The sequence below is a fragment of the Rattus norvegicus genome, chromosome 14 (genome assembly GCF_036323735.1).
Source record: "Rattus norvegicus strain BN/NHsdMcwi chromosome 14, GRCr8, whole genome shotgun sequence".
Lineage (NCBI taxonomy): Eukaryota > Metazoa > Chordata > Mammalia > Rodentia > Muridae > Rattus > Rattus norvegicus.
In genome coordinates, this window is record NC_086032.1 from 19,102,382 (window position 1) to 19,679,097 (window position 576,716).

The window sequence follows — 576,716 nt, forward strand, 5'->3', positions numbered from 1 at the left end:
TACTTACTAACTCATTACAAACTATTGAATCATTTATATTTGCTGTTTTTAATAGCAAAATATAAATCATTTATTTGGACATTATTTAATTTTATCCATAAGACAGCTTTCTAAGACAGGAAGTCTTGTCAACATTTAACAACATATAATAATTGAAGACATTGAGGCATTAAAAAAAGAAAAATAGAGCTAGAAAGATGACTAAATTGATAAAAATGCTAATTTCCACAAACACAAAAACCTCAGTTCAAGCCCCATGTTTCTTTTCGTGGAAATGCAATATCATAGGAGGGACCTATGCTGTAGACGAAGAATTAATCAACTTCAGTGAGCAGAAACAGAAGGTGTTAGATTAATAAATCAAGGAGGCATTGTACCAACCCACCAGAATTTGGTAAAAGGAAGACAAAGCAAGAAGAATCTAGAATTATTTATAGTCTTTAATCATGATGGTGAGACCAAGCTGAATTAGGGTGTTGTCAAAGCCACACTGCATGGGTTCAGCTTCTAATCATCTTAATAGAAGAACCAGCTCCTTAGGGTAATGGCCACATAATATGAAAACCACATGCAAAACCAATAAATGATTATTAGGAACAGGATTATAGACATCTATCTTGGGGGGTGAGGCTTAGGGAAAGCAGGATTTAGGGAAATGGTTTGCAATACAGGGCAATAACAGACATCATGAAGTGAGAAAATAGAAGTGTTAGAACCCGGACTCTCTGAACTCTCTGGGAGGAAGCAGATTAGGAATCCTGCCAGTGAGTGTGTTGCTGTTCAATCTGATTCCCAGGGGTGCTTCTAAGAAATAAATCATGCACATATCTTTATTGTCTTGCCACACATGCTTATCATGCTTGGAGGGAAACCACAGAAATCAGAACTAGTGGCTGGAGATGAATAACTGGAAAAGCACAGCACATTCCTTAGAATCAACACCACAAAGATGTTAACTGGGTGTGGAGGGTCATGCTGGTAATCACAGCATTTGGGAGGCTAAGGTGGGAGTGTCATAAAGTCAAAGCTACTCTGAGCCACAGTGAGTTTCAGGCCAGCCTGACTGTGGGGTGAAATTCTGTCCCAACTAATACATACACACACACACACACACACACACACACACACACACACACACACACACATGCCTGTACACGTGTGCACATACCAACATGCACACATGTACACATGCACATGCACACACACATACACACCACCACCACTATCACCACAAGTTTAGCAGTTGTCATGTTTCTAGTGAAAGGACACTCTTTTAATGCACTCTTTTAAAGGCAAATGCTACACGGAGAGCACACAGGTTGGCTACTTTTAGCCACTGTGAAAGGCTTGGCTGGAGTTACAAAGAAACAAAGAAATGTATTGTAAGGTGGAGACAATTGCCAATCCCTGCACAGGGTAAGGAGAAGCCCAACTCAGCAAATCTTTGTTTCCATCATAATTTCAACAATCTAAGGACAGTTGGCTTTCGGTGGGGTGGGTAGCGCTCAGTCATTTTTGCAGGGAAGGTGTAGGGAGGTAAGGAAAGAAAGCGCTTCTAGTGATGGCCCTAGGTTAGGTGGTAACACAGAATTTCCTCTTTAGTGCATAAGGTATCTTACTGCAAGGGAGGTCCTAGCCAATGCCAGAACTGAACAACACAAGCTGTATTGTCCTTGCGTATGTCTGTAAAGGATCATATCAATGACTACCTATGCCGTTTGTAGAGTGTTGGTCCTGATAACAAAACCATTGTTGATGCTATAAGATGCCAACATGTTGACAACTCCTATTCCAAGTAAGGCCTTGCAGCAGATGGCTGCAGAGGGCTCCTTTTTATTCCCCCATTGCTAGTATATATGGACAAATTTTACGTAATTCTCACAAGTTTCCTGGACTTGCCAACAGTATGGCCTTGCCTTTATGGCCTTGCCTAGAACCTTCTTGAAGTAAGACACCTTATGCATTTAAAGGAAACCCTGTATTACAACCATAAGACAACAAGCCCAAAGGTTAAAAAAAAACAAATAAACACAATAAACAATAAACAATAAGATCTTTTAAATGGGAAGAATAACTGTCCCATAATGGGGAGCCTGTCTTGGGGCAGCAGTAACTCCCCATTCCACAAGAGGAGCCTGTCTTGGGGCAGTAGCTTCAGCTCCCAGACTCTCCTGCTGATTTTCTGCTTTCTAATTCAGTATAACTTTCTTTTCCCCTTTTCTGCCCATCTTTCTTTTCTTACCAACTGTCAAGATCCCAAACTTGTCCATCTTGTTAGCCTATGCACCCTCTTTTTACCTGAGATAAAGGCTACGTTAAATGCCTATGACTGAGAATTAGATAAAGTACCCATTAAGCAGCGTGTGACCCAGGCCCAGTGAAACCCAGAAGACTAGTAGTTCTCCATTGATGAGATCTCCTGGTATAGCACATGTGCTTACAAATATTGGACAGAACTATTGAATATATATTCCATATAACATATTGAATATTATATATTGAATATATTATTGAATATGTACTGAATATATGCATATTCAAAATATATAAATATAATATAAAATGTATATATTTAACATAAAATATGTATTATATAAAACTAGTACTGCTCTAACTAATCTTAAAATGACGCACTCTAGGAGAGCAATGACAGACTCTATCCCTATAGAAGCACCCTTCTCCTTTAGTCACAAGGAATGTGGTTTTTAAATAATTCATTGCTTGAGGAAACATGTGCCTGTTTTAGCTACCATTTTTTTTCTGTTGCCTGTTTCTCTTGCTCCAGTTTAGCATCTGGAGCTCAACCATATGGGCATGACTCCACTCAAAACAAGTGGACGAGACATGACATGTCACCGTTTTGCAGAAATGTGAAGGATCTGAAGTGTGGTTGACTCCCTTCTACATCCTGTATCAGTGGCCGTGATCAGAAAAGCATTTTGTGCAAATCCTTGGACCAAAAGACTTCTGGGGTTAGATTTACTCATTTTCTGATATTCGTTAAAGATGTGCTGAGTTGAACCTAAGAGTCCACAGGACCTCCTTCCTGACAGAGAGAAGGAGTAGTGGACTTAGAAAGCTGGGAAGCGAGGTAAGCAATGGGTAGCTGAGCGCCAGGACCATAGGAGGGAGCTATGAGGGCAATCTCGCTTTAAGATAAAGATCAGACTTGAGAGTAGGCCTTTCAACGTGTCCTGTCCGAGAAGCAGAAACCATACTCCATCTTTTCACATGCTCCCCAAAGAGGTAAACCTCTGACCTCCTTATCTAAAACAATACTCCTCACCTCACCAACCTCGGCTTGCTTGTCCTCTCTTTAGCTTGGAGTTCACAAAGATGAACAAATCAGAACCTGTCTCCCTCCATGCCACTTGCACTGAATCTCAGCTTTCTTTCCCACTGCCTTACAAATCATGCACTACTGGGCAATTCATCTAATCTCTCTGTGGTTCATAAGGCATAATACTACTATTTCATGATGATGTCATGATAATCAAGTGATTAATATGTGAAAAGTGCTCAGAAGAGAACCTGGCACACACTAGCTAGTATATAAGTCTGAGCTGCTATCCCTCATTGATTTGTTGTTACTATTATGGGATAGGAACAGGGGCTCAAGTAGTGTGGATGCTTGCTTTTTCCTTTATCAAGAAGTTACCTAATGCCTGGACATGTGCACATGCATACACACACACACACACACACACACACACACACACACACACACACACACTCCTTCCAATATAACACAAAAATTTCAGATTCGGACAGAAAGAAAACATTAGGCACCTCTATTATTAAGGATCCCATCTAATGAAATTAATGGATTTTGATTATTTTGGAGTCAGCCATAGTTTTATCATAATAGTCGTAGCCCCGTAGCAAAAATTCTGTTATATTTGGCTTCTACAATCTTGTGTCTATTCATCCTTTTATTCTCTTCTCTTCTCAATGTGCATGAATCGATTCTGGAAAAGCAGCGCTGCAATGTGTCTGTGTCCTGTAAATGCCATTAATGTTCCTGATGTCCCCAGAGAGACAGAACTGTTTTCCTCAGTGCTGACCTGGAATACATCTGCATCCTTACACTAATTTCTATCCCCCAGGTTTAGGGATGGGTGGCTAGAACCGTGAGTTGTAGATTCAGATAAAACACATACAAACTCAGATTTCATCATAGAAATATATTATACAGATGGGTCAAAACGTACTCACCTGAGGAGCCACCACTTGTGTGGAGTAGGGGGATAAGCAAGACTCTGTTCTACCGAAGTTATACCAATATATATGTTTGCTAACTGTGGCTGTGAAAGCATGCAAGTCAACAATACGGGCAGGGACTTTTCCTCTTCAGTATGGATTATCTGTTCTTGAACCGAGTCTTTGCAGGGCTATGTGGGATGGGATAATGATGCTGTAAAATCGACTGACGTAACTAGTGGTTAATGTGCCGTGTCATTTTCAGTGGATGCAAAAGCGTTAAAAAACCTATAGCAAAAGAGCTAAGAGCGTACTCCTGGATCACTAAAAAATAAATGCATTCTAAGGCAATCTCGGTGAGACACAATGGGCAATAGTAATGGTGTAACATAACAGAAACCAAAATTTGTTTCAGACTAGAACATGTTTGCTACAATTACAGTCTAAGACCACAACTTCCATAATAATAATAATAATAATAATAATAATAATAATAATAATAATAATAATGAGACAAGCACTATGGACAGACATGCTAAAGGGCTAGATGTAGGAGCTTGAACCTCCCCAGTGAGGCCCAGATTGAGGAAAGTGTACTAATTAATCATTATATACCCAGGTAACAGGCCTGGAACCATGGACCATGATACAGATCATCATTCAGTCAGTGACTAGGTAATGAGCATGTGCAGATGCTCGATAGACTTCCTTTTTATCTGTAAAGAGAACCGAAGTCATGACCTTTACAGGCAAATGGAAAATATTATACTGAGTGAAGTAACTCAGACCCAGAAAGACAAACACCACGTGTTATCTCGTATTCCTGGAACCTGCCTCTGACTATTTAGATGTGACTTCATAACCTGGAGGAGTCAAGCACAAAAGTAAAAAAGAGAAGACAGTGGTGGATGGGAAAAAAAGAGCTCTAGGGAGGGGGCTCTCTCTCTCTCTCTGAAAGGGCAGCTGTGGCAGAGGGGAGACTTTAAGTGGGAAGGAGGTAGAGAGGTAAAATGGAGGGAGAGGATAGAGAAGGAGCAAATAACACTAAGGGTGTGTGAGAGGCTATGGGGAAACATTTTATGTTTACTTAAAGTGTGTGTGTGTGTGTGTGTGTGTGTGTGTGTGTGTGTGTGTGTGTGTGTGCACAAATAATCCCTCAGCAGGTGGTAATTCTCTCCCCAAGTGGCATAGACTGTCCTAGCTAGAAGGTGTCCAAACCTGGCTGAGGATATTTTACAATTTACATCACACCACGTCAATCACACCCCACCCTGGCCAACTCCATGACATCTGCTCATCCTTGAGCTGTGCTGAAAAGTGGGTGGGCCTCTGGCTGAAGCTGGGAAGTGCTCTCCTCAAAGCTAAGTGCACTAACAAAAGCAGCTGCAAAGGCATCCAGCTGCAAAGGCATCCTGGCCATCTTTCTCCATGTGTCTCTCTTGAGGCTGAAGTTTCTCAGAAATCGGGGAGAGCAGCTCCTCTGTGTCTAACTTCTGCTAAGCTCAAAGCACAATGCTCGTAAGTGCTCAGTAGACACTGGGTATGTATATGTATTTATTTTGTGTGCACAATGCATGAGAAGAGAAGGATAGCGGAAGGAGTTGTTTCTCGCCTTCCACCACATGGGTCTTGGGGATCAAACTCAGGTCATCAATTTGGCAGCAAACACCCTTACATGCTGAGCTATCTTGCTGTCTCCCCTGAGTAAATGTTTTTACAAGTGTATGTAGCTTCTTTAGACTTTCATCCTATGTTTTATGCTTTGCCATCTTTTTCTATGACATTTTAAATTGTAAACCAATTCAAAAGATGTTTACCATTACATTGAAATGTCACAATAAACTCTTATTATTTGTTGAGATTGCAGTAGCCCAGAATTACCAAGTCTGGACACAGGAATTCCAGCTCCATGAATTCATACCAGTGGGATGTAAAGGCCTCTTGAAACACATCTTTTAACCTTTAAAATGAAAATTTTCTTAGCTTGCAAAAGTGAGACAGTGAACAGATGTACTCTGAAACAACAAAATTTGATCAATATTGGTCAGAGAACAAAGGGATTCAGACCTCAGTGATTTCCACATTTGGCTACTGCATATCAATCACCAGTGACAGCAATGACAGCTCTCCTATGGTAGAGAAGAGCCGCACAGATTTCCGTTAGGCATGCTTCCACGAAAATAGATTAATTCTTAGTCATCAGAATCTGATTTGAGCTCCAGTTTAGCAGGCTAATTTTCAGCCTATGGGAATAAAGTCATGGTAATTTTCCAATTATTTAATGAAAAAGAAGAAACCAGCAAAGACAGAATCAAAACACAGCATTAAAAGGCTACCAAGGTCAAACAGCCCATACCTCTCTAGCCCCACCTCCACCATCTGAGTAGTGGTTACTTTCCTAAGGTATAATTTCCCTGGTAAATAGGAGAGGGTGTTCTCAAAGACCACAGATTACTATTGAGAGAATGGGAACAGGGCAAGGCTAATGAAACCTTTTTCATTGCCGCCTTGCTGCTGTGGAGGCTACAGTTTCCTATCGTGGGAAGCACCAGTCCTGGACTCCATTTACCATCCAAACATAAAGGATACACAACAAAGGTTCTTGGAAATGAATCTCCACTCCACTGGTTGTGCTGTGATCATAACTAAAACGGCTCAAACATATGTGTTCATTGAATGTACAGATGCCTTTAGTGGGTATTTTTGCTAGTTACTCAGCATAAATTAATGACTAAAGCTTAGCCTTGCCCTGGAGACTGGCCAATTTATTTGAGGATTCCCTGTGTCTACAGAAATCAGGGGGTTTCTGGAGTCAGTGCCACACATATAAGTCTTGAAAGAAGCATTTATTGATTATGAACTTGCCCCCAAACATGGAAAAATAGTCTTCCCTTAAAGCTTTACCATAGAGATTTCCCCAATATGCTTTAAAGTTTTAGAATCACAAGAGAGACTACAAAGTTAAAATGAGGGTCCCCTCAATGTAGGTTAATACCATATATGACCTGGCATGGCTGTCAAAACTAAGAAACTATCAGGTACTGTTGAACAACCAAAATTATTTGCATCCTACCACGTCTTACCTGTTCTCAACCTGTGGTTCTTGATCCATTTGAAGGTCGAAGGACACTTTTGCTGGGGTAGCCTGAGAGCATGGAAATTCACAGATATTTACATTATAACAGTAGCAAAATTACAGCTATGAACTAGGAATGAAAAATATTTAATGGTTGAGGGTCACCACAACATGAGGAATTGCTTTAAAGGTTGCAGCATGAAAGTTGAGAACCACTGCTCTAGTGTCTTTCCATTCCTGAGTTAGGATACCACATGCATGTAGCAGTCATCTGTCCTTGGTGTCCTTCAGTTGAGGGTAGTTTCCAGTGTCTTCTTGTTTTTCACAGCTATGAAAGTCTTATTTAAGAGTTCTTATTTAGGAGATATTTTGTAGTCCACTTGAGTTGTTGTAACAAAAACACCTTAGATCAAGACATGTGTACCCGAGAAATAAATTTATCTTATGGCTGGGGAGTCCAATTATAAGACACCAGTAGAGTGGGTGCCATTTGGAACCTGCCTAGGTAGCATCTTCTTGTCCATCCAGTATATTCCCTCAGGCCTCAAAAATACTGTGCCTAAAGAAGTACATTCACAGAGATAGGTTTCAATAGTGGGAATTTTGCAGAAACATACAGAATAAGGCCAAAACTGGCTGGAAAATAGCTCACGTTAAACCAGTTGTCTAGCATGCCTGCGAGCCTCAGGCCAATCTCTACTATTATAAAAACTAAACAAATATAACAGGTATTGGGTTGGGGATTTAGCTCAGTGATAGAGCGCTTGCCTACCAAGCGCAAGGCCCTGGGTTTGGTCCCCAGCTCCGAAAAAAAAAAAAAAAAGAAAAAATATAACAGGTATTTTATTAAACAAATTGAGTTGGTTTAGATTTTTCTTGTGGATTTAGGAGGAAGCATAGTTGTGTGCTGTTCAGTGCATGAATTTGGGGGCATTCCATTGGTGTTCATCTCAGTAACTGGTTGCTTGATAGATATAAAAAGGTTATTAATTTTACCTTCATGTGCTACCTCTGGAAAGGAGCAGATGCATTCTGGGTACACACAGGAAGGTGGATTACAGTTTTGCCTCCCAAGTGAAGAAACAACTATTTAAATTATTTAGAATTCTTTGCAATGTTTTTCCTTTCTCTATCCAATTACTTATTTACATCGCTTGGTCTCCTATGCATTATTTTATACTACAGAGTGTTATTCTTCACTCTTTATTTGTTATCCACATTCGCCCAGGTTTCTCCAATGGGAAGTCTCTCAGGTTTGTCTTGCACTCTGTGTTTCTTTCCTTTTGTCAATGGCACCACAGGAGCATGCAGGATCATCTTGTCTCAATGAACCACCCCGATGTGTAAGCTACTTTCTTGGAGAGAACAGTTTTTGAATAGTGTTTAAAAAGATGAGGTGTGGGTATTGGGTGAAGTTTTTTTTTTTTAAATAACATGCTTAAATGCTATGACAAAATGCAAGGATGCATAACGGAGATAGTCATTAAAATGAACAGAAGCAAGAAAGCAGCCACCCAATTTGAAAGTGAAATCAACCAACTGAGCGATGCAATGTAAAAGCAGCCACTGTGGAGACAGAGAAGGAAGCCAACTTGTGCCCACAAAACCCCCGGAAGTCTTAGAAGGTGGCCCAGAGTGGCTGTGCAAGTAGGCGTGCAGGTAGGAAGAAGAGAAGAAAGTGGAGAAAAACCTCTGTGATGAGAAGTCTAGCTCCCCTCCCACACTAGGTACAATCAGGAAATTATTCCTCCCCCACCAGTACAAGACTGGGGAGTTTATGCTCCACAGAAGCTTAGCATGAAACCTTGGGAAGAAAGTTAAGCAAAACACTCTGAAATGGTGGGAGTTGTGAGCTCGTGTCTATTTGTCCCAGGGAGGACTGTCAATAAATCTAAGCATTCCTCCATGGATACATAGTCCACATAAAAATAAAAGTACCACAGGCACTGAGAGTTGATGCTCCAGTGCAGTTGGCCAAGTCTACCTTGCAGGGAAGCCCCAGCTCGGTAACACCAACAATTATCTATACACTTGCAGTAACAACACCTACCCACTTTTTCCTTAAATATTATATCAAACATAAAACTCTCTCTCTCTCTCTGTGTAGACATATCCATATATATATATATATATATATATATATATATATGTATATATATATCACCATTAAAAATCTATTCTATATCTCCCACTGAGGTCAAGAAATAGAAATGACCAGTACCATAGGAAGAAGCCATTCTTTCTAAGAAGAATTCATATTCCTTTTTCTTTATTCTAGAGACAAGCACAATCTTATTTTAAAGATTTTTCTCACCATGCCATATCCTTCATACCTTACACACTGTATATTAATTCCCCTAAGTAATACTTTTTCCTGCTCTAAAATGTATATAAATATATTATTGATTTAACTAGTTTCATTCTTCAGGCATGGTATTTGAGAGATTCATTCATGATGATGGTGCATCCAGGAAATTATTGTCCTCCTAGGTTTGTTCCATTTCTGTATACATTGCTCTATGTTCATATTCTTAGGTATTTATTTTACTTCCAATCAGGAATTACTATGAACAATACTTACATGAACACATGAGCATGAATTGTACATGCATCTAGGAGTATGATTTCTATCTGGTCTGTAGATTTTGTATGATTGTAACTTTCAAATCTCAGCAATTTATTTTGGGACTCAAGATTTAATTCCAAAATGCTGGTTAAAATTTAGAGAACTAGGGTTGGGGATTTAGCTCGTGGTAGAGTGCTTGCCTAGCAAGCGCAAGGCCCTGGGTTCGGTCCTCAGCTCCGAAAAAAAAAATTAGAGTACTAAGAAAATTTGTGGAAGAACAGAGTTTAATGTCTCATGCTACCTGATATTAAGACGTATTCTAAAGCTATGGAAATCAAGCAATTTAGGTGAAAATAGACAAATAGACAAGTCAATCTGAAAAGACTGAAACATGCAAACATGCCATCAGTTTCCTGCAACTGTGCAAGGCAGGTCTGAGAAGGGAAGACAGTGTCCTTTTTTCTTGTCTGCTGTTGGAACAATTGTTGATCAATATGAGACTAAAGAGCCTTGTGTCTTTTTCATGCCATGTGCATAATTTATCATAAAATAGAAAACAGGATTAAACTCTAAAACTCTTAGTGACAGAATTTTAAATGGATTTATAGGTTTTGCTCTCTCACTTTTATTTTATTGGATATTTTTAATTTACATTTCAAATGTTATTCCCTTTCCCAGTTTCCCCTTATCCTATTCCCTTCCCCCTTCTTCTATAAGAATGTTCCCCCTCCCTAACCAGCCCCGATTCCTGCTTCCTCACCCTGACATTCCCCTACAATGGTGGGTCTAGCCTTGATAGGATCAAGGGCTTCTCCTCCCATTGGTACCCAACAAGGCCATCTGCTGCTACATATGCAGCTGGAGCCATGGGTCTGTCCATGTGTAGTCTTTGGGTAGTGGTTTAATCCCTGGGAGCTCTGGTTGGTTGGTATTGTTGTTCTTATGGGGTTGCAGGCCCCTTCAGCTCCTTCAATCCTTTCTCTAACTCCTCCAATAGGGTCCCTGTTCTCAGTTCAATGGTTTGCTACAAGCATCTGCCTCTGTATTTGACATGCTCTGTGTCTCTCAGGAGACAGCTATATCAGACTCCTGTCAGCATGCACTTCTTGGCTTCATCAATATTGTCTAGGTTTGGTGAAATATATATATCAGGTGGGGCAGGCTCTGAATGGCAATTCCTTCAGTCTCTGCTCCAAACTTTGTCTCCATATCTCCTCCTATGAATATTTTTGTTCTCCCTTTTAAGAAGGACTGCTCTCTCACTTTTTAAAACTCCATTTAAGCATACATGCATACTTAAGACAGACACTTTGGCTGTTTACATCTATCAGCCATTATGTGGCATTATGATGCCACCAGGATGTGCATTAGTTTTCCAATTGCTGTGAACCAAAATACTGGTCCAAGCAACTTAGGAAATGTAGGGTTTACTTTGCCTCACAGTCTGAGGCCACATCATGATGGGGACATCATAGCACCAGAAACCTGAGGCAGCTGCTTACATTGTGTCTGTCATCAGACAGAGAGTAGAGGGTGTCAGAGCTTAGCAGCTTTACTTATACATTCTGAAACCCCAGCTCACAGAATGGTGCTGCCTACATTTTAGGGCGGGTCTTCCCACCTTAACCTGATCTGGCGGGTTTCTTACAGATGTTCCCAGAGATGGGTTTCCATAGTAATTCCAAATCTTATCACCACTGCCCCTCCAGATCAACCATCCAGAACTTCTAGTCCCCACTCTACGGAGGGTTCCCTTTTCTCCACATCCTCATCAAATGTTGTCTCTGTTTTCATGGTGCCATCTTAACAAATGCGAGCACTACTTCATAGCTGTTTCTATTTGCATTTCCCTGGTGATTAATGGTGTTGAGTCCCTGCTAGCCACTTTCATATATCATTGAAGATGTTTTGCCAATTTTAAGTAACATTTTGGTTCTTCGCTATTCACATGCTTAAGTCCTTTATAAAGTTGGACGCTATCCCCTTATACATATAGGATATAAATATTTTCTGAGTTTCTACCATTCTGTTGAACTTTATTGAGGTCATCTGTTTCTGATTTTCTGCCTCTCATTGGTATGATAACCAATTACTACCAGATCCAATGCCCAAGAACCAATATTCAACGTCATTGAAAGTAGCACAAGTGTTTAAACAAGAAAAGATGTTGCACTTTATATTCTTTCTCTGTATCTATTGAGATTGTTACATATACTCAATAATGATTAATATTAATTAATTGCATATGGTAAAAAGTCTTACTTAGTCATGGAGCATCATCACTTTTATGTACTGTTGGATTGGTTTACTGAGATTTTTTGCATCCATGAATATAGGAGAACTTGGCCTGTAATTTTCTAGTTATTCTTCCTCGAACTGATCCATTTCAGAGGTTCCGTCTTCAGGCTCATAGATTCTCTTTTCTGCTTGAATTTATTTCACTGACAAGGCTCTCTCTCTCTCTCTCTCTCTCTCTCTCTCTCTCTCTCTCGTGTGTGTGTGAGATTTCATTGACTGGGGAAGTGGCTGGGGTCCCACCATCCCCACTTTGAATACATCTTTAGTGATCTAACAGCCGTCTATAAGGCTTCACTACTTTAAGGGTTCCACCATTGGCCAATATTCTACCCCAAGACTATTTAACACATGACACTCTCAGACTATCTGAACCCATGACTCTTTGAAAGATTCTGAACTATAGCATATGACATTCAGGAAATATTTTAGAAACAATGCATTTGTATTTAATTGCAGATTCAATGTGAGGATATGAATCATGGCATCTAAATTGTCCTTTTGCTCCATAATCATAACCTCTAATCTCGGTTTCAGCCCCGAAGAAGCTAATCCTTTAAAAACAGCTTATGCATACTTGCTAATCCACTAATTCATAGTTACTTCTAGTTCTGCCCAAAGTCAGCCATTGTTGTCTGCCAGTTGAGTATCTTAATAATTGAAGCTCCACAAAATCCTCATGCTCAACGAATGCAAACCTCCCTTGACAATTCCTCCACTAAATCTCCATGTTTACAATACCCTGCCAACCTCGATTTTCACCAGGTCAGCCTGAGACAGAGGCCAGGTAAAATAAGGTAACAAAAATGTACCAGACCCAGAGGACACCTGGCACAACATTACCGTGCTGTTTTGCATGCCAGCATCTATTTTCTCCCAGACTATCATTCCAATTCCAATTTGGTCAGGCAGTGGGATACCTGAATAGATGATACAATCCAGCCTTGTAGTAGTCCCAAAGATATTGATTGAACTCCATTTGATAATGATTGATCTGAGAGTAGACAGGAAATCCTTATCTGTCCAGTGAGACTTAAGGGGAGATCTACTAGTAGAGTTTCCTTCGGAATATAAAGGCAGAGACCAGTTAAGAGAGATTCCTTTGATTGTCTTTAAGCTTCTTGTTTTCATTAAACAATAGAAACCATCATTTATCTATGCATATCTGGAATCTTTAGTTTCCTTGGAATTTCTGATTATGTATGTTTTCTTTCTGTGAACACGATCATGTGCCTTCTACATCTCTCTAACATCTTCCGGATCATTAGTCAGTTTAGGAATCCAGAACATTCCTGAAGTCCATTAGTTCGATCCCAATTTTGGATTGTTTCATAATATTTTGTCCATGACTCTCTTGTACAGCTTTTATCTTTCCAGAATATTCTAGCCTTTTTTAAAATGGCTTTTTCAAACTCTCAAGTTTTACAGAGAACATACAACCCATTCCATTTGAATGGGTTTTTTTTTTTTTCTGTTTGGTTTGGTTGGTATGGTTTGGTTTGGTTTGGTTTTTACAGGCTGGTCCTCTCTCTTTCACTTTAGTTTGATTGTTCTCTGAACCTGATGTTCAGGTGTTAGTCTTATTTCAGTGATCAATAAGATTGAATCAATTTTTTGTGGGTTTAACTCTTTGTCCTAATTAAATCTCTATACTGAGGTAATATATAGGTAAATATAGGTAAGATAAGTAGTAATAGATAAATATAAGACAAACCATTTGGAGTTTGCAGCTTTCTGAATAAATTATTTGGCTCTTCACTTTCTGGATAGGTTGGTTGAGTTGTAGAATTTAGATTTAAATTTCTCCCTTCTACAGATTTTAATACATGGTATTAATAACTTTGGCCATCTAATCCAAATAGTCAAAAATAGAAAGAAAAAGCCCACTAACTCTATATTGGTTCTGAATCCTCTGTCTGGCAGCCTCTTTTTCTCAACAACTTAAGACATTTTTAAGTGTTATAAAAATTTTGTTCTTAATGATCTAAATTATACAGTCCTGTGTGTATATATTTTAGACTGTTACTTGTGAACACTCAGATTTATATTTGAACACACACACTCCCACACACAAACACACAGACACACACACACACGCACACAAAATCCTTTCACTCTTGAATTTTTAGCATTATTTCTTAAAACATGTAATTCCTTTCTTGTTCCCTAAATTCACTCACAGAATTCTGAGGTAAAAACTAGATCACCTGAATTGAGAACATGCTCCTTTGGGAATATTATTTTATCTTTTCTTTCACTGTTTTTATTTTTTTCCAAAAATTGATTTTCTCTTTTAAGCTTTTTTGTTTTTTTTATAAACTTTAATTTCAAATTATTCTTTAATTTAAAAAATCGGAATGATGTTTAGATTCAAAGAGTTCCTTGTCTTTATTTTTTAAATTTTCTTTGAATCTCGTGCAGGTAATGTTTCCCACATAAAAAACAAATTAGAATTTTAAAAAATTACCTTCTAGTCTCTGAGATATTCTTTATTGTTTGTACATTTTATTCATCTTTCTCACTGGTGCTTAAACGACTTCTTCAAATGTTTTGTAGTTCTCTTTTTCCATACAGTTTAGAATGCGAAGCAAAGGTTTGTCAGGGAGCCTCATGTCTGTAAGGAAGTCTTGGTGATATTTAGACTGGCATCTGATGTACAGAAAAGCAAACTAGTCAGGTTTTCTACAAAAGTCCTTAACTTCTCCCAAGGAAACTGGTTCAATTATCTTAGAGAAAACCCCTCTTGAGTCATTTACCTCAGGATAACAACCTAGCATTCAGCTGACTGAGGCCCAGGAGTGGGTGAGGAAGGTCCCATGTGCATAGTCTCTTTAACAGCCCTCCTCAGACAGCTGTACATCCTGTTCTTTATGAGGTCTGAGTCCAAACCTTAATGAGTTCTAATACTCTTCTGCTGTGGCCTTTCCTGCAACCTACAGCGGACCTTAACCTAGGTGGTTTCACCTTTCAAATTTGTGCTTACCTCCATCATTTAGAACTCGGAGGAACTCTTCAGGTCCCTTGCAACTTTCTGCCTTTTCATTAGTCTGTTTTTAATAGACTCTCAGAAACGGGGTGTCTTAAAAGATAAATGATTTTAGATCATAGGTATGTCTCTCTAGGTTGCACAGGCACTCCCTGAAGCAGTGGGAGTGCTCAGAATAGAGGTAACAGGTAGTGCATGCCTGGATTAGAGCAGTGGACATGAAGACTATTGAAACTGTTAATGATCTAGATCTGCTTAGGAGGTACAGAACTAGTAATCTGTTGAGTCAAGTTAAAAGAAGCAGGGCTGAAGGATGTCCAGGATGAGCCACCACACAGTGACCAGTGGCTTCCTTTGTGGCACAGTGTGGGGATACAAAAGTCAATTGTACTTACATGTTCAGGAGAATGAACTGGGCTGACGATGCATGACTGGCGGTTACTAGCAGGAAGATGGTTCTTTGGAGCCATACACAGGGATATGACTGCTGTGATAGACCACGAAGAGATGGATTCAGGCCTGAGGGAGAATCTGGGAAAACAATAGCTAAGCAAAAGATGGGAAAGAGTAACCAGAAACAGAAATTCCCTTAGTGTTAGGAATACTGATACTCCATTATTTAAGGAAGGGCGCAGAGCATGACAAAAATCAAGGATTTAGATTTCTGTACTTTCTGATCCATCCAATTCACTCATCTGGTAAATGGCCAACAGCCCAACTCTCACTCTTCATTGGGATTATTTCCACAGTGCAAAACTAACTTTTATTTGCCTGATATGATTGTCATTTCAGAGGCCTACTGCTCACCCTTTCTAGTTCATTCTGAACTCTGGCTGGCTGGCTCAACTCAGCTGTTCTGACTCTAACTCCTCTCCAAACTGACTGATTCAATCCAGCTGCTCTCATCTTCTCACTGAAAGGCTCTGCTTGGCCTCAAACTAACGCTGGCCATGTGTTCTAATCTTCTGACTCCTTCTTATTCTCTGGCCTTTGTATATGTGAGACCTTGGTTGTAGACAGACTCTGCAGGGTAGTCACCCTCAGATAACAATAACAGAGTCATTTGGCACTTTTAAAATATTGGCATTGACATTTCGAATGAGCTGATGCAAGCCAAGCTGCCTATCTCTACGTCTGTGTCTGTGCCATTTACACCTGAGCATCTTTGTGAGGATATGGATAAAAATTCCTGTTGGCATTGTTCCGTGGTATCTTACATCCTTCAGGAAGTTCCAACTGTTGGGGAGTATTCTGCTGACCTGCACTGAAATGCATGAACTCCCAAACTGCCCTGCACTCACTGCACTGACTCCCAACTGAATGAACTCAACTCAACTGAATGCCACTCACAGAACAGACCTCCAGTTGGATGTCTCTTTCAAACATGGCTGATTCTTTCTACAAACTAACCTCCCCTACATTGTTTGCGATTAAAGGTGTGTGCTCAGGGCAAATCTGTATTCCAGACAAATCATACTGTATTCCAGGGTGCATCTGTATTCAGATAGATCACATAGACCTAGAAGTTCTCTGGATGAGATCTCTATCCAGAGCAGCCATGTTGCTAGATTAAAGTCCTCTACATTACTGATCACTCTGCTTCGAGTTTCTTCAAGCCCGGCCTCTTGAAGCCGATCAATTGTTTTCCCTCCCAAAAGCTCTTAAAGGGTTTCCATTGCACCTTGAAACCTCAGAGCCTGAAACCTCTGAGCTGGAGCAAAGTCCTCGATGTCAAACAACACAGAGGACTCCCGTCTCCTAAAGATATTTTTGTTGAACTCGCTTCTCAGAGGCCTTTAATTGCCAAGAAACCTTCTTTAGGCCTCTCTACTCAGACCACAATCTCCCCACCATGCTGCACATTCAATTAGGTACTCCCACTTCCTTGGTTCTTAGTCTGTGCATAGATGGCCTTTCCATGAATTTGATATTTTCTTCATCTTTTGATCTTTTCTATCCTCATTGCAATGGTGTTTCCTCTGTCCCTACATCAACCTCTCCTGGGGTCTACCCAGCTTCCAACCCATGTTTCAGGTCTCCTTTCAGCTCATCTCTCAGTGGACCAGTATCCCTCATTGTTCTCATATTATCATCATTTTTTGCTTTATAACATTACTGTGATTCTGTATTTTTTCATTCATTCATTCAATCAGTCATCGTATATCTTCTCTTCCAAATCACCTCATTCCCTGATTCCACAGAATGGCAGGAGAGAATGGACTACAAGAGCTGCCTTCTGATAGCATTTGTGCACTTGCATACATATATGTGCACATGATAGATAGATGTAGAGGTTAAATATGTTTGACCCCTATAGGTTTATCTGTTTGAATGCTGGACCATAAAGAGTGGCACTATTAGGAGGTGTAACCTTATTGGAGGAGGTTTGGCTTTGTTGGAGGAAGTGTGTCACTGGGTAGGTGGGCTTTGAGATCTTCTATGCTCAGGCCCCGACCAGAGCAGAAAACAGTCTCCTTCTGGCTGCCTTCTGATAAAGATGTAGAACTCTTGGCTCCTCCACCATCATTTCTTCTGGTGAGTTGCCATGATGATAATCGACTGAACCTCAGAAAGTATAAACCAGCCCTAATGAGATGTTTGCCCTTAAAAGAGTTGTCTTGGTAATGATGTCTCTCCACAGCCAGGAAACACTAAGACAATAGATTAAATTAAATAGATAGATAGATAGATAGATAGATAGATGATAGATAGATAGATAGATAGATAGATAGATAGATAGATGATAGATAGATAGAGAACAAAATAGATTTATTTGGCCTATATACTTGGAGGCCAAGAAGTCTAAGATGTGTGGTTTCTGATGGGGTTGGGGAAACTTCTTACAATATCTTAACATGCTGGCAGGACAAGCACACACCAGATACATGGAGAAAAATCTAAGGTTGATTTCATCCTTATAAGGAATATATTCCTGAGATAGCCAGGTCCCTCGGTGGCAAATACATCATGGCAGTTTAGTTCTTTCTGACCCCATCACATGTTGCTTCTCACCCTCTGTGTCAGTGCATGGAAGAGTGGCCTTCAACGTGAACTTTGGAGAAGACACTAAAAACACTGCATTTGATAATCCTTTTCCTTCACTATTTTGTCTTTTACTTTCCATATTTTCTTTCTCTACTTCGGCAATTCCACTTCAGCCATCATTTGTTTGACACACATGTCATTTACAAACTGCCAGGGTACTTAGAAAATGCCCAGGTAATTACATATCTGAGGGACTAACGGACTCTTGCCTTCTCTTCTTCCCTTTCCCTTGCTAAGTGGCTAGATTACAATCTTAAAGCTAGCCCCAAGGTTTATTCTCTTATTTGGCCACTTCCTTATGACTAAAACTCCAAGGTCCAACTATGCATACATCAAGGCCCAGCAATCAAAATTCATTATTTAGTTATAGTTGCTAACCTGCCCAATCAGGACTTACCAACTCACCCTTGCACAGACTTACTCCTTTTCTTCTTAAAAGCCACTGGAGCAGACACACCTGCTGTCTATCTTTGCCTATCCAGAGGCAGACCTCTCCCTGACCCCTTCTTGTTCCTCCAGGGTAATCTCCTTTGTGCTGAGAATTTGATGTCCGATGTATTCTGTGCTGACTCTGAGGTCCTTTATCAGCATCTCCACTTGGATTTCCATGCTCCCCAGTGCACATATCTTTCATCACTTATACTTTTTAAAGAGATTTATTTTTATTTTATGTTTACGGGTGTTTTGTCTCCAAGTATCTATCCGAAGGAAGTATATTTGCATGCAGTGCCCATGGAAGCCAGAAGAGGGCATCAAATTCCTTGGAACTGGAGTTATAGGTGGTTATGAGCCAACATGTAGGAGCTGGGAAGCAAATCTGAGAACTTTGCCGGAGCAACAAGTAATGTAAACCAATTAGCCAACTCCTTAGCCACTCACAATAAAAAAAATTAAAATATATTATTTCCTTTTCTTCCTCCAACCCCTCTGTTTACCTCCCCCATCTTCCTTTCAAATTCACAGCCACTGGCCTCTTTTTCTTTATTGTTTCTCTCTCTTTCTCTCTCTTTCTCTCTCTCTCTCTCTCTCTCTCTCTCTCTCTCTCTCTCTCTCTCCCTCTCCCTCTCCCTCTCTCTCTCTCCCTCCCCCCCCTCTCTCCTCTCTCTCAATAAATAATCTGCTCAAGTCCCCTATAATGTCTGCATATGGTTTAATGCTGGCCACTTGTTACTGAGCAGCCAATTAGGAGAATCTTCACTGGGAAGGCTATTTTCTGCCTATCTCAACATTCCTCAGTTACCCATGGTTTCTTTCTCTAGTGTTGGAGGCTTCCCAGATCGCCCCCCCTTCCAAATTAGTACTTAGCCTGCTGCTGGTGTCATCCTTGTTTAGGTTTTGTGTAGGCAACTATGATGAGGCGTGATGAGTATAGCTTTACTCACATTTCTGGTCTTACAGCAGACATCACATGTTTTTTATTGGATTTTTTTATTTACATTTCAAATGTTATCCCCCTTCCCAGTTTCCCATCCATAAACCTCCTATCCCATCTCCTCTCCCCCTGCTTCTATGAGGGTGTTCCCCCACACCCACCCCTTTCTGCCTCCCTGCCCTGAGGTTCCCCTACACTGAGTCATCAAGTCTTGGCAGGACCAAGAACTTCTTCTCTCACTGGTGCCCAACAAGGCCGTCCTCTGCTACAGATGCAGCTGGAGCCATGGGTCTGTCCATGTGTACTCTTTGGATGGTAGTTTAGTCCCTGGGAACTCTGGTTGGTTGGTATTGTTTTTCTTATAGGGTTGCAAGTCCCTTCAGCTCCCTCAATCCTTTCTCTAACTAGAAGGGGGAACAGACATCACATTCTTATTGTACTATTTACTCTACATCTTCTGTTTGGCTATAAGCTACTTGAAAGTAATACTTTTGTGTCATATTTGGTTTTGCAGCAATGACTCCATTCAGATTCCAAAAGTTAATGATCAGGCTGAACACAGATTATCTTGGTTAACGTTGGCTCTAAGTTTTGAAAATTAGTATTGGAACATTGATTGAAATTAATTTTTTACCTTTAAGACAATCAATTCAAATCATTTAAACAGATTATATCATTGTTGAACCAATACACTGCCTTTAAGAGCTATTGTAACATCCTGGCCTCTGGACTCAAAAACATGATTCTTCAGCTCTTGAATATATTTTATGGTTATCTTTATAATGTTTAATTAATAATAAAGTTATTAATGCTTGCTAGATCAATAGCTTTCTGTTTGTTTCTCCCTTATGTTCTTGTGTCACTCCAGACAGCATTTGTTTGACATGTTTGTTATACAAACTGACAGCATGCTTTAGAAATTGTCCTGATAATCATAAATATTGTGTATAATTACATACCTACATTATATATCTACAGAGAACACATAATGCCAATTATGTATTTTATAAGTAGATGACTGCATACCTATGGGAAATGGGTAAAGAAAGAAGCTGACTGATAGTTTGAAGAGAGTAGAGAGAGGAGATGCTGCATCCTGAGGTGAGCTCTCCACTCAGACCTCAGGAGCTCATGCTTTGCCTAACCTTAACACATAGTGTGGCTACTCTGAGGGTCAGGATTTACTTCCCAGGTCTCTAGTTCTTCTAGGGAAGGCTAGGTTGCATATTGAAAAACAATAACTTCATACAATTCTTAGATAAATGGATGAAACTAGAAAATATCATCCAGAGGTACCTCACTCACAAAAGAACACACATGGTATACACTCACTGATAAGTGTTTATTAGTCCAAAAGCTCAGAATATCCAAGATATAATGAAGCTCAAGAAGGACAACCAAAGTGTGGATGCTTCAGACCTTCTTAGAAGGGGGAACAAAATACAGGAGGAAATATGGAGACAAAGTGTGGAGCAAAGGCTGAAGGACAGGCCATCTAGACACTGACACCATCCCACATGCTGTCACCAAACCCAATCACTATTGGGGATGCCAAAAAGTGCATTCTGACAAGAGTCAGAGATGGGCATCTCCTGAGAGGCTCTACCAGAGCATGACAAATACAGAGGTGGATGCTCTCAGCCAACCATTGGACAGGGTCCCCAATGGAGGTGTTGGAGAAAGGACTGAAGGAGCTGAAGGGGTTTGTAACCCATAGGAAAGACAACAATATCAACCAACCAGACCTCCCCAGAGCTTACAGGGACGAAACCACCAACCAAAGAGTACCCATGGCTCCAGTCACATATGTAGCATAGGATGGGCCTTGTTGGTCATCAATGGTAGGAGAGGCCTTTGGTCCTGTGCAATTCAATGCCCCAGTGTAGGGGAATGCCAGGGTAGGGAGGCAGGAGTGGGTGAGTGGGTGGGAGAGCACCCTCATAGTAGCAGTGGGAGGAGGAGGGGATAGAGGGTTTCCAAATGGGAAACCAAGAAAGGGGATAACATTTTGAATGTAAATTTAAAAAATATTCAGTAAAAGAAAAGAAGGAGAAAAAAGAAAATATGTGGAAATATAAAAGTCCGTTTCTTTTCACAGGGTAAAGAAGGTCAGTAGGATAAGGTGTGTGCATAACTCCTAGACTGGAATGTGACCTGGGACAGCACAGTTCTCATCTGTGACTGCCGGGTGGCCGTTACACACATGACTCTGTTGGCTCCTGAGTCAGGGCTGCAGGAATCTAATTCAAAAGGGATTTCTGCAGGGACATCAGCTCAGACACTCTTTGCTCCGCTTGGGGCTTGTGTGCCGTATTCCTAATCACCGTGTCAAAGGACCGTTGTTTCGAAAGTTATGTAACTTTCTACAGTTCTACCCTTAAAGACTTCCCTTCACATAAAAAAGATTCTTTTATACACAAACGTAGTGCATTATGGCATAAATACAGCAGCGCTACAATCTCCTTGTGTACAGGTCATTCTTCCTTCTAGATGGTACTTAGTTAGTCACCATACACAAAATATACTTTTATCCTAATTTCTTGACTTGGTTGTTGTACACTAGTGGATAAATAGTTCTCAGAGAGAACTAATAAACCTTCCCCAGATTTGATCTCTCTCTGGGCTTGGTGATTCTTATAGGTGGGTGATCAAGTCTGCCATGGGGCCACCACACCTCAGATCCAGATGGGCAAAGCACCTCCTGAAACTTGTAGATTAGATGACTGTTCTGGGCAATGTCATTGCCTCCCTCCCTCCTTTTGGAGTCCAGAGTAACCTTTCTCTGCTCCCAACAGTTATCTCTCTCATCTTTCCTACCATGTTTTCCCACCTGCTGTTATCAGGACTTTCAAACTACAACATAGGGGGGGCCAGGCTGACATTTCCTAGAGACATTCAAATGTTAGGTGGAAGCTCATGTTGGACTGAGAGAGTGTGCAATATATCTTCTGGGAATCAGTTTCGGGTGCAAAATCATTCTTGGGCTTTGTTCATTTGAATAATTATTTTTTAATGAATGCATACACTTCAGAGCCTCTTGATTTGCTTTGAGAAATAATTGAGTATATATATCATCCTAGATTCAAGAAAATGATACTTTTATTTCAGTAACTGAAAAAAGGCAGTATTTTTCCATGAAACTACTCTAATTGTCCTTATTCCATATGAATTTATTTTGAACCTTGGACAAGAACATCTCATTAACACTAAGATATATTACTCATACTATTATATATGTATATATATAATATTATATATGTACATTTAATATTAGAAGTCATAGAAGTAGAAGTCATTATATATACATATATATGTATGTGTGTATATATATATATATATATATGAGCACTTATTGTATCTTTCTGCCACACAGGAGCTCTCATTCATTCATATTTTTGCTCGTGTTCACAGCACCCAAAGGAACAAAATAAAGCAATCAGCCAAAGAATTGAATAGAAGCACTCGACACTCATAAATGCATAAAGTTACTTTATTTTAAGTATACATTTAATTTTGAAAAATATAAATGCTAAAATATCTCATCTTCTTCATCTCTTAATTCCATAAAAGTCACAATAGAAAGCTTCATAAAACTGTAAAATACTATGTTATAGGAATTTTAGGTTTCATATTGGAAAAAAAATTATTAGTAATATATTGAAATGTTTTCTGTTCTTTATCATTTTGTTCCACCATGTTGATCCTACTTCATTTAAAATAAAAAGATGCCTCATTTCTCCAAAGTTAATAAAGACTTAAGAGAATAAAAATAAGACTACCTGAAAGTGTGTACTGATTGTGAAACGTAATGTGTACGGATATGTTCCAGCCGTGAACTTGGCTGCAAGGAGGCGACTCTGCAGTCGATGCACATTGTAGGCCTGGGACAAAGTTACTTCAGGTTCTAAGGATTCACTGGGTGACTTTAGCCCTGAGTTTCAGTATTTGCCTAGGAAACAGAATTCAGGATTCTTGTGTGTATCCACAGAGCACAATGAAATGAGCCAGGAATAAGATAGATCCAAATCTCTGGTCGAAACACAGCCTGCCCCATTCACATATATTACAGAAGGGTTTTCAGTCGGGCTACCAGGAAGCTCCATTAAGTCATCATCGGAAAACTCCCCAAGGCTGTCTTCTGTCTCCAGTCTCACTTCGTACCAACTGGGCTTCGTGCTCATGCTGTGAGTGCAGATGGACAAATATCACAGAACATAAGGGAGAAAATCTCAGGTCCTTGCACCAAAATTGTGAAGTGGTATGAAAAAAAAAATTGAAGAAAACTTTGTCCCATTCCTGGTCAACGCCAACCTCTGTAATATAACTCATATGGTTTTGTTTTTAAAGATTCTCAGCAGTCAATACATTTCAAGTACTTTAACACAGTTAAAATAAAAGAAACAAAAACACGGAAGACAGTCATTTGCTATATTAAACAGCAACACGTAACTGACAAAGGATTTACTCTGTGTGTATTGTTATATGTGCCCCAAATGCACATAAGCCAGATTACTGACAACAAACAGCCCTTTCTCTTAGGTGGGGGAGAAGAAGGATGGTCTGGTTAATGTCTTCTCAAACGAGTACTTCCTAGCCCCACCCCTCGACTTTTTCAGGAGAGGCTGAAACAACACTGCCTCTGACATACAAAACGATTAGTAGTTTCTGCACACAGTAGGTAAGGATCAGCATCTCCCAGGGTTTCTGCCAACTGGAGGCCTCGATGTTTCGACAAACAGGCTCAGCCTGCACATCTTCTTTCTCCCAGCCAGTTTGCACTACCACAGTACTCCTGGACAAGAACTCTGAGTCTTTGCTTCGAGAAACACTCATCTCCGATTCACATCCAGGGAGGAAGGAAGGTAGAAAGACATTATAAAGAATCCGTTGCTTCATTTGTGTCCAGTTTACTAAAAACCAAACCACTATGAAATCTGTTTGGTTAGTGGCCAATATGCGAATTCAGCCTGATTCAGATAAGACGGTGCATCCATAGAGATTTGGGGTTCCGCTTGTTAGTGTGGGTGCTATGGCGGTAATGAGAGCACTTGCTGTTAACTATTCCTGTAGCAAATGTAAGGTATGGCTTTATGTTCATTCCGTGAATACTAACCATCCACCCCAGTCACAGACTGGGGAACATTCGTTGGGTGAGATAACTTTAAGATCTACTCAAGAACTAATGAGTTACTCCAGGGGCTAAGTAAGAGGAGGACCATGAGTCCCTACATAAACTTGATTCATAATTAGAAAAAAAATATATATATGGACTGCATTTACGATGCATGCTTTTAAATATTTTACTGCTGTGTCTATCGTAGAAAAGGTAAGATTTCCTTACATGGTTTAAGAGAAAACCAGATAATGCACAACACCCATTTTAAGGATAGCCCTCAAGACAAATGCGATGTAAAAATGTATCATTCGAGGGGTTACCAAATAGCACGTGATTTGATGCTATCATTGAACAACAACAACAACAAAAATCTTGGGGTCATTCATGCCTAATTTCTCTAAAATCTAAAGTTTCAAGATGACCAAATGCCATAAAAGTTACATCTAACAGGATAATAAAACTCTTATCAAATTTTCAGGAGAGCAGGACTATATTTTAGTTCACGTAAGAAGGTGGGAGTCCTTAAGAACCAACCACAGAACCAGTGAGAGCAAGTGGTTCCCTTCTGTTCCTCTAACTCTCCCAGCAATCTCTCCCAGTGAATATATATCACAACTGTTGCTACACAAATCCAAAAGTGTGGATTCCCCATCCAAATTATCATCTCAATATATAATTGGTATATAATAGAACTTACTAAAAATATTGCAATCAAATGCCACACTCAATTTGCCTAAGAAAGGTCTAATTTTCAACTCGGTCTATTGAAGCCCATAGATACACACACATACACGTATTCTGAGTGGTCCAATAACCCTATCCTAAGAGTGCATGTAAGTGAGCACTTTAAACTTTCTTCGCAGATCTATGTGCATTCCTACACCATGTTACAGGTATGTGACAGGGCTGTTAATATTCTTATGGCTTTCATATTTTAGATCCGGACTGTTGTATCTGTGGTGCTGACTGACATCTGAGTAATAAGCTATGCTCACCTGAATTTACACAATGTATTTCTTGGCCCCTAATAGAGTTCTCATGAGTGGTTTTGGACTTTATAAAAATGGACACAAGAAGCATGACAGCTTTGCCCTCTGGTTACTGTCACTCCATCTGGCTTTGCACAGGTGTACAACAACCACACACAGAGTTTTTACACAAACACACAAATTATTAAAATGAGGAAATCCCTACCAATACTTTGTAGGATGTTCGACGTGTAACACACCAGTATCTGCTCCCAGCATGACCATCCCCACAGCAGAAGTTATCCCTCCTGCACACAGTTCTCTCTCCTCCCCAGATTCCTTCACAAAACAGCTACAATTATTTTGGGAAAAAAAGGGGGGGGGGCAGGGACAATCTGACAACCCAACAGATTCTTAGAAACATGGTGTTTCATTTTTCTTTTAATTTGTTCTAGCCTTCTGGCTTACCCTAGAGTGGTGTGTGTGTGTGTGTGTGTGTGTGTGTGTGTGTGTGTGTGTGTGTGCGTACTCATGTGCACACACGTGTGTAAAAATCACATTATATACAATACATTTTTTACAGAAAGCCTGGCAGCTACAGGTAAGAGGTAGAACTACTCAAAACTATGTTTCCTGCTGCAGGAAAAAAATTCATTTTCTTTACAGTAATTAAAAAAAAGTTTAAAAAATTGACAAAAAATAAGTTGCAGGTTAGGCCCCATAATTTAAACAACAAAATCTAGGAAGAAAAATATTCTTCGATGTACTCAACAGATAAGTTCATTAAAGGGTTAAAAAAAGTTGCATAGGAAAAGGGACATTCCAGCACTTGCTACAAGATGACAAAGGTTTCTCTACAGGGAGCAAAGTACCTTTAGTGTTTTTTGCTTTTGATAACTCTAAAATCAGGGTTGGCGAGCAAGGGCAGGTTGGTAGCAGCACTTTTCCAGTCTTGGGGACTCTGTAAGCAGGAAGGGACTCTGTTTGGAGGTCAAGGGCTACTCTACCAGACAGAGCCAAGCCAGTAAGCACAGCTCCAAGCTTGGGTCATAAGTCCTTCAATAGTTTCATAAAAGGTGGTACAAAAATTCTTAACACATTTGATCTCTGCTTGACAAGAGCGGTTTCTGTGTTTGTCTCCTGTGACAGAGGGATTTACATGTCAGAGGACACATCTGAATGCATGAACTCAAGAATGTGACCCTCAAATGCTTTTTTTTTTCTTTTTAAAGAAAAGGGACACTATTGTCTTGATTTTTACCTATGCAAGAGAGAAGCAGAGAGAGTGACTGTATTATTCAGTCAGTGACCAAACAAAAGTTTTTAAAATACATAGACAAAAAAAAAATTAGAACAGTTAACAACAGAACTGTCAGTTTTGAGAATGACTAACAGGTTACAACGTGGTTTCTGTTCCCTTGTTCCTCCAAAGATAATCGTTGTCTTCAGACTCAAGTTCTATTCTAATTTGAGGCACGACTTTCACTGGAGATCTTGGAGGACTAAAGCAAGACAGAGAGAGAAACAGAAAAGAATGAAACAGGGAGTAAATACACTTTTCATGACCATCTCTGCAAAGCTTATGCACTGGGCACATTCAAAATGTGTCACTCTGTACCATCTAATGCCTAACCCTTCCACAGGGACTTTTTAAATGAATGCAAGTAGGAAAATGAAAGTAAATTCCAGCAAAAAAAAATGCCCGAGATTTCATATATTAAAAAAGTCCCAAAATAAACAAAATGAAACTACCATGTGGATAATATTGTTAAAAAGAAAGGGCTAAGACCGGTACCCCCAGACATGCACAGTCCGGTTTTCTGGGGCTCAGACAGGACTTGTATTTTTCAGACCCTTGTTAGAGAGAAAGAAAAATACTGAAGAAAGCTACCAGGAAACTCCACTTACCCTGCACGACAATAAAAATCACAAGATCCTACTCATTAACTTAATGGCACTGAAACTTTTCATTATTCGTAAGAGTAAAGCTCAGCTGTTTTCAAATGCTTTCCATCAGCAAAGCCTGGGGTGAGTGCTGGGTTATTTATTTAAGTCCCAGAGAAGAGAACAAGGGATTCTGCCCATACTGCCCGCAACCCCCCATCCCAGCTCCTGCATCTTCCCACAGCATAAGACAAATGCTGACTCTCCTTTACCTGGGTAAACCCAGTGACTCAAGGAAAGGAATTTTATCAGCATGATGTGTGGCGTTCAAGGAATGTTGAGGATCTTTCTCCTGGGAAGAAAAATAATAATCAAATGAAACGATGTAGCGCTTTTTGGGAAAATGGAAACTTAGAGTGAATGAGAAAATCTCCATGCAAACCAAGGCACCTTCCAGAACTGAGAAGAGTAGGAAAATCAGGTTTCAACAGTGTGAATGAACATTGCACCACTGTATCAAGCTAAGCATGTGTCGATGAAGATTGTAACATTGTATCTAGCTAAGCATGCAAGTTGCAAAATGGAGCCCAAATCAGTTCCTCCTTCTCCTTTAAAAGCCAGAGCATAATTTCTGCCATGGTGCTAGAACAGCTCCTGTAAAGCACATGCATGTCCTTGAGCTTCCCTCCACACTCAACACTGCGTCTTGTCCTGCTGTCGCTATTCAAAAGGAAAGGAGACTTTAAAGGTCTTTGTATTACAACTCCAGTTTAATCAATTTGGTTCTCCCTTGGCCTATAAAGACTACCACATTATTAGAAAAGGTTCAGTCAAAAACTGTCATGTATCAGCTTCTATGTCAACTGTCAATTAACTTGTAAAGAGAGTTTGACAGGCCAAACAGCTGGTACATAGGTTTTTTTTTTCCACAAGTCTTAAGTTCTGGACTGACAACCTTTAGAGCCTTCTTTTGCTTCTCATTATCTAGAAATAAAAAGTGAAATGAATATGATAGGGGAACTGATAATGTAAACAAAATTCTTAACTAATTTCTGTTGATAAAGATGGCCACAATTATAATTATATAATTATAAAATTATATGTAAACAATTCTAAAATAAACATAGAAATAAAAGATTTACAAGTTGGACAACAAAGGCAAGGTTGCTTGCCCTTTAAATCCAGTGGGTGGGTATCCTGCCTCAAAATGATGTCCAGGGATTCATATTTGCTGGTGCTCATGGTCCTGTGTGATTCAGAGGACCACAGAGCTGTCTTCACAGCTAATATACTATGGCAATAATGGACTGTTACCTCTTACAGTCCATTATAAAACACCAGAGCTTCTGTTTGGATTCCTAGCTCTCTCTGGGGAGAACCATGCCACAGTGCCATGACAGTTCTATGGAAAGAAATCTCTATAGGCCAAGGAACTGAAACTTCCTGCCCAATACCATTGGTTGGAAACAGATCCTCAGGCCCAACCAAGTCTCCAGAGCTTTAGTCCCAACTGATATGTAATCTTATGAGACTCTGGACCAGAGGCACCAACTCAACAGTTCCTAAAATTAATCTCAAAGTATGAGAAAAAGATACATGTTTATGCTATATTTTAGGGTAATTTGTTACTGAGAAATTGATATCTATCTATATAGCTATAGCTATCTATCGTCCCCATATTTAATCATTGGTTTCAATTCAAGTTTTCTTGGTAACTTTAGCCTCTTACTGACAATGGGTGATATTATATACAAGAAATAAAAAATGTCTCTGTTGTTTCTCATAGTACATTCTGGTCTTTCTCAAGTAATAGGCTGGTGGCTACAGTGTAATAGCTTGTGACTGTTATCTTTTCCCCTGTGATTGACAGTCCACTTTGTAGTAACATTAGTGGCCATGTGAAGCTTTCCCAGCAGCATAAAGCAATTGTCTCCAAAGCACTTCAGGCCTGGAGTACTCATGTGAAAAAACCGTATCCCTTTAGATCCAGTTGCACTGCCAAATGTAGCTATGAGCCTATTACTCAGGAAAGACCAGAACAGTTATAACTGTGATTATGAAATAACAGAAGAGAAGTGAAGAAGTTGGGATGGAAAACATATATCACTTAAATCTAGTTTTGATAATATTTTGACTTCCAACTTAATTGAAACTATTCCAAATTCTAAATATTAACAATCAAGCCATTGATCATAGAGAGACCCCGGGTATTATTTCTCTCTTTTAATAAACTTGATGATTGACTGAAACCTAAGGAGGACAAACAATAACAGACAGTGATGTAATACTATATAAGCTGCAGTTCTAAATATAAGTGGGGAAAAAACAATTAAAAAAACATGGTTATAGGTTTAGTTCTTGAAAACAAAATAATCAAAGCAAAGAACTTTGGCGATGACTTGGCAAAAAGATTATTGAACAAAAGGGTAAGAGGTTATGAATAAAAGGAAGAGAGGTAGACCTTAAGGAAGAGAAAAGATAGCTTTTTTATTTTGTTTTGTTTTAAGGAAGTAAATTACTTAAATCTTCACCCAGAAAAGAAAAGAGACAAAGTAAGGGAAAGTTAAGTCAAGGGCAGCCCTAGAGGATCCTGGGAAGAATGTGGATCAGTCAGGCAAGCATGCAAGGAGGTTAGTTCTACTCACTGTCCAAGGGTTTGTTATCACTTAGGAAAGGTTGCTGTTCCGTGATGTCCATTGGAATTTTAATACTGGGGACCTTTTCTGAGTATGGGCAGTCAGACTGTGAAAAAAACGGACAACAGTTTTTAGAATGTGTTCTCTTTCCTGCTTCCCGGTGTTTACGCAAACTGACCTCCTATCTTGTACACCTAGTAAAGGTTAAAGCATTAGGCATTATTTCGGGCTGCTGAACTCCTCAAGTCCTCTACGCATTTACTTTCTCCTCTTCTGAGTTACTGGGACTGAGTTCCTCGAGGCTCAAGCCACCGTAAGAGGATCCCTACAGCCTGACTGGGAAGTAGTCTGCAGTTGGATTCTGAATCGACAAGCCACACACAACCGTGAGGCGCTCCACAGCTAGATTCCCCGTTGGCAAACTGTGGTGGTTGTATGTGTGAAGGGATAACACTCCCTGTGGAAACAGATCAAATCCAGGAAAATTTCCAAACTATATATGGTCTTAAAAATCATGCTTTGTTTTACAGTGTTCTCTGATTCTGTCTCCAGGAAAATCATGACCCACATTCCTGTCCAAAACAATCTTTAGACCTTTTTAACATCCACTAGCAAGGATCTCTCTACAAACTTAAAGTCTCCTTTCCTTACTTTAGGACTCCCAGAAACTATTTTCTGATTAAGGATTCATTCCAATTTGTTGTGTCAACAATATTTTTTAAACGTAAGGGGGGAAAACAAACAAGAAAATAAAACCAAAAGACTGATCAGATAAGTAGAGAATCATAACCAGGAAAATGATAAAATTAGGCAGTTGTAGAACTTCTTAAAACAGACCACTGAAGCCCAAAATATCGTAGGTTTCCATAAGATTACTACTTTACATTTTAAAGTCTCAATGACTGTGTCAGTGTTGTTTGCAATAGGCAAAATATAGAACTAACCTATAGCAGAATATGGACAAAAAATGTGTCACAAACATGCGCGAGCACACACACACACACACACACACACACACCACAGATACACACACACACACACACCACAGATACACACACACACATACACACAAACATATACACACACACACATACCCCACAGATACATACCACACAGATATATACACACACACCACAGATACACACACAGACACACACACAGACATACACACACATACACACACACACCACAGATACACACACACACATACACACAAACATATACACACACACATACCCCACAGATACATACCACACAGATATATACACACACACCACAGATACACACACAGACACACACACAGACATACACACACATACACACACACACCACAGATACACACACACACACACATACACACAAACATATACACACACACCACAGATACATACCACACAGATATATACACATACACCACAGATACACACACACAGACACACACACAGACACACACACCGACACACATACACACAGACACACACACCACAGATACATACCACACAGATATATACACACACACACAAACACTACATACACACACACCACAGATACATACCACACAGATATATATACACACACACACACAAACACTACATACACACACACCACAGATACACACACACACACACACACTTTTTTGCCCATTGTTGTTTTAAAAGGTAGATGCAAATGGAGATAATCATAGTAAGTGAATTAAGTCAGTCTCGGAAAGACAAAATGATGTTTTCTTTCACATCACTTTTAGATTTTTTATATAGATATATAAAACCATGAAATAAACCTGTAGAGATAGTAGAGACTAATGGAGGAAGACCAGTGAGAACAGGGCTATGGGGAGGAAGATGTTCAACATGTAATATACACCACACAAGAACACTAAAACCTAATTAATTTAAAAGTCGCCATATTAACTCTAAGTCTATATTTGGAGTGAATAGGTCCTATGTATCTCTAAACTGAATATTTCAAGAAAATAATCTTTAATTGAAAGAAGGGAGGGGGGTGGAAGGGAGGAGGAAGAGGCTTGGGATATGTCTCAGTAGTAGAATGTTACTTTATCATTGTGAGACCTTGAACTCAATCCTCATGGTTAATATGCAGTAGTAATGAGTTATAACATCATTTGGGAACAAAGATGATATAGCTAACTGACAAAAAATTAAATTAATTAGGATGCCACATCTACCTTCCTTCGTGGCCATGTCACAGAAGAAGTCTCCTTTCAAACATTCCCCCAAACAATAGCACTTATAGATACCTAGGCAGCCACCTCTTAATTACAGACTTAATTACCAGACAGGCTCAGAAGTGACTGTGAACAGATCAAATGTAACAAGACATAAGTTTCACCAAGTCTGCCCATAAACATAAAAAGTGTGGCCCTGGAGTCCTAATATGGCCACATGTGACTGCGGACCCCATGTCACCTGAATATCAAGAGATATATTCCAATGCATAGTCTTCAAACAATGTGCTCAACATGCAGAACCTTCTGCCCTGATATAGTCTATAGGACCAAGCGTGTTCACTGTGCGTGAACAAGTGCACATGACGTATCTGCCGTCTTGACCCAGATGTGGTAGAGAAGGCATCCCCCGAGTCATTTCCAGAAACAAACACAAAGCCTACAGAAAGCTGTAAATATTACCAAGACAGGAGCATTGTATGAGTATAAGCCATCAGAAATGAGGCAAAGAGCTCTGGAATTAGTTTAAGGAGCTTATTAGAGCCGACCTCTGTCAGGGGAGAGGAGTGAGTTTAAAACAGTGCCCAAAGGTTGTATATTATTTTAAATAACAGAGAACATCTTACGGTATTAGTCTCCAAGTTAGCAACGTGTAATGATCTTAAGTCTGGTGTTCGTGAGTATGACACGAGGAGTCTATTTTAAAATTTAAGATTTGAATACTGCTTTAATCATTTCAATATCTCAGGCAACCTTTGGGGTTTGGCTCGGATGGTCCAAATGTTCACTTCAGGCGTTGACTTCCAGACAACATCCGAGTATATTCTTCTTTTTAACACAGCACGTTAATCTCTGCTGCAGTGTAAACACACGCTCTACTCTTCTCTCATCATTGGAAACAGAAAATCTATCCACCTGCTTCTCAGAAGATGGACGAGGACAGTGGCAGAAGGTGCCCCAGACCCCCCCTTCTCCGTAGCTAAATGTGTCCGGTATATTTAGCCTTTTCTTATTGGATCAATTTATCTGAAATCCAGTTCTGTCTGTTGCTTCCCTTTGCTGCACTCTGTCCACGTTCTAGAAGAGGAATACAAGCAGACAGCCTGATGAGCTGCAAACACACAGATTTGCTCGCAGGAGAGCTCTGGCTCCTCCACTCCCAGCTGTAATATCTACATTAAAGCACCTCTAAGCACAGACAGTTTCATTGGTTAGTGACACCTTAAGCTAATGTTTTCAGTTTTTAAAAAATAAAAAATGTCAACATTTATCATTCTAAATTTTATCTGTAAAATATGAACAAAAAAATATGTACTCTAAGGAGCCATTGTGACAGCTGAAGATAAGGCACGCTTAGCCAAAGTTAGTGAGTGAAGGAGCTTGAAGGGGTTGGCAACCCCATAGGAAGAACAACCAGAGCCCCACTAGAGCTCCCAGGGACTAAACCACCAACCAATCAGTACACATGGAGGGACCCATGGCTCCAGCCACATATGTAGCAGAGGATGGCCTTGTCTAGCATCAATAGGAGGAAAAGCCCTAGGTCTTGTAAAGACTCGTTTCCCCAATCTAGGTTAATGCTATGGCGTTGAGGTTGGAGTGGGTGGGTAGGAATGGGAGCATCCTCATAGAAGCAATGGGAGAGAGGAGATGGTATGTGGGGGGCGGGGGGGGGAGATAACATTTGAAATGTAAATACATAAAATACCCAAGAAAAATAAAATTTAAAAACTTTGACCTGGTTCAAATAAAACAAATTAATTTTAGGAACCCAGTGACATAAGTAAACCACATGATGTCGTAAGGATGCTGCTGATCTCATCTCATCAATAGCAGCAGAAATCGATATAGGTCCAGTGCCTGGCAGAGCTACAGTCTTCTCAGGGAAAGTTACCTGATAGTCTCAGAAGAAAAAAAAAAATCACCGACACCAGTCCCCGCTATGCTCTAATTGTTTAAAAACTGAGTTATTCTGTCAAATAGCCTATAATCTGCACAGTAACACATTTTGGAGCACTACTGAACAAATGTCCCTCATCTATGAGATTGGGTTCTTTGCATGTGGTGTCCTGTGTCTTTGTTTTCAGCCATTCTGTCATTACGGATATGTTATTGGTTATGGAAGACCTTTGGAAAATGTTTAACAAAACACAACAAAACATGAGATTAAAAATCACAAAGGGTAAATTGGTGTGATGAGTGGTCGATCTGATGAGCGTGTGGAGCCCTCAGAACAGGAATGAAAGTGATATTTCCCACGTTTGTCTCTTTAACTGGCTTTACGTGGGAAACGTGGGGAGTTCCTTACATCGTCGTTGTCGCTATCCAGACTTCCTTTCTTCTTTTTCTTCTTCTTCTCATCCTCCTTCTTTTTCTTGTCCTTCTCTGGAATGACATCATCAAGGAAGCTGAGGTCGTGCTGGGAGAAGAGGTAGTCCATACCTTTTCTGACAGCTACCAGGGCCAGGATCTGGAAAGGCAATCAGAAAACAGGCATGTCAGAGGATGTCTCAGGGATGCCGCTGCTGCTGCTGCTGCTGCTGCTGCTACTGGTGATGATGGTGATGGTGATGGTGATGGTGGTGGTGGTGGTGGTGGTGATGGTGATGATGGTGGTGCTGGTGATGATGATGATGATGATGATGATGATGATGATGATGCCGTCAACCTCAGCAGAAGTCCACGCAGGTTCAGAGCCAGACGGAAGTGCTCACTGAGTGGACCCTCCAACAACCTTCCCAGTTTGGTGAAAGTCAGTTTGATGAAAGTTTCACTCAAAACCCACCTTGTTTTATTCATAGAGCCTCATGACCATACTTAATCAGAATATGAATGAAAGGCAATTATTTTCTAAAATCATTTCCTCTCACGTTGAGTTTTTAATAAAATAATCAAAAGCTTAAAGGTAAAAATTAGCTTGCATATGATTCCTGATTACTGAACATTTAGAAATTGTACGGGTTTCTGAAAATTGGTCATTATTTTAAATTAAATGATCCTTGCTGAACACTTAGGCAATATCAATATCAGTTCACTTATTCGTTATAACGAACTCAAGAAATATAATATTTCCATCTTACCACTGAGCAAACTGAAGCTTACAAACACTGTGCTTTCCAAGGTCGTGGTACCAGTAAAGAAGGAACGCAAAACAAGCAGTCTATCTGCTTGGAAATTTTTTCCTATTTTATTGTTATTTATATGTATGTCTGTGTATGTATAAATGTGTGCAAGTACCGGTGGAGACCAGAAGAGGGTGTCAAATTATAGGCAGTGGTAAGTGCAGAAAAGCACTCTTAACCAATGAGACATCAGTTCAGACATTTCGGACCTCGAGTGACTTATTACTTCTCATTCTTTGGTTCTATGAACTGTGCTGTTAATTTCTTTAGTCAGCGAACAAATACCACATTCCATTACATGACTTTTTCTGTAATGTATGACTGCCTCGCTTGCCCTTCCACTATAGAGGCTCGTTAATGCCAGATGTTCAACTACAAAAGTCACACACAGTCAAGCTCCCAGAGTGGTGGAGTTGGCCTCCCACCTGACAGTCGGCTCCATCCGCACTTACACTCCATACTTGAGGCTCTGGTCTCCTGAAGAAATCAGTAATATCTGCCCTACTAACATTCCAAAACCACTTCTGAGCTGAAGGGAGAGCTGAGCCCTGGGAAAATACACTTTATAAAAGTGAAGTGTTTTCTTATATTTAGTATAGGCAATATGTAGTTTATCAGATATATTTCAAATTTATTTTGGGAGGCTTCGTTTTCCTGCTATTAACAAATTAATATATAGGCAGAAAGCCCTGCTAGGTAAATAAATGGGAATCACTTCTCACATTCAACTTGTAAATACAGCTTAAAGGGGAAAAGGTATGTAAGGGACCATCAATTAAAAATAATCTTGCTTGAAACTGTCAGTAATTTTAAAACCATTTTCCTATGTCTTGAGTGGGGAGAAATACAATTGTAAGCAGCAAATATAAAACAGAATAAGATAATAATCCCTGTTACGAGTCAGTTGATTTTATTATATGTGCTGCTGAAGCGAGCACAGTTGATTTAAAAAAAAAATATGCTAAGTGTATGGTGTAAAAATGGTTGTTGGTTCTTTTGTTTTGTTTTGTTTTGTTTTTCAGAATTGTAGGGATGGAGACAACATTGAGGACTATCTGGTGAGTTGTTATATAACAGTTTCCTCCAAGATTGAAACACTCCATGCTACAAAGAAGATCCTTAAACAGGGAGGTAAACAACTTGAAACAGCTCCAGGAAGTTCCTAAAACTGATCAGATTCACTAGGCCACTCCCAGCCAGAATAAGTAATAGGAGCTGAGAGTTCCTCACAGACCAAAGAGCTAAACTGCTAAGAAGGCTCTCAGACAAGCCAAATTTCAGGGACTCCAAGCCCAGACCACCTGCCTGGAAGAGTCTCAGACCAGCTGAGCACCTGGAAAAGACACTCTCCAGCCTGCTGAGCTGTCCACAGGCTGTGCAGTGTGCTCCAGCTCCCATGCTGGGTGGGCCTTGGTAATGCAACTAGTTGTCGTTGAGTAATTTCTGTTTCTATAAGTAACACCTCATCCATATTCCTGAAAGCAACCCCAATAAAACTCATTGGTTCACTAGATTGGACTTTGGTTTTATCTGTTCTTTTGTCTGTTGTAGGTTTTCTATCTGGGGTGAGAACACCTGTGTGTTGAATCTCCCCAGGAAAAGTTTTGACACAAAACAAGTATATGTGGGCAGTTCCTTGCAAGAAGGGGAATTACAGTAAGGTATAAAATCCAGTAATGAATCAAGAAACAGACCTTGCATTTTCTCTTTCCATTTTGATTTGGGGGGGTGTGTGGAAGAGTTATTCGCTTCACCTTGCTTAGTATACAGGAAGACCAGAGTCCAGCCATATCCTGAAAATTACGCGAAGCACACACAGCTCAGAACCTCGACCTCTAGTGAATGCCATCTTTTCTCACACGCTTACAAAAGCTTCAACTCTTTGGGCCGAAGTGTACTTTATTCTTCCTTAGAATGCCTCTATTATACAATACCTTGAAAAACCACGTGCTCTGGTGCCTTCTGCCTGCCAGACATTGTGTTATACCCTTGGCATTCATTATCAATGCCCAGCACAATAACAACGCTACCCTCCTACTGATGAGTTCACGGTGGCTCAAGGATGTTGCTGACCAGCAGGAACCTGTGCCAGCATTTGAACTCAAGTGAACGTGATTCTAAGCAGCTGTTAGCATGGGAATCTTGTTACGACTGGTCAACATGTCGAGTTGAAAGCTGGAGAAGACTAGCCACACACGTCATAAGGACCAGATGATAGGCATAAAGTCGTGGATAGTTTCAATTAGGAAAACCTACCATAACTGGAAAAATAATCGCAGCCACTGTGGACTTGAGGATCCAGAGCAGAGCCAGGCACAACACCTGCAGGGAGGTGAACAGGTGGACTCGGCGCAGGGGGACGTGGCGCAGGTAGATGAAGTCAGGTTGATGCTTCAGGGGCATGAGAAGCAGCTTAAGACGGTCCATGAACTGGGAGGAATGGGGAAGAAAAAAAACCAATGTATTATTATCTGAAGAGCCAGTCGAGCCATCTCCTCTCTGCTTAACCAGACACAAGTGATTTATATTGTATATTTCAGGCAAGCAATGTCCTCTTCAAAGGACAAAGCCGGGGTTAGAGAGTAGGGGATTTATGTAGGCACAGTCAGATCACACTACCTGTCTTCTAATTTTTGCTGATTTTTTTTTCAGAAATGTTGAGCAGGTACATAAGATAAAGTGGACATCAAAGGTTAAAGACACAAGGCAATCTTAAATTCTAGCTGTTCGTCCTCTGCCTTCTATTTCTACTCTCTGCTTGTCAACACGGAGGATTTTGCACCTATTTTGGTACTCTATGGTGAGGGGAAATTCCTAACTCTTGCTTCTGCTCCTGCCTCAGTTATCCTGTCTGAGAGAAAAAAAACCACATTATGGGCACATCAGACATGGTCTACGGAGATAAAGGAACCGTCCAACTTAAAAACGGGATCATGGAGATTACCCAAGTCCCACTTTCTTTAGGTTATAATTTGACTAACACATCCATACCCACCAGTGTATTAACATTTCTTCCCAGAGAAAAGCTCTGTGAACATTACTGTGAGTTTCAAGCCACAGACCACAAGACAGGAGAGGCCGAGAATGGTTAACAGAGCAATGTATTGACCAGGAATTGGAAGGATAATGGCGGATGTTTGTGCCAGGCGCACCTCAGAGATGCAGTACTGAGCTGACACCCTGAGGGGGAGCTAGATGGTGCTCAGTAACTCATCCCAGAGCCCTCAGAGGGAGACACCGCACGGGCAGATGTTGAGCTGACTAATCCTAAGAACTCAGGAAAAGTAAGTGACTTCATCATAACTTTCTCCGGATCCTCTGCCTATTTGAAGCTTTTCTTTCTCCCTTCAGAACGTTTTCTTCTCTGTAAAGATTAGGTTTCATTTTTTTCCTCGCTAAACAATCGCATCAAAAGGGTCTAAAAGAGAAAGAACGAAGAGAAAAATGAAGAAAATTGAAAAGGTGTTTGGGACGATAACACGTGAGGAGCGACACAGCTCACTAGCTGGCCCTACGATGCTCTCCGCCAAGCATTATGGGATGACTGGTTCTTTTCTTCTCTTCATAGACAGGTGTTCAGTTCCAGCCACTGATGAAGCCCCTGGAACACCCAACACAAACCTCTGGATCCTTAAGGGCAAACTAAAACTATTAACTGTTGGTCCTAGGCGTAAAATACTCGTATTTTTCCCACTTAGGAGGAGGAAGAAGTATTTATAATAGCAGGTAAAAATAAAATATTTTACCAAGTTGTACTTCCTGAATAGTTGTCTGGCAAAAACCACAACCACCAACAAACAAAATGAAACAAAAAATAAACAAAAATCAAAACAAAAAGCCCCTCAGTCACCTAGTGCAGCCCATGAAGAGCTGCTTTGCGTTTCCTAACAAGTATTCCAGCGAGGAAGAACCCTTCTATTGGACCAAAACCAGGAATAGTAAAGTAGCTTAGCTGGGCTTTTGGGGGGGGGGGGTCTGGCATTTGCCCAGATCCATCTGACTTTAAAACCAAGTTAATATAAATGTAATAAACGAAAGTTAGGGCTGTTTCGAAGGAGTTCAAATGGATTCTTAGCATGTTCACGGAACACACAGTCTTTTCCCATTAAAACATTACTGAGAGCTAGCTTAATAAGGCTGCAATTAACAGGGTGCCAGAAAGTGGCGGAACTTCCAGTTTCCTGGTGCCAATTAAATTAAACCTCCATTGAGAGGCAAAGTCCCTCACACAGTTTTGCTTAGTAGATTTCTTAAAAGTAGAGCAGGGGGGTGGGGGGGCTTGGGGCAGGGGCTAGGGAGGCGGGGCGGGGACAGGGGCAGGAGGACGGTCATTTTAACTGAAGTTGTGAACACCTGAAAGTTATTGATGGACGCAGTTAACTACTACGTGTTTGTTTTAATTGCTGATTGCTGCAAAACTTTTGATCAGTGAGTTCAGGTGTGTGCAGTGCGGGATGGCGGGCTGTGGGTAAGGGGGTCAGGCAAGTGCACAAACACCACCCTGAGGACACAGTGGGGATCTAGCTTAAGAGAAAATAAGGTGAGGTAAGAGAGAGACGGGAAAAGAATAAGAGAACAAAGGAAGAGCAGGAAGGGGAAAGAGGAGGTGGAAGAGGTGAGGAGGAGGGAGAGAGGGGAGGGGAGGGGAGGGAGAAGGGAGAGGGGAGAAGGTGTTGGTGGTGGAAACAGTAACTCATTTCCTCCCCAAATAACACAGCATCCCTTTTCAGTAATGGGCACTCAGGATATCATTTGTTGACACCAGCTAGCTTTGTCGGATTACCTCAGAAATGCAAAGCAGGTAAAATGTAGAGGAAGTAGAAAATAAATGTATTTGAAAGAGTCCCTAGTTAATGATTAGTGCCTCCGTCCGAGATCTATCACTGGTCGAGTTCTACTTTGAGAAATGCATGGGGCTTGCTCTGACAGCTGGGAAAGCTTACCTGCACACCGTTCAGTGAGGCCACCCCCATATACAAGAACACGCCATACAGAACAGGCATGGGGATAAACTGGGAAGGAAAACAGTGGAAACCGGTTACAAACAACAGTGGAAATAATTAGGAAGAGGAATAATTTAAACGAAGGCTAAATCTGGAACTGAAGCACAGCGTTAACAGAGCAACCTCAAATGACTGCATTTAATCGTCTGTTGACAAGATTCTAAGTGCTGAAGTAGAAATAATTAAGGACAAAGGGGACATTCAAATACATTTCAATTTTTTGTTTCTTCTTTTTAAAGAATGGGCACACATGACCTCAATAATACATTTTTTTTTTTGGTGGGGAGACTGTTTTGGCTTTCCTTTGCTCTTAAGAGCAGTAGACTAGGCAACCCAGACGTCTGCGTGGGATAGGAGGTACATGCAGAAGCAGCAAACAGCTCTGGAACCCAGATCCTTTTGTAACAGGCTGTTGGTTTTGCCTTTACTAATTTTTGCCAAATGACCTATATCAGTTCGGTGTGTAAATGCCTCTTTTGGGAAAGGAAACATCAAACAACCATCCCTTGTCTTCTTGGGACTCTAAGAATACAAACTAATGACAGCACAGTTTGGAAACAGCCAGAAGCATCTGGAAACAATTCGTTCCACATATGGATTAATGCAAGCCTTTTAGAACTCAATTAATATTTTATGCATTATTTAGTAAAACACCCTTTACGCCAACACGAAGTGCTTTTAATGATGAGAAGTTCTAATCCAACACGTATGTTTTGTTTTCCCCTAGACCTGCGAAATGCAACCAATCACATTTGAGAATCAATATTCTGATTCTGAGAAGTCTTCTGTCTGGATGACAAAAGGTATCAACCTTGGGTTTGAAAGGAAGTCCAAGCAACTGAAGGAGAAAGATAGATTACTAAAACAGAAAAATAATTAAGACCAGCCAGCAAATCCACATGCAAGAGACCATTTTGTTTTTTTCATGGTCTGATGCTTTTAATGGTTCTTAGTACATCCACATGATACAACCCCTTCAAAATGGTCACATATTGTAATGCTCCAAGTCAGTCTTTTTTTTTTCCCTAAAGTCCTTGAACACAGGATTCAGTTCCATTTTTTCCATCTTTATTAAATTTCTTATTTACATTTCAAATGTTATTCCTTTTCCCGGTTTCCAGGACAACATACCCCTAACCCTTCCCCCTCCCCTTCTATGTGGGTGTTCCCCTCCCCATTCTCCCCCCATTACCACCCTCCTCTCAACAATCACGTTCACGGGGGTCCAGCCTTGGCAGGGCCAAGGGCTTCCCCTTCCACTGGTGCTCTTACTAGGATATTCATTGCTACCTATGAGGTCAGAGTCCAGGGTCAGTCCATGTATAGTCTTTGGGTAGTGGCTTAGTCCCTGGAAGCTCTGGTTGCTTGGCATTGTTCTACATATGGGGTCTCGAGCCCCTTCAAGCTCTTCCAGTTCTTTCTCTGATTCCTTCAACGGGGGTCCTATTCTCAGTTCAGTGGTTTGCTGCTGGCATTCGCCTCTGTATTTGCTGAATTCTGGCTGTGTCTCTCAGGAGAGATCTACATCCAGTTCCTGTCAGCCTGCACTTCTTTGTTTCATCCATCTTATCTAGATTGGTGGCTGTATATGCATGGGCCACATGTGGGGCAGGCTCTGAATGGGTGTTCCTTCAGTCTCTGTTATAAACTTTGCCTCCCTATTCCTTCCCAAGGGTATTCTTGTTCCCCTTTTAAAGAAGGAGTGAAGCATTTGCATTTTGGTCATCCTTCTTGAGTTTCATGTGTTCTGTGCATCTAGGGTAATTCGAACAATTGGGGTAATATCCACTTATCAGTGAGTGCATACCATGTGTGTTTTTCTGTAATTGGGTTACTTCACTCAGGATGATATTTCCAGTTCCATCCATTTGCCTATGAATTTCATAAAGCCATTGTTTTTGATAGCTGAGTAGTATTCCATTGTGTAGATGTACCACATTTTCTGTATCCATTCCTTTGTAGAAGGGCATCTGGGTTCTTTCCAGCTTCTGGCTATTATAAATAAGGCTGCTATGAACATAATGGAGCATGTGTCTTTTTTATATGTTGGGGCATCTTTTGGGTATATGCCCAAGAGAGGTATAGCTGGGTGCAGGAGACCATTTTAACCAGAAGTCAAAGGATTCCTTAAAGAGTAGAATTTTAAAACTACAGCATGTAGTAAATGAAGCACCATTTCAAGAACCATCTTACTGAAATTGCCTGATGCTGCCGTGCCTCAGACCTTCTGGCCACATTGGAGAACTAGTGAATTCTAAAATAGACTGCACTGTCTCCAGTTGGCACTGGTTACTCACAGGAATGGTCAAGTTTCAGTGGAGAAGGTACACGTTTCTATGGACTGTCAAGGATTTTCTCTAAAAGGGATGAACAATTTTGCTGCAATGAATTTTAATCATGAGCTCAGAAAAGACTAAAAACTAAAAGGAACTGAAAGCTTGAGGTGGGTAGGAGGGCCAGGTTGGCAGGAAGCCAGCATCCTGTAGTACCCAGCAGTGACCACAGAGTGGTAGACACATCCCACACTAGCCACCTGTGCTCCATCCCAAGCCCCCATTTCTTTAGCATGTGTGTGCTCGTTATTTACAACTACTCTTCATGTACAGATTCCAAAAATAGATATGTAAGACCAGTGAAGGATCAAATTTGCATCCCCAATTCACTTCTAAGGCATCTATTTCCCCTCAGTGTGTCATGATTTCTTTCCCATTTACTGGTCCATTCGAGCATGAGAAGACGATGCAGGAAAGAACAGTCGATTCATAGAAAGCTACTTGGGTTTCCTCAGTGCACTCTTCTTGATCTGGGTAAAGCATATCTCTGGATTGGAAGTGTCAGAAAGGGTCTATCCTTCCCTGAGCTTAACTAATGATTTTTTTTCTTTTTTTTTCTTTTTTTTTTTTGGTTCTTTTTTTTTCGGAGCTGGGGACCGAACCCAGGGCCTTGTGCTTCCTAGGTAAGCGCTCTACCACTGAGCTAAATCCCCAGCCCCTGATTTTTTTTTTCTAATGTGTTTCTTCTACCATTGCAAGAGAACACTGTGCCTGGAACCTTCGATCCATTCTCTGAAGTACATTAACAAATTTTACCTGATCTACAGCAGAGAATGGCATGGATGGATGTAAGGAAGAAAATAACTAGGTAGGTAAATGTGTGTGTGTGTGTGTGTATATATATATGTATATATATATGTATATATATACAGATATATTCACACATACATACATGCATGAAGATAGATAGATAGATAGATATAGATATCAGTTATGAGAAAAGAGTACATGTAAGAAAAGCTATGAAGATGATCTTCGATCAGCTTCAACATAACACAAATGCTACTTATCAATATAAATCCTAGAATAAAATCTCCTAATAAAACCTACCAGAATTGTTGGGATAGAGGCTATATTTTATAGAATTCAGTTCACAGATCATATCAGGAGGTCAATGTGTAAAAATTAATCACACCAGAACCACTCATCAAAACAAAGTTCTCTAAGGAAGAAAAAGAATGCTTTTAATATTGAGAGCCACCCAGGATATGGTAGCTCATGCTTATTCTCTTAGCATTTAGGAGGCTGAGGCAGGAGGACTGCCATGAATATATGAGTTCAAGGCCAGCCTAGGCTAGTGTGTGACAATATAAATAAATAATTCTGCGAAAGAGTCTCTATAACTGAGACCCCATTTCAAAGTAATATAGCAGTAGCAGGAAACCATTTCTACAAAGCAAGGTGGTAGATATTAAAAATACCCATTTCTTGGGCACATCCAGATAGCCTAAGGGTAAATTGTGTAAACAATTATATCATCAATAATACCCAGGAAGCCAAAGAAGGATAATTACAAAGAAGTGTTACATTTAATAAACACTAAAAATGAAAAGGTTAAAGGATCGATCCTATAATCATATTGAAAATGAAAGTGAAGTGAAATCACAATAAGACTTAATATCTAAATATGTCACCAAGTTTTCGAATTCTGATCATATATCTTTATAGTTTCCCACTTTATCTTCTGGTGACTTGTCAATAGCATTAGAAAACTCCCAGAAGGGAGGATGTGAAAAGGATATTTGATAAAAAGGGAAAGCTATACTTGTCCAACACTGGATACGAATTCAGTAAGGACTGAGATCTCTCGATGGCTTTATGGTCAAAGCAAGTGTGGGTGCGTATGCTTATATGGGTGCATGTAGAGGGGGGGATGTGTGGGTATGTATGCATATGTGTGCATGTGCCTAAAGCTAAAAGCATGGTCCCGATTAAGACATGGATAACAAGCTGAACAGACCTGGGTTTGGCTTCTAGCTGTCAGCTATAGATCAGTGAGACAACTTGTTTGTTTCTCTTTTCTTTTTTTTTTCCAGAGCTGGGGACTGAACCCAGGGCCTTGCACTCTACCACTGAGCTAAATCCCCAACCCCAACTTGTTTGTTTCTCATACTCTGAGCATTCATACCTAGAAAGCTCTGATAAAGACTAGATAACATCTCACCAATTAATTGATAACATAGCAACTAACAAATGATAAATGTAGAACTTATGCCATCCTTACCATGAAACTGCCTGCCATCCCCAACCACTGGTCTTTCTGTTCCCTCAGTGATAGGTGTGTGTGTGGGGGGGGCGGTTTGGAGAAGAGATGGCTGGGGGACAGGGAGAGCTGGCTGAAAGGGCTGACTTGAAGTCCTGTTTTATTTAATTTTTAATACACTGCACTTTCAGCTAATCTGGTTTTGGCAATATGTTACTAACACAATGCCCTAACTCTCTTAAGCCTTAAAAGTCTTTGCTGATAAAGAAGCCAGTGGTTCTCAGATGACTGGGATGAGGTCCGAAGAGGACTTTATGAAAGTTGCACAACTTTTCCCACATAAGAAGTATTCCAAATGAGATCAAAGAATCTGGGAAAGACAATATTATGGAAAAAGAAAATAGAGATTCTTTGAAGGCTAAGTACCGCGTTTTATTTTGATGGGCACACATTATACAAGGTTATAGGATTCGTTTTATACTAGACCTTTCAGAATTCAAATTTTGCCTCTCCAGTCTATGCTTATTGAAGACTAGTGACTTTTTTCATATTTTTCCTATCTCTAGAGTAGAGATAATTATTCATATAGTTCTCACAGGTACTGCTGGCTATATTTTTAAAATCTGGAGTGATTCTAGAATCTGAGGCCAAGCTCGACAGACTACGGTTTTATCCTCACACTCGTCATCTGCACCATGTTTTACCTGCTTCCCTGGGTCAGGTCTGTGTGGGAGATCAACAAGTATCTGCCAGGTACAAATTAAAGGCTCTCTTCTACCCTTTGGTGCACTAACCGAGTCTTAAAGATAACTTCTGGCCACACCTCACGTTAAAGATAAACTAATCCAAGCACGGGCAGCAGAAACGGCAGTGAACTTTCCTTGATCTTTACTTCTTGAGTCTTGCCAGGAAAACAGAGAGTCAGCTCAGGGAACGGCCTTTCATCTCTGTGATTGCCACTTACAGGAGAATGCTAGCAGTAACCGGCGGCAGCCTTTCCACTGTGGAAACTCGGGGAATGCCACATCGCCAGCCTGGGAAGCCAGTTACTCTTACTTCCCATCGGTTTCGTGCTAAGCAGCTAAGTGATTTGGTGCAATGAGGCATCGTTGACTATAGCTGGTCGGGGTCAAGGGGTACCCTCATGAACTTAAAGCTGGCACACTATAATTCCTTGCACTCCTCCACATGAAAGGCGGATTTCGGCACAGAGATCAAAACAGAGGCCATAAACTTCACGTTCAAAGGATCCTTGCACAAGTAAGCAACCACCTATGATGCTTCATGCATGCAAGAAAATTGCTCAGCTCATCGGAGACCATTAAACTTGTAAGGAGAAAGAGTTGGGCAGGGAAGGAGTTGAACCATTTCATTTAAAAAAAAAAAAAAAGAAGTCGCACATATCGCTTGTTCCCATCCATTTGATCTAACTTTCAAAGGCAGGGTCTTGAGGAAAACTATTCCCTGAACTTGTCATCTGTTGCTTTAGAAAACAAAAAAGACACAGTCACATGGAGGTCAACCCATGACACCACTTTCTGTGTGAATTTGTGGGTTAATTATTAATCGTACCCTTTCCTTAGCCATGGCTTACATTCCCGTTAAACTGTACCCTTAACATCTGCTTCTTCCCGTATTGACTTTGTAAATGCTTACGAGGCATCTCTGCTCCAAGCACGCAACTTGCCGAACATCGGCAGTGGGGTGGGCGCAGGATCTGAAATGGAGGTCTTATTGGGAGATGTGATTCCTGAAGTAGGGAAGGACTAACATACTCAAGGGAGGAACAGAGGCTCCTGAACAAAGGCTGCTTCATTCCTACTGCTTATCTGTAAGGTTTTCCACAGTCTGCTGTGAGCTAGACTAGCAAAACAATTTCATCCCCCTGAATTTAGAAAGAACCCCGCCTTAAATAAAAATGTGTGCTGAGTTACGTTTTTCACTAATGGAGGCGGTGACTCTTCAGGCTAATCAAAGTTGCCAGATAGAAACAGCCGGAGTGATGCAAGCTGGCGGCCCAGTAAAGCAAGCCAAGGCACGGGCAGGAACGGGACAGCCGAAGGGGAGTTTCAAGCTCTGCCCATGAGCTCTGATCTTGTTCTGTACACATTACAGTGCTCCACATACATGTGGGGTAAACGGGTTCACTTCAAAAACCCCAGGGCGTTTCTCTTCAACACCTCCACAGTTCTACTTGGGGGCAGGGTGGGGAATAGCTAGGAAGACCTGTTACCAGGTACGAGTTTGTCAGTCTTTCTAAAGGTGGCAATTTACATGGTAGTTGTTTTATCTGTCCCTTCTGAACCATGCACGACCACTGGAAGGCTCCCCATGATTAAAGCCAGTTTTTCTGTAATACAAACAGAGGAGTTTGTATACAACTCCCTTTCCAAAGCAGGGTTTTATACTGTTTTAGTGAGAACAATCTAGAAGACAAAATGGAAATTTGGCTGATGGGGTGTAAATCTAAAGACTGAAAGGATGTCTGCCTGCCCATCTCTCCTTAGATACGTCTCTCTAGAAGGTTCCATAAAAGCAAGGCTGCACCGAAGCAGTGTAACAATACATGAGCCTACCTGGAGGGGACTGATGCTTCCTGCAGTCCAGGATCTTAACTGACCACAGTGACCTCTCTAAATCCAGTCTCACTGCCTTTGAGACAAAGCTGTCTCTAAACATCTCCACTAGTATCATATCCTGGGCCCTGCTAGGGAAACAGAAACTCCTATCGCCTTGGGTAGAATGTGCAATGAGTGCTTCAAACCCACTAAGCCTTGCACATAAAGCCACCTCCTTGAATTGATAGACCTGACCAAGGGTTTTTCTCTGTCCCTATAGGACACAGGCCAGAAACAACTTCTCGGACACCATTTTAAACCTGAGTTTGACTGTGGGCTGCCTGAGATGCACCAGTGTTCATGACTCTGTTCAGAAGTTAACCAGATAATGGAAACCATGGAAACCCAGAGTGAGCAGTTGGATAATCAAGTGCCCTAACTATTTCTAATTATTTCATACCAACTGTAGGAGATGAGTCTAGCTACTTAAAAGGCAAAGTGAGTCTCCATATTCAGATGTTATAGCTGCCTCCTCTATATCTCATTGATTGGCCACTGATAGAGACTTGCTAATCTGAAAGAAACAGAGAGCTTTCGCTACTCACTACTCCATCCAGCAACTGTTTTAGACTCGTGTGCTATCCCTCTATTACTTGTATAACAAAAGGATTCATTGACATTTGTTTGTTTGTTTATTATTTTGTTTTTCATGACAGGATATCTCTGTGCAGCCCTGGCTGTCCTGGAACTTACTCTGTAGACCAGGCTAGCCTCAAATTCATAGAGATCCACCTGCCTCTGTCTGCCTCCCAAGTGCCAGGATTAAAGGCATTTGCTACCACTGCTCAGCACAATTATATTGTTTAAAAATGAAGTTTTTCAGTTGGAAAAATGTAAGGTATTATTAATAGGGTTGCTCAGAGTTGTTGGATCTGTGTGAAATTTTGTGCTTCACACAGTAGTACAGAAGATAAGGTGCAAATAACTAATAATTGGTTAGGGATGTTTTTGTAATAGAAAAAAAAGAGAGAAGCTGGCTTATATCACAAAACCAGGAAGCTTAATGAGCAAAAGCATTGACTTCCTCTGTGGTTCTTTTTCTTAAAGGGGCCATTGCATGCATGTTGCTGTCTACATAGATGCCCATGCTGTCAATCAACCTATATGCTGATGTGTAACCTCGTAAATGTTCTACCATGTAACGGCTCTTCAAAAGTTCATCTCTAAAGTTTTCCAACGACAAATCAGTCATTTTATTCTTATTTCCCTTTCGGAGTTAATAAGCGTTTTGATTCAAGGAAAAACAGAAACATGGTTATTGTTAAAAATAGGGCAAAGAAATTAACCATGACCTGTTGGGTGTCTGGCAAGGGGAGGGACTTAGGGACAAGCAAGTAGATGGGATGGATAAAAGACAAAGGAAGCACAAAGCAGGCATGGAGAGGAAGACTAATCAGATAGACATGCATGGCACCGCCCTTCTACAGGTCAGGAGAGACTTCAACATTGGGGATGTCAGACGGTTCAAACCAGTAACTGCAGAAATAATAGTGAGGGAGGAAGTAAGGAATTTGTTGGGAAATCGAGGCACGTATTTTTAAATTTTCTTTCCTTATTGGCCCCTGCTTCCAGGTGCTATGGAATGTGGCAAGCATTTCACACCCATGTGTCCAGGTATCAATGTTCCAAAGACGAGAAAGCTGTGACTATTTTATATCTTTACCTTCAAGATGGGAGCCATAAAGACTGACAGGCCAGTCAGAATAAACACAAGGGTTCCAGTGACTCGTTGTTCTCTGAAACAAAATCCAAAGACCATCAGTCTAATTTCTACACAGACCTACAGAGAAAGACCAAATCGGTGTTGAACTACAGCATCAAAGGTCTTGATATAACTCATATATACAAAAAATGTATATATTCAATATAAGTGTAAACTTTTAAAAATGTTGAAAACTATTACAATATATGATTGGAACTCATGAAGAAAAAACAAGTGACTCTTCTAAAGTTTTTGCTCCTTTCAGAACCATAAAAGAAAGATCGCTTGCTCTTGGTCCATGAATTACTGGCTTCTTTGAAGTTCTTGTTTTTCCAAACAACTTATCCTGTTGTGTAATTATACCTTCTTTCATAGGAGACAGATATTACATTGTCCCACATTCTAATTAATAAACAGCTCAGGGAAGTTTCATGAGTGCAATGAATCTCACCAGTCTAATTTTCAAATTTGAAACAACAGAAGTACTTTTTAACAAATATGATCCCCATCCAACACCCTGCACCCCTAAGAAAGAATCACCCACTGTTGAGGCCTGGGAAATGATGGCTCTGATGTGTGAGCTGTTCACTCTAGCCCTGGTAGGCAAAGCTTGCTATGACAAAAGACAAAGGCAAGAAACAAAACAAAACACTCAGTAAGAGGACAAGGGTCCTCTACCACTGACCTTCAGAACCACTCCAATATTTGAAGGTTCTCAAGTTCTTATGGGAACAGGAATGGGTTGGAAAACAAAAATTCCTGCCCGTTAAATAACAGAAATCATGGAAGACTCGAAGCTTTCACAAATGACTGTGGGAGAGCACTCAACTCTAGATTGAAGAAAATTAACCGCTAGCTTAGTTTTTTCCTGTTGCATTGTTTACTATTGCTCTGATCAAGAAATTTGACAGACTTTAAGAAATGAACTAAAAGTTATTAGTTATCTTCCTTATTAAAATGTCCTTCCTGGAGAAGATAATTTAAGGATAAATTAACCGTCACCATTTATCTCATCCCCAGATTGGACCCACCTCCTTAGGATTGACACAAAGATGTAGACCCGTGAGGTTTTTTTCTTATCATTTTCCTGAGACAACCCACCTCACTCCCAGAAACTTTGGTTGTTCTCCAGGCGCAGAAGTCTCTGTCTCCATCTTCAGACTGTCGATGTGAGCGATGGAGATGACAGTAGCAGCCACATACCAGGGAAGAGCCATGAAGGAGCACACCACCATGAGGATGGCGACCCAAAACAGGTCCAGGTGATAGCCAGCTCCCTTCTGCAGAGAGAAGTCCCAGAAAGCACTCGTACTTGTCATCTTGCTACAGTTAGGCATGGGAAACATGATGGACAAATGAAACTTGTTCTGCTTGGTAAAAGTACCTCTCATAGTATCTCTTATAAGGAAGCACTTTGAGACTGGGCATTCCTTTCCTTGGAATACACTCCTGGTGTTCACCTTCTCCTCCGGCACCTATGCAGATCCTACTCTATTACAATTCTGAATAATTAATTCAGACCTATGTTTACTACTCTTAGTACCTATTCATTATAAGTCAACCTTTCTGCCTTGAATTTTGTAACCCCAAAAGTGAAGGTAGGGACCTTGTTTGGAGAATCGCAACAAAGGACCTTGTAACTTCATACAGGGGTGTAGCTATTACGTCAGAAGTGCTCAGTAAGGAGGCAATAGTCGGGGTGGTAGTGGTTGTTAAGGCAGAATGACCAACACTTACAAAGCACCCTCCGTCTTCTCTTGTGACAGTATTTAACAGAATGCTACTCATCATGACTGTTCTAGGCGTATGTAAGGATCCCCCAAACAACCCTGAGATATATGTAAATGGACGTCCCTCACTTCTCAAGGCCTGTGAGAACAGTTGTTTAACCACCCATTGTTCACCATCATTAAGGCAAAGAGTACTCCCTTAATCAAAACAGATGGATTTCAAACACCACCCTATGCTCACAATAACATCTACTGACTGGATGGGCAGACGGTGCAACGAAAGTTCTAGCTTCTTTACTCACTAAGTAAATACTGTTCATCATGTCCCTGGTGCTTTCCTGTGGTTATATTTCTCTGCTCTGTTTATGAAGAAATCAAAGGCTCGTACCCCTGTGGAGCTGGGGAAACTAGAGCTGTCCATTCTCACAGCATGAGGGAACAGTACCAAGAGTCAGACTAGGGCTGATCCAAGAGAATCGGGAGACTGGCTTTGGAAAGTCACGGTGTGATTTACACCAGCAACCCGGGGAATGTTATCATTCGAATCCTGTTACAGTTTGTCAGAACACCACTCTCCTCTCACAGAGTTGCCAAGATTTTATCCATGGCTTGCACACAGATCCATATTCTCAGAGACTGCATAGCAGGCATGGGGGCCGACATGGAAGCAAAGACATGGTCTCATAAAGCTAGGTTTGACTGGGAAGAGACGGCTGCTCTCGAGACAAATATTATCATACATGTATGTAATTAGTTCACTTTAGGAATGCATAATTATAGGAATTAGAAGTGAAATACGGTGGGACGAGGTAAATGTGGGGTAAGCTGATACAAACTTATTCTATATCAACCAAAGAAGTAAATATCATGATAGGTGTGGGATCTCAATCATATGTTTCTCTCAACAAATCAGTAACTTACATCTTAGTACCAGCCAGGATTTTAGCTGCCTCTGACCCTTTTGTGAATAAACAAAAAGCCTCCTGTTCTCCCTCCTACTGTGAGAGACAGTAAGGAACAAACATATATTTTGAAAGTATATAGCATCTTATCTGGTAGTAAGCCCCAAGAGGAAACAGAACAATTTAGGTTTGCTTTGGGAGTAAGATGGAGAACCGCTGGGGGACTTTCAGGAGCAGAGTGATCTGATGGCTGTATTCTAAGTACTGTGGCTACTATGGTATGATTAGAGTCAAGGACAGCAGGAGCAGGTAGGAGGCAGGTGGGGCAGTCGGTTTAAGAGATCATGGTTATGAAGGCAGAGGTGGTTAGATTCTAACTGTAACCTGAGAATTGTAAACTGAGAATTGTCCTCTCCTACCAGTGTATATGTCTATGATGCTGCTGCAGGGCCATTCAGGATCTGGCCATTGGGAGAAGGGACGGTGGTCAAAGCCTCTCTTTTCTGTTTCTCCCGCCTTGAGTTCTGTCTAGTGCCACACTCAGCCACATGAGATCCTTCAATGTATTTCCCTCACTAATGTCTTTCTGTCTCTTCTCATACTAGCACTACCCACTCTTCTCCTTGGCTCAGTCTTACTTATTGAAGACAGAAATTGCCTTTCCTTTTTCCTGGTGGATTATAAACACTGAGCCTAGAGATGGTAAAAGTCCGATTAATTCATTTTGCCAAATGTCAACGTGCAAGACTGGCTAACGTGCAAAGGTTAGTATGTCCAGGCCATTGTGCTATACACTAAGCTTTAAGGATAGAATATTGGAAGGAGTGTGAAAAGCTTTGCCCCAAGATACTGCTATAAACTCTATGGAAGCCAACAGTTACCTTAGGGAAGCCGTTCCTACAAATCAGCTATGATATGCATGAAAGCAAGCTCTCCTAGAGGCATGCCCCAGCCAGACGTATCTAAATGACTGTTTGAATGGAAATAAAATGAAGTGTGAATAATGGCATCCTTATCTAAAACCTGTGAGAGGACAGAAAACAGAAATATTCATGATAGCATAAGTTATCCTCTCTTCTCCCTCCTCATTGCTTCTGACTTTTCTAGACTCTTGGATTCTACGGCAATCTCGTTCCATTCAGTTCATCCCCACTTAACTGTTGCCAGTGGGAGGGCAACAAATGCAACTCTTCAACTTAAAATATCTTCGAGTCCATCCTCTCCCCTACTTTTCCTTCACAAGGACCAGCACTCTTTAGTCCTTCATGCCACTGCCAGCACAGGAGCCCCTGTGTTACTCTTGCTCTTGAGAACTGACTTTCTTCACAGACTAATCTTTAAACATCTTAATTAATATGTGACACTTCCCTGATCCAAACCTTTCAATGGCATCTGGTTTTTACTTATAATACAGTAGTAGTGAAAACTAAACAGTATAAAGTCACCTCTAAGGATATACATGAACGTTTATTCCTATAACTGTTGGCCACCCCTCACCCTGGCCAACTTATAATAGTGGCTGGAGATAGTCTTAGGTATCATAACTTGGGAGAAATGGTGCAACTGGCAGCCCTGGACAGAGACCAGACATGCCAACAAGTGGCTGCAAGTACATAGGACAGCCACCACCAACAGGAGGACAGGATTGTTCAAACCAGTACAAATGCTAAAGCTAACAAACCTTGTGTTGTGTGACCTGAGCTTACTACTTCCTGTGACCTCAACTTGACTCACTTGTCCCCCTGGCCTTCTCTCTGCTTCTTGATACAGCCGGTTCCTTCTCACTCTGGGGCCTTTGTGTGGCAAATTTTTATTGAATAAACATTTATTGAAGATTTATTCTGTACTAAGTCCTGTATTTGATTAAACTAAGACAAGCACCCATTCTTACAGTGGTGCAGTTGACTAGCTGAAGTTGAGGAGGTAAACAGGTGACCTAAAATATATGCAGGATACCAGGCACTAAGTAAGATGGGTCAGCTCAAATAAAGTAAGATGGGGAAGAGAAAGATATTGAAACAGTTTTCCCTTCAGCATCCAACACAGATGTTCAGTATCTTAAAAGCAATCTGAAACTGTCCTTGACTTCAGGACCCAAAAGATCTCCTATCTTCTGAAACTGCCAAGTGTTTTAAGCACAAAAACGGAAGCTGTCTCTTTGAAACAGCACATCCCTTCCTAACACAGAACAAAAGTAATCTAGGAGTAAGTCCACAAAAATCAAAACATGCAAGAGAAGCCTCATGTTTATATCCAGTACACAGATGACAAGAAAGGAAGAGTTGGGAACAATACACAGACATCGTGTAAACATTCATCACACATGCTCTGAGCCTCCAGGACTTGAGTCGCTAAAGACACGCCTCCAAAAGGTCTCCATTGGATGAGAGGGCTCAGATCCATGTGAAAATTAAACTGGGCTCTAAACAGAAATTCACATGAGTTTAGAAAAGATACTAAAATCGCAGAGGATGAAGCATTTGAGTGAGTATCATCTAAATATGGCTTTAATCCCCGTAAACAGCCATGGGTGGGGGAGTGGGGACGGGTTAGCACATTCTTCAGCAATCATCTCTCACACAGTATCATAAACCCAAGAGCTATGTGCCCCACATAGTGAAGCATTTCAGTTACAAATTTATCAGGGCTACCATGGATTGGGGTAGGCCACATAAAATCTGGAAAGAAGAATAAACCATGGGGTTTACTTTAAAAACATTTTGGCTGAGAAATAGGGGTGAAGTCATTACGCAAAGCACGGTAGGAGCTATCATGTGACCAATAGCACAGAATAAGATAAATCACTAGGAAAAAAAAAACAAAAGCAAGGGCAATAAAAATTACATTAGGGGTGAAGGCAGGTGACACGGGGTGTTATATTTAGAAACACTTAAAGTCTTTTGGTGAACAGCAACTACTGAGGAGGAGTGGATCTTCCCAGCCCCAGCCCCAGCAGAACTGTGAGAAGTAAGAAACAAAAAGGCCATTTAAGCAGAGCACTTCCTGGCACTTCGAGACCAAGTGTTTTAAATCCTGCTTGGGTTCCTTCACAGGGTTCTTGAAATGCCAAGGTGGGAGAAACAGACTGTTAGGCTGCAAATGTTTAGATGGTCAAGGTGCTTCAGACATAGGACCAAGGTAGAAGAAGGACGCCTTAAAAACAAAAATGTACGCAGTTGAAGTGAAGCGAGGGAAGCTGGTTATTATGCTTGACTGGCTAAACTATTACAAAAATCTAGCTTGAGATAAAAGCACTAGATCCAAGATTATGATAATAGAGGCAGAAATGAAAAGTACAGAGCAAGGTGGAGATCACGAGTTATTTTTTTCAATGAAAAATAAACAGTGAAAATATATTTAAATTCAACGTTTCATCCCAAGGTATGTCGTAGGGAAATGGTCGTGAGGACTGTCTGATATCTGTCTCTATGTATCTGTCTTGAACGATGTCTGCCTCCTACACTTGACTCTTGAAGTCACTGCTTTGGAAGGAACACCTCTGGCTTTGCGGTCTGAAGCTGGCTCTGCTCAGGCTGCTGACAGTGACTCAGGAAATGACCTTGGAGAAGTACTTGACCTTGATGGACCTGCTTTGCTTTTGAGTACTGTGCAGGTAGGACGAAGGACATAGCTAACAAAGATGGCCCCATCAAGCCAAGAGTCTTGGTGCTGCTATACCATTGTGGGGTTATTCGGCAAGACGGAAAGGTAGCAGAGCAGATAGCCAGAGCCACTTGACACTTTGTCAGAGCAAAAGCCACCCCAAGTATGCTGCTTTCAACACTGTGGTATCTCCATCTCCCTTTTGAATCAATCACTTTTGACTCAAGCACATAGCATTTCGAATCATGCACTTATATATTACACAGCTCTCCTTAGCAAAATGAGAACAAAGCAATTTGGAGAGTCTTTGATGCATGAAGAGATGCCTGTTGGTAGGATTATATTTGTGACAAATGACTGGCATGCTACCATCCTCATGAAAAGGAATAGTTTCAAATAAACGAGTTGAAAGGGGACAGGAGCTCACTTTTTGCACACCCATCTCTCATGTTCAGGGCGAAGACTAACACTCTCAATTTTCTAATGTTTCCTAAAGACACAGGGGAAAGAAAATGCTTTTCTATTTTATCAACCCTAAATGTATTTAATTCTGAATTTGGAAATTATCAGTAAGAAAATTTGAGGGGCATTAATAAAATAGAAACTTGCCTCCAAGAGTACACAGCAAATCTTTGCCAGCAACAGATTGAAATTCAATATTTTCAGATTAAAAAATGCATTAGTCAAAAATCTATGTTTAGCCTTTCCGTAAACTAGACCAACACTCAAACTCTTCCTAAACGGAGCCAACGGGGAGCCTCGTCTCTTTTAGTCTTGCCAATGAGTACGATGCCAGATGAAAAAGAGTCTGGGAGGACGTTCTTAAGACAACCCTGTAATTGGCTTTGTGAGTGGAATTCACATTACCTATGTGGCTTGGAAAAGCCCAAGCTAAAAACAGAGATTAAAGTGGCTGTGCCTCTGTTCTTTGCCCCACACCATTCCTCCCTCACAGGTATATATGTATGTATTATTTGTTGAGGGATGAATGGACAGAGAGAGAAATGGATGGATCATATGCCCCTCCTGGTTCTGTTTTTAATGTGGTGTGTGAATGTATTGTACACCTTACGTGTGTAAGGATGCCCATGAAAGCCAGAGCGAGCAACCTCATGTGTGATTGTGCCCCCCTTGTTTGTTTTGAGACAGAGCCTAATGCTTGCCTAAACTCACCCAGCAAGGGTAAATTGGCTTGCTAACACTCCCCCGGGATCAGCTGTCCCTGCTTCCACAATAAATCTCAGGCTTCCATAACTTCCCATCTACTGAAATATAAGCCTGTCCGCATTCTATCTCCCCGCATCACTGAATCTGCTGGAAAATCACTGCATCCAGTGACCCCCCCCCAATAGGATTTCATCAACTGTCCAGGACGTTTTCCTCCTGACCACCCTCTATGCCAACGAAGTGAACAACCATGCAGAGGCTCTCAACACCCTCTATACCTTACCCTACCTTCCCAGCAACTTTAGGAACGAGCCACGTACTGTGTGTGCACAGGTCATGACTTCCGTCTTTTTCCAAAAACCTTCAAAACTGAACCATCGCTTCAATGAAAGCTTTGGTTTTCTTCTTTTCCTAGTTTTAGGAGTTATGAGATTTACTTCTTCCTCACCCTGCCCCACAGTTCTAACGGGATGGTTTATCATCTCTCGTCTGCATCTGCCTGGTATGTTTCTACAGTCAAATGTGTGACTTTCCCTGCACTCTTCCTTCGGCCATGCCTTTGCTGAATACTTTTTGGGCATTGCACTTTCCTGGTTCTAGGTGTCATCTCAATAGATTTCCGTGCTTCTCTTATACGGTGATCATGAAAAGATGAGTTGATACGTGATATAGAGTGCTTATTAAACGACCTGATGCATGGTGAGTGTGAGTTGATATGTGATATAAAGTGCTTATCAAATGCCTGATGAGTGGCCATAAAGTCTTAGCTCCTTTATTGTTATTATTCACTGCTTAGCCCCTACATGACATTTTTGAAGTCATTTATGACTTAAACTTAAAATATCACTAGACAAGGAGAAAATGTATATAATGTACTAACCATATAGGTAGTCTCTTGAAAGATACCCCCCACCACTAAACCATTTTCTTTGGGTTCATCACAATGGCACTAAACGAATGTTTCCAAAACCTAAAATATAAAAATAAAGCCATTTCTCCATACTTTGATATGTACTCTCCTGAGACAAATATTTTAAGGAAATGGGAGGTGGAGCGATGCTTACAAATACACCATCTTGCAACTGGTGAATAGTCTTTTTTTTTTAAAAAGTTTTTAAAAAATTTATTGATTTATTATATAAGTACACTGAGGCTGTCTTCAGACACACCAGAAGAGGGCATCAGATCTCATTACAGATGGTTGTGAGCCACCATGTGGTTGCTGGGAATTGAACTCAGAACCTCTGGAAGAGCAGTCAGTGCTCTTAACCACTGAGCCATCTCTCCAGCCCAGGTGAGTAGTCTTTAATAATAAATCTTTACTCATTCCAGGCACTAAGAACTGATGGGATTAAAGATGTGGAAATGGCCATGACTCTGACCTGAGCCGGCCATTATATGCTGTACACACGCAAGTGTCACATTAACCTTGTAAACAGATGCAATCCACTTTTGTGTAGCAGGAGTGGAATCAGGAGCTTGTGATGTAGATACACACTCCATCATCACCTTGCTACCCACTTCCCAGCCCTTTAAAACTATCTAAAAAGGAAAAAATCAGAGCCTATTTAACAGAGAATAGGTGCTTTCATTAAATCTTGGGTCACCATGTCTTCATGAAGGATGATTGTCACATTCAAATTCAGAGTAGGAAGACTGCTACACCCATTTCTGGATACAAACGCAAGGTGAAAGTGTTTCCTCACATTTAAGAGAATGCATCCTGAGATGTTACCCTGAGGACCTTATGGGACACATGGATGACTTTGCATTAGAGTGTAACTCAGTAAGGCTCACTTGCTTTTGAATTAACAGGCGCTATCAAGAATGAAGAAGCCTGCAGGAGGCAAGGACAAGCGTGTTCATGGGCACCTACCTTGAGCTTATGTTCTTTCCTGTTCACAATCACGGCCGTGATTTGCTGGTCCATGAAAATCAGGATGGTGACTAGCAAAGCCGGGATAGCAGCAGCAAGGCACACCCACCAGGGGTTTCCTCCAAAGGGTGGGACAAACCAACCCCGGTGAGGGCTTGTTGGCTTAAAGCAAAGAAATAAACTTTTTCAGAACAGTGTTACTATATGCTACATGGTTTAAAATTTTCATTTTTGGAGGGGTAACGTTTTTAAAAAGTAGAAACGATTGTAGTCTGGAGAAAAAGATTATTTAACAAAAGCTGTCCCAAAAGACGTTATTTTTGAAATGGTTGCTAAAAAAGGAAAAGGGAAAAAAAGATGCAAAATATGGGCTATTGAAAACAACAGGGAGTGATCTTTTAAATACATGAAATTATTTGAGATAAGGTATCAGATAGAAAAGGAAAAACTTAACATTAAGAGACACGGAAATAAATCTCAAATGTAATATTTTGAGAATAGGTAGAAAAAAATTTACGAAGCCACCACAGATTTGTTTGATTTTTCACAGTTAATAATAGTTGTTTCTACTCCTGCCAAATAAATGACTCCATGACACATAAAAAACTATTTTACATGTTATACCTGAACCAAGTATTCAGATCTCTTACTTCACACAGGGAAATTATCCAGAAGTCATTAAATGCCCATAACTGTGTCAGAAAATCAGATAAATTCTTATTCTCTGACTGTCAGGGGATCAAACATGTCTGTTACAGAAAGAGAGAATTCTATGCTATTTCTTACCTTAAAAGAGCAAATAGGCATAAATATATCATTTATGAGTTTGGTCTTCTTTTTTGTTGTTTTGCTTTTTTGTGTTTTTCTTTTTTCTTTTTTTCTTTTTGGGAGATAGGGTCTTGTTTTTTAAGATTTATTTGTTCATTATGTATAAGTACACTATAGCTGTTTTCAGTCACACCAGAGGAGGGCATCAGATTCCATTACAGATGGTTGTGAGCTACCATATGGTTGATGGGATTTGAACTCAGGACCTCTGGAAGAATAGTCAGTGCTCTTAACCACTGAGCCATCTCTCCAGCCCAGGAGATAGAGTCTTATTCTATAGCTTAGGCTGGCCTCCAATTCCCTATGTAACCCAGACTGGCCTTGAACTTGTAGAAATCCTCCTGCCTCAGTCTCCTGAGTTCTGGGCTGGTAGGCATAAGCCAAAAACCCTGGATGCATGTTCCCTCTCAATTTGCTCAAAACTCCACCAGGGAAAGAAAACCCATCCTCATGTTTCCTGTATCACACATTGTGAGCTTGTAAGGCAAAACACCTAATCTTACTCATTAAAGCATTTCAATCCCCATCCCCCAGGATGGAGACTGCCTCCAAGCAAACACTTAGAAAAAAACGGTGATTTGAATGGATTAGTAATGGAATCAACTAGAATTTACCTTTGCTGATGAATATGATATTATGCCAGAGATATTCTTTACTGTCATGTATGTGCATGTGTGTGTACCATGCATATCCCCTCTCATAGTTATATGACACCGCAGTCAGCTTACTAGCGCTTGACATTATTATCTCAATAGTGGAGAGAACAGAGTAAGGATTTTTCTAGAAAATAGGTTAAAGTTTTGCAATTATAAAGCTTCATAAGTATATAATTATGAATGCACGTCACATAAGTTTTATACATTACGCCTATATACACATTAATTCCAGAAAATACATAATTCCTTTGTTCTCTTTGAACAATTAAGCTTTGTATTATAAGTGTTCCTGGTAGATAATTTGGTAGGAGGCAAGGACCACTAAGTTGGAGCTTGAAGGCTTGAATTCTAACTTCACTGCCTGCCATCACTAGTTAAGAAGTAATGGACCTTTTGCCTAAATTTTGTGAGCACTAGTAGATTATAAAACAAACAATACTAGCTCTGTGTGCACTTCTCAGAACTGCTGCATGAATCAGGCCAATTAGGTCTGTAAGAGTGTCTGAAATATTCTGAGATACACAAGGCAGAGTTCATCAATACTATATATGCTATCTGAAAATGAAAGTCAATAAAACCCACATCCTGAATTTGATCCTAACTGTGGCATTTAATTTTAGTGAAGAAATTAGACTATCTGTAAATGAGCCTCACAGGGGACTGCTTTGAGGGGAAAATGGGTAATTACACAAAACTGACTGAATTCCCAGCAAACCACATTAAAGGAAAAGATAGAGGCACAGAGTTTGAGCAACAAGCAAAAGAGGCACTCGCTCACCTTGAACTCACTTGGCACAATTAGCTTCGGAGTATCCACACCGACGAGGGCGTCTATTACACAGAATATGAGAATGGACAGGATGATGGCAAAATCGCTGATCAGTTTTCTTGCCTGAAAAAATAAAAAGGAAACAAAGGACTATTTAGTATCATACACACTGGTGCCTATGTTTGAAGTGCAAAAGAATTTCATATTTACTAAGAATTTATCAACAAATTATCCTCTGGATGTAGGAGAGATCACTAAACACAGTATACGTTATTTTTCCTATGTGCAGCACGAAAGATATTTGAATAAGAATAGAATCTAAGCACACATGACACATTGAAATAGGACTCAGTTTGTCTGGAAAGCAGCATTGCAAGTAATAAATAAAACAGCAGTGTCTTAGTCACTGTCCTAGTCACTGTTCTATTGCTGTTAAGAAATACCACAGTCAAGGCAACTATTGTAAAAAGAAAGCATTGAACTGGGGGCTTACTTATTGTTTCAGAGGTTGATCCATTATTATCTTAGTGATACAAAGGCAGACATGGTGCTGGAGAAGGAGCTGAGAGTTCTACATTCTCATTTGTAGGCAGAGAGAAAGAGCCTGGACTTGGAGTGGGCTTTTGAAACCTCAAAGCTCACCCCCAGTGACACACTTCCTCCAATAGGTCACACCTCCTCTAACAAGGCTACACCTCCAATAAGGCCACACCTCTTAATCTTTATAATCTTTTCAAACAGTTCTATTTCCTGGTGACCAAGCATTCAGAAATATGAACCTATGGGGACCATTCTTATTCAAGGAGTCACAAATGGGAATCCCATTAAGTAGCCTGAGGATGATACAAATCTAGCAGAAGAAGATTCTAAGTTCCAGGCCATTGAGCAATGTCAGTATCAAGATCTGCAGTAAAGTCCAGGTATGGTAGATACAAACTGAAGGCTGTACAGAATTCTAAGAAAACACCCCTTATTTCGCTAGAATTGGAACATTACTTTATGTGAGAAATCTTTTCATTGCTAAAGTGTGATCAACATTATTTGGGCATCCAATACCGTAAGTGCCTTCTCTGGTCAGGACAAGGTCTGAGCATTAAACCCTATGCTTTCTCATGAATAGATGCAGAATGGCTATTAGAAGGGGAGCACAGGAGTTTGAGGATGTATTAGGGATCCTCCATCATTACTAGAGATACTACTTAGGGGCCAATAGCTTGAGTAGAGTAGACACCTCAGCTATTAGGCGGGAGTACAGTAGTGTGTCACTGGACTGCTCATTAAGAGCTATTCAGTTCCTAATTTGATTCTAGCATCAGTCTCTCTCTCAAAGGAGAATGGTCAATTTCCTGATGCTGCTGGATGACAAAGGTGGACTAAGGAAGTAAGTGGTTTAAGATAGATAGGCTCCCGGAAGTGAAACTAACTCCATGCGTTCAGTAGGAGCTAAAGCAAGGAGTGGACATTGCATGATGCTGCATGCTCTAAGGAGGCCAGGGACTCATTCTTGGACTTCACCGGGTGTCAGGAACTATACTACTAGGATCAAAAATGCTTCTGGCTGGGAATTCTTTGCCTTACAAAGGGCCAGGCTCTGTGGGCTCTAGTCTAGTACATGCCATGGAAGAGGAGTTCTGCTCTCTGAAGAGTTCACTTCAGTTACACGCAATGATGTCAAAAGCAAATAGATGACAGGAAGCGAGTAAAGGAAACATAGGACAAAAGTTATGGTTGTAGTTGATATAGGTGGATGACGTAGACTGGACTCTCACTGTCATTATTTACAGTATGAATGCAAAGCCTTTATTAGCTTCCCTGCAAAACAGAGGGAGAACACTACCTGCAACTTCACATTGGTTTTCTTTATCAGAATTAAATACGATTAACCATGGAAGTACTCAACATAATATCTGGATAAATTACTACCATTATTTTGTGTTCCAGCAGGCCTCTTGACTGCAAAAAGCACTCAAATAATTAGAGTCTCTACTTCAAAGAAGTCTTTGAGGTGGATCTTAATTCTAAGAAACATACAAACAAACAAACAAAAAAAATCAAAGCCCAGCAATCCTATGGAACTACTATGCAGAGACTATTTTGATTACAAATACTGAGAATTAATGCTTCTCAGGACCTCAGTTCTGGATGAAACTTACTTCTCAAGTTTTATGCGAGTAGCATTGACAAATGGTCCGGAATAGCCTGGCAAAGGGTGGCCCTAGGAGGCAGTTTCACTGTTGTTAGGGTGTCACGACCCTCGCTGTTCTGGGAGGGCCACATATCCCTCTACAGCCAGAGTTCACTCAAGTCTTGTAGTTCTTACTAAAATTTATTATGTCCCCAATTCTCACACTCAAAAATCTAACCAAACAACTCAAATGGCCTATAACTCATTCAAAGAATGGGAACGGTTATTTTAAAATACCGTTTACTCCCTTTTCTGTAATAGAGAAGGATGCTAATTCAATCCCATGGTTCAAGTTCCCCAGATCTATCTGCTCAGCTGTGGAATCCCTCTGCACTGCAGTCACTATGGCACCTCATAGAGAAGAGACCATATCTTGGATCTATTGTAAGTTGACTACCCTGCCAGTCCAACATGGCGAACTGGAGGTCAGCACTGAGTTTACTTGTGGAGCTCCTAACTTGGTCCTTATTATGCTCTAGATTAGAAACATTTCCCTCAGGTGGATGTGCTTTTCACCTGTTTTCCAGATGATAATACTATCTGGGAAGACCTGAGGCCTGTCTGAGAGGGAGTAGAACTCTGAGGTGGCTCATCGGAGCGGTACCTTGGTCCTGATTCTGGTTAGTTGCCATTTGGAAAGGCGAAACCGAAACCTCATGGCCCTGCAGCAAGAGACATGGACGGCACAGCAACCATGCCTTCCCAGTAGTAAGGAACCGTATGCCCGAACTATGACCAAACAAACTCCTCCCCCACTAAGGTCCAGTAAAAGTGACCGATATGCACTATGTGGGCCTGTTTGCTCTGAGAGAAAGATCAAGGCCTGAGATGGAAACTACCACGAGAAAAACATCCCCTCTAAAGTGCTTGGACACCATTCAATGTCTTTCTATTTGAAAAAAAAAAAGATGATTCATCATAACAAGTTTCAAGTATATTTTAAATAGGAGATATTTGATATATTTCTAATACTTGTTGAACTATGAAACTTTCATTACTTTGCTATGGAAATCACACCTCATTTTCTTCTTCCTTCATCCTTCCTTTCTTCCTTTCTTCCTCCCTCCCTTCTTTCTTTCCTTCCTTCCTTTTTTTTTCTTCTGAGACAGTCTCTCCACATAGCCCTCCTCTCCTGAAACTCACTACATACACCAGGGTGGCTTCCGACTCAGGATATCCACCTTCCTCTGACTTCCAAGTGCTAGAATTAAAGGCATGAACCATCACACCTAGCTAAATAACTCAATTTAAAATGTGTCTCTTCCCTTAAAAAAAAATCTTCCAAATCCAATTTCATATCCAAATCAGTATTGTCTTCCACCTGTTCTATTGGGAGTTATTTTATTATTTCAATGATGTTGCCATTTTTCAAATAATCTTAAAATCTTTTTATAATTTTATGATTAAACAGATGGATATTTGCTGGGTTACACGTATTAACCATCATGCATTTGTCTGAAATATCCAGGATTCTTTCTTATTTAAATTTAATTTTTTTATTTTCCCACTTTAATATGTGATATGCGGTTCTTGTAGAATATTTAGAAAAAATATAACAAGTATTTCTCAATTCCCCTCCATAGTAATTAAACCATAGTATCTGAAATATATACTTTTGTTGTATGAAATGCTATTCACAGCTATGTGGATATATAACCTTTGATATATTAATGCTTTTCTTCTTCTTCTTCTTCTTCTTCTTCTTCTTCTTCTTCTTCTTCTTCTTCTTCTTCTTCTTCTTCTTCTTCTTCTTCTTCTTCCTCCTCCTCTTCTTCCTCTTCCTCTTCCTCTTCCTCTTCTTCCTCTTCCTCTTCCTCTTCTCCTCCTCCTCCTCCTCCTCCTCCTCCTCCTCCTTCCTCTTCCTCTTCTTCATTTTGTTGATGTTTTGAAATAAGATCTCACTTTGAGGTTCCAGGTTGGCCTCAAAGATAAGATCTTCCCATGTCAGCCTCACAAATGCTAGAATTAGAGGCATGACCTTCCGTGCTCGGTTTACATTCTGCTTTGTACGCCCCTTTCAGTTTTTCTTATTTCCTTTGATATTTTCTGTAACAGCAACCTTAATGATGTCAAAGTATTATGCTGAATCGATATACAAAGATCATTTTCCTAATATCCTAGATTTAGATGGTTCCCAACTTTTCTAGACAATGAAAAAAAATCATAAAGTAATACTTGCAAGCACTTGGGGCTATTTACTTGGAATAAATTACTATGAGCAGAACTGGCCTGTCGATGTGTATATAAAAATTTAAGGCTTTGGGGACATGATGCCAAATTACCATCCAGAGTGTAATATCGATTGCCAGTTCCACTCTACCTAACATACAAATGACTCTGGCTAATGTAAAAAAGCTAAATCCATACTCGAAGCGGAAACAACTTGCTGTCGTTGATGATATTCAAAAGAATATGAACTAGCCAAACCTCCTAAAACTGTCCTTTTCTGTGACTCAGCAAACCACTGCCTTTCTTGTTCCCTTCTGATTCTTGTCGTTCACACCATTTTTATATAAATGCATTGCCCTTTAAAAATGACATTAGTGTTTATTCTCTGAAGTATCTCATTCAACAGTATAAAGCCAGCATTACACGGACAGAAAGCAAACAGAGTTCTAAGTGATTCAGAGCCTCCTTCTAAGAGCAGATTGCTTGCATGGGAAACAGCTCAGACAACCAAGGTGATATTCCCCAAGTTGTCCTGTTTTGATCTAGGAACGCTAGGACACTTGGGAGACAATTTGGAAACTGAGACTAGTAGACTTGCCAAGGCTACTCTACTGGACACAGCCAGACTTGTCGGCTGGCTTTTTCTCAACTCTTCCCACCGCTTCATGTGTTTGCTTCTATTTAGGGTCTTTGCCATAACGATTTTCTCTCTTTGGGAACCGATCACGCCTCTAAATTCCAGAACCATGTATCTATTGGATGCTTCTACTTGGAAGTCCTTCTTAGAGGTATCTCAAAATTATGTCAAAAAAATTATGTACTCGGGCTCATCTTCCGCAGCCCAGCCTGCCTGACCACTGCTGCCCAGGCCCCCTCTTTCACCTTTGTTTTTCATTTTAGCTTAATTGGCTCTATTGTTAAGGATAAAAGAAATAGCTTGCCAACCCACCGACAATATCCTGCACTTAGCAAGTTAAGAATCATCTTGAAAATATGTATAGGACCATACTACTTTATTGGCTTGCTATTTTAGCGTCTTTCATGGTTCCTCTGCTTACCATGTCTGTCTCAGGTGCCTCTGTCATGAATTGCCATGAATTTGGAGCAAGTCTGGATAAAGAGCAAGTTCCAGGCCAACCTAGGCTATAACGTGAGTCAACGTGTTAAGGTGTAAGAAAGTCTAAGCAGCCCTTACTGGCCTCAAAGTTGAGTGGAGTCCAAGCACCTATGAGTGCAGACAATGCTTAGATTAAAGCCAGGAAATGCATTGTCCCCTAGAGCATCCAGAGAGACACAGTTCTTCTCACTGAGGATTTTCAGTCCTCAACTGAGACCAATTTCACACTTCTTACCTCCATTATTTTAATTTGAACCTACAGAGCTGCCTCTTAGATCCAAATTTTTATTGTTCTAAGCTACCATGTTTATGTTAATTAGATAAGACAAATTAATAAGTACTGTGAATGTGCACACACACCTATATGCATTATATATGTGTATGTATACACACATACATGTATCAGAGTAATATGTATGTAAGTGCACATATATTGATTCTGGAAAGATTTTTGGGCAGGGGACATCTTGTTAAATGTGGCATTATGATCACATGGGCTCAAAAGTTGCTGAAAAGACAAATTCTAACAAGTGCCAGAAAATTATAGTTCTGAAAATTTATAGAGGATAAGAAGCAATCCTATTAATGATGCTAAACCTCACTGAAACTCTTAGGCAGACTCACAGCATTCTCGGCCACATATTAACTTGTATTTCTCCTCCTTCCTCTTAAGTCATATGAGATATATATATATATATATATATATATATATATATATGTGTGTGTGTGTGTGTGTGTGTGTGTGTGTGTGTGTGTGTGTGTGTGTGTGTGAAGAGCTGCAGAAATCAGTCCTAGGGGTGTTTATGGTTAGGTAATTCATTCTAAAATGCACGATCTACTCTTAACATTCTTGTCAGCGACATTGCCTTTCCCAGATCAAGTCTGTATTTAATATTAAATCTTCTAATATGGGAAGGTAGATGGTGTGCTATGCTAGCAGGGTACTCAGGACTTACTAAAAATAACTGGGAAAACTGACTCGAGAATCAGAGTGCATCTAAAGACGTCAACTAGATAACAGTCTAGGGCCTGTGCATAGGCACTGTCTGATTTGAAGACAGTAAGAGATTCTTTGAGCCCTTCTCACATTTCCAAACACATTTAGAAAAAGAAAAGCATATTCTTTTGTTTCATTGTTTTCTCTTTCAAAACAATATTTATGTAAGTCAACATATTAATAAAATAAAAATAATCCTAGAAATTCATATTTTTACAATTCTCTAGCAATGACTATCCAAGACAATTAACCCTAGAGGGTTAAATGCTTTCATGAGAACACTGTGATTTTTTTTTTTTTTACAGGATCTTATGCTCAAGCCTGTGGATCTCTTGATCAGTCTTAGTTTGGGTGTACCCTTGATCAGTCTTAGTTTGGATATGCACTTAACAACGATCCGTCCAAATCCATTACTAAGTATCTTCAGGCTAACCTTCAACATCTTATGGATATAAATTATCCCAATCTGAGAAAAAAAATAAAGGAAGATAACTTACAGAGAGCAACACTCTGGTATTTTGAAAAATTGCTTTTCATGGTACATGGATTCACTACGTGTACTACTGTAACTTACAGAAGAGAAACATGTCTAAAATAAGACTAGAATGATCTTTGGGTACTATGACTAGTTCTTACATTTTTTGCTACTCTTATTAGTCAAAAGAAATTGAAAAATATTTTGTATCCTTCGTAAAATAAATTAGAAAATATCTCAATTATTCTTGCATGCTGCAAACATATTAAATATTTAAACTACCAAAGTAAAGAAGAAATTAAGTGGATGAGAAAGACAATTCCAATAATCATAGGCTGTTCTTCTATTCTTGAGCAAAAAACAACCTTATAAATCTATTATAAATGCACTTTATATGAAGGATGATACCATATTAATTATTGAGGCAGTCGTAATCATGAAGATACCAACAGCGAGAACTAGTTAATTTACAGGGAAAAAAATAAATTTGGTTCCTAGGAAGCCCCAGAGGACATTCAGTTTTCACTTTGCAAGGACTGCAGCTGCTCTTAAATTAACTGGGGCTAGGGTGGGTGCTGGGAGCCTGTGGAGTGGTTTTCAATGGATGGAGCTGCTAGGGAAAGACAAGTACAGCAGCAGCAGGCACCCTGTGGGCTCTCAGTAAATATTAATCTATGATGTCAAGTCCTCTAATGAGACTGGTGCCTGCAAGTTCTAAACAATAGTGTATAAAAAGGCATTTATTCCAGAAGAAAAAAAAGTCCACTAGACAAATACGTGGCTTTTGGCAGTCACAGGCACAGAACGGCATGGTTGTTTTGAAATTTGACCTCCCTAGGAGTCAATACTGTAAAGCTTGTTGCTTTTTTTCCTTTTAAAGCATCAACATTACTTATAGTAGTGATCTTAATTCACTGTGCTTTGATCCAATGATGCACGGTATATTCCAAATCCAATAAAAAGAGCCCGGTTCGAACTGTACAGTTCTAATTCTATAAACTTCAAGTCGGGGAGATTTGGGGGAAATAGGAAGTAGGCGGGATAATTTTTCAGGGTGGGGCTAACACCTGCTGGTAGAACCTTCCTTGGCAGGCCGAGTGAAGTGGTCCAGCGAGGAGACCGAGGCTATAGTAACCAGTAGCAAAGCACGGCTCCCATCCTGCCTCAAAACTGGGTAGTAGAACGAGGAACCAAACAAGCCCAAGACAAATAATCCCAGAAACAAATAATCAGACTACATGGGGAAAAATTATAATCCAATCTTTGTCCTTGATAGGGAAAACAGAAAATCTTAGGCTGACCAAAGGTAAAGAAAGGTAACCAAAGGAGTCAAGACTTAGGGGATTTGTCACAAGAAAAATGTTTACTTTTCACTTCCCTGAAAAGGCATGGTGGGAATGCCTTCTAACATCCCATGTCTATGGTACAAGAGGAAATTTCGACTTGACTGTGTAACTCCTGGGAGTGGAGCAGATGCTGTGGGCAGGGGATGTGGAAGGGAAAAGGCGATGGGATACTGGGTTCTTGTTCCAGAGACTCACAAGCTTTTCAGAAACATAGAGGCAAGATTAGACTCACTTGGGAGAACTTTAACTGAATGTTAAAATCCAGTAATATCCTACAGCCCAACACTTTTCTAATGTCTTCTTGGATATAACTCAAACCATAATAAAGGGGTTCAGGTCCGATAAAGAAAATTAATTTAAGAATGTGTATTAAAATGTAAGAATTTGGGGTTGGGGATTTAGCTCAGCGGTAGAGCGCTTGCCTAGCAAGCGAAAGGCCCTGGGTTCGGTCCCCAGCTCTGAAAAAAAAAAAGAAAAAAAAAGTAAGAATTTAGATTTGCATGACTAATTGGTAATTTGGCAACCTAGACACAAGAAACTCTTGGTTTCCTGCACTGATCTGAAGGCTGTTGACTCTCCTATGATGGACGCGTTAGCTCAACATGCTTTAAACCAGGAAGATCATATGGTCAGATGGCATGACTTCTATCTATAGCTTGCCTCTGTCTCCATTATGTGAAGCCCTCTCCCAATGATGTGACCAACCATAACTCTGAACTTAATTTTAATTGGGGCTCAATTCAAGTTAACTGAAATTTTTTTGTCATCTATCTCTAAGAGCTGACATATTTGTAGTAAGTGTAAAAATATATAACAAATCGGATTGTATTTATAACTAAATGTCTCTGTCATTTTTTGTGAAATAAATATGAAAAAGAAGTTAGACAAAGGCAAATTTGACATTCAAAATGACTTTCCTAGGTATAAAATATCAAAAAGGACTAGGAAAAATCTCATATGTTCAGTGACAGAAAAAACATATTTTTAATGAACTTCTATGATGGGATATGGCCTGATATTTTGAACTGTACAAATGTCACTCAGTTTTACCAACATCAGAACGCAACATAAAACAGTCACCTACTATTGCTTATTCACTTTTAATGTTGGTTGTTTTAGTTTGACAGTTTTTAGCTTTCAACAAGAATATTCTATGGGAAAGGAAAACAGAAGTGGAATGTTGCCCACCTCTTAGAAAGAACTGCTTACAAAATGCATACCTCTTAACTCTAAACACAACCCGTTTCAATAGATCAGTGATCGCCAAGCTGTCAGACAAGAATCATGATTTGAGAAACTTAACTTCCTGAGGAACCTAAGATTTTCCTGTGGTTTACGAGCATAAAAATAAAATGTATTGCATAGCTAAAATACCCATTATGTTTTCATTTAAATTCTAGAATGCTACACTTTGTTTTAATTCCTAATGCCAGTTCCGTAAGATCTACTGTCACAGTAGGCTGTAAAATAGCTCTAATATGGGGTCTCTCTGCAGATCTTTAGTATGAATGGAAATAATGACAACACAAAAAGTCAACCTTATTTGAGAGAACAAAAATACAACTTATTTAACAATAAGTTAAATACATTAAGTGCCTACTATGTGTCTGGTTCTTGACGTAGTCATTCTGGTGTTCCTCATCTAGTCTAATGTGAAGAACGCATTAGAATCATTGTCCACATGGGATGGATATCATAATTAATAAGATATATAATAGTAGTATCAATGAATAGTTTGCACCATCTAAACATAATGTGGAAAGTAATGTAGCTATTGATATTTTCTGGAATAATTATACAAATTATTGTTCGTATAACTGGAATGTATATGTAATATTAGACCATGAGTACTCTAGGTTTACATTGGAAACTCCTATTTATGAGTGATCCTTGAAAGAAGGCAAACTTGTGCCCATTGCACATATGAGCCTGGCACGTGCTCTACCGCCATATCAAAGGACCAATGGTTTTGCCAAGTATTTTATGGCTTTCTAACTCCTCCTGTTGTGATCCTGCAGGATCTTTAAGCTCCACTTTTCGTTTGTTCCAAGTATGCAGCAATAGCAGCGTTGTTCCATGCTGGCAATCATTTGCTGGTGTGGGACTTCTGAAGAACCTTCATGTGAATGCCTTGAGCCATCTGCCACAGACAATCACACATTATGCTCTGATTTTCCTCCTAGAAGTTTGACGCTAAACGATTCTGACTTTGAGGCTGATCTAATAGACCAGTCACAGTACAGGATAGAGGACTGATGTGCTCCTCTGAAAAGAATGGGGAACACCAGGCCCCAGTGGATTTCTGGCATTGTAGCCATATTCCATCAAGTGTTGGGGCTCTAGCAGGCCTGACATACCAATTATGTAATCAGGCTAGCAAAGTTAATCTGCTTCATTCAAAGCGCTTATACTGAGGGATTGCTTGCTATTGGGCCCAGGAGAACCTTGAAGGGGAGTGAGTCACTGACCCTAGTCTAGTCAAAGGCAATGGAGACCACACTGAGGCTTACAGTGTCGGTATAAAGAGAAAGGGTAGAATAGAACAACTTAGCAACCTATGATAAGTTCGATATGAAAATGCAAAGCTTGGTATGTAGCATGGAATGGGCATCTTAGTTTGCCACACTGGTCCATCACCTACCCCTCTGCACCAACGAGTGCCTTTGGTTCTGGATTTCATCTGAGTGTAGACAGGAATAGTGCAGGAAGAGAGAGAGAGAAATACAAAGTGGTGGAGGGAAGAGAAAAAGGGGTGGAAGAGGGTAGGGAGAGGAGAGAGGGGCCAGGACAGATAGATAGATAGATAGATAGATAGATAGATAGATAGATAGATAGATAGATAGATAGATAGATGGATGGACGGACAGACAGATTGATAGTCAGATATAGAGAGACAGATCGGTGTATTGATTTTGCTAGTTGGTTCCTCCTAAGATGATCTGACAGACTGACTCCTCGAGGCTACATTCACATCCTTTCTCAGGATCTTTCTCTTTTCCTTCATTCTAAGTTCAATTCATCACCCCTTTCCACATCCTCTGGGCCCAGGATAGTAGCAATTTCATTCTTACTAGCTGTAGGCTACCATAGCATCTGTGTTTTCTCCAAACTCAGCTTTGTGAATAGCACCTTCCCTCAAACCATCCTAAATGATCATTTCAAATGATCCTATTTGGAGTTCATTATTTGTTTCACACTAGAGCCCTGACACCAGGTATCATTGCAAGATTTTGACCATGGTGGCCAGAAGGATAGGTTCTCTTGTTTTGTTTTGTTTAACCAGCTGAGAAAATCCACACAGGGAGAAAATGAGATCAATTGTGGAAAGAAAGTAAACCATAATCCCAATTATCTATATACTACATGTGAGTCATCCACAAGGAGAGATTCGGCCTCTGTGAAAGAAGTCCTGGCCTGAACAACAAGATAATCATCAGTTTTGGGAAGTTTTAAGAATTGATTGTCACTCTAAGGACATGTAGAACACAGAGAGTTTATATCACTTAGGAGATGAAGCCTCAAATCTTCATTAAAAAATACAAAACTATTTACACTTAAAGCGACATTAATTGTCATCTAGCTGAGCTCTCCCCTTGTAGGTGAGGTTGGGAAGTCTGCAGCTGGGCATCAGAGGGCACACTGTTAGTTCATGGTAGTGCTGGTGTGAGTATCTACCTGGATCCCTATCTCTATTCTCTTCTCACGAAATACAGCATTTACTGCTGTCTGAGTGATTTCCACAAGTCAGATACCATGCACCTAGTGTAAGGTTGATATAAAGGACAAAATAAAAATTATCAATCATTTTCAAACACTTCATGGAATTAGCTAACAAGTCATGCAATCATACAGGAATGAAACAATTATCTCATGTTAAGCATGTAAGTTTTAATTGTTATTGTGCAAGCTCAGCAATCTACACACTTGTCTGTTTCTTTGCACCGTGGCCACCAACCTATATGACAGGCTGAACAAAGTACATTTCAACACATGAGAGATAGACAGTGTTAGTATTCATTTACAAATGTGCATATATTATGTTTGTATTATTATTTACACTTACTTATAAGATACATGTAAGTGAAGACAACAGAACAGTAAAAAACCATCTCTATAGAAATCATAACAAGGGTGTTATTACTTTTCTATTTTCTTAGTAGCATTTGTCAATAGCAAAATTTTATCTTATTACAAATTAGACTTATGTGACAGATTTTTTTTAAAGTCTGAATTCTGGAGTTACTGTTACAAGATAAAAGTTATGTTCACACGAACAGTTAAGACGATCACTATTGGACTGTGATACCTAGAAAGATGGTGGAACAGGACTTCCTAATGTTCTTCCTCTCACACAAACATCAGATTGAACAATGCTATATCTTAGAAATAGTTTTTCCAGGCCCGAGAAAGCCAGATGAGTGATTACATAGCACATCTGTCTAGACTACAGGTAAGCTAAGACACAGGTAAGTTAAGAAAGAAAACTATATGCTATATCTGTCACCTTCTCTAACATCAGACAATGCAACTTGGAGGCAGAAACAGTGCTTGGAGAAAGGAAGAGGGAATAAGTCCTCCAGCACTGGTGAGGACCAGAGGAGCTCCCATGACCTCAGCCTTTAGTTGAGTACAAAGGACTAGCAGAGCTAGTCTAGTCTAGCAGCCCAAGGTCCTGTAACTTCTCTACAACTCAGTCTCTTACCCATTCCATACTAGAGTAGCCCCTAGTCTTGCGTACAAAGTCCTCCTAGTACCAGGTCAGGAACAACATACTGAGCTCCTGTGATGCCTTGACTTCTAGACCTATTCGACTCCTCTGTGTCCACAGACTACAGGCTACTCCAAGTCCCAGTCCATACTAGGACTAAAAGGCATCCAAGTAGGAAAGGAAGTTAGGATACGGAAAATGTGGTCTTATTGACAGAGAACCCAAGATATGCCATCAAAATAAACCAAAAAAAATCCAGAACTGATTAAATTCAGTAAAATTAAGAATATAAAATCAATATAAAAGACCTCTGTTTTTCTACACATTATTACAAACTCTCCAAAAGCAAAATCAAGTTCACAAGACACCACCCTTAGATGAGGATCTACAGGTAGACAGTGGCTATTGGAGTTGGGGCTCAGTTCTCTTCAAGGGTGAGCTCTCTGATAGGTTGTCCAAAAATAAATGGGCAGTTTGAAACACACACATGTATAGGCAAGACTCTGTAGGGTATCATGAGAGTATATAATGTGTGTAAACACAACTGTAATTATAGAAGAGCCCATGAATTCAAGAGGGGACTGTTATGGGGACACAGGGGGGAGTTGTTAGGAAAGAGGAAGGTGAGGGAATGATTTAAATACAATGTATACATGTATGAAAAAATTAAAATCATGAAGGGAAGACAATTCTATTTATATTAGCTACAAAGTGATGAATATGGAGTAATAAATGTAAACAAGATGATGTATATATATATATACTTTTAAAGCTATAAAGTATAAAAAGCTAATGAAGGAAATTGATAAAAACACAAATAAATAAAAAGATATCCCGTGTTCATGATCTAGAAAAATAAATAATGTTAAAGTGACCACACTACCCAAAGAAATCTAATGCAATGCCTATAAAAATTCCAACGAAAAATTTTCAGAGAAATAGAAAAAAATCTAAAATTTATATGGAAGCACATAGCATACCAAATAATCAAGTAATCTTGAGCAAAAAACACAATTGTAGTTATCACAATACCTGGCTTCTAAATATGCTACAAAGACAGTGATTTCTTCTAAATACACTATAATGTAATAGAATAGCATATAGACTAATGGAGCAAAACCTGATCTCAGAAATCAGCCATCAGATGATTTTCAACAAAGACTCCAAGTGTGTACAATGGAGAGAAAATAAGAGACCTCAATGTTAGGAAAACAGGATATTCACATACAGAAGAAGGATAATAGAACATTACCTCCCTCATGCAAAAATCAACTTAAAATTGATTACTTAACCAAAGAGCCTGAAACCATAAAAATATTAGAAGGAAAGTAATGGAAGATGTTATGCTGAGCTTGATGAAGATTATTCCCAAATTAAAAAAAAATCTAACATCACACCTAATTCTATTATAAAGAGTTGACTCCAAAAGTCTCAGGAAAAATGCTTAATTGTCAGACAAGACTGAATCAAACAAAAATGTTTCTGCCCAGCAAGAGAAGCAATTAGCAGAGTAACCAGGCAAGTACAAAGTGGGCATATACTCACCAATGACTCACCTGACAAGAGGGTAATGTCAAGAGTATATAGGGAACTCAAGGGTAAAACATATATAGCCCACTTAAAAATGGACAGCATACTTAATAGGCTTAAAAGACTTTTAGGCCATGAGATGTGAAAACATGTTCAATGACACTATGCAAATTCAACCTACAAGGAGTTGTGAAGCCACATAGGTTAAAGGTCACCATTATCAGGAAGACAAAGGATAACAAGGTTTGGCCCAGATTTGGGGAAAAGAGAATTCTTTCAGTCTATTGTTAGTAATGTAACTTGGTTTAGCTTGTTACAGAAAATGGGAGAAGGATCCACCAAAGGATTAAGAGAACTGACATACGATACAACAGTCCCATTGTTCAACATATAATGAAAGAAAATAAAATTATTAGACTGTGTGTCCTTCCCTACATCATAGCACCATCCACAATAGCCACAACATAGTAACATTGGACATGTTACCCATGGATGAATTTTTATATAAAAATATAGAAAACAGAGTTGGTCTTTTCGCCCAGTTTTGTAAATTGCAACATCTAAGAGCTTTACAATTTTCCACAGTTCAACCAACTATATTCAAAACCCATTAAACTTTTACAAGAAGTAATGATCTGTAAAATATGTCACAATGCAACAAAAACACATGAACCTATGATCCCATGAACTGGTAATTACAAAGGAAAAACCCACAATCCAGAAGAAGTTGTCCTTAAACTTTTTATCCAGCAGTCTGTTCCACTTAAACTCATCCACTGAAGAAGTAATGGGGTTAAGCTCATCTCTGGGGGTGTGTCCTAGGACCTCAATGTCAAATGCACTCAGAAACAGCCCCTCATTGTCAGGAGTGAAGAGGAAGGAAGCCTTCAACAGAAGCAGATGAGAAAAGAACTCCCTGCAGAGCCAGGTTCCAGCCAATGCTATGTTTGTGTGTGTGTGTGTGTGTGTGTGTGTGTGTGTGTGTGTGTGTGTGTGTACCTCTGTGTGTGTATATGTGTGTATGTGTGTGTCTGTGCATGTACCTATGTGTGTGTTTGTGTGTGTACATCTGTTATCACATTGTGTGCCTAAACAAAGACTGGCTCTGAGCCTGCCAAACACCAGCATATGAAGTCTATTTTAATCAGATTAAGGAAAACCCTCCCTTATTTCTTTTATGGAAAATGCCCATTTCTCGAGCTATCTACTTTTAGACACCTCATTATCAGCACTTTCCTTTATTCTCTATTTTATAAGAAGAAATCAGAAGGCCCAGAATTTCCTATGTGACAGTGGATGCGTGAATTTCATTTTCTTGGGATTAAAAAGGGGACTCCTATCTACTAACATGCTCGTCTATAAAACACAGTGGAGCAGTTTCATGAGGGCAACAGGTCACTGATATAAATCATGTTTAATGCAGATTACCTGGGACCATTGACCTCTTAAACAGCATGAAAACAAAAGAGTAGCTCGGTTTCATTTCCCAGTTCTAAAAAAAATGACATTGAATAGCTAAATGTTTGCCTTCGTCTCTCAAAGAGCTATAGCTTTGAATTTAAGTTCATTCAAGCACTCTAGCATGGCAGAGGAAACCTATGTAACCCAGTCACATTCTAGGTGTTCACAGCCCTCGGGAGTCTGGGAAGCCGAGTTTGGCTCAAATGGCAGCCATATCTTACAGCAATCCTAGTGTACAACATAGTTTTAGTCTATACCTATAGACTGCATTCGAGTATTAAGACACAGAGGGTCAATGATTGAGAAATTCTACACCATCAAAATTCCTGGTGCATAGCAAACATTTTCGCTTACGTACTTACACACCGTGGGCCGGAAGGGTCCTTTTCTTCAGTCATATGCTTTTAGATGGAGCACATCTCATCTTTCCCTTCAAGTACTAGAGCCAGAAGTTATGATCAAATTATGAGAGCAAATCTTTGCAAGGTTTCTTGGAGGCAGGACTACAATTATATTAAATGTGCGTATGCACGAGCAAAGACCAGAATGTATTATTTAAATGTACAGAGTACTATTGGACACGTTGAACTGCGAGTGCCTTTTTCTTTTACTCATTTTGTAAAATCGAAAGGAAGTCATTCATACCCTCGTTACTTACTGTGGTTGGAAAATAGCGGCTGGTTTTGAATTTCTTCATGGCCATAGAAGAGGTGTAAGTGCCCAGGAAGAGGATGAAGGACATGAGTGTGATGTCAGGCACGAAGTCACAGTTGTTTCCCACGAGCTTTCCTCCAAATTTCACACACTCTTTCTTTGACAAGTAGGCCCAGTCAAAGGTAGCATTGTGGTACTGAAAAGAAAACAGGGAGGGGTTTCTCTTGTTGTTGCTCTTTTAGAGACTATTGACATCCTCTAAAGCAGCTTTTCATATTTGATAGGCTTCAAATGGACTGCACCAGAACCGCCCATAACACAATCCGAGATAACCACTGCAGGATGTAACCTGACCAGGCCTTTCCAGAGTAACAGGGCATAAAGAGGCCAGCGATTGTGAAGAACACAGTAAGGGAGGCAGTGTGTTCCACAGTTTGCTCCTCCACCTTAACAATTATCCATTGTTCAACAGAAACAGACCACAAAGTCCTTCTTTCCTGCCGGCCTTCCTGTGGGTCAACTGAGATATACTAATATCCTAAATCTCAAAATGGGAGATGTCAGAAACACCTTTCTGGTTCAGAAAGTTCTTAAACTTGGGTATGCTTTGACCCATGCTCACCTACCTTATGGCACTATGAATGCTCTGAAAGTTATGAGAAAATAACTAACCTACTACTTCACAAGTAGGTTACGTCTTCGCTTAATAAGTGCACTCTGGTGATGGAAGAAACAATACTGTCAAAGTGTACATAGTCCCAGACTTCTCAGTGGCAAACCTAATACACCACAGCTTTTTGTCTTGTTGACTACAGGTCAGCAGTTGGAGCACCCCTGAGTAAGACGGCCATGATGCCTTCATGCCCAGGCAGCCAAATGAGAGATCTCCAGTCCTGTGTTCCATGATCTGAAGCACACAGGTTAGTTTCATGTGAGCTGTCCTATTGTCAAGGTTGAGCTTCTTTCTGACAACTCCTCCTATTTTCTGTATCTAATACGTAGCTGAACCTCTGGCTAGTGTTATGGGTAGACCCAAACACCCACACCCAGCTCCGACCCAACCACAGCTGGCTACTTTTTTTTGCTAACCACCTTTTGTCATCCAATAGACACTTAACAGCTACTGCCTAGCTCTAGCCTGGTACAAGTTACCTGCCTCTGCTCAAAGAGGGGACATCCCCATAGTACTAATTATATTTCATAATTCTACATGAATCAGGTTGAGGCTAAATTTAGATGAGACACATCCTTGTTCATGGTTTTCTTTGTCCTGAACTGTTTCTCTTACTCAGTTTTGAGACCGCCCTCTCAACTACTGACATATACCTGGAATTCCTGTACTCGAATCTGTTCCTAAAACAGTCAGTTTACTTTACTTATAGGACAACTGAAAATAATGGCCTCTAAGTCTATGAAACTTTCTCTAGAATATAAGAATGTAGTCTGAAAGCCCGAGTGATTTGAGCTGTTTCTCACCCTTAGTATCCAAGAGTACCAGGATGAAGGCTTCTCCTCTGCTTGATGGCTTTCTGTGGTGAAGTTACTTGGTAACTCATTTCTTCATGTAAAAGAACTCCTGTATAGCCATTGCTTGTATTTGAGCCTTGTTCATTAATTATCCTTTAAGGATGTTGCCTTTGCTGTACAAAAAGTATTTGTTGGAACTATGACAGCAATGGCTGTTCCCTAGACATATATTTCCAGAACCTTCTCTGCCTAAACGAATATTAGTGGAATTAGACTGGGTGTCTTGTCTGGGAAAGTTTCTAAATACCTCATAACTTGTGTTTTCTTGGGTTCCAGACTAAGAGGACATTGTACGGTAATGAAAGTTGTTTGCAAATATCTTGCAAAGAAGTAAGGAATGGTAAATTTCTCTTGTCCCTTGTAGGCAAGAGTTCTATGTCACACCAAACAAATCGACCTCTTTTATATGCTAGGAATTCTCTTGATATCTGTGGTCCAATCTGGCCAGAAAGGGAGGAGCTTTTCATCGAGCTCAAAAGGTGAAGTCACTTGAAATATTTCCTGTTACGTCCGATTGTGTACACTTGACCTGCATAACTGCTCTCTTATTGAACTCTGCAAGGTGATTAATCATGTCTTGTGTTGTTTTTCAGATTTCCACATATGGATGTTTTCAGGAGACTAGACCTCACGTTTAGAGGTCATAATCGGCAACATATTTCTTTGCTTTAAAATCAGCAAAGCTGTGCCCTAATTTCACGTCAGCAGTGTAGCATCAGCAGAGTCCTTCCCAACAGTTGGAACTTCCCCAGGAATGTAAGATATCACGGAACAACACCAACAGGAATTTTTATCCATATCCTCACAAAGATTAATGCTCAGGTGAAAATGGCACAGACACAGACGTAGGGATAGGCAGCTTGGCTTGCATCAGCTCATTTGAAATGTCAATGCCAATATTTTAAAAGTGCCAAATGATTCTGTTATTGTTATCTGAGGATGATTACCCTGCAAAGCCTGTCTACAACCAAGGTCTCACATATAAAAACGTTAGGTAGGTATGATATGTCTTCAAATAGGTAATTTTCCAAAATTAAAAAGGTTATAGCTTTCCTAAGACCTAAATGTAGCTGACGCCCAGTTTTACTTTAACAGCACAGAAAAACACATCTGTATGTTTTCGTGTTGTTTCGTGTAAGCTGATGCTAAGGGAAGGTTCCTTAAGACATCAGATAGACTGTACTTCATGAAGGAATACTTCCACAGCCACTGCTACATCAAGTTCAAGTCTGCATTGTCCCCTGTGGGCTAATTTAAGTGACCCAGGACCGCACTGCCACTGTCTTTTATCTGTTTGTGGGTCTATGATTTTGATAATCATTTCTCATGCAAATTCTCTCCGGTCTTTGGGAGCAGGGCAAGTGGGAATAAACTCTCAGAGATCTTAGAATTGTCACATTTCTTCTTTTTCTTAAGAAGCTTTTACTTTGCATTAGCAGTTATACTGCAGGCCACCCTCAATGTTCAGCGCTATGAGTTTGAAAGTCCTCCAAAAGTTTTCTGAATCTAGGAGAGATGTCCAGGTTGGAGACATCAGCAGCTAACTGCTGACTTGGGAGTAATGACTCCACACAATTACAAATGTGCCGAGGGAAAATGTGTAGAGCATCCAGTGTGCCCACGGGGAGGTACGAGACCATGAAAAGCTGTGGATGGATGGGGATGATAGCTGAAAAGAACCATGATGGGCTGAGAAATGAGGGGGAGTGAAAGGCTACCACAGCAAGGACAGACTTTTAAAAAGAAAGCACAGTAGCTAAGGATATTCTATGACAAGCACATTGTGAGGTTGTTATGAGTTTCCCAGGGACAGTAAACACAAGAGCAGTTCGGTGGGGTTGGGGGCAGGGTGAGGCAATAAACCCACCCAAACTCGACTACTTGTAGAAATAAAAAGAAAGGGGGAGTAGTGAGAAAAACAAGGATGAAGAAAAGGACACAGATACCAACTTTGGACTGAGGCTGGGTAGAAGCTACAGATGATGTTACAGATCCAAACGACGTTATAACAGGACTGTGTACACAACAGTACAAAGAAACAAAAGAGCAGAGTTCATGTTAGCGTATGGTGGGCATCACAGAGGTCTTGCTAACTGACTGAATAAAAGCCTTCATTGGGTCTAGAATATATAGCATAATCAAAAAAGAAATGTGTCATTTGTCACCCCTCTGTCCAGAGGACAAAAGTTAAACTAAGCTTTCAATTTACAATGAGCAGATAAAAAACATCAGTTAACACTCACCCTTAACAATGACTGTTTTTAGCATAAGCACGTTCTATGCAATAGTCAGAACGTACACTAAAAATTATTTAACATTCATCCGGCATTCGAATGCAATTGAATATTCCATATTTTGTTTGTTAAATCTGGCAAGGCTATTTCATTTAGTTATGTGATATTTGAATAACAATAGTCAGTGGGAAATTAAAATAAGCTCCCACAGGGAAATCGAGAATGCCCTGAATGCGAACACGGGAATAAACTAACCTAAGTTTTAAGGGAGTAAAAAAAGATTAAAGGAATAGCAACAATATTTGCAAGTTTTCTTAGAGAAATAAAGTGTTTGCTCAGAAATTACTCAATAGCACAAGGTGATCAAGAGTGTGTGTGTACGTGCATGGTTAGGATAGCAGAAAGGGGGCGGGAGGGCAGTCTATTTCACTGAGTACAGAGAGGACAAGATTCCCACTGAGCCCTGAGAGCAGGAATGGGCTTACAGTGTTTCCAACTCCAAGGGAAAAAAGACAAACAGGAGGACGGAGTTAAGAAACGACAGGGAACAAGGCCTATGGATGAGGAAAACGAGCAGTGGACATGGATGTATGTTTCTTTATATCTGAGCAGACACACAGAAGAATTAGGCCCTGTGAGCAGAGACACTTATGTGGAGAAACACAGAGCCACAGAGGAGTCATGTGACCAGTAGGATGAGGTAAACCACAGCATACAAAGGGGTAGTGAGAAAAAGGTTTAAAGAAAAGAACATTAGACATCTGAAGGTGTCGAGAAAGAGCATTTCCCGAAAAGAGATGTCAAGTCATCTTTCTGTGTCTCATTTTCAAGAGAATTACCCTGCTTACACTAAGTGGATTTACCTTCGATTCATAAAAATATAAGGATTTACTTAAAAAATAAAGTATCGTTCTATCTCCTCCCCAAAAAGCAGGAAACGTGAGCTAGAACAGACAGAGGTAAGTGATCACTGAACCCAGGTGACATGTACGTGCCAGCCCAGGCGACAGGCACATAGCAGTCCATTCTGCTCTTTGACTTCAGTGCATATCTGAAATATGTTTTCTACAACATATTTTTTTAAAGTTGGAACATGTGTCTCTTTAAACATACTTGAGGACAGGATGTTTTTTACACCTGAACTTCTCAATGGGAGAAAACCACAAGATGCTATACATTGAAAGATGAATATGACATCCCGTTTCCCATGCAAAGGCACGCTAACTGCTCTGCTCCCCGTGAAGGCACATCACATCGAACCACTATTGTTTCTATGTCTGGCCATCCAGTAGAATCACGTGGCTGCAATGGTTCTTATCCTATGACTGACAGAATCGCCAGGGTAGGATTGTTAGTTCCACTGGCGAGTGCAACAAGCAAGGAGTAAATAAATATTATCAACCTTCATCTGTTCTCAGGCTGTGGATCTCGACCCCTTTGGGGGTTGAACAACCCTTTCCCTGGGGTTGCCTAAGACCACCAAAAGACACAGAATTGCTACATAACAGTAGCAAAATTACAGTTATGAAGTAACAATGAAAATCATTTTAGCTGGGGTCAGCACAGCATGAGGAACTGTCGTAAAGGGTCGCAGCATTAGGAAGGTTGAGAGCTACTGGTCTACAATCTCCTTCAATACACAAGACTGGTAAAACATGTGCTGTTGATTGACAGGGATACTATAGACAGGAGCTTTAAGAAGTAGCAGAAATGCAATCTCACACAGGGCTTCGCTCACCTGGGCAGCGATATTTGCATATTCTCCAATCTCACTTTATCATATACATAGCATATACGGCCGCAGTTGTTGGACAAAATGGTGACATTGAGGGGTTATTCTGCTTGGGAATAAGATTATGTTTCTGAAAAATTAAGACCACCGCTCCCACGCTAACATGCAAAGCAAGCTAGGTAGTTTGCAAAATAAGAGTTTAAAAACCACCGAAGATGAGGATGTAAAGAAATGTAAATAGACTGAACTCTGAAATATTACAAGTACCTCATAGTAAAAGAGGCCCACGAGCAGTTGGAGCCCACTGCATTCTGTGACTTCTAAAAGAACTGAGATATTTGCCTGCTGGAGGGCAGGACAGCAGAGAAGCAAAGGATGGTCTCTCTTGGCTCAGCGAGACAACAGACTACTCCATGGAGCTTTCTGAGACACAGAAATGTCTCAACAGTACATGGACTATGGTGCTGTAAAACCCACCAAAATTACCACATCGTAAGTGTGTATTAAAGGGATCCCTCTGACGAACTTAAAATAAGGACAGAGAGGAATCCCTTGTGTAAGGAGCAAACGCTAAGCAACTCTTTCAGCTACCTGTCAGGGATACTGATGTAAGATGTTGATGTTGGTCTCCTGGATCTTGAAGCTGGAAGCCATGGATCCTAACACATTGAGATCTTGCATGTGCATCAGCTACAGCGCCTCTCAACGCTTCTTTTCAATGACTATGTAAAGAATTTGTTTGCCGGGTGGAGAGAGAGACAACCAGCCATGTATCAGTAGGGCAAGTGGGAAGAGTGAAGATGAAATGATTCCAGTAACAAATGAGAAGACTTGGAAATACTTTCTTATCCTTAGGAACGCCTTGGCAGTTCCTGGAACGACCCTCTTCCCTGCTTTCCCCTGAGACACTGAGCACTCTGCATAGGAGGAGAGCTTGACTTCCTGCTAATGAGGATGAAGGAAGGGAAAGGCTTTTCCTCCTCTAACACCTGGTTCCTGGGGCCTTAGGAGAGGAAGGCTCCCTAGCCAGGGGCTGCATGTTACTTTACTGCACCTTCTCTCATAACTTAATCATGGATGAATAAAAGGGGTTAATTAAGTTTCGATGACTGTGTGTCCCAGAAAAGAGACAGGAAAGCAGAGACAGTGTGGCTTAGCAAAGAGAGAACTTGGGCCTCTTAGAGGTAATAGCTACCAATTCTTCTCTACTTCTTGTCTTCTTGTCATAGTCACAGGAGGATACAGGCCAGTGGGGATCAGATCTGGGGACAGTAACACTGGCTGTAAGCAGCTAGCTGCTAGATTGGGGCCTGTGGTATCTGTGAGAGTAGGAAGCAATGTAAAAGCAAGTGTCTTTAAAATTTCTTATTTCGAATGAGCTTAGGTTTTTATTGGTTTCCTTTTAAAGCACAAAAAGAATTTTAATTAAAAAAAATTTTAAAAACCTAGAAGGAAGCATTTCCTTATCTATTTTAGGCAAGTCCTTCTGGGTTGCCTGTCAAAGAAATTAAATTTGAATTCTTCTATAGTGATTTCCAACATGTAGATATGTTCTTACCCACCACCCCACCATACACAGAGGGAGAGAGAGGAGAGAGGCACACACAGATACATACTCACAAAGTATGAAACATAAAGAAGTAAAGGCAGAATGTTTGAATGTTCTAGAGGTAAGGAATGAAGTCAGAGAAGCCAGAGAATACAAAGCAAGAGAGGGGACGGGGTGGGGTGAGGGGTGTCATGTGAGAGCTCTCCAGGAAGGACACAAACTGCATCTCTTATGCTGTAGGCACTGGCTGCACAATATCTGCAGAAGTGTTCTGGTCTCCTGAGAGATGGGCACTCTCTCAATACGAGGTATTATGTTTTCTGTCTTTGTAACTGAGAGATTGATATTCTTTGGTTGGCTTCCATATTTGGCATTGAAGGAACAATCAGAAGCCTGAAACAGCACTTTCCTCCTTTTCTCGAATATAAAAGTTGTCTTCCAGCCTGTGACCTCCCATGCAAAACAGCTCATTTTAAAACCTTAATTCCAAGGCCTTAAAGGTCCCTGGTTACAAGCCATGGGAAAGGACACTGTGTGATGGATACTCAGTCCTTTCTAAGTAATGGGGGAAATGTCCTGGTCCAAGCACCCTTAGTGAAGGGAGGACAATGCCATCCTTTCAGCCAGACAAGACCCTAGCCAGGCCAGAAGCAGACAGCGTTAGCTCTTGTTTTCCAACAGACTCCTTGCCCTTGTGAAAATATTTCAAGGTCACAATAAATAGCAGTTAGGTCCTTAAGAAGGTTTGAAAAGAATGTTATACCAATAAATTTTGGTTTCACACTTCTTAAAGGGACTGAAACACTAAAAGCTGGTGTTATTTTATTTTATTTTTTTGTTGTTGTTGTTCCCTCTATGGGCAACGAAGATCAGCATTGCTAAATGGAGACCACATAGCAGCCTGCGTGCACCACAAACTTTGCAGGTAGTTTGAAATATCAAGTCACTTACCATGTCAGTAGAAGAAACGGTTGGCAGGTCCTCTGGGGCTAGTGTGGTATCATTAGATACTGAGAGATTAACTGTAAGAAAAAGAGAATTCCTTAATATGAAGAATAAAATAGAAATAAACTAGATGCATAATGACTTTTAAAATACAGAAGGGGGCATGAGTAGATCTGCAATAACGTGAGTATCGTAAGCGTATTCTTCTTAGACCTAAATAAAACAAAACCTTCAGCAGATTTGTACAGCAGATGTTTAAGAGATGACATTAAATGTTGACTGTGTTCTCAACCAATAACGCTCTAGCGCTTTCCTGGTTTATCTTCAAGGAAAAAGGGAAGTGAAGGAAGCCCAACTGAGAAGAACTGACACATAGTCCAACCTTGGGAGCAGGGATTAGTCCCTCAGAATTTTATATTAGTGTTTTTACTAGAATTCTGTCTCTGGTACATATTCAACATATATTTATCTAATGGAAATATTTACTGCCAATTATTAAGATGCTTCCTAGATCCAGATACCATGATTAGTTAAGTATTAAGGAATTTGTAGTGTTTTGAAAACTGAACTGTACATGATAAAATCTTTGCCAAATGTGTGAAAAAGCACTAAACAGATGCACTAAATATAATGAGGATGAATATATGCATATATATGTATATATAATCATATATATAATCAACCTTAAAGCATTTCCATGTAATGAGGCATCATTTATAGATTAATGGTGTGTCTTGATGAAGAATTAAACTAACCTTTACTTTGGAAACATTTCATTAGTTATTGTATGGGTCTAAAAATTAAAACATAATATTTTAATTGAAACATTTCATTTTATCAGATAGACTCTTTTCCCACTGACAGAAAGATTTTCATTTTAAACTATTATACACAGAATATACTTAATTAGTGGCAATATGAAACAACATCTATTAAGCTTTTATCTGAGAATCATATCATTTAATCAACATTTGATTCAAAAAGTGCTCTTTGGTTCTCCCCAACCTAGTGAAACTCCAAATTGTCGTCTTAGCTCTCTGTACTTCAAAACTTGTCTACGTCAACTTTTAAGGAGAAACGCATGACTGTGTTTGATAGTTGAAATATAAAATGGGTGATCGGTGAGGACAGAAGGACCATAGCTTTTCACTACTCATCCCCAGAGTTTACAATGTCTGAATCTTAACTCATAGGCTCTCAAAGTGGTGATCCATGTCCAATTAACAAAGCTGGGGACTAGGCATTTCCTTACTGGAAATGATCGAAAGTAAATACAGACAAAGGAAATGGACAAGACAGAGAAACCCAAGGAGAGTAAACAAATTTGGGTCAACATTAAAATCTATTCTGGTCCCTAAAGGCACTTCATTAGCCAGAAGGTAGTGCCTACCACAGCCTCCCTAACATAAGCATATGGTGTGTTTCATTCATCTGTCTCATTGCATATCCCAGAGAGGCTAAAAGAGGCTTGGCCTAAGCAACAAGAAAAGAATCCTTAAAAAATAGTTAGTGAAGTTATTATTAGCAAAGCTAGGTTTATAGTACCATTTTGTTCTTGAAAAAAAAAATAACAAAGTCCACCTTCTTATGTGGTTCAAATAGACTCAATGTGTTTGAATGCTTGGTTCATCGGGAATGGCACTATTAGGAGGTGTAGCCTTGTTGGAGAAGGTGTGGCCTTGTTAAAGAAAGAAAGTGTGTCACTGTGGGGGTGGGCTTTTTCATATAAGCTCAAGCTGTACCCAGTTACACAATCCCCTTCTGCTGCCCGTGGATTGAGACGTAGAACTCCCGGTTCTTCCAGGACCATGTCTGCCTACGTGCTGCCAAGTTTCCACCATAATGATAATGGACTGATCCTCTGAAACTGTAAGCCAGCCCCAATTAAATGTTTTACTTTATAACAATTGCCTTGGTCATGGTGTCTCTTCGCAGTGATGGAAACCCTAACTAAGACATCTTATAGTACTCAATGTGTTCACTTTTAGAGCATGGTATAGGTCTAAAGATTTATCACAGTCAGTAGAGTGTCTGTCTAGCAAGTATGGGCCCTGGGTTTCAACCTTGATGGTATTTAAGAGCCAAGGTGGGAAGTGGCATCTTGGAGGCAGGAGATCAGAAATCCAAAGTCATTCTTTGCTATGTAGATATTTGAGACCAGTCTGGGATACATGAGACTCTGTCTCAAAAGAAAAAATAGATAGTAAATAATTAAATAAATGAATGAATTACAAAAGAAAGAAGGAAGGAAGGAAGGAAGGAAGGAAGGAAGGAAGGAAGGAAGGAGGAAGAAATCATCCTAGAACAACACACCATAGGTAACCTTCCTCACATGATTTGAATATTGGGTAAGGCAAGCCACCTGAGAGATGCCTTCTCTAAATGTGCAGTCAGAAGGATCACCTGGAGTTGAACCTAATTAGATTCTGGATTCTTTCCTTTCTGCCAGCATCCCTACTCATCAAAATCTAGATGATGATGTTAATGGAGCAGGGACTCAGGGTGGGACAGGGCTCACCAGTGAGTCAGCACTCAGGAAATCCCAGGCACTGCTCAGTGTCTGGCAGACTGCACTTTCTCAGTTAGCTTCTCAGTGCAACTTCACCAGCTTCCCATGACAGGATATTGAGAGTTTCTTTGCAACACACTTCTCTGCATTCCAACAATGGTTAAAGAGTGGGGGAAGGAAAGTAAGACTCTAATTCTGTGGGGTGATTATAGATGATACAGAAATTAAAATAAGAGTCTGAACTTTCAGTAACTGCTCCTAAGTATTGGAAATATATAAACTCCACTTAATTATATTTCTTTATATTTTCAGTGTCTGTCTTAGATAAACTAGTAAAGTACACTGGCCCTAAAAATCCCAGAAGAGCAGTATCTAGAGAACAGGAAGACATATATAATACTTTCTCTATTTATTTTAATAATCATATATATATATATATATATATGTGCACTTCTATAAATATACATTGGCAGAATTTGGTAGAGTCCATAAATGAGATTAAAAGTAAATTTCTTTAGGCTCACTGATGAGAAAATGATCGATTACAGCTGGGCTCTTGATCTACAAGGGCCATTGGGCACCATTTAGATCCAGACAGAGTATAAACACTTTGGCATCCAATTGCAGACTGATCCATTTATAAGGCATCTGCAATATCCTTAATTAGGATTCTGAAAAGGTCAAAAGGAAAAGCCCAGACACGCTGCACTCTGTCTTCACTCTCAGCTCAGCATCAAGACTTGGGGAAAAGTGCAAGTCTTTGCTTTGCGGGCCTGGCCAACTGAGGTCCAGCCAGTCACCCTCAGGCTAATCCACTATTTGGATTTTCATTTTTTGGTCTTCCTTATCTCCTTATGTATCTAGGTTGAGCTGATCCTCTGGAATGGCTGTCAGAAATACACCTGTTAAAAGTGTGTCTGTCAGTTTTCAATCTTAAGCCTTTCTTCTTAGTGCATGTGGAGAAGTCTAGAAAAAAAAACCAGGAGATATAGTGGCTTCAGCTGCAGGAAGGCACACTTCCCACACAAGGTAACCACGGACCTGATGCCAAGGCTCTACATGGCCCTTCTTTATACACTAGCAGGACTAATAGCAACAGAAGGAGGTACAAGCTCACTAGAGGCCATGTGGTTAAATGGGAGCAACAACTGGTTACTGCAGGCTGGTCTGGCTACACAGTGCAACACAAAATCATATCAGAGAGAGGTGCATAGCAATCCTGGCCTAAATTTTGACCATGCCGTGTTCTGAACGTAGGGCTCTGAAATCCTTTCCCATACCTCCTTCCCTGGTCTTGAAGGAGCTACCTCGTTTTTTTCCAAGTTCCCAGTCCTTCATTCCTGTAGTTGGATTTGAGTCCAACTACCTCCCTCATAAGGCGAGGGAGCAGACTGTTGGCTCCATGGGAGTTTCAAGGTCAGAAGTAAGTAAATGGTGCTAATTTCACTATTAGCTCTATGACATGGAGAACGCAGACCTTGATCTGGGGAGGCGTCAGCTACTTCTCAAAAGTTTTGTAATGATTAAATCTATAGATAACTGTGTTATTTACGAAATTCCCTCGTAAATGCCTGCGTTTTGGGTGGTGCTTACTAAACACCAGGCTAATCTGAATCTGCATCACAACCGCGTGTCTTGGCTACAGTAACTCAGAACTGCAAACGAGGAGGATCTTAAGGCTACTCTGTAATTATCAGGCTTCAGCGGTTAATTCTTCTCTAAGCATTGCCTTAAGGAAATCAACTAAGTGGGTAACCAATATAAGATAAGGCCAGATCTCCTTCTTGCTACAGGGCATGTCATTGATTTCAGGGTCCTGGATAATTTGATTATGTCACTTCTCTTGTTAAAGCTGCTTCTACAAAACCAGCTTTTGTAGATCATGGTAAAGCGAATCAGGAAAATTCTGAGTTAAACAGCTGAGTTAGCACTCTCTTCATCTAAAACAATGCTATCTAGCGTTTTAAGCTTTTCAGTTACAGTCTTCATTTCCCTAAGTACTTTTACCAAACCCAGTGCTTGAGCTCTCCTGTGACTAGCAAGTTAGTTTAGCCTGAGACACTGTGCTCCTAGTTAAAGAGCAGAGTTCCAGTGGATAGCCTAAGTGAAGTATATTTAGTTGTGTTTCCCCAAAAATGTCTCCTCCATATCTACCCATCATCACATTCCCAATGTGGTAGAGACATCATTCCAGAGAAACTTGTCCAAATGCATGCTGTATAGAACACAATGCCAGAGAATATTTCCAGGTCTGGTGCTAATTGCTAATCCAAACTCATTCCTGCCCTCTCTCCTGTCTCTACAAGCATCATAGAGAAGCTGCTCAAATATAGGTTAGGACAGTGCAAGGAGACTGGAGGGACAGTGTTTTGGGCATGCGTGGCTTTTGCAGGAGCCACCATGACCATGAATGACCAGAACAATTAACTGTGTTAATGAAGCACTCTTCCAAGAGCAAGGACCAGGAACAGTAGAGCGTAACTTACATGTTCAAGTTTTGCAATTACTTTATGATTTAAACTGACTTCATAAAATAAAAAAAAAGGAATGACCTACCATAAAAGAGAAATTGCATTTAGTATGGCACCGTTCATAAAAGATAAATTAGGATCATACTGCATTTCCTCATTTTCTATATCTGGACTATGAGACAGATACCTACTGAGCACACGGTTGGCCCACAGGATTCACAAGGAACTGTGTAGTTCTTTTCAATGGTGGTCACATGTTATTATGGTATCCATCTATTAGGCTGAAGAGGAATTATGTAAAAAAGAAAATAGGAGTGAATTCTATCTTAGTGGCAATTGCTTCTGAGCATTCAGACGTCTGTCCATCCTTGAATAAGATAAAGGCGAGGGCATGCAGAGCCCAGCTAATCCAGTTACTTGGCTTGGTCGTATATTTTCACACGGGGAGAAAGGCCATCGTTTACTCTGAGAGATTACAGACAGCGATACGTTCGATGTCTGAGAAAGAATTTTCTCCTCTTAATCACTCATCTATTATTAAGCACGTTCTCTCTGGAACAGTTAACAACGAATCAATAAAATATAGCCCGTCTGTTACCAACACAGTGTCTGTCCCCCGAGGCTATTTTTCTTGCTTTTGATAATTCATCATTTTTAGCAAAGCTTCTTTCTCCTCCAGATAAAGGACCAACACCTGGTCAGAAAATTTATTTTGACCTTTTCTAAACTATCAACACGCCCTTGAGTGTGTGTGCATCATAAACTTTCCACATTATGCAATTGAATGGGGGGGGACTAGAGTTAAAAACATATTTCTAACGTCTGGGTCAAGGGAAGCTGGACCTCTGGTCATTTGAAAATAATGAACACTATTTATAATATAATACTTCTTCAAAAGTGGTCAGAACATGCTGTTGAAAGCTGTTTTCTATTAAAAAAAGTGTACGTGTACATGCACACAATCCATATAATTTTAAAGAACATAATTCTTAAAACTCAATGAAGTAGATTCCCTGTACCTTTCCGAAGATTGATAAAGGAGAAAGAAAACAGTTTGGAAGGAGAATTGAAAGTGAGTTTAGGGAGATGTCCATATTTGTTTCTAATTTAAAAAAAAATCCTAGCACTCATGTTTCTGGATGAATGATATAGATTCTTTTGAGGTGAACTGAACATCTTCCCCCTAATACTTTAAAGACCTTTGTTCCATGACTACGGACATAGTACACGATATTCTTAAGGCTTTAGACTCAGTAGAACAGCAATACATACTCCACATGGACTGAACCAAATCCAGTTTGGTTCAGTTTTCTTCTCTTGGACACAGTGCAAGTGTTTCCTGTTTGTCTATAAGAGCACACTGGTCATCAATGGCTCTCCATGCTCAGCCTGCAATAGAAGCTTATGGGGGGGGCATTTAAACTTCTTTAAAGAATGTTATAAGACTGAATGGGGCTTCTCATGTAAGACAATGAGAATTATGAAGAAAGGCATTTTGATTCAGGGTTGACTGGTGGCAAGCAGTTATATATACATTGTGCCATTAAATAACAAACCTTCCTACATAATAGGAATGCAGTTTGCAGATTACGGAGCAAAGAGCTAATTATAAGTCTATCTCGTGGTCATACTGCTATGTGGTGTCTGTGTTCTAGCCCACTGATGACTGCCTGTACAGGGAGAATTGTAATGACCTGGGATGTGGCCAACTATTTCCAACTAACTATTTTTGTTTTCAATTTGGGCTTCTGAATTATTCTCTCTTACAGACTTATGCTAGGCAACCATCAAGGCATGCTGGGAAACAGATCTATTATCTCTACATCAGTTAGCATCATGTCTGAGAAAAGAAAATGTTAGTATACAGCCCTTGCATCTACACATGAAGGTCAAACTTCCTGGCTCACTTTCCCTATTAACTCTTCAATGAAACGAGACCTATGTTTTGAGTTACTAATCCATAATAGAAGCTAAACAAAAGGAACAAGGCTTCATAAGGAAAACAGCAGTCAGGAAGTGATGAGATTTTTGCAGAAACTTTCAAGAACAAGAAGGATCAGGAAGGGGCCATGAGAGACTAAGGCTCAGAAGTCAAAAGTACTTGCTGGTCTTGCAGAACACCCAAGTTTCTGAGCAAGCACACAGTGGCTTACAACTGTCTGCAGCTGCAAATCCCAGAGGACCTTTGTGGTACTAGATATACATGTGGTGCACACAGATACATACAGCTAAAACACTCCTACACATAAAAAAAAAGAACAATTCTTTATTTAAAAAAGAACCAGGAAGGAAAGAGGGAGGCAGAATTGTCTTCATAAAGACAAAATTTAACATATGATATGTATGTATGTAGAGGGATGTGGGAAAGGAGGAGTGAAGAGCTGGTGGACAAAACTATGATTCACAAAGATACCTTGTAGGAATATTCTAGCTCATAAGTTAATTAAAAAATACTTTAAGGTCAGGCATTAGTGATGCTTACCTTTAATATCAGAACTTGGGAGATAGAGTTACACAGATCTCTGAGTTCAAGGTTAGCCTGGTCTACGAAGAAAGTTCCTGGACAGCTAGGGCTACACAAAGAAACCCTGTCTCAAAGTAATAATAAATTTAAAAACTCAAAAAAATACTTTAAAAAAAAGAAAGAAAAGGATTGTAACAGAGGTATCCTATATGGGTGGATACTTCTGCTCCCAGAAGATCTGGATTATTCTGTGAAAAATCTCAATGTCAGACATAGGTTACTGTCATCTAATTTCTGGGTCTGAGAGACTGCTAAGGCACCCACACAATGCTGACTACTGCCATTGTTCTTGGTTGCAATGGTGGAAGAGTCTATTTCTAAAGACACTGCAGGACATAGAGAAAGCAGGCTAGAAATGGTGGACATTTCTTTTCTTGCCACCTAGCTTTCATTGTACCTGGAGGTGCTATGCAGGCTAGAGAGAGCAGACATCAGTGATCTCACCCAGTACCGAGCCTTGCATGTTACAATACAGACACACCAGGAAAGATGTGACCACTGGGCAATAGTAAAATTTTAGTTACTGGGAATAACCAACTGCTTTCTGATTAGGTTTGAGGCCTTCCCCATGGGAAGGAGAGCATGTCTAGTCAATAAATCATGGCTAGGGAAGTCACAGGTACCAGAGGAAAACCTATGGTTATTGTTTTGCTAAATGCTCACATTGTCAAACTCCCTTCTAAATATTTACTTCTACACAATCTATATTATCATTGATATATACATCAATATATAGCAACTGTGGTTACCCACATAACATTAGGCCAGTGAGAATTCAAGCATGGATGACGAGGGAGCTCACAAGACCCCCAACCATAGCTGAGGATCTATCAGCAGATGTTGGCCACTGAGGGAAGAAAAATATCTTTTCATGTGGGATGTTGCCTCTGTAGACTGCCCACACTCTAGTGGACTGCTTTAAAGACATGTGAAGCATTAATTGTTCTTGATGGATTATAGTTTCAAAAGAGAAGATGATGAGAAGTTGGCAGAAGGGCTAGGTAGGAGAGTGTCAGAGAAATTGGGGCAGAGAAGCTTGTAGATATCAAAAGACATTTTATTTATGTATTACAAAACTCTTGAAGAATCAAGAACAGTACATGTATGAACTATTCAAAAAATTTAAAACATTCAAAAGGCCATAAAATAGTGTATATATGAATGAAGTCTTCTTCGAGATTACTGACCCCTATTCCCATTTCTGTAAAATGTCCTCGATTGCAGGATCACGGCTCCATCTGTGCAGTTGCTAGCTTGTTGTCACATACTGCCCCAGTGTTGAAAAACAAGCCATCCGCCAGTTTAAATATTACTGACTCATTGATTGAATTCTTTTACTAGGAGTGCATGTTGTGATGAAAGACCAGCCTTTTGTTGTTCTTAGAGCTCTTACTTGAGCTTATATGTGACTCACCCTAACACGCTGTCTCCCTAACAATCCTGCATTTTGCTCTTCAGAAGTAATGCATTTAAGATGAGTCTTTGCAGTTTGCTATCACAGCTTTAAAGGTTATGGGAAAGTTGGGCAAGTGTTGAGTAGGAACTATATAGTTATGTAGTTCTTTTCTTTCATTCTTTTCCTTCCTTCCTCCCTCCCTTCCTTCCTTCCTTCCTTCCTTCCTTCCTTCCTTCCTTCCCTTCCCTTCCCTTCCCTTCCCCTTCCTTCCTTCTTTCCTTCCTTCCTTTTTTTTAATTTTTTATTAGATATATTTCTTTACTTACATTTCGAAGTTATTCCCCTTCCTGGTTTCCTATCCATAGGCCTCCATTCCCTCCCCTCCCCTTCCCCATACTGGTATTCCCCCTATACATCCCCCTTATTGCCCTCCCCCCATATTCCCCTGCACTAGGGGTCTAACATTGGTAAGACCAAGGGCTTTCCTTTCCACTGGTGCCCCAACAAGGTTATTCTCTGCTACATATGCACTTCCTTCCTTCCGTTTTTAAAGTAGGATATCACTGGGTAGCTCTGGCCAGCCTGGAACTAAATACATATACCAGACTGGCCCTGAACACCCAGAGGTCCGGCTGCCTAGATGTCCCCAATGCTGGGAATAAAAGGGTGTTCCACCATGCCCAGCTTATAGTTATTAACTTTATGGAGCTTAGAAAACACATAAAATTGTTAACAAAAAAAGTACATATCTTGTGACTTGAATAAGAATGGGAGTGACACTATTTGAAAAGGATTAAGATATGTAGCTTATATAAGTGTGTCACTTGGGGTGGGCTCTGAACGTTCAAGAGCCCAAGCCAAGTCCAGGGTTGTCCTTTCAGCCTACATGTCAGGGTATATCTTGGCTACATTCCCAGTGTCTCATTGCCTGCCAAGACGTCCCTTGTCCATACAACAATGGACTGAGCCTCTGAATCTGCAAGCCACTCCCCAAATAAAAGCTTCTTTTGCAAGAGTTTCCTTGCTCATGGTTTTTCTTCTCAGCAATAGAATAGTTCATATCAGTAGGACATGTTTATATGCCTTTTTCCAAACCACAAACATGCTTCAACTCCACAGGCTTAGACCATCATCAGTTCCTGTATCTATTTCATGAGTGACACCACCACAAAAACAAGTGTAACCAACAATATGGAGGCAGAAAAGCCAACTACTCAATGGTGTATGAGGAGAAGGTAAAATGATACATGGTAACTTCTTTGTGCTGTTGCTCTTACCAAAGGTTAAATTGTAATGAATAATAGCAACAATAACAAAGCAAGTAAGTTTAATTACTCATTACATGCTAGAAACATTCTAGGCACAGTTATCTGTATAAATTTATTGGAGGAAGAATTGATACAAGGTAGATACTAGATACCCCAGGCTAGCTTAGAACTTGAAATCCTCCTGCCTCAGAATCCCAAGTTCTGGACTATAGGCATGCTCCACCACATCTGCCTTCTTTAAGATAGTTCAAAAAGGTACAATTATTAATCACATCTTATAGATGAAGGTGAGATCAAGCTATGTGGTGAGGAGGAACTTGCTCCAGTCATGCATTTGACTCAGTCAACTGCTACTTAAATAGGAGAACTATACTGGTGTGGAATACAGGGAGGGGGAACTGAGGGCAATTCAAGACTGGGGCTTCACAGAACCTAGGGAACACAGGTAGAAGGAAGCTATAATCTTGTAGCTTATACTTGCACTGCATATGTGAAGCTGGCTCAGCCCTCAGTGTCAACTTTTCACACAAAGATCCCTCATGGAAGGGGAACTTTAAGAATCCCTCCATCTCTCTATTCCTATCCTTCTTTTCTTTCTCTTTTCCCTCCCTCTCTCTATCCCTCTCTCTATCTCTGCCCACCTCTCCCCAGCCATCTCTCTCTCAACCTAAACACATTCATGGATGCTTTCCTTAGTCCTGTATTAACTTGTCTGCCACCATCCAATTGGAAGAAATAATGAAGTTTCCATTAGCCACAGGCAAAATGGGGCCAAAACCAGATCTTTCTTTTGTGCATGACAGGGATATTGACAAAGCCCTCACCCAGCTTGACAAACATCTCAGACCACAATACATTGAGTGGCAGTTATTTTCTTTTAGAAAACCTTGCTGAATGTATACTCAGACTTGTGTAACAAGTCCAGCTCAGATTTTTCCATAAATACATAAATGTATGATGTATATATATACAAATAAATGGAAAAGAATGTTCAAGCTCCTATTGTCAATATGCTTGTGAATTTCTTCTTTTAAGTATTAAGGATTGAACACTAAGTTTTATATGTATTGTCAATACTTCCTTCAAGTCCAAACTGATGGCCTCTCTGGGTTTGGACATTCTCCCAAGACTAGCTCCCATAGCTACATTTCTCTGGAAGAAGCAGATGTAATTTATTAATAACACCTTTAGGACTACAAGCCAGTATTTGCCATTGGTTTTTTTTTTTTTTTTTTCCGGAGCTGGGAACCGAACCCAGGGCCTTGCGCTTCCTAGGCAAGCGCTCTACCACTGAGCTAAATCCCCAACCCCTTGCCATTGGTTTTGAGAGATAGATTTCTCACTCCAGGTCATCTTGGAACTATGTAACCTGGGATGGCATTGAATTTGTGTCAACCCTGTCTCCGTCTCCTGAGTTCTGGGATTATAGGCTGTGATCGCTATTCTTGGTTGTCAATTTGACTGCATTTAGAAGTAACTAAAATATAAGTGTCCGGGTACACCTGTGAGGGGTTTTCCTTAATTAAGTCATTTAAAGTGGAAAGACTAACCCTTAATCCATACATTTGAGGTGGGAAAATCCATATTTAATCTGGGCTGCACCTTCCAGTGACAGCCTCTCTATATAGGGCATGGAAGAAGGAAACCCTTGTTCTCATTCCACTTGCCTTCAATCTTACTGCTAAGTTCATTCCTTTACTGGCGTTTGAGCTAACTATTCTGGGATTTCAATATACAATGAAGATTAGCAGAGACATCTAGCCTCATGACCTGAATACCTAGTGGGTTCATGGACTTCCATTGGTAGATAGCCATTGTTAGACTAGGTAGACCATTGTAATAAATCTCATATGATATGTATATATAATTTATAATATAATGAATATATTAGTTCTGGTTCTGTAAAGAACCCTGACTCATAGGCATACACTACTATGTCCCAGACAAGTCCCCTTCATCTATGAGATATTTCATGTACTACTATTTCAAGTCTGTTAAAACATGCAAATCTCATCAGAATATTGAAATCTCAATCGTATTTCTCTACCTTGCTCTTAGGTATAGGCTTTACATTAATGTATCTTTATCATCCTTAAACCAGACAAGAAGAGTTGCCGTTGTGAAGTCCTAGATACCCAGTCTTCCATCAGTACTAGGGCCAGTTACTCATGAGGTGCTACTTTCTTTCTTCACCATGCAGATGATGATCAATATTCTCAGTCTCTCGGAGGATGAGTTACACCAACAGCATATCGGGAAGTAATCGCACACAGCCTCCCACAAGCACAAAAACCCTTTAATTTTACAGCTATATGCATTTTGTATCAGGCCTGCAGTGCAGTCCCATTTGCTTTACTATGAATAGGAAGAGGCTGGGCCTCAGAATCCAGAAGTGGAAGTGGATATTCCATGAATATTCTTTACATTCTTGCTTAACACACCTCAGGATTCTATCGGGCTCAATCCATTAGGCATGATTCAAAAAGTGTGAAGTGCATATCAATTTTTACTCTAGGTAATGCCAACCCATAACTAATGGTATATCATGGTATCTACAATACTATTGTCATTAAATTGTGTAGTACAAACACCAATCCATTATTCTATTATAGTAATCTAGAGAATTTTTCTTAGAGTCGGCCCTGTAGCCTTGTGCTCTATAAATCAATGATGAATTATCCTAAAAAGTATTTCATGTGACTTTGAACACATTTGTTTAAAAAACCTTATATTGACTTAACTTTGACTAGATGGATATGAAATTGTTAAGATCAATATTAAATTATAAATTATCATATACCTCACTCAAATGTTACCTTAATCTCTTCACACTTCACAATATAAATCTGCTACTAGTATATATGTGCATATATGTATATGTGTATATATACATATATTAGTAGCAGATTTATATATACCCATATATATATATATATGTAAACATATATGTATATAGTATATATGTGTATATGTAGTAAGTATATATACATATAAATACAGATACATCCACACACATATATGCCTTCCTTTCTTCCCAACTTTTCCTTGGCCTTTCCCTCCTCATTGACATTACACACCAGAATTAAACTAAAAGGTCCCACTTATCCATTAAATGTCTTTAATTCGTGCTTCCTTTTTTAATTTCATGACTCAACTTATAAAAACTGAATTAGTATTTCTTTTGTTCTAGAGTTTAAGATAATCTACTTAAACAACGTTTAAAGGAAGAGATTCTCATAGCAATCAAGAAACAGTAAAATGTGAAATAGAAGTTCAGCGAATTGGGTTCATCTGATCTTTAGACTCATTATATACATGCCTGATCCTCCCCCAATTACCTCATAAAACTAAAAATAATGTAAACATCCATTCCTTGTAAATGCTGCAGAGTCTGAGGTGATCACAAGTACTGACCTGGCTCCACTCCCATCCCAGGGATCATGAAGTCATTGTGTCATTGAATACCATGCTTAGATACTTTATATGTCAAATTCGGTACTATGACTCCTCAGAGAAAGTCAGGTAAGATCCTTTCAAAGGGACATTATACTATACTGAACCTTTGCAAGCAGGAGCTCACAGCTTCCGACACAGAGTGTAAGTGGAAGCTCTACCCAAGGTTTCCTTACCTGGGTCAGGTGGCAGGCAAGCACAGGAGAAGTGAGTGTTGTAGCCCACTCTGAAGTCAGAGTTGATGGGATAGTAATCTGCCAGCTTGATCATCTTCTTGAAAGCATCATAGATGAAGATGAAGCTGATCAGAGAGGAGAATCCTTCTTCCGTGAAACGGGTGAAGTACTGAACCAGGAAGCTGGCATCAGTGGCCACCAGGATGAGACACATGAAGGCTGACCACAGGCCAATCCAAAGACGAAACTCCAAGTAGTCAAAACTATGGTCCCTGAGAGGAAAAAGCAAACAAAATCAAACAGGTATTTTGACTTTTCCTCCAGGAAATACACGCAGTATCTAAACCAACTAAAATGCCTATAGAATGGTTGCTAAAAACTCGTGTAAAGCAAGATTACTTTCAGACACTACTTACATAAAGCTAAACTTTATCCAGAAGTTTTTTAAGGATTTGGTTTCATAATATTATTATGCTACCTTTAGGAATTACTCTAAAAGTTTTTCTTGGGGGGCTGGGTGTCACTAATTACTGCTTTCAAAAAATAAACTTCAGAGATAAAAGTTTCCCCCCTGCCAGAGGGCTTTCATGGAACCAAAGGGTAGTATGCAGGCACGCTACTGAGTAAAAAACTCTATCCATACCCTCTTACCCAATATTGAACCCCATAAACTACAATACCAACTTAACACACACACACACACACACACACACACACACACACACACACACGGTTGTGTAACAGTGGCCTGACTATTTCAGATGAAACCAACTATTTTCTGGCTGGAGTTGAAGGCTGCTGTACCAGAGGAAACCTATGCCTCATACTACAAATCTGCTAAGAACAAACAAACAAAGAAAGAAACCACATGACGGGGGAGGTCACAGGACCTAGGCAGGAAATTAATATTGCTGTTTAGATTAACACATACAGTATAAAATGCCTACTGAATATTAATGTTAACAGGCAAATGCTACCTTTACTTAGATCAGAAAGCTCCTCTTCTTATTGAATGCCACTGAATCTAGAGACTCATGAATTCTCAAGATGCTGATAATAACATGGTTGACTGCTCGGCCTACACAGATACGTATACTTACCTCTTGATACCTATCTCTTGCAATGCCCAAGGAGTTCTGTAGCAAAGGGGCCACAAAGAATATAAAAGACAGAAGACATCTGTACTATCGTTGGGGGAAGACAAAAATCGCAATCACAAACTTCAACCAGTTGCCATTTATTACACTTGATTTATAAAAAATGAGATCACCAGAAGTCAAGCATTGGTAGGGAACAAGTTCACAGAGTCCTGTAACTCAGGGATTACCTACTAGCTGCAGGCAGATTCTGGCAGACAGGGAGTTAGTGCCTTCACATGTCAATGTACTAGCAAACCCACCAGACTTTAAAGAAAAATACCAAGTATGGTCACACAAAAGACCCTGGTTGAACTAGGTGAGTTATAAAACACTAAAATGACTGTCAGTCTTAGAAAAAGACTTCTAGGGGATGAACATAGGGTTCATAGGGATGAAGGACAGATGGCTGGAGTGAGTATAACCATGATGCATGTATGAACTTGTTAAACAATGAGCTTAAATTTAAAAAACATTTTTAAAATAAGTGTTCATGAAATGTACAGAGTAAACTACTTAAAGCATCAATACCAGATGTGTAAGGAATAATGTACCGGTTAATGACCTGGTTAATAAAGACAACAGCAACATCATTTTGTAGTGTGTGCTCAACTATGGTCTGTCTTCCACTAAAAGAGACAAAATGATCAAGACAATTATAATATGAAATGCTAAGTGATGGTGTCATGAGAGAAGAGGGTAACTCTGGCAGTGAATGAACTTGCAGAAAGGACATCAAGGTGTTTGAGAATATGTATGAAGAAACACTCTAGACTGAGTAAGAAGAGTCAGATCAGGAAGTGGAAGAAGGGTCTAAAAGATACGTGGTATAAGGTACCCTGAAATGTGCACTCTGGACAGAGTATCACTAACAAGATGAGACAGGAGGATAAACGCAGGCTATTATCAGATCAAGAGATCTGCCATGATACAGCCAAACACTAATGGTTCTCATTCGAGTGCCCACAGGTAGGACATCCTTTTATCATATTGTGTGTGAAGTATCTATGTGTACCTTGTTCTGCCTGGGCTTTTTCCATAGATGTCTTAGAATGAACCATCATCAACATCTAAAGTAGTCTACTGTCTTTCAATGCTCTGCCTTTTTCTTGTAGGTCAAGATTGATAGAAAACAATAGGTTGAGCATTGATATTTCATGATTACATATTGGTTATCTTCTAATAAGGTAGAGAGTGAGCATTTTTAAGTGATTGTTAATTCATAATTTGTCGTTTTATTTTATAATGTGATGAGAGAGGAAATAGAACCTAAGAACCAATGATCCTTCAGACTTGATAATCACAGCCTTGTTTCTAGACAACAGGTTTCTGATAGCTATTAGTCACTGTTGGAACACTCTCCCAAGACATCAGATTGCCTCATCCCCTATCATCAACCCAGTTTAAGCAACTAAATATTTGCCTGATAAAAACCTCTGAATTCATTCATCTACCAATATCTATGCTTGCCTTACTCAAAGCAACTTTCCACAGCAGAAATCTTTCAAGTGCTAATCATACATCTCAAGTGAAACCTTCCAATGACTTCCCAACTGCTCATAGAACAGAATTCTACTCCTCCACCCAGAACAATACTTTGCTCATTAAAAGTTGACTAATACATTCATAATAAATGAAGGAAAGCATGCCTGTGACTCATGTCTTGACTAAGACAGTGACTGGCTGTGGCCTGGGAGTTACATGGAGCTAGGAAATAATTATAGAATGTTGGATTTTAAAGTTTTTACACACAGTTATAGTTAATTTTATGTCAACTTGACTGCAATATAGGGTATGCAGATATATGGCCAAACATTATTGTGTGTTTCCAAAAGTCTGTTTCTGAAGAGATTAACATGTAACTGCATGGACTTTTTGGATAAATGTGGATAGGCCACATCCTGTTAGGTAAAAAGTAGAATAGAGAAAAGAAATGGAAATTATGAACTTTAGTGTGATTTATGTTCTATAGATCTTCAGAGATATTTCAACAATAGCTTTATCTTCAATTCCAGTTCTCTGTGTATCTAATCTCTACTGCTTAATGCCATGCACGTCTAAGAATACTCTACTGCTTCATGTTATGTCTGTGTAAGTTAAGCAGACTGCAGAAAAAAACATGCCCTGAGAGAGTTCACGTTATCACACGAGACAGCACCAAAAACGACAATTAAGAAATGTTTTAGGGGTTGGGGATTTAGCTCAGTGGTAGAGCGCTTGCCTAGGAAGCGCAAGGCCCTGGGTTCAGTCCCCAGCTCCGAAAAAAAAGAACCAAAAAAAGAAAAAAAAAAAAGAAATGTTTTACTACCATTTGGGTGAAACAGCATGTTTCTTAAAAGTTTAAAACTTCCCTAACTAAATAGAACGTAGAATGATCTTTTTTGTTTGTTTGGTTGGTTTTCTGTTTTGCCTTTGAGATAGAGGCTTGCTCAGTAGTTCAGGCTTGCATGGAACTCAATATACAACCGGGGCTGGCTTTGAAGTCATAGCATTTACTCTGCCTGTCTTCCACATACTAAAATTATAGGCATACGCCACCATGCCCAGACTGAAAGCTAACACACTCCGGGTTTGTTCCAAGAATGCTAGAAGTTGTTACAGAATTGATGCTTGCAAGAGAGGGTAAGAGACAAATCCATTAATTGTTAGCAATTAAAGCATCATGGGTTTGGACACAAAGGACAAATGCACAGACAAGCTTAAATCTTAGAACCTAAACCGTATACACCAAACTCGCTATCCTAAGAGACTTTCAAGCCACCGGCATAGTTCAGTGAGAACGAACTCTAATAAACTCACTAACAAAAACAATGGCACTGCTATGAATCCACCAACGTTTACAGCTTCAAGAACTGGAAGATGAGAATCTTAGTACCATACCAGTTGGTGATCTGTGATAACTACCCCGATCCTGTGAAACAAGGACTCAACTACAGCTCCTGAAAGGGAAAATTATGTTGGTGCAAAGATGAACTAATATAATAGTCGCTTGACTGGACAACCATCTTGATTCTTTGGTGTACTGAAGAGGAAATGACCAATCGGAGACTGGAATACTGTACTTGCAAGGCACAGTGGGAAGCTGTTTTCCATGGGGCATCTTAAGCCCAGTAGTGGGTCAAAGCAGCTTTAGGAAACCATGTGCCGCAAAGTACTCCATCTCTAGAGGAAATACCAGCAATACTGGGATTCTAAGAGAAGTAAATGAATAAAAGTACCATTTGTCACATAATAGGCGATGCTGGGTTTAAGGCAGTTTTGCAAATGTTTCTCGTTGCTTTACAACTGTTTTCAAATAAACTGCTGGGAACTATGTAACAGAACCAATTATGATGAAACAGAAGGGAAAGTGAGAAAGGAACTCGCTTGGTGGAAGGAAATACTCTGTAGCCTACAATAAGTAAAACAAACCAAGGCACAAACATTTTCTGTAGATTCAGACTCTGATCACATTGCATCCAATAAATCTCCCTGAAAGCCCCTGTCTGTTTGTTCCTGTTTATAGCACACACTTGTTTAATCTTCCCATGAAGCCTTTCTAGTCTCACAAAATGTTTTCTTAAACATATAAAAACTGTTTGACTCTCTCTATAAACTGACATGAATAAAATTCTTTCCATGTCCCTCTCAGAATTATGGTGGAGGAGAAATCCATAATAAGGATCTACAGAAAAAGTCTCAGTTCTATTTAAACATTGCATCTTCAAGTGCTCAGAAGGCATTCACCGATATTCTCTGCCCAGATATATTTTTTTAAATGAGGTTTCAACCTCCACTGTCTCAATTAACCTATGATCAGTTTCAATGGCACACACAATTTCAAAAGCTCTGTGAGAGCTGTCAAGTCCGAAAGTACTGTTATGGTTTGATTTGATATGAGTTAGACAGTTACCACCAGCTGATAGCACTGTATGAGAACGGTATGGGAGGTTCAGAAGGCAGAAGCCGGCTGGAGGAAGTGCAATCCTAGAGGTTAGCTTTGAGGTGGTATGGCCCCATTGTCTGATCTTTCTTGTCTTGTGACAACCAGGTCCCCCTCACACTTCTTTCACTATGCTCTCCTTGCAGTGAACTGTCAGCATAAACCCTTTCTCCTCTAAGTTACAGCTTGTCAGAGCATCCTAGAACGGCAACAGAGAAGTAACGAAAACAGTTATGGTGTAGACGCTGGGTATTCTAAAATTAAAATCTTGGCAATATGCAACAATACAGAATATGGAAATTCTGCTAAGGAATGGTCACAAGACACACCAAACCATGATCTAAGCACTGAGACCATCCAGTGAAGGTGATTCTGTCCTAGAAGAATAGCAAGCACGGCAGAGAGACAAGAATACCCAATTTTACTTTGAATCCATCCGTGTGCTAAAATAACAATTTAAATAATTTCCTTATCTCGATGACCTCCCCCTCCCCATTTAAAATGATCCATCAATTGCTAAAAGAAAATATTGGCATAATTTCTATCCATCTGAGTGCTGGACGCTATCTACAATGAAGAACAGGAGAGCCATGGGTTAAGAACATTCTGCTTCTTTTAGTAATGAACCATATGACCTGGCACAAGTCATTTGGTTTCTTCACTGTTTCAGTATCATGACAGAAAAGGGCATTTTAAAGTGGGACTCAAGAAAAATAAAATAAACAGGCTATTCACAGAACCCTAACTCCCCCTCCCCTTTAAATGGCAATGAGGATCCACTCAGAGTTAACTAGAGCAGGGAGCCATTATCAATCTTGGGCTTTTAAAGGTCACACAAGGAATGGAGTTACAAGAGCCTGGTGAGCTAAAACTAGGCTAGACAGGCCACCTGACAGAGGCCATTGTCGGGAAGCAAGCCAGGCTGCTGTGTTGAAAGCAGGGGATGATGGGAGAACATGACATCCCGAAACTTTGCTCTCTCTTCATTATCTAAACCAGCAGGAAGTCCTGGAGGGCAAAAGAATCTGGGGCTTTTAGTCCTTGGGAGTCAGCCCTCAGGACATGAAACAGGGCAACAAGGAAGAGAATTATTGAGGAAGGAATGAGCGGAAAGCACAACAGATGGGCCTCTTGAAATGACTGCAAACTAAGCTCTGGACAACTTAATCACTGAGGCACTTCTGACTTCCAAGTCTTATCACTCCAGTTCTTTGGCAGCTTCTTGGATCTATTTCACCGCTCTTCTGTGCTTTGTCCAAAGGGAAAAACATAGATCAAGTAACCAGATAGACAGGCATGCAGGCAGGCAGGCAGGCAGGCAGGCAGACAGGCAGACACACAGACAGATACATACTTGCTGAAGTTGAAAAGAAGCCTCTCAAACACCAGAACAGGTCCCGTGCTACTCAAGATGGTGAGCGGTTGACCCGCAAAAAGGCAAAAGATGGCGCCAGAGACAGCAGTGCCCAGGAAACTCTCCAACACACCCTGAAAGAGAGAACATTCCGGTGGTGAAGCAAAAGCAAACCCAAGAACCCACACCTGTACTTCCTGTCTGTGCTGTCAGCCACAGAACGAAGCTGTGTGTGTTAGCACGAGCTCCCCAGCAAACACGAGTCCATGAAAGACCACCACAGGTCTTTGCACGCACATACCAGATCCTCCCTACTGCAAGGGTTGGGTTGGTTGTTCTACAGTGTGGCAGTGACTGAGACGACTGGTATCCAGGAGGGAACGGCATCTCTGACTGTTACTTTAAAATGTATTGAGGGTTCCTTTAATAAAAAACATATTCTATAAACCCACCCAACAGAAGAATTGATTCCGTTTTGTTTTTTTTTTAAACTCTATTTTTCTTGTTGTGGTTCTTCAGTGTTTGCTTCGATGCCATTATACCTTGTACTTTTAAGTAGCTACAATTTAAGCACAAACGCCTTTTTTTTTCCTGACAGAGAAAAGAGGGGAGAGAACAAAGGGGACAAGGACAATGATACCATTTTAACAATTATTTCATGTCTGCATCAATTTCATACATGTATACATGGATTTTATATCTGTCTTCATTCCACACGTGTATACATGCATTTTGATTAAATCCATCCCATTCACCATTCTGAATCGCTCCTCAACACCAGCCTCCACATCACCTCCCAACTTATTATCCCCTCTTTTCTTTTTCTCTCCACAAGCCACAAAGTCCTCTAAGTATTGCCTATGTGTGCATGAGTAAAGAGGGCTGTCCGCTGGAGTCTGAGCAACCTTGAAGAGGTCACATTCCTGAAGAAAACTGACTCTTCCTCCCCCAGCAACCATTTTAACTGTGTATAGCTCTCTATTGGATATTTGCAATTATTTTTTGTTTTTTTTTCTTGGATATTTTATGCATTTACATTTCAAATGTTATCCCCCTTCCCCTCTCTCCCATGCTCCTTCCCCCTCCCGGTACCTCCAAGAAGACTCTCCCGCTCCCACCCACCCACTCCCAACCCAAGCCACCAATTGTAAAAAAATGTTATTGCTGCTGCTGCTGACAATGACGATGACCATGACAATGATGATGACTGACGAAGATGATTCTCATCCCACGCTAACACATTCCAATGCAAACTGCATGAAAACGTCAAGGAACTTTATAGTCCGAGAAAATAAATGCACAGACATATGAACAGCTAAAGTTTTTGTTGACACCTCCGAACATGAACTCATTCTTTTCCTTTAGCACAGAAGCAATACGCAAAGGAATCACTAACTCACAAAACAACCTTCCTTAATCATGTCGTGGAGAGCACAAGTTTGAATCTAGCAGGAGGGACACACAGAGGGCCCCACTTTTACACATGTGAACGCCAAGGAATAGCCAGACAGCATCATTCTTTTTTTTTTTTTTAATAGCCATTGTTACTCATAGGGAAGAATTCAAGCAGGAAGCGAAACAACACAACCAAGATGCACTTTGATGGACAAACCCAAAAGGTTTTTTCCCCCTATGCCTCCATAGACTACTGTCTTGATTTATTGACTGTTGACACTGTGACACTCAGGTCAGTTGAGTGATGTGTACTCACTGGATAAGAGCTATTGGAAATGTGTGTCCACGTTCACTCTTTACAAGTATTAAAGGAGTGGAAGATCCTTAGGCTTGGATTGTCCTAGATAGGGAAACTGTCAGCTTCTGCTCATAAACAGGGAACTTTCACAATTTTATCTTTATTTTTTTATAACTCCCCTAAAAGTTAAGGATTTAAACACTCCAGATGATCCACTTACACGGCAGTATAAAATGTGTCCTTTATGACACAGTCTAAGCAAATTTAATAGGCAAACAGACAGCATCATTCTCCATCAAACACCAGAGTCCCTATGTCTCATCCTTAGCACAGAACCAAAACATGGCTCAACCTGCATAGGCAGGGTGTAAAATCAGGAAGGAGGACCAACCGTGAGATTTCGGATCCTCTGCTTGGCTCGACACAGCCATCCATCTCTGGGAGGGCAGGAACAAGGTCTTCCTGCAGCTTCTGTTTCTCCTCCCCTGCCCACCACCCGTCCACGAGCTTAGCAGGTTCCCAGCTAGTGCTGGAGGAACCTAAGACACGCCCAAGTGACACCCTAGGTCTCTTTATCAAAGGTCAAGAGTCCTGGCTGCTCAGTCAGTAAAGACAGCAAGCGGTTTCTTCCAGAAAACTGCCGTGATTTATGGAAGCCACGTGATGACTCGAAGGCAGATTATTTTTATTGCAGTGCTTGATCCCTCCATAAGTGCTAGTTTTCCATTCTGTGGCTGACAATTCTGAAGCAAAGACAGGTGATTTATTACACACGCTGCACTGGAAACTTGCTTAAACTGAGAGAAGCTTCCAGCATTTCTGAGAAAAGAACCATTTTCACCACACTTTGACATGTTCCTCTCACAACCCAGAAAAAAAAACTTTTTTTAAATAATCCAAGACAGTGAATAACATTAACTGTAACTAGAGCTCGATGTAACTTAAAAAGCAAATCACTGTAAACACCTTTTCTGGTTTATCCTATCCACTGTTCACCGGTATTGAGTTTTAAAAAGAAAAGCTTGAGTCATGTCTTGTCAACAGCCGTGAGTCTTAAAGATCCTTCTACATCTGATTTCTAGAAGGAAAAGAATTTCTGAGCACTTCACAAAGGTGCAGTTGGCTAGGACTGGGGGCATGGGACACGAAGGGGACACGGAGTGTCCTGACACTCTTGGTTGGCCTTCCTCTGACAGAAAGGGAGTAAGAAACCAGTAGTAGAAACAGGCTCTGCACCGTCTCCAGGTGCCTTAGAGTTGTATCACAGTCCCAGAGTAACCTCTAATCTGCATGTTAGATCAGACAGAATATGGGACATTCCTAGCATAGTCTCCAGTGGCTAAAAACCTTTTGAATAGCAGCAGCCTCTCATAGGCAACATGCTTATTTGGATCTAAGATGAAGAGGTGGGGCTTGATGAGCGCTAGGGTCCCAGGCAGCTGGCTCAGCCCTGGGGCAAACCTTGCAGACATGGCTCTGTGGGCTTACATCAGCTCCACCAGTTACTGCCCTAGAGCCCAGTATCTCTCTGCCAAAGCTATGGCTATCTGACTGGATCATTATTTGGATCAGAGTAGTGGTTCACAATCTTCCTGATGCTGCAACCTTTTAATACAGTTCCTCATGAAGTGGGGACCCCCTGGCCCAACCATAAAGTTATCTTATTACTACTTCATAACTGTAATGTTGCTACTGTTATGAATTGTAATGGATACGCAGGATATCTGATATGCAGGATGTCTGATACATGACCTCCAAAGGGATCATGACCCACAGGCTGAAACTGCTGGATTAAATAAAAAAAGAGCTCAGGGCACAGTAGAACTCGAAGTAGAGATGTAAGATTTGGTCTTTTCCCTCCTGCCTTCTCATCCCCTTCGCCACATCCAGGAATCACTACTTTTACCTTCAAAACAGGAAGAAGGTGGGAAACTGTAAGAAATGGCTTAAATAGAGATTAGTCCTTACTAGGAAGGGGCAGGGCCTCTTGAATTCTGCATTAAAATATAGTTACCTTGACGGCAGCATTGTGGCCCGAAGAGTTGCTTCTTAGTATTAAAATTGATGCTTCTAACCAAAACAAAGTAGTCTATTTATGTTACAAGATGGAAATCAAAACTCTCACACAAAACAACTCCCAACTGTCCTTCTGCTTGCACGAAGGTGTGAAATTTAACCCAAGATATCCTCTGATTTACAAAACAGTCAGAAAAAGTGGAACATGTCTCAAACCTTCAAAATCAAGCACATGGAAATGTAAACCATAGGAGGAAGAGTAAAAAAAAATGTTAAAATGCAGCTGTGCTTGAAATATCAGTATTTTGTGACTTAATACTACTTTGGACACGAACTGTGAGTGTCATCGCCCCTATAGCAATGTAAAGCAAGGGCAAGAGAATTGGACATTAGACATCAAAGATGAAAGCCTGCAAGCTCATTGTAATTCATCATCGTATGATACCACAAAATAACGTTTGTGACTCTATAGTAAAGACCTTATTGTTTTGGTTCATCATTGTTAGCCTATGGAGGAGGACTTTCTTGGCAGCAGTAAGAGAATGGGAGGAAACAACATAAAGGCTAAGGAAAACACCATATTTTCTGTTTCTTAGGCAATTTGCAAACTAGTAGAACTTAGAAAATAAAATATTTCAGTTGCATTAAACGACAGTGCATTCACCAATATCACTGTGATATGACGAGCTTTAAAAATGTTTTTTTTATTTCGACTCATAAACAGAGAGAATTTAGCTCATGTTTGGGATGATTTACATGAACAGTACAGCTTGCCGAATAATAAAATTGAATTTATGTAGGTGAGTCTTTGAATCTGAAGTTTAGCCAAGAAAAATACACGAGGCAGCTGATGCCATTGGAAAGGAAGGCAAATCCAGCTCAACTGCAATGTTTACTGTTTTGCGTGTGTGTGTGTGTGTGTGTGTGTGTGTGTGTGTGTGTGTGTATGTGTTTATGCGAAGGTCCTGATTTGTAGCTCAGGCTGGTTTTGAACTCACTGTTGTCTAGGCCGAAATCAATCTTATGTCTACCTTCACTTGAGTGCTAAAACCTGCAAGAATTCTAATGCCGTGACCCAGCAGAAGCTAAATCCCAATATTAAAAGTAAGTTAAGAATGATTCAAGCAGGGCTGGAGAAGCAGCTCAACAGGGCTTGAAACCCCATATGAACAGCAATGCCAAGCAACCAGAGCTTCCAGGGACTAAGCCACTACCCAAAGACTATACATGGACTGACCCTGGACTCCAACCTCATAGGTAGCAATGAATATCCTAGTAAGAGCACCAGTGGAAGGGGAAGCCCTTGGTCCTGCCAAGACTGAACCCCCAGTGAACGTGATTGTTGGGGGAAGGTGGTAATGGGGGCAGGATGGGGAGGGGAATCCCATATAGAAGGGGAGAGGGGGGTTAGGGGGATTTTGGCCCAGAAACCAGGAAGGGGAATAACAATTGAAATGTAAATAAGAAATACTTAATTTAATAAAGATGGAAGGAAAAAAGGAATGTAAATAAAGAAATATATCCAATAAAAAACATATGTATTAAAAAAAAAAAAGAACACACATTTGTTCTTGCAGAGGCCTGGATTCAGTTCCCAGAACCCACATGATACCTTGGAACCTTTGGTGACTCCAGTGCCAGTGGGTCTGAATATACCCCTCTGGCCTCTGCAAGACACTGGGCACACATAGGATGCACATACAGGAAAAACAGACACATACATTAAAAATAAATTAAAAAAATATATTTTTAAGGAAAGAGAGAATGCAAGTATTGAGGTCAAACTCAGGTCACAGGAAAAGTACCTGAGAAAGTTCACGTGTGTTTGTCTGTTCCTTAAAGTACTAATCCTTCATATTTACATAGAACAATTAGGTTGGCATCTCTGCAAAATGACAGGGCGATGAAGCCTAGCGAATGAACTCTCAGAGCTCCCGGGTGATTCTCTTGAGGTCCGAGTTTGAGATACACCTGATGAACATCTCCCCTCCTCCTTCACAACAGCATTAAGAGCTAGTTCCACCCCTTCTGAGAAGGACTGAAGCATCCACACTTTGGTCTTCCTTCCTCTTGAGCTTCATATATTCATGGGAGGACAATGAGTGAAGCAAGGACTGAAGGAAAGGTCATCCAGAGACTGCCCCACATGAGGACCCATCCCATCTGCAGCAACCAAGCCCAGTCAATCCCAAGAAATGCATGCTGACAGGATCCTGGTATGGGTGTCTCCTGAGAGGCTCTGCCAGAGCCTTACTGATACAGATGAGGATGCTTACAGCTGACCATCAAACTGAGCACAGGGACCCTAATGGAGGAGTTAGAGAAAGGACTGAAGGAGCTGAAAGGGTTTGCAATACCACAGTAAGAACAACATCAACCAACCAGACCCCCCAGAGCTCCCAGAGACTAAACCATCAACCAGAGAGTACACATGGAGGGACCCATGGCTCCAGCTAGATATATAGCAGAGGATGACATTGTCTGGCATCAACAGGAAGAGAAACCCTTGGTGTTATGAAGGTTGTTTCCCCAGTGTAGGGGAATGCCAGGGTGGTGAGGTGGGAGTGGGTAAGTTAGAGTGGGAGCATCCTCATAGAAGCAGGGGGAAGGAGGATGGGAGGGGGGAAAAGGGTTAATATTTAAAATGTAAATATATAAAATATCCAATAAAAAAAAGGGCTAGTTACACACACTACAGGTCTGCATGGGGGAAGGCAGGCTGTTGAGCCTTTGTTTTACTCCCACAATGAGGCAGCCTTACCCAATATCATTTCTGTCCAATGCAAAGGAAGCACTAGAGCTCCTCCTGGTCATACTCCCTGCCGCTGGGCTTGTCATAAACAGGATTTCAGGCCACACTGCCAGCAGAAACTAAACAATCAGGGAAGACAAACTACAGCTCTGGTTGAGAAAAGAATGGGCCCAGGACTTCAGCAAAAGAGTTTGAACTCTGGGAACAGAACCAGGGGCAAGATACAGAGGCCTTCTGTTCTTTGAAGAGTTGTGAACATGTATGTAAAACACCCAACTCTAGTCTAACACTACACAAAAATGAATCCCAGATGTATAAAACAACTAACCGAGAACATAAAAGAGCTGAAGTGTGTGGGGAAATATTTTTCTAATCTTTGGGAGGGGAAACAAGAATCAAGACGACAGGAAGCTTGACTGTGAAAGTTAAAATCTGTACAACCAGAGAAGCCACAAACACAGTTAAAAGGCATCATGGCATTACAAAAAAAAAAAACTCTTTGTAAATCTTTGCCTAAGGAGGAAAGGAAAACACCCTTATTATACAGGGAGTTAAGTGGAGAAACTAAATGCCCCAAAAGGAGAATACAGCAAGGACATAAGCATGGGGGAGAATGGATGGTCTGCGTCAATATGGACAGATACCCAGGCTCATTAAAAGCACAGGAGTAGATCAAATCCAACCAAGCTATTCTTTTTCAACACACAGCATAACAAAAATGAGAATCTAGGGCGAGAATCTGTTTCACAAGGTGTGGGCAAGTGAGTACTCCTGCCCACTATTGTTAGAAATATGAGTTAGAATAACCTTTGTGAGTATAATTTGAAATGAATAACAACTGTAATCAGTATATTGCACAATAACTTTGCCAGGGGTTTACCTTAGGGAGATATTTATAAGTAATAAATATAAAGTTGATGACCATAGCACTCTTTGTAAAAGAGAAACCTGGGACAAACTGAGAATATAAGTTTACTAAATAAATTATAGTGTATATATTATGTGGTAGTTACTAAAATTAGGTTAAAAAAACTATTGAAGTAGGAAATGCCCACAAAATATAACTTTTAAAATATGAATATGTAATCTCATTTATATAATATCCTACATTCATCTACCTGTATATGTATATTTTGCAATATATATGAAAAGATATAATGAAAATGTTGTACTGGAGAAGCTATTTTCAAAATAGCCATAAGCTCAAAAGGATAAATTTTTACTTTAGCATCATTTGGGACATCCTATCTTATCCAAATGACTTTAATTTTCTGATCACCAAACAAACAAAGCTGACAAACGTCTTTGTAATAAAAAAGTACCAATGACTTCCCTTCTGTCAGCTAAACTTAACTCACAACTTGTAAAGCAACATTTGCATGTAGAGAGGTGTGTGTTCACTCATGGTATGTTCAGGTAGGTGGGAGTGTGTGTGTGTGTGTGTGTGTGTGTGTGTGTGTGTGTGTGTGTGTGTACACATGTGTAGAGGCCCAAGCTTGCTGTCAGAAGTCTTCATTGATCATTCATTCAATACCTTAGGTATGGAGGCAGAAACTATCTACTGTGCCCAGACCTCACAAGCACAGTTACTCTGGCTAGCCAGCTTGCTCTAAGGATGTCCTGTCTCTGCCACCAGATTGCTATCATTACAGGGGGTCCGCCATGCCCTGCGAGCATTCTTGAGATCTGACCTGCAGTCCTCAGCACATGCAAGTCCCAAACCTTAACTACTGAGGCATTTCCCTAGCCTCTAAAACATGTTTTTAAAGTTAAAAGTTCCTTTCTAGAACCCTGGGTAAGCAAGATGGATTTCTTCCTTTGTCACTAAACAGGCTTGCTTACTTGGGCCGACCAAAATAACAACTTGTATCACCTCCACAGACTATTTCTGCTTCACATGTTGAAGCTCCAATATGCTCCTGTACGGAGTAATGAGTTTTTGTGTTTTCTACTCCTAAAGGAAAAGCGTTTTGGTGTCAAAGAGCAGCAGTGAGACAGCCCGACACTATTGTCCATTTCACAGTCCATTATCAATTCATGTCAATGTCAATCCTGCCACTGCAAACTATGCATGACAGGCAGTGCAAGCATGCACCTTTCTCACCGACCCAAGAAATGATACTTTCCAACTTGAGCAGATTGGTGAAAAATCTCTCAGCACAGCAGAATGTTAAAATAAAGCCTCAAATTTGGAGATGCCAACTATAAATGTTCCTTATTATGAGACAAGTTCTCTTAAAATGTGCTCGGTTACACTCCATAAATATCACAAATTTTACAGAATGCTAAAAATCTTACTGCACTCTTTTGCTGAAAGGTTTGTGAAAGTAGGATTATATTTACTCCTAAAAAAAATTAAAATGGCTTTCTTCAGTCTTCACTCTAGGCTATGCTTAGTCATTCATAATCAAACGTACACTTCCATTAAAATATGTTCTCAGTGTGCTACAGAAGAACGATTCTTAAATAGCACGGGGCTTGCCACAAAGCCTCCATGAGTCTTCCTTACACTAATATCCTCCTCACAATCTAAGTGATGACTCACTGTGTTAGCAGAGTCGTATTTTCTTTATAGGACTACCAAATGAGCCGAGGGTTTGTCCAATGTTAATCAAGTACTCTACCACTGAGCTGTTTCTTCAACTCTTAGTTTACTTTCGTTTTGAGGTAGAGTCTTGTTATGTTGCTCAGGCTGGCCTTGAACTTGAAATCCTCCTGCCTCAGTCTCCTGAGTAGCTAGAATCACAGGCCTGTGCCATCAGGCCCAATTCCATAAATAGCTCTGAAAATGAAAAATGCTTAACTATAGTAAATGGTGGAATATATATATAAAACAATTTCAAAGTATCTAAATAAACAGAGAAATGACTTGTTTGCTAACCAAAGATGTAAATATGATATCAGCATGCATGCTGTCATGGCTTAGTTATGGAGGGGATGAGATTTCAGAACAGTGAGGCTGAATTTTGTCTCTTTATGGCAAGGAAAGTAGAGAATCAACTTGATGGAATTTATCAAGAAGGATAAGTGATACACCACTCTTAAGCCTCAGGAATTGATGGATCTCTACACTCTAATAAAGAGAAATGGACACAAGTTGAGGTTGAGATGTAAGGTTGACTCTTGGCAAAGCAATTCTGTTGCTCCAGGAAACCCAAGCTAAACATAAGGGCCCACACTTATTGTTATAAGAAATTTGTAAATGTTCTCTTTGTAAACCCTAGCATCTTCTAAGAGTGTTCTGGTTGGCAAAATATATCTGGTAAAACTGGGGAATCCATGGAGTCATTTGTGCTGGCAATACAATTTTGTCACACTGACAGCCACTGTAGCCTTGACTGCATGTTATTCTGAACACAGTTTCATGAGAAGTGATCTTTGCCACTTCAAGATGATCTGTTTCCACACACATGCATGCACACCCAAATGCACATTTGATATAGACAAGCACATAAATAGATAAGAGACATATATATTTCATAAATAGATGAAATTTAGATGAAAGATAGATAGATGATAGATAGATAGATGATAGATAGATAGATGATAGATAGATGATAGGTAGATAGATGATAATGGGTAGATAGATAGATGATAGATAGATAGATAGATAGATAGATAGATAGATACCATCAGCCCTAAAATTAATGCTTGAAAGCAAATTCTTGTCTTCCAGCAGGCCGGTCCTCCTGAACAGAAGCTGGCAGGAGAGTACGCTTAGACAACAGTCACACAGTGAGTCATCTGTGTTTTCACAACATGCTTCTCCCCAGCACCCATGTCTATTTGTAGGATGACAATAAAGGCCCTAGCCAACCCATCTCTGAGCAGTCTGCCTTTAGAAGCATGGATGTGATTTTCAGTTGACTCATTGAGCTGCTTGTGTTATGGCGACTGACCTGCTGCCTTATTTGTGAAGGACGTGCTATAATTGCCAACACTCAAGTTTGCCCAGGGCTTTCCGGAAGATGTGTTTAGAAAGGTAATTATTGGTATTATAATCCACGCTAGCACCTCGTAGGGACCCAGTCAGAGATTGCGTCCATGAGTAGCCTAAATATAAGTTTCACCAGTCTAGTGTTACCCATTTGACTCACCTTCGCTCTAACACAAACACATAAAATTCTATCTAGTACATGATGGGCACTCCATATTGCAAATAAATGAATGTCTGCCATTGACCTAAAAAAAATGACCCAGGATGTATCGTCAAATCCACAAAATATTTTGTTGTCTCAATGACAAGGCAAAAGAAGGCTCTGCTGGAGGGATAGAACATCTAGAAGGTGAGGAGCAGCACACACAAAAGATACTTTACATGTCAAACCGGCTCACTCTCTAGTTATTAAGGCACACAAAAAACTATTTGTTAATGTTCTGTTCAACAAATATATATTAATAACCACCCGTCTTCTATCCTTCCTTTCCAGTGTCTCTACTATCCACTGTGACTACTGCAAGCCTTCTAGGAGAAGGACTTTGCCAATGTGGCTTTTAAGGGGAAAAACCTTCACATGCAAGAGAAGTGCAGTATGTTTCAGTAATTTCATCCACAGAAATTTTTAAAATTCCACCACCTTATATTGAGTTTCAACAAAATTATCAGTGGATATTATAAAATAATTAATAAGATAAAACAAATTATGTCCAAAAATATCCTCACGAGTCTGTATGACTTTGAGTCAGCAACTTCATAGCCCTGTTTAACAGAGTGATTCTCTAACCTGTCCATACTTCTCCTGACATATTCAGAACCAGAACAGAGCCAGGTTATTACCCAGACAACATACGTCAGGGGGAAATCCCATCATATCTATTTATGTTACACAACAAAGTCTACCATCCCAAGGACTCATTCAAATAGAAACTGATTTATACAAACATTACCAAAACAAACTTGGGCAAACTTCTCCTCTTCTGGTCTTAGATGCTACATTCCAAAGCTACGTCTGGGGTGGAGATTTGACGAAGTCCTAGAGGACTTACTTGCCCAGTGTACTGGATGGCTTTAGTCAACTTGACACAATCTAAGTCATGTGAGAGGAGGAAACTTCAATTTAGAAAATGCCTCCATAATATCCAACTGTAAGCAAACCTGTAAAGTCTTTCCTTAATTAGTGACTGACGGGGAAGGGTCCATCAATGGTGGGTGGTAATCACCCCTGGGCTAGTGGTCCTGGGTTCTATGAGCAAGCCAGTAGGGGCAAGCCAGCAAGAAGCACTATGCCATGGTCACTGCATCGGCTCCTGTCATCAGGTTCTTGCCTTGTTCGAGTTGCTGTCCTGTCTTCCCTTGGTGATGATCAGTAATGTGGAAGTGTAAGCCACACAAACCCTTTCCTCCCCATGTTTCTTTAGTCATATTATTTCACCCCAGCAATAGAGACCTTACCTACGATACCCAGTATGCCAAAGGCCCGGAGTTCAATCATCAGAACTCTCTCTCACTATACACACATTACACACATTGCCCCCTCTCTCAAAAGCATGAAGCTAAATCTCACAAGAGTGTAAGGGTTATATTTCAAAGAAGCGTCAGAGGTACACTTAGGAAGATTACACTGCCACTGTTTCAATGAGAAGAACAGAAAAATACCCACAAATATTATTTTAAATGTTTCTGCATAAGCACACCTCTATATCTCTGAACAAAAGTTGGTTTTGTTGGTTTTGTGCTTAATCATCAGCTCCAAATTGGACAGCGCATCCCTCAAACATCATCCGACAGGTCTCAGGTATTTGGTGGACAGTAATCAACACAGAAACTCACTCTGGTCAAAACACAGAGAATGAGTACCTAGGGAGTGCTCAGCCATGAACTCTGCATCAGTACACAACCTTTCCTCAAACAGCCTGAGCCTCATCTGAGATAGGAAGGAGGTCTCTCAGCCAGAGCTGGAAGAACTAGAGTGAAACGGAGTCCTCTGAGAACGAGAGGACTGCTGAACTCTTAGACCCATAGCAGCTGTGGTTACCTGCTCAATGCTTGCATGAGATCAAGCCATTCGGCAAGCTATCAAGGAAACAGGATAGCTCAAGAGCCTCCACCTGAGGACTGATTGACAGGGGTTGGCCACTGGAGTAAGAAGATTCAGTTAAGTTTAAGGAAGTGGTTAACCAGGCTTCAGCAGATGGCTCACACCGTTGGATATAAGGGAGGTACAAACTGGATTTACAAGGTTATTTTCAAAAGATGTCATGAAGTTGGGGGTGGCAGGTGAAGAGCTACAGTGAATCTGGGAGAAGCTGAGAGGAGGAATGGATGCCTATGATCAAAATACAGTGTCAGCCCTTTTGAAATTCTCAAGAATAAACATAATTAAAGAGCAAAGGAAAAAAGACGGTAAATACAATGACCTGATTAGGTGTTCAATGGTAAAATATTTATTTATATACCAATGCTTTTAATAAACAGAGGAAGCCCCTACAAATGCATTCTTTAAATGCCATAGATTTTTTTGATTTCCTCAGCACACGTGGCTGCACGTGCTAGCTTTATGCTGGCCTCAAGGTGTTTCCTCGATAGTTTCGTTCCCGGCTGGTTTCCTAAATGATCTACCTTAGTGAGCATTATGTTGTAACCTGGATGAGGGACTGCTGCTGTGCGTGAATCTAGGTCAGAGGTTATAACCATGTTATTACTGTTACAGTTTAGTTGTTATCCTTATCTTATGAATGAGGATATCCACATCAGGGGTAGTGGCAAAACGCATTTGGTCTCTGCCAACCATGCCCGGGGGGTGACATGGAAATCCATGTTCTTTGATCAGCATAATGACAACCAGTGGTAACATTTGAGAGTTAAAAGCTTTCATTGAGAGTTTGAATTTTCAGTGCATCCATGGAAGTCAGGGAATGAAGCCGTGTTAGGTATACGACCACATGAGATGAAAAATGAATGGCTGGCACCTCTTTTCCTGAAGCCTCAGCTTTGAAGGATGCCCATACTGTGAGGAAGCCCAAGCTAGTCTTGAGGAGAAGCCATAGGGAGTGTCCCTAGAAATCCAGTCACTCAAGTCTAGGCACTACGTGAGTAGAAACCCTTAGACAACTTCCAATTCAGGTGCTGTTGAACTGTAATGTGTATGAAGGGTGAAAGAAAGAATCACTCAGCTGGGCCCAGAGCCACCACATCCACAAAGGGCAGCTTCACATAATGGACAGGCACACTTAACCTAAAATAGGATTGGGAGCTTTTCCCTTGGTACCACAAAAGATGTTATTGTATCTTATCGTTGCATTGAGAAAGGGTTCTAGAGCATAGATGTATAACTAGAGGCAAAATAGGAATGCAACAAAAGTAATTTGGGGGAATTAGTTGCATTTGCCAAACTGAGACGCTGGCTGGCAGTGTGTGTAAATGCCTGATGGGTTGGACACTGATGGAAAATAAGCGGAAAGACAGAGTTCAAAAGGGCTTCAACTCACGTTCCGCTCCATTCTCTGTGTATTCAGTACCGAGTATAACGCCTACTGTTTCTACTACTCAGATCAACTTTAAGTCATTTCCACATGTTCTAATTGATGGGGGGAGCATATGACATCTTTTCTCTTATTAAAACCATGGCTATTATTGATGTGAAAGGATGGCAAACACCACCTCCCCAGTAACCAACAAACTGAGGTTGTCATTCACATTATAACATTAACCCAGCCCAGCTCTTTACAGCTCAGCGAGGGCTGGTCCAGAAATAGAAGAAACAACTTCAGCTGGGATTCACTGAAGCTGAATTCTACTGGCAGGCATGCAAATCCAGTCTTGAGCAGTCACTCCAATGCTTGATACATAGATTTGCTCATCTTAGAAGGGCAAAGAGTCAGGTAAGCACACGTCCCCAAAGAGTGTGATCACCAAGTGAAACCAAATGCGGCCCATGCCATCCAGATCCTGGAAGCTCTAAGCCCGGTGCACCACACCGGATCCAAGCAGCTGAGACGCTTTTGCCCAAATAGAATTGTAGAGCCGCATTTCCTCCCCTTCTTTTCCCCACTTGTGACTCAAGCCAGATTTCATCTAGCTATTTTTGTAATTACTAACATGCTGGAAATACAGCAGCAAGCCAGAGCGGAGTAAAGTGCAGCATCTAGCAGAAGAAAGACAGTCACGCTGAGTAACTGAAAGGCCATCTGCTCCTCGAAGAGCTGCAGGGGTGAGAAGGACAATCTGCGATGGACTATTTGTGGCCTCTCCCAAATCAGACCCACCTGCATGTTGTCAGTGGCATCCCCGAGCAGGCCTCCGAAAGTGATGGCGTTGGTTACCGTCGCCAGATAGATGAAGAGAATTGCCGAGAGAGCCTGAATATTTAAAGCGTCATAAAAGTCACTGGCAAAAAATGGTGCTTTCCTCTTTATGTCCTTAATTAATCCACCACAGAACCTGGGCAAGGAAAAAGCAAACATGTGATCAAGGACAAGATAAACAGCCATCTAAGTTCATCAAGATGTAATTCACTAAACCACGAAGTCTTTGGACTTAAAACGCTTGAGTCAATGACAAGATACTATTAAAAACAGTCTCATTTAGATGAGACAGAAAAAAAGAATTGTGGAGAAATATATCTTCTTCTTTCCCTTTTTTTTTTTTTTACAGTGACTAGAATAGGTCCAACATTCCCAAAGATTGTCTTTAGATGAGGGCACTGAGTAGATAAATTATAATTTTCCACTCTCTGAAAGCAAAAATCCGAATACATTGCATATCATGTAAAGTCCCATAAGGCGTTGCTACAATGTCATTCCCCCTCACTCTGGGAGGGTGAGACCTGTGGGGCCCACACCCTCTGTCGTTATTCTGTGAGCTGGGGGAAACAACACTGAACAACAAAGGCTCTGAAGTTCTGACCTCGTGGAGTTTACGCTAGGGAAACCGAGGACAGACAGGATGGTGAGTAAATAAAAATCATGGAAATTTTAAATGGAGGTGGTAATGACATAGTTCTAGAGAAGACACGTTGAAAAAAACCACAGATAGGCAGCCAGAGTGGGCCTCTGAGAATCTGAATTTGGAAGGGCCCAAAGGCATGAGGTGAAGAAGGCTTACAGGTGTGTGACAAGCAAAAGTGCAGGCTGAGCCCATGCACAGACTACTCTTCTTGCAACCAGCCTTCTCCAAAGTGCCCCTTTCTAAATCCTGACACCTGAGCCTCTTCTGTGCCTGCATCTGCTTCTGACACCCCACTTCTGTACCCGTGATATACACAGGAGTGTGCAGCCACTAACTGAGTGTGGAAAGGGGAGAGATCAAAAAAAGAAAGGACAGTCTGATGCAATTCAGCACATTAAATTCCATAGCTCATATCTGGGCTGTCAGCAGAGAGTAACAAAGTTTTTCCTAGTGAAAATAGTTTATAAAAGAACTGTCGCCACGCACTGCATCATGACAGCGAGGTCAGTAATGGACTGCGTACGTGCTTGTGGCCTCACAAGGTGATAGTGGACCTAAAACGATACTATCACAAAGAAGTATCGTTAGATATGACAATATCTCCAGTACAGTTCTCTCCTTGTGTGTCATGGTGTTATGCTGGCATAAGAAAACCTCCTTGACTGGGAGCTATGTAAAAGCATATGGTTACACACACACAGCTCTCCTACCGGCTCGTGTATTTGCCATACCATGCCTTTTATTGTTGCTTTAGTGCATATTCTCTCTACTTATAAAAAGTGTACTGTAAAACAAAATGCCAGGGGTTGGGGATTTAGCTCAGTGGTAGAGCGCTTGCCTAGGAAGCACAAGGCCCTGGGTTCGGTCCCCAGCTCCGAAAAAAAGAACCAAAAAAAAAAAAAATGCCATAGCAAGCTGCCAGTGACCTCATACATGTCAAGCTGCCAGTGACCTCATACATGTCAAGCTGCCAGTGGCCTCATACATGTCAAGCTGCCAGTGGCCTCATACGTGTCATCTTGTCTTTTGACTGCATTCAGAGGCTATATTGAATAAGTGACTAATGTCCTCAGATTGATGTAAGTACACTGTATGATGTTTGCATGATAACCAAAGACAGAGTTCTAGACTGCAGTCTGTCATTAATCAGTACAGAAGGTGGGGAGGGTTTTATTCTTCATTCAGTCAGAGGAAAGGAAATAATTCCTTTTGAGGAGAAACTCGAATGGGTCACCAGCAGAAGGAAATAATTTCACTTCATTCAGATTCAAGTGCATATTAAAATGACATATTTTTGTTTGCTTTTAAATCTGCAATGACTTCCACATCTTAGTGAAATGAGCATCCTACTAAGAATTTTACTTAACCTCACCCCCAAAATCATCTAATAATGGAGAAGAGATGACCACAATAGAAAGTTAAATGGAAGGTTCTTGGGAATCAGAATCCTCCACTGGGCAAGGAGACAGGGAAGTGACCTACAGACCACCCCTTTCCACATGTGCACCTGGAAAAGATGGTACCATGAAAGCCACACGGGATACCTGGTCAATTTTCCATCTTGTTCTCACCCAACATAAACTTAGCCCTCTATCATCCTATTAGTGACTCCATTGGTCACACTGCCTGGATGTCAGTCTTCTGGGTGCTCTATGACTCTGTCCCTCACTCACCCTTCAACACTTCCTTTGAATGTTTCTTGTACCTACAGGGTCCACTCTGATCACTCTGTCTAAAACTCTAATACTATTCATCACCAAAGCCCCTAATTTTTCCCTCCATTTTCCTCATAAACCCATTGGTGCATTTATTTACTTGCTTAAGATTCCTCCCCCATCTCTACAAAGTGAGACCTATAAGGGCGAATCATCCTCGACTGCTGTATTACCAGCGGCAATGACTAACAGATATACTATAAATATGTATTGGCTGACCAATGGAACAAACCAGCAAATAAAACACTGAAAGTGAATTGAGAACAAGGAAGGGAAATTTAGATCTAAGGAAAACCTTATCATGAATGGCAAAATGTTCCTGCAGTTACCGGCCAGTTCTCTGTAGTTCTTCACAGTCACCGTGGCCTCCTCCTCCGTGGCCTCCATCATGAGGTGTGTCCCCATTCATCTGAACGTTCTCTCCACCTGAGTACATATTCTTCCTAAGCAAGACAACGGGGTGCGAGCAGACATTAGTTTATTGTGCTTGTTGACTTTCATGGCTGGGGTATGCTTCTAAAGACAGAGAACGAAGGCTTTCTCAGAAGACAACCATGATTTCTTATTTTTTGCTAACAGATAATCCTTAAAGTGTTGTCTCGCAATCAGACAGAAGGCTGGGTCAACAAAGAGTTTAACTTCTTGCACACTTACAGGAATGAAACGGTTCCACCTGGGGGAATAGCAGATTTTTCAGGAAATGGTTTCTCCTCAACTACTCTACTAAACGTTTTAACCTGCTTATCCTAAAAGGCCCTTCTTAAGTAAAGTGACCTTTCCACAGACACAGGCAGACCGTCCCCTAAGCATCCCCGAAGAACCCCAGCGACACTTTCTCACATGACGAGCTAAGGGCAATTGTTGAAGGACATCAAAGCATACGACACCTATTCTACAGTGCCAAGTAAATGCAAAGCCAAGGCAAGCCAGCAACTCATCTGAGGCAAAATATCCACGGGGACCAAGGACTGTCACAATATAACCTGGCCCTACTTCTTTTCTGAAATGCAACCTCCTCATGGGCTTGATGTTCCCTGAACACTGCCAAATGGAGAGCAACTTACCTTTTGTCAGATGATGGGAGGCTCTTTGGAGGTTCTATTCTGATTGCCGGGTCCCATTCCCCAGGTGGAAGGACAATGACTTCATCTAAGAACTCGTCAATGCCAGCAATCAGGTCGTGTCTATCTTTCGCTTTGTAAGCGATATCGTGGAACACCTGAAGAGCAAGAGAAGTGCTGATCCAACGAGCAACTTTCTGTATGCCTCACAATACATCACAGCTGAGGAACACACCCACGGTGCGCTCTGACACTCCTATATCTGCGCCCATCTTCCTCCCTATTCAGTGTATTGAGGGGGTACAGGTTATGATCTCAGCATCTAAGTAGAGGTTTGAAGAGATGGAATTTCAAGGGTGGCTTTCCATTCAAACTCTCTCCGTTGCTGTGAGAGCCTACTGAATACGTTTTCAAGATCTCTACTGAAAACCAGTCTCAGGATTAAATATTACAATGAGAATAAGTTTACACTTATTAAAGTTGGGATAAGGAACACACACACACACACACACACACACACACACACACACACACACTGTAGTCCTCTAACAATGGGAGCTGTTCAAAAACAAAGAAGAAAGCCAGTGTTATATTGGCAGAAAGGACAGGGGTTGAAGAAAGGGCTCACATGCCTCCTTTTTAGCAAGGTAATTCACCAAGCAGACAGGGATTTAAATGAGAAATGTCTTGTGCATTTGAGCACATGGTCTCCAGTCGGTGGCACTGATTAGGGAAGTAGGTATAGCCTTCCAAGAGGGAGTATATCACAGGATGCAGGCTTGGAGCTTAAAGCCCCACTATACATTTTAGTTTATTCCCTCTACTTTGAGCTTGAGTTTGATGATATAAAAACTTAGCTCCCTGTTATCTACAGCCATGCCTGCCACCTGCTGCCATGCCTCCTCCCCACTCTGGTGCTGATAGACTCTTATCCCTTTGGAGTTATAAACCTAAATGAATGCTTTCATTTTTCTATACGTTGCCTTAGTTGTGGTGTTTTAACACACAACAGAAAGGCAACTAATACAGAGAGCAAAAATGCCATGTCTTACACACATCAAGGAGGGGTTTCAGAATGCCATACAATCCTTGTCTTCAGTGTCCCATTCTTCTGAGTTGAGGTGAATGACTTCTCAAAGTCAAGCCTTTTATCTTTATAAGTGAATTCCTTTTTATCATCCAGAAGAGAATGTGGTCCCTGTTCAACGCCCTTAACCTATGCTAAGTCTGTCTACTATATCTGTTCTCCTAGAAGGTCATTTTTAGGTGTTATCAAGCAAATAACGCTGGTTTGGGGGTTCTGGGTTTGAGGAAGAGGCAATACCCAGGACAAGTACGTCCTCTGCAACACACATGCCATCTCTTTGCTAATTTTCTCTGGCAGATAGAGTCAGCAATGCATCTTCCCAGCAAACCTTGGTGGGAAATATTGGCACTGTCAACCAATGAGACGTAAGCAAAATAAACCTGCAAAATATCCACTGAAAGAGGCCCTCATCGATATCAAAGGACCACTCTGCATACATCACAGGTGCTCTAAAACATCCCTACCTTATACTAGGAAAGAATTGTAAAAGAAAATAAAACTATCAACACACAAAATTAAACAAATCACCCAACTGAAATAAATGTCCCCTTGCGTGGGATGGCAGAGCTGTCTTTTATTCCACAGGGGAGAGAGCCTCCAGTTCTACACTTGACAGAGAAGACTGACAGATGAAGCCAGGGTACAAACAGCACTTTGAGAAACAACAAGCACAAAGCCGAGAGAGCACAAGCTGATATCCCTGTACTCCAGGGGCAGGCCTTCTACCTCAGACTAATTCAGAGTTTGATCATAACTAAATATACTTATTAATACTAAAGCTACGTAGGCGTGTATGAGATGCCTACTGTAAAGCACTGGTTAGAAACGGTACTTAGTGCACCACAGAGGTACACTGTGCCTCCCCACAAAATACAACCACAGAAGCAAATGCATTCCCATACCTTTTTTAAAAAAGTAGCATCTATTTTCTTACGCATTGTTTGATAAAAGTCATCATTTCTCAAATCATCATTGGACATATGAGTTCAGAGAGGTGATGAAAGAGATAAAGTTAATGGAATGACCGTGAACTTCTCCAGTAATATTTAAACATCAGTTTTTAACAACCGAAAATACATAAGGATCATATCAAGGTAACTGCATACAGGTCATTTCAGACAGTGACAATCTGTTGGTATTGAGAATACTCAAAATCCTGTATTCGTTATGTTTTGCAACATATAATTAATTTTTGTTAATCGTCATTGTATCAGACAATTCCAAAGTGTATAACGGAATTAAAACTTCACACCGTAATCTATAAATACGGAAACTATATGCAATTCATTTATTTCAATTTTTAAGAAATTTAGAATAGTTTATAGATACTTTTGCTTAGGAAAAAGGGGAAATGCATTTATTCCTATATGTTTTTAGAATCTAACACAAAAACAAAACACATGGCTTACTTTTAGGAAGCTGTCCTGCCTAAGAAAGCTCATTTACCACAAATAACTATGTCAGTCTGAGAAGAACCTCACAGCCACAAAAGAAGTAACTAAAGAGCCCGTGATGGACAGTCCAGTTTACATCAACCGGAATAGTCACGTATCCCTTTACCCGACTCCCCTACCTCGTCAGACATCAAGGTGGCGATGGCTCTTCCGATCTCATGGTAGGACTTGGCTTTCCCCTTTGGACCTAAGAGAATGAACAAGAACCTAGGGAAGAAAGAGAGAAGAAAAGGTTGTAACGCACATTTCGTCACACTGAGAAATCATTATCTTAATTCATCACCGTGGCTCTAGAGGCTCTTTATTGCGTGTGCATGAATGTGTGCATTCACGTGTGTCCATGCGGAGGTCACAGGTCAGATGTCTTCCCGAATACCACTTCCCTTCCATTTTGTGATGGGATTTTCACACATTATCTGGAACTCAGAGATGGAGCCAGACCAGCAAACCCCAGGAATCTTCCTGCTTTTGCCTGTTTAGTGCTGGTATTACAGGCACACGCGGCTACACCTAGTTCATTACGTGGGTACTGGAGATGTGAACCTAGACCCTCACATGTGTGAAACAGCACGAGCTGGTCTGAGTGTTCTACCCAGCCTCTAGACCTTACCTTTAACCCAAAGAAAGAAGTGACTCTAAGGTATAAAATAGCACCACCACGAGGTTTAACTAAAGGAGAACCCCAAGAGCCTTCTTCCTTGAGCAGGAGAAGAGTTTCTTGTCCTTTTCACAGACCGCTGATCTCTCTGTGTTAAACTTTTCTTTGTCTTCACTTCTGCTAACTTTGGGATCTGCGGTGCAAGTGTGTGAACGACATTTAACAGCAGAGACTTGTGCACTTTCTGATTTCTCTGACTTCCCTGTACCCAGTACGGGCAGTGACAACTGCTCTTCTCCATATTCTTGGGAAATGGTGCTGCTATTCAGCGGAGTGGGATTCAGCAGAAACCAAACCTTCACAGGTGACGGGCACACTGATAGAAAGGCGAGAGAAATATATAAGAGATGTTAAAAATTAAATAAATAAAGTACCATTCGCAGACGGTGAGAAGCCCTTGTGGGTACCCTCGTATTCTTTCCCTGATTTATTTTCTTGATAATAGAAAGGCATTGCTTCAGAGCAAATGTGTCCTGATATAAGCAATGACAAGCCTGTTGTTTTGGAAGCAATGCATCTCTCACCATGAAGGTGAAGACGTGTGTCGCCGCTGAGGAAGGTGGCGCCTGATCAGTAAGTAAGAAAGATGTACAGAAGGTGACACTGGGTAAAGGCTTGCCTCACCGTTGCTCATGCATTACCTAACAGGGAGAAAATAAAGACAACACATACGACAGCATCATACGTTTGCACGGCTTCAGAAAACCTGGAAGCACACCCGTCGCCTTATTCGAGTTCCCACACAACCTTCTGCAAAGCAGAGCTCATCCCGTTTAAGGGCAAGGAATCTGGGGGTGGAGAAGATGGCAGGTGAGCCCAAGGCTTATGTCTAGCAAAGCACAGGGCTGAGCACAGAGCTCAGTGACAAAACATGAGGCTGCTATGAGTGATGCTTGGGCTTAACCGACAGGGTCAAAACAACAACACAACCAGAATGACTGAATATGGTGGGTCCACCGGCACCTTAGATTCCATTGCTCCCTTACCGACTGTGGGGTGTCGCCTGTTCTTCGATACACCGGGGCTGTGATTCATTAGACAAACCCAATCCCACAGTCATTTTCCCACATGGCTCTTGGGAAAAGAATTGTGGATTCTTATGTAGCCGGGGACAAGGAAGAGGAGACAAGAACTGATGGCACCAGGAACCATTTAGTAGTTTACTTCACTGAATATTTAACTCCCTAACTCACTTTAAAAAGAAGAGGACTGACATCAAATGCTCCATAAATGGATGTCACCATCTATTCCAAAAATGGTCCTAGCATTTTTTCTCCATTTGTAAAATTCACTCCAAAGATCTCTTTAAAAAAGAAACAGAAATTAAAACTATAACCATCCTCCTTAAAAGTTCCAATATTCAGATCCTGTTATCAGAATAACCATAAAACCACCCCATGCTTATCTGCCTGTCCTAGAGCAGAGGCGAGGGAGGCTCACTGTGTAGGGGTGCCCCGTGAAGGACACAGCAAAGGCAACTGGAGACTCTGAAAGGCTGCCCAAGACTGAAAGTGGTCACTATCAGAGCCACACTTCCGTTCTTCCACCACCTCCACTGATGCTTGATACAGCAATAAGCCAACCTGGGCGACAACACAGAGTCCTTCTTGGCAGCAAAGGGTTTGATGGTGGTTTCTAAAGGGAGTGCTCACTAATCTCAGCACAATGCAGGCACAGATATTTAGCCACTGAGGTGAAGTCGCATTCAGAAAAGTTAGTACTGGTTACATTTACCAGTTCGGCTAGCCTGTCTATCGAGGGTCGTGCACGGCAGAAATGGCAGTTTTAGGGTAAACAGGCAGATTGTGGGTATCACAGAAGAAAGATGTCTTGACACTGGCTCCTTTGTTTAGTATATCTGTATTGGACTTCTCCTGTCTGGCCCTTTTTATTGTTTTTATGTATCTAGATATTAACTTTTCAAATAATACACAATCATTGCTAACCCTTGCCTGGGCCACTTTGTGCATCTCCCATCTTTCTCCCATGGCCGTGAGCTTCTAAAGACTCACTCTGGAACTGATATGTAGATTCACTCTCAGATTGGACACAAGGTAACAGAACCTAATTGAATAGTGGGTTCTCTGTGAGGAAACACTCTTGATCAGTAACAGTCCTCAGACGTCAAACTAGGCAGGGAGGAGGTAACTGTGGAACCACTTTGGACAGAGTAACGGAGCTACCAAGTTAACACAAGGGCAAACGTTTTCTATAAAACGTTTACTGTTTGGTCTTTGCCCCATAATACCAAAGGAAGGAAGTAATAGGTTAGTGTGGTGATAGCTACAACATGTACTAAAACAATAAGTCAGAGTGCAAGAATTATATTGGCCCAATAACCCGGATGGAAAGGGATCTAGGTTAAAATAAAAAATCTCTTCACTAGGAAATGTCATCAGGTGCCAAGTAGAAATAACAGAATGACCAAGTTGTAAAGGGTTTTGTATTACCTCGGTTAGGAACAGGCCGGAGATCTACTCCCAAAGTATCATAGGAAGAACTCTGGGCGTTAAGTGTACATCAGAGTCTCACTGTAAGCTAAGAGTTTCAACGGGAGGATCGGAAAGCTGGAGCAGCTTCTAATGCACAGCACCGTTGCCATGGATATGAGGAGAGGGGAGACCTGAGAAAGCTGGGAACAACCCTGAAAGCAGAACCCTCTCTGCCTAATGCCCACCCCCTGCCCTTTCACCCCCAGAGAAGCAAAAGCTGCTACAACATTTACAACTGTTGTACATCCTGCCAAGCTCAGCTTTCATAATGTACTGAAAACTGCCTTCATGATGCAAGCTGGGTTTTGTCAATGCACAGAACCAGAAGTTTTCACCAGAAGCCTTTCTCTTTATTAACGAATCACTAGTGAGCATTGCATTTGTGTGACTGGACATGAACACATGTTGACAGCTCAGGAGGAAGAACATGAGCTCATGTTACTACGTTTGTTCTACTCACGCACAACTACAGACGTCAGCATTGGAATTTATAATGGTTCCAGTTGTCTCTGAGTCCTCAGGAGGCCCCTTCCTAATTTTGCAAAGTTTTGCAAGTAACTAATTATGCCTGCAGGGGATGCCTCTGGCATACTTCACAACAACAACAAAAAAAAAAACATCAGCTGATTCCTGTCCAGAACTAGGGGCCTATACTCACATTCTCAAGATTATTAGAGGCAGAACAAGTATGGAATCAGAAAAGGAGTCAGCCTTCCTGAAGCACTTAGTCTTTTTAGAAAGGATGCATTCCCCCTTCCTCATCAGATAACGACTATCTCCTCTATAAACCCAGCAGGTACCCATCCCTTACCCCCTTCTCTGAAGCAGCAGTGAATCAAGCAACCCATTATGCAGCTTTGGAAGATGTAGCTAAGGTGCAGCTTCACGAGGACCACACACCATCACTACCACCATGGACAACAGTAAAGCACACAGAGAGTCCATAGCAGGGATGTTATCTCAACCCCTCTAAAACATTATAATGCTTTAACATGATTAAGTACAAACTACTTCTCATAGGCAAGTGATTATAACATGCAGTATGTATTAATTTATAAAATGCTAAAGAGAAACACTGCACTACTTAAGACTCTAAAGCTCACTGACTGGCCTTTTATCTTAGACCATGATCCAAAGGAGACAAAACTTGTTTACACTTGCTATTGCTTCTTACCATACCAAAGTGGATTATCCTAACCTCTCTAAGTTGCCCCTAAACTTTGGCTATAGAGTCAGAAATGTGACGTGACATTCTACTACTAGCTAATAGCAAATCTTCCCATTTATCGTGTGTGTATGTGTGTGTGAGTGTGTGTACATGTGTGTGTGTGTGTTTGTATGTGTGTTTGTGTGAATGTGTGTATGTGTGTGTGTTTGGATGTATGTGTGTGTATGTGTGTGTATGTGTGAGACCGTATATAAAGTGATATCAAGAAAAGTGCCTGCAAAATATTAAAAACACCGTAAACACATTCCACCAAGTCACCAGACATCAAAGACTAGTGTGTTTGACATGAAAAGCCAGGGTCACCCCTGCACAGACACCTACCTACCCAGTGACTGACAGCCACAGCGCTGCACGTAAGAGGCTACCATGGACCACAAGAAGTGAAGTAAACAAGGAATTCTGAGAGCTGAGCTAGGAAGGACAGCAGAGGGCCAAACTCTTGAGATTGCCCACCACAGGAAAGACAGTAAAACTGTTTCCCAGGAAGAGTGGTATTAGCACTCACAGCATAACCCTCCTCCACATCTAAGGGGAAACATGACCGTGAGAAGACGTGTGTGATAAAAGACTTTACAAGTATGCCTGCAGAGCAACGGAGCAGTGTACAAGTCAAAGTCCAACACGGGGTACAGACTGGGTCGTTTACAGGAACTACAGACAGGGTAAAGACAGTGACTATACATTCCTTGTGGGATTTCCATTATTGCATTTCATAGGATGCAGCCATTGTAAATACATACATGCATACACACACACACACACACACACACAGAGAGAGAGAGAGAGAGAGAGAGAGAGAACGCTAAGGAGCCTCTCCACTAGTGATTACAGTTTACCCTGATCCAGAAGACAGCAAACAGATAAAGTATTTCCTGGAACAATATTAATATCTGAGGGTATATCGTTCAGATTACAGCTCTGAAATCGTTTTATGATATTGAATTACACCTCTTCACTTCTCTAAAATAAATGGCTTCGCTCCTCTCTCCCTTCAGATGATGCCATTTTTCAACTCTAAATTAATACTTCGCCCTGGTGCAGAAGAAAATGAAGAAAAGAATGGGCCAGACAGGAAGGAGGTGGTAAGAGAGACACACAAATGGCCATGGGTTCCGGCTTCCTGGATGTGTATCACTGTTTAAACAGAGGCCCTTAAAATATTTTTTATTTGTAGCTTCCAAAGAAAAAAAACGGTAATAAAAAATGCAAGAGCAATCTTCTTTAACACTTCTCGGCATGTTTTCTCTTTCAAGCCCTAGTAAAGTTAGTGCAAAGACATAAATAAAGCCACTGGGGCACTGAGCTGGACTCCAGCCATCCTGAGTCAGCGGCTTGCTAAGGTGATTGCTCAGACAGAATTGCAAGCCTCCGCCGGAATGTTATAGAAAACACCAATCACAATTAGCCCATTAATTGCACAGCTGTGACTACCTCTTCGCCAATGCTGCATGCCCGGTGTCTGCCCCAGGTATTTAAAAACCATGGGTGGGAGGATGCCTTCGTGAGCAGGAAGACTGGCTGAGCTGAAAAGAGCTTCGGGACATTTGCTTCTCATTTTCTCCCTAAGCCAGCTCAGAACAAACCTTGAACCTCTCATCACCGTTGGTTAACCATGCTCAGATCCTCTGAGTCCAGTGAGAGGGATCTACAGCCCTTCCTGTTCACGTGTAGAAACTACCAAGAAAAAAAGAGTCACCTAACTCTACCCTGGGTCCCACGGCAAGCACATTCCTCCCCCAAATCAGGTAGTAATTTCCTGATGTCAATCTGAAGCTACAAACTCCTCTGTGGCCTCATCCTCAGCACAAGTCTAAGCGAGGTTTTAGCATCTCTTCAGCTAGTCTTGTGCCTAAGTCAAGCGTGCAAACCACTAAGTACAGCTTCAGAGATAGCTGGCAGGGAGGCTTCTAGAATGACTTCTAGGGTAAGAACAGTAGAGCGTCACGTGATCATAACACAAACAAACACTTCCTTTGAAGGCAAAATGGCATGCTTACTATAAAATGTATGGATTTAAGTGCTTAGGGTGGTGGTCAAGTCTTTACAAAGAAGCCCACTTAGGCATGCATATGCATCTATGTGTTGGTGCTTCTACATGTGTGAGCCCAGTCACACTTTCCTGATTAGACGAAAGAAATAAAAACATCTACGACCTCTGAACAACTTACTCATTGTGCCATTTCGGACAAGGTATTTAAACTCGGCGTCTCGACATGGCTACTAGAGTTTGCTTACTAAAAGTCTTATCAAATGATTGTAGAGAATAGCCCACAAGAAGAAGCCGGCACAGAGGCCAGTCGTTTACTATCACTGCCATCACTATTACTGTTCAAGTGACATGTAATTTAAGAGCACACCTGTCAGCCAGCCACTATTCCAGATGAAACCTCTCCAGTGCACAGTGCACCCTCGTTCCACTGGTTCTGGAACCTAAGAGGCATGGCATTTCCCTATAAGCACCCTGTGAACCCTGGTTGGAAGGAGAGCAGCTTACCTTGTGGGCACAGGCACCTCAGTCAGGGCACCCAGCATGACAGCCTGCTGTAGACGAACAAAGGCAATGAAGGGAGTGTCCAAGAAGTCAACCTCCCCAACGAGCACGTTGGAAGCTTCTGCATCACGGGGCAGTTTTTTCATGAATTTATTCTTCAGCTGCACGGAAAGGGCAAAGAAAATAGAATTTATTTCAAGAGAGAGTAAGAAAGTACACCATATACCTTACTCCTAGGAAACCTCTTTAAATGAGTCTTTACACAGCAGCCCTTGGCCAGACATTTGCATATTATGACCAACTATTACATTATAGTAAACATTTATCTGTCCCTTCAAAAACATACGAAGGGTGCAATAGCATACAATACATTAATATTAGTGTGCAACACATCTTTTTAAGTGATTTATTCACTCACTCAATACACCATTGAGACTTCACTATCAGAAAGAAAATGATCTAAAACACAGGGCTAGCAGAAAGAAAGGTCCATTTCATATCCTGCTTAGGGGGATTACTACCTAGGGGGAAATAAAATACGATTTAAAATACGATAAAGACTAAGAAGAAAAATAAGACAGACAAGAAAGTTCTACTTTTCAGAGTTGTCAATGAAGGCATCTGAGAAACACATCTAACAGTAGAGAAAGGGCACAAGCCCTGGGCAAGGTCCTACACTGAAACACTATGCAAGTAAAGGGAAAGCCTTTGAACAACAAGGAGGTTGTTAGCTAAAGGAATAGTGAGAAGCCAAGTGTAGGAAGCTAAGAAGCAAAGGCAAGAAGAAGAGCTAAGCTGCACTTATGATGGGCACCATGTCATCAGTCACCAAAGGCTATGGGAAAGGGTGTCAGAAGGTAGGAAGATGTCTCCTATGCGAAGTGATCATGACTTTGGGAGCCACCAGTATTGAAGGCCACAGAACAGAAAATCACAACCTTGAGTGTAAATATAGGCTAAGAACAGCATAAATACCCAAGCCCTGGGCCCCTCTGTCCTTCATAGAAATAGAAGGTGTTGCAGAGGACAGTGGCACAGAGACGTGAGAAGAGGAAAACCAGGACTTAGCAACAGCCAGCGAAGGAAGGCCGAAATGATGACCAGGTATTTGCAGCTGTATGCTAGGCTGGTGGAGGTTCCAAAACATGAAACTTAAAAGAGTGGACCAGCTCCTTTTAACTCCTTACTATGAGAACCAGGTCTGTTGTTGCCCACCTCCCGAGATCTGCAAGCTGTGTGCCCACGATTTCCTGCTTAGACTTTTGCAGTTAGAGAAAACAGCAATGGTCTCCAAATGAAGGGCTACTGAATCTTGGTATTCTCACCCAGTACATGCAAGATACTGGCAGCAGCATCATCACGCAAGGCTCTGGATGCAAAGCCAACAGAATGCCTACAGAAAGCTCAGGGATTCCTATTTCACCTCCCCATGGTTCTTCCCTCACGGAGTTCTTCCCTGGAACTCCCTTGCTTATGAGGCTAGACACCCTTGGACCTCTCAAGGCCAGCATAGGACTGGCAGGAGTCTCCCTACAGTGTTTCCCATCTCAAAAGCTCTGAGCAGCCTCTGCGCAATAGCCATAGAACCCAGGCATCCACAAGAGAAGGTGAAGCACTGCGTGAAGAGGAAGAGCTGGAGTCGGATTCAGAGGACAGAGTGAAGGGTGACCTGAGCAATATGGAGATCACCGAGGAGCTCCACCAGTACAGACTGAGAGGCACGGAGAAGAGTGACAGCGACAGCAGCAGCTTGATGAGGAGCGTCTGAGTGACTATGTGAATGCGGACCACGGCCTGTACTTCAACCACCACAGGTCAGTGGAGCCCCCATCTAAGAGGCGTTGGGAGCAGCGCCAGGCAGAGATGAAGAGCTTATATGGGAACAGTGCTCCCGAGATCCTGGCCATGGAGGCGGCAGTGCAGCTGAGCTTTGACAAGCACTGTGACAGAAAGCAGTCGAAGTACTGGCCTGTCATTCCCCTGAAGTCCTGAGTCCTGGGCACCGGAACCCCAGGCAATGCCTCACCATTCCTAATTTCATCTCTCATGGACATTTTCAGAGAAAAAGGCCTGTATACCAACATGGCGGATACGGTCTGTCAACCACTTATTGTTCTGTCAGCAGAAGATATACTGTTGCCAGCACGAGGAATGTTCACTTGACATGTGTACTGCACCGGCCCTAGGTTTTCCCTGCAACAGTCCAGTTCGTTGAAATTATTGCCTAGAGATACTGCCTATTGTTTTGCATTTTCACTTTCCTTCTTGAAACCTTCCGGAACGTCATAAAAGCCTTAAGCCACATGTCATGTATTGCTACATTTTTTTTTGATCAGTTGTCATACAGCCCATGCCAGCTACAAACTCTTTAAATCTTCCTGCTTCCACCCCTCAAATGCTAGCTTGCAGGTTTGCAACCCTACACTGGGCTCCTGTCCACATATTTTCTCTGACTGTAGCTCTTTGGATGCCTCTGAAAATGATGCAAGTGGCAGTAAGACAAGTGGCACTCAGCTAGGTATCAGCCCTCATGCTCTATAAAAGACCTGAGAGTAAATACTCTGGACTTGGCAGGCCATGTTTTCTATGTCATAACTGCCTATCCCTGTCTTCCTAGCATAAAACCAGCCATAGTTAATAAACAAACAAATGTGACCGTGTTTCAATAAAACTTTATTTGTTTAAAAAAAAAAGAGTGGACCAAAGAGCCTGCACAATAGCCACACTGGGAAGTCTTGACAAGAGTAGGTTCAGTGGACATCAGGAACCAACCAAGCAACAAGTGGAGACTGGAGGCAGAGACTGTTCCATAGAAAAATATTGCTACAAAGGAACGCTGAGAAATGGAGAGGCAGATGGAGGACAGTGCAAAATGGAACAAAGTTGAAAAGTGTAGCTATTGCAGCCCTTTCAGAAAGTGAGCAGAGAGAGCTAGTGGAGGCAGATTACTGCTACAGGAACTGTAGAGAATTGCTACAAAAATAACCGCAAAGGCAAGCATCCTGGAACTACTGAGCAGGGGTGGTACCCACATCACAGACAGAGGAGTCAGCTGTATACAGGGACACAGCTTAGTACCCTAGCAGGAAAGCAGACTGGGTGGGTTTGAACGTGGGTGATTTGAGAGACGAGCTAGGTAGTGGTGAGGGCTTCTAAGGACTCCTATTTTTGCAGTGAAGCGAAAGTGAGCTGGTGGTGAGGGGGAGGGAAGTGTTTGGAGGATTAAGGGGAGATGGGAGAGTGTAAAGTTGTTTTCTCTCTCAATGAAGGCCTCAGGACATGGTTGATTTGGAAGTCTGTCCAATAGGCATTGTTCGTTTGTACGATTTAGGGGAATTATATCAGTCACAATGAAAAGGATAAAGATAAGACCTTTACAAGACCATACAAAAGGTACAGACTTCAGATAAACAATTTTTACCCAATATAAATGTCTCACCCTTCATGTGAAAAGCACCAGTGAGTTTAATGGTTTCAGCCAGAGATTACTACTAAACTAGGAAGCAGCAGACACCACTCAATACGCCCGATTAGTAAGGAGGCTGGGTCAAGATTTTCCTCTCAAACTTCAACTTAAGAGTTTCTTAACTGGGGAAAAGACATGACATGAAAACTGATGTCCAGTCCCCTGTAACCCTGCGTCTCCTTCTGTCCCCATCTGCTTGAGAAGACGGCTATAAAGTTAGAAAGGAAAATAGGGCTAAGGTCTTAGTGGGACCCAAAGTAAATAAATACACAGGACAAAGTGGAGCATGTATTCTTAGGTATCAACAATGTGGTTACTTCTAAGCAGGATGGAGCTTTACAAAATATTCAAGAATTATATTAAAAGTTATATTTATAATATCATTTATAAGAAACCTGTACAGAACAAATCATCTTGTTACATGAATTGGACCAGATGCTGAACATAAACATCACGTGTATTCTCTTATCTCATATATGCTATCTTCACTTAAATTTTATATATACACACAGGCTTATATATGTGTATGTGTATATATACATATATATATACACATATATATGGATCTAAGTGAAGGGAGACAGAGAACAAGAGAATGTAACCGGATGAAGACAAACTGACACATTTTCTTCTGTTACGTGCACAAATCAGATTTTATGCACACACATATACGTACACATATATGTGGAACGGTTATATGAAAAAACAAAGGGGAATTGTTTGAAGATGGGAAGGAGACCAGAGAAGAGGGAGGAAAGACAGAGGGAAGTCGTGGGCTGAATATGAACAACGTACAATGACGTGGACCTAGGAAAACCTACTGAAACCCCTGGTGTATTTTGTACACTAGGAAAATTAAAAAAGGACAAAAAAATTCTTAAAACAGAAGCCCTAAAAAAGGCCCACTGCCCTCAAGTCGTCAGAATTGCTGGTACCTAGGAAGCTAATGAAGGGTTCTCAATTACACAAAGCAGGCTGAAGTGTGGCTGGGTGGCAAAAGAAGTCCTTGAACTCTTTCCTAAGAGCCCTCCTTTATGGACACAGAATGGAAAGTATATAAGAGTCCGGCTGGACGATCACTCTCCTCCCATGATTCCTGACTACCATAGCTAGGCATGCTGACTGCAGTCCTCTGTGGTTGCTGTACTCATGAGCCTCATACTTCTGACCAAGGAGCACCCTTCAGAGCTCAGCAGAGCCTGTTCCACTCCCTCAGCCCCCTTCCTTGGAAACTCCACTAGTCAATTCTGAGTCACACTTGCGTTAGATGTGTGGAAACAAGTCAGAGCAGTTAGTTCACTGGGAATACGCTCAGGAGCCACTCGACACATACTTCATCTGTAATAAACACTATAAGGGGGAGAAATGGATTTTGTAGCAATGAAAACCAGATCAATAGAGCATCAAACTGTCCGGAAAAGTTATAGAAGCTTTTAGGGCTCCACTGCAACATCCACACGGCTCACAAAAATATGCAGAATATCCAGGCCGCTAAATACAGAACAGGGTCTGCCTAGCTGTGTCACGCTTTCACTGAGACTGCTGTGTTCCTGCCATTCAGACCTTAGATGAATCTTCCCTACCTGAGCACTCTCCTTGCAAGATTTTGTCAAGTCTCATACTTTTAAAACTCGCCCTCATGCTGATGACCTAAAATACGTAACCTAAGCCAGGAACTTTCACAAAACTCCAGGCCTAAAGCACCTTCAAATGGATTTCTGACGCACATTTCATTCCACACATCCAAAATGAGCCTTTCTGAGAGTGCCTTTCCCCTCCCCTCCACCCCTCCCTTCCACCCCACCCCACCGCCTGCCAGCATTTCTTGCAGTCTTTACTGACCTCTGAACAGCAACTCCATTCCTCCATAGCTCAGCCCCAAGACTTTGCTGTCATCGTCACGCCTTCTTGTACTTTCATGCCTAGGTCTAATCTCTCAGCAAATCCTGCTAGAGCTACGGTCACCATCTATCTAGAATCCCACTGTTTCTTATCAACATCCATGCTGTGATCATTTTCCTTGTGGTACTGGCTTCCTGCCTCGAGTGCCATTTTCTGCCTTTGTTCCCAAACTATTCATGAAAGCAGCCAGATCAGGTATATCTCTGGACTCGAAACCCTCTATTGGCGGCCATTTCTGAGGTTTTACCCAGACAACTATGAAAACTCCCCAATCATAGCATCATCCAGAAACCATAAGCTCCATGTCCTGACCTCCTTCCACTTTCTCCAGGCCTTGGCTCTAGCAAACATTCCAGCATCTATGTCCTCATCCGTGTGCTGCAGGATTCCTTAGCTCAGGTCCTTCTGTCATAGCTGCTGTTTTCCTCTACAATAATGTCTTCAGGGGTCCCTTCCTCAGTCCCTTACGATCTATTAAAGGTCACTCTTAGTGGAGAGACTTTCCCTGCCCGTATGAGTCAAGACGCTTTCTCCCTCTCCACACGAACATTCCCCATACCTCTCTTCTACCCTGGGTTTATCTTGTATGTATCTCCCATCACACATGCCATGTGGACCTCTCATCTTCATTGCCTTCCTCCTCACAGCAATATAAGATCCCTCTATGTGAAACGGTCGTCTAATGTGCCCAGTGTTACTTAGGTTCCTTACGTCTCTGACAGTGTCTGAAAAGAGAGGTTAATAATCGTTGAATGAATGAATGGCAATTATGATTTCTACTTTTCTCTGTAAGATTTTTCCATTCCTTTTGTTTATCTTTTATACTTTTTCCTATTTTTGTGTTCATGCATGTATGAGATTTCTTTTTTACATGAATATGAACAGATAGGGGTATGCAGATGTGGAGGCATGCAGAGGCTAGAGGACTTGGGAATCATCCTTGGTTGCTTTTCTACAAAATCCAATCAATTGGGTCTTCAGTAAAATCCAGACCTTTTCCACATGGCTAGTCTCACGTGCCAACTTACTCCGGTAATCCCCTTCTTCAGCCTCCCGGGTGGAATAATAAATACCCTCCTCTTCACTTCATAACTCTAGCACTCATGCTTCTAAAAAGGTGTCTAACCAATGAGCCATCCACCCAGCCTTCCTCTTTCTTTAAAGAAGTGAGCCATTCATATCACCCATAAATAAATGACCTAGACCCAGGTCACCATTAGTGAACTACTTTCCTAACAAGAACTGGAACAAAGGATATAGACCTGACCCGTATGAGAGAACAAATTCTTTTGTTAAAAGAAATTGCACTCATATGTAAAAAGAACAACATCCTCCCAGTCAGTAGCAGTTGTTCCTGCCCAAGTGGAAGGGAAAGTCTCAAAACTATCAGGGAAAAATGAAGACAGAACCCAAAGACAAACAAAAGCAGGAGAGAAAGTGGGCAAGGAGAGGGATAGCTGAGGCCCCAGTCATGATCGGTCATATGTGTCCTAAGGCCCCTCTAAGAAGGTTGCCCCAGTTTAGGAAAACAGTGCCTCCTCTTCAGGCTTAAAGCAGTTTGGAGTGTGTTCCTATCCACTGCAGAGCCCAGCCACAGCCGTGTACTTGAAGATGAGTTGAGGAGCGCCAGGTTCAATAGAGCGGGATTTGTATCCTTCTGCACTGGAGCCATTCTCAAAGCCTTTAAGGAGCCTGTGTGCCCCAGAATGCTTCAGCTCCTGCCAGAAGAGGTGCATTGTGGTACGAGACCTGATCACAGACTGTTGCTTTGGACAGAAATATTTCCCTCTTTCATCCAATCCCATGCTCTCTGTGAAAAGGGATAGGGCCTAGGGTCTAGCTGTGGGCACTGTGGAGAACACACAAGTTCTACACTCAACTTCACAGTGCAATGGAGAAGCAAGGTCAGAAATAGCTGTCACGAAAGAAGACACATGAATAACATGAAAGTCACATTGTACAGTGAGAGGTCACGAAGCACAGTAATCATAGCCAAGAACAGGGTTCAGGGAAGGTGTCTCTCTGCATCAGAGTTTAAAAACCTACCCCGCAGCATTGGCTCATCAGACAGAGTCATACCTTACTTTCTGTAAGGGATACAAAATAGCGACAATAGCCACGACAAGAAAATATAATGGCCATGATACCAACACTGGTTCTGGACTTACACGATAAACTCTGAACAATCATAAATGACTAAGAGAAAACTGTATGGATTAAACAGGGAGACATCACAAAAGTCAACAGAAGATCAGGAGAATAAGAACAAGATCCAAGGCTGATAAATCTGGCTAAAAGTTTCCCAGTAAAATCATCCCAAAGATACAGTGTGACACATTCCTCCCTCAGAGATCTTTAGTTGTTTCTCCCAGGGATGCCCTGACTGGATAGTGTATAGGGTCAAATACAAGAACGCACAGTGCAGAGAAACCCCTTCGGCCAACCTCGATTTCAGGGAAAGGAATTTCAAGTAGCTATCTTTGGAGCTACGATCACTGAAATATACTTTGGCTACCTCAGCAATTCTGGGACTTTTTTTTTCTTTTGGCTTTTTAAAAAAAAAAAACAGATTTTAATACAAGCTGTGCGTCCAGATGTGCCTATTTTGAGATCCCTTTTAATATATCCTTTCCTCCAGACTAAGACCTTCCTCTAATTTCTTACACACATGCAGCCTGTCTGCTATGAAAACTTAACTCCCACAGTGTCTTGAGCATCCTTACTTTCAGAGTGCTTTGCTATGAACCTAGTGAGGAGCTATGTCAAGGAGCTAGGAACTCTAAGTGGCTAAAGTAAAAGAAAGAGTAGAGGGGGTGGAGTTCTGGTTGTGTTCTGAGACGGGAAAGCTGCTCATCTATAAATGGCAGGATTCTGCAGCTCACTGAAACAATTGGCTTTTTCATTCCCCACTTAGATCTTAGGCTTTCCTACCCTCTTGCAGGGAAAGTAATTGGAATAGTCAAGGTTTTGCAGATGGGACCCATCACACTATGACGCCTACTTAATCGTAACTGGTGTAACCACTGATGGACTGCATGCCCTCATGCCTACCTCGACACCACACTCGCTCCTAACAAAATCACCATCGAGGAGACCTGACCTACCACATCCCTCTGAAACTAGCAGGTGTTAAGAATCTTCTTATTTTTTAAATCCTCCATCATTATTGCATTAAGATAATTATATCCAGTAAAGTTTACCTCTCGACTTACCCATCCCCTTGTCCTGTCTACCTAAGCAGACTACTCTTGGAATTGTTAATACCGTTTCTCTTTTGGTCCTCTTTTTCTTATTTTGGGGGTTATTGTCTAGCCTTCGTTTGGAAATTTCTAGCTGCTATTCTTCTCCACACAAAATCATCTGCCAAGCTTGGTTCTGTTGTAGGTTTCCCTGGTATCATAGGCTTCCCTAAAGAGGATTTCCGGGTAGGGGTCAGGTGGTTACCATGCCTACTGATTTGCTCCCAATTTTCTACACTTGACATACTGTGATGGCACAGAGAAGTACTTTCTTTCAGTCTCCAAAGTCTCTTGTTTTAAAAGATAAATTATACAATCCCTTCGCCTCTGAATCTCACTGGGATTTTAAGGAAAGCCTAACACACTATGTTATATTATAATCGCCTGTTATAGAAATTTAACATTTAAGAAATATGAAAGTGGGGACAAGGCTCCGGACCTGCCACACACATTCCCAGCATGTGCACGTGCACGCACACACACACACACACACACACACACACACACACACACACACACACATACACACACACACACACACACACACACATACACACACACACACACACACACACACATACACACACACTTAAAAATGAAAGAGGCAATATGAACCCTAGAGAAGGCAAAAGAAATTATAGTTAAAAATCTATACAATGGAAAACAAGTGATCATACACAGTCTAACAGTTAGACTTTATGATTTGACAGGTATTGTCTGTCTTAGCTAATTTATCTAGGGAGGGAAAAGAAGCCATTCCTTTAAGTCCATAAAAATCTTCCCTTGCTTACAACATTACTGGGCGCTTACCATCTACGATGTGGTCTGAGGTTTCAGAAATTCACAAAATTTGAAAGTGTGTAAAGCCACTGAGATGAGACACCAGAAGGCTTTGCGGTTCTGCTCTACTTTGTAAAGCACTCTTCAACTTCTTTTGCGTTTCTTTCTTTCTTTTTTTTTTTTTTTAAGAAATACAACTTCAAAGTGAAAACAATCGCCTGAAGGTGAAAATTTGATTTTACAATTTTTCATCCCAGATTTAGACATCTCACCGTCGTCGATGCAAATGAGCGTGCGAGGCAGCATGCTTGCAAATGGCCATCAAACTAAATATAACAGTAAGTGGATCCAATTTCCTAAACAAGATGAAATTTCAAGCAATGACCTCCTTTAAGAGTCTAAATCTTTAAGCCACATTTTGTGTCTGTTATAAAAAGAGAAAACAAACACATAACACTGCTAAACGGGAATTTAGCTCTTAGTAATTTTAAAGTGTGTTTGTGCGTACTACTTTAATTGAATTCTTATACCTAACTTATGAAAAATGCACCCGGCCATTTTAAGGATGAGGGGAAACTGAGGCCCACTGAACTCACTGAGCTAAGGACTAGGCCAGGACTTGGAAGCAGACCATCTGCCCAGGCCACGGCCCTGCCGAATGCTCACATGTCTCACAAACACATTTGATTACCTCAATTTTAGAAGCTCTTGACCTAAAAATCTCCAAGCCTTTCATGTAGCAAATCCGAGTTGAAACATCTGCACGCGCAACCTTTAAAAATTAGGATGAGCACATTTAAAAATATTTAATAGTGTTTAGCTGCGTGAAATGGATGGCTCAGGGAAAGAAGCTGGGGTGAAGAAAGTCAGAATACAGGCCGGAGCCCTTGGAAAGGCTGGAAGAGAGAGAACCTGCAAACTCCAGGTGCTGAGTTGGGAAAATTTTTTTTAAAGTTCTTCTCCTCTACCAATTGTAAGTAGGGATCACCCACTCCGTGTACCAAGGAAAGAGACTGAAAACACTCATGGTACTGTGTGGTAATGAGTCCCCACTTGTGGGTGTGCCCTGCCTTCCCCTTATATGCTACGGCTCCAATTACACCTCCTCACTCTGGCCTCTGGGGAGGATACATCTGAGCCTGATTCCCTGCCCCGTCCCCTGACCTTCCCTACCCTGTCCGCTGTCATTGCATTTGGCACAAGGCACCACGGACAGAGACTCTTATCAGACCATAACTACATTATGTAAAGTATCTGGTTGTTTTTTTAATTACGTATTATTCAACTTTGCTTCCCTGGTACTTCATTGTCCGAGTCTTGAAATAAGTGCTCAGCAAACATTTAACACGGAAGCCCAGGTTAATTCATTCACTCTAGGTCATAGCATCAGAATCCTCTGCAGAGGCAAGTGTAGTATGGGGAGCCCCATGGATGGTGTCCCCCTGACTGCTACAAACAACAGAAAGTTAGATCTTCAGTAAATAAGTGAAGGTGTTTTTGCTGTTCCAGAACAGGTAAGCACTCATTGCCAGCCAACACTTTCCAACATCTTCCTCTAACGCCTACAGAGATGCTTAACAGTGCTGTCCTTTGCTGGAGATTTCTCTGCAAGCCTTTGAAAGACCTACCTGTCTGAGCCGCACAATGACTTCCTTCCTCACTTAAGACATCATATCATATTAGTAAGGTGAAACTGTGTCTTTGTTATCAAAAGAAACGGAGGACTCCAATAATTATTTTTAAATTATTGATGCTAATGGTGATAACGACTACTAATGTCCTTTCCTACCAGTGATCGCTAGTTATGAGCTGAGCCAGGGATGTTTTGTGCTTCGTGACAGAGTCTCACGTTTTCCTAAAGAAGCTATCATTTTCTGGCTCCGTCCGCCCATGACGAAAGTGAGGTCTACAGATTATGGTAACGTGCATGAGATCAGGGAAGGTGGAAAGGCTAAGCAAATGCTCAGGCCGAAGGCTGCTGACTACAGTCTAAGCTTCCACAGCAGCCTTGGGACTGTTAACTGATATTCTAAATGCAAATGGAGAATAAGATGTGATTTCGTAATTAGACCGAGCTAATCCGGGCTCTTCCCCCACACAAGGCGTGAGACCTGGGGCAACTTGCTCCATTTCTTTAAGCTGAGTGTTCTCATTTGTGAAATGGGGATCACAAAAGACTACACTGTAGAGCTGTTAGGAGGAGTAAAGGAGGTCACACCTGGACCCCCATGCACAGAAAACTTACTGAGTGAAGAAATGCAGAGGCTCTGAATCAAGATAGCCTCAGCAGTGCCTGGAGAGTGAGAACGTATTACAGAGAAAGAAAAGGGTAGACTGCACAGAGTGCCTAGGTGGTGGAAATGTGGGGCAGAAAGGGCCCTGACTGGAACACAGCAGAGGAAACCCTAATGGTCCTCAGTAGCAAAGGCAAACACGGCAGCAACATGGGCAAGTATCAGACACTTTGCTGAGCATCTGATGAGCTCTCAACGTACCTGTGCCCTTAGTTAACCTACAGAATGGTTGCTGATAAAACCAGAGTTAGCGTCTGTATTTAGCTCCTTTGTCTGCAGACAACACTGACAACACACATATTACGCAACTGTGGAAAAGCTCCCGGCAAAGTAGATATTCAACAAATGGTGACTTAATATAACCCTCAAAAAAACAAAAACAAACAAAAAAAATTTGCTGCTTACACACCTCTACCTTAAATTTAAACAGAACCTTCCAAATCTTGAAGAGAAAACTCTTCCCTCAGTTTGGAGCTCAGATTTAAAGTTGTATAACCACAGTAGGGAAACTCCCCAGGGGACTTAAATGTGACAAATGCATCCCTTAATGAGCTTTGACTTCAAGACTATTGTAGAAATTTGCCCACAAAGAAGCGACAGTATTAGATGGACCCAGAGCTGAGGTGAACATGGGTGATTCAATGCAACTATTGTATAAAATAAATATAATTCCTCATGATGACTTCACCATTGTATTTATCTGAAATCCCCCAGAATGACACTCTTGTCCTTGAACAACTGTGCTCAGCACAGAGGGGGAAAATCCTTTATGTCTAATTCTGGATCTACCTATTAATATCTAAAAGGCAATAGTCTTCCCACTTCCACCCCCAAGAGAAAGATTTTAAACATAGGCTTCCTTTCATTGCCCGGCAACCTCTAGCTGCCACAAAGGGAGAAAGGTTGCATAGGGAACAACCAGATGAAGTCAAAACAAACAAACAAACACAATTAGCATTGTGGGGGTTAGCGACTTTAAGAGAAAATTATAGTTTAAGGAGAAGTGTTTTCCATGTATTCTCCTCTGCACACATCCCAGCCAGGGTAACTGAGAAAACACATAGAGTATTCTCTCAAAAACAAGAAGTTTCCAGGCATGAGAGGTGGGAGGGCGTACTCATCAGAGCTAACTAAAGTAGGCAACCGAGAGTGGAAAGTTAATGGCTTTGTAAAACAAACACCCATGCAGAAAGCTTTTCTTGTGAAGAACGCAAAGAGCACTGTCCCCACATCTCACCTAACCTTGACTGACCCCAGTGCAGCCCACGAATCCGTCAAAGCTCTGTCCTGGGCGCCTTATAAACCTCAGAGTTGATGCTTCAGACCTCAGGGCTAGTTTTTCAAGTCTCTTCCCTTGCAGAGAACAAAAAGAGGTGTAGTTGAGGACTTGGGGGCCTGTTGAGGTTGCAGGGAGTTCGTGGGTGCCCTCAAGTTACATGCAGTCTTTGAGCCTTCATCACCCTGAACATTTGTAACTGAAGAGGTTCATGCTTGTTTTTTTAATCACAAAATCAAATGGATCCTTGACATACAAAATCCTTAACTACCGAAGCATGAGATAGTATTCCACTTAAAAACAGGCTCAAAGAAAACCAAAACTGTTCCTCTTCTAAGGCTGAGTGCTAGGTACACTCCAACCTCTAAGAGTTTTGTACCTCAAGGAATGGAAAGAGCGATTTTTTTTTAAATACCAGGAGATGGGAGCCACAGAGCACTGTGGGCTGGAAACCCTCCCTCTGTCCCCCAGATGTGTCAATGGCAAGAACATCTTTCTCAGCTAACTCCTACTCAGAGGATTCTAGAACTGGAAAGGACCTGGGAGAGTTCACTCCTGGCTCTCCTGTGAACCAGGGAAGCTATGACATGTTCTCCAAGGTCGTGCTCCCAGAAGAGCAGACATACTGTTCTTGAGTACATCTTGAATACAGGCCTACTCTCTTAAGCCTGCCTCCATGCCTTTCTCATGCTACTGGGAGGGAAAGCTGAAAATGATAACCCACTAAAATGCTGTTTAAAAGATGTCACAAGTGGTTAACTATAGAAGTAAATCCAGCCATCAAATGATAAGTGGCAATAAAAATCAGCTGTCAGGTTGACAAGTCTACCTGGCTCCTAAGATGTGTGTGAATGAATGTTCCAACACCTAACGACTCCAGTTTAACAAGAGCTTGTCAATCTGAAGTCCATCTGTGGTCACGGGGGTTGGTGGAGCAGGGGTGAGGGGTAAGCAAGAGAAAATCACACTATCTATTGACTTCCAAATGACTACTATCAGTTCTCTGAGAATTCAATACTATCCTCGGGGAAGCACTGAGCCAGTCCGTCCAGGGCTTGGATGTACAAGCGACCATATGGCCCTAGAACAGCACGTGAAACAGGCAGCTGTATGGCTGTAATTAAATCTGTAGTAGTCACACTATTATTTATTCAGTAGGGTTTTTTTTTCATGTTCTCTTCACCAAGGTCTCCAAGAACATGTACCAAATTAGAACAATAGAGAATAGCAGCAAAGTGAAAAGGAGGAATTGAGGAATCGAGTTATCGTCCTGATAACCAGGCAAATTATACAAGAGTTTCCCTCTGAGCTTCTTATTCTGCACTTGGGGGCTAAAGCCATCAGGGGTGACAGTCTCTTTGAGTCTGAATACTGAGTCTGAGGGTCCCTTCCACTACTTTGTTCTAGGGTATCTTCCAACCCTGAATTCTGCCTCTTTGTGTGTGTGTGTGTGTGTGTGTGTGTGTGTGTGTGTGTGTGTGTCTTTCTGCCTCTTATTGTATATATTAACTGTGTGTGCCTCTCAGTGTGTGTGTGTGTGTGTCTGTCTGTCTGTCTGTGTACATGTGTGCACAGTCTATCCTATGAAATGGGCTAGCCTGGCTTCATTTCAGCTCTTCCTTCTTGCTCTGAGCTCTGAGCTTGTAACACTTCAATGATTTATTCTAGTGGGGAGAAAAATCACGAGTTTCTTGCTAGTAGAGATGAATTTGTCCTGTTGGGGCAGAAGATTCCGATTTTTATCATCTAAGGGATGCTGGTTCAAAGCCTGGTATCTACTGATTGCTGAGTGAGTTTGTGCAGTCCTTGTCCCTTTGAGCTTTACAAACACCCTAGTTAAAAATACAGCGATGTATCTTTGTGTCCTTGTGACAATAAAAGGTGACAGGGTAGAGTGAAGAAGGGAAAAGGTTGACTACAAGCTACTTTGGGGACTTGGGTTGGAGCTCATGACAGACCAGCTGCCTTGCATGCAGGAAGACCTTGTTCCAGCCCCAGTACCAAAGGAAAAACCAAGCAAACAGAAGCTGATTATCTTCAGCTCAGCCCCTAGCTCTCTTGAGAGTGTAGGAGTGGGATATATCAAGTAGCAAAATGGCCCGTGTAAGATAGAACAAGAGCGTATGTTTTATGTAGTAGCAAAATGGAGCATCAGTATATCGCTTCTGTTTTGATTGGAGTAGAGAATGATCTAGGATGACTTTGCATTAAATTTGCTCTATGCATCCAGATAGTCAAGGTTTGTACGGGTGATAAGTTCTCTTCCCCCACCTCCTCAACAGTAACAAGGCACTAGATAATCCGTGGCGATCCATGAACTATTATCCTTACAGTCATGTAAACCACTATGATATTAAACTACAGCACACAGGAAGCTGGCCGTGGCCTGAGGACATATGGCAATGTGTAGCAGGCTTCTCTGTGAAGGAGACACAGACACATTGCTTACTGCTGCTGCGGCACTGTCTTCACGGCAAAGCCCAGGGTAACATCCAGAGTCCTGCATCTCCCACCCGGAGTCTCTCTCTAGTGGACCTGCAAGGGTCTCGTTCTTAGAGATTTATCACAGGGAAGTCTTCCTTCTCTGATACGATGCTGCACACTTTCCTGCCCAGGTCTTTACACATGCAGTTTCCTTCAACTATAATGCCATTCCCTACAGGTGGCTTATACCCCCTCACTGATTCTCTGTAAATGTTATGTCTTTAGGGGGAGTTCTCAGCGAGTTCCCAGTCTAAGCCAGTACATGCTGTTGTTTTATCTCATTACACACACACACACACACACACACACACACACACACACACACCACAGAGGGAGAGAGAGAGGGAGGGAGGGAGGGAAGGAGGGAGGGAGGGAGGGGGAGAAAGACAGAGAGAAAGAGAAACAGACAGACACAGAGAGACAGAGACAGAGAGAAAGAGAAGGGCAAAGAGAGAATATAGCCCTTGATGCAGATGGAGAGTAGAGAATTACCCAATCATCTTTTATTTTATTTATTTATTCTTGTTTTCAAACTTTCTTTTAATAAAACCTACATGTTTGTACTACTTTGATACCTTACTTTAAAAACTTTCTAAAATGAATACACAGTGTGGTTTTTATAAGTATCTCTGAAATTCAAACTGCGGACATAAATCCAGGTCATTCAGAATGCCCACTGGTGGGATGTCCTTCAGGGAGTGTCAGAGTCCCATGTGGGGAGAATGATACTTCTATCTCTCGTCACACAGCCTCACAGATGTTTTCACGGTGTCCCGATGAAAAGGGCCAGTCTGCAGAAATTCACCACTCTGAATGGGGGCTTCACAACTCTTGTGAATACTGAGAGCTACTGTTGACTTTTCCGAACAAGTTCTTCCTTCTAAAATGCCATGACGGGGACTCGGTTCTGGGAGATCACCATTTAACATTCAACAGCACCATCAATGACCCAGGCAGCTGCTCTATCCTCAGACTCAACCTCGTATAGGCTATGTAGTGACATCTCTACAAGTGAATTTTAAACACAGCTTGGCTCTAAATTCTATTTGAGAAGTGAGCCAGGCGGCTAAAAGGACAATGAGAATTCGCTTTGTCTCTGCCTGGAACGTCTTTTGAAATAAGACATCCTGATAAGCAACAGGGTTTGAATTTGACCATGACTGTGGTGTTACCCTGGGGATCCAACCATGAGAAAATGGGCACGTAAGAGTGACAAAGTAAAGAACTAGCAGAGACAGGAATAAATTCAAGTTGAGGGTAAGGCTGCCTTTCAACCCCTCGAATTACACATAATTCCGTGTCATACGCAGAAAAGTTGGGTGGTCCAGATCTGAAATGTGAACTGCACGGGTGGTATAGAGCCACATCACGGCTCTATACCACATCACGTGTAAAAGAGCATCTTGGTGTGCTGACAGCTGTCTTCCCAGTGCATCATTGAGGCATATTATCCTTTTTTAAAACAGCAATTCTGTGATGATTTCTTTAAATTACACCAGTCAGCTGGTTAACGATGAAATTCATAGGCAAATGGATGGAACTAGAAAATATCATCCTGAGTGAGGTAACTCGATCACAGAAAAACACACATGGTATGCACTCATTGATAAGCAGATATTAGCCCAAACGCTTGAATTACCCAAGATGCACAGAACACATGAAACTCAAGAAGGATGACCAAAATGCAGATGCTTCACTCCTTCTTTAAAAGGGGAACAAAAATACCCATAGAAGGGGATAGGGAGGCAAAGTTTAGAGCAGAGACTGAAGGAACACCCATTCAGAGCCTGCCCCACATGTGGCCCATACATATACAGCCACCAAACTAGGTAAGATGGATGAAGCAAAGAAGTGCCGGCCGACAGGAACCAGATGTAGATGTCTCCTGAGAGACACAGCCAGAATACAGCAAATACATAGGTGAATGCCATCATTAAGCCACTGAACTGAGAATGGGACTCCCTTTGAAGGAATCAGAGAAAGAACTGGAAGAGCTTGAAGGGGCTCGAGACCCCATATGAACAGCAATGCCAACCAACCAGAGCTTCCAGGGACTAAGCCACTACCCAAAGACTATATACATGGACTGACCCTGGGCTCCAACCTCATAGGTAGCAATGAATATCCTAGTAAGAGCACCAGTGGAAGGGGAAGCCCTTGGTCCTGCCGAGGCTGGACCCCCAATGTACAGGATTGTTGGGAGGGCAGTAATGGGGGGTGGATGGGGAGGGGAACTCCTATATAGAAGGGGAGTAGGAGGGGGTAGGGGAATGTTGGCCTGGAAACCGGGAAAGGGGATAACATTTGAAATGTAAATTGATATACCCAATTCAGTAAAAATGGAAGAAAAAATAAAACTATAAAGACATTTAGACGTGTTCCTCATACAAAATAAGCTCCCAATGCATATGGTATGCTCGGATTCTTTTATTATAATGCTAAGATTACTTTTAATTCAACTTGTTTTCATTTCAATAAAAATTAGAAGTTCTCAAGGAAAAAAAGAAAATAAGTAAATAGATTTTAACAAATAAAACAGTAAGCTATTTCTAAAATGTTAGCATGTCAATGATTGTCCTAAGCAAGAAAAACTACATGAACATATGAGATAGGCAAACCTCTATGTTTCAAGCAACTACTTCACTTATTAAGACATGCGGCCAGCGGATATGAGAAGAAATTTCACCAGAGTGAAAGATAAGCACTTTAAGAAACTACTATAGACCAGGAGGTGGTGGTGCACACCTTCAACCCTAGCACTTGAGAGGCAGAAGCAGGTGAATCCTCTACAAATTCAAGGCTAAGCTGGTCTACACAGTGAGTTCCAGGACAGCCAAGGCTACACAGAGGAACTCTGTCTCAAACATCAAAAATAACAGAAAGCAAAAAACAAAAAAACCCCACTTTACTATGAAAAGATTTTATGTTCATTCACTTAAATTTGACAAAGATTCCTATCAGAAATCAGCTCACTAAACCACTGACTCTCCCCACAGTGCTGAAGGTGGACACACGAAAAGCAACACACACCGGGTGACAGTTTTATAATGCACACAGCAAGTCCCAGACAGTCATAAATTCAAACCTGGAACAATTACATGTGTTAGAATATTTAATGGTGGGGCTCAAAGTAAGTGCTACTGATCCACCTCAAAGTAAGTGGTGTCGTCCAGACTGGAGAGATGGCTCAGCAGATAGCGCATGGCTGGCTCTTCCAGGAAGCCTGGGTTTTATTACCAACACCCACATGGGGGCCTCACAACCATCTCTTAACTCCAGCTGCAGAGCATCAGACTTACATGCAGGCAAAACATCCATACACATAAAAATAAAAAATATTTAAAGTGGAGGTAGGCCTTAGGAGGGTAAAGAAAAACAAACTTTTGAGTCCAGCATAGATGTGATAACAAAATTAACAGTGGACTGTCAGACACATTTCTTTACAGGAAGGGGAAACCCGTATAGTATAAAAGGTAAACGCACAAAGTATTACAGGCTAAATTAGCAATGCAAATGTGAAACGTGAAGAATATCGTAGAAAATAAAACTGACCTGTATTCTACGAAATCTTACTGCAAACCCATCCGAAACGGAAAGGCAATAGCTCGATTAAATAATAAAAGTGACCATGACAGTGAAGACTTGCATCGTAGTTTCAGATACATCAAACTTTGATACGTTAAATGCTCATCCTTTCCGACAAGCACCCATGGAGTAGGCAGTGCTTAGTGAATTACAATTCTGTACTATGAACCAGAAAATTGAAATTCATAAGACTTAAGACGTAATCCTCTTATTATTGTCTTCAGTGCTGCTCCTGAGATGAGCCTAAGGTCAAAGTTCAACGACAGTGATTTTTCAAAAAAAAAAAATTAAGGTTGTAAGTATGTTTGTATAAGGTTGTATGTATGTTTGTATAAGGTTGTATGTATGTATAAGGTTGTATGTATATGTCTCAGATTTGATGACCTGGAGGTGACTCTGTCCGTGGTGAAGAAGCATCCAGAAAATCAGACATCAAAGAAACATGAGGCGTTTCGGCAAACCAAGTGAAGATTAATCAATCAAATTGGTTCTAACTGGATTGTCTACCGTGGTCCATGGCATGTTAACTTGTCAATCTAAATCTAATTTTCTTAATTTGGCCAGGAACGCTAACAACACAGACACAATTTCGGAATTATGTATTTCATAGAAATTGGAAAGTTTGGGACCACTACTCAAAGAATAATAACAGCTACAATATTTTTCATTTGTTGGAGAAGGAAGTCAGTCACATTGTTAAACAACAGACAGTCGCACTCTCGCTCGTGTTTCCCCACTTCCTGCCCGACTCTTTCCCGAATGTATCATTTGGTTATCATCCTGTCTTCCATTATTTATGTTCTCTAAATGGCCAAGAGTTTCCAAAGCACCCCTTTCACTGCCTGCTCTGGTCTGCTCTGGTACCTTTCTATCCCAGAACTCTATGGAAAACCCTACCTGAGATCACACATCAAACCATTTTAAAATCACCGTGCCATGGTGTTGGCAAGATTGCTTAGTGAGAAAAGGGCTTGTTGTACAAGCAGGAGTTCTTGAGACTGGATCCCCAGGACCCAGTTGAAGACAAATGTCAAATATCTTCAACCCCTGAGGGAATGGAGACAAGCAGGCAGACACTAAGAACTTGCTGGCCAGCCAATCGAGCCAAAATGGCCAATGTCAAGTTTAGTAAGATGCCCTATCTACAAAACAGAGGGGGAGAGCAATAAAGGAAGACATCTACTGTCAACCTTTGGTTTCCACATGTGCACACATGAGGCAGCACACATGCACACACATGTATAAATACACACACACCACCTCCACCACCATGTAGACACACACATCAAAATACATACAGAAGAGTCTTTTCTCACTGATGGCCATCAATCCAATCTAGGAAAAAGACATACAGAGTGACGCCTTTTAATCTCCATGGCAACAGCATTGCCCAACTAGACATTGTGAGACACTTAAGAGTTCCTTGAATTTTTTTAAAATACTAATTCAGTAATTAGTTCATTCAGCATGAAGTGCACCTCAAAGTCCAGAAGTGATCAGTCGGACACCTGTCTACTCCGCTGTGGTTTCAGTCCTAAAAGCAAGCCTAATCCTTACAGGCAGAGTTCATTGCAAATTAGAAGCACAGGTGTGCAGACCAGAGTGCAGCTCTGTTGTTAAATAAATTTAACTTTGGGACAGTTAATCTCACACAACCTCAAAATTGCCAGTAGATGTAAAGTAAGGTTGATATTAACCATTCCAAAGCATCCGTGTAAGGAAGGGCCCTATCTCCGTCAATTGTAAATGGTTCCTTTCAAGGGAACAAACTCAAACAGCTATCTTATGAGTGGGACAGTTATCTTGATACGATGAGATTAAGTCACTAAATGGTGGGGCTGGAGAGACAGCACAGTGGTTAAGAGCACTGACTGCTCTACCAGGGGTCCTGAGTTCAATTTCCAGCACCTTTAATGGGATCCAATTGCCTCTTTTTAGTGTGTCTGAAGAGAGTGTCCGTGTACTCACATCAGTTAATTAATCAATTAATTTAAAAGGCCACTAAATGATCAAAAGGGCAGCCAGCTTTGAAGCTCAACATTTGCAATGCTACCTAGGCAATGATTCTCTTGGTATACATGCACAGAACACTAAGCAGGTAGGAATGTCTACGTGGTATGTGCCACTGGCTCTCAGATTATCAGAGAAATTACTGCTGGGCTTTATATGGTGTCCAAGGAAAGGGAAGCATGGCTTTCACCCCTGTTCAGTTCTTTGAGTAAAACCATAGCATTGATGGTAACACATGGAAAAGTCAGGAAGTCCAGTGAGGGACCAACAAGATCGTGTGACACGGCAAATGCATCAGCTGACCTCTGGATCATTAGGCAAGTGACATGGAAACAGTAAGAAGCTCTCAACCCTCCCAACCCCCTGAAAAAGAGCAGAACAATTCCCTTGGGTGCCTTGACCTCATCATATTTCCGCTCTACAGAGAGTCCCCATTGAGGGGAGCAGCAGAATCCAAAAAGGGGCCAGCGTGTGAGGGGTGGCCTACTCATGGACTAGTTTGCCCACTAAAGCACCCGATAAAGCGTATCCCCCATACCAAGCTAAGAGTCTCGACATTGGTTTCTTTAAAATTCTCCTGAAGGATGGGGGAAGTAAGAGAAAGGCGGCCAGGCACAGCAAAACTGTAAATGTGTAGAGCAGTGCCTCACAGAAGAGGTTTTTCAACTCAGTTGGCAGATTTTCCTTTCCCTCCAGGTGCAGACCACCAAGAGTCCTGAGAAGAAGCCATCTCTCGATTGCCAAGGAACGTCCCAGAGAGCTTCTACAGCTTCCTCGGTGCTGAGAACAGCAGTGCCTTCAGCCAAGGCAACAGAAACACAAGTGGCCAAGGCTACAGTCACTGCACTTTTGGTATCTGTGCCTTGGGACAGAGGTAATGAGCCAATGTGGGCATCCAATCAAACTAGAAGCATAAACTCAGTCTTCATATCTCCATTTAAACTTCTAAAGAAAACCCCAAGGCAAACTAAGAGGCAAAGGTAGGAGCACCAAGAGTCTCTATTTCACCTGGTCTCTAAGCTGTTGGGTAAAGGACATTCTCAGACCTGACTGGCAAACAGTGCATTAGTCGTGGAAGGGGCTATAAACATGCTCTAATGATCTAGAACACAATCGGTATCTCCTTTGTGAAGTTAATTGGATTGTCAATAAATGACGACCCAGTAGCTGCACTTAGAAAAATGTCTTTATAAAGACTCATGAAGAAAAGCAGGACATTATGGTAAGGCCATTTCTTATAGGCACATTTAGATTCGTAAGGAAATAACAACTTGGCTTCACTTAAAAGACTGCTTGACAAAACTTTGATTCATGTATACCACACAACCTTCAAAAAGAGCACAGTGGTTTCCACTGGATTGCTACATATCTGTGTAGCTGCAGAAGTACCCACACAACCAGAAAGCATGGGACTTTAAGTCCACTGGCTGACAGTCATTACAGGAGCTGAAGTAGACTGTTCACATTTTCACTGCTTACATTTACAGCAGTTCTGCACACTTTTAATTGAGGAACAGCGACGTTTAAAAAAAAAATCACAGACAATAGTGTTACAACAGTAAAGTGTGATTGCATATATATACATATATAGATATAATAACTACTATAAAGCTTTATTACCATGGCCTTAGAAAAACTGTTTAACCGTGCCTATAAGGTATTGCTCTTGGCTCTGTAACAATTTTCCACTTCTAAGTCTTGCTTGATGAGGACTTAGACATGGGTAACTTGTGACATGAGAACATACCTAAAAGATTACAGGTAATGACATTGAACTACTCTTTGAAACATAGCGTAAGGACAATCATGGGATAGGGACATCATGACTGGGAGAATGATGCAAACTGAAAAGAATAAGAGAAACATCTAATATCCCAAATGCCAGTATATTATTTAAGGCATGCTGCAACTTCAAACTCTTTTTTTTAAATGTATAATGCAGGGATGTAGTGCACCAGGCAATCAGAGTTCAAGTTCAGACCAGACTATGACATGAGGTGCTGAAATGATGGCTTATCAGTAAAGTGCCTATCTACACAACTATGAGGACCTGAATTTGGATCCCCAGCAGCCACATAAAAGTTGTGTGTGGCAATGTGTCAGTAACTCCAGCACTAGGAGAGCAGAGTTACAGATCCCTACAGCTCACTAATCAGAGTCCAGCCTAGTCAATGAACTCTAGGCTCAATGAATGAGTATGGGCCAAAAAGGAAGACAGAGAGAGCAACAGAGAAAGACACCCAATGTCAACATCTGGACTGCACATCTGTATGCCTGTGTGTGTGTGTGTGTGTGTGTGTGTGTGTGTGTGTGTGTGTGTGTGTGTGTGTGTATGAGAGAGAGAGAGAGAGAGAGAGAGAGAGAGAGAGAGAGAGGCTACAGAGACAAACAGAGACTGACGGACGGATGGACAGACAGAACAAAAAATGAAAGGCTGTACTAGAGAACCACTTGGAGATGATCCTATTTTCCTGCACACTGCAATGTTCCTTTCCAAACACGATAACTCTGCTGCTTGTCCAGTCCTCAGCAAAGCCTCCAGTATAGACAGCATTGGTAGCATTCGTCAATGTGCCATGACACAGGTGGCAGGACTGATTTCAGTGACAGGGACAAAGAGGGGACTTCCAACATGAGCACAATCACTCAAAAGCTCTCCCTAGTCTCTCATCGTGTGCCTATGCCCACTTACAGCGCACTGGAATATTTAAATGTTTTCATTAGTGTGGAATAATTGCTCAACAGTTCATAGGAAATACTTTAAATGAGGAAATCTATTTCCCACAGTTCCTCTGTGCTACAGAAGAGCTTCCTCTGCTGGTGCTAAGGCCTCGCACTTATGGTTAATGTGTTAAGAAATTGGCCTTGTTGGGTTATGGTGCACTCAATTTAATACACAGGGGCGCTTGCTTCGTGCTTTATATAGTAACAGCACCAGGTGATCGGAACATTGGCAAATTCCTCCAACTACCGCAATATCCACAGTGAGCGCTTTAAAATGTAAATCAGAACATGCGACTCTCCAGGTAAAGAGCCAAAAATAGTGTTTCACTGCACTTATAATAAAATAAAAAGGTGCCCCTGATGGGCTCCCGACTGCCTTCACCACTGCACACCTGTGCCTTACCTTCAGCCACTCGCTCTGAATTTATTTGTTCTGTTTTTCTATAAAACATGCTCGTTCCTGCCTCTGGCTTCTAAGCTTGCTTTTTTCTCAGTCCTGAGGGGTGGGGGGAAGACTTCCTGTGATCCAATCCACTGATGACCCCCTACCCAGCTCTGTTTCCCTACCTCCTGATAATCCCTGGTTTGGTTGTCAGGACAATGATCTTTGGGGTGGGAAGTGAACCTATTTGTTTATTTACTGCATTTTTACTGCTTGTTATATAACTCTCTCCCCAAATTTGGAAGCTCAGTGACTCAGAAGGTAACGAGTTTCCCTGATGCCTGGCATCTACCATCAAGGGCATGAGTGACCATTTTTTTGCATAAGTGAATACATTCAACTCTCTTTACAGCCACTGGTGGTTAAAGCATTTGAAACATGGGAGAGAAGACAGGAGGAGGAAAGGAAGCTGTAGTAAGTCTAAGTCCTAGTAGAAAAGAGAAGGATGACAGGCGTCAGCACTGTTAACCATCTCGGCGCAAGCTGATGCTATTTGAAAGAGCCTCAGGATGAGCGTCACGTGGCCACCCACATCCCCATCGAAACACTCAGCTGATTAGACAGTGGTTGGTGGCCACCCATAGATGAGTGTCTCCCATTGCCATGCATGGATATCTTGCCGGGCTGCACACTGTTGTGGTGCATAGGTGTTGTAGCTGGTTGGAGCTGTTTAACTGCTCCCTTCCCACTGCAGCCTACACAGGATTTCCCAGTCCGATGGAAGCTACACCACAGGAAAGGAAGCCTTACGGTTAGATACAAGTCACAAGTATCCAGGTCCTGTGTCGTAGTGTTTGGTGTCTTTAGCAGTAGGGGCGTAGCTACATCTGGGATCCATTAAAGCCCAAGTGGCTGGGTACTCTGAGAGGGATATTCTTTATGGTACCGTTTAGGGAGAAGACCCACCCTAATCCGGATCAGTAGAAATGAGAAAAACATTCTGAGTCTGGGCTACACCTTCTGGTGGCAGCCTACAGAGACATGGAAGCAGGAAGTTTCGCTTTTCCCCTGTTGCCCTCATAGGCAAGCTCATCTATCTCGCTGCTGAGGCACCCTTCATTGCTGTTAGAACGCACTTCCTCAGGATTCCAACTCAGGCTGCAAACCAGCCAAGAGGCCAAGCCTCAGAGATGAAACATGTACTGGATTCTTAGCCTTTCTATCAGGAGATAGTGATTGTTGAACCAGCTGGGCCACAGCCTGCATAGCACTCTAATGAATAACCACATGCATGCCTACATGCACACACACACACACACACACACACACACACACACACACACACAAGTGTATTCATTCTATCAGTTCTGTTCCTCTAGAGAACCCTAATTAATCCAAGGAACTTACCTTCTACCTCTGAGAGGCAATCAAGCACTATATCAATAGAGAGGAGTCACTTGAACTATCCTGACCAACCATCCAAAAGGCTATTTCTGCCTGGTACTGAGGACATTGTTAGTTTATTTTTATTGGGGGAGCCTGTCACCCCAAGGTGCATAACTTCCTTTATGATATATATATGTACACACACACACACACACACACACACACACACACACACTCCATAACTTTTGGTAAATATAAAATAGTATGATTCTTTGAGGCTTTATACAACAACCTTAGTGTTATCTGTCTCTCAGTCCTCCTTCTTCCTCGTCCCTTCCCAGTTGGAGCCCCCTCCCCACTTTTTTCATTTTTTACTTTGTATCAATTGTATCTTAAGATATCGCCTCTCAACACTCTCATCCTGACACCAAAAAGAAGGCAGTCATGCCTAGTACTACAAACTTAGCCAACTTCCTGGGTTGGATTAGTGAGGTCATGCACCACAGAAAAGAATCCACCACTGCTCCTTTTCCAGAGCAGCGCAATTCCTTACAACATTCTACATTGTGTCCTTATACCAAGAGGTAATTGTATCTATTGTCCTGCATCTAAGAAGCAGAAAACCACAACTGGAAACAAAAGAGAGGTCCTAAGATCATGGAGGGCACAGCCCCAATAGAAATGTCTGTATGACAGCTCCTGAGTCTACGGCTCAGGAAACAGCACAGGAGGAGGAGTGGAAACATTCGAAGAGTCAGAATTCCAGGACATCTGCTGTGAAACAGTCACTCTCAGAAATGGCTGAGTGAACAAGACAGAAACAAGGGCAACATCCATATACGTGCTTACGCAGAATCTCAAAGGGTCCCTCCCTCCCGGCTCAGAGGACAACAGATAACTGCTGACTGCTGGGAGAGGGAGAATTAGCCTCTCCTAGAGATGAGCCCCCCTATTGGTTATAAAATACAATGGTCAGCCCTGAAACCATATACATCAAATAATAAAAATGGACTCATGAGATGATTTTATTTTTATAAGTGTGTGTGTGTGTATGTGTGTGTGTGTGTGTGTGTGTGTGTGTGTGTGTGTGTGTGTGTGTGTGTGTAAGTAACAATAATAAAGAAAAATCTGTTTGAGAGTTGGGGGTGAGTCCTAGGAGGGGCTGGAGAGAGGAAAAAGAAGGGAGAAATTATACGATTATATTTTAATAAAAATGCATTGAAAAATAAAACAAAAGTTAAGAAAAAAACAAAAACAGACAGCTAAAGGAACCAAGAGGAAGCTCATGGCTGATACCCAATCTGTAGTGACTGAGAACATCTAAGCACTGACCACATGCTTTTATTCTCTAGTTTTCACAGACGTCCCTGTTTGGAGCTCTCCTGACATAGCAGTGGCCCAACGGTCCCTGAGAGCCTTTGACAGAAGAGTTTCTAACCTCAGAAAAGTCCTTACAGCAACTTCCTCCACGGAGTGAAGTCGGACCACCCATATTCAACAGACCCCCAGAGAAGAGAAGGCACGCCTTGCTGCATGTCCACCTCTGTGAATATGAAAGAACCTTGGAAATTCAGCTCTGAAGCCATGAAAACAGTCCCTGCAGCTAAGCCTGTTCAGTCAATCCTGCATTGTGTGTGTAGAATAATAAGACTATTGGTCAGTCAATCATAGACTCTACTGTTCTAGATTCCACTTTATAGTTGTCAAGAGAGCAATTTCACATTCAGGCATGATTTAATGTCCTACTCTTGGACAAAATATTTGAATTTACACTTATTTCTATAAATAACCAACACCTCTTCAAAAGTAAAAACCAAGGCTTCCAAGTATATTTAAAGATGATAGATGGTAGAAAATGCTTAAAATATTCCTGATATACTTTGAAAACACTAATCCCAGATCCAATTCCCCCAGGAGATTCATGTAATATATTGCCTGATAATTCTGTTAAACAATGAGGTAACCAGATAGGATGTTACAAGGTCACATGACCCTTACACGTACCGTAGGCTCTGCAAAGTGCATCCATCTCTACTACATGCACTGTGGATCTGTAGGATGCAATTTCCCCCTAATACTGAATCTGCAAGTGCCAGATACTATTGCGCCGTTCACAGCCTGTACAGTCAAGCCTTAGAAAGCCCTATAACCGTCTCTGAGACTTAAAGCTCACAAGATAGCGATGAGGCTAGCTACATTAGTACTGCAGACGTAGCTCAGTGCTTGCGGACTTGTACCTTAGGTACCGATCGCTACGTGTGATCCCTGGTGCTAGGAAGGAAAAGGGCAACCTCCTGACTGTCTTCCCACTTCGCTCAGGGACACTGATATCCAAGCCTTGCGTCTGCATCATGTCTCTCACGTAGCTCCATTCCTCAAAGATCAGAGAAGGAACAAAGGAATGCAGAAGGCAAAGCAAAGACAACTGGGAAAACTAGTTGGCGAATACAAAAGAACATTCCAAAGCAACAACAAAAAAAGAAAGAAAGAAAGAAAGAAAGAGAGAGAGAGAGGGGGGGGGGGGGAGGGAGGGAGGGAGGGAGGAAGGAAGGAAGGAAGGAAGAAAGAAAGGAAAAAGAAAGAAAGGAAGGAAGAAAGAAAGAGAACCATATTATTTATGTAGATGCACAACTCTATGTGTTCCAGATGTATTTGCTAATGTACCCCTCGCAGGTGTTTTTCTGCTTAATAAACATCACATCCAAGCAGGGATGCGGCTGGGGCACTATTGCTCCACTGGGGCTATGTTTTTCTGCTGCTCTTAACTGTTTTGAGCTATTTTTCAATCGGGCAGGCGCTACTGAAATCCTGAGTGCGTGGACTTGGCAGAGCGAGGAAGAAAAAGTGCACTCCACAGATTTGTTTCTTCTGCTTCCCCCAAACAGAATCTCATTTAAAATATGCCCTCAGATTGTGTCATCCTGTAGCTGTCAGAAAGAGCCACTCTGTTCCTCTTCGGTACTCTGAACATAAACTCTACCCCGTCTTTTGTAGAGTAGGAAGTTCTGTGGCTGCAGGAAGCCAGGAGGCAAGGTCACAGCCATTCAGATTGTATCCAGTCGGAACCATCATTCAATCTGAAACTTTAGCAGCAGTTGGATGGACGTTTGGGAGGCCAGCTTGGAAAAGCACACAGGAGGAGTTTGACTTCGCTGCCAAACTCACTCCCGGGACATTGGCTAATTAATTATAAAAGCTTTTTCAAAACAAATTCTAGCCTGGCACCCTGTTTTCCCCACCCAGCCAGAGGAAAAATAGGTTAAAAAAGAAAGAAAGAAAGGAAAAAAATCTAGGTTTACGGTATTGAAACAGGTTACAGAAATAAAGCCTGGGGTTACCATGGCGTCATCTACTTGCTAGTCTAATTTTCTTTTGCCTTAAAAGGCTTCAAGCGCTTTTCCATGTGAAGCATTAGCTTGCTTTTACCCCATCACCCCTCCTCCATGTCTGATGTAAGGCAAGGCTGTGGGTCAGTTTAAGCTCCTCTTCCAGCCTTTGGAAGGAAGCAGGAAACAAAAGTGCTTTCAGGAGAAAGACCTCACTTGATTAACTGGCCGGGTGGTCACTAGGTTTGGGTAGATAATTTCTCTCAAGATAGACCCATTAACTTGCGTTTGCTAGCTTTGAAAACAGGATGAGCAAATACTTCTGAGCTTAGTCAGTCTTTGGTCATCAGCTTAACATCAACCTCAGCTTTTATGAGAAGCTGCTAGGAGATAAAGAAGGCAGATTTCAAGAACCCAATCCACACGTGTTTTATATAAAAACAACAAACCAAAGTTCATGATGCCCGATGCATTCTGATCCTTGAATCGAGACATGATGTAACTCTTGTTGTAAGCTATGAAACTTCTACATATGCCCCGATGTGAAGGGTCCCAACAACATAAGAAATTTTTCCCAGCGAACATTTGCCAGCTGCCTGTTCACAAATTTCTGGCTAAAGATTGTTGTCCCCAATAAAAGAAGACTTATTCAAAAATGTATCAACCACACACGCTGAACCCTAATTGCTGTTGCCATAGCCGGGTTCAATTCCTCTGTCAGAGGGCATGAATAGTTAGCACTAGTCACTAGTCGGTAGAAGCTGAATGGAGCAAATGCCCTCCTCTGACCATGTCCAAAAGAGTCAGAAGGCAGACAAACCAGGTCAGGGTTTGTAGAGAGAGGTCCAAGAAGTCAAGAGTGAATATCAAGGCTATGGGGAGGGGGTCATCTGTCCTGATGAAGAGACCTCTCCCAGAAACACCAGCAGATAAAGACAAGGAAGACACAAGATCTCAGAGAAATGTCAAACTCTACTTTTTAGAAACCTATTATGCTTCTCATCCACAGGGGAAAAGGAGGGCAATGCTACAGACAGCATATCGAACTGACAGAAAATGGGAACAGGAGATTAACTGCAAAGGTTCCAGAGATCCAATCTGGGCAAATGAAGGCCTTTTAAGGAAGTGTCGATGAGAAGGTTGAAAGACTTCAAGAGCCATTTCACACGTAAGAGAGAAATTTCACCTTTCCTGTACTTTTGAGAACTCACCAAGGCCTATAAAACTCTGTCATTACTACAAGGACTGCCAGTTTAAAAAAGAACACTGCCATAAATATTGCTTTTTGTAGAAAAAAATAGCAAAGTATGAAAAAAATTTGCCAAAGTCACCCTACTTAAAGAGACAGAGATAAAGAATAAGGCCAATGGAATGATAGCATTAGTGTGCTAAGCATGAAGCCAACTGGAATTGTGTTCTGTCTTCTGTCAAAGGACACAAGCGGAGGTTGTAAGAGCAAAGACCAGATGCTTGGTTTTCTGACATATACATCCAATACTATTTTTCCCACTTCACAGAGGGAAAGCCAAGCTCATTACATACTAGTTTTGAAACAAGTATCAAGCCATACTTTCTCAATTTTGTCGCCTATTATTTATCCTGTAACTCTCAGTCAGAGAGAGAGAGAGGGAGAGAGAGAGTGTGTGTGTGTGTGTGTGTGTGTGTGTGTGTGTGTTCAGAGGATTGTATGCCTACAGTACTTGTGAATATATGCAATGTATGGAGGAAGCATGTGTGTGTGTGTTCAGAGGTTTGTGTGTCTATAATATATGTGCATATGTACAATGTACAGAGCAGGCATGTGTGTATGAGTGTGTGTATTTGTTCATAGGTTTGTGTGTCTAAAACATTTGTGAATTTTTGCAATGTATGGGGAAGAATGTATGTGTAAGCATGAATATGTGTGTATGTATGTGTGTATGTGTGTCTATATGTGTATGTATGTGTATATGTGTATATGTATGCTTGTGTATGTGTGTATGTATATGTATGTATGTGTATATGTATGTGGGTTTGTATCTGTGTGTATCTGTGTGTATGTATGTGTATGTGTATGTGTGTATGTACATATGTGTATATGTGTGTATATGTGTGTAGGCATGTGTGTGAAGATCAAAGGTTGATACTGGATGTTTTCATCAATCACACAGTATTTTATTTTGAGACAGTACCTCTGAACCTGGAGTTCACTGATCTTACTGGACTGGCTGCCCAGCAAATCCCAGGGATCCTCCTGTCTCTTCCTCCCCAGCACTAGGATTATGAGTGTGTTTAGCAGCACTTGTCTGTTTTGTTTTTAATGCGGGTGCTGGGGACAGAACTCAGATCATCACCATGTGTGCACAGAGGACACATTATCAAATGGCCCCTTCATTGTGCTTAAAACATGAAACTTTGATTTTTTGAAGTCTTAAGATCTTTTTCATCAGGAAGTGTCAGTATATGATGCTTTTGAAACATAACCTCTCTGTAGACACCCAGCCAACTAGGAAAATGAATCAGTGTATACCACATTCTTTTCAAAAGAAAAAATAGCATCGATTCTAAGTCTCTGCTCTTCATTACAGACACTTATGTGTTCACAAACAAATACACAGAGAATGGATGAGACATTAACATTCCTTTCTCCTGACAAACCTCCCCTCCCCCAAAATGCCAATCACAGCACCTCTCAGTAGCCTTTCATAGTATGCCAAAACACCTTTTCATAAAATACCCCCACTTAATCCTACAACGAATCCAAGGCAGAGGTTACATTACTCTGTACAGACTCGGTCAGTTACAGCTCACAAGGCCAAAGCCAGGAGTCGCCTGCTTCTCTGAGTCACACAGCTTGCTTCCTTCCTCAAACTCCCCGCCTCACATAATGGTGGTCCATTTTAGTGCTGACACCACTCTCTCTAAGCCAACCCAGCATCCTTTAGAGACACGGTCTGTCTTAAGTCTCAAAGAAAGGAAGTTTCTGCTTACCTGGTCCTTCTCTGGTTTATCAGAAATGTCATTGAGACTGGAGGATGTCAGATTCCTGTGGGTCATAGCTGGGCTACCTGGAAAAACACAAGGGAACTCCGATCAGAGACTTCTTTTCAAGGGCACAGGCTCTGGGTAAGTATCTTCTAAACACTGGGAGATGAGAATGAGAATGGAGAGGAGCCATTCAACCACACTAATTTCCGGAGAGTTCTGAATCCAGGCTGGATTATTGCACAGCTAAGTGGGAAATATACAAAATTCCAAATACTTTGTCTTATTACCTGCTTATGTCTCATGTTAAGTTAAATCATAAAGCATTTAAACCAGAAAGTATAAAATCCCATTACACTCCTCTAGTCTACCGGGCCCCTTTCCTTTGCTTTTCACCCACAGACATAGCTCCTACCTATCACCAACAGAACTAGACCTAAGTACATGCCTGGATGACCTCTACCCTTGGCCTGGATGACCTCTACCCTTGGCCTGGATGACCTTACCCTTCCAAGCATACCACTCTCTCTGATCACCCAGAAAAGCTACCTGTACTCCTCTGTCTGACAGACATTTGGTCACAAATAGTTCCCCTTGTGGTTATCTGGCCCAGAATCCCCAGTCTGTGCATCAAAGTCATCTTGTCCTGGGCTCCCTGACCATTATTCCTCCTAGCAGACTAAAATCAACACTTGACTTTTTCCTCTGTAACATGCCAAACTTCTGCAAGTAGAAGGAGGAACCGTACTTATGACATAGCACCAATCTTCCAACGACAGCTAGAGGTCAAAATCACTGGTAGTCTCTCCAGTTATTCCAGACACTGTTAGACACAACAGAAGGGCTGTCCAGAAGAACAGCTAGCTGGCAAACTGCAGGGAGGCCATGTTAATCAACAGGATCCTGGGCTTCCATTTTGCAGTGGGACCTGGAATGTCTAGGCTTGCGAAGCAAAAGAATAACTCCTCAAAGCCAAGGTGCTTGACCCAACCCTTGCATGGTGCTGAGCAATGCACTTCTTATTAATCCTCAGTGATCTGACTCAGGCAAGTCTTCCCAGCTAGAGGGCGAAGGTTGAAAAGCACCGAGTTCCAGCACAGCTTACTCTTGGCTTGAAACCATTCTTCACAGACATGAATTCCTTCAGAAAGAAACTCCAACACGCAATGTTACAAAAGACGAAAATCTGCCTCTAGTAAGTTAATGTCTGTGTACCACCAGCTCTTTAAATAATATAATCTCTTTGAACCACTACATCAGAAAAGACCTTATGTTCCAAGCCAGGAGGACAGGGTACTTTCCACTCGGCTGCATTTCATTGAGTAAGCATGGCCTAGATCTCTTAAAATCCTTTACCTGTCAGGCTGTTTTATTCTAGGAAAATTTGAGAACAGGGCATTATTTAAAAAAAAAAAAAGTAACATCTGACAAAGTGTTTCATAAGCAAAATTACCTTGTTGAAGGCAGCATTTTATGCATTGAGCCGCATGCAAAAGTTCGAGTGTCCACTGGACTCAAAAGGTACCAGGAACAGACTTGAACACCCCCAGATAATGCTGAGATGGGAACTAATGGGAAAGGACAAGTAGGCTCAGCTTTGTGCTTTTGTCTAAAAACAAAGCTGGTCATTGGCACGACCTGGATGACAGTTCTTCTCGAATGAGAAGTATGAACCATATACTCCTACACACAAGTCAGTTGCAGTCTTCACTGATTAACAGGTTACAGTGATGTCCAACTAGTACACCCATCTTATTTAAGTGGTAGCATTTTCATCCTTTGAAAACGAAATAAATTAAATCCCTTGGGTGACAGATTAACGAAACGGATTTGCTTTGGAAATCTACGAAAAACACTGTAAGGCATATTTGAACCAATCATTGTTCTTCTTGCCACAAAGTCTGACTAGTTAAAAGCTAAAACAATGGGGTCTTCATACAGTGGTAAACTTGATTGACTTAACTGTCTTGCCAGGGATACAAACCCAGTCTCATTGCTTGCACCTACCCTGTGGCTAATCTCTATTCATTCTTTGTAGGGGGCCAGAAAAAGGCACAGTCTGAAGAAGGATGCGGGAACCAGAGGAGGAAGAGAAAGCTGGTGTTAACAATAAAACTCACTGACCTTTCTAAACCTCATTTAAATTCTAGTAGTAAAAATAATTACTATGAATGCTCAATTTTAACACATATTGTAACAGCTCCAAGGCCAACAAACCTAGGGCACTAGGTAAGATGCCTGAAATCGTTTAATCTTTTCCTGTCTCTGTCCCCATCAAATATAGCACCCTCACTCCTCTACACCTTCAGCCAACCAAATGCTTCCAGGTACTGTCTCCATGGTAACCAGAATGAAGCCCCAGGACCAGTAACATCCACATCACTGCAGCACTATGCATTAGAACCCAAATTCTGATGCTCACCCCACGCAAGCTCCAACCAAACTCTGGCCATGGGACACAGAAAAGGGAGTTTTATCTAACCTTCAAAGTAGCACTGCGGTGTGGTAAAAATGGAGAACCACCACTCAAAACGAAAACTCATCTTGGCGGACAGTGTGTCCTACCGGGAACCTGAGTCGATAGCACGTCTGGACGGGTAAAATCAGAGGTATCACTCTGGCAACTTGCCCTGTTGCAAGCCACCACTCTCACCTATCTCAAGAAAAGCATGAAATCAGCGACTTCACTCCATAAACACACACACACACACACACACACACACACACAAGAATATTTGGCTTTTCTTCTGATTCCTCACCTATACAACCTAGCCAGTAGATAACTTTGTTTTGGAAATTCACTTGGACCACGGAAACATATTACCAAAACCAAAGAAGACAGGGCGAGAGCCAAAGGAGATTACAAACTAGACTGGATGTGGGAATCAGAAATCTCTGTGCGGATTTTAACAAACCAAGGAAGCTGTTACACAACGGGCCCCCAACAATGAAGTATTGTGTACATTTTGCAACAGATATGCAATAGGACATGTTGTCAGAACAAATCAGTGCTCTGTATTTAGAGTAGGAGCCTGTGATATAAGCTCATTACACTGCAATGGCCAGAGAGCACGGGAACTAGAGAAAGTTACCCCCTTCTTGTGCTAGTGCTAACACAGAAGCATATCCTCAAGTTAGCACCTTTGGGGATGAGTGGTAACTCACGCAAGGCTCCTTTCAAATCCTCTTTCCAGCTATGATCGAGGACATTCAAATGGGATTGCTCTTGGCCCAAAGGAAACGTTGCCTCCAACGTGTGATTTTTTTAAAAAGGGAAGAAGCAGCCTTGGGTACACAGCCCTAATTAATTTCCATATCATTGTTTTCTGGCTATAAGGAAAAGAACGTGGTGGAGAATCGCATTTCCAAGCCATTCCACACAGTCGAAAATGGTTTCATTTTTCAAAGTACCCATTTGGCAGGTACATACTGTTTCTATAAAAATTAATTACACTCTGTACTGTTGGAAAATCGCTGTTATTCTTTAGTGTGTGTGTAGCAATTTTAAAAGTCCTTTGCAATTATATTTATTAGGTACATTAAAAAGAAGTGAAGAAATGTATGGCACAGGGAAATATTTAAATGTGTGCATAAAATGCAAATAATAAAATAATGCAAGAGATTAACACACACCTCATCTCATGCCTGCATCATAAGCTAGTAAGGTACAGAGGACAAGTTAAAACAAGGTTCATAGCCTAGAAACCATACTGGATTCTTTATTCTCATGAGTAACTAAATAACAATTTCATCATAAAAAAAAAACCAAACAAACAAACAGAAAACCACGAGCTCCTAAGGCTCAGAGAGTACGTGTTTAATCCTAGCTACTCTGAAGGCTGAAGCAAGAGAACTCCAAGTTTAAGGCCATCCTGGAAAATCTAGTGAGAACTGTCTCCAAATAGATGGTAAGGGTTAGAACGATAGATTAGTGATATCTATCCCCAGCACTGTAAATAAATAAACAGATCTTTAAAAATAAATGGGGAAGGTAGCTTATATATTATGCTATACGTAAAAGTAAATCTAGGTAATCATAAATTCCCGAATTTATCAAAAATCTAGAGGTATGAATCGGATTTACACTGCCCAGGCCACATAAAATTTTAGTTTCTATTTTTAAAATGCTTTAGTTGGATTCCCAGTCTTTAGAATTACTGGGAAGTAGGGAAACCCTTCAGGGTAGAGGGGTTAGTAAAAGGAAATTGTGTCTTTGGGGAAAAGAAAGATCTCTGTACGAGATGTGCACACTACCACATGTTCCCACCATGATGTCCTGTCTGTGCTCCCATGGGCTCCAATCCAAGAGCTCAGTGACTCGATGGGGCAGGACTAAGACTCTCCCTCCTTTGAGCTTGTTCTTGTCATAGGGATGGATGTCCCCCAAGCTCAGCTGGTCCGTAGGCTCTGCTTATTCACTGACCCACCATGTCCAGCAGAGCAGACATTGCATACTTTAATTTCCATAGCAATGCTGGGACGCTCATGTATCATTTGTACCACTTTGTGTATACACTCTCGAACTTCAAGGGCGGTAAGTTCACGGCCACGTAACAGAGGGTAAAGCCATAGTTTAAGCATGGTCCTACGAATCTGAATCCTACCTACCCTGAAAACAACAGTTGCCTCTGTAGTATTTGGATCAACACATAATCTTCATTGTGTCTAACAAGGAGAAAAAGTGATAAACGGTGAGAGTGAATATGTAAGTCAGCTTGACAAAAGCTGGAGTCATCAGAGGGGAGGGAGCCTCAGTTGAGAAAATGCCTCCTCCACAGGAAGGCCCAGCTACAAGGCATTTTCTTAATTAGAGATCAATGCGGGGAGGGAGGCCATTGTGGGCAGGGCCGTCCCTGGGCTGCTGGTCCTCAGTTCTATGAGGAAGCAGGCTGAGCAAGCCAGGAAGCAGGTCCTGTCTCCAGCATCCTGCCCTGTTTGAGTTCCTGTGTGACGTCCTTCAGTGATGAACAGGGACATGGAAGTGTGAGCCAAATAACACGCTTTCCTCCCCAACAAAGCAGACAAAACATTAAAAGCAACAGCAATGTGTTTGTGAAACACTAAAACACCTGCTTCTGGATGCCCTCACTCACAGTCACAGTCTGGTGTGTAAAATCCCATACTGCACATGCAACGGACGCTCTGGCACTTAGCTTTCTACATTTGTAATAGCTTCCCATTTCAACCTCGGAATAGAGAGGAATATGATGGTATCCTTATAACGATGTAGACTGAGAAAGCCTAAAAGAAATGGTCTTGTTTTCTATGATAGCAGGTAATCCAGAAGACAGAGATTAAAAAAGCAAAGCAAAAAAAAAAAAAAGAACAACCCCTCCCCCAAAAAACTTCCCAGTTCCCACCCTTCATATAAAATGTAGAAATCTGGGGAGTATAAATATTACACTGAAGAAAGTCAAAACCATTACCAGTGATTTGGAGCTCTTTGAGGGCATTTCATAACTCAGAAGGATCAATTTTGATATCTTTGATCACTTCACTTTTCAATTCTTTTGTTTATGCAATTTTACTGTTTGTGATTTAACATAAATTTTAATTCCAAAGCCAAGGCCCTTATACTGTATGGTTCACAGGTCTAGCCCAGAGCATGAATGTGCTTCATAAATATTTTTAATAAATACTGAGTGGCTTGTTTGACCTCCGTTTAGAAATACTCTAAAGACAACCATGCTAAATCCATGTCATATTTAGGAAGCTGTATGTACTCTCAGGAGCCCTCAGACAGGAAAGCCGGAAGCAAACAAGGAAGGAGTGTGTAGCAGGCTCAGAAGCCACAGGGCAGAAGGATAGCGCCAAGGTTGCCAAAGTTTGTCTGCTAGAGGAGCAACGGGAGTCAGAAGCAGTAAGAATGGAGAGAAGACTGCAAGGGAAAACCAAGGAAGTGAGAGGAAAGGCAGGTATGGAGGGCTCAGCTAGAAGACAAGAGAGCCTGGGACAGAGAGAAGCCAGGGCACCTGAAATGATTCAAAGCACACGGCTCATGCGGAAGATGGGGTAAGTTTGGTAGAAAGAAGACATCAGAGATTCACATAACTATCAAGGAAGAGTGAAGTTCAGGCCAAGAGCTGAAGTCATTCATTCTTCATGTACAGGGCAAGGAGATGCCTTTATATGGAGAGCTGGCTGGACTCAGAGGTCAGGTGACAGTGTCACACATCTGCATCCACAATAGACCACTCTGCACCTGCTCCTTAATAGACCGCTCTCCACTCCTTCAGATCTCTGCGACCGATCCCAGTGGCTGATCTGTTTTCCCAACTTCTGTGCTCAGGTTTTCCCTGCTTTAATTTTCTGACTACTTGTGAGTTTTCCCTAGGTCTAATGTCAGATATTTCAAAGTCAAGTAAACAACTGGAAAGAGCAAAAGTCCTTTAATTCATGATGACTCCGATCTAATGATGGTGATGAGTATTTCAATTTCACTGTGATCTAAGTGCTTTAAGTATTTCAAATTTGGTCTCTCTCTCTCTCTCTCTCTCTCTCTCTCTCTCTCTCTCTCTCCCCCCTCTCTCTCTCTCTCTCTCACACACACACACACACACACACACACACAGTTACTCAGGTAACAAAGTAATGAGGGGCTGACACAACTAGATACCACCCTAACTAGGAAACCCATGACAAATGCTACTTATGGTGTTTGCAGTCCTTGTGGTCACAGTACTTGTTATTGCAATGTTCTCTGTGTGCCTCACATGCATATATCCATACATGACTATGCATGCATGCATAGTCACAGCTCATATACACATATAATGTGAAACAAATACACAAGAAAATTGAATCCATCCAAAAATATTGGTAAAAGTATTCACAAGAACTGTGACCTTTGTATCTCACAAAAAACAGAAGGAAAAACTTCCAGCGAGTCTGTGCTAGATGGGCAAAGGGTAAACAGAGAGTGCAGACTGGGCAGACATAATCACCAGATCACTGCCTTCTTTCAAATGGGCTCTGACTGTCATTTGATTGTCATTAAATTCTCCTAAGCCAAGGCAGAGAAGGACTTCACCACACTCCTGTAGCCCTGCCCTTCCAAGGAGAGACTTGTCCACTCTGGTCTCCTCCCTAAGTGTGGCCTTTTCTCTTACATTTAGATAAACACTTAGATCCAAGATAAAGTAAAATGCCATCATTCTGATTATCAGAGGAATTCTATGATCTGGGGAAATGTCTAAGATTAAAACGTTTAAGAAAGCCACCAATGCAAGATGGCCGACTGGGCTGTAGTCTTAAATGAGTGGGTTTCTTTTCATCCTTCACAGATTTTTTTTTAAATATAAGGAAAAGTAGAAAGCTAGATCATTTTCTTTTTCATGAAAAGAAATGGGGAAAGAGCAACACAGACAAAAAACTCCAACCACGCTCCAGGAAGAAAAGTACCCAGTGCGTTAAAGCTGACGCCATTCATGCTATGTCAAAATGGCAGTATCCATCAAGTATTGGAAGAGGGACACAGAGTCACAGAGACATCCTGAATCTCTGAGGAAGTGGACACCAAACAGTCCAGGTAGGGCCCCTCAGAAGCGAGATGCAAGATACAGGCTGAAAGGGACGGGTTGAGAGATAGATGTCCCCGGCCTACACTGAACTCTACCTTAGTGGGCAGAGGACTGGGAAGCAGCTAATACATCTACACTTGGATGCTCTCTGCCAGGTAGTTCAGTGTTTGGGCCTCAGAGCAAAGCCCTCTGAATTCCAGAACTTACAGAAGACTTGGGGACAATACTTCCTGCCTGCTCTAAGTCAAATGCTCCTTAAGATGGATAGACAATGGAAGCCAGATGTCTGCTCATGCCTGAATTTACAGACTTGGGGCCATTCTTAGCTTCACAGTAAGTTTAAAGCCAGATGGACTATAGTGAGATTCTACTTTAAAAAAAATCAGCAGAAACTTAAAAGGAAATTCAAAACTTAAATATACTCCATAAATAGGGCTGGGGATTTAGCTCAGTGGTAGAGCACTTACCTAGGAAGCGCAAGGCCCTGGGTTCGGTCCCCAGCTCCGAAAAAAAGAACCAAATATATATATATATATATATACTCCATAAATAAAAATAAACAAAAAATTGATAAAAAATATTTAATTTAGAAAACTTAAAATAAAAATTCTTACTAGTTTATAGAGATCTAAAATGATTTTATATCTGTAACAGAGGCAGGATGGCTCTTAAATAAGAGATCAAAGGAAAGGTTTAGAATAAAAAAACAATTGCGTTAAACATCAGTATGAAGATTCATATGAGCACACACACAAAAAAAGAATGAAACCTCAACATGAGTTAGAAAAGAATAGGAAATCTTGCAGAAGGCAGAATGGAGAACAAAGCCAGAACATGTAGAGAAGAGATCAGACACATAGAAGATGGAGTCAATAATGTCAAAATACGATTATTGGAAATGTTATTAAACCAGAACAAGGTTAAAGATGGAAAGGCCATTATCAATAATAAGCTAAGCTAATGGGGGTGCTTCTTCAGATCACCAGGGTCCTCAACACACACGCACACACGCATGCATGCATGCATGCACGCACGCAGGCACACATACACCAGCTGAAAAATAAAATGCCAGAAAATAGCCTCCCCTATAGATGAATTCTCATAAAACCTCACTGCAGCAAAAATGAAGAGAATACCCTCCTTTCCCTATCTAGAATCGGAATGCTGGAATTTCTTGAGCATCAGAAGTGAGTGCTTCATGTAGAAGAAATACCAGGCTCTTAGAAGAATTCTACAGTCTTTCCATATCATAAATTAACTGGGGAAAAAAATGATAAAGGAAATCTGGGGCTAAATGTTCTAGAAGTCTTAATATGTCCTGTTAGCACAATTTGACAAAATGAGGGAGTAAACTAAAGAAAAGGGAGCAATTGCCTCCACTCAAGGCAGCAGGAGAAGTCGGTGCCTAACTACCCACCATGCAGCAGGACTACCCACCATGCAGCAGGACTACCCACCATGCAGCAGGACTACCCACCATGCAGCAGGACTACCCACCATGCAGCAGGACTACCCACCATGCAGCAGGACTACCCACCATGCAGCAGGACTACCCACCATGCAGCAGGCCCAGGTGACAACTGGCAACTACAGCACAGGGTGTAGGGGACAGGAATGGGACAGGAAAAGGAACAACCTGCCCAAAGGTACTACCAAAGCACTCTGCAGGTTATTAATATCCTCGGAATGTGAGCTTAACAATATAATAATGGGCTTTTTTTTCCTTCTTTTTAAACAATGTAAAGTCCTGTAGGCCGGCTCAATAGAAAAAGGTTTCATGAACTTCGAAACTTGAGTTCAGTGCTCAGCACGCACGTAAGTGTGGAAGGAAGGAGAGAACCAACTCTAAAAAATTGTCCTCTGGCCGCCACATAACACACTGTATGCACACACACACACACACACACACACACACACACACACACCCTGAAGAAAATTGTGTTTTTAAAAATTCACTTTAAAACTACAGTTTAAAATAAATATATTAAAAAATAATACTTGCAGAGCTCATCAAAGCCTTAGAGTGAACCATATTTACGTAGCCATAATATGAATTCTATTTAGGGATTCTCAGCATTAGATTCAACTGACAGAAAGCACAGCATTGAATGGAGAGATATAGAAACGTAGGTCTGATAAGTATTGACAAGGGAATGTAGAGTAGCAATGACAGAGTCCGGTAACGTCATCGGGAAAGAGGGAAGAGGAAGGGGATGGACGTTAATGTTCTGAACAAGAAGTCAAAACATTCTGTCAATCTTGCTACAGAAGGAAGACAGAGCATGAGGCTTTCCCTCCAAATTACAAGAGTTATTTATAATGGAACTAAAAATAATATTCATAGCCTAATTGGAAGAAGGAAGTGTACAAATGCTATTTCCCCCACATGGAGTATATTACCAGACAATATCTACAACTGAAAACTGTATAGAGACATGAAGATGGCCATGGAAAAGGTAGAAGACAAAGGAAAAGCCACTAAGGGTTTGCTACAAGGAAAGCCCCAGGAAGTAGGAAGATAAAAGAGAGCTGTTTGTTCTTCATTCAGAGTGTGTTTGATGCTGGCCTGGGGGTGTGCTTGCAAACACAGCACTTGGGAGGCTGAGGCAGAAGAGCTGTAAGTTCAAGGCCAGCCTGGACTATACACAGTGAAAGCTCCCTCAAAAGCAAAATCAAGAAGAGGAGGAAAATGGAGATGTCTTTCTGTGTATTTCAATTTGATAAGATTTTGACATAATGTATTAATAATAGTGAATCACAAGCACATTTTATGGAAGTAGTTATTAAATGTGCTAGTATCACGAGAGCCAGGAGGAACACTAACTAGTGGCCAACTTTAGGAGATCTCACTGAATTAGATCAAACGTGGAGACTGAACATTTTATAGAAAATAGAATTATATTTTAAATATAATTTTAAATAGTTTAACGTCCTCCATAAATTACTATTTACATAATTTAAAAAATTATACCTAGGGCTATTTTCCCACCAGCTCTGTCTGAATTGTCAATGATACTAATCTGTGTCATTAGTCAGTGAAATCCCTTACAGCTGAGAAGCATGTGCAGGTGTCTAAGGCAAGCCATTTTCATGATCCTATATCTAAGGCCAAGTAAATATTTAAGTGTGGATACAGTGACTCAGCATATGTAGACAGAAAGGCGTACACACAGAACCATAGAAGGTTAGCACGCACTCTCTGGGCCTACGCTTTCTTCTCTGGTTTATGAATCATGAAACCTAGGAAATACACCAAGAGTGGCCGCCACATACACTCACTCCCATGCCTGTCGGACTGCATCCCACTTAACTGATCGCAGGGTACAGTCAACCAATACAACCCCCAAAGCTAGGAGCAGGGGACAGAAGACACAAATGCCTTCGGGCTCACATGGCCCTAGAGGCTCTCCGGATTAAAGTGCCTGAAATCTAAGAGGATGAATTCAGGAAACAAATAAGCCTGCTTGCTTTCAGTAGGAATGACAGCTAGGGTCCAACGGTATGACAACCCCATGGCCTTCGGTGATTACAGAGATAAACTTCTCTGTATGTGTGCACATGCTACTGGAGATTGAGCCCAGGGCCTTGAGCATGCTAGGAAAACACCAGAATTTTCCATCTGAAAAGCCATATCCTCACTGAGCTGTTTGTTCCTCTCAGTTGGAAGTGTCCTACTTCTAAATCATATCTATATATCTAGTTTGAAGAAGCTCTAAAAGGTATATGAATAGTTCACTGCATGACCCGTCCATGCCTGATAGTCACTGACCACCATCTTTTTAACTGGGTCAGGGGTGGGAAGAGCTGGGTGAAGAGCTTGAATGCTGATTCACACTTCATTTCTCTGGGATCAGCCAACTGGGCACATTCAGAAAAATATGTTTTAAAGGTATGTCAGCATGGTAAAATGGAAAGAGGACAAAGTTATCATAAGAAAAAAAAAAGAAAATGGAGCAATACCTCAAAATAAGACTGCTATGGGCAATGCACAAGGAGACACATGAGTTAGTATAATTCAATAATTGGTAGTTTTGTTTTCTTTTCGTGATCCTATTGACCTCAAGGGAAACAGTCAACTGAAATGGCCAAGGTTTGGGTTGCATATCAACTTATCGTTTATATTTTTCCAGTCACAGGAAATGAGTGCCAAGACAGGGACGCTGTCCTCTAGCTCATGTCCACAGGTGGGAGTTAAAACTGTCTTTGTCATCAGAAAAAAATCACTGAGGGCCTGCAGCACTCAAGGAACCTGTACAGGTGACGGATCATACAGGAGGTGCAGAGTCACATCAGATCGACTGTGTGACTACAGAGAAAGCGTCTGTGTGACAGACAAGTTTCCGCCAAAGCCACAGATGCGTCACTTGAGGGCAAAGGTCTTAAGTAGTTATTCGTTAAAGAAACCCACACAGACCCCAGACTGGGAGGACATGTCTATAATCCCAGCTATTCAAAAGGCTAGGGTAGGGAGATCACATGTTTGAGGTCTAACTTGGCTACAGAGCACATTCAAGGCCAGCCTATGCAACATAGTGAGACTTATCCTCAAAATAAAAATTAAAGGTGTGGGGGAGTCTAGTTCAGGGCTAGAATACTTATCAAGTAAAGCCTACATTTAATCCCCAGTAGAAAAAGAAAAGAAGCAAGAAGGGGAGGAGAGGAGAGGGATGAGACGGGAGGGGACAGGACAGAAGAGGAGAGGAGTCTACACAAATGGAACCTAACTTATTTCCATAGAACACAGTTTAGAAAGTTCTTCAGGGATTGCTTTGTTTTTGTTTATTTGTTTTTAGTTCTGGTTGTTGTGGCAATGAGGTCTCAGACTGCTCAGGCTGGCTTCATTGTGAATCCAAGGATAGGTGACCTTCCTGCCTCCCCATACTGGGGTTAGAATTGTACCCGTTCATTGGCACACCGCGTTTTATGTGGTACAGGGGATGGAAGCCAGAGCTTCATGAATGATAGGCAAATGCTCTACACACGGAGCCCCGCCCCCAGACTCTGGTACAGAAGGTCCCTTAATGGCACTTCCTGACACCTGCAGGGAGATGGTGGGGTTCGATCCAACATCTGGTGCTGACTGTATTTCCACTGAGTAGCATGGAGGGGGATACAGTGGTTGGCAAAAGAGAAAGTGGTAGAAGACAAGAAGCATCACACCAAAAATAAAACCCAGACACAGCAGAGACCTGGGCAATGCTTGACCGGGCTACGTTGGTTAAAGATTTGCTTAAACCGGTGGACAAAGGTAATTTCTGCAACCCCAGTTTCTGCTGAACCAAGACAAAGAAATGGAGAGGAGAGAAACACATCAGGTGTGATATGAATGAGTTTCAAACTTTACTTAAAGTTTCTTCCCATGAAGTACCAGAATTTCCTCACAGTTCTATGATAGGGATCAGGAATACAGTACATAGGGTTCAATAAATTTAGATATTCTAGGGTCTCTCAGGAACTCTGGGGCTCTTCTTGTATATATGACTTGTAGGGTCACAGTCAAAGGGCAGAGATCTTTCTCACCAGACTGATTTTTCTCTTCTAACTAAATAACACCAACTTCCCAATAGCTGCAATATATATGTGTGTGTGTATATATATGTGTGTGTGTGTGTGTGTGTGTGTGTGTGTGTGTGTGTGTGTGTGTGTGTGTGTGTATTTGTGAAAGGAAATTTTTCACTTAATGAGGTGACCCATCTAATCGCAATAAGGTTCATTCTTATATTTTTGGTTGTGAGCCTAGCCTTTAACGGCTGAGCCATCTCTCCAGCCCAATAAGGTTCATTCTTACAGGAAGGTCTATGTTCATGATACCCCAGCTGCGCTATAATGTGCATGATCTAAGGAATCAATAAGAATGCACTGTCAAGTTACCAACTGAAGCATTCACATACTCATAAAGAGGTAGTGTCCACTGAACTGGACATAATTCTGTCCATCCTCTTTGAAGGCATGCATATATTCTCAGTAAAAAGCAGGCCTCTGCTTTTTACACTCTAGCACCTGAGGGCTAGAGTCACTGATGTCTCCATCCCTTCCAAAATCAAGTGTGCAAAGGTCCCATATCATGCATCCTCAGTCAAAGGACCATATTTTCACCAAGCAGTTTTATAGTCTGAATTTAAGAAAACGGGAGGATGTATCTGATCAAGATATTTTTTGGAAAATAACTGAATTGCAAAAAAAAAAAAATACCCTCCAGTCTCATCCAAAAGTATCAGGAATCTAAAGCCAATATCTTCTTCATTGAAAGGCTCATTCAGCGGACCTAGAATTTTCCTCTACAGCACCAAAGCAAAGCCTGCCTTCCTCTACACAGTTAGAATAAGCCAAGTCTCATGGACCAGCCAAGTTTGGGCAACTCTGGACCTCCTGCTACCTGTTCCCCTCTAACATGGTCTCTGGGTTCCTATCCTTCTCCTGGTATGGGATGACAATCTACAGGCATCGTTCACTCTGCTCAGGATAAGTTTTCCACAAACATCATTCTTGGTAACAGGTCTACTCAGTAGCCTCCAGAAAACAAGCACTGTGCCTGAAGCTGGGAGCTGGCTGTCTGAATAAATTAATATAACACCGTGAAAGAGTATCTGTATGCTTTTGTCTTTCAAATTATAATATACTTCCCTAGAAATGTAGAAAAAAACTATTAAAAGATGTTCTCCGAAAATTGGGGAAGAGCACTATGCCTCAACACTCCCAGTAATCCCTTAAACCAAGAATCCAGAGCAAATGTCTATTGGAAGAATTGATTTTTAAACTAATGCTTTTTCTTAAAAAAAAGAAAAAAGGAAAGAAAAAGAAAAAAGTGCCCTTATAATTAGATTTACCCTGTTCTTCCTTAAAAAGGATATTGGTGTTATTCTCTCCAGTACATTCATATGCTTACTTGTAACCACAGTTATTACCTGCAGAACACCTCAGAGTCTTTGGCTTTCTAAAGTCATATCTGACCACAGGTCACAGTGGTGCCCATTGTGGCCTTTATCCCAGCAGTTCCCTGGAATTGGGGAGAATGAGCCTTAGAAAAACAGAAGCATCCCTGAAAGATTGCGATTAGATGGCTGTCATTAAAAACAATGAGGAATCTTGTTTCCTAACTCAAAACAGCAAAACAGAGTAGTCAGTGAGCACAGCTCCTGTAATCGGACAGGATAACCTAAGGCTAGGGGGAGAGGGACCTGAGACGTTCCGAAATGATGAGTAGGAGAATGGACAGGAAAGGTGCCATCGAGACTCTGCAAGACTGAGTCTAATTCTGGTCCTCCCACTGACGGGATGAGCACGAACGCTCCCTGCCAGTGAAGGAACTACTCAGACCCTCCTGGATTACCCTCCTTACTTCACACCGGGAGCAGCTGGGAGTGGAGGAAGCTCCAGTTTAATACCCATCTGAGGCCAGGACCCTGAGGCACAATCCTTCTCTTCTCTAGACCACTGCTGCTGTGGCCAAAGGGCATTCGCCAAGTGGTTCACCAGCCCTAGAAACTTCTGGGAAGGACATCAGTCACTTCCACTCATATTCTCTCATCATGGCTTCACACCTAACTTTCAACAAGCACGGAGGGCAAGTCCTCGTATGTGCTCAGAAGGAAAACGATCTGGAATATTTACTTGCAAAACCCATGTGACTACCATATTATTTAGCTTCACTGAGCAACCAGGGCTTTGTGGAAAGCATGTTGCATAATGGCAGTCATCAGAGTTGTCTTCTTGACATCTTGAGTCATCTCAGAACGGTGTGTATGTACCAAAGTGTCTATGTATATAATCACATTTTTTAAAGGGAGTCGTGAATTTGGGAGAAAGCAAGGTAGATATTCAAAGGAGGGGTTGGAGGAAGAAAAAGGAAGGAAGAAATATCATAATTATATTTTCATTTAAAATTGTTTTAATGATTAAAACAATGTTTATCTTCCAACCTATACAGTGTAATCACAACCCATGGTTCAATACTACCCTCATACTACCATAACCATAAAATAAATGAGTAAAAACCTAGCATGTATCAGCCAAGAAAATCTAAATGACTTGGTGAAATTTGCCATTAACCATTATAATGCTTTGTTTTTTTCAGAACAGCCAAAACTAAAAGTGGAGCACCTAAAAGGTTAGCTTTGACTAATGGATACTGTCCATTCTGGTTAAATATATGCTGTCAGGCTACCATCTATGATCTACTTCCCTTCTAGTTCTCAGATTAAGCTTTTAAAGATGATCCAAAGATCTTCTCTAAGCCAAGCAGAGGAAACAGCAGAGGTAGAAATGTTGTTGAAAGTGCATGGTTAACAAGTAACTTAGTCATGCAAGCATCAGGTGAACAGACTGGTCCAGTCCAGCGTTTACTGACACCATGCTTGGCACCAGGCATACAAAAATAAATGGGATGTGTTTTGGGCTCCTTAGATGCTCTGTCAGCAGTGAAGGAAGCATAAACATTATGATGTAACTTAAGATCAACAGCGATGGGGGATGGGTATAAGGGCATGAGAGAGGCAAACGTTTAAAGGTGGTTGGGAAGGATAAAGAAAAGTATGGAGTATGGAGTCTGATATAGCTGTCTCCTGAGAGGCTGTGCCAGAGCTTGACAAATACAGAGACAAAGGCTCTCGGCCAACCATTGAGCTGAGAACTGGGTCCCCATTGGAGAACTTAGAGAAAGGATTGAAGGAGCTGAAGGGGTTTGCAACCCCATAAGAACAACAATATCAACCAACCAGAGATCCCAGGGACTAAACCACCATCCAAAGAGAACACATGGTCAGACCCATGGCTCCAGCTGCATATGTAGCAGAGGATGGCCTTGTTGGGTATCAATGGGAGGGGAGATCCATGGTCCTGCCAAGGCTGGACCCCCTAGTGTAGTGGAATGTCAGGGAGGGGAGGTGAGAAGGGGTGGGAGTGGGTGGGGGAACGCCCTCATAGAAGCAGAGGAGGGAGGATGGGATAGGTGGGTTATGAATGGGAAACCAGGAAAGGGGATAACATTTGAAATGTAAATAAAAAATATCCAATTAAAAAAAGAAAAGTATGGAAAGGGGCCTTCTTGGAGGAAATAATACCTCTAGTAAGAGTAAATCTAACTATCCATGTGGACAGATGGAGAACCTACAATAACTGGTAGACTGAAAGCATAAAATCAAAGTTCTTGAGAGCCTAAATTATTTGAGATTACAATACAAGAGAAGAAAAATAAAAATATGATTATGGAGTTCGACAGAGACCAAGTTAAGGAGTACCATACAGACTACAGGATTTGGCTTGATCTCACAGTCATCAGCTAGACTGGACCATGTGAGCAGATTGATGTGCACACACCTATAGCTTATGTGATAATGGTGTGGGTGTGCGGGGTAGTTGTGAAGGGTGAATTCTGTAAAGTGAGGACAAAGGCAGGGAAAGGGAGAAGCCACCTAAGTGGTCCCCCACAGGACATAGGACTTGAAGAAGAGCAGAAGAAAGCTTCAGGCAGTCTTCAGAAATGGGGCCTTGACTTTGCAGGCGGACTGTTCACATTGACAATGGTCCTAATAATCCAGATCTCAGGTCTAGAAAGTAAAAAGGCAGAAACTCTTGCAGATAAAGGACAAACAGACATCTATACAAAGGGTCTTGGAAGCTTAGTAAGAGGATGGATTAAAGGTCTACAGAGGTAGAGGATTCTTTAAGGGCAGGAGCAGAAATCTGAATTCCGAGGACAAGTATAAACACTAGGCTTTCAGCTTCCCACAAGGAGAAAAGCACTGTTTCTGAAGATTCTGCCAGCAATTTTCATCAAAGTATAATTCCACTGCTTGTTGCCAAGAAGAAATTTTATTATTAACTTCGAAATTGATATCCACAACTAGAATATTGCATTTGCTTTTCCTAACGTCTCCCTCACTCTCATGTGCACAGACATGCTAATTCAAGCAGTTAGGTTTTCTGTTGTCTCCAGTAATTAAATCCAGGCATTGTTTGGCCTAATAATAGAACTTTATTGTGTGTTTGCATGGAAGACTCTCCATCAGTTTCGAATGAATCTAGTCTACCTCACAAGGCCCTTGTAAAGCCACAGTCGCACTAGCTCTATGGTACCCCTTCACCTGGTAGCTTCCTCGTCATAAACTTCCATCCTCCCTTGTGAGAGCACACAGGAGACCTGTGTGTACTGCCTTCCCAGAGCATCACAGTGCTCTCAGCTGTGCCAAGAACACCTGCAAAGACAGGACTACAATTCTTGTTCAGATTGAGTGGTTGTCGCCATATATAACCACTGCGTAAGATATGAAATGAGAGCTTCCAAGAACTTGATAGTCTAAGCACTCTCTAACGCTGGGTGTAGACGCATGGCTCGTAATGGCAAATGAATGCACAGGACAGTGGGGTGTCTCGTTGCTGGAAATAAGCAAGGGGCAACCCCTGCATCTCTGTATGTCTTACACACTGTCACAGTGATTACGGGAGCACGGATTGAGTGTGGATCCCATGTGAGGATGTGAGTACAGATGCACACTGGATAGACAGATTCATGAATATGGAAGGAGAACCCTGTTGGGTTCAACAACACAGGGGAAGAAAGAAAGAGAGAAAAAATTAATTGTAATTATCTACCTGGGCCCTAACTACTAACATTTAGCACATCTGTAAGTAAATAATAATAAATAATAAAAATATCCATTCATTAACTCCAAAATAATAAATGTAGTATTTAACTAACCTCTTTCATTTACAACAATTTTTCTAAAGCAAGAAAAGATGATCACTCACATTTTTATAAATCTTTACTACAATGAAATTTAGTTTACTTTATGTAATTCAATTTACTTTATGAAATGCAGTTGCATTCCTACATTTGTTTCTGTGTTCATTCTGATTAGAAAGGCTGTTTTGGTTAGACGAGAGGAAGAAAACTGCAGTCTTTTTAAACTCCAGGAATGGGTGTTAGAAATATCAAGAACTCCCGAAATCCCACGTTGAAAACCAAGACTTCAGCTCAGGGGTCAGGAAACGTTTTACTAGTGGATAATAACTATTTCGAGTTTTGTGAGCCCTGTGGTCTCTGTTGCAACTACCAAACACCGCCATCACCGCAAGAAAGCAGCCATAAGACACGCATGCAGACTGAGGTCTTGTTCCAACAAAAAAGTTGCAAGTCAGCCACGGGCTAGCTGCTGACCCCTGAGCTAGAAGATACCTTTGTAGGGTGAACATGAGTCATACCCTTAAGAAATCCGTGGGCAAGCCCAAAGAAACAGTTTAACTGTTAAGAGTTCTTGCTGAGGGCCAGAGTCTGGACTCTAGCATCCATGTCAGGTTACCTGCAACTTCCTGTAACTCCAAACCAGGGTCCAGTGCCCTCTTCTGGCCTCCACGTACCTACACACACATACACATAGCTATGCACACATAATGAAGAATAAAAACAAGTAAATCTCTTTCTTTTGAAGAAAAATATATCAATAGCATAAAGTAGAGCAAACTCAATGTAGGGAAAGAATCTCAAAAAAAAGAATCACTTTTAGAATCTAGTGTCAGTAAAGAATCCTGTAAGGAGGGAGGCTTTAAGGATAGCACAGACCCTAATGGAAATACAGACTTGGAAAGTTTCAGAAAGAAGGAGAGTAATCCAAGTGGAGCGATTTTTCAGGACCAAAGGCATCAAGAAAGAGAATCATCTAGGAAATTTAAGCAGTGGCAAAATGTGCTGAGCTGCAATGTGTATACCAAGAAGTACAGATAAAGTATGCTTATGCAATGGCAGGTTACTGTCCCTAGGGCCTTGAATGCCAAGCTCAGAGGATTGGATGCTGTTCAAGATGCACAGAGGAACCACTGGCCATTCCCACACGGGGATGTGTCTCGTCATCCAAGTATAAGCAGACAAGTGGGAGGCACACATTGCAATGAATGTCTAACCATAGAGTGACCCCAGATAACAGGCTGTTATGTCAGACAGGGGATGAAGCTTGAGGAAGCAAGATATTGAATAAGGATAGGAAGACAAAGACGGGCAACACGACAAAGGTGGTGGTGAATAGATTTGGGGGTTCACGAAGTCGGCTCCATAGTCCCAAGTCAGAGAAAAGAGAGACGATGAAAGAGTAATAAAATTGGGAGATCGGACATGCCCGATGGTGAAAGACAGAGTTTGATTATCAACAATCATCCATCCTTTTTGGCAAGAACCAATTTGAATCGTCCCAATTCCAACTTCTTCTTTTAGGGGAAAAAAAAGATAATGAAAGCACAACTATTTTATAATTTCAGCAAGCTGTCAGATCTCCCCCAGATCTGTCCCTCTTGAAGCCTTGCCCGAGCCTCCAGTATTCTGAGACAAAGCAGAATTTCTAATCTTCCCTCCTTTCTCCATCGTCGCTCTGTAAACTGTTTAGAATTGGTATGTATTTTAGTCCATTGTGATTACAATATGAGGTATCAATCAAAGAACTCCTGAGACTGCTTTTAGAAACTCGGGGACAAACAGTAACTAACTCCTTTTCAGAAAAGTAGCTCGAGCTATCTGTATTTTTAGAACTTTGTAACTTGTTACACTTACATCTTCTAATGTCTTCCCTTAACTAAAGAATCTAAAGATGGATGTCAGGTTGTTGAAAGATTTTATTCCCTGTAGCCTTTTGAAAAGTGTGCCTAGGATAATTATAGTGGGAGAAGTTTGAAAGTTACACTCGAATTTTCTTTTGGCTTTTAAAAGCCAAAGCCCTTAGGTGAAACGGAACAGCAGGTGGGCCCAATGATAGTCAGGTTCAGGAGCAAGTCAATGTCCTGACCCTGGTGAAGAAAAGGCCAGAGGGGTAAAAGGGAAATGTCTGGACTCAGGATAAGGCAGTGAAGTAGGACACAGCTCTAATGTGGTTGTTAACTCTCCAAGCCAAAGAAAGGCAGATGGAGCTCACCTAAGAATGTGATAGCAGAGCAGAAATCTAATAATGTCAGCCCCTAGTGACGTAAATCTTTTAAGATGGTGACAGCATGCCCGATGGAAGGGGAACTCTGCACGGCTATGTTTCTGTATACCCATTACCATTTCTCAGGAATATTCTCTCAGCACTGTCCTGGTTCAAGTTCAGAAGCCCATCCACCCTGGACTCACTGTCTTTGCTGACACTGGAAGTTGTTCCACCATGACATCATCCTACATTATCCCTTCCTTCCTGCTTCTGAAGTCACAATCTAGCGCGGTCTTTGCTTCCCTTCCTCTCTGTCTACCACAATGGATGCCCAATCCTCTCCTGCTCAAAGGCCAAGAATGGTCACACTGCCCTGATCCACAGTTCTCCCCATACTAAAAAAAGTTTTCCAGAATCCTTCACAACAGGGCTCAATTATTTTACCTTAACTCCTCAGTGTCAAATTTGCACGTCTTCTTTGTTAATTGTGGATGTCAACAATAGTTTTCTCTCAACCCATCACTGCCTTTCCGTGTATTTTCCTGTTTGCATGCCCAACCGTGTTTTCCTCTAACGAGCATTTCAGCATGTGTGACCCATGCCACTAACTTACTTTAGACAAACAGTATTTACCATGACCTCTCTAATCCCTGTCTGGGTGGTTCCTTCATCCTTGGCCATCAGCACAGTGGACTGAGAGTCGGAGTTGAGGAAGCAGTCTTGGAATTGAACTTGCAGAAGTGTGCACTCTGGGAAGTCCACCACTTTCCTAAAGAATCTCTAAACCCTTTGAGAGGATATGAGAGTCAGAGAGCGTATTTCATTTTAGTCCAATTCTCCAAAATTGTATTTACTTAATTCCAGATATGCTTGAAAAAGAATTTGGAAAAAAAATGAAATAAAAGTGTCCCTTATGATTTAGTTCTTTAAATTTGGGGGTTAACCGTGTAATCCGTTAACTATATGTAAGATGGACCAAGATTCTTCAGCCACTGGGTTTTCGAGAGCAGTGCTGCCAGAGCCAGGATAGGAAAGGTTTGTGAAGCAGAGCACTGGGATGGATGGGCATAGCCTTGACAGTGGATGCATGAGACAGACAGACAGACAGGCGGACAGATGGATGGGCAGACTGACTCATAACTGACTGACTGACTGGCTGGCTGGCTGATACAAAGCAGAGGAGGAGAAGACAGAACAGCTCCGAGTGTCTTCCTAAGCACTCAGAACTGAGACTCTGATGCGGCTGATCTCATGCACTAACAGCAAAGGGACACAAGTGTTTTTATAAAGGCTCAACTGATGCTGGCTGTTAGCTGTCAAACCGAATTCGTGGATAAGCACTTGCAGTGAAGAGCCGTCTGGATCTACCAAGATAGGCGACATGCTCCCGCTCCCATAAAGGCAAAGCGTTTAGGCTGGTATTAACCTGTCCCAAAACATGGAGGTGAAAGGCTTCTTTTTTGTTCTCGGTGGTCGGCCTGGCTGCAGAACTGCCTGAGAGATCTGCGAGAGGAAATCCTTTTTGGTTTTGTTTCAACTTCTAATTCACCACCTTGGCAGTACTGGAAATGGATAAGAGACTTAAGCTCCCATCTGCCTCGGGTGACAACTGAGATAAGGAACGCTCAGAAATGATAAGCACTTTCTTCCCCAAAACACCTTCCAAAGCAGTTTTTGAAAGGTAGTTACTTCAAGTCGCAGGGCCTCAAAATACCTTGCTAAGAATACTGAAAGATTCACTTGATGCAATCTTATTATAGTCCCGATTACTAGCTGATATTTTTGACAATTTTTTACCCATCCCCCATTTTTGGCACATTTTTAAAAGCAGGTCTTTGTTAATCATCAGGATAAATTATAACCAACTCACCAGGATATGCAAAACTATGGTAAAATAGCTCTCCTAGGTAAATGGTATCCATTCCTAGTTAGTGGAGCAGAGCATGTACAACGTAAACCTTGTCCAGAAGCATACAGCATCACTGAATCAAGTGTGGTGCACTGGAGGGGTACGAGCTTGAGGTTCAGTCCTGAGTATGATGGAGTCAAAATGAGAAAGTACAGAGAAGTGGGATCGGAGAGTGACAGAAAACAGTCAATAGTAGACCTGCCATTGTGAGGCCTGGACAATAGATGCTGCCCCATTCTGACACTTGAAAGATCTGTGATTACAGGAGCAACTTCATAAAGGAGATGGGACTTTATGCAGGCCCTACCATGCACTTTGGAGTAGGATTATTTTAAAAGGTTCTGGTGGGAGTTCCGCTAAAACCCAGAGAGATGTGGGGGTCTCAGCATCTTCGAGACCAAAAGGCAAAGGAAAATCTGAATGACAGTAGACAAAAACAATGCTGGGAAGGGAGGTGCAGCGAAGGGTCGTTGGTCCTAATTTACACACCTTGGACTGTTCACTAGGTATAAATTTAATTTATTGAGCTGAAATGGTAAATCGTAAGGAACTCTTTGTGACTTAGGTTATAAGTCAATCACAATAGTTTAGGAAAAGAATATATATATATATATATATGGAAGAATATAAATAGGCAGTAAAAATGATATACTCAATACTGAGAGAAATTTTCTTACATTAGCTCTGGGTGTTATTTCACGCTGGTTTTTATATAGTAGCCAAACACCACTATTACCAATTGTTTAGTGCTTTGATGACTAGGCGATATGAAATATAGGTAAGTTCTTAAAGCACAAAAATAGAACCACTCAAGAACTAATATTATTAGTGGCTGGATGACCGAGTCCCAAGCACTGTGCTCCACATACTTCTTAATTCTCACAAAGGTCCAGCGTTGGCATGGTTGACATGCTTTTATAGAGGAGAAACCCAAGTAGACGGGACAGAAATTACTTTCAAGATGTCACGAAACCATCAGTGGTAGATCCAGAATTCAAACCCCAGACAGCCTGACTCTAAATTCAAAAGCACAAACTGCTTACCAGGAAGCATCCCTAGAAAACACATGAATTTATAGGAAAAAACATGACTCTGGCAGAGGAGAACATGTGGGGGATGGAACAGCCAATAGAGCTTTCTAACGAGCTGACCATGTAAACTCCCACCCTTACAAAAGATACCCTTACACCGTATGACAGAAGAAACTACCACATATTAACCCTGCCCTGGACACCGATGAACTGTGTGGTTCTAGAAAGTTACTTAACCTCTGTAGGTTTTGTCTGTTTTCATCTGGGAAGTGAGGATTATCAGAACAGCTACCACACAAGCTCTTTAGAAAGCTAAATGGCATCCCAAAACGTACTGAGCCCAGAGAGCACGCAAAGCCAAATTAACATTCACAACTTTTTATTGCTGTTCAACTAGACCTACTTTCTAGCAAAAAAAAAATTATTACAAAGTTAATACCTTAAAAATAGGCTATCCCTTCCTCAATTGTCCCATTACATACTTCTCTCCAAGATTATGTCCCTACACTTCAAAGAGCCTTCTTCTATGAGTACCCTCAGGCTAAGCTGCTTCCGCAGGTATAGGTGGCTGTGTGGGTGAGTGTCATGTAGGTATGTGTGTGTGTTCAACAGTCTGTCATCTTATAAGACTGTTAGCTATCTGGGTTCTGCCTCCCTCATTAGAAAGGAAACCCCTCGAGGGCAAAGACCCACTTGGTTCATCTCTGATCTCACAGAGTCCAAGAGTGCCTGGCGTGCAATGATATGAAACACAATTATTTATATCTCTGTGAGGCATAGAGATTATTAATAGTCACTTAAAGACACAAAATTTACAGCAAGAGAAGCCCTGAAAGAATATAGCTCAACAAACACTATTTTAGGATGAACTAAACCTTTTCCCACTAAGTCAGCTGAAAAAGACATCCTCAGTAGAGGGAAATTTTCTAATGCTAAAATAGGAAAAGGATTAACTCAATAGTTTTAGTATGTGAAAAGAAATAATAGACAGAGACCTAATGATGCCACCATAGATGGAATTCTTGACATGTACAAAATGTCTATATACTCAACAGAGGAAATGGGGGAGGGAGGGGTGGAATCCTTGTAGCCGTCTGTGCAAACTGTCTTCTGTATTGGTTTCAGGTAAATGACCCATGTCTGTCTAGCAAAGCTCTATATTTGAAAAGGGCAATGGTTCTCTTTTAAACTCTATGCTCTTTGGTCATGGTCCCTATCACCTTCTGAGTTTCAGGAATGTCATGAGCATCTGTAGGGTTAAACCTTCAGCTTCGTAAGTTCTTCTTTCCTAACTACCATGGAAAGACCTCACCTCAAGTTTCCATCCTTCCATCCCTGGGAGGAAACAGAGCAGCATCAACATGAGGAAAACGAGTTTCAACAACGTAACGCCGCCATAGAGACTAACATGCCAGTCCTGGCCCTTACTCCTGCACACTTTCCACCACCTGACAAGGTACTTGACTGACTTGACTTGAGCTCAGGCAGCCAAGTCACAGAGAATATTCTGCTTGGCCATAGAAGTCGGCCAGTCACATCAGGTTTAGGGATCCTTAAAGACACTCTCAGGGATGTTCTTCACTCCACTAGGTAACCCAGTCATCCTTCCCGCCCTCTTCCCATCTTAGCCCACCACCATCTTTACCCCTTCCCCACCCCATTGACTTACTGAGCCATCCCACGCTGGGAGTGCGCCGCACTCGGGGGTCATCGTCCAAGGTGCGATTTGCTAGGCAGGGCACTGAGTTCTCAAGCGGGCTGCGGGCTTTTAGTGCCAGAAGCAGAAGACAGGAAAAGGAGGACACATGAACAGCCACAGCAAGGGTGAAGATGGACGCATTAGTCAGGAAGAAAAAAAAATACTAAAGCAAATCACACAAGCGGGTTAAAGAAGAACAATGACATTTTACAAGGACATTCGCCTCCTCCCAGCACCCTGAGCCCTTAAATGGAACATATGTCAACAAAGAATGGAAAAGGTTTTGGGAAAATTACATTCAGTCATTACAGTTCCCCAAACAGGAATGGATGATTCGGTCAGCAGTTCTAATGGACAGAACACGGATTCTATCCAGAAGACAGATGTAAATAGTGATCATTGAGTCTGAAGATACAATGTCAGAACTGTTAATAACGGTCTGCCACACAAGCACACACAAAGGAAAGCAGTGCCCAGTTTTGTGAGGCACAAGGTTGGGATGTCGTCATATTAGTAAGCGGCTCTCGAATGCTCTCCCCAACAGTCTGACTATGGAACTTGTAGACAAGTGCAGAAATCAACACTTCAGACATTTGTGTCTGGGTTTTTTTTTTTTTCCTTGACGAACACAGACTGGCTCTCAACTTTGTGTTTTTTACCTCCGCGGTAACATGACACTGAGATATGAATAAATTAGTGCTTTAATACAAACCCATTCGAGATGCAATTTTGGTCTTCCTTTTCCAATGTCTTCCAACATCTATCTTACTAGAAGCTTAACCCTTGGTGGATCCGTTCCAAATCTGGAACCTCAGAGAGAGTGATGTGGGCTGAATGTTTCCGTCAAGTTTCTCTAGGTACACAGTATCACCTGGATAGAGAGCCCAACTGGCTTCTTTCTGGAAGAATGCCATGTGCTCTAAGAACCTCTTGACACTTGTTTGGCTAGTCTCTTAAAGAACCATGCTCTAAGGCTAGTAAAAGTTGGGCAGTGTGCTGATCCTTTAAAGAATAATAGTGATATTGGAAATGCAGGCCTGTGGGGCAATATGCAATTTAGACTCGAGGGCTCTTTTTTCCCTTAATAACAAAAGTAGTCATGGTATCAGGGTAATACATTTACCGTGTTCCACCAAACACAAACATTAATCGATTCACAGTGTGGGCAAAAGACAGAACAGGCAAATGGTCTTCTCAAAAGGCTACCGATGAGTAGAGAGGTCAGGCTGTAACTTGAACCATTTACAAATGACTATAAATGTATGGCCAAATTTGGGCATTCAGCACATTATAAAAATCCAGAAACATTTTTGTCAATTTATCTGTCTGTGTTTAAAAGCTGTAAATAAAGCCAGGACTTGTGAGCAGACCATCTGTGCTAGCACCTGTCTGAGGCAAATCTGATGTCTTCTCTCTTGCAATCTGAATTTTTAATTGTTTCCCGTAATTGAACTTCTTTGCAAGTTTTTATTGCACTGAGAAAAATGGAGAAGCAAAATGTACCAGTTCAGATTCCTCCAGAAGGATTGTTTGTCAAGAGGGAAGAATGTAGAGACACTTTCAGGAGCAAACTGACCACTTCTCGCCTCCTATGCCTTGTGACAACATACAGACCTGCGCAAAGAGACAATCTTCCTACAGAGAGACCTAGCTGTATGACATGACAGTTTAAGGAACTGGTGCCCACTTGTCTGAACACCCATAAGCCTCACTAGGATGCTAGGTCAGTGAGAATGGACGGAGTTCAGAATACAAGCAAAATCTACAGATCCTTCCAGTCCTTCAGGTGGAAAGGATGACGGGGCTGACCATATGTTCTCCCTGATCTCACAGCCTGCTCCCGAGAGAAAGACTAGCAGCTCTCTTAAACCTGGGTTTACTAGTAAGTAACTTCCTCTCTCCCTGCCTCAATTTTTCAGGATGATACTCGCTGGGAATGAAGCCTAGAGATTCCTCTCGCATGCATAGCCTCCATGAATGCTGAGCCTCCCCATCAAGAGGCCAGTGGAATGGAGCCTGGCAGATACCAGCCAAGAACCTGGCTCCAAACGCAGGCATGAGAATGTAACAGCCCATAGAGCCTTGGCACCTGTAACTCAGAAAGCCTTACTGGAGCCATCTGGCTGCTTCCCTTAGTGAAAACTGGGAGGCTCATGTCAGCCATTACTTACACTGGCAAATTCCAACATTTGGATTTGTTGGACCCTTCATGTTCTATGCAGGGAGATATAAATGAAGCAACCCTTTCAGGAGGCTTGGTTTTGTTGTTGTTTTTTTTTATTTTTCCACTTCACAAATCTACTCTAAAGAACACATTTTCAAGAGCGGTTCTGAAATCTAGAGGATAACTTTCTAAAATAATTAGATTGTTTCCTAAATAGTGCTTTTATGGTATCTCTTCTCTCTCCAGTCACAAAACAAACAGCTTGGCTTTGCTAATATCTTACACATTTTCTTCTAAACCATTTTTTACCTGACTTCAGGCATACATGAGGTAGAAATTGGCTTAAACTGTTGCAACTTGATGAGGAAATGCATGGTTCTAAAGACTTTTGAGTGACGGTTTCCAATGTCTACGCTGTAGAAAATGGTGCTGAGAGGGGGGAGGAAGTAATGATTCATACTTCCCCTTGGGAATCATTTTATCGAAATCCTAGATCTAGCATCTATCCTAGAACAAAGGAAATTCACCACAGAAATTTCTCTACAAAATGCTTCTTTGGCAATATTTTTCAGGGGAAAATAAACTTTCCCCAGGTTAAACTTTTAGGACTCTTAGTAGAAATGCATAATTGAGTGTTTAAATAGTCATTGAGCTGCTACTCTTTCCACAGTGCTGTTCAGCTAAGGCATTAAACAGTAGCATTTCATCTATAAGTACCCATGAGACACGCTGCCTATAAATATCCACTTGAAAATCTGATAAAGAATTCACCTGACTCCCTTGTCTGGTGTGGTCCTGCTTTCATAACGGCCACCAAAGCCGTTTAACATCATATTATCATATGGAATAAGAGACCTGAATTCGCTGAGGACTGAAAAATAAATTACCAAAGAGGAAGCTCATTCTCTGTAATTGAGTTAGCATATTGTTATAAAGCAAACATTCAACATTTGGTCCCTCCACTAATTATGCTTGTCTGTTAATTTTACATCTGAGTTTCAAGATTTCACCTGCAAATGGAGACGTTGCATATATTAGAACTATTATAAATCATATTGTCTGATGTAAGACAGGTGTTCAAATGTTGGGAACCAGCACTGTTGCTGTTACTACTAAGACTCTTTCATTGGAGGCTACTTGCTTTGTCCAGCATCATGAAGGGTGTTGGGAAATGCTAAAGACAGCAGCTTGGACTAATTCAAATTAACTTTAAGATCCGAAATCAATATTTAAAAGATGTATCTGCACTTCTTTATTATTATAGCACAGATCGCAATGCCCAAAATGTGAAATCACCATAAATGTCAATAAAACGTGTGGTGTATATAAAGAGAATAGAATTATTTAGTCCTAAAGATGAGGATAATTATGCTATATGTAGCAATATGGATGACTAAAGAGGTCATCATGTAGAATGAGCTGCCCAAAGAAAAGACAAATGTGACTGTTAAATGTGCCTTCCACATCATCAGAGTGCGCAGGAGGACCAGTGAGTCCCTCAGATTGCAGAGTTTGGAAAGACAACGAAAGGTGTTGGCCGAATGCTACAATGCTTCAGCTCAACATGAGGCATATTCGATAAGTATTGGGGTAATGAATACATTAACTAGCTTGATTCAATTACTCTGCATTGTGTACTTAGGGCCTTATCTAGTATCCCATAAGCAAACACAATCATAATTGTATCTTTTTGTCAATATCTAATACAATGGATATTTTAACTTTGAACTCAAGAACTGACAAAGATCTCTTTTGTCAAGCACTTTAAGGAAAGAGTTTGTGCAGACTGAGACAGGCTTGGCCATTCTTAGAAGACTTTAACATTCTTTTCTCCTCTTCCTTTTGGGGGAACGTAATAGAGGAGGGGTCCCACTCTCTTTCTCTAACTTGTCTCCTCTTTTGCCTCTTCTATGCCTTCCCTCCCTTCTCTGATTCTCTTCTATACAGAGCAGAACATGCAGAGCAGAACATAGTCCCAGATCTCCATTTCCCCTCCAGCCCTCCCATCTGCTCTTTGAGCAAGGTGAGGCTTAGGAGAACAAGACTTTGCAAGGGAGACTCCAGCAGCATGAAAGGCCTTGCAGCAGCATACGGCCTTTCCTGGAGCAGCGGCATGGGGAACTGATGCTCATCCGTACCAACCATAAGATGAACAGCAGCATTTGTGACTTTACTCAAATTTCTTTCTTTACCTCCAGTTCTGGTTGCATAAACTCCTAGCTCAATTAGTAATATGAAAAAATATGTGCTTCATGGCAACATCCTATGTTATTTGCTGAGCAGACTAAAGATTGCTAGGGCTCACACGTGCTGAGCCCTCTTGATACTGTAGTTATCGATTCAAAACACTATGGAGTAATGCAGCCCTAAAAATGGCACCTCAAGAATCTTTCCCCATTGGGATGATGGAAGGAGGGGGCCGAGGAGCATAGGCAGTCGGAGAATACAAGCTAGGTGTGGTAAGTTGATGACCTGCCCTCAGTTTGAAATCTGAAAATCACTGAAAGGATCCATCCCTAAAGATATTTCTAAACAACATCTCTTCCTGTTACCAGTAACGTGTTATTAGTGAAGAATTTTCATAACATAAACAGAATAACACACCATTACCCTTATGTTACACACATAACAAGACTCAAGATCATAATGACATAATTACCAGAATCATGTGTTACTAAATATTATTCAGGCTGGGAGAAACCTTTGGAAGAGAAGACTTCATCTCTTTAAGAAGATTGTGAAATAGGCTTGAATGTCAAAACCTAAAGGTTCACTGAGTTCTACTCATAAGCCTAACTTTTTATTGTCATAAAGATCAAAATGGGCTAGTGAATACTAAAATGGAGTGACAGCAGTGTGGACACTGCAGATCTGGAAGATCTGGGGTGAAGAATTAAGACCAGGGCCTTAAGGATGGGTAGCTCTCATCAGGAGGCGGCTTTACTCGAATACTTTGCTAGCTACTTCCTGTGGCTTGCCTCGATTTTTCAGCAGGTTGGAGTGAGCTTGGTTTCATTGAGCTCCAGCCAAGACATTCATCTGTGCTGTGCAAATGCATAGAGAATGAGGGTCCAGAACCAAACAGATGGGTCTGTGCTGCTGGGTTTGGGAAGGAGCCGGCTGCATTCAGAAAGGCACCTGGTATGCCGCGCTCATCTGAAAGAGATACGTGCCCAAGGATAAAAGATGCTGCCTGACTGGCTGGGAACTGGAGAAGCATGACACCTACTTCAGAGGTATTTGAGGGAGGTTAGGGAAGTGCTTGCCCCATCGACTGCTCCAGGGCTCCTGTGGAAAGACGGAAAGACAAGTGGGAAAATTAGAATCCAGCCACCAGACAAAAAAGCAAAGACTAAGGGGTTGAGAAAGCTGGCTGTGGCCCCAACCAGATCCAATTCATAGCATTTCAAGAGAGCCTAACTCAATATCCAGGCTCACACAGTTCCAGTGAGCCCAGTTGCAAGTCAAAGCCAAAGCCAAAGGAGACTGACTAATTCTACCTAGATTTCTCTGGATCCTAGAACAACTATTAACAATGGCAGCAAAGGAAGCAACGCTTTCTTTCTATTGACTGGTCTGCACTGTTAGCAGTGCCCAAGTTCCTGTATGTAACAACAACACTCTGATTTCTAGACTATCCAAAGCTTTCCTATGCTCATGTCTAAGCAGCTACACAGAAAGGACTAGATATCAGCTTGTTGACTGGCAGAAACTCTTGGAAGAGGAGTCCAGACACAGAAGCCTGGATCGCACTGAGTTGGGCAGGCCTGGTGATGACATTTTTGTACAGCTTGATAAAGGGGGGATGTCAGGAAGGAGGTGGATTGAAGCTGAAACCAGCACTATGCTAAGCAGGAAGCTGTGGGTCACTATAAATACAGAAGAGGTCCTGGGGTGTCATCAAAAGCATAAAGAAAGCTATGAGACCCAGGACCCAACCATCCTGTGAAGCTACCCACCTTCACCAACTCCTCACTTCCTGAGACTATACTTACTGTTAGCCCTGGATCCCCAAGGTGGATCAGGATTCCTCTTATGCCCATTGAACCAAAAACAAAAAACAAGCACGGTTCAGACTATGAGGAGAGAGGGCCTCCTCCCCTGTCATTGTTAAACAAAGGGGGTACTGATAGCGCTCACCAAAAAGTCTGAAGAAACACAAAAGGTTGTTTCCAGGAGTTTCTTCCTAAAGAGAAAGCGACTGAAGCAAACAGTCCAGAAGCCGCTCATATTACTCTGACACCTTTCTTGCGTGCGTATGCTGAAACACCTTGCTTATGACTGAGTGCATTTGTCGCATGGTTAGGAAGTGCCAGTTGCCATTCCAAGCACAGTTACCTAGCCCACTGATTTTTCCCATTAGTTCTTTTTTACAGGCATCAAAATGGGCTGCCATACTTCTCTAATCCTTGGTTAAGAAAAATAAGTAATTTTTAATAATTAAAAAATGAGTTCATCTCCCCTCCACACACACCTCCTTCTCTTCTCTCCCTACATTCATTCTTTTTCCCAGCCCCCTTCCCCGGGGTGACTCCCTTGGCCTCAAACCTTGGGTACTAGTGAAATCATCTGAGAGCAGTTTCCCAATAAACTTGCCATTCATATATATTTACATGAATATATATATATTTATGTAAATGTAAAAAAAGAAAAGAAATTCACAGTATTTGTCAGACTGAATGAGCAAAACCACTACTCAGCAAAGGACATTTGTGCCCTCAGATGGCAGGCGTCAAGGAACTGGCCTCTATGATAGGAGAGGGGGAAGAAGTGGAGAGACTCAGCAAAAAAGAAACACATCAGGGATGGCCTGGCAATGCTCACATTGGCAGGAAGAGCTGACCCCTCGAATCGGGATTCCGAGTTTTTCTTGGTCTTCAATCAAGGCTCATTCACCTTGCATGAGCTTTGGGGGAGACAATGCAGATCAAAAGTATCTACTTTTCTCCCATCCATAAGATGGGAGATTACACACCTTTTAAATCAGATCATTTTTTTAAACATCTTATAAAATCTTTAAGCAGTGAATCACAGTTATACATGGAAACTGCTTTTACTTCTTAATACTTCATGTTTGGTTTTTAAAGTACTACCCTCAAGTATTCCTAGGCTTCAGTATTTATTCTTTCATAATAAACTAAAATAACACGTAACTATTATTTAAGTTGCTCAGACAAAACTGCCAGATAGTGTCAGATGGATTTGCGAGCTGTCAGTTGTATTTAACTCACATAAGTCAGTCAGTCATGCAGCTGAACGTAACACAAACCTCAAGAAAGCTAACTTGATTTCCTCCTGGGTTTTTTTTACAAGCAAAAGTGGTTTTGTTTTAGGGGAAAAAAACAACAATAATAACAGCTATAAATCAATGTCTGCAACCCAGACCACACCAGAACACTGTAAAGTTTGAGTTAGGTTTTAGCCATGGGCTCTGTGTTTAGCTAGGCGTTTACTGCTGATAGAAATATTTGAAAACCAGCTACTTGGGAGAAAGGCTGTATGTCTCCATGCATGTGTTTGGGGATACGGTTAATTGACGGGCATAAAAGATATATGTTGGGACTAAAGAGATGGCTCAGAGGTTAAAAACAGTGGCTGCTCTTCCGGAGGTCTTGAGTTCAATTCCCAGCAACCACATGGTGCCTTACAACCATCTATAAATGGAGTCTGATGACCTCTTCTGGCATGCAGGTATACACGAAGATAGGGCATTCATATACATTAAATAAATAAATCCTCTTTTAAAAAGATATATGGCAAACTGTAAAAATAATAAAATACACATTACTCCTGTAGGTTACACATGGCCTGTTGATTCTTACAGAAGGCTTTTGTTGATCTTTGATGAATTTTCACATCGGTAGCCAGACTGGTAAGCAAAATCCATCTGTGGCTGTTTGTAATAGTAGCATGTGTGTAAATAAGACAAAAACAAAACTATATCTGTATCTTTCAGCCTTCAGGAACTTGTCAGTGATGTTCCCGTCAGTCTTTGCTAAACCGTATAGCAGTTTTAGATACAAAAAATCAAAAGCCATTCAGTCCTAGTGGATTGTTTGTACTCAACAGCTGTATAACGTAAGTACGTGCTTTGAGTCTAATCTGCACTGCTAGTATTTTCTCCATCATTTTTGCAAGTTCAGTGACCACTGAAACGATCACAAGGCAAGCCCTGGTTTTCAGTGCTCGCTGGTATCTAGGATGTGAGCACTACACTGTAGCAGCCTTCAGGTGCTTGCCTAAAGCCACTGGAGCCAGCAGTGGGACTCAGGGCATGTTGAGAGCAGTTGCATCTACACTGCATGGGAGCAATCATTTTTCCCTGTCTATGCGCTCTCACACAGAGGCAGAAATCACCACAAGTGCACAGGTTATAGGAAGTTGTCATCAACCAAATAGGAAGTCATGCATTCTGAGTATGCGCTGCTATTGTTTTTAATATAATTACTCAGTTGTATGCTAATGGGATTTCACAGTAGCCGCATGTGACGAGCTCCTTGCAGAATCTCCCCTCACTGTTGGATCTTGTGGGTTAATGGGTGCTGACTCTAGGACACCTCTGGGAACTAAAACAATATCCAACTCAAGTGTCTCCACACCATTCAGCTATCTGTCACACTGCTGCTAGTATATCCAAGGCTGTCTTTGTCACTGGGTCTATTTCTATATTTAAGGTCAAGGTGATTTATGTGTATCTAGGCTTCCCATGAGAATATTACAATCCTGCCCCAACTAGAGTCCACCTAAGATTCTTGCTTATTAAAAGAGTAGTGAAGGATATATAATTTTATACTTTAGATGTTTATTCAAAGAACATTGCATAGTTCTTAAGCATATTAAGTGATTAAGCCCCAAGACATAAAAGTAACTGTGTAAACTTGCAGGTTAAGAGTGAGCAACTGAAGAAAGCCAAGAACTTGCCACCTCGCCCATGATTTATGATCATGTACCTTGGAGGAACATGTAACTCACTGCTGTAGGATCTCGGAAAGCCAAATCTCGCCTGTGATAGTTAAAAGGTTGGGTAACACAGAGGCCAATAATAACATGTTTGAAACAAACTAATCGTATCCTACGCTGCAGGGTGTACTCCGATCATTTGAAGAGCTGAAAAAGGACTGCCTACCCTTTCCCATTTGCTTTCTGCCCTGCATGTACAGCAAATGAGAGGTGAACCTGGAAGGTAAGTTCAACTTCCTCTCAGATGCTAGATCTACCAATAGGACAAAGAGCTGAAGAAAGAGTGAATAACCCAGCCCATCCTTCATCATACTTCACATCTTAATAACTTCTCCAAAAGATGGGCTGCTGCGGAGGCTCGGTTTCTAGTCTCTGCTCTGTTGGAGTGCACGAGAAGATGGCTTAGCACTCTGGAAAGAGAGCAGCCCGGCAGTCAGTCAAACCCTGTCTACCGCAACATTGTATCTTCATACTTCTGTATCCTACCATAGGGTCTTCCATGATTGAAAGCAAACAAACAAAACCTCCAACTCCTAGAAATCATACTTCATATGAAAAAGAGGACTGTTGCCTAAGATAAAAAGGAAAGACTGACCTTTAACTGCCAAGATTGCAAATGCGGGCACTGGTTAGGACAAAATGCCTATAAGCAGAGTTAGAGCAACCTGCTTAAGAGATGGCGCTGCCAGTCACTGAGAAACCTTTTCTTCAAAAATAAGTCAACAGGCATATGAGGCGGAATATCTCTCTGTAGGCCACATTGTTCTGAGTAACGCCAAATTATATCAGCAGTACTCTAAATTTGAGTCTCTCTCCTGTGAAGGTATTTTATTGAAAACATTCATATCTTAATTATTTTCATAGACACTTTGGGTTAAAACCTATGAGATTTTGTTTATAGTAATGTGTCTTCAAATCATTGATTTTTAGTATTCAAGTGAGAAAAAAATCACATTTCTGGATATGGAATGGCTGGAGTCAAATGCACTTTAGAAAGTCACCTTAACTTGTCCTCTGCCTGAGACCACACTCTATAATATTATGGACGTACATATGACTGCACCAGGTTACAGACTCTCTCATTTTCTTCCCTTTCTTGGCACTAAGAAGATGTAATGGTGGACACTAGAGAAGGTTCTAGCAACCCAGCGCCTACTCTACTCTCTCCACCACAACGGCATCTCCCACACTTCACCGGAACGGATGTCCCACTTCTCCGCCTGCACCCAAACATGAAATTTGCTCCCAACAAACAGACACATGAGATAGACACTTGGCAAGGAAACTGTGGTAAATGCAATCAAATAAATGTCACAAGAACATAGTGCCGTTCCCACTGGTATAGAACGAGTGAATATCCCATCTTCAGTAATTACCTTCCCGTCTGAATATAGCTGTTACTTATCACGACATCAACTACCTGTTCAAGTGGTAAAATAACATACAGGTTGACGCTGGTAAGAGGATCACCAGTATCCTAGACAACTGGCTCCCAACAGAAATGGGACGCTGTGATAAAATAAAATGTTGTGATACCAGACTTCAAGGCATTTATCTTATCTAATGAGATCCTCCCAGTTGTTGGGAGTCATCTTGAAAACATACTCCCTGAGGTCTTAGTCTGCATTGCTGATTCGTGTGCAACGCTCAGTTGTTTCACCACAGAGTTAAGAGTCAACCATTTCAGTCCACCAGCACAGACCCACAAGGCACTTTGTCACCTGCAGCAACCAGGGAAACCCGTCCAGCCAGACTGCACGTCTGCCCAATCGTATTAGAAGGATCAGGAAATGACGCTGGCGGATGAACTTGAGGAAAGAAATGTAATGGGGACGGGGTATGAAGAAATGGAGCGAGGTGATTCGGAAGGAGGAATCGAGCAGCAGCCATTGGCTCTGCATTTACCGTTATCAGGGTTGCTGAACATCCTACTTGCACTGGAGACTGTCTTCCCAATGTCAGCCAGGGACCGAAGGTTGGATTTCTTGGTTTGATGTCGGTGTTTCCGCAGCAGCGTATAGGTGACCTTATCCTTGAGGTCGGGCTTCAAGAGGCCTGTCTCGATCTGGTGGTCTGCAATCATCTCTGATGCAAAAACAAAGCGAAGTGAGTGTCAGTCACCAAACTGTGCAGCTTTGTGGACATCACCGCCAGATTAACACCAAGGCCTTCCTTCCCAAAGCCCCAGATCCCTACTTTATATGAAGGGACAGGATGCCGGCATTAATGATACTATTATAACTATTCTAGCATTAATTGGATCTTTACAAAGGTAGGATTGTCTTAATCTGTCTTTTTTTTTTTAATATCCCAGCTGTGGTGAATCCCCTAAATCAGTTTCTATGAGTAACAGGATTAGTCAGTAATTTGCATTTTTCAATTTAAAAAAAGTAACGTTCGAATTTTTATGCCCTGCATTAGATTAATCACAAATGTCAAACGTATGATAAAAAGAGATGTTGAACATTGTAAAGTCATGAAGTGTGATTATTAAAGTCTATCTTCCCCAGTTCTTCTAAGTTATATTTTCTCTGAAACGCCTTTTCCAATATCAGATCATTTGAACAGGCAGAGAAGAAAAGATTAAGCTATAAAATTATACATACCCCAGTCTTTTCAAAGATGTCAGATTAAATCTTCCCGAGGTCAACTCCAACTAAAACCTCACCAGTCTACTCTACTGATCATTTCAAACACAACCTGACTTATTTTTGAGAAAGTTTAAATATCCTAGTTATAAAAAGAAAGTTTCTATTTACTCTTCTTTACTGTTTTAACTTTAAAAAGAAAGTGGCTTTGGGGACTAGGGAGATGGCTCAGGCGGTGAAGGATAAAGTGTTTTACTGTGCATGCAGGAGGGCATGGCTTCAGACAGCATCCACATAAAAAGCTGGGTGCAGTGTTATCCACCTGTGTCCTCTTGCAGGAGGAAATGTGGTGAAACCAAGCAAAGCCCTGGAGCTCAAAGGCAATCCAGGTCCAGTGAGAGATGTTATCTCAAAAAAGTAAGGTGACTAGAAAGTAAAATAGATACCCAACAGCAATTCTAGCCTACACACACAGGTGATCACACACACAGAGAGGCATACAGACATAGGCATGCATATGCACAAGTACGCACGCGCGCGCACACACACAAACACACACAAACACACACACACACACACACACACACTCATGCAACAATGATTGCTTCACTTTGATCTGCAAAATATGCTGTTAGAGAAAAAAAATCCTATTCCAATAGAAAAGACTTCTTTCTTACATGTAGGCACATAAAGGAAGCCTGGGTATCCTATTCTAACATTTGCCTCCACTCAGAGTGAGACAGACAGTGAAACCATCACAGAACCTGTGGGTGATGTGCAGGGCAGGACACCTCACTGTATAGCTTCCTTTCCAGAAAGTACTTGGGTAGGGAAGTGCAAATGCCTGTTCTTATGTGAAAGTCTGACAGAAAAAAATCAATGGATGGTGGGACCACAGTCAGTCAGTCCTATGGAATCCTGCCTTGAAGAAATGATACAGGTGTCTCCAGGAACTTGCTGACATCTAACTAAGCTGTCATTGGTCCACCTTTGCTGGGAGTACTCAGTCTCACTTTCTACATCTAGAAGCCAGCAATTTATACAGTGGACAGGGAGCCATTTGTAAGAGACTACTAAATCAAGAATTTTCCAGCATTTGCCCAGCACAAATGCTCTAAATGTGCAGAATGTGAACCATTTGGAAAGGGACCTGAAGGAGACAGGAAGTTTCTCCTGTGAGTGTTTTGATTTGAAAGTGGCCTTCAGCTTGGGTATTTTTAACGGCACTCAGGAAAACACTCAGAATGACCCCTAGCAGTACAATTAGCCCTCTGTCCCACAGTCAAGTAATTAGGTGCCTTCAGAACACAGCCCTATACTTTCCCTTCAAGTCCCGCTCCACATGGAAAGTCCGTTTACCGAAGGACCACAAAAATAAACAGCCGGAGTACGTCGGCAGCAAGCGTTATCAGACACGCGTTCTGATGCCAGCATCCGGGATTAAAGAGTTCCTTATCTAGCCTTCCTGGCAAGGCTTTCGAATGCATATGCATGCACAGCCGGCCCTCGTGTTACTAATGCCTGGAAATCACTAGTTAGACAGGTTAAAACATCTGTGTGCCTTATGGCCTTCAGTACATTTCCATAAAAAAGGAAAAGGAAAAATGGCCCACATGATAGGCTCTCTTTAAGCACCAACTGCAAAACCTTCCAAAGGGAAGTGGGGGCAGTTACTTTTACAGCTACACCGAAATTAAGTGCTCAGTGTTCGGATCCCACAGACACGACCAACTGGGAGGAACTATACCGAGTCTAGATGATAATAGAACTGAGAAGAAGCTAGGGGACCTCCAGTTCAGCTCTGGTTACACAGGTGAGGAAAAGGGGGTGAAGAGGTGACTTCCCCCACAGACTGACTAGAAAGGCCGAACCTGAACTAAAAGCATGCTTTCTGATGCACATCTAGATTTATCCCCCATTCAACACAGCATTTTCTACATTTAGGAAGCAAGCCCATCAATGCTAGGGAAGCCAGGATTGTGACTTCCTGGCAGCTTGAGCTATGGAGTCCGTGAAGTCAAAGCCTGGGCTACACACTAGACTCTGCCTCACAAGAAGCCAAAGGTTTGAAAAAGTGAGCTCTAGGCAGGGGAAGACGTGATGTCTGCAAAGCCTGTGCAAACCAACAGAAAGGTGGCTACACTGTGGAAAGAAACTAAGAGGACTGGTGAGTCTTTAGGGAAAAAGGCACTCGGGACCAAATACATAGTTCTTGACTTCAAAATTAATGATGATGGAAATAAATGTATGTGGCCATAGCCAATTAAGACATTTGTTAGGTCTGTCAAAATTATCTATCACGGTGTGAAAGACCTATACAATAGCCATGGCCTGAGGATGACGCCTAGAACTCCAGTTACATGCACATTGCTGTGTGTGTCTAGAACCCCAGATTACACGGTAGACAAGAAGGGCCTGGGAGACAAGAACTCCCTAGCCATGCAACCTCACTGTCACAGAGCACTTGAGGGAGCTTCAGGGAGGGAGCTTGTCTCAGGTTCTCGGCATGCACAGCCATATCAGGTGTTTGACATCAGCGTCAGGACTTGAACTCAGGCCCCCATTTCTGTGGAGCAAACACACTTATCTGCTGAGTCAAGGCCATAAGACAAAGAATGAAGACAAAGCTACCTGATAACCTACGCTAACCTCCACATGGGCAGGCATTCACACACTCCCACTCACACGTGCGCGCGCGCACACACACACACACACACAGAAGTACCATTATTCCATTTCAAGACAGTTAGATGCACATAAACAGAGCATGAGAAAAATGTTGACATAATAAATAGACAAAATTAGATTAGGAAACATTTTATTTCTGTGGTAAGATTAGGGAAAATTTTACTTGTGTAGTAAAGTTATTTATGGATTATATTTGGATGGATATATATCAACTTATAATTGGAAAGAATGAAAAATATAAATTTTGAAACTATAAAGTGGTTTTTTTAAGAAAGATAAAAACAAGAAACAGCAGAACTCGAACATTTGCCAATACACAGAGCTCAGGTGCATATATAAAATAGAGCCACATTTTTCTCATCCAGTTCACATTGTGCTATATACCTGAAATGGATTGCAGCTTTTTTTAAACAAAAGTGTGGAAGAAAATTCCATGAACTTGACTTCGAATGTGAGTGACACTCTTTAAATGTAAGATTACAATGGAGATGCTAATAATAAACCTATTAAAATAATCCCTGGAAATTATGTCTTATCCTCTGTAATGCTTCAAAGACAATTTTCTTATTAAAATACAGAAGGGATTCTTTAAAAAAAAAAGAAGAAGAAGAAGAAGAAAAAGAAAAAAAAGGTAAAAGCACAGCGAGGTCCTGAAAAGAACCCCAGGTAAGCCGATGTCACTGTGAGAACGACACTTGACACCTCAACCTGGCTTGGGCCCTGTCCTACGCCCAGGGCCCTGTTCTATGGCCTAGGACCTGCCTCTCAGGAAGACGCTGAGGACCAATAGCATGTGGACCACAAAGACAGCTGAGAATCACCCTCGTATTTGTTGGATATAATCACACTTTCTCCTATTTCCCCCCATTTTCTGAAGGAAAATTGGCCTATTGGGAGAAAATTCATTATGGTATTTAGGAGTAACTGCCAGGTGAGAATTACCAGCATATGCAGGTCCTAGCATCCCTACTTCATCCTCTGCTAGAAAAAGTTTGTCATAGAAATGAACCAGTCCTTGCAGCTCCTCACGGCATTGAGCTGCCTTCTGTCCTTGAAAACGGAGCAGAGGTTTTCCGTGGTTCGCATTTACCCTCCACAGGTTTGCATTCTTCTGCAGAATGTTTGTTCTGTGATCAGGTTACCCTCGTTTACCCTCCTCTGCACAGCTGGCCTTTGGTTTCCTCCCTTTCTTTTGCTCATGATGTATGGTTTGCTCTGAACTGTTTTTCTGAATTATCAGCTCCAGAATGACAGCCCTGGCACTCTGCCTCCTTGCCCCAGGGGCTGTGAAGCAAACATATTAGCGAGTGATGATACCTCAAAGTGACCTAGTGATGTCTAATTTTAACACAGAATGACAATGTTCAAAGTAAATTCATGGAGGTTAGAAAAGACTCCACAGCTGATAATAATAAAAAAGAAAAGTTATGGGAAATTAAGCAAGAACATCAAGTGCTCACTTAATCTTTCTTACATGAGGCAGATGTCAGAGCTTCCCCTTTTGGTCATTGGCTAAAGAGGCTCTGATTTGATGCGGACTCTGTCTTCTGCTGTGTACACACAGTGAGAGGGTTGCTGGAGACCAGGAACTCTGTAAGGTAGTTCAGTATGGGACTGAGAGCACAAAGACAGGTTTGCAGAGAAGTTCCGGTCTAAAACTTTCATCACCCTGGTGATCAGCTCTGAGACCGGCAAAAGCCAATCAATCATCAATCAATCAATCAATAAAAAGAATCAATGGATATTCCACTACATCCATCTCTTCAGTCAATAGTCTTTGGAATTTTTCCTTCTGCTCATGAAATCCCAACCATCTACATGCCAGACTCAAACCAGACTTCACGTAGTTGTGTGGTAGGTGACATGTAGGGAAATCTAGACAGCTAATGACACTAGGGTAAAAATACGAACCCAGCTAGTCTGAAGATGATCTTATTTAATTCTCCTTCGAAAGGTACACCATGACAGTTCCAATTGACAACATGACACGATCAAGAATCATCTAGAATGGGCATCTCCAGCAGGACCCATAGCGATTAATTTGGCCTGTGAATTGATAAGTCTGTGGGTGATGGTCTCTATTATGTTCGTTGATGTGAGAAGTCCCAGCCTAAAAGCACACAGTGCCATTCTGAGGATTGGGTCCTGGACTAGATAAAAAGAAGTCAAGCTGAGCTCAAGCATCCATGCACCCCTGGACCTCTGTCGCTGAAGATGGCTGTATCGTGACCCATTCTCTCAGACTCCTGCCTCACTGACTTTCCAGCTGTGATAGACTATAATCGGGAATCATGACCTAAAATATACCTCTCCACTAAGCACCTTTAATCAAGGTATTAATCACGGCATCAGGAAAGGAAACCCAGACATGTGCCCTTAATAGTGCTTCCACAGAAGAGGAACCAAGACTCCATGACTGTGTTCTGACCATGATCATCTATACTGACAGAAGAAGCCTTGAGTTAAAGCTGCCCCCTGGGATCCCAGCATTTCTTTGCTGGTACCACTTGGTGTCACAGGATACAAACTACTTCCAGAGATTTTTTTTTAGTATCATAGAGAAAACACACATACTCAATGGAAGGAATAAATGGTGACATTTCATGCAGAGAAATTCCATAAGCTCTGGTGATAGGCAAGATCCTCTACACCAATGTAACCTGACTCAGTCACTCAGTCACTAGCCGATGGGGCCCTAATGCTGGCATCCTACCCCACAGCATTTTCCACACACAGCTAAATGGCTTGACATGCACCTCCCCTCACAGCAGCCCAGGGAAGTGGAATATTTTCATCCTCCTGCAAGATGTGAAGCTCTGTTTTGAACAAAGTGTAACTGAGGAGCAGAAAAGCCCAGTGAAACATCTAAGGTCAAAGAGTTCTCAAACCCTAACGTCCAGAGAGCCAGTTGATATAGGAGGGTGAGAAGGCTCTTTAGCCAGAATATTAATCTGGGGTGAGGTAATGGCTCGATATGCAAATGACCACCATGCAAGCTTGAGGACCTGAGTCCAACGCCTAGAATTTATGTTAATTAAAAAAAAAAACAGGCATGGTGGCCACCATACCGAGTCTACTGAGTGAGCTCCTGTCGGGGAGAGATATTGTCTCAGAAAGGAAGAGATGGGTTCCCGAGAAATAAAACCATGGTTTACTCTGGCATCCACAGAAACATACATGCATGCACAGAAGCACACACATCAACCCATTCACACACACACACACACACACACATACACACACACACACACACACACACATACACACGAACGATCCCACATACACACAAGTCTATACCAAAAACGATCACCGTACACACTAACAAGTAGAGAAACTAATATGTGGATTGCATATTAAATGCAATCTTCGACGTTACAAAATATAAAGGATTTTTTTTTAAAAAAAAAAGCACAAAATTTCGAAGATTGATAAACAAACTTGGAAAAAAATCAATCTAAGTATTCCAAAATAATAGAAATGACCAAACCAAAGACGGGTCTTATTTCTTAATGCTACTTTTCTTGATATCTGTCAAATCGTTTGTAAGTCGCTCATTTCATGGCACAAGACTCTAAGAACCGGTGTTTTAGAGAATGCTCAACCCTGCTTACCCTAGCGGGCTTCTGCATTGAGGGGCATTCCTGAACGACAGGAGGGGCCTGAAGTGGCATACTCACCCACCAGCTGTGGGAGAGAGGAGGCCTCCCGGTCAAGCATGATGGATCCTTTCTCCATACATGTCCTCAGCTCAAACAAGCTGTGCAGGGACAAGGTGGCCACATGGGGTTTGCTCCATCGCTCCCCACCCTGTTCCACTTTCTCTTCAAACTTAATCCACCTAGGAAGATGAAATCAGGGAGAAACAATTAAAGAACTGCAACCTTCCCTGAAGGCGGCTCTGACCCCTGCCCACATCCCTGACCAGCACTTCCATAATGTCTCCTCTCTCTGCCTCGATAGCTTACTGACTCATCGACTCTGTCACTGCCAGGAATCCAATCACCAGATCACTTTCTCTCAAAAAAGAAAAAACAAAATGGACCAACGGAGTCCAAGTGACCTCTACCACCATCACCACCCTCCCCGTATAACCAGGAAATCAGTAAAAATGAATTCCTAAGTGACTTTTAGATGAGATGGGGGAAGGAAATAATCATGGGTGGCAGAGGGAGGGAGGGACCTGGGTAGGAGAGGGGAGGGGGAGAGGAAAGGGGAACAAGATCAGGGATTGGTGGAAGTGGGGGGAGGGCAGGCAGGAGAGAAGTCCAGAGGGCAAAAAGAATGAATGGAAATATGCAGCCTCAAGGGGTGGGAGGTGGGGGGACCCTCTAGAAAATACCAGAGACCTGGGAGGTGAGACTCTCAGGATTCAATGGGGGGTGACCTTAACTACAATCCCCAACATTGGAAAGAGACCACCCCCCCCCAACACACACACACCATAGATAGACAGGGCCTCAAGTGGAGGGACAGGGTTACTAACTCACAGTCAAAATTTCTGACCCAGAATTGTTCCTGTCTAAAAGAACTGCAGAGACAAAAATGGAAAAAAAGACTGAAGGAGAGGTGGTTCAATGACCGGTCCAACTTAGAATCTATCTCATGGGGAGGCACCAAGGTCTGACGGTCTTACTGATGCTATGATGTGCTTGCAGATTGGAGCCTGGCATGGCTGTCCTCTGAGAGGCCCAACTGCAGCTCACGGAGACAGAAGGCATACTTATACCCAACTATTGGACTAACGTCGGGGACCCCTATTGTTGAATTTAAGGGAAGGATTGAAGAAGCTGAAGGGGACACCGTGACCCCATAGGAAGACCAGCAGTCTCAACTTTTCAGACCCCAGGGAGCCCCCAGAGACTGAGCCACCAACCAGGAGCATACAGAGGTGGTGAGAGGCCCCTGGCAGTGGGAGAAGATCCACTTAATCCTCTAGAGACTTGAGGCCTCAGGGAAGAGGAGGCCTGGTGGGAGCACCCTCTCAGAGGCAAGGGGAAGAAGGAATGGGATGAGGAACTGACTGAAAGGGCAACAACTAGAACATAAATAAGTCAGTTAATTTTTTAAAAATATAAATTAAAAAATTTTCTCCAAGTAGGTAGTTCCTATAATTATAAAACCAGACATCTCTGCCAATATTCTCTTGTGACCTTTAGAGTGGGTTAGTTTAAGTAGCAACAAGAAAGCAATGTTTAGCTCAAATGGAAAATACCCAGTTGTTGATACTTAATGAGGTCCATGCTTTACCATGTCTGATGCCTCTGCCTCAGCTGGCATATGGGCCTCTCACTGAGATGCTAATAGAAACTTCACCCTTCCAGCCAGGCTCCACATATGTTTAAAATGAGCGAGCTCAGTGGACCACAGATTCACCGTGATGGACGACAGTCCTCTAGTAACCTCTGCGTTGGGACAGACAACCCTCACCCACTTCTGCTTGCCAAGATGTGTAGACAATTTTGAAAACAGAGAAAGCAAAGCTTTTTTTTTAAGTTGGAGGAAGAAAAAAAAACACATTTGGAAGCCTCATAATTCGTGTGTCACTGCACACAGACTCTGCTAAGCACCTCAAAGAAACAGGACGCGTCCCTACCGCGCCACCAGCATTCACCTGCCTTGCCCATCAAGCCTCTGAAGGATGCTGGAAAGGGAATGACGGGGTTAAATTTTGTTTTCCTACATTTCTCACCCAAGGGTTTAATGATTGAAAAACATTTTCCTAGAACAAGCTAAACGCTCACCTAACTCACTGCAGATAAGAACAAAGGGCAGGCATCGGAGGAAACCAGAGGAAGCGCTACATACTGTATTATTTATAGAACTCTTATCAACCCCCAGGGAGGGGAAAGACGCTCCCTGCACAGACCACAAGTGAAAACAGATCAAGAGATCAGCCATCGTGTCAAAGAAAAGCTTAGGATTTTTATCACACCCAATGCTCATTGACTCAAAAGCATTTTCCCGTATGCCTCCACACTCCTCCCAGGAGGCCCCTCGAAGCCAGGCAGCTCCTCCCTGTCAATGGTAACGTCTATGTCCAACCTCTCAATGACTAGAGGCCCCGTTACCCTGTGTTCTACCCAGCAAAACCAGCAAGAGGTCTTGACTTTTAAATGTGGATCTTTTTACCTCTAGAGTTTGAAAGCCACAGCTCTAACCGAGTGTACATATGAGCAAAGCTAAGTGGAATAATGTAGACAAAAAAAGTCATGAAGTAAGGGGGCCTCAAAGAGGGGAAGGAGAGGCAAGTTGGTGTAGATACAATACTCAGGTATGTAATCCTCAAAATTATAATACTAACAATGCCTTAAATAACAAAGACGTTTAAAGGTCAGCAATATCACTGTAGAGACTCTAAAACTTCAACAGTGAACCTGGTTTATTTCCACAGAAGTAATTGAAACATTCCTGAACAAAATGAGAAACTTCTATCATGCCCCCCTGTCTATATGTGTTGTTAGACTTAACATTTTCTTCATCTTTGGTTGGAATAATTTCCAGAGAAACAGAAGGAGCTAGAAGTCAATGACAATTTTTATAGCACACACTTACAATATTTCGTGGCTATCAGCAAGCCAATAATAAACAAGGAAAGCAGATTACTTCATAATCAATTAGATGATTACTGTGATGCTGTTAACTTTGGGCAGCACCTTCTCCTGCTTTCTCACGGGATCTTTAAGTTATTCTGTGAACAGTTTAATTATATCTGTCTTACTCCATAGCTCCAGATCAGACTCCAGAAGATGAAAGAGTCCATGGTAAATGGTTTCGGATCTCAGGGCTACCCAGAAATAGACCGTCTATGGAAAATAGAGTGGATACCTGTTCTGGATTTCTAAGAGTATTCTCAATAGCTGAGAATCTTTGAAAACAGAATGTAAGCCAAAGATAAATGACAAGGGTCATCTAGAAGCTGTAACGTGTAATGTTTCAGACAGCTTCATTCATTTCCCGTACCTTTCTTCTCCTGCCCTCAGGATGTGCCAGAGACCTGGGATGGGGAGGGCTCCCAGGAGTCTATAGGGAAGACTTTAGCTGAGACTCCTAGAAGTGGGGTTATACAACCTGAAGTGTCTACTCCTGTAGCCAGACAGGACCCCCAGTGGAGAGATAAAGGCAAAACCCTACCTACAAAATTTACAACCCCCCAAAAAATAAAGAATAAAAATAAAACAAAAAAACAAAGCTTACAGCCAAAAATTTCTCCTTTCTACAAGAAATTCAGGGACAAAGATGGAGCAGAGACTAAACGAATGGCCAACCAGTGACTGCCCCAACCTGACAGCCATCCCAGGGGCAAGTCCTTTATCTTTCTTAAATGAGTTTCGGTTTATCAGTTGCTGTCCATCTGTATAGCTTGAATGAGAACTCATCATTTCAGTCACACACACACACACACACACACACACACACACACTAAAAAATAATATTTTGTTAAACTTTTAGGGGTTTGGGTTTGGGGTAGTTGTCAGGTTGAGTTTTTGAGATATTCTTACTCTGTAGTCCAGCCTAGCCTTGAACTTATGGCAATCCTCCTGCCTCAGTCCTCCATGTGCTAGGATTATAGGTAAAGTCAGCATACCCAGCTTTCTATGTTGTAATTCTAGTACCCTTGGCAAGACCTTTTGCAACTAGGAAGTACCATCAAGAGCACATTGTCCCCACAACTGTCTGTGAGTCAATGTGCTGAGCCCAGTCTTGGACTTTACATACTCCAGAACAAGGAGAAGCAAGTTTCTACTGTGTGTAAGAGATTTCGTTTATGGTATTCTGTCAGTGCAGCCTGAATAGCCCAAGACAGTGCTCGATTAGCTAAGCAATGTAAGCTTAAGAAAATTGGAATATTACTCAGCTATCAAAAACAATGACTTTATGAAATTCGAAGGCAAATGGTTGGAACTGGAAAATATCATCCTAAATGAGGTAACCCAATCACAGAAAAACACACATGGTATGCACTCATTGATAAGTGGATATTAGCCCAAATGCTTGAATTACCCTAGATGGCTAGAACACATGAAACTCAGGAAGGATGAACAAAATGCAAATGCTTCACTCCTTCTTTAAAAGGGGAATAAGAATACCCGTGGCAGGGAATAGAGAGGCAAAGATTAAAACAGAGACAGAAGGAACACCCATTCAGAGCCTGCCCCACATGTGGCCCACATATATACAGCCATCCAATTAGACAAGATAGATGAAGCAAAGAAGTGCAGGCCGACAAGAGCCGGATGTAGATCTCTCCTGAGAGACACAGCCAGAATACAGCAAATACAGAGGCGAATGCCAGCAGCAAACCACTGAACTGAGAATAGGTCCCCTATTGAAGGAATCAGAGAAAGAACTGGAAGAGCTTGAAGGGGCTCGAGACCCCATATGTACAACAATGCCAAGCAACCAGAGCTTCCAGGGACTAAGCCACTACCTAAAGACTATACATGGACTGACCCTGGACTCTGACCTCATAGGTAGCAATGAATATCCTAGTAAGAGCACCAGTGGAAGGGGAAGCCCTGGGTCCTGCTAAGACTGAACCCCCAGTGAACTAGATTGTTGGGGGGAGGGCGGCAATGGGTGAAGGATGGGGAGGGGAACACCCATAAAGAAGGGGAGGGGGAGGGATTAGGGGGATGTTTGCCCGGAAACCGGGAAAGGGAATAACACTCGAAATGTATATAAGAAATACTCAAGTTAATAATAAAAAAAAAAAAGAAACTTTTCCAAAGGGAGCATAATTCACTGAATCTCCTTCTGGCCTTTCCTATAATGCTCTCTGCAGGATATATTGCTGGTAACTAACTGACTTAATTAAGGCAGGAATCAGGGTAAGTTCTTCGAGAGCAAGAAGAATCATAAATTCCATAAATAAATAAATAAATGTAAATTTAAAAAAAAGAATCATAAATTCCAACTGGGCTGGACTTTAGGAAGAGCACTGCTCACCCTGATAGATCCTATCTACCCTGCAGGTCAAGATTACCGTAAGGAAAGGAAGTGAAGTTTCACTGCTAGACCACTACATACAGTTCGGTCAATTCCTAAGGACAGATGCTATCTCATGGCTAACTTTAGCATCCATTGCACTTCAGCTTCCATTAATATTGAATGCTCCGATGATGGTCTACGGCATAGCTAACAGCATGGACACTGGTGTGGTGCCGACCAAACGAATCTACTGCTCTACTTGTTCAGGGATGGCTATATCACTTCGCCCATTTATATTTACTGCAGATCGTTTTCATCCCAGAGCGGGAGCATGCTCTGTCCGTGCTCCTCGAACATCAAGGACAAACTTGACGAATAAAGTGCCAATTCTCCTCAACTCCAATCAACATCCATTAAAAAGAAGGCTAAGGGAGAAAGACCAAAGTTCAGACTATCCAAGCGCCAGAAATTCTGCTTTCGACCCATGTAATTATGTTTTTAAAAGAACCAGGCACTTTCCCTGTGGCGTGTACTGAAAGCCACCATCGACCCTTCGCAATAACTATGAATCTACATGGTCTTCCTCTTGTTTCAGTGTGTAACATGCTATGGGAAAATTAATCTCAGAAGTTGACTTTTTAAACGCTTGTGATTATAAAATAGTCGTACCCTTGGATGAGCAATGTATTAGGTGAATTTTATTTATCCCAAGGTCTTAGAAGAATAATGATCGAGTACTCCCCAGCTTAATACACTTTGAGTGGCTGCCAACCAAAGAGCACTTTGCTCACTTGTTGAAGAAACAGAAGGCCCTCTGGGAATCACTAAATTTTGCAACTTTCCAATCATATGATTAAATATAATTAAGTAAAGGCAAGACCTCCAACTTTAAAACCTGCCAGTTTCATAGCGGAAAATCCTCGTGACCTTTGTACTAGAATACAATCCAACTGTGTAAAACTACCGATGTAACAATCATGAATTCCTTGCTCGTCAAAAAATAAATTCATCGTACATAAAAGAAGTCAATGCTAGTATGTGCCTGGAATAAATGCTATTTTAAATAGAATTCATAATTTATAGATCTACTGTTGTTAAGTATTGCATATAATTACCTAGATATAACGATGTCTAATTACAAGGGTGACTGGATTCCCTAAATAATCTACTTACAGAAAGAAAAAGAAAAAGAAAAGAAATTTGGTCCAAGGAGGAATTTCCCAGAGTAATCTGGTAGAGAAAAGCCAAAGAACTCTAGAGTGCGATGATGGCAGACTCACAGTGTAAAGTGTAAGCTGTTGTGCTGTGTCCATGACCTTAAAAGAGGTTCCCCAGAGGTGATCTGGGTCAGCTTGCACAGCACAAACACAAATAAACATTAGTGTGCATTGTGTTCCTGGACATGACACGCCAGTGCCCTTTTCCTTTGTTGGCTAACGCTTGACGGCTTTCTTCTACAGCAGGATTGGCAGTGCAGGTTCGATTACACGGTGTTGATGATCTTTGACATTTATTCAGGCAATAGTGATGGTGTGCGGCTCTGGACACTGAAACTCCACTGAGGGGGAAAGGAAACTAGGGAGACTACCTCAGAAGAGCTAATTCACCTGAGGAAGTGGAAGAAGAAAGAAAACTCCATCCCTTCCTTGTGATTTTGGGCCATCATCCAAGCAAGACTAGGGGTTACTTCTTAATCTGTGTGTGTTGGGCACCTGAGAACTAATTCTAATAGGTTCGTGTTTCTTCTGATTTCAGTTTGGTTTTGTTTTATTTCACTTTGGGACATGACCTCATATATCCCAGCCTGGCTTCAAACCTGTTACGTAGCCATGAACTTCTGATTCTCCTGATTCTATCTCTCAAGTACTTATAGGTCATAGACACGGGCCATTCAGCTCAGATTACTTTAATGGATTACAGTGCAGACTTCTTCCTCACCCATTTCAACTGATTCCATTTGATTACTGCAGTCTTCCTCAATGTTATTTTTTGCTAATGACTACAGATCCTGAAAGTGCCCTTTAGAAAGGCTAACGCTGGGGTTGGGGATTTAGCTCAGTGGTAGAGCGCTTGCCTAGCAAGCGCAAGGCCCTGGGTTCGGTCCCCAACTCCGAAAAAAAGAAAAAAAAAAAAAAAAAGAAAGGCTAACGCTGTCTCTCCATCAGTCAGACACCCTCGTCAAACATGTGAAGTTCACCCTTGCACGGTCTCCAGCTTGTGCACCATTTTGGAAAAGCCACTGGAAATTCCAAAGTTCTACCTTACCTTATAGGAAAGACAGAATGGGAAAAATATGCAAAAGAGGAGGACAAAGTTGACCAACACTTTAAATCCCACTTAAGTACAGGCTTCTCCTGCTGGTAGTATTTCATTCCTGCTATCTTAGAACCGAAGGGACTGAAAACATTTTCATTGTTTGAGAAGTAAAACCAAATGAAAATTCTCAAAGTGGGACTCAAACCACGGTAATGCCAAAGCTCTTTGTAGACTATTCTTATTTAAATAAAATCATCAGTCACCCGAAAAGTACAGGACCCTAAAGGGGAAAAAGGAATGGCACTGGTTCAAAGCCCACACCAGAAACTACATCTATTTTGACAAGTCTAGAGCATTTTTTCTCTTTAGAATAGAACTGTCCACTAGCACCAGTGCTTCATAGGGCGCATGTACCTCAGTGGTAAGGCCTCTGTTTAGCATGTGTGAGACCCCGTGTTACCAGCGCCTACCACACACAGCCTGAACAAAACGTCTATCAACTGGGAATTTCAGAGGAAAGGGAAAAAAAGTCAAATATGCTTGCTAGGCAGGAAGAGACAATTCCTATGCCATACCACCATATATGAAAAAAAAATCTCTGCTTATAGTCTTCAGTTTTATTCATCCATGAGGTTTGAGACCTTTCAATAGGGGGCTGGTAATTTTATCATGGCTGGAAAAATCCACATCACAGATGAAAGTCAAATGTCACCACAAAAAGATTCAGTGTGTGTCCCAAGAAGTACAGGTCACTGGAAATCTAAATATTCCACAGACATCAGAAGGGACAGCACACTGAGAGCCAAGAATGTTCCTCTGCACATTCACTGTATCATCCCTGCTCCCTGAGTACGGCTGTGCTGCAGGTAGTTCTAGGCAGAAGGATGGGGCTGCTGACCAAGGTAAGGGAAAACCCTGCCCTCACAGGGATTTAGATCTACTAGAAAGACAGGATAACAAGGTAAATAATGTGCTAAATAATGAGAAGTCAGAGGTCAAAAATATAATAGAGGACCTGGGATAAGAGGTCTAGGTGATGTTTCAACTCAAAAGTCTGGTCATGTATGAGTCGGTCGTGTAGGTAAGTGAGGGGTGTCTGTGGGACAAGGGCGTGGCAAATACGGAGTCCCTCAAACTGACCGCTGGAGCTCTAGCAGACTGGACTAGAGGAAGACACAGAAAGCTATTCAAGTATCTTAGGGTGAAAGGTATATACACAAAATATGCACATGTAAGGACCAATTCATTGGAGGTTTTTCTGGTCATCTAAATAGGAGATGCTGAAATCCTGAACCAGACCTGAGGCAGTATTGGACAGGAAGTGTGATGAGATGCTGAAACCTCCGAGTACTGCAGAAAGTCAGATCTATTGATCAGAAGACAGGCGTAAGTAAGGTAGAAGGAAAGGAAGACCCGGGTGTCCTGGCTGGAGGGTCCACGAGAATGAAATTACACATTGAGATGGAGAAATATGAAAGAACAAAGGGTCTGAATATATTAATTATATGACTGCTAATCGCCCTCCAATTACTCCATGCCAATTAAATAAGGAAGGAAGTGTAGAGACAGAAGTGCAGATGCCATCAGCAGAGTCATGAAATAGTTTGAAATTAGAAGTGCGCTCCTCCTCTTGAGCTTTAGCACTGATGTGCTGGGTTACCTCCAGCCTGGCCCACCCAGCAGAAAGAGATGGTAACTATTACATTCAAAAGACTTGCTTTGTAACAAAATACAATTAGATGGAAATGTGAGAATGTCATAACAAAAACTATTAATTTATACGTTAGCTGAAAAAAAATCAAAGTCTCTCCGCTAGTAACATATTCAACACATGTTTATGAGAATCTTTTATGACCCTAGCATTTCAAGGCCATGAAAAAAACTGTAGGAAGCAGAAGGACAGGGTGGTACTCTGCCTCTGGCTGACTGAATTCATATAATGAGGAAAACAATAATATCAGAAATGTAGTTAATAATAATGGGATGATCCCTAAATAGAAGTTATTTTGTTTTCTCCCTGGTCAGCTTCCCAACACCCTTCTCCTCTAGAAGGATAGTCCCTCTAGAATATGCAACACCATATTTAAAGACGCTAAGAACATAAGGTTATCTTCGTCTTTAGAATCCTATATGACCAAGTATTCTAACTCAATCCTGTAATGTCAGTATTGAAGAGACTGAGGCAGGAGAATTGCCATGAGTTCAAGGCCAACCTGAGCTACAGAGTGACACTTGACACCCTCCATGGACCGAAATGAAACGAAACTAGAAATAGCATAAGCATTTCAGTCAACACTGAGCTGCACTCAGTGTGGATTTACTTCTTCACCTGGCCGAGAGCAGGGGTCACGTAAATTAAAGGATCGTCAATATTTGGCACGAAACAAACACACAAAGCTGCCCCTGTGTTCTAGCCAATGGTAATTCTTAACAAATATTTCAACACAAAAAGAATAATCAAAGGAAACATTAGAGGCACTACTGACTACACCAATGTACACACGGGAAGAAACTTCTAGAGCAAGAAACTATGTGTGGTGCTGAAGAACAGGGAATCCTGTAAGACCCTCTCTTGGCAGAGTAAGAGACTGAGGCATGGGAAGAGTAAAAAGTGTGCTGAGCTATCTAATGGACGGCAGTGACAACAGTAGACTAAGACCTCTCAAGCCATGATAGTGTGAGCCTCATTCCATAAAGGAACAAAGGGAACCAGGAAGTAAGAAAGAGTCTTTGTTCCAGGATCCTTGTGGACTCAAGGTGCATCCTGCAAAGGGTGACTACATGTTGTGGAGGAATTAGTCTAGAGTAACTGAATTCCTGTGAAGAGAAAAATCTCTGATGTGACTCCTTAAATCTCAGAAACTTGCAAAGTATTGAACAATGCACAAATTATGTCCACGTAAATACTAATTTTATGATTGTACATGGCATAGTATACTATATCTATATAGTATATATTTTACATGTGTGTATTCAAATCATATGGTATAAGTGCTATCATTCATTCTATTAACACACAAGGCCATTAGGCTAGAAGGGAACAGAGTAGAGAACGAAACTGAGGTGTCTGACTTCCAAGTTCAGCTTTCAGCTGGAGACTTCGAAGGTAACAGGCTCTTTACCTGAAATTACACCATCTTTGTCTTAGAGCCATAATTGTTCCCCCAGTACCCTTTCTCCCCGGGAACAGACAATGTTACACAGGGATCACAGAGATATGTGTGCATGGAGAGATGTGTAGAAATGTTTCTTGGCCACTGCCTTTGGGTGCTCGAGTTTATTACCGCCCTTCTGCTTTACTATTAAATAGTATATAAGTTGAGGTTGACGCCTTTGTCAACAAAAGTCAAGTTCCTAGAGCCCTTGCTAGTAAAACATGCTCCAGCAGTGAAAAAGAGACGCCATGCATCCACGTCAATGTACAAGGACAGAGGGCAGAGAGAACACCCTTTGATGCAGCATCACACGAGTCAGGCACCTGATGCTGAGGCTCGAGAAGGCAGCACCCAAGGCCCATCCATTTGCTCTCCTCTTGCTTCCCCCAGGCCAGCGCTGCACTCTCTCGATCCAGCCATGTCTCACCTGGCTGTCTCCTTCCATTCCATCTCCTGTCCATCCACAGCCAGCAGCTCATCGAGTTCCGTGAAGAGCTGAGGAGGTGCTGGGCTGTCATCTTCCTCTCCCAAGATGAATCGGATACGTTCTGCGGCCGGGGAGACTGCAGAAGTGAAAATACTGTGGTTAAACATTGGCTGGAAAACCCTGAGGAAAGTGGAGCTTCGGGCTCTTCCTCTCTCCCCAAGATTATTGGGCTTCCCTTCCACATTTTCAGTGGACATCCTTTATCTGAACAAATCAAAGCCTCCTCTCTCTGTGCCTGGGAGCCAAACTGTGTCTCGGCTCTCCACCCCTTTCGAAAGGACAGAAGTCTGTGGTTTATGAGGAAGACCCTTGAGCCCTCAGATGAGCTAAGGTTCAACCTCATGACTTCCCCTCCTCCTCACTTATGACCAGTTCGAGATTATGAGACAGGAATCAGTTTGGACCAATCACTTCTTCAAGCAGCAATGGGAGGGACAACGGAGCACCCCAATCCTGAGATTCTTCAGGCCAACCACCTGCCCTCCCTCTGCCCTCGCAGGCTGTTCGCTGCCCGTGACTGGGTAACTGTGAAGCTGATGAAGGAATATTTAACGAGATGGGATCTCTTCTTCACATAATGGCAGTATCCAAAAATGTTTAGTCCCACTTCAGTGCACTTGAAAAACAAGCCCAAGTAAAATATTGTACACCTGAGAGGGGGCGGGGAGAACATTTTCCAACACACTTAAGCACATAATTGAATGCCCTACTAGCTCCTTTTGACCCCGTCTCCTGAAATCGTGTAATGAAAAATTAACTAGAATTTCACCCACATTGTGAGTTAGTCTCTTTAGAGAGAAAAGAAAGAGGAGCCCTTGAAGGTCACATTACAAAAGTAAGGCTCATTCATACTTTCAAATGCCTGACTAAAAACAAGAATGGCAAATCCATGCGAGAACAAAACCCATACATATCATACACTGAAGAACATATATATATATATGCAGAAATATGCATGCCAAAGGGCCTAGAAAAACACACAAGTCCCTACCACCTGAAATCTATAGAAATATGAGACAGACTAAGATAGCTTCAACCAAAATTTGAATTCACAAATAGTCAACCCAGTAACAGAAGCCTATTATTAAATAAAAAAGGAGTTTCATCTATTAAAACAAAAGAGATGGAAAGTAGTAACATCGGCCAGTATATAGGAATCTTGCAATAACATCTCCAGATGTTGGTTGTTAGTAGAATCATGAGCCGAAATCTCTCTAAAGGGAAATTTAGAAATGTATGAAAATGTCTTAGAAGCATATTTTATTGGCCAGAAGTTCTTCTACTAAAATTACATTCATTTAAAAATGTAAGTTATCTCAAAGATTTTAGTGTAAAATCGATCACATTGTTTATAATTGAGAAAATTTTAAGTCCTAAATATCAAGAAAAGAGGATTGGTTAAATAAAGCGTGGCACAAATATACAAGATACCATGGAGGCATAAACTATGGGGTTGAAGGGGCTGCTGATATGACTCAGGTGTAGGGTTCTTACCTACCATGTTCAGGAGCTGCAATTTGGTGCCCTGCATTTTTTCATTAAGGAAAAAAAAACAAGGCTAGGGAGATACTCAGTAGGTCAAATTCTTGCAACACAAGTATAAGGCACTGAGTTTGCACCTCCGACACCCATATAAAAATCTGCGAGTGGTAGTACCTTATCTGGAACTCTAGTGCTGGCATGTGAAGATGGGCAGATCTTGGGGGGTTGCTGGCCAGCCAATCTGCCCAAAGCAGGAGATCCAGGACTTACTGAGCTACCCCATCAAAAATTAAAACGGAGGAACAGTTGATGAATGCAGCTCAATGTCAACCTCTCATCTCCATACACCCCCTCAAACACAGGAGCACACATGTGCAGAAATGTATTCTTCTCACGACGAGAGAAGTGAAGAAAGTGAAAGCCTTCTTGCAGGCGTTGCCATTGAAATATCATTAAAATAAAACATGAAGGAAAGACTGCCGGTTCATGCATGCAAACCACATAAATGTAAGTGGAAAATATCATATGGAAAAACTAATCCTACTTTAATAATTTTTCTATACTACAAGTTAAAGCCTAGGGTGTAGACAGCCCTATTTTCGCTCATACCAATAAACCTATCTTACAGTTTCCACAGTCCTCCTTAAATAACACTAGTCACTCAACAGTGCACTTCACATTTCAGTTAACATCAGTTAACACAGTGTAGTAGCTGTGGTTGTATAAAGTTTTAATTTGCTGCTCCTCAATCCATAAATCACCGCGTAACTAACAACGGGGAGCTTGGCCCATTGGCCAGTCATGGAATTTCTCTAGTCTATCAGAGGTTGGCCACTGAACACTCACGATTCTGTTCATACACAGACAGCAATGTGTGTGGTAATGTTACCATCATGTCTCCTCATGATAAATCTGACACAGACAATCCCAAAAAGAGGGGACTGGCCAACCAAAATGGAAGTAAAACACACAAACAGAAGACGGTGGTATCAGAAGAAATGAAAAATCTGAGCCAAAGGTAGTGCCTATAAAGAAGACATATGGGTCAGTAGAACATTGACAATGCTTGCCGGCAGTTACCACCTGAGGGACTCTGAGTAGACACAGGAGATTAGTGAAGGTAAGCTCATCGACATGCACAAGTAGAGAATTTGTAACAAAGCAATGTCCCTACCTTAAAGAAAAACAGGAGGCCACACAAGATACAAAAGCCTGCCCTACATGTGCGCCCCATATATATACATATATATACATATATATACGTATATATATACATACATACATACACACACACACACACACACACACACACACACACACACACACAGCCACCAAGACTAGATGAGATGGATGAAGCAAAGAAGTGCAGGACGACAGGAACCGGATGTAGATCTCTCCCGAGAGACACAGCCAGAATACAGCAAATACAGAGGCGAATGCCAGCAGCAAACCACTGAACTGAGAACAAGACCCCCATTGGAGGAATTAGAGAAAGAACTGAAAAAGCTTGAAGGGGCTTGAGACCCCATAAGAACCAACTAGAGCTCTCAGGGACTAAACCACTACCCAAAGACTATACATGGACTGACCCATGGCTCCAACTGCATAGGTAGCAAAGGGTGGCCTTACTGGGCACCAATGGAAGGAGAAGCCCTTGGTCCTGCCAAGGTTGGACCCCCAATGTAGGGGAATGTCAGGGGTGGGGAGGGGGCCCAGATGGAGAGGGGAACACCCTTATAGAAGAAGGGGAGGGAGATGGGATTGCTGGGCGTATGTCCGGGAAAATGGGAAAGGGAATAACATTTGAAATGTAAATTAAAAAAATATCCAATAAAAAAATTTTTTAAAAAAGACTAAAGGCCCAGGAGTGTGACAATGAGCATCAGGAGAACAGAACAGAGATGCTGTCCCACAGGGTGCACCACTGTGAGAAGGCAAGCATTAGTCAACTTGCCGAGTAAGATGTTCTGAGGAGACAACTCACTAAATTTCTGATGCTTCTCATGTTCTAAATTAATAAGGACTAAATAAATATTCCACTCCCCTCAAATTTCCCAGGACCTTTGGAGCCAACATCAAGAGACCTTAATGATTTGAAAATGTTTTAGGATCAAGGAATAAAAGCAGCTTTTCAAGATAGACGCTGAGAATCCCGTCTGTGCGTTCCAGCTCGCCTGGTTGGGTTTTTTTTTTTTTTCCAGATGTGCACCACTGGGCCATTGAACAAGCACAGCACCTCTCTACAGGCAATATTTATACTTAACAAGTATATTTTAAATGCTACAGGGTTTATTCCTAGCTCTTGTTTTCCTCCATTTACTCCTTCCTAAATCATGAAGTTACCTATTACTCTTCATGCTTTATTCAGCCAATGTTTACTGAGTACTGCGTGTTCTACACAAACTTAGCTTCAGGCTCTACATATTAAATAGAACCTTGACAGAAAGATCCCTGTTCTCCTCATGCACATAGAGGACATAGGCATCAACTAAAGCGATCAATTGATTTGTTAAGTAAATCAGTAGTTCACACATGAACCGAGAAAAATATCTGCTAAGTGTGTTTGCAGGACATTAAATTAAGCTAATCGAATACGTTGAGACAGAGAACAGGACAATAACTTTGTTTTATTTCTATAATTAGAACAAAAAATGGCTCTGGGTTTTCTTAAGATTGCAAGATAAAAAAGATCCCAGGACTTTTGTGTAAAATATTTATGATACCTTTCTAATCCAAAAAATGAGAGGAGGTATTATTACAGGACATCAGAGAAGGCATGATAATGAAGAAATAATGAGGACTTGGAATCTGACCAGTACTCCCCAGGAACAGGATGCTCACACTACTAAAAGTCTAGTCACCTTCTCCAGCATGGTGCTTCTAGAACTGGCAATCACAAAATTGGCCAACTTGTTACTGTCATTCAACATCGAAGATCCCAAGGTCGGCTAAGAGTCAGTGGCACAAACCTTTAATCGCAACACTTGGGAGGCAGAGGCAGGTGGATTTCTGTCCAGCCTGGGCAACATAATGAGGCCAGAACAGCCACAGTTTTAGAGTGAGACCCTTTTCCAGAGAGAGAGAAAGGGGGAGAGAGACAGACTTAGACAGAGAGACAGAGGAAGACAGATCCCAAAGGCAGAAGTAGCATTTAGTATAGGTTCCAAGAGATGTAAGGGAAACTGTCCTCACTTCCTGCAGAGAAGAGCAAACGTTTTGTAATGTAAATGATGGTCTCCTGCACTGAACACCACATTCCTGCATGGCCCTTCCTCACAGGACACCACTCTCCACCCTGGCATTGTCAGTATAGGCAAACAGCAGTCTCTATTAGCCAGCATCTTGTGGGGGCTTCTGAAGAATGGGTGGAAGAATGTAGCATAACCCTATATCGGTCACTGGGTGCCGTACCTAGCACTATTTATGTTAGTTTATTTGTTAAATATAGACCCACGAACAACCAGGATAATATGCCTTTGGGGAGCAAAGTTATACAATTTTGTGTCATATATTAGTATGTATGGATATGGAAAAACAGCATTGCTCTGAGGTTAGAGGAGACAATGGAGTACCAGGCTACCTATATTTGAATCTCATACTTCCTAGCCCTGTGATTAATCAATCTCTCTGTTTTTCAAATACTTCATTGGCAACATGGGATGATGGGGGTGATTTTAAAACCAAAATTAGTCTTGACATTTGCCTATGCTGACCAGAAAAACAAAACAACAACAACAACCTATAGAGAGTGGCTTTGAGAGCCATGTAAGGTTACAAATGCATAAAGCAGGAAAGCAGAAAGCTGACAAAGGTGTGTGTGGCTTGCTTCACTGAATCAATAAGCGTCAGGAGTGAGAACACAATGTGTATCTGCTTTATTAGACACAAAGGGAGAAAGGGGGTTTAATAAACCCTGTCAGCCTTTAGGACATGGGTGGAGCGTATGTCAGAACACTGTCCTGTATTTCATCAGAGGAATTATGATCCTATGTAATAACTGACGTAACACCGTCAGGAAAGAGAATCGGCAGAGCAAACAGGTTCTCGGGGAAGACAAACTAACAAGCCGCTCAGTTGCTGGGACTGTAGGACTCATGTCAATGTCTGTGCTGGGCATCCCTATTCCACGGAATTCTGTCTTCTGCCCAGAGCACACTTCCGCCTTCTGCGCAACTGCAGAATTTCCCAGCTGCTCCTACATCACTGTGTTCACATCTGACCAGACACTGCATGAAGAATGGTAAATTGACTGTCAGGGTCGGTGAGAGACCAGTGCTCCCAAGCCCTCCATGACATGAAGGCAGGCAAGTATGTGATGAGAAGGCTGCCCACATTGGCATCCACAGCAGACAACCCTTATACACCAGCACATCCATTCCTGACAAGCCAGAAGCCTCAGGGTTCATCCAGGCAGTCAGTGAGCACTCGTCAATGTGTTAGGATGATCGTCTATGGGCACTGGGTTATATTCGTACAACACTGGTCGCATTTGTATGGATGGATGTCCACCTTGTCTCCCACAACTCAGAGTGGTCTCCAGAGAGCTAGCCTGCCTGTTTCTTTTTGCCTCTCTCACTCATATATTGCATCTTCTCCTTCCTCCCCCTCCCCTGTGATCTATTCTTGTTTTTTCCCCCCGAAAAGGAAATACTTGTATATTTTTCCTCTCCTCTCTTAGTTTTCCAGTTAAGAATGCTAACATTATTATGGAGTGACTTTATTCTGACTGGATTTGAGGTCTGCTCCAGAGGAAAGAATTTCACATGTGATTCTATAACCGTAGTCAAAAGCCTGGCTGAGGAGGAACCGGTATTGGACAACTTGTCAACATGCCTTCTAAATACTTATGTTTGTGCCCATAAACACTGGTTACTTTCAACCCTGATCAGAGAAGCTCCTTTTTTGCAATGGGCAACATTCAACGCTGGGGTGCAAAACTACTCAAAATGCTGAGAATAAGAGACGGAGGGCTCATCCCTAAGTGAACCATTCTTCTCAACACACCATCACCACCACCATCATCATCAGTACCATCACTACAACCACCATCACCACAATCCCCACCATCATCACCATGTCCACCACCATCACCAGCACTACCACATAGCATCCCCACCATCACAACTAATACCATCACCACTGCCGACACTGCCACCACCACTACCACCATCATCATCACAACCCAGAAAACTTAACAAAAGAGGAGGCAAAAAAAAGACATAACAGCCAGTTCAAATTGGAATTCAAATGCCCAGGCTAACTGTATTTAAGCTCACTGCGTTGTATGGTATAGATAGACTTTGCATATGTAGAGACTTTGCATCTAGATAATGTTGGTGTATAATGTTTTTATTTGGTTCAAGGGTTGTTTTCAAATAAAGATAATAAAAATAAAAAATAATAATAATGGGGGGGAGTTCGTGAAGTATAAACTTTTGGACTTGCTAAAGCTATTGCACTCAAGAACATGCACCAGCTGTGGTTCCTGAACAAGATCTACACAAGATCAGTCCAGCTATAATTCCAGCATGAACAGGAAGGTAAGCTTCAGGACGCACCTCTTACTGAGGAGTTACTGCCAGCTGATGACTGCTGGGTGAGAGAGAACTGCTATTTTTTTTTTTTTGGAGTGTGTGGCCACTGGTAGATTTCTCATGCTCTACCTATGCATATATGGACAGTACTAGTTAACTTAATTGACCCATACATATATAGACAGTACTAATTGGATTTGATGGATCATATAAAAAGAGAGGAAGAATATAACATTGGAAGGGCACTATGTTGGGGGAAGTTAGGAGAAGGTGGAAGGGACAAATGGGGGGCGAATATGATCATTTAATTGCATATATTTAGGGAATTCTCAAATATCAAGACAAAATACTATCAGAAAGATTATAAAACATGAAAAATAAATTAAAACTTTTTAAATGAAGATAGATTACCACATGGATATCCATGTGGACAACCGTTATTTTGAGAGATAATTTTTAAAATAAAAATAACAATATTATTTTAGAAGTAAGTAATAAACTTAACTTCTCCGATACCCCATACAAGCCTTTCTCAGAAGAAGGAACTCCCTCTATCCTAGCCCTAGGAACAGTGTTGCACAAGTCCCTCTTCTGAACAAGCACATAACCTGCCCTGTGTTGCCTAGCTTTGTAGAGCTGATTTCTCAGCCAGGCCACCTACATCCTAGATAGCAGGCTCTGTGTTCATATGCCCTCCTCAGAGATCACCACAAACTGTGTTACTTTCTACACTGAATTTATAAATTAAATACGGCTGACTAAGTCTTCACTACTTCCAAGTACATAAAATTACAAACGTTTGCAAACTTCTGTTCTAAATGAAGTTATCTATGCTTTGGAGAGCAAACTTAATCTTCCCTTCCTTTTGATCCACCCTTGTATTAGCTCCAATGACTTCGCGGCAGGCATCCTTGTTGAATGAGCGCCACATAAATGAAGTATAAATAAGTGGTTTTCCTCTGCTGGAATCACGCCCCCCCCCCAAGACAAGGCATTTAAGTGCACGTGTCTCTATTACGGTATGTTCAGAAGCACCCCCTAGACAGTGTGTGTCAATGTACATGGGTCTAGTATAGTACATATGCAAGCACACACACCCTACCCCGACAAAGCATGTTATTGTGTCTATCTCTATGAAAATATGTACAAAAGCACTCCCAGACAATGTGTATCAATATACATGTGTCTAGTATAGTACATACAGAAGCGCACACATACACACACACACACACACACACACACACACACACACACACACACACACTGACAAAGCAGGTCAATGTGTGTATCTCTATTAGAGTATATACAAAGTACACCCCAGACAGTGTGTGTCAATATACTTGTGTCTAGTACAGTACGTACAGAAACACACACACACACACACACACCACACACACACACACACACACACATACACACCACACACACACGCATACACACACCACACACACACACCACACACACACACCACACACACCACACACACACACATACACACACACCACACACACACACATACACACACACCACACACACCACACACACAAACATACACACACATACACACACACACCACACACACACATACACACACACACACACACACACACACACACACACACACACTGACAAAGCAGGTCAATGTGTGTATCTCTATTAGAGTATATACGAAGCACACCTCAGACAGTGTGTGTCAATGTGTGTCTCTATTACAGAACCTGCACACCATCTCTTCCATGTTTTCATCCTTGCTGCATTTTGTCTTCCCATACCCCAACTAAGCAAATCCTCCTGGCTCATCCCTCACCCAAACAGCGCATGACATCTACCTCAGGAGACAGACGATAAAGTTATACAAGAAAGAACAGATGGAGAATACATAACACAATGGCAAATGAAAGCATAAAGAGTATATGAGCTATCCCAGATCCTCAGAGAGGTTCCTGTCTAGGACTTCTCTGTGGCTTCCTGGGAAACTATGGGATACAGCAAAGTGGAAACTAAGACATAGAAATGATGCACCGCCACTGGTGACATAACCACAGTCACCCTTTAGGACTCAGAGGAAGACTCTCCACTTCCCAGACACCAAGATCCACCTATGTTGAAGTCTCATTCATAAAATAGCACAGTATTTGCATACATCCTGCATATATCCTCCCCTCCAGTGTTTTCTGCAATGAAAATTCCATGCAAACATTGTTACATTGTGTTGTTTGGGGAATAAGAAAAAGGTCTAATCAGATACAGTTATTGCAGGCATTATAATTTCAATAGATGGGGGCTAAATCCTCTCAGAGAATCTGTGGCTATGAAGAGATTACCATATTTGTTATCTTCCAATGTGTGCCATATGCTATAATAATTCTTAAAAGATTATAAAGTACTTTGTAATAAAGTCCATGTTCTTGGGAATTCACAGATGAGAAGGTAATACATGACAGAGAAAATCCAATCAGTAAAATGTACCAGGAGAGGCTGGAGAGATGGCTCAGGGGTTAAGAGCACTGGCTGCTCTTTCAGAGGATTTGAATTCAGTCCCCAGCACCCAAATAGTAGCTTACAACTGTCTATAATTCTAGTCTCAGAAGTTCCAATATTCCCTCCTGACCTCCTTGGCTCTTAGGCACACATGTGGTATGTATATACACTGTAGACAAAATACTCATATACATAAAAAATAAATGATTTAAAAAACCATTTTAACATTGCATGTAATAATAACTAAAATCTTTCAGTGGTTACATTATGCCAGGTGTCAATTGGCAGTGTGACAGCTACACCATGACAGGTGTCACATATTAAGTTAATCGCTTTATATCATATACAAGGAAACAGTTTCAAGACAAGAAAGAACTTTTCCAAGATCACAGGAACGGCTGATGTGAACTCACGTACCCACCCCATGTTATGCCAAGCCCACTTCTTGGCCACCACACTGGCATTTCTCCCATGAGACTAATCATAAGGAAAACACGATCTGGGAGCCATGTCAGTGGCCTAGACAGAAATGGATTTGATTTCAGAAGAGGCAGAGATCACCCTGGCATATGAAATCGTTCTAAAGTAAGTTAATTGAACATTTGGTTCATTATCCACCAAAAACAATTTCTGAATGTGCCCTTTATTCTCAGACTGGAAAGCATCCCACTGTGGCCACCCTGAGGGCTACCAAGAAAACACTGTTTCTAATAGGAATAATGGTCATGGCGAGCAATTCATTCTACGAAGGGCAAGACTCCATACACATCCCCTTCTACGGGTTAAATGAGGACTTCTGGAGTTTACTCCTTCTCCTGAGCAAAGTCCATAATCTGGTGAGATTTCAAACCACAGGATGGAAGGGAACAAATAGGAATTCAAGTCGTCAACATGCATTACCAACTGCTGTGCACACTTAACATCAATTTTAAGATTCATTGTTGCTGCAAATCAAAACGACCCCGAGATTCCACCTCACACCAGTGAGAATGGCTAAGATCAAAAACTCAGGTGACAGCAGATGCTGGCGAGGATGCGGAGAAAGAGGAACACTCCTCCATTGTTGGTAGGATTGCAGACTGGTACAACCATTCTGGAAATCAGTCTGGAGGTTCCTCAGAAAATTGGACATTGAACTGCCTGAGGATCCAGCTATACCTCTCTTGGGCATATACCCAAAAGATGCCCCAACATATAAAAGAGACACATGCTCCACTATGTTCATAGCAGCCTTATTTATAATAGCCAGAAGCTGGAAAGAACCCAGATGCCCTTCAACAGAGGAATGGATACAGAAAATGTGGTACATCTACACAATGGAGTACTACTCGGCGATTAAAAACAATGACTTCATAAAATTCTTGGGCAAATGAATGGAGCTAGAAAATATCATCCTGAGTGAGGTAACCCAGTCATAATAGAACACACCTGACATGTACTCACTGATAAACGCAGATTAGCCCAAAAGCTTGGAATACCTAAGATACAATTCACAGACCATATGAAGCTCAATAAGAAGGACGACCAAAATGTGGAGGCTTCAGTCCTTCTTAGAAGGGGGAACAAACTACTCACAGGAGGAAATACAGGGACAAAGAGTGGAGCAGAGACTGAAGGAAAGGCCATCCAGAGACTGCCCCACCTGGGGATCCATCCCATATGCAGACACCAAACCCAATCATTATTGCTGATGCCAAGAAGTGCTTGGTGACAGGAGCCTGATACAGCTGTTTGCCAGATACTTATTGATACAGGTGAGGATGATTGCAGCCAATCATTGGAAGGAGCATGAGGATCCCAATGGAGGAGTTAGGGAAAGGAGTGAAGGAGGTGAAAGGGTTTGCAACACCATAGGAAGAACACAAATATCAACCAACCTGAGCTCCTAGGGACTAAACCACTAACCAAAGAGTACACATGGAGGGACCCATGGCTCCAGCTGCATATGTAGCAGAGGATGGCCTTGTCTGGCATCAATAGGAGGAAAAGCCCTTGGCCCTGTGAAGGCTCGTTTCCCCAGTGTAGAGAAATGCCAGGGTGTTGAGGTAGGAGTAGCATCCTCATAGAAGCACGGGTAGGGGGAATGGGAGAGGGAGAACCAGGAAAAGGGATGGCATTTGAAAATTAAATACATAAAATATCCAATAAAAAAAAACGATTCATTTTTGTTGTTAGGCGGATTCTTGGTTTTGAGACGGGGTCTCCCTGTGTGCCTAAGTGGCCGTTAACTGAACATCCTCTCTTCAGCCTTCTGAGTCCTAGGACTAAGTATTCATTTTTGTCCTGAGATTAAAATCTAAATTTAGATATCATTGTCACTAAAGCTTCCACAAGCTGTTTAACTGCTGAACAATTGTTTACAAAACTCTAAAAGTACATCTATATGGAGATATATGATAGATGATATGTAAGAGATAAATGTATATAGATTCATCAAATTTCACTGTCACTCGTATATGAAACAATTAAATCAATAAAGCTTTACAAATCTACAAATGGTTAAAACACACCAAGGCCAGCAGCTGTTAGTCTTGCAACTCAGAACCTTTAACTTCTTTCTCTGAAGACAGTACTCTGTCTGATATTCTTTGGGGGAAAAAAACCGTATTTGTCCTTCTAAGTTCATGCATTGGCTTGGGCACACTTTCTTATGCCTAAGGTCTGTCTAATGATTCTATCAAAACTCCAGACATAGCTATTGTTCTTGAGTAACCATTTTACCTACTACGAGTCAGCAGAAGTAAGCTGGTGTCAGACTTTTGCCAAAACTGTAAGGGAATACATCTTCACTTCCTGCTGAGAGATTAGATAGCATTAAGCCCTACGAAGGGCAGTCATCTTGCATCCCTTAAAGAAGAGGACTCTTGAGAGTAAATCAAACATCAAACGGAATCAGGGTAGAGGCAGCTTCCTGAAGCCATAGGTGTGAACACTTTGATGAAATCGTAGCTGAAGTCAGTTACTACGCAATCCATAAACTAGAATCGAACGATATTTTATGGAAACCAAGTTTTATGGTAATCTAGTCATTAACCTACTGTACCTCAGACAATCTAAAAGAAAACTTACTATATTTACATGTTAACAGGCACCAGAAGGGTAGATTAGATGGTTACTTTTCCTATTTCAAATTACACAATAAACTGAAGTCACCTAGTAGCTTTTATTAAAACTAGATCGCTTTAAACATATGTGTGTATCTCTGTATTAATAAACTCCCACTTGCAGAAAGCTATCATTTACAGAAAATACCATTAGTATCCCATGACATCATTAGTCATCTGGAGATCATCAACAGCCCTAAAAATATGGGTTTCAGAACCCTATCGAACTATCTCTTCCTTAGGAGAAGACACTGACTCTCCCCCTCCAACCCCCGTACATCACGGCCCATAAAAAAAATCCACCTCCCAAGTATTTGCTTGGTTTCCAAGGGATGTTTCACACATACTAATCCTTTGGACTCCAAAAGGAGGTCCAATTAATGCTCTCCATCTGTAATATCCTTCGATGGGTATACCACATTTCAGACAGTAGCTATGGATTCAAGAATGCCACTCTTAATAGCCTGCCAAGGTGTCAAGTCCCAATGTTCCTAAGGATGAAATATTGCAGTACCAAGCAAGCGGGAAGTGAGAGCAAATTCAGGACCAGGGAGCCTAAATGGACATGACAAACACAGGAACTAAATAGGCCAGTACAGAGCTCAGAATGTGGTCTGTCCCTCCTGCAGACCTAAGTTATCTTTTGACACTTGTAATGTGACAGGTAAATTCCTTTAAAAAATTCTTCCAAGCATCCCATTCATTTAGAATTTAAGCACCAAGCCTGGGTATCTTCCTGGTTAAAATTCTGAGGCACTGAATCCTTATGCCTGGGTGGTTGGTTATTCCATGAAGTTGTTTTCTGTAACTTCCTCTCGTCTTTTATTGAGATCAAATTACTTTCTCCCAAAGGTCCAGCTATATCCAGACTCCTCTTTTCAAGAGCCAATAAATTCATTATTGTTGTTTGTTTATCCAAGTTATAATTGGGTATCGTGTCCTTACCACGACTGACTAATTCATAATGTATGTGGGGATAAAGTACCCAGTGGATGTTCATTACACGCTAACAATTATCACCTCTGCCATGTACAATTATTGATGTTTCATTCCTGCCTAGTTTTTTTTATGTTTAAGTTCTAACTCTTCTAAAATTAGCATTTATGTCATATTTATACAGAAAACAAACAAATTGGTTTTTAAATTGCTAAATTGAAAACATTCCTGTCGAATTAGTACCAGACACTCCTCTAAAGTAGTTGAGAATACATAACTCAATTATGCTCCTCAACAGCCAACACAAGCACATCCCTACCACACTTGCATTTACTGCTATCAAGGGACTGGAATAGCCAGAGCTGAAGCACACTGACGGTCAGTGGATGAAGCAGTTACAAAAGGTCATGGACACACACACAGACCAATGGGCTTGGGACGGAAGGCGTCATGCACCTGGCATGAAAAGGGAGGGGGCTCTCTGTAAACAGAACAGGCGCCATTTGGTGACTCAAATAGTTGGGAATATGGCTACTCAGCAAACCTCTCCTGAAAGATCCAAAGTCCCTGTCAGGACTCTCAGCCGCTGTGAAGATTTTCCTTTAATTCCTTCCTTCAACGGTTCGCTTCCTTTTGCTCTGCCAGAACTGTCCATGGTAAGGTTTGCATGATGAATCACTCTGTTTGAGAGTGATTACATCAGCACTTTTCCCAGGTTCGACTCAGACCAATTATCAGCACAATTTATACCCCGGGGTTTCTAAAGTCAGACTCGATTCTCATCAACATTAGGAAATATTCAAGATTCCCAAAATAAGCTCTACGGACTCACTCAAGTGCAACTATTTTCTATACCAAGTGTCTAAATTTACAGCTCCAATAATAGTGCCACAAACCACGCTGCTAATGCTGCCATTAGATGCCTTGTCGTATGTGGGTACAAGGAATACATCCTCCTTCCTGCAGCTTCTCTTTGAAAATGTGTGAGCACAGAAAGGAATCATTTCGACTTCTGTCTTCTTACCCTTGTTGCCAAAAACTCTTACCCATCTTTCCTGGATAGCAGCATTGAGAAATGTGGTTCAAAACAATGCAAGTGCCAGCAAGATGGTTCAGTGGGTAAGGAAACTTGCCACCAAGCCTGGCAACCCGAATTTGGTCACCCAAAAGTACATAGTGGAAGGTGAGAATTGAGTCCCAAAAGATGTTCTCTGATTTCCACACATGCGCATGCACACGCACCCGTGCGCTCACACACACACACACACACACACACACACACACACGCACATGCACATGCACATGCACATGCATATATAAAATAAAAGTTAAATGAGTATTATAAAACAAACTATTGGGGCTGGGGATTTAGCTCAGTGGTAGAGCGCTTACCTAGGAAGCGCAAGGCCCTGGGTTCAGTCCCCAGCTCCGAAAAAAAAAAACTATTTAAAATGGGAAATAGAGGTTAGGACAAAAAATATGTATTGGACTGTTCTTTCTTTTAAAAGAAGTAACATTCTTCACAGAGATACTACTCTACAGATTTTGATGGAACTCTAGTTGTAATAAGAGAAATGTCAACAAGACTCTACAATAAACTTTTCTTCTTGTCTGCTTTATTTCTGTTCTGAGTCAAGGGTCCAAAATTAGTGACAGTGATTCTCAACTTCTGCGAAGTTAATTATATTCTCAGCAAAGAAGAAAAAAATACAGCAGGTTCTCCAACACTTCCCACTTTTCATCTAGAGTTGCACTGTTCTCAGACCGTAAAATCTTCATTTGCCTCAGACCACAGTTGACATGTCTTCCCTCTCCAAAACGCATGCTAAATTTAAGTGCCACTGCAGTGATATTGGGAGGTAGGACCTTTAGACCATGTTAAGGCCCTAAGAGTTCTGCCATCAAGAATACACCAAGACTGCTAGAGCAAAAATCCAATGCTTTGTTCTCTTTTACTTCCTCTCACATGACCATTCCATCATCAAGAAAAACAGCACCAGATGTAGGCACATTATCCTGGACCTCTCACCCCCACAATCATGAGCTGAAAAATTTCTGACCATTATAAAGGAGTCAATCTATCGTATTGTATTCAATCTTTACACGAAACACATTAAGATACCTGCTTTGTGATTTGTGACGCTAACCAATAGAATACATTTTCTTATTGGCAATGGCATCAAAACTAAGCCAAATCTGGAGACCTTTTACAAAACCTGACTAATGAAGAAAGGAGTAAGAAAGACAAGAGTCTAATGTGGTATTTCATTAAGTCATTCTCAAAGATTCAATAGACACTTGATAGGTTCCTTTTTCATACATGATTTGAGCAGGATGGGCTACATTTTAAGCAGCATTTTTAAGGTAGAGAATTGTAGTTCATTATAGAAATAAGCTTCATTCCAAATTATCCATAATATTAAACGATATCAAGCAGATGAAAAACATATTAGAAGTGAGTATGTGGACTGGCTAGGGATTTTAAATTACTATTGAAGTCTGCTACATGCAATGCATTTAAGAGTAGTGTCAACAAAAGTCAAAACCATTCCTTTCCACACAATATATCTTTACAACAGTTTTCATACGCAACAGTTCTTATTTTCCTACATTAAAACTCTGTGTGTATCATTTCAAGTCATCTGGAGAAAGCTTCACTTCATTGAGCAAAAGGATGCCACTTCAAATGAGACTCTTAACAGTTTCCTGTTCAGAAGGAATCTGCCAAGAAAGTATGCAGTGACTTCTGAAGCTTATGGTAATATGGTGGGCATGGCTACTCATTAATTGGGTGAAGGACATCCAATTAATTAAATGTCAGTTATCAAATTTAGAGTTTGCTGTTTTTCTATGTCAATCCCCTCTTTAGATCCATCAAGTATCAGTTTTATTTAGAAATATATTTGTCATAAATATATTTATGATGTTCTTCGTGATCTGAATAAGCCCAGAGTTATATTTCTAAGAATTATGCTCTTAAGAAGCCTTATGAACTTTATAAAGAAATTGACAGTCGCCTAAAATTGGGCCTTTTATGGAGAAGTTGGGAAGAGCTACTGAAAAAGTCTGAATTACAAAGTTGTAAGTTATTCAATGTAAACACCATACAGAATAAACAGTTATCCCAAGGCAATGAAGGATGCTCAGTCCTGATGAATGTGGTCAGGCAAAACCTTTCATGTTAAGGCAAATGTGAACTGCGCTTAAATGTGTCAGCTAATATGAAAGTGAACGGAAAAGATGGGGAGTGGAGTGGGTGCTTCACCAAAATAAGCTAACAATGACCAAAGCTTGCTAAGAATGTGGTGAAACTCCCCCAAAGGTCCAAAGACGTATCTGCTGCACCTTCTTCTCACAGCTCTGGGAATGAGATCCTTGATAAGCTGGAGGGACTGTGATCTTACGTATGGTTCTGCACATAACTTCCTATCCTGTGATGGTAGGACACCTCTATGTCATGGGACAAGAGGACCCTGAAAAGTAACTAAAGTAGGGAGAGGAGTGGAATCTGAAATCTAAGACCTGGTTCCGACGGAGCCTGCCTCCAAGTATGCATGAGTAAATCATTTCTTTTTCCCTCGGACTAAATCTCTACATCATTTTGTCATTAATAACAGGAAGAGTGAAGAAATTATGGAATTTGCACTTCTGACTCAATAAGACAAGACTCAGAAAGACAGGACTGTGCTGTTTCATCGAACGGTCTGCTGATGCACACTGTTCGTTCCATAGTTTGGACTGCTCCTCTGAGAATTATTACCAACTGATTTTTCCATACAAAAACAGAATGGAACTCTGAGAATAATTTGGCTCGTGTGAAAAGGAGGAAGTAATCCTCAATGAACCTTATTATATATTCACCTGGTTATTTATTCAAAGGCATACACAAATAAATAGTGAGCACAAAGTAGCACCATTTAGAAACAACACTACTAAAAGGAGCTGCAAAACGAATACATTTTTCACTGACTTTCTCACCAGATGTGGCCAACAAAAATCAACCCAGTTAAAGTGACTTTACTAAAAGAGTCAATGCCATCTACCCGACTGAATTCGGCACTGAGTACTTAAGAGGGAACGCTGGAGGAATGAGGCAAACCATGGTTCATAGATAAAGGGAACACGAGGTGACAATAACTTGGCCACACACAAAACTGAGTGAACTGAATCTACACTATTATGCCTGTGCGGGGGTGGGGACTTTTTAAGTAGACCCACTCACAAGCGTCCATCTTTCCTATGTGATCATGGACAACTATTTAACTTACCAATGAAATTAGTATGTTCTGAGCTAAATCATAAAAAAATAATTTAATAAAAAATACTCACTTGCCTAAACCTAGCTCACTTCAGTAAAGAGTTTCTCTCTAGTCCACATCTAAGACTTTGAAAGCAATAACTTGGTGTATGCTCTTACTTAGGACGGTAGACTGATGGAGCTACACATCCACTAAAATGATTTTGAGACTTGTGTCAGTTTGTCCCTACCTGGAAGCCTCTTCAAAAGGCAGTTGCTGGTGTAGGCTCACCACAGAGAAGCTCCAGCTGATTTTTTTTTCTGGTCAACCAGTTTAAAGTATGATGTTTATATTTATACATAATTTATATTTATTATGTATTCAGTTAAGAACTATCACTTAACAAAAATATGTACTAGTAAATAACACTTTTAAATTTATCTCCGTTAACCCTCCAGATGCTCCCAGACACACTCTATGTCCTCATGTGTTCAAGGAGGTTACACATGTTACATCTGTCACATACCTACCTAAAAGACACTTCCCTTTGAGATCCAGGCAGAGGCAGAGGTCTGAGGGGGCATGAAGCTCCTGCTCTCCCTGGTCTGGACTGCCTCCCTTTGTTTCTATTCCTGATGAGTTCGTGGACACAGAAAACCCTTCCAAAGCGCTTGCTCCACGTCTGCAAAGCCAACCTCGCCATTAGCTTAAACTCTCCAAAACTGAGAAGTGGTAGAAATCTTAATAACACGTTTTTTCTCTTTAAAGTACCCAAGGACATACTGCAACAGCCTTCTATGAGAGCTAAGCTTTGTTGGCACTGTTTGGAATTGAGCCGTTACTCCTTAACTTGCCAACAAGCCATCCATTCTGGTGCTCTTAACTGACTTTCCTCTGATTTTAAATAGCCTGAGAAGCTGTCTAAATTCATCCCAGACCTCAAATAGCTAAGTCTATATATTAGTCAGATTCAACTTTGAAGGTTAAAAATCTGTTTAACCATTTGCATGCACACACACACACACACACACACACACACACACACACATGATGATAGTGACTTGTAAGGGAATTTTCCTCCAGATGCATCAATCAACTTTCAAAGAATACCAAAAAGACACCACAGGGAATCCAGGTAGTCCACTAAACTTGTAGAGTTATAGAGTGGTTCCACACGTACCTAACCACCAGCAGATCAGCTAAGCCAGAAGAGACACAGATAACCCAGCCCCTGGGAGCCTGAAATGGGGGGATTACAGGTTCGCTCTAAGTAATACACTGCTTTACAGTGTTATCTGAAGAACTTTAAAAATATGAAAGGCTTGCGCTTTAAAATGCCCATTGCCACCATGGGGATGAGCTAACCACTCTGCTACACGAACCCACTTCCTTAATCTCCAGCGTGGTAAAGCCATGTCCAACAGATGTTTGGAAGCAAATCTCTCCACAACATATTCCATTCCTATTGAAAACAGTTGTACATTACAAATGCCTGCAAATGGAGTTTTTTGCCAAGGTCCAGAATGTTTGGAGGGAGGATTCCTCTTGTCGGCTTCAAGTGCTGCCGCTCCGTTTTCAAAAGTAAGGCAGTGAGCTAATAAATTGAAGCCCTCGGATGACATTCTGTCAAAACATCTGCAAACGTTTATTTTGCTGCCACAGTTCAGCTGAGAGCAGCTCCTACTGAGAAACAGACAGGGCTATAATGTTGCTTTTGCAGGCTATAATGTTGCTTTTGCAGCTTCAAAAATTCATGACCGGAACTTTTGTTTTTTAAATGGTTTCAAATTACTCGCAGAATGTCACCTCCAACTGGTAAATACAGCAAATCTGGGTTTAAGCTGTTCTTAAAGGCATCTTTCTCTACAGCTCTGGGTCCCAACTGGTCCCTCAATTAGCCCTCATGCTCAGAAATGGGTAAAACACCACTGTCCAGCTCAATGATAAAATCTAAAAGCTAGAGTATCAGACGGTGCCCTCGTCAAATTAGTGCTTCCGGTTGAAAATATCCGTGCCGCAGCCACTGAATCTGGCAGGATCCAAACCATAATGTGTATTCAGATAACATGGGCATTCAGCTAACCTCGAAACAATCTCTATAAATCTCCATTCTCTGACTTTAAACTTGAAAGGCTCTCGTGGATTTTTCAATTAAAACAAATAATTCTATGTTTACTTTACTGTAAAAATGTGTCTTCCTGAATGTCTTCATGAAAAGGATAATCAGTCAAGTGTCCCACCCAGGAGCAGCTGGAACCACACCTGCAAAGGCTGGCTTCTACTTCTGTTGGAGAAAGTCAACCTTGGTGTCCGAACCATGGATTCAACACAACTGTACCTCAGCCCAGGTTCATGTGACTAACTCTCCTGCATTCCTTTCCATTTCTTGTCAGAGGCAGGGTAATGATTATTCAATATCTCCTTTCTATTTCTCTGCTTTGCTTGGAAACACACTCAAACCAAACACTTTTCCAGTTCAAAATAGTACATTGCTTTCTCAACCTAGGTGAGGTTTGAATTATTAGGAGAGTAATCTTGGATAAGTCAACTCTGCCTAAGTCAATGGTATTTGCCCAGGTCTTAGATTTGATACTAATGGTCACGGAGAAGAGGAAAAAACAAAGAATTCTGTGGGAAAGGGAGGAACCTACAAAAGTCAGCCAAATTTCCAGTCTCTCAAGATAGTCATTGTTTGGCTTGATAATTTTATAAATTCCAAGAAAATCAAACATATTATTATTTAATACGTTTGGCTTATCCAATGTCCTTCAGTTCCATGGATGAATAAGAGATGACTATGGGCCTAGTATGTTGATTCACACATTCTTAGTGAATATCTGACATGTGCAAAAAAAATGTGCAGTGTTCTGGATCAAGGGCTTTACAGTTCAAAAAGGGAAAGCTCATATGTCCAAATCTAGTTACAACTCTGGTCTAATTTATTTATTCATCTAGTAAATATGTACTAAACACTCTTTATGTGCTGGTCTCTTTTGCACTGTCCCATAACAGAATAGTACGGCCAAGTTTGTTTTACTCAAAGCACTTATGAAAGCTACAAGTGTAGGTTCCATATGCTGGAACACAGAGCATGAAGAAACAAAAAAAGTTTATGGACTTTTATGGACTTATTCTGGAATAAGTCATGAATAGCCCCATATAGTTTGTCAAGGCATTTAGACTGTATCCTGTACTACCAAAAGAGAAGAATTGAGGGTTATGAGTAGGGGTGAAAAATTGATACATGTTTTTACCTAGCTTATCTATAGAGATACATAAATAGAATAAATTAGATAGATAGATAGATAGATAGATAGATAGATAGATAGATAGATAGTAGATGATAGAGTGACAGACAGATAGATAGTAGATAGATGCTAGATACATAGGTAGATAGGTAGATAGATAGATAGGTAGATAGATAGATAGATAGGTAGATAGATAGATAGATAGATAGATAGATAGATAGATATAGATGGATAGGTGGATAGGTAAATGGACAGATGATAGTGATAGATAAAAGAAAGATAGGCAGATAGTAGATAGATGATAGATAAATTGGTAGGTAGATAGATGATAGGCAGATAGATAATAGATAAATAGATTGATGGATAGAAAGACAGACAAACAGTTAGATAGATGGCAGACAGCTAGATAGTAGATATAAGATAGAGGGACTATAGAGGTGGCTCAGCAGTTAATAGCTCTTCTAGAGGTCCTGAGTTCAAGTCCCAGAAACCACATAATGGCTTACAACCATCTGTATTGGGATCTGAATCCATCTTCTTGTGTGGATGAAAACAGAACACTCACATACATAAAATAAATAAATCTTTAAAAATAATATAGATAGACAGAACGACAGACAGACAGACGATATAGAACTATATAACATGAAAGACAAAGGGTGTCTTGTCGGAGGAGAGAAGAGCAAAGAAGGGTGGAGAGGAGAAGCAGCAGCAGAAGGTGATGAAGAGGACATGATCTAAGCACACTGACACATCCATATGAAAAGAGCATAATAAAAACCCTATTGTTTTGTACACCAGCTGAAAACATTAATTAAATCTGAGAGATGTATATTTTAGACGTTTGTGTCGGACAGTGCCCCACTTGCCAGGGTAGGGGAAAAGACACTCAGGCACTTTCCACAGTGAATGCACCTGTAGCACTGAGTCAGGCCTGGCCCATGCCTCCTCACACTGACCACCCCTTGCATCTCTACGTCCTTGTTTTCTCAACTGCTCACATCTGGAGAGCTCTGTGGTCCTCTCCCATCTGCTGTCTTGCTTCCAACGCCTTCTTAGCATTCTTTCACAATTCTGTCAGCGATGGATCAGACAACATCTGATGAGATGGCTTCCACAGATAACTTCACCTACCCAAGCAGGTGAAGCTAACTTGAGGCAAGTCTAAAGCTAGCATTTCCTGCTACATCCTAATCAATAATGGTGCTGCTCCTAGGTGTGACCTGGAAAGGCAACCCAGAAAGCACAGAGCCCATGTCCTCAGTAACTCTGGGTCTAATTCACTGCTACTCACTCTCAGTGACAGGCTGAATGAAGTATCTTTAAGTACATCTTCCAGATACTGAAGGCAACATCTAAGGCAAGCTCATCTAAGGCATCCAGACAGCCACCCCTGCAGTGTTATTTAGCCAGGCCCAATGATCTGATTTTTCAGAAACAAATAAAGATACAGATTTCCAAGTTTCTGATTCTCAAAGGAAGGATGGCCAAGAGTCGATATTTTCACATGGAAAAATCAGTTTGTGATTGAAGTCACGAACTAAACTAGATTGGAAACCCCTGGAGCGAAGTTTCTCTAATGAGTTTCTTACAATTAAAATAGAATTAAGCACACATTTTTCTCTTAAATGCAACGTGAGCAATCAGTGTAAGTGATTGCCGCTCATTCAATGTTTACTGAAACGGTTTACAACTAACTCGCATGCCATTCTCTCAAGTCTTCAGGTTCGTTTGCACTTCCTACTGTGTATCAAATAGCTTATTAACTATTAATAAAGGAGGAAGGAAACTCAGGATCTGGAGGTCATTTCAAAAGTTAAAGGAGCTACCATGAAGCAAGCCCAGCTCTTTGTGGCATTAACCAGGGCCAAAAGTGGACTATGGTAAGCAACATGTCACCTATAAGAAGTACCTTACTTGTCACTGCCGTTCAGAAAAATATATAGGAAAAATCAATTTTTTCAGATAACAATGAGTATCGGCATTACTGATACAGGCCTAAGGACAAAATAATACCTAGGAAAAAATAATACACCCAAAAGATGCCCCACCATACCACAGAGGCACGTGGTCCACTATGTTCATAGCGGTCTTATCTGTGATAGCCAGAAGCTGGAAACAACCCAGATGTCCCACAGCGGAAGAACGGATACAGGAAATGTGGTTCATTTACACAAAGGAATACTACTCAGCTATTAAGAATAAGGACATAATGCGTTTTGCAAATGGATGGAACTAGAAAATATCATCCAGAGTGAGGTAACTCAGACCCCAAAGGCATGCATGGTATGTACGCACTGATAAGTGGATACTAGCGATAAAATTACAGAATACCCAGGACACAAGCCACAGAACTCAAGAAGGTTAGCAAACCTAAGGGCCCAAGTGAGGACGCTTCAATCCTATTTGGGTAGAGAAGAAAGCAATCATGGGAGACAGAGGGAGAGAGGGATCTAGGTGGGAAGGGGGAGGGGGAGGGGGAAAGAGGAATATGATCAGGTATTTGTCGGGGGTAACAGGAGAGAAGCCCTGACATCCAGGAGAATGAATGGAAATATGCAACCTTGGGGTGGGGGCTCTAGAATGTACCAGAAACCTGGGATGTCAGAGACTTTCGGGACTCAAAGGGAGGGACCTTCGAAACGCCCAACAGTGGGGAGAGGAAACTTGTAGAGCCCACTTCCAGTAGAAAGACAGGGAATCAAGTGGTGGAATAGGGTTGCCATCCCACAGTCAAAACTAGCTCTGTGAATCAAGGCAAAGTCTGGTCACTGATGGGATGGGGATGGAACAGATTTCCCATACACTTGATGTGGGGTTGAATTAGACAGTACAGAAATGGACCTAGCACAGACCCAAGAACTTAACAGGTATTCAAAAGATCTCTCTGGAACTGAATCTGGACCCCTCTAAAAAAATCTGGGGCACAAGCAACACAGGAACATGTTGATGCTGTTTTTTCTAATAGGCACCAAATGTACAAAAGAAAAAAAAGCAAAAGGAGGGGGGAACAGACATTAAACACACTCACCGTAAATGCTCTGCTGGGATTCAGTTGATAAAGAACAGCGAGATTTCAAAATGACACGCAAAGATAGGGTTTTGATCCTGGTTTACAATGTTAAACTATGGCTTCCTGCTTTAATCTCTTTCCTATTAATAACACAAGTGAAATGGGAGCCAGTAAGATGGTTCAGAAGGTAAAAGTATTCACTCTACAGCATGGTGGCCTGAGTTCAATCCTTAGAACCCAAGGTAGAGAGGATTAAATCCTCAAAAGGTGTCCTCTCCAAGCAAGCAAATGTAAACACACACACATACACACACACACACACACACACAAACACAAACACAGAGAGAGAGAGAGACTAAAATTAAAATATAATAATAATTTTAAGAATATGGGATGATCATCAAATGACATCTTATTCAGGCATATTGAGAGACCTATTTTCCACGCATTGGTCCATGGGATACAGATCCGAAGACATAAAAATGTCCTTAAGCAAAGGAATCTGCAAACATTCTAAGAGAAAGACAAGCATGCGTGTAAAACTCTAGTGGATATACTGTATTCCTGTGACGTGAACCCTACAACTGAGCAAATGCCATTTGGACTGCAGCTTCTGTTAACATCCTCACTTTTCCTCACTCAAGAGAAGCAGGACATGAATAGTTGGCCGACCTCCCCCAGCTATTACATTCCTTGCCCCCCTCCCTTATGCTAAAACCTCGGACTCCTATCTGTCGGGTCCATCTCCTGCATGGGCTACGTGGTTGCAGACTTCCACAACACTCACAGGAAAAGGAAAAGCAGAAGCAAGTGAAGTCTGGTGGAACTTACTGCAGAGAGGGGAAAAAAGGATGACCTAGTCTGGGTTTTATACTTTCGCTTTATGACAGATGGTAAGCACCGTTTATTATATGATGTATTGCAAACATCAAAAAGTGATTACTCCAAAGAGTGGCAAAGTTTCAGGAGACATGATGGAGCTTGAAGAAACAATCTGTCTAAAATCCATTTCCCAAAAGTCTACGCTTGAATGGAATATAAGCTTCTAGGTTTCAAATACCCTATTTGGGCCTAACACAGCGTTATCTTCTTTGCCTATACGGTTTCTGAGTTCCAACACTATTAGTGTTGTCTACAAGTCACACAGAGAAATAGTCACCGTACAAGGTCACTGTAAAGATTTTGTGTGGCCTGTCTCAAAACAGGTAAGGCTCCACCAGCCTATCCTGATACAGAAGGAGCACCTAATAAACTGCCACAGGCAGTGTACACACTCCCTGTCTCTCCTCTGTGGCCCCTAGATATCACAGTCACTCTAGCCACCTGCTTAGCACAACCTAGGTGTCTACAGGGACATTTAGGCCCAGTGACTATAGTACATTCAAGACTGTGTATACTTTCCAGAGCCTCAGAGTACAAGATGGGGAGAAACAATCGCTGGGCCAGAAGACAGACAACTTAGCAATTACAAGACAACCCACTAGGCTCAAGGCACATGGACTTGGTTTTCCGAATTCCCCTTACATTAAAGTCCACTGCCTCGTATGTTTAAAGGTCATTTTCCGCTACTAAGGAATATCTGTTTCCTCCACATGTGTTAGAACACAGATAGCGCCATCATAACCAAGCAGGAAAACCATAGTCACCAAATTTTAGAACTGGAAGGAGCACTAGGAAATAGCACAGAAGTATCCTTCTGAACAAGAAGACAGGTCGAGACTCTGAAACTCTGAAGGGTTTCAACGGGTTTGGCGAAGATTAAAAGCTAGCAATTGTCATTGTCGTCATCGTCATCATCATCATCATGGTCATCATCATCATCATCATCATCATGGTCATCATCACCATCATCATGGTCATCATCATCATCATCAGTACATTAATCTTCCTAAGACTACCACATACTTTATCAATATAAGCTAGTTGTTTTCAAATATTCTTAGTATACATTTTACAGGACAATAAGACAGCTAAGTGGGTAAAAGTGCTGGTTTTAGCAACCTGAATTCAACCCCAGGCACTCACAAGCTCACAAGGCAGAAGGACAGAACCAACTCCTGCAAGTTGTCATTTGAACTTCACATGTGTTCCATAGCATGTACACCTACACACACATACAAGCGCACACACACACACTTTTCTATGTCCCTATGCATTGCTATGGCCACCAGCACTGTGGTGAAATGAAGTAACCGTATCTTATCGAGCAGCATCACTGTCGATACAACATGAGCACCAAGGACCAGATAGAGAGGGCACAGTCAGGACTGTGTCAGACTCTGGGCTAAGAGCTACCCATTAGCTCAGCACCTGTCTTCTGGTGCCTGATTTCCTGTGTCCTAGACAACAAGGAGGCTGGTCAAAGCCAGCTGGTCGAAGTCGTATATCCTTCTGCCACATTTTGCCCTGTGGATAGCAAAAATAAACGAATCCTTTAAACCAGCTAACTCAACAGCTCGTTCAAAGAAAACCGATGTTCACTTGATGGACAGCTAGAGGCACAAGATGTCTTACTTCAAAAACATGTTGTCAGAACACACATAATAAAATAGGCAAATAGGCAACCATTTCCCTTATGCTGAATACCAGAGGACACTTTAAAAAGTAAAGGAATTTCCAAGATAAAGAAGAAGGAAACACAAAGTTAAGCCATAAACTGAGATGAAACTGGCCACTGACTTGTGATGCTGGCTGGATGAAAACTGGGTATCAAGTCACAAGCAAGTCTACTCCTCACACAGCAGGGGACAGGAGGCTCGCTGACTGTGGAGCCTGGGCTGTTTCCTATAGACTCTTCTCGGCTGAAGAAGACCCTAACATCCAACTAAGAACAAACATGTTCTAAGATATCAAACCCTCTTACATACTTTATTCCAAAAAGTGTGTAACCCGCATCTGACCCTATTTGTGCACTTGGTAAGGCAAGATTGTTATTGACTAAGTTGCTAGATGCCAGTTTTTATTCATTGCTATAAATCATAAAACACCATGAAGAACAGAATTCAGTCCTCCCCAACGCAACCTTACACTGAGATGTACATAGAGGGTTTTCTTGATTTCTTTTTTTTTTTTTTTAGATTTTTTTTTCTTCTTTTTTTTTTTATTAACTTGAGTATTTCTTATATACATTTCAAGTGTTATTCCCTTTCACGGTTTCCGGGCAAACATCCCCCTCCCCCCTCCCCTTCCTTATGGGTGTTCCCCTCCCAACCCTCCCCCCATTGCCGCCCTCCCCCCATAGTCTAGTTCACTGGGGGTTCAGTCTTAGCAGGACCCAGGGCTTCCCCTTCCACTGGTGCTCTTACTAGGATATTCATTGCTACCTATGGGGTCAGAGTCCAGGGTCAGTCCATGTATAGTCTTTAGGTAGTGGCTTAGTCCCTGGAAGCTCTGGTTGCTTGACATTGTTGTACTTTTGGGGTCTCGAGCACCTTCAAGCTCTTCCAGTTCTTTCTCTGATTCCTTCAACGGGGGACCTATTCTCAGTTCAGTGGTTTGCTGCTGGCATTCGCCTCTGTATTTGCTGTATTCTGGCTGTGTCTCTCAGGAGCGATCTACATCCGGCTCCTGTCGGTCTGCACTTCTTTGCTTCATCCATCTTGTCTAATTGGGTGGCTGTATATGTATGGGCCACATGTGGGGCAGGCTCTGAATGGGTGTTCCTTCGGTCTCTGTTTTAATCTTTGCCTCTCCCTTCCCTGCCAAGGGTATTCTTTTTCCTCATTTAAAGAAGGAGTGAAGCATTCACATTTTGATCATCCGTCTTGAGTTTCGTTTGTTCTAGGGATCTAGGGTAATTCAAGCATTTGGGCTAATAGCCACTTATCAATGAGTGCATACCATGTATGTCTTCCTGTGATTGGGTTAGCTCACTCAGGATGATATTTTCCAGTTCCAACCATTTGCCTACGAATTTCATAAACTCGTTGTTTTTGATAGCTGAGTAATATTCCATTGTGTAGATGTACCACATTTTCTGTATCCATTCCTCTGTTGAAGGGCATCTGGGTTCTTTCCAGTTTCTGGCTATTATAAATAAGGCTGCGATGAACATAGTGGAGCACGTGTCCCTTTTATATGCTGAGGCATCTTTTGGGTATATGCCCAAGAGAGGTATAGCTGGATCCTCAGGCAGTTCAATGTCCAATTTTCTGAGGAACCTCCAGACTGATTTCCAGAATGGTTTTACCAGTCTGCAATCCCACCAACAATGGAGGAGTGTTCCTCTTTCTCCACATCCTCGCCAGCATCTGCTGTCACCTGAGTTTTTGATCTTAGCCATTCTCATTGGTGTGAGGTGAAATCTCAGGGTTGTTTTGATTTGCATTTCCCTTATGACTAAAGATGTTGAACATTTCTTTAGGTGTTTCTCAGCCATTCGGCATTCCTCAGCTGTGAATTCTTTGTTTAGCTCTGAACCCCATTTTTTAATAGGGTTATTTGTTTCCCTGCGGTCTAACTTCTTGAGTTCTTTGTATATTTTGGATATAAGGCCTCTATCTGTTGTAGGATTGGTAAAGATCTTTTCCCAATCTGTTGGTTGCCGTTTTGTCCTAACCACAGTGTCCTTTGCCTTACAGAAGCTTTGCAGTTTTATGAGATCCCATTTGTCGATTCTTGATCTTAGAGCATAAGCCATTGGTGTTTTGTTCAGGAAATTTTTTCCAGTGCCTATGTGTTCCAGATGCTTCCCTAGTTTTTTTTTTCTATTAGTTTGAGTGTGTCTGGTTTGATGTGGAGGCCCTTGATCCACTTGGACTTAAGCTTTGTACAGGGTGATAAGCATGGATCGATCTGCATTCTTCTACATGTTGCCCTCCAGTTGAACCAGCACCATTTGCTGAAAATGCTATCTTTTTTCCATTTGATGGTTTTGGCTCCTTTGTCAAAAATCAAGTGACCATAGGTGTGTGGGTTCATTTCTGGGTCTTCAATTCTATTCCATTGGTCTATTTGTCTGTCTCTGTACCAATACCATGCAGTTTTTATCACTATTGCTCTGTAATACTGCTTGAGTTCAGGGATAGTGATTCCCCCTGAAGTCCTTTTATTGTTGAGGATAGCTTTAGCTATCCTGGGTTTTTTGTTATTCCAGATGAATTTGCAAATTGTTCTGTCTAACTCTTTGAAGAATTGGATTGGTATTTTGATGGGGATTGCATTGAATCTGTAGATTGCTTTTGGTAAAATGGCCATTTTTACTATATTAATCCTGCCAATCCATGAGCATGGGAGATCTTTCCATCTTCTGAGGTCTTCTTCAATTTCCTTCTTCAGTGTCTTGAAGTTCTTATTGTACAGATCTTTTACTTGCTTGGTTAAAGTCACACCGAGGTACTTTATATTATTTGGGTCTATTATGAAGGGTGTCGTTTCCCTAATTTCTTTCTCGGCTTGTTTCTCTTTTGTGTAGAGGAAGGTTACTGATTTATTTGAGTTAATTTTATACCCAGCCACTTTGCTGAAGTTGTTTATCAGCTTTAGTAGTTCTCTGGTGGAACTTTTGGGATCACTTAAATATACTATCATATCATCTGCAAACAGTGATATTTTGACTTCTTCTTTTCCGATCTGTATCCCTTTGACCTCCTTTTGTTGTCTGATTGCTCTGGCTAGAACTTCAAGAACTATATTGAATAAGTAGGGAGAGAGTGGGCAGCCTTGTCTAGTCCCTGATTTTAGTGGGATTGCTTCGAGTTTCTCTCCATTTAGTTTAATGTTAGCAACTGGTTTGCTGTATATGGCTTTTACTGTGTTCAGGTATGGGCCTTGAATTCCTATTCTTTCCAGGACTTTTATCATGAAGGGGTGTTGAATTTTGTCAAATGCTTTCTCAGCGTCTAATGAAATGATCATGTGGTTTTGTTCTTTCAGTTTGTTTATATAATGGATCACGTTGATGGTTTTCCGTATATTAAACCATCCCTGCATGCCTGGGATGAAGCCTACTTGGTCATGGTGGATGATTGTTTTGATGTGCTCTTCGATTCGGTTTGCCAGAATTTTGTTGAGTATTTTTGCGTCGATATTCATAAGGGAAATTGGTCTGAAGTTCTCTTTCTTTGTTGTGTCTTTGTGTGGTTTAGGTATAAGAGTAATTGTGGCTTCGTAGAAGGTATTCGGTAGTGATCCATCTGTTTCAATTTTGTGGAATAGTTTGGATAATATTGGTATGAGGTCTTCTCTGAAGGTTTGGTAGAATTCTGCACTAAACCCGTCTGGACCTGGGCTCTTTTTGGTTGGGAGACCTTTAATGACTGCTTCTATTTCCTTAGGAGTTATGGGGTTGTTTAACTGGTTTATCTGTTCCTGATTTAACTTCGGTACCTGGTATCTGTCTAGGAAATTGTCCATTTCCTGAAGATTTTCAAGTTTTGTTGAATAAAGGTTTTTATAGTAAGATCTGATGATTTTTTGAATTTCCTCTGAATCTGTTGTTATGTCTCCCTTTTCATTTCTGATTTTGTTAATTTGGACGCACTCTCTGTGTCCTCTCGTTAGTCTGGCTAAGGGTTTATCTATCTTGTTGATTTTCTCAAAGAACCAACTTTTGGTTCTGTTGATTCTTTCTATGGTCCTTTTTGTTTCTACTTGGTTGATTTCCGCTCTGAGTTTGATTATTTCCTGCCTTCTACTCCTCCTGGGTGTATTTGCTTCTTTTTGTTCTAGAGCTTTTAGGTGTGCTGTCAAGCTGCTGACATATGCTCTTTCCTGTTTCTTTCTGCAGGCACTCAGCGCTATGAGTTTTCCTCTTAGCACAACTTTCATTGTGTCCCATAAGTTTGGGTATATTGTACCTTCATTTTCATTAAATTCTAAAAAGTTTTTAATTTCTTTCTTTATTCCTTCCTTGACCAGGTTATCATTGAGTAGAGCATTGTTCAATTTCCAAGTATATGTGGGCATTCTTCCTTGATTGTTATTGAAGACCAGTTTTAGGCCGTGGTGGTCCGATAGCACACATGGGTTTATTTCTATCTTTCTGTACCTGTTGAGGCCCGTTTTTTGACCAATTATATGGTCAATTTTGGAGAAAGTACCATGAGGAGCTGAGAAGAAGGTATATCCTTTTGCTTTAGGAAAGAATGTTCTATAAATATCTGTTAAGTCCATTTGGCTCATGACTTCTCTTAGTCTGTCTACATCTCTGTTCAATTTCTGTTTCCATGATCTGTCCATTGATGAGAGTGGAGTGTTGAAATCTCCCACTATTATTGTGTGAGGTGCAATGTGTGTTTTGAGCTTTAGTAAGGTTTCTTTTACGTATGTAGGTGCCCTTGTATTTGGGGCATAGATATTTAGGATTGAGAGTTCATCTTGGTGGATTTTTCCTTTGATGAATATGAAGTGTCCTTCCTTATCTTTTTTGATGACTTTTAATTGAAAATTGATTTTATTTGATATTAGAATGGCTACTCCAGCTGGCTTCTTCTGACCATTTGCTTGGAAAATTGTTTTCCAGCCTTTCACTCTGAGGTAATGTCTGTCTTTGTCTCTGAGGTGTGCTTCCTGTAGGCAGCAGAATGCAGGGTCCTCGTTGCGTATCCAGTTTGTTAATCTATGTCTTTTTATTGGGGAGTTGAGGCCATTGATGTTGAGAGATATTAAGGAATAGTGATTATTGCTTCCCGTTATATTCATATTTGGATGTGAGGTTATGTTTGTGTGCTTTCATTCTCCTTGTTTTGTTGCCAAGACGATTAGTTTCTTGCTTCTTCTAGGGTATAGCTTGCCTCCTTATGTTGGGCTTTACCATTTATTATCCTTTGTAGTGCTGGATTTGTAGAAAGATATTGTGTAAATTTGGTTTTGTCATGGAATATCTTGGTTTCTCCATCTATGTTAATTGAGAGTTTTGCAGGATACAGTAACCTGGGCTGGCATTTGTGTTCTCTTAGGGTCTGTATGACATCAGTCCAGGATCTTCTGGCCTTCATACTTTCTGGCGAGAAGTCTGGTGTGATTCTGATAGGTCTGCCTTTATATGTTACTTGACCTTTTTCCCTTACTGCTTTTAATATTCTTTCTTTATTTTGTGCGTTTGGTGTTTTGACTATTATGTGACGGGAGGTGTTTCTTTTCTGGTCCAATCTATTTGGAGTTCTGTAGGCTTCTTGTATGCCTATGGGTATCTCTTTTTTTAGATTAGGGAAGTTTTCTTCTATGATTTTGTTGAAGATATTTACTGGTCCTTTGAGCTGGGAGTCTTCACTCTCTTCTATACCTATTATCCTTAGGTTTGATCTTCTCATTGAGTCCTGGATTTCCTGTATGTTTTGGACCAGTAGCTTTTTCCGCTTTACATTATCTTTGACAGTTGAGTCAATGATTTCTATGGAATCTTCTGCTCCTGAGATTCTCTCTTCCATCTCTTGTATTCTGTTGGTGAAGCTTGTATCTACAGCTCCTTGTCTCTTCTTTTGGTTTTCTATATCCAGGGTTGTTTCCATGTGTTCTTTCTTGATTGCTTCTATTTCCATTTTTAATCCCTTCAACTGTTTGATTGTGTTTTCCTGGAATTCTTTCAGGGATTTTTGCGATTCCTCTCTGTAGGCTTCTACTTGTTTATTAATGTTTTCCTGTGTTTCCCTAAGTGTGTTCATGTCTTTCTTGAAGTCCTCCAGCATCATGATCAAATATGATTTTGAAACTAGATCTTGCTTTTCTGGTGTGTTTGGATATTCCATGTTTGTTTTGGTGGGAGAATTGGGCTCCGATGATGGCATGTAGTCTTGGTTTCTGTTGCTTGGGTTCCTGAGCTTGCCTCTCGCCATCAGATTATCTCTAGTGTTACTTTGTTCTGCTATTTCTGACAGTGGCTAGACTGTCCTATAAGCCTGTGTGTCAGGAGTGCTGTAGACCTGTTTTCCTCTCTTTCAGTCAGTTATGGGGACAGAGTGTTCTGCTTTCGGGCGTGTAGTTTTTCCTCTCTACAGGTCTTCAGCTGTTCCTGTGGGCCTGTGTCTTGAGTTCACCAGGCAGCTTTCTTGCAGCAGAAAATTTGGTCTTACCTGTGGTCCCGAGGCTCAAGTTCGCTCGTGGGGTGCTGCCCAGGGGCTCTCTGCAGCGGCAGCAACCAGGAAGACCTGTGCCGCCCCTTCCGGGAGCTTCAGTGCACCAGGGTTCCAGATGGTCTTTGGCTTTTTCCTCTGGCGTCCGAGATGTGTGTGCAGAGAGCAGTCTCTTCTGGTTTCCCAGGCTTGTCTGCCTCTCTGAAGGTTTAGCTCTCCCTCCCACGGGATTTGGGTGCAGAAAACTGTTTATCCGGTCTGTTTCTTTCAGGTTCCGGCGGTGTCTCAGGCAGGTGTCCTGCCGCTCCTGGGCCCTCCCCCACGGGAGCCCAGAGGCCTTATACAGTTTCCTCTTGGGTCAGGGATGTGGGCAGGAGTGAGCAGTGTTGGTGGTCTCTTCCGCTCTGCAGCCTCAGGAGTGCCCACCTGACCAGGCGGTTGGGTCTCTCTCTCACGGGGTCTGGGAGCAGAGAGCTGCTGCCGGTTTTCTTGATTTCTGTTTCCTGCCACCTTCTTTCTCCACCCATTGCCACTTCAGGATCCCACAGAACAAATTAGCATCTGTGGGGTTCATTATTTAACAGTAGATCTTACACAACTACAGTACTGATGGCCAAAGTAGGACATATTAGGTTGGAAAAGTGTTCTCTTGGAGTAAGTCAGCTTGTGCATCACACCAACATTTTATTATCCAGAGAAGAGTGCACTTCCTATAGTGACAGTAACTAGGCTGCAAGGTTGTTCACAGTCTGTAATGTGTGGCCTCATATGAGGCTCACGGACCCACCAAGACAGAGAATGAAAAGAAAAATGCAGTCTTAGACATGTCATAGTACCAAGGAATGGGAGAGGTATGACCCAAGGTCATATTCTTTATATTCCTATAACGGACCCAAACATTACTTTCTTTGCCAAAGTATTTTACATGTGCACATTTGTGTGTGTGCATATAAATCAAATGAGAAATAAAGTGTGAGGATAAGTGGTAATCCTGTACAAGAACAACCACATGCTTGGAAGCAAAGGGCAGGCAGCCGGTCTCAGCAGTGAACACATGTGTGGGATGTGCTCTTTCCCAGAGAGGACACATGAAACTACATGAGCGGCTCAGTATTCTGGGAAAATAATGCAGTAAAGCTTGGAGTACGCATCAGGAGAACCGAGGGTCCTTCCCTGATGCCGATGGTTGCCAGCACCAGAGCTGCACCAGCAAGCCCCTGGGCAGGGCACGGTTAATACAGATTCTTCAAGGACTCTGTCCCACAGCCAAGCCTCTGGCTGGATTTTACAAGGCCTTCTTTGTCTTGGGCCCCCCTCCCAATACATGGGAACCTCAGAACGTCTTTTACCTCTGAGTACAGCTAAGCTGAACCACTTGGGCTTATTGGCTCTAAGTGTGGCCAGCCATCGGAGCCAAGATTCACTCCCAATGCTTCTCAGTCCTACAGACAACCTACACTTTGTAAGACCCTGTCTTTACCTCTAGTAAACGGTTAAGGGATTTCTGCCTCTAGTCATACTTTAAAATCAGAGGAGAAAGAGCAGGGAGGAAACTTCATACTCGCCACAGTCTTTTCGATCGCCCGTGAGAGAAAGTGGGCTGTCTAACAGCAGCGCCACAGGGACGTAGTGCTTCTCTTATTCCAATTTTCGACGTGGAAAAAAAGTGAAAAATTGCTTCCGATTAGCAACTTTAAAATATTCCAAACACACATAAGAAAACCACTTTGTGTTTTCAAATAAGAAGATGTAAAAGAGATAGATACCACACAGAATCAGTAGAAACAGTCAAATCAAATCAGTCTCTCACGGTCACCTATTAGGATGTAAGGGATTATGGCTAATCATAAGTAGCATACCCCAAACTTACAGTGCTCACAACTCTGAGTAAAAACAACCCTGAAGGACCAGAGCATCGTCATCTTCCAAGCCCCGCTTACTACCAACATTCCGATCTTTTGCATATGAGATACATCAGCTTCTAATTACCTCATTGCAAAATGCAAATTAAATCTTTCTACATGCATGTGAGTCCACCAAGAAAGGCACAGAAGGTTCCTGCAGTAGGACTGAGGGGAAGAGGGGAAGAGAAACCTCCAGGGTCCACCCGTTATGTTAGACTAGTTTTCCTCCACATGATTCAAGCTACGGAAGTAAAAACACATTATGGTTTTACTTAAGTAAGATTAAAAAAATAAATAAATAAAATGGACAAAAAGATTTGGTTCAGGACGAGGAGACATCAAAGACTTGAAAACTGACTGAATGACTCTATACTACGGGAGCAGAGGCTGCGCAGATTCGATGGTCAATGACCACGTGTGTGGCTAAAACAAGTGCGCTCGATGGTGTTACCTCAGCATGGGAAGAAAGGAGGGCCAGCACGCGGCTTCATTGGTTTTGAAGAATCATGGGAAGGAATGACTAAGTTTTAGGGCTGCCTCTTCTCTTAGGAATATCCAACTTAAACACCCTAAAATTTTCTCAGGGAGGTCTTTAAGAATCATGTTTCCAAAAGCAAACAGAGGGCCAAGCCAGGGATCACTGAGCAAACACCTAGGATTTGCAGCTCCAGGGTCAATCCTAGCTCTTGGGTACAGGAGAAAGGCATTTTCCCCACTGTAAAGAAGGGCAGTGATTCTTCTAAGCCTCTGTGCTTTACCTCCAGACTTTGGATTTCAGGGCTGTTTACTGCTCCTACCACTGAAACTATTGCCCCCGATCTACTCCAGCTAAATGCTTGTGTTGAAAAAGCAAGCTTTAGTCTTTCAGCAAGCCTAAAAGCTTCAATTTACAGAAAGATATTTAAGCGGTCTCAGAAAGGGAGTAAACTGCACATAATTTACTTAGTAGAATAAAACTGATTTTAATGACAGAAGTAAAAAGACCTTTTTTTTCTAAATCTGGAAACCTGTTATATTTTAAATTAAATATACTCTCCATGTAATATTTGTTAACATTTTGAGTACCACTTGTTATTCTCCTTTCGTCGGCAGAAGAAAGTCAACAACGTTCAAAGCAGCAAGCCCGCCAGTTCAGTAAGGGGCAACCCCTGTGTTTGCATCCTCAAATAAATGGTACGTGAATTTTCTACAATTAATGGCAAAAACACCCCTCCCAGCCGTTTCCAGGTGCCTTCCTTATAAAGCCAATCAGGCTTTGACTCGTCACGGGTTCAGGAATACTCTCCAAGAGGTGCACTTCTGTAGCTCGCTACAAAAAAAAAGCATCACAAACCACCTCGCCACTATAAAATACTCCAAACATATTTTCTCTCTTTCAGGGCCAGTTGTAGTCATAAATTCTTTCCCCAGCCAGGTCTCAACCAATTCAGAAAAAAAAAAGACAACAGCCAAACATGAACTAAGGTCAACCTATGATCTAATGTGATGAGTTTAACGACATCTCCAGAAGCCTGAATCCCATGCCAAAGGAAATACAATGAACTCGCAATTCCACAAAGATGAATCCCACACCTGTCAGTGGAAATCTGCCCCACAGAAGCCCATCAGCTTTACAGGGGGAAAAAAAATCTTCCTAAGCAAGGAGATCTGCTTCTCCCTGAGTTGCACAGGGAAAGATTACTGCTGGTTTTACATGTTTGTTTTTTTTTTTTTTTCTGATTGCTCCAGTTCCTTCTTTCAGAAAGATACAATGTACTTCTGGTGTAAGAAACGCTGGTCATGGAAACTACACCCGGGGATCTTTTACAAGTTACATTCCTCTTGTGTCCACTGGGTAAACAAGGAAACTCATCCTTTTTTCCTCAGACCCTCTTTTTCTCTTGCTGTAATAAGTGATTGTGTAACAATTCCCTCAACACCCAGGGATGTTCCAAAGGTTTACCCTTCCTACTGACCACCAGTAAAATGGCAGCTTACCAAGAGCATCCTCTCAATAAGGATGCTCAGACTGAAGTACAAGAGCAGCAAGATGTCTACCTTGGAAATCCAAAACACTGAGATGGAAAAAAAAAAAGGTTACCCCAGTGAAGCATCTAATTGACCCTGAAGAGCCACCGTTAAACTGACTTTGCACAAGGGCTTCCTCATGTGACACCAGCAGTCTAGGGACTTAAGCCAGCTCAGTGAATGTCAGGGAACTTGACTGGTGTTCAGCAAGACTTTGTTAAGGGTACAATTTGTTATATTACAGAGTTCTCTATACTGCATTCTTATTTTATATTGGTAACACTTAAGCTTCTCCTAAGTAAATGATTTTCTAAGTCATTCTGTCTAAAATTAGATAAGTTTTATACATTGTCTCTCAGAATCACACATACACACACACACACACACACACACACACACACACACACACACACACACCTGGTGATCATAGCTACTACATCATTGTTCTTTCTCGACTCTTTTGAAGTCTCTTGTTTCTCTTCAATTTGCCTAACCAATTCATAACTCAGTTTGTATTGTTTAAGTTTATATTCTAAACACATCACCTCGAATCTTTTAATCATTAGATAGAACAAACTTAAGTAATATTAAGGTTGATTTTAGGCCTTTTGCAAAGTATTGGTTCAATTGATTCAATACTTTGCAAAAGGCCTAAAATCAAACTTAACTCTGTGGCAGCATCTAAGAAGGTCCAAGAAGCAGCCTGCTTTTGAACTAACTAGTTAATCAGTTAAGTGTCAGCTTGATTAGATGAACAAAAAACCCTTTAAATCCTATGGAATCGAAAGATAAACACAGCCTAAAGTTTGTGTCTGATGTGACTTTTACAGAGCAATGGGAAATTAGACACTGCATCAGAGAATGATAGCGACAGCATGTCTTTGCTGCAGACACAGCAAGTCTGTGAGGTCATCACTGAAGTTGTACTCACAACAGCATTAGCCCATACTTAGTTGTGGACGACTACCACCAGACCTCAGCAAGGATGAGATGTAAATAGCATCTCTAATCCTCTCTTTGTCTTCTTCATCCTTTCTCCACTTAGTCTTCTGCGATGTGATAAATGTGATATCATATGTGCTTACCAAAAATATGTATTCAACTATACCTGTTAGGTCAGGTCATGTATGTGTCACAGCTTCAGGCTTTATCATTGAGAATACTAATGAGTCAAAGAAGAGGTTAAATATATATATATATATATATTACATGATGTATATGTGTATATATGATACATGACATATGTGTGTGTATATATAACATGATGTATATATATTACATGATGTATATGTGTATATATGATACATGACATACATGTGTGTATATATATAACATGATGTATATGTGTATATATATATGATACATGACATACATGTGTGTATATATATAACATGATGTATATGTGTATATATATATGATACATGACATACATGTGTGTATATATATTACATGATGTATATGCATATATATGATACATGACATACGTGTGTGTATGTGTGTATATATATATATATATATATATATTACATTTCTCCTTGAGTCATGAAAAAGTACAATATCCCCTGTAAAGCCCAGGTTTTCACTGTTTACCCTATCGCCTCCCCTGACTCAGCCAGCCTGACGTTCCTTACCAAATGGCTATGTCCTTTTGGCATGGCATTAATGGGAGGTCATTAGATTTAGAGGTTTGATTCACATCTGATCAAATTTTATTTGGAGCCTCTATCTGCATGTAAATTGGCGTTACTTGTTTTGGTAAACTTTAACCTGATTCTTTTCATTTCCCACAATCCCACAAGTAGTAGCCGGAACCATATCAGCCTTGTCCTTTAGCATACTCCAAACGACAGGGTCAAGCGGAGGCTTTCAAATGCTTCCTGAAGTCTATGCTTCTCCCAGAGATTTCCCCAGAGTCAAATAAGCCAAAAACTTCATCTCCTCTCCCACATTTTGCACCAGATCGCCTGATTTATTTGCATATTATGAGAAATCTAACCCCAGGTTCCTTCTCGAGGTGACCTCACAATTTCCCTTGAGATACTGAAGACCTAGATGCCCAGTCATATGTGATAAAGCAATTACAAAGGGGATTTATTTATTAAACATTAATCTCGTGGTCATGCAGACTTTCCAGAAAAATCCCCACACACTTTTACACTGAGAATTCACTGGGAACAAATGTCTAAACCTCCAAAGGCCTTTCTGTTCACAAATACGCTAGGCCTTTCTCAAGCCTTCAATCCCCTTGACCTCTATGCTTCAGTTAGCACTGTTGAAATTCTCTCCTCGCATGGTTTCCCTGGGTGTTCTCTGTGTTCTGTACAGACTCTTTGTCGCATTTGCTGACTACCCTTTTTGTCTGCCTCCACCCCCTTGGCTGGCACCAGCTCTTAAGGTTCAAAACTTGGCTTTCGGCATTTCCCCCTCAGTATCCGCCACGCACTGAATACATCCTCAACTGTCCTTTTGCGGGCTCCTCAAAAATGCATGAACAAGTTTTATCGTCTCCAACTGTGGTCCTGTCTACAGTTACCAGCTGGTCCCCTGAGCTCTGATTCCTGACGCCTCAAAGGCAAGAGGTCAGAAATTGAGCTCATTTGTCCCCAGCCTTGTCGACATTCCTAATATCCTACTGTGACCCCTCAGTATTCTGTGAGAACATTACAAGACAGCCACAAGCAGTCTCCTTCACACTTGACTCTACTACTCCAGCCTATTCTAGCCACCGCTACCTGAGCAATGGTCAGCCCACTGCATGGCCTTAAGAACCTGAGGTCCTTTCTTTCCGATTGTCTATGGCATCAAAACAATAACCAAATTCAATATAACTTTCTGAGACCATGGAAAGTCTCTGTTGATCAACCCAGTGTACTCGGGCAGGCATTAACGTGTGACTTGCTGTGGATTATTTCCAAATCCAATTCCTCACACTCCCGGTCTCCCCACTTAGAATGGCATTATCCTCTCTCTGGACATCTAGGTTTCTTTTCATTACCCTGTTAAAATTCCAGATCAATCTCCACCCATTCCATTTCTTTACCGTGACTCCTTTCACCACCCAGTACTCACACTTTGAATGCATGAGGGGTTCTCCCTCTACTTCTTGTAAACAGCCTTGAAAATGCTCTCAACTTGAGACAGACAAACATGCTACCTCTCCGCTATACTACAAAACTCTCTAGCGTCAAGGAGTCTCTTACATTTTAGTTCTCGTATAAGAATATATGGGACCTTTTGGTCCTAGACACAGTACAGCACCAACAGATAGCAATACAGTAGCCACTAGTTAACGTAACAGACCAGGGTTATATCACCAAACATGATTTTTTTTTGAGTTACTATATATGTAAAGCATATTTCAATCAATAGTTAACAAAGATCTTATTATTTTCAAATAAATAAATAAAAATAATAAATAAATAAATAAATAAATAAATAAATAAATAAATAAATAAATAAGCAAGCAAGCAAGCAAGCTTCACATCATTCTGTGATAGATCCTTTCTCTCTTCTCTTCTCCTTGGTAGCTTGTCCACCTGCTGGAAGGAGAGAGAATAATCCTTACCTACCTCCTGGCTTACTCCTTGGCTCAGCAAACCTGCTTTGCTCAATGCAATTCCCAGAGGAAAAGCAAAGGCCATTCCCAGGGTCAGCCAGGGCCTTGGGCTCTCTGATGTTCCCAAAGACTGACAACCGGGAAGATAATTCCACCAGCCACACTGCAAGCCAGAGATCTGCTCGGATTTCACTGTGAGACACAGAGCCATGCGTGTTTTGATGTCAAGGAGGAAAAAGAAACAACAACAAAACAGATACTCTTGGTTTTCCTAACTTGTAGTGTGAAATGAGGGGAAGGTATGAATGGTCTGTTTATGTCCAAATTTTTAAAGTGGATAAACACTTGTACTACACAACACCCTGTGATGCGGGCACTGCCCGAATGGCTCAAGACACCCTCCAGAGGCCCTCTGAAGATGCCTGTACCATTTTTCCGTGTGAAACTTTGCGGACTAAATCCAAACCTTTCAGGACTTGTCATCTCTATCAAAAACTAGGATTCCTAACAGTTTTCAGGGATTCTCTGTTCAGGAAAAGCTCTTGGGAAATATGAACCTGAACTGATCTAACATAGGTCTTCTTCCCATCATTAAGAATATGACTGGAAAAGATAAAAATCAACCCAAGAAGAGAGCCATGCCACATGCTGTACTGATAACAACTGTTCTGATAATACATCCCAGAATGGAAGAAAAAAAGATGCTAAGACTCAGTTGGTACCTACTAGAATTCAGATAGCATAAACCACTGATAGGACATTTTGGAAGAGGGAAAATTAGATGTTGGAGCAAAGAAGTAGGAGTCATTTATTCACACTGAATCGTTTTGCTATGTAGCCCAGGCTGGCCTCAAACTCAGCCTCCTCCTGCCTCAGCCTCCTCAGGCTAGAGTTATAGGTACACACCGCCATATGTAGCGTCACACTGAATCTTTATGGGACCTAACTAATAGAAAATACTTTGTTTTGACTCACAGTTCAGAAGGACCGATACATAAAAACATTCAGAGCAAGAAAGATCGTTCTTCTGCTTCATCTAGGTAGATAATCAGCATTGGACCACAACCGTCACTACCAGAACTAAAACTTTGAAACGTGAGTTTTTAAGAGAAACCCGGCAAAGGCACGTCAATGAGTCTTTCTATCAATGAGCAGAAACCATGAACACAGTACTACAAATGTTTTTTAGTGAAGGTCAATCTTTGATTTAAAACACAAAGGCCACACTGTACACTGAAACCACAAACCCAATACAGCTGACGGCAGAGAGCGAAAGGTCAAATGCCAGTTAGTATTAGTAATGGAAACATGACCCCATAAATGAAAGAGGAAACAATCTTCAAGCAGAGCTTCTCAAAGAATAGCTGAGATGATCACAACAAGCGTAAAACTTCCTAGTTCCCAAATCGTAAAGTGTGAAAACCTGTCTTTACCAGGTTTTCTAAAATGTGTAACTATTCCGTGTAATTGGTTTTAGCTATATCCTTTCAGATACATCCTTCTGTTCCTTTATTCCTACGGTGAACTGGATCATAGTTTTGCACAATGCATGTATACTGGCAGCCTGTTGTAATGTGTACTGGTAACGTGCCTAGAAATACCAACTTTAGGACAGCATCTAATTAGAAGATGGTAATCAGTCCAGGCGATCTGCCTTCACACTACCGAGAATGAGAGCATGAACTCTGGTGTCTGTCTGACAAGCCCAGCTCAAATCTTGGCTCTGCCATTTACGGAAGGCGTGACCTCGAGCAGTTTGTGTTACGTGACCTCATCAAGAGCCAACATAAAGAAATAATAAGCCTCGTGATAGTAATAAAAATAATGCTCGCCTCACATCATTCTTATAAAGATTCAAAAGGAGAATAAACTTTAGAATTAAAAACAGTTCTGTTATGTAATAAATCCTACCTAATTCATGCAAATCCCCCAACAACTGGAGGAAGACCGTCCCTGACTCTGTTGCCTGCCTGTGGATTCTGTTCCCCTAACTGGGCTGCTTTGTCTGGCCTCAGTGGGAGAGGATGTGCCTAATCCTGCAGTGACTTGATGTTCCAGGGTAGGCTGATAAGCAGGGAAGGCCTTAGAGGAGAAGGGGAGGGAAGGCTGAGGGAAGCTAAGTGAGGGGGACTGGGAAGAGGGAGGACTGATGGTGGGATGTAAAGTGAATAAATAAATTAATTAATGGGGGAAAAAAATCCCTGCCTAAATTTTCAGTACTATCAGGTTAAGTACTACATGGGTTAAGATATTTACATTTTATGGTCTTTGTAAGCTTGAAACAAGAAGAAAATAGCGGGGCTGGGGATTTAGCTCAGTGGTAGAGCGCTTACCTAGGAAGCGCAAGGCCCTGGGTTCAGTCCCCAGCTCCGAAAAAAAAAAGAACCAAAAAAAAAAAGAAGAAGAAGAAGAAGAAAATAGCAATGCTAACCACACAAAATTTGTTATCAAAATGAATTGAGACAATGTCTGTAAACCATGTTGTTCAACGGGACAGCTATGCACAAAGAGAAGGAGGTATGTTACTCTATCCTACTGATACTGTTTTCTCAATTCGGTTAACCAAAGAAAACACAGGTTGTTTGAACTAATTTTGCACAAAGCTACAGAAATTCCTCATGATGCTTCCAGTTTCATTGATTGTTTCTGTAGCTTCCAATGAAGCTCAAGAAGACACATTGTGGGCTGGAGAGATGGCTCAGCAGTTAAGAGCTCATCTGAGCTCCATCACCAGCCTTCAAAGCAGGGGGCAGGGGCTCAGAATCACCTGTAACTAACCACAGATGATCCAGTTTCCTCTTCCAGTCTCCAGAGATACCCAAACTGGTGTGCATATATATGACACACCTAAATGTAATTAAAAATAAAACTAACTCTTGTAGAACAGGAAGAAGACAAAGAGGTACCTGTCCCAGGGAAACAAATCATCAAAGCAAATGATCCTTTAACAATACACTCAAAACCCCCCTTTAGCGCTGCAGAAAATCATTATCCTTCCTAGCCCAGTGGTATTCAGAGCTTCATCTGCTGAACGAGAGGACCCCATACAAGGCACACAGAATCTCCCGGAACCCCAACCCAACAAACAGAAGCCAAAATCAAGTTCAGAAGTCTGAATGTAAACAAGACTTTCAAGTGAGTCTAGTGTCCGCTTATATTTAAGAATTGCCAGGGCTGGGGATTTAGCTCAGTGGTAAAGGCCCTGGGTTCGGTCCCCAGCTCCGAAAAAAAGAACCACAAAAAAAAAAAAAAAAAAAAAAAAGAATTGCCCCTGCAAAGTTTTGTTAAGAAAAATCACAATTGGTGTGGTTAGCACTTTGTCACTATGGGAGGGGAAAGGCCAGAAAACAAAGAAGGAAAAGATTTCTTCCACCAAGTTGTAATCCAAGTAAATTTTAAAATATAGTAGACAAAGCTCAATGAAATCAATATTTAACTTTTCCTTCAAATACACCTTTCCAGTGGCATCTCATGGGATAACACACAAATTGTTTTATAGCTCGTCATTACACTGCAGCCAGCTTTCCTAGTGCTCCACATGTTTGCTCCTCTCACTGGCCTGCCCGCCTCTGCCCTGTGATATATAATACCTGAAACTCAGCGTTCTTCCAAGTCATGATGCTCCCAAGTCCCGTCCTCCACTGAACTTGCCTTAAATACAACTACCCCTCGTTATGAGGATCCAGACACGTAGTGAGAGGATTGCAGTCAACATAGATGACCTACACTTCCCAGTTATCCCCACCCAGACATTGCCTACAACACCCAGCTACATTCACACCAGTTTTTCCTCCCGTAAGAAGTAGAACTGGGGTGGGTTCTTTAAGAACCTATTATGCCAAGAGAGTTTATTTACTCTTTTGATTATATGATTGTATCATTCACCTGGACTTAAGCAAAACAGCTAACAGTTAGCCTTATCCCCTAACTGACTTAGCAGCATCCTGTGTGTAATCCTAGACAGTGAGTATGGCTTTTGTCACAATAGAATGGCATCTTCTTGCCATACTGAGATACTTAACAACTGAGACACCTGAGGCCACACCCAGGTACTGTAGAGAAGTGTGTTTCTGCTGGTCCTCCATTACAGGACACCATCTGGAAAGTGCATTCCAAGACAGACTGCTCATGGCTACACATTGGTCTGATCAAACTCCCTTGTGAACATCAATCTGATGGCTGCAATGAAAGATGCAGGTTTGTAGGAAGATATTCAAAGTGACCAAAGCAGGAGACAGCAGAAAATCAGAGGTGTGAACAAGACAGCCATATTGGATGGTTTAGGGTGTCACTTTGACACAAGCTAGAGTCAACAGAGAAGAAGGAGACTTGGTTGAGAAAATATCTCCATGAGATCCAGTTATATGGTATTTTCTCATTTAGTGATGGATGGGGGAGGGCCCAGTCTGTTGTGGGTGGTGTCATCTCTGGTGTTGGGTTCTGTAAGAAAGAAGGCTGAGCATGCCTCATAAAGCAATCCAGTAAGCAGCTTCCTCCATGGCCTCTGCATCAGCTCCCGCCTCCAGGTTCCTGCCCTGTTTGAGTTCCTGTCCTGACTTCCTTCGGTGATGAACAACAATGTGAAAGGGTAAGCTGAATAAACCCTTTCCTCCGCAACTTGTTTTTTGGTCATGGTGTTTCATCAAAGCAAACCCTAACTCTGGCAAAAGCATAGGTTAGAGATACGAAGCAACACTAAAAGTGAATCCAGATACAGTGCATACAAGAAGAATCTTGAGAGCAAAGGAGCCCACAAGCTAACATAGGGTGTTACACTATGCTAGAATGGTCAGAAGAGAAATGTCTGACTTCAACACCAGCTTGAAAAAGTAATGTTTGTTCTGACAGCATGAGCAGTGACTCAGGCGAAGAGAAATAAATAGAAGCTCATAAAAACATCAAGTCACCCAAGGCTGGGAAATGTTATAATTCTTTCTTATTTTTAAGGGCTTTTATGTGGGGAGGGGATTAATTGTATCAGCAAGCACACAACGAAGACCAAAGGATCAAAAAAACAATTACAAGAAGGCTAACTTTGGGTCAATATATGGAAAGGCTTTTTAGCAATTAAAACCCTCTACAAATGGAATGGACCACCATGTGAAGCAGTGAGTTCTCTGGCCCTGGGAGTATAAATTATGATTAGTCTGAAAAGCCATAGCAAGGGTTTCTGCTTCAGTAAAGCAGAGATCAGCTGGCTCCTGTACTCCATTAGCATTTAAATTCTACCCCCACAATTCCCAAGGAAGGAAGGAAGGAAGGAAGGTAGGAAGGAAGGAAGGAAGAAAGGGACAAAAGAAAGAAAGAAAAACTGTGTTGGAAACCAAGCTTTCCCATCACTAAGAGAAAAGAAAGAACTAGTAGAGAGTACAGGAGTTATGATGACCCCGGTCTAAATTTCAAATAGCAGCCCTCTCCTTCCATTCTGGGAAATTAAGTTGATATAGGCTTATTTTTACCTATGAGATCACACAACTGCAAGCACTTCTCTGGTTACTCTTATCACTGTGGTCCAGTTCCAGCAGAAGTTTGCAGACTTCAGAGGTCAAGACAAATAAAAGGGGGGGGGGGACAGCTAAGTTCCTGAAACCAGGCTGTTGAGAAAATTCTAAAATGATCGTTTGCTCTCCTCGTTTAGCATAATGAAGAAGCAGAATCGGGAGGCACTGCAGTGAGGACACTATAAAAAGCTCACCAAGCACTTGGATAAGAAAGGATGACACCGTTGATCAGCGTGAGCTCAGCTTACACTGAATTCTACAGGGAGGTTCCCAGGGCCTGGACCACATACAAAACTAGTGGAAATTTTGTAGAAGGAAACTAATCAAAGTTTCAGACTCAATGTGAGTTGCTCTCCCATTTCTGTACAGAGCAATAAATCCTTAATGAGTGTATTGGTGATCCACGGATGCAGCTAAGGAAAGAAATGGGGGTCATATAGCAATCAGACTGAGTCAAAGCCACTCCTGGGACAGGCTCACAGCTCCTTTCCTGGGAAAGGAGGTAATGAGGCTCTGGGCTTACATGTCTGAAAGAAGGGTGGCCTGCTCTTGTCTCCTGCCAACATTCTGTTGGCTTCTCATCTGAAAAGGTCAAGACGCTAACTGAGGCAGCTCTCATTCTGCCACGTGAAAGAAAGAGAAGCTCCCTCGTACGTCAAATGCCCTGTGAACATTCTAGCTCATGCGAACACTCCAGACCCACATTGTTCTTGCAGACCAAGAACTATCACCATGAAGGAATAGGCATGTACAAAAATGAAGTTTTCACTCAAAGACCTAAGACCACCAAGCAGGACTGGAAGCAGAAGAAACACTGAAATTCGCAAACGCTCAAAGTTTCAGCTACCATTTAATGGTGCCCTGGGACAGATAAACAGTGTGAGGATACCAAGAAAGGCATGGAATAGCACACCTTCTGAAGATGCGAAAGAGAGAGAATATTCAGCTAACTTCACAATAAAATTTTGTTCACGATAAGATTACGAAGATGAGGTCAGTCTACTCTGCACCGTTGGACATCAACTTTAAATATAGTTGTTCCTTTTTCTGCGTACATTTCAAGAGTGTAGGCACAAGTCACAGGTGACCTCTTCTTCACTCTAATTCTGATAGGTTCTGACCTGTCAATCAATGTCAGGATTGCTCTTCTCAGACCCTGCCCACTGTTGTACACTATACTGCATTGGCTACATGGGTTCCTTCCTGGCTTCCCGTGGAGACCCCTTGTTATTTTATCAAAGGAATGACTATATTTTCTTTCCTAAGAATGCAGGTAATTCTTCTATTCCTTTTCTGTGCAGACTACAATATTTCAAAGTTCTTGAAACAGATTTGTTGGTTTTTTTTTTTTTTTGAGAGAGAGAGAGAGAGAGAGAGAAGCAAATACTCTTTTTTCAGAATTTCTATTGCTGAGCAAAAATTCAGGTCTTTACAAATAAGAAAGTAATACTTGTATCACACAGTTATCTTAGTTGGAGATTGAAACAACCACAAAAGGGGGGGAGGGTAAGAAAATCAGTCAAACGTCTCCTCACCTGCACCGTCCACATCACACCTTGTTCAGGACAAATCAGGTGTTCCTATTCCGTGAACGAGGGTAATGCATGACTGCTATGGGTAACCAAAGCAAAAGTGAACAAGCAAGGCTGGGGATGGAACCCAGAGCTTTGTGAGTGCTAGGCAAGCCCTCTCTACCCACTGAGTCACATGCCCAACTCCCCAAATTTTGACATGATAAGAAAAGACAGAACCCTCAAAACCAGAGACACCCATGGAGCGGTTTTAGACAAGAAGCAAAAATATGACCCACAAAAGAAGGAGGGAATGATAAGGTGGACTTCATCAAAGCTTACAGCTTGCATCATCGGAGAATCTGTTAGGAGGATGTGAAGATGAGCTACAGGCTAGGAAGAATCTGGCACCCTGTCTTCTACCCTCGCGAGAGTCCCTTGAAACCAACTGAGTGTGAGAGCAGAAGCCAGGGCACTCCTAGAAAACACTGTGAGGGAAAAGCCCACGGTCACTCTGGACTTGGCAATGGTTCTTGGATGTTCACCAGAAACCAAGCAATAAAAGCAACAGTGAGCAAGTAAGGCTGGATCAAACTGAAAGGCTTCTGCATGGGAAAGAAAATAACCAACAAAATCAAAAGGCAACCCCTGGAACAGAGGAAAACTTTTATAAGCCATCTGCGTGCTGTGGGGTGAGATCCAAAAACATGTGAGAAACTCAGGCAAGTCAATAGCAATGGGGGGAGATGAAGAGAGCCAACTGACATACTTGAACACAGGAAAACATAACCCACAGTATATGAAAGGTGTTCAACAGTAGCGCAAGTCACCCAAGAAATGCAAGTGGAAAACACAGTAAGATGCTACCATACATCACTTAGGACATTTGAACGATAGAAAGATAAAAAGAATCGGTATGAACATGGCAAGAAAGGACCCCATGTCTTCTGGGATGTAAACTGGTGCAACCATTATAGAAAGTAACAGAGCCTCCTCCAGATGTTGAAAATTGGGTACTGCAGTATCTAAAAAATCCCACTTCTGTATATCCAAAGGCAATAAAAACTACTATTTCATGTTCAATGTGGTATTATTCACAATAGCCAAGACATGGGAAGAACCAACATATCCAGCACCAATGAATTCATAAATTGTGGTGTGTTTTTAGATACACACAAATACATTTATGTACACACACACACACACACACACACACACACACACACACACACAAACTACTTAACTGCAAAAGAAGGGAAAAATCTTACCACTGAGACATAATAAAAGTAGCTTGAAGGCAATGTGCTAAGTGAAACAAGCCAGAGAAAACAAGTCTCATAAAATCTCTCTTAATGAGAAATCTGAAAAAGTCGATGAAACAAACAATAAAATGTTGGCTCCCAGGTGTTTTTGAGTAGTACCATTAGACATATGCTTGTCAGAGAGTCCAAGTGTTCAGGATTAAAATGGTACTTAAATATTCTTAAACACAGTAAAAGCAGTAATTAGGTAAGACAATAGCCTACCTGGCATTGTTACAGGACTCTTTTTGAAATACATATGCATATAAAAACATGCTACTATATTTTTAAATTTATATGATTTTGCTAATAATGCTTAAATAAAGCTATGAAGAATAATCTATAGACAAGAATAAAATATTTGCAAATTATATATCGACAAAGAATTTATAGAGAGAATATATACAGAATTCTCCAAACGTACAGTTTTTGTTTTAATCTCCCTAGAAAATAAACAAAAGATATACTGGGACAGTTTAACAGAGAGGCTCTACAGATAGAAAATAAGATTTAAATACCATTAGCCCTTAAGAAAATACATGTTAGAACTATGGCTCTATTACCAATAGCTAATTACTAAAACAAATAAACGTGGATGAGGGCTGGGTATGTTGCTATGTAACAAGGTTAATACCTATCATGCTTAAGTTCAATGCAAATTACACATATACACAAAGAAAACAAAACAAAACAAGGAAGGGGAAAGAAGGAAAAGGGAAGAGAAATTAGGTAGGCGCGCGCGCGCGCGTGTGTGTGTGTGTGTGTGTGTGTGTGTGTGTGTGTGTGTGTTATCCAAGCACTCAAGAAGCTGAAGCAGGAGGATCACCACAAGTTAGAAGCCAAGGCTACATAGAGATTTCAAGGCCAGCTTGTACATCACAGCAAGATCCTGTCTCAAACCAAAAAGGAATATATCCAGTGCTGGTGAGGGAAACTGGATCACGCCTACAATCTGGTCAAAAGCAAAGTAACTGGGTTACTTGGGAAAAGAGAGCTGTGGAAGCTCCTACAAAGTTATGTATACATTTACATACGACCTGGCAATCTCCTGCATCTTCCAAAGAAATGAAACGAATGGCCATTCAGAGATCTGAATACAATATGTCAGAGCAGCCTGGTCAGAAATTGCCCCAAAGTACAAACAACCAAATTGCCTTAAACTGATGGAGACCCACATACAACGCACAGATTACCACTCAAGAATAAGAATTAACTCCCCACAATGTGAAAGAGACTCTGAAGCACTACTGTGAGTGAGAAACACACAGCATGTCGTTTAATTTGCACTGGAGCCATGAAATGGCAAAATATCAGAAATGGGAAGTGGATTTACAATGGGATTTAAAGTGGTTGGGGTGTGAGGGGACAGCGTAACTAAAAAGAATGACTATAAGGGCCCTCTGCGGTTATCGGAACCACGAGCTCTGCGCCCTCACGGTGGTGGTGTTAACCTGCACCTATCCACAAGGAGATGACAAGGAACAAAACCCAAACATGAGACCCAAGTAGGCTTCCTAATATTATATCCCAGTTGCATAAGACATAACCATGAGACCATAGTAATGGATATGTAAAACCTCTGGTCAGTCTCTGCTCCAAGGTCATATCTGAGGCCGTCCCCAGAGGTCTCTCATGTTCACTCTGCGCTCCCTCAATCTAACTGCCTGGAAAGCTTCAGCTCCACCTTGTGAATGTGTGCTTTCCTGCAGTCCTCATTCCCAGGAGAGGCCCCCAGCCACACCCTCACTTGACCGAGGGAAATCCCACCCTCAGCTCCATTGAGAAGCATGCACAAGAAAGACGGGAAAATCCCCATCCCCTCTTCTCAGGTTCTGAGTCTGGTGAGAGATGGGCTTGCTGTGGTCCAGGCGAGTCATTATGTAGGAATTAGGAAGCCACAGCCCAGCATAGGAAGGAAGTGTGCTGTGGTGGAGAGAGCCCTTGCTTCAGCACCACAGGCCCAAGTTAACCGTTTGTGCCGCCTTGACCAAGTCTCCTTGTGGTCGGGTGTCTAGTCTATTCACAGTAGGGGTTTCAGAACATAATCTGTGATGTTCCTCTCTGCTCACAAGGGATGATGGGAGTGGGAAGATTAAGAGAATACTTGTGACAGGAAAATGGAAGGGGACTCCCAGGAGTGGGAATGTTTACGGGGGTATAGGGGTCAGGAGATATAAGGATCAGCCAATGTGTATGTATGGAATATGTATGAAAATGCCATGGGAAACTAGCTACTTTCTAAGAAGAGGAGAGGATAGGTGGGGAGGGGGAAGGAAGAGGAAGAAAGGAGGAGAAGAGGGGGTGCACACAGACTTGGGGAAGGGAGAAGAAGAAGGGAAACACAGGGGGAGGAGCAGGCTTGGAAGGAAAGAAACAATTTTCTGACTCTTACCTTGAAAGCTTAAAACACAGAAGACCAGTTTCATACAATATCCCAAATTAAGTCATCCCTCCCTGTCCCTAGAATTTTAAGGGAAAAAAAGTCCCAAATTATAGGGGAAAGTCTTTAGGAAGTATTATAGAAAGAAAGTGACAACCTTTTCCAAGGGACTATGCCAACCACATCTTCACTTTAAATGCCCCTGTGCTCAAAACAAACTGGTTCTTTAAGAGTGGGGGAACATGTTCTGCTGTTTGGACCTCTCTTCCCTATTCAGCTGCTTCATTCAGATATTCCCTCAGTGACAGCTCAGAGCCACTTGGAATGGGGCTGTCCAGGCAGCCACCACTAAAACAAAGACACTTCCTGGGCCTGCTCCTCTGGGGCCCTGTCCTGCTGTTGCAAAGAATTTAAAAGAATTTTTATTTCAATCAAGGAAGGAAGCAAAGGATGCTAGGCCTGTGAATGAGGGGCTGATTCTCCAAAGGAATCAGAGATGACCATGAAAGGGGCATTTGGCCCAGAGGGAGAGAAAAAAACACAACCTCCAACAACCTACTTGGGAGTTATTCTGCGTTTATTTCCTGCTTTGTTTATGACTCTTGGAAGTGAAGGGGGATATTTTTTTTTAAGTTCTTTTCTGTTAACCCTTTTTAAACTAATTTATCTATTTTCCTAAGACCTAAGCGAATTTCGAATAAAAGGATATGAAAACTTGAAGAAAATTTCGAGATTACTCACACCAATACCTTGTTCCAAGGCTTGGCGGTTGGAAACCCAAAACAACCATGAGAGGAAGGACTGGATCACTCCTTCCAAGCACTTCCTCAGACCTACCACAAGATCCTCTCTATCTCCTTCAGGTAGGAAAGAACCCCTTTGGAGCAGATAATCAGAGCACACTCACCTCGAAAACACTAACTGTATCTGAGGACTTGGCTTCAAGCAGTAAAATCACTTAGGCGTGCCCCATGTGGAAACCCCGGTTCTCGTGAGTACTTTCTGGATTCGTTCCGTGTGGTTCTATCTGAATGGACTCGGTGCAGCCTGCCTCATTTTACAATGAGCAGTCTAGCATGGCATATAGATTTTGAAGGTTTACAGCATGCCCATCACTAGGCTAAGCGGTTTCTATCAACCACAGCATCATATCATCGTGACCACCCACGAGGTAGTGAAGAGCGTGCCCGCTTTTCAGATGAGAAAACTAAGACTTTGGAGAAGTTGGCAAACTAGTTCATGGTCGCATATCTGACCCAGGTTGATTTGACTCCAGCATGCAAGACTTCATCAGGATGTTTCTCCTAAAGACTTTAGCTATTCCCTCGAAATACTTCAGGAGAGAGTAAGCTTTAGGCAAAATCACCCCATTATCAGTAATTGAAGCAATCTCCAGGTGAGAAAATTTGTCAAAAAACAATGTCATATGATCAATCAGGCACAGTTATGAACTTTTCACTACCCCCATGATTTCATGGGTTCAACAGAAATAGCTCATGTTTTCATACGATGGTGACCAGGAAAAAAATGTCAGCGCAACCTAGCAAACAAGTTGGGGGATGGGGTGTCCCTCCTCTAAGCTTTCTGCACCATCACTCCTCCTGTCTACTTTTAGAAGTATTTGCACATGACCCAGATGCATTTGTCTTCTCAGCAGAGCAAAGTTCAAGAATCTTCAATCTACCTTTCAAGCAGTTAAGTCTGCCACTCACCGGCTGTGTGCTTGGAGAAAGTTCCTTACCCACCTGGACCTCTTCATTTATAGAATTAACAATGCTGCAGACCTCAGAGGGTCATGCTGAGGACTGAACAAGCAGCTTTATCAAGTCCTCAGAACAATGCTCAGTTACCATTGCCCCTGCCGTGTTCCCAGAGGCAATGGTCACTATTATTAGAATAGTCACGAAAAGGGAGTGGCATTACTTTTATCATTGATCACGGTAGTTAAAGGCTTCCAAAAAGGACAACTTCAAATCAACTGTTCTAAACTAAAATTAGTACTTAGTACATTCGCTCCATTCTCTAAAATTAAACTTGTTCAAAGGAATTTTTGACCTCCCAGTTTCTAGCACTTGGTTTACCTTGGTGGGCTCCTTAGCGACCCTGGGAAATGAAATCCAAAGAAAGAGCTTTAATGCCTTTCTGGGGTTGTGGAAACAACTCACCAGCGACAGGTTCCTTGGAATCCTCCAAGTCAGAGTCCCAGCACTCAGGGTCTCTAGCACAGGACTATCCACACTTAGAGTGAAGCACATGCTGAAGCTGATTCAGCAGCCTGTGAAGGAGATTTCCACCTGACCAGAGGGACGAGTGGGTGCACGCGCGCGCGCGCGCGCGCGCACACACACACACACACACACACACACACACACACACTATATATAAAACAAAAAGGTCTTTCTTCCAGGCAGGAGTCCAGATTAGGACCTAAGTGACCCTCAAGATATTATTATTTTTACCTCTTGCATATTTGAGTGTCCTATAGGACAATGGTGAAGCCATGCTGATCAGAGCCAGGCCAGCCTGTACTTGAATCTTGCCGCTGGCCCTACGTAAACTTGGGAGTCATTTGACCTCAGTGAGCCTCACTTTCTCGCAATACATTCCATATCGGCTTTTGAGGAGGTCTGAAGATGGTGATGCAGTCAAAGCACTTAGCTTTAAATAGCCACAGCACATAGTCAGGATTGCTAGTCTCCAGAAACGCTCTTTGGAGGCACCGGAGCACGAGCTTTTCCACTACTCGCCTCCTACCAAAGCCTGGATGTGAGACTGATGTTTACAAAGACTACCCTCTAAAATGTATTCCTGGATAACACATAACCACCAGGAGATGATACACAGTCTGTCCTTTGGTATCTGAGGAGTTTTGGTTCCATGATCTCCATGGATACCAAAATTCACAGATGCCCAAATCTCTTATATAAAATGGCACAGTAATATATTCTCCCCTTAAACCATCTCTGGGCTATTTATAATAGCTAACACAATGAAAAGGCAGTGTAGTTATTCCATATTGCATAGAGAGCACTGGCCAAATAAGGTCTACACATATTCAGTGTAAATGCAGTCTTCTTCCAAGTATTTCTGATCCAATCCAGGGATGTAGAACTCACAGGCGTGGAGGGCCAGGCATACATGCATTTATTTACCTTGTCTCACTGAAACATTAAAAGCACCACGAGAAAGTATAAACTGTACAGGCTCTAGATTCACATGGGGCTGGTGCATAACTGCAAGGATCTTAGTCACCAGAAGACTCTTCGCTAGCTACAGGACCTTGAGGAAGTAACAGGAAATCTTTGAGACTGAATGCCTTATTATTAAATAGATAAAAAACAATGATCCTTTAAAAGGTAACACGTAGTAATGAAATGTTTATGGCAGTGAAATAAAATAAGGTATCCAGAGTGTCTAATAGAACACCAAACTCCAAATGGGCAGCCAACAATTCTCAGACTCCTTAAGAAACAATTTTATGTTACTGTATAGCTTTAAAATGGTGTTGATAACTACCCTAGAGACGTAAGTAGAGATACCTAAAGGAAGTCTCAACTAAGGAATTACCCAGATCAGACTTCCTGTGAACATATCTAAACAGCGCTGTCTTGATTCATTGATGTAGGAAGACCTAGTCCACTGTGGGCAGCACCAGTCCCGGAGCAAGCATCCTTGGCTGAAGATCTAAGCATGGATGTGTCAATGAGCGAATGGACAGCCCTCCTCCATTGAGTCTGCTCAAGTTCCTGCCCAAACTTCCCTTGGTAATAGACTGTAACCTGTAAGCTGAAATAAACCCACTCTTCCCTTCTCTTGCTTTTGGTCAGAGTGTGTTGTCATGGCAACAGAGTGACACCAGCACAAGACCCTTATCTATTATTCTTGGTCTTGACTCTTATCTAAAGCCGAAGTGAAACCATCCCTCTAGAGTATAATCCTAATAAAACCTCTACTTCTCCTTAGCATGCATTTCCTTTTCTGATATGAGACATACAACTTACTGTGTTTTTCTTTTCATCTTGGCTGCCAGGAATCTCAGACAAATTAAATTCAACTCCAGGAACAACATTGGCCCTAATGGTTCTGCATATTGTGTGCCCTCCCTGGTTTTGATTTCTGTTTTCACCATGTTTTTACATAATAAAAATACAAGTCATCCCAAATCTGTGCAATATGAGAGGCTGTTAGCCATCCAACTACTTCATTCAACTGCAGCAGAGGATATGAATCTAAGTATTATGAAAAGAGCACCAGGCCTAATCATTTCTCACATTTGCCCCTTGTTTAACTCATTCCACCTGTCAGATCTTTATTTTCTTCTCATGGGGAGCAGGAGCAGCCTCTGAAGACCTCTCACAATAATGTATGCACAAATGTGCACCTTGACCCTCTCCCCTCTCCCATATTATATAAAGGCTGAGTAGTAGTATTTTTCCAATCAAAGAAGAGGACTGTGCAAACAAGAAAATGTCATGTGTGTGTGTGTGTATGCATGTGTGTGTGCATGCACGCGCGAACACACACACACACACACAGAGAGAGAGAGAGAGAGAGAGAGAGAGAGAGAGAGAGAGAGACACTGTGGTGCAACAATGAGGCCCCTGCAGGCAAGCTGGGTAGATGCACAGTGAGGGGACCAAGGCAGCCACTCTCCCCATCAAGCTCTCTACAATGCTCTAGCAAGACTCTGAAAGAGAAGAGGCATGATGAAAATCAGTGTACTCCTCAGGGAATCCTTCCAACTCAAGAGAATTTGTATTTGTTCATACTTTTAATCCAACGTATTGCTTAGTCTTTAGTCTAAACTGATTGACTTGGAAGACAGCCCAAATGGTTTCTACCCAGTGAGTTGTGGGCTGGGTTTCCATACTCTCTTCTTGTCACTGATAACAAGAAGGAAGGCACTGTGTGTGCTTCCAACAACTGTACACAACACATCTACCGCCATGTCCCAAAGCACTTGAATACTACTAATGTGTTCCAGAGAAAGTTGGCTGTTTTTTCTGAAGTTAAAATTGGGCTAGAACCAAGCAGCTCTTAATAATAGGGATGGTAGGTGTCTCTCCATTTTTAGAATAATTTGCTGACTTGTTCTAGGAATTCAGATGTTCCCACAAAAAAAATATCTAAATCTTTAGTTCAAAACCCCATTGCCCTCAGTCAGCAGTGGAAGAAGTCGACCACCTTCCTCCCCATGGAGAAGAAAGACGAGGAGCTGTGGCTGTCTGGGAAGGTGGTGAGATAGGAACTAGAGTTCAAAGACACTGCTCTGCTCCTTGCTAATACATGAATAAAACCAAGTAACTCAGTACAATAACTGATATACCTAGAGCCTTACTCCTTCCTCGGCCCGTTTGAAAGTCGTATAGCTCATTTAAACCTCACAGCAACCTCATGCTGCGTGTCAGTCACACTGTATTTACACGTCACAAAAACTAAGATCTAGGAGCTGGGGATATAACACAATGGGTAGAGTGCTTCCCTAGTATGCAGAAATCCATGGGTTTGATCCCAAGCTCAACACGTGTAAAGTAGGCATGATAGAAATATCGTATTCATATCTAACCCTAGCACTCATGAGGTAAAAGTGTGAACATGATAAGTTCAAGGCCACCACCACCATCATCATCATCATCATCATCATCATCATCTACATAATGAGTTTCAGGACAGCCCATGCTATATGAGATTGTCTCAAAAAAGAAAAGGGTGAGGTGATAAAGGAATCTGAATTCAGACTATATTTCATAAATATTATTTTCTTCATTTGTAAGAGAAAGGTGCAGCACTGTCTTCAGATTTGCCTCAAGGTTATTAAGGAAGTCATTCACAACAGACACAACCACAGAGGTAGCTGTCTTTACAGGGTCTAAAGCCTTATTCAGAAGTTCAGTTCCTGCTGAAGGCTGTGAGGCTTCCTAACACACCAGTTGGTAGGCTACGACAGGCAACAGAGAGCACAAGAACTGGTTTCTGCAAATTCTGGTCTTGAAAAAGAAAAGAAATGACAAAAGATGGCTGAAGGATAGCCAGGAAAATTGGTGACTGCTGTAATAAGTATAGCCAGGACAGGCTCATTGCAATGGGAGGAGCCCAATTACAATGTGGCCACACCCTTCACAGAGACACAACTGCCGCCCAACTTCAGCCACGATGAAAGCTATTACACAGCTTTGAGCATCTGTTTCCAAGGCAATATCTCTCCGAGGGTCTCCTCTAGAATTCAGCTGACTTTAGACCAATCAAGTGACTCTCTAACTTTGAATATGCCAAGCTCTGGAGAAATGAATAACAAAATCATCCAGGATTGGTTTGCCCCTATCACATGTTCCTTGCTCTTAGCCCAATCACTCTAGTACTTCAGCTTCACAGGATGTGATATAGAATAACAGTTCTCAACCTTCCTAATGCTGCGAGCCTTTAACACAGTTCCTCTTGTTGTGGTGAACCCCCAACCATAAAATTATTTTCATCCCTACTTCATAATATAAATGAATTATAAATATTTGATATGCAGAATATCTGGTATGTGACCCCTGTGTGGGTCATAACCCACTGGTTAAAAACTGATTGTCTAGAACAAGCCAGGCCAGAAATCCAAGGGCTTCATCAAAATCCCCACTCCTCCCAAAGAGAAAAATATGATCCCAGGCAAGGTGATAAAACTGTGGGAAACGGCTATTATATTTCTACAACGGGGATAACTTTTGCATCCGGAGTTATGGAACAATTACAGTTCTATATACAGAAGCCTCTCTGAGTTATTTACACTACAACAGCAAAATAAAATGTTTGCCATGTTTAGTTGAACCCAACTTAGCTGACTCCTGGAACAGGCTTTGAACTGCACACAAAGGACTCCATCCAAAATAACTGATAGAAAAGGGAGCTGCAGCGAAGGTGACTGTGTGGTGTGGAGGTGATGCAGAAAAACATGAAAGGCACTGTTATAAATGTGCCCTTCCGGTAGCTGAGGCCCTTCTGGGGCCTTTTATGATTTCTTCTTAGGAAAAACACATTTCCTGATCACAGACTTCAAAAGAGCATTGAAACAAAAAAATACACCAGCGTTCCACATTTCCTCCGCTTAGAAGAAACGTCTCTTTATGTCACCCATTTCTCTTCTTGCCCTGACTGTGACAGAATAAACCAGCAAACCGAAGCCCTGGCATAAATCACACGGTAGACACCCTTCTATACTTGGGTGATACACGTAAAGAGACTCTGGAACAGAGTCACTGAGTAAGCTGACTCGGGACTAAGGCTTTGTGTCCTCTTGACCTGTCACTTGATCCGAGTGAGTCACAGATAGAAAAGGTCTGTGTATGACTTAGTCAATGCCACCGAACATTCATCTTCATCCGGAATGTTCTTTCCTTCATGCTCTCTGTTTCTGATTGGTGGGAGTGGTGTCCTGACAGGCTTTTTTCTTGGCTGCCAGTTGAGCATTCTGACAAAATAGACAAGACTCATGCTGCACTTGAGATGGCAGGGTCTTACCTCTCGTGCTGATGGTAAAGGCATTTTGCTAGACCACGAGTAATTTACTGGGAGATGCTTTATTGACACATCAGAATTTCAGGAGACAGTGGAAAAGAAGAGTCCGTGTGAAGTTAGAGGTCATTCTGTGGATATTTTTTTTTAAACATTAACGTAAGAGTTTGTTCTCGATGTAGATTGAAAATGGGTATTTGAACTTGCTGCGTGCAGTAAGGGTTTATCAGGCCATCGGTAATTCTAAATCTTCTCATCAGACACTAGCCAAAGGTAATGTAACTATTTTCCAACCCAAGCTCTTCTCAACCTGACTCTTCCTACTTTCTCCACACTGTGTGCCACCTTATACAGCTGTTCAGGCTCATTTCTTCCCCCTGTTCACAGCCTTGTCTGGGGCCTTGACTCTTCCTCAGCTCAACCCTGACTTTCTCAGAGCATCTTCTCCTAACCACCACGCTTTGAACAAATTCCACCAATGAGTTTAACATCGCCATGAGCCACAGACTGTCACAGCGCTGCCCACAAGCAACCTTTACCATCGATCTCTGTGAGCATCTGATTAGCAAGTGTCAGGCTATGGTCTTCCTAAGGAAAGCACATGTCTTTAAGTTTGCTCATTGCCGTAATGCCAATCATAGCACAGTACCTGCAATGCCTGCAATGAATGTTCTAGATAATGAGCTAGATCAGTGGTTTTCAACCTGTGGGTCACTTCGCCTTTCCGATTCACGTACCAGATATCTTGCATATCAGATATTTGCATTATAATTCATAGCAATAGCAAAATTACAGTTATAAAGTAAAAACGAAAGTAAGTTTATGGTTGAGGGACATCACAATACGAGGAACTGTAATTAAAAGGCCACACAGCATTAGGAAGGTTGAGAACCACTGGTCTATATACTCTAACAAATCCTCTTGTCCTTTCTGATGCCAGAGTGATGCTGGGATCCATTGGATCTACTGAGAATCTCTCCAGAGTCTTTACAGTATAACTTTGGACCTCCCTTGTTCAATGGGAACCAACCAGAAGGCTAAGGACCTTCCCGGAAAAAGAAAACATGAGGCACCAAAGTTATTCAAAGTATTTTCAAAACGTGACAGAGAAGCAACAAGAGTCAGCAACCGAATTTCAAAATATAAATATTTTAAATTTTAAAAATAACTATGAGCCATTGAGCAAATATAGATGGACAGAAAGACACTAACAAAAAATAAACAGATTGACGGGAAAATTAGCAGTCTGTAGTAAAACCCACTTATGCTATTTCACCTCATGTGCTTTGGTTATTGTGAGTACAGTTCATTTACTTTTGTTTCCAAAAGAAGACGCACATTAGGACTTCAGGGTCTAAACTAAGATTTCTGGGTTAAACTTGGAGGGTATTCTGAAGAGAAAAGAAAGACTTCTTCCTGCATACTACTTAAGGTCACTTAAGTTTAGTTCTACCTTAAGGCACAACTAAACTACTGGTAGCAACAGTACCAGTTGCATTGAGATGCACACAATGCTCCCTCTCAAACTTTCACTCAAGCACAGAACTGGCAAAAGGCCTGAGCCAATCTTTTGCACCAGTCTCTGTGGGGTGCCGGGGTTCCTAGCCTCTGATCTGAGTCATAACGACTCTGATCTGTCTCTTAGCAATCCATTCACCAACTGTATAGAGGTGAGTCACCCACCTCCATGAGCCGCAGATCCCTCAAGACCAAAGGGAGATGGTTTCGGTTAGGATAGCCATGAGAAAAACTGAGATCGTGGACTTTTAGGCATTGACGTGGTACCCAGACAACAGTTTGTGTTTGATAAATATTATCATCAGCATGGTATTATCCATAAAGTCCAAATCATTTCATCCACAGAACTTAATCATATCCTTTCTTATAATCTTCCTTTGTATATGGGGAGAGGACACGTAGGTAACCTGTAAGTGTAGCTGACATATACAAACTGACTCATTAAATGTAAACGGTAAAATATTCTGGTCAACCATCAACAGTGACAAGATTAAGATTTTTCTGGAAGTGACAAGTTTTTACTATTTAGGGAATAATCTACCCAAAATGTTCATCCACAATATTCACCGCAAAATATGAATGTTATCTTGGTCAGGAACCAATATATATCTCCCAAGAATGATTACGCTTACTTGCTGATCAGAATTGAGCCATGTGGCAACCCCTTTAGCCATACAGGCTACAAATGGCATTGCTCAGATTTTTATTGTGAACAAACTTGGGGTTCTGAAGATAAAAGAGAAAGTAAAAAATAGCTACTTGGCAGACTAGAAATCCGTCCCCTTTAGTAGTCAGGTTAGATACACAATGTAAACCACTGCATTATTTCATTCTAAAAAGATGGGGACGCTATGATAGAAAACTCTCAATTCTGTCACCTGCTATCGGAGGGTCCACTCCCAGTTGAAGAAGCAATAAAAACAGCCAGGTCCACTTCTACCCTGTTCCAACTCTAAATGCATTCCTTCCCATCAAGGCTACACTCAGGTAACAAGGAGACCACCTGTAAAGCCCCCACCAATCTTTGCGCCTTCTTCTATGCTCTCAAAACACCCTAGCAATTACAACATTGTTTTAGATATTTGTGCCATCATTCCCCATAAACCGTCTAAGGCACTGTCATCTCTGCAGCACCATACCTTGGGCTACCATGGACAACACGCTCTGTATGTATTTCTATGACTTGACCTAAGTGGGTTACACTGAGCTGAATAGAATTGTGCTGCACTGTGCTGAGAAGGCTTGGGGACACGCCTGTCTCTCTTTTCTTCCCCTGTTATGATGGCTAACAAGGTAACTGCCCCAGAACCATGAAGGATGATGACAAGCGCACAAGCTCGCAGCTCATACAAATAGATCATGTATCAATGAGATCATGCATTAGCTTGGCTCTCTGGCCAAAAGGGAGACACAAAACACAGCTTAGCTTGCACTAGGTTGCTTCCTCCTCTCAGGGGAAGCGTAGAAAGGGGAGTAAAAGTTTTGTTTACCTAACAAAGAGCTGAGAAGATATTTTTCCATTTAAGAAAAATGACAAATTAGTGAAAGTGACAAAAAAATAAAATAAAACCTACCACATATTCTGAGAGTTGCTCAATGGCCTGAAAGCAAAACTGTAATTGTCAGTGCGCTGGCATTTGGCATAGGGTTCAGGATTTCAAGGAAGCAAACCACTCTTTTATGAACACTAAACAGAAATGTCACAAACAGCTTTTGATTATACTATGATTGTCACAGTCTATAGGAATGAACTAACATATGGTGTTTTTAAAATAAACTACTTAACCACATCCAGTGGTTTCAATTAAAGAATGGTTCATTGCCTACAAAAATTCCCCTAGTACCAGCTGTCTTCCAAAAAAAGTCCCGTTGCCTCACTCTGAGTTTCCACTGTCATCTGGCAGATGGCCAAGTGGTGTGGACACTAGAGAGCATCTCTACAGAGTGCTAAACGTGAACACCTTGATCCTCAGAGAAACCACGCATGCAGAACATAAATTGAATTGTAGGGTTAAATTCAATGGCCTGCTAGAAGACTGCAGTTGAGTTGCTGTTTTGTTTCTGTCTTTGTTTTGTTTTGTCTTAACCAATGACGGGGATCAAACCCAGAGCCTCGAGCATACCAGGCAAGTACCACCACTGAGCTATGTCTCCAGGCTGAGGACAAGGGAAATTTTAAAGGAAATTTAGAAAGTTGGGGTTCTTTATTATTTGGTATGCTGGTACTAACTAAAAAAAAAATTAAGTGCTAAGAAAACATAGCTATAGGGCAGGCCTCAGCTCATAATAGCAGAGAGGTCTTACTGGTAGCTTTAAAAACAATGCAAAGAAATATTATAGCTTAAAGATAAAAGAAGTTCCCACACCCGCGGATCCCGGCCCGCAGCAGCTCTCTGCTCCCAGACCCGGTGAGAGAAAGACCCAACCGCCTGGTCAGGTGGGCACTCCTGAGGCTGCAGAGCGGAAGAGACCACCAACACTGCTCACCCCTGCCCACATCACTGGCACAAGAGGAAACTGTATAAGGCCTCTGGGCTCCCGTGGGGGAGGGCCCAGGAGCGGCAGGACCCCTGCCAGAGACACCGCCGGACCCTGAAGGAAACAGACCGGATAAACAGTTCTCTGCACCCAAATCCCGTGGGAGGGAGAGCTAAACCTTCAGAGAGGCAGACAGGCCTGGGAAACCAGAAGAGACTGCTCCCTGCACACACATCTCGGACGCCAGAGGAAAAAGCCAAAGACCATCTGGAACCCTGGTGCACTGAAGCTCCCGGAAGGGGCGGCACAGGTCTTCCTGGTTGCTGCCGCTGCAGAGAGCCCCTGGACAGCACCACACGAGCAAACCTGAGCCTCGGGACCACAGGTAAGACCAAATTTTCTGCTGCAAGAAAGCTGCCTGGTGAACTCAAGACACAGGCCCACAGGAACAGCTGAAGACCTGTAGAGAGGAAAAACTACACGCCTGAAAGCAGAACACTCTGTCCCCATAACTGACTGAAAGAGAGGAAAACAGGTCTACAGCACTCCTGACACACAGGCTTATAGGACAGTCTAGCCACTGTCAGAAATAGCAGAACAAAGTAACACTAGAGATAATCTGATGGCGAGAGGCAAGCGCAGGAACCCAAGCAACAGAAACCAAGACTACATGCCATCATCGGAGCCCAATTCTCCCACCAAAACAAACATGGAATATCCAAACACACCAGAAAAGCAAGATCTAGTTTCAAAATCATATTTGATCATGATGCTGGAGGACTTCAAGAAAGACCTGAACACACTTAGGGAAGCACAGGAAAACATTAATAAACAAGTAAAAGCCTACAGAGAGGAATCGCAAAAATCCCTGAAAGAATTCCAGGAAAACACAATCAAACAGTTGAAGGAATTAAAAATGGAAATAGAAGCAATCAAGAAAGAACACATGGAAACAACCCTGGATATAGAAAATCAAAAGAAGAGACAAGGAGCTGTAGATACAAGCTTCACCAACAGAATACAAGAGATGGAAGAGAGAATCTCAGGAGCAGAAGATTCCATAGAAATCATTGACTCAACTGTCAAAGATAATGTAAAGCGGAAAAAGCTACTGGTCCAAAACATACAGGAAATCCAGGACTCAATGAGAAGATCAAACCTAAGGATAATAGGTATAGAAGAGAGTGAAGACTCCCAGCTCAAAGGACCAGTAAATATCTTCAACAAAATCATAGAAGAAAACTTCCCTAACCTAAAAAAAGAGATACCCATAGACATACAAGAAGCCTACAGAACTCCAAATAGATTGGACCAGAAAAGAAACACCTCCCGTCACATAATTGTCAAAACACCAAACGCACAAAATAAAGAAAGAATATTAAAAGCAGTAAGGGAAAAAGGTCAAGTAACATATAAAGGGAGACCTATCAGAATCACACCAGACTTCTCGCCAGAAACTATGAAGGCCAGAAGATCCTGGAATGATGTTATACAGACCCTAAGAGAACACAAATGCCAGCCCAGATTACTGTATCCAGCAAAACTCTCAATTAACATTGATGGAGAAACCAAGATATTCCATGACAAAACCAAATTTACACAATATCTTTCTACAAATCCAGCACTACAAAGGATAATAAATGGTAAAGCCCAACATAAGGAGGCAAGCTATACCCTAGAAGAAGCAAGAAACTAATCGTCTTGGCAACAAAACAAAGAGAATGAAAGCACACAAACATAACCTCACATCCAAATATGAATATAACGGGAAGCAATAATCACTATTCCTTAATATCTCTCAATATCAATGGCCTCAACTCCCCAATAAAAAGACATAGATTAACAAACTGGATACGCAACGAGGACCCTGCATTCTGCTGCCTACAGGAAACACACCTCAGAGACAAAGACAGACACTACCTCAGAGTGAAAGGCTGGAAAACAACTTTCCAAGCAAATGGTCAGAAGAAGCAAGCTGGAGTAGCCATTCTAATATCAAATAAAATCAATTTCCAACTAAAAGTCATCAAAAAAGATAAGGAAGGACACTTCATATTCATCAAAGGAAAAATCAACCAAGATGAACTCTCAATCCTAAATATCTATGCCCCAAATACAAGGGCACCTACATACGTAAAAGAAACCTTACTAAAGCTCAAAACACACATTGCACCTCACACAATAATAGTGGGAGATTTCAACACCCCACTCTCATCAATGGACAGATCATGGAAACAGAAATTAAACAGTGATGTCGACAGACTAAGAGAAGTCATGAGCCAAATGGACTTAACGGATATTTATAGAACATTCTATCCTAAAGCAAAAGGATATACCTTCTTCTCAGCTCCTCATGGTACTTTCTCCAAAATTGACCATATAATTGGTCAAAAAACGGGCCTCAACAGGTACAGAAAGATAGAAATAATCCCATGCGTGCTATCGGACCACCACGGCCTAAAACTGGTCTTCAATAACAATAAGGGAAGAATGCCCACATATACGTGGAAATTGAACAATGCTCTACTCAATGATAACCTGGTCAAGGAAGAAATAAAGAAAGAAATTAAAAACTTTTTAGAATTTAATGAAAATGAAGATACAACATACCCAAACTTATGGGACACAATGAAAGCTGTGCTAAGAGGAAAACTCATAGCGCTGAGTGCCTGCAGAAAGAAACAGGAAAGAGCATATGTCAGCAGCTTGACAGCACACCTAAAAGCTCTAGAACAAAAAGAAGCAAATACACCCAGGAGGAGTAGAAGGCAGGAAATAATCAAACTCAGAGCTGAAATCAACCAAGTAGAAACAAAAAGGACCATAGAAAGAATCAACAGAACCAAAAGTTGGTTCTTTGAGAAAATCAACAAGATAGATAAACCCTTAGCCAGACTAACGAGAGGACACAGAGAGTGTGTCCAAATTAACAAAATCAGAAATGAAAAGGGAGACATAACTACAGATTCGGAGGAAATTCAAAAAATCATCAGATCTTACTATAAAAACCTATATTCAACAAAATTTGAAAATCTTCAGGAAATGGACAATTTCCTAGACAGATACCAGGTACCGAAGTTAAATCAGGAACAGATAAACCAGTTAAACAACCCCATAACTCCTAAGGAAATAGAAGCAGTCATTAAAGGTCTCCCAACCAAAAAGAGCCCAGGTCCAGATGGGTTTAGTGCAGAATTCTATCAAACCTTCATAGAAGACCTCATACCAATATTATCCAAACTATTCCACAAAATTGAAACAGATGGAGCCCTACCGAATTCCTTCTACGAATCTACAATTACTCTTATACCTAAACCACACAAAGACACAACAAAGAAAGAGAACTTTAGACCAATTTCCCTTATGAATATCGACGCAAAAATACTCAATAAAATTCTGGCAAACCGAATTCAAGAGCACATCAAAACAATCATCCACCATGATCAAGTAGGCTTCATCCCAGGCATGCAGGGATGGTTTAATATACGGAAAACCATCAACGTGATCCATTATATAAACAAACTGAAAGAACAGAACCACATGATCATTTCATTAGATGCTGAGAAAGCATTTGACAAAATTCAACACCCCTTCATGATAAAAGTCCTGGAAAGAATAGGAATTCAAGGCCCATACCTAAACATAGTAAAAGCCATATACAGCAAACCAGTTGCTAACATTAAACTAAATGGAGAGAAACTTGAAGCAATCCCACTAAAATCAGGGACTAGACAAGGCTGCCCACTCTCTCCCTACTTATTCAATATAGTTCTTGAAGTTCTAGCCAGAGCAATCAGACAACAAAAGGAGGTCAAAGGGATACAGATCGGAAAAGAAGAAGTCAAAATATCACTGTTTGCAGATGATATGATAGTATATTTAAGTGATCCCAAAAGTTCCACCAGAGAACTACTAAAGCTGATAAACAACTTCAGCAAAGTGGCTGGGTATAAAATTAACTCAAATAAATCAGTTGCCTTCCTTTATACAAAAGAGAAACAAGCCGAGAAAGAAATTAGAGAAACGACACCCTTCATAATAGACCCAAATAATATAAAGTACCTCGGTGTGACTTTAACCAAGCAAGTAAAAGATCTGTACAATAAGAACTTCAAGACACTGAGGAAAGAAATTGAAGAAGACCTCAGAAGATGGAAAGATCTCCCATGCTCATGGATTGGCAGGATTAATATGGTAAAAATGGCCATTTTACCAAAAGCAATCTACAGATTCAATGCAATCCCCATCAAAATACCAATCCAATTCTTCAAAGAGTTAGACAGAACAATTTGCAAATTCATCTGGAATAACAAAAAACCCAGGATAGCTAAAGCTATCCTCAACAATAAAAGGACTTCAGGGGGAATCACTATCCCTGAACTCAAGCAGTATTACAGAGCAATAGTGATAAAAACTGCATGGTATTGGTACAGAGACAGACAGATAGACCAATGGAATAGAATTGAAGACCCAGAAATGAACTCACACACCTATGGTCACTTGATTTTTGACAAAGGAGCCAAAACCATCCAATGGAAAAAAGATAGCATTTTCAGCAAATGGTGCTGGTTCAACTGGAGGGCAACATGTAGAAGAATGCAGATCGATCCATGCTTATCACCCTGTACAAAGCTTAAGTCCAAGTGGATCAAGGACCTCCACATCAAACCAGACACACTCAAACTAATAGAAGAAAAACTAGGGAAGCATCTGGAACACATGGGCACTGGAAAAAATTTCCTGAACAAAACACCAATGGCTTATGCTCTAAGATCAAGAATCGACAAATGGGATCTCATAAAACTGCAAAGCTTCTGTAAGGCAAAGGACACTGTGGTTAGGACAAAACGGCAACCAACAGATTGGGAAAAGATCTTTACCAATCCTACAACAGATAGAGGCCTTATTTCCAAAATATACAAAGAACTCAAGAAGTTAGACCGCAGGGAAACAAATAACCCTATTAAAAAATGGGGTTCAGAGCTAAACAAAGAATTCACAGCTGAGGAATGCCGAATGGCGGAGAAACACCTAAAGAAATGTTCAACATCTTTAGTCATAAGGGAAATGCAAATCAAAACAACCCTGAGATTTCACCTCACACCAGTGCGATTGGCTAAGATCAAAAACTCAGGTGACAGCAGATGCTGGCGAGGATGTGGAGAAAGAGGAACACTCCTCCATTGTTGGTGGGATTGCAGACTGGTAAAACCATTCTGGAAATCAGTGTGGAGGTTCCTCAGAAAATTGGACATTGAACTGCCTGAGGATCCAGCTATACCTCTCTTGGGCATATACCCAAAAGATGCCTCAACATATAAAAGAGACACGTGCTCCACTATGTTCATCGCAGCCTTATTTATAATAGCCAGAAAATGGAAAGAACCCAGATGCCCTTCAACAGAGGAATGGATACAGAAAATGTGGTACATCTACACAATGGAATATTACTCAGCTATCAAAAACAACGAGTTTATGAAATTCGTAGGCAAATGGTTGGAACTGGAAAATATCATCCTGAGTGAGCTAACCCAGTCACAGAAAGACATACATGGTATGCACTCATTGATAAGTGGCTATTAGCCCAAATGCTTGAATTACCCTAGATCCCTAGAACAAACGAAACTCAAGACGGATGATCAAAATGTGAATGCTTCACTCCTTCTTTAAATGAGGAAAAAGAATACCCTTGGCAGGGAAGGGAGAGGCAAAGATTAAAACAGAGACTGAAGGAACACCCATTCAGAGCCTGCCCCACATGTGGCCCATACATATACAGCCACCCAATTAGACAAGATGGATGAAGCAAAGAAGTGCAGACCAACAGGAGCCGGATGTAGATCGCTCCTGAGAGACACAGCCAGAATACAGCAAATATAGAGGCGAATGCCAGCAGCAAACCACTGAACTGAGAATAGGTCCCCTATTGAAGGAATCAGAGAAAGAACTGGAAGAGCTTGAAGGGGCTCGAGACCCCAAAAGTACAACAATGCCAAGCAACCAGAGCTTCCAGGGACTAAGCCACTACCTAAAGACTATACATGGACTGACCCTGGACTCTGACCCCATAGGTAGCAATGAATATCCTAGTAAGAGCACCAGTGGAAGGGGAAGCCCTGGGTCCTGCTAAGACTGAACCCCCAGTGAACTAGTCTATGGGGGGAGGGCGGCAATGGGGGGAGGGTTGGGAGGGGAACACCCATAAGGAAGGGGAGGGGGGAGGGGGATGTTTGCCCGGAAACCGGGAAAGGGAATAACAGTCGAAATGTATATAAGAAATACTCAAGTTAATAAAAAAAAAAAAATCAAAAAAAAAAAAAAAAAAAAAGAAATGTAGTTCAGGGAGCTAAAGAGAAAAAAAAAAAAAGATAAAAGAAGTTAGTAACAGTCTCACTACAATAATTTCATAATCATAGTAAAAATGAACTGGGTCTAGAGATCTGCAGGTAAGGTTTGAAAGTGGCTTGAAGTGACTCTGTACAGTCTGGCTAGCCTAGGGGGACTCTGATTTCCAAAAGAAAGTCTTGGGCTTTGCCATCCGCCCAGAGAGCCCACCCATTTCTTCAGTTTGTTTGTGGGAGTTAGTGGTTTCACAGAAAGTAGTTAAGTATAACTGGACAAAGAATTGTCTTCAAATTTCACAGCTATGTATATGTTCTTGATATTGGTGAGCCTCTCCAAAGTGCCACCAGCAGAAAACCACCAGGTACCACATGCTCAAAAATAAAAGTATCAAGTGGGATCCTACTTCATAGCAATGAATATCCTAGTAAGAGCACCAGTGGAAGGGGAAGCCCTTGGTCCTGCCAAGACTGAACCCCCAGTTAACTGGATTGTTGGGGGGAGGGCGGTAATGGGGGGAGGGTGGGGAGGGGAACACCCATAGAGAAGGGGAGGGGGAGGGGTTAGGGGGATGTTGGCCCAGAAACCGGGGAAGGGAATAACAATCGAAATGTAAATAAGAAATACCCAAGTTAATAAAGATGGAGGGAAAAAAAATAAAAAATGCATTGAGTATCAAAAAAATAAAAATAAATAAATAAATAAAAAAGAAGAACGCATGAATCCAGAGGTGTGTCAGGATTCTTATCTAAATTCTGAGGACATAGAAGGTCATCCAAATTCATTCCAAAACCAACACAAACCTTAATCTGCAAGCCAGATACATACATGCAAGCCAGTTCTTCTTTTTCTCTCATTTTTTGAGATTATAATATAATTACACTAATTACAACATTTCTCTTTTCTCCTTTGAAACGCTCTCACATGCCCCTCCCCTCTCTTCCTCAAATTCAGGGCCTATTTTTGACAACTGCTATTTCACATATGTATGAGAAATCTGTTTGTTCTTTATAATGTTACTTATATGTATGTTTTCAGGGCTGATCATTTAATACCAGACAGTCAATTAGTGTGCTCTTTCCTGGGGAAGACCATCTCTCCAGCACCCAGCTTTCCACAGTTGTCTAGCATTCTTTGAGTAGGGTTGGGGCCTCATAGACTTTTCCCTATCTAGTTTGCCATGGCCTTTGACATCAAACTTGTTTGGCTCACAGTTGGGTAGTCAGGCTGGTGAGATCCTGTGGGTGTAGCTTCTGGTGCTACTAGGAAAAAGAATCTCATAGCAAACTCCCTGGTCTTCTGTCTCTTAACATCTGTCTGCCCTCTCTTCCATAATCCAACGAGACTATAAAGGCAACTCTCAAAGTTCTCTATGTAAGAAACTCCACGTGTAGCCTTGGAGATGTAATCAGAGTGTACAGCGTTTACTATAAGTAACCTCTTCCGTGTATAATTCTCACACTTCCCATGGAACATGAACACTAACCAAACAGCCTTCTACACAGGCAGGCTTACCAAACAACTCAGCAAGCCCTCTAGTTCTTTAGAGAATTATGGCATCAGCTAATATTTTGTGTACCGCCTTGGCCTTCAGATTTTCACGTTTTAGTATTTTCCTCATAAGGAAATATATATACGAGAGAAAGCATGACTTGGTTCTACCTATCACTGCATGAGTACTGCGTGTAAGCTTTACATGTAAGGTGTAAGGGCTAAGTTGGTGAATACATGGCCTACTATCAAGCTGGGGTGTAGCTCAATGTTAGATCACGACTAGCCTAGCCTATGTCCGGTCCGAGTTAGAGCTCCAATACTGTAAAACCAAAAGACAAATAGACAAAGCCATTCAAGGGACATTGAGGCAGCGCCAATGTTTTTAGTTTTAATAATTATAGATGTCACCAGAGGAAACCTGGGTGAATTTGTACTCTGCATACTTTTGCAATTTCTATGTAAGCGTAAAATTAGTTCAAAATTGAAGTTTAAAATTCCTGTTACTTACATAGAAAACACCTTTCAACCTATTCCCTAGATCACTTTCAAAATGGGGACAACACAAATTATTCCAATTTTTAAAATCACTTTATGAAACCTGGAATCAAGGGCTGAGGAGCACCACAAGTTCAAGGTCAGGTCAGCTACAGAGCAAGTTCCAGGTCACTCAGCATTGCAGAGCAAGACTATCTTGAAAACAAACAAACAAACAGCAAACTACACAAAACAAGCACACACTCACCACACACACACACACACACACACACACACACAAATCAGTGTATGTCTGTGAGTTTGTGCATGTGAACAGAGAGCTTCTGTTCATGTGTGTGTATGTGTGTTAGCACTTTTATCCATTTTTTAAATACTTTGTTTATATGCAAACTAATCATTGGAAACAAATTTGTGCAGAATTAGACTTCCCTGACCTTTTCTCATTTCACCATTAGTGAACCCAGCCCCTTAAAGGGCTCATTGGTGATCTTTATTTTACTGACATTTCAAACAGAAATTAAGTCAAAATCTTGCTTACCAAAACGATTGTTAATACTGACTAAATTACACATAGCCCTTGCCTTCATGTTTTCATTTTCTTGAATTTAACTAATAAATAATTTTTGCCCTGTTCTTTAATCATACATTTGAAGGACTCCCTATGACAAAATAGGTATATGATATAGATGGTGGCTTTGGGGTTCTAACAATGGAGCAGGAGAGATGACTCCCATCTGAGAAGGGTCTTGTCGCTATCAGGGCATGACAGGGTCCATTCAACAGTTCATAGGATATATTTAGGTACTATTTATTACATTTCAAAACACAGGAAAACCATACAAGTGGGCATAAACTAACTTCACAAGGCCTTGCTCAACAAGGTGAGTCTACAGTTTTGATTAAACTACTTAAAAGAATGAAAGTACCAAGTCCCATCCACAGTCAATTTCCTCTTAAGCATCTAAGAACCCTAAGTTGGGTGGGCGGGGCTGCTTTGAGAAATGAAGAGGGTAAGAGCTTCTATTCTTAATGGGAGAGACTAGATGGAATGAGTCCTTCGGGTGTCTGGCAGTCTCTGCTAAAGGGCATCCTTCTATTTCAAGGAGGAACCTAATGGGAGAAAACACATTTGAGTAAGAGACTGGCCAGAAATTCAGAGCAAGGGGGAAACACAAGAGAAACCGGAGAAGCAATAGATGTACAGAAGGGAAGGGAAAGAAAGAGCAGCAGAGAGCCAAAGATAATTAAGATGTTGGACTCTAGATGTGACCAGGAACATGAGGACTTCGGGTTCACGCCTCCGTAAAGTATGAAGGAAGACTTCTCCTGTCCATGAGAAAATTATTACAAAAGCCTAGCAAGTGCCTGCATCCAGACTGAGGAATGGAAGAATTCTGGGAATGTATAGAGTGTACCCGTATCTTCCACCCCCTGCATCTAGACTTCAATATGAAGAATTCTGGAGAATACATAGAGTATACCCTAGACACTTCTGCTTCTACAGGTCATGCTCACAAACCCTTGCGTTTAAGTCCCTGGTGTTATGCATCCGTGTCCTTCAGCAGTTACATCCTTCTGTGTGACAAGTTTCCTAAACAGAAAACCATTCCCAGAAGATTCTGGTCAGTGTCTGTCACTCTTCAACCGAGTCCTAGTCACATGCACTCAGCCCAGCTCCTGCCTTTCAAACTTTAACCCCAAAGCACAGGACACACTCTGCCTTCTGCTTAGGTGGCAATGCCTGGATCAGTTATTTGTACCCTGTTTACCTCACTAAAGGGATCTCAGACCTTAAGCCCTTCTGGTTTTCCCCTTTTTCCACTGCAAGTTACAGACTCCTTTTAGCCCTACATACCCCAGCACCTAGAGTGAATATACTAGAACCGTCTGAGGCCTCCTGAACTCATGAGTCACTATAAATAGCAACAGCATCAGCTCTCCCATAACACGTAAACACACTATTCATAACAGCCCATCTCGTGGCATAGGGGAATAACTATTGGAATAGGATAACCAGCAACAGGAAGAAAAGAACTGCCGTTTGGAGGGCACCTCAAGGTGACTGGAAGAACCACATTTCGGAAAGCCTAGGCTGCCTAAAATACTCAAGGAGACAGAGCACAGTGGCATCTTCCATCCACAAGAGTTACTGGAGTAAACAATTATTTGCACCACACAAAGCATTGTCGTGTCGCACACTCAGTATCGTGTGTAAACTCTTCATCCTTTCAGGGCCACACTGCCTCAAATTCCTAAACATTTTAATTTCAGCAGAAGAGAGAGCCTTCTTGTCATGAAAAAGAATGAACCCATTTGTTTGCGGGGTGTATAGAACAACCTGAGAATTGACTACATTTGAGGAGAACCTGGGAAGCAGGCACTACCTTCCGGCAGTTTTCCATACATCCAAGCAGTCGCTGCCTGCTCCACACCTAGAAATACTCAGGCCCTTGGCTGTTTCACCTGCCAGCCAACGTCCAGACAGACACCCACTGTCAAGTTCAAAGGAATGGAAGGCAGGTGCTGAGTTGCTGGTAAAAACCGAAGGAATACTGAAAACTCGTAGCAAGAAGGGCTGACAAGGCTTAGAGAGCAGTAGTTGCTACCTACAGAGACTTACTCTTCACCAAGCCCAGCCTGGAGCTTGCACCACTCTCTTCATGCAGATGAAGGAAATCAGGCTTCAAGCGTGTACTGATGGGACAGCAGAGGGCTCTTCCAGTAAAGCTGCCTGCTGCCAGGCCTGCCGACCTGGGTTCCATCCTTGGGAGCCACACAGTAGGAGAAAAGTGACTTTGCAAAGCTGTCTTCTGGAATCCATACTGTATTGTGCCACGGGTGGGACAGTCTGAGCGCTTATACAAGTTACCACCTGCACGTGCACCCGAGAGCACGCACACACACACACACACACACACACACACACACACACACACACACACCGTTATCCAATGCAGAGGTCATTTGATGTGCAGAACGTGAGTATTTGAGTCTACCATAACTGCTGACAAACAAGGAAAGCAGAGCCCAAGGCCGAGTCTAGTTCTGAACTTACTCTGACAATGTGAGGCAGGTTTCTAGCTCAAGTCATCTGGATGGAATACACGCCCAGAAATGCTCTAGCTGGGCAGCCCTTCCAGGAAACTCAATCATAAGGCCTCCTTCTGAAAACAGATAGTTTAGGTTTTTGATTATTTTTCAATATAAAAAGCTCTTGTTTTCAGACCTAAAGTAAAAAGTTTCTTCTTACTTCTGAAAAGTGAAAAAGAGAATGGAAGGGGCAGCCTGATTCTCTGTCTGTCGTTCCCTGGCACGAGTGCACTTCTGACAGACTAACCTCTCCTGCAGACCGTTTGAGAGGTGTGCCAATGGCGTATGGCAAATTAAAGAAAGTTTACTTTATGATATCAAAATTAAAGAGCATGACTAAAACAATTGAAAGAAAGAAGGAAAGAAGGAAGGAAGGAAGAAACAAAGAAAGATTGGTAGATTGATTGATTAGAAAAGAAAAAGGAGAAATGTATCCCAAAAAAAGACTGGAGAAGGACACAAGAGTTTGCTGGGAACTGGGAAGTCAAGTGTCCAAAAGCAAATATTCTTGGCTCTGGTAAAAAAAACAAAAACAAAAACAAAAAAAAAAAAAAACCCTACTCTGTTCATTTGCCCGGATGCCCTAAACAAAAGCAAGTGCCCATTTCTCTGTTTCAGTTTCCTGAATCTAGCTGGATCACCGACTGGCATCCATTGTCCCTGGCTCACAGAACAATGTCCACTAGCATAAATCCATCCGCTCTGGTACGCTTCCAAGGAGTTAGAAAAGAACACGACTGTCCCCGTCCACACCCACTGACTGAGCACTTCACAGCCATCATGGGCAGGCCTGCGGATAGGAGGCAGCCAGGACCTTTGCCGTGACACAGGCCCTTGAGGGTCCAGAAACACGCTGCACGGCGTGTCCATACACAGAGCCTGAAGTTCAGTCTGTACCTGTGTCTCCTAACATCTGGCATCGCTTGGCAGACTCTGTGGTCACGAGGTGGCTCTTAGAGGCCCTCCAGGACTCGACACTAACAAATGTAAAATGCAGTCGCCAAAGCCATTAACCGTGGGGAGCTAAACTGTTTCTAGATCCCAGCAGCCAGGGCCATCAGTCCCTTGCATTTTGGGCACGCCTCTGAGGATGGCAGCTGCTAACTATGGGGGGGAAAAGTGCATAGTGGAGGAGGTAAGAGGATTATTTTTAAGAAAGAGCACAATCTAAGTTTTCTCTCCGCCACCCACTCCACACCACCTCCTCATCCCTTGTCTCTCCTCCCGCCTGTTCTTCCACACCACTCCTGTCTCTCTCCAGCCTCACTCTCCCTGCTGCTCAGCATGCCACAGTCACACACAGGTTTCTTTCCCTGTGTCCCTAGCTGGGACACCCGTTCTGACACCACACTGGGAACAGAGGTCATGAAGAGCCTCGGGGGCCGCCGAGCTTAGAGAAGGAGCTGAAGCCAGCTGGTGTCTGTGGTCTTTGCAGACACAAACGTCAGGATCAAATGCACTCCAGCCTTTTCGATGCCCCAGCTTGATGCCAGAAGTGGTGGAAAAGGGAAAAATCATCTTTATTCTGAGCTAAACGGACCTGTCAGTTACGTCACGTTCCCAATGTGGAAAACCTATGGCCAGAGTCTCCTTAGAACTTGTTTCAAAGATGCACAGTTTTGGGCTTCTTGACAGTGACTTCTAAGCAGAGTTCTCTGACGTCTGCGTGCAACGGCAACCATCTTTAAGTATACGTGATGACTATGTGTGCCCAGTTTCTCCCATCACCCTACGGCCAACAGGCAATACCACCCATTTGGCAGTTGTCTACCCCAAAACAAAATGCCATTTTGGCAACAGCGGAAATAATTAGGCACTTTCCAAAGTGGAACAATTAAAAGTCAGTGTGAGATGTGATGTGGCAGTGGAGGGAGGTAAGGCAGAGAGAGACAGCGTCCTAGGCTAGAATGCAAGAAAATCAGCTGGGTTTTCACTTAGGGCGTGACAGAGACTGAGACCAATAAAAGCAATGTTATCCTTCCTTAGTAATTTAAATGTCCCTCCTTGGTCGTTTACGTATTCTTCAGGGAATGTGTATTAAACGTCCTTTGGATCTGACACAGCTCTAGAGAGTCCCGGTGAATAAACAAGACACACCTCCCCTTGCTTGCAGTCACGGGACTTAAGATCTCTAATAGTCACACAAAACAAAGTTGTAAATTAAAAAAGAAAAGCTTGTTAGTTGAAAGATGTATCTTGGAGGAACCAAAGAGGGGCAGAGGGACTTAACAATGAGGAAGCAGCAGCATGAGAGGAGGCAGACGCTCTCTGAAAAGGCAGCATTTCGAGACGGAAGATGAAGAAAGGCAAAAGCCCACAGAGATAAAGGCAGGATGGTCGTTCCAGGAAGCTGGGGCACACAAGCAAAGTCTCTGGAGTAAGAAGCAGTAGGGAAGCCAGGGTTATTAACATCTGTATAACTGAAATAAAGGGAGTTAAGAGAGGATGCTGTAATGTAGGACTGAACGGAGCAGCATGCCGGAAGGATGCTGCGTGTGGAATGCACAACCCAGATACGGCTTCGAGGTCACCGGGAGACCATCCACACAAGAGTGGTATGGCCTGGCTCATGCTTCACTAAACCAACGCTGCCTCTGAGTGGAGAAAGACTTCAGAGCAAAGCGAGACACGACAATGCCCTGGGAAAAACCAGAGCAGCCAAGCTGAGAAGGGGACAGTTCAGAAGGAGAGCCAACCGAAGGCACTGCAGAATGAAGGCTCAGAGACGCCTCTCCAGTTACAATTAATCTGTGAGTGGCTTGGCTTCTTTACCTCGAAAAATTACAGCTGCTGCATAATTCCCAAGCCAGCACATGTAGGCACCTCGCCTTCAAGACACAAGCGGTGTACAGATGTAAGGAGCTCAGAAGGCCTAGACTCAAGACATAGGCACTCTTGAGAGAGAACAACGGACTGTGAGGCAAGGACTTCATAGATGCATTCTCTCATAAAAATGTCGGCATGTTGGTGCCTGCCTTTCTGCATTTGGATGCAGCCATGTATGTGTTTAAGGAAGTACACCAGGTAAGGCCATTCCCAGGCTGCCTGCCTCCCAGCTGAGCAGCAGGAATACGGATGGTCATTTCTAAGAAGACCTTTGCATCGAATTGGATGATCACAGCCAACACTCTTCAGAAGGAAAAGGGTAAAATTTCCTCCCATCAGGGATTGCCTGACATACACAAGGTCCTCAGTTCAATCCACAGTATCCCATAAAACAAGGCCGGCCTATAACCCCAGCTCCTCAGGGGTAGAGACAAGAGAATCATCAGTCCAGGGTCCTCTTTGTCTAAACACCAAGTTCAAAGGCAACCTGGGCTCCATGAGAACCTACAATCGTTGAACAATCGGGTCCGTAGCATGTCTACATTTCCAGGACTTAGCTTAAGACACAAAGCAGTACACCAGGAGGAAACCTCTGAGGGCTCACCTCTGGAACAAATTAGACTGCTTATTTTGCATCCTATATTCAAACTGATCCCCAAATTCCCCAGAGAGCAGCAGCATCCCCCCCCACACACACACACATTAAATAGGTCTGAGGTGCCCATCTCTCATTACTTGCATGTCACCAGCACCGTTTGCATTGCCTTTCCAAGTAAACAAACAAACAAACAAACAAAAAAGTCGTGACATCATTATCACCTCTAAATTGCTTAGCACTTGTTTAGGTGACCCTCCCCCTCCTCTCCCTCTCTCTCCCTCTCTCTCTCTCCATCTCTTTAATATAGACACTGATGACACATCTTATTACTTGAAGAATGAGAGATACCTTCAAAAGAGGGAGAAAAGACAAGGGGAGAGAAGGGAGAGGGTAAGGGGGTGAGGAAGAGGAGAGAAAAGGAATGGAGGGGAAGGGGAGGAGAGGGGATCTCTCACATATGCTCAGCAGAGGCCCTCTTTGATGCTGGCTGGTACCCTGCCAAAACAGACAGTAAATCACGAGAAAGATAGGCATCTATTTGGAATGGGATATCTTCTTTTTCCAAGCTGATAGTCATATCCCTTTTTATAAGCTTTACAAGGAGCTGGCTTAGAACGGATACTATTATTTTGGGTGATGTACCATGGCGAATCCTTTTAGAAATGTTTCCCTAGCATTCCAATGAAAGAAACATGGCTTTAGCTACCTGTCCTCCACCTCACATGTAACTCTCCTCCCCTTTCAGTTGAGAAGTCCACTCCCGAAATCCCCAGCACTTAATAATATTAATCCAGCGGCCCATCCGTGTCACTCCTCTTGGAGCAGGGCTCGTCCGGCTTCCTAAGCCACCTGCTCCATTCCAGTGCTGAGAGGAGAGCAGATTCACGGCGATACACACCACGCCCTCTTTAATTTTAATGCTGTGAATTCACGTTTCAACAGCCCCGAGCTCTTCATTCTAATTTGGCCTGTCATCGCCTGCCATGACTGAACTTGATCTTGATCTGTGCCACCCATAATGCCTTTTATTGCAGGGTCTGGGCTTCTGCAAGAGATGGAGAGTGTGCAGAGCGCTGCCAACATGAAAGCTGTCACTAAGTCCTCTTCCGGAACCTTCCACAACCGGCAAGCATTTCTCCTGTACAGATGCATTCCAGCTGTAAGGCTCTCCCTGTATCAGAGCCCCCCGACTCAACAAACACAGTACTGCTTAAACATATGCCCAAGCCCGCAGTCTACTTATGACTTGAGTCCGAGAGTGCCTTTGACCTCCTCCCATTCGCCTTCATGTTTTATACAAGGCATGAAATCTATGACAGCCAGCCTTTTGAGAGCTGTGTCACTCGGCATTCCACTCTGCCCTGTGCAATGCTTCTCTGATGTTCTGTTTTAAATCACTGTCCTGGCCCGCAATCCATCTAAATGTCACCGATGACTGTGATATTTGGAAGACGAACATAAACACGCGTACACTCTCGTCTTAGCCTATTGTCTCAGGAGAACCTATTTTTAAGTGGAATCAATCCAACGATCCTCTGACTGCTGGTGGCTGCAGTTAAATAGCATATGGTCTGTGAGGCTGTACCCTAGCACACTTTTCAGGATGAAGACTTGCCATCTGTGCCCACACTTACTCGTATCTTTCCTCCACCAATCTTCCACATGAGCTCTTAGACCAACTTGTCAGCACAAGAAGAGCGTATCCTCAGACATTACAGCAGACCACTATTAAACAGACCACCCCAGTGTCCCTGACTGCCTCTACATTGGCTGAGGAGGAGTAAGGCAGAGCAGTGCTGAGCTGAGAGTACTCACTGAGCGGCTTGAGGATGCTGCTGCTGGATTCGTCCGCATTCTCCACATCTGATTTGTCGGAATAGTTCTCAGAGATCCTTTCCTTCTCCTTCTTTTCCTTGTGCCCAGCCTTTCTCTTATGGCGTCTCCTTCTCCGGTAGCTCTTGGGCACATGGACCCCAATGTAGATCGTGTGGTGACCTAAGGACGGTAGACAAGTCAAAGGTCATTTCAGCCCATGATAACTCTACACTTAAATTACACAGGAACCACAGGCCAGAGAAGTCTGAGTGAGAAATTACTGCCCAGCATTTACCTAACTCAAAGAATTGAGCTTGTAAAAACAGATTGGATTTCTTTCCAGATTTCACTCTGCTACAGTATAATGTCATCCACTAACTGGTACTTGGTTCTGTGAACATGTGCTCAAGTTCTGTCCTTAGGTTTATGAAAGTCGAAGAGTAGCGAACTGGAAATCAAGAATTCTTGATTCTGGTCACAGATCTGTCATCAGCTGTCTGTATAGCTTTCATTATACATCTCTTGTTTGTTTCTCTTTGCTTACGGAGACGGGGTCCCATGTAGCCTTGGCTGACCTCTAACTTGATATAGAGCGGAAGATGACCTTGAACTTCTGATTCTATTGCCTCCATCTCCCAAGTGCTGGGATTCCAGGCAAGCATCACTATGCTTAGTTTATTCTCTGCTTGAACCCAGGGATTCACATAGACCAGGCAAATACCCTACCCACTGAGCTTCACTACCAGCCCATTACCACTCAGAACCTTGGCCTCATCCCTCCATACAGTGAGGGGCTGAAGTTGGGTAACCCCTAGAGGTCTGTTCTGCTCTAGATTTTAGAGATCTGTGATTCCACTGACTAGAACGAGGTGGGGGAAGCTGCTGGGTTGCAAAAATAAAGATCAAAAGTTCAAAAGGTTCTATGCTATAACTTTTTTTTTAAATCCAATCAGCAGAAGAGAGACAGAGAACTGGGGCAAACTAGGAAAAAATAAGACTTTCTCGGGGAGAAGATTTTAAAAGTCCACAAATATTAGCATTAGGAAGTGCTAAATGGAACCTCAACTCCACTGTCCCTCTTAGGTCTCTTTTCTTGCTCCCAAAAGTTTCTAAAGCCTGGTTGTCTCGATGATAAAAATAAGACCCAGCCCAGCCAAGGCTGCCTTCAGAGAAGGGTACAAGAAAAACCAGATCTAACTGCTTCCAGACCTCCTTAGGTAAGGCACCTCAAAACTAACAAGATATCATTTTACAAAATCTGATAACATGGATGAGAAACCCCAGTTCCACGTCTTTTTTTGTTGTTGCTGTCGTTTTGTTTTGTTTTGTTTTGTTTTGTTTTAGTTGAAAAACTTTTACTTTCTCTTTTCCTACCGCATAACTTCTGAATGTGGAAATCGTCATTTCAGAAGTAATTTGAACATTCTTTTATTGCAAATTAGATTAGGTTATCTCATCTAATACATTTCCCATTTCTAGAATTATTCTTTGATGGTACTTCATAGTTCCAGAGATAATATCATATACCACCATGTACCTCCTGAGTATCAAATGCCGTGAACTGCTTTCCACAGAACTCACCAGGCACCCCTAAAACCACCACAATTCAAAGATTTTCCTTAAACTGACAGTATAAATTAACCATATGCTGCTTCAAGAAAAAGACTCCAACTGTGGAAGAATGACCTCTCCAGGGTAGTGTATCACGAGAAAATTGAAACTTGGAAGGAAGTTGGAGCACCTCCACATGAAGCGGGACCCTACCCCCACCACACAAAAAGCACCAACTTGTGACTATAAAGTACAGTGAACAATCGCCCCACAGGACGTGTGCCAATAAGAAATGTATCATGTCTAACCATTTGCAAGCAAATTGTTCTCATGGGAAAGTTATATTATACTAGGAAGTAGGAAATGTCTCAGAAACAATGTGAATTAAGAAACGGTGTCAATTGTTTCCTGTTCCCCCCTTACAAAGGGAAGCAGTGCAACTTTATCTCATCCCAGCAGTACAAGTCAGTGGAGCCTCGTACGGAACCAGATCTCTCACACACACACACACACACACACACACACACACACACACCACACACCACACACACACAGGCATACACACACCCCACACACACAGGCACACACACACACCCCACACATACACATTCACACAAGCACACATACGTGCACACACATACACATGCATACACACACATACACACACATACACACACATAAGTGCACAGATACACATGTGCACACATGCACATATGCACTAGTGGGAACACACACACACACACAGGGGGGTACACACACAGGGGGGGTGAGTTTCAAAATTCGAAAATGTCACAGTAAATGTTTTCTGCACATTATTAAATGATAGTCACAGGGAAAAGGTCACTAAGGTACATTAATGCTGATGTGGTGCAATAAGATTTCCTGTGTAAACTCATCTGTAAAGTCTCTGTGTAGTACATGTGATCAAGTCATTCAAAAGTGACTATATGAGCTAACAGGATTTAAAATTTTATATGTGTATTGTTTTATATATATATTTATATATATATGAATGTGTATGTGAATGTGTGTGTATTGTTATATATGTGTGTGTGAATGTGTGTGTATTGTTATATATATATGTGTGTGTGTATTGTTATATATGTGTGTTTGTATATTGATATGTATATGTATGTGTGCGTAAATGTGTGTGTATTGTTATACATGTGTGTGTGAATGAATGTGTGTGTATTATTATATATGAGTGTGTGTGTGAATGTGTGTGTATTGTTATATGTGTGTGTGTTAATGTGTGTGTATTGTTATATATGTGTGTGTGAATGTGTGTGTATTGTTATATATGTGTGTGTGAATGTGTGTCTATTGTTATGTGTGTATGTGTGTGTATGAACGTGTGTGTATTGTTATATGTGTGTGTGTTAATCTGTGTGTATTGTTATATATGGGTGTGTGTGTGTGAATGTGTGTATATTGTTATATATGTGTGTGTGAATGTGTGTCTATTGTTATGTGTGTATGTGTGTGTATGAACGTGTGTGTATTGTTATATGTGTGTGTATGTGTGAATGTGTGTGTGTATTGTTACATATTGCTATATATAAAGTATTATTTTCAAACCAATGAAAAAGCTACAGTGATTCAGACGGCGAGCCTTCAGGCCCTGCCGTGGGATGGACCTTCATCTGAGAACTTGGTTGGGTTGCCATAACTACAAACACGGTACCATTCTGCTCATTTGGGTGACCGTAGAGCTGCAGTACTGTCCCTGGAACACATCCGACTTCCTGCATCCCTCCAGCTCCTCCTCCCACAGTTTTCTGCCTCGCTTCGCATTTGATGCTGCACTTCAGAGTCCTGTAGCAAGCACCTTTTCAGGCTGAGAAGATTTGGGGGCTCCTTTAGCGATACCCCAAACTTCGGGCATTTTTATTAGCTTGTTACGGTATAATCTGCAAACTGTAATGTTCACTCCTCGGAATCGTAAAATTCAATGCTTTTAGGTAGAATTGTGCAAACCATCACCGTCACCCAATGTTAGAAGCTTTCTACCAATCCACAGAGATCTCTCTGTCAGTTCCCTTTGCCACCCCGCACACCTACTCTCGGGCATTTTATTTACTCATGGTGATAACATCTATGAAGCTCAACATTGTGGGTATTCCTACAATATGGTAAAATAAAGTATTTCCAGTGAGGAAGATATTGTTTGCCAAGAAATGTCTAAGGAATTAAGTCCCTGACCTAAGCACTGCATCCCCCTCCTCCTTTCCCTGTCCTCCCCTCTCCTCTCCCCTCCCTCCCCCTCCTCTTTCTCTTTCTCCTCTTCCTCCCGCATCTTTCTGGAACCTAATCTTCCCCTTTGGCCTTGTGTTTACATAAAGGAAAAGAAATGTGAATCTGGATGATGTGGACCATTGGGGGTTTGTTACTTTAGATACTAATACTCTGTCTCTCCTTCCTTCTCCATTGCCCATGAAAGGAGGCAAACAGGACAGCCTCGTGTTGCAGGACCTGGCTTACATGGGCATTCTTTCACACAGGGATGACCAAGTATGTGATTAGCTGTATGGCCAAGTAACCAAAACACCGAAAGCGACGTGAGCTGAGATAGAAGTGTTCTTACAGCCCGCACAAAACTCCCATCATCCTGCTCAATGGAAACTTCATTGCTGCTGGAAAGAGACTATTGTTGGTGAGAATATCGCAGGTGGATCTCCATGTTTGCTTTCATTAAAACATCTCTATTTGCCTCAGAGTTAAGTCGTGAAGATTAATGTAAGCTCTCAGTGGAGCCGGAAATGTTAAAGGCGCAGTTACTGTCCTGTGTAAAGAGAAGAGAAGGGACAGCTTTCTGACCCCAAAAGAGTCGACAAAACTGTTAAGATGCTCAAAAATGGGGATCGTTACTAATTTAACTTAATTTACAAGAAAAGTGTTAGGCTCAAAAAAACTCCTCTTCTGTCGATCGCATGACAATTGCTTCTAAGAATGATGGGAAAGTAGGAGATAAAACTTATTTAAATTTAATTTGACTTTCTAAAATTTTAATTTAAAGCCTTGATCCAGAAGGAAGATACAATTGTTTAATTATTAAAAGCAAGCTTACATTTATGCTAGTCCAACCAATAAAGTGTGGAGCCTACACGTGACAGTGCTCATCTAGGTAAGTAGTCATAGGGCACCATATCTTCCATCTAGCAAGAACTTCAGCATCATGTGGTCAAAGAAATAGCCTACACGCCTGTCTCTGACAGATGGTGGGAGCTCCCCGCACATTCCGAGTATCTCGGGAATACTTCACAATCCACGAGACCGCCGGGACTTCTGGGAAGACAGCACGGCTCTGCTTGCTACCTCTGAATGTCAGAATCCTCACTACGGAGTCTCACGTCTCCCTGTCTTCACCTGTGCCACCCTCATTACGAACAGGACGCTCTGTGACGCTGCCACGCACCCGTCTCCCAATTCCCAAGAAACGGCTAACCTAGCTGGAAGCTTCTTCTTATCACTAGAATGTTTTCAGGGCAAACAGTCAACCCTTCCACTTAGCAACTCTGCAGCCGCTCAGGCAGAGATGGCTTTTGCAGACACTACGTCCTTAGCATGATTCAGAAGTTGGAAGAATCCAATGATAACGCAAGCCAGATAACAAAAACTCACCAGCCAAGTAAAAATGTCTACGGATGGCTTTGACGGTTAACAACCTGTGTCTCTGTAGGCAGGATGGAGCTATCAGCTCCTCCCCGGGACCTGCACTGAGGCAGCAACCATGCGCCAAGATCTTCTAAGCGTGCCCACAGCGGCTATGCACTTCTCTGACACATGGGATCCTGCTGTTAGTTTCAGATCCGTGTGAAGAAACCATAGCTTGGGCAGTCAAGGATGCTGAAACCAGTGAGCAAAGGCCTTGTTCAGAGCATCCCACAGAAGAAACATCGCTAGGGTATCAATGTGAGCGTGAGCTGAGTGCCAGCTATGAGGGAATTTAAAAAAAAAGACACTTACAGTGTTAAGAAGATGACTTGCTGGGTGGGGCATGGCTACACATGCCTAGAACCACCTACTCGGGGGTCGTAGGTCTGGAAACAGGAATATGTGACTCCTGGCCAGCCAGACTAGCAAGCCCTGGGTTCAGTGAGAGGCCTTGTCTCAAAGAATACAGTAGGGGGGGGACAGCAAACATCTACCTCTGTCGTCAGTGTGCACGCACCCAAGTAAAGTGCACATGTATCCTATAAATGACATAACTAATCCGTTTCCTTCCTTGTGCTGATGGCAAGAAAGAGAAGAACCAACTAAGAGGCCGTCCCGTGTGAGTGCAGCAGTCCTTAGCATGCATTTGATGCACTGCCCTCCCCCTCCCATTTCACAACCGTGGGGGCGGTTGTCTGCTTGCTTTTTGGTTTTGTCTACGCTCCCTCCTGAGCCACTTTGGAAGAGGGTGGTATATGCGTGCGTTTGTTTGTTTGTTTGTTTGTTTGTTTGTTTGTTTGTTTGTTTGTTTATCTTGAGGTTTCAGCGCTATATGCCAGCTCGTGGGTCGCCAAAGGACAGATTAAAACCTTCCCCACAGATGTACCTTGTCCCACCTGCAGTCACTTCGCCAGCCTCCCCCACACTTCTCTAATTAAAGACCGAAGTACGCTCCGTTGTGCTTCTTAGTCTCCACTGTTGATATTTCTACAGTCAAGCAAATTTCCGTTCTCCCCCACCTAAAGCAAAGACTCTACAACCCAAACACTGCGTACCCTCCTTTCGGAACTGATCGGCCACCTTCCCAAAATTCAAGTCCTGATCTCACGTAACCTGCTTTGTGTCAAGATGCTTAGAACAAATGGGTAGCCGTCGCCAAAGGGAATAGAGGGAAGCAAAATGGAGGTCTACTGTTTTTATAAATCTTTAAAGAAGCATGTAGGACAGAGGCAATGATCCTGGATGGGGGGGTTGACTTAAAAAAGAAAAAGATGCCACAAGGTCTTTACGAACAAACAAAAAGCCTCAGTTTTTAATAAGAGAGCTTACTTGATATCAAGTACAAGTACCGTGGAGGTGAATGTGGTGCTTTATATATTAAGAAGCAGACCAGCTTGTACGATCCAAAATATTTCATAAATTAATGCATATAAATTGTTGGTTTAGCCTACACAAGTCCAAAAGAATGACCACATCCGCTCTAATAAGATGCAACAACACTGATAATTTACTAGGGCATAAATACCAGCTCATGAAGAGAAAATCGTTTTCAGAAGCCAGATATGATTTTGCAGTTACCAGGGGGTGAGCCAGCCCTTTATGTTTGAAAGAGGGTCTAGACTTCAAACGCGTGACTTCTTGGAACAAGGGTGATTAATATTTTTATATTTTGGAAAGGGGTGATCTTTTTTTTACATGGAAAAAATAATGCAAATCTTTATCAACAGATAATTACATATCACATATATAAATTATTGATAGATAGCTTTGAAATACTGGTGAGTAATTTGTTTTAATATTAACACTACTAATTACACTTAGAATCGAGCATACAGACGAATACATAGAAAATATTGTTTTTTTAAGAGGGGATGGGTCTGAGGAGATCACTCAGGAGATAAAAGCACTTGTTTGAACAAGCTTGAGGACCAAGGCTCAAATCCCAAGAACCAAGGTAAAAGCCAGACAAATACGGTGAGCATCTCTAGTCCCAGCACTCCTGTGAGGAGGGAGGAGACTGAGCCAAGAGAATCTGCCAGAAGCTCATAGGCCAGCTAGCTGGCGTAAATGACAGAAACAGAAGAGACCCTGCTTCAGTCAAAGCAGAAGGCACCACTATATACATAGTGTACACACACACACACACACACACACACACACACACACACACACATACACATACACTCATACAGAAAAAGGGAGAAATACCTTTCTTGTCCTGAACTGCCTGGGATTTCCAGGAATCTTAAGCCTATCTGAAATCCCCTAACCAGACTGATAAGAAATCTCAACTTGTGATCTCAAATTGTGATCACTGAAGACAATATTTTCAATATGGATGATGACAGTGGGGAGTGATGATGGTGATGGTGATGGTGACGATGACTATCTGTACACAAGAACAAACAGCTATAAGCAAAATTAAAAAGGAAGCAAGCTAGGTTTTCTCAGCTTGATGTCAAACCCTCAGTTCAGAGAAAACTGTGCATCTTCCTCTGACTGTTCACGTTAGCAAACACTTGTAAGGAGCCTTAGATAAAGGTGAGGACAAGGCCATGGGGTAGCATCAAGTTTCCAGGATAATCTCCATCATTAACAGTTGATGACAGAGGTAAAACGGAATTAGTAAATATTCTTACAGTAGGCATAAGTTATTTTCAAACATCTATGCTAAAAAGGCAAGAATTTCCTTTTAAAGGTACTTTAGGAGTTTCTCCTAACGAACCATCAAAAGTGAGTTCCGCTCACCCTACATAAACTACAGTTCCTAAAGTGCCTCCAGTCAGAAAGGAATCTCCAAAGTAAAATTTAATGCTAATCCAGCCTACTATTTTCTACCCTTATCCGCAAATTAAAAACACCAATATATTTAGAAATCTAGGCATAACGTTCATGAGCAACCTTAATGAACAACTGTCTCCCACTCTATCTTGTACACAAAGATACTCCAGAAGTGTGGATGGCACTCCCCTTCTCTTTCCAAGGGGGGTGGGGAATCAAAGCTATCTTTTTCCTTATCCCACCCACCTGGAGACCTGATAATAGACCTGATAGTGAACTCCCTTTGTTCTCAAGAGCATTCACTCTGAGCAGGACAGAAGAGGCCACTGGGACTTAGTCTTAACCTGTCCCTGTACCATCTCTTTAAAACCACTGAACAGAATGGAGTGGGTCAACAGAGGCAACGCCTCCCATAACTCTATCCTCCCTCACCCTGCCCAGAAGCAAGTGCCTGGCAACCTTCACCCAGCTCTGGGCACAGTTTCCCCAGTGTTCACACGAGTGCCAACCCCCAGGAGCCAGGTCTGCCAGACCTTTCACTTGACTGAGGAAGAGTTGAATAGACTCAAAAGATCTGGGAAGGCTGGTACTACCCAGTTAGAACTCCTCCACTCACCCTGACAGCCAACAGCCCCTGAATTTTGATGTGCAGTATATACGTGGCTGGCCTGAACCTACCTGGAAGGCAAACATGGAGAACTAACTGCTCTTGATTTCTCTTGCAGTCACCATGTATGCCACTGAATGGGAAGTAGAATTGAACGACTCAAAACAATAGCTAATCCAACAGTCATTGATAATTGGATTTGCAACGGCAGCCAGAGAGGCAGCAGCCAAAGAGACACATAAATGCACACATTCATACCCTCATTCCAAATACATTGTCCAGCACTGAGCCTGCTATGACTTCTCTGTCTGCAGTGGCTTAACTGTGGCTGGGCAATAGGAACACTGGTATTTGGTTCTAGAGACAGATAATCCACAGTATAGTCAATGGACTCATGGCTGATCACAAATGAAATATCTCCAATTGCTTTACTTAATGCTCTTCCCTACCATTCTGTATGTAGGTACTCGGGATGCAAGGAATGGCGCGGGACTATCGCAATCGCCGAGGGAGAGATGCCCCAAGAGGCACATTGGCCTGAATAAGACCACCTCTGAAATCTTTGCGATTATAGCTTTCTGTATGCACCCAGAGAAGAAGCTACTATCTTCACCTCAGTCACTGATGTACTTTGAGAGCCAGGGTCCACTAACACTGCTTTGATTTAGTGGCTTCATTTCCAGTAAGCCTACTAAAGCCAAAGGGCCAATCAATTAATGATATACAGAGACAGGCAGCACTCTAGATTCCCCAGGCTAGAGAAGCACCCCTTTCCTGTTCCCATGACTACGCTATGTGTCTGTCATCAGTCCTCCCACCCAACATTATCTATAAAACACACTTTAAAAAAAAAACAATGGTGATGAGCCCACTAAATTAGCAATTACCTAAGGGAAAGAAGCTCAGCGTGTCTCTGAATATGCTTCTGTCACAAACGACAAATTTAGATCCACAACCCTTAGTCCCATGAGCTGCACCAGAATATGAAAATGTTCTGAGTGGAGATGTGCATCCTCTTATCAAGTGTCGCACCAAGGGTGACCCTATGCAGGATGATGAAGTCTTTCTCTCTTGTCTCTCCAAAGCCTTTCCAACACCTTCACCCTCCCTTCAGATACTACTTCTTATTCTTCAAGATGCCTTTCTAGCTCTCATTCATCTCTGTCTACACATCTCTCCCCTCCAGAGAGAACAAGCACAGTATAGCCTCTGGGAACGAGTACTGACCAGGAAAGGCGTTCCCCTGGCTACTCTGGTGACTGCCCAATCCCTTCCGCTTCATCCAGGCTCATCTAGCCATCCGTAAAGTGAGAACATTAAGCTAGATCTTTTGGGAGACCCCTTCCAGTTATGCAAATTCTATACAATCCCAAACATTTAAAAGAGTCAAGTACAACTGAACCCATAGAAAGGAAGGCTACCAGCTTTGCACCAACGCCTTAGAGGCACCAACGCCTTAGAGCACTGCTTCTCAACCTTCCTAATGCTGTGACCCATGCTTTGGCGACCCCCCACCCATAAGATTATTTCATCACTACATCATAACCGTAACTTTGCTACTGCTATGAGTCATAGTGAAAATATCTGACATGCAGGATATCCGCCCATGACTTTCAAGTTCCTACCTTAGGTAGTGTCATCATCCCTGTGGCTTAGGATAGCCATGGCACTGGGACTTCCCAGTTACTTTCTCCCTCCCTATTCCTTCTTCTTGCTTCCATCTTATACAGTCAGCTGCTTACGTCACAGTTCTACGTGGATGGCTAACAGGTATTGAATAGATTCGAATGGTTGGGTTCCTATCATAGGCACCACTTTACACCAGCTTTAATTGTCTTACAAAATGACAAAGGAGCTCCCAGGTGGCTCATAGCAAAAATCCATACAGCCGTCATCCATCTATCCATCCACCTATCCATCCATCTATCCATCCATCCATCTATCCATCCATCCATCTATCCATCCATCTATCCATCCATCTATCCATCCATCCATCTATCCATCCATCCATCTATCCATCCATCTATCCATCCATCCATCTATCCATCCATCTATCCATCCATCTATCCATCCATCCATCTATCCATCCATCTATCCATCCATCTATCCATCCATCCATCTATCCATCCATCTATCTATCCGTCCATCTATCTATCCGTCCATCCATCTATCCATCCATCCATCTATCCATCCATCTATCCATCCATCTATCCATCCATCCATCTATCCATCCATCCATCTATCCATCCATCCATCTATCCATCCATCTATCCATCCATCTATCCATCCATCCATCTATCCATCCATCTATCCATCCATCTATCCATCCATCTATCCATCCATCCATCTATCCGTCCATCTATCTATCCGTCCATCCATCTATCCATTCATCCATCTGTAAATTCTGGGGACTTAAACCATACCTCTCCAACTCTTTTGTCCCCAGTTGACCAACACAAAACATCATTTCCCAGTTTGATCAGACTCCCACTTTTATCACCACCCTCTTGGGGAGTTCTTTACATCCCACAGCCAAAAGGAGCCTTTCTTGCAGAATGTCGCTTGTCATTTCCTTGATTAAAACCCTTTACATATGCTTTGAATATGTTCAACAGAATTCCTAATCTTCAGCAGAATTAAATATCACAAAAAACAGACCTTGTGGGTCACACCTATAATCCTAGCACCTCAAGAAGCTGAGGTGGGAAGACTTCTGTGTGTTTGAGGCTATCTTGGGCTATATAATGAATTCCAGCCCAGCCCGGGCTACAGTAAGAGCCTCTTGGCTTCAATAACTAGGTAATAGCTGGGGAGGTGGCTCAGTGGTAGAAGTGCTTGCTGTGTAAGTGTGGGGACTTAAGCTCAGATCCACAGCACTCAAGGAAAATTCAGGCACTTTGGGCAGGAGGGACAGAGACAAATATCTACAGAGCACCCAGGCCAGCTAGCTAGTCTAGCCAAACGGTGACTCCATATTAAGGGAAAGACCCTGTCTCAAAAAAATAATAATAATACTATAGAGGAGCTAGAGAGGTGGCTCAGTGGTTAAGAGCACGGACTGGTCTTCCAGAGGTCCTGAGTTCAATTCCCAGCAACCACATGGTGGCTCACAACCATCGGAAATGGGATCCGATGCCCTCTTCTGGTGTGTCTGAAGACAACTACGGTGTACTTACATACATAAAATAAATAAATCCTAACCTCACACTCTATCCTACACACATATGCATACATATATATATATAATGTGTATATATACATGAGTATGTCCAGACCAATACATCATACAATAAATAAATAAATGCAATGAATGATCTAGGTCTCACCGACTTCAGGCCACTATCTGTCTGGTTTCATGATTTGGCATACTAACCTACTTTCTGCTTCTTCAATTTGCCTATCTCTTCAACTCTACAGTCGTGCCTGCCCAGGATTCCCCTCTCATCCTTCCTCTAGCCAACCCCTTCCCATCCTTTAGGTCTCAGAATTATCCCACGAGATATATTCCCTGGGTTCTCATATGAACTCACCCACATATACAGTACACTCTCCTAAAGATTATATCAATAAAATTGTGCTCTCAAATCATGTTTTCACATTGAAAGGTACAGATGTTATACATGCAACCTGGTCTTGTCATTTTGGTAGGATGAAAGAGTGGAAGCATCGCCCTTCAATCACAACTCAGAAGGGACGGCTAATATGGGTATCAATCAACTAACCTATTGTAATCTAGCTGTCAGTATTTCGACTCCAGTCTGGGGGTGTTCTGCAGTCATAGCAACCACTGGCGAGATCATGCTGAACAGAAAGATAAATTTCACACCAGGATTACATCTGCAGGTGGTAATACCTTAAAATTATAAGGTTCATCTCCAAGATTTCAGATGTCATTACTTATATTTTTAGCAAACCCAAGGGACAGGGTTATAAATGGTATTTCTTTATATATAAAAGAAAAGAGTCCACAGAAGGCCAGGATGAAACTCCGTGGTAGCTTCCAAGCATGAGTGGGTACCATAAAAAGGTACAAGGTACCATAAAAACAGATAAGCAACAGGAAAAAAAAAAGAACTCATAGAAGTTGCAAATGAAGTAATTCCCAATAGTTTACTATGAATAGCAAAGTATTTTGGGGTATTAACCAAGAATCTGTGAAGCATTGCTGGTAGGAGGAGGAAATCAGCCACTAGCTAGCTGTAGTGATGTTTGCCTGTGTCACCTAGAAAGGCAATGCAGAGCCAGGAATAGAAACTGGTCCAGAGACTCCTGGTAGACCACCACATCCTCCAAGCCACAAGTAAAACCCTGAACAATCAGCTACTGATTGAATTTGCCAAACACCCATATCTATTGGATTCAATTAAACCCTTCAACTGGACACCAAAGACACCACCCTGATTTTGCAGTACTAATAGAAATTCTTAGTGAAATTTCAATAGTCAGTGGATGACTTCAACAACCTATAAATACATAATTGTTATCCTCTGCAAGAGGTTTATTGGCTGATATTACCAAAATTTAACCCTGACTTCTATTTCCAGACATTTCAGCTCAGTTTAAAAAAAAAATACTGTGCATTCAACCTTGAAAATATTCAGTAAAATAATATCTCATGGAGTTCTTTCGAAATCAGCGGAGTCTAAAGGTGAGCCCAATGAATATCTTAGGACAGCTGTCGTCTCATCCCAACCCTGTGAAAGGTAAAAGCCATTACCAGACTTAAAAGCCTTCTCGCTATTCAGAGAGGGGAATTATTTAAGTCACCTGTACAGCTGACTCAGTGGTGTCACACCACCCTCACCCCCTTTGCCTCTCATTCTACCTGGCAATCAGTAGTATCGGGATGCACTGTGCAGAACCTCCCGTGAACCCTCGTGACAGCAGCCTCCCGCCTCAATCCTTCTGGAATTAGCCAAAGGGTAAAGTAAAACAGAAACAATGCCTTTGCAGCCGGAAGCTCGCCAGGCGACAAAGGGAGCTCTGCCCATCTTTATTCCAGTCTTACTCGGTTCATACTCACTAGACCCCACTTCCGATCACCCCAAAATTAAAAGAACAGAGAAGTAGTTAGCTCAGGCTAGAATGCATAGCACCTCTACGCTGTGGCATAATCTCACTTAATTGCCACCTAAATTACATAATAGCCCATAGGACACAAAATTACCCTAGTCTACGCTGAGGGGGATGATTTGTGAGTGTCCATATTCTACACTCACATGTAGCACTCATGTATCCTCCTCACTGCCAGAACACGACACACTAGAACACTTCTATTTTCCGGGGAAAACACTGCAGGCTTTTATTGACAGTGGGCAAGCATTAGCCCCAGTAAGTAAATAATTTAATATGATTCTTCCTAGAAAATGAGACAATTTAATAAACTAAGGGCAAGGTATATCAGCAGTCTAAGCACGGACTTATATCCAGAGCTTAAGAGGGAAACAGAAAGAGCCCAGAGAGAAATAAATGCTAGTCCTTGGGGAAATTTCTCTTGGTCATTCTGTCTTGACCTCGCCAATAGAGAAAGCACTGGGGGGAACCACCTAGGGGGGCAGAGGCTGAGTGTTGTGCGGGAGGAACTGAGAAAGCAAAAGAACACTGCAGCCAATTAAGATCTTCAGGTGCAAGACCTCACCACCCTGTCCACACTCAATCTTACCTAGGACTCTTAGAAAGATGATCATCCATGTGCGTGCGTGCGTGGGGGGGGCAGGTGGGGGGGATATGCAGGTATCCATATACCACAGCACACATTTGAAGGTCGGATGACATCAAACATCACTTCCCATCTTCTCCCTTGCTTGGGACTGGGTCTCTTTTCTGTTTGCCACTAAGCCAGGATAGCTATGAGTTTCATAAGATACCCATGCCACCACTTCCCAATTCACAGACACTCATCACCCCAGTCAGGGTTTCTGAAGAGTCAGACCCAGGCCCTCACACTTTGACAAGTTCTTCACCCTCTGCCTCTCCCAAATCTGAAAGCATTCCTATTCTTCTCAGTGCCAGGTACGGTACATTGATGACATCATTTTGGATAATTATCAGGAGTTATATTTTAAATGGCATCTTTCCATGTTTCCATATTTTGGAGGGAAAAAAAAACAAATTCTCCAATCTAAGTGGCTTCCTTTACTGATGCACGATTCCGTAGCAGGATTCAGTTGGGGAGTTTTATTTATCCAGTCTTGTTGGATCAGTTTATCGAACTCTACTGGAACAGCACGTGAATAAAACAACTGGTGGATACTCCCAATGTAAATATAAAACATCTCACCAACCAACCAGATAAAAAGCTTCGTCTAAGACAAAATTGTCCCCAGAGTGTCATTTCAGAATGTCTGAATCCTTGCAAAACACAGAGTACCAAGTTCAACTTGTTGAGGCTTTATTGCCATAAAAGAAGGTCAACAGTTAGAGCAGGAAATGGCTTCAAGGGGGTTTTAGTCTGTAACATATTACCAGAGAATTCTCAACGGAGGAAAACTCTGGGAAGGTGTAGTGCCTGTTTCCTGTTTCAAAAACCCATGAAACCTTATCAGATTTCAGGACAGAATCTAGGGATAAAGATGTCCCTCCTGTAACAGCAAGAGGTGCCCAGCAGTCATGGCGATAGGAGCTGTAGACTTTAGGACCTCTGAGGAGTGAGTAGCTAAGACCAAAGGGAAAAGAAGAGAGGAATTTGGAAACAACTATACCATCCCATCTGCTGAGGGGAGGGGAAGGCCAAGCTGCTAGTCAAGAAGGAACTGCTAAAACCCTTTTAAAATTTTCCAATATGGGGATGCATTGTTTCGGTTAAGAAGGCTTTTCCTTGGGCAGTCTTTGCCCAAGAGTTCCCTCCGCACTCAGTTTCTGAGCCGTTAAGTGGACAGCACAGTGCAACCGGACACTTGGGTCCAGAGCTCAGAATAGCCCCAGCCCTGACCTGGCCCCTCCCTTCCCATCTGATAGGTTTTCATTCCCCCCCCACCCCTTTCCCTGCAATTACCGTTCTGACTACTGTAATTATTAACAAATGTCTCCCAGGCCAGGCCCCGCCCTTTTTCTTTAGAACACTACCTTCCTCCAATACATTTGAACAGAGCATCACAATATCCTCTGCTGAAAACCAGCTTAGGTCATCATGATTTCATGTCTGTAAAATGTTAAGGTCCTGAATTCCAAGAAGCCAAAGGCCCCCATTTCGTCATCTCAGTCTCTGTTTTCAAAACAGAGAACAGAACAATAAGACGGATTTAGAGAGAGGAGGTTAATGGCTACTTTTTTTTTTCTTTTCTTATCACTCCATACATATAAGCAATATAAAACTAAAAATGGATCCTGGTAAAATCAAACAGGAGACAAAGGACAAATTAGAGACCAGATCCTACCACTTGGCTTTAAGGACTAAGAACTAAACACTAACAAGAAGTGTAAGTAGAGACATGAGAGTTATATAATTTTGCATGTGCTTTATCTAGTTCACATGTATGAACTCAACACAATTAAACTAATGCACGACTTTTGTTTTAACAAATATTTTTGGTGATCGGGCACTCGGTCCCAAATACTGCCCTACACTTCCAAAATGCATTTCTCTGAAAAACCCTCGTGATAAATTCCAGAGTTTGAAACAGTACACTCTTTCTTGATGACAACAGGGGATAGTGGAATTTCTAGGATTATTCTTGCCTTTAAAAAGTAGGAAGGCACATCCTGTGGGACTCAGCTTTAAAATGGAGGGAAAATACCAGACTATATCCTTACGGCTTTGAAAGGGCACGGAGCAAGCCCCAGAAGCAGACATTTCAGACCACATTGTCCTGCTGTTATTCATGTTTCCTGAGTTGCTAGTTGGACTCAGAGTTAAGGAGAGGCCCCTCCTCATGAAGTGAGAGCTGCCAAGGCCGCCAGGGAGTTACCTAGCCCGGCCAAGCCAAGGCCTTATCTCAAAGGATAAGGTGGAGTTTGCTCTCTTTCCCCTATTGCAAAATATGAGAATATTAAGTAATCTGTTTATATCACACAGATCCAAAATCCAAGCTGACTTTTTTTTTTTTGAGACAGGGTCTTCAGGCTGCCCTTGAACTCCTGATCCTCCTGCCTCAGCTTCCCAAGCACTGGGTATACAGATACACACCATTCTGCCCATCTCCAAGCTGACTTTTTTTTTTTAATCTATATAATTTCCTCCCATCTTGAGGGGAAAAAAGCTATCTCGAGCTTGGCTCAACCAACAAAATCTGGCACTTCCCCCGTCTATGCTCGAAAGCAAACCCAAGTAGCTGCTGTGTTGTTCTGTCAAGAGCACCAACTTATCATCCACTGACCAGTTCTAGAGAGTGGGGCTCAAGAATAAGTGAGGCTTTTCCTTTCAGAGCAGACATCCGTGTCCGAACCACAGAATTCTTTCTCCAAGCGGATACACTTGGCGCTGAATGTGAACTGCAAAGCCACACACACAGCATAAGGTGACCTGGGAAAGAACGGCCCTGAAAGCTTCCATCGGTTTTTCCAGATCAAAATTGGCTCTTGGGTTTTCTTTTCAGAATTGCTGATTCCGAGCCATTAACACATGAGGGAAAGTTTATGAAAACACGGTTTAAGTCTTCAAATACATGCGGCATAGTTAAGTTCATTATTTAAACAGAAGATGACTGTGCTCCTGACTCACCCTGTTCTCTGGGAGGTTTGCAGCTGATGGTTGAGGCTTTTAGGAGGTGGGTTAAGTGCTATGCCGCCCACTAAGAGTAAAGTTGAACGAGGTGAACTGGGGGCATGGTCTGAAATCTCTGCTTCTCCAGCCCCACAGCACTTCTACTGAAGAAGTCAGGTGTGAACCAGGAGCTCTTCCGGCCTCAGTGAACTCAATCCAGGCCGCCCCCTTCCTCGCAGGGATTCTAGGAAACATTTCCCCTGTATGAACATGTCAGACCAACTACAGCTCCTGGCCTCAGTTTCCGAAACTTACGGAAATTACTAAAAAGCGAAGTTTTTAGTTTACTTTTGCAAGGTGTGTTATAATTTGCTCGAATCGTGGTCATCTTAGGAGGAAAATAAACTTCTGGGGTCAGAGGACACATAACTGAGAATTTACAGGAAGGTGCTAGGCTCATTGTCCTTTGAACTCGCAATCCTTAAGCCGCAGAATTAACTTCTGCCTAAGCGTGCCAAAAACTTGACTATTCAGGAAGCCACACGTTGTTCCCCACCAGTAATGCCCTTTTTTATGAAGTTACAAATAGGAGATACACCCATAACCTGGAGAAACACATCATCCCCACTTGAAACTCCATCTCCGCCGGGCGTCATAACGACAACCATCCGTTTCCTCATCCATCACAGGACCCACAGATGTGCCATCAGACCTTGGTACCCGCACTCCCAGAGCTCATAGTACATTCCAGTCCTGCCAACTCTCTCTGATGAAGCCAGCTGAAAGAGGGGAGGGCTCAGTAGAAAGGTATTGAAGGAGAAAGAACTCCCAACTTGACTACTGCAGGAGGGTCTCCATGTTGGAAGTCGACACCAAACCCACCATAAGCAACTCTCATCCGAAAAGTCCTCAACAAGAGACGACATGACATGCCTCGGCCTAAAGGGGATCAGATCAGGCACCAGCCAGAAACACGAATGGGCAACTCTGACGTGGTGTCTATGAGAATGGGAAAGTGCGAGCCTCACTGCCACTAAACCAACATGTTTCTGGCACGAAACAGGCACTTCATAATTCCATAACCTCTGGTTGCTTTTTTTTTTTTTTTTTTTTGCTCCTCTCCCAAAGAAAGCTGGCTACAGAGTCATGCACTATTTATATAATGATTTATTCTATGATCAATAGATTAATTTTCTGCTTGAAAATCAAGGGAAATAATTCAGGAAATACGGTTCTCTGCCAAAGCTTTAAGAACCTGAGTACAGTTACCCACTGCAGTTCTGTGCTGTTGATCCAAAGCACCTTCAGGAGTCTAGACTTACATCTCCTGAGAACTCAGCCAGGGCCCTGTTCTCAAGGACAATGTGTGCACAGCACGCATTCCCACCCCCCGAGGACTTTTTTTTTTTTTCACCCGAATTGTTCTAAAACCATAGAGTCTTCACCCAAACCTGCGTTTTTTTCTTTGGCTCTAACTCGGTGAATTTATCTCCTCCCTTACAGTCAGGGGCAGTAACAGTGAGACTGCAATGAAGTTCCAGCAGTGAAGAAAAGTTTTACTCTTTCACCTTCTCCAACTTGACATTTTCCCCCCATAGCCACGTTGTTGTAACAACTGCAAGGAACCCATAAAACTATACGAGAGAAAATTCTGTAGTTTCCATTTTTCTAAGAGACTTAGGCATCGAATTCTTGTTAGTCTGTCTCAAGGCTTAAGTGTGGGAAGCCAGGGGGTGGGGCAGAGGGGGCACCAACCATCCACATACAGGGCAGAAGAAACTCACTAAGAAAACAGCATAACCACCGTCCTGGGGTTGTTCCTGGAAGCACAAAACCCTCAACCTGGTGCTACATCTGCTTGGAGAATTACTCCAGAACATACACTATCCACTCTCCTCTTCCCAACCCCAGTGTCCTCTGCACCAAGGTTTTAGGAGGCAAGAAATGCTAACCACAAGGACCAGTCACTCCACAGCGTCCAAAACACAGAGCTGCCTCTCAAGTAACACCCACAGGAGGAGCTGATCACATCGTTTTTCTGTGGGTCCCATTTGATGCTATCTATAACCCTCATATAAATACCAATAATAGAACGTGTTTGTGGTGCCCTCGCATTGTTACCTCAGTAAATACAGATGAAACCCTGCCTTCTCGCTACCAACCAAGCAGTAAGCACTCCCCCTAACGTTATCGATAAGTCAGGAGATTAGCGGAGGGCATGCATGCTCAAGTATGTCAGCACCAGATAAAATGGAACTCTTCTCCAGTTCTAACAGGCACTGGAAAGAAACATTAGCAAAAGAGGTTCTGAGGAGTTCTCAGATCGAAAAGGCTCGCCTGAGTTTTCTTAACTAAGGCTCGTCCATGACAACCGTTCTCAACCCTCAGCTTAGACCCGTTTTCCCCCACAACAATGATTATCTTTCTCTCCCCCAGCAACATCTGCTTCTCTCCCCTGCAAGCTACAAAAAAAAAAAAAAAAAAAAAAAAACCAGTGGAAGGTGCTAACAGTCGTGTTTCTATAGATCTGGCGGTCATCCATTTCCCATGGAGATGCTAAGCTAGCTCCAGGACCTGTTTACAATAACACCTTTAAAAAAAATGTAACAGGTAAGACCCTGCTGATTTCAATTCTCAGGGTCTGATGAAGTTCCTAAAATTATGTCCTGTATTGAAGCAAAATGTAGAGATTCGGGAAACTCCACAAGCAGGACTTGGCGTTTAACTTTCCAAAATAGAAGGTGCGTGAACCATAGGAATGCCCTACAGAGACACGGATACAGACACACGCTTTCCCAGACCCAGAGGGCTCACCTTCTACTTCTTCTTCGTCACACACATGTTTAAGGAAGGAAGCCCCTCTGTCCAGGACAGCTTCATCCTCCATCCTATAGTAATAGAAAAGAAAAAAAGAATGCTCAGACTTCTCCTGAAGTGAGCCACTTGAAGCAGCCCAGCTTCTGGGCAGGTTAACTTGCAAGCTGTTGTTCATGTCTGCAGCAGGGCAGAGTCCCTCTCCTCTTCCTTTGGTGGCTGTCACTCCTTCACGCCGCTCTTCTCGTCTGGTGCTGGAGAACGTGCTGGCCCCACATAGCTTCAGTTCTAACCTTGAGAGGGTATCCACATGGATAAAGAACAGAAAATAACCCCAATCTTGTAGGCTGGAGGTAGAAGGGGGATTCTCCCTCTGGGGAGTTGCAGAAGGGAGAAACAGAGTTGAAAGCAAAAGAGAAGAAAAAAAAAAATACCAAGAGAGGAGGTTCGGTGTGTCTGGAGTGCTCGTGGCAGTCGTTTGTGGAAATACAGTTTCAGTGCTTAGCTCTTTAAACACCCACTGCACAAAATGTATACCCTCATACGAGCGCATGCACACCCACCCACACACAGAGCGACAGGGAGTTAGGCTAATGCACAGTGGGAGCCTAGCTTGCAGCCAGCCTCTTAACAGCAGCCCAGAATTCTGTGTTGAGTGGCGAGCGTTGAGTCACATGTTGGCCTTACGGAAATCTGACATCTGAGGATTATCCCCGCACCAAGTTCAGCAGTAGGCACCTATACATGCCACCCTGTCCATTCATCCCCACGCTCTTGTCACGCATCTCTCTCTGTGTGCTGTCTGCCGCGCGCGCGAGCGCTGTTAACTCTTTTCTGAGGGGCATGAAGTTCTTCATTTTGTAACCACGTTCTGCTGTCCTCCTGTCTCCTTACATAATAGGATCTACTCTGCAATTTCATAAGCTAAATAAGACCTCAGAGTCTATCCAAGGAACAGCAGCTTTTTTTTTTTTTTTTTTTGCAGCCTCCCGGTGCCAAACATGTTTCTAGTTTACAGAATGAGTGGGGCTTTATTCCCTTACTCTGCGGCTCCTTCTCATTGCATTAACTTCCATATACAGAATCCCATGAACTCTATTTATAGTGGAAACAGAAAGAAATCCTGGACTGCTCGAATGCTGCTTGCGTAGCGCGGGTCTTGTAACAAAGAACTTTCCCTGAGGACAGCTGCTCCATGTCATCCGTGGACGAGGTCCTGCCAGAGACCCACACGCTCACTCTGTATTCTAGGCATCCAGCTAAGTGCTCAAGCACTGGATATGGTGGAGTTCGATTTCCCTGTCGTCTGTGTGACTTGTTCTGATGCTTTAAATATTTGCTGCAATCCAGGCGAGGGGTACACTTGAACTCCATTTTCCCTTCCTATTTTAGGACTATTTCTCTCTTACCAAGCAAGTGCCTTTGCATAAAAGATCAGAAGCAAAAACAAAAGAATCCAATTGACCACTTAATAGTTACGCCACCTGGAACAAAGAATGTAACTTTTCTGAGTTGCGGGAATTTTTTTTTTCCTTGTATAAAATTAGAATAGTTGTATCTAGCTCGTGGCTTTGACACAATAATACCAATTCTGCATTGATTACTTTGAGATTTGAATGAAGGGTCGAACTTAGCACATATTGCTTTAATAAATACTTCATGGGACAGTGAGGCATCTTAGCAGGTAAAGGTTCTTGCCTCCAAGTCTGATGGCCTGGGTCTGATCCCTGGAACCCACATGGTAGAAGGAAAACTGACTGCACACTCGTGCACATTTATTCCCATGTGCACAAGTGTGCAAACACACACACACACACACACACACACAGAGGAGGAGGGAAGGGGAGGGGAGAAAGAGTGAACACACACACACATACAGAGAGAGAGAGAGAGAGAGAGAGAGAGAGAGAGAGAGAGAAATAATAGCATTCTACAGCATAATTTGTAACAAAATGAGTTGAAACAAAATGAGTTTCTTTTTCTTTCTTTGTCATTGAGAAACTTGTTGTAGGTCTACCGCCAGGCCACACCATGCTGCCCTATCTTGTCTGGACTCAGAAACTAAGCAGAATTGGGCCTGGGTAGTAGTAGGTGGATGAGAAGAAGCTCATTCCTTTTGGACACTTACGAGTGCCTTCTTTTGGACACATGAAACTGGACATAAAGGCTCAATACTGGCTCGTCCTCATGTATGCCAGAATACTTTCCTTCTTTGCACTTGAACTAAATGTATAAAATAAGGTATGGGTCAGCCAGCAGGATTACGGTGGGAAAGGACTACCTTAAAGGCTAAGAACCCAAGCCTGAGCTGTAGACTCTCAGGACAATTAAATAATATAGCCGTTAGTCATGGATTCAGCAAATGTTTAATTACCCGTGCTAGATTCCTGCTATTCTTCAGAGGGAGGGGAACAAATCTACAAATGAGACAAAGTGTTCCTTAAAAAAAGAAAAACTAACAACCCAACAAGGAACAGAGGGACAAGGTAATCTCAGAGGGCGCTGGGGGCTTTGCAGGTAGTTAAACAGCGCAAGAGGCCGTCCAGCACAAAGTGATGCAGTGACGCTTATGAGGAAGTGACGTTGACGTGTGAAAATGGACAAGAGCCAAGAAAACAAGCGCCAAGGCCCTCGGATAGGAAAAGTTAACACCGTCCAGGAAGTGGAGAGGGAGCAGGGTCATGCAAGCCAGGGGAAGGAGTCAGAGCGAAGGCATCTGGAAGCTTCTGAAGAGCATTAAGAGGGAAACCAGCATGAACTGTTTTCCCTTTTCAAAGGGTCACTCTACCTGCAAAATGGGAAAGCAGATGGTTAGGGCGCAAGAGAGACTGATAAATACCACAAGAAACAAGGGGACTGCGTAAAACCCAGGGTGCTGAGAAGCCATGGAGACTTCATTTTGGACACTTTTTAAGGTTGAGATGTGCATCCTGAAGGAAAAGAAAAGTTGCTGATGCAATCAGAACTGCCCGAGTCGGGAACCAGAGACTAAGAGCTGTTGCTAAATGGGGCCAGATCCATGCATCAAACTGGTGCTCAAGTTATTACCAGATGCAAGCATGCAGACACGAGGAGTTGGTTCCAGGAGCAGACCTGTGACTACCCGCTGCAATACACCAACGTCCTCAAGTCAGGCCGTGAGGCCAGTGTAAACTGACATGGGTGACATAGAAGTCAGAGAGAGCAGAGAAGCCCACCTGAAAACTGAGAAGGATGGAGGTAAGGAAGCCAAAGTTGGATTTGCCAATATGGAGGATGGAAGTGTCTATTACAGAAGCACTTGAAACAGGCCACACTCAGTGCTGGGGGAGAGAGGACCAGAGAGGGTGTTCGTCTGTGCCTTTTTCTGTCTCTTACCCTCCTCCAGCGAGGAGGAGAGTAAATATTAACTGAGTACCTACTGTGCATCTTGCATATTTCCAGGCACCAGGGATACACAGTCACATCTACCTTCTCAAAGACGTCCCTGAAGGTCAGGGAGCAATTCAGAGTGCAAGGAGCCATTGGCTACCCAGTATTTGTACACGAAGATAAGGAGGACATTGCAAGAAGAACATTTTCTTAAACTCCTCAGAAGCACAACAAAATCCCAGAGCACTGCACGTTCCCTGACTTTTTTTTCCTCCCTCTGGAAAATAGAACTAACCCCAGGTCAGTCAGCATGCTGAGTCCAACACAACTAACCGTAGACGCCATTTTGGACCCTCTTATCCATTGTGCGAGCCTTAAAGCATCCTGTCATCTCTTGATATATTTTCTAAAGAAAACATTCAAGCTAGAAGTTGAAGCTTTTTTCCAAAAGCATACGCCCGCCGCACGTAAAAAGCAAAAGGAAAGCCAGAAAACCAAGAGGCGATTGGAAGAGAAGGTAGAAAGGTCAGTGCCCAAGCCCTCCGGCCAAGTTAAGAAAACAATCCAGCCCCACCGTCTGAGCAACGGAGTGGGGGTCATGCTTGGTGCATTCCTTGGCTCTTTGGTGCATATTTCAAATTCCCGTCAAGACTATACATAGCAAGTCATCAGAACTTCACTCTCTCTGATGGCTCATACAGAGTGCCTGCAAACGGGCCTCTTCTCTGCCGAAAAGGAGCAAGTGAAACAGCAAAAATGCACAGCCTGACATGACGCCGTTCCTCTTCCTCAAGAGCAAGGTCACCCTGCTGCCCTTGGCCTCCTACACAGACCAGAGAGGCATTCCCTCTTCTTTACATGACAAATATCAGTTATTCGGCCTTACATTCTCCAAGCAGTTGCTGGCTATTATTAGTAAGACAGAGATACCATGTAAGTGGCTGACCTAACCGTTTTCCCTTCTATAAATCGGTAGGAAGAAATTAACTCATCCAGTCCCCAAGTCTGTCCTTTAAAATGTCCTTTGCACGTGCCCTGCAGTTGCTGAAAACAGAGAAGGATACTTCCGTACAGCCTCGGCTGTTGTTCATATCGCCAGCATGAGGTAAAACTCAGAACGGATTTGGAAGCTCCTTACCAGCATCAGGGTCGAGGGAGGGGAAGCTTCCCAGCAGTTAGGGTAAACTCCACTTTGGGTCAATGGTGCCTTCCTACACCTGGCCTCTGATTGGAGAAGTTACACTCCTTCTAAACAAGTTCAGACCCATGGTGGGGGGTTCCTAACTCTCTCTTATTCTGAGATAGCAAAATTATTTAGCTAGAACACATGTCAAATCGTTTGCCAAATGGGCAGGCTCTCACCAGCCGGTCCTAATCACAGAGCGGGCCTGCAAGGGTGACTTAAGTCAGGCACGAGAAACATTTGTGCGAAACTGTCAGCCACTGGGCCCGAAGCACCCATCCACATTCCAACCCTCTGAGATCCCCACCCCCCTGAGCCCATGCCAACTGCCAACGTGCTCACCGACTAGTACTCACAGCGCAAGCAGCTGCCACTCAGCCAGCCAGCAAGTGGCAGGCCGCCAGCGCACAAGTTTCAAGAACACCAGCCTGCTAGTCACAGTGCTGCTAAAGGTTGAAGGTCTCCGGGGATGCTAGCCTTTAGATTCGCCTCACTTGCCCTCCTGCCTCCTTCTACCATGCCTCCCTGTCGCGCGCCTCCCACGGTAGCAGTTCACTCGTCTCTATGGTAACAGCATCTGGTTTCAGAGTTAGAACTCCATGCAGCACAGTTCTCTCTTAGCCTGGGGCTTTTGCCAAGAGGTATGCTAGCAAAAAAGGCTGCTGCATGAGTGGGAGCCACCTGTTTCCCTGTCACCCCGGGATGGCATCTATTGTGTGGAGAGCACGCTTCAAGCTCAGAATGTTCTCCATGGTAGAGAGAAGCCGTGCTAGAGCTGGTAGCCAGAGTCCAGAACCAGCCCATCACCCCAACAGCCAGGGTTGTCGGGGGGACTTCTGAGTGCTTCCCGAGGAGGCACCAGGGAGAAGAAATGACTCCTGCTGTCAACATGTCCAAACTAGAGTTTGACATCACTGGTTCAATCTGGGCGCGTGGCTTCCGTTTTATTAGTTAACCTTGTATTTAAACATTCTATTCTGACCTCGACAGCTTGGTCTGTTTATGACATCCGATGAACCCATCACCTCTCATTCTATAAAACCTTTTCTGTACACAGCAAATGCTAAACAATTCTGCACTCACATGCCCTGAGGCACAGATATGTATAGAGCGTGGAAAAATACCAAGGGTGAAGATTTTTATATCAGCCATGACTGCTGTGATAATTATGTATACGGCATGGCTGGGGAATTTTACTTACAGTCTAAAGGTATCGCAAAGCTCAAACCTCAAAATTAGGCTCTCCCTGCCCTTTGGTTGGCCTTCAGTCAGAGAAAAGATAGAACGTAGCACATCACAAGTTTCTACTCCACACTGCACAAAAGGCCATAACAATCGGTCTAGTAGAACTACCCCTTCCCACACGAATTCCTCCACTTTTCCGGTCCTCATCACCTCTAAGAGGTGGAGAATCGCTCTTATTATAAGCTTTCTGCAAACACGATGTTTTCTTTTGAGGGTTTTTTTTTAACCAACAGCATTTTATCAGCGCTTTTGTTACTTTGCAAAATGTGCTGCCTGTATTTGCAACATGCACCTAAAGAACAACACACAGCTGTCAGAGTCATAGGTGCCAGAGCTATCTCAGCTCTGCAAAGTGCACTGCCATCTTTTGGCAACATGTGTTCACTACAGCCGACTGCAAGAGGAGGACGAAGGAAAGTTTGTAACCATTCCCTTCCAAAGTTCACAGAGGTCCCTGAGGGCCTTGTGTCCCCACAGGAAGTGAGAGAGAACAACGTGGTCATTGGCTTAACCATGCACAGGGCTGGGGCTCTGGATAGATACATTAAGAAGAGAAAGAGAGAGATCAGCACAGCAAAACTGACAAGCATGGTTAATCACAGCCTCGTTTCCCACAGATCAACAGGCCACAATTAGAGTAAGCCTCCCTCCCAATTCAGAAGTTCCCCAATCAGCCTGGTCATTGACACAGGCCGAGGGCCAGGGAAACGTGGCCTCACATGAAATCAGATAATCAGGCTAAAGAAAAAGTAAAAGTGCAACCCAGAGCAGGACCATGCTACACATAAATTATTATAAGCTCTCTGTAATATACTCTAGATGTATAAACTGCCTTAAAAGTTCCTTTGTACTCTTAGACACTTATCCCAGAGAAATGAAAACTTACATTCACATAAAGACCTGTCCATGAGTGTTTGTGGTAGCTTTATTCATAATGGCTAAAAACTAGAGCTGGCCCAAGTGCCTTTCTATAGGCAAATGGCTATGGTTAAAAAACGATAGTTCATCGTATCATGGAATAGAGCGTCGCGATAAGCGAGGATGAGCCACTGATTCGAATGCTAAGACAACGTGTCCATAGGAGGTTATGCTAAGACAAAGAACCAGCGTCAGAGACCACATGGTGTATAATTCATTTATATGACATTTCTGAAACGACAATTTTCACATATAAAAGAGGCCGCTTTGAAGTTCCCTGGGGTTAGAGATGGGAAATGTTGGTGGGTACAGACGGGCAGTACCTCAATGGATGTGGTACCGGCTTAACTCTCTCTCCATCTTAGCATCCACGGTGATAAGAGCACGGACCTCCACAGGCAATAAAACCATGTAGAATGGAGACAGAGAGGGGAGAAGACAAATAAGACTGGGCAGATCTGAAGAGTTCTGGGAACTTCGGAAGTGGAAATACAGGTTATGCTATAGTTTTCTAAAATGCTAACCAGTGCGGGGCAAAACTGGCCAAGTGTAGGGTTGTCCTCCAAAAGTAATTTCTCTATTATTTCTCAGACATGCCTTCGAAGCCACAACTGACTCAAAATTTCAACTAAAAAGGGTTCACTTATCATCCTGGAAATATGATTTTACTTGGTGGTTAAGGACAGACAGAATCGGGCAAAACTGAGTGTAACCTCTTTGGTAACTGTGTCTTTGGGACACTGAAGTAACTGACTTCAGCATCTCTTTCCAATAAGCCTAAAACAGTTCACGCTGCTTTAGGTATTTAAATAAGTCCCTAGAATAACCAAACCCAGATAATCTTACTGCATCTACATCAGATTTGTAGGGACCAGTAAGACACTAAGACCTGAATAATACTTAAACCAAAGGCTAGAATTCGGTCCCATGAGAAACTCAGTGAGTCTCGGTCCCATGAGAAAATTAGTAGGAGTCTGAGTTGGTTCCTACGTGTGCCTTTGAACTTTCCCCTTGAATCTTCCCCATGTTGAGGCCTCCCAAGCCCTGTGCCCAGGTTGCTGTCTGAGCTCTGACAGGCTGGAACAGGCTGTGTAACAAAAGGCAAGGCCTGAAGTGGCAAGAGGTACAGATGGGCTCTGGGGATTAGAAAGCCACTGGGCTCCACAGGGAGAGTCCTCTGCAAGGACATGACATGCTAACAGTGAGACTAGCGGGAAGAGCACGCCATGCTAACCAGAGACTGACAACCTGGTGCTGAGGACATCCCCCTGACTCTGTTTACACTCATGTTTAATGTTTAATGGGCTTCCTGGGTCTCCCACAACAACTTCATGCTGCCTTAAGCACCTGCTCTTTAAATGTCTTCTGAGGAGTTTTCCTGTCAGGCAGAAGAAGACAGAGGCTTCCCTCTAAACTCTTGATTTTCAACTGTCTCTCCTTGAGGAGTTTGGTGTGAGAATAGAAAGGTCCTAAGACAGGAGTCGGGCAAGATGACACAGCTAGTATTGCTCCACTCCACAAGAGAAGTCAGGGCCAAGCACAGTGGTAGGCACATCCCTCTATTGTCCCGTCTTCCTCCTCAGTGGCCGTTCTCCCCAAGTCAGCAGCCAAGGAAAGAAGAGTGGGGGAAGGAAGCTACGCCATATAATGATGGGAAAATAGTCAGGCACAGCTGCGAACCCATCATGTAAAGAAGGCATCTTCCAGTCAAGGGAGCTCTCTCCAATGCTAGTCTTAAAGCAAGAGTGGATGCCTAGCTTCCCATCTACCCTTGCCAGTAGTTTCCAGTTTGTGCCACTGGCTTCTAGAGCACTCCCTTCCAACCCACTCATTTATAAAATAATTTAGCATCTACCTCTTTTGAAATATTCATTCATTGGCTCTTCTTTATAAGAACCTTCTATGTTGACTATAAGCTACTCAACCCAGAAGAGGAGGCTCAACAGACACACACGCACACACACACACACACACACACACACACACAGAGAGAGAGAGAGAGAGAGAGAGAGAGAGAGAGAGACCTTAGCTCCTGCCTTCCCTAGCTTACATGGTATGTGCTTCTCTAATTAGCACATCAGGTAGCCAGAAGCCACATAAGAAGTCCACATGAGGCTCAGACCTGCAACTGGACAAGTTAAAATCCCATAATGTGTACAAACAAACCTATGAAGAAGCTACCTGACAGTTACTTGCAAACAGGACTGAGACCTGAGATGTCAAAGTAAAGCTCTAGACTTGGTCAGTGATAAGTTGTCTGTAATAGGTAGTCCACGGGCAGCACCAATGAGCAAATGCCACAAGTGCCTCACATTGACATTCATATTAATCTATGATTCTATATACATTTACTTTAGATTCATGTATATGAAGCTCAGATTAGATTCAAGATGGCAGATGGGTAGGGACTCAAAAGTAGGGATATTTTTGTTTTCAGGACACCAGGTTGGGAGTCAGCCACATGGCACCTGATCTGGTATAACCTCTGCCCTGGTCACCTCTGACACACAGAACTGACATCAGCAAAAGTGCTTCCCCTCCCCCTTTCTCACCAATATTACAGCCATACAGTTCACATCTTCCATCCCCAACTGGGGAAAAAGTGCCAATAACGTGGCTGCCGACATTTGGTTAAGCTCTTAATACGTTCCAGGCAATGTGTTAAGAGTTATCCATGCATTATTTCAATCTGGATGCTGTCACAGTTTGTCTGACTGACTTATACAGTGCTGATGGAGTGGATATTAAGAACATTCAACCTGTTCGATATTTTAACCAGCTGAATATTAAATGTTAGCATAGGAAATAACGGGTTCCACTATGACATGGTCATACACATAGATGCCTATCCTTTTCTCTTATTCCTTCTCCCAAGATTGGATTTCCCTATAAAATAAGGACAGCAGGAACTGAGTAAGGAAGAATGACTCTTGGCTCTCAGAGGTTCTCTACCATTTAATGCATGTGGCACAGTGTACCATTCATTCACTTCTGAAAGGCTCTCCTTTCCTCCATACCTTATTTCTGGTTAGTTCTTTGCCAATTTCCCACAGGTGTTGATAATACTCACTCCCACCTCCCCCAACCCTTCCCAAATCCACTCCCTTCCCCACCACTCACCAGTTTGTCTTTTTCTTTTTTCCATCAATGCCAGTGTGGGCTGCCCAGATACTCCTGGATGTGTGGCCTTCTACTGGAGTATGCTCGACTAATCAGAGACAAAACTCTTAGGAAAACAAGCTGACCCTCCCTCTCTCTCAGCATCTGACAATGGCCAATAGCTCCTTGGCTAGGGGTAAAACGCTATGCCCGATCTCCTCTCAGTGCCGGCATGTGGTCTGACTTAGGCTTCTATGGGTCTTGTGAATGCCTGCACACCCACTGTGAGTTATGTGTGCAGCTGCCCTACTGTCCACAGAAGACACTGTTCACCCAATCCTCAATCCCTGAGTCTCTGGAGGGGTGGTGAGGTATATTTGTTCAGTTTAGGTCTGAACATCCCTTCAATCTCTTATTCTCTGCACCTTGGCCAGTTCTGCATCTCTGTGTTATTTAGCATCTGCTGCAAATAGAAGCTTCTCTGATGAGAGATTCCGTCATTTATAGGTCTAGTCTAGTCATGGAGTTGCTTTAATAGTACATCTGTTTAGCGGAGTAGCTCTGATACGTCCTCACCTGAGCTCTTCTCGTTATCTCCTAGTTGAAGTCATGTCGTAAGCACTCGCTACCCACCCAGGTCTGTGACAAGCACTATACAAAGTGCAGCATTACTATCAAACTCGATCTTTATAGAAGCCCAATTTTTATAGGCCCGTATTATTTTCTGCACTCTTTAGTGCATATTTACACCAAGCTTATCTCTATACAGCATGTAGTATACTTTGAGTGTACCCATCCCTTCTTAGAACCTTTCTTCATCCTCTTCTCTCTTCCCCTTTCCCCTCCACATCTCTACTAATCCCCCTCCTGCCTTCTTGTCCATTCCCCACGCCCAGTTCCACACACACGTAGAAGTGTGAGATTCTGACAGGCTTCGCTTGATAAGATTTTATAGTGGTTGGCTTGGGAAATAATAACAAGGACTGAGATTGTATCAAATTAAAATCGTCTACACCTCATGAAGTGGCACACGCCTGCAAACCCAGCATCCATTTCTGAGGCTAAAAGAACAAGACCTCGAATTTGAAGGAACTTAGCGATATCCTGTGATAGCAAAACCCAAATAAAAAATTAAGTGGCTAAGAGGCTTCTGCAGGTCAAAAAGAACAAGGAGAGTGCCAAGCTCGGCAGCCTAGAGCATGGGAGAAAACCTTTGCCAACTATTGATTCCACATGGAATTCATAGCCAACATATATTTAAAAAGTGAACACTAAAAAAAAGGAAAAGAAAAGAAAAAACAAATAATCCAATCGACAAATAAACAAATGAACTGAACAGATACTTTTCAAATGCAGTACAAATGACTAAGAAATACATGAAAACATTTCGGTATCATTGGCCATTAGGGAAATCAAAATCAAAAATACAAAATCAAAAATAAATCAAAAGTCAAAAATACAAAATCAAAAATACACCCTGTCTCACTCCAGTCAAAATGGCAATTCTCGAGAAAACAAATTAAAAATGCTGGCAAAGATGGAGAACTTTGGTCACTACTCTGAAGAAGCAGAAGGACACTGCAGGGTCCCACCCAACAGCAGTGATGTCCCCAAGCTCACAGTCTCCTCTGCTCTCTGTAGTCCTGCCGTTGTATGAATGTTTTCATTATGGTGCTGCCTGGACCTACTCAGACCTTCTGGGGGCTCAGTCTTTTAGACTAGAAACTAAACACGAATATCTGAGCCAGCCTCCTTCCACACCGTGCCAGAAGCCAGACCACACCACTCTCAGCCGTAACGGACTCTGGCCCCTGACTGTCAGCTCGGGGACATTGTGGGGCTGCTAAGTGGGAGTGGGTGGCTCTCTGACTCTTGTGCCTGCTCCTGGGAGTCTTTTCCTCCTGTTGGGTTGCCGTGTGCAACTTTGATATGAGGGCGTTTGCCTTGTCTTATTGTATCTTGTTCTGTCATGTTTGGTTGTTGTCTCTTGGAGGCCTGCTCTTTTCTGAGAGAAAATGAAGGGGGGGGCGGATGTGGGGAAGAGGGGAGGGGGAGTAAAGGGGGAGGGGAAGGGAGGAGAGGTGGGGGAGGAGAAGGGAATGGGAGAAGTGGGAGGAATGGTGAGGAACTGTGGTCAGGATGTGTTGTGTAAGAAGTAATCTATTTTTTAAGAAAGAGAAAGGAGGGCTGGAGAGATGGCTCAGTGGTTAAGAGCACTGACTGCTCTTCCAGGGGTCCTGAGTTCAAATCCCAGCAACCACATGGTGGCTCACAACCATCTGTAATGAGATCTGATGCCCTCTTCTGGTGTGTCTGAAGACAGCTACAGTGTACTCATATGCATAAAATAAATAAATCTTTAAAAAAAAAGAAAGAGAAAGGAAGAAAGAAAGAAAGAATTTATTTATTTAGTTATTTATTTATTTTAGTGCCGAATTCAGCGTCCTTACCTGGACTCCAACAGGGTGAAGGTACCTGCCACAAGGGGAGATCTATATTAAACAGCCAGTATTAAACAGCACTGTTACTGAAGTCTGCCTCATTTCTCTGCAGCTGAAGACTCAGGGGGATGTCCCTGCACCTCACCTGCCTGAATTTGTCTCAGCAATTCAATGCTTAGTGTCCAAAGAAGCAAATGCCAACAATTAGCACTAAGACATCATGGGAATGCGGGGTGAGGGGGTTGTTCTGTCAGTATTGCCGCCTGCCATTGAAATCTAGACCTCAAATAGCAACGGAATCTTTCAAGTTGTGAGTTTTCGAGATTAGTTTTAAGAGAGCAGAGGGCATATGGAAATTACAGATTCCACTGTTAAACCTCAGTGGATTGGAAGTGGGGGTTCCCGGGACTGGCCTCCCTGTGTACTGGAATAAAGATTTGCTCGGCTTAGGTGGATACAAGAGTGACCCTTGCAATAGGAAAAGCTCCTGCCACCCAAAACTCTGCCAGAAAATAAAGGACACCTAGGAGACACAGCGGCCCAATGCGACGAGTGAGCTGAGGTCCTACTGTGCACAATTCAACTTCTCTGTAAGAGACTGAAGACCATCTGGAAAGTTCACTGGAACTGTTGTTGGTTTTATTAGATGTGAGAGTAGGGCTGGAGGTCTCTTTTCTGTTTCTCCCCCATTTATGATATTCTGTACACTGTGTGTACATGTGTGTGCCTGCGTGCATCAACACATACCTGTACTCTAGCAATCCATGTGTACATGTGACGAGGCCAGTGGGATCTCAGATGCTTTCCTCCATAGCTCCCTTCTTTTATTCCCGTATGTAAGATCTCTTATTGAATCTGAAACTTGCTGTTTGGCTAATCTGGCTGGTGAGTGAGCACCCAAAACCTGCCTGTCTCTACTCTCTAACGTCAGGGTTTTACACACACACACACACACACACACACACACACACACACACACACACACACCACACCACAGAGCCATGCCTGGCTCTAATGTTCTTATTTCTTACACCTGTGTGTAGAAATATTAATTGGTGAAATGTTGCAAAGTAGGACTTGGTTTAACAATATCCCAAGGAAGAAAACCATATGAGAAGTAAGGGGCTGAGACCAGACTGGCCACATGTGGAATCCAATGGGTAAATTGTGGGCATGACTAAACCCAGGAGTGGGGATACACAGATGGCCAGGGGGAGGGCTGGGGATGCTATACTGCTCTCTCTCCCTTCATTCAAGTTTGAAATATTCCAAACTAAAACATTTTTTTAAAGAAACCCACTTTAATATGTGTGGTAAGCATATGTGTGTACTCATGTTTGCATATGTGAATGTGGTATATGTCAGTGCCTGGATGTAAGAGGGCCCAAGATTGATATCAAGAATTCTTTTCCATTGCTTGTCCACCTTACTCAGCAAGGCAGGCTATCTCAATCAAACCCAGAGCTTGCCGATATGGTTAGTCTTGCTAGCAAGTTTGTTGTGGGGAATCCTGTCTCTACCTCCTGAGGCCTGGATTACAGGAGCCCCCAAGGATTATTTATCTGTGAATTCTGGGGATCTGAACTCTCATCCTTACATTTGACAGACAAGTGCTGAACCACTAAGCAATCTCCCAAGCCATAATCTTGAAATTTTAAAAATTACCCTCCTTCTTCTCCTTGATGGCCAATCCATCACAGAATAATACATGAAGATAAATCACAACAAATGTGCTTACATGGGTCAAAGATGAATCTGACCGCTAAGAATTAAAAACTGTAGAACCTACACCCATAACCCTAATTTTGCACATAATAAGAGAAAGGGGATGTTACAGTCTCGGTGTCTTCACTCATGGCCTTTTTCTCTCGAGCCTCACAGCCGGGCTCTCATCTATGAATACTGGATTGGCTTTGGCACACTTACTGCTTTCCAGCTGATGCAAAACAAAATGAAGTCTAGAAGGGCTGGCCAGGTAGCTCAGTGGTTAAAGTCACTTGCAGCCAAGCCCGATCACCGGAGCTGGAGCCCCAGGACTTACATGGCAGAAGAAGAGACCAGACTCCTGCAAGTTATCCTCTGACCTACACACACACACACACACACACACACACACACACACACACACACTAAGGCACATACATGTGCATATACACATTCATATACACAAAAACTAAGTAAACAAATGTATGTATTGAAAAATCTTAAACACACTTTGAACATAATTCTTTAAAAAGAAAGTCTAGGAGGACGCTCCTTCTCAGCAATCAGCACCTATATTTTATCTCCCCCACTTGGATTAAATTACCTGTCAGGTTCCACAAGATAGCTCAGTGGGTGGAGGCACTTGCTACACAAGTCTGACGACTTGAGTTCAGTCACTAAAACGCATGGACAGGTGGATCAAGAGAACTGATTCCTGAAAGTTGTCCTCGGACCACCACACAATGTCATGCCAGCTACATGCCAGCACATGGATGCGTACACACACACACACATACACACGCAACACACGCACGCACGCACGCACGCACGCACCCACACAAGCACAATGTGACAGAGTGTGCAAATATTTGCAGTACCAAACACTGAGGCAGAAGTAAACCAAGCATTGCTCACCAGACTAAGCTGCAAACCAGTATTCAATCCACTGCAAATGTCCCTCTAAACTTCAGCGGACAAGCAAAAGTACAAAAGACCGAAGAGCGGCCCGGTCAGGGTTCGGAGCTTAGCCTCCGATAGTCAGAACCGGCTACGCAAGTCCACGGTGGCTCTGGCAGAGATGAAGACAGTGCTCTCCGGACACCACAGTCCCTTCCTGTCAAGCCCAGGAAACTGATTTTTCCTGGAGGAATGTTATTATAAGTCCTGGGGAGGCTCCAAAGTCAACGCATGAAATCGTACTTATTGCAATGTGGCCAAACTGTAGTAACAATAATAAAAACAATAAACTAAACACTTTAAATGAATTACTTAACCCTCGCTACCAGGCCATGAGGCCAGTACGATTATAGCCTCATTCTACACACTGAAAATTTAAGGACGGGAGCCACTGTCAAAGTCGCACAGCTGCTAAATGGTGAGTGCCTAATGCTGCCAAGATTACTAATAAAAGTACGCTGCTGATACAATTATTGTTGGGAGGGAGAATCAAGTGAGATAGACTCCTGTAGGTTTGTATGAAACTAGAGAGTGACCTGAGAGTCACTCCAGCATTGCTTCCAATGGGGAAATACACTTTGAGTGTCAAAAGACTAACAGGTACATACTGACGGCACTCCAAAACTAAGTTGGGAACAGAATTTACTGGGTCAGAACGAATCCCAAGTAACGGGACCTCCTGAATAAAACCCAGCGTTGCCTCTAATAAACACTCCAAAAACAAAATTAACCGTAATCCACGGAGGAAAATCCACTCAAAGAAGGAAGCTTATACACAGTCTGTCCAAGGTGATCTTCTGCACTAGCTTCTTTTTAATCTCAAATACCATTATCTGGGTTAATACTGTGATCGAAAACCCAGAGTAAAAATCTCCCCGGGCTCCTCAGGGTTGTGACTTTGTCTCTCTGGGGCGTTGGGACGCACCGTGACCCATAACCAAGTTGAATCCAATTCACAGGCTACGACAACGGAAACTGTTTCTTCATGATAGTATCGGAGGAAAACGCCCTTTGCCAAGAATCGTCGTCTCAGAAGCAGTTAAGATTACTTCCTCTCCAATCTCCATTTATTTGAACTTTCACACTCCTCCCAGCTTCCTTCCTACCTGCTGGCAGCTGGCAAAGAGCAAGAGCCCGGGGTCTCTGGAGACAAGTCTGACTTCTGTCTTCCAGCCTGCATGCACAGTGCCCGACAGCCCCGGCTAGGATCTCTGAAGGCCCGTCACACCCAAGGGAGTGTACTGCCCATTTCTCCCAAGACCTGCAGAATCTTTTCGGTTTAGAGTGATCTTTGAGAGGCCAGCATATAATAAGCACGCACTCCCAAAGCTATATAAACGTCGTTCTCTTAGTAGCCAAATTAATTACTGCTTCATTACACTATTGATCTGCTGTGTTTTGGTGTAAGGGCTGACATCGCATCCATTAGTAGAAGTCTCCTGTTATTCTGTCTCAGTAAGAATCAAGCCACTGAAGAAAGAAATTGTCACGTCTGGGAAACCTAAAATGTCATTTCTCTGTCCAATTCTGGTCCTCCACCCCTCCCCCACCCCTCCCCCACCTCTCCCCGCACCGCCTTGTCCTACCAATATCTTTGCCCTACCTTTTTTTTTTCTTTTAATTTCTTTTTAAAAGTAGTAAAGGATATTTACAAAATGAATGTAACAATTCATTGCCTCTCTGGGTCTGAAAAAAAATGAGCTTAATATATCGCTCACATCTTTGGGTAGGGGAGAAGCCATGAGTTGATATGCAAAAAGCAGAGTAAAAGGGAGGTTCGTGGCACGGAGCCATAAAAAACAGTAGTAGGTGTAGCACTAGTGTGCGGCAAAATCTTTCACTTGTCCCAGACAGACCCAAGTTCACGAAGGTCACGTTGCTAAGCTAGAAGCAAGGAGACTAAAACCCAGCCCGCTGTCCAGCTCAAACACTCATGCCAGGCTGCCTGCACTACAGAGAAAGAGGGAAATAACTGTACAGTTTTTCCAATGTTGTCTCCCAAGAACTGAAGGAGTACGGGGCAAGAGAAGCTCCTTTTACATATTCTGTACCAAGTGGGGCACAAGCAAAGAAACCATGAAGCACTTCCCTCTTGTTAGAGCAGAGGTCGGATCTCTCAACACACTGATAACACTCAGAGGGCTGACTGGGGACTACGATGTGGCTGAGGACTGGCCACAACCCAGCAGGGTATTTTTGAAAGGTGGTCACCCTGGGAGACATGCTGCTTGTATAATGTTTGTGACTGGGGAAACAAAAAACCTGGAAATGATCCCACATGCCAAGTTTTTTTACCATCAGAATTTAAAAATTTAAAGATAAACAACAGAAATGGGTGTAAGGAAAGGAGGAGGGAGGTATCCCAGGGTCCTCATGAATTTATCTTCAGCAATAACTAATTCTCTGAAACTCACGATTGCCTAAGGTAAAAGTGAAAAGTCGGGTAGATGAGAAACAACATTTGTTCCTATGTGGTAAAAACATTTGACACTAAACGTAGTCAGAGAACTGTAGGGACATTGATGCCTGTGCACACTGGGCTTCAGTTTGCTGGTCCATTTGGGTGGCTCTCTCATCATCTTGACAATGACCCTGTAGCATTTCTGTTCCTACTTCACCCAGGAGAGAATCCAGTCCCGGGGCCAGACATGAATGGCCAGAGGATACAGGGTCTGATAGGAAAGAAGGAAACTCACAATCAGATCTTACTCTAAAACCCATGAGGTATGAGCCAGCCATCCCAGGGCCTGGCCCATGGCTCACTAGCTGCTGCTGTCCGCAGAGAGGAACTGGGGAAGAACTGGGAAAAGAAGCACAAGGTGGAGTGTCTACGATCAGCCGCAGAGATGCTGTGGTCAAGCATCAGGTCCTCAGGCACCAGATCTGTGGAGCTGACACTAGTGAGCCTGAGAGCAGCGATAATTAGGTTAAATGGGTGTTATTACAACAAAGAGGTGTTTTTGAAAGCATCGCCACCTGGACCTCAGACAGCACGAAAGTTCCTAGTAATCCTGAAGCAGCCAGAACTAAATTGATGAACTCAGGAGGAAACAAAAAGACAGAAGAAGCCATAGGCCCATCTGTGATGACTTAGTGCATCCAGTTCAATCACTGAGACAGCGTGCACAGTGACTTCCAGACTTCCGTGACAACAAGGACACTAACAATTCCACATCGTCTGTGTATTTTCCAGCATGTGCAACAGCTATGAAAGCAAGTATATTGAGTCTAGGTCAGGGGTCACACGAGGTTCTAAGAACATTAGGAAATCACACAAAAGCAAACACAGAAGCCAAGCACCAAGCACGGAATCTATTTCCCTGGATAAAGTTGCTGCGGTTCACAGCCAGCGCTGGGAATAGCTACACGTACCTCATCCTCACTTGTACGTGATAACAGACAGGGCCAGACATAGCCAGAGCCCCAGGCCATTGACCTCCAGCCACAAAAGATGTTCAGACTAGTTACCCAGTATGTTTTACAAATGTTATCATTTTGCGAGCATTGTACAGCGTGAAAGATTTAATTCACGTCTCGTGAACTTTCCTGATCAGGAAATGGGAACAGCCTAGACGGCAGTGGAGGCTTTCTCCTGGCCATTCCCCCTCAATCCCTGCCCTCTCCCCAAGACCATAATTTTATATCACCTGTTGGTCAGCATCACGCCAGACTGACATGCTTTGTGAGGTGCCGTGTACAGGGATGTGTGGACAAAGTCAGGAGAACACAACTGAAGGCATTTTTACACCTCTTCCTGTAGAATTTGAGGATCACACAAAACTCCGCTCTCTACCTGGCCCAGTCAGCAAAACCCAAAGACCCAAGGACGCCATTGAGGAAAATGGCTGACACATAAATAAGCAGTCACAGAGGTGCCATCAGAGAAAGCCAAAGTGGGCACTGAGAAGGGAACAGAGATGAGTGACTCAGGCTGATAATATAGATCCCATGTAATGGGCACTTAAGTCAGCAACCCCAAGTCCTCATAGTCTTAGAGGATGCATAGGAAATCCCGGATCACTGGTCAATCCGGGTGCTGGTACGGGTCTTCTTTCTGATTTGCAGATGACTACGTTCTCCCTGTGAACCCCAGAGCAGGAAAGAACTTCTCCCATATGTCTTCTTATAAGAGCACTGGTCCCACTGTTGATTCGAGTACCTCCCAAATGTCCTGGCTCAAACACCAGCAGGCCTCCAGCGACCAGATCTCCAGAACATGAAAGGAGTCCACATGGGGAGATCTCGGTCTTGACTTTTCACCATTTAACATATTTACCAACACACAGATAGGCACACAATCGTAATAGCCACAGAAACAACTGTTTGAAGGTAAGTCCTGCAACAGCACATGCTTGTGGTCTCAACCCTCAAAGGCACGAGACATGAAGACTTTCACAAGTTCAAAGATAGCCTGGGCTATGTAATGAATTCCATCCAGAACAGCCCAAGTAGCAAAACTCTGTCTCAGAAAAATACACTAGTTAAAAAAAAAAGGTCATAATTTAAAAAAAAATAAAATAAAACAAAATAAAAGGAAACCAGTATACTATGAAAGCTAAGTAGTCCATGGTAGGACAGGCCAACATGGCGGCAAAATGGGCCCATGCCTCCACCTCCAGTAACCTGGAAGTAGAGCTTTCTACAGACCCAATGCAAACACACAGACAGAGGCCACCCAATTCATAAGGCATCAGGAGCTATGCTCATCACCACTCAGTTCTTTATAAGGCAAAATGCAGGATTACAACTAAAAACATACCACCAAGCATGGTGGTTCATACCTATAACCCCAGCACTCCAGAGACTGGGCCAACAAAGTTGTAAATTTGAGGACAGCCTGGGCTATACCATGAGGCCTTGTCTCAACAAAGGATAAAATAAATAATATAAAATGAAAGGAAAACAACAGAACATCTCTGTCCTTTTGAAAGAGCCAACCACCAGATAACTCATCCAGTCTCCACATCTGCTTCAACATCTACGTTCTGTGATTCTTCAGCTGTGCCACTCTGCACGCTGCAGCAACTCTGTGCCCTTGCCCCATGTCTGGTCCTGTTGCCTCTGAGCTTCTCTGACTCAATTCTGCTGAGCTCCTCTAATGGTGGCTGAGCACCGGTATTCACCCTCCCAACAACTGGTTAGGTCTTCTTCTCACTCTTCCTTGCTGCTTTCCCAGCCAGACACGATTCTGCCTAGATGCGGTCCTGGTTATAAGGATGTGACTAAGAGAGTGACCGTATCAAAACCACCTTGTACCCATCAAGTGTGAGACCCAGGCTGTTGAGGTTTACCAAGCAGCTAGGAATTCCAATCAAAAATAGCACTAACAGGAATAAGAACCTCAAAGAATAAGGTAAACTTGAAATTAGACCTGGAGTGCCAGAAAACCAATGGCGTATGTTCTAAGATCAAGAATTGAAAAATGGGATCTCATAAAACTGCAAAGCTTCTGTAAGGCAAAGGACACTGTGGTTAGGACAAAACGGCAACCAACAGATTGGGAAAAGATCTTTACCAATCCTACAACAGATAGAGGGCTTAATATCCAATATATACAAAGAACTCGCGAAGTTAGACTCCAGAGAGCCAAATAATCCTATTAAAAATGGGGTACAGAACTAAGCAAAGAATTCTTAGCTGAGGAATACCAAATGGCTGAGAAGTGCCTAAAGAAATGTTCAACATCCTTAGTCATCAGGGAAATGGAAATCAAAACAACCCTGAGATTTCACCTCACACCTGTGAGAATGGCTAAGATTAAAAAACTCAGGCGACAACATATGCTGACAAGGATGTGGAGAAAGAGGAACACTCCTCCATTGTGGGTGGGATTGCAGACTGGTACAACCACCCTGGAAATCTGTCTGGAGGTTCCTCAGAAAATTGGACATACCTGAGGACCCAGCTATACCTCTCCTGGGTATATACCCAAAAGATGCTCCAACATATAACAAAGATACATGCTCCACTATGTTCATCGCAGCCTTATTTATAATAGCCAGAAGCTGGAAAGAACCCAGATGCCCTTCAACAGAGGAATGGATACAGAAAATGTGGTACATCTACACAATGGAATATTACTCAGCTATCAAAAACAATGACTTCATGAAATTCATAGGCAAATGGATGGAACTAGAGAATATCATCCTGAGTGAGGTAACCCAATCACAAAAAACACAAATGGTATGCACTCACTGATAAGTGGACATTAGCCCAAAATCTCCGGATTACCCAAAATACAATCCACAGACCACATGAAGCTCAAGAAGAAGGACAACCAAAGAGCAGATGCTTCAGTCCTTCTTAGAAGGGGGAACAAAAATATTCATAGGAGGATATAGAGAGACAAAGTTTGGAATAGAGACTGAAGGAATGGCCATTCAAAGCCTGCCCCACCTGGGGATCCAGCCCATATACATACAGCCACCAAAACTGGACAATATTCCTGATGCCAAGAAGTGCCTGCTGACAGGAGCCTGATATAGCTGTCTCCTGAAAGGCTCAGCCAGAGCATGGCAAACAGAGGCGAATGCTAGCAGCCATCGAACAGAGAACAGGGTTCCCAATGGAGGAGTTAAAGAAAGGATTGAAGGAGCTGAAGGGGTTTGCAACCCCAACAACAATACCAACCAATCAGAGCTCCCAGGGACTAAACCACCACCCAAAGAGTACACATGGACAGACCCAAGACTCCACCTGTATATGTAGCAGAGAATGGCCTTGTCGGGCACCAAAGAGAGGAGGAGCCCTTGGTCCTGCCAAGGCTGAACCCTCTAGTGTAGCGGAATGTCAGAGCGGGTAGGTGGGAAAGGGTGGGAGGCAGAGTGAGGGAGAAAGGTGATGGTAATTTTTGAAATGTAAATAAAAATATCCAATAAAAAAAGAGAAATCGTCAGAGAAATTCAAGTGATAAAACCCCACGTGTGTATTTGTTCCCAACAGAGTCCACGATTTAAACTGTCACGTGCTCCCCCTTTCCAGCCATCGGCGTGCTTGGAAATCTGACTGGTGAAGACAGCTGAGCTTCCAGTTCACACCCACATGTACTAGGGAGTCCTGTGAAACACACCCGTGTGGGCAAGACTTCAGAACACAGCCACACGAAGCTCTTTAACAGTGGTGCTTGCCAACAGCATGGACATCGATTGTTAGTATTCCTGCACTGGGGCTCAGAATACATTTCTATCTCCCTGGCTAATGAGCCCCTGAACGGAAAAAAAAATCTGTCATCGGCCATCATGGTCTACACACTGTTTTCAGTTTCAGGGGCTAGAGTTAAAGACTTCTGTGTTGTAAATAAGCCACAGGAATTGCACACCTAATTTTATCAGCATTTAGAATCTTCTGAGAACCATCCTGCCAGTTTGTCGTTGAAAGCAAACAAATGATGAATCTGCTTTAAATTACCGGTCAAAGCCTAAAGGAAAGGGAGTCATAAAAACATATACAGATGCTGAAAAGGCATCTCCATGACACAAAGACCCGAGCACCCCACATAACAAAAGCTAAGCAGCACCCCACATAACAAAAGCTAAGCGTGGCCTGGCTTGCCTGTATCCTCAGCTCCAGGGAGATGGAGACCAGCAGATCCCTGGGGACCACCAGCCTGCCAGCCTAGGCTATTTGGCCCGTTTCAGGCCAGGAAGCGACACTAAATTAACCATGTTGCCTGTGGAACAACACTAGAGATTGTGCTGTGGCATTCACATATACACAAGCCCACATACACCAATACACACACACACATACACACACACCAACACACACACACATACACACACACACACACGCGCGCGCGCGCACACACACATGCACGCACATTAAAATAGGTATGTGCACAGAGATACAAAGGAAAAATACAGTTTTATGGTAAAAAAAAAAGAGTATATGATGAAGTCACAGACTGAAATATATGATACTCCTTGAAAACAACAAAAGCCAAACGGATTTACAAATGAATAACTGTTCCCCCCAAATAAATGACGTTTTTAAAAACTTCCAACTGGGGGTTTTGTCTATTTCAGTTTGCAGTCCGAGGAAACTCTTCAGACAACTTTTGGAACTCTGTTTATTGCACACCATTTCTCTGGCAACTCTTTGTCTTTCTAACTGACTTGGACAATGTTTTAAGAATCTACTCTGTACCAGCCCATGCTAGAGGCTCCTGACATTTAAAAAAAAAAATGAGTAAGATAAACCTTAGTCACTGTGGAGACCCTGGGCTGCTGAGGGAGAAACACACAGAGCCAGGTGGCCAGTGTGGCAGGGCTTCTAACTCTATAGAAAGAAATGTGCATGCTCAGAGTTCAACAGTGCTGTCACTTCTACATTTTAATCTGAAGGGAAAGGTTCCCAGTGGCAAGAAGAAAGTCTTCTTAGTTGAGTGCTGAGGCTTGGTCTGGAGCTATGTATACAAATACTAAATTCTGAACCCTAGACGAGTGCATAAATCTTGCTCCCCAATTTAAAGTCATTGGTTAATAAAAGGTTAGAGCCTGTGATTGAGCAGTAGAAAAGGCAAGGCAGGACTTGGGGATGGAGTGAGAGATCTCGGGAGAGACCAAGGAATGAAGGAAGAAGAGAGAGAGAGAGATGAAGAGGCCACCATGAGACTGGATGGACCATGAACACGTGGCCAGAGAAGTGCAACCTGAGGACTGGCTGATAGAGCAGAAACAGCCCAGATGAGACTCAGACAGCAAGTGACAAGGGATGTTTAAGGGAGAATGCACAGGACCTGCCCAATCAGGCGTACAGCTTGTAGGTAAGACACCAGGTTTCTGTGTCTTTTATATAGGCTAGCTAGAATAAATAATTCATCTATAGTTGAGTCCATTTCCCAGAACTTTTACTTGACCTACGAATAGGAGTAGAAGGAAGGGTGACAAAGAGAGTGGGGTCACAGAGAACAAGATCTCTGTGGGAAAGAACACATGCAAGGTGCTTTGCAAGACATCTCCAATGTTTCCTTTATTCGTGTGTGTATGTATATGTGCATGAGTGCACGCATGCACATGTATACATGCCCACAAAATGGCCACATGGGAGCAAAGTGCCCTTGGAAGTAGATGCCCTAATGCTGGAATTATAGGTGGTTATAAGCTGTCATAATCCAGTGCTGGTCTCTAAGCTCCAGTCAACCAAAAGACCAGTAAGTGCTCTTAACCACTAAACCATCTTTCAAGTCCTTTGGTTACTTTGTAATAATGATTACTACTGCTGCTGCTGCTGCTGCTGCTACTACTACTACTACTACCACCACTATATTATGTAAGATATTATTTTCATTTTATTATATAATTAATAACATTAAATATGTATACATTGGTCAAAAAACAAGCTAAACTCAGAAGACAGAACTTAGTCAACATTTCCTAAAACTGTCAGTTGCTCTAGGAGTTTGCTGAGTTAGCTGAAGTCATCTCTCACTCACAGTGTCTCAGGGAACGCCACAGTTTACTCCTTAAAGCAGATAATGGTTATTCATTAGCCTAAGGACAGCTCGCGCTGACCATAATGTCGCTCACTGTTTAGAGAAAGACTATGCATTCCAGATACGTAGCAGCCACTGGCCCAAAGCAACCAAAGAATGTCAAGCATATTCAGCCAGCCAGAACATTCAGCCATGTTCTCAAGTAAGTAACCAAAGGGCATCAGGTAAACAACTCCATGAGATCCACAATGGAGTTTACAAAGAGTATCCACAATGGAGGTCACAACGTATCTGAAAGGGGAGTACAAGCATCACAGCCAAAATAGCCTTAAAAGACAAAGGTGAGCACAGACAGAAACAAGAAATCAACAAGGCCACAGAGTTCAGTGGAGAGAGGGGATTCCTAAGTGGTCGCTCCTCAGAGATGTTGCTGGCCAAATGCCTTAGGAAACTGAGTACAAACCATAGAAAGCTCTAGCATCCCTCCAAGAAACAAAAGACAACAAAAGACAGGAGTGGTGGTGATACAATATTACAATGTTAATTGATATTAAAACAATATTAATAGTAAGAATAAATGAAACTGGAGACCTTTGTGTTGGGTTAAGAAAACTAGAAAGACGACCATCATGTGTTTTCCTAAAAATCTAGACAGAATAAAGATGAAAGATGAAAGTTGAAGAAAGACAGTGAAGAAAGAGAAGAAGGACCAGCAGGAAAGGGGAGGAGACTGGAGAAAGCTCTGGTGGTGAATATGGTTAACATGTGTCAGTGCGTATATGAAAATATCCCAGTAAGTCCCACTTTGTACAACTAGTATGCACTAGAAAACTTAAAATAATAGCAATTAAAAAGCTGTAAATAATAGCTGATCAAAGAAAAAAATCATAATTTATATTCTCCATTTCCAGATACTCATAACTTTCCACCATTACTAAAAACACTTTCATTTTAGATCACTAACCACAGCAGAAAAGTCAGCTATCTTTTTTGTTGTTGTTGTTCTTTTTTTTCCGGAGCTGGGGACCGAACCCAGGACCTTGCGCTTCCTAGGTAAGCGCTCTACCACTGAGCTAAATCCCCAGCCCCAAAAGTCAGCTATCTTTAGAGCCTAAATCTATTGTGGCTTCCTGCAATACTCAGGGGGAAAGAGTGTATCTGACAACTAGATATTGCACAACGCGAGTGTGTGTGACTGCACAGAGGGACTAAAGGGCTTGTACAATCTTACGGAAGACATCAGAGTAAACTGAGACTCTACAAAATGCACCACACAGAGCTTAGAGGTGACACAGTCCTTGGTACACCATGACTGTCCTATGAGAGTCTAGAACTTCCACAGCATCTGTCAAACTCGTTCTAAGCTTGAACCCACTCTTCCACCATCCTGGAAGCAGTCTGGTAGACACTGACCCAGGCCACGCACTTGTTTTTCCCAACATGCTACAGATGGATCAAAACAACACATAACTATTGAATGAAGATGCAATGGTTCATTTCCACAACTAAAATCATCCTGTGAGGCCGGAAAGATGAGGTGCTGTTTTAAGAGAACTGACTACTCTCCCAAAGGACCTGGGTTCAGTTCTAAGTACCCACAGGGCAACTCCCAACCATCAGAAACTCCAATTCCATGGGTTCTGATGCCCTCTTCTGGCCCCCACAGGCACTACAGACACATGGTGCACCTATACACACATGCAGACAAAACACCCATAAAGATGAAATAAAACAACCTTAAAAAAACACTGCACTCAATTCCACAAATAAAGGGAGGCCTTTTAATATGTATATTATATGAGTGTTACCTATATGTAATCTGATCATGGAAGAATAAACAGTTTTAGGTCTTTCTAAAGAACATAAAACCATTCCAAACGTTTTTGCTTCTCATTTCCAAACATCCCAAGTAATTAAGCACCAATTTCGAGTCTAAACATAAGGGAGGTAAAAATGAGTTATGCATGCAAACCTTTGACCATGGCTTGAGAATCACCCTAGGTTTAATTGAGATTCATCTGGAGATCATGCAGGGTCCTCTAGTACTAATAATCCAGGAAACTTCTTGGGCACGCCAACTTGACTTGGTTTCTTTGCTTTCTATACAGTCAAAAGCAAGAGTCCAAAGCTCAACACAGTGACACAGACACATATAATCCCAAAGGCTGAATATTTGAATTCTTGTATAACTATTTAGGGAGGATTAGGAGGTGTGGCCTTGTTGTGGGGTGCATGTCACTAGACATGAATGGATTTTAAAAGCCTAGCTAAGTAATTCAGGCTACCTAGTCCCCCCCCCTTTCCCTCCCCCCTCCCTGCCTGCATCCTCTCGAGCTCCCATCCCTCACTTTGCCTGTTGTTTTCTCTCAGAACCTTCTTGCCTGCCTGCTACCTGCTGCCTGCTGCCTGCCTGCCTGCTGCCTGCTGCCTGCTGCCTGCCTGCCTGCCTGCCTGCCTGCCTGCTGCCTGCCTGCCTGCCTGCTGCCTGCCTGCCTGCTGCCTGCCTGCCTGCTGCCTGCTGCCTGCTGCCTGCTGCCTGCCTGCCTGCTGCCTGCCTGCCTGCTGCCTGCTGCCTGCTGTCTACCTGCTGCCTGCTGCCTGCCTGCCTGCTGCCTGCCTGCTGCCTGCCTGCTGCCTGCTGCCTGCTGCCTGCTGCCTACCTGCTGCCTACCTGCTGCCTGCTGCCTACCTGCTGCCTGCTGCCTGCTGCCTGCTGCCTGCTGCCTGCTGCCTGCTGCCTGCTGCCTGCTGCCTGCCTGCCTGCTGCCTGCTGCCTGCTGCCTGCCTGCCTGCCTGCCTGCTGCCTGCTGCCTGCTGCCTGCTGCCTGCTGCCTGCCTGCTGCCTGCCTGCCTGCTGCCTGCTGCCTGCCTGCCTGCTGCCTGCTACCTGCTGCCTGCTGCCTACCTGCTGCCTACCTGCTGCCTACCTGCTGCCTGCTGCCTGCTGCCTGCTGCCTGCTGCCTGCTGCCTGCCTGCCTGCTGCCTGCTGCCTGCTGCCTGCCTGCCTGCTGCCTGCTGCCTGCTGCCTGCTGCCTGCTGCCTGCTGCCTGCCTGCTGCCTGCCTGCTGCCTGCCTGCCTGCTGCCTGCTGCCTGCCTGCCTGCTGCCTGCTGCCTGCTGCCTGCTGCCTGCCTGCTGCCTGCCTGCCTGCTGACTGCTGCCTGCTGCCTGCTGCCTGCCATGATGATCCTGGACTAACCCTCTGAAACTGAAAGCAAACCCTCAATTAAATGCTTCCTTTTAATACGATGTCTTGGTCATAGTGCTTTGTCATGGCAATAAAAAAGGTAACTAAAGCACGCAAAGAAAGACAAAGAGAAGAGTTGGGATGATTACCATGCAAACAGGTGACAGAAGGGAAAGCTGTATAACTGACCAGTTGGATGAGACCGTGAAACCCCAGTGTCTACACAAAACAGAGAACCAAGGTCACGTGGTAAACTGTAACATGACAACTCCAGGAACTCTTCCTATGTAATGAGGCACCGACATAACTGGAAATCTATAGTAATGGCCCGTTTCTACCATTCTGTTGAAGAAGGGGAAAGGGCATGACCGAAATATGTTGTATTAAAAACAAAAATATTTTAATTGAATCACGTGAATCACAGGATTTTTTTTTAATTTTTATAACCCTGAATTGAGGAAGGTGCCATCAAAGGATCCTATGTCTAAATATAAGCAGAACCATCAGTGGCCATTGAAGTTTTCTTATCCTTCTAGGTATATTTTCTTCAGATCTCGTGAGTACCGATAGAGGAAACGCAGCTGCCCTCTGTCTCTTCGGATTTAATATGCTGTGGTTCCACATGTGCACTGGTTTCAACTGCATCATCACATTTTCTGATAAAACTAAAAACACCAGGTTTTCGGAGGTGGTGTCCCAGAGTCAAGTGGCTCTCAGCTCCTTTCCGTTCAGATTTGGGGGAGTGGAGAACTGTGACTTGGGTAGGACCCTCTAAATGTTCTTAAGGAACACTAGTGTGTGTCAAACACTAAATGTTTTGTGCATTTTAAAACTTGAGCACCAGCACAAATAGTTTGAATGCGTTTCTCTCCCATAGAAAGACACGCTTGCACACGCACGCACACAATCGCACACGCAGGCGCACACGCATGCACGCACACAACAAGTACGATATTTAGCAGTTCCTGAATTCTCCTGAAGCCTATGTGTAGGCCCTAAGACCTCTAGGTTAGTAAACTCTGCTTGTGTTGGTAAACAAGTGTGAGTCAACCTTTGAGCAATTTCTAGCATTTCGTCCTCTGAACCGACAAGGAATCTAATCCCACCTCTGAAGGCCCTTATCACACACTCAGCATTCGTCAGAAATAATTACCACAGCATTCTTTTTGCTGTGCGGTAAGTTGCTCAAAGCATAAGGGGATTAACTGCTCCCAAACAGGATCCCAGCTCTTTCCTAGTTCAGAGGTTGAGTACCTGAGCTATGGAGGACCTTCCATGCAGGCGGTCTGTGGTGACTTCATTGGGATTCTCCCCAGAGAGCTAATCAGTAGACTTCCTGACGCTGGCAACACAAACAAGCCCAGAATTAGCCTGGCTAATGCAGGTATTGTCTGGAAGGACAGAGCCATCACTCATGCAAATTCCAACCCACCTGTCTTCCTCCAGGCCCTTGTCCTAGCTCACTGGACTCATGGTCCCTCCCTCTTCTCAAATGCCTGTCACATACATTACCACCACAGCTACTTGTGGTCACCATAGTCACTAACTTAGACTCTCATCTGGAAGAGGAGGCAGGAGGAGGTAAGAGAAAATCAACGATTTGGAGGGGGAGTTAGAGGGGGGGGTTCTACTGCACTAGGGCCAATAGTGTATCTAAAGTTTGCCCATCACTAATGGGAGGTTCCAGAACAGAGAGTATTCTGAATGCTCCCAACAACTATACATGAGAAAAAAAGGAGTGAATAGAGAAATAAGTGAATAAAGGAATGAGGAGAAGGATGGGCCTGGCTTAACTCATGCGATTACAGGGTGGTGGTCACGCTGGACTCCCAGAAGTATCTCTACTTACTACACATCGATCAGAGATTAATTACAACTAAGTTAGCACCATTCAACCTTTCTTGTTCTGTAAGTGTCTGATAGAACCTCATCCTTAATGTGAGTCATCCAGACCCTGCTGCAATGTCCTGTCAGGCCCACAAGTCCGCCTTAATCATTCCTCCAAAGCCAAGTTAAAGTTGGGGAGAAAAAAACTACTATGTAGAAGAGTTGTCCCTTCATTAAAAATATTTTATGAGACTCTTATATGAGATTCACAGTTTTGGGACCACTTACAGTTGGTCCTCATACTCTTGCCGAGTTTCCCATCTTGTGAACTTACAGGGTTAAGAGGTAACTGTAGTTACTATAAACACTAGGCCTGCTAATATCAAACTACTAATATTGAAACCAGTCCATTTTCAAAAGCAACCAGAACTCCAAATAACGAGCAGGCCTGAAGTGAGGATGAAAAGCGAAGTTTGCTCAAGGCCAGGCAAGTGTGAACTCCTGAGTGTGAATCACTAAAGCACACATACAGAGTGAAGGGTCTGCATTCGATGCTCCAGCAAACTGGGAAACAGAAGGCGAGAGTCCCTGAGAGCTCCAAGGCCAGCTTCCTCGCCTGATGCAGCAGTCAAACAACAAAGAGACAGGCCTCCCCCATGGTAGACAGCGAGGGCTGACCCCTGAGGTTGCGCTCCGATCTACACATGCGTGCTGTGACATGTGCAGGCCTGCGAGCATCTGTGGGCAAACACGCTCACATAAGTGCAGTAATACAAACAGTGAAAAGAAAAAAAAAAGTTTTCAAGCACTCAGTGTCCTTGATTATTTTTTCCCTCGACCCCGAGACTAGAAGCCAGGACAACAATTGAAAACCCCGGTCACCTTGGAAAGCAAAGACACCTCTAAAAATAAAAATTTTAAAGAAAAAAAAAAAACATTTCCAGGCTGTAACATAATGGTTTCCTGGTACACGGGAAGACACACTTGCTATTCGACCCCCCACATGGGAGCTGGGACAATTAATTATTCAGCATTTGTAAAGTGCTTTGAGAAGACACTAAGTGCTAAGTATCATCATCAATTTTCAGCAAACCACATTGCAAGTGAGCTCACTGGATTGGCCATGGAACCAAGTCATTAGTATAAAAGTCTCTGCTTTCCCTCACCTTGCATTTAGACCATTAGACCAAAGAGCTGACAGTGACACCCGTATGAAGCGGCCTTCCTTCCTACCAGCTTTTGACTGCCTTGTGGGAAAGAGTCAGTCCTGGATTTCCAGAGAAAATGTAAATTCTAAAATGTGGTTTTACTAAGCTTTATTGTCTTACTTATTAGGGATCCTTCCCCTTCCGCATTTCACATGAGCTATGGAATACAGGGAAGTTATTAATACGTTTCACTCGTGAAACTTTGTATACTGTGTGAGCTCTGGTCTAATACTTCTTTGGTACATTACTCCAACAAACCCTCATGCGTGTGTCTGTGACCAGACGGTATGTGTAGTTATAGTCTAAGAACTAAGTGAACTTTACGTTCTAAATCGAAGTAACAAAGCCATCTGTCTGTCTACCAAAAGGCTTGTGTTTATTCATTTTACACCTCATAACTAAGACTGAGTTGTTTTTCCACCAGATCATAACTAAAACCCACATTTTAAAGACCAGCTGGCAGTGCTGGAGATAAGGTTTGGCATTTAAAAACACTGACTCTTCCAGGACCTGGGTTTGATTCCCTGCACCCACATGGCAGCTCGCAACTGTCTGTAACTGCAGTCCCACAGGACCTGACACCCTCTTCTAACCTCTATAAGCATTGCACACATGTGATGCACAGAAATACGCAGGCAAAGCACACACACACACACACACATACCTACAGGTATGAGAAGGAAATGAAGAAGGGCTAGGAAAGGGAAGAGGAAAGAGGAGAGGAGGGAGAAGAGAGGACACTAAGTAGGGTTGTTGGGGTGAAGTGTTCTCTGACTGACTCTCTCTCTCTCTCTCACACACACACACACACACACACACACACACACAAAATAGCTCTCAAGCCAACATCTTCAAAGCCACTGCACCGTAGTTACACTCGGCCTGGGATTCTGGGATTAAACACACAAGTGCAGAAGTCATTCTCACCTACACCAACTTTGGAGGCAATAGCATTTGCTGTCCCTTATCTCCTGAGGAGTGAGAAACCATCTGCCCAAAAGTCCTAATGTTGCATTTGGAACTTCGAAGCTATGCCTGCATAACTTCCTTGCATGTGGAGGTTTTTACCTATCTGACAAGCCTCTCCATAGTTTTCTGACAAGGTAATGTATGTGTTTCCATCCCCAAATGCAGCTTTGAAAGTCATCGTCTTAATTGGCTTTCAGTGGCTGTGATTACAAACACTGACCAGAAACACTTGGGGAAGAAAAGGGTTTGTTTGAGTGGGCAGATCACAGTCCATTGTTGGCAGAAGCCAGGGCAGGAGTATGAGGCAGGAACCTGGAGGCAGGAACTGAGGCAGAGGCCATGGAAGAGTGCTACTTAATGGCTTGCTCAGCTTGCTTTCTTTTTTTTTTTTTTCTTTTCTTTTTTTCAGAGCTGGGGACCGAACCCAGGGCCTTGCGCTTCCTAGGCAAGCGCTCTACCACTGAGCTAAATCCCCAACCCCTCAGCTTGCTTTCTTACAGTACTACCTTGGACCGTGGGTCCAGAAGTAGCACCACCCACAGTGGGCTGGGCCCTCCCACGTCAATCATTCGTCAAGAAAGTGGCCCACAGACTTGCACACAGGCCAATCTGATGGAGGCAGTTCTTTAATTGAGGCTCCCTCTTTCCAGATGACTCTAGTTTCTATCAAGTTGTCAAAAATCGAACCAACACAGGCATCTTTGCCTTTACAAAGAGCTTACTACAGGATGAGTTTTTCCCACTCACATATAACCATTAACATGTTTTACACGTGCGCTGGTTACCTTTAAATAATTTATCCATATTCATATTCGTCCCTCCCAAACATGTCTCCAATCAAATACTATAGGGAGATCTTAAATGTGTTTCCCAATCTCAATAGGTCGTTTAAAAAATGCTAGTTGCTGAAGTGAGGAGATCCCATTAGACTCATGACTCAGAACCAGAAAGTAATTATGAAATTCTACATGGAGCCCAGAAGACTGCTTGACTCAAATAACAATTGATGCCCAAGAATTAAAGTAACACAAAATTTCTCATTGATTTGGTTGATGCTCTATATTCACATATCCTCTTCTTCTAAATAGTGGTTTACGACAAACATGTAAATTAGTTAGTGGTTTATAATAAATATGTAAATTAGTTAGTGGTTTATGACAAACATGTAAATTAGTTAGTGGTTTATAATAAATATGTAAATTAGTTAGTGGTTTATGACAAACATGTAAATTAGTTACTGTCTGTGGATCACTCCTATCAACCTCAAGTCCTTTAAAAAATAAATAAATAAAAAGGTTCCTACAAGTAACTTAAGCTGAAATGGAGGCTGAACTCAACAGAAACATTTAAGGGGCTGGAGAGATGGCTCTGAGGTTAAGAGCACTAACTATTCTTCCAGGGGTCCTGAGTTCAATTCCCAGCAATCACATGGTGGCTCACGACCCTCTGTAATGGGATCTGATGCCCCTTCTGGTAGGCAGGTGTACCTACCAGAGCATTCATATACATAAAATAGATCTCTTTTTAAAAATATAATTCCAGGGGGAGCTGGAAAGGCGGCCCATTGGTGAAGTACAATTGTTCTCTTGAAGAAGTACTGAGCTTGGTTCCCAACACCCAGCTCCACTCTGCTGTCTTCTGGGGGATATGCTGACTATTAGATATTGATCCACACTTCGTGTTTCATGACTATTTCTGCTTTAATGTTAACAGTGTGATCAGACAGTCCTTTTAAAACAACAAATATATATATATATATATATATATATATATATATATATATATATATATCACAGCAACCATATAGGGGGACACCATTTCAAAGTACTTTGCACTCACTCGTGTCCCTAATGAGAATATAAAAATTGGCCAAGGAAGCTAGCCGTGCCCTCCACTGAATAAGAAGTAAACTAGCAGAAACTAAAGCCCACAAGAACATTAATTCCAAACCAAACTTCTAAAATACTCTAGGCGATCTACTCTACCTCGGTGTCACTTAAATGCTGAAACAGTAGCAAAAAGGATCCCGGAATGGTTAAGGGACAAACATTTTCATTGTCAGTGTTACATTAATTGATTGTAGGTGCTAACCTCTTCCTGAGGCACCAAGGCAATAGGTAAGGAGCAGACAAAGACCGTGTGGACTTTCCTAGTCTCTCCTGAGCTCTACAGATGAACAGCAGGGTTCCGCTCGGCTTCAATGTGGAGCATACTGTCTGTACCCTTGATGGAGGCTGCAATAGGTCTCGCTTGACTGCTCACTCTCTTGCTCTCTGGCCCGCTCTCTCTCTTGCTCACTCTCTCACACACGAACATACTCTCTTAAAAATTTCTCCTGCCACATGACCAAATTCTTCAAATTTTAACATCAGTCCTTATTCCTTCCCAGTAGACATCTATAAATACCAATAAGACATGTAACCCGTCAAAATGCATTAAATTGCCCTAGTATATTGCCAGGCGTCATCTTCTCAGAGGAAGAACTAGGAAACGTTAGTAATGAGAGCACTCAGTTTCAGGCTCACGAGAGTTATATTACAAGGGGCAGGGAGAGTTAGGAAAAAAAAAAACAAACACCAAATGCAACTTCCCCTGCACTTTTCTAAGTACGCCATACCCACTAACTTACATAAGTCACGGGAGCTGAGTCAGGTGAGCTCAGCTGAGAGGCTGAGAACTGGGAACACAAAACCACCAGCCACCACCCCTCCAGATGCTGCTCCGTCCGTCCGTGCTGCAGGACTGGCTGACAGAAAGTTCTAAGGCTTGCTCCCCTTACTCCCCAGTGGGACACTTCAAGGATCTCTGGAGGCCCTACAGGAGACCTACTGAAGCCTGTGTTATTCTTGTCTTACATCCCAACTCCTCTCTGTTCACTCCCATTTTCTCTCCACCATTGTTCCTCAGCACGAGACACCCTAAGCCACAAGATCTCAGAAGCTGCTCAAGGAACACACATCAGAGACAGCTCGGGAAGTGGGATCCAAGCACAGGCCCCCTGGCTCTAAAGCCCAAACTCTTAAGCAGCACAAGAAAGTGCTGGCAGTTACAGAGGATCCAGAAAATCGTGGCACTTTGCATGAGCCTCACCAGCCTGCAGGTATAAGGAGACCTCAGTAAGGAAGCTGAGATTAGCTGGAGCCGAACATCTTCCCAAGGCCTCCTCTTACTCTCAGGGTCTGCTGGCTCTGCCTTTCACACGACCTGTGTGGATTGTCATTGTGCAATTACCTACAATTTTGTTTTTAGAAAAATATTTAAGGTGCCATAGCTGTCTAATCAGAGATTAAGGCATAAGAGCATGAACAAACTGGTTAATAGCAATACAGCAATTGGTCCACACGTTTCCGCCCTGGGCAGGCTCTCTGAATTGCCTAAAGGTCAAGAGAGGTGGCAAAGGGGAAATTGTCCAATGTGTCGTTATGATGGGAGATAAGGGTGTACAACTCGGTTTACAATGGTGAACATCAAAAATGTTTTAGGACAATTTTAGTTCGGACCCTAATTAGGGAAGCTTCTATAATCAGAAAAAGCTACTGAAGTGAATACTTAACAGTGCTCCTGTTAACTCATGCAGGCAGGTTCACAATTTCCCAGAGTCGGGCTCCGGGCTCCTCCAGAGACTCCTTCTCTTTCCTTGACGCCTTAGACTGTGCCTCCCCATAGCCCAGGCTGTAGGCATTTACTCCATCCCCCTTCTTCCCAAGGCACCACACTCCCTCAGCACTTATATCCCCAGACAGCACCTGAGAACAGAACCCCTGAGTTTACACTTACAGCTGCAGTCCAAGCAGAGAGCTGCTAGAAACCTACATGTTCTAACCTGCTTCTGCTGCTGCTCTGGCTTTTCTACAAAGACTTTATGTTGTTCGGGCTCAAGCGTCTGTCCATCACAGAAGCTAAAACCAGCAGCCAAGTGGGAAGATGTGCTGCTGGGCTTCCAAGCTCTAAATTATGAAAGCACACTGCTACAATGCAAAAAGTTATAAAACACAATCTCTCTCTCAATCTCTCTCTCTCTCTCTCTCTCTCTCTCTCTCTCTCTCTCCTCCCCATGTGTGTGTATGTGCCCCCCTCTCTCTCCCCCCATGTGTGTGTGTCTCTCTCCCCCCGTGTGTGTGTGCCTCTCTCTCTCTCTCTCTCTCTCTCTCTCTCTCTCTCTCTCTCTCTCTCTCTGTCTCTCTCTCCCGCCATGTGTGTGTGTCTCTCTCTCTGTCTCTCTCTCCCGCCATGTGTGTGTGTCTCTCTCTCTGTCTCTCTCTCTCCCGCCATGTGTGTGTATGTTTCTCTCTCTGTCTCTCTCTCTCCCCATGTATGTCTCTCTCTCTCTCTCTCTCTCTCTCTCTCTCTCTCTCTCTCTCTCTCTCTCTCTCTCCCCCCCCGTGTGTGTGTGTGTGTGTGTCTGTCTGTCTGTCTCTCTCTCTCCCCGTGTATGTATGTGTGCCTCTTTCTGTCTCTGTCTCTCTCTCCCACGTGTGTGTGTGTGTGTGTGTGTGTGTGTGTGTGTGTGTTTTATGTATACACACTCATATAGGTGCATACACCCGTGTGTGTAGAGGCTAGAGGTCAAAACTAGGTATCGTTCTCCATCACTCTCCACCAACTTATTTTTGATTCAGGGTCTGTTTCTGAACCTGGAGCTCAGTAATTGGCTATGGTGAATGGCCAATGAGCTCCCAGAACATGCCTGTCTCCACCTCCCAACTAGTGTTGCTGGCTTGCTCTGCCATACCTGTCTGTTTGCATGGATGCTGGGGGTCCAATATCAGGTATTCGTGTTCATGCAGCAAGTGATTGCCCACTGAGCCAGCCTCCCAGTCCCTGACAATGATTTTAAAACTTTCAGGAAATAAAAATCAACCTCATTTGCTTGGGAAAACAAACAAGTTTTTGGACTGGTGGAATGATTCCAAATCAAGAAATAATATGTAATAGCATCATGTCAATAGCAGCATAGACTGGGTTCAGAGAAACTTAACAGGGTCTATGTGCTCATCTTATAATCTCACGGGTAGCCATGCACATACACTCGCGCCCTATGGTCAAGGTAAGAGCTGAGACATGACAGATGGGAAGATGTCATTAACTGCCATATGGGGTTGGACCCACCATCTTCCAGATCAAGGTTCACTGGGATCTTACAGCAGCACTGTGGAGGAGAGACACATTCCACACAGTAACAGTGAGCTGAACCAACGAAGCTCTATGCAAAGAGAATGGCTCTGGGTAACCTCCTAGACAAAGAGAGAATGGTCACCGGAAGATTAGACCTACTTACAAAATGCCCGTCTTCCCTTTGAAGAAGTATGAACTCGTGGTCCCCCGAGGGATCTCTCCAGATCATTTCCTTTTGGAGAAGCCAGTTTCTCAGTGTGATGAGCAGCACCGAGAAGCATCTACTATGTCAAACTCTGAATATCTTCTGTTGTAACTGGTGCTTCTGGGTCTGAGGAAAGTGTTACACGTCATAGGCTTCAGTGAAATCTCACTCGGACGTCAGATGCCATTGGTTATAATCATAAGCATTCAGACAGCTCTGTCCGTTCTCGGTACTTGACGGGCTCTCTATTTCTCTCCGCCTTTCCAACCATGTCTATCTTCAAAACAAGATAAAGCCCTCTAAGGAATATTGACTTCTTAAGACATATTTTAATTTTGCACGTGCATGAATATTTTGCCTGCATGCATGTACATGCACTATGTGTGTGCAGTGCCTGGGGAGGCCAGAACCGGTCACTAGGTCCCCTGAAATGGAGTTAGAGGTGTTTGTGAGCCACCATGTCAGTGCTGGGGACTCCACCCAGGACCTCTGCAAGAGCACACTGCTCGGATCCACTGTGCCATCGCTCCAGCCCCTCGAGGGAACATTCCCAATGACACTTCATACAGTCCAACGCATGCACAAAGAGTACGTGAAAGCCCTCAGTATGAGATAATTAAACTCAAATATGTGGCCAAGTGTATTACTTTTCAACATACTAAGAAGCAGTGAACTAGAAATACTACACATACAAACAAACAAAAGCTCATCTACCCAGCAACTGAATACGCTACCCCTTCACACATACTGTAAGGCAAGTGATCAAACACGTAACACGGAGATATAATGATAGTCTCATGCCTGTCAATATTGCTTACTTAATTATATTTGTATAACATCTCGCAGAGATCTTATAAGAACATCTGGACTTAAAACTCCTTACTCAAGACTCAAAATATGGTAAACAAAAAAACAATTGGAATGAGAAAGCACCAAGATGTCTTTTAGGAATCTTAAAAATGGGAGGATATTGAATAAAGGACTGGGAAAACGTCCTGCCCTGCATTTTAACAACTTCTTGTGTTAGCCTATAATGATTCCAAAAGAAGCTAAATGATCCCTACAATGGGACTGGAAGGGTGGCTCAGTGCTTAGGAGTGCCAGACAGACAGACAGTAAGGACTGACTCTGGATCCCAGGACCCACATAACAGTCAGGAATCAGCACACATCTGTTAAGATTCGTGGAAGCCAATGACTCCTGGTCTCCACAGGAGTACACTCATGCGCATGCACACGTGTATACACACACACACACACACACAGAGAGAGAGAGAGAGAGAGAGAGAGAGAGAGAGAGAGAGAGAGAAACTTCTCTTAAAAAATAAATAAAATTTAAAAGCCTTAAGACACTATTAATACTCTTAATCTCAAATAAATAGTAAGAGTGTGTACAACACAGAGAACAAAGAAGGCAATCAAATCGAAATGCGTTGTTTTCCAACGATCAACAACAGAAGACAAATACTTCTAACAAAATTTTACCCCAAACTTACTGGATCCCGAACGTCATTAGTAAGGAAAGTCACAAGACGGGTACAGAGGGGCAGGACAACAAGGAGTCACAGCTGCTACCTGCGGTCAGTTCCTCCAGAAGTCTGACTCAGGCATTTTAAGTCTTTTTTGCTCTAGCTTGTTCAGTCAAGGCAGCAGCGAGAAAGATGTGTACCCCAGACTGAAAGAGTGTTCAACATAGAAAGAACTGTGTGCTCACCTGAGAGCGAGCTAAAACAGCGCAGAAGTGTGAGCAGTGACAGAAGCGTGAGCAGTGAGTGTTCAGGCAGAATTCACTGCCAAAATGTTTGGTAGAAAGAAAAAATATCCAATTGCTTGAGCTTTATTTTCTTCTGGTGTTTCTGAATGGGCTTTCCTTTTATTTCCCTTACATATCTTCAAGGGAAGCTATCTGATCTTGTTCATCTAAATCCTTTGACACATCCCTATCTGCCTCTGCTCACTTCCCTGGCAAAGAAGCTCAACTCGTAATGGTGAGAATGTGTGAGCCTTGTGTTTCTGCCGGATCTGTTAATGCCCAGAGGTGACTGACTGTGATCATCAGAACTTCAACAAGCTCCCTGTTAGGGATCAATTCTAATGATTTATCTTAATTCAGTTCCCAAAAATCACACAGGAATCTACATGTCCTGACGCTGAGGGTCCCTGTCCCCAATTGGTTTTTGATTAATCGATAAAGAGCCAACAGCCAATAGCTGGGCAGGGTAAAAGAGAAGGGACTTTTAGCATGCCTGGGCAAGAAGACAGGGGAGAAGAAGGGCAAGAGGCCTAGGACAGACCATGCCATCACAGAGAAGCAGAGAGAGCAGACTTAAAGGCCTACCAACATGTAAGAATCCAGGAAAGTGGCCCTAGGGGCCCACTCCCCCAATTGTGTCTGGGGTAGCAGAGATGAAATACAGATTTTAAAAGGTGTTAACTCAGGTATACCAGATGGAGTGTGTGCTAGCTGCAGGAGGCTTGGGAGTGCCTAACCACTGAGCTAGTCGAGGCATATTTAAACTCTCTCTCTCTCTCTCTCTCTCTCTCTCTCTCTCTCTCTCTCTCTCTCTGTGTGTGTGTGTGTGTGTGTGTGTGTGTGTGTGTGTGTGTGTGTGTGTTTCATTCATGAATCCAGAGTTCTTGGGCAGGTGTAGAGCATGTGTGACCCGCCGCCCGCCAGGAGCTCAGTGTAGATTAACAATTCACCATTGCCTCTCCCTTCCAAGAGGCCCAACTCTGCTAACGTGGTGAGTGCTCCCCTCCCTTCCTAAGGTCACAGTCTATAGAGGGGCAAGGAATGAAGAAATGTGCGGAGCAGTTCAACTGCCGTCTTGCTGTGGCTATGGCCATGCACCTCCCAAGAGGATGGCCTTAGAGTGCAGCCATCGATGCCTGTAAAGCGTGTATTAAAGACATTAGGTCTGTTGCATCAAGTCATGTAGACAACAGATCCCCCTGCTGAGGACACTAGAAATGAAGAGCGTATTCACTTCTATTTTTACACCAGTTTAGACACTAGAGTTATTATAATCCAATTCTTTAAACAGTTACCCCTGGGCTGGAGAGATGGCTCGGCAGTTAAGAGTACTGGCTGCTCTTCCAGAGGATCCAGGTTCGATTCCTAGCACTCACATGGCAGGTTACAACTCCCTGTAACTCTAGTTTTAGAGGATCTGTGGTCCTCTTTTGGAGTCTTTGGACACCTGCATTTCTGTATATATTCTCACATGCAGATACTCACATCTATATATAGTTTTAAAGTGATAACTCTTATCTTAAAAGATACACACAATCATTATTCTTCCAAAAAAATCCATAATCTCAATCTTTTGAAAATCCCAAGTACTGAATAAACATCAAAGGGAGGATCCAGGTATTTGTGGAAAAACAAAAACAAAAACCTCTCTGAGGGACTAGTTTAACAAGGCATGGTCACTCTTCGTTTTCATTTCCAGTTCCCATTGAATCACGCCTTTACCAGAAAACAAAGTCTGCCTACGACACCAGAAAAGTCCATTTCCCATCCAGTCAGCCCATTTGGGTCAAGCACAGATGAGGTATACATCTAAAATATAAGCGTCATCCCTATAAATGCAATCCGGCATGTGATGCTGAAGAAACGCTACTTACCCGATAGAGTATTAAAAAAGCAAAAGAAACAAAAAACAAACAGACAGAAAAAAATAATTGCACTTAAGTGATGAGACCAAAGTAACCCAGAGTGCCAACAGCTCTACGAAGCAAAGAAATAAATAAATAAGCCCAATACAAAAGAAAGAAAAAAGAAGCCTTTGGGTAAAAACTGCAATCAGATGTCCATATAAAAATCCATCCTCCAGGGGACTGGAGAGACGGTTCAGTGGTTAAGAGCATTGGCTGCTCTTCCAGAGGTCCTGAGTTCAATTCCCAGCAACCACATGGTGGCTTCATAACCATCTGTAATGGGATCTGATGACCTCTTCTGGTGTGTCTGAACACACCAGACATATGAGTGGTAGTGACCTCCTATACATAAAATAAGTAAAGTCTTTTTCAAAAAATAAATAAAAACCCGTCTTCCTTGCATTGCCAGTCTGATTTGCAAAGTGAAACAAACCTACCACTGATTAAAAGCACCATGTGATCCTACACACACACACACACACACACACACACACACACACACAGACGCTCGCGCGCGCATAAACACACACACATTCTAATTCTGTTGAATAGGCAAAAGAAAAAAGTCTCTAAATGAGCCATTAGCTGAGAGTCAGGAGTTAAGAGCTGCTGCTTCACAATGCTGGCAAGGCTGTGCTCTGCACCTGGACTTTCATGTTCCAATTGGCATGTGTGAGAAACACTGTATCCCCACTGAGTGGAAAGAGTTCTTCCTGAACTCCAGCTTTCAGTCGATATTCTTCCCTAAATGTTTAACTCTGTGTGCAACATGGCTTCCAAAGTTTCCGTACTGGAGGAGCCACTACGGTATTCTAGATCTGGAAATGTGTTGCCTAGCACTCTAATTACAGAAGCTAAAAATATATAGTGTGTAGGCTTTGGGGGAATTGTCCATGAAGTGAAGAGCAATATAATCATTTTTCAAGGGTGCTTTAGGTCTGCTGTGTGTTCCATGGGGCACAGACTTAATGTGACCCATATAATGACACGGGTGATCTCAAACTGCTGACTGTTAAGAGTCAATCTCCAACATAATGTTTCACAAACCCTGGTCAAGCGTCAGCTTTATCGACAAAACGTAAAAGTCTTAGAGGGAAACCTGGGAAACACAGTTCGAGTTACTCTGAGTAAGAACCTAAGAAAGATAACAAAATGTGTTGTTCATTCAGTGAGCCAAACATTTATTAATATGCCGGCAACTGCTCTCGGTGCTGGCACAATTCACGAATAAAGAGCCCTGCAGAACACAATGATGATAATAGCTAACATATGTATAACTCGGAACAAAGCTTAATAAAGATCATTTGGTGGAAGGCTGAAACCTCCTCTGGGAGTTGAGCTCTATGGTGACTTTGGTTAAAAAAAAATTTTTTTTAAACTGACAACTTTTTAAATTCCACAAATCAAAGGTTGAATAGTGTAAGACATTTGAGTCTTCAAATCCTGTGTCTTCTGAAAGCAGGTCTCCATCAAACCCTGGGCAAAGCAACATTACAGGACACGTGACTGTCCTGTTGAGTTGCTGTAATGGAAAAGGCCAGTTCTACATGCCTTAGAGTGTTCGTTCAAAGTTGGGCTTTAGCCTATTTTTTTAAGGATGGGATTTTATAGATTCCTACCATTGGGACAGTCGAGTTCAAATGTTCCTAATCTCTTTCCATAATGACAGTCCTTAGAAGAAGGCACTACTGGTGAGGGAGTTTGCCTGACTGGCTGTGCTTTCTAATCAAGTAAATGAAGTTAATTTCCCAGGCATTTAAGCCTTCCTTACTTGGAATAATGTATTAGAAAGTTCAGGAGCCAAAACAAAGACAATAACAACTAAGCCAATGGTATACCTGAGAAGGATTTGAAAGAGTACACTGGACAGTGTAAATAAAACCCATGATGGAATGCATTCATACAGACTGGGTAAGACATACTATGCCCAAAAGGCCCACTGTTCATAAAGGTGTTTGTGGACGTCTTTCATTCACTGCATGCAGAAAGATGGATCAGCATCAACTCTGAGGGAAGATTCCATCTACTAACCCAAATCTAACAACTGAACTCAATACACAGGACTAAGTTCTCCACACTTAACTAAAAGAATCCATCAAGACTAGAACAGATAAATGTATCATCCTATTCCCCTGTGAGGCAGCAACCCCTCTTCCTCTTTCCTTTTTCAGAACAATGAGAGTAAACAAACTTGCTACCCGTGAACCAAGACTGAATCTCCCAAATGTAGCATCAAACAAGAAAGGTCAGACCCCCACGCCTCAGGAGTGAGAAGTTACTGTTGAAGGAAATAGTGGCTGTCAGTGGAGGGGACAGGAGCCTCCGAAGCTTCCATCGACCTGCGTCCTGACGCGAGTGCTGGTTACAGGGATGGAGTCACTCAAGTAGATTGTTGAGCTGTTTTCTGATGTTTCAGTGGCATTTGAGATGTTCTGACTACATATTGCACCTTGATAAAAACTTAAATAGAAGAGGCTGATGGAAGGAGTGAGGGGAAAAAGGGATAGAAGAAGAGGGGTGCTGCCTTACGTGACACTATCAAGTCTTAAACTCTACCCTTTAGTTCTGTTTATGGTCTTTAGGCCTCCTCTTCTTTTACCAACAAGCTGCCCCCTCAGCTGGCTCAACGTCTGTTCTGTTTTCTTGTTTTCTGTTGGCTGGGATTTAGAGGTCTTACAGCAATTGTAACTCTAATGTGCTTCATACATGAAGACTAAGAGCTCTCCTGCGTGACAGGAGCCCTCCTCAGCATGTGTCTTCTCTCTGCTGCTCAAAGCCTCTCTTTCCAGAGAGCACACCAAATAGATGACCATGTAACTAGATCCCAGCAATCATTAGGAGGTCTCCACGGCAAAAATGGAATTAAGTATTAGAAAAGCCCAGTCTCCTTAGGTTTTCTCATTTGAAAATAGTATAGAGTGGTCTGTTCATGGGTTAGGATGGTCACAAAGACAAAAAAAGGATACCTCACTTCCTATTAATGACATTAGGAAAAGCTTTCTTACTATGTCACTCACAAAAGAGCAGGTTTCAATATGATGTAGCCTCTTTCTCTTTCTTTTTTTAAATTTCTGTTTTATTTTAATGTCACCCAAAAGTATCTCAAAAACTCTATTCAATACAAATTCAACAAAGCAGGAGGAAAATAAGACTCCCAAGATGCCGGTTGTGGATTACTAATGTCCTTCCAGGACTTAACTTATGTACTTCACGTCAGTGTGAATTCTGCATGAGAATAGACTGAGCTCCCAAGACAGAAGTCACCACTGACACACCCAGACTGAGAATCAACCAGGGCATCACGTGCAGCAGTGTAGAATCTAAAACCTCATTGCTGAAGCGAGTGGGCATTGCTGATGGACCGCATGGCCCATCAGTGACGAAGACCACATTAAGTGGGATGAACTCTCAAGTGTTTTACCCTCTTCCTGTGTGACTGAAATACCACCCATCCTCTTCCCCCTCGTCATTAGATGAAGGTGAAGCAGCGGTCTGCAGATAGAATGTGTGTTCCAGCCCCCACCAATAGCTTCCCAGGGTGTTTTTAAAAAAAGTTTTCAGTCGCAGATAAGCATAAAAACCTCTTCCATCCGCTTGATTTTCGGGGGAAGAGGACCGTGTTTTGGCTCCCACAAACAACAGACGGAAGTGATTTCACCACAACGATTATTACTATTTCTACTGCCATCCGTTTTCAATACAGCTCCCTAGTCCAAGGGCAACAAAGACATTATTACTAAGGAGTATATACCACTGAGTGCGTCATGTAGAAGACTGGAGGAACCGTCTCCTCTCTTCCACCTCACAGCAGGTAAATAAAGGCTAAAGGCATCACCAACCACACTCTCACCCTAAGGAGGGGCCTTGTCAACTGTCATTGCACTCTCTGCTAGGGCCAGAGAGATTCAGGACAAGCCATAGCCTCGGAGTCATTATGACAGTAGCAAATGTGTCCGAAGATAAAATACATGAGCCACCTCTGAATCCGTATGGTTTCGTGGATAAATACACAGATTAGACAGCGCTGTGTAAAAGATTGTCCACATCTACGGCTGTAAATCCACGCAGTGGTGGGTACATGAAATGCCTTCAAGTTAGGACACAAGCATCCATGACCAAAATGTACCAAGTGAATGAATATTGAGAGTTGGGCAGAAAAAAATTGTACCCAATGTACCCCTGACCTTATATCAAACATCAAATAAGTGGTCTGTTTACAGCTTCCTCTGGCCAATCAGTCATGTTGCCTGATCCCTTCCATTTTGAAATTAAAAAAAAAAAAAAAAAACTTGGAAACCTTAATCATCGTCATGTGTTCTTTCCAACCCAGACCTGATTATGCATCAAATCCAGACTTAAGACTTTATTCCTAGTGTTTAAAATGAACACCAAGGAGAACAAGCTAAGCTGAGTGTCCTGGCCACACTTGAGGAGCAGTGAATTCTCCCAGGAATTCTCCCCTAACAATAGCAGTCCTCATGGACTGCAGCGCCCTCAAAGGCAGGCAGGGAAACCTGATTACCTACCATGATTCACAGTGTGTTTCCTTCCCTAAGTGCTGTTTTCCTTTAAGATGTGAGCTAGGGCCAGACTATCGTGCGTGTTATCAGAACAAGAGATCAGAATCTTCAAATTGTACTTGCCAGAGCTCAGTGAAAAATGAGATTACCACCAGGGTGTGCTGGGAGATGTCGCAGAGGTTGCCTGGTTTCTAACACGATTTTCTCCCACTACAATTGCATGTCTTCTTTTCATACAGCATTTCTATAAATCCAAATGTCTTCGTGTAAAATAATGGCATTTGTGTACAAACACTGCAAGCTCTCTTATGTTCGTAGAGTGAACCAAAAGAAATACATTGAGTGTACTTCTGACCACCTGAAAAGCCCACCTGCCTTTTAGGTCTTCAAAAATAGCCCTCCAACAGATATTGACATTTTCATGCTGCAAAGTAAAAGGGATGAGGGTTTCTGCTTTCTCAAATATACCTGGCACTACCAAAATATCCCATTTTCTGTCTCTCACCCCATTCATATATGTGCCCTATGCCTCAAGAATTCACAGCAGAAGTTTCCTATCCTATCTAGGTATGAGAGTTTTGTACCATCTCACCTATACTTGGAGATACGGTAGAAACTACTAAATGTCACAACTTAACGTAAGAGATCAGAATCCTGTTTAGATCTAACTTTAAAATGAAAGTAAAAGTTTTTCTCTGCTATGAAAGCTTTACAAAGCAGGCAGGCTTCCTTTGAATGAAATACAAAAGTCTCAGTCTAAGGTACAATAATGACTGGAAAGTATTTCACTAATGTGACAAACACAAGGACCAGGGTTCTTAGAAACTTTTTTTTTAAGTCTTTGAGCCGCCGAGGACAGGACTGGCTGCCTGAGAGAATCTCTTCAAATCACAGTGAGAATGGCACCAGTGAGTGATATACACTTCCATTCAGCTAATATTGCAACCCTAAGTCCCTGATTAAGAAAGGGAAGCTCCATGCAGCGCCTCACGAAAGAGCCTTTCCAGGATTTGAGACTGTGTTACTGTTGCAGTGTCCGGGAGTTCTCACCCAGAGCAAGTTTGTCTGGCACTGAAGTGAAAAGGGAGAGAGAAGTAAGTGGCGAGGGGAAGAGAGAGGTGCTTTGAGCACTTCTACTTCAGACTGGAAGAACTTGCAGCAGGCGATCACGCTGAGAAGGTGGGGCCTCCAGGAGGGAGGGAAAGGCAAACCTACACCTTTATGGGGAACCGAGAAGTACACCACACTCTAGGGCCGAGGCAGAAATGCTTTCTTGGCGTTTCCCAAGTTGAGGGGTTTTCTTTTTCCCTTCTGTTCTTGGAGAACTTTCCTCCTTGTGGACCTTGCTGCAGTTAGCTGCTGTCGCTCAGTGGCTGTTCTTAACAGACTGCCAAAGGCTGAGTGCAATGCACTTAAGAAAGGAATCACCTGTCCTTGCCAAGATGCACACGCTGCCCAGTACCTGAGCGAGAGCTCCGCCGCCGCCAGCCCACAGAAATCCCAGTTTAACCTCTGTCTCCCCCTTGCAAATAAATATGTGCCGCTAGCAGAGAATCTGCCTGACTCACCCCCGCCTCCGGCGTGCCAGGGAAAGATGCAAGTCTTGGAGCGGACAGTGGAGTAGGGACCTCGGCCTCGATGGCACTGTTGCCCCAACCTCTACAGCTTAAGGATCTGGGGGTGTGTCCCCCCTCAAGCAGGTTCCCAGCCACACCGCGACCACCCCGGGCTCAAAGAAACACAAGTGTCACTGCTCTTGAGCCCAGCCCGGGCGTCCACTGGCCCCACAGTCGTGGCAACAACGCCCGGTTACGTGCAGGCGACTATGCAGTAAGGGGAAAACAGAACCACCCAAAGTCGTCATCTGAACGCTGAGACGGAATAAAAAGTACTTTTTCCGCAGCAACAGCGGCGGTGTCCACACTTCGCGGGCGCCCAGCCCAGGGGATGCCCGGCCCGCCACTGACCTCTCTCTCTCTCTCCCTCTTTCTCTCTCTGCGTCCCTGCCTGGACGCACCGAGGCCGCCAGCGCGCCCTGCGGGACCGCCACCCAATGCCCACCGCGCGAGCCAGGCTTGGAGACGTGGCCGACCCTCCCTGCCACCGCTCCGGCCACTCACCTCCTGGGATCGGGCTTCCGTCGCTCCTCCAGTTTGGCGACCGAATGTGAGGCTGCAGCGGCCGCCGCCGCCGCTGCCGCCGCCGCCGCTTTCGCCGCCACCTCGGCTGCCGCCGCCACCTAAGCTCTGCCCCGCGCGCCGCCGGGGCTGGGAGGCGGGGGAGAGCTGGGACCGGAGCGGCGTGGGCTGGGAAGTTGGCGCGGCCGGTCGCAGCGCGCGCGGGGCAGCGGTCGCAACTTTGGCGCCGGGTGGGTGGCTGCGTGCTGTGCGCCCGGGAGGCGGCCGAGGGGCGAGGGCAGTCGCGGGAGGGTCGGCCCCGCGGGGAGGAATCGGCGACGCTGAGCGGAGGTGCCGGCCTCGGGGAGGGGACGGCCGCGGCGGGGCGGCTCCGCTCTACTCTGCCTCCCGCAGTTCCCGCGTGTGCGCCCGGCTCTCCGTGGGGCTGCCGGGAACCGACGCTGCAGCCGGGGCCAGGCTCGGGGATGGGCTTGGAGGCCGAAGCTGTGTGGCGAGCGCGAGCCCGCGATCCATATTTAAAGCGGCGAGTGGCCTCGGCCGGCCCCCTGCCCTGCCCTCGCTCGCGCCCGCCCGGCCCCCTCGGCTCCCGGCCGCCGCGCGGCGTCAGCCGCCCGGGCTTCGGTGGAGGGGAGGGGCCTCGGACCGCGCCGCCCCCGCTGGGGGCTCAGCACGCCGCGCCCTCCCGGGGCTGGAGGGGGCATCTGGCTCCCGACCCTGCAGCCTCGCCGCGCCAGGCTTCTGTGGCGCCCAGAGATAGGTTCAACGTTTCATCCAGCTGGCCTCAGTTCCCTCACATGGGAAAAAACCTGAAGTTGTCTGTGATTTTTCCCAGCCCAGATCATTCCGGATGCTACTCTGCAAAACTTGGGGTGTGTTGGTAAAGAAAGTGTTGTCAGCGCCCAGTGTCGAGTCACCAGTCACCGTTTTTTTTGTTTTTTTTGTTTTTTGGGGTTTTTTTGTTTTGTTTTGTTGTTTTTGCTGTTGTTGTTGTTGTTGTTGTTGTTGTTGTTGTTGTTTTGTTTTTGACAAAGGATGTCTGGGGACACGGGGATGTCATTGGTGTCTGGGTTAAGGAAACACCCTCAGCCATCCAAGGCAGGTTCTTGCGTTTGCAAAATGACCTTTCATATTTACTAGGCTGCTGAGGCTGAACTAGATCCCCTTTTCCAAACAAATCACAATTATGCCAATGGCCCAGAACTATTAAGATCAGTTAAGAAACCCTTTAAGGTACGAGCAGTTACCAGCACAGGCACCATCTAATATTCTGAAGACTGCTATAGAGGGGCCATTTAATGGGCTTAAGACACACGACATAGGGTGCAAACACAGCTGTTTCCTGTTCATGCATTTTGTATGTGAAAGTCACTGCTCAGACTCCACACAGCCACCCAAACACACAAGCCCCGGGAGAAGTCACTTCACATACTATCTCTTGCTTACAGCATTTCTAATATAGGTAATAATATTCCAGAGAAGGAAGTCTTTGAGTGTAGAGGTGAAAATAGAGTAATGGTAGAGTCACTGCATTTTTCTTTTCCTTTCTTTCCTTTTCCGTTCTTCAGTATCTAGAACTGGAGAAGATCCGTGGTGTCTCCCCTGGGGCTGGAGAAGCAGATACAGAGGTTGTGTTTGGGGAGAGCTGGTGTGTGTAAAACCCTTACTCAACACTCAGCGAGCACTGGGAACCACCCCAAGTTGCCTAATGTCTGAAATTAAAATGCACTAATGTCATGTGTTTGGCTGTTGTCGTCTCTGGCTTGCGTTCATGTTCACACATTCTACAAAACCTACGGCAGCGATCCGGGCCATTGAGAAGTGAAGGCCGAACAAGATATGACCTTTAAATCCCCCCCCCAAGTAATTATATTTTGTCTCGAGGCTAATGTTGGAAGTAACTGTCACTCCTAAAAACCCAGCAAGAATCAGCAATCCCAACGCTCATGAGCAAAAAGAAATCACTTTTGTATTAAGAATTGCCACTGCTGATCAGCAGTTTTCCATGCCGTGGATTATGTATTGCAACATTGCTGGCAATTTCTCATTATAGTCGTGAACCGGCCATGAATAGTCAGCTTTAGTGACTGTCTGAGAAAGGGAAAGTCCAAGAAACACATTTCCCATGTACTTGGCTGCAAAATATGTCAAAATGCCCTTCATGCAAATTGATAGGTAACCCCTGGAGGCATTTTATTATCAAGATTGGCAAGAATTTGCCCCGTAAGGGGGTATAGAGCTGGTGAGCAGGGTTGGGGGTGGGAGGCGAGAATGAGGACTGTGGAGTGAAATTTGGTATGTGTCTTAAATTAATGAGGAAAGAATTGGCCTTGGCCGACAGCCTGCTAGCTCTGTTATCACTCTGCACTTGGTGTTTGCGATCCCACAATTAAAAAGGCATGTTCCATTTCCTTTCCTATTGATTACTGTCCAGTAATAGAGATTCATGTGCTTCCCTTGGAAAGGTCATGATTAACTTTTTGTTAACGCTGTGTGTGGTCGGTCACCTTTGCTTTTGCCATTCCGAGCAAGGACAATAAATACTGAGGGTCTTGTCTTTTATTTCTCCCCAACCTGCTCTAAAATATACACTATCACCTTTGAGTCTCATAAATGCAGAGAAAGATTCATTTGCTCTTTTTCTCCTATGGCTCACACAGTTTGAGGATGAAAAGCACAGACAGAAAAGACTGAATGTGGTAGAGCACACCTGTAATCACAATGTGGAGGAAGGATTTCAGGATAGCCTGGGCTACATAGTGAGTTCAAAGCCAGCCTGGAATATATTGGCTGCTAACAACACAATAAAGGGAGTAGGACTTTAGCTCAATAGTAGAATGTCTACATACCAGGATCAAGGTCTGGGTTGAATATCAAGGGGAAACAAAGATTAGTGGAATTAGTATAATCCTAACTGGCTTGATCGGTTTTTGATCAATAGTTCCCTGTGCTTTGTAGCCCTCTAAACTACCTAACCATTTACTCTTAAGTTTATTAATCAAGGTTCTTTCCCACCCACGGTCCTAATGGAGACACAGAGAAAACTTCCTGGAGGAAGCTTTGTTTCAATGACAGGCACCATCTAGTGGCGGCAGGTGATGAAGCCTCCTCCTGCCTCAGAGAACACAGATAAACTTTTCTGAAACTCTAGCCCTGGGCTCATCAATGTTATGGCCTCACAGGAGAGCATGATATTACACAACTAGTAGGTTTGCTATTACTCATAGAGTGGAAGTAGGACACAGAGCAGTCCTGCAGATAGGATTATCCCTGTAGAATTCTTCTCCGTCTTTGTGTAATTTCAACTAGGTCCTAAAGACTTCTGGGTTTAAGTTGCTTTCATTTCATAACATAGAAAAGTGGCGCTTGCTGCTGCCTATTCAGTAGACAGTGGAACCTATAAGCACGTTTTATTAGGACCCTTACATTATTTTAGCAGAACAGAAAAGTAGAAGTATCATGAAATTTATCTTGAAGTTACAAAAAAAAAAAAAAAGAAAAGTAACGTTCAGACACATCTCATAAGGCACCTGTACTGGCTGGATTTGTATGTCAATTTGACACAAGCTAGAGTCACCAGAGAGGAAGGAGCCTTAGTTGAGGAAATGCCCCCAGGAGATCCAGCTATAAGACATTTAGGAATCTCATTAGAGATCAGTGGGGGAAGGCCCAGCCCATGGTGGGTGAGGCCACCCCTTTGCTGGTGGTCCTGAGTTCTATAAGAAAGCAAGTTTAGCAGGCCACAGGAAACAAGCCAGTAAGTAGCACCCTCCACGGCTTCTACATTAGCTCCTGCCTCCAGGTTCCACCCTACTTGCATTCTTGTCCTGACTTCCTCCTATGATCTGGAAGTGTAAGCCAAATAAACCCTTTCCTCCTCAACTTGCCTTTAGTTCATGGTGTTTCATCTCAGTAATAGAAGCCCAGATCCTAACTAAGACAAAACCTAAACTGAAACGAGGTAGTGGATACACTGTATCTGTTACCTCCAGAAGTAAAGGGCTGATTAAAAAAAAAAAAAAAAAAGTTCCGGCCTTGGAGTTCTTTTTAAATAGGCCACTCATTTGTACAAGTTTGACAAGTATTTTGTTACACGGTTTTCTTTGTGCTGATATTTGTTTTGACTTGGAGTTGTTTTGCTAGTAAACAATATTGCAACAAAGATTCATTGACATTGCTACTCCTATGTCAAGGTAGCCACCGCCTTAAGTGAGAGCAAGAAACTTGGGCTTTTTCTTCTTGTTGTACAACTAGACTGGGATAAACCTGAATGGGTGGGTGGGGTCAGAGAAGGGGAGGGGAGGGGAGGGGAGAGGGGAGGGAGAGAGGGAGAGAGACAGAGAGAGAGAGAGAGAGAGAGAGAGAGAGAGAGAGAGAGAGAGAGATTTGGATAATCGAATTGATCTTTCATTTTTCTTTTACTTGGACTCAAGAAAGTTCATATTCAGTGTGACAAATTCCTGGATAAACTCAACTAACCTAGATTTATAATCTAAATTCCCTTCTACAAACCTTGGGTTTAAAAATAGCTGCAGCCCCTTTTTATGAGGCAAGGAGGAAGGTGAAGATGGTTTATGCAAACTGTCAGGATGTCAGGAGCTGGGGGAAATAATTTTACTTGGCTAAACATGTGTCACAAGTTGCTTTACAACCTTAGCAGATAATCTATAGACTACATCCAACTGTCAGTTTTAAAGTCCAATATTAGAAGAGACTGACTGCTAACAACCGGTCCTATGTCTGTTAAAGAAGGCAAGACACTCAGCCTTTCTTAGCTTTGATTCCCTTAGCAGTAAAATTAAGGGATATAAATTACCCAATGTGTAATAACTCCATTAGAGATACAAGCGTGGTTTCCTCTGGTGAGATTGGAACAATATAGTGAGAGAGAAATATACAAAATCTTCCAGAATGCTACTGACGCATTTGTCATTGGGTACTGTTTGGTAACCTTAGGCAAGTCTTCCAGCACTCCCTCCTACAGGGATCCTCTCATAGATCAGACTAACACAGGACAGAGGCCTCTCTGTTTAGGGGAAAAGGAAAACACTTGAAACAAGCTTCCAAACCTATAGCTGTGGTTAAAGATGATTTGTTCTTAGGTGACATAAGAGAGAATTATGTCAGACTTCTCTGCCAAATGGACCCTGACACTGTGTGTGTGTGTGTGTGTGTGTGTGTGTGTGTGTGTGTGTGTGTGTGTGTTCATACCAGCCTCTTCTCAGACACACAGGTGTTTGTCCTTTGTGTCCAGCTGCCCTCCCACCTCCTTGAGAGATGAATAAACCCACACGGCAAGCTTCCTTCAAAGCTGCCCTTCCCTTTCTGCCTGGGGCTGACCCACCACCACTAGCTAGAACTGGTCTGAACTCATTTCCATCCATTTCCGGTAACTTTCAGCACTGCAATTCATATCTGCCAGACGTGCATGTGGCAAACCTTGCAGGATGAAAATATGAATATCATAATCCCTCCCCCTCAGAAAGAATATTCTGAGACAATTTGTCTAATGGTTTCCAGTTTTGAACTCCTGACCAAAGGCGATTTAATTCCCCACAGAATACAGGTCACCCTTACACTACTTACACAAGTAGTAAGTGTGTGTGTGTGTGTGTGTGTGTGTGTGTGTGTGTGTGTGTGTGAATCCTCAGGCATTATCCACCGTTTTCCTTTGAAACAGTGTCTCTCCCTGGCTGGGAGTTTATCAATTAGAATAGACTGGGAAGCCAGTGAACCCCAGAGACTCACCAGTCCCCACCTCCCCAGAGGCCCACTGGAATTACAAACACACTCCCAGCTGCTGCTGCTTCTTCTTCTTCTTCTTCTTCTTCTTCTTCTTCTTCTTCTTCTTCTTCTTCTTCTTCTTCTCCTCCTCCTCCTCCTCCTCCTCCTCCTCCTCCTCCTCTTCCTCTTCCTCCTCTTCCTCCTCCTTCTCCTTCTTCTTTTTCTTAATTTGGATTCTTCTTCGATCAGAGTTAAGTACTCTTGTTCATGTGGCGAGCACTTTAACAACTAAGCTACTTCCTCAGCCCAGCAAATATTTGTTATAGACAGATTAACTTTATATCAAAAGCTCTTGTAAGAGATGGCTTCCCAGAGGAAGCAGAATCCCTGCTTGGTGAGGTGGATAAGTGAACACACAAGGTAACTCCCATTATGTCGGAGTGCTAAATGCCGTACAGTCATAGATGGGGGTCCAGTGGATACAAGGCCTTGCCATCCATTTTCAGTCCCTAGTTAACCTGGTCTTCCCTCTGTAATCAAAAAAAAAAAAATCACTGTCTTTCTTTACTGTGTGTGGAACACAGGGAAACGGTAATCCTTTGGTTCTAAGAAACGAAGCCGGGAGAAGTGAAAGAGTTTGGAAGGCAAGGGAGGTGGATGTAGGGGCATCCTGGGAAGAATGATGCTACTCATGGATCTCAACAAGACGTCTAGCATGTTACAGCCATGCCTAACAGCAACTGAACAGGACACGTGGCAGGAACTCAATGCCGAATGACTTATAAAATAAACACCCCCACTCCCTCTCGCTTAGCACATTAAAAGTAGAGACTCTTACTTTACCATGGTGTGTCTCTGTGAATAAAATATTTCACAGACCATGATATCTTTAAGACAACATTCTTCTTACACTATAAAATTTAGGCTACGTCAATATATTGATTTGTACGTGCACAAAATATATATGGTAAGGGAGAAAGGGAGCGGATAAAAGCCACATTTGTCTCCAGGGAAGGGAATTAGATGAGGAAGGGGTGTGGGAGGGAGCCTTTTCATTGAATGGCTTGTGCTTTGGGGGAATTTTAACTATATAAGCAGGTTGCTGAATTTTAACATAAGTTTGAATTGAAAATATGTAAATAAACCCACTTACATGCCTAAGAGTATTTCTATCTGAATGAGTATATGTTTTAATGAGTACCCAGATGATAGACAAAATGTGACACAATAGACCCGGGACCCCAGTGACAGCGTTGTTTTCGGCTCCAGTCACATCAGTGTGGAGACAAAAATATCTTCAGAGGGGTATGTTTTGTGTCTGCAAATAAACTATAAAATTTTAAAGTCAGATGCATCAAGCGTCTTGCCATCCTTCTGGTTAGAGCAATCTCATTTGAAAAATTATTCTTTTCTCCACTATTAAAGCAATGAAATTTCACTATTTGATGAAATAGATGGAATTGTAATTAAAAGTACCTTTCTCAGAGAAAACCACTAGTATTTTTATACATTTTTCTTTGCATAATTTACATTTGTGGTTTCCAGCTGATTGATCATATTACTTTTTTAATGGTGTGGCTCTGAGGCTAATTCTGTCTGAGCGCAGTTTTGGCATATAATACAAGTGTCCCCAAAAAGGCCAGGAAGTAAAGGGGTGCATGTGACAGTCCATCTCCCTGATTCATTGAACACTGTTCTTCACTCGTTTCAGGGTTCCAAGCTCTCCCCACTGTTGACGAACACTCAGAGATTGGGTTCTTGATTGAGAGCAGCCACTACCTGTTAACAAAAATCCCAACGACCTCAGAAACAATAATAGTAATAGCTCAGAGCCTCTACTGTATCACAAGGCTGCTCAACAAGTTAGCTTGTGTAATATTATAATTCTAATATTGTTGGTAGTGGCATCGCTCCTCTCTTGAGAAGAGGCTAGGTGGCTTTTCAAACCCCTAGTTTATGGTCAGCTCCTGTCACACTCCTTTGAACTCTGAGCAGGCTTGCAGTGGGAGTTGCTCTTTCTCTGGGAGCTTCAACATTTGCTCCAGAAGAGTCAGCTAATTGTCGAAGAAATCCACACAAGGGCCACCTCTAAATTGCATCCAATTCTCAGACTCAGCTGGACCTGCCAGAGCATGTACAGCCCCACATCACCCTCTGCACGCATTTCTGAACACTCCATTTTGCAAATGCAGAGGGTCCACGTTTGGAAAGGATGCTGTGTCTTGGTTTTCTTTTCCTGTTTAGCATAACTGCAGGCCAGCCACGGTGCACTTACCCAGCAGGCTTAAGAGGATTGCTATGTTTGAGGTCAGCCCGGGCTACTTCTAGACCAGCCAAGGCTGCATAATGAGACCCCCATCTCCAAAAACCGAAACGAGTATAAGATTATGTTTTATCATAAATAATTATAGTGAGGCCTTCTGTGGTGCTTGCTTCTCATTTCAATTACATGTGTGTGCCTCCTTTCCACACTCCTTCCACTGGGGTGCATGGTGATGTACATGTTTAGAAGACACCATTATTGGCCTATGGACTGGTTAGACCACAGTGTTTGCTTATACTATGACCTTCAACCTTCTGACTTCTCATTTTAAAAAGAGAGAAGGAGTCATATTCTTCTGGTTGTTGGTGTTGCAGGGCTGTGTTTGTTGTTAATCTGGTGTCCGGGTGCTGAGCCTGGGCCTAGGAATATTAACATTATAGTTAAGTGTTTATCCGTTGTTAAAAAAAAAATAACATCTCACCCAAATCACACAGATATTGGTGGTAAATGTCAACACGTGTCTTTGATTCAGTGATCAGTGCTTGTTTAAACTTTAAAAGGGTAGCATTTGGTGAAAATGGATCAGAATATGTAGCATAAACCAGATACTGGAATAGGGAGACTTTCTTCAAATTCTCTTTCTCGTGTGAGGCTTTCTTCTGAGTGCTGAAGCCATGTGCTTTGATCCTTTGAGGAACATTGGCAACCCTTCTTCTCAGAGCTCCTGTTTCTTCATACTTCTAGTATGTATTGGAACCAATAACCTCGTGCTCTAGAGCAGAGGGAGTATTGACAAACTTACAAGGAGGAGGGACAGGCGGAGAAGAGGAGGGAGAGGAGAAAGAAGAGGAGGGAGAGGAGGAGGAAGAGGAGGAAGGGAAGAGGAAGTGGAGGGAGAGGAGGGAAGGGAGGAGGGAAGGAGGAGGGAAAGAAAGGAAGGGAGAGAGGGAAGGAGGGAGGGAGGGAAGGAGGGAGGGAGAGGGAAGCAATAGAATAAAGCAGACGTTTTTACTGCACAGTTTTCTCTGTAAGGAACCCTCAAATTCTATGACTGTTTCTTTGATTAAAAGTGTAACTTACTTTTTCCTTGAGACTTCATCCATGCTGGCAAGAGCAAAAGACACCCCACTTAGAGGAGCAGCTGTTCAAAGCTTCCCAGACACTGCAGTTCCCATTTGGAATAAGAAGCAAAGTAATCAAGAAGATGGAAGTGATATATCAGAGAACCTCCAAGAAAATATTCCATATGAGGTGCCAGCAGCCGTGTCAACAAACAGATAGACCAGCATCCCAAACCATGGAAATGGGCCAGGGTAATACTAAAATAATTCATCTAATAAATCCAATGTTACAATCAATAATCAATAGTTGCTGTTTTTCTCACCTTTGTCACCTACTTCTTTCGTAAAACTGTACGACAAGATTTTTAAAATCCTTAGTCTACAGCTGAAGAGATGGGCCCAGAAATATGACAATGACATAACCTTCCAAAGGCTGTGTTGTGGTTAAGATCTCACCCCACCTCCATCAACAAAACAAACAGGAAGCTTCCACTGGCTCTTCATCCACCATTGAAGAATACCAAGTTACCTCACATAGATTTTAGTAGCTTTCTATGACCTGGTTTCAACCGGCCCGAGTGGCCCAGATCCCAAACCCAGCTCAGTGTTCCACTCAACCCGTTTCTTAATCACGCCCTCCATCTCCTTGGACCCAGTCCCTTTCTCCGACCATGTGTGCTAATGTGAATGCTTTTGTTCCCTCCACTCCAAGCGCTACCCACTGAAAGCCTGCCTTATAAACCCCCAGTTCAATTGCTGTTTCAACCGTATCGTCTCCATCATGAGCTCAGCCCTGCAATGGCTACTCATTATTGTCAAGTTGATGCGATTCAGAATCACCATGGAAACGAACATCCGGGCACATCTGTGAGGGGTTGGTTTTCTAGATTAAGTTAATTAAAGTGGGAACATCCACACTAAAAGTGTGTTGCACCATTTTGTAGGTCTTAGACTAAGCAAAAACAAACAGAGAAATGGCGCTGGGCATAAGCACTCGTCATCTCCGCTTCATGACTCTGGAAGAATGTGGGCAGCCACCTCACATTCCTGCCGCCATGATGTCCTTGCCACTCCATCAGTGAGCCAAAACAGACACTTCCTTCCTTATAGAGTTTTTGTCATGACAATAAGAACTATAACCAATCAAGTATTAAGTTCTCTCTCTCCTCCTTATGGAGAGCATTTTGGATGTACCATGTACTAGTTCCACTGCCACCACACATTGAGGCTTTTAATACACTGACCGCCCCTCCCCCACAAAAATAGTTGGCTGTAAAAGTAAGACTGTGTCTTAAATATATATATACATTTATATATATAGATATGTATACGTATACATATATATGTATACATATATATATGTATACGTATACATATCTATATATATGCACAGAGACCTGAGTTTGCTCCCCAGAGCCTGTAAAAAGTGGAAGGAGAGAACAGATTCCACAAAGTCGTCCTCCGACCTCCTCACAGTAATGGGCTAATGAGCTACCATGCATGCACGTGCTCACACATACAACAGCGGTGGCAAGGATAATAATAACCTAAAATTTTAAGGTTAAAAACTGAATAAATGAGGCAACAAATAATGAAGGCTAAAGGAAAACAATTACCAAGTTAAAGAGAGGAAGAACCCCCTGGAAAGAGTGAGCCCAGAAAACACTGGGTGTCTCTATTTTTCATAATCTTCTATACAAAAATCATCTTGTAGGAAGTTATAGAACTGGGCAAAGTATGGGGAAATATGTATATAGACCGAGCCACACAATCCCATCTGTACTGAACCATTTTGTGCCCATTTATTCAATCAAATGTTTATGAGGTGTTTGTTCTTCTCGAGACCCAGCAAGAGTTGAAGTACTAGACAAACAAGACAGTTGAGGCTACTGACCAGATGGAACTTAAATTCTAGTGGGAAAAGAGACGGTAGGTAATAAACGTAAAGTAAGATCGGTCATATAAATCAGGAGACAACCCTGAGATGGGATAGTTGAGGTTCAGTGCTGCAGAAAGGCCTAATATGGCCACAGCCGCTTGAACGAGGCAACTGCATGGGAAAGACATCCAGGCAGACGGAACAGAAAACTCAAAGACACTCGAGGGCAGAAGAGAAAGGGATGGGTAACAGTGGAGCACAAGGACCAAGGGAGACAGGCGGTACTGTGGCATCCAGAGGAAGAGGGGGATACCAGATCTCACAGGGCGCCACCAACCCGGGAAAGAATTAGGATCTTATTACATCATCGATAGAAAGCTACGGAAAAATTGTAAACCAGGATGACATGTGATCAAATGTAGGCACTGCAAAGTTTATTCTTAGAACTGCGGGCTCCAGTAGATTGGAGCAGAAGGATGGCTTGCCTTTGCAGAATGTTGTGGTCTGTATACTGACCTGCAACAAAGCTCGTACTGAGATTTACTGCCACTGCAGAGGGAGTAAGACTTCAAATGAGTTACGAGACTCAGGGGACTGGTGCTTTTATAAGACAAGTCTGTCTGTCTGTCTGTCTGTCTGTCTGTCTGTCTGTCCGTCCATCCATCCATCCATCCATTTATCTATCTATCTATCTATCTATCTATCTATCTATCTATCTATCTGTCTGTCTTTCCATCCATCTATCCCTCTCTGTCTCTCTCTGTTTGTTTGGTTGTTCCAATTCCTGCATATGATCTTCAAGCTCAGTACTCTGACCTCTCTCTAATCCATTCTGTTGGTGAGAATTTCCACAGATTTTTTTTATTGGATGTATTGTGTTTTCCATTTAGGACACTTCATATTGCCTTTTTCTTCTTTATTATTTCTCTCTCCTTGTTGAATTCCTCTTTTGTATCTTGCATTACAATCATCCTTTCATTCAGTTGTTTGTTTTCTCAAGCGAAGCTTGGTTTCTTTTTCTTTCTTTGGACACATTGATAACTGTTCTATTGAGTTTTCTGTATTTCATCTGAGTAATTTTCAGTAGTTGTCATTACTGTAGGGTAATTAATTTTTGTAAGAGTTATGTGTCTTGGGTTTTTTAATTTCATGTTACTATGTTGGGATTTACATATTTGGTTTATTTCTTTGCTTATTTTATTTTTATCAATTATATTATATGATTTCAATTGAAACATATTTATGTGGGACTTGGAGTTGAAGTTCAGAAAATAGTTCCTCAGTTCAGAAGCTCAGGATGCCAGATGTAAACTCCATATTATTCCCTGGGTTATATAACACTGAGAGCAACCACAGCAACTTGATATTACCACTATGTAAACATTATATTAGCCAACTAATAATACAGCCTGATCAACAACTGTGGAAGAACAAACAACCAAGGGTATGTGGGTATACTCAGATTGGGATGTGACTTGAAATAAGATGGATAAGAAAAAGGATTAAATAAGAATGAAAATGAATAGGTCAGCTCTGAAAAGAAAAAAAATCAAGGGAGTTTGTGCTATGTAGTAGTTTTCTCAAGACTGAAGCATTCCAATCTACAAGAAGCTTCTTAAGCAGAAAGGTAAACTACTCAAAATAGCTTCAGGAAGTCCCTGAAACTGAACAAAATCACTAGGCCCCTCCCTGCCAAGCAATAAAAGCTGAGAGTGGGCCTTAGATGTAAGAGAGCTGAGCTACAAAGAATGTCTGGGACCAGACCAGCTCCTTGGAAGAAGCAGAAAACATCTGAGGTGCCTGTAAGAGCCTCTTGGAAAGGACAATCTTCAACCTGTTGAGCTGCCTACAGGCTATGTACAATGCACTTCCAGTTCAGAGCTTCTGTGAGCTGTCACTCATGCTGGAGTAGGCTTGGTATAACTATTTGTGAGTCACTTCTGCTCCTGTTAAGTGTCCCCATCACCCGGATTCCTGTAATTAACTCCAATAAAACTCATTGATTCACCAGGCTGAACTTCAGCAGTATTCACACTTTGGGTTATCATGGGCTCCCTGTCTGGGATGAGTAGGCATGTGTGTTGTTTCTCCTCAGGAAAAGTTCTGTCACACAACAGGTGGGTAAAGCAGCTAGAAGGAAAGCTATAGAAAGCTATGGAAAGTTGTAATTAAGAAGCAGAAGGAGGAGGAGCTAAGAATGAAAGAAAAGAAAAATGACAGGAATAAGAGAGGAGTATGTAAGGTGTGGCTGAAGAGTATAGGAAACGGGGTGATGAGACTTAAAATATCAGCCCTGAAACCTACCTGAGCAACATATAAACAAAAGCAAAATCACCATGAGACATATATGCAAGAGTGGAAATTAAATAATAGAAAATAAGAAATAAAAACGGCACTTATAGATTGAGTTGCTGGCACAGCCTTGGGACTCATATTGCTACAAAAAAATGCCATGACCCAAAAACTATACCCCTCCCCCCCGAGTAACAGTCCATCGCTGGCAGAAGTCAGGGCAGGAACTCAATTAGAACAGGAACCTGGAGGCAAAAACTGACACAGAGGCCATGGAGGGGTGCTGCTTCATGGTTTGTTCCTCATGGCTTGCCTAGCCTGCTTTCTTACAGCACTCAGAAACACCAATCCAGGGCTAACACTTCCCACATCAATCAATCAAGAAATAACGCCACAAGATGGGGGGAGGGAGGACTGAGCCAGCCCTGAGGACTTTAGGGGCAGAGAGCTGGCCCCACCACTTTTCTGCTGTGAGGTGACCTGGGGATGGGGATGCCCTCTGCCCCCTCACTCCTTGCTCCTGACTAGGAGAGCTAACCCTAGAGTAATGAGAGCCAATGTCTATTCCTGCCCCTCACCAGCTGCAGCACTTGGGAAAGCAGGCCCTGTACCTCATGTGGACGGCATAGTAGAGCTTCCCTGGTGTGTGTGGATGGTAAGGCTGGTAGAGAAGGAGGTGCAGGCAAGCCACCCAAGGACTAAAGAACAGGAGAGCTAGCTCTGCCACTCACGTGGGTGCAGAAGTGATGCCCTCCCTTCTCCACCTACCACCAGAGAGCTAGCCCTCTCTCCTCACTGGTGAGCCCTGCACCTCATCTGGTCAACACAGTGGAATTGGCCCCAACGGTGAAGGCACAGGTGAGCCAGCCCCAAGGGTGTGAGAACAGGAGAGCTGGCCCAGCCCCTCAAAGGCTGCGGCACTTGGGAGAATGGCCCTTGCACCTTGATTGGACAGCACAGTGGAGCTGGCTCTGGAGGTATGGGTTGGGGTGTAGCAGCCCCCAGGGCATGAGCAGGAGAGCTGACTCTACCTTATACCAATGGGCAGCATTGGGTGGCCTAGCCAGAGCAGTGCTGCAGAGCTCCCTCTGGTGGTAAAAGCCAGCAAGCAACCATCCAGTTGGACCACCCCAAAATCTATATCATCTGCAAATGGTTGAGACATGTGAAATGGCCAGCCCTGTTATTCCAAGGTTTCAGAATCTCCATGACACAAGATAACAACAGTATAAACAGGAAGAATCCTGGTGAAAATCCAGTGATAGTGTCACAGAAGCCAGAGATCTGGAACCAGACCAAAGACCCGTTGCAATGAACATTCACAAGTGAAGATGTATGGACAGAGGGATGCACTGTGGGACACACTGTAACACACTGCAGCTTCCACGATGCTTTGTTTTTGGTGGTGGTGGTGTTGGTGGTGGTGGTGTGGTGTGTGTGTGTGTGTGTGTGTGTGTGTGTGTGTGTGTGTATTGGGGTGGAGAGGTTGCAAGGGTGAAGGGCAGATATGAAGGGATGGAGAGGTGAGGCGAACTCACAAAGAATCAATAAAAAAGATTAAGAAGGAAGGAAGGAAGGAAGGAAGGAAGGAAGGAAGGAAGGAAGGAAGGAAGGAAGGAAGGAAGGAGGAAGAAAGCAAGTACCACAGGTCTACTCACAGGCCAATCTGGTGGGACATTTTCTTACTTGAGGTGCCCTTGTCCAGCACAGCTACACTGAGTTAAGGGCACAGGTCTCTTATCCCTGTGCCTCTAACACTCTTGTTCTCTGAAGTCTCAGCACCCTTTGGGTTCCTGCAGGGTGAGAGGGGGGACTCCACTACAGTCTCTTCTGTCTTCCAGGTCTAATGTAGCAGCTCTTTTCTTTGCAGTTTCTGCTGTTCTCCACGGTCTTCCAATTCCATTCCCACTTTTGTCTTGAGCCATTGTATGGTACTTTATCTCTCAGAGTGTCAGCAACCTTGAATTCCTACATCCTCTTTTCCTAGTTGCCTTTGGTACCCACCAGCAAGTGGACAGTCTAATCTTCCTCTCCTTGAATCCTTATGAGCTTACACAGCTCTTCTGACCACACATCGCAGGGAAAGTGAGGCTGTGTGACACAGATTTCACAGCACTGGGATTCAACAGATGTTTGCTAAGACAGGCATGCTTTGAGCTATGACCACAATGTAAGAAATCCAATGACCCCAAAGCTGCCATGGCTCATGCCAAGCCACTTGGAGAAGCCACTGCCTATAGGCAGTCTGGTTGACAGGTCTAGTTTTCAGGTCTTTATAATGTAGCTATAGGAGTAAAGAAGAAGTCTTCACATGTTCCCAACGCCCAAGCATGGAATCCTCCTGGTGATTACATCTCAGCAAGAGGTAATTTCTGTCCTAACCCTCAGAAACCATGAGCATAATAGAAAGATTACTACAGAAAATGCCTAAAGAATTTATTTAGTGGCAGAAGTAGCCAGACTTGCCAGTTAGTCGAACACTGAAATAAATTCATTTAAGCTACAGTGCCACTAACATGCTACGTATAGATGTATTTCATAGAAATACCATGTAGGTATATATAATCCAAATACATGTGTCCTCAACAGTAGGGGTGTGTACATTCTTCAACAGGATATTTAAGCTCAGCGTCATATCACTTGCCTTGATGAAGGATGAACAACTGTATTTGTGGTAACTATCAGACACATAAGGAATTTGCAGCTTCAATGTCTCTCAGTAAAAGTAAGTTTATTCAAGTTTGATAAAAGATAGAGTCAGAGCCACATCTCCAAACCCTGATGTCCTATTCAAACCTCATGGTTTCCTTTACAACCCATGGGCAGATTTTCTGAGGTTTTTCCCTACGTCCACATAAGTGGGGCTACAAATAGGACAGACTGCTTACGGGTAAAATTCCCAGGCATGAAAGATGGGTTAGGAAATTGGAACACAAAGTTGTTTGGTTTTCAGAAACAACCCTTCCTATTTTTTTTTCTTTTTAGCACTTAACATTTTTTTTTCACCTTTCTTAGAAGCCATAGGAAAGAGAAGAATTTCTACATGGTTTTTAGATTATGTTTTTCAAAACTCGTACTTTAATTTTGAAAACTTGCAACGAATGATAAATTTTGAGAGTAAATTATGTTCTAAGATCTATTATCCCATTAATGGATAAAGCCAAATTGTTTGTCTCTACAGTAATTGGGAACAGTGACTCGACACGCAGTGTGTGCAGAGAGGACAGGTGTCAATAATACACAGTGTCCTCCATGACAGAGATATTTCAGCCAGTGGCTCTAAGAGTATTGCTAGTTAGTAATGATTTACTTTGTAGTAACCCAGGAAGATTTTATAACTCTTTCAGATCCATAACCATTATGAAACCCTCTATCTTTTATTTTTTAAATATTTAACTTCTTATTTAGTTTCATTTCATTTGTAAAAGTATTTACACTGTGTGTGTGTGTGTGTGTGTGTGTGTGTGTGTGTGTGTGTGTATACGCTCTTGTGTGTACATTTCTGGTGCCTGTAGAAGCCAGAAGAGAGTTCCAGATCCCATGGAACTGGAATTACAGATGGCTGTGAGCTGCTAGGGTGGTATTGGGATCTGAACGCAGGTCTTCTGCAAGAGCAGAAATTGTTCTTAACTGCTGAGCCATCTCTCTAGCACCACCCCTCCTTTCATCCTTAATGAACAAAATAAATGGAACTCAAGACTTGGGCTTTCTATTTGTACCTTCAGTCAGTTCTACGTCTTAGGGGTCATGCCACTATTAGTATGCATTGAAGGGTGTTAGAATTATGGAAGCCACCCCAACTACACACACACACACACACACACACACACACACACACACACACACACAAGTAACATTATGTACTTATTTTTTTTTATTTTGTTGGTTAATTGTTGGTTGGTTGGTTGGTTGCTTGGTTGGTTGGTTGGTTGGTTGATTGATTGGTTTAGTTTGGTTTTTAAGACAAGGACTCCCTGTTATGTAACTCTGGCTGCCCTGGAACTCACTATATAGACCTGGCTGATCTCAACCTCATACAGACCTACCTGTCTCTGCCTCCTGATCAAAGTGTGTGCCACCACTTCTAACATTTAAAGATTTTTTTTCATCTTTTTTACAAAAAATAAATTACCCCACGGTAGTGTTGAAGCCGTATACTGTTGCAGATACAACTGGGAAGTTTTTATTGCTATTTACTGGGGCCACATCTATCAAAGAATGACAAAACAAATGTTTTATACGTTTTAAATGTTTATATGTTTGTTTGTGTTGTTATCTTCTAAAGAGTCTGATTTAGGAGGCTTGGTTTTATAGTAAAAGCCATATACAGCAAACCAGTAGCTAACATTAAACTAAATGGAAAGAAACTTGAAGCAATCCCACTAAAATCAGGGACTAGACAAGGCTGCCCACTCTCTCTCTACTTATTCAATATAGTTCTTGAAGTTCTAGCCAGAGCAATCAGACAACAAAAGAAGATCAAGGGGATACAGATTGGAAAAGAAGAAGTCAAAATATCACTATTTGAAGATGATACGATAGTATATTTAAGTGATCCCAAAAGTTCCACCAGAGAACTACTAAAGCTGATAAACAACTTCAGCAAAGTGGCTGGGTATAAAATTAACTCAAATAAATCAGTAGCCTTCCTCTACACAAAAGAGAAACAAGCCGAGAAAGAAATTAGGGAAACGACACACTTCATAATAATCCGAAATAATATAAAATACCTCGGTGTGACTTTAACCAAGCAAGTGAAAGATCTGTATAATAAGAACTTCAAGACTCTGAAGAAAGAAATTGAAGAAGACCTCAGAAGATGGAAAGATCTCCCATGCTCATGGATTGGCAGGATTAATACAGTAAAAATGGCCATTTTACCAAAAGCGATCTACAGATTCAATGCAATCCCCATCAAAATATCAATCCAATTCTTCAAAGAGTTAGACAGAACAATTTGCAAATTCATCTGGAATAACAAAAAACCCAGGATAGCTAAAACTATCCTCAACAATAAAAGGACTTCAGGGGGAATCACTATCCCTGAACTCAAGCAGTATTACAGAGCAATAGTGAAAAAAACTGCATGGTATTGGTACAGAGACAGACAGATAGACCAATGGAATAGAACTGAAGAACCAGAAATGAACCCACACTCCTATGGGCACTTGATTTTTGACAAAGGAGCCAAAACCATCAAATGGAAAAAAGATATCATTTTCAGCAAATGGTGCTGGTTCAACTGGAGGTCAGCATGTAGAAGAATGCAGATCAATCCATTCTTATCACCCTGTACAAAGCTTAAGTCCAAGTGGATCAAGGACCTCCACATCAAACCAGATACACTCAAACTAATAGAAGGAAAAGTGGGGAAGAATCTCGAACACATGGGCACTGGAGAAAATTTCCTGAACAAAACACCAATGGCTTATGCTCTAAGATCAAGAATCGACAAATGGGATCTCATAAAACTGCAAAGCTTCTGTAAGGCAAAGGACATTGTCGTTAGGACAAAACAGCAACCAACAGATTGGGAAAAGATCTTTTCCAATCCTACAACTGATAGAGGGTTTATATCCAAAATATACAAAGAACTCAAGAAGTTAGACTGCAGGGAGACAAATAACCCTATTAAAAAATGGGGTTCAGAGCTAAACAAAAAATTCATAGCTGAGGAATGCCAAATGGCTGAGAAGCACCTAAAGAAATGTTCAACATCTTTAGTCATAAGGGAAATGCAAATCAAAACAACCCTGAGATTCCACCTCACACCAGTCACAATGGCTAAGATCAAAAACTCAGGTGACAGCAGATGCTGGTGAGGATGTGGAGAAAGAGGAACACTCCTCCATTGTTGGTGGGATTGCAGACTGGTACAACCATTCTGGAAATCAATCTGGAGGTATATGTGTGTTCCTTAATATAGGAACTGGAGAGAGGGATCAGCGGATAAAGGCGCTCCCCAGCAAGCCTGATGACCTAGGTCTGTTTCCTAATCTCACGGTGGGAGAAAGAGAATCAACTCCAGCAAGGAATCCTCTGACGTGCATAACTGTGTTACGACGTTGTGTGCCCCGTACACACAAACATACATATCCACAATAAGTAATCAATTTTTTAATTAAGAAAACAGATCTTATTTTTAACAAAGGATTATAAATCCTTTTCTAGAAAATGTCAGGCAGAAAATGCATTTGGCTTTGCTAGCGAAATGTTCTCCGTCTCAGTTACTCAACTGACTGGCGTACAGAGAAAAATCTCTGTACGTGATATGCAAATGGATGGGTGTGGCCAGATTTGACCAAAGGGCTATATTGTACCACTGTCTCCCTTTTGGGTGTCTCTATGTGACGTTATACTCATTGTTTTCATTCTATTTGAGACTAGTCTATGCCTCCTTACTCAGCCCATCCTCCTGGGCTGCTGAGGTCTGAGATAAGTCAATTATCCTATGACGTCAATCATAGTCTGGCTGGAATGCTACAGAACTACTCTGGAACACAAGAGCAAAGAAACAGAGCAACAGACCGCATCTGGCATTTTAGAATGAAAAGATACAGGTGTAAAAAGACTCATGTAGAATCTTTAACAAAGCATTCTAGCACCTTGTACACACACATCTAAATTAAAATATAGCTGGTGGGGGGGCACACTCCCCAAAGGCATGAGTATCATACCAAGTAAAGTCAGCACTTCTAAGTATCTTAATTAAACAACCTAGTAAAACTAATTTGAGAAAAGTAAATCCCATACCATAAACACTCCCATTATATACAGTAAAAGTGAAAGACAAAAAGGAATTAAAAGATTATATTTTATATTTAATGATCTCCTTCTTATACACTCATAGGAACAGATCCTGTGATCCTATGGCCAAATGAGACATCTGTTACCAACGTGCCCTGAACTGCTTATTTCCTTCCCAGCTTGTGTTACCAATCACTTTTTAGCTCCCCGGAACCCTAGTCTTTGCCAAAAACTAAATTATCCCTCAGTACATAGAACATTGTTTTAATGAGGGCCGGTGTTACCAAAAGTGTCTAAACAGTCAAATCAAGAACCATCAATAGGTGAAAATAAGTGGAACTGAATTCTCAAGTAACTCTTCGATGGATCTTTGAGTGTCTTATTTTTCTAACAGTACATGATTGCCAATTCTAGCCATCCATATACCCTAGGCATAAACAAGTCTGTCTCCTTTTGGGTCTCTCCGACATTGAACCCAGCCATGTCTGAAGTCAAGGATAAACTGTTCTTTAATATTGCTGATCCTTTGTTCTTTCCAGGGCAAATTCACAGAGTGCACTTTCCCCTGTGCTCCACACTCATTAGTGAGTCACACCCCACTCTGGTGAGCTATCACTCCACATGAGAGGCAAGGACAAAGGAAGCAAAGAGAGCAAAGAAAGCAAAAGCAACAAAGACTGAACTCAGGCAGTCAACTGTTCAGTATTGAACTGAGACCCCAGAGCTAGGGGCTGTCAGACTACACAGCTACACACATCTGACTCTCCTGAGAGTGGCAGTCAAAATGGGACTTAACTCTCCTATTGCTTTGAGAGGGAGTCCACTGTCTTTCGAATTCTACACGAGGCATGAGCTTTGGAGTCAGACCATCCCAGATTCAAAGCTTGGTTCTATCTACCCTCTCAGTAACTTCTTTTATTGGTATGGTAGTGATATCCAAGGCTGGTTGTGGGGGAGGGGGCAGTGTTACTGATAATTTAGTAACCACATAAAGACCCAGTTTGCAGAACTGCAAAACCTTCTCTGTGCACCCAACACTTTCTAGTGCTTCGATCTGTATTCTGCATTCAGTTGAATAGGTAAGATGATTTTCTCCTCAGGGACATTGACTGAGTTAAGATCAAAGCTTGATATGGAGATGAGCGCAGTAAGTGTTCTTCATTGTTAAATTCTTCTCCTCCTTCCTGAAATTGTGGTCTCTCTGGGATCCTACACTCCCTAGAAGATGCACTGAGGGAATGATCAGAATTACATCAAGGAGCAGACCTATTTCTTTCCAATCACCTTTTCAAGTCTTTTTCTAAACTCAGAAATCAGAAATAGTTACCCAAGTCAGGACCCATCATTTCTTCTTGTTGAGTTAATTTTACTTTCTTTCGTTCCTTTAAGGGTTGCAAAGTCGGCCCTGGAGAGGATAATTAATCGTCTTTTCTCGTCTGCAGGCCTCCTTCATTGTTTTGCATCAGCACCCATCCTTCCAACAATGCACAGAGTTAATAATGTGGGAAACACTGTGCTGAGTGGTAGAAACAGTTAACAGGATGTGGCACAGTCCCTGTCTTCATAAAGCTTATTGAAAAGTTCCTACAAAAGCCAAAGTTAGATGAACATAGAAATAGGCGATTTATTAATTACAAAAGATCGTAGTTACAAAATGGCGGAATGACAAAAAACGTTGGACAGCAGTCATCTCTGAAAACGGATAGGTGGAGACCAGCTATGAACTCTGGCAAGTAGGCGCCTGGTGCCCAAAGGGACCACAGCAGGAGAGAACCTCTCCATCTCCACATTCCCTACCACTGACATCACCTCTCAGTAGAACACAATGGGGCATGGATGATGCCGTCTGGGTGGGGCAATGGATGTTCCTGTAGAGTAAGTTAATGAAATAATCGTGTTGCCACATGACAACTTTTCTCACCCTATAACCCTGTACCTGCCTTTAGGGAAATCCCACAAATTGTTTGCTTATCGAGACAAACAGTAACCTGTTTGTTTTGTACTGAAGCGCTTGAGTCCGTGTCGCTACTGAAATCCTGCAGATCACTGGTGGCCCGTGTTCTTAGAGGAATGAAAATCTGGCTAGGAACGCCAAATACCCCATCCCTCTCCGAGATACATTGTTCAAGAACACAGCCCTAAACAATACGCAGATTATGGGGTTGGTGGGGAGGGTTGCAATGTAATGCATTCGTAAAAACGCTATGTTGATCCAGATGGTAAGCATTTATTACTGATGGCACTCCACTTCTCCAAACTGTATGTCCTCCTCCTACAGGAGAGCATAAGTATTTCTGACTTATCCCGTGGCCACTACATGAATGGTGTGTGACAGAAACAACTTCTTCCTCTTTTTATCCAGTCCTTCACATGCTATTGACCCTTCTAATGTGGCAGAAACGTGAGCTACTCTGAGTACTTCTAGACAGTGTTTCCATTTCTGTGCTTTCTTTCTAGTGGATTTTGTCTCTGTCTTTCACCAGTTATCTTTTTTTTTTCCTGAGCCCTTATTCTCCCATCTCATTTTCCTCTCCAAACTCTGTGATATTAATATCCCTCTCTGTCTCCAAATCTCCTCTGGCCCGCCCATCCTATTTCTGGTTTTATTTCCTCACTTTTTTAAACTGGCTTCTGAATTTATAAAGTGGAGATGCCTTTGCCTTTCATCAAACTGTTGGATAAATAAACAGAATCATTGATCAGACCTTTGGCGTTCTATGGGACAATAATTCAGTGTACAGGAAAGCAATCACAATTTTGCCCAGCACCAAAAAAAATAGCATTAAAGAACATTTGAGCATTTATACTTGCAGGTCCTGTATTCTTGAAAACGGGGTCTAGAGTTGACAGTTACCTGCTCATATGTATAAGATAAAATTGTAAGTAGTGGGTTCAGTTTCTTCCAACTGTAGATCATTATCCAGGAAAAGAGCATATGAGATCATAATTAAGATAGTCTACTCAAGGGGTTGGGGATTTAGCTCAGTGGTAGAGCGCTTGCCTAGCAAGCTCAAGGCCCTGGGTTCGGTCCTCAGCTCCGAAAAAAAAAAAAAAAAAAAAAAAAAAAAGATAGTCTACTCAAGACTCACAGCACAGGGGTTTAAACCACTCTTTTACTAGCAATGCAACCTTGGCCAATATAAGCTACCTTCTCTAGACTCAGTTTCTACGTTAACAAAAGGTATCTACCTCACCAGCCTTTTATGGAAAGTATATTAATTAAATTGGTGTAAGGTGCTCAGAAAGCCCGGTACATCATAGTCAATAACTGTTAGCTGTCCTTCTGAAAAGTTTCAAACTACCGAATCACTTTTTTACTGATTCCTAATAATGTAGAAAATAAAATAAAATGCATTGGAAAACTGAGCCTAGGTTATGGTGTGGCCCCATTGATCATCATCAGGGATGCAGGACTGCACAGAAAGCTCCCCATCCTCATAGCAAATGAAAAGAATGATATCAAAGTTATCACTCTTCATGAGAAATATAGAGGCGATTGCTAGCAGCCAACCATTGGCCTGAAAATGGGGTCCCCATTGGAGGTGTTAGGGAAAGGATTAAAGAGCTGAAGGGGTCAGCTCCCCCCATAAGAACAACAATACCAACCAACCAGAGCTCTCAGGGATTAAAAGAGTACACATGGACAGACCCACGGCTCCAACTGCATGTGTAGCAGAGGACGGCCTTATTGGGCATCAATGGGAGAAGAAGCCCTTGGTCCTGCCAAAGCTGGACCCTCCAGTGTAGGGGAATGTCAGGGTGGGAGGGTGAGAAGGGGTGGGTGGATGGGTGGGGGAACTCCCTCATAGAAGAAGGGGGAGGAGGGGTGTGATAAGGGATTTATGGACAGGAAACTGGAAAAGGCAATAGCATTGAAAGGTAAATAAATAATATCCAATAAAAAAAGTTATCACTCTTTAAAGAATCATCCTCGGGCGATCCCCAAGAGAGAAAAGAAAGAACTCCCACAAAGACGCTGTCTCCATCATTGCTGCAGTTGTAAACTAAATGTTTAAAACAACTGAGAATCAGTTAATACCATATGGTCTATCATTTTGATTTCCCGCAATGTTAAGAGAAAGCAGTAGTTTGTAGAAAGGCTGTCAAGCACAATGTCCTTTAGATGGCTGCGTAACACTGTTAACATCCACTTTACACCTACGTTCATTTATTGAGAAGCCAACCGTATTTTAAAAACTTAAGCCCCATCTAGAACCCTGTGAAATTCACCCAGGTGTTTCACAGATTAAAAAAGAGATTAACTTCTTTTGTGTCTGAGGTGAAAACCTGCCATTTCAGCACTCCCTTCTCCAATTCCCATCACATCAGCCTCGGGACGGGTGCAGTCTGCAAAGTACACACAAACGAATTCATCCCTCGCTGGCCCACCCACGCCTTCTCCATACTCCTCCTCCACCCTAAGCAGAATCCAAACTCCATGGGTGGCGGAGAGCACAGGAGATCCAGCAGAATGTCCAGAAACTGGTCTGAAGAGGAATCAAAATACATAGCAGCATTAGAAGTGTCTGACAGCCCCTTCTCAGAACCAACCGTCCTTCCTCAGAACATTGCTATAAGGCGACGGGGACTTGTGAATCTGGTACTGAGAGGTGAAATAGCATGGAAACCATGGTTTGAATTTAAAGGGTTTAGAAATATCAGTTCAGTGTTTGAGGTCTCTAGCGAGCCTTTGAGAACCAGCCAGCTTCCACCAAACCTCTGGGTAAGTGGAAGCAGGGATCAGTGGTACTGATCAGTCCTTTTATTTAGCTAATAAAACTAAACTGTTTTCTTAGGCACAGTAGTTAGTTCCTTTGCCAGTGTAAGCAGAAAATTGGATTCACTGCGTTTGGACCTGCCCTTTCATTCAGGTCAGAGTTGTCTATTCGTAAACCTTTTTTTATCAGGTTTAATAGCTACACAGGCGGTTCAGGGCCGTGTTGTTTACATTATTCTTTCTTTTAAAAGAGAGCAAGACACCGAGTCGGGGGCGTGTCTGGAGTTTTAATTGAGTCTTTCCCCATAAACTTCGGTTATTGTTTATGGTTTTCCTCCATCCCAAACACCATAGCAGGCAGGGGACATTCTCGAGAAACCCATTTTTCATCATTTAATGATCTTAAAGTTATATTTAAATCCTGCAAATGAGGCTTTCAATCCTGAAAATGAGGCTCTGTTCGAGGTGTGGCATTTTCCGGTAGGCTGGGTAATTTTTTGTTTGTTTGTTTTTTAGGAAGTTTTGTTTTTCCTCTTCACACTATTATCTTCCTCCTTGGGGAACTCAGAATGCAGCACGATGCTAAATGCCACCCCGTGAAAAGGTTCCTTGCGTGGCTCATGTAATGTATCCATGCAATGTACGCAGAAGCAACAAGCGGACCCCCCCCAGACAATACTGCTACTGGCCCATTATCAGCCTTTTGCTATACGAAAGGTCCAGAGGTACAACATCTAAGAAATTCAATTCCAAAATAAACATTCTAAAAAAAACTTTGGTTACATCAGGTATAAAGACTAAATTACAAGGCTGGTCTTATTACGAATATACTCCATATTCCATTTATCATTCCCTTTTCGAAGTAAAAATGAAGGCAGTATTCTCATAGTCCCGATTTCTAAGTGGCCTGGATGAACTGCCATTCATATTTAAATAACTTCCTTTTTCCTTAACAAAACCTGGGCTATGGGCACATCCTCATCTTAACTTCTTATACTCCTGCAGAGACAGTTGTGCCTCACAGCCCAGGTCTGCAGACCTTTCATAATTACAAGTTAGAGTGTTGTATTTACAATCTACAGATAAAGGGATGAATAATTAAGGAACCCATGAGTAATGCGGCCATAATTATGCTATTTAGACAAATGCTGGGTAGGAAGAGTCTGCATTCACAAACATGACGCATTTTTTTTTATGACACGCCGTTCTAAATCTCAATTTAGAATAACTAATAAAAAATGATCCTAAATCACTTCGCAAATAGGAAACTGCTAAGCATGAGCGGAATCGGTACTATCAATTAAAGCCGCTAAGGGTCTGGAGCAGAAAGTTAATGTCTCATCGGTGCTAAAACAAGGTCAAACCACTGTGGATGAAAAGCTAGAGGTCAATCAGAATAGACCTGCAAATATCCTCATACACCAAGCCTCCCACTCCTTCAGCTGTTAGATCTTTTTTTATTTTACTTTTTCAAGACAGGGCCTCATGTAGTCCAGGCTAACCCTCTACTTACTGTATAGACAAATATGACCTTTAGCGTTGATCTTCCTGCCTCTACCTCTCAAGTGCTGGGATTACAAGTGCGTACCACCACGCAAGCTTTGCGTAGTACCGGGCAGCAAACTCAGAACTTCATATATGCTAGCAAATACTCTACCAGCTGAGTCACATGCCTAGCCCTGTTTTGCCTTTTTAATACAGTATTTTTACAGCAGCCTTCCAAGAATCACAATGTGTAGGTTTGGGCACGAGCCAACTTCTATCAAAACACAGTTTTAGTGTGTTATACCAATGAGTTTGAGTATATGAGTCAGTTATGATTAAAGCTCTAGGAGCTTTGCTTATAAACTGTAAGTAGCAATGAAATTGTGAGAGCCATACATTTGGAGAAGAGACACGCATACACACACACACACACACACACACACACACACACACACACACCTTTACCTCATCAGCCCACGATTATACATCAAGAATCCTTCTTTTGAGGCTCACCAAAATGTCTAACCAATGCATGAAGAGATAAGGCATAAGAAAGCCTAACTCACTTCCCACCACAAAAGCTTATTGGTAACACTCCGTGGAATTCCTGCCACAGAGCTAGCCTGTTGACACAATGCTTCATCATTCCCATGAGGCCCAAAAGGGCCTTTATGAATAATAGCAAAAGAGCATACCGAGGAGGAGCAGGCTGGGCCCCCGTTTATTAAAAGCCAACAAAGGTTGTGTGTATCCTTCTAAGATTTGTACTGACTGAGCTGGAAAGTATTATAAGGTACAGGGAACACTGCAGCACGTGCCTGTGATCCCAGCACTTGGGAGAATGAAGTGGGAGGACCAGTGGAGTCCAAGAGCTATGAAGAAAGACACTGTCTCAAAACAAAAGAATAACTGTGGTGTGCAAAGTGTATACGCATGTTAGTTACCCAGTGTGTTGGTTACTTTTATGTCCACCTGACACAAACTGGAAATATGGACTCTCGATTAAGAAAATACCTCTGTAAGTGATTATTACACTTGTATTATATTAGTGATCGATATGAAAGAGCCCAGCTCTTTGTGGGTGGTGCCTCTGCTGCGCATGTGGTCATGGATGCTACAAGAGAGCAGACTAAACAAGCTATGAGGAACAAGCCAGCAAGGAGAACTCCTTCATGGCCTCTGTACCATTTCTTCCCTCTAGGTTCCTGCCCTGAGTTCACTGGATAAAACATTACAATATGAATAAACCCTTTTCTTTCCCAGGTTGCTTTTGGTCGTGGTGTTTGGTCATCCAGCAATAGAAGCCCTAGCTGAGACCAAATGTACTAGAGAGTGGACCACTGTTGTTCTAGTGAGGATTTGGAAAGACTTCGGAACTTCAGGCTAGAAAAGCCATTGAGTGCTCCAGCTCAGTAGGCTGTTCTATGGGAACTTGGAAAAATGAGAGTGGTGGAAGTCATGCAGACAATGGAGATCTAGCTTGTGAAGTTTCAGAAGGAAGTAAAGATTCTATTGGAGCCATCCAATATTTTGAATTAAGAATCACTAAAGTGTAACCCTTGCTTTGCTGGAACAATTGATAACCGGTCATCTGGGGCTAAAGAATCATCTGTAAGGATCATTTGTAAGTTTAGTTCTAGGAGATCCACACCCATTTCTGACCTCCACAGGCACCAGACACAAAAGTGGTGCACAAGCATACATGCAGGCAAAATACCCATACGTGAAAATAAAGTGATTTTCTTTTTTTAATATTAACATGCCATCTTGGGGATAAATGAGAAAGGAAATGTTCTGGAGTTATTTGGAAAGATGGATTCTTAATTAAGAAAATACTTCATAAGATTGCCCTGTAAGCAAGACATTATGGCATTGCATTAATTAAAGTGATTATTTTGGGAAAGCCCAGATCATTGCAATTACACCCTTGGGTATATAAGAAAACAGGCTAAGCAAGTCACAAGGAGCAAGCAAGCAAGAAGCACTCTTCCATGGCCTTTGCATTAGTTTCTGCCTCCGGCTCCCTGCCTTGAATTCCTGTCCTGATTTCTTTGGAAGTCAGAGTATTACAAACTATAAGATTAAATAAACTCTTTTCTCCCTTAAGTGGCTTTTGGTCATGGTGTTTTATCATAGCAATAGAAACCATAACTTAGACAACCAAGAAATCGAAATTAATGTTTCCATTATCTATGGAAATAAATGAATGTGTTGTTGTTGATAATGATAATGATGATGATGTTTGAGACAAGATCAGACTAGCTTGAACTCAAAATCTTCCTACCTCCACTTCCTTAGTGCTGGGTTAAAAGGTGCCACTATATCCAACTCCAAATGACTTGTTTAAAGGACATATATAATTCATAATCATATAGAGATTCAATAATCAAGCAATTCTAATAAACTTCAAAATAATAAACATAAATACAGAACTATATTTTATGTCATCAAGCACCCCCTTACTTATTACTGCTAGCTCTAGACCTTAGGTACACCTTAGAAATGAGATCACTGGCATTTCAACTTTAGTTATCAGTGTTTAAATTCCCTGTTCTCTCATTCTCTTTCTCTTACTCTCCTTCTTTCTTTTTTCTTTCTTTCTTTCTTTCTTTCTTTCTTTTTGTTGTTGTTGTTGTTGTTGTTGTTGTTGTTTGGGGTTGGGTTTTTTGACAGTGGGAGTGTAGGTTTAAGACAGGGTCTCACTATGTAGCTCTGGCTGTCCTGGAACTTACTCTGTAAACCAGGTTGGCCTCAAACTTAAAGAGGTCCACCTGCCTTTATCTCCCACATGCTGAGATTAAAGGCATGGGCCATCACACTCAGCTTTTAAATTCTTTTTCTTTGAAGTGCAAAATGAAAATAATGTAACTCAAATTTCCCTCAAGAGAAAGCAACGCTATCCCTGATGGAACTTTTGTTGAAATACAACAAAATTATTTCCAGCTACAGAATACAAATTATTTAACATTGAATAGTTGGAATGACCCATGGGAACATGAGAAGTCACCTGTGTTGTTGACTTTAAAATATTTTAGGCTCTTACAAATAGTACATGCACACAACACACGTATACATACATACACACAAACATACACACATATATACACAAAACACATGTATAACATATAGACAAAAAACACACATACACACATACATATGTGACACACATACACATATAAACATACACTTCTATTGTCATTAATAATAACAAATGTCACAAAAAGTAATTCCACTTTATGAATATTGCAATGGTTTGCATATACTTGGCCCAGGGAGTGGCACTATTAGAAGGCGTGGCCTTGTTGGAGGAAGTGTGTCACTCTGGGGGTGGGCTTGGAGACCCTACTCCTAGCTGCCTGAGGGTGCTTAGTCTATGCCTGGCTTCCTTCAAGTGAAGATGTAGAACTCAGCTCCTCCTGCACCATGCCTGCCTGGATGCTGCCATGCTGCCATGTTCCCGCCTTGATGATAATGGACTGAACCTCTGAACCTGTAAACCAGCCCCATTTAAATGTTGTCCTTTATAAGACTTGCATTGGACTTCCTGTGTTTACCGGAAGTCCCACACCCTCGGATCCCGGCCCGCAGCAGCTCTCTGCTCCCAAACCCCGTGGGAGAGAGACCTCACCACCTGATCAGGTGGGCACTCCTGAGGCTGCAGAGCAGTGGAGACCACCGGCGCTGCCCACCCCTGCCCACATCCCTGGCCCAAGAGGCAACTGTGTGGGGCCTCTGGGTTCCCGTGGGGGAGGGCCCAGGAGCGGCAGGACCCCTGCGCCTGAGACACCGCCGGAACCTGAAGGAAACAGACCGGATAAACAGTTTCTGCACCCAGATCCCGTGGGAGGGAGAGCTGAACCTTCAGAGAGGCAGACACGCCTGGGAGACCAGGGGAGGCTGCACTCTGTGCACGTCCAGACGCCAGAGGAGAACACCAGGCTTCATCTGGAGCCCTGGTGTGCGGAGGCTCCCGGAAAGAGGGGCGCAGATCTTCCCGGTTGCTGCCACAGCGGAGAGGACTTAGGCAGTACCCCACAAGCAAACTTAAGCCTTGGAACCACAGGTGGGACCAACTTTTCCCCTGCAGGAAACCTGCCTGGTGAACTCAAGACACAGGCCCACAGGAACAGCTGAAGACCTGTAGAGAGGAAACACTACACGCCCGAAAGCAGAACACTCTGTCCCCATAACTGGCTGAAAGAAAACAGGAAAACAGGTCTACAGCACTCCTGACACACAGGCTTATAGGACAGTCTAGCCACGGTCAGAAATAGCAGAACAAAGTAACACTAGAGATAATCTGATGGCGAGAGGCAAGCGCAGGAACCCAAGCAACAGAAACCAAGACTACATGGCATCATCGGAGCCCAATTCTCCCACCAAAACAAACACGGAATATCCAAACACACCAGAAAAGCAAGATCTAGTTTCAAAATCATATTTGATCATGATGCTGGAGGACTTCAAGAAAGACATAAAGAACTCCCTTAGAGAAGAAGTAGAAGCCTACAGAGAGGAATCGCAAAAATCCCTGAAAGAATTCCAGGAAAACACAATCAAACAGTTGAAGGAATTAAAAATGGAAATAGAAGCAATCAAGAAAGAACACATGGAAACAACCCTGGATATAGAAAACCAAAAGAAGAGACAAGGAGCTGTAGATACAAGCTTCACCAACAGAATACAAGAGATGGAAGAGAGAATCTCGGGAGCAGAAGATTCCATAGAAATCATTGACTCAACTGTCAAAGATAATGTAAAGCGGAAAAAGCTACTGGTCCAAAACATACAGGAAATCCAGGACTCAATGAGAAGATCAAACCTAAGGATAATAGGTATAGAAGAGAGTGAAGACTCCCAGCTCAAAGGACCAGTAAATATCTTCAACAAAATCATAGAAGAAAACTTCCCTAACCTAAAAAAAGAGATACCCATAGACATACAAGAAGCCTACAGAACTCCAAATAGATTGGACCAGAAAAGAAACACCTCCCGTCACATAATTGTCAAAACACCAAACGCACAAAATAAAGAAAGAATATTAAAAGCAGTAAGGGAAAAAGGTCAAGTAACATATAAAGGCAGACCTATCAGAATCACACCAGACTTCTCGCCAGAAACTATGAAGGCCAGAAGATCCTGGACAGATGTCATACAGACCCTAAGAGAACACAAATGCCAGCCCAGGTTACTGTATCCTGCAAAACTCTCAATTACCATAGATGGAGAAACCAAGATATTCCATGACAAAACCAAATTTACACAATATCTTTCTACAAATCCAGCACTACAAAGGATAATAAATGGTAAAGCCCAACATAAGGAGGCAAGCTATACCCTAGAAGAAGCAAGAAACTAATCATCTTGGCAACAAAACAAAGAGAAGAAAAGCACACAAACATAACCTCACATCCAAATATGAATATAACAGGAAGCAATAATCACTATTCCTTAATATCTCTCAACATCAATGGCCTCAACTCCCCAATAAAAAGACATAGATTAACAAACTGGATACGCAATGAGGACCCTGCATTCTGCTGCCTACAGGAAACACACCTCAGAGACAAAGACAGACACTACCTCAGAGTGAAAGGCTGGAAAACAACTTTCCAAGCAAATGGTCAGAAGAAGCAAGCTGGAGTAGCCATTCTAATATCAAATAAAATCAATTTCCAATTAAAAGTCATCAAAAAAGATAAGGAAGGACACTTCATATTCATCAAAGGAAAAATCCACCAAGATGAACTCTCAATCCTCATCTTCGGTTGGTTTATATACAAGTGTGCAATTTCTAGGCTTGAAAGTAAAATGATGCTATCTGGTGCTGGATAGAGGAGCCTTATTTTTTATTATGGCAGCTTGCTATTTTTGTAACATGGTGATTTGGTTGAACACATTAAAGTACAGTAGTAACTGATCTCCCCTTCTTCCTGGATGAGTGAGGAGATGATTAAATGTTGATGTCAGCATCCTTGAGCATATTCAGATGAGCTTCTGCTTCTGTTGAAAAGGATGCTGTGTTTGATTGTGGTCCGAAGCTTTGAAGCACTACTTGGCATCTCCTTCCTTGGAGGTCTCACTGTTTAAACATAACAGATTTGATAGCTTGTTGGTAAGGTGAGGTCCAGCTTGTCTCCACTAGGTCATCTTCATGTGAATCCGGTGGTTATACGGTTTTGTTCTAGGGATATTTCATTTTTTTAATAACGGTTTTAGCTGACATTCATGGAGAGAATGAATCCTTAGAACTGTGCCACTAGTGAAAGGAAATCCTGTCTAGAGTATGTTTCTTTACAAAGCTGTGTCACACCATCCTTTGGGCCCTCTGCTGGAAAAGTAGAATCAAGTCTCAAATAATGCCTTTTAAATTGTATCCTCTAGTATTATAGATGTAGGACAGTACTGTATCATACCTCTGTGGATGTAAAATAGCTTGTACCTGCTTTATGATATGTAGTAGTGACCGTGCTTTATCAGAGCTGTTTTTAATGATGTTGCTCAGAATGTTTTCTTTCCAGATGATGATTGAGAAGCTAATTTAAAAAAAAAATGGTGCCAGGTACCACAAGAGTAACAGAACTGTGCTGTTTTCTCGGGTTTTGTTTTTTTACTTTTTTTTTTTAACGGAGTGTGCTGGATGTCTCTACAGTTTTGTTCAGATGACTGCAGAACCTGGAAAAGCTGTTGCTGCTGTTGATGCATAACACACTGCTATTATTGGTCTTTTTATATAAATATATATATACAGATATATAATTTGAATTTTTTGAAACTTTAGCTGTGCTGTCAACTTTGGAAAAAAGTATCCCCGTTTACTGTGTTGAGTTGGCACTGTACAGAAATTAACAGCCATATTGGTCTAGAAATGTTGAACTTAAGTTTTTTCCATTTGGACAGGGGTAACACACTGTATTAAATATGTAAGGTCTTATCTACGTGGGTTTGATTACAAAAACTAATAAAGTATTCTCTAAATTTAAAAAAAAGAAGCTATAAAAGGAGAGTGGTGCATTAAAAAAAAAAAAAGACTTGCATTGGTCATGGTGTCTGTTCACAGCAGTAGAACCCTAACTAAGACAAATAGATACTAATTTTTTCTGTTCTGTTGTATTTTCAGGTGTTCAATGAATTTTGTTATTCTTTAGGTGGGCTTCAATTTAGGCCACACTGAAACAATTAACAATTTATATTAATGAAATTATTCATGGGCAAAAATATTTCTCCTTTTGCCAATGATACATAAAACAGACTCATAATAAACCATGTTTATTGGCCCACACACACCTATTGCCCCAGCAGTTGGGATACTGAGGCAGGAGGGCTGATTTAAAAACAAACAAAATGACTCATTTCACATATTAATCTTTTCTATGTATCACCATATTTTCTTTCATAAATTTAAGCATAAATAGCCAATTTATGTTAGCCACTCTTTATTTCTCATAGTTTTGTTTTCTTCCAGCTTAGTTATCTTTGAAATGTTCTGACTTTGTCACTATGTAATCTTGAATTTCTTTTTTACCTGAGTGATTATTTCTTTCTGTGTTCCTAGTCTAACACATATTTTCACAATGATTCTGATTCCTTTCAACCTTGCCTATTAATCAACTTAACCAGAATTCCCCTTCATGCACAGGTGAGCTGGATTCTCTGTAATAATTCCTTGCTGTACCCCTACTCCCATGAAAACAAGCACCTGCTTTCCTCCCTCCTATAAAATTTATCCTGACTTTAAATAGCAATTTCTTTTTCCTTTTTCTTTCTTTCTTCCTTTTTCTTCCTTTCTTTCTTCCTCCCTTTCTTTCTTTCCTTCTTTTTGTTTCTTTCTTCTTTCCTCCCTTCCTTCCTTCTTTCCTTCCTTCCTCTCTTCCTTTCTTTCTGACTTAAGGTATTGTTATATAGACCAGGCTACACCGGAACGCCCTATGTAGCTAAAGAAGGCCTTGAATTTTCCTTCTTCAGATATCAGCCTTCTAGCTTACAGAATTTCACACATATATCATCATATTGAGCTTTGAACTCATAGGCCATGTAGGATTTTGTTGCTCCAGCTCTATATTTCTTGCAAATGTGCTCTATGTTTATGACCAGCAACCTTTCTGTCTTCGTGACATGTTTATGAAGCATTCTTTCCATTGCAGCATGATACTCTGCCAGCAGCCATTTCAACCCTACAAGTAACAAGTCTTAGAGAAACCAAAAACATGAGTTCATTTTCAGAGCAACAGAAAGGCTACTATCAAGACCATAGAGGAAAGGGCGTTTGTGCTAACCTTGAAAACACACTTCACTTTGGCTCTTTCCCATCCATGACTAAAGACTAACATAGACCCGTTAGAGTTCATCTCTTGTGATAGGCATGTGTCAGTCATACTCTAGTCCCATCCACATCTGAAAGGAGCGTGGTGAGTTTGAACTCATGCCCAAGAGCGTATGCCTTTGTTTTATTCTTGTACCTGCCTGTGTTTGTCAGGGTTCCACAGCACACACCGTGCATCCTGATTGCTTGCTGCCTACCTACTAGTGGCCAGACAAGGACATGAACCAAATCTGAGGCACTGGAAGTAAATGAAATGTTTCCATCTCTGACTTTCTTTCCATAAGGTGTGGTACGTATAATAGAATATGTTATCTCTAAAAAGGAGAGGAGACACAACCTATTGGCTTCGCATTATCTCCCAAGCCAAGTGAGGAAAGCCATGCAAATGTTCTCTCGTTGGTTGTTCTTATCAATCATTCTTCATTGCACTGAGTGACTTGACCAGGAAGACACATTTTGTAGAAGACCTGGGGCTTCAGATCAAATCAGTCATTTCTCCACTCCCTAGTATTTCCAGGAAGCCTGCCCTTTTCTTTTAAAATGACCCTGCTCTGAGGATAAAATAATTACCCTCTTCACTTAACAGATGAGTAAACAGATTACAGAAGAGAGGTACAATGAGGGTAAGCAGAAGGGAGAAAAGAAATGTGAAATGAACACGGAAGGATGCTCAAATACGTTGGGAAACAAGGGTGCCCTAAGGTGAACATCTGGAGACGTGTGGTACACATGCAGCAAGAAGGATGTGCCTGCCCACAAGCAATTCAGTCACAGTGACACGAGCTGTAACAGAAAGAGCTCAATTGCCCATCACCAATAGAATGGATAGGTAAATTGTAATATATTCACATAAGGGATTCTTATGTGGATAGAAATGTTATGAACTCCAGAGGTACATGTTAAAATTAGTCACTCTCAAAAATGCAATGTGGAGCATAAGAATTCTTATTAAACAAACACATCACTAATGAATAACTCCATGAAGGGAACATTGAGCAAAGAAGGAAGTAATAGAAAAAAAACACAGTGTGATTCTATGTATGTGTGTGAGAGAGAGTATGTGCATGTGCGTGTATGTGTGTGTGTGTGTGTGTGTGTGTATGTAGCTGTGCATGTGTGTGAGTGTGAGTTTCAAACACTACAAAAAAAAAACATACCCTATGTTTGTATGAAATGGGGGAGGGACATTTAAGAGACACCTGTCTGGGCAGTCTCCTAGATCTTTGGATGGTTGGATGGGATGTCATTGTCCTTGTTATTTTTATAAGCTGTGTATATTGAATTTACTATATGCCTTTCGTGCATATTTAAACTTTTTAAGCTTTTCAAAGAGAAATTTTCCATAAGCGTGCAGAATATAGTCAAGAACACCCAGGAATGAATAGAGAAAAGGGCCACGAGACAGAAAGAAGGAGCTCACTAAGCAGAGAGCAGGTGGCATTAGGAGAAAGGGGAAATAGTTATAAATATGCGTATTCCAAAAGCTATACTGAAGAGACTGTGTGTGCATGTGTGTACCTGTATGTGTAAATGTGTGTATATGTGCCTTGTATGTGCCTATGTGTGTGAAGGTGTATGTGTGAATGTGTGAGTGAGTGTGTGTGTGTGTGTGTGTGTGTGTGTGTGTGTGTGTGTGTGTGCTATATTGGGATTACCAAGAGTTGGCAGGATGTCTGGGCAAGAGAAATTCAGCCATCCGGCCACTGCCTGGCCAGTACCTTAGGCAGTAGGATTAGAAGGCTGCAAAGCTTGCCTTTAGTATATCTGATTTGCTGTCACAGGGAGAAAAATATTTTTCTTGAGAATGCATGTGCGAGGTAAACACCAGAAAATGCTAGGCATGCATTAAAAGTGATTCGTACACTTTCTATTTTTATTTCCATTTCTATTTGAATCTCTGCTCTGGTTTTCCAACACCCTTTGTTTTCGTATAGATGTGGTTTGAACATGGTAGAGCAGAAATCTTTTAGCCGAAGTCCCACACCCGCGGATCCCGGCCCGCAGCAGCTCTCTGCCCCCAGACCCTGTGAGAGAGAGACCCAACCGCCTGGTCAGGTGGGCACTCCTGAGGCTGCAGAGCGGAAGAGACCACCAACACTGCTCACCCCTGCCCACATCCCTGGCCCAAGAGGAAACTGTATAAGGCCTCTGGGCTCCCGTGGGGGAGGGCCCAGGAGCTGCAGGACCCCTGTGCCTGAGACATCACCAGAACCAGAAGGAAACAGACCGGATAAACAGTTCTCTGCACCCAAATCCCGTGGGAGGGAGAGCTGAACCTTCAGAGAGGCAGACAAGCCTGGGAAACCAGAAGAGACTGCTCTCTGCACACACATCTCGGACGCCAGAGGAAAAAGCCAAAGACCATCTAGAACCCTGGTGCACTGAAGCTCCCGGAAACGGCGGCAGGTCTTCCTGGTTGCTGCCGCTGCAGAGATGGCCTTGTTGGGCACCAATGGGAGGAGAAGCCCTTGGTCCTGCCAAGGTTGATCCCCCCAGTGTAGGGCAATGTCAGGGTAGGGAGGTGGGAAGGGCTGGGTGGTTGGGTGGGGGAATGCCCTCATCAAAGAAGGGGAAGAGAGGATGGATAGGGGTTTGTGGATGGGAAACCGGGAAAGGAGATAACAATTGAATTGTAAATAAAAACAATCCAATAATGATTAAATAAGTGTCTCCTCTGTAACTCTTTCCTTCATGTGTGTCAAACACAGATACATATGCATCATTCATACCTTTGTACTATCAACAAATACATGGAACATTGTCTTTCGAGACTCAGTAAGCATAGGCTAGCTCCATGAGGTTTCCAGGGTCCATGCAGCTTTACTTATGTGGGCTAAAAGATTTCTTTTTTTTTTTATTAACTTGAGTATTTCTTATATACATTTCAAGTGTTATTCCCTTTCCCGGTTTCCGGGCAAACATCCCCGTCCCCCCTCCCCTTCCTTATGGGTGTTCCCCTCCCAACCCTCCCCCCATTGCCGCCCTCCCCCCATAGTCTAGTTCACTGGGGGTTCAGTCTTAGCAGGACCCAGGGCTTCCCCTTCCACTGGTGCTCTTACTAGGATATTCATTGCTACCTATGGGGTCAGAGTCCAGGGTCAGTCCATGTATAGTCTTTAGGTAGTGGCTTAGTCCCTGGAAGCTCTGGTTGCTTGGCATTGTTGTACTTTTGGGGTCTCGAGCCCCTTCAAGCTCTTCCAGTTCTTTCTCTGATTCCTTCAACGGGGGACCTATTCTCAGTTCAGTGGTTTGCTGCTGGCATTCGCCTCTGTATTTGCTGTATTCTGGCTGTGTCTCTCAGGAGCGATCTACATCCGGCTCCTGTCGGTCTGCACTTCTTTGCTTCATCCATCTTGTCTAATTGGGTGGCTGTATATGTATGGGCCACAGGTGGGGCAGGCTCCGAATGGGTGTTCCTTCAGTCTCTGTTTTAATCTTTGCCTCTCCCTTCCCTGCCAAGGGTATTCTTTTTCCTCATTTAAAGAAGGAGTGAAGCATTCACATTTTGATCATCCGTCTTGAGTTTCGTTTGTTCTAGGGATCTAGGGTAATTTAAGCATTTGGGCTAATAGCCACTTATCAATGAGTGCATACCATGAATGTCTTTCTGTGATTGGGTTAGCTCACTCAGGATGATATTTTCCAGTTCCAACCATTTGCCTACGAATTTCATAAACTCGTTGTTTTTGATAGCTGAGTAATATTCCATTGTGTAGATGTACCACATTTTCTGTATCCATTCCTCTGTTGAAGGGCATCTGGGTTCTTTCCAGCTTCTGGCTATTATAAATAAGGCTGCGATGAACATAGTCGAGCACACGTCTTTTTTATATGTTGGGGCATCTTTTGGGTATATGCCCAAGAGAGGTATAGCTGGATCCTCAGGCAGTTCAATGTCCAATTTTCTGAGGATCCTCCAGACTGATTTCCAGAATGGTTTTACCAGTCTGCAATCCCACCAACAATGGAGGAGTGTTCCTCTTTCTCCATATCCTCGCCAGCATCTGCTGTCACCTGAGTTTTTGATCTTAGCCATTCTCACTGGTGTGAGGTGAAATCTCAGGGTTGTTTTGATTTGCATTTCCCTTATGACTAAAGATGTTGAACATTTCTTTAGGTGTTTCTCAGCCATTTGGCATTCCTCAGCTGTGAATTCTTTGTTTAGCTCTGAACCCCATTTTTTAATAGGGTTATTTTTTCCCTGCGGTCTAACTTCTTGAGTTCTTTGTATATTTTGGATATAAGGCCTCTATCTGTTGTAGGATTGGTAAAGATCTTTTCCCAATCTGTTGGTTGCCGTTTTGTCCTAACCACAGTGTCCTTTGCCTTACAGAAGCTTTGCAGTTTTATGAGATCCCATTTGTCGATTCTTGATCTTAGAGCATAAGCCATTGGTGTTTTGTTCAGGAAATTTTTTCCAGTGCCTATGTGTTCCAGATGCTTCCCTAGTTTTTTTTTCTATTAGTTTGAGTGTGTCTGGTTTGATGTGGAGGCCCTTGATCCACTTGGACTTAAGCTTTGTACAGGGTGATAAGCATGGATCGATCTGCATTCTTCTACATGTTGCCCTCCAGTTGAACCAGCACCATTTGCTGAAAATGCTATCTTTTTTCCATTGGATGGTTTTGGCTCCTTTGTCAAAAATCAAGTGACCATAGGTGTGTGGGTTCATTTCTGGGTCTTCAATTCTATTCCATTGGTCTATCTGTCTGTCTCTGTACCAATACCATGCAGTTTTTATCACTATTGCTCTGTAATACTGCTTGAGTTCAGGGATAGTGATTCCCCCTGAAGTCCTTTTATTGTTGAGGATAGCTTTAGCTATCCTGGGTTTTTTGTTATTCCAGATGAATTTGCAAATTGTTCTGTCTAACTCTTTGAAGAATTGGATTGGTATTTTGATGGGGATTGCATTGAATCTGTAGATTGCTTTTGGTAAAATGGCCATTTTTACTGTATTAATCCTGCCAATCCATGAGCATGGGAGATCTTTCCATCTTCTGAGGTCTTCTTCAATTTCTTTCCTCAGTGTCTTGAAGTTCTTATTGTACAGATCTTTTACTTGCTTTGTTAAAGTCACACCGAGGTACTTTATATTATTTGGGTCTATTATGAAGGGTGTCGTTTCCCTAATTTCTTTCTCGGCTTGTTTCTCTTTTGTATAGAGGAAGGCAACTGATTTATTTGAGTTAATTTTATACCCAGCCACTTTGCTGAAGTTGTTTATCAGCTTTAGTAGTTCTCTGGTGGAACTTTTGGGATCACTTAAATATACTATCATGTCATCTGCAAATAGTGATATTTTGACCTCTTCTTTTCCGATCTTTATCCCCTTGATCTCCTTTTGTTGTCTGATTGCTCTGGCTAGAACTTCAAGAACTATATTGAATAAGTAGGGAGAGAGTGGGCAGCCTTGTCTAGTCCCTGATTTTAGTGGGATTGCTTCAAGTTTCTCTCCATTTAGTTTAATGTTAGCAACTGGTTTGCTGTATATGGCTTTTACTATGTTTAGGTATGGGCCTTGAATTCCTATTCTTTCCAGGACTTTTATCATGAAGGGGTGTTGAATTTTGTCAAATGCTTTCTCAGCATCTAATGAAATGATCATGTGGTTCTGTTCTTTCAGTTTGTTTATATAATGGATCACGTTGATGGTTTTCCTTATATTAAACCATCCCTGCATGCCTGGGATGAAGCCTACTTGATCATGGTGGATGATTGTTTTGATGTGCTCTTGGATTCGGTTTGCCAGAATTTTATTGAGTATTTTTGCGTCGATATTCATAAGGGAAATTGGTCTGAAGTTCTCTTTCTTTGTTGTGTCTTTGTGTGGTTTAGGTATAAGAGTAATTGTGGCTTCGTAGAAGGAATTCGGTAGGGCTCCATCTGTTTCAATTTTGTGGAATAGTTTGGATAATATTGGTATGAGGTCTTCTATGAAGGTTTGATAGAATTCTGCACTAAACCCGTCTGGACCTGGGCTCTTTTTGGTTGGGAGACCTTTAATGACTGCTTCTATTTCCTTAGGAGTTATGGGGTTGTTTAACTGGTTTATCTGTTCCTGATTTAACTTCGATACCTGGTATCTGTCTAGGAAATTGTCCATTTCCTGAAGATTTTCAAGTTTTGTTGAATATAGGTTTTTATAGTAAGATCTGATGATTTTTTTAATTTCCTCTGAATCTGTAGTTATGTCTCCCTTTTCATTTCTGATTTTGTTAATTTGGACGCACTCTCTGTGTCCTCTTGTTAGTCTGGCTAAGGGTTTATCTATCTTGTTGATTTTCTCAAAGAACCAACTTTTGGTTCTGTTGATTCTTTCTATGGTCCTTTTTGTTTCTACTTGGTTGATTTCAGCTCTGAGTTTGATTATTTCCTGCCTTCTACTCCTCCTGGGTGTATTTGCTTCTTTTTGTTCTAGAGCTTTTAGGTGTGCTGTCAAGCTGCTGACATATGCTCTTTCCTGTTTCTTTCTGCAGGCACTCAGCGCTATGAGTTTTCCTCTTAGCACAGCTTTCATTGTGTCCCATAAGTTTGGGTATGTTGTACCTTCATTTTCATTAAATTCTAAAAAGTTTTTAATTTCTTTCTTTATTTCTTCCTTGACCAGGTTACCATTGAGTAGAGCATTGTTCAATTTCCACGTATATGTGGGCATTCTTCCCTTATTGTTATTGAAGACCAGTTTTAGGCCGTGGTGGTCCGATAGCACGCATGGGATTATTTCTATCTTTCTGTACCTGTTGAGGCCCGTTTTTTGACCAATTATATGGTCAATTTTGGAGAAAGTACCATGAGGAGCTGAGAAGAAGGTATATCCTTTTGCTTTAGGATAGAATGTTCTATAAATATCCGTTAAGTCCATTTGGCTCATGACTTCTCTTAGTCTGTCGACATCACTGTTTAATTTCTGTTTCCATGATCTGTCCATTGATGAGAGTGGGGTGTTGAAATCTCCCACTATTATTGTGTGAGGTGCAATGTGTGTTTTGAGCTTTAGTAAGGTTTCTTTTACGTATGTAGGTGCCCTTGTATTTGCGGCATAGATATTTAGGATTGAGAGTTCATCTTGGTGGATTTTTCCTTTGATGAATATGAAGTGTCCTTCCTTATCTTTTTTGATGACTTTTAGTTGGAAATTGATTTTATTTGATATTAGAATGGCTACTCCAGCTTGCTTCTTCTGACCATTTGCTTGGAAAGTTGTTTTCCAGCCTTTCACTCTGAGGTAGTGTCTGTCTTTGTCTCTGAGGTGTGTTTCCTGTAGGCAGCAGAATGCAGGGTCCTCGTTGCGTATCCAGTTTGTTAATCTATGTCTTTTTATTGGGGAGTTGAGGCCATTGATATTGAGAGATATTAAGGAATAGTGATTATTGTTTCCCTTTATATTCATATTTGGATGTGAGGTTATGTTTGTGTGCTTTCATTCTCTTTGTTTTGTTGCCAAGACGATTAGTTTCTTGCTTCTTCTAGGGTATAGCTTGCCTCCTTATGTTGGGCTTTACCATTTATTATCCTTTGTAGTGCTGGATTTGTAGAAAGATATTGTGTAAATTTGGTTTTGTCATGGAATATCTTGGTTTCTCCATCAATGTTAATTGAGAGTTTTGCTGGATACAGTAACCTGGGCTGGCATTTGTGTTCTCTTAGGGTCTGTATGACATCAGTCCAGGATCTTCTGGCCTTCATAGTTTCTGGCGAGAAGTCTGGTGTGATTCTGATAGGTCTGCCTTTATATGTTACTTGACCTTTTTCCCTTACTGCTTTTAATATTCTTTCTTTATTTTGTGCGTTTGGTGTTTTGACAATTATGTGACGGGAGGTGTTTCTTTTCTGGTCCAATCTATTTGGAGTTCTGTAGGCTTCTTGTATGTCTATGGGTATCTCTTTTTTTAGGTTAGGGAAGTTTTCTTCTATGATTTTGTTGAAGATATTTACTGGTCCTTTGAGCTGGGAGTCTTCACTCTCTTCTATACCTATTATCCTTAGGTTTGATCTTCTCATTGAGTCCTGGATTTCCTGTATGTTTTGGACCAGTAGCTTTTTCCGCTTTACATTATCTTTGACAGTTGAGTCAATGATTTCTATGGAATCTTCTGCTCCCGAGATTCTCTCTTCCATCTCTTGTATTCTGTTGGTGAAGCTTGTATCTACAGCTCCTTGTCTCTTCTTTTGGTTTTCTATATCCAGGGTTGTTTCCATGTGTTCTTTCTTGATTGCTTCTATTTCCATTTTTAATTCCTTCAACTGTTTGATTGTGTTTTCCTGGAATTCTTTCAGGGATTTTTGCGATTCCTCTCTGTAGGCTTCTACTTCTTCTCTAAGGGAGTTCTTCACGTCTTTCTTGAAGTCCTCCAGCATCATGATCAAAAATGATTTTGGAACTAGATCTTGCTTTTCTGGTGTGTTTGGATATTCCATGTTTGTTTTGATGGGAGAATTGGGCTCCGATGGTGCCATGTAGTCTTGGTTTCTGTTGCTTGGGTTCCTGCGCTTGCCTCTCGCCATCAGATTATCTCTAGTGTTACTTTGTTCTGCTATTTCTGACAGTGGCTAGACTGTCCTATAAGCCTGTGTGTCAGGAGTGCTGTAGACCTGTTTTCCTCTCTTTCAGTCAGTTATGGGGACAGAGTGTTCTGCTTCCCGGCGTGTGGTTTTTCCTCTCTACAGGTCTTCAGCTGTTCCTGTGGGCCTGTGTCTTGAGTTCACCAGGCAGCTTTCTTGCAGCAGAAAAGTTGGTCTTACCTGTGGTCCCAAGGCTCAAGTTCGCTCGTGGGGTGCTGCCCACGGGCTCTCTGCAGCGGCAGCAACCAGGAAGACCTGCCGCCGTTTCCGGGAGCTTCAGTGCACCAGGGTTCTAGATGGTCTTTGGCTTTTTCCTCTGGCGTCCGAGATGTGTGTGCAGAGAGCAGTCTCTTCTGGTTTCCCAGGCTTGTCTGCCTCTCTGAAGGTTCAGCTCTCCCTCCCACGGGATTTGGGTGCAGAGAACTGTTTATCCGGTCTGTTTCCTTCTGGTTCTGGTGGTGTCTCAGGCTCAGGGGTCCTGCCGCTCCTGGGCCCTCCCCCACGGGAGCCCAGAGGCCTTATACAGTTTCCTCTTGGGCCAGGGATGTGGGCAGGGGTGAGCAGTGTTGGTGGTCTCTTCCGCTCTGCAGCCTCAGGAGTGCCCACCTGACCAGGCGGTTGGGTCTTTCTCTCACCGGGTCTGGGGGCAGAGAGCTGCTGCGGGCCAGGGTCCGCGGGTGTGGGACTTCCGGTAAACACAGAACGTGCCCGGTCCTAGAGAAATCCTGCTTCCGTGTGTCCCAAGCTCACCAGGCAGCTTTCTTGCAGCAGAAAATTTGGTCTTACCTGTGGTCCCGAGGCTCAGGTTCACTCATGGGGTGCTGCCCAGGGGCTCTCTGCAGTGGCAGCAACCAGGAAGTTGTACGACTTTTAAAAGGAGCTCCTTGTGTTCAAGATCTGTTCATTGCCCATGTATGGGGTCCTCACATATCTACAGACCACTGCTTGTAAACCTTGGCTCCCAAAGGGAAGAGGCTCGAAGACCACCTCCATTTGTCAGAAAAGGCACCTGGCTCCCCATCTGCACTCTACTATATGGGTCTAGCAGCTACCTCTGCACTGCCCAGACTCCAGCTTCATTTCTGTTTCTAGAAACTGTGTTTCCCTGGGCAACATCATGATGTACTGAAACTCACCGCTTGTCCACTCCGTGTATTTTTCAGGGTTCAACTTGTATTCAAACTATAACACAGGATAAACAATGCGTTTTTCTTTTCCAGCCATAAAAAAAAATCAAAGCACGTTGAATCACTAAAATGGCCTCTGAGCATATACATTAAATGAGTATTTATAAATATGTACACATATTGAGATAGGAATTCACACTTAATCGATGAACGGCTAAGCCAGATGGCTAATTGGATTTAGGGTTTCTATTAGATGAATCAAAAATATAATGCCATTATTGAAAGTAGGCCAGGAAAATTCTGGCCCTGCCTGCATTTTCATAGTGCGAGGAACAGAAAAGCCATTAGCGAGCAGCAAATTTCATCCAGAGCTGTCAGCAGAATTGATCACACAGACTCCACGTTAAGCTTCAGGGGGGGTAAAACAGGAGTATTGGCCCTTTCCAGCCCCACAGATATGGAACACAGTGCCTGACTTGTGACTGAGAATAAACAGACATTTGTGGAGGAAGAGGAAGAGGAGAAATGGAGAAGCAGCACCCCCCCTCCATACTAACAGGTTCCTATCCCTGCCTGACAGAAGTTTGGAGACCTCTAGTTGGATCCAAGAGCTGAAGGTCTTTAATTCCCTCGCACCAGCTATTTTTGACATATTTCAAAAGAGCTGTCTTATTCCTGTGCCCTTTTTGAACCAATGGCCCAAAGTCATAGGAGAAAGAGGCTGAGGGGGAAAAGAAAGCTTTAGCAATTGGGAGCTTTCCAAAAATGTGGGGCACCTCTTTCTATTGTCCTCCCTCACAGTAGCATCTATGTTTGCCTTAGCCTTAAACAAATGATAGTGCCTCCATGCCAGCCACTGAAGGGCTAATAGTGAGAGCATTCAAGAAAAGAAACCATGCCTTCTGATGACAGCCACGGCTTTTGCAGTACACCATGCTTCAGTAGTTCCTCTTACATCAGCCTTAAGGGTAGGAGTCCTTTCATCCTGAAGACTTGAGGAAATCAAGTCCTGCAGTGGGTTTTAAGATGTGGTTCTTTTTTTTTTTTTTTTTTTTTTTTTGGAGCTGGAGACCGAACCCAGGGCCTTGCGCTTGCTAGGCAAGCTCTCTACCACTGAGCTAAATCCCCAACCCAAGATGTGGTTCTTTTAGACTGACCTGAGACTTGTTTTCCAGAGTCCTCCAAGAGCCCCGAGAGGCCAGGGAGAAAGCTTTCAAGAAGAGACATGTTGGCTCCATGGGAAGAAGACAAGTCCTATTATCAGGGATTGTCCTGAAATTATAAACGTCAGTGTGCCTACTCAGGACCTTGGAAGCTCTCTGTCACTACTCAGGAATAGAAATATAGAAGAATGGGGAGGATTGATTACTGCTAAAGTCCTTTCCAGTCCAAAGGCTCTGTGATTCCATGAGCCCCTCCCTTCACAGCATCAAAAGGAAAGCTTGACCCAGGCCTCCTGCCTGAATTACTAGCCCTGGATAGGAGAGAATGAACTGAGTCTCTCATTGGCTGACTTGAGGTTTTCTTGAGACCAGCCACTTCCCTCTAGAGTCACTACTGTGGAAGTGTTCCACCATCCCTAAGGACAAGCAGGGTCAGGCCAGACTACTGGGCACAGGGAGTTCAGCCAAAACTAACCCAGTGTTAGAGATTCAGAAAACGGGTACGCCCCCTTTTGTGGCTACAGATAGATATAGGGTTACAAGGACTCTTTTAAGTTCCCTCAGAAAACTCTGAAAACCTCTTAGATCTAACCTGATTTGATTCTATAAGCTGAGATGTTTCATAATGTGATAAATTTGCTTGGTCTTCTGACAACTGAGCTCCTCGTGCGATGAAGTCAAGCCCCATTTGTTTCCTATTTCCTGTTTCTCTGAGCCCATTTCATCATGATGCTCCAGCAGAAAAACTCAAGTCCTTGGTCCATCCTGGGGGGATGAGTAAGAGGGGGGGAGGAGAAAGAGGCATCCCTGTGGTGTATGGTGTGTGGTGTGTGGTGTGGCTTCCCACAGATGACCTCCAAGTTCATCTCTCCCAATGCTTATTCCTTCTGGGCAGAGTTAGGAAAATGACAGGCAGAAGCAAGGAGAATCAGAAGACCTCAGCGGCAAAAACAAAGAGGAAGCATAAGGGGAAAAGAAATGAATGTCTGTACAAAGGGGAAACTGAAAGGATGAACAAGGCTTCTTACTGACAGCGAAATCCACTCAATCCCCTTTCCTCCAGGTAAATCTCACAAGATAAAGCCTTCTTTTTTAAGATGACTAGAGAAAGCTGAGTCCATCCTTCCTGTTTCCAGTGTCGCAGCATGGTCTCCAGAGCAATGAGAAGTTGCCACAAAGGGGCCAAGACTCAGGCTGGTGAAACATCTATAACAGGATCTCGTCCCTGCTGTGCCTGGAGCCTGGGGAGGGATGCCTAATCCTGACAGCTATGCTGGGGTTCTAGTGTCCCCTAAAACAGAGAGCAGAGGAGCCAAGCATTTTGAGCCTAAATGTCATAGGTACTTAGAAAGGCCCCCCATAAAGTCCCAACAGGATGACAGCAGCAGATTCCCAATCAGATCCTTCTCTTCTGTAGCTAGGAGCATAGAGTAACAGCATATATTGTGCAATTTTGTATTCACCTCTCCCCTGCAAGACAAAAGACACCATCAATAAGTGTGTCCCTGGTGTAGGGCTTTTTATTAAAGGGGGAAAATGTAAAAAACAACCAAGTTTATGTCCCTCCCTGCAGTGGCCTAGGGAGGGAGCGACACCATTAGGAGGTGTGGCCTTGTTGGAGGAATTGTGTACTGTGGGGATCAACTTTAAGACCCTCCTCCTAGCTGCCTGGAGTCAGTCTTCTCCTCTTTGCCTTTGGGACAAGATGTAGAACTCTCAGCAACTCCAGCGCCATGGTGGTGCGGACACTGCCATGATTCTTGCTGATAATGAGGTTCTTGCTATGAATGTCAGAACCTCAGAACCAGTAAACTGACCCCAATTATGTGCTGTCCTTTATAAGAGTTGCCATGGTCATGGTGTCTCTTTACAGCAACAGACATCCAAAGATATTCCCTCTCCTGTTTTCCTCCAAATGTTGAACCCTAACTTGAAAGATATATCGATCCTTGGTTTTCTTTTTTTTTTTTTTTTTTTTTGGTTCTTTTTTTCGGAGCTGGGGACCGAACCCAGGGCCTTGCGCTTCCTAGGTAAGCGCTCTACCACTGAGCTAAATCCCCAGCCCCGATCCTTGGTTTTCTAATTCGCTCTAGATGAGTCTGCAGTCCCTTCAACTACTTTGGCCCGGGAATGCTGGGATTAGAGACATGGGTCTCCGTGCCCAGGAAGATGTTTCTGAAAGATAATAACTTGTGAAGTGAGGGAAATCAAGCTAGGTGAAGGCTTGAAGAGGGGAAGATGGTTACGGATCAACGAGCAAAGGCACGCTGTGGGATGGAAAGGCCGAGTCAGGATAGCCAGGAAACATGGACGAGTTGAAAATAAACCCAACAGATAATAATGGCCCTGTGTTATAGGCACAACCTGTACATATGGTAGGAAGCACAATAGGAAATCATTCAGGAGGACTCAACAAGAGAGTGGCTGATTCTTTAGTTCTAGGATCATGATGAAGGGGAGCAAGCAGGGAAGTTGAGACCTAGAATCCAGAGCAGAAATGCTCAGTGGTACCCTGAACTACAAGGATAACAGTCCAGGTGATGGAAATTGGCCACACTTGCTACGTGTTCTGAAAGTAAGGTTGCCATGCTCTGAGGAAGAAAGGACTCAGGAGTAAGTTCTAAAGGGGAGATGGTGTGACGAAATGGAAAGTGTGGAGCAGAAGGGAGAGGCAGCTTTGGAGGGAAAAATGTCAAAATGCTGTGTCTAGGATGCCTATTTAAAACCCAATAGAAAACCAGGCGGGTCACATGACTAAGAATCACAATCATGAAGAAATACAAATCTCATCTTCACTGGCCATGAATTTCTTGGCAGTGCTATGTATTAAATCCAGCTTCTCCCCAACCCAGTTAGCAGAGATAATCTATTTTAAAATAATCTCACTAGAAAAAAAATTTTTTAAAGCAATTGTGTGCGTGGTTGGAGTGAACTATATGGTTCTGAGAGGGAAAAAAACCCTTCAAGTACAGAGATAGAGGAACGGGATGTGGGAAGGGCTGGGTGGCCGGAAAGGTGAAAGAATGGTATGTGAACATGGTCCCCAGAGCGGCTGGAGAAGCCTCTCCAACCTGGGCGCACTCTTCAATAGAAGTTCCACATTGGTCTGCTAGGCTCCTCCCAAGGCTCTACTGTGAAAATGATTGGCTTCAAACCTCAGGCTCCAGCTAGGGGGCACAAGTTCCAACAGTGAGGACTGTTAACACCCACCGGCTCTCAACCTTCCTGACGCTGGGACCCTTTGATACAGTTTCTCATGTTATGGTGATTCCCAAGCATAACATTACTTCCATTTCTACTTCACGACTGTAACTTTGCTACTGTTATGAATGATAATGTAAACATCTACTATGCGACCCCTGTGTCGTTCGTCTGGGGGTCGCGACCCACAGGTTGAGAACCACCGCATTAAACCACCGTGTTAGTATCCAATGAGGACTAGAGGAGGTAATGAGCAATGGAGACTATTTCGTGACTTTGTTTTCGTTTTCAGTAAGAGCTAGAAATGCACGCACAGCTGGATGACATATTGATCAAACAGATTACGGTTAAATAGAAATGGATCACCCATCGACATCTTTTGTCTGTACCCTTCCTCTGGCCTTCAGCAAATCCACCGGCCTGTTCTCCTGCCAAATAGAAAGTCCAGTTTTACTGGCAGAGACGGATCCGTATGAAGCACTGTGACAAAGGTAGAAGAATGGGGTCGGCCCAGAAAAGAAAAGGTGTTTGTATAATCTGTGGACCTTGAGATTAGCTATTTGAAGGGAACTTTGCTCCCTGACTGTGCAAGCTCCATGGAGATAAGGTGAACAGAGTGAGTGAGACTTAATAGTGCAGTCATTTCTCTGGCAAGAAAGATGGAAAGGCTTTGCTATGACCTTGGTCACTCCCTTCTTGTCCCACTAAGGTGTGTTCTTTCCTATAGACCCCACTTAAAGGGCTACACAAGAAAGTTGATACTAATCATGACCATCATGTGATGCGATCAGCACCTGTGATTTATCTTGTTGGCCAGGACAAGTCTTAGGAAAGAACTTAGCCTGGAAAATGGTCATGAAAAAGAATTGATTAGCGAGGTAGACAGAGAATGAGAATGCTAATGTTTTAATGAGAGTGATAACTGGCCTCCACAAAGAGTTCATATATTGACCTCTCTGACTTCATTTTATTCAGAGTGATTAATGAACAATAGCCCCCATTAGTCAACTTAAGTACCTGGATTGTCACTCCAAGGGCACACTAATAACGCGTGACATCTATCATTCCGAGCCCTGCTACATGCTGTTGAATAAATAAATAAATAAATAAATAAATAAATTGAATTCAGCATGTCAATGCAGCATTCCTACTAAAAGTCTATAAAGTCTTTTTAGTATGTTCCCATTACCAACAAAGAACATGTCTTTGTATCAGGAGCCACCTTCTTCAGCTGAAGAATTGTGACTGTGTTCATAAGATTGTTTTTGCAAATGAAACTTCTCACAAAAGCAGCCCTTCCCCCTCAATCTTACAAGAAGCAGGAATGTTTCCCTGTGCTGGTATGCCAACCTCCCCTGTGGCTCCTTTAGTCTTCCCTACTCCTTTTTTCTGAACAATAAACTCTGCTCTTGTCTATTCCAAGTGGCCATAGAACGACACAGGGGTTGCATGGTAGACATTTACTTATTGTTCATAACAGTAGCAAAATCACAGTCATGAGGTAGAAATGGAAATAACTGCTTGGCAATCACCACAACATGAGACACTGTATCAAAGGGTCTCACAGGAACTCAAAGCACACGTTCCTCTAGAGGATCCATGGCCAAAGCATTCACCTGCCACAGTGGACTTGTAACCACTTGTTGCTCTCGGGGACATCCAAGACATACTGAGCATTGAGTTCTACCACACAGAAATCTCAATTAGAAAGTCTGTGAGGAAGCTAACATTGAAGCATGGAAACAAGGTTTGCAATGAGTTCCAGAACCTATGCTCACAAAAACCTTGTTGGACCACACGTTAAGGTTGCACGTCCACGGGGATGAGACTATCAAGAAAGTTCAGGATATCATGGTTCCCACAAGTCTGCCTCTGCAGCATTACTCAAACCATTGGAGAAAAGTACTGAGAGTTCAAAGATGTCACCTACCGTGACACCAAAAGTGCTGATAGTCTCCGTTATGTCAAAAACACCATGTTCTTTGAGGAGACTACCTGAGCCTCGGTACCTCAACAATGAGCAGTACATGCATACTGTGTTAACCTGTGGGGTTCAGTTTAAAGGACTGGATTGAAATAGCATGAGACACTTTTATCACTTACACTAGGAATCGTAGAGTTATGGAATCAGAGAATAGGAGGTATCCAGGGCTGGCACCGAGACAGGGGTAGGTGGGAGAGTGAGGGGTGATTGGTCAAAGGTCAATTCAGTTAGATGGGAGTTAAGTTATAAGTACAGGGGTTATAGTGTACAGCATGGTGACTGAAGTTAATAGAGAAGTAGGTGCTCTATGAAATTGCTAAGAAAAGGATTTAAAATGTCCCTGTGTCAAATGATCTTGACTTGACTTAGCCATTCCACAACCTATACATCAACACATATTTTTACAGATATTATAAACACTTGATCTGCATATTTCAAAATATCATGTTGCAATCAGTAACCATGTAACGTTTTGTCAATTAAATAGTCAATAAGTAGAAAATACACAAATACCAGCAACTTAGTCAGGCCAAGATTCTAGAAGCACTAAAGAACAATCTTAGTTCTCTGTCTTGGTTTAGGGCTTCCTGGAATTCAGCCGAGGACTCACCAGCAAGGAAGTCTCTACCACAGTCTCCCGACACAGGTCAACTTGAAAGCCCTTGTATGTGTGTACATGGTGTGTGTAGCAGTGTGTGTACCTAGTAGCATTCATTCCCAAGTAGATAACTGCCCAAAGTTACCAACATGCAATTTAGACAGAGTTATTCCCATTTGTGAAGCAGGACTAGGGCCCACCATTACTGGATCAACTTTGGAGACAGTGCAGTCTTAGATTTCACAAAATAAAAGTAAGAAACAGAGTTTCTACTCTGCTAGAGCACCTTGGACTCTAGCAGACATCAGCAGGGTAGAGCCACGGCTTCTGGGCTGATGCTCAAAACCATCTTCTCTCATAGTCATGAGACTGAGAGGCTGGGGCCAATCAGTGAGGGAGGAACACACCAGAAAATAGGGGGTTAGTTGTGACATTTAGAACAGGTTGTGATTCCCACAAAGAGGATAAAGACAATGAAGGGCCTCGTCCCTCACCAAATGGCAGTCCTTCTTGGCAGGAAAACTGGTCAAAATAGCAAACATTGTAAATAGACATCATGGTCAAGGTCATGTCATAATGAAGTCTGGACCTGTCTGGATAACAGGGAAATCAAGACTAAAGGTTAAGTTTCTGGTAATGAGGAACAGCCTACAGTAGCATGAGAGAGTGCCCAGGTTGCAGTTGAATGCTTTATTCAAGAACACATTCACATTAACTTGTATATAGAAAATCTTTTACATCTAAAAAAATTACTGCAATGAGAACACTTTGACCTGTATTTCCATGTGAAATCTACTTCCAGAGATGATTCATGCAATAGTCTCCCTAGTCTTCCAAATACCCAAGCACCTTGACAAATGTCCACACCCCTAAGTACATTCAGGTCTCTGTTTCAGAACTGAAAATACCAGGAAGGCTGGGGAGTGTGGGAGGCAGTGTCCTGCAAACTTCATGGGGGGGAATCAATAACGTACCAACAAGGCAGGGCTAGGCATTCGGTTGCTGCCAAGAGGACAGAGTCTGGCAAGATGTTTAGTCCTTGGGAGTTCTTGAAAAAGGAAGTCTAAGTAATGTGGTTTCTGTACTGGTATAAGGTCAGTGACATCCATGAGAGTTGTGGAGCAAACTGCGCAAACTCAGTGTCACACACTTCCTGGTCCTCTCCTCCATGTAGCCCCGGCCCTTGAACCTGAGCGCTCTTTGATGTGGCAGAAACAAAGTCTGGTGGCTTCTGCTTCCAGACTCCAGAAAAGAGTAGCCACAATATAAGAAACCTGACTTCTCTATACCACCTACTTATGAGGAAACCGAGAAGAGTCACCTTAAGAGGCCACGTGGAGAAGAACTTAGAAACTCTGCCAGCTGAGGTAGCCTTGGCTGCCTGCTCCAGCAGAGTACCAAGGTCTGAGACATGAGCCACCTCAAAAACTAACGACACACACAAGACTGAATCGCACTCCTGTGTTGTGGAATAACCAACTGAAATCATCACAAGCAAATCAGTGACTTCTGTTTGAACCACCGCGTGTTGAAGAGAACAGGTAACAAACGTGCGTCCCCCTATTTAGGGGACAGGACACAAGCAGGATCGAGAGAAGATGTCCTCATGTTTCCCTCGCCACTATGCAAAGGTTTCTATGTCTTCCAGGACTCAGAATAAAAAGAACTTAATGACGTGACTCCTCTCCACAACACAGCGAAAGTGTTCTACGTTTCTATTCTATGTTTCTATGTGTCATACCCAGCTAATGGTGGGATTTCACCAATTCTTTGGGCACAGGCAGGTACTCAGTACAAACCTATAGTTATGCCTCTCCCTTTGATGTCCAGGGATACCAGGCTGCTACTTTCCCTGCATATCCATCCGTACGCACTATGGTGACGTGAACCCCTTTCTGTCTTGCATGGGCAGTAATCTACACGGGACTATGCATGCCATAGTTATCCACAGAAGGCAAAAAGTAGCAGATGATTTGCAGGTTACTTAGGGGTCTGTCAACACTAGCTGTGAAAGAAACACTGCTGAGAAAACTCCAGCACAACAGAGCTGATAAAGTGTCCCCGGGAGGAGTTGTCGTCTTCGCCTGATACTATACAACATCAGGATGCTGTTATCAATGCCTTAAGACATCTGCACTGTCTCTGTCTATCCCTCTGCATCGGGAAGATCCTAAGCTACCCTCGCCCCGGCTAATTATAACACTTGGACAAAAGCATTAACTACTGTCCAAGGAGTGGTCCAAAGCTGCAAGTCTGAAAGCCAACTCAGGGGCCTTCTTCCACTGCCATAGGAATGGATGGCTTTGAGAAATTTAAAAATAATTTTGCAGCTTCCTTTAAGCTGAGACTCACCGTCAGCTGAAACACATTTTAGAGCCCCCTGTCGACATGTGTCTGGAGAAGGGGTGGGTTAATAATAGCTTACATTTCTATAGTGCTTTTTTATCCCCAAGGATCCTAAAAACAAGGGAAACAGGCTGAGTCTTTTCTCCTTGTTTAAAGGAAAGAGCCCTGGTGAATTTCAAAGCAGTCTCACACACTACAACTAATTGCAAAAAAATTTACTTTTGTAAAGTGTCAGGACATAATTATTATTTTTTTTTACAACTTAAATAGTATTCGCATCGTTCCTGGGAGCTCACAAAGAAGTGCCACCGTCACATTTCACAAGCCTATCATCTCTTTCCAACAAAGACAGTTGCGGTGCCAGAAGATTTAGAGACATTGCGGGTGAAAAGATTAAAAATAATAATAATAATTAACAGTGCACAGGGAGCTCCATCTGGAGCATTTGATAACACAGTGGGGGATAGATACAGATGGGAAAAGGTGGGCGGCATGGGTAGAATTTGTCCTGATCCCATGGGCTTAGGACCCTAGCCATGCTAGATTAGTGTAGGCTTTGATTCTTTCCGCTCCCTGCTATTGAAACAGAACAAACCAGGCCAGAGCCATCGTGTCTTACCAGTGTCCAGGGTTCACACAGTCTCTGGATCAGGTATTACCTTGCCTGGCATTATGACGTGGTCAGTAATACATTTAGCGGTGTTTGGTAATCCTAGATTAATACATTTCATTCTCTAAAGCACAGATTCTTTCTCATCCTTCGCCCAAGTAATTTGCATACCCTTCCACATAGTAATTCCAGGCACAATGCGGCTTATTCTGAGCCTCTGATTGGCGGCTAATTAGAACCCTGAGATGTTGGCAGGTGTTGAGATGGGAAGACAGTAACGGCACACACAATGGCCTTGTAACCGTCTGTGTAAGTCACACAGCGCCTAAGTATCTCTTGCTTTCAGAACGAGTGGTTCCTTAATCCTAGAGGCTTCCTGAACAAGGAGGACCTCTGCTGTTGAAAAGGAACCACCATCTTTGGAGGGAAAGAGCAAGCAGAAAGAAACTTAAAGAGAAACAGGATTCTTTCCTGTTGATTTGTTTCCTTTGCATAGAAGGGGCAAGCTAGCGGGACAGGCAGACAACCCTCGCCCCTCCCGCCATCCCTAGCAAACATGGGCTTATGAAGAAGGCTGAGTGCAAGTGGATGGGAAGTTTGCAGAAGGGAACATGTCCGTTGCTCAATGACTGCGAGTGTCACTTTCTCTGTGGTATCATAGTATGAGAAGCTAGTGGAGAACACACACATCATATTGACCAAGGAATGACATTTCCAGCATACGGTGTGTAAGGGGAGACTATTTACCCACTGTGTCACCGAGGGGAAATCCTGTCATTGCGACTGCTTCCCACACCCTCCTCTGACAAGGCATTCTGTGAACTCTAAAGATAACTCCCTCAACCTGATTTTTTTCCAAAAAAGATATTGATTGCCCAAAAACTCCCAAAAGATCTTATATTCTCATAGATTTGGGTTCAGTGGGGTACACAAAAGCATCAAAGAGGGCTTTGGTTTCAAGAAACTGTAAAATTAGCATATATATGTATATATAATATATGCATAAAAGGAATAGTACCGTAAAGGAGATGAATGCATTAGAGTGATCTCGCTGACAACCAAGAGCATGTCCACAGTAAGCAAATGGATACTGAGTGTTCGCCTGACAAAATAACAGACGTTTGAAGAGGGCAGAGGGCAGAGGGCAGAGGGCAGAGAGTCTGAGCAACAGAGCTCTGGGAGTGGAGAGAACTTAGCAGACGAGAAGAGGAAGCATTCCAATGCAGAAACTGAAGTTGAATTTCCATGGATAGAAGACATTAGCAAAATGGAGTATTGGAAATAATTCAGACCAGCTGAAGAGACACGGTCCTTTAGGGTCTCACTCAACTGCAGTTGAATCATAAAGGTGTTGTCACACGGGACTGTGACGTTTAAAAATAATAGAATGTGAAGGTAGGACAGAAATAAGGTTTGTAGCTGTGAGAACTCTCGTGGGTATCAGACATCTGCAACCGCATCCACAACCGCGTCCCCGCGTCCGCGTCCCCACATCCCCGCATCTGCATCTCCGCATCCGCATATCAGCACCCGCACCCGCACCCACACCCGCACCCACGCGCGCATTCACATCCACATCATCTACATCTACACACACGCACACGCACACACACAAGGACAAAAGAGGCCATGAATTTTGAGGAAACTAAGGAGGAGTAAGTGGAAGGATTGAGAGGGAACAAAGAGTGAAGTGATGTAATCTCAAAAAGTTACTTTTTATTTTTTCCGGAGCTGGGGACCGAACCCAGGGCCTTGCACTTTCTAGGCAAGCGCTCTACCACTGAGCTAAATCCCCAACCCCAAAAGTTACTATTTTTAATCATAAATGGGTTTAGTTGTTCTTGAAAGGCTCCCCATCAACATATTTTAACTAAACCACATTATCATCAGGTGACATAGAATTTATCGTCACCCCTGTGCTTATTAGGCACACACATGCTACAATTCTACAACCAATGGCTGTGCGTGTTTCTGTGTTCTAATATCCTGAGATGAGACCTGACATGTCTAGATAAAAGAACAAACAAAACAGTCACCACCAGGGCAAAATAAACTAGGAATGTTCCTGTGACAGAATTCCTGCACACATTCATCAGTAAGTCATAATATTGGTTACATTATATAATTATGTAATTATACTACGGCAACATCAATTCTCAAATACGCTAGAATTTTCTCAGATCACTCAGTCCTATTAGTCTGAAGAGAATTTAAATTTGCACTTGAATGATTAAATATAAATACCACGGAAGTGTTGTACATAGAAAGACATCAGGGAATTTTCCAAAATGTGGCAATAATCCTAAAAGCCTGAATAATATTACTAGTAGCAAATTATCTTTCATAACAAGGAACAAGTTTTGATCAGCTATGCTAAAGGAAGAATGAGTTACCTTTCAATCTTTAAAAAATATTCAAAGTAATTGTCATATTAAAAGATGATCAAAGAAGATGCAGCTAAGAATACCTGAAAGTGACATTGGCTTACAAAATTATTACTTTCCAGCTCATTGCTTGGTTTTTCTAAAGTGACCATGGGCCAGAGAGATAGTTTAGTGAATAAAGGCACTTGCCACCAAGCCTAATTACCCGAGCTCCATCTCCAGAACATGCATGGTGGAAGGAGAGGACTGACTCCCATAAGTGTGCAACATGACAAACGTGTGCATATACACACATAGGCACACACACAAGAATAAGTGTAAAACATGACTGACATGTTATGATTTCTTTTCTCGTGGTAAGTAAAAATGTTGGTCTGATTTTGCACCTTTGACTTTATACATTTTTTTCTTTTTTTTTTTCCGGAGCTGGGGACCAAACCCAGGGCCTTGTGCTTGCTAGGCAAGCGCTCTACCACTGAGCTAAATCCCCAACCCCTAATTTTTTTTCTTTTAAACAGAGCTTCATCTCAGGTTCAAGAGTCACAAAACCCGAATCTGTCCGCTAAATCCTCTAAATATTCTGCTAATTCAGTGCCCTGACATCCTGAAGTCTCAAATGCAATACACACCTACGGTAAAATCTATTGTTAAATAAGACACTGAATGCATGTTTTAGATGACCCTGTCAGGCATTTTGAATTATTTTGGCAAAATTTCTGTTAACTCTTGCGTTGATGTTGCTATGCAATATGGAATAAAAGGCAATTGTAAGTATAGACACTTGGAGTTATTATTCTCTTATACTCACAGTTACTATTTGTGGAGTACATCCGGCATCCATAGACTCATGTATGTGAATGCTTGGCCCTAAAGAGCGGTCCTGTTAGAAGGTGTGACTTTATTGGAGTAGGTGTGACTTTGTTGAGAAAAGTGTGTCACTGTAGAGGTGGACTGTGAGGTCTCCTATGCTCAAGTTATGCCTAGTGTGGCACACAGCTTCTGTGTGTGGATCATGATGCAGAACTCTCAGGTCCTTCTCCAACACCGTATCTGCCTGAATGCTACTATGTTTCCTGCCATGGTGACAATGAACTAAACCTACGAAACTCTAAGTGAAATGTTTTCCTTTATTAGAGTTGCTGTAACCATGTCGGTTCTTCACAGCAATGAAATCCAAACTAAGACATTATTCCTTTGTCCTTCCTGAAATATTTTTAAGGTGTCCGCCCATACCAAAAACCATATAATCAGTAAACCCATAACCAAAACTGAGTGTGGCTCCCATGTCTAACCCCAGCACTCAGAAGGCTGAGGTAGGAGGAACATTATGAGTTCTGGACCAGCCTGGGCTATGTAGGAGCCTGCCTCAGAAGCAAAAAGGATCATGGCTACAGATATGGCCCAGCAGTTAGACGTATACACTGCTCTTGCAAAGGACCAAGATTCAGTTCACAGAAGCTCAGAACAACCTACGACTCCAGTTACTGGGGATCAAATCCCTTCTTCTGGCCTCCATGGATCCCTGCATACAGGTAAAACACACAAACTCACACAGGCAAATGCGCACAGACATAAAAACATGAAAATCTTAAACCTTTAAAAGAACAGTCACCCTATAACCAGTGTGTGTAAATCAAAACCCATCATGGCGAGCAGGCAGTTAACGAACGAGAGTAACAGTTTGCTATCCCCTTGGCACTTTGGAACACTCCCCATAAGAGACACAGTCATCTAACATACAGTCTCAGAGGGAACTCCTGTTTCAGTGAGGTATGAGCAAAGTTCAATTTCTTTTCCTTTTCAGTTAAACTACACAGATGTAATCGTCAGCATAATATAGGAGTGCTTTTAAATGTTCTTAAGTTTTTCCTATTCCAGACTCTAACGGATTGTTCTTCACTCGAGCCTGTTCACTTTAGAGACCAGAACGTAGGGAACTTTGTTTTTTAAATATTTATTTTTACTATTTAATTATGTATATATGTTAGAGGTGCCTATGGCCAATGAGTATAAGTGCCCTAAAAGCCCCATCCCCTCCCGGCCTGTCCTATATAAAAGCAGTACTCCCTCTTAAGCATTGAGCTCTCTCTCTAGGCCCCCAAGAGGACTTCTTTTAACAAAGAAGTGGTTGGGGTGAGTGAAGAGGAACAGACAGGAGAGGAAAGAAGAGAAAAGGAGAGGAAGGGGAAGGAAAGGAAGCCACTAAAGGATTTTGAGCAAAGGAAAGGCAATATTTAAGGGAAAGGAATTTAAGGGCCAGTTGAAATGCTCAACTCAGTTTTGTTTTTTAAAGATTTAATTATTTATTATATATGAGTACATTGTAGCTGTCTTCAGACACACAAGAAGAGGCCATCAGATCCATTACAGACAGTTGTGAGCCACCATGTAGTTGCTGGGATTTGAACTCAGGACCTCTGGAAGCACAGTCAGTGCTCTTAACCACTGAGCCATCTCTCTAGTCCCTCAGCTCCATTTAAGAGGTAGAAAAGCCCAGTCCAATGATGCCGGGTGAGGGGCTATGAATAAAATTTGTAGTATTAAAAGGAAGAGGGAAAAGGAGAAACAAGAGCCCACAGATCTGACAACAAGGTATGTGTACGGTTTGAAGGTGTTCCTTTGCAGCTCAGCTGTTGAAAGTGTGGGACTGGGACAACCGCGTCAGTACACCCGATTACTAGACTACATGTGTCCGCTGGGAAAACAGGGAGCTGAAGTGTCACAACCTGTCAAGTAAACATACTCGAGAAGTGTAAGCAGTGTGTATAAACATACGCGAGTGGGCAGCCAGATTAAAATACAGAAGCACCGAAAGCTGAGCCTGCGGAACAGGCCAGGAGGACGCAGCAAACTAGGCACAGTGGAAACAAATGTCTGGCATTCCTGCTCCTAGCGGACGCTTTCCATCAGAACTTCGCAGTCTTTAGTAACCACAGTTTATAATAAATTCAGATGAGTAAAATAATTTCATTTTAGAAGTCCTCAGTGAACTAGATTGTTCTCCTTGTTGATTGACCAGAAGGGTGATGTTCAAGCACTGAGAATCAAAACCACTCCGTGCTATTTGAACTATAAATGATGTTAAACTACTTTTCAACACTGAAGCATTTTACTTAAATTCATCTTTTTAATATTAGAATGATACTTTGTGTTCAATATTGAATAAAATTTCTACCCTGGCTACTTAGCCTCTGCTCCTTCTCCCTGCAATAATGCTTCAATAAGTCAATGGTAACATAAAAATCTTTATAAAAAACTGTTACATTTTTACTTGACATATTTAATTGTATTTCTTCCTTATAGAGTGAGAATCAGATATTACCCTGTGTCTTCTAAACCTCCACCCCATCAGAAAGAGGTATATCCAATGTCAAATTGTAGCTTGCCTGCATGTATGTGTGTGCCTGTGTGTGCCTGTATGTGTGTGCGTGCCTCTGTGTGTGTGTGTGCATGTGTGTGTGTGTGTGTGTGTAGCAGTCAATTGCAAGAGAATAGCAGGAGAATGCAAGCTAATTGTTAGACACAACTATTATTAAAAATTGCACAACCTTTTGACAGAATAAGTAATTAAAATGAGGACATTTCCTTTGTTTCCGTAAGACAATTTCCTCTATGTTCACTGTGCGTGCATGGCAGAAGTGTCACTTGATGCCACAGCCCTGGGCATGTCTTCCCAGCTCTATTCAAGGATGCTGGTAGTCTGATGAAGGCTTTAGTGGAAATAAGTCATTACAAAAATCAGCAAATACCAAAATCCACCCTTGACTGACTCTCTCGCTTGGGGGTGGGGGGGTGGGATTTGAATAGTTTGAATAATTAAAACTTAAAAAATCATGTCTGTACCTTTTAAGTTGTAAACAGTACAAAATGTAATGAAACATTTCCCCATTGTTATCAAACATATTTTCAGCAGAGTTTGCTCATTTCCTTCGTGAATGAGTGGTTTACTCCTTTATTCCTCATCTTCCAATCATTATTTCCTCAGGTAAGGAAAAATGCAAAGAACATTTAAAGCAGAAATGCCTTCATTTGTCAGCTATAGCTATTAGCTGCCTACATTTCAGAAAAATCAGAAAAGCATTGTTAGGATATGTTACTATAAAATTTACAATGAAGAATTTGTGATTGTTTTATTACTTGTTAATTATAGGCAATATCCTCTTATGGGTTACATATAAAAATGATAATTAATATGTACAAATATGTATATTTGGAGCACTTTTGTTAAACTTCTACTAGTATATAATTATTTTATTAAATTAAGCAGTATTTGCATAATATGAATATATGGCATTTTTAGGTGAAGTTTTTTAAATAGCACTTTATCTTGTTTATCTTGGGGTTATTAATTATCTTTATCTTTAGAATATTTACCCTATATTCTCCTTTTTTTTTATTCCTCGGGTCATCATTGGCCTAAGGCAACTATGGAGTCATCACAGAATACATAGAGAAATAACTGTCTCTTTGATCACTGCATCGTCTTAGAAAATTTGGGCTGATTATGTGCTTGGCTGATGCTGACACAGTTTTCATGGGACAGTGTGTGTGTCTGTAACCCTAATACTGGGGAGGCCAGCAGACAGAGGAAGTTCGTTGGGTCTGTGGGCCAGACAGCTTAGCTGAATTGTCAATCTCTAGGTTCCATGAGAGACTCTGTCTCAAAAAAAGAATAAAGTAGAAAGTAATTGTGTAACAAAGACACATGCTCTACTATGTTCATAGCAGCTGTATTTATAATAGCCAGAAGCTGGAAAGAACCCAAATGCCCTTCAACAGAGGAATAGACACAGAAAATGTGGAACATCTACTCAGCTATCAAATAATGACTTTATGAAATTCATAGGCAAATGGATAGAACTGGAAAATGTCATCCTGAGTGAGGTAACCCAATCACAGAAAAACACACATTGTATGCACTCATCAATAAGTGGATATTAGCCCAAATGCTCAAATTGCCCTAGATGCACAGAACACATGAAACTCAAGAAGGATGACCATAATGCGAATGTTTCACTCCTTCTTTAAAAGGGGAACAAGAATACCCTTGGGAGGGAATAGGGAGGCAAAGTTTAGAACAGAGGCAAAAGGAACATCCATTCAGAGCCTGCCCCTCATGCGGTCCATACATATACAGCCAGTAAACTAGATAAGATGGATGAAGCAAAGAAGTGCAGGCCGACAGGAACCAGATGTAGATCTCTCCTGAGAGACACAGCCAGAATACAGCAAATACAGAGGCGAATGCCATCATTAAACCACTGAACTGAGAATGGGACCCCCATTGAAGGAATCAGAGAAAGGACTGAAAGAGCTTGAAGGTGCTTGAGACCCCATATGAACAACAATGCCAACCAACCAGAGCTTCCAGGGACTAAGCCACTACCTAAAGACTATAAATGGACTGACCCTGGGCTCCAACCTCATAGGTAGCAAGGAATAGCCTAGTAAGAGCACCAGTGGAAGGGGAAGCCCTTGGTCCTGCCAAGACTGAACCCCCAGTGAACGTGATTGTTGGGGGGAGGGCGATAATGGGGGGAGGATGGGGAAGAGAACACCCATATAGAAGAGGAGGGGGAGGGGTTAGGGGGATGTTGGCCTGGAAACCGGGAAAGGGAATAACAATTGAAATGTTAATAAGAAATACCCGTTAATAAAGATGGAGGGGAAAAAAAAGAAAGTAATTGTGTTGACTGACTTGCATCCATATGCCCACATACATGCACCCAGATCCCTATGTGCACAAACACACACACACACACACACACACACACACACACACACACACACAAACTAAAGTGATTACTGTGGTGATTGTTTTTAATGTGTTTATAAGATCATGCTGCATGCCTTAAGTAGTCACAATAAAATATATTTTCCTAATGAAAAAGAGAATTTTTCTTTATAAAACAACTTGTGAGTGACAAGACACAACTGTCACAGAAAAGCACCTTCCACGGGACAGCAGTCAGTAAGAAACGGGCTGATCGTCTATAATAAGTCGCATGGAGGCGAATTCCGCATCAGCTCTCAAGTCCTGCGCAGATGGCCGTGTGCCTCACTGTCGTTAGGGGAGCTTCATCCATGACAGGGCCTGGGGTTAATCATTGCACTTTTGTGTGACTTTTCCTTGACCTGATAATACAGTTTGTCTACGCTCCTTGAGACAGGAATTCCTGCAGAATGACATCCTACACAGTTGGCCTGTAATCCTTGTGCTAAGGCAGAGACTGAGGCGAGAAGAGCAGGAGTTCAAGGCCAGACCAGCACAGATGTCTGTTTTTTAAAGGCTAATAGACATACCCTTTTTATTATGTACTGGAATTGTAATAGTTTTAACTTTTCAGGAGTAGAACCATGGCATTGCAGAGACCAATCCAACCACTTCCCTTTTGTATAAAAAAACAAATGTGCCTGTCAACCACTAACAAACACAGTGACTCTCGCTCCCTGACCCAGGGACAATCTTTCTCTATACTGTGGGCTTCTCCGCGTTCTCTATTAATGTACAGATCTACTGCGATTAAAGATTGAAAGGGAACAGAGTCCAACGGAAAGTGTACAAGGAAGCTGGGCAGAATGTAATTTAATTATCAGAGTTGGAATTTGTCCAGAGCTCCACCTGCTATAAAGGAAGTGTCCTGGGATTTTTAATGACCACAACTGGTCAGGATTCTGGTTTTACAGTTTGTCCAATTAATTTCCAATCATGTCTTCTGCTATAGCCTTACGTAAAGGAACTGGGGAATCCTTTCTGCTAATGAAGAACCCGGGGACTTATACTGGTTTCCCAGAGGACTTTTCACGGTGTGATAGGTGTGCACAATCACATAAACATACACTTCATAAGAAAAACTTCCATCACAGATAACAGGGCACAGACATTTCTTTTCCATCAGATTTGGGTGAGGCTATCTCTACCGTCCATGTCAATTTCAGATTAAAAAATGCTGGACTCTGGAAAGATTCTAGCATCTGTCTCTGCCTTTATTATGGTTGCGTGCAGACTGCCCAGCTTGTTCTGTGCATGCCCGCTGCTCTCCTGAGGAATTCACCCTCGTAAGTGTTGATCAGGTTTGCTGTCAGAACCTTGAAATGAAATGACAAAGTGAAATTGCAGTATAGAAATCCTCATTTCTCATATTTTCTATTAACCAACTTCTACTTCATTCAATTAGCACTCTCTTTAAAGTAAGGACCATGGTCCCGAACATCATAAAACTAAAGCTGAGAAATTACTATTCCTGTGTATTTCCCTTAGTGAAAACTAGGAAGGTCCAGTGGTTAAGAGCACTTGCTGTGCTCTTCCAGGATTGGTTCCAGGCACCCATGTTGGGTGGCTCGGACCATTCTGCGACTCCAGCTGATGCCGCTGTACCGTGTATGTAGCTGTGTCAGGTGCACACACCCGTAAGTGGAGAGACACACACATACACGTAATACAAATTAAAGCCTTTTCTGTTTGAAGGCCCAGCTCTCTGCTACCTAGACCTCACTGCACAAGACAAATGCCTCAATATGACCTCTGAAGTTTATTAAAAATCAGACAATTTCAGATTCAATCACAGTGACCAAGTACGGGATTCAGGCATTTGAAGTTTAGTAAGCTCTGAATGTCTTTAAAAAAAAATGAAAAATAAAAACTTAGTCCACCTTTGGAGACAACAACGTGCGATTGTGTGATTTTAAGAAGCATCCTTTTTCGGTTCATCATGTATCATCTACGCACTGTTTTTCTCACAGTCCTGTGTTTATTTTCTTTCCTGAATAGCTTCCATTTTTAGGACCCATCACTGCAATCATCACGTTTAATTTCTTTTTCTTCGGGAACTATTGTGTAAAATTACTTTGGGATCTTATTAAAATTCAAGCTAATTAACCTGACCATATTTATTTTCACACTCAGATAAAATGAGTAATTCACGAGGGATATAAAACTTCAGACACAAGGGAAGTGGAGATGTCTATGACGCAAATAGAGACATTAGAAGAAGGGGATTGGACAATTTCAAACTAGCTGCTACTCTTTCCTGTCACTGTAGCTATCTCCCAACAATAACGTTTTGTTTTTAAATAGGGGGAAAGGAATGGTTTGAAAATATTACAGAAGTCTGGTCTGGTAGCAGCCTGGGTGGAGGAAGACAGCTTCATCTTCCCAATGTAATTGAGGTTTTCGTCCATCTGTAAAATGAGGTTCTTGCGGCCCGCAGCAGCTCTCTGCTCCCAGACCCGGTGAGAGAGAGACCCAACCGCCTGGTCAGGTGGGCACTCCTGAGGCTGCAGAGCGGAAGAGACCACCAACACTGCTCACCCCTGCCCACATCCCTGGCCCAAGAGGAAACTGTATAAGGCCTCTGGGCTCCCGTGGGGGAGGGCCCAGGAGCGGCAGGACTTCTGCGCCTGAGACACCGCCGGAACCTGAAAGAAACAGACCGGATAAACAGTTCTCTGCACCCAAATCCCGTGGGAGGGAGAGCTAAACCTTCAGAGAGGCAGACAAGCCTGGGAAACCAGAAGAGACTGCTCCCTGCACACACATCTCGGACGCCAGAGGAAAAAGCCAAAGACCATCTGGAACCCTGGTGCACTGAAGCTCCCGGAAGGGGCGGCACAGGTCTTCCTGGTTGCTGCCGGTGCAGAGAGCCCCTGGACAGCACCCCACGAGCGAACCTGAGCTTCGGGACCACAGGTAAGACCAAATTTTCTGCTGCAAGAAAGCTGCCTGGTGAGCTTGGGACACGGAAGCAGAATTTCTCTAGGAGGCACGGTCTGTGTTTACCGGAAGTCCCACACCCGCGGATCCCGGCCCGCAGCAGCTCTCTGCTCCCAGACCCGGTGAGAGAGAGACCCAACCGCCTGGTCAGGTGGGCACTCCTGAGGCTGCAGAGCGGAAGAGACCACCAACACTGCTCACCCCTGCCCACATCCCTGGCCCAAGAGGAAACTGTATAAGGCCTCTGGGCTCCCGTGGGGGAGGGCCCAGGAGCGGCAGGACTTCTGCGCCTGAGACACCGCCGGAACCTGAAAGAAACAGACCGGATAAACAGTTCTCTGCACCCAAATCCCGTGGGAGGGAGAGCTAAACCTTCAGAGAGGCAGACAAGCCTGGGAAACCAGAAGAGACTGCTCCCTGCACACACATCTCGGACGCCAGAGGAAAAAGCCAAAGACCATCTGGAACCCTGGTGCACTGAAGCTCCCGGAAGGGGCGGCCCAGGTCTCCCTGGTTGCTGCCGCTGCAGAGAGCCCCTGGGCAGCACCCCACGAGCGAACCTGAGCCTCGGGACCACAGGTAAGACCAAATTTTCTGCTGCAAGAAAGCTGCCTGGTGAGCTTGGGACACGGAAGCAGAATTTCTCTAGGAGGCACGGTCTGTGTTTACCGGAAGTCCCACACCCGCGGATCCCGGCCCGCAGCAGCTCTCTGCTCCCAGACCCGGTGAGAGAGAGACCCAACCGCCTGGTCAGGTGGGCACTCCTGAGGCTGCAGAGCGGAAGAGACCACCAACACTGCTCACCCCTGCCCACATCCCTGGCCCAAGAGGAAACTGTATAAGGCCTCTGGGCTCCCGTGGGGGAGGGCCCAGGAGCGGCAGGACTTCTGCGCCTGAGACACCGCCGGAACCTGAAAGAAACAGACCGGATAAACAGTTCTCTGCACCCAAATCCCGTGGGAGGGAGAGCTAAACCTTCAGACAGGCAGACAAGCCTGGGAAACCAGAAGAGACTGCTCCCTGCACACACATCTCGGACGCCAGAGGAAAAAGCCAAAGACCATCTGGAACCCTGGTGCACTGAAGCTCCCGGAAGGGGCGGCACAGGTCTTCCTGGTTGCTGCCGCTGCAGAGAGCCCCTGGGCAGCACCCCACGAGCGAACCTGAGCCTCGGGACCACAGGTAAGACCAAATTTTCTGCTGCAAGAAAGCTGCCTGGTGAACTCAAGACACAGGCCCACAGGAACAGCTGAAGACCTGTAGAGAGGAAAAACTACACGCCGGAAAGCAGAACACACTGTCCCCATAACTGACTGAAAGAGAGGAAAACAGGTCTACAGCACTCCTGACACACAGGCTTATAGGTCAATCTAGCCACTGTCAGAAATAGCAGAACAAAGTAACACTAGAGATAATCTGATGGCGAGAGGCAAGCGCAGGAACCCAAGCAACAGAAACCAAGACTGCATGCCATCATCGGAGCCCAATTCTCCCGCCAAAACAAACATGGAATATCCAAACACACCAGAAAAGCAAGATCTAGTTTCAAAATCATATTTGATCATGATGCTGGAGGACTTCAAGAAAGACATGAACACACTTAGGGAAACACAGGAAATCATTAATAAACAAGTAGAGGCCTACAGAGAGGAATGGCAAAAATCCCTGAAAGAATTCCAGGAAAACACAATCAAACAGATGAAGGAATTAAAAATGGAAATAGAAGCAATCAAGAAAGAACACATGGAAACAACCCTGGATATAGAAAACCAAAAGAAGAGGCAAGGAGCTGTAGATACAAGCTTCACCAAGAGAATACAAGAGATGGAAGAGAGAATCTCAGGAGCAGAAGATTCCATAGAAATCATTGACTCAACTGTCAAAGATAATGTAAAGCGGAAAAAGCTACTGGTCCAAAACATACAGGAAATCCAGGACTCAATGAGAAGATCAAACCTAAGGATAATAGGTATAGAAGAGAGTGAAGACTCCCAGCTCAAAGGACCAGTAAATATCTTCAACAAAATCATAGAAGAAAACTTCCCTAACCTAAAAAAAGAGATACCCATAGGCATACAAGAAGCCTACAGAACTCCAAATAGATTGGACCAGAAAAGAAACACCTCCCGTCACATAATTGTCAAAACACCAAACGCACAAAATAAAGAAAGAATATTAAAAGCAGTAAGGGAAAAAGGTCAAGTAACATATAAAGGGAGACCTATCAGAATCACACCAGACTTCTCGCCAGAAACTATGAAGGCCAGAAGATCCTGGACTGATGTCATACAGACCCTAAGAGAACACAAATGCCAGCCCAGGTTACTGTATCCAGCAAAACTCTCAATTAACATTGATGGAGAAACCAAGATATTCCATGACAAAACCAAATTTACACAATATCTTTCTACAAATCCAGCACTACAAAGGATAATAAATGGTAAAGCCCAACATAAGGAGGCAAGCTATACCCTAGAAGAAGCAAGAAACTAATCGTCTTGGCAACAAAACAAAGAGAATGAAAGCACACAAACATAACCTCACATCCAAATATGAATATAAAGGGAAACAATAATCACTATTCCTTAATATCTCTCAATATCAATGGCCTCAACTCCCCAATAAAAAGACATAGATTAACAAACTGGATACGCAACGAGGACCCTGCATTCTGCTGCCTACAGGAAACACACCTCAGAGACAAAGACAGACACTACCTCAGAGTGAAAGGCTGGAAAACAACTTTCCAAGCAAATGGTCAGAAGAAGCAAGCTGGAGTAGCCATTCTAATATCAAATAAAATCAATTTCCAACTAAAAGTCATCAAAAAAGATAAGGAAGGACACTTCATATTCATCAAAGGAAAAATCCACCAAGATGAACTCTCAATCCTAAATATCTATGCCCCAAATACAAGGGCACCTACATACGTAAAAGAAACCTTACTAAAGCTCAAAACACACATTGCACCTCACACAATAATAGTGGGAGATTTCAACACCCCACTCTCATCAATGGACAGATCATGGAAACAGAAATTAAACAGTGATGTCGACAGACTAAGAGAAGTCATGAGCCAAATGGACTTAACGGATATTTATAGAACATTCTATCCTAAAGCAAAAGGATATACCTTCTTCTCAGCTCCTCATGGTACTTTCTCCAAAATTGACCATATAATTGGTCAAAAAACGGGCCTCAACAGGTACAGAAAGATAGAAATAATCCCATGCGTGCTATCGGACCACCACGGCCTAAAACTGGTCTTCAATAACAATAAGGGAAGAACGCCCACATATACGTGGAAATTGAACAATGCTCTACTCAATGATAACCTGGTCAAGGAAGAAATAAAGAAAGAAATTAAAAACTTTTTAGAATTTAATGAAAATGAAGATACAACATACTCAAACTTATGGGACACAATGAAAGCTGTGCTAAGAGGAAAACTCATAGCGCTGAGTGCCTGCAGAAAGAAACAGGAAAGAGCATATGTCAGCAGCTTGACAGCACACCTAAAAGCTCTAGAACAAAAAGAAGCAAATACACCCAGGAGGAATAGAAGGCAGGAAATAATCAAACTCAGAGCTGAAATCAACCAAGTAGAAACAAAAAGGACCATAGAAAGAATCAACAGGACCAAAAGTTGGTTCTTTGAGAAAATCAACAAGATAGATAAACCCTTAGCCAGACTAACGAGAGGACACAGAGAGTGCGTCCAAATTAACAAAATCAGAAATGAAAAGGGAGACATAACTACAGATTCAGAGGAAATTCAAAAAATCATCAGATCTTACTATAAAAACCTATATTCAACAAAATTTGAAAATCTTCAGGAAATGGACAATTTCCTAGACAGATACCAGGTATCAAAGTTAAATCAGGAACAGATAAACCAGTTAAACAACCCCATAACTCCTAAGGAAATAGAAGCAGTCATTAAAGGTCTCCCAACCAAAAAGAGCCCAGGTCCAGATGGGTTTAGTGCAGAATTCTATCAAACCTTCATAGAAGACCTCATACCAATATTATCCAAACTATTCCACAAAATTGAAACAGATGGAGCCCTACCGAATTCCTTCTACGAATCTACAATTACTCTTATACCTAAACCACACAAAGACACAACAAAGAAAGAGAACTTCAGACCAATTTCCCTTATGAATATCGACGCAAAAATACTCAATAAAATTCTGGCAAACCGAATTCAAGAGCACATCAAAACAATCATCCACCATGATCAAGTAGGCTTCATCCCAGGCATGCAGGGATGGTTTAATATACGGAAAACCATCAACGTGATCCATTATATAAACAAACTGAAAGAACAGAACCACATGATCATTTCATTAGATGCTGAGAAAGCATTTGACAAAATTCAACACCCCTTCATGATAAAAGTCCTGGAAAGAATAGGAATTCAAGGCCCATACCTAAACATAGTAAAAGCCATATACAGCAAACCAGTTGCTAACATTAAACTAAATGGAGAGAAACTTGAAGCAATCCCACTAAAATCAGGGACTAGACAAGGCTGCCCACTCTCTCCCTACTTATTCAATATAGTTCTTGAAGTTCTAGCCAGAGCAATCAGACAACAAAAGGAGATCAAAGGGATACAGATCGGAAAAGAAGAGGTCAAAATATCACTATTTGCAGATGATATGATAGTATATTTAAGTGATCCCAAAAGTTCCACCAGAGAACTACTAAAGCTGATAAACAACTTCAGCAAAGTGGCTGGGTATAAAATTAACTCAAATAAATCAGTTGCCTTCCTCTATACAAAAGAGAAACAAGCCGAGAAAGAAATTAGGGAAACGACACCCTTCATAATAGACCCAAATAATATAAAGTACCTCGGTGTGACTTTAACCAAGCAAGTAAAAGATCTGTACAATAAGAACTTCAAGACACTGAAGAAAGAAATTGAAGAAGACCTCAGAAGATGGAAAGATCTCCCATGCTCATGGATTGGCAGGATTAATATAGTAAAAATGGCCATTTTACCAAAAGCAATCTACAGATTCAATGCAATCCCCATCAAAATACCAATCCAATTCTTCAAAGAGTTAGACAGAACAATTTGCAAATTCATCTGGAATAACAAAAAACCCAGGATAGCTAAAGCTATCCTCAACAATAAAAGGACTTCAGGGGGAATCACTATCCCTGAACTCAAGCAGTATTACAGAGCAATAGTGATAAAAACTGCATGGTATTGGTACAGAGACAGACAGATAGACCAATGGAATAGAATTGAAGACCCAGAAATGAACCCACACACCTATGGTCACTTGATTTTTGACAAAGGAGCCAAAACCATCCAATGGAAAAAAGATAGCATTTTCAGCAAATGGTGCTGGTTCAACTGGAGGGCAACATGTAGAAGAATGCAGATCGATCCATGCTTATCACCCTGTACAAAGCTTAAGTCCAAGTGGATCAAGGACCTCCACATCAAACCAGACACACTCAAACTAATAGAAGAAAAACTAGGGAAGCATCTGGAACACATGGGCACTGGAAAAAATTTCCTGAACAAAACACCAATGGCTTATGCTCTAAGATCAAGAATTGACAAATGGGATCTCATAAAACTGCAAAGCTTCTGTAAGGCAAAGGACACTGTGGTTAGGACAAAACGGCAACCAACAGATTGGGAAAAGATCTTTACCAACCCTACAACAGATAGAGGCCTTATATCCAAAATATACAAAGAACTCAAGAAGTTAGACCGCAGGGAAACAAATAACCCTATTAAAAAATGGGGTTCAGAGCTAAACAAAGAATTCACAGCTGAGGAATGCCGAATGGCTGAGAAACACCTAAAGAAATGTTCAACATCTTTAGTCATAAGGGAAATGCAAATCAAAACAACCCTGAGATTTCACCTCACACCAGTGAGAATGGCTAAGATCAAAAACTCAGGTGACAGCAGATGCTGGCGAGGTTGTGGAGAAAGAGGAACACTCCTCCATTGTTGGTGGGATTGCAGACTGGTAAAACCATTCTGGAAATCAGTCTGGAGGTTCCTCAGAAAATTGGACATTGAACTGCCTGAGGATCCAGCTATACCTCTCTTGGGCATATACCCAAAAGATGCCTCAACATATAAAAGAGACACGTGCTCCACTATGTTCATCGCAGCCTTATTTATAATAGCCAGAAACTGGAAAGAACCCAGATGCCCTTCAACAGAGGAATGGATACAGAAAATGTGGTACATCTACACAATGGAATACTACTCAGCTATCAAAAACAACGAGTTTATGAAATTCGTAGGCAAATGGTTGGAACTGGAAAATATCATCCTGAGTGAACTAACCCAATCACAGAAAGACATACATGGTATGCACTCATTGATAAGTGGCTATTAGCCCAAATGCTTGAATTACCCTAGATCCCTAGAACAAACGAAACTCAAGACGGATGATCAAAATGTGAATGCTTCACTCCTTCTTTAAATGAGGAAAAAGAATACCCTTGGCAGGGAAGGGAGAGGCAAAGATTAAAACAGAGACTGAAGGAACACCCATTCAGAGCCTGTCCCACATTTGGCCCATACATATACAGCCACCCAATTGGACTAGATGGATGAAGCAAAGAAGTGCAGACCGACAGGAGCCGGATGTAGATCGCTCCTGAGAGACACAGCCAGAATACAGCAAATACAGAGGCGAATGCCAGCAGCAAACCACTGAACTGAGAATAGGTCCCCTATTGAAGGAATCAGAGAAAGAACTGGAAGAGCTTGAAGGGGCTCGAGACCCCAAAAGTACAACAATGCCAAGCAACCAGAGCTTCCAGGGACTAAGCCACTACCTAAAGACTATACATGGACTGACCCTGGACTCTGACCCCATAGGTAGCAATGAATATCCTAGTAAGAGCACCAATGGAAGGGGAAGCCCTGGGTCCTGCTAAGACTGAACCCCCAGTGAACTAGTCTATGGGGGGAGGGCGGCAATGGTGGGAGGGTTGGGAGGGGAACACCCATAAGGAAGGGGAGGGGGGAGGGGGATGTTTGCCCGGAAACCGGGAAAGGGAATAACACTTGAAATGTATATAAGAAATACTCAAGTTAATAAAAAAAAAAAAAAAAAAAAAAAAAAAAAAAAAAAATGAGGTTCTTGCACAGTGAGATCTCTCAACTCCCTCCTTGCCCAGAACTGCCAAAAGTCCCTGAATGTTAAGAAATTCAATTCTGATGAATTGCAAGGTGAGCAGGTACCTGCTACCTGTAGACAGAGACGAATCAGTGACTTAGAAGAGCGTGTTTCTGGGCCAAAGCAGGTAAAGTTGCCCAGATTTCTCCCAGGACCGAGGGAGTTTCTAGGTTACAGAGTTGTCAGTGATGGAACATAAAAAGTAAAACTTAAACGTGTGTGTGTGTGTGTGTGTGTGTGTGTGTGTCTTTGTGTGTGTATGTGTGAGTGTGCGTATGCGTGTGTGTGTGTGTCTTTGTATGTGAGCGTGCATACGCGTGTGTGTGTCTTTGTGTGTGTGCGTATGTGCATATGCGTGTGTGTGTGTCTTTGTGTGTGTGTGCATATGCATGTGTGTCTTTGTGTGTGTTTGTGAGTGTGTATGCGTGTGTGTGTGTCTTTGTGTGTGTGTATGTCTCTGTGTGTGTGTATGTATGTGTGTGTGCATATGCGTGTGTGTGTGCGCGCTCATGCACACGCATGCACACATGTTTTACTGGGGACCAAGACCAAGATCTTGCACATGGTGGGCAACTCTCTTTCCACTGAGCTATATCTTCAGCCCATTTTAGTTTAGTGTAGCTTAGTTTAGTTTAGTTTAGTTTAGTTTAGTTTAGTTTAGTTTAGTTTAATTTAGTGTCTCACAGAGGGCCTCCCTAGTTACCTAGCTGGCCCTGAACTCATGCTGTAGCCCAGACAGCTTTTAATACCTAATTCCCCTGCCTTAGCCTCCCAAATAGTTTGTTACCTCTGCTATCAAGTCCAGATATTTCCAAAGCTCGAAGTAGTCCAGTCATGGTTAGGAGATGAACTACGACTCGAAAATAAAAGGATCTGTCCTTCTGAGGTCAGAAAACAAGTGCAGTACTGGACACAGGAGCACTTGATAAGGAATGCAGAAAGATATCTCCATTAGAAAGGAACCTGAGTGGGGGCATTATTGTACAAAAAGCAGAATAATAATAGTACTTCAAACTGAAAAGCTACTGGGAAGACCATTATATTAAAAGAATCTAGAGTCTCCCAAACAGAGCCAAAAACATGCAAAAAAGTCCAGTTGACTTTTCACCAGTACACATGGGTTGTTTTTGTTTTTGTTTTTTGTTTTGTTTTGTTTTGTTTTGTTTCCGGAGCTGGGGACCGAACCTAGGGCCTTGGGCTTGCTAGGCAAGCGCTCTACCACTGAGCTAAATCCCCAACCCCCACATGGTTTAATATAGCAACGATACACAGTAGTTAGCTTCCTGGCCTGTGTTTCTACCCTATATACACACGCTCCACGAACTTAAGCAAGAACAAGAATTTGCTCGCTCGGGGTTCTACTAAATTTTCCTAAGATTTTGTCTCGAGGTTAACATGAAGGATGCTAGGATGCCTAGAGCGCACTGTGCGAAGGGGATTCCGGGAAGTTGAGGATTACGAAGCATCGGTATCCTTTCTCCCTTAAACAACCATCGCACCAGATCGCACCACGAGTCTAAGGTAGGCATGCTGGGGCTTCAGTGGGTTCCCGACTTCCAGGACTGGGTGAGAAGCTGATTGATTCTAACCAATCCCAGCCTTGCCTCTCCCCCTCACACCCATCTACCAGCAAGCAGCTCTGCTTGTGTTCCGAGAGGCAAGGTCTTCCAGGTACCAGAAATCTCTGTCCTCGTGCTTCTGTTCTCAAAAGCCTGGGAGCAGCCTTTGGATTGTAGAGAACTCCCGTCACTCTGGAGAGCTTCCCAAGCATCTGTAGGGCTGGGACATCCCTGTTCCTTCCCCATCCTCGGCCAACCATTTAGACATCAAAGAACTGTATCTATGGTGGGAAGAAGAATGGAGGAACAAAAATGTTCATAGGAGAGGATATGGAGGCAAAGTTGGGAGCAGAGACTGAAGGAACGTCCGTTCAGAGCCTACCCCTCATGTGGCCCACATATATACAGCCCCCAAAACTAGATAAGATTGATGAAGTTAAGAAGTGCATGCTGACAGGATGACAGGAGCCTGATATAGCTGTCTCCTGAGAGACACATCCAGAGCATGTCAAATACAGGTGAATGCTAGCAGCAAACCACTGAACTGAGAACGGGATTCCCATTTGGAGGAATTAGAGAAAGGATTGAAAGAGCTGAAGGGGCTTGCCACCCCATAAGAACAACAATGCCAACCAACCAGAGCTTCCAGGGACTAAACCACTACCCAAAGACTATACATGGACTGACCCATGGCTCCAGTTGCATATGTAGCAGAGGATGCCCTTGTTGGGCACCAATGGAAGGAGAAGCCCTTGGTCCTGCCAAGGCTGGACTCCCCAGTGTAGGGGAATGTCGTGGGAGGGGGAGGCAAAATGGAGGGAGGATGGGGAGGAGAGCACCTTTATAGAAGAAGGGGAGTGGGGTGGAACAGGGGGCTTATAGCCAGGAAAGTGGGAAAGGGAATAACATTTGAAGTATAAATTTTAAAATATCCAAGAAAAAATTCAATAAAAATGTATTATAACAATAAAATAATTTTTTTAAAAAAGAATATCACTGTGACAATCAGTCTTTCCATCTTGTATCAGTGATGGGAAGTCAACCAGTCTTGTCAACTTGATTTGTTTAATTTCCCAGGTTCTTACACTTTAGAGGTTTCCTTGAATTTTAGATGAGACTTTAGACTTTGGAGTTTTGAGCAGTGTCTAGGCATTTAAAGACTATGGGGGCGTGTTAAAGAGGCGTGATTTAAAAGCGATACGTTAAGATGCGTTGATAAGGGTTGGGCTTGTGATAGTTCATCTTCCTTATCAACCTAACACAATTACAGACCTAGAGAACCAACCTCAGGGCGCGTCTGTTGGGGCCCTTCCAAGGGAGTGTGACTGACGTAGGAAGACCCTCCTTGGGGTCGAGAGACACCAGTGCATGGACTGGGGTCACAAGCAATTATTTCTCTCAGGTTCCTGGTGGCAGATGTACTGTGACTGGCTACTCCGTGTTCCTGCCACTATGCCCCTGCTATCCCTGCTGTCATGAACTATACCCTCAAACCGTGAGTTGACATAAACCCTCCTGCCAAAGGTTGCTTTGTCTCTGCAAAAAAGCTAAGGAAGCAATAAAATCATCGTCCTACAAGCCTACGGGAGGTTGAAAGGGGCCTGAAGGAGGACAACTCCAACTGACCCTGAGCTCAGAGATAGCCTCTGTTGCCAAGAGCTTTAACAATAGCACTTAGAAAACAGACAGGAGAACCATGAGTTCAAGGCCAACCTGGTTGTACACACTGAGTCTGAGGCCATATTAGGCTATACAATGAGACTCCATCTATGCAGATTTTTTTTAAGTAAAATAAAAAAATACAGTAAGAGCAACAGATTCAGTGGAAGGGGAAAATCTGACTAACTAAAACATCCGTGTTTCAACAAGGACAACAGCAAAACACAGAGCACACAAAGAAACAGGAAAATATGCTCTGTACAAAGGGAAAATAATAAAAGCTGTTCGTTAGAACATGGGGACAAATCTGACAGGCGTGTTTTTAAAAGCCGTTTTAGGGTGGAAGGTGTGGCTCAATGGTAGAATGTTATCAGACTGTTTCTCCTCAGACATCCAGTCGACCGTGGCTGGGGAGATGCTCAGTGGGTAAAAGTGCTATGCAAGCCTGGTAACCTGAGTTCAGTGTCCACAGCCCACACAAAAGCCAGATGCATGCAGTGTCTGTACTCCCAGGGCTCCTACACCAAGAGAGGAGAGTTATCTCAAAGCTCTCAGGCCAGAAAGCCTGGGGTGCACTGTGCAGTAAAGAGAACAAGAGAGACTCTGCCTCAACAAGGCAGAAGGGAGGAACAATTCACAAAAGTTGTTCTTTAATTTCCAAGTATACACTGTGATACATGTGTGCTTGTGTACACACACACACACACACACACACACACACACACACAGGCACACTCAGATGCACACACACACTGGACAGTGGAAGAAGAAATACAAAAATAAAATAAAATAAAAAATAAACTCGGTAAACCAATAGGTAGGGGGTTCTGAAAGAAAAATAAATGTTAACTAAAAGTTCAACATGTGGTCAACTGTTTTTCAAACCTGAGGGGGAAAAAAATTACAATATCACCAAATAAAGGGTGAGGTTGCTAGTTACCCCAAGAATGGCCCTGCAAAATAGTGTTAAGAAGCATTTCAGATTGAAATAAAAGGACATTAGGAAATAACTCAAACCTACGCAAAGAGATAATGACCATAATAAAGATAATTCGTGGCAACTATAAAAGCTAGTATCATTTTAACTCGAGTTACAATACATCTTCTGTTCTACATGATAAGCTAATTCATTTTTTTAAATAACAATTGTTTGTGGCTATATACCCACAGTTCATAAAAGTATGTTTGGACATCCACAAATACAAAGAAGAGAGAAAAACAGTAAGGAACGGTTTTCTAAGCTATTCATTTTAGGGCGGTACAAATTCAAATCAGCGTTGAAGCTTTAAAATGTTTAACTATACAAATAACCTAAATGTCAAAAGGAGGCAGAAGCCCAGGGAAACCCTACAATGTATATAGAAGACAACAGCAAAATGATTACTGATCTTTTTTTTTTTTTACGTAGATATGGATTAAATTAAATCCAGTCTAAAGACAGAGGTTGGAAGAACAAAGAAAGACCTTTTGCTTGCATGCTTTCACAAGGAAAAAAATATATATTTTTTGAATATATATGTGTGTGTGTGTGTGTATATATATATATATATATATTCAAAGATCCCAAAATACCTATTGCGTGTAAACAGTAACCAAAAAGCAAATGAAGAGAAGCGGTCAATGAGAGGCCTGAACCTGAAGACCAGCGACCTCAAGTCTATCCTGGGGTTCCACATAGTGGACTGAGAACCAACTCCTGAATGTAGTCCACATTCACAAGCACACATGTATGTGTGCACACATGTGCATATGCACATGCACATACACACACAAATAAATAGTCTCTAAAATGAATGGCTATACTAATATCAGACAGCACTGATCTTACATCTGTGAAAGACTTTAATGGTATAGTCTGGTTTTTGATGGTTAAGAGAATTCTAAGATAGTGATCACTGCACAACAATATAAAAATTTTTTAACAACATCAAACTATGCACTTAAAATGATTAAGATGTCAAATCTCATGTTATGTATGGTTTATTAGAATAAAAATTAGAAAGAAAACAAACATATATTTGATGTATTCAATTGTCTAAGAAAAAGAGGACAGCATGGTGTGGTGAGTGTGTTTGCAGAGACTGTAAATTAACTTCTATCCGATTTACTAAAAGGCTCGGTGACAAAACTCTGCCCCTAAAACCAGTAGACTCATCTCAGCCCTCTTTGTGACTGACATCTCAGCCTCAGTCACTACTAGTGATTGCTTCAAAATATATGAACACTAACGGTGACTGTGTAACAAGCTCCAGTCAGCCAGATTGGGGGTTGAGATAAAACAACGCAAAAGTATAGAAACTCAGCGGATGGCAGCCGGGCAGTGGTGGTGCACACCTTAGATCCCAGTCCCCAGGGGTGGGGGGTGCGGGGTGGCAGAGGTAGACGGATCTCTGAGTTTCAGGTCAACCTGATCTACAGAGCAAGTCCCAGAACAATCAGAGCAATACAAAGAAGCCCTGTCTTAAAAAACAAAAAGGAAGGAAGGAAGGAAGGAATTTTTGACCCCCATGTTTATTTAGAATGTTGATGTTTTGTTCATCGTGGATTTGTTGCTGTTGTTGCTGTTGTTGATGATGATGTTGATGATGTTGTGTTGTTGATGTTGCTGTTGTTGTTGCTGTTGTTGTTGATGATGATATTGATGTTGTTGTTGATGTTGTTGTTGCTGATGATGATGTTGTTGTTGCTGTTGTTGATGTTAATGATGTTGTTGTTGATGTTGCTGTTGTTGTTGTTGCTGATGATGATGCTGTTGATGATGTTGTTGTTGTTGATATTGCTGTTGTTGTTCCTGTTGTTGATGATGTTGATGTTGTTGTTGATGATGTTGTTGATGATGATATTGTTGTTGATGATGATGTTGTTGCTGTTGCTGCTGTTTTTGTTGACTTTCTTTTATCTCTAGCATTCTATAGTCACTAGTCTTCTCTTTGCAGACTGTTCTCAGCTATCTTTGCACCTTTTCTGTAAGGGTGATGCAAATCTTTTCCAAGCTTCAGGCTCCTGTCTTCTCTGTGCACACATCTCATTCACACCCTCTCAGTTGCATCTCCTGATTGCAAACTACTTCCTCCTCACTCCACCCTCCAGTCCCTACTAGCACAACAGTCCCCTAATCTAACCTAGTCCTCTGTCCCCGCGGTCACTGACCTATTCCTGCAACACGTTTTCAGAAAACTGCTTTTCCGGTGAACTACTTTACTGTGCCAAAATTTAAATATATGAATTCATCAAAAGCCATTTCCTTGTCTTCCTAATGCCTGTCTGGTATCCAACACTACAGGAAGGAAGAATAGGCTATGGGAATCTTCTAAGACCTCCTCATCTTCTACTTTCCCCTCCAGTCACTCAAAGATGCCCCCAAAAATCCCAATTTTACAATCTCAAGAAGGCCATTCTGTTACATGGACTATTTCCTTAAGTCACCTCAAATTTCTACTGTGTATTTATACATACTCCTTATACATGAGCTTAGCCCACAGTGTCTTTCTCTGGCTTCTTAATTGTATTAATCTTCTCTGGCTATGTGCAACTATAAAATTCAATATCATCTTTTCTTTTAAAGCTCTTGTATGAACTAGTGTAACTATTCATTCTCGTTATGCTTTTTAAATTTTCCACACTAGATGAGGGTGAGAGATAGTTTTGTTTTGTTCCCCGTCATATATCCAGCAATAACATGGTGCCTAGCACACCCCAGACCCCTTCAAAATAATTGAATAAGGGAGGGCAGTCAGTGAACTTCAAACACCACTCAAGCAAAGTCCACATAGTCAATGGACAATAGAGCCAATAAACAAAAGGCAGCGGACACAGATATCTCATGTCCAGCCATGACTAGGAAGCACCAAATTTGCAAGTCCCACCTTTTCTTAATCCTGGAGTCATCTCTTTTGTAAAATAACCCTGTGCTGCTTGTATAACCGGCAGAGAACAGTCCATTTGTTGGCTTGGCTATTCTAGGGCCTCTGGGCAACTTGGCAGACCCTACAGGGCCATATGGCCTTTAGCACCATCCCCCCCGAAGCTCATTTCTGCTCTTCTGTGATCGAGCGCTCTACCATTGATCATTTCCAGGATGTGAGGTTGTACCTGCTGGTTGCTGGCTCCCGTATCTCATCAAAGAGTAAGTACCAAATGGCCTTGCCACCCCATGTAGAAAAGGTTTGAGGTTTCCAAATTCCAAACGTGCACCCTAAAGGTTTGGGAGGCCCTTCTCAACAGAAGTTCACGGCATTCTGAATGACCGTGCTCATACAATAAGTAAAATCAGCACATGGGAGCATACTAGACAACACTTGAAGGGAAAATGCCTAAGCCCCTGTTAAACAATCATCACTGTGCAATCATCTTGACGACACTCGTGGCTACATACAAAACAAAGGTCAACAGAATAAAGATAATTAATGTAGAGCTCGGCTCGGAGGAACTTCTTTGAAGACATCTGGGGAAGGGGGGGTGGAGGAGGGAGGTACAGGGATGACCTAGCTTAGGAAAATCAAAGACTCCTACACCAACTGTGCACCAACGTTAGCACTGAACTCTCAGCTTCTTGTTGTCCCTAAGAGTAACAGATGACCTAAACGTACTACGCAAAATAAGCTACAAAACAAAACAAGACTCAAGGATGCTGTTAACCACACTGTGTGTGGCTAATAACCCTTTTGCATGCAGGAATCTGCCACATTCTAGTGTGTCCTCTGACCACAAATCCTTATGCGTACGAAGAACTGAGACTCAGAAAGGTAAGAGCCCAACTAGGAAATTAATCCCATTTTATAAAACTGTAAAAGCTGCCTCAGATACCGTAGCATTGTAGGACTGAGCATGAACCTCCATGAAAGTCCTTTTCTGCATCATAAAAAAACCACGTGCCCCGTGTATAGAGTGATGTCCAGTATAGATGCACGTGCTACTTAATGTCTGAGAAAGGATCTGGGCATGCTAACCCACATAGAATCTTATAACTAATGTGAGTACTTTTACAGTGCATTCTTTCTAGAGCCTTCCCACCTAACCATAAATATGTGACACAGCACACATAGATGCGAGCCAGTTGAGACATCCTGTTAATACCGGATGAGATACCCCCAACTCCCTGCCAATGGTGAAGGGAAGAATTCCTACCACATCTCACCATTCTTCGACCCACTCTCCTCTTTCCTTGTCGTAGCCCTAGATTTTTTTTTATCCCAATCAAAAATCTACTAGAAAAAGCTGTGTCCTTTAAAAAATGTATAAAGAGAGATACATTTTAGATCTTTTTCCCACAGAGGACACAGTTACCAGCCCCTGTGATTTTTTTTTTTGACCAGTCTGGCTAATAATTTGGTGCCAGCACCAACTGCTGGCTGGATCATCTAGTCAGCAGGATGGGGCTGACTGTTCCCTGCTTGTGTATTTTGATTTTGAACATTTAAAATTGCCAACCCTCCCAAATGGTGTCTCATTACTCCTCTCTAATTCATTTCTATTTAAAGATTAAAAACTATCGTATTTGGACTAAAATTCGATAAGATACAGAAGGGGCAAACCACTGTAAGACCAATAGATGTCTGCTTATAATGAATGAGACGGAGATTTTTATAAACAAACCTCAGAAGGCACAAATGCATCTCTGAATTATTCTGTCCATAATCATCCTCAGAAACCCGAGGTGACTTACCAAGTACCCACCACAGTCATAAAGTGACTCTGGGGATTTAAATGAACAAAATCAGACTGACACGGCTTATGGGTTCTGAACCAGGGTAGAGCCCTTGCCTTAGACCACAAGAGCAGCTTCTGTTCCTACCTGCTTATGGTTTAAACCTTTCTTAGGTAAAGACTAAGGGGTTTGCATTCCAAATGACTTTCTTACTCACAATAGGTCCAGCATCTGTGCTCAGGTTTGTAGCCAGAAGAGGTCACAAAACGACTGTGGATATCTGTGAAAAGAAAAAGAATTGTGTGATATACTTCAAACAACATAACAATCTTTCCGTGGTAAATACTGGTGACCTTTAAATCAAGATCACCCTCCCTCCCTCCCTCCTGCCACTCCCAGGTTCTAGGCTTAGATTCTGTTTTCTCACTCCCTCTGCTTTTGTTGCTGATGTAATATAGTGTACAAATTCCCATCAACTAGAAAGAGATCTAAAAATCAAGGATTTCACCTTGGCGTAGTGGCAAACACCTTAAATCCCAGCAGTTGGCAGAGGCACAAAAATTTCTGTGTGTTTGAGGCCAACCTGGTCTACAGGGTGAGTACAGGACAGACCCTGTCTGTCCACATAGTGAGACCCTGTCACAGTAATTTTAATTAATTAAAGCATTTTTAGTTATTTTAATTTTTACTTGGCATATAAAGTAATGGGTTTAATTGTGACATTTGCATATACACAGATCATTATAATTTGTTATATTTTGTTAATTTGCTCCCCACTGCCACCCCATACCCTCATCCCCAAACTCCTTTTTATAGGTCTCCTCCTTCATCTGACTGATTGCAAATGGTCTGTTACCTCTCCTTGCTCCCCCTTCTCCTTCCTAAAGACGAGCGTACCTTCCTCTCTTTTCTACTTTACATGCATGTATGCATGTTTGTGTGTGTACACACATATAAACTGAAATTTAGGTTCTACATGAAGAAAAATGTGTTATTTGCCTTTCAAAATAAAAGATTTCTTGCTTAAAAAACATATGGGAAATTTGTCCTGCACACCTCTCCTTGTGAACGTCTATAAATGTGTAGGGTATGTGGGACATTCTTACAATCCTCGAACTTAGAAGGCAGAGATTGGAGGATCGGGAGTTCAAAACTAGCCTTGGCTATATAGTGAGTTACAGGCTAGCCTGGTATTCGAAAGATCCCATCTCAAAAGAAAAAAGTTTATAAATGTCTCTACTAATCTTAGTATTGGGGTTTTAACTGTATAAGTACAAAACATCATTTTGTTATCTATAAAAATAATTGATACTTGGCTTTGACTAGAAATTGTATCTGGAATATCCTTGCCAGAACTTCAGTTGACGCTTACAGCATCCTGAATCCCTTAATAAAAGTTTCTCTTGTCATACTGGGTTGTTCTATATACAGGTCACTAATGGTCCTCAAAGACAGGAATAGCTATTATGCAAATGCAGTTTTAAAAATGGAAAGGAAGTTTGTGTTGTTGAGTTTTTATTACAGCTATTACTATATTTAGGAGAAGCAAGTCTACATATTGTGTACATATAAATATAGGTATAAACAAAAGCTAGTAATTAGGAGAAGGGTCATGCTGTGTTTCCCAAAGCCTATGTCTTCTTCCTGTGTTCCTCTGAAAATCTAGAATGCTCAGAGAATAGTACTATGAGCTGGCCACAGGCTCTCTGCTGGCTACGTGAGAATTTGGACTTTTCCCAGCACAGCCCCCCTCAGTTCATCCGCAGGATTAATGCCTTCGGAAGCTTTGAAATATCTTTCCGCAGTGGGAAGAGTCTCTAGGGTGGAGTCCCTCATTTCCAGCATCCTCGCTTCTTCCTGTATCTCTGGCTACGATGATCCCAGGAACCATTCTGTCTTAGTAGAGTCATTCAAAGTAAATGATCTCTACCACCTACCATTTTTCCTCAAGCTTGGGGAGAAAGCCACTCTGAGGAGATTCCACTTTAAGTCCTATTTTGTTCCCTAGTATTTTACTATCAAGAAACAAACGTTGCCTCTTTCAGTAGCAGTTATGTCTGCCTGACTAGGTAATACTCTCAAATAAAGCATGAAACAGACTTTACAAGAATAAAAACGACGTCACTAAATCCCTCAAGCTTCAAAGCCCTCCTACCCCAACTGATGGCCACTCCTCTCCCTTTATCTGTGCATATAAACTTCCAATTGTTAAAAAGTCTTTCATCTAGGGGGACTTTCTTGTTTGTCTATCTGTCTATATGGTTTTTGAGACAGGGTACCTCTTTCTAGCTTTGGCTAGCTTAGGGTTTGCTGTGCTGAAGACCTCAAATTCACAGAGATCCTCTTGCCACTGCCTCCTGAGAGATGAATTAAAGGCACTCACCACTATGCCCAGCTAAGTATTTGAGAATGCTTTAAATGAATATTCATGAAGGCCTGACGCCCATTAATACAGGCATATGAACAGACTGATTTAAATTGTATCGAATGTCAGGGGAATTAGCCATGTCATTCTTATAGACTATATTTCAGGGTAATTCTTATAGCCTCATCATTAATGATGTTTTTACAAGATGCCAAATGATATAGAACGTAGAATCCCCTTGAATTAATACAGAAGTCCCAGCACATCAAAGAGTCCAACCGGCCTGTGAAACAGGAATTAGATATTTTCCAGAAGTCCCCTCCCTTCTCTTCTTCAACACACGCGGGAGTGGAAGGTCACTGGAGGCAAAAGAAGAACCATGTTCAGGAGCGTGCCTTCCACGAAGCGAACAACTATTTCTCAGAACAAAGATGCAGCCCGTGTGCCTGGCACGGCAAGATAAGCCTTGCACAATCATTTCACTTAGCACTCAGAATGACCGTAAACTACGTATAAAAAGAAACTTGACACTCAGAGTTTTTTACTTAAAAATTTTTATACTATATATTTTGATCATCCCCCAAGCCAGAGACTCACAGTTATTTTCAGGCTTGGAGAGAAATTTGTGTGCCTGGTAAAGAGAAGGAGGTTCAATACTGCTCCATACCCTTGCTGTCCCCAAACGCTACATCTCTCTTAATCCATTTGTAAGATCTTATCTTCAGTCATTTATTTTTGAGCTCACAACTGTGTCCTCTGTCTCCTCAAGCTGCTGTGGCTTTTAGTTCAAGTCTCTATTCTTTTCCTTCGACACCACCAGAGCTAAAGACTTGAACCCCAGTGTAATTAGAATCAGTTACTAATAATAATTTTTAAGAGATAAAAGAGCAAAGGTTTAGAGAGAACTTAAAGTATCTGCTTGGCGTATCATTGAAAACGGATATAATTCTTGAGGTGTAATCTTTTTTAAATCTCTGGGGATGTGGGTACATAAGCAGGGGAACATGCCACAGAGTACATGGAGAGAGGGTAAGACAACCACAGGGGCTTCCCTTTTTCATCCTTGTTTGAGATTGGGTCTCTGTCTGCTGGTGCACGTGCCAGGCTGGCTGAGCTGGGAGCGTTGGCGACCCTCCTGTCTCCACCTCCCACCTTGCTGTAGGAACTGGTGTTATAGATGCTGGTACTATATCTGACTTTATATGAGGTTCCAGGATCCAAACTCAGGTTCTCAGGTTTGAGCAGCAAGTGCTGTATCCACTGAGCCGTGCCCTGTCTCAAATACGGGCCTTGTAGTAGTTACAAACGAATGAGCTAAGGTTAATATATGAACATTGAAAAGCTTAAGTGTGAAAGGAGAAATAAAGTTGGAATCTGTTAAATAGCAAATGATACCATGGGTCTAAGTTTTAAATACATAAAATAATGGTGATGATAATATCAATATACCCACTCACATAAAATATATCAGAGTGCTGATTGGTAGGGAAAAGTCCATGTGAAGAGTGATTCATTATTTAGAGAGTAATTAAAGAGTTATAGCTCTAATAGTAAACAAAGGACATTGACTGTGTACTGTATTAATTTTAAGATATGTAAAGTGGCCGGAGAGATGGTGCAGTGGTTAAAAGCACGAGCTGCTCTTGCAGAAAACCTGGACGCAGTCCTCAGCACCCACGTGGTGCCTCACAACCATCTATAACTCCAGTTCCAGGAGATCCGTTCCCCCTCTTCTGACCTCTATGGGCACCAAGCACATGTGTGGTGCGTACACATACCTCAGGCAAAACGTTCAATACCTAAAATGGAATAAATAAATCTTAAAAAAATAAAACCACTAAGGAAAGACATCAAAAAAGTGCCCCTTTGTTCAATATAGGTGGTACTTACATGGCATTAGTCACTAGCATTTCTTGAATGTGTAAAGTGTTTTCTTTTTTTTCCTTTTTTCTTTTTTTCGGAGCTGGGGACCGAACCCAGGGCCTTCCGCTTGCTAGGCAAGCGCTCTACTACTGAGCTAAATCCCCAACCCCTAAAGTGTTTTCTTGCAACACAATTTTCTGATGTTTAATGGAGATAAATGATACATACATAAATACATGCACACATACACACACATACACACATACATACACTACACACACACATATACACATATACACACACATACACACACACATACACACACACATACACATACACACACACATACCACACACACACAACACACATCACACACACACATCACACACACACACAACACACATCACACACACACAACACATACACCACACATCACACACACACACACAACACATACACCACACATCACACACACACACACACACACACAGCACATACACCACACACACACACACACACAACACATACACCACACATCACACACACACACACAGCACATACACCACACATCACACACACACACACACATCACACACACACAGCACATACACCACACATCACACACACACACAGCACATACACCACACATCACACACACACACAGCACATACACCACACATCACACACACACACAGCACATACACCACACATCACACACACACACACACATCACACACACACAGCACATACACCACACATCACACACACACACAGCACATACACCACACATCACACACACACACACAGCACATACACCACACATCACACACACACACACACACACACACAACACATACACCACACATCACACACACACACATCACACACACACACACACAGTACATACACCACACATCACACACACACAGCACATACACCACACATCACACACACACACACACACACACACACAACACATACAACACACATCACACACACACACAGCAGCACATACACCACACATCACACACACACAACACATACACCACACATCACACACACACACACACACACACACACACACACACACACACACACACGCGGGAGAGGCTGACAGAAGATTCTCCACTGACCACTGACTGCTCTTGTGAGGGTGGTGCAGTTTGGCGGCTGTTGTTAGCAGTATTGTTAGGGAGAACAAGCAAATGAGGAGAGAGAGGAGCCGGTGAGGTGACGGGATTCAATGTCCTTACAGGTAAAGGAAACCATTTGCAAATAAAATGTTTAAGGAAGCTTAATCTGCGACAATTAGGCAACTAGCTGCAAGTGTCAAGCACCTTGGCCAGGTCGAAGCTGAGTGATGAACAGAACCAAGGTAAGAGAATAAGAGGACCCATGTCCCTGCATCCCAGCTACCGAATATGACCAATGGGAATAGATTGAAATTCCTTGAGCAGATCATCCTGAGAAAATAATTACGTCTAATCCCAATTAGATCTCTCATATATGTGGTTCTATCTGATTAACTGAAAATATCCCAAAAAGCTACAGATAAAGAGCAGCAACGGCATTTATCCAAGGGACCAAGGAGCCCAGCAGAGTGAATTCAGGAAAAGGACCTAAGGGTGGGAGGCAGTAAAGTTAGTGGCTGGGCAGCTGAGGGTGTGTTTGAGCTCAGTGTAGATGTACTACAGCTCTCTCTCGACTTGGAACGTTTAGGGCAGAGAGAGGCCTTCCCACTACTCACAGAAACGCTGTTGTTTTCAAACACAAAACTGGCCAAGTGTGAACAGGAGTCCCAAAGGAGAGAAGCTGCTGGCAGTAACAAAAATCTGAGTTTGTTAGACTCAAGAGACTGCAAGCTCAGAATTCCAACAGGAGCAGGTCCGGATGCTGGTTCAAGCCACAGCTAAGGAGCAGCAAACTTCACTCGGAAGCAGCAGCCGCGATTTGTGCTTTAAGGCTAACGAGTCCTGTTCTCGGACCCTTTTTGTCATCATGAGCTAGAACACAGAAGCTTGCCTGACTGGGGGGCCTGGAACAGGAGCTGCCGCAGGGCAGCTGAGGAGGTGGCGTGAGAAGCCAGCACCCATGCTGCAGCAGCCTGAAATCCGCAGCCAGTCTGCAGCTGCAGAGTTGGCAGCGGTGGCCACTGGGTCTGGGAAGGGCAAGCGGTGAGCTGGCTCTGCGTGGATGAACAAACACAATTTGTTAGAATCCCCACAAACAGCAGGGGAAAAACTTAACAGCAGAGCAAGAGAGAGATGCCAACACGTTTGTGCTCTTGGGGTGGGGGAGGCCAAGGTACTCAAATCGTAGCAGTTTGGTGCTGTGAACAATGGTATTTACGAAAGACTTCAAACTTCAAAGTTAAAGAACACATAATAGAATAAACACATGTTTGAATTGTATCATCTCCTCGGCACACTCATATCCGTCTAAGATATGGAATCCTAGAGGGGTTTTAGTTGAGAAAGGAATGGAAGGGGTGTTTCAGGAAACTGCATGGTCACTTACGAGTACTCTGTGGTGACAAGGTCTTTAATTATAACCTACAGGAAGTCTGTCATACTCCAGCCAGGGTTTAAGAGGGACTTGGTGATGTAACTAGAATTTGATTCTGCAGATAAAAAATATAAAAGGAGGGTGACAGGCTACTCAGAGCAGGAACTATTAAGCTTATAAATCCAGGTGAGACTAGGAGGAGCTGGGCAATGACCTCACTGTTTGACCCCAGCGTGGGCTTTACATTTCCAGCTGTTCCCACTGATCACATATACCGTTAGCGAAAGCAATCTCCAACTCATTGGAAGATGCAAAGGCGAAATAATCAGATGAGAATGGCAGGGCTGGGGGTGGTCCTTGGTGGCACTGTTGAGAATTGCCTGGCAACATCTGTGGCACAGAGGAAACTGAAAATACCCTCTTACATAGCCCCACATCCAGGAAGCATTCGGTAAGCGGCTCCTGGAAGACACAGGTGCACCCCACTTACCTAGCTTCCTGTCCATATCAGGAATCATGCTGTCTTCCCTGAGCGAGAGCCCTCTCTGCCTGAAGAACTCCCATCAGCTGACCTCTGGAAGAGCAGCCAAGGGCGAGTGTAAGCTGACCTGCGGTCTGAGCACTGCCTCCTGACAAAGGCATGGGGAGCACATGGGCTGTCTTCCCGAGTCATGCACAGGCGTAAACCTGTAAGCCTCACACGGGACCAGGAAAGACGCATGCAGCCTACACTCCTGCTGTCAAGGTAACAGCTATCCTTTGATTCCTAGCAACAGGATCCTGTGGGGCCTGCCCTCAAAGACACTGAGGGATTAGCCAGACTTTCCCGCTGGGGAGGTCACTGCCCTCCAAAGAGCTGGTCAATACGTTTGTCCCTCCAGAGAGGGGTGTTGCTGGCAGCCTACGGCAGATTGACAGCATTTTTCTACTGTGAATGATACAGCCCCCAAGTCCTTACCTCTCCTCTCATCCTGCTTCCAGTAAATGCTCTCTACTCACAGAGGAGTCTGCCTCCAGACAGTGACAACTGATAACTTGTTGGCATGCTGGCCTTCAAGAAAAGTGATCCATAAAAAAAAAAAAATCGAAGCACTTCCTTCAAGTAATTTAAGTCCTATTATCATGGTATTCAAGGCTCTAGCCGCACTTGAAGGTCATCCTCAGTGCAAGATTTTGAATGAAGTGGCATACCTGGCACTCAAAGCAATAATGGGCACGTTCTTTTGATCAGACGTAGATGTTCTTACTCAGCCGTGTGTGCCCTGTGTGCGTGTCTAGGAAAGATAAATGATTAGATTGCAGAAGAGTCTGGACCCATTAAAAGACCCCAACTGTCCTTTCTTTCCCAGGAGGCATCTCACAAGGAATGACAGTCACAGATATTTTTGGCTCCTGGACAGTAAATGTTTTCTGGCTTCCTAGGATGACTCAGACTCTCGGCTCTGCCATAGAGCACCCATGCATAATCAAAGAGTAAACATCATGTCATAATTCCACGCCTCCCTGTGTAATCGTTACAGAAAACAAAACCGAGACTTAGAAAATATGGCCGCAAGGGTCTCTATGGGTGGTAGAGATGTTGGCTAGGAAGCCCCAGATTGAAGGCACAGAGCATTCCGGGTGGTATCCAAACTCTGGCTGAAGGGTAGAGGGCCACCTACTCAGAACGAGAAAAGGAAAGAGAAAAACATAAAAAGAAAAGAGCTTGGTTTCGGCCACAAGCCAAATTGATGAAAATATTCAGGTCCTGAGTGAAGAAATTACTCAGCAGTTAAGAGCGCTGCTCGTACAGAGACCCAGCTCCCACACCACCGCTACGAACAGTTTGTAACTCCAGTTCCAAGGCATCCAATGCACTCCTCTGACCTCCACAGAAACCAGGCACATGTGGTGCAGAAACATACATCCAGGCAAAATACCTATATATACAATAAAAACAAACCACTGAAGAAGGACATTGAGAACCTGCATGACGAATGCCTCAGGATGTGAAAGGGCACTGACTCCCTAAATACTGCTTAAAGAAGAACCCGGAGAGGTAGCTTGCGTGGCCCTCTCTAGTAGATGCTGAAAGAAATTCGAAGGGATGTCTATTCTGGAATTCAAGACAGAAGAGGGCATCAACAAAGTTGCTCAGAATGGAAGGCCACTGAGAGTCAAAGAGTGTCCTGGCAGTGAGTGTTCCAGGAAAGAATGCAAAGGGATGGAGGAGCTGGACGTGTGGGATCTGCAGCTAATTCAGATCGTAAAGAAGTACGTAATGTGACTGGTACGGTGGCCCCAGGGGATACTCTGGAAGACGCGAAAGTCACAGCAAGAGGAACAGTGACTATAGGAATAGTGGAACTGTGCACGCTCTGTATCTGTTTATTAGCCGACTGCTAGCTGGTACACCGGTGTACGTCACGGAGGCCAAGCAGCCCCTACGATAGGATGATTTTTCCTCATCTTGAATGCCCCCAGCAACTTCCTGTGGGCCGATTGGCACTGGCCTCTGGGTAGGACTGGGGTTAGGTGGGAAGGGGCAGCCTGTGGATTCATATTGCCTACCCAGAGTCATTGACAGCGAAAGTACAGCACGGAGGAACAGGAATGGATAGCGTGGGATTTGAAGTCATAAAATTGAAGATACGGAGACACCTTAAAGTGGTGGTTATGGCAACATGGGGGTGTTTGGATTTGAGGTGAGCGGGGACTGGATAAAAAGAGGGAGTGTGCATGGGTGAAGGATTTGAGAGCCGCTTCCAGAAAGGAGGTGGAACTGTCTCCAAGCTTTGGCAAGACCTTGAGCAGAGGAATGGAAACAGTAGTCAGTGTTTGAAGTGAGGAGAGGTGGCGGCAAAACAGGGAGGAGGGGGCGGCAGAGACAGCAACCAGAATCCAGAGAGTCGACCGTGGTGATGACTGCATTAGGGGTGCTGGCATGAAGTGGGTGGATGTAGGCCTAGACCACGGCATGGATGAGTAGGCGCCTAGAGCAAGTACAGTGGATTGCCTCGGACTGCACGGGCTCAGTGGAGCACGTGAGCTCCAGGGTTGACTGCAGTGCTTCTAGCAATGAGGACACAGGCCAGTCTGTGGAATAGATTGGTTCTGCCAATGTCAGCTTTAGTGTGGAGCACATGAATGTGCTCATCAGCCACATGGGTCAACCCACCGAAGGCATGGAATCTTGTATGACACGGAGTATGTGAAAATATCAGGGCCAAAAGAACCAAGTACATGGACCCAGCCCTGGGTATCGGCACTGAATGTGCAGGTCTAGTTAAATGTTTAATGGATGCCAGCATGCCCTGTGCCGTGAGATGGGGTGTGGCAATTCGTTGGTTTCTTTGGACAAAGCCAGAGGCTGTTTCTGGGATGACAGACACGAGAAATCTCTTAGGAGGAAATGCTTTCTTGGGAAATGCTAAAGGACACATTCAACAAACACAGCAATCCACTGCATTGTAACACCAAGGTGGGAAACAGGAAGTCCCGGGGGAGACACTTGTACATCCATGTTTATCGCAACAATATTGCAAATAGCTCAACCACAGAATCATCCTTCATGTCCACCTATAGATCAATTAATATAAATATGTTGGATTCTATTATTTATTATAAATTTATTATTATAAAATTTAACATTTATCTTAAAAAAGAGTAAAATGATGTCAAAGAAAATCGATGCAACTTGAGATAGTCATATTAAGCAAAACAAGTTAGATTCAAAGAAATATGTGGTGTTTTCTCTCATTTGTGGATCTGACACTTTACATAGAGATATAAAATCATTCGTGTAAACACATCATGAAAATGGAGGTAAAACTGTCTGTGGGGACGAAGGGGAAGCAGGAAGTGGGGTTGGGGAGAAGAATATGGGGTTAATATCATCAAAGTACATGGTTTAACTTATGAAAACAACTTTATGAAACCCACACTGTATACAATGAGTGAAAACCCATACTGTATACAATGAGTGTGAACCCACACTGTATACAATGAGTGTAAGCCATTACTGTATACAATGAGTGTAAACCCACACTGAATACAATTAGTGTAAACCCATACTGTATACAATGAGTGTGAACCCACACTGTACCCAATGAGTGTAAACCCACACTGTATACAATGAGTGTAAACCCATACTGTATACAATGAGTGTGAACCCAAACTGTATACAATGAGTGTAAACCCATACTGTATACAATGAGTGTAAACCCATACTGTATACAATGAGTGTAAACCATTACTGTATACAATGAGTGTGAACCCACACTGTATACAATGAGTGTAAACCCATACTGTATACAATGAGTGTGAACCCACACTGTATACAATGAGTGTAAACCCATACTGTATACAATGAGTGTAAACCCATACTGTATACAATGAGTGTGAACCCACACTGTACACAATGAGTGTAAACCCATACTGTATACAATGAGTGTGAACCCACACTGTATACAATGAGTGTAAGCCATTACTGTATACAATGAGTGTAAGCCCACACTGTATACAATGAGTGTAAACCCACACTGTATACAATGAGTGTAAACCCATACTGTATACAATGAGTGTAAACCATTACTGTATACAATGAGTGTAAACCCACACTGAATACAATGAGTGTAAGCCCACACTGTATACAATGAATGTAAACACACACTGTATACAATGAATGTAAACCCACACTGTATACAATGAGTGAAAACCCATACTGTATACAATGAGTGTAAACCCACACTGTATACAATGAGTGTAAACCCACACTGTATACAATGAGTGTAAACCCATACTGTATACAATGAGTGTAAACCCATACTGTATACAATGAGTGTAAGCCATTACTGTATACAATGAGTGTAAGCCCACACTGAATACAATGAGTGTAAACCCATACTGTATACAATGAGTGTAAACCCAAACTGTATACAATGAGTGTAAACCCATACTGTATACAATGAGTGTAAGCCATTACTGTATACAATGAGTGTAAGCCCACACTGTATACAATGAGTGTAAACCATTACTGTATACAATGAGTGAAAACCCACACTGTATACAATGAGTGTAAACCCACACTGTATACAATGAGTGTAAACCATTACTGTATACAATGAGTGTAAATCATTACTGTATACAATGAGTGTAAACCCATACTGTATACAATGAGTGTAAGCCCACACTGTATACAATGAATGTAAACCCACACTGTATACAATGAGTGTAAACCCACACTGTATACAATGAGTGTAAGCCATTACTGTATACAATGAGTGTAAGCCCACACTGTATACAATGAGTGTAAACCCATACTGTATACAATGAGTGTAAACCATTACTGTATACGATGAATGTAAACCCATACTGTATACAATGAGTGTAAACCCATACTGTATACAATGAGTGTAAACCATTACTGTATACAATGAATGTAAACCCACACTGTATACAATGAGTGTAAACCATTACTGTGTACAATGAATGTAAACCCACACTGTATACAATGAGTGTAAACCCACACCGTATACAATGAGTGTAAACCATTACTGTATACGATGAATGTAAACCCATACTGTATACAATGAGTGTAAACCCATACTGTATACAATGAGTGTAAACCATTACTGTATACAATGAATGTAAACCCACACTGTATACAATGAGTGTAAACCATTACTGTGTACAATGAGTATAAACCCACACTGTATACAATGAGTGTAAACCCATACTGTATACATTGAATGTAAACCCATACTGTATACAATGAGTGTAAACCATTACTGTATACAATGAATGTTAACCCATACTGTATACAATAATGTAAACCATTACTGTATACAATGAGTGTAAGCCCACACTGTATACAATGAATGTAAACACACACTGTATACAATGAGTGTAAACCCATACTGTATACAATGAGTGTAAACCCATACTGTATACAATGAGTGTAAACCATTACTGTATACAATGAATGTAAACCCACACTGTATACAATGAGTGTAAACCATTACTGTGTACAATGAGTATAAACCCACACTGTATACAATGAGTGTAAGCCATTACTGTATACAATGAGTGTAAGCCCACACTGTATACAATGAGTGTAAGCCCACACTTTATACAATGAATGTAAACCCACACTGTATACAATGAGTGTAAACCCACACTGTATACAATGAGTGTAAACCCACACTGTATACAATGAGTGTAAACCATTACTGTATACAATGAGTGTAAGCCCACACTGTATACAATGAATGTAAACCCACACTGTATACAATGAGTGTAAACCATTACTGTATACAATGAGTGTAAGCCCACACTGTATACAATGAATATAAACCCACACTGTATACAATGAGTGTAAACCCACACTGTATACAATGAGTGTAAACCATTACTGTATACAATGAGTGTAAATCATTACTGTACACAATGAGTGTAAACCCACACTGTATACAATGAGTGTAAACCATTACTGTATACAATGAGTGTAAATCATTACTGTATACAATGAGTGTAAACCCATACTGTATACAATGAGTGTAAGCCCACACTGTATACAATGAGTGTAAACCCACACTGTATACAATGAGTGTAAGCCATTACTGTATACAATGAGTGTAAGCCCACACTGTATACAATGAGTGTAAGTCCACACTTTATACAATGAATGTAAACCCACACTGTATACAATGAGTGTAAACCCACACCATATACAATGAGTGTAAACCATTACTGTATACGATGAATGTAAACCCATACTGTATACAATGAGTGTAAACCATTACTGTGTACAATGAGTATAAACCCACACTGTATACAATGAGTGTAAACCCATACTGTATACAATGAGTGTAAACCCATACTGTATACATTGAATGTAAACCCATACTGTATACAATGAGTGTAAACCATTACTGTATACAATGAATGTTAACCCATACTGTATACAATAATGTAAACCATTACTGTATACAATGAGTGTAAGCCCACACTGTATACAATGAATGTAAACACACACTGTATACAATGAGTGTAAACCCATACTGTATACAATGAGTGTAAACCCATACTGTATACAATGAGTGTAAACCATTACTGTATACAATGAATGTAAACCCACACTGTATACAATGAGTGTAAACCATTACTGTGTACAATGAGTATAAACCCACACTGTATACAATGAGTGTAAACCCATACTGTATACAATGAGTGTAAACCCATACTGTATACATTGAATGTAAACCCATACTGTATACAATGAGTGTAAACCATTACTGTATACAATGAATGTTAACCCATACTGTATACAATAATGTAAACCATTACTGTATAAAATGAGTGTAAGCCCACACTGTATACAATGAATGTAAACACACACTGTATACAATGAGTGTAAACCCATACTGTATACAATGAATGTAAACTCACACTGTATACAATGAGTGTAAACCCACACTGTATACAATGAGTGTAAACCATTACTGTATACAATGAGTGTAAGCCCACACTGTATACAATGAATGTAAACCCATACTGTATACAATGAATGTAAACCCATACTGTATACAATGAGTGTAAACCATTACTGTATACAATAAGTGTAAGCCCACACTGTATACAATGAATGTAAACCCACACTGTATACAATGAGTGTAAACCCACACTGTATACAATGAGTGTAAACCCATACTGTATACAATGAGTGTAAACCATTACTGTGTACAATGAGTATAAACCCACACTGTATACAATGAGTGTAAACCCACACTGTATACAATGAGTGTAAACCATTACTGTATACAATGAGTGTAAGCCCACACTGTATACAATGAATGTAAACCCACACTGTATACAATGAGTGTAAACCCACACTGTATACAATGAGTGTAAACCCATACTGTATACAATGAGTGTAAACCATTACTGTATACAATGAATGTAAACCCACACTGTATACAATGAATATAAACCCACACTGTATACAATGAGTGTAAACCATTACTGTGTACAATGAGTGTAAACCATTACTGTATACAATGAGTGTAAGCCCACACTGTATACAATGAATGTAAACCCATACTGTATACAATGAGTGTAAACCCATACTGTATACATTGAATGTAAACCCATACTGTATATAATGAGTGTAAGCCAATAAACAATGATGACTCCCCACCTGCGTGGCACACTGAAGCAACAGTGGCACACACATTCTAGAGTAACCAACAATTATCTGATTAGAATTGATGGCTACTCTACGAGATGGAACCCATGCCCGACCTTGCTGACAACCCTGAGACAAGATAGAGCATGGACCCAATGGAAACCCAAGTGCTATTGTTCTGCTAAGTAAAGTGTTGATGTCATTCCGCTATACCCATGTTACTCAGCCAGCACAGAAAAACTTACTTCTGCAGGAGAGGAAGATGAATGCAGAGAATAAATTTGGAACATACAGCCCTTTAATGGGACAGCTTCATCAAAGACTTCCCCTCTGGGCTGCGAGAGGCAGTGGGGATGGAAGACACCAAGGAAACAGTGCCTCCCAGACACAACAGGACTGCCACACCCATGAATTCACAGAGACAGTGACCACAAGTACATGACCAGCGTGAGTTTGAGCCAGATGGGGTCCCAGCACTGAGAGGGAAATAGAAATTAACCCCCGTTCTTAACTCCGATGCTATCTCCAGCTGACTTCTGCTTGCAAAGGAAAGATTAGTTTTCTCTAATGGAGTCTTGCTACATATACAAGCCGCACTTAAGGGAAGCCCCACGTCCAGCAGTAGGTGGCCAACACAGAATGACCTCAGTGGAACTTTTGGAGAAGTTTGGTCTCACTATCTTCATTTGGGCACTTCTAACCTTACTTGTCTTTTGCTTCCCTGTCATGCTTTCAATTTTGGGTTATTATGGGCTTTGAGTGTGTGTGTGTATGTGTGTATATATGTGTGTGTGTGCATGCTGTGTATATGTGTATCCGTATGTATGCTGTGTATGTGTGTATATGTATGTGTATATATATGTGTATATATGTGTGTATGTGTATGTGTGCATGAATGTATATGTGTATGTGGGTATGTTTGTATGTTGTATTATGTGTGTCTGTGTATGTGTGCGTGTTGTGTATGTGTGTATATGTGTGTGTGCATGCTGTGTATGTGTGTGTCTGTGTGTATGTGTATATGTTGTGTGTGCATGTATGTGTATGTATGTGTATGTGTGTATGTATGTATGTGTGTATGTGTGTATGTGTGCATGCATGTATATGTGTATGTGTGTATGTGTGTATGTGTGCATGCATGTATATGTGTATGTGTATGTGTATGTGTATGTTTGTATGTTGTATTATGTATGTGTATGTGTGTATATATGTTTGTGTGTATATGTATATGTTTCTCCTGTGTTTTCTTTATTTTTTTCTGTTGTCTATTTGCTCTGTTTGATTCTTTTTTGTTTGTTTGTTTACTTTTTTATTAGCCTGGTTTTTGTTTCTAAAAAGTGAGAGTAAGAAGGCATAGAATTGGATGGGTTGGGAGGTGGGGAACCTGAAAGGAGATGAGGAGGAAAAAAACCATGATCTGATTATACTTTATGAAAGAACTATTTTCAAAAATAGCAAAAGAAAAACATTTTCATATTTCTGCAAAAATACAGAGGTGGATTTTTTTGTATTTTTACTAAGTCAAAGTAGTTCTTATTATTTTATTTCACTGCTCAGTTTCTAAAATAACATTACAAGTCTTACTTGACCTCCTTAAGATACGTTCTCCAGGCCTTTCCTGTATCCAGTATCCTCTGCTTCACTCATATTGGTAACTCCTCTCTATCCATCCCCCTGCACACTGCGTAGACATCTAAGCAGTTCATCCAGCTTAAGAGATCTTCGGGTAGAATCTCTGAGCAGCTTGCAGGACAGCACTTGTTGTCCGACTTTGTACTTTGCGGAGGGGAAAAAGAGTAGCACCTACTGAGCACTGACCTAGAGTCTGGAAAGTAACTGACATTTCCACTGAGAAGTAGAACACATTGTGTTAGCCTTTCTGGGTCTGATTCACTTACTCCAGTACCTTCCAGTTCCTTACACCCAACAAGTGAAGGATTTCATTTTAATGGCTGAATAATGTTCCTCTGTGTGCATGTAGATAGATAGATAGATAGATAGATAGATAGATAGATAGATAGATAGATAGATAGATAGATATTCCCACGTATTCTTTAATTATTCATTTGTCAATGGATACCTTTGCTGACTCCAAGCTTAGATATTGTGGATAGTTCTATGATAATAATAGGAGTGTCTGCACCTCTTGAGTTTATTGATTTAATTTCCTTTGGGTATACACTCATTAGGGGAGCATCTAGGTAGTTCTATTTGTAGTTTTTAAAGAGACTTCAACAGTTTTCCGAAATGGCTCTACTAATTTCCATCGCTACCATCAGAGTGACCTGAGTCAGTTCCTTTCGGTCCTGTTGGTTAGAGCCAGTCTAATCAGGGAGGCAAGCATGTTTCCTCACTGCTCTTTCCATTTGCGTTTCCTTGACGATTAGTAATGTAAAGCATTTTCCCACGTGCCTGATGGCCATGTGTATGCCGATGGCTGGACACTAGGAGGAGTAGGAGGGGAGGGAAAATGGAGGAAGAAAGATTAGGTTTCTAAGTATGGTTAGATAAGAGAAATAAACTCTACTGCCTCACAGCACAAGACGGTGGCTGTAGTTCACAGCAGTTACACATATTTTGTTTGGTGTGTTTGCTTGTTTGGTTTTTATGTGTCTCGGGATGCACTCAAACTTGCTATATATCAAGGCTAGCCTTGAACCCCTAATTCTGCTGCCCCCCTCCAAATTCTGGATACAGACATGTGCCACTATATCTTACTTCCTGTATATTTTATTAAGAACTAGAGGAAAGGCAGGCTGACAACACACAGAAAGAGCACACATTCCATAAGGGGGAAATGTGGCTTCCCAGATTTGACCATTACACAATACAGATATATTTTGGGTTAATACACCGGGCCCCACAAACACATACAATTGTCAGGTTACTAAAAAGTAAATACAGGAGTCGAGGTGTGGCTCACAGAGGGTAGACTTTGTGCTTAGTACATGAAGAATACAGGTATAGTTCCCAACACCGAAGAAAGTAAATGAAATATGAAGTCAATGAGAGATGATGGCTCAGCATTGGAGAATGCTTGCTGCTTTTCCAGAGGTCCTGAGTACAGTTCACAGAGCCCAGGTTCTGCCTGAAACTCCAGCTCTAAGGGATCCAATGCTCTCTGCTAGCCTCCATGGGCATGCACAAACATGACATCCTCTCCCTCCCTCTCTCTCTCTCTCTCTCTCTCTCTCTCTCTCTCTCTCTCTCACACACACACACACACACACACACACACACATACATATATATATGTATATATATATATATATATAGGAGAACAAGGAGGACAAGGAGCTAGAGACATGATCCAATAGTTAAGGACTCGCTTCTCTTGCAGAGGACCTAGTCTGGTTCCCAGAGCACCCACTTCAACTTACAACTTCCTGTAACTCCAGTTCCAGGTTACCCAATGCTCTCTTTTGACCTCCAGGGTCACATGCATGCACATGGTGCACACAAATACATCCAAGCACACACATACACAAAGGAAGGCAATAAAAGCTTCATAAATGAATGGATAAGTGAATTCTAAAAGTATGTTTAAATACTTTAAATACTTTTTTAAAGTTGGCACATTTCGAAGCACCAAAACATATTGGTCAAAACTCTAGACTGACAAATGATTTCTCTACCAGTAAAACGAGCCAGTTCAAGCCAGATTAAAGTAGACATAGGCAAGTTTATTGCCATCAGGAGGGAGGAGGAGGGGGGGGGAAGAGAAAGAAAGAACAGAGCATGCAGGCAGAACGTGAGAGAAGAAAAGTGTGGTGGTTTGAATATGCTTGGCCCATGGGGAGTGGCACTATTAGAAGGTGTGACCTTGTTGGAGTGGGTGTGGCCTTGTTGGAGTGGGTGTGGCCTTGTTGGAGGAAGTGCATCATTGTAGGGGTAGACTTTGAGGCTGCCTTGGAATCACAATGCAGAATTCTCAGCTCCTCCTCCAGCACCATGTCTGCCTACATGCCGCCATGCTTCGTGCTATGATAATAATGAACTAAATCTCTGAAACTGTAAGCCAGCCCCAATTGAATGTTGCCTTTATAAGAGAAGAGCCTCTGCGGGAAGGGCAGCCCAGCCCCTGGCTGGAAAGTTCAGAGTTTGGGGCAGGGTACGCCAGGTAAGGTCTGAGGGATGCTGGAGCCCTGGAGCCCAGGTCTGCTTTGGTATGTAAAATATGTACCTCAGTCCCTTGTCTAGAGTCTGAAACTAGACACAGACCACGGTGTTCCTTATTCCAACTCTTTCGCATGTGCTTTATTTTCTATACAGAAGACATTCTCATTTCTCTTACGGTTTCTTTCTCTTTTTTATTTTTGAAGAACTATTTATTTTATGTATATGAGTACACTGTCGCTGTCTTCAGACACACCAGAAGAGGGCATCAGAACTCATTACAGCTGTAAGCCACCATGTGGTTGCTGGGATTTGAACTCAGGACCTCTGGGAAAGCTCTTAACCGCTGAGCCATCTCTCCATCCCCCTTCTTATGGTTTCTAAGATCTCAACTCACCAAGACTTTTCCAAGTAATGGGATGAAAAGCCCGAGCCTGTCCATTTCTGAGATTCACACTTGATTAACACATGTATATATGCCGCTTTTTCTTAATATACATTTACTCATTTGACCTACTTGATACCTGATAAATGGATTTTTGGTTTTTGCCTGTGAATGTACAGAAAGCTCTCAATAACCCAGCTTTTTTTTTTGGAAGAGATCAGAGCCATTGAGTAGGAGCTCGGCAGTGAGAAATGAAGTCGTAGATTATAAAGAATCTTATACACAAGGTCTTTTGTCTGATCAAAAGGAAAAACTAGAACGGAATTACATTTCCTTTGCCTCCGTATAGAAGGGAGTCCTTTCTTCCTATCTGGCATGAAGTGGAAGGAGCAGGCACGGCAATTTTAAGAAAGGAAGAGACTGGAGATCCTGACTGCAAAATCCACACTAAGACCAAAACACTGTAGCTGCCGCAATTTTTATCCAAAAACAGTGCTAATAGCAGGCTCGCGTTCTTCTAGCTGAAAGCGGTGACCTCCGCATTTTCTCATCAGGTGAACAGGAATCTGGTCTAAAGGCTGCCAACCGCGGGCTAAAAATAGCGCAAACACGAAGGGTGCCATTGGCTAGAGATCCCCAGATTTTTCCTTCTCAGTTACGCTTCTTGCAGGCTCTGCAGGTTGAGATCAAGCTCTATCTTGCGGAAATTGTGTCAGCATGGAGGAGTTCCTCCTCCAGTGTCCATACTCCAAACTGTGTCTCCTTTCCCCAACAAGCAAATGGGATAAGTCTCCAAGAGCTTGCGGTCTCTCCTTTCTCTCTTCTCTTCCCTCCTCTCCTTTTTCTCTTCTCGTTTTCCCTCCCCCTCCCTCCCTCCTTTCCTCTCATCTTTTAAATAGTAATCACATCGTGAGCCTAAAGCTTCCCGGAAATGGCGTTGGCTAGCATCTTTACAATGGCTCGCTTTAATAGTAAGTTAGGTACAAAGAAGCCTCTGTTTTGAACAATCCGAAGGTTGTTCACTTTAGGGAGTTCTCTTTCTAGTGAAATACTTCTGCGGTCATTTCTATAAGCAGATGAAAACTACTTTGTTCCTCACAACAGATGCTAGTCGGGGGACTGCGTGGGAACTCCGCCGGCACATCTGTTAGCTTTCGGCCTCCTACCCTCTGGAGAGCCACTGCTCCCTGAGACTGGAAGAGTCTCAGATGGGCTCTTATCACGACAGCAAAACAGGTGACAGGTAACAGAGATTGTTAATGTTATACCACAATTTTTGAGTGTCCACCCAGTACTTTCGGTAAATAGAGAACCCTCGTTCTCTATTTAAATCGACTAGAGGCACCTTTCTTATATCATCTTGGGAAAATTCTATCTATAAAGTATTGAGGGTTTTTTTTCATGTGTGGTGCTGATCTCTGTATATTTTATGCAATCTATGTGTGAGGTATAATTAATTCTAGGTGCTAAAGAGGCAATAGGACCTCAAAGGGTGAAACCCCTGCTCTAGTGAGCACACATTCCAGTATGAGAAGCTTATGCACTATAAAGGCGGACCATCTAAATAGGCAAGGTGTGAAATGCTGAAAACCATTATGGAGGGGAAATGGCCTGGGAAAGGGGCAGGGCATAATTCTACAGAGGATTGGGGTAAATAAATTCTCACAGAAAGGCACATTCGAACAGATATTTGAAACACTTGAATATGTAAGATATCCCTTCAGGAAGCATTGTTACTTCTTCACATCTGTCCTAATAATATCTTCCCTGTGGGGAGCTTAGAGATTATTTTTATATATGCATACGTGCAGTGTGGGTGGTCTCCTCCGGACCTACTCCTGTCCTCTGCAAAAGCAGGAAGGGCTCTGAATGGCTAAGGCATCTCTTCGGAAAAAAATTAGAGTGGTTGAGTAGGAGGAGTTGGGCACTGGGAAGCTAAGGCATCCCTTCTGTGGAAACTTAAGGATGAATACTCTGGGGCTGGAGAGATAGCTGGGGAAAGAGTGCTTGGAGACCTGACTTTGGATCCCTGGCAGGAAAAAAAGAGCCAGGCATGGAAGCTACTGTACTAGGACAAACAAGGAGCTTCTCTGGGGACTTGGCAACTCCTAATTCTGTGAGACAGCTTATCTCAAGAGAAGGCAGAGAGTGACAGAAAAAGACATTGTACGTTATCCTCTGGACTCTGAACATGGCAACCATTCATAGGTATGTATATAATACATATGCGCACATACACACACACACACACACACACACACACACACACACACACACACACGAGTGACAGACTCATACTTAGAGCTTTTTAATCTCATTAGCTCTGAAGAAACCTGTCTCCAGTGCAACTGGTAAATATATGAAGTTAGGTGTAACAGCAAAGGCGTCAGGACTGACAACCTGTATTAAGTTCCCCAGAGCCCACACTACGATAGAAGGAGCGAACGGAGCCCTGTATCTTGTCCTCTGACTTCCGCCTGCACAGCACGGAAGTGCACATGTACGACGTTTAAATTTTCTAAAGAAATAGACATAAGGGGGAATTTAGGTTGTGAGTCAAGACGGCATTGCACAACAGCGGGGAGCAAAGTAGATTTTTAAGGAAGCATTGAGACAATTAGGATAGACGGCTATGAGGCGCTTTTATGCTCAGTCCTTCATGCCAACACAAATTTCCAGTGCACCAAAGCTTTAAACATTAAAAACAAAAGCACAAAGTACCTGAAACAAAAGAAACTTATAAATAGCAATACCGAGAATATAAAACATGAAAACTTTAAAAGTCATAAATTTGAATATATTCCGTACTATGGAAAGCAGAACTGGAAGGCATTCTGCACGAGGGAGAAAGGAGAACGGCCGCACGCACGCTGTGACAGGAGCCCTGCTGCCGCAAACAGCTTGGCAAGAGTAAGAGGACTTCAAGTGGCCATGTCTTTGACTCCTAAGTTCCGAATCTAGGAATTTATCACATAAGACAGATATTGGAGACAGGTGAGAAGAGCTCTGTGTGTGTGTGTGTGTGTGTGTGTGTGTGTGTGTGTGTGTGTGTGTGTGAATGTGTGAATGTGTATGTGAGTGTGTATGCCTGAGTGTGTATATGTGTGAGTGTGTATGAGCTTGTTTATGCGTGTGAGTCAATGTGTGGGCGAGAGAGTGTGCTTGGATGTATTTGCGTGTGAGTGTGTGTGTGTTTGTGAGTGACTGTGTGTGCATATGTGTATCTACATTTATTCAGAAGTATCTGAAATACCAAAATGGAACAAGTGGGATTCATGTATGAAATTCAATCACATTCATACCGCCTTCCAAGGATAAGACAAACACACAAATTTTAAAATGATCTCCAAGAGTGATGTGCAGTTACATGAAGCACCGGTGAGCTTAGAACACTGTCATTGATTATGCTTTTGTCTGTGTGGTGTAGGAAGGTTTACACTCGTGCATTTCCGGAGAGGCACCTCGAGGTAACACCATGACTGGTGGGCAGCAGTAACTGATTTTGGGAAGGTAGTAATGACCCAAAAATTAGAAGGAGGTAGTTTATGTTATATTTTATCCACTTATGGATTTTATGTTTCATGATATGTGCATATAGGTTTTATTCAAAAGTATATAGAAAATAGCATTTTGATACTTTAAAAGTAATAAATGTTTGCTGGATGTCTTTACTGATAGCCCCAAAATATGAAAATCGAGGAAATATGTTTCTTAAATTGTCAGATGAGAGCACTAAAATCTAGGTGCTAGTCAGATCATTCTACCAAATTTCTAAACATAAACGGGTTGTTTTGAAATCTCTGCTCACTCTGGGAACTCTCTACCTGCCTACAATGTATTTGCTCACATCCATTCCCACCCATTTATTGCCTTAAGCCCATTTTTTTCTCACGGTTTACCTTTTTACAGACCGTCTGAAGCGTTCTCAGCAACTGAGGCAGCAAAAGGAAGCTGTTCTTAGTGGAGACGGAATGTTTTACTAAAGATTTCTGGGTCCTCCTCAGAGCTTTCGCCATCAGACCTTTTCCCCACACAACACCAAAGCTGAGAGGTCACTCTCTGTAGCCTTGTCTCTAAGGTCCCTTCTGCTTTTATTCTGACTTGAGTGGCCTTTTTCACTCCCTCTCTGTTTATGAAAACATTCAGCAATTGTTTCACATTCTAGTCAGAACTTCGGTTGCCTTTTAGTCCAATGGAGAGCCCAAACACCCCCCTCATTATATTGCCAGAAATCAAACCTGCAAAGCAGCATCCCTCTTCTGTGTTAATCTTAAAAGCCAGTCTTCCTCTATGTGGGGTATTTTAGTTCCCTTTGCATTGGGGATTGGCCATGCAACTTACTATGGCGATTAAAACGCAAAAGAGAAAAAGGAAAAAGGAAGAAGAGTATATGGCATTTTGGGAACAAAACATTTAAGAGCCAAAGTGTAAGTTATAATAGTTTACCTCGGGAGGGAAAGGAGCCAGCGAGCAGGCCATGGGGGAGTTGGTGTTGGGGAGGGCAGAAATGAGCAGTGAATGACACACACGTCTTAATGTATCATAATAATAAACCTGTTAGTTTGTATAACTGATTGTTGTTCATTTAATACAACACAACAGCTAGTGAGAGGACCCAAGTGGTAAAGACAGCTGACCAGGGTTCTGTCCTCAGGACCCATGGGGTGAAAGGAAAGAAGTAAGTCCTACAGGATCCACACTCTGGATCCCTATGCCTCTACCCCCAAGTACTGTGTGTGCGCATGCGCCCCCAAGCTCAGCTTAAATTCACAATTGTTATATAAATTATACCTCAACTGTTAAAAAGCTAGCCTGGGATTTCTTTTTATTCAACCACAACCTACTTGGACCTACATTATCCACATTCCTCTCCCTTTCTCCCCCACAAGCTCACAAAATTCCAACGCCAGACAACACAAATGCAAAGTCACAAGGAAAGCAGAAACACAAATATTTTCAACTGGTGGGAAGATCAAAGAAAAGTCAATAATGAACTGTGGCTTCATCAAACATTTACAGAACACTAAGACACCGAACAAAATAACGAATGGCCGAGATGTATATTGGGATTGTATTTGATTTAGAGCAACTTATTCTTGTTTGCGGTTGGCCTTTAAGTCAGTTAAGTGTAACATTATGTTAAGAAATTGAAATAAAATTTTGGTTCATTGTGGTTCTTAGGAAACTGAAATCTGCTTGGAACATTTTTCTGAAGTTAGGAAAAGATACCATTTTCTTTGTGTGAGTATGTGTCTGTGCTGCCCCATACGCCAGTGATCTTTATGCATTTAAAGCAGCGTCAAGCAGGCTGACAACACTCAGGAAATGCATCCACGTTCCTTTTCACACCAAATGTACTTGTTTCGGTCAGAAACAGACATTCTTCATCCATGTCGCAAGCCAGGTCGCTCGCTCACCTCTCAACAGAAGTGGACCGCAGGGAGGGTAGAGAGCAAAGGAAAGTCAGGCCAATAGCCGCCTAAGTCAACGACCTCTGAGGAAAGCCCTCTCCTCCTCCCAGATGCTGCAGTCCAAGGAGGGGCGTGGGGGCGGCAGAGGTGGGGGGAGCACGAGGGGGGAGGGGAACTGAGTTAGTAGTAAACAAGCGGCTTCCGAGAGGGCCAATGGCAGAGCAGAAGGACCTGCATCAAATTCGAGGTACAGCACCACTTCATCCTGCAGCCGACTGTGTGCACAGTCTGAATTCGCAGAGATACGAAATCATGCGACAGTCAGACACCAAAGGGGGAAGAGGAACTTGATAGTATGAATAGCAGTTATGCCCAAGTTTGGTGTCAACTCTCTCGAAGGAAAAAAAAAATGACGAAGAAAATGTAGCAATTTATTCCTGCCCTTCTGAAGCGTATCTCTCTGGAGTTGCTTCTGTAAATTAAAGACTCTTAGTAATCTTTAAACCCTTTTCATCTCACTGCGGTTAAGGTGTGAGGTCCTCCACAAGGAGACAGCTGTGAGACCGTGGCAGAGCGAAGCACTTGTGTCTATGGGGGTCTAATAAAACAATGCCTTTCACTGGATATAAATCAGGGGACAATGCCTGTCTTAGAAGTCTGTTAGGAAGAATAAAGATGTTTTTCACCCTGTAACAATGTACCTAGATAAAGATCTGAGAGAGGCCGTGTTTCCAAGTGGAAAGACAGGCTTTCCATTCTGAGATCCTGCTTCAAACAAATCAAAGCGGTGTTACTTTTACCAAGTGAAGTCCTTTGAACCTCAGTTGCCCCATCTAGACTGTTACCAGGATTAAATATTAACATCTGCGAAGGCCGACTGGTTTCACGGATACTCAGTAAGTGACGATTACCTTCCCATTATTCTATGTTCATTCGTGTACTCAACAAACGCTTATTACCCACTATTGACTTAGAGTAAAACGGTAAGGGGAACATATAAGCCCTGTCTTTATGAGTTTACATCTAGTAGTAAACACACACATAGGAGAAAAGAAAAACAACAATAATAAAAATAGGCCGTCCCAGCACAATTTTATAATGTATGGCAAGAAGGAGAGCATTTGGTGCTGTGGTAACTCAGAAGAGAGACATCTCATTCAGCCTTAGACTGGTACCGTAGGAGTTTCGTGGAGAAAATTACAGCTAAAGTCTGAGGGAGGAACGGGAGTCTACAAATGAAACTCTCCAGGAGGACAGGAAATATTTTCAAAGGCCCAGAATTGAGGGAGATGGTGTTTGACAACGCTTACCCCAAAATGTCCACCAAGACATCCCCTTGTTCTGGGAATACAGCGTTTTCTCCTTTACATCTTTCTGAGTTTGCCCTTGATCATAAGTATCATGATGCACACACAGCCTTCCAACTGACCCTGGCCACTGGAGAAACACCTCCTCCAGCCCAAATCCTACCACAATCAAGTATAAATCGCATCCATCAGTCTCAAAGCCAAACCCTGGTTATGTGGTCCAATAATTGACAGTGTGTATTCTAACTCCATCCAGTGATACTCTGGAGATAGCAGTGGACTGGGTGATGGAAAAACACCTCATACCAACCATGTTCTTACACTGGGTGATGGATAAACACCGCCCATACCTACCATGGTCTTAAAGGCCAATTAAATAGCAGCGATGTGTAATTATACATTACTTGAATAGTCGGTTAACAGATGTAATTGAAGATTACATAAGGAAAGATCATGATGAAAATAAATATAAAAATCTCACACTAGCTTGAGACGTGACTGGGCAGGGAGGCACCTGTACCAACAGTTGCACCCATCGATAAATTCACTGTCTGTCAAGCCAATATTTGAAGATTTACTGTTATATATCATTACACGGCAGTTATATATCCAGACAAAACAGATCATAATATTTTTGGTAGCTGAGAAAGAAATACTTAAGAACTGAATGATGAAATCTATAAAGGTGCTTTAAGTAATAAATCACTTCATAAATGGTCCCTGTACTCTTCCTTAAAAGTAAGTTACACCTGAAATTTTATCTTTGCTTTGACATCGTTCTAAATGATTATTCCTTCATATATCATTACATTTCTAGTAACAGATGTAAATAAGGAAATAGTGTTTTGCACCTAATGGTTTTACCATACTTAAGACTAAGCTGACAAACCGGGCCTTTCTCAAGCCCTTAAGGAGGAGGGAAAAAAAGTACCAATTTGGAGAAATCTATGAAAAAGTCAGTTTCTTCTTAAATACACAATTATTGAAAATAATTATACAGCCTAAAATAGGACTGGCTTTAAATTAAAAAATGTGTGTGCCTATTAAGATACCAGATATTATTAACTATAATAAAAGTATTTTGCACTGAACTAGGTATTTAGTATTAGCGGGAATGACAACGTTCTTCAGCTACGGTAATTTGACCATTTATCGGCAAAGAAAAATTAATACAGGAGAATAACAAGGTAAAACAACACAGGCAAACAGCACCACTGACTTGGTGCGTCGTGCTTGGTAATAGAGACTTGGGCTTCTAACAAATGCTTCAAAGTGTTTTTACCAACTACAGATAAAATTGATCAGTGCTATGGTAGCATGCCGCTGGTGTAAGTAGAAGGGATGTTACATTTCTCTATTTACCGCCTATATATTTTGGCTTTGAATTCATCTAACTTAGTACATCAACCCTAAAACTGGTTATCTCCAGGCATTTATGTCGTTTCTCTTCCTTTCTGTGTATTTGATCATAAAAGGCCATAAAAATGCATGCAATGTTTGAACCTCTAAAGTATCTGCATGTAAACTTATTTCCCTTGAGAATAGATGGAAATCAAATTAAAACAGAGGTTCCTAGTTCCGTTCTCATTCCCTGTTAAGGCAGAAAGGCAGGTAGAAACACACCGTGTCCTTCCTGCTGCAAGTCTACTTCACTAAATAAAAACATCTATGGTTTTACTTACAGTCCTCCGCGTCCTTCAAAGGGTCCGTAGTGATGCCCTTTCAGCAATGATGTCTGGAAAAATCAAAGAAATCCACCTTCCCACCTTTTAAGCTCCTCATATCTTCTGAAGGATGCAGGCTCAAGAGTTGCCAAATGAAATGGGGGAAGGCAGCCAAATAGGGACTCGTGGCCAATCTAAAAACAGCAGGACATGGTCAGCAAACATAGCATCCCTTTGCTGGTCTCTCTCTCTCTCTCTCTCTCTCTCTCTCTCTCTCTCTCTCTCTCTCTCTCTGTCCTTAACAGTTAGGAACAGTTCTTGTTCAAAACTGATATAATACAAAGATATTTATATTTTTCTGTATGAAGTGGTCAGTAGAAAAATGCAAAAGTCATGGTAGTTATTTCTTCTAATTTATTTTATTTATTGGTGTGCATGTGTGTGTGCGGTGTATGTGTGTGTGCATGTGTGTGCGTGTTTGTGTGTGTGTGTGTGTGTGTGTGTGTGTCACAAACATGTGGGGGTGAGAGAACAATTTTGGGAGTCAGGTCTCTCCCTCCATCTTTATGTGGATCCTGGGGGCATCTATCTTGGGTCACATCCATACTCCAGGCTAACTGGTCCTTGGGCTTCCAGGCAGTCCTCGGATCTGCCTTCCCTCTCACTGTCAGGGTACCAGAATGTACATTTGGCTTTTTACAACAACTCTGACATTGTGTTTGGGCTGTCAGGCTGAGCCTCCACTCCTTTATGTCTGAGCTAGGGTGGAGGCCCTAGTGCTGTTGATTGATTCATTCTGCTTCTCATCCCTTAGGAAGAGCAAATCAAGCACAAGTTGGGGCTCACGAGCTGTCTTTACATTTGATTGCTCTTTCTTGAAGCTTCCGAATCATAACTATTAACATTTCTAGGTGTCATGATAAGCAAAGGCCTTTCACAGCCTTTACACTATTGGCTTTTTAAAACCAGCCTGTACCTGGAAAAGTTCTAATGCCAAACTGAAACTCACAGAAGTCAAAGCTTACCCAAAGAACAGGCAAATAAGGAAGCGATGTTTTTCAATTCTAAACCTGATTTGCAGAGAGAGAGAGAAAGAGAGAGAGAGAGAGAGAGAGAGAGAGAGAGAGAGAGACTCCCTAAAGATGTCAAAACAAAATGGTGTTTAAGATTTAACACTGTACTATGTCCATGGACTTGTGATATCCCCACTGCTCCTCCTTCTGTCCCCCTCCCCCTTGTCTGCCCCCTTTCTTCTTACCTCAGTTTCTTCTAGAGAGATCATTTTAAATTGATATCTTGATTCTCCCTGAACTTGCGCTATTTCAAACTTTTCTTAACTTCAAGAACATAGTGAATGATTTTCTTCATGTTTGCAGTATAAGATTTAAGAAGTGATTGAAGTGGCTGGAGAGATGGCTCAATGGTTAAGAGCACTGGTTGTTCTTCCAGAGGTCCTGAGTTCAATCCCCAGCAACCACACAGTGGCTCACAATCATCTGTAATGGGATCCGTTGCCCTTTTCTGGTGTGCTTGAAAAAAGCTACAGGGTACTCATATAAATAAAATAAATTAATCTTTCTTAAAAAAGAAGTCTTCTTACCTCATTTTTAAAAAAGTAACTGAAGAAGCAATAAAAATTTCTTATTCCCTAAAACAAAATAACAATTTAACATGTCAGAGTTGTCTCCACAAATTTTCAAATGTATTACATTTCTATACTAAATCTAAATACTACAATATATGTGGAAAAGTGCTTCAACTTTGAAAGCAATGGAGTAGAAGTTACTGGGAAGGTTCCAGTGTTAACCAGAGCCAAAACAGGAGAGAGAATTCCCTAAAGAGGTATCTGTGGTAATGTTCAGGAAGCCGAAAAAGAATGAGAAATGCCTGTAATATTCTGACTTTTTAAAACATTTTTCATTTTAAAAAAGAGTCTCGGGGTTGGGGATTTAGCTCAGTGGTAGACAGCTTGCCTAGGAAGCACAAGGCCCTGGGTTCGGTCCCCAGCTCCGAAAAAAAGAACCAAAAAAAAAAGTCTCAGCTAAAATTTAATATGGCATATTTTTTTACAAAGATTTAACATTGCAAAGTTTTAGTATCTGAAGGGCAACTCGTAACGGCCTGCATAAGCAATGAATTATGGTTTCGCTGGAGTACAACTTTTACTCCAGGATTTAAGGGATGAGAGACAGAGCAGGTAATTCATCAACCATATCCAGCAGTTCCTGTGCTTTAATACATTGTCACCTGCTAGTCATATTAGACAGGCTTAAGGAATAATGAAGCTGGGCGTGCTGACACATGTGACAGCAGCATGCAGGAGGTGAGGCCATGTCTTAATCAATGCTCCATTGCTATGAAGAGACACCATGGCCAAGGCAACTTATAAAAGAACCTGTTTAATTGGGGGCTTGGTTACAGTCCGGGACTGTCATGGTAGGGAGCATAGCAGCAGGCAGGCAGGCAAGGTGATGGAAGAGAAGCTGAGAGATTACATCTTGTGGAGGCAGAGAAAGGAAGAGACACAGGGCATGATATGGGAAACCTCAAAACCCACCCCGTGATTCACCTCCTCCAATAAGGCCACACCTCCTAACCCTTCCAAAACAGTTCCACCAGCCAGGAGCCAAGCATTCAAATATAGGAGCCCATGGGGGCTAATCTCATTCAAACCACCATAGGCAGGATTGGGAGTTTGAGTCTAGCCTGGGCTATATACATAGTGAGACCACCCTGTATTCAAATATTGAGGGTCGTATACTTGATGGTGGACCCAGCACTTACCAAGCATGCCCAAGGCTCTGAGTGTGAAACTGAACATGGAGTCGGAGGCTGGGGACACAGGGAAGAGTTTTCTTAAGTATCCATAGTTCAGAAGTGAAAAACTGTAACTTATGGCTGTCGATCAACAACATGCAAGAAGAAAGCTAGAAAATAAACTTTAGGTTAAATTTAAAAAAATGAAATGTCAAATTGAAGAATGATTCAGGCTAAGCCACAAATACATTAAAAACTACACACAAGCACTGTAACGCAGACACATGCAAGCATGCACCCATGTAACTCATGGAGGAAATGCTACCATAAATCTTCCTCAACTGGAAGCCTTGGCAAAGGTAAGAACTCTACAAAGCCAGGTGTGGCACACACCCGTTGTCCCAACCTCTCAGGTACTTGGGCTCAAACAAGAAGGTGACCTCAGCCCAGGAGCTCAGAGCCACCGTAAGCGGAAGGATGAAATGGACTCTGAGAAAAATATTATGTTCTAGAGCACACACTGAATCCCTAGGGATAATCTGAAGAGTTGTGAGTTTGACTCCAACCTGAGCTACATAATGATATCCTCTCCCTCTCTCTCTCTCTGTCTCTCTCTCTCTCTCTCAAAGATTTATTTATTCATTATATATAAGCACACTGTAGCTGTCTTCAGACACACCAGAAAAGAGCATCAGATCCCATTACGGATGGTTGTGAGCCACCATGTGGTTGCTGGGATTTGAACTCAGGACCTCTGGAAGAGCAGCCAGTGCTCTTAACCACTGAGCCATCTCTCCAGCCCAGTGACATCCCTTCTCAAAACAATTAATAATGAACGAGTAAATAAACACAAGCAAGCAGTTCTCCATGAAACTGAATCTATAAAAGAACCTTAAGTTGGCAAGCTGGGCTACAGAGTGACACCCCTTCTCAAAATAAATAATTAAATAAAAAAGAAGCCAGCAGCGGCGCATGAAACTGAATCTATAAAATCGTCTTAAATTGGTAAGAATAGAACAATGTGTCCTAGCAGACGTAAAACATAAAGCTGGGGAGCAATGGTTCACCGCAATAGTGTTATCTCCCCATTCTGTGTGGAGTTATTTTCTTATTTCAATATTTTTTCAATCGTTAAAGTATTTTAAAGGCCATATTCTATTTGTTTTTTACTTTGTGTGTATGTGTGTGTATGGTTTGTGCTTATATGCACACACAGAGTTGTTTGTTTTTGAGACCAATTGGATCTCTCGTTGCGTTTAGAGCTCACTAATTGGATACACTGGCTGGCTAGCAGGCTGTGGAGAAACTCCTCTCTCTTCCTACCTCCAAGTGCTAGTGTTAAAGACACTCACTACCCGGCAGGGTCTCAGGTTCCCACAGCAGGAACTTTACCAGCTGAGTCTGTCTCCCAGCCCATATTCTACTTTAAAAAAAGGAGTGTTTGCTTTTATTGTCATTGTCAAGAAGGGAGTGAATGATAATTTATTTTTAAATCTGAAATTATAAATCAATAGGAAAATACTAATATACTCAAATTCTAACCTACTAAACTTTCAAGTTTAAACTTTAAACTTAAGTTAGACAGAGGTATCTTTCACTTAACCTAGAGTATAAATGCCAATAAATGTTGCCGATAACTAAATTTCAACAAAAAAAAATCATATTATCTTTCCAATATGGGAATCGAGATGTTGGTTTCTGAATCCAAACAAGACTGCTGAAGCCAAAAAACATCCTAACATCCTCTGTGCATACACTCTGTGCACACTTGAGGCATGTAACAGTGGTGTGTAAGGCTGTGGCTGGGTTTATGGTAGATGCTACTGTTCTGTTTATAATTTCTCGATTGTTTAGCTCTCTTTGCTAACTATTATTCAGGAATGTCTCCCTTCTCTTCCTCGTCACGCTTACTTTGTTTGGCTTTTCTAGTTCGCTTTCTGTTGCTGAAATAAACACCGTGACCAAATGCAACTTAAGCCCTTGGCTTACACTTTCCGGTTACAATACGCCACTGAAGCAGGAATTGTTCATGATGCTTCTGGGCTTGTGCACACCGGTTCAGCTGGCTTCCTACCCAGCGGTAGCCCCACCCACAGTGGCCTGGACCTTCCGACATCAATTGGCAATCAAGAAAATGCCCCCACAGAGATCTCTATAGGTCAATGGAATCCTGGCAAAGCTAACCAAAACCTCCTCGGACTACACTGTCTGTGTCAAGTTCACACTGAGGCTAACTAGAACAATAAAATAAAAACCACAAGATATCAAGGGGAAGGAGACACATTATCAAAAGGTTCATGCTCCTTTTAGTCCCTACTGCATGAAGGTTTACCCAGGTGCCTGTCCTCTGTGTTGTTCCTTTGATCACTCCAGGAAATAGTGGATTCATTACAGTAATCATAGATATATATTCTATCTTCTAAAAGGGAACACAAAAACCCTTGCTTTAAAAAACAGATGGCTCGGGGCTGGGGATTTAGCCCAGTGGTAGAGCCCTTACCTAGGAAGCGCAAGGCCCTGGGTTCGGTCCCCAGCTCCGAAAAAAAGAACCAAAAAAAAAAAAAAAAAAAAAAAAAAAAAAAAAAAAAAAAAAAAAAAAAAAACAGATGGCTCAGTGGTTAAGAGCACTGGCTGCTCTCCCGAAGGTCCTGAGTTCAAATCCCAGAAACCACATGGTGGCTCACAACCACCTGTAATAAGATCTGATGCTCTCTTCTGGTGTGTCTGAAGACAACTACAGTGTACTATAAATAAATAAATAAATAAATAAATAAATAAATAAATAAATAAATAAATAAATAAATAAATAAATAAATCTAAAAAACAAACAGATAAACAGTGCATAACTACAATCCTAGCAGCACCCAGAAAGTCAATGCAGCCAATTCCAGGCCAGTGTGGGCTACCCTGAGCCCCGACCTGTGTTAGACAGACTTTGGTCAGCATGAGATACTTGGTGAGCAAAACGACTCGGGAGTTTTCTTTGGCTTGCATGTTCAGCCCATTGGCTGGGAGTGAGGGTATGGTAGACGCAAGAACCTTCGTCGTGGAAGCCAGAAGGTGAGACGATTGATTCTTCATTCGTAGGCTTCCTTCTTTTTATTCCAGTCAGGACTCTAGCAAACCAGATGGGGCTGCCCACATCCAAGATAGTGCTTTCTCCCCTTAAATAACTGTCTTTGGAGGGGCTGGGAAAACAGCTCAACGGTTAAGAACATTTAGCTCTCAACACTGGTAAGCAGGAGGGTCAAAAGCATCCGTAACTCCAGCTCTGGTAATCTGATGCCCTCTTCTGGCCACCTCAGGCAACTGCATGCTTATACATAAACTACAAGCAAACATGTATGCGTACACGCTTTTTAAAATAAAGTTTTTAGTAAAAGAAAACGTTAATTTAGGCTACGGTTCCAGAGGGCCAGAATCCATAATGCTAAGGAGAAGGCATGGTATCAGGAATGTCCGAGGGCTCACATTTCAAATGGCAAGCAGGAGGCAGAGAGCAATGGCCCCCCAGTCTTTTGAAACCTCAAGAGTGCCGCCAGTAACACATCTGCTTTCTGGGCAGAACCTTTGATGTAATTCTGAGTGTCAGCTCTTGGTTTTCTCTACTTCTGAGGTCTTATCCAGAAAAATCCACCTGTGCCGATATCCTGAAGTGTTTTCCTTGTCTTATTTTGCTTCCAATGTGGCTTTGCTTAAGTTTCCTTGGATATTTGAAGTCCGCTGTGGTCTCACATGAATTTGGGATGTTTCCTCCAGTTATCCAGTGGTTCTTGGTATTAAAAGTCACTCTGAGAAGATGCGCCTAGTCCTGCAGTGATGTGCCAGGGTGGGGCAATACCCAGGGGAGCACCCCACTTCTCGGAGGAGAAGGGAAGGGAGGAATGAGGGGGGAGGAGCTGTGTGAGGGAGGAACTAAGAGGCTGATATCCAGATGTAAAGTGAATAAATAAATAAATTAATGAAATGCTTCAAAGAAAAGTCTCTCGCTGTTACACAGCAGCCTAAATATCCTTTTTTATTTCTAGCAATGGTTTGTTTTTATAAAATTAGGTGCTATTCCAACACTTGGCATATAAATTTACATCTCTCTTTTTGTTGTTTAACGATTTATTTATTTTACGTATGTGAGTTCACTGTCTCTGTCTTCAGACACACCAGAAGAGGGCATCACCTAATTAGTGGGTGGCTTTCCTGAGGGTGACACCCAAAGTTGTCCTCTGGCCTCCACTCACACACAAGCATACACTTGCATACTTGCGTGCGCGCGCATGCACACACACACACACACACACACACACACACACACACACACTGTTGGGGAGGAGCAAAGCTCATAGCCTATTTAACCCAGCTACAACCCCAAATAAGAAAGGCTTCTTAATGTTAGCCTATGAAGCTGAAAATGAGTTTTCTCTAATTTTTACGACTGTAAACAATACACTGACACTTTATTTTTTTAGCAAAAATGTTTACATTCACAAAGGAAGAACTATAATTTTTACAATGTTAAGATACAAAGATTTCTATTCAACACTGTTCAAATAGTAAGAGAAAATTATGAACTAATATCCCTTAATAACTTTAAAATCCCTCCAAAGGAAGAGTAATGGCTAATATAGCTCTTTCCTTTATCAGCCCCTGGCATGCAGGAGAAACTTGATACATGCTTGTGAATAAAGAAATCAAATAACAAATGAATTATTAAATTTTCATACTAATGACTTTTTTCCCCAAATATCTCATCCCCCATAACAATCCTGCTTTCCAGATGTCAGCACAGACAGTAACTTATCGAGCCTTTCCTCACGGATTCTCCGCACACTCAGGACGGACGGAGGGAGTGGGGAGCAGGATTATACTGCATCCACTTAGAAGCACAGGAGGGATCTTGCTGCAGCTCCACTTTACTCAGTCCTCTGTTCTGAGGCAGGGTCTCACAGTACAGCTCAGGCTGACTTTGAACTCACGGTCCCCGCGGTTCATTCCAAGTGACTGGATTACATTCCGTTCATTCCTTTTCACTATTGCACAGACTCGCTCATCTTCCAGATACTTCCAACAGTCAGTACGTTAAGTACGAGGAAAGAAAGACGCTGATAATGATGCTTATTGCACAGGTCTGTCCTGCTCCTTTTCTGACAGGGTCTCACTACACAACCCTAGTTGTGTCTGGAACTATCTAGATCATTAGCCTCAAACTTTTAGCAACCAACTTCCTTCTGCCTCCCAAGGGCACAGGATGACAGCCTTGTGCCACTATGTCTCTGAGCACCTTTTTTCTTTTTTTTAAGATTTATTTCATATATGTGAGTACACGGTAGCTGTCTTCAGACACACCAGAAGAGGGCATCGGATCCCATTACAGATGGTTGTGAGCCACTGTGAGGTTGGGAATTGAACTCAGGACCTCTGGAAGAACAGTCAGCGTTCTCAACCGCTGAGCCATCTCTCCAGCCCCTGAGCACCTTTTAATAACTGACACATACTACATGTTTAAACTGCATGGCTTATGGGCTGTTATTTATTGTGGTGCTGAGGAGTAAACAGTGACTTGCACATGTGAGGCAAGTACTATATCTTCATCCCTGAATGGCCTTATTTTAGATAAAGGCACTGAAATCCGTATTTGTCCAAGGTAAGACAGTAAAAGGCAAGGCCAAAATGTGTAGGCTACACTGTTGTCTTGGAAACCCGTGCACATACTTGCTACTTTTGTAATGTTCAATATATTAACGCTAACATAACAACTGCCGGTGTGGGCCAAACTCGAATGTAATAGGACATGACAGGGGCTGTTCCTTGCTTTTGCTGGTGTTTGTACGAAACGATGGTTTCATTATGTCGCCCTCAATCACCATATTCCAATCACGCATATTCCAAGAAACTTCGCTCCAGCACTCCCCACCCAGGAGCCCAATTTAACATCTTCAGTTGTTGCTCACCCACCATCTGCACAGGAGGGAAAACGTGTGTTACCTAAGCCTAGCATACTTTGCTTACCATGAGGATCTCAAGTCCCACCCATTTTCCGGCAAGAAAAACTGAGCAAGATTGAGTCTTCCTTGAGGCTACAACTCCATTGTACATGTGTATAACATTTACCCATCCATGATGGGCAGGGTAGGTGCATGTCCCAGTATCACTATTGTGTCTGACTTAAGACTGTGGGGTACACAGTCAGAAGTGGAATAGCTAGATCAGATGCTAGTTCTATCCCTGAGGACTCCCACACTGATTTTTGTAGTAGCTGACCATTCTTACTAGCAGGAAGTTCTCTTCACCCTACACTAATCTGATCCACCTTTGTTGTCTCTATTACAGCCTTCTGACGGGGGGTGAAATGGAATCTCAGAGTCGTTTTAATTTCTCTTTTCTTTATGTTAAGGATATTGAACATTTGTATTCATTGCCCACCCACTCATTCGCACTTAAAAGACATCTTTTATTATGTGTATGGGTATTTTGCCTGTGTGTGTGTGTGAAATTGGAAGTACAGCCAGCCATGAGCTATCATGTGGGTCCTAGGAATCAAACCCAAGTCCAACAGCAAGCGTTGTTAGCTGCTGAGTCGTCTTTCCAGCCCCCATTGACATATCTTGAGAACTGTGCTCAATGGAGTTGCCCATTAATGATTATTTGTTCTTTTGGTATTTAGTTTTAAGCCTGCATGTTCTATTACTGTCACTTCCCATTTGATTTCATCGTGCTTGTCAACTTTGCCATTACGTTCTGGGGCACTGTCCTGTTTAGATCATAGCCCCTCTATGCACAATGGCACATGCCCCCAGGAATCCGTCTCAACATTTTACCAAATGTTGAGAAGCATTTGTTGAGAAGCAAATGTTGCTGAAGCAAGAAGACTGGGTTTGAGACCAGCCTGGTCTACATAGCAGACACTGTCTCAAAAGCAATTTACAGTCTGTATCCAAACCTTGAAACGTTTTGCCTGTTTTCATCGAGAAGTTTCAGTCTCATTAAGAGTTTTTACTGACTTTGAGTGCTTTGTTCTGGGCGAGAGATGGGAACCTAAGCACTCTACATGTAACTTGCCAGGTTTTCAAGCATCCTTTATCAAAGAGGCTAGCTTCAAAGGTTCTTGATCATGTGAAAGTCAATCTGTGGACTTTTCTAGGCCTTCTCTATTCCTATTAGCCCTGTGTCTGTTCTTATATTCACACTGCAGTCCCTCTATGACTACTTATATCTGCCAAGAAAACCAGTCAACAACAATGCATTCCTTGTCCCGCCTCTTCGTGTTCTTACTTGGTTTCAGTTAACAGTGACGTACTTACTGGTTTCACTGAGAGACCTTAAAACTGTTATTTCCCTTTGTGTTTTATGAAACAATTTGTTATTTGACATTTGTTATTTCTTTATCCATCTGGCCTGGGCTTGGTTTTTTGGGGTGATTCTCTTTTTAGGGGTGATTTGCCTTTTCATTCTTGCTAGTCTTCAATTGCTTAGGCTTTCCACATGAAGTAGCCACGACTCTTCAGGGTCTAAGGATGTTTTGAATCTGAAATGTACCCCAAGAAGTTCATGCTTAGTCTTAGCAAGGCTTGATGGAACACACCTTCAATTCCAGAACTCAGGGTGCAAGGATCTCCAAGTTCCAGGACAGCTTGGGAACAGATAATGAGATCTTATTCACTGTTTGGGAAGTTGTATAAACTTTAGCATGTGGAATCTGGCTAAAGGTCTCCGGGAGTGGGCCCCTGTATATCTGTGGTCCTTCTAGTAACACCCACAGGTTTGTGGTTAGCTGTGAATAGCTCTCCTCTGTCACAGTGTTCTGTTCAGGGACCAAATGATCATGGCCCTTTGACATAGAGAAATAAGCATTTGGTCTCAGTGCTACAAAGGTAACTAACAGCTGAGTCTACATCACCACCAGTTTCCTGAGCTCACACTAGGTGTTGGGGAGATTTTTGGTCCTGGGAGACAGAAAAATCTTGTCTTCCATACTTGAGACATTTAATTAAAAAACCTCTCAGGACAGCCTCCCTTTGGCCAGGTAGCAAGCAAGGTAGGAACAGTAAATGGTCTCCTCTCCCCATCTGTGGACATGATGTGACCAGCTGTCTCATTCTCCTAATGCTGTCTTTACTGCAGGAACACGCTAGATCCTGAATTGAGAGCCAAAATAAACACTTCCTCCCCTAAGCTGCTTTTTATCTGGGTATTTTTATCACAGCAACAGAAAGGGTTAGTTTTTAAATATAATTCTATCTAAAGTATAATTTTGTCATGATGCTGTATATAGGTAGCAGGATTAAATCAGGCTAATTATGATCTCAAATATTATTTCTGGTGGTTGAGAACGCTTGCAATTTACTTAGTATGTAAAGATACATTGGAGCTGGAGAAGTGACTCGGCAGGTGTTGCCCCTCCAGAGTTCACATCTGGAGAAGTGACTCGGCAGGTGTTGCCCCTCCAGAGTTCACATCTGGAGAAGTGACTTGGCAGGTGTTGCCCTTCCAGAGTTCACATCTGGAGAAGTGACTTGGCAGGTGTTGCCCTTCCAGAGTTCACATCTGGAGAAGTGACTCAGCAGGTGTTGCCCTTCCAGAGGACCTAGCAGCAGTCACATCTGGCAGCTCACCACTACCTGAAACTCCAGTTCCAGGGGATCAGATGCCTTCGTCTGGTCTTCTCAGAAACCTGGCCTTCTCAAATAGTGGAACACTAAAATACATTCAGTTATATACACACAGACATTCAAAAATAAATAAATAACATTTAAATTACAAATAAAAGATGGGAGGAGGTGGGTCACAGAGGGAGGGGAAACTGCATCAGGATGGAATAAATGAGAAAATAAGCTAATAAAAAGATTTTTAAAAGAATATTGGGGCCGAAGAGATGACTCAGCAATTAAGAGCACTGACTGCTCTTCCAGAGGTCCTGAGTTCAATTCCCAGCAACCACATGGTGGCTCACAACCATCTGTAATGGGATCCGATGCCCTCTTATGGTGTGACTGAAGACAGCCATAATGTTCTCATGTAAGTAAATAATACATAAATAAATAATGGGTTTTTTAAAAAAATAAATACATTAACCATAGTTACCATGTTATGACACATCTCACAAAGCTTCCTCCTAACCAAACTCTGTACCCGATGACTAACATGTCCTATTCGCCAGTGATCACAATTCTCCACCCAGTATGTTTGTTTTAGACTCTGTATAAAGATCATACAGTATTAATCCTTTTGTAACTAAATCATGTCACTTAGTGCGTGTCCTCTAGGTTTATACAGGCTACCACAAATTAATTCCCTTCCTTTTTTAAAGCTGGAACAATTAACATTACTTTAATATGAGAAAACTAAAGCTTCCCTGGTAAGACCGGGAACAAGGTTCGACAATCCCCTCTCAAAGTCCTACCTAAAGTAATAAAAAGAATAGAGAAGGCAATTTTGTTGGGAACAATGACAGAGAAAGTCTCTGTCCACAGCAAGATCATTAAGGCGGAAGAACAACAGAAATGAACAAAAACTTAGAATACATTAACATAGCAAACGCATTACCACTTAGGCGTAAAACAAAAACACATAGAAGATCTATGCGATCTGTATGATAAAAAAGACACAACTTTGAAGCTGTCAGTGAACTAAATGAAATGATACCCATCCATGTTCACTGACAGCAAAATGACAGAGCTCCATGAGTATCCAAATGTCAGAGCTTCCCAACTCGATCTATAGACCCAACAACATGCCAATCGGCGCTGTCAGCAAGTTCTCTTGTGGCTACTGGCAAACCGATTCTAACATTTCCATAGGGGACGAAAGGTCTCAGCGTTGCCCAGCTCAACACTGAAAAGAAGCTGACCATGTGGTGCACAGCTATAAACCAGCACCAAGGACACTGGAGCAGGACTGAGTTCCAGGCCAAGACTTGTAAACAGGCAAATGGAAGGATGGCACCAGTCAACTGGATTACTATAAAACTACAACTGGCGGGGAAGGGGGAGACATCCTCTTGTAGATGGAGGAGGAGGTATGGGATGGGGTAGAACAGTCAGAGGATGGACCAGGAAGGGGATAAAGTCTGGATTGTTAAAAAAAAAAAAAAAAAAAAGATGAATAAAATAACCAACGTCAAGAAACTAGGGAAAGGCTTGCATAAAGATAGTCTCCAAAAAGCTGAGCAAAGCCATAAAAGGAAGCAAAGGTGGTATTGGAACAGGCATACAGTGCACGTGTGTACACACACACAAATCCACAACAAACCTGATTATCGTCACAACACTGAAAATGGATCATAGACCTAAGTGGAAAATACAAAGTTGGAAAATTCCAAGAAGAAAACTAAATGACGCCTGCTTTGGAAAATTAAAACTCTCCCCATATGGCTCAAGAACTTTAAATTCATTTATTGACAAATATTTGAGTGGACAAATGTATTTATATCAAACAACAACAAAAAACAAGTATCACAAAATAAGCTACAGTTATTACCGACTTGAAATTGATTCCTCTTTTCAAAGATCAGTGCTGGCCCACTGAATTATCATCTTTGAATAAGAAACCAAAAAGAAAAGGTAACATTTTAGAAAGAAAAATTATAGCTTCAAAAGAAATGCAATTCATTTCAAGAAAGCATACATTTCTCTTTTTTTTTTTATTAACTTGAGTATTTCTTATTTACATTTAGCATACATTTTTTTTTTTTTTGGTTCTTTTTTTCAGAGCTGGGGACCGAACCCAGGGCCTTGCGCTTCCTAGGCAAGCGCTCTACCACCGAGCTAAATCCCCAACCCCAGCATACATTTTTCTTAATATGAATTAGAAAGGTTAATTACTTGGTAAAAATGACACACATTTTAACTTTAAAAACTACAGCAAACAAACAATTAAAAAAAAAAAAAAACTTGGTTAATTCTATGTAGGCGTAAGTTGAATCCAAGCATACTTACAACTAAACATAAAAGTAGTTCAGAGGTACGTGCATTCTTAGTGGGAGATTTAGGCCTCCTGGTCTTTGTTAATTTTATTACCTAGTTCAACAAAATTGTTACATTTCCATGATGCACTATATATAAAGAAAAGTTGTTTTATCAGTAATTTCTCTGTGACTACTTTTAAGAAAAATTCTACAAAGCAAGCAAACTATGAAGCCTAGTGTGACCACAGCACTCTCAGCAGAAATGGGGTTTAAATCTCAGGTCAGCAGCCTGCCTATCAGAGGTGGGGCTGAACAGACTGGGAGGCTCAAAAGCTAACCTAGGCCTCTGAGTGTCTCACCATGTCCAAAGCTAAAGAGAGACCACCCGTTATCAACTCAGGGCTGTGGAAAAATGGAAAACCTTGTGATCATTTTACAGGAAAACCTTCTATGATCATTTTACAGGAGAACTAAAAGAAAATTAGTGAGGAAGGTTACCTCAAATAATTTCAAAAAAATCAGAGCCCAGTGTGCTACTGCACACCTTTAGTCTGAGCACTGGGAGTGGGGAGGGAAGCAGAAGTAGGTGGACCTCTGTAAATTCAAGGCCAGGCCAGCCTGGTCTATATAGTGAGCTCCAGGACAGCTAGGGATATGTAGAGACCCTGTCTTAAAAAAAAAAAAAAACAAAAAACATAATTCAAACAAGCAACAGCTACCTTAATGAAGCTTTAGACTCATGTAATAAACTTTAGCTACCTCTTAAGTAGAGATCTCTTCTGATGCAAAATTTCATGCAAATAAAGAATACTCTTCCCAGACAAAGAAACAGATTAAAGGGCTGGAGAGATGGCTCAGCGGTTAAGAGCACTGACTGCTCTTCCAGAGGTCCTGAGTTATATTCCCAGCAACCACATGGTGGCTCACAACCATCTGTAATGGGATCCGATGCCCTCTTCTGGTGTGTGTGAGGACAGCTACAGTGTACTTATATATAATAAATGAATAAATCTTAAAAAAAAAAAAAGATGCTAAAAAAAAAAAAGAAACAGATTAAAGATTACGAGACTTATAAAGTAATTATACATTTATCAAACTGGAAAGAGTTTAACCTCCTCCTCTACAAACGCACCAGCCACAGCAGTGAACATCACTGTGGTGCTGCTAACATGGTCTCACCCTCACATCGAGCAGAGCAGGAGAGGACTTGATGAAAACATCAAGGGCTAGGGACAGCTCTGTAGGGCTTCCATCTCCAGCTCGACCAAAGGGAACAGGAAGAAAACAACGCAAACGCTGTGACATCCCTACCCCAAGGACTCCTCAAACGCCACTTCTCAGCTTTTAACAGGTACACTACCTTACATAAGATATGCATCCTCATGGTAAAGTGTCCAGTTATGAAACTGCTCGCCACTGAACACCATGAAAACACGTTAACCTGCTCAGGATGACAACTGAGAAGGCAGAGAAGACTGGGCCTGTTAGAACAGTTTATCCATTCACTGCACTGATTCTAGGAAAATCTACTTCCGTACTTCCTGTTGTGAGAGATTACACACCTCTGATTTAAAACCTAAAGGAAGGACGACCAGAAGCAGAGGATGTAGGGAGTAAAGGAAGGACACAAAGTTTTACATACGATTACAAATATTAAATAAACTATATATATATACATGTTATAAAGGAAAGGGGTTTTTCTTAAAACAAAAATGGTTTAAAAACTTTAATCTTCTAAAGACTTTTGCAGTAATATCAAGCTATGGCAATATACAAAACTGAAGTATGTAGAAACATTTTGTTGCCTGTTGTCTCCTGTGCAATCACAAAGTACTCAAAAATTCTTTGACCTGAAGGAAGGAAAAAAAAATGAATACAATTCATTCAATTAATTTGATAGCTAATATTCATCTTCAACTAAGAGAAGAGCTGAACAGCCCAACTGTATAAATAATGATCATGATGGCACAGTTTTTATTTTCAAAGCAAATACCAAGTATTTCAGTAGTAGGATGAATAGCCTAAAATTGTTAATTTACATTTAAGGCTAATAAAAGTTTCAAAAGATTGATATAATTCTAAAAGACTCATTACACTAGTTTTATGGTCTATATGTATATGCATATATACATTAAGGCTGATAAAAGTTTTAAAAGATTAACACTATTCTAAAAGACCTGTAACACTAGTTTTATGGTCTCTATGCACATGCATATGTACGTATGTACATTTAAATAAATAACAGATCTCTGACATATACAGCTTTAATGTTGATAATCAGATAGATATTAAACATCTCTTCAATTCAAACATTTAAAGCTGCGGTATTAAGACACAATTTTCTTATTTTATCTTTTAAGTGAGAATATTTCATCTGCATGTCTATGTACCACGGGTGTGCCTGGTGCCAGGAGAAGCCAGAGAGGGTGTCAGATGCCCTGAAACTGGAGTCACGGCCAGTTCTAAGTCAGCACGCAGGTGCTGGGAAGCCAACTCCAGACTGCTGAGGCGTCTCTCCAGCCCCAAGGCATAAAGTTCTGGAATGTTAGTGCATGGACAAAGCTATATGCCTTCTGAACAAACCTAGCCGGGAGATAAAGACCACGAAGCCAGACTCTCCTTCTCCACTCTGGACTATAAAATTCTCCTTAGAGGGTAAGGGCTAGTGCCTTGTAAAAACATTCCCCCAGATTCTACGATTATTAATTTTTAAAAAGAATAATATGAAATGATTCCAGGTCTAAGAAAGTAAGGCGTTTATTTAAAGCTAAGAAATGTGGTGCTGGAGAGATGACTGGGAGTTTTAAGAGCACTTGGTGATCTTGCAAAGGACCCAGGTTTCATCCCCAGCTCCCATGACGGTTCACAACCACCTGCAGCTCCTGTAACTGCAGGGGACCTGACATCTCCTGGCATCCTGGAGCACCATGCACATGTGTGTACTTATATACTCGCAGACAAGACTCTCACACTCATTAAAAGTAAATTAAATTTTAATAGGGACTAGAGAGATCACTCAGTGGTTAACACCTGCTCTGCCAAAGGTCCTGGGTTCAAGTCCCACACCGGCATGACAGCTCACAACCATCTATGACTACAGTCCCATGAGATCCAATGTCCTCTTCTAGTACGCAGACATACATAAAGGCAATACACCAATGTGCATAGAATGATAAATAAATCTTTTTTTAAAAGATTTAAATAATAAAATAAAATTTAGAAAATGGTTTTACAGGTTCAGTTAAATTGATACTTGGTGTTTTCACAACTGCTATTAATTTTATTTTAATGTATCACATTAATTCTACCTTATGTTTTAATATCATAAATAGTAAGTCACTTGCGTTTTCCACTCATGTATTATTTTATATGATGGGGAACTAACCATATATATAAAGAATCTTAAATACTGAGGCTTCCGATTTCTTTGAGATACAGTCTGGGTTATTCATGAGAGAAACAAGCAAACAGAGGACAACAACAAAAACAGTCTCTAAGTTTCTTTCAAAACTAAACAAAGGTGTGGTTTTCTTCAAACCTGAAATCACTAAATTAATTAATGTGGATAAGGATATTTATTATACAATTCTAATTACCACCTTAAAGATTACCAGCAAGTCTCCCCTCTATATGTGTAGACGACATGATCAATTCTCAACTACTGGAGGGTTAAATTACCCTTTGTTAATACAATGTCTCAATGATTAGAACAAGGCCGACTCTTCCTTAACGTGGTCTCCAACAAAGATTCACAGCAACACTGCCCAATCTCCCAACGTCAACTACAAACGAATGAGATGACATTCTACAGCTTGAAGTACCCTCCATACTGAGTTCCTTGAAAAGCACAAACTAGTTTTCTAAGCAATTTATATTAAAACACTGACATATTGTTGAGGTGTGAAGGAAAAAATGAGAGAAAGCAGGAGAAAGGTGAGAAAAGGCACAAGGCTACAATTACTCCTGTCTTTCCAAAAAGGAAATAAAAAGCTAAAGATATTTTAGCTCAGGTCAGAGCTGGAATTCAAAGCCAGGACTCAAACTAAACAATGTAAAATTTCCTACAAATTCTAAATTTCTTAATGGTGTGTGTGTGTGTGTGTGTGTGTGTGTGTGTGTGTGTGTGTGTGTGTGTGAGAGAGAGAGAATGTGTGTGTGTGTGTGTGTGAGAGAGAGAGAGAGAGAGAGAAAGAGAGAGAGAGGGAGGGAGAGAGGGAGAGGGAGAGGGAGAGAGAGAGAGAGAGAGAGAGAGAGAGAGAGAGAGAGAGAGAGAGAAAAGTGCTGTGGTTTGCCCTGAAGTTATCATGCTAATTCCACTGCCCCTAGGACAGCTGCCTAGTCACATACTCAGGAATCAGGTGACTTGATCAGAACCTGTTCCCCATTGAATTTGTAAAGTACAGGTGTGGGGCAGGTACAGGATAGAAGGAGGCCTGTTATTGGAGGAGAAGGAAGGATGGGCGGGAGAGAAGTTTGAAGGAAGAGAAGAGAGGAGGAGAGAGGAGAGGGAGAGAGAGGCTGAGAAGCGGTGTCAGGACAAGATGGCAGGTGATGTTAAGATTCTGCTCTGTGTATTTACAGGTTGTTATTAATATTCTCAAGGGATGGATGGTACCGGGCTTTGTATGTTTAAGCGGGCAATTATATCTTACCAATTGGATCTAAGATTATTGTGCTGTGTGTTCTTTTATGTGAGGGTTTGGGTGTAGGAAAGTGTGTGGCTGGGCTGTGTTTCCGCCAAGATATCTAGCAGATATCTTGGGGCACCGAGGTGTAGACCCAGTGAGGTAAAAGACACTATACCCTTTTTATTATTATATTTTTACAACAACAAAAGAGAGAGAGAGAGAGAGTGAGTGTGTGTGTGTGTGTGTGTGTGTGTGTGTGTGTGTGTGTGTGTTCGATCTTGGGGCTCAAACCCAGGGCCTCATGAGGGCCTGGAAGCACCCTGCCCACAGGCTACACCCCAGTCCTCTAATGTAATTTTAAAGAAGCTTTTCTGTACGAAGCTGTTTTCACACACTAAGAGGATTGTCTTGGATAGGACAAAACAAATACTAGCCTTTTTCTAAACTCACCTTTTCAACCAGACTTTCGTGTTTGTCTTTAAAGTCTTCATTAACATCCAATGTGAGGATAGGCACCTCTTGGAGATATTCAAAGTTGGTTCTGTTTAAAAAAGATGACCAAATCAGGAAAGCAGTAAATCGAGGAAAACTATGAACAACCCCTACTACTCAAAACTCATTTTATGCTAAGGTTGCCCTGTAGTGGTGCAGCTGGCAGTCTCTTCGTTACATGCGGATTTACCGTCACGTGTACAACAGCCTCAGTTACAGAACATATAAAACTGGGCATTATGATGCATCATTCCTCAAAAGCAAAAAACTAAGAGGTTTTGTGTTTCGAGGATAAAGAAGCCACTGGTACAGTGTAGTGCAGAGCAGTTACCTAGTGTGTCCAAAGCAATGGGCTCCGTTCCCAACACTTCCAAAAAATAAGGAAAACTGAACCAACCACAAGAGCCATTCAGAGCCTCAGGGCTATGCTGTCACAGTTCCATACTGTCTAAGAGCTGACTGGGACAAAGTTCACGCCATTAACCAGCCTACTGTCTACGTGTTTTCAAGTGTGATTGAAAACACCAGCTTAAAATATATCCCAGTATCTCCCCTTGGCCACGTGGGATGCATGCCAAGAACTCAGTGAGACTGAAACCACGGGCAGCATGCACTTCATATACACTGGTTTTTCTCTTACATAGATATACATATACAAATTCAATGTTCTTTCTACTTGAAAACTGCCTTTTCCTAGCCAGGCTGTGGTCCAGCCTGGTCTACAGAGTGAGTTCCAGGATAGCCAAGGCTCTTGGGAGAAACCCTGTCTTGAAAAACCTAACCACCCAACCAACCAACCAAACAAGCAAGCAAACAAACACCCTGCCTTTTCCTTCCCTCATGTTGAGAGCATTCCCTTTTCAGCTGAAAAAACAGTGTGGTTCTCTCTGGCATAAGGTTACTAATATCCCTCCCTACTCATTTCAGAGCCATTACCAAGGCAAGGATGATTGGTTATAAGCACTGTCATACTGTGACAAGTTACTAATGACAACAGAGCACTTCCTGGATACGCAGGACAGAAGGACCACAAAAGGGTGGCCTCAAGCTCCTGGCCTCCCAGAAAACAGACTACAGACAGGTACAATCAGCTTAGCAAACTTTATGAAATTTCACATTTAATATTTTTAGATTAAAGCTACTATTGTATAACTAGAAGTATAAAAACTGAAACATCGTATATATATATGAAGTATATATCGTCAGGCTATACCACCTTAAATTATTTCTGAATGTATCTTAACATACACAATCATTTATCATTTAAAGCATCGGTTCCATTAGAAGATAGTTACAAAGCCTTCAAGCAAGAATCTCGGGAAAATGAGCAAATACATAAATAAAAGTAAACGCTTGCACACGCTGCTACTATGTCTGGGAAATCTGATTAAGAGAATCAGACAGGCAAACAGCGTAAAAGTCTTACTTCAGAGTCCGATGAAGGAGCCAGCTTTCGTGTTTATAGTGAAGTTTCTCTAAATATTCAAGAGGAATGCCTTGCTCTTCATCCCTTCCCCGTATATATATTCTATTTAAGCACTTCTAAAAGCAAGACATGAAAAAAAAGTCAAGTAATTATTTGTGTCTGCTGTTGTAAAAATGTTATCTTCTGGTATCTTTTCCGTTAGCTGAAAACATGTATTTATTTCTCCTAGAAAACTGAAATACCCAATTTTTCCCTGTAAGTCCTTATTTCAGCCAGATGATAGTTCCAAAGTACTCAGAAACTTGAAAAATAAATCAGTATTCACACATGAAAGACACTAATTTAGGTATGACAAAAGAGTAAGGGGGGGTAATAGTTCATTAAATATTTACCACATTTTTTTTTTAAATCTATCCATCCTAATTGGGTGCTAAGCACACAAGTTTATGTCTGTTTTTCTGTACTCCGTCCCTGTAAGAGTGGCTCACCACCGGGTGGAAGCTCTAAACTGCCATGCCCTAAAAGAACACAGGACTTTATACCTGTCCTCAGTTTGTATTACTAAGCAAGGTGGCACCAGCCACTGTGGCTTTTCAGCACTTGAAACATGGAGAATGTGGCGACCGAGGAACAGAATTTTCAAACTTTATGTATAATTGTAATAATTATAAACTTAAATAGTCACATTAAACCATGGTATTCTAAATCATTTTTCTCTAACAGTATAAAGCAAATGAAATGTCAATCAATTTGTGAGAGCGCACAGACACTCAGATGTCAGATCCTCCACACCGTGCTATCTCTAGTAAGGCACCCGTCTACAATGTACAAGGTCCTGGGTTCAATCCCCAGCCCTGCAGAAAGGAAGAAAAAAATGGATCTCTAACAAACAACATTTAGGAGATAGAGCAGCACATAAACTGGGCCACAGCCTGCTATGAATCCCTTTTCAGTAATGAAGATATAAATGAGCCAGGTATGGTGGCACACACCTTCAATCCCAGCAGCCCAGAGGCAGAGGCAGGCGCACCTCTAATCACTTGGAGGCCAGCCCGGTCTACATAGTGAGACCCAGGGCAGCCAGGGCTACATAGAGAGAGCTTGTCTCAAAAACAAAACAAAACACAAAAGATTACATAAATGAGAGACTGGGAATACAGCTCAGTCAGGAGAGTCCCAGGACGCAAAAAATCTGAGAGAAGGTGGTTAGAAGCAGCCACATCCTCAGGGGCGGCCGGCCAGCCACTCTAGACAACCAGTGAGCTTCCAGTTCAGAGTCCCTGTCTCAAAAAACAAGAGGGTGAAAGAGAAATAGTCTTCTCCAGGGATGAGCCCCATGATAGGTTATCCAATCCCAAGCAGCCAAACAGCCTGTATTTACAACTGTGTGTGTGTTGTGAGTGTGTGTGTGTGAGTGTGTGTGTGTGTGAGTGTGTGTGCGTGTGTGTTGTGAGTGTGTGTGTGCATGTGTGTGTGAGTGTGTGTGTGAGTGTGTGTGAGTGTGTGTGTGTGCGTGTGTGTGCGTGTGTTGTGAGTGTGTGTGTGTGCATGTGTGTGTGAGTGTGTGTGTGAGTGTGTGTGAGTGTGTGTGTTGTGAGTGTGTGTGCGTGTGTGTGTGTGTGTGTTGTGAGTGTGTGTGTGTGTGTTGTGAGTGTGTGTGCGCGCACACATGCACATGCAACAATAATAATTGAAAGTGAGGAAATGGTAGAAGTTGGGAGAGGAGGGAAGCGAGAAAGGACATAAAGAAGAGAACTTAAATATGAAATTCTCAGTGGTCAGTCAGTCTAGCTGACCTGACCTTTCTGGATCCATTATGTAATACATGCATAGAACAGGAATTTATCTAACACAAGGGGTCTTTCCAGGGGATCTCCCTTAGCTGAAAATGACAAGATCTCTAAGTCTCTTTGCATGTGTGTCACTTGTACTGAGTCACAAGTAACCATAAAATGTTTCTTAAAGTGAACCAAGATCTCTAAGTCTCTTTGCATGTGTGTCACTTGTACTGAGTCACAGGTAACCATAAAATGTTTCTTAGAGTGAACTTCAACAGTGTGATATTCGCAAAGCAAGCACTCATTGCTCCCATCGTGTCTCCACTGGCCCTAAGAATCCAACAGTAGCTAAAACACCTACTCCCAGTTCCACTTCATCGAGCCTATGCTACACAAGTGGCTTCAGTGAGTCTCTCATTCCAACTGTGATGGGATATGAGGATCTGAGTAAGTGAGGAATTAAGACAAAAAATAAAATAGAACTGGATGAAGAACAGAGAAGACCAAGCTCGCCACATCTAGATTTCTAGTTTGTGAAAACTTGTAGTGTTGTTAAGTTTCCAGGTGAGGAGTTAGAGGGTTAGTTGTTTTATTATTTATTTATTTATCTACTTATCTATTTATTTATTTATTTAACTTACTAACTTTACATCCAGCTCACTGCCCCCCTCCTAGTCACACCCTCCCACAATCCTTTCCCCAACCCCACCCCTTCTCCTCTGAGCAAGTGGAGGCCCCTCTGGGTATCCCTTCGCCCTGGCACGTCAAGTCTCTGCCAGGCTAGGCACTTCTCCCACAAGGCAGCCCGGCTAGAAGAACGTGTCCCACATACAGGCAACAGCTTTAGGGACAGCCCCCACTCCAACTGTTAGGGACCCACATGAAGAGCAAGCTACACATCTGTACCAGGAGGCCTAGGTCCACTTTATCTGTATGAGTGTCTGGCTGCACGTACATCTGGCCATCCCATGTATGTAGTGCCCACAGGACAGAAGAGGTTGTCAAATCCCTTGGAACTGGAGTTACAGGTGAGCCACAATGTGGAATCTAAGAATTGAACTTGGGTCCTCTGGAAGAGCAGTCCTATTAACCGCTGAGATCTCTCTCCGTCTTAGAAGTTGGTTCTAAGTTGTTATTACTCCAACCAACCAGAGCTCCCGGGACTAACCACTACCGAAAGAGTACACATGGACCGACCCAGGGCTCCAACTGCATATCAGCAGAGAATAGCCTTGTCGGGGCACCAGGGGAAGGGGAAGCCCTTGGTCCTGCCAAGGCTGGACCCCCAGTGCAGGGGAATATGGGGGGGGGGGGGGCAATAAGGGGGATGTTTAGGGGGAATACCCATATGGGGGAAGGGAGGGGAGGAAATGGGGGCTTATGGACAGGAAATCAGGAAGGGGACTAACCTTTGAAATATAAGTAAAGAAATATATTTTAAAAAAATAAAAAAATTGTTATTACTACAACCTTCTTGTGATTTCTGATATTACCTTAAAATTTCAACGGCACAAGCAAATGCTTATTGGTCTTACCTCTGGAGTAGCTCGAAGATAAATTATTCCATCCAATTCAAGGCTTTGGCCAAACTGGCTATTCATCCAGTCATGCCAGTCTTGATATATTGTCCATTCTGTTTCATTCATGCAGTCAGATTCATACAAATTAGATGCGAAAATATACCTGAAAAAGAATCTTTGTCAGCATATACAGCCTTTCAAACACCGACATACCAAACAGAAAAGAGAACACGGGTATAAACACGCTCCTAAATCCTGTAGTCTTGTGTGCCTTGGAAGACACACATGAAATGTCTTCCCAAGTACAAGAAATGTCTTCTTTGCCAGTAGCTCTCAAATTGCTGGCTAAGGATCCCTGGAGATCCCCACGCTCCTTCCAGTTCTGAGACGCTGGCTTGCCACACACACTACCATCCTTCACCAAAACACATCACAAATATGCCAGCGTGGACGAATGCCCACTGTTAGGTCAGACGATAAAGAGCTACAGAACGTAAAGCAGTGTCGCTCTTTTCACTATGTTCACTCCCAACTTTTTTATCAGAAGTTATAGCTGCTACCACAATGAATTTGTATATTGTTTGTATACTGATTCTCAATCTTTCTGTTGTTACTGTGCTTAATTTCTAATAGCATATGAACCAAGTGACAAAACTTTCTAGACTACTCAACAATTAAAGGAAAGGGGTCCCAGGACCAAGAACTTTATAAGCCCCTATTCTAAGATAGTTTTGGAGGTGAAAGCTCCTGGTATAAGAAGGGTAACTCTAAAACACCTTTAGACAAGCTAAATTTTTATCTCCTTTTTCTAGTTGAGAGTCTAGGAGTAAATCCAGATATAATCAGAATAGATGAGGATTTTTAAAGGACTGGAAGGAAAGAATTTCTTTGGAAAGTCAAATTAGATGAGCATCTTATTCCGTAGTCCCTGTCCTAATGTCATTAGCAACTCGATGCTAAAGGTATTTTTAAGTGTCATTTTCTATCTAAAACCTCCACTCAGCCTCTAATTTGATTACCAGGAAATGAGAATAAAGAAAATGTCTCATTATAAACTCCCAAGAGCCAAATATAAGCCATTTGCATACCTGTCACTATACACAGATCGTTCAAAAAATAATACAGGTTTCTCTGCATCCCTGAGCCTGCCGTTGAGAGAGGCAAGCTGGGCCCGGATCCGGCTGAGACAGGCGTATGATTGGAAGATAAAAGACCACCGCTCAGGTTTCTCATACATCATCTGAAGAACATTCCCACCACTCTTCTGAGATGTTGTCAACTCCTATTTTACATTGTCAAAACAAACAAACAAACAAACAAACAAACCGATATAATTGCCAATGGAGTTACAATAACTGTTTTGGTTTTTTGGTTTCTGAGACAAGGTGTCAATCTGTAGCTCTGGCTGTTCTGGAACTCACAGACATCCACCTACCTCTGCCTCCCAAATGCTGGGATTAAAGGCATGTGCCACTATGCCCGTCTATTTAACTTTTTAAGAGGTTCAAAAGAGAAATGGGGGATGGGGAGTGTGTGCTGGAAATATGGCTCAGTGGTTAAGAGCACTTGCTCTTCTCCCAGAGGACACAGGTCTGGTTCCCTATAACCATGTGGTGGCTAAAAAAATGTAGTTAGAAGCCAGGTGGTTGAAGCACATGTCTTTAATCCCAGAGGCAGAGGCAGGTGGATCTCGAGTTTAAGGTCGGGCTGGTCTATAGAGCGAGTTCTAGGACAGCCAGGGCTACATAGAGAAACCTTGTCTCAGAGCGGGAGACAGTGCAATTCCAATTCCAGAAAAATCTAACATCCTCTTCTGGCCTCATGGGCACCTATGTGGTACAGACATACATACAAGCAAACACCCACACACATAAAAGATAAATAAATAGAGAAATTTCACAAATAAATCCATAATTACTAGACCATTAAGTTCCTCTTCCTTCCCCTTTTCTAGCATGACTTATGTTATCTACTGCCTAAAATAACCTTAAATCTTCCTCACAAGTAACTAACAGCCTACAGAAGACATTGGCAATACTTCACAGCTAACAAAAGATACTCAGATTTATGTTTCTGTTTTTAAAACAGAAAAGATAAACAATATGGCACTTATATTGCTTTCCCAGAATAATGAGCTACAGGGCTAGCAAGGTCCCTGGAAGTGTAGCCACTCAAGCCTGACAGGAAAAGTCTGATCCTCCGAATGCACGTACAGGTAGAAAACGCCAAATCCAAAACCTGTCCTCTGACCTCCAACTACTGTGTCAAATTTATGCCTGCATATATACCACATATACACACAAATAAATTTTTATTAAAAAAAGTCAGCTACCGGGGTACAGGTCCCAGCAACACAAGGCAGCTCTCTGTAATTCCTTTCAGGGAATTTGATGACCCCTTCTGACCTCTGCAGGCACCATCACATGGTGCACATACATACACACACAGTCAACCCATTCCTACACATAATAAAATAATAAATCTCTAAGAAAGTCAACGACAGCTAAGTCCCATCTGCCTCTCCCAGGTCAGACACATACACTGTTTAACCGCTCCCACCATTCCCCAGCTGTCTAAGAGAACTAACTTAAGGGCTCTTCCAGTGACTTGAGCTCTCATCCTTATAGACAACACCTAAGTTGAAATCATCAAGGGGTGAAAAGGTGTCAGAGCTTAAAAGAGTGCCCTGCGGGGGCCTCGTGACTGTTGTGAGCCTGTTCTGACTATGGTGAGCCACTCTGATTTCCCTGCAGCACATTTCTCTAGCCCAGGGGAAAAAATCCAAAGTATAAAAACCAAAGTACACTGACTACTCTATGTGTGTGTTTTCACAACATCATAAAGCTAAAAAAGATGGTAGGTTAAACCACTGAGCTAGGGTTAAACCTTAGGCTGGGTGTACTCATTGCCTCGCCTCCTTAGGTATGAGTCTGTAACTCCAATCTTGTGATGTGACAGAGAAAAGTGATGCTCCAAACTTGCAATCCAATGCGATGTTGTTGGGACCAATATTTTCAGCATTGAGGAAAAAATATAAACATAAAAAAATTAGCTTAAAATGCATTGGCTGCTCTTCCAGAGGTCTGAGTTCAATTCCCAGTAACCACATGGTGGCTCACAACCATCTATAATAAGCTCTTGTGCCTTCTTCTGTCATACAGGCATACATGCAAATAGATGACTCATTTACATACATAAATAAAAATCTTTCTTTCTTGAGACAACTGTCTACGCTGACCTCAAGTCCCCAGCACAGGCAAACCCACCTTAGTCTCTTACTGCATGAATAGAGCTAAAGCACTCAAACTAACAGATTGATTTTATTTATTTATCTACCTGCATACCTACTTACTTACTAGTGTTTTATTGCATCTATTTATTTACTGTATATGTGTGAGGTACAATCATGGCAGACAGAGGTCGGAGGACGGAAGTTCTGGTTAGTTCCTTCTACAACATGTGTCCTGGGAACTGAACTGAGGTCATCAGACTTGGTAGAAAATTCCTTTGCCCCTGAGGTATCTCATAGACCCCACCCCCAGCCTAAAGTTAACTATGCTCTGCAAATACAAGTATGAGAAATATCTTTAGTTATCAAAACCTTATATCCAACACACACACACACACACACACACAGAGTTACATATATCCCTGTGTAGCTAGTTTTCTGTCAACTTTACACAAACTACAGTCATCTGAGAGGAGGGAACCACAATTGAGAAGAGGCCTCCATTAGATCTGGCCGTAGGCAAGCCTGTAGGGCCTCCCTGGGCTGCTAGTAAACAGCCTCTTCCAAGTCCTCTGCTCTCAGCTCCTGTCCTCAGGGTCCTCCCCTGCCTGAGTTCCTGTCCTGATTTTCTTAGATGATAACCACTATGAGAAAGTGTAAGCAAAAGAAGCCTTTTCCTCCCCAAGTTGCTACTGGGCGTGGTGTTTCAGGACAGCAATAGTAACCCTAGGTAAGACACCCCAGAAGGCTACAAACAGAAATTCTTGCTACTGGTTTTCTTCTATATGACTTACATTTTAAATATCCAATATTTCCCAGAAATGCTCATATTAGTACTTGTATTTTTTTTCAACTTGCTTCAGACTGAACAAGCATCCTTTTTCTCTAATTTCAATTTCATTTCTCCAGAAATAAAACCCCCTAGCAATCATTATCACACACAGCCACAACTTCCACTTTGATAAAATGGAATTTAACTCTTTTTATCCCCTTACTTGCAATGCCATATTGAAAAGCGTTAGTGGGGTTGGGGATTTAGCTCAGTGGTAGAGCGCTTGCCTAACAAGTGCAAGGCCTGGGTTCGGTCCCCAGCTCCGAAAAAAAAAAGAAAAAAGTGTTAGTAACACGAAATATGTCCAAAATGAAATTTTGTGGAGGATGATGTTATAGTACAGAGTAATTAGAGATAAATTGGTTTCCACATGACAAAGGGCTGAAGAGATCAATAAAATTCAACTACTGGAGGCTTTGTGTTTTCTTATTTGTTTCCATTTAAAATGCAGAAATCACTCAAGAGTTTTAACCTGTAATTAGGTTTTAAAATTATTTCAAGTTTTTAAACTTTAAAAACCTTTTAAACTTACATATAATATGTAAATCTTGAAATGCACAGCTCGCTGAATTTTTGCACATACAACTAGACTTGAGAGTTTTATTGGAAAGGTGGGGGTGGTGGGGGGTGCTATCCAAGAGACACGATACGCTGCTTCTCTAACGTAAAGAATTTTAATTTTTTTTTAATGTATGGATGTTTTCCCTGAATGGATGTCTGTACATATATACGTCCTCGGTGTCCTTGGAGACCAGAAGACGGCATCGAAGCTGTAGCTGGTTAGGAGCTGCTCCACGGGTCCAGCACCAAGACTATACTCACGTAGGTTGCCCTGCATACCTCAAACTCATCTTGGGTACTCTGCACATTGCACCACCTGGCCACAGGCTCAGGAACCACTTCCCAATCCTCACAGACTTGCTTTAAGATATTCACAAACGTTGACTTCCCGGCAGCTGTGGTCGAAGAGAAAGACAATTAAGAAAAGTTGTTAAAAGAGCAAAACACAAGCGATGGTCATCAGTTTTTAAGACTAATACTGAACAACACATACATACGCAGAAAAACACAGAGACCTTTCCCTTCCACCTTTTTAAAACTTAATGATGATCTCTAGACAACTGTACTGAACAAAGGTGTTATTGTTTTAGTTTACCTAAGGCAAGGAACTGAAGAATTCAAACCCTGGTCAAGTCTACCAGGGTCCATCCAGGCTTCTGTATTTTCAAAACCGCCCTTTCTACCGGCTCTGCTTTCTCAGTCTTATGAGCTTACTGGGAGCAACCACACTTCTGACCCTAGCACTCAACAGGTAAAGAAAAAGGACTCTGAATTCCAGGCCAGCCTGGGCTACATAGTGAGACACTCTCTCTACAAACACATACCTATAGCCCCAGAACTTGGGGGCTCAGGCAGCAGGATTGCTATGAGATGAAGTAACAAACCGGCCTAGAAGGTGAGTGCGAAGCCAGCCTATGCTGCAGAGCAAGAAAGAGCATGCCTCTCTAACCCTGCAAAAATAACAACCAATTTTTTTAAAGAGGGGAAAAGGAAGCTAGAGTCCCTAATACAACAACAAAAAGTACCAAGAAGGCAGGCGTGGTGGCATATGCCTTTGATCCCAGCACTTGGGAGGCAGAGGCAAATGGATCTCCTGGTCTATAGAGTGAATTCCAGGACAACCAGGGCTACAGAGTAGCCCAGCCTCAAAAAACAAAACAAACAAACAAAAATGATGATGATGATGATGATGATGATGGTGGTGATGGTGATGATGGTGATGATAAATAAACCAATTAAGAAATACCTATAAAAACCAATAACCACCCAATGCTTAAGAGCTGGTAACTATTGCTATCTGACCATAAGTCCTATAGCTAATAGAAATTATTTTAAGTCTTGCAAAGCACTTCCTAGGAGTAAAAGCTGTGGAAATCTGCCCCACATTTATGGCTCTGTGCTCTCTACCAAGCCGTTTAAAAAAAAGAAAAGACATGTTTTGCTTTTCCAGACCATCTCCACTGATTTCTGAGCTGCCTAGGAAAGAACAGAACAGAATGAGCTTACGTGTAATCAGGACATACTATACTCCCTGTTTTCTATCAGTGAGTCTGGACTTTGTGGCTTAAGAGGGTGTAGCAATACTTCTAATGAGCACCACGCCCTCTCTATCAGAAGTCACCAACTGTGGTCATACAAGGCATCACCAGCTATTATCAAATTCTTTCTTCCTCTACGTCTTACTAGACACACACACACACACACACACACACACACCCTATATAGCTTCAATATATTTGTCAAGTGTCCTCTTCCTTATAAAATGGACTTAAGGTTGGCACAGAACTATCTTTGACTTGAGACGTACACTCAAACCACCAGCACTGTACCAGACTCGTGCACAGAGCAGAGGAAAGGGAGATCCACATGGTGACAGGTGACAAGACAGGGCAGGTGAGGAGCGCAACATGAAAGTATATTAAACACGAAGTGTATCCAAAACAGAAGAGATAAATGTAAAGATCAACTGGGTGTCTACCGAGTTTGTGGGGAGAACCCTAGTGGCTGAAATTCTGTGCGGAAGGGCTTCAGTTTACAGACAGTACTCTATCTAGAAGAATGACTGGAATGAGCATCATTCATTGGACTAGGCAGAAAAGAGAACATGATATTCGGGGGTACTCAAGAAACACACCAACGTTATCGCAAACTACTCAAGAGTCTAAAAGCACTTAAGCCTGCTTCCAACAGTGATTACAACCAGAAAAGGCTCACACAGTCAGACTTTAAAACTAAATGCTAAATTTGACTTCAAGCTGAGCAGTCCCCAAATAGTCACTTCCAGCTCCTTCCTTAACTTTTCAGAGGGAGATCAGAGCGGGACAAAGAGCTAATAAACTAATATTCCACGAAGATGAAAGACCACAAGAATACCTATGAATAGCTTTACAAGGCACGGGAAGAGAGGTGGTACACAAGGCTTTGATCCCAAGCACCCAAAAGCAGTAGAACTCTGTATTCGAGGACAGACTGGTCTACACAGCGAGTTCCAGGCCAGTCAGGACTGCATGGTGAAACCCTGCCTCAAACAGAGCACAACTAGAAAGTCATGGTTAACTAACAGAGTCCTTAATGTCAGAGAAGCACTACCGTTCTAAAAGTCATTCTGAACACACTAAAATGAGCCTCCATAAATCTAAACTACGGAGTAGCTCAGTACCACAGAACATGAGAAAACAGGTTACATAACCAATGACCAAGCAAACTTCAAATTTTAGGAAGAACATAAGAATTACGAACCAGTCTTCGCAGATTGCACAATTTTTACAGTAACAGGTTATCTGGACCTGACAAATGACGTCATAAGGTGATGTAAACAACCTTACAATCTAAATGACACTTCCTCCAACAGAGTTGTACTCCTAGTGCTTGCCAAAGCTTGAATTATTATTATTTTTTTTTTTTTTTGGTCAAAGATCTAGATGTTTAAGGGAAACCTCAACTTGTAACTGCTAGTAAGTAAGTCAGTCATTTTTCCTAATAATGGGCAAATGCAGGCTACTAATGTGAGGCTCTTTTCTGGTCAGTAGAGGTCAGGGAGGGATGTTAAGCATGGATAGCACAATTCTATCTGTATGTAGAAAGACAGCTCTGGAAGCAAGGAAGCAGGAGATGGAGCTGCCCATTCAGAAATTATTCCAGTGCCGAGAAGATTAAAGAAGCATGAAGGAAAGGAGATGACGAGGTAATATGTTGCCTACTTGGATCCATTATGGTTCGGGTCCAAGGGGTTGTCCACTGACATTTACCCCAAAGATGACCTTACTGAGCGCTTTCTCCCGTCATGACACATGGCCATCTTTATCCATCCACTAAGACGCTCCGAGGATTCTTACTAGTAAGATAACAAACATCTCAAAGAACTTATAAGACATGAGGATCTCTTCCAGAGATGTGTGTCTTAAATGTGGGGCAAGGAAAACACGCCGTCTTTGTGCTCTACTCTCTTGATGCTTACATCTGCTCCCCTCTTCAAGAGGGGTGCTTTGAAGGTGGTAAAAATGAGAACATCTGCTGCATACATGAATAGTCAGTACTCAACCTGCAGCCCACAACCTAACAGCTGTTCCAAAACAGGAAACGTTGGTCGGTTTCCCGCGGTAGGACATGTACAAGAATGAGAAATTCACGGTCCCCATGCAAAATGACATGCACAGTCTAGCTTACCCCCAATAAGATTAAGGACGGAAACTCTCATAGTCCTTGAGCCACACCTAATACTTACCTGTATGTGGGAAAGGGAGTAAAAATCTGCACACTATCAAAATCATTAAAAGCTGCTTTCCTCATGCCTCACATAGTGTTAGGTATTGCTACAGAGGCCAACCAAATGTCAACAACCAGGAAGACGTGGTGTATACGGTTCATTGTAATATTACTTAACAATTTTTAAAAACTGTATTACACTGGGCCAGACTCGGGAGGCAGAGGCAGGCGAATCTCTGAGAGCTCATGGCCAGCCTGGTCAACACAATTAACTCCAAGACAGTCAGGTCTAAAAAGAGAACCAGTCTCAAAACAAACAAATAGATAAAGTTCTACAGAAATAAACATCATGAATGAGTCTTAATGGCAGTCTAGTCAACTAAACAAGACACAGAAAACCAGACGCTCTGGTTTTGGGGTAGGGCATCGTAGAAAAACAAAACTGGCAGGGATTAAAAAAAGGAAACATGTCAGGGCTCGTCTGAGGATGGGAAGGGGGAAAGCGCTGACTACAAAGAAGCACCAAGGGAACTGGAGATGGAAATGACAAAAAATGGTCTCAATTTTGCGGGAAAACCCCAAGTCAGTGAAGACTACCGGAAGAGCGCATCTAAAAGGGGGTTCGTTTACCTACGCTACATCTCAAAAAAAACAGCACCCCCCTAACCGCGCCCCGAACCCTGGCGTTTTTAAGTTCCCAACAAAGGATGCAGTGGTCCAGAGCGCGCCTCACAAAGCCCCCGCTGGCGCCGGGCCAGACGAGCCACCGCGCCAGCGCGGGCAGGGCGGCGGGGAGGAATCGCCAAGCACCAGCCCCGCACCGGGGACACCTTACCGATGTTCCCTTCGATGGAGATCTTCTTGATGCGGGTGCCCTCAGAGCTGGTTGAGGGAGAAGAGCAGAACCTCTTAGGTGGGGTGGCCATGCCTAAGGACGCGGGACCTGCAGGAAGGCGGCGGCGGCGGCGTCGGTAGCTCGGGGTTGCAGCGTCAATCTCGCGCCGGCGGGACCCGCACTTTGACTTTGGCGCGCGGAGGCGCAGGCGACTGGGCGGGCCTGCGAAGGACCCCGCCCTGGCAGCCCCGACTCCCACCCTCCAAGCCTTGCCCTCGCGAGCTCTGCACAGTGCGCAACTCCACCGGGAGGGCGAGGCGCCCCGGGAGAGGAGGGCAGGGGGCGGGACTTGTGAAGCGAACCCGGAGAGCCAGGCGACTGACCCTGCGCGACGAGCTGTGAGCCGGCGGGGGCGGGCCTCGCATAGAGTCGTGGGCGGGCAGGGGCGGGGCCTGTGCGAGGAGCAGTTTCTAGGGCAGGGGGCAGGGCTTGTACCTTAGATGGAAGGGCGGGGGCGGGCCTTGCGCAATGAGCTCATTTGAGGGCAGGGGCGGTGCTTGAGTGAAGCGCCCAAGGAGAGTGGGGGTAGGCTTTGCAGGACAAGCCCTTGGGACCCAGTCAAGCTTCGTGGTTTGAACCTTCCTGGGAAGAAAAGCAGGAAGTAGGGCTGGAGAGATGGCTCAGCGGTTAAGAGCACTGGCTTCTCTTCCAGAGGTCCTGAGTTCAATTCCCAGCAACCACAAGGTGGTTCACAACCATCTGTAATGGGATCTGATGCCCTCTTCTGTTATTCAGGCATATATGCAAATAAAACATTCTTAATAAAAGAAAAAGAAAAGCAGGAAGTAGTAATTTCAAAGAGCCACAGCAGGTGTTTTCCTGTAGTTGGCCCGCACTGTCTTAAGCGTTATTTCGTTAAGGTGCGATCCAATGCGACCCACCAAACTGCCCGGAATGACAGGAAGTGCAGGAAAGGAGGGAGTGGCTACTGGTTTAAAGTTTGAAAGGAGAAGCGAGACTGGAAACAGTCATTAAGCCACCCAAGCTCTCCCCTTTAATTTGCTGTGCTGTTTATAAAGTTACCCAACACTAGGCATGTTCCTCAGCAGCACGGCCGTGACTTAACATTGCATCTCCATCGCCTAACACGTAATTAATGTCTAAAGTCATGTACGTCATGAGCTAGAGACAGGTGCAATTTAATCAGGGTAGAGCTAGTAAAAAGATTACCCAATCTGGAGGTCAAGTTACCAACAAAAACAAAGAAACTTAATTGTTTTTTAACTATCATTTGACCTAAAATATGCCCTAAGAATGGACCTAACCCTATCATTTGACCTAAAATATGCCCTAAGAATTGACCTAAAATATGCCCTAAGAATGGCGACTTACTTTTACAAAATAAAGAGCAGAAATTAAAGTGAGTCTGTGGACTGACTGGATTTAAGGCCCACCCACTCCATAAGATGTAACGCATACCTGACACTGCTTGGGTGGCAATCCGAATACTGTTTTGCTAAAGTAACTAAACAATACAATGATACCTAGTGACATTGTGCTATACCCATAGGTCAATAACTGGTTTAGCCAGCATCAGAGAAGCTTCCTTCTGCAGAACAAGGGGACAAAACCAGAAACCCACCAAGGGACAAAGTGCAGAGAGAGACCTTGGAATACTCAGCTTTAAATGGAATGTCTCCACCAAACCCCTCTCCTCAGGGCTCTGGGAACCTCATAGAAAAGGATGAGGAAAGAACATAGAGCCAGAGGCAATGGGAGGCAACAAGGAAACAAGGCCCTATAAACACAACCAGACCAACACATTATGAATTCACGGTGAGGCAGCATGCATAGTCCTGCAATGGTGCTAAGCCAGTTGGGGTCCAAGAGCTGAAAGTGGACACATGGCCCCGACCCTAGCCCAGTAGTTATTCCAATTGAAAACTGCTTGCAAATGAAAAATTCATCTTCCCCAACATAGTCTGACTAGGGATATAAACCACTCTTAAGGACAGACTCCATACACAGCAGTAGATGGCCAACACAAAACTAACTCAATGGTAGTTCTGGAGATCCCTGGCTCTTAATGCTTCGTGTGGGCATTAGTTTTATTTTTACTCATTTTTCCCCTTACTGGTCTTTCTTATGTATCTTATGACTTCCAGTGTCCTTTAATGGAATTTCTCTGTGTGCTAATTAATATATGTCTCTGTCTGTGTTTCTTGTGCCTTTTCTTTGGTTCTTTTTCTCCTAGTAGTTTGTTTGCTTCAACCTACTCTGGCTTGTTTTTATTTTGTTTCATTACTATTTGTAGATGCTCTTTGTTTTCTGATGCTAGAAAGATTTGGGGGGTGGGGGAGAGAGGATCTGGGAGGAGTTGGGGGGAAGGGAATCCATAATCAGAATATATTGTATGAAAAAAATAAACTTTCAGTTAGAAGACGAGTGATGGCTCACGTATTAAGAGCACTGATTGCCCTTGTAGAGGACCCGGGATCAATTGCCAGCTTCCATATAACAGCTCACAATCACTATAACTCCAGGTCCAAGAGGCCCAATGCCTCTTCTGACCTCCACCGGCTCTTGCATGCACAAGGCGCATATATGTACACTCAGGCACACATATACACATAAAATTGTGTGTGTGTGTGTGTGTGTGTGTGTGTGTGTGTGTGTTTCCAGTATTCTTCCTTAGGAGCTCTCATTTTAATGAAGTACCAGAGGCCTGGCTTCTGGCCTCTGTGTCTATTAACATAGGTGCATCGGCACACACATAAATGCCCTCCTAAGTAGTGTGGCAGTGGTCCATTAGTTATTGCCACAATCAAAATATTTTCAACCTTAAGGTCTAAGCACAATGCCTCTAAACATTAAAAACCTCCAAGGAATACTTTGATAATACTCTAGAATATACATTTCCTTTTACAACTTTAGGTTTAGGGTAAATTATTCTACTATTACTGATATTATTTAATGATTTATAATAAAGATAAAATAAATCACTTCTTAGTTCAGTCGGAAGGCCCATAAATATTACATTATTTGCTGTTGTTTTTTTTCCATCTCACTGCAATAGTACGCACTAAAGTAAGCATTAGTTTTAAGTGCGGGCGTATAGGATCCTTTAAGTCTGAGACCCAATGACATACAATTTCTTAGCTTCAGTTTTCTAGTATGTATGGTACATAGATGGTAACTACCAGTGTTGTAAGAATCATTGAAAGTATTGCCTAACAAGTTTTGAAATGTTCAATATGTTCTATATAACTTTACTTTGCTTTGAATTGTTTCTAACATAGAAATACCTATAGTAAAAATAAATGGTAATGCGAAGTCGGACTCATGGCCAAACAAAAGTATTTATTAGGGTTTTTTTCTTATAAACATTTTCTTCTAAAGAAAAAAAACCTAAAATTTAAATACCTCACATTCTGCCACATGAGACTGTATACATTATTTACATCTGTCAAATAAAACATATTACAGATTTTCTGACATTCAGTATTTCCTTTAAAATAATAACAGAGAAACAACTTTGATCAGTAACTACAATTTGCATAATCTTGGCACAATTTACAATATGGCGCCTACGTTGCATTTCATAGTTTAGATCGTTTTTGTCCCATCTAACTATCTTACTAGAGAACCTGTCCCATCACGAGAACAGACATGTGTCTCCGTGCATAGCTTAAGCAATTGCACAATGCGAATCCTCCTTCTGCTTCCATTACCTGGCACTGGCAGCAGTTCTGATTTTTGTCTTCAGAAATGATTTCTATTCTGTGTTCCTTATATGCTATCTTCACAACATTATTTCTACCAATAATTTTAAGTAATAACTTAAATGTATAGGAAAAAAATCAAATATAACAAAAGTATTCCCTAGAATATTAGTGATTTCACCACCCTGGTTATGCATATACAAAAATAACAAATACAGTTTAGTAGCTGTAAAAAACTATTTTCCCTAAAAAATAGTCATTTCGGCAGGACAATTTAAGGAGGAAAGTGTTCTCAAACGAAAATACACGAACCTATTTTACAACCTATATGACTATTTCAAGATCAAAACTACAACTCAAAATTGTGCAAAAGTAGAAGAAATTCCATAAAGGAATAATTATGAAAAAGAATTTAGGAAATTGTCATATTATGTCACCAATAACTGCAGCTCTGGTGACATAAAGAAACTGTCAACCAAACAGTATGAATCTCTACCAATGGTGAACTGTAAACTCAGTCTTGAGTGCGTGAGAGCGGGGATGTGTGCACACAACACACAGATGAGTGGAGAAACACAAATCTTAAAGGCCAGTGATTTTGCTTCCTGTGAGTCTAAGAATTTTATCCCAACATTTTCTACCATGTAATACTATATGCAAGAGAGAAAGGAGGGAGGGGAAGAGCTTGTACCACACTTACAAGGTGGCCCAATATTTTATTGTATTTTTTTCTCTTTTGTCAGAATACAAATAAATCCAACTATGAGTGATAGACAGAGAGCAGTTTTATACCTTCAAAATGAATTCTCACTGAATAACTTCTTAGGGAAGCCTTAAAAATTCAAACCATTTGCATTCAGAATTCTTTGCATATTTGTTAATACTAAACTTTCCTATTAGATCTGGAGACACATCTCTAAACATTTATTGCCTCACAACAATCACACTGATAACCGCAGCCCCTATGGACATCTCTCCACTACTGCAAAACAATAATGTGTGAGGTGAGTTAGGAGTGATGTTTAACGACCAGCTGAGTTTAGAACTGGTATGTTCCTTACTGTGTCAGGTAAGTTTCAAAATGAGATGTTTTCTTAATATGCAATCACATTCCAAATTACAAATAAACTTTTGGTCCAGTGTATTTTCAAAACACAATCAGAATTTAATGTTATAAATGACATATGCTAAATACTTACATAATTTTAAATAGTATTGACAGGTAGGCTAAAATTTGGCATAATAAAAATATTGTTTCCAATTTTCCTATACATCAATCTCCAGTCTTTCATTAAAGACAAATTGAAAGGAAGCCTTTTTCACAATAAAACAGAAGACAGTGGAGGTAAATAAAGGCTTTGCTTCTTCAAAGGGCTGCTGTAGGTACTGGACCCATTTCCATACTAGCCTCTCAATCAAAACTACCCAACACAAGTCAAACATTTAGGGGAAAGCAAAAGATAGAAAGCAAGTTCTAGAGAAAGACCTTAGTTCTAAAATTTCATATAAATACAAAGTAATAAAAAAACATTTTCACATGTAAATAATAGTTCCTACTTCCCATAGTGACATCAGGAACCTACATTTCTATGATGCTGTCAAGTCTGTAGTCCCTGTCTCAGCAGATTAGAGCCTAAAATATACTCTTGCTTTCCACACTGGCTTGGTTCTCAGAAAATAGCCAAGTGAGTGAATGTGGTTTGGTAGTTAATGTAGGTTCTATTAAGCTTCAAAAATTGTTTTTGTGCAACCAAAAAGATGAAACTGACTTTTCTTACACAGTCATAAGTCAGTTCTCAAAGTACACTCATCTTAAAAGGCAGTGGACGACTTAGTATTTGCATCTCACATAATCTACCATTTCAGTGGTTATCAAAATTTCTGTCAGAGAGGATGCAGACAAAGCTATAAAAGAAATCTGTTATTTCTTTCCCCATAAGCAAGAAAAATGCTCATTACATAAAATGAAATCTAAATACCCATATTCCACTTTCTGATAGAGACTGTAGTGCTTCATCTATCCTGATAATCCAGGTAGTGACTCAGCCTGAAGTGCGTGTTAAAACATACTCTGCTAACTTCATGTTGACCATTTAGAGTTTACGATGACTAGCAAAACAAAATTTAAAAGAGGTAACAATCTAAAAATCTTCCATTAGAAGGTAGACAGAGCTCCACAGCCGCCACCACACACATGCTTTCTGTCTGGGGCAGTCTAATAGCATGGCTTCTACAGGGTATGAAGAATGAACAAGGCCATCTGAACTACCTACTGCTACGACAACCACTTCACTTGGTTGGTTTCTCTTCACCACCACTATTCTGACCACTAAATAATTCCTAAATCTTGCTTCATCGTGTCTACATTTAACCAACCAATGTGAGTGAGTAACAACTGTAGTAATAATGTATTACATTCAACTGTATGGAATGAGGTTATGAAAGAATAAGGAAAACCAGCTTGCACTTTTATGACTGTATAAAAAGTGGTGTAGCCAGTTATAGCGGTGCATACCTCTAATTCCAGCATTTGGGGTACAGAGCCAAGCAGATCTCTTACAATTTGAGACCTGGTCTATATGCCAGGGTTACATAGTGAGACCCAGTCTCAAAAAATAAGGAAAGAAATAAAAGGGAATAATTATCTTACTTATTTATAAATTAACAGTTCTGAAGAGAACCTAAGAGACATTTATAAGCAAGCTTTCCTGCAAAATCAAGCTTTGATCCTTACTTTATAAAATGACATTTTGTTGGACCGTTAGTATGCGTGCCTGTAATCTCAGCACTTGGGAAGCAGAGGCAGGCAGATCTCTGTGAGTCTGAAGCCAGCCTGGTCTGCAGAGTGAAGGGATAACCAGAGATATATATACAGAGACCTTGTCTCAAAAAACCAAAACGGGGGGGGGGGGTTGCATTTTACTCTCAAAGTAAATTTTTATTAAACTGACTTTTTCTTTTTCTTGTATCCTGGTATTTCTTTAGTCATACACCCAACAGCGTGCACAACTGCCAGGCCTTTCCCCAGGAAACGTCTACTCTTTCTCACCATATAGACACACACGCCTCCCTAATTCCCCAAAACTTGAGTGCTGACTGAAAACATGGCACCTGAGATTCTGGCACAGTGAACATAAACTGCTATCCACACGGAGTGCTAAGTCCTACTGTCAAGCACTAGTTTCTAGGACTAGTTCACATCCTGACAGTGTACTACTGTATGTAAGGCTTAAAGGACCAGAAGCAACCTCTTACTCCTCTCTCTACATGCTGCTGCTATGGAAGCCCATGACAGGGATGACAGAAAGTCACATACTAAGGAAGACTATTTTAATGAGTAACTATGTGCTTCATTTCCTGTATAGAGAGGAATCAAACAACAGAATTTGGAACAACCCATAATGATTGACATTATCTATTTAGATACTAAAAGAATATTTTAGAGAAATCAGCTAGCTGTCAGTTCATAAATAAGCATTACTAATAAATGCCCAGTATTATCTACCTTTTCCAAGCTCTTTTGTTCCTTCTATGATCAGTACATGGTAAGCAATTGCCATTACAAAAATCAAATGGAGAAAAAGGCAGTTCCTAGTGATCATAACTGCAAGGGCATCTAATTGTATCATTGTCCACTTGTTCATTTTAAACTCTCTTCCACTAAGTGTTTGTATACAAATTCACAGCAAGCATTTCTAGTTCACAAGTTTGAAAGTGTGTATCTCTAACTAGAAAGAGGGAAAATTGAGGGAGGCTGATTTATCCAAACTGATAAAATTAACACTCAGTCTTAAAAGAGTATTTCTCAAGAACAAAACTGAAGGGCAGCTATCCTCAGTATTTACTCTAAAACCAAACTGCTGAACCTGTAGTTGATAATGATCATTTGACAGGGTGTCATCTCAGCCAACATTTAAAAGCTATTAACTACTGAGCTGACATTTTCACTACTTGACTTGAGCTGACATATCACTACAAAGAAAAAAGATTTCTCACAGTGGAAAAATAAGGAGTCAGGATGCTTCAAACTGCACCAATAATCAAGGTAGTGTATCATTTAAAATGACAGGCAAATACCAGCTCCATTCACTGAATGGAAATGCTAAAAAGTGGATTATTTCCCCAAATAGTTAAATTACATGTTTAACGTCTGTACCTAAAACTAATTACTTATGTTTAACTTCTCATGGAAGCTGATCTCTAAAAGGAAGTCCCCCAGACTGTAAGTAATAGACACCAATCTATCCCAGGGCTCTAAAACAGGACTTTCTAGAATTTTACTCCCACACTAATCCTCTGTAATTTCCCAAACTAATGCCTGCTGTGACAGGTCTCACTTTCCTTTCCTCTTTGAAGTACAAAGGGATTCTGCACTTACAGCTCATTTGGCAATTGCTAGGAAACCTCACAGTTCAACATCCTTAATGAAGATGGCGATTCTATATATAACCTGAAGTTTTACACTTACAGTGCACTTATATGTAGAAAGAAGCTGAAATGCAGTATCTATTACATTTCAACATCTTCATATTTCAATATCACAGATATTAAGAGATGGGAAAAGACCTGCTTGTAGAACTTTAAACGTCTGTTGAACAGAATATATTAGTCAATATCAAAAATAATTAAGAATTTTGTTGTTTTACATTTATGTTCTACATGCACACCTTTACAAATTATGTCAAAAATAATTAAGAAATAATTTGTTGTTTTATATTTATGTTCTACATGCACAATTTTACAAATTATGTCTTTCTCAACATAGTAAAAGCTGGAGATCAACAATTTGAGTAAACTATGGCTTTTATAACAGATTACTTTATAACATGCACAAGTAAGTGCCCTAGATAGAAATTCTAATATTGTTTCAAGCTCTGTTCAGTCCTATATCTGTGCTTTGCACCTTAGAAGTGAGCCTATCAAGGCACTTAAAAACACGTAAGTCTTTTAGGGACTCCAAAGTGGGCCACAGTCTGCACACACAGTGCCCAGTCCATCAGCACTTCAGTCAGTTCGCATCTATTTCTAGCGTATACTATCATATAAACTTCTCAAGTAACCAAAACCAGGTTCATAAAAATAAAACAGAAAAAAATACTGGATACCACTAAGACAAAATCTGCTCTTTTCAAATGGTTCTCAGCTTCCTCTAGCAACAGAATATGATTTTATATATTCAGAAGAAAAAAGGGAACCCAAGCAAGCCCTAAAACCTAAAACAGAAACACTCTAGACAAAAGTGAAATATAACAAAGCCAACGACACTGTGTGCACGCAGCTCCATCTGAAGAAGAGTACACAGCTTTGCATCCTCTATCTGTCCTTTGAGGTGAGTTTTTCAATCAGCTCTTGCAGTGGTGCCAACTCTCGTCTGTCAATAAGGTTGAACTCCTAAAAACAGCAAAACATTATTTGTATCTAATTCCAAAACAAATTACCATGAACATTACTGGGTATTAGCTTCTGAAGTAAGTAATCTCTTTTTAAATCATTCATTGCCTTAAGAAAATCACTTAAGATCCCTTAATGCTCTATTTTTACATATCTATAACATTAAGTATCTATAATATTAAAATAATCCCCCCATCTCATGAAATGATTGTAGATACTAAATGTGGTAAACGCTGTTAACCCCTTCATGGAATACCTGGAACAAACTGTATCAGTGGCTCCCACTGCCAGTGAGTGGGAGCTGTTGCTTCCTGCTGAAAAGAATACACTAGGCGGTACTGAAATATGTCAGTCAAATAGGGATATGATATCACTGCAAAGAAAAAGATTTTACCACGGAAAACTTAAGTCAGTATGCTTCAAACTGTGCCAATAATCAAGGTACTGTTATCTTTTAAAATGACTTTTTAAATGATTTCTCCTGAACTATAATTTTTTAAAAAAATGAATAAAAGCCACATATACTTCCAATCTTCCGTAAGATGGACCTTTCTCAACTTCCAGTGAAATCCGTGATTAGCACCCATCATACGCCAAGCCTACAATCAGAACTGTAGAGAAGCATCAGCTTTAATTAATACTACAAGCCTGTCCCTCAGATTGATGGAGTCTGGGCCAAGAATATATGGGAATATATACTACATGACTCCATTTTTGTATTAGACATTAAAGTAGCACTGTCAAATAAAGAATGTCTTCCTGTCTTGACAAATCTCCAGATTAAGCAGAAAAACAGACTCAAATTTAGAATTCTGAAAACTGCTCAGGATTCTACACTAGAAAGCAGACCACATGAGGAGAACCAGCTCTGAGTTCCTGGCCCTCAGTTAACCTTTGGCTTTTCCAACCCCAAGCCCCATCTGTGTGCAAAGGGGCCTCATACAAACTCGTAGACTGGCATATATATATATGAGAGACGTACACATTTCCTATAAAAGCAGGTATCGTTTGGGTACTGCTTATGTCTGAAGTTAGACCTAACAGAGATGTGACCTAGTCTCCAAAGAATAAACATCAGCCTTGTTTAACCGAGAGCATGTGGGTAAGGGATTCTAGGATCACATATAGTCTAAGGACATAAGATACGAAAAGGACCTGGGTAAGTATGCTGTTGGCCCTGTAGAGCAAGACTGTATGGGGCCAGAGCAAGATTCTCTAAATCCGCAGGTCCAAACAATGGTCTTCTTAATCACAGAGGTGTTGCTAGTACATTGTGATAGGTAAAATGATCTAAATTGACCCCCACTACTTCACTCTTTAACACTTTACTCAGGAAGAATATTTTTTTCCTGACCCGACAAAACCTAAACTTTGACAATCATTTTCTGCTAACTAAAATATGAATGAAAATCTTGGAATGAAGTGGGCTTTATTGCTATGGCTCTGCAGAGGAGACTGTCACATAACTCCCCCAGAAAGCTTTGGGAAGTTACAACCTCTCAAAATGTGTTTTTACAGATAACTTAAAAGAAGTGTGCCTTTAGTGTAAGGAGCATGTATTAAGGAAAGTGGACATTTTTCTTCAGTGGAAAGTAAAGACAACATTAACAGACTTATGCTCACATCCAAAAAATACAAAGTAAAACCTGCTCTAATTTCTACAGAAACGGACAACAAAAAGTAGCTGGCTCATCTATTTCTAATTCTTTCACCTTTCTTTACTATTTCTCTAATTAGAGAATTAAATAAAAATATAATAATATATACTTCTTTACTCCTGATTCTCCCGCTCAGCCTCCAGAGTACTAAGATTGTGCGTAGGGGCCACGCCTAGCTTCTTAGTCTACACTTCTAAGGCCAGCTCTCTGAGAATTACACAAAGAGAAAGTCAACCTGCAAGTCAGCTCAAACTCAAGAGAGCTCTAGAACACACCGTGAGTCTTTCTCTCCTTACCCATGACAGATAGTTGTTAGCTTCAAAATCACTTAGAATACCGTTTTAAAAAGAAATGGGGGAGCAGAACGTGATATTCAAGGCATATATCCAGAAAAGAGTCCTGTAATAAAGAGCCAAGATTTTTTTCTTTTAAAGCAGAGGTTTAAAGGAATACTACTAAAACACTTGTGACCAACTGCACAACGTGTCTGCCCAACTAGTCAAGTTCAGACTCAGATTCTTCTATTTTTCTTCTACTTTGGTTGGTGTTTGTTTGCTACTTGCTTCTGTTGGTTTTGGTTGTTTTTATCTGTTTTGTGTTTGTTGACAGGATCTTCTGGCCCAGGATAACAGTCTATCCTTGAAGTCATAATCCTTATGCTTCAGCCTCCTGAGTGCTACAACTACAGACAAGAACCGTCAGACTGACTCACTCTTCAGGATTCTTATTTAGCCCCTTACAGCCTAGATACTGAAGCAGTTCAAGCAAGGCACGGCATCTTAGAACCGTCTTAGATTGCCTAACATGAACTGGGAAAGTAATGAAGTTAAGGAGCAAAAGGCCCATCATTTACCATCATGGGAAGTGTAAACAGGACATAGATTAGAGAAAGTGAAATCTGTCCTGACGGTGTATAGTCACTTATTCATGTATTCATCACAGAATTCTAAAGATAAACAAGAAGCAACACAGGCTTCATGATTCAACCTACCTGAACAAAAAAAATAAAGTGCTTGAAAGATGTATTGAGATGTGCTTCCTCCTGAAGCTGGATCACGGGGTCAAAATGTTGATGATAAATGTGAGCGTAGACTCTGAAGAGTCGTTTGAGTATGGTTTTTGCCACTGACATGAAATTCTTGGGGAATGGAACACCTAGTAAAGAGATAACCGCCCCTCTGTTAATAAGAGAAGAGCACAAAGCAGCATGATTTGTCATCAAGTAGCATCAGGACTGAAAGATGTACTATGTACAAAGCCCTACTCTGCACGCGCATAAAAGCTTTGTAAAGTTCTTAGCACATAATGAATGAGAGTAAATTCCAGGGTGCCTCTGAAATACGAATGATTCTTCTTTATGGTGTATCATACTTCAAACATACTGCCACTTTACAAATAAACACCTAAGAAGCAGCAAAGTTAAAACTCACACCCAGGTTGCTAGATTCGTTAACATTAAGCTCTATTCAAATATGTGCTAACATAAATAACTTATTAACCATTTCAGTCATGCTTAAAGTGTTTTTCATATACACCACACACACACACACACACACACACACACACACACACACACCACATAGGCATTCACACACTTAAGTCTTAAGGAGATTCTGACCACGCATGGTGACTCATATCTGTACTCTTAGCACCTGGAAGACTGAGTGAATTCAAGACCAGCATTGGATACATAGGAAAACCTTGTTTCAAAAAACCAAAAATAAAATAAAATTTACCCTTGGGATACTATTCTAAGTGCACACCAGACTCAAAAAGACTATTCTTTGATCTGACTTGTATTTTGCATGAAGAAGAAGATGAACTCTACAGAGAATAAAACCATGGTTACTAGGTAAGGGGATAGGTATGAGATATATATAAGACAACTGTAGAAAAGGTATAGGATAATCAAGTCAAAAGATCTAACATAAAATTAATAATATATTATACTGAATTTTTTATTAGGTAATTATAGCTACTTCCATAACAATAAAAAAACAATAAAATAGGTTCACTGTAACAGGATGCACATTAATTTGTTTAGCATCATGCTATGTAACAGATATATGCAAGTTTTTAAATTTTAATAAATATCTGAGCCCATTCAATGGTTTAGCAGGTAAACCACTTGTTCTGAGAGCCCACTAACCTGTGTTTAATCCCCAGAAAGCATGAATAGGTGAAAAGAACAGATTCCACAAGGTTGAACTCTGACCCCCACATGAACACACATGCATACACAATAGTCCTAAGTAAATCCTTAAAAAGAAAAAGAAGAATGCAAAATCCTATATTTTAAATGTTGAACTTGGCAAGACAACCAAACACTGTATTACTTAGTGTCACAATACTATTACCCACTTAACACAAGTAAAAATCACAAGAAATAAACATACCACAAAGCATATTCTAAAATATCCAAGCCGTGTTAAACCAAAAAAGGAAGTCCACATATTCTAGACTACAGAGATTAACAAGACAGAGTACTCCATGAAAACCATTCGCAGTGATCCTCTCTTTAGCTGTAATAGATATTACTAGGAAAAAAACCACAAACAGGACCTAAGACCCAAGAAGATCTAAAATTTCAGAGATAAGTGCTCTTTGAAACATACAATGTTAGTCAAAAGTTGTTTAACAATATTCTACAGGTAAATTTTTTTTTTCAGAAAACATACTCATACGTAGTTTTAAACTGTGAACACATGTGAACTCTCTACTGGCAGCAATCTCGACTTAACAGGTCTATCTTTCAAAGCAAATACACCAAACAAGTCACTCTACCTATGTCAGGGCAAACCCAGTCTGTTTCTTTCCTCACATATCTTGATTTCAAAATCCATGTGACACCTGGTGGCTCATTCCTGAAGGCACACTCAGGAGGATCAGCCAGGATTGCCACTGGCTTGATGCCAGTCTGAGCTACAAAGAAAGACCCTATCTCAAAACAAAAGAACACTATAAAATCTTTAAGAATAAGTTTATAAGCCGTAAAAATCACTTCTTTATCATACGTATAAAATTAGATATAAGGGGAGGGGATTTAGCTCAATGGTAGAGCGCTTGCCTAGCAAGCACAAGGCCCTGGGTTCGGTCCCCAGCTCCAAAAAAAAAAAAAAAAGAAAAGAAAAGAAAAAAAAATTAGATATAAGCCATAAAGTTTGGGAAGAAAGAAAATTAACATGAATAGGGTAGGTATCACTAGCTATCTAATTATCCACTCTTTTTTTTCTATAAGATAGGCCAGATTTTATTACCTTCCTATAGCACAAACTCACCTGTTTATCACTTAAAATACAGAGGTATCCTTAATAAATGTAGTGTAGGGGCTGGGGATTTAGCTCAGTGGTAGAGCGCTTACCTAGGAAGCGCAAGGCCCTGGGTTCGGTCCCCAGCTCCGAAAAAAAAGAACCAAAAAAATAAAATAAAATAAAATAAATGTAGTGTAAACAAGGACCCAAGAACACTCTTGAAATGCATACAATTAGAAGTATTTTGATTGATGTGGTAATCTGCTATGGCTCCCAGAACAGTAGTTAAGTTGCCATCTCAAACTTTCTACTAAAAATGAAAATTACTAGATGTTTACAATTCTTTTTTAAAAGGGAAAGAAAGGAGCTGGTGTTGGTGGTGCACACTTTTAATCTCAGCACTCAGGAGGCGGAGGCAGTCGGATCTCTGAGTTTGAGGTCAACCTAGTTTACAAAGCAGTTTCTAGGACAGACAGGGCTGCACAAAAAAACATGTCAAGGGCATCGGGCTCAAACACACCCAAACACACTCAAAAGGCCTTCTTTTATTAGAAATAATGTCAGCAATATTTTAATCTGAAATATCACAAAAATTTTAGCAAATAATAAATTAAGTCAAGAAGGAAATCACTTATTTTCTATTGTCTACCCTTTCAATTAAAACACCAGGTGCAGGGGCTGGAGAGATGGCTCAACGGTAGAGCACTGACTGCTCTTCCAGAGGACCTGAGTTCAATTCCCAGCAACCACATGGTGGCTCACAACCATCTGTAATGGGATCCGATGCCCTCTTCTGCTATCTGAAGACAGGTACGTGTACACATTTATAAAATATTTAAAAAAAAAAAAAAAAAAGACCACTAGATGCAAGGGTGAAAAAAAAATCAATTTACACAAAACAGCTTGCTTATGTCATAACTGCCTAGCAAGCTCCCGTGCCTCTTCATAAACTACTTCATCAAAGCAATCCCAAGAAACTGCTCAAAGGGGTAGGGCAGGATAGGAAAGAACCATTGTAGAAACATAAATTCAAATACACCATGTTTATCTCAATTACATAAAATACTTTTACCAATTTTTGATGGAAATAATGTCTCATCATCCAGCTGGTCCTGAACCCATGTCATCAGGTAATCAATATACTTCGGTGCAGAACACTTGATGGGCTTTTTTATGTTTGTTCCATCTGCCCAGTGATACTCATATCTGCAATAGAAAGATTACATCAGATAAGAGGTATAAATGTACACATATGCATATTATAAATATATACACTAACATGTTTTAAATGATCTTTCAGGTAAGAATGTATTTCCAAATCAACAGTAGTCTGTTTTGCATTTACCACAATCCAACCTAAAGAGATCAAATCAAACTTATCTTCTACTTAGATGTTTTCCTCATCTGCCTAGTTTTCTATCTTTTCCTTTCTTTCTCTTTTCTTTTCCTTTTTTTTTTAAAAACAATCTCTCACTCTGTAGACCAGGCTGGCTCACTCTGTTACCAGACAGGTAAACTCAGAGATTTACCTGTCTCTGCTTCCCAAGTGCTGGGGTTAAAGCACAGGCCACCACGAGCAGCCTCTGAATTTTCCTTAAGTGCTTTCGCTAATACAGGGTATAAAATACATTGCCAAAGTGGGAGAACTTGCTTCAATGTCCTATGATGTCTATCATTGAACTTGAAGCTTTCCCTCCTTATATAAAATGCAGCAAAATTCCTTAAATCTGGGATTAAGTAAGAAAAAATGACAGAAAATTCAAAGTAAAACTAATGTAAATAAGAAAGGCTCAGTAGTTTAGTACATTTGATAAGGAACCCTTCACATACCCTTAAAAGAAGCTGGAGAGTCAAAAATGCTCATGTTTTGAACATTAACGTTACCCTTTGGTTTAATAAACATTTTTTTAAAGATATTCTTGTAAAGATTTATTTATTTATAAATATGAGTACACTGTAGCTGTCTTCTGACACACCAGAAGAGGGTACCAGATCTCATTACAGATGGTTGTGAGCCACCATGTGGTTGCTGGGATTTGAACTCAGGACCTCTGGAAGAGCAGTCGGTGCTCTTAACCACTGAGCCATCTCTCCAGCCCCCTTTAATAAACATTTAATATGTAACTATCACATGAGAAATACAAGGTCAAAACAAGAAACACTAAAATGAAGTGTGCTCTAAAAAACAAGATTAGTAGAAAAGATGCCCAAAAAGACAAAGAGAGGAGCAAGTGGGCAGGCAATGTGCTACAGAGGAATCTGCTTTTTTCAAGAAGGCAGAGCTAAAGGAAGCAGGGAAATACAATGTGGGAAAACTCCTCTCTGTGGGCAAGAAAGCAGTGGAGACCAAACACAGCTCTCTGCTCTTCTACAGAGAACAGCCAGTGTGTGATTTACCTCCTTCTAAGAGAGTAACACACCTTTCCTTTGCTCCCACATCTCTGCTGCAAGTTCTTTGATCAGCCGACTAAATTCCTTATGCTCATGATAATATACGGGTCAGTATTTTTCTGGTGAATGTTAGAATATGAAGTAGAATATGTATTTACAAATCACTAAGTAAATAGCAGCCTTTATTAGTAGTAATGGTAAAAGCCAATTTCAAAAGGGCATTGGCTCAACCAATATTGATTGTTGAGGAGGTGGTAAGTGCTATCTTTGAACCAAGACAGATTTAAAAGATTTAAAAGAACTGAGTGGCACACCTGAAGTCCCAGATTTGATCCTGAGCACATGTGTACACACACACAGTGTAAACACGACTCAGTGAAAAATGGAGTCATAATAAAAAGTGACAGCACTAGGGCTGGAGAGACGCCTCAGCTGTTTGGAGCAGTCGGTCTATGCTTTCAGAGGACCCAAGACAGGCTCCAAATTCAAGCAGCTCCAGATCAGGTGTCTCTGGCCACTGTGGGCATGCACTCACGTACCACGTACACACACACACACACACACACACACACACAGACAGACACACACAAATTGACAATAATCTTTTTAAAGAGCACATTTATATTGAAGAATCCTAAGCAGCTCCAAAGGGAAAGAAATGTTCAACACGGGCCTTTAACAAGGGTGAGACATTTTAAAATATTAACATAAGATAAAAAGAAAAAAGAGAAGGAAATGTCCGACGACAAATGAGGTGACTTTTCAGAAGAAACAGAATGACTGGCAAGGAGTTTCCAGAAAGCTGGTCAAGGAAATGGAAAAAGATCCAGTGTAAGGAGAGAAAGGCAGGAAGTAGCTGGAAGGCAGGCACAGTGGTAACAAGCGCATCAGTGACAGGGACGCCGCTGAGGCAGCTGCCAGAACCTAGAGAAAGCATGGCTGGACACCTTCTTCTCATCTGAGAGCTGGTGACCGTGATAAGAGAAACTGGTCAGAAGCATGCCTTACTTTGGTCCAGCTGACATCACCGGACAGCTCTCCTCTGTACAGAAGTCTGTGATAGTTCCATAAAGCATATTGATTTGATTGAAAAAATCCACAGCTGCAAAGCAAATGTCCATCATAAGTAAATTTAAATAGTAAAAAAATAATTTAAATAGTAAAAACAATTATAATAATAATTAATGGCTCTATTCAAGCAGAATTCCAGTTATTTTTCCTACAAAAACAGGTGTGATCAGGAAAGCTCCCACCAAAGTCTCAACTGCTGACCATTAGGAGCTTGTATTAGAGAGCAAGAAAATGTATGAATCAAAGAACTTTATAAGAAAAGACAACAAACCAGAAAATGTAACAATTTAAAATTACCCCTCACAAAAAAGTTTCAAGATAACCATATAATTCTATGGAAAACATTGGTAATAGTGAAACAACAAGCTTGAATGACGATGGGTTGCATTCCAAAGCCGTGGCCACCACCACCATTGGAAAACTTACTTCAAAATACAAAAAGCCAAGACCCTGTAAATGTCTGTGTGTGCAATGCAGAGGCCATAAGAGGACTGTGCTATTCTAGACAACAGACACTCAGGTCCAGCAACTGAGACAGAAAGTAATTATCTGCTTCTATACTGAAACAATGTTCTGTGTTCTGCAATACAGGGTTCTACAAAGCCATTCGTGATATTTCTTAATATATGCATGCTGGCAAAATATGGCGGTATATTCATACAAAAACTCAGTGGGCAAGAGTGCTTTCCACCAAGCCTGACAACCTGAATTTGATCTCCAGGACCCACATGGTAGAGAGAGAAACTGTCTTCTGACCTCCACATATTTGTGTGTGCACACATACAAACAAGTATAAAAACTTTAAATAAATTAATTAATTAATGAGCTCTCAAAGGTACAAAAGCACAAACAATGCCAAAAGGAAGAAGAAAAAGGAGCAGCAAACAGGAGGGAACAGAAGGGGACAGGAAGGGCAGGGCAGGGCAGGGCAGGGCAGGGCAGGGCAGGGCAGGGCAGGGCAGGACAGGACAGGGCAGGGCAGGGCATGCTAGCACACCCATTGAATCCCGGCGCCTGGGAGGCAGATGACTCTCTCTAAATTGAAGACCATCATAATCTACATAGTGATTCTAAAGCAGTCAGGGCTACACAGTGAGACCTTGTAATAATGTACACAAACATTGGAAATGTATTCTCACTATCCTTGAAATGTCACAAAAATCTCCTTATAGTTAACATGGTTCTCACCAATAAAATGAAAAACAAAAAACAAAAACATTTTATTTCTAACAAGTGTCTTAGGCCAAAACTATAATCACATAATAATAATTAATCACATAATTCAAAAATAGTGATAGCACAGTTCTACTGACATTTCATAAAATTTCATGTTCAGGAACTTAGTCATATAAAGATCAAAGCTGGACTGTGTCATCATCATCGTATTGTGATGTCAGACTATTTCATCATCACTATATAGTGTTATCAGACTAAATAGATCATAGAATAGACAGTACCTCAACATTCACCTAAAGAGGTCAATGGCCCAATTCAGAGTCTGCTGAAAAACAAAAGGGCAACTTACTGTTAACTGCAACCCACTCATTCAGATCCTCTCCCTCAGGAAGCATAACGGCCATCCGCAGGTTGCCACTGCCCAGTGTGGCTTCTGCATGTTTTAAGAGCTCATACTGGTGAGACCCCTCTGGTATGTTCTTCTTTGGTTTAAAAGTTTTAGAAGAGCGACTACCACTATGAATAAAAAAGAGGGGAAGGAAGTACTGATTATTTAAATACATACTATCAATGGAGTCTACATTTTATTACTAAGTCATCTTAAATATCTAAAAGTTAATAGAAATTACCCTTTTAGCCCCCAAACATAAACTATACTAGCTACATTAATCCTATTAGTAACACAGTTACTGTAATGACTATGTCATCTACCTAAAATCTATACAAACTTCCTCTACATTCTCTAATTTAACTCAGGAGGAGAAAAAGAACTTTAAGCTGTAACTAATCCAGCTCTCCACAATAAACCAACCATTCTGGAACTATAATCAATGAAAACGACCCAACTGTAATCTATGAAAACAAAAAAAAAAGTACTACCATAATAAATATTAGTAATTTTACCTTTTATTCAACCCTATTTTTCATTTTAATACATAAAAGTATATGATGCAGACACACTTTATATCAATAAGATACAAAAATCCAGGAGCAAGGGGAAAAGAAGCTCAATGTTTCTCTACCCAATTATGGGAAGCATTTGCAATCAACCTTAATGCAGAAGGAATTCTGGGTAAACAGGTAGTTAGTATGACTGAGGTGCTCAAATTTCAGAATATATACATATACATGTAATGTAGTATACGTAACATACACATAAGACAGTCAGTCCTCCATGAGTGAACATTTGTAGAGCTAATCAAACAAAAACTGAAAATACTTGGGGAAATATGTCTTTTCAAACATATACAATGTTCTGCTGTTATCCTAAACAGAGTATAACAGTATAACAGTTTGGGAGTAAACAAAGCATGAGTTTAAAAGTCCTAAGAAGGTAAATATGGTATATATGCAACAATCCTAACATTCTATAACAACTTTATAATCTTTGCAGGATCCTGAACCCAATCACTAGTGGATACAAAGGAACAAGCGTGCGTGCATGCGTGCGTGTTTTTAGAAGCAGTTTTAAAAGATTAACAGCAGAGTGCAGTGGTGGACAACTTTAGGCCTCAGGAAGCTTATCTCTCAGGAAGCAGAGGTAGGTGGATCTCTCAGAGTTCAAGGTTAGCCTGGTTATACAGTGAGTTCTAGAATAGCCAAGACTACAGAGAGAAACCTCACCACAAAAGCAAACAAACAAAAAACATTCAGCCACTTGAATATATGAAGATGAAAACAGAAACCTTAAGAGAACACAGAGCAATAAAACATTATGGGTCCCATGGCTTTTCAATCCTCAACCCTTTCTCTGAAGTTTAAACTCCACATCCCTTCCCTCTTTCCCCAAGGTACGGCTGTGCTCTTGACCCTACCTGTACATTAGAACCACCAAGGAACCTGAAGTAAGCTAAAAGTCTACCAACCAGCCCAAACACCCAACTCAAGTAGTGCTATTATTCTACTGACATTCTCATTTAAATGTTGTCTCTTGAGTGTTTAATTAAAATTAAATTCGTAGTTCTCAACTCTGAACACATCTTCCTCCTGTCTTTACTCAGCTAAGGGATCTCTTTTAAAACATTAATAAGTAGATGTCACTTCTCCTCTGAGAACCACTCAGTGGCCTCCCAATGCTCTCACAAGGTGTAGAACACACTGAAGCATTTATTCTTTTCTTCAGTTGAATGCATTAAACACCAAAATCTCTAACCACACACCTTTATCCCAGCACTTGGGAGGCAGAAGCAGGTGGATCTCTGTGAATTCAAGGCCAGGCTGGTCTACAGAGTGAGTTCCAGGACAGCAAGGGCTACACACAGGAAAACCCTGTCTTGAAAGACACCCTCCACCCAAAAAACCCTCTCCAAACAGCTCTAAAATTATGTATTTAATGTTACATAATTTTATAATATAATTTTATATTATATAAAATATATTTAAATATATATATATAGTTTTCAAACTCAATGTTTATTTCATTTCTTCCTTTTTGCCTCATTGTTTCTTCATCATTGTTTTTCTCAGGGTTTCCCACAAAGCTGAGGTAAGTGTTGGACCACTGAGTTACATCCCTGGGTCTTCTCGTGGAAATTTAGTGTCAGTAATATACTTCACCACTATACTTTACAAGAGGGTATTCTCCCTAATCTCTCTGTTGATTGAGTATGAAAACAGCTCTCCTCAGAACTCCTGTAGGTCAAGTACTGAGGCAGCCCATTACACTCTCCTTAAGCACTTGGCTCAGATCAATACAAGTTAGAATAAACCAGATGGACAGCTCTGACAAGGGTTGTCTCAATAGGAGTGTCTGGGTCTCATTGGCAACTCAAAGCCATCTGCCAACCACACCTCTCTTCCTTCAGGAGGTTCTCTATGGATCAGTCTCTTCTAAGAGCTGATTTTCACCAAACTAAAATCTACTACATAAAATCTTACACTTCATTAGAAAAAAGAATCTGGTTTTGATGTTACAGAATATCAGCTTTCACATATGTTAGTTATTGTGTTTTTGTACTAATTTGGTTTTTTTGAAACATGATGTCATTCTAGCTTACTTCTGCCTAAGGTTCAGCTTCCTGTGCCCTAGGACTTCATTTTGTAGCTCAACACCATCAATTTATTAGCTATTTTCTCAGGCAAATTCTCAGAGCCTGAATTTTGTAGTTGTTTTCTTTCTTCAATTATAAAGGCCTGATATTACAAAGTACCACCAATTCTGTGTCATGGAACAATATAAAGCCATATGGGAAAAGGCTTTTGAAACTGTAAAGTACTATGCAATTCACTGTTAGCAGGCTTCACTGTCTTTCCTTTTCCTGAACTTAAATAACTCATAGTAATAAAGAAAGACATGGTGATCCAAAGGCCACCATGAGCTAGAGTCAAACCCCAACCTGATCCTCAGCTGCCTAGACTACATGGGGAAAGCACAGCCTTAGTGTGCAAACAACTGTTTGCATACATGGTTCAGAGACAGTCATACACAGTGCACTCTGCTTGCATCTGTGCGCACTCCCATGCTCACCCGCACCACAGCTAAAGTGCTCTCAGAACAAGTTCCTGTCTCCTCAGTTGCCAGTTTCTTCTTCTGGCCCTTCAGAAACCACAACTTGGGGTTTGAGGGATAGTCCAGTAATTATGAGCACTGAGCGCTCCTGCAGACGACCCAGGTTCACTTCCCAGCACTGACACCCAGGTCTGTAATTCCAGATCCAAGGAATCAGACGCCTTCTTCTGGCCTCCACACACACCAAGCACAAGTGGTACATAGATACAAATACAGGCAAAACACACACACACTTAAAAACAAACCAAAACTTTTTTGTTTTTTTTTTTCCAGACTCTAGAAAATGACTTATTTAAAAAAAAAATACAATTTAGAGAGGATATGTTTTTTAGCTCTCTGCAAATCACTTTCATGTGCTCACGCGCTCGCTCTCTCTCTCTCTCTCTCTCTCTCTCTCTCTCTCTCTCTCTCTCTCTCTCTCTCTGGGGGGGGGGGGGTGTTTTTACTACTCGAGACAGGATTTCTCTTTGTAGCCATGGCTACACTGGGATTCACTTGTGGCCTACACTGGCCTTGAACTCAGAGACCAACGTTCCGCTGCCTCCTGAGCACAGAGATTAAAGGTGTATGCCATTGCCTGGTTAACACTCTGCTCTCTGTTTCCAATCCTCAAGTAATTCAAACTTTCAAAGTCCAGGTGGGTCCTGTGTGTTAAGGGATTCCTTCTGAAGCGTCAATGGACAGACAACAAACAACTTCATCAGCTATCTACTGACTTAGGTTCTTTCCCACTCTTGCTTCTGCAAGTAACAGTGTAACAGGATTCAATGTGTACATGAAACATTTCTTAGGATGGCTGTGCCATAGAACATATGTAAGTATTGAATTTTATAGTGCTTTTTTTTCCCCACAAACAAGTTACACTCTTCGAAAATCTAATTAACACTCTAGTAGAAGAGCAAGTCTTTGACTGAAAATCCCTGTTTTTAGTTCCCATCACAGCACCATACCTACAGAGAATTTAGACCCTTAACAACACAGGTACTAACAAGGTACTAACAAGGGGCATTATGTTAATAGTTCACACTACTTCTCTGAGGCTATTACTGTCAAATAAACACGCAGAGTATTCAGGACTGCTTTTCCTGAACCCAGCTGTCGAGCACGGCGGTGCAGTTTGTCTAAACACTCCATCTGAGCTGAGCACACCTGCACCTTCTGATCTCCCTTTTTAAAGTTCCAGCATCATCTTCTGTCTCTTGAGATCATAAAGAATGTATTAGCTCTCAAAGGGACACCTATGTTGTTTCCCACAAGCCATTTTTGCTATCATAACCTTTCATTTCAACATTTGCTGCTCAACAATTAACAAAGTTGAATTTTTTCTACATTGGACTCTTAAGGCTGAAGATAGGAGAAGTAAGGGGAAGATCCTTACAGGGAGATCAAACCAGGAGCTACTGCAGTGAACAAGAAGATACCTGTATATTTTGACACCAAAGATGTGCCATTTTATAGAAAATCAGAAGCCAATTAACCATCATCAATTAATATCAGCAGTCTCATTTCTTCAAGGTGAAATGATTTACTCTGACCACAAAGACTTTTAAATGGAAAATCCAGAACTCAATAATATATTACCTTGAAATATCTTCGCATTACTGTTTTAGCTCCCTTAGTGTACAGTCACAATAACAAGGTCTGTCTTATTTCTGAACCCCAAGGAAGTATTCTACTTACTAAAAGTTTTCTTTGCTCTGTTTTAAGTACAAAACTGGCATTCCTATAAGGACCTCCTCCATATGACTTGGTTAATAGTTCTACTCAGCCTCAGGCTGGGAACTCCTAAACAGGATAGTAATGGTAAAGATTAACAGTAACTAAAACCTCCTCACAAGCTTTGTGACTAAATATTTTACATGTACTAGTTCAGTCTTTATAACTCTCATATACAGTGCCAATTTCATATTTTATAATATAAATTTGAGTCTTAAAATGTTTACATAATTTGCCCAAAATCACAAAAGTTATAAAATAAAGAGCCCAGGTTGAAATTTCTAAAGTCCATTTTGGGGACCAAAGAAAGAGTAGAGTGGAGCCTGTATCTGACATCACCAGGGCCTGCGTTCACTCCTCAGCACCAGAGTTGAGTTCCCTTACCCAATCCTCTTACTACTCAGTGCCTTTCTGCACAATTATTTCTAGCAATTTCCTTTTATAATCACACTTTAGTAGAGCCATTCAATAAATGATACAAGGTTATTTACGATGAAGAAGTATAGAAGGTATATTTTAAGAGCAGTATCTTTACTTGGTAATAAACCTTCAGTCCCAGCACTCAGGAGACAGAGGCAAGAGAATCTCTGGGTTCAAGAGCAGCCTGATCTACAAAGCAAGTTCAAAGACAGCCAGTGTTACAGAAAAACCCTATCTAGAAAAAACAAAGAAAAAAAACCAATCCCAACCTAATTATGCCTCCTTTCCTCACATATCTAACAAAAGTACTCAACACCACACTCTGCCAGAAAAGAAAATCAAAACCTGGGCCAAAAGTGAAAATGCTTAATAGTGAGATAATACTGAAAAGTTTTATTTCTCCTTAAAATCTGCAAACAGACTCATGCTTCTAGAAAGGCTCCTACGTGTCTGAAACTGTCAAAAGAGAATGTGCTCTAGGAAAAAAGCTCAAAGATAAAAGCCAACATCAAAAACATCACGTTGGAGCTGGAGAGATGGCCCGGCAGTTTAGGACACTTATTGTTATTAATCCCAGTCTGACCATCCACACTGCGGCTAACAGTCTGTAACTCCAGTTCCAGAGCAGTCAACATCTTTCTAACCAAATGGGTTCCTGCATAGACATGCACATACACAGCCTCAGGCACACATAAAACAAATATCTCTTTGTACAAAAGATCATCTTGACTTTTAAAAGGATGGTAATATGTACAAACATATCTGCATATCTGCTATAGTTTGCCTAAACTTGTTGTTATTGATAAGTAATATTGCTATTATTGTTACTGTAGGAAAGGTTAGGAAATTAACATGGCTGGAAAACAAGAAAGAACACTTTCAGCAGACCAGAAATTGAGGATTTTTGATAAGAATAAAAAATTGGGGGGTTGGGGATTTAGCTCAGTGGTAGAGTGCTTGCCTAGCAAGCACAAGGCCCTGGGTTCAGTCCCCAGCTCTGGAAAAAAAAAAAAGAAAAGAAAAAAAATTGATGCGCTCAGGGCTAGAAAGACAGCTCAATTGGTAAAGTGTCTGCTACACAAATTTCAGGACCTGAATTCAGTATCTAGTTCCCCTATTTTAAAAAAAGGGAGAGAAGGGGTTGCATACCTATATTATAATTCTAGACTTAAGAGGCAAGAGAATCCCTAGAGTTCATATCAATGAGCTCCAAATTCAGTAGGAATCTGCCTCAAAGAATAGTATGTGCTTGAGGAACATACCCAAAGTCTAGTTTCCACATGCATGCATGTATCTGTTCATCTCCTACTATTACCACAGGAAAGCTCCTGTAAAAGACTGCATTCACTAAAAAAATCAAACCATCCAAATTATCAAACTCAAAGAAAGAGACAACACCTTTGTTGCACTAAGAATGGCTGCCAAAGACTCACTGTGTGTGAAAGCTTAGACAGGAGTGGCACCATCAGGAGGTGAGGTCTTGTTGGAGGAAGTGTGTCACTGTGCAGGCAGGCTCCTACACAGGTGAGGTCTCCTATGCTCAGGCTCTGCTCAGTGCAGAAGATAATCTCTTACTGACTGCCTCAGGACCAAGATGTAGAGTTCTCGGCTCCTCAAGCACCACATCCACTTGCATGCTGCCATACTTCCCACCATGGTGATAATGGACTAAACTTCTCAAACTATAAGCTAGCCCCAATGAAATGTTTGCCTTCATAAGAGTGGCATTGGTCATGGTACCGCTTCATAGCAATAAAACTCTAAGACAACCCCTAAATCACCAAATACTTCAAGAAAACCAATACCATAAAAGAATTAAACTCAACAATACAGTTACTAAGAAACTGAGCAACATGACTGAGAATGACACAAAAAGTCAACCTCTGGTTTCCATACCAGGTGCCCCCCCCCAATAAGTACACGTGCATTAAATGTACCTACTCAATAGATTTAGGAATAGCAAAGATATTATACTATCACCTTCATGAAAGGGGCAATTTTTTTTGAAAGGAACAATTTGTATCTATTTTATAGCAATAAGCAAAAACATGACCTTCATGTTCTTAAGAGAATTTCTTTGCCACAGCATTAGATTTACTCCTGAAATAGTTGTTAAAAGCATCCTGTGGTAATAGTCTCTACTCACAAGACTAACTCCATTTCCACTATCCCTTCTTCACCAAAAACTCAATTTGCTCTGTTATTCTAGACTCTTAGCACTTTTTAGTCAGAGAAGAGCAAACTATACATTTTGAAAATTATTTTGAGGTCTATTGCTTGACTGTTCAGGATTCCTGAAGGAGATTTATTAGCCAAAACCATGAGTGGCTTTGTTGTAGTTCTCTGTGCTTTAAGACTGGTCTTACTGGGTGGTGGTAGTACACACCTTTAATCCCAGCACTTGAGGCAGAAGCAGATGGATCTCTGTAGCCCAGTGAGTTCTAAGCCTGCATGGTCTACAGAGCGAGTTCCAGAACAGCCAGGGCTACATAAAGAAACCCTGTCTCAAAATGTTAGCATATGTACGGGAGCGGGGGTGCAAACAAACAACAAACAAAAACCCCACTCTATCTTCTATGCTGTCCAGGCTGATCACTGATTCCTGGGCTCAAGTCATTCTCTCCTAAGGGTACATGACTGGCTGGTATTTTCTTACCTAAAGTAAAATACCAATATAACAGAAAAATGTCTTTCAACACTTTTACCCCTACCATTTCTACTTATTCTTTTTTTTACACTGCTATGGCTTTACCTTGCTACTCTACTTCCACAAAGACTGTAAAGAACATATACATAAAAACATAATATCTAATAGTTTCAAATTAAGGAAAAGAACTTGGGCAGACAGTTCAAACAAGTAACAGCAGAAGATTATTTAACCTTCTCTTAGAAACAGCAGTACAAGGCTGAGGAAAGTGAGCTCCTGGTTGGGTAAGAGCACTTATTTCCAAAGAGCTCATGGTTGATTCCCAGCAAACTATTAGGCAGCTCACAACCATCAGTGACTTCAGGGCCGGGATCTGATGTCCTTTCTGACTTATGAGCACTGCCTCATACAAGTTGCACATACATACTTACAACCAAAACGCCAGCATGCAAATATGTAAATCTTAAAAGTAAAGAAGCTGGGTGAGGTGGCATACATCTACAAGTTTGAACCTAACCTAGGCTTCATAGTAAACTCCAGGACCTCTGAATTACAAAACAAAATAATGTATAATAATAATAATAATAACAACAACAACAATACAAAAACTAGCAATAAGGCTATTTACCTATGAGATTTTCCAAATAATGCCATACATTTACTTTCCTTCAAAGTCTTGCTCTTAGTTTCCAATCTCAGAAAAACCAGAGTACCATTAATACATAATATAATAAAAGTACAGAAATTATCTATTATTTATTGGAAATGCTGAAAATTGTTAAAAAAAAAATAAGCCTCCAACAGCTATCAAAATGCTGCAATATTCATATCATTGTTGTACCTAACTATAATTTATGGAATGAAACTTTTTATAAACCCAGAATCTTTAGTTCCCCCAGTATTTCCTGAGAATTGTTACTAAACACAAACTTCATTACCTAGATGCACAAATACCATACTTATGGAATCTCACACTGCTTTCATTCCTTAGATATCTACCATAGGCGCTCACAAGGGTACGGGGCAATCACCTGGGGCAGCTGCACAATACCTGGTGCCAGGCCACAGGAAGTAACTAAGACAAGTCAAAACAGAAACAAAACCCCACTAGGTAGCAAATAAGTAAATGAGGACAACTGGAAGACAGATTTTTAGAAAGTGAACAACGGGGGAGGCTAGAAGGAACCCTGTTTTACAGGCCTGAGTGCTGCAAACTCATATAATACATAGATATATACAGATGTTTTTAATGGACATGCATTTGTATGGGTATCTATGTTCTAGCAGTATCCAGGGAAATGACTTAGGAACAGCAAGACATGTATAGCAGTAGGTGTATATGGCATCTATTTTTGTTTTCTAAATACTATTCTCCACTGAATGGAATCAAAGCCCTCAGGGAACTGGCCAGATCCAAAGCTGAGGTAAAGGAAGTGTAAGGTAACCCCAGAACAGCTTGTGTCAAAAAGTGTGGATGTGGGGCTGGAGAGATGGCTCAGTGGTTAAGAGCACTGACTGCTCTTCCAGAGGTCATGAGTTCAATTCCCAGCAACCACATGGTGGCTCACAACCATCTGTAATGAGATCTGGTGCCCTCTTCTGGCCTGCAGTCACATATGCAGGCAGAATGCTGTACATAAAATAAATAAATAAATCTTAAAAAAAAAAAGTGTAGATGTATTTCAAAAAAGAGGTGATCATAAGTGAAAAGGACACAGAAACTAGCATGAACAGGACTGTCAGCAACCAAAACTGGGACAATCTGAGCACCACCACCGTTAGTAATAGCAGATTCAGACCCTAAGTGACTGAAGAATATTAAGATGCCATCCCCTTCTAGAATGTCTTATGTTTGGGTATACATGGTGTATGCAAGCAAGCACAAGTGTGTGTGGGTGTGCACGTGCAGAGACCACAGGAGGATCAGTTGTCCTATTACATCACTTTCAGCATCATCCCCTAGGCTGGGTAGCCAGAGAGCCCCAGCCATCTCCATACTTCCCCGCCCCCAGAGCTAGGTTTTACAGGGGTGACTGCTAGAGACTTGGACTCAGATCCACCAGACCACCTCCCCAGTGTAAGGAGAATCTCTTGTGAACGATACAGAAGCATCACCTGCCAATTAAAAAGAAAGCCTATGGCCAATCAGCTGACGCAAGAAACAGGAGATGGGAGATCCAAGAGGGAAGGGGGAGGGGAGGGTTCTGGGAAAGAGCCAGGCAGGAGGGAGATTCACCCCAAACTCTAGAGTCACATAAACCTGAAAAGAGGTAACGAACTATGTAGAAAACATAGAATATCTTATGTTTACAGGTTATATAAGTTATGAGCTAGTCAGGGAACAAGCCAAAATTTATGGCCTAAGCTTTATTCATGAATGTGTGTGTGTGTGTGTGTGTGTGTGTGTGTGTGTGTGTGTGTTACACACAAACATGATTTGCTAATCCCTCTCCCTGGGAACAACTCTGAGGCTGCCTAAGACGTTAAAATGTCTGCAGTGAGAACTTCAGCTATGGATAGCCAATAAATATTGTTGGCTACAGAATCCTCGAGACTTATCATCATGCCACCCTTTCAAATGGCAAAAATAGAAATTTATATTACAGTTATAATTCAAACTAACTTATAAAGAAAGACAGATGCCTTACTTGCTCAAACAAGCACAGAAAATTATCTTTAGCTAAACTATGCACACTGCACATTCCATACATAATGTCATTACAGAAATGTGTATTACCTGTAAAAAGTTTATATGTTCCCAGAGAAAAATAACCAAAATAGCAACCCTGAAAAGATTCATCTCAAGGATGCTAGAAGGATGCTGGATGCTGAGGCATATTTATCCCAGCATCCTGCTACCCAGACTCAGACCACCTGATTAGCCGGCTCATCAAATGGCTAGCTACATCATCCAGCACCACATATTTTTCCAGCAAGAACTTCAATTAAGCCCTGAACTTTCTCAGCATGCAGAGACTGGACAACAAATGTTACAGCTAACTTTCTTAAGACTGGCCAATCCTTCTTAAAAGGGGAAAAATATCCATAGGAAGGGATGCGGAAGCAAAGTTTAGAGCAGTGACTCAGAGCCTGCCCTACATGTGGCCCATATATATACAGTCACCAAAAGTAGGTAAGATTGATGAAGCTAGAAAATGCATGCTGAAAGGGACTGGATATAGCTCTCTCCTGAGAGATACATCCAGAGCATGTCCAATACAGAGGTCAATGCTAGCAGCAATGCTAGCACCGAACTGAGAACAGGATCCCCTTGGGGGGAATTAGAGGAAGTATTGAAAGAGGTGAAGGACCTTGAAACCCCATTAAAAACAACAATGCCAACCAACCAGAGCTTTCATGGACTAAACCACTTCCGAAAGAGTATACATGGACTGACCCAGGACTCCAACTGCATATGTAGCAGAGAATAGCCTTGTCGGAGCACCAGTGGAAGGGGAAGCCCTTGATCTTGCCAAGGTTGGACCCCCAGTGCAGGGGAATATTGGGGGGGGGGCAGTAAAGTGGATGGATAGGGGGAATACCCATATGGAGAGAGGAGGGGATGGGGGGCTTATGGACAGGAAACCGGGAAAGGGAATAACATTTGAAATGTAAGTAAAGAAATATATCTAATTTAAAAAAAAAAAAAACTGGCCAATATCCCAAATTTGGGAGTGGAGGGACTCAAAGAAAATGATAACCCCAGGCAGCAGAAAAAAATTTCAAGAGAACAGCACCCCCATTCCCAAGAGGTGGAGGTGGATGGTTTTGGATCATTCAATGATGGATGTTTGCTGTTGTTTAAGGGGGTGGTTACAAGTTGTTATGTGGTCTTGGACAGGGAAGAAACACAATGAGGGGGGACTCTATCCTTTCTTCTCTCCTATCTAGTATTGGGGGGGGGGTTATAGGAATAAAGGGTAGTTTATTGAATCTACTCTGAAAACAATAGAGCTACAACTAGCCATAATTCTTATAGATCTTTGTATATTGATACAAAATTAAAGTTATATTGTTTATATTAGTATGGACTTTGTATACTGATAAAGATTTAGAATTATATATTGTTATACCATACTATGTATTATGTTTCAGCTATTTAAGGCATTGTACCTATGCAATATTAAGTTCTAGTTCTTTTGAAATCTGCTATTACAAACCGTTCAGGATGAGTAAGAAATGCAAGTTAGTAGTCAGACAACCAAACTCATTGTTAAGTAGATACTAGTCTATTTAATTACAATAAGATGTTTTCTTTTTTTTTAAAGGATTTATTTATTTATTTATTTATTTATTTATTTATTTATTTATTTATTTGTATATTGGTGTTTTGCTTGCATGCATGTCTGTGTGAGGGTGTCAGATCCTCTGGAACTGGAGTTGCATACAGTTGTGAACTGTCAAGTGGGTGCTGGGAATTGAACCCTGGTCCTCAGTGCTCTTAATTGCTGAGCCACCTCTCCAGCCCACAGTAAGATGTTTTCAAAGTTGAACAGATAATAGCTAGAAACAAACAATTTGGATATACTATGGGTAGACAGATGGTCTTCAAAATCCTCACAGATCCACAGGAAATGGCACTTAAAGATGTTTTATAAAACAAAAGGCATTTTTGACAATGAGACCGGTCTGCTCCTGGCAGCATCCCCATTTTTCTTCAAAGAAGATGATGAGCATTGAAGAAATTCCACATAGAGTTTGCTTCAAATGTGACAAGTTGGCCACTAAGCAAAAAACTGCCCTTGCTTCAATGACTGACAATATGCTGTCCAACTGGATAGACAAGTGAAATACAGGGAAGTCAACTGCCAAGCTTTGTAAGGACAAGGTAGGCAAGTGCTTCACAACTCCTGCTTCACAGTGAAGGTCTATACAAGTTCTGAAAGAAAATGATCTAAGTACAGAACTCTAACTCACCAAGACAGGATAGACAGTAGAACATTTTTTTCCAAAGTTGTCAAATACACACAGACTGGACATTGTGAATCTAATTCTTACCTCATGGTTTTCATAGTGTTTTTACCTCATGGTTTTCATAAGTGTTCTTATGGTATATAATTTATTTGGTTTTTTTTTGTTTTTTTGGTTTTTTTTTTTTTGAGAATTCTGGACTTTTCTTCGTTTACTTACCATCACAATAATTTCACACCCCTTGCCAGCACAACAGGAAGCAGCATTAATACTAGGTGTAAGCCCTACTTTCCTTTTTTTTTTTTTTTTTTCAGAGCTGGGGACCGAACCCAGGGCCTTGCGCCTGATAGGCAAGCACTCTACCACTGAGCTAAATCCCCAACCCCCGGTATATAATTTATTATGTAAGATAAAGAACCTTTTTTTGGAGTAAAAGGGGGAAATGTATAGAGGGAAAAAAAAAAAAAGCCTATGGCCAATGAGCTGAGGCAGAATTAGAAGGTGGAACATCCAGGAGAGAGAAAGGATTCTGGAGGGAGATTCATTCCAAACTCTGGAGGAGACAGTTGCATTAACCTGAGGAGAGGTAACTAGCTGTGTGGAAGACATAACATAGAACAAACAAGTTAAATAAGTTACAAACAGGCTAGCCAGGAACAAGCCAAAGCTTATGGCCTATGCATTTATTCAGATATGACTAAAGCTCAGAGTTGTTATTTCTGTGCACAAAGAGGCCAGGTGGAAAACTCCAAAGTTACACCCCAGCCCTTTTATTACCTTAGACTGAGTAAAGGAGGAACAATTTCATAGTAACCAAAACAGCAGCAGCCTCCTCATAGGGCTGAAGGGCAAAGGGACAAGCAAGGCTGCTCAGGCCTCTCTTAACTCCACAGCCCTACCTTCCAATACGCATACAGCTCCACACTGGTGATCACACTTCAATTATCAACTTTAAAGGAACAAAATCCCTATCTTTTTTTTTTTTAAGATTTATTTATTTTAAGTATGTGAGTACACCGTCACTCTCTCCAAAAGACAGCATCGGATCCCATTATAGATGGTTGTGAGCCACCATGTGGTTGCTGGGATTGAACTAGGACCTCTAGAAGAACAGTCAGTGCTCCTAACCTCTGAGCCATCTCTCCAGCCCCCAAACATCCCTATCTTAATACAAACTAAGTTTCCTTACATTAAACCCTACATAAATTTGTAGGTGATGAGAGAATTAGAACTCTTGAAATCATTATAAAAATAATTTAGATAAAAAGCTAGGACACACACGCACGCGCGCGCGCGCGCGCACACACACGCACACACACACACATACACAAGCTAGGACACTAAAGGGAATGAGTTAAAACTAGAATGAGGACAGAACCAGTTACATAGAATCAGAATATTTACACAAAATACTAATTACAAGGAGGAACAGAAAGGAAAAATAACAGCGAAGGATCCTGGTAGACAACTTAAACACCAAAATTAAGACCACCAGTAATAATAAGGGTGGCTCACACCTTCAACCACACTTGGGAAGCAGAGGCAGGCAGATCTCTAAATATGAGGCTAGCCTGGTCTACAGAGTAAGTTCCAGGACATCAAGGGCTAGAGAAATCTGGGGGGCGGGGGTTGGGGGAGACACCACACACCAGTAATAGACAAAATACACAGTATTAGACAAATGTGATCAGATGCCATAAAAAACAAAAACCAAGCACTACTTCAGTGACACTTCTACCCCATACACATAACCTATGTGCATAAGAAAACAGAGAAACTAAAAGTGACGGACATTCTACAGAAATGGCCTCAAAGGGTAAAGGTCATGAAAGAAAACTGAAGAAATATTTTAGTTAAAAAAACTGTGGGGCTAGGGGCTGGGGATTTAGCTCAGTGGTAGAGCGCTTACCTAGGAAGCGCAAGGCCCTGGGTTCGGTCCCCAGCTCCGAAAAAAAAGAACAAAAAAAAAAAAAAAAAAAAAAAAAAAAAAAAACTGTGGGGCTAGCAACTGAGCTTCTTGATCAAGCCCTGGGTTTCATCTCCAACACTACAGGGGACTGAAAGAACTCTATGTGTGTCCTATCTGTGTGTGTGTGTCTGTTCATGTGTGTCTGTCCACCTGTGTGTGTCTACCTGTGTATATGTGTCTACCTCACTGTGTGTGTGTGTGTGTGTGTGTGTGCTACTCTGAGATGTTAAAGTTACTGATAGGATCTCTAGGTAAGGAACATCTGTAAAATCTTTGAATAGTCTTTTTAAAGATAGAAAACTTATAAAATAAGAAAAGTTTTTGATTTTGGTTTTTAAGACAAGGTTTCTCTGTATAGCCTTGGCTGTTCTAGAAATCACTCTGCAAACCAGGCTAGCCTCAAACTCAGTGATTCACCTCCCTCTGCCTCCCAAGTACTGAGATTAAAGGCTTGCAGCACCATGCCTGGCTAAAATAAAATGTTAATTCAGCAAAAGGATAGATTTTACAGCTGAAATTTGTAATTAGTGTTATAAAATGTAATTATTATAATAATTACTAGAATTCTAATTAATTTTTTCTGATTATTTTACAGCTTACTATGGAATCAGAGATATTATAAAAAGTCTTACATTCATTAGTGCTATAGTTTGAACATGGGCAGCAATATTCCCTGAAAGGTTAATTTGATAAAGGGGCTGTTTTGGGGACCATGATCTTGTGTGGGTCCCTCAAACTCTGGCCATCAGGCTTGCATGTATACCCTTTGACCAGCTGAGCCATTTCACTGGCCCAAAAGTCTATATGCACCGTCACAAAGAAACTGACATGTCTACATATGGGAAGGATCATTTATTTATTGGTGACAAATTACAGTTTGTATAATGTGACAGAAAATACTTGCAAAGTTATACCAAAAATACAAACTATAGTTATCTGGGAAGCTCTAGTGGTAAATTATATTCTCTGACTTTTTGAGGCAAGGTCTCACTATGTGTCTATCACAGGCTGGTCTCAAACTGGAGTCCTCCTGCTTCCTGAAGATTACAGACATGGACCAGCATGACGATCATTGTTTTCTTTCTTCTCTTGTTTTGTAATATCTCCAGTAAACTAATTTAATACTAATGTAAGAATGAGTTATAATATTGTTTTAAAGTTTCTCCTTTGTCTTCCTGTTGTGTTAGTGACAAAGCCCTAGAAAAGGACTCTACCAGTACAAACATAGTACTACCTGCTAACAGAGACTATTCTGGAAACAGCTTTGACTTGAAAACCATCTTTTAAAAGTACATGTTAGGGCTGGAGAGATGGCTCAGAGGTTAAGAGCACTGTCTGCTCTTCCAGAGGTCCTGAGTTCAATTCTCAGCAACCACATGGTGGCTCACAACCATCTATAATCAGGTCTGGTGCCCTCTTCTGGCCTGCAGGCATACATGCAGGCAGAAAGCTGTATGACGTATTCATAATAAATAAATGTTTTAAAAAAAAAAGTACATGTTATATGAACTAAGGATTAGATCACTGATAGCACACCTTCTTAGCCAACAGGAGCCCTGGCCAGCATGAGGGGTGGGGGAGGACAGATATAAACATAAACATGTCATTGAATCAATTACCTACAAGACAGTATAGGATCATATCCCTAGATCCAGACAAATCAATTATACCTTATATTGAGTACATAACGTTTTTTGTGCCAGTTTCCCTATCTAAAAAGTTAGATTCCTGATAGTCATTTAACTAAGTTCTCTAAAGTACTGAGTGCCCAGGCTGGAGAAATGGTTCAGCAGCTAAGTACACTTATAGGTCTCCCAGAAAACCCACGTTCAGTTCACAGTACCCATCCATCTGTAACTCTGGTTTCAGGGGATCCAATGCCCTCTTCTGGCCTCCAAAGGCACTCCATGTGCATGGTTCACAAAAAGACAAGCAAAACATTAACATACATAAAATAAAAATGAATAAACTTTTAAAGTACCCAGTACCTGGCTCACACTAAAAATTCACCAATTTTGCTATTAATTAACTTGTGATAGAGGAAAATAGTAATGGACTAAAATCAGCTAACGCATTTGCTTAAAAGTGAAAAATAGGGATGGTGGGTTAGACACAGAAAAGAGGACAAGAGAGAAAAACACATGAATGTGAACTGAAATAAAATTCTGGATCTCAGCAGGGCAGAGGTGGTGCACACCTTTAATCCCAGATGGATCTCTGAGGTCCATGCCAGCCTGGTCAACAGAGGGAGTTCCAGAACAGCCAGGGCTACACAGAGAAACCCTCTTTTGAAACAAAACAAAACAAAACAAACAAAGAAAAGCAAACAAACAAAAGGCTGGGTCTTTTTTCTTACACTGTTACTGTTACAATGGAAAGATGGAAGGTATCCAAACAGTATCTAATACATAGTTCCTTCCTTTCTCCCTTCCACTTCCAAACCACTTCGGTTCCTCCTGTATAGAAATAGAATGACTAATATTCATTCATTTCCCTAACCATAGTTAACTACATTATTTTAACTCTATCAAAAGTCTTAAGTCAGAAAATAACTTTCATTTTTTCATTACTTCTCAAAAGACTCTTAAAATGCTAGAAACAAAAAGAACACAACATAGTTTTTAATGACTAATTACCAAGAATCACTTTTATTCTAATTCCTCTGCATTTTACATACATAAATTATACATAGAGAGAGAGAACCTACCACCAACAACCACAAAAACCTTAGTAAAGAAATCTGTTTTCCAAAGATGGGACCACAATCCTCAGTTGGTAGGTAATTGTGTTTTTTGTCTCTCTAGTAAAATAGTGAACTTTGAAGAGCCCATTTGCTGAGAAGTAAAATGTACTATTTCCTCCTTTCTTTCTTAGAGAACGCTTACCTTTCACTAAATAGCACCCAATTGTTTTCATAAACCTCCTGGAAACCAACCTAGAACAAACTGCTTCCTAGGCTTCGGGGCCTTCTGAGTGCACTCTGCCCATTAGAGATGACTAATACGTGGTCTACTGTCTCTGGAGCACCCAGACTCTCCGTATAGGCATTTGAGGAACTGGGTCTACGAAGTCAATTGAAGTGTTTATCCAGTTCCTATACTCACCATCTGGGAGTTCACATTAATCTGCAGATACGCAGAGGTCAATGTACAAACAACCAGTTTAGCTCAGCCTTTTCACACAATGCAAGTAAAATTTACCCTGAGCATCTGTACAAAAGTTATGCAAAAGTATCACTCTGGAGAGCTGTGTGCCTACCAGGACTGCCCTTAACCTGCCTCCAGTCCCGAGCAAGAGTTCTTTAGCCTGCCTTCCTTTGTTCCACAGCACGTCTCTTCTTCTCCCACACTAACTTACTGACATTTAATCCGTGTGGTCACTGAGGGAGACATAAACTCCACTAGGCAGGAAGCGCGTCTATCTTAGCCTAAGTATACTCGGTGTCTGTGCTAGTGCTAGAGCACAGTAAGGTTGTGGGGTCTGTGATCACTAAAGCTTTCCTTCTCAGATGACTCATCCTGTCCTATCCTATCTCTCACCAGCCCATTTCCTCTTACAGTAATCTTCCCAAAAAGGTTTCAAGAACCAGAGGATATCTATACTTAACTCTTAATTTTTCTTTCTCTGCTTCCCCTGTATAATATACTATCAAATAAAAATTGCCAGATTAAATTTTTGTTTCTTTTTTAGTCAGAGTCTCACTATTAGCCCTGGTTGGCCTGGAACTCTCTAAGTAGACCTGGCTGGCCTGGAACTCAGAGATCCACCTGAATCTGCCTCTAAAATGCTAGGATTAAAGTCATGTGCCACCATGCCTGGCTCCCTCCACATTAACATTTTTGTTTTGCTAAACTAATAGGTAAAACGTGTTGAGAGTATGTTAAGGGCAATTCTTACCTGAGAAAGCTTTCTATCTGTGATCTTGCTAGAAAAAGTGTTCCCCAAATAGTACAAACTATCTAAATGATCATATTAGTTATAGCAACAGTCTTACATAACTAATATTCATCAGTTAAAAATGAACTAATCTACCCCATGTCTGCACCTAATATAGCGGCACATAAAAACAGGACACTATTACATTGTATTCAGGAAGCAGCACTGACCCCTTCCCAATCACCCGGTTTCAGCCAAATATGGCCCTCCTACACGTCAGCCATGTTAGCTTCTGAGTTCCAAAAGACACATGCCTGTCAGCACCAACCATCCATGCTGCGATTTTACAGCTTTTACATTCTTGAATACAGAACACTCAGCATGGGAGGCTTGGGTATGCTGACTAAAGGTAAACTATGAGACAGACAACTTACTACATAGGCCACCGGGTTTCTCTCCTCTACTCCTGACAAACTCAGGATCAGCCAGGATAAATTTACTATTGAGTTCAAATGTTGTCAGGCAGGTTGACACAAGCCAGACCCTGTGCCTAGGAGAAAAATGTGTCCAGGGAGAGACTTTTGTCATGTTCAGCTTTGCCCCAAAACCCTAAAAGAAATGGTACCCTAAATATGAACATGTGAAAATAGGGGTGCTACCATGAAATGGCTAAAACTATGGGGGTAGGAAAGAAAATCTGAAGAGAAAGGCATGGCTGAATTGTTTGCTCCACAACAATAAAGTAGCATTTATGAGGTGGATTACAGTCCTGGAGGGTCTGTTTTTATTTTGGTTTTAAATTAGCTTTCCAAGGACCTGGGTGACTCTGAGAAAGCTTTCAAAAGAGTTACTCTTCAGTGTAACCTCAAGGACCTGAAGTTCTAAACCCTTGCTGTCTTATTTGTGTGCCTTGATCCCCACGTTTCCCTCAAACTGGTCTGAAATACATGGTGAGCAGAATGATGCCCAGCATTAACTGCAAGGCTGGAGCATTAACTCACAAACCACTGGAGAACTACAGTTCAGGACCTGAATTAATAATCCTGGGCACATTAATAACCCACGTCCTATCTGGAAGGTAAATGAAAAAATATGACCTCTACAAATCAAGAAAGCATTGCAAGAAGCAGGGTGCTCAAGTCCCAGGCCCTCAAGCAGCCCTGCTTTGAAATCACCTCTATGGAACTTGGCTCTCAGTTTCTCAATCCTAAGACCTGACAAAGATGTTAAAGGGGTCTGAAGTAGCCAGATAAGAACAATCCATCTTCCAGGCTTGAGACTCGGAAAACAGCGATGGGCAGCTGGCACTGAGCCAGAGACCTGGCAAGCGTTGGATGACAGTCAGGAGAGTGGAGGTAATCGTGGAAATACACAGATGTACATACATGTGGGAGGTGAGCTTGCAAACACACACACACTTCTATATCGAGAGAAAGAGACAAAAAGACAGAGACAGAACAAACAGGGCAGAGAAGCGAAAACCAAGCTGGGTAGAGAAATGCAGACAAGAACGCTGGAGTCCATGGCCCAGGTAGCATAGAGGACTGAGAAGCACGGCCCAGACAGCAGCACCAGAAGGATGAGAAGGCAGAGGCCCGACAGCACCAGGAGAACAGGGAGGCAGGGCCCCCTTCAGCACCAGGAGGATGGGGAGGCAGGGCCCACTTCAGCGCCAGAAGGATAGGGAGGCAGGGCACCCCGTCAGAACAGGAGGGCAAGGAGGCAGCACGCTCCCCGCCCCCTGACAGCACCAGGACAGAGAGGCAGGTCCCGGGACAGCATCAGGAGGACAGAGAGGCAGGTCCCGGGACAGCATCAGGAGGACGGGGAGGCAGGGCCGGGCAACACCAGGAGGACGGGGAGGCAGGGCCGGGCAACACCAGGAGGACGGGGAGGCAGGGCCGGGCAACACCAGGACAGAGAGGCAGGGCCGGGCAACATCAGGAAGACTAAAAGGCAGGGCCGGGCAGCACATGGAGGTCGGGGCCTTCGGAGGTCGGGCCCAGGGGGCGGCGGAACAAAGCCGGCGCGACCGGGCTACTTACAACAAGAAGCTCATGTCGGCCGCGGCGTGGGCTGCGGGCTCGGCAGAGCGAAGCTTGGGGCGGCGGGCCTGAATCAGAGGAAAAGCAAGGGCGGGAGGAGGACGCGCGCCGGCGGCGGGGCGGCCGCGACTTCTTCGGCTTCGCTACTTCCAGCGGCCAGCGGACCGGCGGGCGGAAATGGAAGACCTGGATTCGGCTAGCTCGGCGGACTGGAAACCGAGCGGTGGAGGAAGCGCCGCCCGCCGCGTCCTCTCCGCCAGCTCCGCGCCCCCGCGACGAAGTCTCGCGAGAGCGAGCTCCGGTGCCCCGCCCACCTCGGGATCACCTTCGGGTCACCTCGGCCTCCCACGCTGACCCGCCACAGGTTTGCCCAAGCACGTGGCCCGGGGTCGCGGCCCGGCATCCGGAGCTGCTCCACAGTGTTCGGAGCCTAGCGGGGAAGTGGACTCCATTCCAAGACGCCTGGGTCTAGTAGAGAGGGAGGGAGTCGCCATCAAAGAGGACAGCGGAAGGCCCTGGACTTGCTTTCTGTGCTCTGATTTCGGCAAGCATCCCACGAACTGAGCTAGGGAAACTGAGGGAGCCAAGGAGAACTGAGGTCCAGAGTAGCAGGGAGGCTGATTATCCGTGGCCATATGGATTTAACCAGTTGTGGAGTCCCTTCTAAGACCCGATGCACAAAACTTATTATTCAGCCTGGCACTCGGAGGAACTTTAATTCTCACATGCTTAAGAGGCTGAGGGCCAAGCTTTATATTTAGATAAGAATGGTTGGCGGCTCCTGAGATGGTTCAGCCACCAAGCCTGATAGCCTGGAACCCACATAGTAAAGAGAATCAGTTCCCACAAGTTGTCCTCTGATTTCCACACAAATTAAATAAAGTGGTTAGTGCGTGGTAGTGCTTGCCTGAATCGCCACACCTGAGATTGAGTCAGTAGGATCACAAGTTTGAAGTAAGGCAAGACAGCACAGGAAGATTGGCGGGAGTGGAGGTTGCTTGACTTTCTACCACATGACTAGGATAGGACCGCATTAACGATCGACTTAGAAAAATAAGGTTAACTTTTTTAAATATAGGAGACAGTAGTCTTCCTTACTCTCACCTGATAGGAAATTCAATGGAACAATGTGCATATATTAACCCAACTTGAGCTTACGATTCCAAAGAAGATACTTGAAGGCGATACAAATATTAAATGTATCCTATTTCATTGATACACCTGTAGCCTGCTGTGTTGGCTAATTGGTTTTAAAAACCTAAATGCAAGAAACCAGAACCTTATGTTATCTCAGGAACAGCAAATAATAATTCGAAAAGACAGCCTCAAAAGATAACAGAGAACCAGGTAGGTGGCACATGCCTTTGAGCCCAGAACTGGGGAAGCAGAGGTAGGCAGGTCTGTGTGAGTCCAAAGCCAGCCTGGTTTACATATGGAAATCAAAGCCAACCAGAGATACATGGTAAGATGCTGTCTCAAAAAAAAAAAAAAAAAAAAAGACAGCAAAAGGATTTACTATAATAAAAACAATAGGTAGGCCTTGTTTTCAAACCTTCATGTAATAATTCCATAAAGGTCTTCTAAAGGTGAGATTTACCTCACCAGGTTAGAGACCATTTGAGGAAGAATAGTTGAGTCAGAGCCCCATTCTCACCCACTCTTTACTGTGGTTCTGGCAGCCAAACATGGCTATGTGCTTTAGAAAAGGCTGCAGGGGCAGGTAGATATGAGTTTGAGGCCAGCCTGGGACTGTATTTCCAGACACTAACTCAGAGAAACAGTAAGGTGAAGCTTTTGATTATTATAAAAATCTTTCGATTGGATTGGTTTGGTTTGTTTCTTTTTATTTTTTGAGACAGGGTTTCTCTATATAGCCTTGGCTGTCCTAGACCTTGCTTATAGACCAGGCTGGCCTTGAACTCAGAGATCTACCTGCCTCTGCCTCCTGAGTGCACTTACCACCACCACCACACTATTACATGATCTTTAAGAAAGTTTTTAGTTCTAAAGTTCTGTCCTGTCAAAGATCCTGTCCTTCTAAAGCCTGGCCCACAGTTCTTACCTGCTTCCTGATTTCGCTTAGGTGGCCCTGCCTTTGGTTTGATGTAAGTCTATGCATCTTATACTGAATCAGGAAAAAGACTGGCAGAGGGAAGGAAGCCTCTGCCAGTCTACTGCTGAGTACTGGTCTGTCACATCACTGGAAATGCCTCGTTGACTTGGCACCCTTAAAAATGAGAGAAATGTCATGTTATAATACAGAATGTTTAAAGTCTGCAAGGTTAGACTTTAAATCAAGCAGTGACTGTCTTCGGTATACTAGAAGGAATTTGGGAATCAGAATTGCATTCAAGTCGGTGTTTTTAATAGTGATAATTTCTCCTTTATCCCAATTTCTAAAATTTCTTTTTCAATTCTGGAGTGTGAACATACCAACATTTTCAATCGTTCGTTCGTGTGTGTGTGTGTGTGTGTGTGTGTGTGTGTAGAGTAGTGTGTATATAGGTGCTCCTATGTGTAGAGTCACAAGGCTGGTTTTAGGAGTCTTCCTCAATTGCTTTCCACCTTTATTTGGTGAGGCACAGACTCTTAGGTGACCCCAGAGCTCACTAACTAATCTAGCCAGCTTCCTATGGAGATCCCAACCAGGTCTTCTGAGCCACAGGAATTATAGGTGGGTGGCCATGCCCACCTGGCATTTACCTGTATTGCTATGTTAGTGACATTTAACTACGAAGCCATCTCCCCAGACCTGAAGTTTTGATTCTATTTATGTGTGTAAATGTGTGCCTACATGTTTGTATGTGCATCATGTGTTTCAGGTGCCCTCAAAGGTCAGAAGGGGACATTCAGTCCTTGGAATTAGAGTTACAGTTGGTTGTCAGCTGCATGATAAAGGTGCTGGGAACCAAACCTGGGCCCGCTGCAGGAGAAGCAGGTCCTTAACTGTTGGACCACTTCTCTAATCCCCAAAGGTTAGGTTTTTTAGAAAGTTATTCTGTCAGGTTATAGAGCCTGGGCAGAGTGGGCAGGAGAAAAGTGGCATCAGAAGAGGGTAGACATAGGCAGAAAGAAGGCAGGGGCTTCCAGTCTTCAACATGTAATCCAAGAGTACTAAGAAGTTAAGAAACATCAATAATAATACAAAATTAGAATAAATTTAAATATTGAGCATACACAAAAGGCCGTAGGTTACTATAATAAGTCACCACACAGCTCACGATCAGCTTTTTACCCTGCTAACATTGCACATGAAAGTCACTGTCCCTTGTAGAGAACGGACTGTAGGTATCCAGCATTTCCAACGCCATAGACTTCGTCCAGTTGGTTCTCAGTAACTAAGAGCTTATTTAAGATGGTATTGTTCATAGAAGTGAGGAAAGAAAGATGATGTAAAACCAACTGCTCTTGAAATTGGCAGTATGGATGAGGAAAGAAAGGAGCCAAGGGTGCCTGGGGGTTTTCCCTTGGGCGATTAGAGGGTAACGCTGCCATTTGTGGAGGAGAAGATGGGATCAAATTAGGAAACACAGCCAACGGCTCCATTTTAGACATGTCCACTTCGAGGTGTCTGTAAGATCAAGTTTTGGCCTCCTTGTGATGCCTAGGAGAAATCTGAACCCGGAACATCAATGTAGGAGTCTTCAGTAACTGCATGGCTTTTCAAAGCTCAGAAGGAGCTTTAAATAGGAAATTATGCCAGGTAAAAATAGAGCAAGCAAGTGTTGAACATCTGTGTTTCTCCTTTCTTTAATTCTCTTCCCAAAATAGAAACAGAGTCTCATCGAGCCTCTAGATCTAATTTACCAACTCATCAAAACTACAGGTGAGAAAAGGATGTTAGGTTTTTTTTAATTAAAATTATACCACACGCAATCAGCAAACTTCAGAATGTGGGGAAACTGTGCCAGACCCTATTCCTTCAACAAAAGAAAGCCATGGAAGGAGGAACCGGTGGTCAGCTTTCTGTTACTGTGACAAAATACTTGATCATCAGCCCAGTGGGGCTGAATTATGTTTATACCCATAGTCCTTGACCAGAGAGGCTTCTTTCTGTAGTAGGAAGCAGTTAACAGCTTATAACTAGTTAAAGTACTGAAAAACAGTAACTGGTAAATGTTCAGCCCAAGCGAAATATCCGTAACAACCCACCACATGTATATAAAGATAAATTAATTCCGCTTTTCCTTCCCAGCCTCTGCTCCCAGAATGACCACTCTAGGATTATTATTGAATGTGTGGTCACAAGCTTCAGCTCATTCCTAACTAGCTCATAACTTATTTAACCCGTTCAAACTATTCTGTCTACCTTTGGTGAGTTACCTCTCCTTGAGTCCCAGCCCACTTCTTCCTTCCAGTCTCCTTAGCATGTCCCTCAGCATCTCAGTTGAATCTGTCTCTACTACTTGCTGGTTTGTGTCCATTTCCTCACTGTGCTCTTAAATCTCTCTTTTATACTTTCACTAGTTCCCAGAATCCTCTCTTCCTGACAGTGTCCCACCTCCTATTTCCTGCCTTAGCTCATCTGCCATAGGCATTTTTTATTGACAGATGATGCTTGTAAGAGATTCTGTCTACACACATGGCTCAGGAAACAAGGAGTGGAAAGGATATAAGAGCTGGAGGGCAGGAAGGAGCGCTGTGAAAGTCTCTGGACTGCCACAGCCTCTGCGCTTGCAAACGCTGCAGCCATGATTGCCTGAAGGAGATCAAGACTAGATCAATCAATCAGCCTTCCAGATGGCAGCACTAACTGTACTCAGTGGGTTCAAAATGAAAAAGACAGCAAAATGGGAAGGGGATATGGGGGAAGGGAGGGAATTGGGGTTAGACTTGATCATGATACATGTATACAGATTTGAATTGCCAATGAATAATAAAAGATGTTTTCATAAAGTTGCTAGAAGTAATAGTTTTTTTAATTAAAGGAACCATTCAACCCTCACTAGCATCTTTTTGCATCTACTTTTTTTTTTTCTTTTCTTTTTTTCGGAGCTGGGGACCGAACCCAGGGCCTTGCGCTTGCTAGGCAAACACTCTACCACTGAGCTAAATTCCCAACCCTCTGCATCCTTTTAAAGATAGTCTTTCAACTATAAAACTAAAAGCAGACACTACTAATGTCAGAGGGGAAAAATGCTTACTTCAGCCCAAATTCTTAAAAATCCTTAAGAAGCCATTCTCGTTCAATTCAGAAAAGTGCTCTACTTCTGGAAGAATAGACATCAAAACCTCAAATCTAGGAAAAGGTATCTGGTGACAAAGCCTTTGTAACCTGATAAGATGCATTGTATAATTTTTAGATAGTTATGGTAATTATTACATCTAATTAGTTCATTACATAAGTCTGATTTTGCAGCTACCATTTGTCAAATATTTCTATGAGCCAATCACTTTAAGTTTTACACATTCTATTTCTTGTCTTTTAATTTGCCTCATAATGCTTCTTGGGGCCAATATTAGTGTTGCTTTCCCCATTTTATAGACAATGGAAGAGTATAACTTGCTCAACCAGATCCCAGCTAGTAAGAACAATCTGAGCTTAGGAAACTCCATCTCCCTCCTTGCTCCCTCTCCCAGATAGACTCAGTGAAAATGAATATGTCCTAAGTAGATGAGGCATGTCACAAACTCTACTTCCTGTAGCCAGCAATTCAACCTGACTTTGTCTCATCAAAGATAAACTGCAGTTACAAATGCTTACGGAGACAGAGTGGTTTGACCTAGAAAAGAATGGAGGAGTCCATGGAGATGCACAAGAGTGACTACTGTGCAGACATGGAGACCTGAGTTGGGTGCCCAGCACCCACATATAAAGCCAAGCATAGTTGGACATCATGGCCCAAGCCCTTGATACCAGAACTCAGGAGGGAGAGGCACACAGATCTCTGTGAGCCTCAAGCCAACCCTTGCTACATGAGATGCTGTCTCAAAACAAAAAAAGCAAACCAAACAAACAAATAACAAAAACAAACACGGACACACTGGCCATGGTCTGTATCCATAACACTGGGACACAGGAGGAGACGGGGATTCCAGAGATTTCCTGGCTCTGTAGCCAATCCAGCTAAAATGGCCAGCTCCCAAATCAGTGGGCAGTGGGCCAGGAAAACAGCTAGCATAGGTCCTCCATATGTGCACACAGAGGCAAGTACAATTATACATGTGCACACACATTCAACACACATGAGGCACAAGAGGATGGTATCTCTTGATGTATGTATTTTTTAAAAAGACAAGAATAATAAAAAATTATTTTAAAAAAGTCTTTGCTGAAGAGGGAAGAAATCTCTTGGTCACAAACCTAATAAAATACTTCTATTTGAAGTTGTTCTGTCTTTGCAGATGAGGTCTGTACATAGAGTGACTAGATTTACTTAAACATTGAGTGTCTATGAGGGGCTTCTATGGACAAGAAGGGGTATGTATGGAAGACATACCCCTATCTCAGGAACCCTATAGCTAAAAATAAGTAAATAAGCATAATTAAAAATTATATTGTGAGAGAAATGTAACTTTTATTTGCCTGATGTAATTGTCGTCTCTGAGGCTTACTGCCTCCATCTGTTAACCGAGGCCTCCTCCTGGAAGCTTCTAGCCACAGTCTTATCTAAGCCCAGAACGTTTTCTGCCTCTGTGACTTCCTGCTGAATAAGTTCATCCTTTCCAGTTCTTTCTGAGCTCTGGATGGCAGGTTCAACTCTGCTGTTCTGGATCAAACTCTTCACAAACTCCTCAATATGGCTTCTCTTTCTCTTTTCTTTTTCCTTTTTTTTTTTTGGAGCTGGGGACTGAACCCAGGGCCTTGCGCTTGCTAGGCAAGCGCTCTACCACTGAGCTAAATCCCCAACCCCTATGGCTTCTCTTTCTCTCCCTCTCCTGAATGGCTCTGCTTGGCCTTGCATTAACTCTAACAATCTGTGCTAATCTTCTGGCTCCTATTCATTCCCTCCTATTCATTCATTATATATAAATTATATATATATATTATATATTTATATAAACAATATATAAACTTTCAGAAGTACCATCTAAAGACATACTAGTGTTGACAGAATGGAGAGTACAGTGTGTATACGCGATGGTATGATTATTAGGGTGCAATTTCACAGGTCCTTTTGGCAACAGATAAAGTAACAGCACACAAGCCATAAACATGTGACTTTGATCTAAATTAAAGGACAAATAAAGTTGATCCATATATTAAAGTTCAACTTTCCAGTCCATACTTCAAGTGGGTGAAAAGCATTTACCAATCTCCACAAATTAGTCTGAATAGAATCACCAAATTGTTATAGAGGGCCTGGCAGTCCAACGCCACGCCACTCAATAGAGTCTCTTAAAGCAGAGGCAACTACCATAGTTTTATTTGAATTGAACCATTGTCATTTCAATCCTGAGTGAGAATATAGTCTTTGATGGAAGTCATAAGAAGTCATAATCAATGACTTCTCCTTGGTAGATATTAAGGATTTTTACCCATACATTACTGCCAATGTATCCAGTCAGATTCCTTGTGAGTAATCCAAAGTTGCAAGATGGGATTTATGGGATTTGTAGCATTAATTTTTTGTCCCTCCAAATGCACAAAGTATAAGAAATTTTCTATAAGAATTCTGGGTAGTACTATGACTAATTCTAGAAACTATGACTGGTAGTACTATGACTAATTCTGGTCAAAACTGCCTCTCCACACTAACCCTTAAGTATCTTCCCTGTCCTCTCTCTTTTCTCATAAGAGCTGGACATATCCTATCCTGTCAAATCTTTCTCTGATTCATCACTTTGTCTGCCACTCAATTAGACATCACTCTTAAACACGGGTCCTTCCTTCTACAAACTACCTTTATTTTGGGAGATTAAAGGTGTGTACTAAGGGTGTGCCTATACTCCAGCCAGAGGGATTAAAGTGTGTGCTAAGGGTTAAGCCACACCACAACTAGAAATGGCTTTTTTTTTTTTAAGGTAAATAAATGACACAATCTTGGGGTTCACGGTGTGATCAAAAGTCCTGCAATAGAGAAAGGTTTGTGTTTATATGTGATTGTGTATTAAAGGGATATCTCTTGCCAGGTGTGATGGAATATGCCTTTAATCCCAGCACTGAGGAGGCAGAAGCAGGTGAGTCTCTGTGTATGCCAGGCCAGCCAGATCTTCTCAAATAAACAAAGGGTGTTTCTCGTTTTGGTGATCAGAGTATTGGATCCTGTGCGTTCAGAAGTGAATAGTGTGGAGGGAGGAGCTGGAGATGTAACTCTGTGGTAGAGGGTTTGCCTGGTAGGGCAGGCCCTGGGTTTAACCTATAACATTCTCTAAGAAGACTGGACACTGTGAATTTACTTCTCACATTTAAATAACCACTGCCTTTATTGGAAGGCATGGTGGCACAAGCCTTTAATCTCAGCACTTTAGAGGCAGAGGCAGGCAGGCAGTTCGAGGTAAAGTTCCACGACATCCAGGGCTAATAAGAGAGACCATGTGTAGAAAAAACAAAAAGAACAATTACTGTTTGCATTTATAAACAGCATAACTTAATACAAAATAAGTTATAAATAAAAATAAGTTACAAATACAAAATAAAGAGTTAAAAAGAGTGAGATTCTTCCTCAAAACACATATTATGGTGTTTTGAAGCACAACAGGGAAATTGATTCCACTCCCCACCCCCACAAGAGTCAGCTTCACAGGACTTTTTAGGAAGTGCTATTTTTAGCATAAGTTTGAGGATCTCAGTTCATAGGACATTATAAGAGCTTTCACGTGAGCTGGAATGGTACTCAGTACCAGAATGGTACCAGAATGGTACTAAGTCCAAGCACTAGATCAATCCCAACACCTGAAAAAAAAGTTACCAAGATCTCAGGATAGATGACATCACCTGCTGACCTGAGTCTGATACCCAGAACTCTGGTGACACTAATACTGGCCCATGCACTGTGGCCCATGCACTGTGGCATATATACCCTCCCCCTACACACACACACACACACACACACACACACACACACACACACACACGCCGGCACATACTTGCACTTTAAAATGCAATATAAAATGGACCTTGTACTTTTTTCAGTAAACGTTGAATTTTATTTCTCTGTCAAAAAGTTTAGCGTTGCCCAAATTTGTCTTCCCCACAAGATGTAAAAGCAATTACTCCTTTAGTCTGCTGCGTGCAGGTGAGAAAAGAGAATCCTTTCAACAGTATCCAAAGTCACCTCTCACAAATGCGCAGGCCATTGCCAAGACCCCAAGTCTAAAATTAACTCTGCCAGCTGTGATGCGGTTTGCTACATATAACACATGCAGTCAGGGAACTCCGTCAGCTTGGTTCACGTGCTACTTTAATCCAGTCTGTTTGCTAGAGGTGCGCGTCGTGCACAAGACATGGTAACAAAGCAGCCTGGATATATACGGAGACTAAACAAGTCTCTCCTTGAATCTCAGAAAAGCCTGGAAACGGTGTGGGGGATGGAGGAGTCACAGCAGAGTTTGCCAGAAAGGGGCTTAACTTTTAACCTTGTGGACGGTTCGCAGAAAGCAGGCTGCCGATAGGCTGTCAGCGATCAAGAGATGCAGATGGCATTTCAAGGAGGTTATGTTTTTAAGCCCATCATCTCCTCGAGGTCCTGTAGCCCGAAGGACCATATATAGACATAACGAGCATCCCGAGTGGGTGCCACTTAAAAATACTGTAAGACCCAGCAGCTGTTGCTTTCACCCGCACAAGTTCGCAATTGGCTGAGTAAAACCTCGCTTGCTCTGAGAGCAGCAGCCGGCTGGGTGGTGCCTTGGGTTTATGCTGTTTCCCCCTGCTCACTCTCTACCTCAGAATCACAGACAGCAACCCTCCCCCGGGCGAATGAAAGGAATCAGTTATGACAATTTAAGGATTTGCATAAATTTAAAGAATGAAATGTGTCACCTTCCAGAGGCAAAGACTGGAAAACTGCTGTGAGACTAGGCTGTATAGTGAGTTCCCGGCCAAAGAAAAGAGGGAGGAAAGAGGAGGAGAGGAGGAACGAAAAGGAAGGTATTCATCTTGTACATAGCTTTGAGTCTCTGCCTGTAAGACTGCTGGAATCCAAGGACCCCAGGCACTCCCTCATCTTGACCATTTGTTCGCCCTCAGCAATGGCCGTTGCTACACCTGCTTCTTGGCATGTCTGCATGTTTTCGTTAGTTGTCATAGTCATAACCATAGCAACCTGAAAGAGCTATAATCCTCTTAGAGCTGGACAGATGATGTTCATTCCACCTTATACAACACTTACCCTGCCCTGCACCGAACAGTAAGAATCTAATCACATAGAGCCAAACCACTTTTTATGCCTCGGAGGAAATATTGCAATCCTTCCCAGCTATTACTGTGCTTGAGGGCTCTATGGTCTCAAAGGGCCCACGAAGGAATCCCTCTGATATGTTTTATAAAACCAAGGATATGGGGTTGGGGATTTAGCTCAGCGGTAGAGCGCTTGAGCACAAGGCCCTGGGTTCGGTCCCCAGCTCCGAAAAAAATAAAATAAAATAAAATAAAAAACAAACCAAGGATATGTTTGATAGAGCGCGGTATGGTGCAATGGGGTGGGGGTGGGGGGGTGTACCTCAGCAGGCCCATACTAAGGTATCGCCTCCCCCCCTCCCCAGGTACCAGGGGGTGTAGTATAGAATACGGTTTATTTGGGGCATGGGAAGGGGTGTTGAGAAGAGTAGAGACAGAGAAAGAGAAGGGACAGAGAAAGAGAAGAGGCCCTCGTGGAAAGAGCGGAGAAGGGCTTGAAAGGAATAAGGGAGGAAGAGAGGAGAGAGAGGGAGGGAGGAAGGGAGAGGGGGAGGGGGAGAGAGGGAGGCCAGACAGTCGGGTTTATAGCAAGCCAGGCCCACCTGGCTGTTGCTAGGTAACTGCTGGGCGGAGCCTAGAAGGAATGCTAAGATATTAACACCCTCCCCGTCAACAACCCCCACTAAATCAGTTATCCCATTTTGAAATCTGGTGTGTTTTCAATATTCTATAATTTGGATGCTATAAATATAAATATACTCTATATTTTCCCACCAATCATTTATTTTCAAAAGAAAACCTTAGCTAGGCATGATGGCAGACACCCATAATCCCAGCATTCCAGAGAATAAAGCAGGAGAATTACAAGTTTAAGACCTAGATCACACAACCAAAACTTATCTTAAAAAACAAAGCCCCGCCCCTTGCCAGCTGCTTCACCTGGGAGATCCCCTCCCCCCCTCGACGGGGCAGAAGAGTAAACTGTGGGACACAGTGGCACATTGCAGCTTCCCTGGTGAGATGGCATTTTCTTGGTTTTGTTTATTTTTATTTTTATTTTTTTATTTTTTGTTGTTGTTTTGCTTTGTTTTTGCAGGGGAAGTTCCAAAGGCATAGGGAGGCTATGGAGGGACAGGGAGATGAGTGGGATTGGGGTTCATCATATGAAATTTACAAAGAATCAATAAAATGTCCTTTTGTTTTGTTTTTTAAAGAAGCCTTGTAGAGAGTGATTCTAAGTGCTCCGTGACCTTCCTGTGGCCTTGCTGGAAAATGTCCTGCTGGCTCTTCAGTAACATTTAACAGACACCTACCATGACCCAATGACCACCTAACAGTGAGGTCAGAAAAGAGATAGACAATATCACCACCTCAAAGAATACGTCTAGCTCCCGAAAGTAAAGACGTCATCACGACATGACTTCTCATACACAGGACTATATACACAAGACTATGGGTACCCAGCTGGGACGAGGGATTACTTTAATGTGGAAAGAATGGAAGAGAAAAAAAAGGCAATCATTTCTCAATTTTTCTCTCCCCTTTTTCTTTGTTCTTTTTTAAATTTTTATTTATTGTATTTAATTTATGCATCTGTGTATGTGACGAAACACATACGCACAATATGCGTACGGACATCAGAATATTATGTGAGGTTCTTGGGAAATGGACTTACAGTTGTTCGTGAGCTAGCTGATATATCATTCAAGGATGTAAATCCGGGTCTTCTGCAAAAGCAGCAAATAAGTGCTCTTAAGAGTTGAGCCGGGAGGGGTTGGGGATTTAGCTCAGAGGTAGAACGCTTGCCTAGCAAGCGCAAGGCCCTGGGTTCGATCCCCAGCTCTGAAAAAAAGAAAAGAAAAAAAAAAGAGCACTGACTGCTCTTCCAGAGGTCCTGAGTTCAATTCTCAGCAACCACATGGTGGCTCACAACCATCTGTAATGAGATCTGATGGCCTCTTCTAGTGTGCATGAAGACAGCTCCAGTGTATTTGTATATAATAAATAAATCTTTAAAAAAAAAAGGGGGGGGCTGGGGATTTAGCTCAGTGGTAGAGCGCTTACCTAGGAAGCGCAAGGCCCTGGGTTCGGTCCCCAGCTCCGAAAAAAAGAACCAAAAAAAAAAAAAAAAAAAAAAAAGAGCTGAGCCGGGGTTGGGGATTTAGCTCAGTGGTAGAGCGCTTGCCTAGGAAGCGCAAGGCCCTGGGTTCGGTCCCCAGCTCCGGAAAAAAAAGAACCAAAAAAAAAAAAAAAAAAAAGAGCTGAGCCGTCTCTCCAGTCCATCTTTCTATTTGTGTCTGTGTTGGAGGCAGTGCCAGTGGCTGCATGGACTGGTCATGAGCTTCGGGTGTCTTTCTCAGACACACTCTGGAGCTCACGGATTGTGCTGGGCCAACGGGCCAGCAAGCTCCAGACATCTTCCTGTCTCATCTCTTCAGAGCTGACATTCCAGATGAGGGACCACAGCCAGCTTTTGATGGAGGCGCCGAACATCCAAGCCCAGCCGGGTCCCCACGCTTGGGCGGCAAATGCTTTCTTTGCCCACAGAGCCAATTCCCCAGCACAAGGAAGCAATCTTAAAGAATTAGAAGATCTTCTTCTCCGGATGTGAAAATTTGAGAATAAAGACAGAACACATCACAGGAAGAACAGAGAATGTATAAAGCCCTGAAGATTAAACAAAATGCTTCTGGAGCCAGGTATAGCAATGCACATCTGTAATCCAGACCGGCAGAAGAATTGAGTTCAAAGCCAGCTCGGGCTATGTAGACCATATTTCAAGAACAAAAACAAAAACAAAAAAACATGTATAGACAAAGAAAATACTGCCTGCTACAGCCATGTACATGATAACGTGAACTCTCACTCAACGAATATTTCTTTTCTACGTGTTCATGTGCAATGTGGCTACAGCCAGCATGCACACATGTGCACATGGAAATTTGTTGTTATATCAAAGATACCATCTACACTCTATTTTAGGTTGAGACAGAGTCTGCAATGAGCCTGGAACTATCAAGTTAGGCTAACAGTTGGCCAACAAAACCAAAAATTTGTATCCACTTCCCCAGTGCTGGGATTAAAAGTATGCTCAGGTCTTCCATCTGTCTGTCTGTCCATCTGTCTACCTAGCCTTCTTTTTTTATTTCTTGATGTGGGTTCTACCTATTAAGCTCAGGTCTTCATTAATTTTTATTCTTAATTGCGTATGTGCGTGAGTGTGTGTGCGTACGTGTGTGTAGAGGGCGTTGGAACCCCTTGAGCCAAAGTTACGGTTTTGAGTAGCCTAATATTGATGTTGGAAACTTAACGTAGGTATCTGCAAATGCAGCAGGTGGCCTTAACCACTAAGCCATTTCTTCAGTTCCACGTCCTCATTTTTGCCTCTCTTCAGTCCTCAAAAAACATTTTTTAGCCAAGCGTGGGTAGTGCACGCCTTTAACTCCAACACTTGCTATGTAAAGACCAGTAGATCTCTGTGATTGATTATATATATATATATATATATATATATATATATATATATATATATATATATCAATGCTGGTGTTTACATCTTGGTTCGGGCCCAGACAAAGCACATCAAGCCAACATGGTTCCACATGGAGAGGTTTAATGAGAGAAGAGTAGAAAAGGGGATAAGTAAAGGAGGCCGGCCATGGGCACATGGGGGAAAGGGGGTGTGGGGAGAGAAGGGACTGGGACAGAGGGGAAGAGAGCAGAGAAAAGAAGAACAAAGAGCAAGAGAGAATGAGGAGGGGGCGAGCAGCCCTCTTTATAGTCAGGCACAGCTGGCTGTTGCCAGGCAACTGTGGGGCAGAGCATACCTGACTGTTCTCAGGTAGTTGTGGGGGTGGAGCTTAAACAGAATACCATATACATACATATATATATATATATATATATATATATATATATATATATATATATATAATAACCTCTACCTCCTCTCAGATTCACCTGTTACCTCCTCACACCTACCTACTTTGTTTCTGCAACAAATACATGGCTGGTGCCTTGGGAGGCCAGAAAAGGGTGTCAGATCCCACAGAACTAGAGTTACAGACAGTTGTGACCCACCATGTGATTGTGGGAGTCAGACTCAGGTCCTCTAAAAAGGCAACCAGTGCTCTAAACCATTGAATCATCTCTCCAGACCATCTTAAAAAAAAAAAAATCCAATCTGAGCTACAACATACTCAGGGTAATGTCAGTCAGCTGGTGGAGCATGTTAACCTATCAGGAGCCACACCCTTAAAGAAAACTAACCCTGCCTCCCCCAGAAGCCATCACTGTCAATGACATCTATTGGGGGGTGGGGCATGAAACCATTCCTCCTCCATGCTGGAATGTTGTCTGGCTTGACCTTGTGCAGACATCCTCACTTGTTTCGCATCTATGAGTACAGCAGTCCTGTCATGCCCGGAATACACTGTATTGTTCCATTCTCTCCACCGTCTAGTTTTTACAATCTTTCTGCCCCTGCTTCCTTAATGCTCCTGAGCTGCATGGGTGGTGGGGACAGAGATGGCCTATCTACGGCTGAGCACACTGATACTTATTCTCAGTACTCTGACTAGTTGTGGGATTCCTCATTAACCATTACCTACTACTGTACAAAAGAAACGTCTCTGATGGAGTAAGTCTGAGAGCTGCACTAATGAATAGGTAGTTAACAATGTCAAGAGCAGTCTGATATTGTGTCCACTTAGCAGGATAGTGGTATAAAGTTCATTCACCCTTGGGCTTGTGAGGTCTTCAACGATGGATTCTTAGCCAGATTTACAGTACCAGGTATGTGTTTCCTCCTGTTGAGGGAGCCTTAGAATCCAATCAGAAAGTGGTTGGTTGCCCTAATAACATTCATGCCACTATTGCACAAAGACACATCTGGCCACACTAGTCACTATTGCCATCCATAGAGTTCACAGCTGGATGAGACAGTTAATGACTTTTCCCCCCAGGCAACATGCATAGCACTTTCCAGTACTATCAAAGAAAAGATAGCCAACAGAGAGGAAATTTTCTGGTCAGTACTAGTTTGATTTCTGCATGTCCTGGAACCAAAGTGGATGGTGTCTTTAGCAACATGGTCTTACCATCTAATTCTGATGGGCAACTAGTGGTGGGCAACACCCTGTATTGTTTTGGGGGTATCTTTGGATCAACCCTTAACTAACAACTCAAGGAGGGGTACCATACATGTGGCACTAAACTGTTCATTTGGCAACCTGTGGTTTCTGGGAGGAGGATTGTTGCTTGTGTAGGGTAACTCCATTGAAACTCTTTTCTACGAAAATATAGTGGCTGGAGAGATGGCTCAGCATTTAGGAACACTCATTGCTCTTCCAGCGGATGCAATCTTCAGCTCTTACATGGAAGCTCGGAATAGTCTCTAATTCCTGCTCCAGGGGGATCTGTGCTGGCTAGTTTTGTGTCAACTTGACACAAGCTACAGTCATCTGAGAGGAGAGAGATTCAGTTGAGAAAAATGCTTCCATAAGATTGGCTGTAAGCAAACCTGTAAGGAATCGTCTTACTGATTGATGGGGAAGGGCACAGCCCATTGTGGGTAGAGCCACCCCTGGGCTGCTGGTCCTGGGTTCTATAAGAAAGCAGCCTGGGGAACAAGCCAGTGAGCAGCATCATTCCATAGCCTCTGCATCAGTTCCTGCCTCTGTGTTCCTGTCCTGTCTGTCCCTATCCTGACTCCATTCAATGATGAACAAAGAAGTGGGCAGTGTAAGCCAAATAAACCCTTCCTTCCCCAAGTTGCTTTTGGTCATGGTGTTTCAAACACGCAGGCAAAATAAACACACACACAAACAAACAAACAAACAAATAAATACATATTTTGAAAGAATGTTCTACAATTATTTACTTAAATATACATGTGTGTATGTCTGGATATGTGCATGTGCCTGGGTTAGCGGTATTTCCAAGAGCCGGAATGTTCTTAATCATCTCTCCAGCCTCCTGGTAATAGTCCTCTTGAAAAGGGGGAGAAATGCTAGCTGCCTTCCAAAATAAATTTTCAAAAAGAAAAAAAAAAGGAAGAAAAATAACAAATGAGGTTTATAACACAGTAGGATTCCAGATAACTTTTTCACAAGGCCTTTTTATCCCTCTTCTCCCTTTCTTTTTTTTTTTTTTTTCTTTTTTTCGGAGCTGGGGACAGAGCCCAGGGCCTTGTGCTTGCTAGGCAAGCGCTCTACCACTGAGCTAAATCCCCAACCCCCTCTTCTCCCTTTCTCTGCTTTAACCCTCTCTGCACCTATGCCTATGCCTCCATATTTTTCCTCTTAGCACAGAGTCTAATCTCCTCTGCTAAGTGATGGTTATTCTCAGCTAGAGAAGCGGTGTGGTCATTATTGCATAACAAGCTAAGTGAAGATCCGTAGTCAAATCCTTCCCTGCTCCCTAACCAAGGTCACTGTCCTAGATAGGGTTACTATGGCTCTGATGAAACACTGTAACCAAAAGGAAGCTGGGGAGGAAAAAGTTTCTTCAGCTTACACTTCCAATCAGCATCTAAGGGAGTCAGGAGATGAACTCAAGCAGGTCTGCAGCCTGAAGGCAGGAGATGATGCAGAGGTCATGGAATGTGGCTGTTCACTGGCTATGGTCCTTATAGAAGCCAGGACCACCAGTCCAGGAATGGCCCCACTCGAAATGGGCCAGGCCCTTCCCCATCAATCAATAGTTAAGAAAGTGCCCCGTAGCCATCCCTATATCCAGCTCTTATGTAGGTATTTTCCCAATTGAGGTCCCCCGCTCTCAGATGACTACCTTGTGTCAAGTTGATGTAAAACTACCCAGCACGGTCACTATAGTATCCCAAGACTCTTTTGGCCCCCCCTTGTCATATAAAGACAGATAAATATTGAAAAGAGACGAATACAGTGGCCTTTGTGCTTTGTAACGGGCACAGAGAAGAAGTTCCACTCTGCGAGCGCTTTTTCCACAGCGTCTACTGATCTGGATCCCAGATCTGAAAATCTGTTCTCCACATACGAATTATAGCCAGTGAATCAGCACTGCTGTTTCCCACTGGCGGAAGTTCAAGAAGACTTAAGTGTCATGTGGTAGAGCATCCAGAGTAATGAATAATGAGAGTCGCTAAGCACTGTCCCCACTCCACTTCAATAGTCCATTGAGAGCGTTTGGCTCACTTGACACAACGGTGTTTTAGTACTGACCAGAAATGCCTTGTCATCTGTGCTTCTGTCCTAGGCGAGAAAACAGACACCCAACGGACACATACAATCATGAGAATATAAAGTGGATATTTCATCCTCACAATGTAGAAAAGTGAAATAAATGGAATGGCGGCACATGCCCGTCACCCCAGTACTTAGGAGCTGGAGCAGCACGAAGGTCAGGAGTTCAAGGTCATCCAGTTTCAGTCTCGTCTAGATTAACTACATGACACACTGTCTCAGACAAGTAAAGAGACCAACACCTAGATTTACTTTTTAAAACGTTTAAGGTGTCTTTTAATATAATTTATCACTATAATTTCTGTGTTGTTGTTTGAGGTTCTCTGCCTATGTAGCCAAGGCTGGCCTGAAACACCCTACATAGCACAGGTTTGGCCTCAGACTCACACTCCTGCTTCAGCCTCCCGAGTGCTGGGGTTACGAGTATATGCCACCATACCCAGACTGCAGCATTTTTTAAAAAAGACAAACAAAAAGTTGTTCGGTTGGTGAAGCTTGGGACATTACTCGGGCTACAAAATTGGTACTACTTATTGTCCCAGGCAGATTCGAGTAGTCTCAAATTGATCTCGGCTACTTATTGTGGGACAAGTGGACTATGTCACCAGACAGAAGAACTAGTAAGGTTGCATGAGCTTGGACTCCGGGAGTCTCAGAGACCTGAGATCTGCAGGAGTTGAGCTCTCTGTTCATGGATTTCTATAGCTGATCTGGAACACATGACCGCCACACCCCACTGAGAGGACCGCTACAACCAGTCACCTAGGGAAAACATCTGGAGTCCTTCCCCATGAAAACAGCATCACCAACATCTCAAACTCAGCCAATAGGAAACACCTACCCTTAATTCCCACCTTACCCCTCAACATTTATATAACCCCTGCCCACATGAAATAAAGCACACAAGTTTCATCCGAGAGTGGCTGTTTTACTGAGCTGTGACAACTGGGGAAGAGTTCTCTCTCCCAAAGCATTCACTGCTGGACCTTGGACCTCCCTGTCAGGCCAGGTTCACACCACTGCCACCAGTGCTGCTGTATTTTTTGCCACAGATAGATAAAACCAAATGCTGAAAAGATCATGCCAATAAGTTATAGCCACTCTCATGGGATTCCAATATTTTCTCATTATTCAAATAATCTTGTTTTCTGATCAATTGCTTGGGGTGACTCAAGTTGACTCAGATGAAGCCATAGGGGACCTCTGTTTAACAGAATATGATAAAGAATGAAGAAGTAAATGGAGGGAAACCCCTATTGGAGTTATCACTGAGCCCACAGATTTGTTTTCCCTCAATTTAGACAGGATACCAACGAGTTTACTAACTTGGTTTCTAGCACATGGCTGGCTGATGGAAATGGCCACTGGAACAGAGCTTAGGTTTGTCTCTGGTTCTGAGCTAGCTCTCTCTGCTTTCTGCTCTGTATTCCTGCTACCTTGAACTCCGGTGCCTGCCCGGTGAGATAGACCGAAACTCCGACACTCGGCGCTACACACCATTGTTCCCATGAGTCATTTCTTCCAGCACTTTGTCACAGCCGTGATTAAAGTAGCTGGGACGCCATGGCAAACGTATGAAGACAACACACTGATTTGGAGCATCCCACGAGCTTACACAGGGCAGCAGCTTTATCTTTCCTTAGTCGCTGGCCATCTTAGTTTTCCTAACTACAAAACAGACACAATAACGGCTCTCCTAACGTAGTGGTAAATCAAATGAAAACAAAACAAAACAGTGCTCGGCACAGGAGATGTTTAATGCAGGTTGGTTTCTCTTTATTAGCTTAATTGTTATTAATACATATGATATCAACCTAGGAAAGTTGCTCAATCCCTCTGGAAGCCATTACTCTAACTTATAGTGTGTGATTGCGACAGAAAAAGTCAGTAAGAATAAATAAAACTGTTTCAAGCCGTTATACATTCAGTATGTTTTAAATAAATTTTAAATTAATACTTTTAAAGATTATTTTTCGTATTTTCTGTGTATAGTGTTAGATCCCTTGGAACTAGAGTTACAGACAGTTAGGAGGCACCGTGTGGGTGATGCAAATCAAACCCGGGTTCCCTGGAAGAGTAACCGGTGCCCTTCAACACTGAGCTCCAGCTCAATAATTCATGGTATTTTTAAAAGAGTATATCATAGGTGAAATAGAAAAAAGCTGAAGGGAATGATCAGGTGATCTTAAGTTATCAAAAACATGCTCCATGCTTAACTAATTTATTTTTTACTAAACCAACATTTACTAAGAAACCTCAGTGTGTTCTCAGCTAATCTAGGCTTTGCTGTAAGGATTTCTCGTTATAAAAATACTTTAAATACAATCCTATAAATTCTATAATCTATTAGAGAAGTAAAGAAACCTAGAGTGAGTGGAAGATATGCGGAATTATAGTTGATTTCTATGGTCACCCCAAGTTCAGAAGGAGAATGGAGGCAGATCTGGCTAAGATACATTATATATATATATATATATATATATATATATATATATATATATATGCATGAAATTGTCAAGGAATAAATAATTAAAGAACCCCACACATGCACAAATGCATGTGCGGGGACACACAAATGCACACGTGAACATGAATGCTTGCATACATACCTGTACCTGTACACAAGCATACACACACTAATAATAATAGATGTTTTTCATGAGCCAGTGGGATGTGTCCGCAGGAAAGATGTTTGTCCTCACACCTGATGAGTTCAGTCACCACGGTTCACGTCACAGAAGAAGAGAATTGACTACCACAGCTGTCCCTCTGAGTCTACACTCGTGAGAGCCGTGGCACTCACGTGAACATGCACTGTGTACATAAAGACAATAAACAGTGTTCAGAGAGCATTTGCTGCTTCCTGTGGGTCAGAAAGCACTCTGGATGGGTATGGAGAGTCGGTTTTCTGCTGTTCTAACAGGATGCTTCAGGCTGGGTAACTTATAAACAATAGCTTATTTAGCTCACATCATGGGAGTCTGGGAAATTCAAGTCCTAATGCAGCAGAAGGGCAAGTGAGGACAGTCAAGACAGGAAAGAAATGTGGCTAGACCTGTCCTTTTATCAGGGACTCACTCCTACCCTACTGGGCTTACTCCATGTACAAGGGCAGAGCCTCCTTACCCAATTACTGCTTAAAGATTCCCATGTCTCAGTATTGTTGCAGTGGAACAAAGTGTCAACATTAGGTTTAGAGGGGACTTCCAGCCCATACCAGCAGGCTGGGGAAACGATGATAAACACAGGTAGGAACTGAGGATGATATGGGGAAGACAATAAGGAAAATAAGACGAGGCAGGTCATGGTGGCAGATGCCTTTAAGGCCAGCTCTCAGAGGCAGGCAGAGCTCCATGAGTTCAAGGTCAGCCTGGTCTACAGAGTGAGTGCCAAGGCATAGAGAAACCTAGTAAAAGAAGAAGAGGAAGAGGAGGAGGAGAAAATAAGATGAGGCTTTGTATGGATTAAAAGATTTGACTGGGGGAGGGGGGTGGGATAAAGGGCTTATGTCCAGGAAACCAGGAAAGGGAATAATATTTGAAATGGAAATAAAAAAAAATTCAATTAAAAAAAAAGAAAAAAAAAGATTTGATCAATTCTTAGAGTTAGGTCTTTGGGTTTCAAGAAATGTTTATAAGACTGGGCATGTGGGTATGACAGTGCACATCTTTAATCCTAGCTCTCTGGAGGCAGAGCAGGTAGTGAGACACTATCTCACAAAAGAAAATGAAAGAGAAAAAAGAAAAGCAGGAAAAAAAGTAGGGGTGTGTGTGTGTGTGTGTGTGTGTGTGTGTGTGTGTGTGTACATATATGAGTTCCATCAGGGATATATATCCCTGAATTGTTTTGTGGGGCTCAGCAGAGCATCAGGAATCTAAGGGCAAGAGCTATCATTCAGACAGAAACTAGGGGACTCCCTCCAGTTAAAAAGCACAAAGTACAATAGGCATCTTTTAGCAGAGAAGCTTGGCCTCCACCCCTGAGGGACAGTTCTGCAGGTTTCTGGGAATAGATCTAACTGTTGCTGGGCTCCAGTTTCCGTTGACTCCATAGTCAATGCAGGAGGATCCTGTTTCTTTCCTCTTCAGAAAATTAGCCATACTGAATCCTGCCAACACCACACACAGCAGTAGATTCTCCCCAAATAGGAAAGGGGCATTGGATGATAAACAGGCATAAAACAAAGCAACCCGTGCAAAATTTTAAACAGGCAATGAGAAGACACATGGAAATGTTGGACAGGTGAAACTGGTGATATCATCTCTCCATGTACAAAAAGAGATGAAGGACAGTACGTAGAGCACAGCAGAAGGATCCCGATAGATATGGCAAGGTGCTAAGATGGACAGAAGACGGTTATGAAATTGTGAAAGTTACATCAGTTAGAATTTATTGAAAAAGAATGGTCCTGCATTCTTCTGTTTTTCCTCCTCCACTTTCTTGCATAATGGAAAATATAGATATTTTTCAGTATTTTGCACGGTCCTGATAGATGAATGGTATATTGCTTCTTACCTATTCCTCTTTTACCTAACAATTTTCGCTATTTCATTGCTTATAATAATGATTTTTCAATATTTAAAATCAAACATATGATTTGACAATTTCATGAATGCATATAACGTGTTCTGGTCCCCTTTATTCACTATCATTTTTGAAGCCCTTCCCACCCCCATCAACTTGCTTTCCTCCCTACAAACCCTCCTATCTCTTCCATGTCTTGTTCTGCTCTTTATTAAGTTTTGTGACCCACTGAGCGTGACCAGGATAGTGTGTATGAGCCTGTGTGCAGAGCTGTCTCCTAGATCATCGGGACTTACCAGAGAGCGACTCCCTCCCCGCAGCAGGTATCAGCAGCCCATAGTTCCCCGGGAGGGGTAGGGTGCCACGACCCCTCCCCAACCCATAACTTGAGCTCATATTCACGACAGTCATGTCATGTTGAGAAGACAGTGTTTCTTGCTTCCCCTCATACCATCTGGCTATAATCTTTTCTCAATCCTCGTCTTTCCTTATTATTAACATATCTGAAAGCCATTTAAAATTAGTTCATAGGTCCTGTGTGAGTTCCTCATGCTATAACCTCAATGGCTGGGAGACTGAGGCAGGAGGATTGTGAGTTCAACCGGGGCTACATAGTGAGATCTTGTCATAAAGCAAGCAGAATGAAGAAACAAACAAACAAACAAATGAAATCAGTTTCTACAGCTCTGGTTCATTCCTAAGCAGTTGGCTACTATCCTGTTTGTATGCTTGGGCTATATTTTAAAAATTGTATTGCAGTCTTCTACATACTAACTTCTGAGTGTCTTCTATGCCAAAAAAGGTAAGTGCTATATATGGATATGTTGCACTTTTCTCCCAGTTTGTATATTTTTAAAATTCTATTATTGGGCTAGGGAATGGCTTAATCAATGCATTCTGATCACTTATTTTCCTACCCTCTCTTCTGTCTGCATCAATAACCCTCTCCCTCCTTTCACATTCGTGCCTTGTTTCGGTTTTTATTTTGTTTTGTGACCCACTTTACTCACCAGAGCAGTACAGCTGTGTGGATTGATGTCTATATGCAGGTGAGGGCAGGCTCAAGATAAGGCAAGGCCTGTGCTTGGGCAGTGAAAAAGAAAGGCAGGGGCAGAGTTTTTGAAAGGCAGGAGAGGGCTGGAGAGATGGCTCAGTGGTTAAGAGCACTGACTGTTCTTCCAGAGGTCCTGAGTTCAAATCCCAGCAACCACATGGTGGCTCACAACCATCTGTAATGGGATCTGATGCCCTCTTCTGGTGTGTCTGAAGACAGCTACAGTGTACTCGTATATAATAAATAAATCTTTAAAAAAAAAAAAAGGCAGGAGAAAGAGGAGAAGAGAAGATGGAGGAGGAGAAGGATGACCCATATGGCTTTAATTAGCCACAGTTCGCTATGACTATCCTATAAGGGATGGATAATTATAGAACAATATAACTTATCTAGGTGGGCAGTTTACATCAACGTCAGTTGGCTCTGAGTTTATTGTGTGGATGTTTTGTGGAGTGAGAATTTACTGACATAAATCTGATTGAAAAATTACAAGCCTCGAGAGTTTTGATTTTACCAGGTTGCTGGGAATATGAACAGAGTCTGCAGCAAGAAGGCAGTGAGCTAGGCGGCCACTGCCTGGGGCTAGCCATGGAGGTGGAGAGACCACCAGGGTCAGAGAGTAGTAGGAGGTAGCGTGGCATGGTGCCTGGTGCTCCACATCTAATTTTTATTATTTACTACCACACAGCTGAGCCTGGGCACAGAGCTATCCACTGTCCCATAAGATACTGACCAGTGGCTACACCACTGAAGACAATGGGAGGGAACTTTAACTAGGGCAAGCATGGGGACTCTGTAGCCCAAGCTGGCCTGTAATTCCTTAAGTAGCACAGGCGAGCCTTGACCTCATAGAGACGTGAGTTTGGATCGCCAGCACCCACATAAAAGGCAGAGCGTGTAGTGCATGCCTGCTATCTCGGCACTGAGGAGGCAGAGACAGAAGGATCTCTGAGGGTGGTAGCTGGTGGCACTTGTGTCCCAACAAAGCAGTCCATGGTGAGCTCCAGTTTTAGGGAGACAGCCTGTCTCCTAAAATAAGGCAGTCACAGAGGAAGACACTGCACTGATATCAGCCCATGCATACAGGTACCATACACATGCCTACACGCATGTGAACAACTATGCATACACACAAAGTTCTATAGTTAATGTTTTTCATTGTTGTCAGGAGCATAGCACAGATGCCTTTGCGCCCACAGATCTCCAGAGAAACCAAGAATGTTAAACATGCAGGATTGTCTTTTCAGACAATGGAAAAGATGAAAAACCTGTTCTTCCATCTAGAAAGTTTAGAATTGGAAGTGATGAACAGCCTGGTGATCTGTGTTTGCCCATTATCTGTCCGGCCAGGCCATATCAAGCTCCAAAAATCAGGACCAGAGATACCTAAATTTCTATGTAACCCTTATAGCCAGAGGCTCCCACAAGCTCCCACTGCCAAGACCAGCGGTGGCTAATAGCCAATGACATCCGGACGACCAATATGACAGAGAGCCTTAGGACCTTGAGTACCTTATATCGAGATCTGGGGACCGAACCCAGGGCCTTGCGCTTCCTAGGCAAGCGCTCTACCACTGAGCTAAATCCCCAACCCCGAGAGCCCATCTTCTTAAGAAATGACACTACCCTGGGTTGAGTTCTGACATAACTAAGCTCCCTTGTGCACTGGGAATTGTATTACATCACCTGTATGCAACCCACAGGGACCCACTCACATTATTAACAATATTTTTGTTTATCAATATTTGGTTTTCATTAGGGGAAAAAAAAGTTTTTCCTAGTGAGATTACGATTATTGAGAAACCTCTTCAAGGTAAGGACGTAACTCACAATTGCTTGCCTAGCATGTACGAGGTCTAGGTTTCATCTCCAGAGACAGAAGATAGAAATACACGTGCATGCACGAGCGCTCACTCATTCAATTTTAATTCTGTTGTTCTTTTGTTTCTTCAAGACAGGGTCTCGCTTTATAACCCAGGCTGAACTAACTCATTAGGTTGCTCAGGCTGACCTTGAACTCACAGCAACCCTCTTACCTCAGGCTGGAAACTGCTCAGATAACAGATGTGACTCACCACATCCTGCTATTTTTCTTCTTTTCTATTCTTGCCATTGCCCTACTTCTCAGTCAGGGTCAGGTGTTCAAAGACTGTAACTGTATATGACTCCTTCCTCCGGTGCTCCCCACTTCTAGAATTATCCTGGCCAAGTTTGTACCTTTCAACTTTCCTGATAATTCTATTTTTTAAAATTATTTTAAATTAAATTTAACTTAACATTGGGCAGACACACACACACACACACACACACATACACACACAGATGTGTACATATGTATTACGTCTCATACATAAATTAAAACGTAGGGTCCAATTGTGAGAAAACAGGTGGTGTTTGGTGCCCAGAGTTAAGTTTATTTTGCTTAGTATAATGATCTCTAGTGTCATCCATGTTTTCGAAAATGTCAACCTTTCATTTTTCTTTATCCTCTCTGCCCCATAAAATTTGATTGTGTCTCGGGTCCACATGTTCTTTATGGACTCATCCGTTACTGGGCATCTAGGCTGCCTCTGTTTCCCAGCTACTGTGACCCAGGCCACAATAATCGTCTAAACGCACATGATTCTGTACTGTGTTGACCTGGGCTCTGTGTATATACACAGGAGTGGTACAGTTGGGTCATCAAGTAGTTCTATTTTTAGCTTTTTCATAGACATTCACACTGATTCCCACAGAGGTTGGACCAATTTACTTCCCCACCAGCAGAGTTCCTTTTTCACACATCCTTACCAGCATTTTCTTTTTCTTTCTTTCAAAAAACAAAACAAACAATTCTAGCCCATGCTATCTTTGTTGGGTAAAGGATTACATTAATTTACGTTTGCTCTGTTTGCAAAATAATAGGAATACTTTGTTCGAAACAAGGGGACAGTTCAGACTAGGAAGGAACTGTTGACAACGTTAACAGTAGCTGCATGAGAGAAGGTACACAAGGGTCAATTTTTATTTTAATTATGGCATCATTTTTGCTATTTGAAGACAAGGGCATGATACTCTGGGTCCTTGAGACTCAGTGTCAGTGGCATCCCAGGTATGTGCACCATACCCTATTACAGAGCACTAATATTTTCACATAATGCTTTCTCATTTTTTTTAAAACAATGTTGTTTTTTTTTAACATGGATACTGTAATGTGAAATGATTCACATTGATTTTGAATAGCATTTGTTACAGAGACGTAGAACAGTCTCTGGCAAGCTGGTCAGTTATCTCTGATGTTCCCCTCCTCTCAAATTATAAGTTATCAATCAAGCCATCCATCTTTAACATCCCGGAAGTTGTAATGACAAATACCTAAATAACCTTGCAGTTGGTAGCAGGACAGAAGAAACTAAAGTACCTGACCTAACTAAGGCCGGTGAGGGAAGAGCACAGCCATACTCTTAACTCTGTGAGTAAGTTCTCCAAAGCAGCCTTGAGTCTAGCTAAAATGATTCACCACATCTCTGGCAACAATTTTTGGTGCTACCCAGGCATTACTTTGAACCTTTCTTTGACATTTTTCTTCTGGTTGATCTATGAGAGTTGATACAATAAACCTTTATGAACGATGTAATAAAAATGGAATTGTTACTCTTTGAGAAGGGGCCTTCTAAGAAAAGATACTTTATGACTATGTATTTATTGCAAGGTGATCTCTAGCTTATTATCTCATTTACTCTATTCACAGTAGCTAATAAACTTCGGAGACAAAACTGAATAAACTGGGGCTGAGCATTCGTTGTTGACTTTGAATGACTTCAGGCACACATGCAGACAAAACCCAAAAATAAAACATTGAGAATCTTCACTTCTTTAAAAGTTTGGGGAGATTTTCTTTTATATATATATATATATATATATATATATATATATATATATATATATATATTTTATATTGTATAATATATATATATGTGTGTGTGTGTGTGTGTGTGTGTGTATTTGTCCAATTGCATGTATGTACACCATGTGTGTGCAGTGCCCAAAGAGACCTGAGAGGATGTCAGATCACCTCGAACTAGAGTTACAGGTGGTTGTGAGCTGCCATGTGGGTGCTGACGACTTAACCTAGATCCTCTGGAACAGCAACAAATGTTCTTAATTGCTACATCATCTCCTGAGCCCTCCTACTCTTTCCCCCTTAAAACACCACTAGAGAAGAAAATAGGGTGAAATAAAATTTAAATGAATTTCATGTATGCATCAGCCCTGCACTTTTAAAGTTCGGATGCTTTTAGTTTTGATAGGAAACTTTGAGTATATTAATAACCATATATAAATAGTAAATTCTTATTTTTAGAGCTACTTTTCAAAGGACATTTACTTAGAACGAATTTTCCAGCTTCATGTTCTCTCATAATACTTCTAGGTTTTTATCTTCTTAAAGTAGGATTTTCATCTAAGATTTTCCTTTAAATAAATAGTTCTTCAAATGGGGTGATTTTCTGCCCCTAGCTGTAGCGGTGAATTGTTAATCCTTTTTGAGTTCCCTCCAGGCCGGTGAGAGTGATTCTGCTTCTTGCCACCCGCCAGAGCTCTCTGGATTTGTAAAAGAAAAACATACGTATACTGCATTATTTTTAATATGTCTTACTAAGCTCAATGGCTGGGCCCTTCCTGACCTCCCGGCGGCTAACACTCACTCCCCTCCGGTATTGTGTTAAATTAACACTTTCTAAATCTATGTTTTCTCTTTGCTGCCCTGTTGCCTTCTGGGCCCTCCCATGGGGCTGCTTTCCCTTTACATCTACATTGCTGGATGATTTCTCTCCTGCAGCTCTTAAATCTGATCTCTCTCCTTCCTCGGCATGGCAACTCTCCTAAAAGTCCCACCTCTTTCACCCTGCCCAGTCATTGGCCGTTGACTCTTTATTGCTTAATGAAAACCAATTGGGAACAGGGATCCTCAGGGTCCGGACACACAGATTTCCGTGTGATTTTGAGAGCCAAACTAAGACAAAGCATTAGAACCAATCCCAAACACACCTAGAGGCATTGACAATGTCTAGGAATATTTTTGTGTTTTTATAACTGAGATGAGAGGTGAGGGAGACATATATGCCAGTTGGATCGAGAACAGAGATGCTGCTGACTAAACTCTTTCTCCTGTAAGCTGCCTTGGTTATGGTAGTTTACCACAGAAACAGAAAAGTAACGCGGGGTTGGGGATTTAGCTCAGTGGTAGAGCGCTTGCCTAGGAAGCACAAGGCCCTGGGTTCAGTCCCCAGCTCCGAAAAAAAGAACCAAAAAAAAAAAAAAAAAAAAAAAAAAAAAAAGAAAAGTAACTGATAAACACCACCCCGTCCCCCCAATCTACTGCCTCTGACTTTCTTCCTACTCCCTAGTCCTCGATGGTCCCTGAGTCTCAGGTTGATAAACAATGTCCTGTTTAATAAGGTAAATTTAAAAAAGAACTTTCTTGATATGTGGTTTAATGTTATATGATGCTATTTTTCCCCACTTAAAGCCAGATTCTTTAATAAGAAGATACCCTGGATGAGATGGATACTACGTGAGCTAATCAGTCTTAGATACAAAGTCTGGATCTGCTGCTTACTAGGTTAAACAGTGGATGTGATTAAATTTCCTTACCATAAAACTGAGACAGTATTATTTGAGTTACAGGGTAGTGGTGGGAATTAAATGAGAATATAGAGTATTGGCAGAAATTAATGCAGATCATAAAAAATATTTCATTTCCTGAAGACTATGGGATCTCTTCCCAATGTTGGCCCATGTTCCATGCGCTTCCGTGATTATGTAAACTTTCTCTGAGCAGCTGCGGCCAAACAGCCACAGTTGACCTGAGGATATCACGGGGAACAAAGGGCTACTTTCAGTGCTGTCCAGAGTAACCACACAGTCCTCCCAGGAGAGACCAGCCTTTGGCCTCACGAGGGATGAAGATGATGCAGGGAAAACTTATGCAAATAATAAACATGAGAACCCGGTGACGGTTCCTGTGATCGATGATAACTTATTCTTTCTGGAGATTGCCAGAGAGAGTAAGAGTACAGGGAAAATGGGCAGGCTGTGTTCTTAAACAGAGTTAGCTGTAGGTCTGTCTTAATGTCTGTACACCAAGCCCTCCTTTGCCTGTAAGTGGGCCATTTGGGCACTCACCTACAGGATTTGGGTGTGTGATTCTGTGTTACCATCTATAGGGTCATTTATTTTTATTCTATGTATGTGAGTGTTTGCTTGCGTGTGTGTGTGTGTGTGTGTGTGTGTGTGTGTGTGTGTGTGTGTGTACCACATGCACGTTTGGTGCCCACAGAAGAGGACATCAGTCCCCTGGGGAGTTACAGATGACCGTAAGATG

The 576,716-nt window shown here is 42.1% G+C and overlaps 3 protein-coding genes and 1 pseudogene across 8 annotated transcripts; 1 reads left to right on the forward strand and 3 right to left on the reverse strand.

Moving 5' to 3' along the window:
* Window positions 1–23,012: 23,012 nt before the first annotated feature.
* Slc4a4 (solute carrier family 4 member 4) lies at window positions 23,013–474,998 on the reverse strand. 6 transcript variants are annotated; one of them, XM_039092509.2, is made up of 26 exons: window positions 474,879–474,998; window positions 447,298–447,360; window positions 318,709–318,782; window positions 298,661–298,840; window positions 219,244–219,379; window positions 208,155–208,315; window positions 201,107–201,286; window positions 165,038–165,114; window positions 133,217–133,374; window positions 126,464–126,551; window positions 123,807–123,961; window positions 123,072–123,185; window positions 120,346–120,520; window positions 105,680–105,813; window positions 99,268–99,539; window positions 85,477–85,547; window positions 77,488–77,679; window positions 60,851–60,964; window positions 58,589–58,750; window positions 50,412–50,590; window positions 49,272–49,344; window positions 40,395–40,463; window positions 37,708–37,881; window positions 34,638–34,799; window positions 27,781–27,860; window positions 23,013–27,126 (listed from the first exon to the last, which is right to left on the reverse strand). In XM_039092509.2, exons 2-26 carry the CDS (start codon window positions 447,309–447,311, stop codon window positions 27,021–27,023), a joined length of 3,300 nt encoding a protein of 1,099 aa, XP_038948437.1. In that variant the 5' UTR covers window positions 447,312–447,360; window positions 474,879–474,998; the 3' UTR covers window positions 23,013–27,020. The 6 variants fall into 6 exon arrangements, with proteins under 6 accessions (XP_038948437.1, XP_006250853.1, XP_038948439.1 ...); NM_053424.1 differs by lacking the exons at window positions 447,298–447,360; window positions 474,879–474,998 and adding exons at window positions 30,154–30,250; window positions 365,850–365,901 and having other exon boundaries at window positions 26,883–27,126; XM_039092508.2 differs by lacking the exons at window positions 447,298–447,360; window positions 474,879–474,998 and adding exons at window positions 30,154–30,250; window positions 319,143–319,647 and having other exon boundaries at window positions 27,059–27,126.
* On the forward strand, window positions 134,497–135,205 carry LOC134481884 (gem-associated protein 8-like; annotated as a pseudogene).
* Window positions 474,999–486,916: 11,918 nt separating the features above from the next.
* On the reverse strand, window positions 486,917–507,945 carry Dck (deoxycytidine kinase). Its single transcript, NM_024158.2, has 7 exons — window positions 507,521–507,945; window positions 503,260–503,375; window positions 499,447–499,640; window positions 498,374–498,521; window positions 495,061–495,176; window positions 493,593–493,683; window positions 486,917–490,364 (listed from the first exon to the last, which is right to left on the reverse strand). Exons 1-7 carry the CDS (start codon window positions 507,609–507,611, stop codon window positions 490,338–490,340), a joined length of 783 nt encoding a protein of 260 aa, NP_077072.2. The 5' UTR covers window positions 507,612–507,945; the 3' UTR covers window positions 486,917–490,337.
* A 6,809-nt stretch (window positions 507,946–514,754) lies between these two features.
* Window positions 514,755–547,538, reverse strand: Mob1b (MOB kinase activator 1B). The gene is made up of 6 exons (NM_001108357.1): window positions 547,273–547,538; window positions 526,530–526,696; window positions 524,942–525,035; window positions 522,615–522,748; window positions 519,283–519,446; window positions 514,755–516,633 (listed from the first exon to the last, which is right to left on the reverse strand). The coding sequence occupies exons 1-6, from the start codon at window positions 547,284–547,286 to the stop codon at window positions 516,556–516,558; spliced, it is 651 nt and encodes a 216-aa protein (NP_001101827.1). The 5' UTR covers window positions 547,287–547,538; the 3' UTR covers window positions 514,755–516,555.
* Window positions 547,539–576,716: the final 29,178 nt, after the last annotated feature.

What these genes read in the sequence shown, in the direction of transcription:
- Dck (NM_024158.2), bottom strand. Translation starts at nt 507,611, where the DNA reads ATGGCCACCCCACCTAAGAGGTTCTGCTCTTCTCCCTCAACCAGCTCT. An exon ending in CTCCATCGAAGGGAACATCG is followed by an intron (nt 503,376 to 507,520) that starts GTAAGGTGTCCC and finishes CTTCGACCACAG; the next exon opens with CTGCCGGGAAGTCAACGTTT. An exon ending in ACGAAAGTCTGGTTGAAAAG is followed by an intron (nt 490,365 to 493,592) that starts GTGAGTTTAGAA and finishes TCCTTCCTTCAG; the next exon opens with GTCAAAGAATTTTTGAGTAC.
- Slc4a4 (XM_039092507.1), bottom strand. Translation starts at nt 319,261, where the DNA reads ATGCGCTCGTATGAGGGTATACATTTTGTGCAGTGGGTGTTTAAAGAG. An exon ending in ATGCCACTGACAACATGCAG is followed by an intron (nt 105,814 to 120,345) that starts GTGGGTCTGATT and finishes TCTCTCTTTCAG; the next exon opens with GGTGTGTTGGAGAGTTTCCT. An exon ending in TGGATAGCGACAACGACGAT is followed by an intron (nt 27,861 to 34,637) that starts GTAAGGAACTCC and finishes TTTTCTTCCCAG; the next exon opens with GAGAAAGATCCTCAACATTC.
- Mob1b (NM_001108357.1), bottom strand. An exon ending in TGAGTGGGTTGCAGTTAACA is followed by an intron (nt 525,036 to 526,529) that starts GTAAGTTGCCCT and finishes TTTGCTTTGCAG; the next exon opens with CTGTGGATTTTTTCAATCAA. An exon ending in ATTATTTCCATCAAAAATTG is followed by an intron (nt 519,447 to 522,614) that starts GTAAAAGTATTT and finishes TCTCTTTACTAG; the next exon opens with GTGTTCCATTCCCCAAGAAT.